General features: G+C 40.0%; 1 protein-coding gene and 1 pseudogene across 1 annotated transcript in view; one reads left to right on the forward strand and one right to left on the reverse strand.

The window, feature by feature from the left end:
- Positions 1-19703, reverse strand: part of LOC136885606 (homeotic protein antennapedia) — a 488085-nt gene extending 468382 nt beyond the window's left edge. The window contains exon 1 of the mRNA XM_067158282.2: positions 19680-19703. The gene's annotated coding sequence lies outside the window, so the exon portion shown is untranslated. The remainder of the gene's footprint in view (positions 1-19679) is intronic.
- Positions 19704-272603: 252900 nt separating this feature from the next.
- On the forward strand, positions 272604-272722 carry LOC136858886 (5S ribosomal RNA; annotated as a pseudogene).
- Positions 272723-576716: the final 303994 nt, after the last annotated feature.

The following is a 576716-nucleotide window of genomic DNA, read 5'->3' on the forward strand; positions in this document are numbered from 1 at the left end:
CCATAAATTTACGATCAATTCCAGTTGTGGCAATGAACACCGCCTTCTGCATGGTCTTGTAGATGTTGGTGTTGACACCCAAATTCTTCAGTCCTTCCACGAGAGTTTTAGGTATAGCAGCTGTACTCGAAAGGGTGATTGGTACAATTATCATCTCTTCAGAGTGCCACAGTCTTTGAATATGCTCCACCAGTTGTGTACATTTGTTGATTTTCTCGGTAGACTTTTCATGGAGGTTCCCGATTTTCGGGACAGCTATGCTGCTCAGAGCGACACGTTTTGTTTCCTTCTCTAACACATATTGCGAAAGACCTGTAATATGCCTCTCGGAGGTCATATCTTATTATTATTATTATTATTATTATTATTATTATTATTATTATTATTATTATTATTATTAGTATTATTATTCATTTGAACTATACGTTGTGTGGTGCTTTCAATTATATAAACAATATTTTTCATTCCTAAAACTCTAGTACCTCGCCAGTAAAGTTTTATTAAACACCACAGTAGCCTCCATGAACACATGCTCAAAATTGTGTTCTGGATTAGACATCTGCGTGTTGGTTAATCCATCAGACTTCTTAAAGGCATAACAGTATATAATTAGTGATTGTAGTCTGCTTTGCTATCATTCCGTTGTTCCATGAACAAATCATATCAGGAACAATCAGGACTGAAAATTAAATACTTCTCTGAAAACGCTGGTGCAACTGTGGTGATGTCAGTAAGACTTCGCTGTTATTGGAAACACCATGAGAATAGACAAGTTGATTAGACTTTCGTGCTTTAGCACTCAGTATCACTGGTATAATTATTGAAAAAGAGCCTGAAATGTCAGTGGTCAATATCGACCGCACTAGCAGTACTAGCCGCTAACAGCTCCATCTGTAACAACGACCTTTCTAGAGTAATGTGTGAATCTTATGGGCCGTGACGAATGGCCACTCAGACACGGAAAACACCACCCTGAAATGTCGACAGATTGACCAAGCACGTTCGTGATGTGCCTGGGGGGAAATGAGACATTAACCACTTTCCATACTCCATCAGTAGCTTGTCATCAAATTATTTCTGCATATCGTTGACTTTCTTTTGAAACCTCATATGTCTCAATGCTAATCCTGCAAATTAAATTATTTTCCTTAAGACTGGTCACGCCACTCAGCCACATATGTATATGCTGTCCATTAGAATAATTTTCGTTGTGTAAAGGAAAAATGGACCTTACACCGTATTGTAGGGATGTTGTTTGCATGGCGAATTTACGCACTCCTACAGTATAATTTAAGGTTAAGTATCCTTTACAATTTAGCAGAGGAAAATGAACACAATGAAAATTATTCTGATGGACTGCATATAAATATGTGCCTGGGAGGCGTGACCAATCTTAAGGAATATTATGGATCGTAATGGCATTGGGACATACTGTACGAGATTTCTAAAGAAAGCCATCGATATCTCCATTTTCAACAATACGTATTTACTTAATTTGGGTGGAATCAATGAAATCATCAAATCAGTCACCACTGATCTGCATTTAGGGGAGTCAAATTTCATATCTGTTGATTTTCTAGTCTTTTCTTAAAATTTATTGAACATCTCCCTTGGTAAATTCGTCGCTGTTCGGGCAAAAGGTCATATCCCACAATACTCTTCGTATCCATTATTTTCCTTAAGACTGGTCACGCCTCCGAGCCGCATATGGATATAATATGCAGTCCATCAGAACAGTTTTTGTTGTGTTCATTTTCGTACGCTTTCGTGTAAAGAAAAATGAAACTTACCGTACCGCACTCTGCGAATGTACATATGTTTGCAAGACTTATTTACGCACTCCAACAGGATAATGTACTGAAGGTTTATTTTCCTTTACACATCAGCATACGAAGATGAACTCAATGAAACTTGTTCTGATGGACGGCATATCCATATGTGTCTGAAAGGCGTGACCAGTCTTAAGGGGAAAAAAGAGCATTGTGAGATATGTCCTTTTGCCCCGACAGCGACAAATTATTCCAGTCCCTAACTCCCCTTCTTATAAACGAATATTTTCCCCAATTTGTCCTTTTGAATTCCAACTTTATCTCCATATTGTGAACTTTCCTACTTTAAAAAATACCACTGAAGCTGTATTTATTTGTCCAATTGATGTTCAAAACAACAATCTATTTAACCTGATTCGAATAGGTGTCACGACAATTTTATTGGACTAGAATATGTAATACTTCACTAATTTACTATTTCCTGATTACATTTATATTTTATTAAGAAACTCGTTCCAGAAACAAGCTCTTACTGGTATTTTAATATTGCACCAACTCAGATAGCCCTTATTGCAAGATGGGATAGTTCAGGGCTAGGAGTGCTATGGATGCACCGTGGCTTTAATTACGGCATGTCCCCTGGATTTTCCTGGTGTAGAGGTGACAAAACTCAGAAAACCACTTTCAAGGCTGCCAACAGCAGGGTCTGAACCCACCATTTCCCAAATGCAAACTCACTGCCACATGATCCGAACTTCCTCCGTGATGATTAAAGACCGCATGCTACTAAGTGTGTAGGTACTATTTTTTCAGAACGAGACTGCTTCAGATCTTTCGATTTGATGATCATGGACGACCTCTGTGTGTGTAAGGATGGCACCAAGCCTAGGATGAAGTATAGAGTTGAAAATGGCACAAAGCCCTGGTCCTTGAGCCATAGTAACTAAGCAATGAATCTCTGACCTGCTTGGGGTTTGAACTCGAGATCCCTTGGACCAAAGGCCAACATGTCAACAAGAGTAGTGTGGAGCCGGATACCATTGCAGATGAAGGAATATTAAGCAATTATAATATGTGCAGGGTTCTGGGATGCAGTCCCAGCATCATTCGTTGGCATTTAAAAGTATTTAACGGAAGTTGGAACATTAAAAAGTAGAAAACTTCTTCATTTTTGGATTTTCATTCTGAGACGAAATGTACCTACTATTTCCTGATTAGGGTATACATTTATATTGTATTAAGAAACTCGTTCCAGAAACAAGCTTTTGATGTTTAACAATTTGTAGACGACATTAATCCATCATTCACACGCTTCTCTTGAAACTTCCACATTTCCGAAACCAATTAAATTGTTAAACATCTACATTATTACGTTGGTGGCATTGGCTTAAAAATGGCTGCCTAGACTGAGGTGCTTGGTCTGTATGTGTAGCCTATATTGTATATAAAGCATTTCTTTGGTGGTAAATTTTGTCATTTGATGTTTCTAATAGGCTATGTAGGTACTTTATGTCTCTCAACCTACAGATTGGAAAATATAGGCCAATCAAGGCTTTAAAACAATTAAGATGGCCTAATTTAAACAATATTTTGCAATGTTTTGTTCCTCTCAAACATAAATTACATTAAAACGAAATCATATTTCATTCTAACCCGAAAAGTCCCTTCATTTCGGTTCAATGAACTTATAAAAATATGTCAAAGACAGAACGATTTTTTCACTTTTTTCACCGTGAGAATATTTAATTTATAGGAATATAAATTTGGCAATTTTAACGTAGTTCTATCGCCCCTTAACACATACATGTGGAGAGTTCCAGATATTTACCCTTGGATTTAAAATAAGATAGACAATAATACTGAACCCATAATTCTACGGTGAGAAAAATTTTTATTTTTCCCAAATATTTATTTGGTATTCAGAAACTACTGTATGTTTGAGGGCAGCCATTTTGCGCTCCCAAGAGCCCGATGTTGCGTGGGAAGGTTCCCGCAAGGCGAGCTCGTGGATTGCCGGGACACCTCGGTGGAACTCGAGTGCCCGACAATTTTCTAAATTAATGAATTCTGCACAACGAGGGATTTTGACAAGATAGTAAAGGAAGAAATAAATAAGCAAAATTATTCATACACCCTCTGTGAAGGTAGTGACACCAGGGACAATTTTAGATGCAGTTAAGCCTAAGTGTGTGTTAGCGTGAGAACAGCGAGCTAGTTACACGTGCCAAGGTCGTGGGCAGAAGAAAACGCGCGAAACGCACGGGCAGAAACAATTTATTTCTCCTGTTGTGGGTGTAGGAAAATTATAAAATTAACACCTAACGTAAGTGCAAGTCTGTCCGGAGTTCTGGGACAAGTCTTATCAAAATTGGTCTATTAGAAGCAAATTTGGCAGATTTCACAACCAAGCCTTATAGAGGGGATAGCGTCCTTCTGGAAATTATAAAAGAAACCCCCCACCGTAGATTTTGCAGTGTCGATCTGGAACTTGAAGCCGCGGGAGCTCGTGCCCGCCGTCATTAGAAATTCGCGCCAGATTGACCGACAATAATTCAATACATGTTCGTGGCTAAAGTCCATATATTAGTTAAGAAGAAAAGTGATTGGAGAAACTGTGAACGTTTGCAGACGAACTGGGAAGGTGTAGGCTGGTGGAAAATTACACAGCAGATTTTATTTTTATCATTTCCTGTACTCTTGTAAGTGAAGAAGGTCTGGGGGAAGCGATTCAAAATAGTTCTACTCCCTTATCGGCCGAACACCTGTTCTTATTGAAACAACGGGGAGAGAAACCACTCTGGGAAGCGCATCAGGCAGTTAGAGTCGACTGCAGAACGAGGGAAGTTCGTGGTGCAAGTTACAAAGAAGTGCATTATTTATGGTAATTTTAATCTCGTGTGTGTGAATGGTAGTGTTTGGATGAGTGAAATTTTGAAAATGAAAATGTTATCTGTGAAAATGAGTGGCTAAGTGCGAGGTTGCTGGAGATGATGTAATCAGAATGCTGAGAATGTCACCAATGTGCAGGTCTGTCTATTTTATATTATGTAGTTAGTTAGTTAGTTCCTGTCTGTCCTAACAAAATTTCCAGGTGATTGTCGGGTGATATGCGTAATTATCAGGCGAGAGGCGTTGTAAATTTTGGTCAGCGTGTGAAAATTTCAGTGTGTAAATTTCATGTCAAGAACGGTAAAAATGCGACGCTTAAAATTTTGTGTCGAGATGAGATATCATTCAAAGTGCGGATTTGTGAACGTTATAAGTGTAAATTTGTCGTGGCGAATATTGTAATTTCAGGTGTCAGTTGCATTTAGAAACGCTGGTTAATAATAATAATAATAATAATAATAATAATAATAATAATAATAATAATAATAATAATAATAATAATAATAATGTTTACCGCGGGATAAGGAAATTCTTCTCTGTTAAATTACATTTAACCAGTTATTTCTACAAGGATCGTAGGCATATTTAGATAATGTCAATAAAATTTGTTAGAGTCACAGTCGCTAATGGGAAGGAAATTGTGAGACATCGTGTATACTTGAATTGCGAAAGGTCGATGTGTGCTCTTGGATTCTTGAGGTCCGAAAGTCTTAATAATAGTAAGGTAAGAGATGTGTTTACTGATGGTTGTCGTTTTCATCAGGGGATCGAAGTATGAAAAAGGGTCGTGAAGGAAAAGGGATTGAAAGCGATGGATTTATACGTACGTGGAGATGAGATGGAAGTAATGCCGCTGGGATAAAGCGAGGAGAAAGTGTGTTGAGACAAGTTGTATTTTTGTAGAGGAAGTATTTAGAAACAGGCTGTGTGAAACAGGCTGTATTGTTTTCCGCAATCAATCCGAATTTGAGACGACTATGGTGTGAATTTATAGAAAGATTCCAAGTAAAAAACGACTCTGGTAAATGTTACAGTCTGGGTAGTACACATCCAGTGATCTATGTTACGTAAAGCCCGCATGGATGATAAGAGAACGAACGATCTTCAGGATCAGAGAGCACTTTGGACACACGGTTGGGTTATATTTAATTTGTTCATTGGAGAGGTCATGGATAAGATGGTTGGAATTGATGATAGGCGATCTGAGAATTTCGAATGCGATGGTGATGATTATTATTTTGAAGGCGTCCACTAAAAGGGTACCCGTGTGTTGGGAATTTTCATTTGCTTCCCTAACACGTCAGTGCACAGGCTGAGATTGCGTTCGAGGTGGAGAACCGATCGTCACGTCTATTTATTTCTGAGTTCACATATTATAATGAGGTAGACACTTACTGTACTTTTCGAGAGGTAGACACTTGCTGTATTTCGACCTACATTCAGTTGATAACAGAGACGTTGGTTCCGTCGTGCGTATTTTGTCTGACCAGATTCAGTGATATTGTTGGAGTTGTTTGAGAATTGCATTTCGCCTGATATGTTAAGGGAGACGTAGTACGACCCACTTTGACGCCCGACGATAGATTTAGGACGTCACGTGTTTATTCTTGGAGTCATTGATGATGAGACGTCCTAGGTCACGCCCGACGATAGGACTTGGAAGGCATCATGTATATACTGATTAGGTTTAGGGTGTACAGATTTCAAGTGAGCCCGACGATAGGTCTGGGATGGTAGCTGTACACACTCAAGTCTCAGTTTAGATTTTTTTTTCTCTTTTGTTTCTTTTGTGAAGTGGCCTGGTTGAAGGTAGCCATTACAGTGCGATATGATTTATTGTAGAGGGTCTATGCGAAGCTCTCATTGAGATAACGGGACTGCTGTTGACAAACGAGGGCTGTCCAAGTGTGGGACATCGACCCGATCTAGATTATATTTTTACTGTGTTTCTTCGTGCGTGTTAAGCTGTATGACTTCGAGATGTTAATTTATTTTTTTACGGACTTTATTGTTTCCTCGTCTTGACGTCCGTTTTCATTGATAGTGTGCATTATTGACACTCAGTGTTTTGGAATGAGACTTGAGTTGCGAATGCGGTTTCGATTCGTCAGCCAGTAATTTTATTTTATATTTTAATCTTGTCGTATTTTCATTCGTATTCATAGTTAGAATAAGTAAGTAATCACTTTACCAGTAGTGTGTTGGGACAGACAGTAAATAGAGAGATCTGTACTGGTAGCATTGTTGTCAAGGGAAAGAATTCCTTAAAATTGTAGTAAATTTTAGCGTGGACTGGTAAATTTATTAAGCATAATAAACCCATTTCTAACCTGAAAATCGGTTCAATAATAATATTTTCAAGTGACTTTTCACTTTTTGATTAACTTCAGTGTTAGGCATTTCTTCTAAATGCATGATTAGTAAATGTTTCCTGCATGTCGCAGTTTTGTTCCTTTAGAACGACTTAACGTAAGATCCTCTCGGATCATGTTGTTGTTGGTTCCTTCCGAACAGCTGATTGGGTGATGCACGTTTAGCATCGGGAGTACCTTATCACTTAAGGGTGTCATGAATGACAAATACATGGTGGAATTTTATTTCAATTGTGAATGATGCCATTAACTTGTAGTGAACACCATGCTTTCCTATAATATTTCGCAACCTATCCAAAGCAACTGATAGTCAGTTTGGTTCGATTAAGGGTCCATTCGGCGGATGTTCCGTATCCATGAAGGGTATTTGACTGGTGGATAACCTTAATTAAGAGAAAATCAGGCGTTCTAATTGTTGAAAGTCAGATTTTCCACGGATCGTGTGGATTAACTCTCAGTTCTCGTTTGGAAAATAGGCGCCCGGTTTTCAGGTCTTCCCTTTTTTTCAGTTTTTCAGTTTCGCTGTCCACTAACATATTAGCTTCTCCGAAGCAACTCTTCGACATTGGAAGAAATGAAGTGACGTTATGTAATGTGACTGTGTTTGGAACTTTTCAAAAATCAATAATTCAATTTTTTATATTTTTGTGGCAAGAATGCATATTAAATTAACGATGTTATCGTGCTCTTTCAGTTTAAATAAAAGTTAGTAAGCACATTTTTGCTCCTCATTTCAAGTAGTTAGGCTTTCTTCTGAACCCCATCGTTTGGTTAAGATCGTGACCGAATTTATTCCCGCAACGACCCAAGATTTAAGAGTTCTAAATTGTTCTACTATAGCAGCCGTGGCCGACCAACGATGGAATGGTAAGTTCAAGGGTTCAATACAAATATTTTTCTTCAAATGAGATGTATAAAACTCTAGAAATGATAACCTGCGTAAGAAGATCGTTGTCAATGCTGGGTATGGAACCTAGACATCAGAATACCTAGTTCCACAGTCAAGAATTCACAGTGAATGTTACCAAATATAATGGCATCGTAATAAATAATAATGCTATTGCTTTTACGTCCCTCTAACTACTTTTAAGGTTTACAGAGACGTGATGCCGAAAATTTGTCCCGAAGGGTTTATTTCACATGCCATTAAATCTACCGACACGACGCCGGTGTATTTAAGCACCTTTAAATACCACCGGACTGAAGCAAGATAGACCCTGCCAACCTGAGCTTGTTAGCTCGGTGCTCTTATGATACCGTTTAAATAAATACCACCAATTTAGATGAAAACGGTCCTTCACTGCACTTGCACATGCACACAACCTCAAGTGGGATGTTGTTAATGTAAATGTTGGAGGCAAGTGCCGTTATTTACGGTCCAAACTGAACGATAAATCTTCTCTCATCCACAAGATTAGCGCAATATTTGTAGAACACTAATTACAAGTTCGCTTTTCACTTTACATTTAATATTCAAAGGATCAGGTAATGAGTATAATCTTGGGCGAAGATCACATAGTTGATCACGCGTGAGATGAGATAACTTGTCTCGCCATCTCTCTCCCATTCCTTGCGCATTACAATAATTTATCACACTCGCCTGCTAGTTTATTAGCCGTAACATATGCTGATGCGGCAGGAGGGAGACACCTGCAATAGCACGTGTTAACACGGCATTACAGGTAGAGTACTTATCTATAATGACTATGTCAGGTCGCATCCGACCCCCTGATGACCCATTACGGGTTTACAAGGCACCTCGTCAGGTTACAACCCTATCTAACCCGCAACTTTGCCAAAACTTATAGAACATACTAGCTTTATATGATATCTTCACTTCAACTCCATGCGAATGCCTGGATGTAACCTATTAGATCTATAAGTAACGGCCGATTACCCTAAAATTCTACTCCAGTTAATTTTAAAAATCAGTAAAACTTACCAACGTCGGAATGGAGAGGAACAGGTTTCCGTTTTATAGAGACCAACAGCGGTCTTATTAACATATCTCAATTCACGGAATTCAAAATTTTAAAAATGTATTTGAAAGATGTTCATCCATACAGGCCTATTAAAAAGCGAAGTAGCCTACCACTCACTCACTATGTTATATCAGAAACCACCGACCTCTTATATTTCAGTAACAAATGAATTTTTTAAAAATTCAACCTCATTAATAATAATAATAATAATAATAATAATAATAATAATAATAACAATAATAATAATAATAATGATAATGGCCTGTAGACGACCTGCATGGCTGTGAAGATGGGGCCTACCTAAGATAATTTATATTGATGAAGACAGCACACACACACACCCAGCCCTTGAGCCAGAAGATTTGATTAAGGTTCAAATCCCCGACCCGCCCGGGAATCCAACACGGGACTCCCTGGACTAAGGACGAAAACGCTAACCATTTATCCATGTAGCTGAGTTCAAAGGAAATAAAAATAAGGGATAATTACACGAAAAATGATCAATGTTTCAGAACGTGCCATGGTGGTTACCCGATTGATAGTATTGATAGGTTCTGGGCTAGTCTCCTAATTACGCTTCATTTCGTTTGCTAGAGAGTGCAGCAAGAGACTACTTGAACAGAGAATTAAATATTGGGCACCTCCCCGCGGTATTTTTATGGACATTCTAGAAACAAAGGAAGATTTTTATTTTATTTTTCTTATTATATGCATAAAAAACCATATAAAGAACAGGTAATTCCGATATTGTTTTGTAAGGGAAACCATCTTCCCGCAGATCACGAAGGCGCCCGAAGGAGTGAAAATTAATGGTTTCCACATTATCTATTCTCATCAGTAAGTGACATGGCCATTTCCTTCAGGAACGAACCTGATAATACATTATATACAGTATAGTACATGCACAGTGAAGATCTTCTAAAGATGAAAGTTTCATTTCAGAATTTTTCTACATTCTGACGGGAAAGAATATACACTGACTGACAGAGCAAATGCAACACCAAGAAGGAGTGGTCAGAACTTTATGCCAATTGCAGGGTAGACTGACGTCACTGAGGTATGCTCATGATGTGAAATGCGCCGCTGTGCTGCGCACGTAGCGAACGATAAATGGGACACGGCGTTGGTGAATGGCCCACTTCCTACCGTGATTTCTCAGCCGACAGTCATTGTAGAACGTGTAGTCGTGTGCCACAGGACACGTGTATAGCTAAGAATGCCAGGCCGCCGTCAACGGAGGCATTTCCAGCAGACAGACGACTTTACGAAGGGTATGGTGATCGGGCTGAGAAGGGCAGGTTGGTCGCTTCGTCAAATCGCAGCCGATACCCATAGGGATGTGTCCACGGTGCAGCGCCTGTGGCGAAGATGGTTGGCGCAGGGACATGTGGCACGTGCGAGGGGTCCAGGCGCAGCCCGAGTGACGTCAGCACGCGAGGATCGGCGCATCCGCCGCCAAGCGGTGGCAGCCCCGCACGCCACGTCAACCGCCATTCTTCAGCATGTGCAAGACACCCTGGCTGTTCCAATATCGACCAGAACAATTTCCCGTCGATTGGTTGAAGGAGGCCTGCACTCCCGGCGTCCGCTCAGAAGACTACCATTGACTCCACAGCATAGACGTGCACGCCTGGCATGGTGCCGGGCTAGAGCGACTTGGATGAGGGAATGGCGGAACGTCGTGTTCTCCGATGAGTCACGCTTCTGTTCTGTCAGTGATAGTCACCGCAGACGAGTGTGGCGTCGGCGTGGAGAAAGGTCAAATCCGGCAGTAACTGTGGAGCGCCGTACCGCTAGACAACGCGGCATCATGGTTTGGGGCGCTATTGCGTATGATTCCACGTCACCTCTAGTGCGTATTCAAGGCACGTTAAATGCCCACCGCTACGTGCAGCATGTGCTGCGGCCGGTGGCACTCCCGTACCTTCAGGGGCTGCCCAATGCTCTGTTTCAGCAGGATAATGCCCGCCCACACACTGCTCGCATCTCCCAACAGGCTCTACGAGGTGTACAGATGCTTCCGTGGCCAGCGTACTCTCCGGATCTCTCACCAATCGAACACGTGTGGGATCTCATTGGACGCCGTTTGCAAACTCTGCCCCAGCCTCGTACGGACGACCAACTGTGGCAAATGGTTGACAGAGAATGGAGAACCATCCCTCAGGACACCATCCGCACTCTTATTGACTCTGTACCTCGACGTGTTTCTGCGTGCATCGCCGCTCGCGGTGGTCCTACATCCTACTGAGTCGATGACGTGCGCATTGTGTAACCTGCATATCGGTTTGAAATAAACATCAATTATTCATCCGTGCCGTCTCTGTTTTTTCCCCAACTTTCATCCCCTTCGAACCACTCCTCCTTGGTGTTGCATTGTCACTGTCAGTCAGTGTATGTTTATTAAATTAACTGCAACACTCCATGAAATGAAAAATTAAAAGTTCTGCAGCCTAGACTCAACTAATTTTAACAACGCACTTCATTACACACTTGACATTATCTGGTAAAAGGAGCAACGAACAAGGATATTCTAGGCCCTATTACATGAAAAAAACCCCTCCTGTCAGTTAAGTCTTTAACTGGAGGCAAGTTAGTCTTTAAAAAATCACCACAGAAGGTGAAGTTATAGGGATACAGTAAAAACCAACAGCGGAGCCATACTGAGACGTACAAAGGTATCATGTGTTTGCCGTTGCTTTTATCACCATTTGTACCTAATATGGTAAAAAATATTACTATTTGTTTAACGTCGCAACGACACGGAGAGGTCTTATGGCGACGATAGGATAGGAAGGGGCTAGGAGTGGGAAGGAAGCGGCCGTGGCCTTAATTAAGGCATAGCCCCAGCATTTGTCTGGTGTTAAAATGGGAAATCACGTAAAACTATCTTCAGGGCTGCCGACAGTGGGACTCGAACCCACTATCTCCCGGTTGCAAGTTCAATGTTGCTCGCTCCTAACAGCACGGCCAACTCACCCGGTCTGGACAATTTTTAGCGAAGATCTGTTTCAGGTAACCAGATTGAGAACTTTTTAAATCAGGAAAGAGTCTAAAGCAGAAGTAGACAATCTAATAAAATTGTGTGCATTGGGGGAGATTACTTTTTTAGGGGATGTACAACTAGATGATCCAATGGTGAAGCCATGTTAAACAACCCTGTGAGATCTCCGAAATTAATCAACATTGGGTGTGATCCACACATGAATGGGTGGATCACGTGCTGTTGGCTAGAGGAAAACGGGAAAGAAACTGGCCACTCTACTGCAAGAAAACTGGCTCAGGGGTTCTCCTCAATTACCTCTGACCTATTTGGGGATAAAGCACGTGGTTATCATATTATTTTCAGCTATATAAACATATATTCCATCAAGGTATGACACTAGGAAGAAAAAGTTTATCTACAAAAGTAAGAGAATGATTAAGAAGAGCGTGCAAATAAAACACTCTGACTGAGGAATGGGCCCAGTGGTCGTCACTTAAAATAAGATATCAAAAGCAAAGCAAAGTCATCTCCGTACAGGCCATGAAAGCCCATGGAGGGGTGGAAGGTAAAGGCTTCCACTCTCCGCACCTCGGCACTTGATGGGGTAGAGTGGTTAGCTTTACGCCCGGCCGCCTTTGCCCCCAGGAATTAACCTGGTAGGCCTACTCATTTTTGGAGTAGGCTGAGTGAACCTCAGGGCCATATGCACTTCCGGAAGTGAAAATTTCATTTCTTAAATTTTTACAACTTCCTGACGGGGATTCGAACCCACGTCCTTCCGGGCGAACCGAGCACGCCTTTACCGCCTCGACCAGGCAGCCCCTTAAAATAAGATATGGTAAGATAAATTGTAAGCACTGGGAATAAACATACCAATTAATAAATGTCAGGTAGACATATTACCTCCCTGGCAGGAAGATAACAAATATTAGCCAAGGAAGAACGGATAAGAAATGGGAAAACGAGAGGTCTGATTTAAATCAGTGCAAACAATGCCAAATCATTTAGGAGCTCCGTGGTCGCCAACCCGAGCTCCGATGTTCAGTGTTTCCACAAGGTCTAATAACTGCTGAATACTGTAAAAGAAACTAATATAGGCTAAATATAATTGTACTTTAGAGTAAGGCTACCATAGCGATGAAGTTTTTATCCACTGTGTTACGTGGTAAATAAACAGAGTTTTGTTATGGATCATATGTACTTGTGCTCGATTTTCGGCTGGCACTCAACGCAAGGGGAAATGCAGTGAAGGGGGAATCGCTTCTTGCTTTATCCGATCTCAAGTTCCCCCTAGTGTACACTGGTTCTCAGAGCCCTGGGCCGTAATAAGGAAATATAGACAGTAGCGCGCAGGGCTGGCCACACGTGTCCTCACGTCTTCTTAGTGCAGAGAATGTTCCAGTCGCGGTTCGCGTGAAGGCTGGGAGATTTGGTCATCAGTTTTATGTGTTTGGATCTGCCTGATAACCCATACTGTATTGACGTGTAGAGAAAATAATTTAATTGTTTTGTACCTAATACAGCAACATTTAACGAAAATGCGTATAAGAGTTTAAGACGGAAATACACAACCTGTAGTTGCGTAATTGCGAGAGCTTAATAAAACGTTTGCAAAGTTAAGAGAGAAAACCCACTATGGATAGCTGTCCTAATAGGCCTAATACCGAAACCACGAATGTTCAGCCTGCTGATTAATCCAAGAGAACAGTAAGAAGTGGTGTAGGCGTGGTGGTTAGCGTGATTAGCTGCCACCCCCAGAGGCCCGGGTTCGATTCCCGGATCTCCAACAAAATTTGAAAATATCTACGAGGGCTGGAACGGGGTCCACTCAGTCTCGGGAGGTCAACTGAGTAGAGGAGGTTTTTATTTCCCCCTCAACCATACTCGAAATAGTTTTCCGTGGTTTCTCACTTCTCCTCCAGGCAAATGGGGGATGGTACCTAACTTAGGCCATGGCTGCTTCCTTCCCTCTTCTTTGTCTATCCCTTCCAATCTTCCTATACCACCATAAGGCCCCTATTCAGTAGCCTATAGCAGGTGAGACCGCCTGGGCGATGTACTGGTCCTCCTCCCCAATTGTATCTCCTGACCCAAAGTCTCACCCTTCAGGACACTTCCCTTGAGGAGGTAGAGATGGGATCCCTCGCTGAGACCGTGGGAAAATACAATCCCGGAGGGTAAACAGATTAAGAAAGAAAGAAAGAAAGAAAGAAATTAAAATATATTAAATTAATTTTGATTGGAATTTTATAAATGTAATATTAATTATATTGGGCAGCTACGTCCCCCCACCCGCCCCCGTAGATTCTATTTATTCCAATTGCCTTCAGTTATACAGATGATTTTGTACAATTTGGAGTAAATCTCTATGACTGGTCAGTGCTGAAATGTGAACATGTGTTCTAAGTCTTAGAGTTCGCCAGTCAAACACTCGACTAGCGCAGACTTTTCATTTTCATGCCAACTACCTGCAGCAGCTTTCATGCCCTGCTATAAAACCATAAAGACCTGTTGCGTTACAACTCTGTGAAAACCATTCCGCAACCTTGAAACGTCTTCCACAAACTTTCCCTAGCATTGTGCAAGAATTACTTGCCCTCTTACGGGACACAAGATATCCTTAAAGTTTTGACATAGATTGAAGTTGCAAGAAAGAGAAAATCTGAAAATTTATGAGAACGAATACAGTAGACATCATTAACTACTGTAGGCTAATTGGCTTAGATGGCAAAATGCTGGCATTCTGAGCCCGAACTTGCAGGTTCGATTCATGATGATTTCGATGGTATTTGTAACTGCTAAAATACGCCAGCCTTGTGTTGATAGACTTATACCAACAGGTAGAAGAACACCTATGTGACAATATTTATGGACTTTCCGGAAACCATAAAGGTGGTTAAAGGGACGTAAAATGTATAGCATTATTATGATTATTATTATTATTATTATTATTATTATTATTGTTATTATTATTATTATTTGTATAGAAATTAAATTTATATAGTTAAAAAATATTTTTACAGTCGATTTTAAGTCGCACCGACGATGGAATAGCAAAGAGCTTGAAGTGGGGAGAAAGCTTTGAAAGATTTGACATACAAGCTGATAGTTATGTGAACGAAACTGAACAGCCACTTGCTCGTTGGGAAGTATTTATAAAACCTTGTACTTCTGTACAGGGCTAGGCCTACCTACAAACCACTTTTAAATGTGCCTTGCATGCGCGATAATATGCGAAATGTATTCATAAAGGGAAATTTATAATAAAATGCGATGTAAATGCGAAACCGACAATGTTTTTATGTAAAACTATTTATGTTCCTTTTTTTTTTCCTTGAGAAAACTAAAAATGAGGAGTTTTGGGCACACTTGCTTGGGAAGTCATGTAAAATTTGTCCAAGCAAGTACGTAGTGTAGTCCTATTTATTTGGCATCCTGCCAACAGTGCAGGTGCTGGAAGATATTTCAGTAAATATAATTCAGTGTAAGTGATAGGGGAACATGAATGTCAGAAAAAAAATCAGTTATGTTCTATGATTTCTTTCAACAGTGTCAGTGATTCTTGATCGTTACAAGTTAATTTTGCATATTTTCCTTTTATTATTCAGATTACGCACGAATATAAATCTGTTCTGTTATACTTTAGTCTATATATAATTTTAAATTAGGTATACAATTTTATTATGCTTCATTCAGTTTTGCTTTACTATTAGCTCTATGCAAAAGATTTTAATTTCACACATCAACTATTAATTATAATTAGCACAAATTGTTTGTTTTTCTTCAAAACGCTATAAAATGCTAAATGTAAAAATACAAATGCGAAATATCTGTGTTCAATACAGTAAAATTAACACTACTACCTATGTAGTATTTCAGTTATGTTGGGCATTAATTAAAGGAAATAAACGTAAAATATTATCCCTAAATACTGTAAAATTAAAAGGAGCTCTACACTTTTTCTCCACATACAGTCTGTTGTAACCTATCTTTATAGGGTAACCATTATCAAGGTCCGCCTCTATGGTGTAGTGATTAGTGCGATTAGCTGCCACCTCCCGGAGACCTGAGGATTTTAACTGCGCATGTTTATTTCCTCTGGCTCGGGGACTGGTTGCTTGTATTTGCCTTATTGCACCTTATCAACATACAACATAACACTACCTACCACCACAAAAACACGCAATAATGAATGCATCCCTTCACACAGCGTTCATATCAGGATGAACATCCGGCTTAATTTAATTTAATTTCGTGTGGCTATTTCTAGCCGAGTGCATCCCTTGGAAGGCAGACCCTGCGATGAGGGTGGGCGGCATCTGCCATGTGTAGGTAACTGCGTGTTATTGTGGTAGAGGGTTGTGTTATGTGTGGTGTGTGAGTTGCAGGGATGTTGGGGACAACACAAACACCCAATCCCCGGGCCAATGGAATTAACCAATGAAGGTTGAAATCCCCGACCCGGCCGGGAATCGAACCCGGGACCCTCTGAACTGAAGGCCAGTACGCTGACCATTCATCCAACGAGTCGGACAACATCCGGCTGTAAAACTGGGTCAAATCATCTTCAAGAACCGACTCCAATAAATTGAGAAAAATGTCCCGAAAGGGAAGAAACGGAATACTTTTTCTCAAGTGAGGCACAAAAGGACGTCTCATAATGTCGTTCAAGGCACCGTACCAAGTTTTGTCTGGTGAGCGTTAGTAATTTCGCTGCACTTTACGGTACTACAAGCGTAGTTTTCTAGTCCCCTGGTAGTGAGTGAATAAACAAATACGACTATAGAGATTGGTTAACTTTGTAGAACGATTCGCATTGTTCTATGTGTGAAGAAATGCTGCCTAATGAACTCGCGCTCTGGAAAGAAGCAGACTTGTTGGAGAGCCTGTGTCAGTGGCAGCCCAGGCGGCTTCAGCAGTAAAAGAGAAAGCAAGTCGAGACCAAATGGCCGGTACCTTACGTCATATCGCTCATTGGCCCTCTGCATGCCAGGGCCAAGGTTGCGGCAGCAACGCTCATAAAACATGGAGCAGTGAGCCGTTACTCCCGAAGAGAATTTCCGAGTACCGTCATTTCTCGCACGTTCTTAACCTTTAATCAGCTCGTATACTATACCCAAAAACAATTTCTTCATCACTCTATAAATTTTTATTTTTTCTTCTGAATTTATACCTGAGCTCCACATAAATCAGCCTCCATTCTCCTTCCACTAACAAGGTATAAAAATGAGTTCATCAAACAATTTTCTTCTCTTTCTGAATCGATAAAAATCCATGAAGCAATATTAACTAAATAAACAAAATAACACCAGAGGTTGGTTGGAAAAAAGATCAGAATCTGGATACCCATGAAGGTTTCTCTTGCGCAGCCTACATTACTAAAACAACGTTGCAAATCAAGTACAAAATTCACTTACTTTACCAAGTGAGTAAACTATGCGATTCAGGGCGTGTAGCCCCTAGCTTGTATTTGGGAGATACAGGGTTGGAATTCCACCGTCGGCAGGACTGAAGATGGTTTTCTATTTACACACTGTACCTTAATTAATGCCACAGTCTCTTCCTTCATATTATTAGTCCTGTCCTGTAACGTCTCTCCATACGACTTAAAATGAACAAGAAAGAGGGAAGACAATTTTTTACTGCGCAAGATGTAGACCTATAAATTTTGATGAATAAATGTTTATTGAAAATTCAGAGAAATATTAACCTGGACAAGGGACACCATATTAATAATTTGGAAGTAACTGACAAGACAGTATCGGGAAATATTGCTGCTACAAACAAGCGGAAATTATGAGAATACAGTATTCACAATGAAGCGTATAGACTGTGTTACGAATCAGATCTATGGATGAAACTTGGGTGATAAGTTCATGTAAGCCAAATAGAGGAGGACAGCTTACATAGGAGAATGAAGGACCCACCCATGGAGGGTGACAGAAGCAGAGGAGTACCGAGGTAACGAGGGACTGATCCAATTTTTTAATGATTTCAGGATAAGAGTTGAGGATCTAAACGAGGCCACAAGGTTACCGTACTTGAGTAAAGTGTCATTTATGAGTTTTCCTCCTTACTAGCAAATTTGAAGTTATTTAAACAATGGTGTTGAATAAACATACATGATCGAAAATGAAATAAGTTTGCTAGTTGTTTTACGTCGCACCGACACAGATAGGTCTTACGGCGACGATGGGACAGGAAAGGGCTAGGAGTGGGAAGGAAGCGGCCGTGGCCTTAATTAAGGTACAGCCCCAGCATTTGCCTGGTGTGAAAATGGGAAACCACGGAAAACCATTTTCAGGGCTGCCGACAGTGGGGTTCGAACCTACTATCTCCCGAATACTGGATACTGGCCGCACTTAAGCGACTGCAGCTATCGAGCTCGGTATTATTATTATTACATCTTCATAACTGACTGTCATGCCTTCCAGCTTTCAGTCTGCAAGCCTTTGTGCATTTAATAAACACCGCCACAATTCTCTGGGTATTTGTAACAAGCTCTCTGGCCTCGCTTAGAACCATACGTCTTATCTTTGAACCATTAGAAATTGACTCTAGTCATCGTCGTCCTTGTCTCTCTCTACTTCTCTTACCCTCCATGACCGAGTCCAAGAACTTATCTTCCTCCATTCACCTCACATGATCCCACTACCGAAGCCGGTTTATGCGTATAGCTTCATCAGTCAAGTTAATTCCTAACTTAGCCTTCACCTCATTCCGAGTACCCTTCTGCCATTGTTGCCACCTATTTGTATCTTTTCTTTTTTTTTTTGCTATTTGATTTACGTCGCACCGACACAGATACGTCTTACGGCGACTATAGGATAGGAAAGGCCTAGGAAGTGGAAGGAAGCGGCCGTGGCCTTAATTAAGGTACAGCCCCGGCATTTGCCTGGTGTGAAAATGGAAAACCACGGAAAACCATCTTCAGGGCTGCCTACAGTGGGGCTCGAACGCACTATCTCCCGATTACTGGATACTGGCTGCACTTAAGCGACTGCAGCCTATTTGTATCACCGATCATTCTCCCTACATTCATATCTGTTACTTCCAACTTACGATTAAGACATCCTGTATCCATCCAGTTTTCACTCTCTTAAAGCAAAGTTGGTCTGAAAACAGACCGGTGTAAAGATAGTTTCGTCCGGGAAATGACTTCTTTCATACAGAATACTGCTGATCGCAACTGTGAGCTTACTGCATTAGCTTTACTGCACCTCGATACAATCTCACTATACTGCCATCCCGTGAGAATACACATCCTAAATACTCCACTTGAAACTGTCGACCTATTCAAGCTCTGTATTCCCAATCTGACATTCAATTCTTTAGTCTTGGAGACCAAGTTATCGGCATTGGCCAAACTGCTTACTAAATTTCCACTTAACTGAATCCCTACTTGCAACTTTGTACCTTTCAGTAGATGATCCATGTATACTATGAACAACAAAGGTGAAAGATTACAGCCTTAGATAATAATAATAATAATAATAATAATAATAATAATAATAATAATAATAATAATAATAATAATAATAATAATATAATTGATTGATTGCCGTATTCTGACGAATCCGTAAAGATCAGGGTTCTATAAAGTTGTTCTACGTTAATTATTGTAATCTAAACCAAATATCTAAGGAAAAGCTAGTAAAATTCTTCATTATGATAAAATTCCTACCATAATTGCCATCGTGATGAAAGGTGTCGGATGAAGGCATGAGCGTCACCTACCTGTAACAAAGTAACGAAACACATGATTTTAAGAATGGGCAGAGATATTTTTGCATGAGTTATGTTCTTTTAAAATTATGCTGCGGTAGAGAATATCAAAAGATATTAATATGAATTTCAATGGGGTTACTCTAAGTTTCATCGAACTTCAACATGAAAATAAACTCTAAATTAAGAAAATATTTAATTGTTTACTTACAAGTTTAAAGTATTTATGACTTATTTCAGTCTAATGAAAATGAAATGAAATGGCGTTTGGCTTTTAGTGCCGGGAGTGTGCGAGGACAAGTTCGGCTCGCCAGGTGCAGGTCTTTCGATTTGACGCCCGCAGGCGATCTGCGCGTCATGATGAGGATGAAATGACGATGGAGACGACAAATACACCCAGCCCCCGTGCCAGCGAAGTTAACCAATTAAGGTTAAAATTCCAGACCCTGCCGCGAATCGAACCCGGGACCCCTGTGACCAAAGGCCAGCACGCTAACCATTTAGCCATGGAGCCGGACAATCCAGTGAAAATTCCACATGAAAAGTAACTATATGTGAAGAACATATCGTTGGCTTTCTTTTAAAACTTCGTACGTCTCAATGCTCTTCCTATTACATTCGTTAGGACTGATCACGCCTCCCAGCCACATATTTATATGGAGTCCAGCAGAATCATTTTCTTTGTGTTTATTTTCCTATGCAGAAGTCTAAAGGTAAATGGACCTTACCGTACCGTATTGAAGGACTGGTGTTTGTATGGCGAATTTACGCACTCCTACAGTATAATATATTTAAGGTTCATTTTCCTTTACACATTATCATAGGAAAATTAACACAATGAACGTCGTTGTGATTGACTGGATATTAGTATGTGGCTGGGAGGCGTGACCAGTCTTAACGAATAAGTTTATAATGGGTAGGAAGAGTATTGGGACATAAGGGGTTTTAAAGGAAAGCCAGGCGATATTTAATTGTTTACTTATTCCCCCTTTGTAACGTAACGGTTAACACTATTAGCTGCCGTCCTAGGTGGTACGGGTTGGTTCGATCCCTGGTACGTACAGATCACCTCCATTGCGGTTGTGCCTAAAAGGGACTGCACTACATTGGGGAGAGAATACGAGTTTACTCACTGCACACTTACAAGAATAAAGTCTTTTCGAGATTGAACGTTTAAATGAAACTTCCACGTTAAGAGCAGCTAGAAATTAAGAAGGTATTAATTGCTTAATTATGAATATGTCGTACAGTGAATTATAACAGACATTAATAAAATTTTCTCTAAGGCATAGTGAAAGAAATTAAATTCTAATGAAATAATTAGCATAAATCTATTCTACAGAGTAAATGTGTGTTACTTGGTAACTCTTTAATCCATTGATTAAAAAGAAAGCATAACCTTAAATTCGGTATGCCATTATCAAGTAATAATTTTTGCAGCATATTGCTCTGAATCATACTCAGGAAAGAAAAAATGTGTATATTAGACATTTATGTTCCTTCAGTCCTAAGAAATGAACAATAGTCAAAGTACATTAAACAACACACGAAGATCAGTGATCTGAAACTTGAAAAATCCTGACTCTTTTTTTACATTTATACCACATCCATAACGAAAATCGGTGTCCTGTTAAATAGGTGATGAAAGAAAAATATTTTAAAGCAATTAACACGCACCATGCTGAGTTGCCTGGACGGTAGAGCGCTGGCCTTCTGAGTCCAAGTTGTCAGGTTCGATCCTGGCTCAGTCCCGATCTATTTTTTTCTCCGTTTGTATTTCTTGGGTATACGTTTTTTCTTAGTTGTTCTCGACAGAGATTTCAGGTGGGAAAATCGCTAATCGGTTGCTAATTCACGGACACTCTTAAGCTTCATCATTTAGAATTTTAACAGAAGAAGCGTTATATTTTCTTGTCTCTGAAACATATCTAAGAGCGCCAAGTTCAACGATATAATCACTAAATTGGCAGCAATAGGTTATGTTGAAAATGTCTGTGGGAGTCTTGCATATTCTGTCTCCTTACCAAACAACAATCATGTAATATTATGAAACATTACCTCAACAACACATCAGAGTAATAACCCGACGGGGATGATGATACTTTATTTATAAGAGAAATAAATATCATTATATTCTAACTCAACGAGAGAGATTAGTAATTGGTAGATATTTCTTAATTTAATTAAACGAAGCGAAATCTTCCGTCAGTTGTAAACGTCGGCATGGAATTATTCACAGCAGTGAACAGTCTCAGTGAACTCTACGCTTCGTGACAAGCTGAACATACTTGCTAACAAGAATGAATAATATACACGGACCTTGTACGACTCATTATTATTCCTAAATCCGATGCTCGTTTTCTCTGCCAGAAAACCTGCTCTCCACCAAAACATTTGAAAATATGAACGCAGAAATACCCCTATGCTTCCCAAACCCCTGCCGCAACCCACTCCAGCGATTGTAATCTCGCGGTTTTCAAGCTTGCAGTCTCTATGCAAATAGCGAAACCTCATCCATTTTAATTGCCTTCGCCCCGTACGCTCTCGCACCAGTAACCTTATACAAGGAATTTGGCATATTGACTCCTGTGCTACACACTTATAAATATTCATACATTAAAATTCAACCCCCGTCTCTTTTAAACATGATTCGTTCTCTAGATTTTCTCTCTGTAGAATATTTTATGCCCTTTTATATTTTAAGTTACTAGAGGAAGGAATACCTCCTTCCTTCTAACTATTTACATATAAGATCTTTTATCTTATAAATTTCACATTTGATACCTTTTTCGGATTAAATATATCTTGATCGATTGTTCTGTTGTGGTGCTTGATAGTTCCGTAACTATGAGAGGTATAAATACGAGTCATTTGATTCACACAGCTGAAAAACTCGATGCCATATTGTGAAAGTAAAATAATAGCCTACATGATTCATTAGTCAGAAAGCATTTCCTGCCTCACTATCTCAAAACTGAAGTTTCCTCCCAGCTCTCGCGGTAGAAGAATTGCTTCTCTCACTCAAAACACTTCGGTGAAATCAAGCTTCTTATCAACGAACTAACCTTACACTTACTTGATAATCAGTAAACCCAAATTCTCATAATTGAGATCCCTTGCCATAAACCACGTATTAAATAGACATCCGTTCCAATAACTCGGAAATGTAGCATTTTAATATTATTGTGTTATAAGTTTGCTTGTCTTAATAATACATGGTAGCTTTTACGTCTTCATTTCAATCTTCCCACAAGCCTGGAGCGGAAGTTCGCAGAATATGCCCTCTGCCCTCTAGCGAGTAACGCACCGAACCAACACACAGAGCACATCGCGCGTTCTGGCCCCTAGCTCGCATGCCGTGCCATCTCTCGGCGACGCCTTGTACTATCTGCGGCAGCGTTGTATTTTATTGCCTACTAATGTCATTGAGGGAGGGGTAATGTAAATTACTATCATTACAGCCACCAAATGGATCCAGATAACCGCAGCTAGGCAATGAAAACACTAACCTACCTCAACGGCCTTCACCAGCGTTTAACTTCTCGTCTCCGTTAAGTACACACCATGTGGATACTGCATGAATGTTCTTGATCCAGAAAATACGGCGATTATTTATGGAGGCGGTTTTTGCACGGTGAAAAGTTTTAGTACATTTGAATTCCTTCGTCAAATACTACTGCCGGAACGAAATGTACTGTAACTTTTTCTTTGCTGAATTGTCCGTGTGTATTAAATATTTAAAGGTAGTATTTTCTTTGTCTACTGAATTGCGAATTTATGTTGTTGGGTTAATCAATTATAATCGTAATAATTCAACAAGAAATACAGGGTGAAAGCATCATGAGAATTTTGGGTAAAATATCGTACAGGTTACGCATCCTCAAATGAACGTCAATATCACACGCCTACTACATTCAGTAATCAAAATGATGATTAACCTTAGACACTCTAAATTGGTAAACATTTTTCTGTGTCTTTATAATTCAGTTGTTTTATTCAGTAACTTCTGATGCAAAACAATATCCCTTCCAGTGTTAATGGATGCTGCGCATTGAATCATTTATTTGACATTTAGAACTTCGAATGAACTGTCTTCCTTATTCTGTTGTCCCTGCTACAAGCCAGGCTCATTTTCGATTTTAATCAGGAGAAAAGCAGTTCAGTTAAACAGCTAGAATGCTATGTTGGTGGCTGTTAGTTGATATTATGAGAAGCTACCGTAAAATCATGAAACCGGATGGGGTTTAAAATTATTCCTATAAAAAAGGAATAGTAGGTTATACTCGATCTAATGTAACGAAATATGCTTTGGGCTAATTAACTTAATAACCCGGATGATTAAGCCCTCCAAACCTATTCGTTGTTTATGGCTTCATATAAAAAGCTTAAAATATTGTGGTCCTGTACTCTGTACATATGTGTAGTTTGCTGGTGAATTGTGTAACTGCATTATGCGTCTATTTAGTGTCTATTTATTTATCTATTCAATGGGGCTAGGATAACGCGATGTTGTCCTTTAGATCATGTAGACTTAATATCCTTGAATACTCCTGGTGATGAAGTGGGGGAACTATGAAAAATGCCTAGGACAGTTAAGGATAGCGTTTTAACCTATACATCCTTCCTCGGTTCTGTTCCTGACCATGATATATTCGTACCAGATTTAAGAGCAGAAACTGGTAGGCCTACATTTGAAATGGAATCTAGTAGGGCCTATACTCATATTTAGACCATAGAGGCAACTTTTAACGTTATCATGTTCCAGGAAATTTGCCCACATAGAATAATTGTTCTAGATTTTACGATTTATATTCCTTCCACAGTCCCACTGCCTATTATTTTAATACGAACAATAGAGCAGATAACTCAGGGACTGTTCCGATCTACTTGAGAATGTATTTATATTAGGCCTAACTGTAACAATACTTAAGTAAAAGAATCACCGACAATCCATAATAAATAAACCTGCTTACGTTTAGTGTTGAACTGAGGTGGACAGACTTAAACAGTAACGGTAAATATTACGTGGATAAAGTAGATAAAGTAAGTTTTCCAGACTTGAAATGAAATGAAAATGGCGCAGTGCCGGGAGTGTCCGAGGACATGTTCGGCTCGCCAGGTACAGGTCTTTCAATTTTACTCCCGTAGGTGACCTGCGCGTCGTGATGAGGATGAAATGCCAGCGAAAATAACCAATGATGGTTAAAATTCCCGACCCTGCCGGGAATCGAACGCGGGACCCCTGTGAACAGAGGCCAGAACGCTAACCATTTAGCCATGGGGCCGGACTCCAAGCTTGAAAACCGCGGTCCATACAGGTCTCAAGCTTCTGACATTTCGCAGACTACGAATCCTTGGAAATGCTGATCACAACTACTATTGGTGAAGCTCAGAATTATTCAAACCTCACTGGTTCACAACCTATAAATCCAGAAATTTTATCTTATTACCCATCTGCCTTTTCGCGATTAAGATGTCGTTAGGCTTAGAAAACTGCCATGTGAAATACTTAAAAAAAAAACCAGTGGCACATACATGTATTCCTATGTCCAGCTCTTGTTCCGTTTCCCTACACGAGTTTTTGCATCCGTATGACTTCCTGACGTCAACCTCATCATAGGAGTTCTTCTTCATCTTTTTACCCTCCAGGGTCGGTTTTTCCCTCAGACTGAGCGAGGGATCCCGCCTCTACCGCCTCAAGGGCAGTGTCCTGGAGCTTCAGACTCTGGGTCGGGGGATACAACTGGGGAGGATGACCAGTGCCTCGCCCAGGCTACCTCACCTGCTATGCTGAACAAGCGCCTTGCGGGGGTATGGGAAGATTGGAAGGGATAGACGAGGAAGAGGGGAGGAAGCGGCCGTGGCCTTAGGTTAGGTACCATCCCGGCATTTGCCTGGAGGAGAAGTGGGAAACCACGGGAATTCACTTGCAGGATGGCTGAGGTGGGAATCGAACCCACTTCTACTCAGTTGACCTCCCGAGGCTGAGTGGAACCCGTCCCAGCCCTCGTACGACTTTTTCAAAATTTCGTGGCAGAACCAGGAATCGAAACCGGGCCTCCGGGGGTTGCAGCTAATCACACTAACCACTACAACACAGAGGCGGACCATAATAGGAGTTAATGTGATAAAATGAATGACGTGATGTATCGTAGTAGGAATGGAGAAGGTGAAACCAAGTGCTGGCACATAGCCTACTCCTGTCGAATATCACCAAGGCAACTGTTCAAGGCTTAACGTCGCCAACCGATGGACGAATCATCATCAACAGTGGCATATGAACACTTCGGAGATGTTTGGAATTGAATCCAGGCTTTTGGCACGCAATCGAGTGATTAGAAATTGTATACCACCACCTCTCCTACACTGCCGGTCATCATCCTGATAGAGGCAGTACGTTAAAAATTTCGGCCTGACAAGCTGATGACCTACAGACAATGAAGTGTCACGTAGTCAGCGTTGGTCCTACGAGACTGGATGAACCCTTTGGTAACTGAGGTTCCTGGTAAGAGGAAGACAGGCTATCTCTAGTGTACACCACGGGGCTGACCACTCCATCACCAGAAACAACATACACCACAATTCCTTTTAGAATTGAAAGAAAACAGAGTGAGTTGACTGTGCAGTTAGGGTCGCGCAGCTGTGAGCTTGTAACCAGGAGATACTGGTTTGAATCCCACCGCCGGCAGCTCTGATAGTGTTTTTTTGTTTTTTCCCATTTTCACACCAGGCAAATGCACGAGTTGTGCCTTAATTAAGGCCACGGCCGCTACCTTCCCTATCCTAGACCTTTCCAATCTTCGATGTGTTAGTAAGACGTTAAAGAAGTAGAACAAATGAAAAACTGGATGTCGAGTCTATTGTCCTTGGTTCACTTATCGAACATTTGTGAATACATAGCTATAAAGAACCGGTACTAAGATTATCAGATCACACAGCATTTTAAAAGTCAAAACATGTTTGCACCCTGTTGTGGTGGTTTGAAATACGAGACAACTAGAAATCAATCTATTTTTTAAATATTTTGGAACGTTCAAGCCCAGATTTCATTAATAGTATTAAATGCGTTAAAGTTGAAATTGAGCACCACGAAAAGAATTAAATAGATTTCTTTCAATACATTATGGTAGAGCGGCAGGGCCTATAGTGCAAACTAACATACCTTTTTCATTCTCCGTGAGTGGAACTGAAGTGTATGAAAACATTCATCTTCAAATCATCAGGAGCGAAAGACCTCCGATTATCACTTAACACATTCTTGTACGAACAGAAGCTTCTTTCTATGTCACAAGATTATTGGTGCATATTTAAATCATGTAAAAGGAACAGTGAAGTCTATGGCCTTCATTTTATACAAACGGTATTCCACTTGTATTAACTGCAGATGTCATACGGAGAAGCAGTTTTGTGAAATATGACGTTTCTACGAAAATAGGTCAAAATATGACCTTATGACAAAAAAAAAAAGCCAAAATATGCATTTCTATGACAAATAAAAATCACTTAATTGTGACGATTTTCACGTGAATTGCACCAAAATCCAATCAGGCAAGAAAATAGAGACAAAGAAGAAATATGACTTTTCCTAAACACCCGAGCCGTAGTGATCACCATAAGCACCCGAGCAGAGTCCGAATTACTTCTACTTTCTAACGGCATGCTCCTCAGTTTTATCTTTCCTATATGATTTTCTATGGATTCCTCTTATTCTCGTTCAACCTCAGTGCAATTCGGTTTGTTAGGCCGAAGTAATCTGCGGTTCTGATTCCTTTCTTGGTCCTCACCTTTCTTTCCTACCATCATTCTTCGACAAGATCATGATCATTAAGGCGTCAAGTTTGCTGGTTAGAATCCTCCGTGGCTCAGGCAGCAGCGTGTCGGCCTCTCACCGCTGGGTTCTGTGGTTCAAATCCCGGTCACTCCATGTGATATTTGTGCTGGACAAGGCCGTGGCGGACAGGTTTTTCTCCGGGTACTCCGGTTTTCCCTGTCATATTACATTCCAGCAACACTCCCCAATATTATTTCATTTCATTTGTCAGTCATTAATCATTGCTCTAGATGAGTGCGACAGGTTTCGGCAGCCGGCACAACTCCTATCCCCGCTGCTAAATGGAGGCTTCATTCATTTCATTCCTGACCCGATCGAATGACTGGAAACAGGTTGTGGATTTTCATTTTCTTTGACCGTCGTTTGCTGGTTTGTGCCTCCTTGGTGGAAAATTATCCGCCATCAGAATGCAGGCCGGCAGGGTAGTAGAGGTGGCATAGAATTTCTAATCACTAGATTGCCTGCAAAAAGCATGGATTCTGTTCCAATCCATGCAGAGCTGCATCAAACAAATCTATGGACTGATGACCCAAATAATAACAACAACAACAACAACGTTTAGACTTAATACTATATTAGTATAACATAGTTTATTATTATACCAATATTTTCTCAACAGTCCTATTAAATTGTACACTGGCATATTCCATGATGGTCATATGGAGTGATGATCCGTCCGTCGAATGGAGAACATGAGCCTTGAGTAGACTCCTTTGTGTTATTCAACAGGAGTAGGCTAACACCTGTTCCACTTTTCCGTACATCAACATCATCACACCCTCATGCACAGTTTACCCATAGGCGTCAACTATAAATATCTCCACTAGGCCTCTGCAGAGGCGACGAGTAAGCTCCTCTTTGATTAGAGTTACAATGAGGTTAATATCCCGTTGTACTTTCCATTAAAAAATATAATCATCATGAATATGCCCAATCATCATGGAATATGTAAATGTACAATTTAATAAGACTGTTGAGATATTAGTGGTATAATAATGAAGTATACTAATATAGTATAGAGACTAAATTTTGTTGCTGTTGTTTGGATCATCAATCCATATATTGGTTTGATGCAGCGCTCCATGCTACCCCATCCTGTGCTACACTTTTCATGTCTATGTATTTCTAAGTACTAAACTTACATCCCACATTTGCTCTAATATACTTGTCAAATTCATACCTCGGTCAACCCCTACCATTCTTACCGACTCCACTTCCCTCAAAAACCATTTGAACCGAGCTCGATAGCTGCAGTCGCTTAAGTGCCGACAGTATCCAGTATTCGGGAGATAGTAGGTTCGAACCCCACTGTCGGCAGCCCTGAAAATGGTTTTCCGTGGTTTCCCATTCTCACACCAGGCAAATGCTGGGGCTGTACCTTAATTAAGGCCACAGCCGCTTCCTTCCCACTCCTAGGCCTTTCCCGTCCCATCGTCGCCATAAAACCTATCTGTGTCGGTGCGACGTAAAGCAAAAAAAAAAAAAAAACATTTGCACAAGTCCTGGGTGTCCTAAGATGTGTCCTATCATTCTGTCTCTTCTTCTGGTCATGTTTTGCCAAATAGTTCTCTCGCCAATTCGATTCAGTATCTCTTCATTTGTGATTCGATATATCCATCTCAACCAGCATTCTTCTGGAACACTACATTTCAAAAGCTTCTATTATCTTTCTTTCTGAGCTCGTTATTATACATGTTTCGCTTCTATGAAATGTTATGCCCGGACGAGTCTTCTAAAAAGTTTTCTAATTCATATATCAGTGTTCGAAGAGAGCAAATGTCTTTTCTTAAAAAGGGCCTTCCTTGATTTTGATAGTCTGTAATTTTATGTCCTTACTTCTGCATGTTATTCTACTACCCCAGTGTAAATAAGAAGTCTAATATTGAAATTTATCCAGTCCACCTCCCATTGTAAGATAAAGACAGACATAGGTATCAGTATACTGTATTGCTTACTCTAGAAGAAACAATATTCATTCAGACCAGCATTAAAGGCCTAATGAAACAACACCATTCCTGTGAGAAAAAAAGCTACCTTCCAACAGGTGTCTTACGAAGTCAGAATCCACAGCTGTCACGATATTCCGTATCAACCTAAGAAGAAGCTCAATATTTTACATGTTTTAATTCATTTAAAAAATGCAGCGAGGTGAGTGAAATTAGTATGCTTCATGCTCCAAGGATTAATATCTCAATCACCTTATCAAACTACAAATTTACATATTCAATGATGTTTGGAAAAATAATTCGTGTATTAAATCTTGAATAATTCAGGCGATAATGTTTTTTCTTTTTTTTTTTTCTTTACGAATGCCTACTTGCCTTTTTTTTCCTTCCAGAAATTTACCTCACACTTTTTACTCATATGAAAAGAAACGAAAGTCATCTATCACTGTCACTTGGATGAAGAGTAACAACCGGGCGAGTTGGCCGTGCGGTTAGGAGCACACAGTTGTGAGCTCGCATCCGGGAGATAGTGGGTTCGAACGCCACTGTCGGCAGCCCTGAAAATTGTTTTCCGTGGTTTCCCATTTTCACGCCAGGCAAATTCTGGGGCTGTACCTTAATTGAGGCCACGGCCGCTTCCTTCCCATTCCTAGGCCTTTCCTGTCCCACAGTCGCCATTGTATCTGTGTCGGTGCGACGTAAAAAAAATAGCAAAAGTAAGTAACAGTTTTCCTTATACAAATTTCTCTCTAGTAGCGGAATACAGTGATATATTGACTATATTAAAATTCCATTATTTAAAAAACTCTAGACAACAATAAAATTTACTTATAAATTACTACTCATTTCCTTGTACAACACGTTTTAAGCAATAATTTATCACTGAACTACTTGTATTACAATGAAGCAAGTTGAAGTATATTCACTGAAGTATCAAATAATTTTGAATTAATTACAGGTCCTGTTTTGAACGGTACATTTGAACCAGTAATAATGAATGTCTGCATACAACACTGGAAAGGTTAGTCCACGTTCCCAATGCATATTTGTTTCCTTCACGAGGAAACAAAGAAGAAAAAAAAAGTATCTGACAAGATGACGGGGCTTGAGAGAATGCCAAACGTAACCAAGTGGAAAATTACGGGAGGTATGAAGTAATAAGGAGCGCTCATACAAATTGCGTGTCTGAGAGAACGAGACGAGGGAGAATACAACAGAGAGAGAAAGAAGAAGATGATGATCATGATAAAAACATGGGCATAGAAACCAGTAATTGGTTCTCAGCACAATTGGACTAAATTAGTCAACATATTGAGATGACAAGTAATTAATGTGGGCGATGAAATGATTACATAGGGTACTGCTAGGAGGGTTTTTAGAATTTCTTATATACAACTATAAAAAAATCCTCTTTTAGAACTTACATCCGGGTAGCTAATAAGATCCGTGGAGGAAATGTAAGAGCGTTAGGTTGCCTAGTTCGACTAGAAATTCAATCAAACATGCTGTTATATACTCCTTGTAAGAGATACACTCTCTCTTTATAAATCGATTGTTGAGGAATGATAATAATAATAATAATAATAATAATAATAATAATAATAATAATAATAATAAATCTTTTTTATCATTAACGGAATCCGAGAAACCAAATTACGCTGGTTATTAGACATTGAAAGCGACCTTGCAGAAATTAATATTGACCCACTGGCAACTACACGGACCACATTCGGACAGAAAAGGAGTTCGCATAAGTTCACATCCAAGAACCCAACAGCCAGGAACTTAAATTCAAAACTGCTTGGACACAAGAGAGAAGACAAGCCCATAGTGAAAGTTTCGGGAAGATAAGAAAAACAAGGAGTGTAGAGCTAGCCTATATAATGGTTCTACGTGCTACTTAGAGGGCAAAACTCATGATATATATGTAAGTGTATAAAACAGCAATATTCAGACGGAGTTATCCGATTGTAGATCTGAGAAAATGGTGTAATTTTGGTGAGTCTGTTCTAATTTTGACGTTTTGATAGCGTTGCCGTCTGGAAACGAAGCTGAACACTACTTAGCTGGCAAGCTGAGTTGCTTAGAAGGCGGAACGTTAGCTGTCTTGACCATTGTTTGCGGGTTCGATCCCCGTTCAATCCGATGATAGCTGCAACCTTGCCTCGTAAGCTACTGACACGGAGAGACAAGATTTTAGGCACCCCATTGCCTCCAAAAGCCTCAAAACTAGTCAGCGGGACGTAAAACCAACAGGATATTCTTATTTCTTTCTATTGAACGTTTCATAAGCCGAAGTTAATGTTAGCGGGTATTCGCGGACCTCTGACATAACAACGGGTTGGATTGGGTAAAACGATTCATTCCGTTTGTGTTGGTGATGTGATTTACGGATTGGGTGAGTTGGGTGTGGCCGTGGCCTATAGAGGAACAGTCCCGGCATTCGCCTTAATGCAGGAGAATGGAAAACCACGGAAAACCATTCCAGGACACCTGAGGGGTGGGACCAGCCCCTCCGCCTAACGAATGTAGATCCTCAAGGCTAGGAAAACTAGCCCTTCATCGTTCAAAGAACACAGATAAATTATACAAAAAATGCGCAGTTCTTGGAGATTTTCCTTTCACAAACAGTATTGTGAAACATATAGCCTGCATTTCATATGGGAAAGGTAATTTCCGCATATTCTCCTTGTAACCATTGGAATCTTATCCAGACATTAACTATAAAATCAGAAAAGCCATACGAAGACTATTGCGATACGTTGGGAATAAATATGCTTTATCAATTTATTCGGACATTATTTCACAGACAACGAACTCTCGTTAGGTTAACGATCATGGATATGAAAACTATCAAGTCTTTCACTGAACACTGAGGATGGGGCCCTATCTATTATGAATTCTAATGATGAAGACGGCACATACACCCAGCCCCTGAGGCAACGGAATTAACCAATGAAGGTTAATATCCTCGACCCGGCTGGGAACCGAACCCGGGTCCCCCTGGACCGAAGGCCAGCACACTAACCATTTATCCATCGAGCCGGACAACACTGAGGTAATACTACTGTAATATATCTTATGTGTCTTACTGCCATAAATTAAAAATATCCATATAATATAATAGTCTTAGATAAAATTCCTATTTTAGGTCACTCGTTCATGTAATTTGATATTTTTTTGAATTTTTGATCCTTTGAATAAACCGCGAACACTGGATATGCTTACACTACATAGAACTGGTTGGAAATGTTCATATGATAGTTTTCTTCCCATTTCCTAAAATTATAATGACTTTATTGAAGAAAGGATCTAAGTCTCAACATTTCAAACAACCATAAAATGTATAGCTTATTCCGGAACATGATTCTCTTACCTCACTTTAATATCTATCACTGATCTCAGTACACTCTGGTCCAAAAAAATATCCCCACTACGTATACTGGCCCAGTATTTCAATTTCAACCCCATTTTCTAACAGACTTGCATTGGTACCAGCATTTTCGTGCTATCAGTTTATTTCCTATGAAGTTAAGACACTCTTCAAGTGGTATTTGTTATTAAAAGCTCAGTTTTGATAGGTTAATTGGAGTAATGTGAATGACAGAACAACGTGATAAGATTTATCTTGATATTGGCCGTATTCACGGTACCAGCTTCCGAGGCACATTCAAGTACGGCGCCTAGGAGACATTACAATATTTGGTCACAAGATGGCACGGACATGCCTGAAGTTCACAAAATTCCCGCCATATACCTCTAGTTGTACTTCCGTCTGACTTCTTATCAGTTGTTCTTCAGTAAGCTGAATTGTAAAAAGAGGAACCAATTTGGTAAGTTTTTAGAGAGCTATTGCTCTGTTTCTCAATAGATAGAATTGTGTTCCCATAGCTTACTGGATTTTGAAAGAATTTAAGATTGATATTTGTTTTGTTTTCTTTTTTTAGGTTATGGGGAGGAAGAAAGACCTATCTCCACGGAAGCATGGCATGATTCTTACATTCAGTTCCCAAGGAATTTCCAACAGGGAAATTGCTAGGAGGTTATTCATTGACCATAAAACAGTGGGTAATGTTTTAAAGAAAAAAAAGGAGACAAGGATGACAAGTTTGAGGCATAAATGTGGTCGCAAGAAGAATGCCAGCCCAAGATTGTGCAGGGCGCTGAAAGAAATGGCGAAACAAGGACGAATTTTGAGTTCCAGGCAGCTTTCGTGCAAGTTGCAACATGATCTAGGTCATTCCGTTTCACACCAAACAGTGTTAAGACCTCTCTCAGATATGAACATTAAAAAAAAAAAGCCTGCAAAGAAGCCACTCCTGACAAAAAAGCATATCCAAGACAAATTTTTTTTGTTGAGATGTATGAAAATTGGACAACTGAGGAATGGTGTAGAGTGATTTTTTCCGGCGAAAAAAAAATTAATGTATTCGGTAATGATGGTGTAAAACTGTGGATGGAGCCCGGAGAGAAGTTAAAGAAGGAATGTGTTGTGGAAACTAAGAAATTTAGTGAAAGTGTTATGCTGTGGGGAGCAATAACTTCCAAAGGGGTGGGAAGAATTAAAGTTTGCACGGGTTCAAACAATGGAACGGCATACTGTGACATCATTAAGAAGGAAGTTTTGAATACTGCTAGGGACCAAAGTGCTGCAAACCTAGGACCGTTCATTTTCCAAGACGACAATGCCAGTTGTCACCGATCCAGGGTTGTTCAGCAATGTGTCTCAGATCTCGGCATTCAGCGATTATGGTGGGCCCCAAATTCACCCGATATGAACCCTATTGAGAATGTATGGGCTATTATGTCTGAAAAACTCGGGAAACATCGTTACACTACCAGAAAAGAATTAATTGAAAAAACTGTTGGTATCATGAAATTGAGCCTGCTACTTGCGAAAAATTGTTCAGTCATTGCCACAAGGAGTACAAGCCCTCAAAAAGGCTAAAGGTGGTCACACACAGTACTAAAGCATGTCACATATATTGCAGAAATCCTGTATATTGTTATTCTGAAATAAAACATTCCAATTCTTTCTCAATACTCTCTTAAAATATGTTTTTCCTTAAAACATGCAGGTGGGGATATTTTTTTGGACCAGAGTGTATATTATCAGACATTGAACATTACTCATCGAGGCATATCGAAATGACGTATATTTGCTCTCTTGAAAAGTAACAAATTCTGAGTTAGATCCCTTCGGGATAGCATTATTCGATTATCAGCCATATTACTTCTCAGTTCCAGTACACGTTAGAGGCCTGCACTGTCCCTCGTATTCAACAAGAGTAGCTAGTTGTGGCTCTGAGAGCAATAAGAAAACACGTTACTGACGTACAGGGGCTGGAACAATCCATTCATCAAGTATGAGGTTGCAGTTATTCCTATTGCGATATATTTTCTGACGACATGTTATATGGAACATGTCAAATGTTACAGAAATTAAAGCCTGTAATAATTCTGCTCGTTCATTAACATTTTATTCTTTGTCCAGCAATCTCACTAAATTAATCACACGATGGGGGGAAACACGAACCAGAAATATGACTGCATACGGTACAGTAGGATTGATTACCCCGAAGGAAGTAAAAAAACTGAATACAACAAATAAAGTAAGAGACATCTGTCTCTTAGGTCATCAACCCAGAGGCTGGTTGGATCCTCAAATAGCACCACCAAAAGTTATGCGGTTATAAGGAAACTGCAAAAACCAATGGCAGCACCAAAATGAGGTGTAGTAGGCACGACGAGGAGTGAGGTAGTTTGCCATTGCTTTCCTCACTGGGTCAGAAAGTGCTATTGCAGCACGACTGACCCTATGAGCAACACCTTTCATAACACTCAGATGCACTAGTCGTGCTCTGAATGTCATTACTCAGCACCTTCCATACCCAAGCAGCTTCCATATTGTCACAGCCATGGATGAGACTGGGACTTCGGTGAAAGCTACACTTTACTCTGGCCTATGTCAAGAGATGGATACAAAAGTACTGTATCCATCAAGAAATGGCAGCAGGCAAGTAAGAGACATAACATCAGAATATTAAAAACATGTCTCTCTGTTATAATATTCGCAAAATAAATAAATAAATAAATAAATAAATAAATAAATAAATAAATAAATAAATAAATAATAATGATAATAATAAAACTTAATTTGTGCTAATAAAACCTATGCTGTAAAATAGTACTTCATTTTCTGTTATTTGCACTCGGAAGCAGAGATGGATAGATCGGATTACATATGAAGAGAACTGAATCTATTTTGTGTGAGGAAAACTTGTGAAATGTACATTTCAATTTAATGACTAAGGCATTATTTCTTTGCAATAAAATAAATATTTCACGTTGGTATATTAGTACCTGTTCTTATTAGTTAAAACATCCCTGGTCTCTCCTCTCATTCATGAAATGACTATGGTGTATGGCAAAGACGTTAAAGTGTTTCTTATTTGCAATATGGAAATCTGGCTACCATGAACACATTACACTTTTTAAACAAAAGTGATAAACTCTTGCAAGTTTGAAATCCTTTTTGAGACACAAAGGCTGTACCAAATTAAAATTTTATCACGTTCGGATGACGCGTTTTGAAGTTACGTTGTTTCAAAGTTGAAATTTGTCCGTAAAATGCACAAACAAATGACGTTTCTTTTATCGTTTCAACTACAACAGCTGCATGAATAAATACAGCAAGTTGCGTACCACCGTTAAACGCAGAAAGAGTGGAGATATAAATTAGTGCAATTTTGGTTGAAATTGGTGCACATTTCATTTTTTGTAGAAATTTAAACTCGAGTATCCGGACTTTTGATCCGATAGTAGAATGTACTACATAGCAATATGTCATTGTGTAGACACTTTCCACAGCAATGTATCATGGGTTTAGTTCGCACTCTACATAGCAATATGTTTTTGTTTAATATCTATATGCAGCAATGCGTTATTGTTTTAATTTCTGATTATTATACTCCCAGACTACTTTTCTGCCACGGACAACAGACTATCAATAATGGTTGATCTCGGGTAAGGCGGCAATGTTTATTTGGCTTACTGCCTTTTTATAATTATTATAATTTTTTTTTTTTTTTTAACCAGGTGACAGTATTTTTCTTTTCCTTCTGAGGTGGTTTAGGTAAGATTTGTTATTTTTTCTCCACATAAATGGATCATATACATATTATGTAGATCTGGAGAATAAATAAAGAAATACTAGTAACAATACTAGTAGAATGTATTGACCAACATAATGGTTGTGGATTGACAAGGCTCTTAGAAGAACAGCCCGCAGGCTGCAACAGCGGACATGCAGCAGAAAAGTACTGTAGTTTCTTGTGGGTTTTTTTTTTTTGGTGCGTTTTTCTAGTGATTTAACGTCACCCTCAAACATGTAAAGTTTTCGGCGACGCATGGAAATGGAAGTCACAGAAAACTAAAAACCAACTTCAGGACTGCCGGCGCTAAACCCACCATCACTCCAACGCAAGCTCAAAGCTATGCGACTCTAACCGCACGGGCAACTCGCTCGGTCAGAAAGGTTCATAACTATGGTCAAAACATGAGCTAACCGACGAAATCTTGAAATGTGTTAAAAGTAACCAATTTTGAAAAAATCTTAACACGTGAAAAAGATATGTCTCGATTCGATAGTGATAGGCAAGTGAAGAAGAAATCAAATGCAGAAGTTAATTCCGAAAAGACGTGTGATTTTCATCATTGGTAGAATGTGAAATTTACTCGCACTTTAATAAGAATGAACAATGAAATCATCCTTTCCCGAATTTCTTATCACCTATAAAGTAAACTGTATTTTAGAATTGTAGAATAATGAGCACGTATGCAAATCTATGCCGACATGTTACTACAGAAAACTTGACAAAAGCAATTATTTTACTCGCTAATCAGTGTTGCCGTCACATGTTGAATGGAGTACATGAATTGTGTGCATACGTAAATAAGGCAGTTCGTCGGACAGAGGTTAACGTGACACTTATCTGTCGCATGTCACTCACTGCCCGCATAGAATGATAAATAATCAGTTTTCTTCCAGAGGAAGTAAGGCATTGTATTTATCTTAACCCTGGTTTACACTTGGCAGTAGTAGTTGTTGTTGTTGTTGTTGTTACATATTGTAGCCTATGGGGTTTGGGACACGACAGTCAACAGCCTTGGTAGCCTATGTCAACAACTGCCTGGTGGCAGTGATTAAAGTGGGAAAAGAACGAATCATACTTCTCATAGGAGGAAACAGAAGAGAAGGTATCATCTGAAGAAAAGAATGACCGATAGGCATTATAAACCCAGTAGGATTAGAGTTATAAAGAAGAACAAATGTGTACTTCGAAGTGTGAAAATATTAAGAAAAATATAGCTTTTGTTTCTATTGCAATAAATTCGCCAATGATTTGTGAGCAAAATTATGTCTATTTTCATTATACTGTATTACGTGATTATTTAGCTCGGTGCCTTGGGGTCTACCTGAGACTTGTTCTCACACAAAACTGTCGCTCCGGTGACATCAATCATTAAAAATATTTTAAAGGACTGTTTTTAATAACTATTAGACATACAAAGCTAAAATTTAAACCAGATTGTTTAGAGTTAATTATAAGTGCTGATAAGTAAAATTATAAAATTTGGTTCAAGAGATTCCAAGACATTTTTATTTTGCAACTAAGGGACGAAATGTTGATGCCTGTGATAATTATTTCCTTTTCTTACATTTATTTTAGTTAGGAAGTTGAATTTGCTTACTATTCCGAAATAGTAATAACTTAGTAGATGAAACTGTAAAAAAACCTTGCGTGGGGTTTATAGGTTTTAAAACAATTTCTCAGATTTTATACTTAAATGTTTGACTTATTCTGGAATTTTTTAAGATTTGTTTACTTTTTACTTAAAATTATTTTGAATAAGAGTCATGAAATTGTGAAAGAATGAAGATGGGGCTTTGATAAGTTACTGGAAAGAACAGAACAAAATCCATCAAAAACGACATTCGTACCAACATGTAAATTTCTTTGTTTGGGATATTTCCTGACACTTAATATCAACGATAGAATACCCTTAGCATGTTGAATTAACTCTTAACCATGAACGTGCGGTATGCGTGACCGTGACAGAAAAATGAACTTGTCCTTTACCTCATGAATCCTCCTTCCCGACTTAAACAGGTATACCACCCGTGTTCATTTTGCTGCCATTTGTATTACTATAGCCGTGATAATAAGCAGTTTCGTTTCATAGCTGTCCATTGTTTATAGCTTGAAACTGAGCATAGTGGAGAGAGACTGATCCTATTGTAGCTCCCTCAAGCAATTTTCATACGTTGATTGAGAAATCGCAATAATATATCGTCGCTGGAAAGGTAAAAGGTTGTATTCCACAAAGCTCTTCCTATCAATTATTCTCCTTAAGACTGGTCACGCCTCCCAGCCACATATTGATACGCAGTCCATCAGAACAATGTCCGTTGTGTTCGTTTTCCTATGTCGACGATTAAACGAAAATGAACCCTACATGCATTGTACACTAGGAGTGCGTAAATACGTAATGCAAACGTACATTCCTACAGTACGGTACTGTAAGGTTCATTTTCCTTTACACATGGGCATAGGAAAATGAACACAACAAAGTTTGTTCTCATGGACTGCATATCCATACGTGGCTGGGAGGCGTGACCAGTCTTAAGGAGAATAATTGATAGGAAGAGCTTTGTGGAATACAACCTTTTACCTTTCCAGCGACGATATTTTATAGCCACAAACATAACAAAAGGTGAACGACTTTATTATCCAAGTTAGAATGATAGAAGACAGCTATTTCTTTCAAACCTTGCAATCTGAACACTATTTTTGCAGTGATTAGAATTTACAAGCACACAATATCTATTAACTGTCATATGAAAATGATGTGATTTATGATAGTTAAAGGAGATAATTTTAAAATAAAAATTGGATTTGACTTCTTTTGTTAATATTTTGTCATTTGGGATAACGTTGGCATCAGTGGTCACTGAAACTCCAAGTCCATATCTATATGTCAAGTGTTAAGTGTTAAAAGAACAATACTCCGAATGCTTTTGCTTGTAAGTTGAAAAAAGAACGAATCATACTAATCGTTTCTTTATTTTTTTTTAACGTGCAGAAGAACTTAAAACACACGGTGCACACTTGCTAAGAACATTTAACACTAAAATAGGAAAGAAAATTATTCAGAATAAAATAAAATGAAGAAGTAAATTACTCCTTGGTGGCTGCCGTGCAAAGAAGATTATGACTCAAAAAGGAAACATTCCACTACTTTTCTATTGCAGTACCACTGTCACTGTCGCCAGCTCCCAAAGAGATTAGGTATTAATATTTCTACAGTGTTCTCCACTTCAACTTCAGTTAAATGTACATCGCGTGTCTCTCAAACACTGTACAACAACCAGCTTCTTTGCTGTCATTATTGGAGCGTATTGTGAACGGCGGAATGATTATTAAGACACAGTTCTCAGTTGGGTAATGAATGAATTAATGAATTCATTAATGAGAAAATTAACCTACTTGTTTTCACCTTCTCGTGGTAAACCCCAGTTCCATTGGACTTCAACTCATACGGACACTTCGGTACGTATCCATCTGCTCTACCGACATGGTGAAAAACAATTCCTACTCCTGGTATCAAAGCACTGCCCTTTCTCAGCATATGGATCGTATTGAACCATATTTCTTCCAGCCATACACGCTCAGCGAAATAACTTAAGTACATGATGAACGTAAACAAGAACGTTTCAAGATCGTGCCCTGTCGATATGGGCGGTGGCTTAAGATTGGTTTTATGTCTGTGTCTCCATCCAGAATCACTGGACAACGACAAAATTGCAATTAATGCTGTATTTTTAAGACTATTTTACTGTACATGTCTCACTAAAGATTACAATAAATGAATACTCTCTTGGAACTTGCTGATCATCCATAAATAGGACAAAAAGACATGCTATTCATTCATTTACGATTATTATTCTTAAATCGAATCGCCTGGTGCTACCAGCCTTGAAGGGCCTTACACCTACCAAGAGGCCACTCTTCAGCTCGAAGGCCTGCAGATTATGAGGTGGTGCGTGACCACCGCGATGAATATTCTCGGCCGTTATCATTGACTTTCTAGACCGGGCTCTCCATCTCGCCATTAATACCTTCTCAATGGTAGGCTTAATCAGATAGGCTGAGCGGACCTCGAACCAGCCACAGGTCGAGGTAAAAATCTGTTCTCACCGGGAATCGAACCCGGGGCCTTCGGGTAAGAGGCAGGCACGCTATCTTACACCATGGGGTTATTATTATTATTATTATTATTATTATTATTATTATTATTATTATTATTAACATGTTGCTTAATGTCGCACGGACACAGACGATAGAATAGCAAAGTGCTAGGAGTGGGAAGGAAGCGTCCGTGTCATTAATTAAGTGATAGTCCCAGCATTTGTCTGCTGTGAAAATAGGAACCGCGGAAAACCAGTTTCAGTGCTGCAGAGAGTGGTGTCCGAACCCACTATCTCCCGAATGCAAGCTGATAGCTACGTGTCCCAAACCTCGCAGCCATTTGCGCGGTATTATTATTATTATTATTATTATTATTATTATTATTATTATTATTGTTATTATTAAAATAATTAGCCAGCAACGATTGCAGGAATAATTCAGGAATTAGAACTTTACAATTAGTAAGTAAAGCTATGAAATAGTGTATACTTATGATTTTTAAAATTTTAAGTTTATAGAAACCAGAGTACGATATTTTTCTGGCAGATTTCTTCAGGAACATTCACGTTGGAGGATGATAAAATAATGGAGACATTTGAAGACAGATGAATAGGAAAAAAATAAGAAAAATTGGTCTATATGAAAGAAATGAAAAAAGAAAACTCACTTTTAAAGACGTATAAAAACTACAAGGTCTCTTCGGGCCTCGCGGTGGTTTGAAGGAGGTGGTGAGGGTGGCCGCTGGGTTTGCAATGGAATGAATTATGACGTCATATATCATTTGAAAAGTAAAGGGAATGGGGGTTGGGAGTGAGAATGAGGACAAGATGCGGAGAAGGAAGACGAGAGAGGAGAAAGAGCGAGTAGAAATAGATGACGAAGGTTGGTGATGACATGATGAAAGGAGTATGAGAGAATTGTGCGAAGAAGGGAATACAATAGATTTGGAATATTAACGTTAAAACATGAATTGCGCAACTTTACTATGTTGCCATGGACTTAATGTGGGTCTAGCCTGTCCGGTATGGGGTCGTGGTGGTGGTGGTGGCCGTTGCAGCGGCGACAGTGGTGATTATTCTTTCAAGAGGATGTGCAACTGGTCAAGCAACCTCTATTAACATTAATCAGAAATTAAAGAGATCTGACACTTTGAAGAACGCTAGGTATCGGCAGAGGAATAGAAGAGACCCAAAGGGCGTGGAAATGAGACTACCTAGCCCACAGTTCCCTTAGCTGTGTCTCACATTTCCTTTAGGTATTTGTGTCAAGCTCCTCAGCTTCATCCCGATAGATCTGAAGAGAACATGAGCTGACCAACGGAGGTCGTATAGGAACGATGAAGGTGAGGATCTTGACAAAAGTAAATAAAAGTAATGTGGCGCACACCAAGGGGAACTGCGGTCGCAACTTCACTTTCGCAAGTCGCCTCCAACGACAGCAAGGACATACCGTGGATGTATTCTACAGTCCTCACCCACACTTTTAGGATACCCGAGACAGGGGTTTCAACCCGATTCTCTCATAAATTGCTTGACCTAAAAAAGACAGCAATCCCTTCCAGACATGGAAATGTCGAGAATCGAACTTAGTTCAGCCAGACAGGAAGCCAAACCCCCTGCACAATGGCAGTTGAGACAATGTTGATAACTTTTCTGCCATATATCGTAGGTGAGAGTTAAATTAATTCTAAAATTGCAATCCTTAAACAAAAGTTTTAGACTAATAGGCCTATGTACCATTACCGTCTTTGAACGGAATGGACTGCTCGTTATTTTAAATTAGTTATGAACAGGTTAGAAACCTCCATGGCTCAGGCGGCAACGCGCCGGCCTCTCACCGCTGATTACCGCGGTTCAAATCCCGGCCACATCATGTGAGATTTGTGCTGGACAAATCGGAGGCAAGACAGGTTTTTCTCCGGGTACTCCGGTTTTCCCTGTCATGTTTCATTCCAGCAACACTCTCCATTAACATTTCTATTCACCTGTCAGTCATTTATCATTGCCCCAGAGGAGAGCGACAGGCTTCGACAGCTGGCACATTTCCTATCCTCGCCGCTAGATGGCGGCTTCATTCATTCCATCCCTGGCCCGGTCGAATGACTGGAAACAGGCTGTGAATTTTCATTTTCATATACAGGTTACCGCCGTCTAGAGCACATTTCAGTATTATTTATCAAGTCGATAGGTGTACCCCGAATATATCCGAGGTAATTAGCTAAAATGTTAACTGCCCTTTGTGACTGATTACCCCAGACCAATTTGGGATACATCAATCACTTTGTTAAAGCATATTCTAAACGTATGCAACCTGTACATTAGGTATGAGAAATAACGACACAGTCCAACCTGGTGGATGAACGTAATAGTAGCTTAACAGACAACTGTAACTAGTATGTTTTTGACAATTCATCCGTCAGCCTAAAAGTAGAGTATGAGGTGGTGGTGATAACATTATGCGTACACACGTAGGACTATGGCGCCATATGTAGCTATACATATTTTTAGTTATTTGATTCTGCATCATGTACTGTACCAAATCATTGGTGAAAAACATAGACGATCTAAAACTTCATCGGTGGTCTTTTAACCTTCTGTTCTGTCTTTTGGAGAGGTGTGAAAATATCTTGCACAAAGAGTGGTATTCATTATTACTTAGACTCATTCAAAGGTAACAGGAACTGCATGGATCGGAAATTCATGATCAACAGGTGTCGATAGTTAACAGTTTCAAGGTTTGTCCGACTCGTTGGCTGAATCGTCAGCGTACTGGCCTTCGGTTTAGAGGGTCCCGGTTCGATTCCCTGCCGGGTCGGGGATTTTAACCTTCATTGGTTAATTCCAATGGCCCGGGGGCTGGGTGTTTGTGCTGTCCCCAACATCCCTGCAACTCACACACCACACTTAACACTATCCTTCACCACAATAACACGCAATTACCTACACATGGCAGATGCCGCCCACCCTCATCGGAGGGTCTGCCTTACAAGGGCTGCACTCGGCTAGAAGTAGCCACACGAAATTATTATTTTTATTATTATTAGACCCTATTATTATTATTATTATTATTATTATTATTATTATTATTATTATTATTATTATTATTATTATTATTATTATTATAGTTTCAAGGTTTTAGTGATCGTTAAACCAATACTTGAAATAGGCTAGAATATTTGAGATTTTCAAGAAAGACCGTTTCACCGGAAAATTCAAGCTAACCATGTTTTCGGGAGATAGTTATGATGGGGTCCTCTCAAACTCGGAGCCTCCCGCAGCTAAGGATATTGAGGGGCCCTAAAATCGACCCTAATTAAAATAGAATTAAAACTGTACTATGCCTAACACCATGGCTTATGGCGGTGATTTCTAGCATTTGAAGGAAAATATACAATTTAATTTTGATAAGTAGGTAATGTCCTCCGATAATATTCAAGTGAAATTAAAATTTCATTGGCATAGAGCCAGGAGTGAAATAAACATTTGTAAAGTACAATCACATTTTAGATTTATTTAAATTGTTATAGACTAAAGAATAACGTACAGAGTGGTCGGAAACAATGTGAACCGCATAACTTATACGAGCGTTAGAGATTTGCTCATACTGATAACCTCCGAGCTGAGAGGATCGCACCACAGCAACTAAGGTACGGTTACACCGACGGAAACTCGCGGTATGTTTGTGTTTAATGCAAATATCTCGGCATGACTCTCAAGGCAGTCGTAAGCCACGTGTGGGTTTAGCAACACCGCCTGGGAAAGCCGATTTGAATTCGCCCGCGAAGCGATCTGACTGGCTAACTTCAGCCGCTGATAAAACGTAAACGTCATACGATAAATACGCTTTAAAAAAATAATAATTTATCAGTATGAGTAACTCTCTACCGCTCATGAACCCGGCTCACGCTATTTCTGACCACCCCGTATAGAAAAGAACACATTTATATCCATACAAAATCATTGTTATAATAAAAATAAAAATTAACTAGTTACGGTCATGAATCAATGACATTGTTGAAGGAAATCATATAACATTCCTTAATATTATTTTGTTCTCTTATTCGAGTTGATTAAATTCTATTTATTGAAATATATTTCTGTATCTCAACTACTGGTGGCATGTTTCAACCACGTACACACGTACGGCCCCATTATGTATATAATTTTTTAATTATTTGATTCTGCATCATGTACTGTGCCAAATTATTGGAGACAAACATAGATGATCTAAATCTTCATAAATATCCATTATGCTTTTTGTTCTATCTTTTGGACAGATGTGAACAAATCTTGAAAAAAGGGTGATAATCCTTATTCCTTAGACTCAATCGAAGTTGTCAGGAACAGAAACTGTATGGATCGGAAATTGCAGAGCTACATAGGCAAATTCTAAATGAAATTAAAAGTATGCACAAATTCCCCGATTTAAGTTTCCAGAAGATATACAGAAATTATAAATAAAGTTTTATTTTTAGAAAATCGTACATTTTTACTTTTAATGCAAATGTCGCATTTTGTGTAAATTTTATATTTTATCCTGTTTTCGAAAGCCTTTATGGCTCAGGCGGAAGCGCGCCGGCCTCTCACCGCTGTGTTCCCCGGTTCAAATCGCGGTCACTCCGTGTGAGATTTGTGTTGGACAAAGCGTAGGCGCGGCGGGTTTTTTTGCGGGTACTCCGATTTTCCCTGTCATCTTTCATTCCATTTGTCAGTCATTAGGCTAATCATTGTCCCAGAAGAGAAGAGTGCGACAGGCTTCGGCAGCCGGCACAGTTCCTCTCCTAGCCGCTAGATGGAGGATTCATTCATTTCGTTCCTGATGCGGTCAAATGACTGGACACAGAGTGTCGATATTCATTTTCATCGCGTTTTCAAAATACATTAAAATGTGGCTTACAGATAATGAAAAATCCAAAAGTAAAAACTTTTATAAACAATTCACGTAATATAGCTAGACCTATTTGCGAATATTCACCACCCGTCTAATGGTTGTCATGTCCCTTTCAAGAATGATTATTTTAATTACAATTTTCTACTTTAACATAACAAACTCGAGTCTCTAGGACGAGAAGAGTTTCCAAGAACTCCTAAGGAGTTCTCTAAAATGTGGACCATTTTACCCACGATACGCGTAGGCCTACTACATACTACTGTATAGCCTACCTCAAAATAGCTACAGTATGTTCCTTTCATTGTGAGGTACAACACTTCGAGTTTTTTAGAGCTGGAGTACATCCAGTATCCCCCTCCCCTTTTCTCTTCCCCACCCAATATTACATAGGCCTATATGACGCCCTTTCCATTAAACAATAAACGAGGACTCAGTAATTAATGAACCTGCCAATGCAGACCACTAATTACACTTGTTTTTAATGTATTTCCAGCGCATTTTTCAAAGTCAAGAGATGCGCTTTATTAAATTGCCTGTAATCAATTCTTCAGGGAAAAAATATTTCCCACTGGAAATCACGCATATATTCCATTCGTAGACAAAAATCGTACTTATAGCAATCCCAGAAGGGAAACATATATCTTCGTGAAAGATGTGTTGCTTGGGAGAACATTAGTCACACAACTCCCTTAGAAGGATGAAGAAGTGGATATACTTTCCTGTAATTAATATATAAGCAGAGTAAGAATACGACTTAACGAATAAGCACCACTTGCAATTTATTTCTCAATAGATAAAATATAAACATCAAGAACCTGTCCGTTTTCCACAGGCTCAATGAGGAGACGGGCAGGGGAGGATAGAGATGGCATCAGGCCGTAGGCACTGAGCAGTTATGTAAAACAGATCATTTAGACAATATCACTAAATAGATTGTTTAGCGTCCGATCATAATTTATATGCAATGTCGAGTGTTTTAAACATACTAAAGCATTCTTAAAATAAGGCATGACAGCACCATCATTTTAATTTAATCCCAGGAAACTTCCAGTGGAGAAATGAAACTATAGGCCCTATTACTTCAATAATAATAATAATAATAATAATAATAATAATAATAATAATAATAATAATAATAATAATAATAACAATACATACATTAACATTATAGACCGTTATGCCTTTCAGCGTTCAGTCTGCAAACCTCTGTGAATTTACTAAACGTCGCCACAATCCTCTGTTTGCAACTAGTGCTGTAGCCTCATTGTGTTCTCTACTTCTTATCCTCAAATCTTTAGAAACTGAGTCTAACCATCGTCGCCTTGGTCTTCCTCTACTCCTCTTACCCTCCATAACAGAGTCCAATATTCTCCCAGGTAACCTATTATCCTCCACTCGTATCACATGACCCCACCACCGAAGCCGGTTTATGCGTACAGCTTCATCCATCGAGTTAATTCTTAGCCTTTATCTCCTCATTCTGAGTACCCTCCTGTGATTGTTCCCATCTGCTTGTACCACCCATCATTCTCGCTACTTTCATATAATTATAACTTATGAATGATATATCCTGAGTCCAATAGCTTTCGCTCACGTAAAGCAGAGTTGGTCTCAAAACAGACCGATGTTAAGATAGTTTCGTCTGGAAGCTGACTTCCTTCTTACCGAACACTGTTGATCGCAACTGCGAGCTCGCTGCATTAGCTTTAATACACCTTGATACAATCTCACTATATTACCATCCTGAGAACACACAACCTGAATACTTAAAATTATCTACGTGTTCCAGCTTTGTATCACCAATTCTGATGAATTTCTTACCTACTGACATCAATTTAGTCTTCGAGGGGCTTATCATACCATACTCACTGCACCTATTTTCAAATTCCAAGATATCAGACTGCAGGTTTTCGGCACAATCTGCCATTAAGACGAAGTCGTCAGCATAGGCCAGACTGCTTACTACATTTCCACCAAACTGAATAGAGGATCCATGTAAGCTACCAACATCAAAGGTGAAAGATTACAGCATTGTCTAACTCCTGTAAGTACCCTGAACCAAGAACTCATTCTACCATCAATTCTCACTGGAGCCCAATATTCAACATAAATGCCTTCGATTGATTTTCCTCGGTACCGGTACCCTGTCATATGCTTTATCTAGATCTACGAAACTAAACTCAACTGTCTATTCCTCTCGTAACATTTTTCAGTTACCAGGCACGCGCTGAAAATCTGATCCTGACAGCCCCTCTGTGGTCTGAAACCACATTGGATTTTATCCAACTACCTCTCAACCACTGATCGCACCCTCCCTTCCAAAATGCCAGTGAATACTCTGCCTGGTATACTAATCAATGAGATACCTCGATAGTTGTTGCAATCCTTCCTGTTCCCTTGTTTATAGATAGGTGCAATTACTTCTTTTGTCCAATCTGAAGGTTCTCTACCAACACTATAAAGCCATTTCATCCCTACCTTCCCACTATATTTCACCATTTCAGGTCTAATTTCATCTATTCCTGGAGCTTTATGACAACGGAGTTTATTTACCATCCTTTCCAATTCCTCAAGCGTTATTTTACCAACATCATTTTCTCTCCCCCCACCACATGAGCTTGGTTGTTCGTGACACCATCAGGAAGATTTCCTTTTACGTTGAGAAGTTTTTAAAAATATTCCCTCCACTTGTCCATTGATTTCCTGGAATCTATTATGAGTTCACCTGAGTTACTCAGAACATTGTTCATTTCCTTTGTCCCTCCATTCCTTTCTTTATTACTGTCCAGTCAGGTGTCCCTGCTGCTTGACCTAGCCTTTCCAGGTTATTACCAAAATCTTCCCACGACTTGTTTTTGGATTCAACAACTATTTGTTTCGCTCTGTTTCTTTCATCTACGTAAAACTCCCTGTCTACATCGGCCCTTATTTGGAGCCATTTCTGATAAGCATTCTTTTTATGTTTTCATGCTGGTCTCACTTCATCATTCCACCAAAATTTTCGTTTTTACCCGCCTTTACACACAGTCATTCCTAGGCATTCCCTTGCTGTTTCTACTACAGCATCCCTATATGCCACCCATTCTCTTTCTATATCCTGAACCTGCTTACTGTCCACTGTTCGAAACTTCCCACTAATCATATCGTCGCTCCACCGGTAGAACGTTGTATTCCACAAAGCTCTTCCTATCGATTAATCTCGTTAAGACTGGTCACGCCTCCCAGCCACATATGGAAATGCAGTCCATCAGAACAATGTCCGTTGTGTTCATTTTCGTATTCCCGTGTGCAAAGGAAAATTGACCTTACAGTACCGTACTGTAGGAATGTACGTTTGCATTACGTATTTACGCACTCCTAGTGTACAATGCATGTAAGGTTCATTTTCGTTTAATCGTCGACATAGGAAAACGAACACAACGGACATTGTTCTGATGGACTGCGTATCCATATGTAGCTGGGAGGCGTGACCCGTCTTAAGGAGAATAATGGATGGGAAGGGCTTTGTGGAATACAACGTTTACCGGTGGAGCGACGATATCCATGTAGTTCTGTCTAATTTAATCGTCCTGGAGATTTTCTACCCTTATTCGTTTGCAGACAGATTTCACTTTCTCTGCCCTAGGCCTAGAGATAGTTCACTACAGATCAGATAGTGGTCTGTATCATCGAAATATCCCCGAAGAAACCGTACATTCCTAGCAGACTTCTTGAATTCGAAGTCCGTTAAGATATAGTCTATTATGGATGTGGTAACCCTAGCCTCCCCTGTGTAGCGGTGAATAGCTTTATGCATGAAGAATGTATTCGTAACTGCTAAATCCATACTAGCACAGAAGTCCAGCAAATGCTTCTCATTCCCATTAGCTTCCATATCTTCTCCACATTTACCAATCATCCTTTCGTATCCTTCAGTTCTATTTCCAACTCTCGCATTGAAATCTCCCATTAGCACTATCCTATCATTGCTGTTGACTCTGACTACGATGTCACTCAATGCTTCATAGGCCTAAAACTTGTCAACTTCATCCTCATCTGCACCCTCACATGGTGAATACGAAGAGACAATTCTCGTCATGATTCCTTCAACTGCCAAACTTACCCACATCATTCGCTCATTTACGTGCCAAACAGAAACTATGTTTCGTGCAAAAGTATTCCTGATAAACAGCTCTACCCCAGACTCTGCCCTTTCCTTCTTAACACCCGAGAATCGCACTTTATATTCTCCTATATCTTCCTCGTTATCTCCCCTTACCCGAATATCACTTACTCATAGTGCATCCAGTTTCATCCTCTTTGCTGACTCAGCCAGTTCTACTTTATTTCTTCCATAAACCCCATTAATATTGATAGCTCCCTATCGAATTCCGTTTCGTTCGCCAAGTTGTTTCAAAGGAGTCCCTCACCTGTCATATGAAGTGGGACTCCGTTACCCCCATAGGTCCGAGGATTGCTTAAAATGTTCTGAGCTCGGTACATTCATGAAACAGAATGCTACCCTACTTACACATAGTCCATGTGAGGATCTCTCCTCTAAGGGGTGAGGGACCACCGGTGGATTGTATAGTCCTGGCCACCTGAGCACAAGGAGGGGCTGGACTCAGAATATGTCCGACATGCCCACTCCCATTCCATAGCAACTGGTAGCCCGACTCTCAGGTCCACTTACTAGGCCACTCAGCCGTTACCCATGGTTCACGAACTAGGACGTGACTGCAGTAACCCACACCATGAACCATTAATAATAATAATAATTTGTATAATTTTAATGACCCATCATTAGCATAGCAATGGACTTTAGGAAACGCCACTATGTCAGAATTTTCTTCCCTAGAATTTCGCTAACATGCTGGATACACACGGAGTTGCAACATTTAAATATCATCGAATGTCACTGAATTAAGATAGAACCAAATCCACTAAGTTGCTGCACCTCGGAGATCAGAAGTTTGTTATCGAATGTAGGCCTAAAGCTTATTCTCTGGTCACATTCTAATTAATTGTGAAAGCCATTTCCGATCTCCAAAATCATTTTAAGTGAAGGTGGAATACATGGAAAATGTTTAACTTCTATGAAGATTTTCTTACCACAAAGAAATTTATAATGTCCTAATTAAACCGATGTACCATTTGTGAAGAACTCGTTCTTGAAACAAGCTTCTGATGTTACTTACTGATTGTACTGTACCCTTCGCATGCCTCTCTCAAAAGTTCCACATTTTCACAACCAAATGCGGTAAGATTGTAATTCAGACCTTCATTATACGAGTGAGCACTTTTAATGGTCGCAGGCCTAAAGGCCCTATGTCATTTGATATTTTTAATTAAATACGTACAGTATATATAGCTCTCAAACTAAAACCATAGCAAAAATGTTCTCACACCTGCGTCAGTTCAGGTTACGTTGCTCTGAGATTGTGTTCGAATGACTGTGGGTTCGAACTCCACAGTCAACAACCCTGAATATGCGTTTTTATAGTTCCCCATTTTCACATCACGCTGTACCTTAATTTCGGACAGGTTCACTTCCCCTATTCCTAAATCTTTCCCATCCCATTGTTGCCATTGTGACGTAAAACTACTTTTGATTTTTTAAGCCTGAATTAGATTCCTATACAATGTTTCTCCTCCATAAAATGAAATAAAATCCCAATCGTACATCATATTCAAATTAGAAATTTCAGTTCATTCTGGTTAAGATAACATTCAGTGAATGTGAAGAGCAGAATCTGCATGCATATTTCAAAATTATATGTGTGGAGACTTCAGGGAAGAAATTCGTCATAACATTTTCAAAAGGAAGGAACTGTCTAAATGAAGAGGTAACCAATTTCAGAATATTAATTCTTATGCCTGAAATAATTTTGATTAATGGATGAATTTACGATCAAAAGTGCCGAAAACGATTGCGAACTTGTTGCACGGTGTATGACATTGTATAAATATAAATGTAATACAAATTAGTGCTGAGGAACACCCTTGTTACCTTGACAGCCTATCATTATCTATATTAACGGTGCACACTGGAATTTTTTTAAAAATACAAGTTATTCTTCTCAGATTTCTTATGAATTGTGTGAACTATTTCCTGAAAAAAAAAGTAGTTCTTCCCTTTGAATGCAATGAAATTTCTCAGAAGACAACTAACAGCGCCGATAGTAGGATCGGCATTTCTATTCTTGTGTTGTCAGCTTCGACTCGGGCCGTAACCCCCAGCAACATTCATCAAAGGGAAATGGCAGCGAATGGCGAGCAAGCTCTCACTTACAAGGAGGAAATTGAGAAACAGAGAGAGAGGGTAAATGTAGTGAGAGAAGGGGACGAATTGCAGATTTGAAGCGGGAAAGGAAGGAGCTGCTGATGGATTTCCAGTAAGTGAGGCAATCCTTCAACCTCAGCCTTCTCTCGCGGGACAAGTGTTGTAGGGTAGCTAAAGACTTGTTACAGAGCGCAAGGAAACTCAAAGCTTTCTTGATACTGTAGTCGAAAGTGCTCTTCGGTAGGTCTGGTTTCAATTATGCTACAAGGATATGTCTTATTTATATGGTCCCTAATAAGAGAAATAGACATAGCATATCATGTTTCATTTGAAATAAAATAGTAATACTGTTGTATTATTGGTTTTACGTCCCACTAACTACTGTTACGGTTTTCGCACTCGCGGAGGTGCTCGCATTTTTTCCCACAGGAGTTATTTACGTGCCAGTGAATCTACCAATAAGAGACTGACGTATTTGAGCTTCAGAGACCACCGGACTGGGCTAGCATCGAACCTGCAAGATGGGCTCAGAACGCCGGCGCTCGACCGTTTGAGGTACTCAGCCCGGCAACAAAACGTCATTTATATACTGTGCAAATGACGTTATAATAATGGCGAGGGGATTCCAGAGATTCCTAGTAGAGCCTTTCAAGTTGACACACATGAGGGACATGCGCATCTGCGAAGATGGAGCCCTAACTAAGGTAAAATCCAATGTTGAACACAGCACAAACACCCAGTCCCCGAGCCAGACGAAATAACCTATGAAGGTTAAAAATCCCTTACCAGGCCAAAAATTGAACGTCGACAGACAACACCCCAATATAATCGTGTGGTCTCAGCTACTGTGTGCAGACGTGGATCTGCTTATATACCAGTTTCATCACACTATTTTTCTTCACCAGATGATTAAAAAATTGGAACTCTATTGGGCGTTTTTCTGCTGAGAATAATTACGGTGAGAAAACTCCGAATGTTTCACTAAGCAATTTTTGCATACGGACATCTTAAGACATTGAGTGCCGAGTGGATTTTTATGCACTCTTCAAAAATCGCAATTTGGGACTTCATGGTTCAAAGGTTGGTGTCCTTTCATGTTATGGAATTTTAACAGCATATGGTTAATAAGTGCGTCTCAGGAACAACTGGATTAGAATTAGGATTATGTTATTTTGACAATACTGGAATACATCTTTATTATTATTATTATTATTATTATTATTATTATTATTATTATTATTATTATTATTATTATTATTATTATTATTATTATTATTATTATTATTCAGCGTTTCCCACATTTGTGGATGCAAACTGTGTAGTACATGTGAATCTGTCCCTGTTTTATATCTGGATGTCCTACCTAAATCCAACCCAGTATGGAGGAATGTAATCACTATTGCGTGTGGTGTTTGGTAGTGTAGTATGTTGTATGAATATGAGGAGAAAAGTGTTGGAACAAATACAAAAACCCAATCCCCGAGCCAGAAGAATTATTCAGACGTGATTAAAATCCACGACCAGACCGGGAATCGAATCCGGGATTCTCTGAACCGAAGTCCTCAACGCTTTCCATTCAGCCAATGAGTTGGGCATTATTATTATTGTTATACGCTTTCTACATCAACTTGTAAACAAAATTACAATTATGTAGTTTCTTAAGTCGTTTGTGCGAATTTTACTACTGGAAATAGGTTATCAACCATCTGGAGATTAAGAAAATCTTGGAACATTCTGTCAATTTTTGGGACTTGGCTTCCCAAGACGACTGATGCTCAGCCAGATGGCTTGCAGGTATTGTACTGTCACGTGTTCAGTGTAACGAGATCATTCGTACTTCTTGGCTTTCGTGACCGGGTTCGCTGAATCAGGGGACTTAGTGGCGCAGGGTGAACTCTGTTCCAGTCCTCACTCCAGAATTAAAATCTTTGGACTGCTCAAGAACAGTATACAAGGTTTCTAGATAAGATGAAATGCATGCTACCCTATACCATATCCGGGGTTAAGCGCCACGAAAATGAACCTTAAATGCATTATTTTGTAGGAGTGTGTAAATACGTCATGCAAATATACATTCCTACTGTACAGCACAGTTAAGGTTCATTTTCCTTTACATTTTGGCCGATGCAGCAACGACATTTTCGATAACAGTATCTCTAAACCAATCTCTTCTCGTGACAGGCAGATTGCAAATGAAATATGTTAAACAAGGAAACTACGCATAGCCACTGAAGTAAACAATAATTTGCCTTCAAGTCAAAAATCCTCCATGGGCATTATGGCTGGAATAAGATATATGATGTATTGTCTAATAATAGTGGTCCACCGTCCGGCTCCATGGCTAAATAGCGTGCTAGCCTTTGGTCACAGGGGTCCCGCGTTCGATTCCCGGCAGGGTCGGGAATTTATCCAGCATTGATTAATTTCGCTGACATGGAGCATGGCCGACTTTACACAAGGGCGCGGCGTTCGACCTTGCAACCCCGCACTTCTCTATCCTGGGATGGCCACTGCCAGCTCATGGCACGCGTTTGCTTCGCTACGAATGGAATTGAAATAAGGAAATGAAGTATTTGTTATTATCAGCATTAAAGTGAAACGATACTCAGGAGTGAGCATATGGAGTAATAAAACCAATTTCTTCTCAATTTTTATTGGACAATTTTACAGAAACATAATACCACAGGTAGGCCTACTCTAATAAAGCGAGTTTTAGATTAGTATGATAAGTTACCCGTTCAGTCCTCAACTTCCTGTAATTGTTTAACAATTGTTAAGACAATATTTGTAACTATTGTCATAACATTACATCCACAGGCATAAGTTTTCTCGGCAATTTCTGACAATTCAATATCTGATAAAATGCCAAATTAGTGCCTGCGTAATTCCAACAACATGTTTACATACTGATATAATAAAATCTGCAGGAACTGAAAGTCCACTCCTATTTATTTGAATGAAGTAGCTGTCATTTATTTGCTCTTTCTTTCTCAGCAAAGCCAAGCATTCTTCACATTTTATTTTTAAGCATTGCATGAACGAAATGTAACCACAGGCATAAATAAAAACTGACTCATCAAAATGTATGTTTTCGGTATACTTGTCTTCTAAAATACTGTAAAAGGTATCGTCAACAGTAATTGACGAAACTAAAAAAAATTGACGAAAGGCTGCTTGTACTTTTTCTTGAATTTGTATCGGAAGAGGACATTATAATTTCTTTCGAAAAAGTAACTGCCCCGTACCTAGCTGAATGAAGGCCAAGTACGCTTTTTAACCTTATTTTCAATTCGGCCTCCATTACCTGAGTAACTGATATATTATATTTCCCCCTGTTAATTGGCGGTATTGGCAAAACCTGGATTCTGATTGGTCACTCTGTAATTTGCCAGTTAGCACATATGTGGGGTTCATAGTATGTAGAGCATAAATAATAATCTCACGTAATACGTAGGTTGTTACGTATAATGCATTGCAAGTTTCACTGGTTAAACAATTCTTTTTTGAGGAGTCATTTTCGTCATTCTTTTTCCATGTGGACAACCACTGGAGGAATACCTTTAGAAAAGCCAACCTTTGATCTTCGGGATTTTTGAAAGGCATTTGAAGACTTTACGTTTAACGACATGGGCGAGAGCCCGCTTAATATTAACAGTGGACCATCACATTAGGATTATTCTAACAAAAAAATGCAGTACCTTTATAATAATACTTGTTTATGGCAGAAACTGTAGAATCGTTAAACACGTTTATAACCAAAGAAACCCTTTGGTGTTCAAGTTAATTTGGATAAACACTTTTAAATGTTAATTTTGGTACGGACTTAATCAGTAAATCGGACTCCTATTTATAAATCTCTCATGTCACAGAATGATGCTTGAGTTACCTCTTTAAAATCAGGGTTACAGTCAACAGACCATTCAATTTTATGCTCCGCCAATTTGTTTGTATATGAGAAACAAAGGGCTCAAAAGTCTTAATTTTGTTCGCTTCCTCAGCTAGGGTCTTCTTACATTCCTCTGCAGATTTTGTCCGTTTTTCTTCTTCTTCTTCTTCCCTACTTTCACATGGGGATTTCTTGGAGGAGCACTTACTGAAGTACGATGGTTAGTTTGGAAATACCTTTGGAACCGCACGAGGTAACAATACAGGCTTCTTCCGTATGAATTTCCGATTGTTCCTATCACCATCCTTGTATTTTTCAACGTAGCTTACGTCTTTAGGAAGAAAGTGTTTAATACATACGAACGAATATTTTGTAGGTACCCAACTGGCCCGAAGAATGGCAAGTTCCCATACGGCTTTCAATTGTGGATTTTTAGGAAATCCAAACACTGTCACAAATCCTTCGGTTTTTATCGATGAACGATAATTAGACAGTTCGGCACAACACAAGTCTTTGGCATTGTAACCAACCACTATACACAGATAAGTAACGGTATCATTTAATTTAGTTACAGTATTTTTGAAGAGAACACGAGCGCGTGACACATCTCCCATGTAACTCAGTGGGCTACACAGAGCAGACTAGCCATTCACTGCGGGGTTGCCAATTTTCGCTCGCCGCGGCCTTCTGTAAAGTCGGCCATGCATGGAGGCTGGATGTGTGTGTTTTCTTCATCATCATTTCGTCCTCATCACGACGCACAGGATGCCTACGGGCGTCAAATGAAAAGACTTGCACCTGGCGAGCCGAACGTGTCCTCGGACACTCCCGGGACTAAGAGCCATATTCCATTTCATTTTTTCAGTGGTCCATCGGAGATGATAGCATACTGTGTAAGCTACTAAAGTGAGCCAGAGTATTTTTTTGGATTCGCTTCACCATGATAGTAAATAATTCTGTACACAGCAATTTCATGTCTCTCAAGAGATTAACGCATGAGTGGTTCTTCTTTTTTTTTTTTTGCTAGGGGCTTTACGTCGCACCGACACAGATAGGTCTTATGGCGACGATGGGATAGGAAAGGCCTAGGAGTTGGAAGGAAGCGGCCGTGGCCTTAATTAAGGTACAGCCCCAGCATTTGCCTGGTGTGTAAATGGGGAAACCACGGAAAACCATTTTCAGGGCTGTCGATAGTGGATCTTCCGGATGCAAGCTCACAGCCGCGCGCCTCTTCGCGCCCGGCCAACTCGCCCGGTATGAGTGGTTCTAGTAGCACTATTGCTTACGTAGAGAGACAGACTCAGTGATAAATGCTTTGGTTGTAAGTTCGACTGGAATGTAATTTTAAATGGGATGGGCAGACTGATATTTAATAGTCCTGTGAAAGGCCATGGGATATACCTTACTCCTCATTTTTCATATTCCTTTCCCCTGGTGGGATCTTTGCGGATCAAACCAATTTTCGGGCTGATGATCCACCCAACCAACTAACCAAAATATGTACATGCGTAGGCCTACATACAGGGGAATGGAATTTTATTCAACTTCCTCTCACCAGAGATTGCCATTTGACAAAGTATGATCATAAGTTACATCAATTGAAAGTAGGATAAACGTCAGCGTAAATTATCGTGATAATTCCTCACTAATGCCAGTATAAGTGGTTTCACATTAATGATAGACTATTGAACCTTCAATGTAGGTTTATATTCACTTATACTATATTAAATTTAAATTAATGTCGTACAGTTTAAAAGAATCCAGTAAAATTTCGGAATACTTCCTCTGGCACCTACCATTAATCCTACAACTTCGCCAGTCCAACTAACAATGTAATTTTCCGTCAGGTAGGGAACTGTGGGCTCATATATACTTTTCTTCTCGGCATTAACTCTTCGCGGCTGTTCAGTGTTGTCTTCGAAATTAACTTAAACATAAAATCTAGGTAAATCGAGACGCAGCTGTCAGTTTACTTGTAAAGAGATTGAATCTATATTGAAATAGGGGGCATAAATTCATATTTCTTCATTCGAAAACTGACCAAATTATGCGAAGTGCGAATGCTCATATTTTACAGTGCGCATGCTTTAGATCGGGAACGTCGCCACCCCACGCTTGTTAGGAAACTTAGTTGTTAGGTTGTCCACACGATATCTGTAGTGCAAGTTGCTGGGTGATACATGGCCGCACACTTGGAGCCAGTAAACACATAATTGGGTATCGAACCAGCTAGGAGAGAATCTTCAGATAACATCATAGAAGCCTATACGAAGCAACTGCTATAAATTTTATCAGCACTTTCCCACTGTAATTCCACACGCTTTAATATATCTCTATAACGAAAAGTGTGTACAACACAACAGACATGAACTTCAATAATAATCGTGTATTATAGCTTATTAAGTAAATGGAGAATGATTGGTTTTTACCTGCCACTCGTGGTAGCTCATCTGTTAAATTGATTATATCGCTTCCCTTTTCAATATATGTTCTTTATTGCCATGAATCATGGGCTAGGTACTTCAATTGAAAGTTAGCAATCGATGACATAGGTTTCACACTATACGTTCATACGTCAGAATTCATTTGCAGGATAAATTGTGTTTTTAACTTGGAAAAATAATTCACAATGTAGGTGACTGTTATGGATTTTGGTGGAAGTACAAACAACTGGACAAACATCTCTCTTAACACTAATCAGAAGGGGAATAATAATAATAATAATACTAATAATAATAATAATAATAATAATAATAGATTATCATTATAGACTGTTATGCCTTTCAGCGTTCAGTCTGCAAGCCTCTGTGAATTTACTAAACGTCGCCACAATCCTCGATTTACAACTAGTGTTGTGACCTCATTTAGTTCTATACCTCTTACCTTTAAATCGTTAGAAACCGAGTCTAACCATCGTCGCCTTGGTCTACCTCTACTTCTCTTACCCTCCATAGCAGAGTCCATTATTCTCCTAGGTAACCTATCCTCCTCCATTCGCCTCACATGACCCCACCACCGAAGCCGGTTTATGCGTACAGCTTCATCCATTGAGTTCATTCCTAAATTAGCCTTTATCTCCTCATTCCGAATACCCTCCTGCCATTGTTCCCTCCTGTTTGTACCAGCAATCATTCTTGCTACTTTCATGTCTGTTACTTCTAACTTATGGATCAGATATCCTGAGTCCAACCAGCTTTCGCTCCCGTAAAGCAAAGTTGGTCTGAAAACAGACCTATGTAAAGATAGTTTCGTCTGGTTCATGTTTGTGGGTTACTCTAGTCACGTCCTAGTTCGTTAACCATGGGCAACGGCTGAGTGGCCTAGTAAGTGGTCCTGAGAGTCGGGATACCTGTTGCTATGGAATGGGAGTGGGCATCTCGGACATATTCTGAGTCCTGGCTCTTCTTGTGCTCAGGCGGCTAGGACTATACAATCCACCGGTGGTCCATAACCCGTTAGAGGAGAGATCCTCACTTGGACTATGTGCAAGTAGGGTAGCATCCTGCTTCATGAATTTACAGAGCTCAGAACATTTTTAAATAATAATAATAATAATAATAATAATAATAATAATAATAATAATCGGAAGAAGAAGACGAATGTCTTTACGTCCCACTAACTAATTTTACAGTATCCAGAGACGTCGAGGTGCCGGAATTTAGTCCCGCAGGAGTTCTTTCACGTACCAGTAAATCTACCGACACGAGGCTGACGTATTTGAGCATCTTAAAATACCACCGGACTGAGCCAGGTTGGAACCTGCCAAGTTGGCCAGAGAGGGAAAATGGAAGATGACTGGCCTTTTGAAGAATGAATTTATAGGCAAAAGAAAGAGAAAGGCATGTAAATGAAAGACACTCTTGGCCTCAGTACCGTCGGGGTCGTAAAATAAGAGGAGAGATAGGATAGCAAAGATGAAAGTAAGGAAACTGGCACAAGAAGGTAGAAGCAATGCCAGGATCAGTTAGAGGTCTTCCGGGCTGAGTGGCTCATACGGTTGAGGCGTTGGCCTTGTCACCCCAACTTGGCAGGTTTGATCCTGGCTCAGTCAGAGGGTATTTGAAAGTGCTCAAATACAGTAAGTCAGCCTCGTGATGTAGGTCAATTTACTGGCACGTAAAAGAACTGGGGGACTGAATTCCGGCACCTCGGCGTTTCCGAAAACCTTAAAAGTAGTTAGTGCGACGTAAATTCATTATTATTATTATTATTATTATTATTATTATTATTATTATTATTATTATTATTATTATTATTTAGAGGTCTGAAGATTCTACTCTTTTACTCGTTTCTTGCGATAGAATGAAGATTTCGTGAATATGTCCCTCAGCACTGTCACGTCAAAGCAGCAAATGGTTTGAAAATAGTTCTCCTGTGAAAGTGAAGAAGTAATATTTGTGTAATTTATTTGCTGACATAGCTATAATAGTATAGTACTTTGTATATTCTCATTTGTGTTTTCTCTCCCTTGCAGTAATGTCGTTTTGAGGTTCATGCGAGCAGTACAGCTCTCGCTGTTGACTAGAGTTATCTCGGAGTCATCCCCCAGAGGGATTTAAAGGGCATACCATGCCCTTATCATCCTTTCATATTTCTGTTACCCGTGTTTCTCCTTCACAGTGCCAAGAAGAGTCAACATATCGGAACAATGCCGAACAGAACCTATGGTTCAGAAAACTCGATACTATTTAGATCATAATATCGTAGAAAATATCTGAGTATAACTTACTGGGTAGAAAAATAAGATATCAAGCTGCAAAAGACGGTTTTGTTCACGTTCATTAACAGAATCTAAAGCAGCATTTTTCTCGGGTTCGATTACTCACACACAATGTTTAGCATCAAGGTGGGTAATGAAACCCCCCTCTATTAAGTGATGATGATGATGCTTGTTGTTTAAAGGGGCCTAACATCGAGGTCATCGGCCCCTTCTATTAAGTAGCGAAGAGTGTAGGTACCATATTAATTATACTCTACAGTAGTCCATAATTCTCAAAATGATACAGAGAAATTAAGAATTCGCTGGTGAAAATACATTAATAAACCGTTCCCGTTTACGTTGGCCTCCTCAATGCACAGTCATTTCCAAGAATGAGGATATCGGAAAGGAAAGGGCCGCGAAATATGTGAATATGAATTATTCTCTAGACCTCATAAACCTAATACTACGAGGATAGGAAGAGAACAAGAGTTGACCAAGGGAGTTCGGAGAGGAAAAGAGAAGCTTGACACACGTAAGTGAAAAAAAGTGCAAGATTCTACTTGGGAACCCGTGGTACCCAAACCATGCTTTAAAGTTGAGAGCCCCTCCAGGTCACGATTTTGGCACAGTAGCGACGATATGCCTCTGTAATTATTTACGTTTGTTTTATTGCCTTTTTATGGGAGAGGATGTATACGAGCCGATTGCCACTCCTTAGGAATAGTTTTCGATACCCGTATATTGTAAAATAGTTATTATATTATTATTTCATTTCTATTAAATCAGACACTGCTTATCTCTATCATTTGTAAGCCTGCTGACCAGTAGTTACCAAGGACTGACCCAAGTAGGAAGGATCAGTCGTTATTTCGAACGATTGAACAGCACTGATTTTGGAATGATCTATTCCAATATCTGAATCATAAAAAGTAACAATTCTAGTTGTCCACACATGAAAGTTTTCAGGACATTATCTATAACAACGTCTCCCTAAACTCACTGTAGCGACATCCATTAGTCCGGTAATCAATTGATGTGTTTTAGTGTGTGTTACGAGAAATGCAACATTTTTAATTAATGGATTCACTTCGCTTTTGTAGCAATACCAACGAATCAAAATAACCTCTATGTGTCATTTGATCTATTTTATATAAATTAAAACAGAAAAATGTAGTGGAAAAAGGGGGGAGGCTGGTAGGGTAGGTGGGGTGCGGAAGAGACAGAGGGGTGATTTTACATCGCAACATAGCTATAGTGAACCCGCTGAATGAGGAATCGAATGGTAATCAATTACAAATGCAAATCCATGCACATTTCTCCATCAGCATTAGTAATCAGGTAATCAGTGATTCGAATCAAACAAAACATATCAATTTCATGTCTGTCAAGGTTCGATATGGATGGCGAAATCATCGACAATTCCTGCCTAGAATAATTAATTAAGTTGGCAAAAAGCGCCACCATTTTATGGAGCTCTACACGTTACCATGTCCCATGCACTGTGTTGTCATTATATTACAGTTTACTCTCGAGGTATGGCCAGATAAATTCTGATTTGAAAAATTGCCCTATAGTTTTCATTACGCCGTGTTACAATGTGTAGTTTTACACGATCCCTTTTCGATTGGTGTTTCCAAATATTAATGCTGTGTTGTTTTAAAAATAATATATTATTTTATTTTTGTTCTAGATGTATAAAATGCACGCTACGTATTTAATGCAAATCACCATTTTTTAAATCGGTAACAACCACAAACATACAAGCAAGAGCAAAAAACTCTATACAGAAGCAGTGGAATCCATTACAAAACTGAATACAATTTCATTTAAATTCTTCTTCACAAGCATGGTATTTTTCTACACCTGAAACTCAGCAGTAAAATACAGGCTACCTTTCAGGCCATTCAAAGAGATAATGCAGACTTGTATTGATTTCTTTGTCTGACTGAGACTTGAAACTAATTTTACATGTATTGACGTGTTAAAATCAAACAAAAAATGTGAAACATATACACTAGATAATAATAATAATAATAATAATAATAATAATAATAATAATAATAATAATAATAATAATAATAATAATAATAATAATATTGCTCAGACAGTTGAGGCGCTTGCCTTCTGACCCCCAAACTTGGCAGGTTCGATCTTGATTCAGTCCGCTGGTATTTGAAGGTGCTAAAACACGTCAGCCTCGTGTTGATAGATTTACTAGCTCGTTAAGGAACTCCTGAGGGACAAAATTCAGGCACCCCGGCGTCTCCGAAAACCGTCATAGTTACTTGGACGTAAAAAACATTATTATTATTATTATTATTATTATTATTATTATTATTTAGCGAAATTGGAAGCGTTTAGGCCTACTTGCGGATAAAAGAGTAATTCTAATGAACTTCATACATTTAGCGGTAGCTTATGAGGCACTGCATCTTACACAAGAAGTCATGATGAAGGTTAGATCTGTGTCTACATCGATTAACATTAATTAGGTCACATTAATCGAAACATTTTCCTTCCCAATTTGAGTCCTTGGTGCAGGGAAATATCTCTCTTGTTTTCCGAATCGCCCCACTGTCATATAATCCATTAGCCCTCAGCGACTTCAGACAGTTGAGGCGCTTGCCTTCTGACCCCCAAACTTGGCAGGTTCGATCTTGATTCAGTCCGCTGAATGGTCAAAAAAACCTTGTATTCAGATCAAAAGACTCCTGTACAAGAATGGGATGATTACTTGTTTTAATGTCCAGAACAATAGTATACTGAGAGAAATCGATGAACTGGAAAAGTCTGTAACATACTCTTTTGCAGATGCAAAAGGAAGACAACTTGAACTCAGTGATAACATTATGTGCACATTTCTTTATTATCGGGATCACCACCTAGAACCTATGTAGATGCTTTCATTCTCTAGATAGAGTAAACATCAAATGACTGTTAGTCCAATCTGATGGGAACAATGAATACAGGATACACATAGTCTATAGTAGTCAGTTGACGGTAAGGAACGTAGATATGGAAGATAGGCCTAATAGTTTGTATGAAAAGACATATATGTTCTCAATAACTCACTCAGCCTGGGTAGACCAACAATGGCCTCCTTAGTTGTTACACATACTGTATAATCGAGTGTTTCAACAAAGAATGCGTCACGAACGATTCGTGCTTCCTCGGCAGACGTCAGGAAGCAGAACTACTCGCTTCCTCGACCCTCTAGTCACGCACGCAGCAGCCGGCTTATCATAATATTTATATTAATGATTATGTAAATTGTATATCCAATGAACTCGGAATGGGAAGATAACTTGAATTGGCCTGTATTTCTCCTTCGACCTACTTTTATAACGGTATTTCATAATGGTCTATTTTTATTGATTACTGCCTCCACTATTGGAAACAATACGTATACAATACATATAAACAGTAGCTATTTTCTCACAGGCTGTTTCAGAAAAAAAAAATCCTAACGCAGATAAGCGCGAGCACGTTCCTACATATCAATCAATAGTGATCTGCATTTAGGGCAGTCGCCCAGGTGGCAAATTCCCTATCTGTTGCTTTCCTAGCCTTTTCTTAAATGATTTCAAAGAAATTGGAAATTTATTGAACATCTCACTTGGTAAGTTATTCCAATCCCTAACTCCCCTTCCTATAAATGAATATTTGCCCCAGTTTGTCCTCTTGAATTCCAACTTTATCTTCATATTGTTATCTTTCCTACTTTTATAAACGCCATTCAAACTTATTCGTCTACTAATGTCATTCCACGCCATCTCTCCGCTGACAGCTCGGAACATACCACTTAGTCGAGCAGCTCTTCTTCTTTCTCTCAATTCTTCCCAACCCAAACATTGCAACATTTTTGTAACGCTACTCTTTTGTAGGAAATCACCCAGAACAAATCGAGCTGCTTTTCTTTGGATTTTTTCCAGTTCTTGAATCAGGTAATCCTGGTGAGGGTCCCATACACTGGAACCATACTCTAGTTGGGGTCTTACCAGAGACTTACATACACTCTCCTTTACATCCATACTACACCCCCTAAACACCCTCATAACCATGTGCAGAGATCTGTACCCTTTATTTACAATCTCATTTATGTGATTACCCCAATGAAGATCTTTCCTTATATTAACACCTAGATACTTACAATGATCCCCAAAAGGAACTTTCACCCCATCAACGAAGTAATTAAAAGTGAGAGGACTTTTCCTATTTGCGAAACTCACAACCTGACTTTTAACCCCCTTTATCAACATACCATTGCCTGCTGTCCATCTCACAACATTTTCGAGGTCACGTTGCAGTTGCTCACAAGCTTGTAACATTTATCACTCTATAGAGAATAACATCATCCGCAAAAAGCCTTACCTCCGATTTCACCCCTTTACTCATATCATTTATATATATAAGAAAACATAAAGGTCCAATAATACTGCCTTGATTAATTTCCCTCTTAATTATTACAGGGTCTCCTACATATCTCAACTGGAATAAATCTGTTCGATCAATACCTTCCTTATTTCTACTTCACTACTTAAAGCCTCTATCGGCTGTGGAGTTTGGCTCTTGGAAGAAAACAAACGCTTTTGAAATGTGGTGTAGTATAGGAGAAGAATGCTCCGCATTTCTGGACAGGAAGTAAAACCAGCAATTCAATTTTGAAACAAAAAGAAACTGAAAAGAAGAAGGTCACTTTTTGTGTCCAACGAATACTGCAGTTCCTAGGCCACACTGAAAGAGAATCTCCAGAGAAGGTGATGGTGTCCAGCCAGATAGGCTACCTGGTAGGTAACCACGTGGAAGAACTCCACACTACGATGGTCTCGTAACATTAAAGGTAGCGTTGGTCCTACAGTTGTTAGCGGGTACAGGAGAGAGCAACATGGAGAACCCTCGAAAGAAATATCAAGGACGATCGCGATCCCACCAATGAGGGAACGACCAAGGGAGAGATGAGTGGTGATGCTGGTTACTGTTTTAAGAGAAAGACCACAACTAGGCAACCTTCCTCTCTTAACACTAATCAGAAGAAAAAAGATCCATCCCTTCGAACAATGGGGGTAACGGCAAAAGATCGCGACAGGTAGTGGAAAGATCGTAAGCGAGAGACATCCAAGATCGCGCAATGACCAATATGGACGATTTCGGAGGAATACAAGAGTCATCCACGGGAGATCAGACAGGAAATTGAAAGAGAGAAGACCTGAGCAAGTAAGTGGAAGTAACGTCAAGTGAACTAGGGGCTTTCTGATTAACAACACATGTTCATTACGGGGTACCTCTTTTAGTTGCTTCTTACGACAGGCAGAGGATACCGTCGTCCAGACTTGAGCAGGGAGTCCCATGATTGGCAACCCACGCTCCCAAGCTGAGACACCCTGGGGGTACCCCCTTTCAGTGACCTGTTACAATCGGCAGGCAGAACAGTGGATGTAACCGTTTCCCGGGATTACGGTATTAAGTAAAGTATACTCATTATACCATGCTGTAATTCTTACTGTCTATACACCAAAAACATGTAAATATTCCAAACACAAAACACACTCATTCCTTTACGTCATGGGAAAACTTTCTGTTCCTTTAACTATTGTAGTTGCTTCAATAAAAAGCAATCGTTTGTAATAGCCATGCTTAGTGGTTATCTCATCAAAGCGTAGTGTATTATTAGCGCAATTGAAAGCGAGTTCCGTTGGAGTGGCAACGTAAATCATTTTAAACAAAGGTAAAGGAGGACCAGTGTAGTACACTACCAGAGTAGCATGGCTTTAAATACTGCATGGAGACTCTTTTGTTTCAGTGTCGTCATCAGAAACAAGCGTATGAGTAATGTAATTGTGCCAGTAAGTTGCCATGGCAAGTTTCGAGCCCGCGCACCTCTCTCTACGTGAGGGAGTTACTAACTGGCCCAGGAAGTAGTAACACACAAGAATTCCAATAATCTTTCTTATTCGTAGTTTAGTTTAGTTTCGTTTAGTTTAGTTTAGTTTAGCTTAGTTTAGTTTAGTAGTTTAGTTTAGTTTAGTTTATTGACTTTCTTATATGGCGGGGCTCAGGCTATGAAGCCTGCTATTATCCAAAAACATATTATACAAGAGCTTTTTACAATTTACAGAATAATGTACATAAAATCATTTTTCCGTAGTACAAAGACACAGTAGATCGATCTTGTTTTCACCCTTGGACACCAATTTGCAGTTACGAAATAACTTCAAATGTCGGAAAAATCATTTTCAGTTGGTCATACTTGTATGTATGCAAGTGCAGGGACTACGGCAGTTTTAGGGGAGATAACTGCAGAATATTCTGAAATAACTATTTAAAATGTCGTCGTTGTGCCTGCGAAAACCGCTCTGTGATAATATTTTTCGAGAAATATTGACCCGAAGAGCGAGAATTCCTTGTCAGGTTTCGTATAATAGCCTATTGAACCTTAAATGACAGAATCTCACTGACCAAAGTGTAAGCCAAAATATTTCACATAAGGTTCTTTTCAGGCGCAACGACGATATATTTATATACGAAAAGTCTATGCTTTGAGACCCTGTTCTCAAACTTTCACGCCAGAAATTAAATTATAAATAATGGGTTAATTTACCTAAATCTCAAAATACAGAGGAGCCACGCACCCTGTTCTGTGAACTTTTGCAATGCTCAATTTTCAGAATAATTTACGACAGGTCATAGCTGATCAGGTTTGTTGCAGAATTAAGATTTATATTTCCTTGTTCTTCTTTCTTGCCTGTCTCGCCTTCCTCCCTATTTCCTTTTTTTTTCTTTTCTTTTTGCTAGTTGCTTTACGTCGCACTGACACAGCTAGGTCTTATGGCGACGATGGGACAGTAAAGGGCTAGGAGTGGGAAGGAAGCGGCCGTGGCCTTAATTAAGGTACAGCCCCAGCATTTGCCTGGTGTGAAAATGGGAAACCACGGAAAACCATCTTCAGGGCCGCCGACAGTGGGGTTCGAACTTACTATCTCCCGATTACTTGATACTGGTCGCACTTAAGCGACTGCAGCTATCGAGCTCGGTTCCCTATTTCCTTGCATCGGCATTGGATAGGCTATATATTTAACCCAGTTTTACGGCCAAACGCAAATACCCAGTCCCCGAACCATCGGAATTAACGAAACGCAGTTAAAATCCTCGACCCTGCCAAGAATCGAATCCAGGACCATCTGGATTGGAGGTCAGTACGCTGAACATTTATCCAAGGAGCCGGACAGATTCAGGATGCAGTAATATTTACTTCATATCAATAAGATTATACTGTAATTTGGGAAGTTCAGGGTGGCAAGGTTTGGTAGAGTTCAAGAAAGTAAAACAAAACTACAGGGTTATGAATAATAGATTCCTCGTTGCTGAGAGATGCAATCAGGTCAGCTCGCCGTTGCAAGGTTTGGGCAGAGGGAAGTTTTAATATACCCCATACATGTAGTCTTCGTCTTCCTCACGATCCCCTGCACTCCTTCCCTCGCTCCACTTTTCCATTGTTTTCCTAAGATTCACAATTTTCATGGGATAGTTAGTCTACAGTTCTTTCGAGAAATATTCACAGGATTTTAATGTAACCGCCTACCCATTTCTGTATTAAATATCGTGAATTTCACTGGAAGCTTTCTTTGAAATATCTATACTTTTATGTTCATAACTGCGAATTATACGGTAGATTGAGTAAACTGGAGTCTCACGAAGAAGGAAAATATTTAAAAAGTACATTTCAAAATCTGTTAAACATCATTTAATTTAATAATAATAATAATAATAATAATAATAATAATAATAATAATAATAATTTCGTGTGGCTATTTCTAGCTGAGTGCAGCCCTTGTAAGGCAGACCCTCCGATGAGGGTGCGCGGCATCTGCCGTGCGTAGATAGCTGCGTGTTATTGTGGTGGAGGATAGTGTTATGTGTGGTATGTGAGTTGCAAGGGTGTTGGGGACAGCACAAACACCCAGCCCCCAGGCCACTGGAATTAACCAATGAAGGTTAAAATCGCCGACCCGGCCGGGAATCGAACCCGGGACCCTCTGAACCGAGGGCCAGTACGCTGACCATTCAGCCAACGAGTCGGACATTTAATTAAATTATAAATAATTTTCTAGGTAATGAAGTTTCTGACATCGTAAACCATGTAGGCTACACATTAAAAAAGGTGATATACCTGAATGGTGTGTTAGGTAGGCCTATACATAATGGAAATTGCCTGGAAAGTTTCAATTTTAAAAATGTCGTAAAATATTACCTACAGTGCTTAACTTGCTGTGTGTGTGTGTGTGTGAAAAATGTCGTTCGCCTACCTCAAATATTACAAAAGCTATGGAAATTTCAAAATTTCTCAGACAGCTATCGCATCTTTTTAACGGAAGTTCGTTTGGCACTAATTTCCATGCTGAAGATATAAAGTTGCATCAAATTAACTTACAGTCGATTGGCATTTAGGATTGCATAAAGACAATAGATTATTATCATTAGATCTACTGCGATTACGGTCATTTCGCACAGGGTGCACTGGTAGGCCTACTTGGGAAAATTTCACCCAAGGAAAATTGTCCGGAAATATTTATTTAAAGAAAAATCTGAAGCAATAGCATCATTCTCGTCCAAGAGACGTCCAACAAACACTTGCGTAATCATGCAATAGAACTGTTCACAAAGCTCCACTAATCACCTGTCACTAACTCAATAAAATCTCGCACAAAACGTCCTTGGGTAAATTTCCATTTTGTGAATTCCCCTTGATGTATTTTCGCGAGTCAGAACAGATTACGGTTAAAATTAACTACGGGTAAGTATTCCCGGAGTGAAAGACCCCAGAACCAATTCAACTGACCCATTAGATAACCCATTCTTATTACAGAATTTCGGCAAACTTGTTAAGTTTGCAATGATCAATATTAACTGAAGAACCAATAAACACAGTCTATACACTGACGTTGTTATCATTGCTGTTCGGTTTTTTTTCAACAGCCGAGACGAAGGCACGAGTCCGATGAATGAAAATGGAGAGCAGAACGATGGAATGAAGAGAAGAATGGCCAACCAGGTCAGCAATAACCAGTAACTTAGTAGCAGGAGTAGTTCACACACCCTTATATGAGCAGCTCCTATCGTTGAATAGGCAAACGCCGGGCTGAGTGGCTCGGTTCGGTAGATGCAGAGTGGGTCTTGGCCCATAAGTGGCCACGGCTGGTCCGTGATTGAACAGCTCTGCATTCTGACCGGCCAACCGAGCAGAGGAGGGGTGTGACCACAGCTCTATCGTGGCTCTACGCCTCTGCATTCGGGAGACGGGACAGGGCTCGACATCGCGGCTGGCCCCAACCGTAGGCTGTCCTAAGAATGGTCTTCCATGATTTTCCATTCTCCTGCACTAAGGCGAATATCGGAACAGTTCATATATAGGATAGGCCACGGCCATCAACCCCCCCCCCCCCCCATCATTTTCTCCGAGCGTCCCTTCACTGTAACCAATCTCCCGGCCTGAGAGACGCCACCACCGTCTCAGAGGCCCCTGACCCCAACTTGGCAGGTTTGATTCTGGCTCAGTCCGGTAGTATTTGAAGGTGCTCAAATAGTCCTACGTCAGCCTCGTATCGGTAGATTTACTGGCACGTAAAAGAACTGCGAGACTAAATTCCGGTATTTCGGCGTCTCCGAAAACCGTAAAAGTAGTTAGTGGGATGTAAAGCAAATAACATTATAAATAATGACGTGTGACATTCGGAGAGGCCTGGTGCAGGTCTTTCGAGTTGAAGCCCTATAGGCGACCTATGCGTCTTTGGGGTCCTTTTTAATGCTATTTGTTCGGGGCGTCGACCTATAGCTAGAAATCTTTTGCCCCTACTTGCACCCTGTGATATGAAGCCGCGTGTAATTAGAATGGAGGAAGTGTAGAGTATTGAATGTGAGGAAAGGAACTTTGAGGACGGCATAAACACCCAGTCCCCAAGCCAGGGATATTAATCATTTACAATTAAAGCCCCTGACCCAGCCGGGATCGAACCCGGGGCCGTTGGATGACAGGCGGACGCATTGCCCCCTACTCCGCGGGGCCGGACCTGTGGGATCCTACGTAAGATTTTTGTGTTCAGCACAAAAACCAGTCCCCGAGCCACGGGAATTAACCAATGAATTTTGCTCTACCTGTAATTGATATCAGTAAAATAAGTTCTTCATCCACCAACTGATGGTAGCAGACTAATATTCTAAACTACGGGTATGTTTATTTTTTAATTAGTTCTGGTGGTGGAGATTATTGCTTTAAGAGGAAAAATACAACTTGGTAACCATCCTCCTTGTAATTATTTGTTTAGACAATTACCATTATAAACGATCGATATGTATGGGGACTGTTCGATTACACAGTATTCGCCCCAGCTGTAATAAAGAAACCGTGGACATCTGTGAAGATAGAGCAAGAATATGATGCCTCCCAAAGTCGCCGTAATGCCTAATGCCGACGACCAAGCTTCTGTGGCTGAGACAGGTAATGGTTTCGGTAGAAAGTAAAAGTCAATATTGCGGGGAGGTAAAATTATCTGATGATTACCGAGACCTGCTTTCTCAAGGTCGTCGTATCATTACGTGTAATCATCCCAGAACTGTTACTCTGAATGTAACGGGAGCGGCGAACTTTTTGATTTGTTAGTAACCACTGTGGCTGACATGTGGGAGAGACTACCCTCGTCAGGGAGGGCGGAAAGAAAAGAAAAAGGAACGCCAAACGACCAATGAAGTGGCAGAACAAGGAAGCGCTAGGCAGCCGCCATCTGCGCGGGAAAAGCTTGAATTATGGCGGCCATTACGAGTAACAGTGGTTGTTTTTTAATGTTATTTTTACTTTTTGGTAAGCAAACATAGGCTAGTTTTTTCTCCTTTTTTGTTTATGAATTATATTTACTAACTGTTCCAATAATATTCACTTACGACCATTTTCATTAACTAGTAGCAGAAAAAGGAATGAGAAGCTGCAATGGCTGTAGAGCAAGAAAGAGATAGGAAGATGAATTTACTATTTAAGCGAGAAGTTTTATGAGTCACGATTTTTTTCTTGTTGTGGCAACTCAATTTACGATGAATCATTACGACAAGTAAAAGTAAACAACTGATCGTGTTTAATCCGTTCAATAAAACACGCCCTAACTCACTCTATTAACATAATCTTGTTAAGTTTGCAATGAAATTGAACTAAACTATAGTGTGGGTAGGAAGGCAGCTATTGTTTTCAACAGGCCTATAAATAATCATCATCCATAGACTATAAACTACTATTACCGTATGTCATAATTTTCTAACACAGGTGGCAGTTTACGGATACATGCGCTACTTAACGAAATAACTATATGGCAGATAACTACTGTGATGAAGTAGTAGTAAGAAATTATTTGCTATTATTTGCACGAACTTTTAAGATTAAAAATGAAAGGAAGTTTTAGGGACATTTTATACAATCCTGAATATTAAATAGGCCCTAATTGCTCTGATATATAATGTAATACAAATTAGTTGCCAGAATGGTCGTCACCATCATGACCTTCAGTTCAGAGGGTCCGGGGTTTGATTCGCCGCCGGGTCTGACATTTACGCCGCGTTAGTTTATTCCCTTATTATGGGAACCGGTTGTTTCTGTTTGTCTCATAACATAACTGTTCACATACCCACAACACACCACACTATCAATTCCCACTGAAACACTTGCTGTAATTGTGAATATACCTCCCCGCAAAGTATTCCCGTCAGGAAGAGTATCTGGTCGTAAAACAGGACCAGGAATAAACAAACATTTTAAATTTAAAAAATTAATATAAGGTTTCAAAGTGCAGTCCTTCTTTTTGTGTCAGTTTGGAATTCTAGTTATTATTGCTATGTATGTACGCTGTACTTTTTGATAAACAAACACGAATTGTTTTTTTCCCTCTTTCATTATCTATTATCATAATCTTGTTAAGTTTGCAATTCACCAATCAAGAGTCCGTCTACATCGATAAGGGATCAGAGTGTCCGACTCGTTGGCTGAATGGTCAGCGTACTGGCCTTCGGTTCAGAGGGTCCCGGGTTCGATTCCCGGCCGGGGCGCGGATTTTAACCTTCATTGGTTAATTCTACTAGCCTGGAGGCTGGGTATTTGTGCTGTCCCCAACATCCCTGTAACTCACACACCGCACATAACACTATCCTCCACCACAATAACACACAGTTACCTACACATGGCAGATGCCGCCCACCCTCATCAGAGGGTCTGCCTTACAAGGACTGCACTCGGTTTGAAATAGCCACCGTCTGCAGTCCTCGCAGGCCCGGGTTCGAATCCCGATACTGCCAGATCATTAATAATGTCAGGAGAGTTGGTAGGCCTCTGTGGCTAAAATGGTACTTACTGCTCACCTCCATTCGGGGTGTACCTCTATAAAGAGCTGCACCACCTTGGGACGAGGACAAAAGTTTATCTACCTTGCCTAGTTCACTTCATTATAGCGCCGCCATCGGTTTTTGCAACTGGTTTCTATGACAGTAGAAACTTCGATGGTGCTATTTGAGGATCCAAACGGTCTCCGGGTTGAAGAGTTAACAGTCTGATGCAATACTCTTGTGGGACATAATAATAATAATAATAATAATAATAATAATAATAATAATAATAATAATAATAATAATAATAATAATAATAATAATTTTATTTGCTTTACGTCCCACTAACTACTTTTACGGTCTTCGGAGACGCCGAGGTGCCGGAATTTAGTCCCGCAGGAGTTCTTTTACGTGCCAGTAAATCTACCGACACGAGGCTGTCGTATTTGAGCACCTTCAAATACCACAGGACAGAGCCAGGATCGAACCTGCCAAGTTGGGGTTAGAAGGCAAGCGCCTTAACCGTCTGAGCCACTCAGCCCGGCTGGGACAGAATTAGCATAATGGCTTAGCTACTGGCTTTCCATCTCGAGGGCAGAGATCTCGGTCGATTAAGGCTGGCCTGTAAAATTACTATTAGCAGGAAGGGCATGGCAGTGGCTCTAGCGACCCCAGAAACTTTGGGATGAGCTGAAGAACGTTAGACTGTTCAAGAAATATCCACAGTTGACCATTTAAATTAACTAGTCTACGGCAATCTCTCGTTAACAAGGAGTAAAAACAATGTTTAAAAAAGACTCTTTCAAGTAGCTTAATGACCGCCTTAATTTACCTTCTGCATAGGCTCAACTGAACGATATTTTCTCTCATTTGGAGGAATTCGATATGATTTATAATGCTAAACCAACTCGTTGTATTTAAGAATGCAAGATGAACAGAGGGACGCTATGAAGGCAAGGCATTGGTGTCGTCGAAACCTCAGGCCTTCACCGGCATATTAACGACAATTGGTGCTTCAAATGTCAGCTATTGTGACGTCACGCCTTTAATCTGACGCCGCACAAGATAAATGCCAAATAGGTTGCATGAGTACACTTGCATAGACGAACTGGTATTGTCATTTAATTAGACGCTCTCCCCTGCCAGGTTAAATCTAAGTCCCTTTTGGTAGACTATCAACGATGCCCGTGTGGATATACCGTATACACAAACAAATATGATTATGTACTATATTTCACAAAACATGATCGGTCAACCTCAAAGGATTTAAGTGAAGTAAGAGTAATGGCATAGAATAGGAAGAAAAATAAAACAATTGCTAATCAGCAACTTTTTTATGTGAAGAGTGACTAGGCATATCTAATGATTGTCTCCACTTTCTAAACAAACAGGCTAATAAGCATTTTTCCATGTTTCTGACAGGATAAACAACTATTACTACATTATATTTAAAGTCAGTTTCTCCCCAGCTCAGTGTGAGTAATAATAATAATAATAATAATAATAATAATAATAATAATAATAATAATAATAATAATAATATGGCTTCAGTTGCCGTGTGGAGATCTGATATGATACCATTCAGCACACCTGCATGTCAACTTCAACACTCCGTTTTACTCTATCAAATGGCAGAGAAATCGGCACTCTTTCGGACGATATATTATCATCATCATCATCATCATCATCTGTTTACCCTACAGGGTCGGCTTTTCCCTCGGACACAGCGAGGGATCCCACCTCTACCGCCTCAAGGGCAGTGTCCTGGAGCTTCAGACTCTTGGTCAGGGATACAACTGGGGAGAATGACCAGTACCTCGCCCAGGCGGCCTCACCTGCTATGCTGAACAGGGGCCTTGTGGAGGGATGGGAAGATTGGAAGGGATAGGCAAGGAAGAGGGAAGGAAGGGGCCGTGGCCTTATGTTAGGTACCATCCCGGCATTCGCATGGAGGAGAAGTGGGAAACCACGGAAAACCACTTCCAGGATGGCTGAGGTGGGAATCGAACCTACCTCTACTCAGTTGACATCCCGAGGCTGAGTGGACCCCGTTCCAGCCCTCATACCACTTTTCAAATTTCGTGGCAGAGCCGGGAATCGAACCCAGGCCTCCGGGGGTGGCAGCTAATCACGCTAACCACTACACCACAGAGGCGACGACGATATATTAATGAGTTATAATTAATTTTGTCGGCTAAAGGTCGAATGTGTCATATTTACTTACAGACGTCTAACGACATGGAGTGCCGAAAGGACTTTTCCTCTCCCTTCAAGACTTCTGAACCCACGATGTTGAAATCCAAAGACCGACACACTTTCAAGTATCAGCTATCAAATACGAATGCCTATCTATACATCTTAGCTCAGAAAATTAATTTAATAAGTGATATTGGCGATTCTAAGTTCCCAACCTTTCTGGGTTTATTTCTAACTTGTTACAGTACTTACAATAATTAGACAAGGAGGTTTTCGTAAATTTTATTCTAGGTCGAAAGCTTGCCTAAAGCACTTTTAGCTATCTTCATTGAGTATGACACGGAGTTAGCACTTTACTCTAGCTGTATATTTCGTCTTTATACAGCAATTTGGTGAGTTTATATTGCACTGTTATTCTAGTATTAAAATAAGATGTATTTGTGAATATATTTCAAAGGGATAGGTTACAGTCAGTGGTGGCGATACGGTCCCGCGAACCAGTGGGGCGAGGGTCATGGCTTGTGAGGGGCCTATGACTGTCTCTTCAGTAGCTGAAGCGTGATTTTACATATTGATGAAGCTACAGCACCCAACACAGTATTATTTGTATCACAGAGAATTATTCCAAACTTAGCCGTCGACGTGCAGAGCTTCTTTCATCAATAAGAGTACGGTAGTTATTTCTGTCAGGATGTGGGTTTCTCAACCTGTTCCCATAATAACCACCTCTTGCTGCCACTCACAACAATCAACAAGGCATTTGAAGTAATTAGCCAGTTCTGAGAACCCAGTAGTCAGCGAAGTTGCGATAAGACACACATCCTCCTTATTTAAACTCAAGTACTGAAGTTTCGAGTCTGTTTATAATTCTCGGCAGTCAGTGTAGCTAAGTAGGCCTACGATGGACGGTTGAGTTGTAAATAGTGATAAATTATTTGGTCCAAGGAATGAAGTTATTTCTTAATATTGTGACGGTCAGCGTATTTTGGTTACTATAATTGGAATTTGCATTTCTAGTGTGTGTGTATGTGTGTATGTGTTCGTACCATTTTAATTCCTCGGATTTGATAACTAAATTATGTAGTTTTATTATTATTAATTATCATCATCATCATCTGTTTACCCTCCAGGTTCGGCTTTTCCCTCGGACACAGCGAGGGATCCCACCTCTACCGCCTCAAGGGCAGTGTCCCGGAGCTTCAGACTCTTGGTCGGGGGATACAACTGGGGAGAATGACCAGTACCTCGCCCAGGCGGCCTCACCTGCTATGCTGAGCAGGGGCCTTGTGGAGGGATGGAAAGATTGGAACGGATAGGCAAGGAAGAGGGAAGGAAACGGCCGTGGCCTTAAGGTAGGTACCATCCCGGCATTCGCCTGGAGAAGTGGGAAACCACGGAAAACCACTTCCAGGATGGCTGAGGTGGGAATCGAACCCACCTCTACTCAGTTGACCTCCCGAGGCTGAGTGGACCCCGTTCCAGCCCTCGCCCCACTTTTCAAATTTCGTGGCAGAGCCGGGAATCGAACCCGGACCTCGGGGGGTGGCAGCTAATCACGCTAACCACTACACCACAGAGGCGGACATTATTAATTATAATAATGTTATTTGCTTTACGTCCCACTAACTACACTCTCACGGTTTTCGGAGACGCTGAGGTGCCGGAATTTTGTCCCGCAGGAGTTCTTTTACGTGCCAGTAAATCTACCGACACGAGGCTGACGTATTTGAGCACCTTCAAATACCACCGGACTGAGCCAGAATCGAACCTGCCAAGTTGGGGTCAGAAGGCCAGCGCCTCAGCCTTCTGAGCCACTCAGTCCGGCATTATTATTATTATTATTATTATTATTATTATTATTATTATTATTATTATTATTATTATCATCATCATCATCATCGTTGCGTCGTTGATGTGCATTGTAATAATAAACAACCCTGTAATAAGCAATAAACTTGTAACTTTACTTATCAGAAAAGGAGGCGCCCATTTTCAATTATTTGGGGAGCGGGCCCAGCTTCTTAGCACCGCTACCGGTTTCAGTCCCCTATAATCATTCTCTTTCAGTAAGCATATTGATGCTAGTGAGGCTCATTAATTCCACGGAGCTGAAATTTGGGGGTCTTCGAGTAGCAACAAAAGTACTCCTCTTTAACCTTGGATTTTAGAATTCGATCAGGTAAGTTTAGGTTACATGAGATGTGCAATTTAGCAGCAGGACCACCCATATAGAGAACATAAGGGAAAATAATACCGAAAACGTGAAGGGGATTTAAATCATGAGACCGAACTGGCCACCTTATTGAACCATTGTACCCTATCCAACGGCGTAGAAATGTACGGTCAAGGTATTTACGTACACCGCACCTCACGGTTTCGAAAAATTAGGTCCTGTTGAGGGGTTGTAAGGGGGAATAGTTGTATGAATTCGCCCCCGTGCGGAACATGTTTATCTGTTCGAGTATACAAGAATTCTATCCCGCCCGAAAATTGGTGATCTGCTTGAGTCTCGCCACAGTACAGCACAGAGTTGTTGTTCCGAGCGAGTCAGCGTGTTATCAACCCAGGAATGAACCCTGTACTTTCTATTCCTCCCACCAACACTTATTTCAACTCAAGTTTTAAAGAACATCCAATGCGATACATTCATTCTTATCAAGACCAAAAGTAGGAAGTTCAGTTAGAGAACTCACGAAAAGGAGACATCCATTGTAAGCCCTACATAAAATCGTGGAATATAGGCTGAATGGAATTGCGACAACACGATATAATTTCCTTAAAAGCGTAGTTGTTAACGTCTCCCGAAATAAAGATGAACTGCTGCTACATTTTCAGATATATTTTGGGTACCTATATGTTCCTTAAAACATTGCTATTTTAGGTAGGCCCTACATTTGTAGAATGTTACGCATTCCACCGAGCGAGTGGCTACCTGGTTTTGGGTGACGTATCTCTCGGCTTGCATTTGGAAGACGGTGGGTTCGAACCCCACTGTCGTCAGGTCTGAAGATGGTTTTCCAACGCTTCCCATTTTCACACCAGCCAAATTCTGCGGCGTTTATGGTCGTTTCCTACTTCTAGCACTTTCATCTCTCATAGTTTCCGTAAGACCTATCTTTTGATGGTGCGCTGTGTTTGCCACAACAGGTCGCTTGACCTTGCCAACGGTGTGACTCACGCCACAAAGAAGCAAGCCGTTGTACGGCAGCCCATGTTATTTCTTATTGTGTTACCTCATATATAAATATTGGGTTTTAGAACGTCATGCCTGCACCACCACACTACCTACAGTATGTCCGAAATATAAAATTGGGCTTAACGTATGCCTTACTAATACTAAGTTATAATCTGCTGCCCCGTATGTTCACAATACAACATTCCCTTTCTCCCTATAGGCCCTATAGCCCTACATCGAACTTCTTCATTTACGGTAGACTTTACGTCTGAATTCCTTATAGTTATGCCCCTTCAGTGCAACAAGCACGCCCTATATTTTTCCATTGGAAACACTAAAAACTGAGTCTAACCATCGTCCCCTTATTCTCCCTCCAGTCTCTTACTCTCATTGCCTGAGTCCACTATTCTTAAAGGTAGGTAACCTGTCCCCCTAATGTTTTCTTGTTCGAAAGAATGCACAGACGTTTTTTAAACATTTAGGAAGGTCCTGCATATGATCTTTAACAAACTGAAATAAGAATCGAAAGGTGAAGATTCATTATAATGCCGGAGATTACCCTGAGTAAGGAGCCCACTGCTTAGTAAATAACTTTCCTTAAAAATATTTCAAAGTATTCGGGAGATAGTAGGTTCGAACCCCACTATCGGCAGCCGTGAAGATGATTTTCCGTGGTTTCCCATGTTCATACCAGGCCGCTTCCTTCCCACTCCTAGCCCTTTCCTGTCCCATCGTCGCCATAAGACCTATCTGTGTCGGTGCAACGTAAAACAACTAGCAAAAAAATCAATATTTTAATATCTCTTAAGTTTACCATTCTGTTGCTCAAAATGAGGGCGTGAGAAAGAGAGCACGTTCGGCGGCAGGACAAGCCAACAAAAGAGCATTAGTTGTCTAAAGTTAGCTCGGTGAGTCTATTCTATTACACCAGTTCTTCTTTTTTACCTGGCCAATTACATGAGTCTCCCTCCCATCCCAAATTTACCCCATACTGTGCTCAGAACGGATAAGAAATGAAAGAAAAGAGTGCCGATGTAGAAATGTTCTAACCTTAGTTAGTCACCTCCCCTTCCACCTCACTGGAAGAAAAGGAAGAAAGGAAGGGAAAAAAAGCAACTATCACGTTATGCTGTGTACATCGTAAAATAAAAGGCAGAGACGGACAGACAGAGATAGCTAAGCCATAATTCTTGTTCGAGAAGGCATGTTATTACTGCCTGTGGCAGACCAATTTGCCCGCTGTTTTCTGTATTAATTCAGGTGCCCGATGGAACTCTGAAGGTAGACCATGGTTGAGCTGAAGAAGGAAGTATAGTGTATAGTATATTCAGTGCCAAATTACTTTACTCATAGTAATGGTGGCGTTTACAAATAGTTTCTCATTTACATGTTTTGTATTCATTAAATGGATAAACCTCGTATCCCTACCGGCCTACTGTATAGCCTACATTCAGTAGATACAGGCATTTATTCTGTTACCGTAATATTATTTAACTACAGAGTAACATTTCAGAGGAGAAGTAAGATAAAGAGGGATTGTGACTTTCAATCCCCATCACAATAATTTACACCTATCAGTCACGTAAAATCGTTAGGTGGAAACCTTGCGGCTTTCAGATGTAGTCAATATTAGTCGGATTTCTGAAGGGCGGTAGAATGTTCACCTAGAGTCCATTTCGTACGATGTCGGCCACTATAATTTCTCTTGTGACACATTCGGAGATTACCTTCAGACACAATATAAGCTCAGCAAAAGAGAGTTCTAGTTTGTCCGCCATCTGGTAGAGAAAAACGCAACATTGGAATTAACATAGCCTACTGTACAGTAGGCTACATGTATCCTAAATGGCGACAGATCAAAAGTCCTGCTGAAGTCATATTCTTCTTCTTCTTCTTCTTCTTCTTCTTCTTCTTATTATTATTATTATTATTATTATTATTATTATTATTATTATTATTATTCAGTTTCATGGCCGGTTCTATGACCAGCGCGCTGGTCTTTGGTCCAGGAGATCCCGGGTTCGATACCTGGCCAGGTCGGGGATTTAAAACAATTGGATAAATTCGATGGCTCGAAGATTTTAACTTCGATGGATAATTACGATGGATCGGGGACTACTAGTAGGTGTGTGTAACGTCATTATAAGAATTTGTCATAAGAGAAACCTGATCCTCACATGCGCGCAGGTCTCATGTAAGGCGTCAACAGGACAGACCTTCACCAGGCCTCTCTAAAGGCCAAAAGCCATTATTATTATTATTATTATTATTATTATTATTATTATTATCATTATTATTATTATTATTATTATTATTATTATTATTATTATTATTAATTAATTTATTTATTTATTTTTCACACTTTCGTTGTAATGATATTCAGGAATTTGCAATGATTTTAGGAAATCAAAACACAATAAAACTTAATTTACACTACATTTTTACACAGAATTTGACCCCATAAATTTCCGAACAGTTCCAGTGGTGGTAATGACCACCGTCTTTTATATGCTCTTGTAGATAATGGTGTTGACATCCAACTTCTTGAGTCCTTCCACCAGAGTTTTAGGCATAGCAGCTGCAATCGAAAGTATGATTGGTTCAATTATCATCTCTTCATAGTGCCATAGTGTTTGAATATGTTCTGTCAGTGGTGTATACCATTGATTTTCTCGGTATAAATTTCATGGAGGTCCCGGTGTTCGGGACAGCTACATCGATCATTACGGCACGTTTTATTTACTTCTCTTACACCTTTGGTAAAACAAGTCTGCTGTGGATAGTTGCCTTATCCGTGACAATTATTCGGCCCCAGTATATTTAAATCTCGTCATTTTTGAGTATAGTTTGAGGGCTGTAGGCCTACTTAAAACAGGGAAGTCTTTCATCAACCAGTCTGTATTTAATAGCAAGTTCTTGGTGCAAAATCTTGGAAACCGAGTCGTGGCTTCCCTTATACTCCCTTCCTGAAAAGCGTGAGCATGCGGAAGTAACATGAGTGGCGTGCGGTGAACATATTCATCACCTCAGCTGCAAAAAGTTTTTTAAAATATAAACAATCGTAGCCCCACTACACTCTCTAAAGTCAACATTACCATTTTATAAGGCAGAATTTTTCGTGGAAAGGTCCACCTGAGAAAGATCTTTCAAGAATATTTTCAACTACACTCTCGCACATAGGCCTAGCCTACTTCTAAACTGATATTCACGGCAGTGACGTCATCGTCATAACTTAATCTATAGCAGATTTTAAACAATGTACTTACAGTTTTACCCGGTAAAAGGCATATGGCTTTTAGTGCCGGGAGTGTCCGAGGACAAGTTCGGCTCGCCATATGCAGGTCTTTTAATCTGACTCTCGTAGGCGACCTGCACGTCGTGATGAGGATGTGATGATGAAGACGACACTTACACCCAGCCCCCGTGACAGCGAAATTAACCAATTAACGTTAAAATTCCTGACCCTGTCGGGAATCGAACTCGGGACCACTGTGACCAAAGGCCAGGACGCTAACCATGTGGCTATGGAGCCAGACAGTTTCATCTGGTGACGCTTCGTGATAATGGAGTCATGGTTTTCACAAAAATACACTGGGACAAGCTGTTTGTTTTTTACTTAAAAATTCTAATCTAAACTAATCAGCAAAATGTAACTGGCATTTTACCTTCGTTGAGGTTTTATAGTTTCACTCGCACACTGAGTCAACGAGCATCAACGACAAACGAGGGAAAATATTTGTCACGACATTTATAACACACGTTATATTCGTGAAGAATGTCACAGAAATCGCGAAACTTTCACCTTAGTCCAAGAAGAACACTTCAAAAATTCACTATATACCAACATCACAGACAACCAATCGCGCTTAACTCTGTGTTCGTGCTGAGCAACCTAAATATTTTTCTGCGGCTATCGGAACACATACTCTTCACGTGTCATCAATGAATTGCTCGAAGAAACTGTATACACGCCAAAACACAAGACTAAAATATATTCTTCTATATTACAATTGATTTCATATACTGGCTCTATTTTTATTAGCAAGACGATGTGCAAGTGGCTATACTGTTAAGATGTTGATATTTTTCTTGCACTCTCTAGTGTGTGGCGCTGAAGAATTCCAGTGTCAAGTATTAAAACTAACACCCCTTACCTAAGCTAGCTGGCCTGTCGCCGTAAATTGTTGTAGGGGGAGAGACCACAGCTTCACCTCAAGGAAGCTTCAAGTGCAAGTGTCACCAAAGCGACAGCTGTAGGGCCTACTTGGCTTGGGTTAGATGTTCGCAATGTTTTAAACATTATAAAAAGCGTTCTAAGGAATAATTAGAAAATGTTAATACGAAGTTCTTTCCCCAGCGCTGCTAGGGTAGATGGCGTTCAGTGCACGCCACTGAGTAACTTGATGGAATTTTTTTGCGTTTGGCAGCCATATTATTATTATTATTATTATTATTATTATTATTATTATTATTATTATTATTATTATTATTATTATTATTATTAGATCTTGGTCGGGTGAAGGCAAGAGTAGGATAGTGCTAATGGGCGATTTCAATGCGAGTGTTGGAAATAGAATTGAAGGGTATGCAGAGGTGATGGGTAAATGTGGGTAAGATATGGTAGCTAATATAAATAAGAAGCGTTTATTGAACTTCTGTGCTGGTATGGGATTAACAGTTACGAATATATTCTTCAAGCACAAGGATATTCACAGCTACACATAGGAAGGCAGGGACATCAGATCTGTAACAGAATCTATCATAACAGACTAAGAATATCAAGGTCTAGAACATAGAAAGTGAAATCTGCCTGTAGACGAATAACGGTATAGGATCTCTAGAACAAGGAAACTATACAGAAGTACGTGGATATTATTAGCGAAAAGTTACAAACACTACACAGTAAGCAGGTTCAGGATACAGAAAGAAAATTTTAGCATACAGGTACGCTATAGCAGAAACAGACAGGGATGCCTAGGAACGACTATGTGTAATGATGGGAAAAATCGAACATCGTGGTGGTATGATAAAATGAGAACAGTTTGTAAGAAGAAGGTGTATCAGAAGTACCTCCAAAGAAGATCTGATGAAGACAGGGAATTAATTGTAGGCTACGTTGATGAAAGAGCCGAGTTGACTTCAAGAATAATACATGGGAGGATTTTTGTAATACTTGGTCAATCAACAGAGAAACTTTTCTGGACAGAAATAAATAATCCTAGAAAGGGAGGGAGAAAGGAAATAAATAACATAATGTTTTGGGTAAATCACTTGACAGATGGAAAAAAAAATTATATAGAAAAACTTCTCACCGTCGCAAAACACCAAGCGCATGGGGAGGGAACAATGATGTCAGTGAATTTAAACTTTAGGAAGTGGAAAGGATGATAAATAAACTCAATTATCATTAAGCAGCAGGAATAGATGAAATTAGACCTTAAAATGGTGAGATCTACTCCGGAGGCAGGGATAAAATTGCTTCAATGTGTAATAAGTTTAATGGAATGTTAGTGAGCTACCTTCTTATTGGACGAGGGCAGTATTTTCAACCATCTTTACGGTTGTGAAAGCTGGGTGGACTTATCTTATTCATCATCAGCATTATTAGGCTGTTATTATTATATTAACGTTCTTATTTTCATTTCTTTACTTTTCTTAATTCGTTCACCCTCCAGGATTGTCTCTTTTCTATCGAACTTAGCGAGGGATCCCACCTTTGCCGTCTCAAGTTAAGTGTCCTGGAGCGTCAGACTTTGGGTCGGGGATACAACTGGGAAGAAGACCAGTACCTCGCCCAGGTGGCCTCACTTGCTATGCTGAACAGGGTGTGGGAAGATTGGAGGGGATAAATAAGGAAGAAGGAAGCAATCGTGGAGGAGATGTGGGAAACCACGGAAAACCACTTCGAGAATGGCTGAGGAGGGAATAGAACCCCTCTCTACTCAGGTGACCTCCCAAGGCTGAGTGTACCCAGTTCCAGCCCTCGTATCACTTTTTAAATTTCGTGGGAGAGCCGGGAATCGCACCCAGGTCTCCGGGGATGCAGCTTATCACGCAAACCACTACACCACACAGGCAAGCTGATTAATTTTCTATTTTCTTATTTTACAATAACGAACAATTACAGACATCACAATAAAAAGCTACACATTCGAGAATCAAGTTTCCAATTTGAAGATGCATTTGTAATAGTCTAATAATAATAATAATAATAATAATAATAATAATAATGAGTGCGTTGGCTACGCAGAAAGGATTCAGTAACTGTAAGCTTATCGTTGGGAAAAATTGAGAGAAAGAAGAAGAGCTGCTCGACTAAGTGGTATGTTCCGAGCTGTCAGCGGAGAGATGGCGTGGAATGACATTAGTAGACGAATAGGTTTGAATGGCGTTTATAAAAGTAGGAAAGATCACAATATGAAGATAAAGTTAGAATTCAAGAGGACAAACTGGGGCAAATATTCATTTATAGGAAGGGGAGTTAGGGATTGGAATAATTTACCGAGGGAGGTGTTCAATAAATTTACAATTTCTTTGAAATCATTTAAGAAAAGGCTAGGAAAGCAACAGATAGGGAATCTGCCACCTGGGCGACTGCCCTTAATGCAGATCAGTATTGATTGATTGATTGATTGTTGGGAGCTAGTAGATTCGAACTTTCCCGACTGTACCTCTGAGGAAGGATTCCCGTTTTCACACCGGACAAATTACCGTATTTAGTTGCACTTTAATATTGGTCACCTGCCACATCCTTGCCAGTCATAGCACTTTCTTTAGGGCACACATTATCCCCGAAAACCTGTATATGTTAGTGAAACGTTCATTACATAGCAAAATAATAATAATAATAATAATAATAATAATAATAATAATAATAATAATAATAATGGCTTACGTCATAATCCCATTAAGTAATTTTACAGATTTAAGAGACCGAGGTACCGAAATTTCGAAATTTTGTTCCACATACTAATAAATCTGTTGAACTGCTGCTGACGTATTTCAGCACCCGTTAGCATAAACTGAGAAGGTCATTGCTCTACTATATCAGCTGCTCAGCATGGTTTTTATATTGTATAGGCCTATTCTATGGAATACTTACATAGGAAATGAAATTTTAGCGATATCAGTCTCTCTTCTTGACTTTCACTCATCCAGCACATCGATGAAACACCCATCTTAAATTACCATGAAAAACATTCTGCGTATTTCAAAGCCTACCAGATTGGAACGAAAAGAATGACACACACTCAACACAACCTGCACTTCTTGACCTGTCTATTACCGTTACGGGCATAGCACTCGAAACTCAAGAACACAAACTCTCAATTCTACGTTGATGTTTCTAAACAATGATTCACTGACGAATACCAACGACTACCAGCTCTGCGCGTTCACGCACACACACCAGCAACAGTTGCCGACAGTCAAGTTGCTTACTACTCGGACTGAGGTATCTCTGTCCTAAATCAACAAATGCCTTGCTGACAGCTGGACTGCGCAAGAGGGGGTTACGTATCCATTCCAGTCTGCCACTGACAATATTATATCACCAGCAGTGATAAGAAAATGTCACGAAGGAAACAAAGAAATAACAAAACAAATAAACACATAAACCTTTCTGTTCGAGCGGAACGAAACTTCTCAGGAAGGAGGAGGGGAGGGTTATTTGAACCGGCTTAATTGAACCGGAATATCTGATATCAGTTCTATAAATATCAGAAGCGACATATATAGAACTTCTTATTGATCTATGATTTTCTTCGTTATATGTGTTCTCTTGCTAGCGGCTTTACGTCGCACCGACGTCTCTCAAACTGTAATAGATTTCAAGAGAGGCTTGATTAGCAGAATTATGCTCTGAAGCAAGGCTACTTAACGTGTTAATATATGTACGGCGTTTGAGGACTCCATAATAAATAATAATAAAAAGGTGGCCTCTCCCCTTCCTTTTCTCTAAGCAAAAATACCCATATTCCACAATGTAAAGCCCACATTCTACGCTATTGTGTTGACACTTTTAAAGCATTCGGTGTTCTTAACAAGAACATTCTGGTATTAGAGACGAATTAATCGCCCGGTCTGAGGTTTTTCCACATGTTCGCCATTATTCTACAGCTGAAAAATACGTTGTTATGTTTATCTAATAATATAACAACTGCTGCTCGACAAGTGTGAAACAGACTGAAAAGCAGGGGACAGTGTGAATAGAATGACACTTGACAATGCCGGGTTCCACTGCATTGCCGTTTGCCCTGTCATAAAGGGGTGGAAATTTGTAGTTCCAGGGAAAGATGCCGTCATGGCCAGACATTATGCCACACATCCACCGTGAGTCAACCTAATGGTGCAAGAATCACCGGCAGATGATAATAATAATAATAATAATAATAATAATAATAATAATAATAATAATAATAATAATAATAATAATAATAATGTCCGTCCCATTGACTGAATGGTCAGCGTTGAGGCCTTCGATTTAGAGGGTACCGGGTTCGATTCCCGGACGGGTCGGGGATTATAATCGCCTCGGATTAATTCTTATGGCCCGGGGACTGCATGTTTGTGTTTGTCCCAACACGTTCCTCTTCATATTCACTCAACACACTACACTACCAACCACCACAGAAATACGCAATAGTGATTACATCCCGCCATATAGGGTTGGTGTTAGGAAGGGCATCCGGTCGTAAAACAGGGCCAAATCCACACGTGCTACACAGTTCGCACCCGCGAACCCACAGGTGTGGGAAAAGAGGTAGAATAATAATAATAGTCTAATAATAATAATAATAATAATAATAATAATTATAATAATAATAATAATAATAATAATAATAATAATCATCATCATCATCATCTTTATCTTTGAGACCCTCTGTACAGCTTGCTGGTAACGTAGAATGGAAGTCCCGATTCCGAATTCTGGCTATTTATTTTAGGATTAACCATTTGATTTTGAAGTAGGGCCTATATTGGGCCCACAAATGCTCGTCCGAAGCCCAAACTGAGTGAAGTCATGAAAGTGGAGAAAATTAGAGTAGAATAAAATTCAAGTAATTGACAACTGCCTTGTCCGGTGTTTCTTTAACATGTTTAATTGCTGTCCAGATAGTTGCGTACTCGATTCTCTGATAGGTCTGTGTGAAGGGATTATTTCTGTAGAATGTCTGCTAGGAACAGTGTCTCAACCTCAGGACAACTTTTGAGAAACTCTTCCATGTAGTCTTGGAAACTGATTTGGGCGCTGATGTGATTAACTCAGAAACTCGGGTCATTTTTGTAAGGTAGGCTGGAGAGATAAAAATGCCTGTGGACTATTTCCACTTTTCATCTTCGTCTTATTATTATTATTATTATTATTATTATTATTATTATTATTATTAGTAGTAGTAGTAGTAGTAGTAGTAGTAGTAGTAGTAGTAGTAGTAGAAGTAGTAATTTACCTCACGGATTTATTATTTGATACATTCTTAGAAGCACGATCACACGAATTTAATTATTACTTTTTTGCCAGTGGTTTATGCACCAACGCAGACAGGCTCTTCGGCGACGATGGGTTAGGAAATGGCTAGGATCGGGAAAGAAGTGACCATAGCCTTAATAAGTACAGCCTCGGGCATTTATCTGGTATGAAAATGTGAAACTGCGGGAAAACACTCTTAGAGTTGCTGATGATGGAGTTCGAATACACAATTTCCCGAATGCAAATTAACAGCTCAACAGCCATAATTGCGTAACCAACTTACTCGGTATGTTAAACATGAATCTTAATAGGTCTTTGAACGTTCATTAGGGAACTACAGAATGATTCTGTTACGAATCCCTCTTGCTGCTCCTATCATCTTGATACTCTCACCACTGATCGTTAACATACTGCACTAGCCCTTAACATTTCTTCTTCTTCTGCTTAACATGTTTATGCATTACAATTAAATGTATTACTGTTATGATGAGTAATTCGCTGCATTATGAACACTGGAATATTAGCCTTGTAAACTCCCATGCTCCTCCTCTGTGCTCTTTATTTCAGACTTTAGCTCAGTTTCCGTCAACAAAGCTAAGTCTTACGACCTTGGAGTTTAACCTATAGAATCATTAATCATCAATTACGTCCATTCCATTGTAGGAACATCCTTGAAAACCAGTAATTTAATCCAGTCGTCCACTCCATAGCTGAGCTTTAACCTTTCAAGTTGTACCTTATTACGATCAATTGATAACATTTTTGAACAAAATTTTCTGGAATACAGTTCACTTACTGCCTTGGGAGACATAAGTCTAATTACACCCGATGGACTTCCATACTTGCAGCTGTGTTGATGTTTATTAAAATAACCGGTTCTGCGTGGGAAATGACGTGTCGATAATGATACATAGTTCAGCTATGGTAAGTATGGTTGTCTTGGCTTGGTGAAGTTTATGACGAAATCGTCCATGATTGCATTTGAGACGAGGTATAGAAACTATAAACTTTCTGGAACACGCATGTTTCTTGTACCAGTGAGCAGGAGCCATAGAGGAAGAAAGTAACCTTGTTAGAAGGTATTCCGAAGGAATGTTTAACACTTGAATTGGAGATCGATATTAAGAAGTGGAAGCTTTTCGGAGATCCTCAGTGCTTAGTTCATAATGACCTTTTTCACCACGCTAATTAATCGAGGTTACTGTTCATTTCCCTCTAACCTTATAATGGGACCAATAACTATTCCCTTATCTTCTGACCGGTCAAAACGTCCGCCTTTGTGGTGTAGTGGTTAGTGTAATTAACTACCACCCCTGGAGGCCCGGGTTCGATTCCCGGCTCTGCCACGAAATTTGAAAAGTTCTACGAGGGCTGGAACGGGGTCCACTCAGCCTCAGGAAGTCAACAGAGTAGAGGGCGTTCGATTCCCACCTCAGCCATACTCGAAGTAGTTTTCTGTGGTGTCCCACTTCTACTCCAAGCAAATGCCGGGATGGTACCTAACTTTTCTTGCTAGTGGCTTTACGTCGCACCGGCACAGAGAGGTCTTATCGCGACGATGGGATAGGAAAGGCCTAGCAGTTGGAAGGAAGCGGCCGTGGCATTAATTAAGGTACAGCCCCCAGCATTTGCCTGGTGCGAAAATAGAAGACAACGGAGAACCATCTTCAAGGCTGCCGACAGTGGGATTCGAACCCACTATCTCCCGCATGTAAGCTCACAGCCGCGCGCCCCTGACCGCACGGCCAACTCGCCCAGTGGTACCTAACTTAAGGTCACGGCCGCTTCCTTCCTCTTCTCTGTCTATCCCTTCCAAACTTCCCTTCACCGCACAAGCCTACTGTTCAGCACAGCAGGTGAGGCCGCTTGGGCAAGGTACTGGTTCTACTTCCCGGTTGTCTCCGACCCGAAGTTCCACGATCGCTGAGTCCGAGGGGGGGGAACACCCTGGAGGGTAAACAGAAGGAAGGAAGGAAGGAAGGAAGGAAGGAAGGAAGGAAGGAAGGAAGGAAAGAAAGAAAGAAAGAAAAAGGAAAAAGAAAATAATAAAATATCATGTTTGGATAGGACTAAATCAACATTAATGGGCAAATTCTTTATTGCGGTGAAGTAGGTTCTACTAGAAATAGAACAGGAGACAAATATATATATATATTTTTAAGTAACAGTAACGAGATGGTGGTGCGTGTGATAGTGGCTAATAAGGGTTTAGCGGTAGTGATCTCCATGTGGACAGGGACCAGGCCACATTTGCGAATGATGATAGCTGCAGTGTGGTTAAAAGTCCAGCAACCGCGCAGGTTGTTGATGTCACAACCGCACTATAACCGCAATCTATCAGGCGCGACAATTTACACGGCAGAAAAATAAAATCAGTTACCTCAAAGCTGGGAAAGCCATCACATGATAAATTAAATCTTTATGGCACTTTGATATTCCTGATCCATCATTACTATTTCAAAAATCATCAAGTTACCTTTCCAGCTGAATTTGAATGTTTAACGACAGCTAAGCATGATATCGGAGTGAATAAAACGTAGGCCCTACAGTATTTGACTGAGATGATGAGTATTAGAAACCCCAATTGTGCAAACCTAGCCATGAGATAGAAAAGCGAAAATATTTTTACGCATGATAGGCCTAGTTTATTGCAGAGGTACTTTGTGAGGCAAACATTATTGCAGAACAGAAGCACCATCACTTCCCTGGGACTGCTCTAAAACTTTGAATGTAGTCTAAGTATAAACTGAAATTTAAAATGACTCCTGGTTAAATTTACTTGTAAATTAAAAGAACATGAACACTAAGATGACTTTACCATAAAATAATCAAATCGATATTTTTCAATCTACAGGAAAGGAAAATAGAGGCATCAGAAGCCTTTTTCAAAGCCCTTGGGGAACAAACACTCCCTTAAGAAAATGTATAGGCCTACCGGTCGAGTAGGCGGTGGTGTTATGGGCGCGCTGCTGTAAGCTTGTATCCGGGAAATAGTGGGTTCGTACACCACTGTCGTAGCCCTGAAGATGTTCTTTTTGTGGTTTCCTATTCTCACACTAGGCAAATGCTGGGGCTTGGTCGACTTTTTCCCACTCCTAGACCTTTCCAATCCTATCGTCGCCCTAAGACATATCTGTGTTGGTGCGGCGTAAAGCAAGTTGTAAAAAGAAAACAAAACAAAAGAAAAGAATAAGTATTCATTCAGAAATATATAGTCTAGGCTTACAATAATACTTTTCTCCTTCCTGTTTTCCGAATTTATTGGGGTCAACATTTAATATGGATTTGGTTCAGTTTTACGGCCGGATGACCTTTCTGATGCCAATCACATTTGTGGCGGGATATATGATTTACTAATGCATGTTTCTGTGGTGATTAGTACTGTGGTAAGTATTGCACCCGACAAGGGGCCCCTGTGGGGTGCAGTATAAGAAGATAAGCATTGCATCTAGACAGGCCTAGGTATATGCCGATAAGTGTATTAAGATGAACACAAATACCCAATCCCCCCAGAAAATGAATTGAACATGTACAGTATGTCCAACCCTTCTCCCATTTCTCTGCGGAGAACCACACGCAGTTAAAATCCTCGGCCCGGCCGGAAATGAAACCCGGATCCCTTTGAATTGAAGACCAGTACGCTTACCATTCAGCCAAGGACTCAGACTTCCAGCTCCTTGGTTGAATTGTCAAGCGTTCAGGCCTTCGGTTGAAAGGGTCCCAGGTTCGATTCCCGGCCGGGTTTGGTAATTTAATCGCATCTATATAATTATTCTGGCTCGGAGACTGGCTGTTTGTGCTTTTCCCAATACATTCCATTTCATATTCGGACAACACACAACACTACCAACCACCACAGAAACATTCAATACTGACTACATCCCTCAACATAGGATTGGCGTCAGGAAAGGAATCCGGCTGTAATACAGGGCCATATTCAAATGTGCTACCCCTCAGATTTTGGAGACGGAAACTGAGTAGGCTAAAACAATACTTAATTAGGTCTAATTTAGATTGTAGGTCTACGTAGGCCTAATTGCTTTTACGCTTGACATAATAATAATAATAATAATAATAATAATAATAATAATAATAATAATAATAATAATAATAATAATAATAATAATAATAATAATAATCGTATAGCCTCAGCTACCGTGTGCAGACATTTCGATTTGACGCCATTTGGCTGCCTGCTCGTCAATTTCGACGTTCCGTTTTACTCTAGGCCCGCAAGATGGCAGACAGAGTAAACCGGATCTCTCTTGGTCGTCTATGGCTGAGATTTAATGAATTTTGTCGGGTAAACACCAAATGTGTCACCAGAGATCTTTTACATGCCGACATAGTACGACATGGAGTATCGAATGGACTTTTTTCCGCCCTTCAAAAATCCGACTACCTCTGCCGGGTTTGAACCCGCTATCTTGGGGATCCGGAGGCCGACACTCTACCACGGACGCTTGACATGAAAGTGCAAAATTGAAGAATTTTCAACAAGGTAACAGAGAATTCATAGAATTGTTTTCGCTCGCACAATTACATTTTCAACCAATTTGAAGTTTATAATGACGTCATAGGCTATACGAGGTAGTAACATGTTTTGTCGTATTAGGCAAGGCTGAAATACACTTACCTTACGGGGAATATGTCAGTACCACAGTAGGCCTATAGCCTACCTGACGCTATCGTCAATTACCGCTGATACCGACATCCCAATATAGCTATATCCACGTTTTACTGCATTATTATTATTATTATTATTATTATTATTATTATTATTATTATTATTATTATTATTATTTGTAACGGTTCAAATCCCGTTACAAGATGATATCTGTATTTTTATTATTGTATGATTTTATCTGTATATTATTATTATTATTATTATTATTATTATTATTATTATTATTATTATTATTATTATTATGTCAGTATTATTATTATCTTATCTGTGATATTGTACTATTATTGTAATTATCCGTTTTATTCAATATTGCAATTGCCTGTTGCTTGCAAGATTGCACTTAGATGTAGACATATATACGTATGTGTAGTATAACACTCAATACCTGTACAGTGAGAATTGTTGTATATATCAGAGATTGGAAGTGACGTTGTTATATTGCGACACCAGTGGAGATTCTGCCAAGTCATCGCCGCGCCTTGGCTATGTCATTGTATTTATTTAGAATATGCTCTCAGAGAGTCAATCGCCGCGGGGCTATTTCACCACTGGATGTAATATTTGTCGCGTAGGTGGGAGTATGTCATTGTTATTTTTGGAGATTACGTAGCTGTGTCAACCAAAGTCTATATAAGGTGGGTGCACATTGTAGCGTCAGTCATTACTTATACGGATGCAGTACAGTGAAGTAGTCTACTAGATCAAGAGGCCTTAAGTGGTCAGCCAACCAGTGTGAACGAGAGATGGTGAAGACTCAGTGAGCCATTATTGGTCATTGAGAGAGTGAGACCAAATGGTTGGTCCGTCACTTAGTGGAAGACGCGGACGCAAGGCTTACCAAGGAGTCAGAGAGGGCAACCCTGGACCTACCAAGAGGTCATACCATATTGACTTACAAAGAAGTCAGATGATATGGAGAAGAAGCAGTCTCAAGGATGTATCACCACGTTAGGCGTGACACATCTACAGTAAACACCAGAGCAATGGATTACGTCGTAATTACACTAAAAGTGTTGAAGGTACAGTCAAGTGAATCAGTGAGGGAAATATTTTGTATAAATTGTTAAATGTCCGGTCAAGTAGAATTCAAATTCATGCCTAGTTTCTTTCAGTTGCAATGTCATAATTTCATATTCTCATCTGTTTTATCGCAACAAGACTCACTATTTTTTGATATATTATTTAAAGAATATATATTGTTCTATCAAACGAATTCATAGTTTTATTTCATTGAAAGTAAAATATCTTAACCTCAAAATTAATGGGGAAACCGAACGCCAATCTCCTTTTCCCAGAACTTAAATGGTATGTTGTCAAAAGTAAGCTTATTACCCCACACCTTAGAGATAGTCAAGAGTCTCATTCTATTATTGCTGTACTGAGTGACAGCTGGCGCCCTTAAAATAACGTATGTGTAAGTAAGCAGGTAACAAGTAAGTGTGAGTACAAGGTCCAACAAGTGTGTATTTTATTTAATAAATGCAGATTTTCAGATTTTTCAATATAAATTCAGATTTCCATATTAAATGTAGTTTTACATATGTGTGTAAATTCAGTCAGACAGTTAGGAAGTTATCAAAGTGTCGACGCAACGTGGGACTGGAATAAATTCAGAATTTGTTCTGAATGACAGCATATCATAGGTTCATTTTGGGAGGAGTGTGCGCATTTAAGCCAACGGAAATTATTACCGGTAAATGTCAAGAGTATAATTTTGTGATATATATTTGTATTTTTGGGATATGTCAAGGGATTTGAAGAGGGAAATTAATTTGAGATCGCGTACTATCACTAGTGAACCAAAGATGGACAAGGAAGACAGTAACAAGTCATGTGACGACGAGGTCATTGCTTCTGCGGACATCCAAGGTGAAATTCAGAGTAGGGAGCAGGGGTATACGATGGAAAATTCTGAGGAAATTCAGGAAAGTGCAGAAATTGAGAAGCACATTGAAACTCAAAAGGAAATCGTGGGGGGGATGAACCAAGATATTCTAAATTTGCTGTTGGCCCAAATGACCGAGCTCAGGAAACAAATGGTTAATAAGGAACAGATGGAAGAATTAATTGATAATAGTAATGAAAATAGTAATAAACGAATGGAAAAGATGAGTGAAAATAATAAGAAAGAGATGAAAGAATTAATTGATAGTAGTAATGAAAATTGTAATAAACAGATTAATTCTCTAAGTAGTAAAATGGAACAAATAATTAGTAGTAACGAAAATAATAAGAGAGAGATGCAAGAATTAATTAGTAATAGTAATGAAAATAGTAATAAACGAATGGAAAAGATGAGTGAAAATAATAAGAAAGAGATGAAAGAATTGATTGGTATTAGTAATGAAAATAATAAGAAACAAATGGAAGAATTAATTGGCAGTAATAAAGAAAATTTTAATGTGACCAATGAGAAAATAGATGCTTTAAGTGAATCACTAAATTATAAAATAGATACTAAGATAGTAGAGGTAACTAGTCAAATATCTACGTTAGAAAATAAGTTAAATAAAGAGTGTGTTGACCTTAGAGGAGAAATGGAGTCGAATCGGAGCGATCTTCATACTCAAATTGAGCATGTCAAAGGAACTTGTACAGAGAATATCAAAGAGTTAAGTAATAAGATTTCTAGTAATCGGGAAGAAATTAACGAGATTGTAGACAAAAGACTAGACAAGATCCATAAAGCAGTGGGGCAAGATATGAGGGAATGTGTCAGTAAGGTAGAAACGTTTGAAAAAGAGCTTGGGCAGGTCAGAGAACTAAAGAATAAACAAGAAACTTTGTCGCAAAAGGTTACAGAGAAAGAGGAAAAATTACAGGAAGAATTGAGAATAATGAAAGAGAATGCGGAGAAAGTGGCGGAAGAAAAAGTTTTGAATTGCCAGAGGGTACTACGGCAAGAAATGAGAGAAGGTCAGATTACAAGAGAAATAGTAGTAACGAGTGGTTTATACAATAGGGACCAAGATTTGCCTAAGTTTACTGGAAAACAATTTAATCCTATGGAATTTCTAACATTAGTTGAGAAAAGATTTGCAAATAAGTTGAGGGATAATATTATCGAATGGGAATACGTATTAGAGATCTTGTCGAATTCCTTCATTGGTGAAAGTAAAACCTGGTTTCAAGTGTACCGTAATAATATGTCTAATTTGGAAGAATTTAAAGAGAAGTTTATTAATAAGTTTTGGGATGAGAATGTCCAGGGTCGTGAAAGAGAACGGATTATGTTTGGTAAATATAGACAACAGGAGGGGGTGTCTATGACAGAATACTTTCTGGCACACGTGCTTATCTGGAAAAATCTTAATAGTATTGGTTCAGAAGTCGATATCGTAAGGATTATGTTAAAACATTATTCTGATAGGATTAGGGAAGCTGCGTGTATGCAGAAAGTCAGTACTATCAAAGAAATGGAGGTATTGCTAGATAGTTTTGAGGCTCTGAATAGTAGCATAGGCGGCAATCGACCACAAAGTAGAAATGTAGAGGGAGCGGGAAACAGGTCAGATAATTATCAGAGAAGAGTAAACAATTATGATCAGACGAGGGCTAATGGGAATTTTAATAGTGATAGAGGTCAGCAGAGTTACCCGAGACAATCCGACAATGGGAGGCGTGGGGATTTGAGTCATAGAGATGAAAATAGGCCTAACACGAGTGTTATTCAGGATCCATCATTGAGCCAGCGCACTTTAAACTCTCAGCGGACTGCATAAACAGGTCACGTGAACAGTCCGAAGGTAAAAGTTGTCAAAAACTGGTAGGTAGTGTAGATAATTGTGTAGTAAAAGTAGATTTAAGAGAACAACGTGATTGTGACCTAAGTAGTGATAAGTCAAATGTTTTAAGTGATGACGTAGTCATAGGTAATAAAGTAAGAAATAGTAGTATTAATTTAGATATAAGGAGTGATTTGTTAAGCGATGTAAGTAGTTATAATACTGAGGATATAAGTAGTGAGGTAGTGACTCCGACGATAGAAATTATTATATGGAGAAGAAAAGTGAAGGTATTATTAGACTCTGGTAGTGAAAGGTCATGTATTAGCTCCAAGCTTTACGAGGAAATTCTGAAAGAAAGTCAGAATATAACAGAGATTCCTGTGAGGCAAACCTTCATTATAACAGCGGTGGGTAGCAAGTCACAGAGAGTAAATAAAATGATAGCGGTACCTATTACGATTGAAAATGAATGTAACTTTCAACCATGCCTTGTTGTGCCAAATCTGGTGTATTCAGTTATTTTAGGAGCTGACTGGCTTACAAATCATGGAGCTAGATTAGACTTTGATTCAGGTAGTGTGTGTTTGTCCTGGGGGAAAACTAGCAAACAAGTATGTGTGAATTATGAAGGGTCTGAGGTAAGTGTTGATAACGTGTGTTCTGGTAAAGGTATTAGGGAGGCGAGTGAAGGTGTTCCTAGTGAGAGGAGATGTTTTGACGTGTGTCACTTGTGCATAAGACAGGATCCAAGGGATAGTCTGTATGAGACAGTGGCGAGAAGTAATTTGAGTGAATTACAGGAGGAGCAGTTGTGTTCGATGTTAGGTGAGCATCGAGATGTATTTAGTGATAAGCCAGGAAGAACACATGTATATGAACACAAATTTGTTGTACATGACCATTCATCATTTGTGGGACCTAAGTACCCCATTCCACTCAAATATGCTAGTGCTGTCGAAGAACAGATAAACATTATGCTGGATTACGGAATAATTGAACCATCTTGTAGCCATAGTATTAATCCTTTAATTATCGTTGCCAAGAAGGACGGGTCAGTCAGGCTGTGTATTGACGCCAGGCTTATGAATCAGAGGATTGAGGCAGACCAACAGAGGCCTGAAACAGTGGAAGAACTCATTCAGCGTTTTGAAGGAAAAACATGGTTTTCCATTATGGATTTGTCTTCTTCATTTTGGCAAATTCCCCTCAGAAGAGAGGACAGACCTCTCACAGCTTTCGCATATAAGAATTGTTTGTATCAATTTGCAAGAGTCCCGTTTGGTACAAAAACGTCTTCGGCAGCGTTGATTCGTGCTATGTCTAGAGTTTTAGGTCGGGATACAGGGGATTTTGTTACCATGTACATTGATGACGTAGTAATAGCATCTCACACTTTTGAAGAACACATGGAACATTTGAACATAGTCTTACAGAAAGTTAGAGAGGGAGGCTTCACATTAAAACTGGATAAGTCAACATTTTGCACACAACAGATTACATTTTTGGGGCACACTGTATCTGCACAGGGGGTAAAACCAGAACAAACGAGATTAGAGAAGATTAACAACACGAGCACTCCTCGTAATAGTAAACAGTTAAAATCATTTTTAGGGGTTTGTAATTATTTTAGACGTTTTGTCATCCAATATGCAGCGTTGTTAGAGCCATTCAGAGGCTTATTGAAAGGTGGAGCTAAATGGAAGTGGACAGTTGAACATGATGAGGCATTTCTTAGGCTGAAGAAAGGTTTTAATGATGCCGTTATGTTAAAATACCCTATGCCTGATCGCGAGTTCGTACTCATGACCGATGCGTCAGAAAAGGGCATTTCCGGATGTTTGTGTCAGAGGGATGACGAAGGAAATTTGGGTATTGTTTCTTTGGCGAGTCGGGGACTCAGCTTGACTGAAAAAAGGTATACCATCACGGAAATTGAGTTCTTGGCTATTATTTATTCATTAAGCAAATTTAGGATGTATGTATTAGGAAATAAGTTTGAGATATGGACAGATCATCAGGCATTAGTATTTATTAAGACATGTAAGTTAACAAGTAATAGAATGACAAGGTGGATTTTAGCTATCAGTGAATATGACTTCACTATTAGACATATTAAAGGTAAAGATAACGTCTTAGCCGATTTCCTCAGTAGGAATTTATCAGGCAATACTGAGTCAAGGTATGTAGATATACGAGAAGGCATACTGGTATGTGTGGGTAATGTGACGGACAACACGACAGAACGAGATCGATTACGTCATCTCATGGTGGAACAGGAGAGGGACGATGAGATGAATGTTATCCTGACCTGGTTAAGAGATAAGGAGGCAAATGTTCTTGTGAAGAAAGGTAAACATGAATATAAACTAAGTAGTGGTTTCCTGTCAAGGAAGTGTCATTCTGGGGAATTTAAAGTTTGTGTACCAAAGGCATTACAGGAAGACATGATTTGGTATTATCACAAAGAACTCGGTCATTTTGGGGCAAACAAGGTTCTTTATGCTATTCAAGGGAATTTTGTGTGGAAGAATATGGGAAGGAGTATTAGGAAATTACTTGCGACCTGTGATCTATGTCAACGTAGTAAGCATCCTAACAGGACGTTAGAGGGTCCACGGCAAGCAGTCATTGTAGACAAGCCAGGCCAACTTATATGCGTAGATCTGTTCGGGCAACTAGTAAAATCTCGGTATGGATACCGGTATGTGTTCGTTTTGATTGATGCCTTCAGCAAATATGTCAAAATGTATCCCCTGAGAAAAGCTACGGGAAGGGGTTGCCTAAAGCAGGTTATTGACAGATATATTCCTGAGTTTGGATGTCCACTCAGAATATTATCAGATCACGGCAGTCAGTTCAGTTCAAAGATATGGACTACCAAGTTGAATGAACTGGGTGTTAAGGCCATATATTCGTCTATTCGATACCCACTAGGTAATATGGTCGAGCGGGTCATGAGAGAGATCGGGAGAATATTCAGAGCATACGTACATGATAAGCACAGTTCGTGGTTTTCACGACTGGGTGATGTAGAACGATGGTGTAACACTACGTTACACGAGTCTACGGGATGTACGCCGTATGCAATTCATTTTGGTAGGAAGCCAACCGATCAAATTGCAAGTATGCTAGGCTTAGACTTGGGAGAGGGAAAATCTAAGGATTATTATATCCAGCTGGCTAGGGAAAATTTAATCAAAGCAGGCAATAAACGTATTCGCCAGCAGAAAAGGGCAAAATTGGACGAATTCAGTTTGGGTGACAAGGTGCTACTTAGAGTTCCATTCCCATCATCTGCAGAGGCGGGAAATATGTCTAAATTCTTTCTTTTGTATCAGGGGTATTTCACTATTGTGAGCCGTATCGGGAAGTGTGCATATTCCTTAAAAGATCAGGAAGGGAAGATTGTCGGTACTTACAACATTAAGAACTTAAAGAAGTATTTCACGTGAGATTTGTTGAAATAAGAGTAAGATGATTATATTTTGTGACAAACTGGCAAAATAAAACTAACATCTACGATTTGCGTGTGAACCAAGTGTCGTATTGGTGTATTGGAAGAATAAGTGCTACATTGTCATGTACTGTGTGAAAAAAAACGGAGAACAGGACATTGGACAGTTATCTGCGATAACAATATGCAAGAAAAGTTCTCATATAAGTGAATTTTCACAAAATATTTTGATATGTTAAAAAAAAGGAGAAGAATGTTGTATATTGATTGAAATTATTTGTGTGTGTTAAATTAAGGGCTATGCTCTTGTGAATTGTATGAGAATGGGACACTGGACAGTTATCTGCGATGACAATGTGCGAGAAGAATTCTCATATATGTGATGTATTATAAAATGTATGGATGCTGAAAAAGAAAATTATTGTTGTATACTCATTTAAAGTGTTTATCTGTGTCAGTGTTATATATATAATTTTGTTCATAAATCAATCGATTCTTTGTTCTTCGATTTATTTATGAGGGAGGCGAATTGTAACGGTTCAAATCCCGTTACAAGATGATATCTGTATTTTTATTATTGTATGATTTTATCTGTATATTATTATTATTATTATTATTATTATTATTATTATTATTATTATTATTATTATTATTATTATTATTATTATTATTATTATGTCAGTATTATTATTATCTTATCTGTGATATTGTACTATTATTGTAATTATCCGTTTTATTCAATTTTGCAATTGCCTGTTGCTTGCAAGATTGCACTTAGATGTAGACATATATACGTATGTGTAGTATAACACTCAATACCTGTACAGTGAGAATTGTTGTATATATCAGAGATTGGAAGTGACGTTGTTATATTGCGACACCAGTGGAGATTCTGCCAAGTCATCGCCGCGCCTTGGCTATGTCATTGTATTTATTTAGAATATGCTCTCAGAGAGTCAATCGCCGCGGGGCTATTTCACCACTGGATGTAATATTTGTCGCGTAGGTGGGAGTATGTCATTGTTATTTTTGGAGATTACGTAGCTGTGTCAACCAAAGTCTATATAAGGTGGGTGCACATTGTAGCGTCAGTCATTACTTATACGGATGCAGTACAGTGAAGTAGTCTACTAGATCAAGAGGCCTTAAGTGGTCAGCCAACCAGTGTGAACGAGAGATGGTGAAGACTCAGTGAGCCATTATTGGTCATTGAGAGAGTGAGACCAAATGGTTGGTCCGTCACTTAGTGGAAGACGCGGACGCAAGGCTTACCAAGGAGTCAGAGAGGGCAACCCTGGACCTACCAAGAGGTCATACCATATTGACTTACAAAGAAGTCAGATGATATGGAGAAGAAGCAGTCTCAAGGATGTATCACCACGTTAGGCGTGACACATCTACAGTAAACACCAGAGCAATGGATTACGTCGTAATTACACTAAAAGTGTTGAAGGTACAGTCAAGTGAATCAGTGAGGGAAATATTTTGTATAAATTGTTAAATGTCCGGTCAAGTAGAATTCAAATTCATGCCTAGTTTCTTTCAGTTGCAATGTCATAATTTCATATTCTCATCTGTTTTATCGCAACAAGACTCACTATTTTTTGATATATTATTTAAAGAATATATATTGTTCTATCAAACGAATTCATAGTTTTATTTCATTGAAAGTAAAATATCTTAACCTCAAAATTAATGGGGAAACCGAACGCCAATCTCCTTTTCCCAGAACTTAAATGGTATGTTGTCAAAAGTAAGCTTATTACCCCACACCTTAGAGATAGTCAAGAGTCTCATTCTATTATTGCTGTACTGAGTGACAGCTGGCGCCCTTAAAATAACGTATGTGTAAGTAAGCAGGTAACAAGTAAGTGTGAGTACAAGGTCCAACAAGTGTGTATTTTATTTAATAAATTCAGATTTCCATATTAAATGTAGTTTTACATATGTGTGTAAATTCAGTCAGACAGTTAGGAAGTTCTCATATTATATAAATAGAACTTTTCCATTGCATCCGGGAGATGTGGTTTCGAATCCCACTGTCGGCAGTACTGAAGATGGTTTTCCGTGGTTTCCCCATTTTCACACCAGGCAAATGCTGGGGTTGTACCTTAAATAAGACCACGGCCGCTTACTCCCAATCCCTCGCCCTTTCCTATCCCATCGTCGCCATACGATCTATCTGTGTCGGTGCGACGTAAAGCCACTAGCAAAAAAACAAAAAGAACTTTTCCTCTGTCCTAGGGCCTACACGGTCTAGTAATTTCAGTTACGAAAGCTTCCAAAAAAGGCTGACTCCTTGTCTTAATAATAGCTTTATTAAAAGGATAATAATAATAATAATAATAATAATAATAATAATAATAATAATAATAATAATAATAATAATAATAATAATAATCGCGTGTCTTCATCCCGAGGTGGTGCAGCTCTTCTCAGGCACACCCCCATTGGAGGTGAGCTGCATGTACCATTTCAACGACATACCAGCCCTCTTGCCATTTGTAAATTTCTGGCAGTACCGGGAATCAAACCCAGGCCCCCGAGGACGGCAGCTAATCACACTAACCGTTACGCTACGGAGCCGGAAATAATAATAATAATAATAATAATAATAATAATAATAATAATAATAATAATAATAATAATAATAATAATAATTATTCCGCCTGTTGCCATTTCTTGATGGATGCAGTATTTTTATATCCGTCTCTTGGCACAGGCCAGAGCAAAGTGTAGCATCCACCGAAGTTCTAGTCTCATCCATGGCTATGGCAATATGGAAGCTGCTGGGGTATGGGTGGTACTGAGTAATGACCTTTGCAGCACAACTAGTGTCTGAATGTTATGAAAGGTCTTGCTGATAGGATCAGTCGTACTGCAGTAGCACCTTCTGGTCCAATGAGGAAACTAATGGCAAATTACATCACTCCATATTTGGGCTCTGCCATTGGTTTTTGCAGTTTCCCTGTAACTGTATAGCCTTTGGTGGTGCTATTTGAGGATCCAACCAGCCTCTGGGCTGATGACCTAACAGATAATAATAATAATAATAATAATAATAATAATAATAATAATAATAATAATAATAATATAATCTCATATGCTAGTATAGGTGAAATATTTTCTGTACTTACACGTCCCACGAAAACAGCAAAATATCCTAAAGTTTGTGCTTCACCATTTTGAAATTCCCTACTCCCGGTCAGTCAAAGGTGATCCTTTCCCTCGCTGTAGCTTCAGGCTATTTCTTTCTCACTCCAACACATCCTCGCCAGATAGAACAGCGCTCAGAGGAAATGAAAGAGGTTTTGCCGGCTGGGAGGGAGGGCATATACACTCTGCTGGGCTGACAGGTGAAAGACACCTGCCACGCCTCCCCCAGGTCCTGCCTTCCCCCTCTGCCCCTTTCATTTCCCCAGCTGCCACATACAGCATGTAGATACAACAACACTAACAAAATGAACTAATCAATGATCTAACCCCCACGCTGTAGTTTTCCGTGCTCGACACAAGGTAATATAGGTTGGTACATCGATCACGACATAGCCGCAGAGGTACCAGAACAGCCGAGGGAACAACTCTTGAATCGTCTGCCAACGGGTGGTTGTGATCATCATTCCATTCTTTATACCTCAATCTATTATATGATACTTCTTGAGAACGTTCATAACTGGACAGAAAGTGTTAAGGTTGTACCACCGAAGTTTAAAAAAGGGGGAATTCACAGAGTAATCAGAATCCGATTTGCATCCTCCCAAAGGAGCTGGTAGCGTGAGAGTTGTGTGACATTGACAAGACAGCCGCGTTTCGAATAATTTTTATTTATCTATTGAGTTATGTATTTATTTACTGACGTGTTAATATAGCCTGCTTTAGAACATGCACCACAGATCGCTCCCATCAACTCCAGCAGGTTTCGAAAACTGAGATAATTTCAAACGCTTATAGTTTCCTTTAATTAGCATACAACCAACCCCAATGGAACAAACAGCATTCTACACACAACAATAATGTCACGATTTAATAAAACACATTTTTTTTTCAAATTAATATTTGCCATCACAAAGTCAAACTTACTACGAAATTTGTTAGATCAGAACTTTGAAGCCCTCTAAATTTACACTCAAACACGTGAGGGATTAAATGCATATCATCAGGGCACTATTCTATATATTTGATAAAAGAATATTTTCGAAGATAATTTAAAAACCATTAATATTGTGTGTTGCATCGAGTGGCGGATCGCGAAATTTCATGTAGGCTACTGTAGGGGGGTCGCGTTCTTATTTATTTATTTTTCATTTTAAAAAATCTTCTTTACATCGCACCGACACGGTTAGGTCGTATGGCGACGATGGGATAGGAAAGGGCTAGGAAGGGGGGAGAAATCGGCCTTGACCTTGATTAAGATGCATACCCAGCGTTTGCCTGGTGTGAAAATGGGAAACCAGGGAAAACCATCTTCAGAGCTGCCGAATGTGGAGTTCGAATCCACTACTGTATCTCCCAAATGCAAGCTGATACCCTCGTGACACAAACCGCACAGCCATTTACTCAGTGCGTCACGACCTAATTACAGTCACGGATAATAGGCCTATAATTCTAAACTGTCTGAATAGTCAGCGCAGTGACATTCAGAGGGCTCCGGGTTCGAATTCCGGCCGGGTCGGGGATATCAATCTGAAATGGTGAATTCCCTTCCTTCGAGGACTGGGTGTTCGTTGAAGGCTTACTTCTAAAACATCGTAGGCCTACGTCCCAATGATCTTCCTATCCTTTATATTCCTTAAGACTGGTCACGCCTCCTAACCACATATGGATATTTAGCCCATCAGAACAATTTTCGTTTGTGTTCATTTTCCTATAGATAGGTGTAAAGGAAAATGAACCTTAAACACTGTACATTATACTGTAGGAGTGCGTAAATTCACTTGCAAACATCCCTACAATACGGTACGGTAGGTCTATTTTCCTTTACACATTAGCCCAGGAAAATAAACACAACGAAAATTATTCTGATGGACTGCATATAAATATGTGGCTGAAAGGCGAGACCAATCTTAAGGAATATAATGGGTAGGACGAGCATTGGGACTTGCGAGGTTTTAGAAGTAAGCCATCGTTGCGCTGTTCTCGACATCCCTGCAAATCATACACAACACACAATACGATTCTCCACCACAACAATACGCTGTTTTCCATACACGGCAGATGTCACCCACCCTAGCTGGAAGGTCTGCGTTACTAGGGCTGCACCAGGTTAGCAATAGCCTCGCTAAATGTATTATTATTATTATTATTATTATTATTATTATTATTATTATTATTATTATTATTATTAATAGAGGGCCCGTCCTACTCCGCAGCACAAGTCAGGTAACTCGTCTTGATACGCTTGCCGTAGTCATATTGTTTTGCCTGTCCTTTTCAATTGTTTTATGAAAATTTTGTAAGAAGCGAGTCCATTCTGACATCATGAATGCCGTCTGTTTCGTAAAAATCTAACCACATATTCGCTTTCTGTCCCACAGTTTTTGATGGAAAGCTTTGTATTGTGTCGTATTGCAGTATTACAGTTCTATATACTGTAGAACGGTTATCTTGTGAGCTCATAGGTTAGTCTCGAAGGAGCATTTTTTAAAGGGCAGAGAACTTTTTTTTAAGATGCATGGCCTCCACTCTTTCCAATGCAGCTAGGTTATCTTTCGATATGTGTTCCCAGACGATGAAATGAAATGGCGTATGGCTTTTAGTGCCGGGAGTGTCCGGGGACATGTTCGGCTCGCCAGGTGCAGGTCTTTTGATTTGACGTCCGTAGGCGACCTGCGTGTCGTGATGAAGGTGAGATGATGATGAAGACGCACATATACCCAGCCCCCGCACCAGCGAAATTAACCAATGATGGTTAAAATTCCCGACCCTGCTAGGAATCGAACCTTGGACCCCTGTGACCAAAGACCAGCACGCTAACCATTTGGCCATGGAGCCGGACTCCCACATAATGTCTAAGGTATATGTCATGATAGCGTCTATTTGTAGGTAAACTTTTTTTTTTCTCTTAGCAGCATGTAAGTTATCAGGAACGCTCTGCCATCTGTTGAATATATTTGGAAGCTGGGAAAAGTTAGATAGGCCTACTCAAAGAGTATCTAGCAGGGAATAGTATTCTTCCGTGATCAGAGGAAGTGTATACTCTCTGGCTTGACAGGTAGTAATCAAACATGGTTGTATGCAACGACGTTACTAAGGATGAAAATCACATATATCAGAATATTAATGAATGTGTCAGTATCTTAAAACCTGCTAAGTACAGAATGTATTGCAGGTCAATGTAAGCCTTCGCCTGCAATTATTGTAATGCTCATTTTTTAATGATTTGATTTTACGATTACTCAAGCTTGACTGAATATAGAGACCTACCAATGTCTCATGATTCACCGGCAGGTAATTTCGGAGAGAATATAACAACAATGAAGCAAATCGGTCCAGTAGAATGGACGGACGGATTTGCCAAATATGTTTTTAATAAACTCATTTAATATATAGATTATTATTATTAGACTATTATTATTATTATTATTATTATTATTATTATTATTATTATTATTATTATTATACTCTAAACTACACACGTATGTACACATACAAGTATAAAGATTGGAGGACAATATGTCAGGACAAACTTAGGCTTACTTTATCTTGAAAACTTATGTCAGATTCGCCTATCTTGCTTTCTTTAGCTGTAGCAAATCTCTCGATTACTTGTTTATTAAAATATGGAATTTCGTGGAACAACCACTTTTGTATGGAGATCAAAGTCAGGGAATTTTACCTCTCAGGTACCGTTGCATTCCTCAGGAATGTCTTAATTCTATTTTTTGTAGAGCAGGACCTCCCAGGGTGTAGGCACCAGTGCATTGCGCGGTGCACGGTGCAAAAGACGACTTCACCTGGGAGACCAGATTGCAGACCCCCCACTCCTCGATTTGGAGCAATAGCGCTGTCTCTCTCTTTCCCCATGCCTATCTCGCTCGCTCCACCGGTCTCTCTCTTCCTCACTTGCTCCGTAGCGCTCCAGTCCGAGCCGAGTTGAGCCGAGCTTAGCCGAGTCGCCCCGAGAAGACGCGCTGGTCCGAGCCTAGTCGAGTGGGACTAATGAACTGTGCACAGGACCTCTGCGCCTCAGTTTGCACGCGTGAGATTTTGGGCATTTGAGGGGCCCTGGTGGAAACACCATCCTCTTTCGACAGTAGTCACTGGTATTGTTATAATTATTTTGAAGAATGGCACGTTTGGAAATACAAGTCAATGAACTGTGTAGCTTTATTTTCTCTATCCCACTCGGCCACAAGAGCGGATGGCTACCTCGTTGTACTCCTCTTAAAACAAAAATCACCACCACCACCTACTAGGCTACAGTTTGCGTGTGACCGAGGCTCTCTCGTTACATTACACCTCTTCTCCAAGAAACATTGCCAACGGCAACATTTAGAGACCATGTACTTTAAACGGCTGTTCTACGGTCTCAGCCGTCGTGCTCAAATTCACGGTGAAACAATAAGGTAGGCCAAACTTTCAGGATACATTCGTCACACACAGAAAAAGGAAATATGTTATATGTACATAGGTCCGGAAAAGCTTGATTTATATCGTCGGTGGAACGATAAAAGTTTGTATTCCACAAAGCTCTTCCTATCAATTATTCTCCTTAAGACTGGTCACGCCTCCCAGCCACGTATGGATACGCAGTCCATCAGAACAAATTTTGTTGTGTTCATTTTCCTATGCCCATGTGTAAAGGAAAATCAACCTTACAGTACCGTACTGTATGAATGCACGTTTGCATTACGTATTTACGCACTCCTAGTGTACAATGCATGAAAGGTTCATTTTCGTTTAATCATCGACATAGGAAAACGAACACAACGGACATTGTTCTGATGGACTGTGTATCCATATGTGGCTGGGAGGCGTGACCAGTCTTAAGGAGAATAATGGATAGGAAGAGTATTGTGGAATACAACCTTTTCCCGTTCCAGCAACGATATGTTAGAATTCATTTCCTGCAACTCTACTCCCGAGAGACCTCAGCGCATCCGAAGTACATAGCGATGGCAGGCTGACGCGTGCAACAATGCGGAAGGGGAGCATGTTCAACATTATAATAGTAAGAAAAAAGTTTCATGTGATATGCTGGTAGCCTACCTTCTATTCCTGAGTGTTTCCCATTATTAATGTACTATGCAGAATGATCGGAAATGAATTCTTCTTCTACGTGTGAGGAATGCTCGCTGGAAGTTTGGCCATACCTTTGTGTTACACCCTGTATGCCATTTTACGCTCTACCCTGAAGCACTATTTCGCAGATAAAATGTACTAGTCACCTTCCTTACGAACGTACAATTTGTGTATAATATATTAAGAAGTAAAAGTTAAAATATGTATGTTTTCTGAGATGGCACGTGACCCTGTGACCTAATGGGTCGGCCGCCACTGGTGGCATCGTAAACATGGCTCTCAAAAAGAAGACATAGGCCTGCACAAGTCAATAGCACCAAAAGCAGCAACAAATACAGCACGAACTGATCATTAAAACCCAGACAATACCGACGCAGAGTGTATGCATGAACTGCGGCAACATCGAAAGAAGAGACGGATCGAGTTTTTCATGCGGTTAGGTTCACGCAGCTGTGAGCTTGCTTTCGGGAGAGTGGGTTCGAATCCCATCGTCGGCAACCCTGAAGATGGTTTCCTGTGTTCAAACCAGGCAAATGCTGGGGCTATACCTTTATTAAGGCCACGGCCGCTACCTTCCCAATCCTAGCCTTTTCACATTCCTCCGTCGCCGAAAACTTCCGAATTACTGTGCAATTTGCATGCCATCCGAACCATTAAGGACTAAGGAATTGATCTAAAGTTTCTCAAGTTCCGACAGGACGTTAACATGTGATTTTCAGTCCGCATTGAAATCTTGTGATTTTATTTATTTATTTATTTATTTATTTATTTATTTATTTATTTATACGTAATAGATACTAGCTCAATCCGACTCCTTGGGTGAATGGTCAGCATTGTGACATTCGGTTCAGAAGGTCCTGGGTTCGATTCCCGGCCTGGCCGGGTCGAGGATTTTAATCGCGTCTGATTAATTCTTCTGGCTCGGGGACTGGGTATTTGTGTTTGTCCCAGCACTCTCCACTTCATATTCAGAAAACATACCACAGTACCAACCACCACAGAAACACGCTATAGGCCTAATAATTACACACATGGTTGTTTCATACTGTGCTAGTACGTTTGAGCACAAAACTTAAAACAAATAAACACTGCACTACTTCTAGAGGTACGGGGCGATTTGGCCGTGCAGTTAGGAGCGCGCAGCTGTGGGCTCGCATCCGGGAGATAGTGGGTTCGAACCCCACTGTCGACAGCCCTGAAGATGGTTTTCCGTGGTTTCCCATTTTCACACTAGGCAAATGCTGGGGCTGTACCTTAATTAAGGCCACGGCCGCTTCCTTCCCATTCCTAGCCCCTTGCTCTCCCATCGTCGCCATAATACCTATCTGTGTCGGTGCGACGTAAAGCAACTAGAAAAAAAATCTTCTAGAGGTAACGGTTGTTAACATTTAGAGAAGTCCAGTAATACAACTGTACACCCACGTAAAACCAATAGACGTTTCTACAGCAATCGGAAATATAAACATGGACATGGAGGCCGTAAGCAAATCATTTTCACAGCATGGACTCCTTTCAAACCCAAAGACATCCCTAATTGCCCACTCAAGAATCATTTCCAGTAACTACCCCAAGTCCGTCCCTGTCGTACGACTCCGAAACCAAGTTTTGCCACTCTCCCAGAGCGTAAAAAACCTACGAATAACCACTGATCAGCACCTCTCGTGATCGGATCGAACAATAACTTTGAGCAGACGAGTTCTTGCCATGTTGCACACACTTTAAACAATTTCAAATCCTTATTCCGTTCAGTTTAAAGAAGAAACTAGTATAAACCCTCGCTCTTCCGATAAATTATTCGAATATTGCGACGTAGTTTACAACGACGCGAAATCTGGAAGATTTATACGTAATTTGGAAAATTACGTAACCAGTCTTACGTTGACCTCGGATGGCTACGCCTTGAAGACGCATGCATGTTGCATACCTTGACTTCACTGCACCGAATCCTCACCTTACAATCCTCAGCCTACCTGCATGAACGATTTTACAGCCTTTCTGAACACCATAAGAAAAGTACCAGAACGATGAACACGACGCTGCTCGCTATTCCTAAGCATAAATTCTCAAACTACAACAATTCGTCCATTATTGTGGCCAGCCGTGAATAGAACGTCATTCCGCAGGAGGTTAGAGGAATATCAAACCATAAAAGCTTTAAACGAGTTGGCGAAAAATACCTCCAAGGGATGAGCTCGTAGAACGACGACAATTATTCTTCTTCGTCTTCTGTTCATTCGTATTATAATAATTAGCTATTATAGAATCATCGTTAGAGTTAATAAAATTAAACAATAGAGCAGTAGTAGTACTTAGCTGTGGATCCCAGTGTAAGTAATCCTTATCCCCATCGCAATTATGTAACATTTTTCGTCCACAGTTGTAACATATCCATTAAAACGTTTCTCAATGTGAGAATATTAAATTTTGAATAATAGTACGGTTTTTAGATTATTATTATTATTATTATTATTATTATTATTATTATTATTATTATTATTATTATTATTATTATTGTACCGGGCGGTACACCTCTACGACGCAAGTTAAAATCTTGCGCCAATTTAATCTACTCTACAGGAGAAACCCTGAACTTTAAAAACCGAACTAACTCTACGGTTTATCAGAAGATGTCACTGAGTGTTTTTGATTTACTTTTGTTTTTCAGTGAGCAACAAGTGTGGACATTCTCTAACTGATGTCTCTACTAAAAACTAGGATTACGCACTCTGGTGCGAAGGAATGAACTTTCTTGAAGAAATTTTGTATTCAAAAGTTGTTGTCTTTACTAAATTTTGTTCTTTTTTTTTTTGCGTTGGCAATATTAATCTTTCTGTCCGCCAGTTTTGAACTCAGCCAATCCCTAATTTCTTTAATTAATTTTTGACCAATAGTGTCTTTCTTCTTCGATGTTGATGTAGGCTATAACTTTTAGCGACACAATAAACTTGAGGGGGTGTGTCTACTCATTCTTGAAAGGTCTCGAATTTTCCACGAGGGTATAAAAACTGCTGATTTTCTTGTCTCGGGGCCACTAGTATAACATCTAACTCTGTGTGTGAAAATGTAGCAGGGAGCGGGATGCGCCTCGTTCTTCAGACAGCAGATCTTCAACAAGGTAATGGCCTTTTGGCATCTTTATTTCTTGCTAGCTCAGCAGTTTAACTCTCGGGGAGGGTTCGAAACCTTTAATATGTGACCTACCACTTTAAAATGTAAATTCCTCTTCTGTCTACGTGAAAACTACAATTCTCTTTCACTGTAAAGCGGGGATAGAGAGTGCTTTATCCTCTCAAACTCCCCTTCATTTTGAAATTGAGGTGACCACGTTTTTATAACCGTTTCTTCTCTTCCTTAATGTATTAAAGTTTTCTTATACGGGTCACCTCCCTAGCTTGGGACTAGCCTCTGTGTATCGGCCTAGAGCCACTTAGGTTTTAAAGGTGTATTTTGGAGTGCAAGTTTACGCCTCCAGTTCTTTCTGTACATTGGGCCAGTAACTCATCCTGATGTTTTGTTTCCTTCATGCAAAGGCCCTGTAGGTTGGGTATTAGATACCCCGGTTTCACTGTATGTGTGCCTTGAGGGCAGTTAGGAGTAAGGGTTGTTGTGGCCTTAGATAAGGCATGTAAAAAATCGAGAGCAGGTCAGCTCTTTCGGGTATTTTGGAAGGTGCCTCTAGGAGGCCTGACATTATTAAGCGGGAGCAAGAGCTCCATGTAATGAAGGGGTTTTCTGCCCTTTATTAAATTGTGGGTGTGAGCTGGGAGCTCAGACTTTGGGGCTTATAGCCCAGAATTTGTAACGTTTCTGTGTACCTGATTTAACTGTTGTTATTTGTTGCACGCTCAAAATTCCATGTTACCATTGTTAAGTTTTGAAAATATAACCTTGTTGAAATTCTAATTCGAACTTTTTTAGTTGAGACCTATTCCAGCCCGCACCTTCTTTCACCTCTAACTACCACGGATTTCTCCGTAACTATTATTATTATTATTATTATTATTATTATTATTATTATTATTATTATTATTATTATTATTTAAGTTATTTGAATTTCTTATTTTGTTTTTAGAATTTGATTTAGTCTACGTGGAAGCGACACAGAGAGATCTTATGGCAACGATGAGACAGGAATGGGAAGGAAGGGGTAGTGGCCTTAATTGAGGTACAGCCGGGTGTGAAAATGCGAAACCAGGGAAATCCATCTTCAGGGCTGTTGAATGTGGGGTTCGAACCCACTATCTCCACGAATTTCTTCGTTGGGAGTAAGTTATTGTACTTAGGCAGCAAAATGTCCCTTTATGTTTTGTTGTGTTGTATAATGGATATCTTATGCACGATAAGATAGCACAGTAGCATACCAATTTGTTTCAGTTTTTTTATTTAATTTTCTGCTACTGATGTTACTAACTTTTCCAGTTTAAATAAATCTATCTATCTATCTATCTATCTATCTATCTATCTATCTATCTATCTATCTATCCTAACACGAAGTTTCTCATAGATTTTAAGTAAAGTAACAGAAAGCAAAAGAAACATATGGACATAGAAAAATGGAAATGAAAGTATCAATAATTATAGAATAAACCGATATACTGTAGGCCTGTAGGTGTAAAGTAAACGGTAAAATCAATTAAATGAAGTCCGACTCGTTGGCTGAATGGTCAGCGTACTGGCCTTCGGTTCAGAGGGACCCGGGTTCGATTCCCGGTCGGGTCGGGGATTTTAACCTTCATTGGTAAATTCCAGTGGGTGTTTGTGCTGTCCCCAACATCCCCGCAACTCACACACCACACATAACACTATCCTCGACCACAATAACACGCAGTTACCTATGGCGTATGCCGCCCACCCTCATCGGAGGGTCTGCCTTACAAGGGCTGCACTCGGCTAGAAATAGCCACACGAAATTAATGAAATTAATTGTTAAATGATCACATTCAAAACCTGAACATGCAATAGCAACATTAATCAATAGCAACCCTTTGTTACAAATAATACATACTATTTTTACAATTATAGAACATCATTTACACTATCATTTTAACTAATGCCATTATTATAAATGAGCCACCCTTATTCTATGAAACATCACGTCCCGCTGTGTTTCTGTTTATTTACTGATTAAACTGGAGTTCTTCTGGACATGGCCACGATATCAGGAATCAGGTAAAACTGTAGGCTTTCCGGGCTGTGTGGCTCAGGCGGTTGAGGTGCTGGCCTTCTGACCCCAGCTTGGCAGGTTCGATCTTGGCTCAGACCGGTGGTATTTGAAGGTGCTCAAATACGTCAGCCTCGTGTCGGTACATTTACTGGCACGTAAAAGATCTCCGACGGGACTGAATTCCGGCATATCGGCGTCTCCGAAAACCGTAAAAGTAGCTAGTGGGACGCAAAGCTAATAACATTATTATTACTAAATTACAGACTTACAATTTGAGATCAGAGAATATAGACAAGAGCATCACAGCTTAGTCTAGCGTTGCTTCCACTTACTTGTGTAATAGTTCCCTCCTTTATTTATCCTATTTTCACACGAACTTCTCAGTCAACTCTTGTTCTCTTCCGACCTAATTAATCTCTCTATTATCCGCCTTTCTTTCTTCATTCTGGCAAAGGTTAGGCCTTCACTTATTTTCTCCTGTAATTGGCGACAGAAGGGGGTGATAGTCCCACTATTTCGTTATATAGTAGAACTAAGTAGACTTCAGTGTCTGGCACCTTAAAATAATTATCATCAACAAGATCAAAATAACTATCACAGTCACTAAATAATCTCCCAAATTATCTAATTCGGAAGAAAACACAGACATTTATGTGTTCAATGCAGTTGACCAATTATTCTGTATTTTATGATTCATTCATTTACGTGACAGGGCATGCTGATATTTTAAGGAAATTATCAGCTCTCTTTAAAATAAAGTAATCTCAGGAGAACAAGGAACAACTATACCTAACGGAAGGATATGGCTATAAAAGCTCCCACACAAGTTAAAATGAATCTCAAAAGCCGTTTCTAACCATAACAATACGTTATTCGTTTTTTCCGATACATAGAAGTGTAGGCCTACTACTTGCTGTATACTCGTTTCACTATACCTAACATGTATTATTTTCCATAGTAGCTGTTCACTAAAAAGAAGTGCATTGCAGCTGCTCCAACAGTTATATTCACGCCACGTGTCTGACAACATTTTAGTACATGACAACTGCTCCTAATAAACAATCAGGCTATACATCCTATTAAAAGAGGAAGTCAGGTGTTTACAAACTCTTCTTTTGGTTAACGACAATAATAATAATAATAATAATAATAATAATAATAATAATAATAATAATAATAATATAATAATAATAATAATAACAAAAAAGTATAATTTACTAACCGGAGACTTTCTTTCCAAGGCAAAGTTCTTCCAAAATCCTCTCGCTTAAAAATAGAAATAACTTTGGTACATATCGTAGTTCTTTCCTCCTGAATAACCGTTTCATTGTAAATAAGTTTCTAGACACGAGTGGTTCTATTCATATGTTGTCTTCTCATCAAGAAGATCTAGTGATCAGCGAGAGACATTAGGCTATTATTTCTTTTTTGTTTTTGTTTTTTGTTTTTTCAAGTTGCTTTACGTCCCACCGACACAGATAGGTCTTATGGCGTCAATGGGACAGGAAGGAGCTAGGAGTGGAAAGAAAGCGGCCGTGGCCTTAATTAGGTACAGCCCCAGCATTTGCCTTGTGTGAAAATGGGAAACCACGGAAAACCATTTTCAGGTCTGCCGACAGTGGGGTTCGAACCCACTATCTCCCGAATACTAGATACTGGAAACACTTAAGCGACTGCAGCTATCGAGCTCGGTTTAGGCTATTGTAAAAGTGGTTCAAGTCCGAGCCCAAGCCCATACATGCATGAATGTACTATAGTCGCGTAATTTTCTGTAAAATTAGTTATTAATCTGTGATGGTTGACTCCATGCTGCGGCCAGGAGTTAATTCAGAAATTGTGCTGGTTTTATTCGAGAAAAGAAAATGATGGGCTATTATTATTATTATTATTATTATTATTATTATTATTATTATTATTTATTCATTTATACGCTTTATTCCTTTTAAATAAAGTAGACGAAACTGAGCTACATATCCAGGCCACTCTAACAATCGTACATAGTGCCTTATGTCTACTAATAAAGCCGTTTGAAAATAGGAATTCACAATATGCGTGTCTTGAAACATGAATCTAAACGGGAATGCTCCGAGTGATATGCCAGTAATTGCTGTAATAAAACTGATAGCGATTTTCAGCTTGTGAAGGCCTTATGTATAGCGAGGAAACAGGCGTACTCTTTGTAAGCTCCATCTCCTAATTCTCAATGGTCACTGATAAAACTAACTGGAATTTGAACCTGGGTTCAAATAAGCTTATGTCTGCAACGTCGATGTTAACCTCCACATGAGTCATCTGTTCCCTGTGAGAATCAGATCAAGGCGAAGCCGAGTATTTCAGCATATTAAATAGGTGTTCAGAGTTAGCCAATTACGGTTGATGATTAGTATATTTTTCTTACAGCATGTCTGTCCTATTCCCATTCGAAGTCAAAATTGATAACATTAACCAACCATTATTATAAATAATAATAGTCAGCCCATTTGGTGTAGTGGTTAGCATGATTAGCTGTAACCCCCGCAGGCCTGGGTTCGATTCTCGGCTTTGTCACAAAATTTGAAAAGTAGTACTAGGGCTGAACGGAGTCCACTCAGCCTCGGGAGGTCAATTGAGTAGAGAGGGGTCCGATTCCCACCTCAGCCATCCTGGAAGTGGTTTTCCGTGTTTTCCCACTTCTCCTCCAAGAAAATGCCGGGATGGTACCTAACTTAAGGCACGGTCGCTTCCTTCCCTCTCCCTTGTCTATTCCTTCCGATCTTCCCATCCACTACTAAGGCTCGTGTTCAGTATAGCAGGTGAGGAAGCCTGGGTGAGGTACTGCTCCACCTCCCCAGTTGTATGATCCGACTAAACGTTTCACGCTCCGGGACACTGCTCTTGAGCCGGTAGAGGTGCGATCCCTCGCTGAGTCCGAGGGAAAAACCAACCCTGGAGGGTAAACGGATTAAGGAAGAAAGAGTGATGGAAAGAAAGAAAGAAATAATAATAATAATAATAATAATAATAATAATAATAATAATAATAATAATAGTAATAATAATAATAACAGGAATAATAATAATTACTTTAAAAGAATTCACAGCTTAAACTGACGGACAAAATATTTCGAACCATTTATATAACATTGAATTAATAAAAAAAATCCATATAAGACAAAATAATTAGGTTCAAGATCTAATGTAACGTAATATTTCACTTTAGAAAATGTGTATTATTTTGGCTGCAACATCAAGTTGACTGCTGAAACGGGGGCGTGGCCCCATTTGTAGGATCTTGGATGAGGTTAATTAACGTAGAAACGGACAGAATGGAGAAATGATTCAAAAGAAATTAACAGTGAAGGTAACATTTGTTGCTATACGTTTTCGATGTTGTGGGAGAAGGCAGGGATACTCATTAGTCCTTCATTAGTAACGAGACTCCCATGATTTCTCATGCATCTTGAATTCATTAATCAAACAATGAGCAAGAGAACACGAGATCATCGCGAATCAAATTGATTGTGAAGAAGCAAACACTTGTCATAACAGATGGGATAGTTGAGATTCGAACTGCAGATTACCAATAAAGTGAAGTTCTCAGTCTGCTGGTGCGGTTACGTTAAAAACAGCTAAGTCATTTTATGCCTAATGCACATTAGAATTCATCCCTTTGTCTACCGAGAACACAATTGTGTGTACAGAAGCAATTATTTTCCAAGAGAGATACATTGCTCCAGATTCATGAATATTCATTGATATAATAGAATGTCAAGAACGAATGATATGTAGGGTGTGAAGAATGGGGATAAAAGAAGAGGGTTGAATGGTAAGTGAAACAATCAAACCTAGTCTGGTCCAATTTCTTTTGGCTACCTGCAGTGTTTAAACAAATAACAAGCCTAGGAGTGATCATTAGAACTTCATAATAGAATATAATATGACGATTGATCTAATATGAATTTTACAGATACACTTAGGGCAATGGGAGAATTCATGTACCCATGAACTAACGGATTAAAAAAATGTAGGCGACTGTTTTCGTGGTGTGGGTTACTTTAGTCACGTTCTAGTTCATGAACCACGGGCAGAGCTGAGTGGCCTAGTAATTAATCCTGAGAGTCGGATACTGTTGCTATGGGATTATTTTTATGGCGTGGGGCCTCCGGTTCCGCCTCTGTGGTGTAGTGGTTAGTGTGATTAGCTGCCACCCCCGGCTTCCCGCGTTCGATTCCCGGCTCTGTCACGAAATTTGTAAAGTGGTACCAGGGCTGGAACGGGGTCCACTCAGTCTCGGGAGGTCAACTGAGTAGAGATTGGTTCGATTCCCACCTCAGCCATCCTGGAAGTGGCTTTCCGTGGTTTCCCACTTCTCCTCCAGGCAAATGCCGGGATGGTACCTAACTTAAAGCCACGGCCGCTTCCTTCACTCTTCCTTGTCTGTCCCTTCCAACTTTCCCATCCCTCCGCAAAGCCGCTGTTCAGTATAGCAGGTGAGGCCGTCTGGGCGAGGTACTGGTCATCCTCCCAAGTTGTATCCCCCGACCCAGAGTCTGAAGCACCAGAACACTGACCTTGAAGCGGTAGATGTGGGATTCCTCGCTGAGTCCGAACGAAAAACCAACCCTGGAGGGTAAACAGATAAACAACAAGAAGAAGTGGCCTCCGGAGAGACCTGGTGCAGTTCTTTCGAGTTGACGCCTGATAGGCGTCTGTAAGAATCGGGTCCTACCTATGATGAATTCTGATGCTGGAAACAGCACACAAACCAGCCTCCAAACCATTGGAATTAACCAAATAAAAATCCCCGATCCGGCCGGAAATCGAACCCAGGACCACTTGGACCAAAGTTTCGCAAGCTGACCCTTTACCCATGGATCCGGACTACTATTGAACAAGAGTGGGCCTCTCGGAGACATTCTGAATCATGCTCCTCCTTGTGCTCAGGCAGCTACGATTATAAAATCCACCGATGGTGCCTAACACTTAGACGAGGCGTTCTCACTGAGAGACTATGTGTTAGTAAGGGAACATCATGCTTCACAGAAATTGCCGTGCTCAGAATATTTTAGGAAAAATCCGAATCTATGGAAGTAAGGAAAACCCACTTCCATTTAACAGCTGCGGGACTTCTTGGAAACAACTTGAAGAACGAAATGGAATTCGATGGGTAGCTCTCAGTATTAACGTGTTCATGGAAGAAATACATATGAACGGGCTAAGTCAGGAATGAGAATAGGTTTTCATGATATTCAGGTAAGGGGAGATAACGAGAAAGACGTTATAGATTATAAAATGCTCTTAACAGGTGTTAAGAAGCGAAGGGATGAGCGTTGGGTAGGACTGGTCATCAGGAATACAATTTCTTGTGATGTACTTTCTGTTAGATAAGTAAATAAGCAAATGATGTAGATAAATTTAGCAGTTGGAAGAATATGATTACAATATTGTTTCAGTCTATTCACCCACCATGTGAAAATTCAGAAGAGGATGAAGTTGGCAAGACTTATGAAACACTGAGTGACATTGTAGCCAGAGTTAACTTAATCGCTAACGGGCGATTTCAATGCGAGAGTTGGAAGAAAAAGAACAGACGGATATGAGAAGGTGGTAAGTAAATATGAAGCAGATATGGAAGCTAATGGGAACGGGAAGCGTTTACTGGACTCCTGTGCTGGCATAAGCATAAGGCTATACACCACTGCACATGTGAGAGTAGCGGCACCCGATCCATAATCGACTCTGATTTTAGGAAATTTGTGAGAAATGAGCGGGAATTCCGGGGATTTTTCGATGATACAGACCACTAATTTATTTGTAGTGAACTAATTACTGTATCTCTAGACCTATAATAGATAAACCGAAATCTGTCTGCAGAAGACTAAAGGCAGAAAATCTCCAGGACGAGGAAATTAGACAGAAGTGCTTGGATATGCTTAGGGAAATGTTGAAAAGAATAGCCAGTAAGCAGGTTCATGATATAGAATAAAACCGGTCGCATATAGGGATGATCTAAGTATAAACAAGGGATTGCCTAGGAAACACCGTGTATAAAGATGGAATAAACCCATTGATGAGGACAGGAATTAATTGTACGTAGGTGAAAGAAACAGAGCGAAATAAATAATTGTTGAATTCGTTAATTCATGAAAATATACCGGTACCTGGAAAGGGAATTAATTCCAGCCAGTAATAAATAATCTTAGGGAAGGAAAAAGGAAGTGCATAGCGTTTTCTGTGAATAAGGTGAACTGGCAGTAGGTCCCAGGTAACCACTGGACAGGTGGAAGGAATATATTGAATATCTTCGCAGCGTGAAAGAAAATATTTCTGTTACTGCAGAGAACAGCTAAGCTCACAGGGAGGATGACAATGATATTAGTGAATTTAAGCTAAAGGAAGGATTATCATTAAGCAGCAGGGACATACGAAATTAGCCCTGAAATTGTGAAATATAATGTTAAGTCGGGGATGGAATGATTTAATAAAGTAATAAGATTACATTGAATGTTAGCGGGGCCATCGTCGGCAGACTTGAAGTTGGTTTTCAGTGTTTTTCCATTTTAACACAAGGCAAATGCTGGAGCTGTACCTTAATTAAGGCCACGGCCGCTATCTTCTCAGTCCTAGCCCTTTCCCATACTTCCGTCGTCAGATATTTTCGATGTGATAGTACGACGTCAAACAAGTAGAAACAAAATTAAAGTTTCATTGTTTTTCTACCATGAATATTTGCCTATCCGAGGCTGTGAAGGCCTGTTCGATTCTCCTGGAAAGGACGTGGATTTGAATCCCCGTCATGAATTCGACGAATTTTTAAACTGAGGTTTACACTTCTGGAGAGGCACATGTCTCTGAGGTTCACTATGTTTACACCCAAAATGAACACTTGGTTAATTCCTGAAGGCAACGGCACCCATATACACAGCTAGTCACTTTTTCCCGCTAATTGCCGTGGTTATAGATAGCTGAAGTGTTTGGGTTCCACTCCTTCGAGGGCTTCCATGGCCTGTACTAAGATGGCTTGACTATGGCCATATGCACCTACATAGTACAAATATTATGTGGTAACTAATTTTTAACTTTATGCTAATTCTACATGAGTAGACTATCATAAATAAATAAAAAAATAAAAATAAATAAATAAATAAATAAATAAATAAATAAATAAATAAATAAATAATAATAATAATAATAATAATAATAATAATAATAATAATCATCTCATTCTACTTCTTCTTCCTGGCCTTGTCCGGCTGCATGGCTAAATGGTCAGCGTACTGACATTCGGTCACAGGGGTCCCGGGTTCGATTCCCGGCTGGGTCGGGAATTTTAACCATAATTGGTTAATTCCGCTGGCCCGGGGGATAGGTGTATGTGTCGTCTTCATCATCATTTTATCTTCATCATGACGCGCAGGTCACCTACGAGAGTCAAATCAAAAGACCTGCACCTGGCGAGCCGAAGTCCTCGGACACATCCCGGCACTAAAAGCCGTACGCTATTTCGTTTTTTCCTGGCCTTTTCTCAATTACCAAGGGTCAGCAATTTGTAAGGATTCAGACCACTTTTAACAGCCGGATATCTTTCCTCACACAAACCCTATGTGGAGGATTGTATTCACGATTGCGTGTTTGTGTGATGGTTTCTAGTATGTTGTGTTGTATGCAAATGCAGATGTGTAGCTAGAGGAAATAATGTGACAAAGTTAAACTTCCCGATCGGGCCGGGAATCGAACCCGGGGCCCTCTGAATTGGAGGCCGCTGCGCTGTATATTCATCCAATGAGCAGGACTGTAATAATAATAATCATAATAATAATAATAATAATAATAATAATAATAATAATAATAAATGTCAAACAGGCAGGTTGGGTGCATATATTAATTTCTTGACATGAATACGAGGAACAGATGACGCTAATCTACCGTAGTCTTCGTCCATTATTGAAATGATATTACCATTTCAAATCCATTTTATGGGTTATTTAAAAAATATTACCTAACAACTGTAAACCACCCGCTGCTATATCTTGATGGATACAATATTTTTGCACTTGTGTCTTGGCACAGGGCAGAAAAAAACGTGGCTTCCCCCGAAGTCTCAATTCTCGTTTATGGCTGTCGCATTATCGAAACTACAGCAGAGGTATGTGTGGGGCTGAGCACAGCTAGTGCGTCTGGATCTTATGATAGATGCTGCTCATTGGGCCAAGCACACTGCAATAGCACTTTCTTGTCCACTGAGTAAAACAACGGTAACCAACTTTGTTCGTCGTCATGACTGGTACAGTATGCCTATTTACGCCACTCTCATAGTTTTTTCCGGTTTCCCCATAATCATATAAACTTCTATGGTATTTTTTGAGGATCCAACCAGACTACATGAAAACCTAACAGGCAGTAACTGAAATCAGTAACTGAAAACAGTATTAGTATTAACCATTATAGCCTTAATTATGCGCAGCAAAACGATACAAATAAATAAATAAATAAATAAATAAATAAATAAATAAATAAATAAATAAATAAATAAATAAGGTGCTAGGATAGCATCTTATTTATGAACTGTGAATGTGTTTATGCAGGTTTCATACAGACAATAATTCGGGGTACGTAGGACTGATGACTCCGGTGTTCAAGGAAAATTAATTATCTATACAACTATTTTGTAAAAGAAAAGTTTATTAAATTAGAATAATGTAAGTTCTATTCACTTCAACGTTACAAAGATAAAGTTACACAGAGACGTTGGGAATGTGAAAATGCCCGCACAGCTGACTTTATTACCAAGGATAATGAGTTATAAAACAAATGAAGAGCATAATATAGTTACAGTAAATACACAGTCGCACGAATAACTTCATTGCGATTCTCTTTCATAAATTTATTTATTTAAAAAATAATTTCTCTCTCCTGTAATCTATGCAAAAGCACAATGCACACACACATATACAGCAAACAGTTTGATGAAAAACAAAAACGAAACAAAAATGGAGCGAGGGAAGTAGTGAACGAGGAACCTCCATTTTTCCCCACCACAGCTGGATGAAACACGGCAGGCCGGGCGGGGGGGAGGGGTTGTGGGCGCCGAACAGGGTGGCGGAGGTTATGAGGGATTGCCACTAATCACGCGAACTCAGCCCGCTACAATGCTCTCTACTCAAAGATACGAATTATTAAATGAAAATATTCCACACTCTGCCACTCCATAGCCTAGCCTTGTACTGTAAACCACGTTAATAAATTTTCTATCAATAAGCTGTCCTAATCTGTTATCAGAAAAAAAAAGACGGGCCTTTTTGCGACTGGATTATTTTGCTTGTGATTCTGTTTTACGACGCAGACTGCAGTCCTTATATCAGGTACTAGTCCAAAACAATATGTATCATCTGAGTTGGAAACGTTAAAAATGTCGCTGAGGAATAATGTCCAAGGTAACTTTTAATTAAAACGTCAAAGTTCTCTTGCGATTAATTACATGTCTAGGTGTTCTTTTCAAATTAGTAAAGTTCAGTCCACAAATAATCGTGCAGTTTGGGCTGACTGAGCTCATCGTAGTGTAAGCCTCAAAGTTACTCTGTATGAAATATACATCAACTTCATGGACACACTAAGTATTTGCATGAAACGTTCTCACCCCCCCCCCCCAGAAGTTTTTAGTGGCTCTAATTCTTTCAACCTGTGAAGCAACGCTTCCAGAATAGCTTTGAAATATCACTAATCTAATAACAGACCTATCATACCACCAAATGGTCAATGGATTACTCACTGGATAATTTAAAGCCCTTTTGCTAACAACAGTCGAAAACATTTCAACGAGATACTCAAATTTAAACACGGTAGAAAGTCGGTAAATGAAACAATGATGTTATTTCTTCAAAATTTGAATATATATTTTCTGAATTAAATAATTTTTATTTCTCTCTATAATGTGGATAATTAGTAGAAAGAACCATTTGGGAAGGGCGTAATATAAACTATTATTATTATTATTATTATTATTATTATTATTATTATTATTATTATTATTATTATTATTATTATTATTTAGGTGGGTTGAGTGGCTCAGACGGTCGAGGTGCTGGCTTTCTGATCCTAACTTGGCAGGTTCGATCGGTGTTATTTGAAGGCATTCAAATACGTAAACCTCGTATCGGAAGATTTAATGGCGCTTAAAAGAACTTCTGCGGGACTAAACTCCGGCACCTCGGCTTCTACGAAAACCGTAAAAGTACTGTAGGTAGTGGGACTTAGGAACCAATAACATTAATTATTATTGTGGCTGTGAGCTTGCATCCGGGAGATAGTAGGTTCGAATCCCACTATCGGCAGCCCTGAAAGTGGTTTTCCGTGGTTTCCCATTTTCACACCAGGCAAATGCTGGGGCTGTACCTTAATTAAGGCCACGGCCGCTTCCTTCCAACTCCTAGGCCTTTCCTATCCCATCGTCGCCATAAGACCTATCTGTGTCGGTGCGACGTAAAGCCTATAGCAAAAAATTATTATTGTTTAGTCCCTACATTACAGATAGTATATTGCCCGACTCCTTGGCTGAATGTTCAGCGTTAAGATCTTCAGTTCAAAGAGCCCTGCATTCGATTCCCGGCCGGGTCGGCGATTTTAATCACGTGTGTTTAATTGTTCTGGCATGGGGACTGGGTGTTTGTGTTTGTCTTCTTCAGACAACACACTACACTGCCAACCACCACAGAATCACGCAATAGTGACCACATCCCTCCATATAGGGTTGGCGTCAGAAAGGGCATCCACATGCGCGACACAGTTCGTATCCGCGACCCCACAGGTGTAGGAAAAGCGGTAGAAGAAGAATGCAAAGATTGTAGTATTATCCATTCTTTGTTAAACATATCGATTTCTCAGATCAATGTATTACTGTTATGCGAATAATATTGGCCCTTGGGTAAGAGCAAATCGAATCAGGGTCAGTGTAGGGGTGCAGATAACATCTCCCTGGTGTCCTATTCCGTCAACCAGGCGGTGAGCATTGATTCATCATTTGTATTATCTTAAAGTTGCGATCATAGGTGATTCAATTAGTTGACATATACTGTATCTCAGTGATGACGACTTGAATCATAACTTCACGAAACGAACAAAAATGGCTGCAAGTAATTTTCGGGATTTTAATTTCGTGTGGCTATTTCTAGCCGAGTGCAGCCCTTGTAAGGCAGACCCTCCGATGAGGGTGGGCGGCTTCTGCCATGTGTAGGTAACTGCGTGTTATTGTGGTGGAGGATAGTGTTATGTGTGGTGTGTGAGTTGCAGGGATGTTGGAGACGGCACAAACACCCACCCCCGGGCCATTGGAATTAACCAAGGTTAAAATCCCGGACCCGGCCGGGAATCGAACCCGAGACCCTCTGAACCGAAGGCCAGTACGCTGACCATTCAGCCAACGAGTCAGACATTTTCGGGATAATTAATTTGAATTATATTAGTGTTAGAGCACGGAATGGTCATAAATGTTATACATAATTGCTCATTCTCATTTCGAGTTGTTGATGATGCAAACTAACGCTCCATAACAAACAGGTGTACCTATTTTCCTCTTAGCCTATGTTCGCAATCTCAATAGGACGCACGCCACTGCACACGGCATTGTCTTGACACGAAGTGCATGCCCTAGCCTTCTCTGGTCTGTAAACAAGGGGAAAAGTTGTTTGTGAAATGATCACGTCTTGTACAGAGCACACACTCTTCACTTGAAAACTACTACTTCTATAGGGATCAAGATAAAATACCCGATGTACAGTAGTGTGCGCAGTCATTGGACTATTATAATGAAGGGCATTAAAAACACATGTTGCTGCGCTCTCTAATGGTAGCGTACTTTCCTTTTACCCGGAAATCTCAGGATCTCTTCCGGCGAGGTCAGGAATTTTATTCTTCGATCTCAGCCTAAGTGAGAACAACTGGCAAGCTATATGACGGTGAGGTAGCGGACCCGGTAAAGAAAGTGAACAATAACGTCGGAGAGAATTCGTCGCGCTGACCTGCTGTCACTCTGTAGTTTATAGCACTTCTGGCTGAGCAGCTGTCACTCAGTAGTTCTCGATCCATCAGGGCAGTACCGTGATGGGGTTTGGTTTGGATTACAAACACATATTAAACAGTCCTGAAAGAAACTGAGATCTACTTGATTTCTGCTGTGTTAACTGACAGATCGATAACAAAACTTCTGAGAACCACTGATATTAACCGAAGGCATGCAAGTGTGGTACATTACATGAATTTACATTTTGTGGAATTATATCAAATTACCTAATCCGAATTAAAAGAATGTGACTTTCGAGTTTGCTTAACCTAAGTAAACCGTGCGTGTTGGCTACACAGTAAATACACGCCGGAGATGGTGGATTCAAAACTCACCGTCGGTAGCTACAGATTTAAGGCCAGGGCAGCTTATTTCCCATCCTCCGAAATATAACTATGTTACCGTGACGATAAGCCACAAGGAAGAAATGGATATATGCTGGGGTAAATCATCTGTGGAGTAACATGAATGTAGAACCAACGAAATTAGTCGGTAGGCTACCATAATTGATTTTGATTTAAATTTATTCGACGAGAGCCATTGGTAGTTGCATTAGGCAGATGAATGTAAGTTATAATCAGAAATTACTGGTAGATAAAACCGAGGCAATTGAGAAGGCAGTCTTTACTTTACCACTAACGGCAATATACTTAAAGTGATATGAAGGTTATCAAGTTTAAATTAAACAAATCATATGTTAGGGTAGTAGGCCTACCCTACATTGCATTTCGACTGGCCCGGAGTTCAATACTAGTCCCTGCCATCATTTCCAGATTAGTGTTTGAAACGGAAAGCATTCAAGATGAGGAACACAAATGATGTGGGGGATGGGGGAGCGGGATGCATTAAAATCCCAGTCTTAGACATTATAGAAATATAACGATAGGTGATTTATTGTTGCTTGGAAAGAATTATTCGCGCTGACCTAGTGTCACTCTGTAGTTTACAGGCTGAGCAGACGTCGCTCGGTAGGTTGATGTATTCAGAAAGACGCACACAAAATGCTGTCAGTTGTGTACATTACATTTATTTACAACTTAACTTCACATTAAACACACACATCAACAAACCACCATTTTTAACAACTGCCTATCACGAAGCACAACGAGACTGCAACCACTGCATGTCAACTACCAACTCTACAAAACCAATTCACATTAATATAAACACGACTACTACACACGTCTCATCAAAACAACTCCTGTTAAACAATAACTCAACTAGGCCTACACCATCGAAACTGTCTCTTTATATAGGTTGCCTGGCCAGGCTTCTAGAAAGATGTTACACAACATATCTTCTCGTAAATTCTAGAATGCGTAATAGTATAGTTATAATGTAAAGAACATTCTACAACCATCTAGTGTCAATGATACGTTATTCTGGATGTTACGGTATGTTGCACAATGTTACTGTGGATTTTACACCATATATACAAGTAATAATAAATTATATACTATTAATTACAGGTTCTTACATTATCTAAACTCATATACAGGATGAACCGAAATTCGCGCACTCGGGCGTCGCAGCGCCACTCCTCACATGCCAGCAATAAAAAATGTATCTCACAAAAGTTCGTCCTGCGAGTATATCCGGCAGAAAAAGGACTTTGAAGAGTGGCAATGTGGCAACACTGTAACCACATGTAGGGTAACTGCCTCTGTCAGCACATACTAGTCGTGCTGCACAGTTGGTGCTGCGGAAAGAGTTTTGGATTAGCAGGCAGGAGGTCGAGGGGTATGTTTTTTATTTCGTAAATGTAGTCCGGGTGGTATGGTATCTGGCACCTTAATCGGCAACAGCGATTGCAGCGGGTCCTCTAGATACCATTTGCACTTACATAGTACGACCCTAGAAATGGACGAACAATCATGTTCATTGGTCAGCTTTGAAAGACGCCCTTTCCACGTCGTGGGCGTGAATTTATTCTCGAATTCTGACTTCAGGAGATTCTCGTAGGAAAGTGACAGAACACAGGCCATTGGTAAACCTTGTTTTATTATGGTATAGACAGCAATTACACAAGACTACGTACAAAGGACAGGTCTCCACTGGTTACAGACCTTCGAAATAATCACCCAAGGTGCGTTGCCAGCGTTGGGGCAGGCGCCGAATACCATTCGCTGCATGTGTATCGCTAATGTGTGACATCTCTCTCCGAAATGCTGTTACGATGTCCTTTTTGTTAGCGAACCGTTGTCCACGTAATGGCTTCTTGACTTTGGGGATTAGATCGTAGTCACACACCTAATGCTTCCGTAGCTCTGCATAGCATTGGCGTGCATTTCAGCCGCGGAGAACTGCTATTTTAATATAGGCCTACGATCGTTGCTCCTGCTTGTGGACTTCCATTTTGTGACGCTCTCACCCACACACTAAACTTGGGAGCGTGCTTCACTGTTTTTTTTACATACACTATCTAGTGGCATCATACGCAAGTCCATACTGTACGTTATTATTATTATTATTATTATTATTATTATTATTATTATTATTATTATTATTATTATTATTATTATAGCTCGATACTTGTATTATTTTTGTATGATTTTTCCCATTTCTAATCCAAGTTGACACCTGTTTGGTACTTACTGTAATGTAAACTCCACGACCGATTGATTAATTATAATTTATTACAAATAGGCACACCAATAAGTAGTATCTTACAGTAGTAACATCACAGCCCGACAGTCCGGCTCTATGCCTAAATGGTTAGCGTGTTGGCCTTTGTTCACAGGGGTCCCGGGTTCGATTCCCGGCAGGGTCGGGAATTTTAACCTTAATTGGTTAAGTTCGCTGGCATGGGGGCTGGGTGTAGGTCTATGTGTCGTCTTCATCATCATTTCATCCTCATCACGACGCGTAGGTCGCCTACGGGAGTCAAATCAAAAGAACTGCATTTGGCGAGCCGAACTTGTCCTCGGACACTCCCGGCACTAAAAGCCATACGCCATTTCATTTTACAGTCCCACAGACCTCTCACGTACTAAGTAGCCTACCTACACGCGATTGTTGAATATAATGTCTTAAAACATTACACGGAACATGATCCACATAAAACTGAAGCAGAAATTAAATTACATATCTCAATTCTCAACACACTCAGTATTCTTCTTCTTCCTCTTATTATTACTATTATTATTATTATTATTATTATTATTATTATTATTACTATTATTCATAATATCGGGGCCGATGACCTAGCTGTTAGGCCCCTTTAAACAACAATCATCATCATCATTTATATTATTGTCACCTTAATCTCAGTGTACAACAAAACATTTACTTTTGGTCCATGCCAAAGTACAGAATTGGATGGTGCAGTCATGGACGTAGAAAGCTGGCTCGGCGAGACATTTGGAAGCTTTCATAATCCACAGACCTGAGTGGCTTAGTCGGCAGAAGCGTCGACCTGCTGAGGTTAAGTTGGTGAGTTTGATTCTGGGTCATTCCAACTGTGCTCAAATGCGCCAACCTCGTGTCAGTTGATTTAACGGCATGTAAAAGAGCACCTGATGGACAATATTCCGACAACTCGGTGCTTCCAAAAATAGTTATTAAAATAGTTAGTGGGACGTTAACCGAGTATTATGTAGTAATATTATCTCCGAAATTTGAACCCACAGAAGAATGTTCCATGCTCCCATCTTGTACAAGAATGCGGAAAACGACAATTTTTTTGCCATCCTATAGGATGTACAGTAGTCAATAGCATCTTTGGAAATGATTATTGTAAGGAAAAATGAGATAACATTCACAATGTTGTGCGTAGGTAACGAACGTGGCTGTTTTACGTTAAAGCATGGAAACATTTTCCTAATGCCCGGCGGCTATTTCATCTACCGAAAAATGGAGAACCTTTTTCTAGAGTGACCACCAACGTTTGGGGAAAGAATGGGTCTACTAGATGTAAAGACGAAAAATAAGAAGGAACGTATTTGTATTTTACGTAATTACACAACATGAAGATGCCCACTTTATTGGACGAAATATGATTGATTTTCCATATGCTTAGAGTTAACAAGTCGATACTGAAACGTATGGCTCATAGCCAATCAGTCCTGAAGGATTCATTAGCCTGGTTAAAATGTTCGTGGAGGTAAGATACAAGAATTCAATATCGAAAACTTTGACCCGCGGCACCAATACAGGCCGTGCAAGCTCACCTCATACCTAATTCGTCATGGCGGTGGAAATCGGGAGATCGTTTACGTGACTGGACACTTTCAAAGAGGAATGAGTGACGGATAACAAACGGTTAAATATAAGGAATGAAAACTGCTGCTGCTCTAACCCCTTACTGCATATTTATTCAACACTAAAATATTCTTTTTAGCACATATCCAGGATATAGAGTACATAGATGATTCAGGATCAGGGGTAAAAAACAAAAATATTCGTGAAAGGTCGTGAACCGAATGTACTAGTTTCTCTCACAGATCAGTCGCACTTAGGGTTCCTTCATCATTAACAAAGGCTTTCAAAAGCTGGAGAACATAATGGTGTCTTTTGAGTCAATCTCGCTCAAGTGGTTAGGTAACCATCCAAACTAAAGTAAAAGCATCACAGAATTAATGGGGTGACCTTATGGAATGTCACGCAATTAAGGACTGTTTGAAAGAATTGTTTACATTAAACTTTTCCCTGACCTCATATCGTCACTTCTACGCCAAAGCCGCGAATGTGGCAATGCTCTTCCTATCCATTATTTCCCTTAAGACTGGTCACGCCACCCAGCCACATATTGATATACAGTCCATCAGAACAATTTTCGTTGTGTTCATTTTCCTACGCGCATGTGTCAAGGAAAATGAACCTTAACTATACCATGTTCTAGGAGCGGGTAAATATTTCATGCAAGCATAGGTACATTCCTGCAGTCCCGCACAGTAAGGTTCGTTTTTGTTTACGCGCACACATAGGTCTTAAGGGAAATAATGCATAGGAAAAACGTCATACATTCGCGGTTTTGGCATAGGAGTGACTATATCGTCGCTGGAACGGTAAAAGGTTGTATTCCACAAAGCTCTTCCTATCAATTATTCTCCTTAAGACTGGCTACGCCTCCCAGCCACGTATGTATATGCAGTCCGTCAGAACAAATTTTGTTGTGTTCATTTTCCTATGCCCATGTGTAAAGGAAAATGAACCTTACAGTACCGTACTGTAGGAATGCACGTTTGCGTTACGTATTTACGCACTCCTAGTGTACAATGCATGTAAGGTTCATTTTCGTTTAATCGTCGACATAGGTAAACGAACACAACGGACATTGTTCTGATGGACTGCGTATCCATATGTGGCTGGGAGGCGTGACCAGTCTTAAGGAGAATAATGGATAGGAAGAGTATTGTGGGATACAACCTTTTACCGTTCCAGCGACGATATTTTATCACCGATGTAACCCCTTAATGCCTATCCTAAGATATACCATGAGTCTGTACAACACTTTCTGAACCTATCTTAAGAGATTAATTCGAATTAGGTTGTACTTAACTCTGATATACTGTACCTCTCGTCTTTCTCCCACTGTTACAGCATCTACAGAACTGACAGCTAGAGGCAAACTGCAGCCCACAAACTGTGATGCACAAAGAGATACGCACTATAGGCCCTACACAATGTTCACGAAGAGTAACAGACATGTGTATTCCCCAGAGACGCAGGGAACCAGCTACACATTTATTTAAAGTATTTTATCTTAGTGTATTCATTATTATTTTAAATTGTGAGTTCAGTGTCACCGGTGAATTGTGGCCTGTGTATCGATGTTGTACAAGGAAGTCCAATAAATAAAGTGGGCAGGTCAAGGTGTGTTGGAGACCTGTTGACAGGTGCAACCCAATTGCTTTCTATCGCGAGATTCCACAACAGATAAGGTCCGAGTAGTGTTCCTTGTGGCACTCCAGTCCGGATATTGCCCGGCTCTTAAACAGGGAGATATACACGTGGGAGAAATGTGGTACCCGGCTCTCGTAACAATGGAGCACAACTGTCTCGCAAATGTGTTTAATACTTAAACGAAAGGAAGAGATTTAGGGATTAAAATATACTAAAATGTCTTTATCAGGAGGATAATTTACTTAAGTAGGCATGGCTATGCATCAGACGGGTGGTGTAGTGGTGATTACTGTATTACTTTTTGTATGATGCCTTAAAAGGACTTTGGAATATAATATAAGTTTTGGGGTAGGCCTACATGTAATTTTAAGGGTATTTGAAAAATATGTAAGTAGCAATAATGTAATATAACTTAATGTAAGTTATGTTACTCGCGACTTGACTAATTATTATGTATTACAATACAATACATTCACCAGAAACTATTTCATTATAAACATATGATTTGATTTCGTAAGTTTATAGTACTAGTTCTTACAATGTGTACAATTTTGTATAAAACAACAAAAAAAGTACTTAAGGGAAAACGGAAAACGTACACACCTAAATTGTATTAATACAAAAGGAGGAGAATAGAAAATAACAAATCTTCAATATATCCGAAAATAATGGAAACGTTAAAACTCAACTGAAGAACTCAGCGAAGTTGTAATATTAGAGAATTCTATGAATCACTCTTCATGAAAAATGGCAAAGTAGGCTACAGGAACGCTCCTTGCTGAATTTAGATACCGAGCACAACTACTTTCAAAGAATATATTTTACATTATTTTAATTATAAATACCTATTTAATACTGAAGTACGGGAATAAAGCGTTTGTTTCCTCATAAATTATAATTTAAGACGAACAACTAGGCTACTCCTGTTTAAATTCTGTATACAATCCGGAAAGAGCGAAGTATCAGCCTTCTGATAGCAACTTTCTTCCTCTTTGAGGCTTTTGTCGTTGTATTATTTTCAACTGGCAGAAATTTTTGCACTAGATTTCTCAGATGTTATATCCTCTCCATCCTGATTTACAGAGTAGAGAACTGGTCTTTCATGTACACACATTTAAAACGTCTTGAAACATTTGGGTTTATAGACGCAATCAAACGTATAGGCTGGATTGTCAAGGAGAAGAATTTGAGGGTGCCAAGGCGTACAAGGAGACAGTTAACACATGATGAGAAACATCCAAATTTGGAAGCTAGGATATTTGCCTATATCATTCATCAACTAGAGAAATACAGTCCATACACATTATCATGCAAGGTAAGATTAAAAGCTAGCGAGTTCACAGTAGAAAAACACTGTGGCTAAAATATCTGAATGAAAATAACCCTTGAAGTGTTTCGAGTAACATGATTTCCAATATTCACTAAACGGATGCAACAGAGAAAGAAGATACAAAAAATAACGAATGGAAGAGAACGGTTAATTAGAGGTTAGTCGAAGTTTATTGAAAGGTTGTTGATTACAATAAAAGGAATAATTATTTACAGTACAACTTTTAACAGTAGAAATTAATTTTTGGAAAATATTTATTTCCATTTTAATTCTCTTCGAAATTTATCACGATAGAATCGGTACGACAAGAAAAATAATTTACTTGAATACAGTTAAATCATTTACTTTGCGGATCTCTCCAATACATCCCTCCTCATTTCTCAATCTGCAAAAAAAAAAAAAAAAAAAAAAAAAAAAGAAGAAGAGGAAAAACACATTTCGAAGAAACGTAATTTCAAGAAAAAGTCTAACAAACAATGCACGTGAATTTAATATGTTAGCCCCAAAACAGTGTATCGAATTTCAAGGAACATTAAGCTTGTTTTAATATTCCTCAAAATAAAATATAGGTTGTAACAACAGGCGATGTCCAGTGAGTCAGCCATTAGAGACCAAACCTTCTGTGTGATTCAGTTTGTGTCTTGAGGCCATGATGTCTGTTTATCCCTTCCTTTTACATTTCTCCCCTGTTGTCTATAAGGTTGAAGTAATCCCCAGATTCAAATTCAATTCTCGCCCTTATTGACACTAACAAGTGCGGTACAGGAGGGGAGACCAACCCCTACAGGACCCTGAACAAAAGACCATGTATTGAATTTTTGTTTTCTGCTTGCTTGAGCGTTTCTCTGTATTCCTCTCTCTTTCTCCCTTTGGCGCTTACCCTCCGTCCCTAATTCGCTTTTCTTTTATCGTACCACCCTCCTGAGAACAAGTTCGGTTTGGTCTCCCTTCACCAAGCGTCCCCGAGGTTTGCAGCGGCACCCTTCTTGCAAAGGGCGAGTCATGGGCAGGATGCTTGCAAGTCTAATCCCTGCACTTAACCTCCACCGACAAGACGACTGCGAGGGAAATTTGAAGTATCCTGAAACAGGTAACGAAGGAATCTAAGCTCTCTCGTGCCTGATGAGGGTGTGCCCAATGGAACGCTTTTAATAATTAGTTTCATGTTGATGAATTGACGCTCAATTAGAAAGCTCTGCGGGCAATTGACAGCTTGAGGAAAGGTGGTGCTTTCATACTAACAGAGATTTTTCATAACCAAGAGATAAGAAAGAAAGGAAGGAAGGAAGGAAGGAAGGAAGGAAGGAAGGAAGGAAGGAAGGAAGGAAGGAAGGAAGGAAGGAAGGAAGGAAGGAAGAATAATAACAATGCAATAATCCATGCCAAATGTTATAATTTGAATTGAAGGTTTACATAGCACGACGAAATTTTGAAAGATTTGACAAGACTAATTTTCATCTATATCCATGGCTTTCTTTTAAAACCTCGTATGTCCAGATGTTCTTCCTACCTATTATATCCCTTAAGACTGGCCACGCCTCCTGGTCATATATTTGTATGCAGTCCATCAGAATAATTTTCGCTGTGTTCATTTTCCTTTGCCAATGTCTAAAGGAAAATGGACCTTAACGTACCGTATTGTAGGGATGTTGATTGCATGGCAAATTTACACACTCCTACAGTATAATATATTTAAGGATCATTTTCCTTTACAAATTGGCAGAGGAAAATGACCATAACGAAAATTATTCTTTTGGACTACATATAAATATGGGACTGGGAGGCGTGGCCAGTCTTGAGGAATATAATGGATAGGAAGAGTATTCGGACTTGCGAGGTTTTTAAAGAAAGCCATCGATATGTAGTTGCATAGTTCATAAGAGTACAAAAGATATCAAGATTATTAGTCGAACAGGCATATCTTTAAGTCACAGATACAAACAACCAGGAAATCCCACAATATACCAAGATACTCACTGGGTTTCATATGAAATAACTACAGTAAACACACAAATAAAATAATGGTGTAGTGGTAGGTCTACTAATTTTCCGATATATTCACTGAGTACCCGCTCGTGTTAACGCGCTACGGCTATGGAGCGAAGCTGTGCATTCGGGAGACGCGTGGTTTCCAAACTCACCGTGGGCTGTCCTGAGAATGTCTTTTTTTTTTTTTGTGGTTTCAATTTCACTTCCAGGAAAATTCGAATTACAATTCATAGGCTAATTCCGTCCACCTCCTTACCCAAATTCAATCACCATCATTTATTTCACATTTACAACTAGGTTGGCGTCAGGGAGGGTATCCGGCCGTAAAAAACATGTATAGACAAACAAACAAACAAACAATCACAAGATTGTGATGTTCCAGGTTTTTTTAATAAAGTGAGTACAACAGTGCAAACGTTGATCCTCGAGAATGCCCCGTAACATTTTTCTGTAGTTTGGATGCGGCTCCTATGGACGAATGCTTCGAGTTGCCCTGACTTTGAGGTTACCATTACGATACAGCACCTTATTAACTAGTTTCTATTAGTTCCAGCCTGGGTAAGAACATGGCCGTACAACTTGGCAAGAAATTGACTTAGTGAGTCTCAAAATGATAGGATCTTACTGGCACTGCAGTATTTACTTCCGCGGTCATTTGTTCAATTCCCTACCGTAAGCAACGGAACTTCGGCTGACTTTAGAATTCAATCTCCAATTTTACCTGTATATCTACATATATTCCGCCTGTTGCCATTTTGATACAATATTTTTGCATCTGTCTCTTGTCTCAGGCGAGAGTCAACTGCAGCTCAACCGAAGTCCCAGTCTCATCCATGGCTGTGACAGAACGGAAGGTGCTGAGGTAAGGGATGTGCTAAGTAATGTCATTAGGAGAAGGCCTATTGCGCCTGAGTGTTAAGAAAGGTATTTCTCTAAAGGTCAGTCGTAGGCCTACTTCAATATCCCTTTCTGGGCCAGTGAGGAAAGCAATAGCAAACTACCTCACACCTCAACTTGCCTTGTAGGCCCCTATGCCTAATTTTGGCTCCGCCATCGGTTTTTGCGGTTTCTTTATAACTGCATGACCTCTCTTGGTGCTTTTTGAGGATTCAACCATCCTCTGTGTTGATAACCTAACACATAGCTAGATGATACATGATGGAGTAATTTCCTCTCCTTACAGTAAATGACATGCGAGGTAGTTACGCCGAGACATACAGTAGTCTAGGTCTACTGAAATCGCTGATCAGCACTTTTAATTCATGAAGGTAATGCAAAATTCGAAAAGACGTGTAACGAGTTGTTTAAATTTCACTATACGTGTTTGGAAAGGGAATTTTATAAACCACAATAAGATTATCTGCTAAAATTAAATTTCGATTTTTGAGAATATAATAATGCCATAAGGAAAACCAACGGCATATGAATTCGAATATAGTCTATGAATTAGACTAATAATAATAATAATAATAATAATAATAATAATAATAATAATAATAATAATATAGGCTACCGAGCAAATTATTGGGTGAGCATTTCGGAGGCTGCGTATTTCAGTTATCCCCGAAAAGTTACGACTTTAAAACAGATACAGTTTGCTTTATGTCACATCGACGCAGATATAGACTATATTATGGCGACGATGGGACAGGAAAGGGCTAGGAGTGGGAAGGAAGAGGTCTTATTTAAGTTTCAGCCCCTGCATTTGCAAGATGTGGAAGTGGGAAACCACGGAAAACCATCTACAGGGCTGTCGATATTGGGGTTCGATCCCACTATCTCCCAAACCCGAGCTCACAGCTGCGCGACACTAAACGCACGGCCAACTCTTTCGGTTAAAAAACAGAAAGCAAAAGCCTTCCATATCACTTTCCTCTTAGTTTCTAGACGGTTCATATAGAATAACTCCTAGCCTTCTTTGATTGATAAGAAAATCGCGCCGTTTTCCTATTTAAAACAATAATCACACTGCCACAAAGCCTCGTGGTCTTAAGCATTTCCAAATCAAGCAACGTCAAACTAGATGGTAAACTAACCTCAAGAATGGCAACATGCAGCAGGTTACCAACACATTTTCGTGGAGGTAAAACATGTAGAAAGCAGGGAAAGCATTTAAAAACACGAAACCTGCAGTTTCACGTTTGTCATTTATTTACTACTACTACTACTACTACTATTAATAATAATAATAACTTTTACTTACCAGTAACTACTTTTACCATTTTCTGTTAAAATTAAATTTCGGTTGTTGAGAAACAGCATATTAGTTCGAATAAGCCTATGAATTTGCGTAATAATAATAATAATAATAATAATAATAATAATAATAATAATAATAATAATAATAATAATAATATACCTAACAAATTAGTGGGTGTGCATTTCCGAGGCTACGGTTCAAATTGTTCTTATTTCAGTATCCCCGAAAACTTACGACTTAAAAACAGATACAATTTGCATTACGTCGCATTGACGCAGATACGTCTTATGGCGACGATAGGATAGGAAAGGGTACGAGGGAGGCGTGTTTGAACACCTCCAAATACCTCCGGACTGAGCAATGTTCGACTTTATTAATTTATCATACAACAAGGAAACAACGGGAATACAAATTTAATGAATTTTGAGTTACATTACTAAAGTTAAGGCAAATTCAAGTATTTACGAGAAAAACCAGCAACTTAAACAAAATCCTCAATATAGCCGCCAAGTATAATGATTTCAATTCTAGATATTAAAGCTAACCTGTTTGCAAGTTTTGTAGCATTAATGATCTCTCCAAAATGTCCTTTGTACTTTCTTACAGGTCATTCTCGGAAAACGTGATCTACAGTCTGCTTACAAGTCCCGCAGTGACATGCTTGAGAGTGCCAGAGTCCCCAGTAGAATAGACCTAGTACAAAATGACGTTAGCCTACATATGGATGTCCCGTACTTATTTCCTGAGCCTTCCAGTCCTTTCTCGTTAATACAGATCCATGTGGAACTGATGTTTTTTTTTCCTTTTTGCTAGTGGCTTTACGTCGCACCGACACAGATAGGCTTTATGGCGACGATAGGATAGGAAATACCTAGGAGTTGGAAGGAAGCGATGTGGTCTTAATTAAGATGCAGCCCCAGCATTTGCCTGGTGTGAAAATGGGAAACCACAGAAAGCCATCTTCAGGGCTGCCGACAATTGGATTCGAACCCACTATCTCCCGCACGGCCAACTCGCCCGGTAGAACTGATGTTAGATCGTGGATGCCCGGAATGAAGCCTTTCACATCTGGCTCCATTCTTTCATCGGATTACAATTGTCGATTGACCTATCTTGGGTTCCGGGACCTGAATCACTTCCTGGGAGTAAACTGACAGCTTCCGGATATGGATATTCGGTGGGGAGTTAGATTGGTGTAAATTACTCAATTCCCGTAAATTTCACCTATGTAACAGTTTCAAGTTTGATATCACGAAAAAGTGATTGTTTACTTCCAATATCACAACGTGCATTGGCCACGATTTAAAAAGACTGCCTTCATGAGAAGTAACGGTGTCACTTATTTGAATGATAACCTGCGAAATGTGGGCCTGTACCGGTGCTACGGCAACTATGAAATATATAAAATAGTCTTAGACTTACGTTGCGTTGTCAACCCCGCATTCGGAAGACTTGAAGTGGATAATTACTTCAAAAATCAAGAGTAGGACTCAACCCCATGTATCTTTCCTCAGTTATTCTCAGGAGAATGAGTCCCAGATCCAAGGGAGTATACGACTAAAATCGCTGACCACCTGGGAATCAAACCAGGGGCTCTCTGAATCGAAAGCCACTACACAGACAATTCAGCCACCTCAGTAGAACGTGGGAACCTATTTATAGAGACTCAAAACAGTTGTAATTGTATGACAGAACCGGGGCTCCGGAAGGAACTATGAAACTACTAGAGGTTGTAATTCTGTAAATATAAGTCATAATTCAAGCTCCCACTCGCGCTGAATGGCTCAGAGGGTAGAGTGTTAGCCTTCTGAGCCTAAGGTGGTGGGTTCGATCTAAGCTTGGTCCGGTTGTATTTGAAGATACTCAAATACAACATCCGCCTGCCTGTAGATTCACGTGCGACAAAATCTGAAGACCTCGGCGCCTCCAAAAACCGTAGAACTAGTAAGTGGGACATTTTATAGGTTGCAGGGATCTACAGGAATATGTAGGAATACCTCAATTATGGCAACTACGAAAACGTTAAAGATTCATAGTTTATTTGTTATTAAGCAGTTCGGGAGAGAATTAATTGGCAGGCCTGCTATTTCTGCAAATATGAAAAATCTGATAATTTGGACATTGTTTGAAACCATGATACATTTCAAGATTATTCAGGATTTATTGATCCGCAGGTTCCTAGATTCTGTGCTGTGTTGGACGAAATCATAACATCAATGCAGACTGTTTTCGGTTACTTCCAAAACTTGTAAATTTCTTCAGACAGTTTTCTGTGTCACTGCAAAAAAGTTCAGCATGCATAGATGGTAAGGTAAGGGTTGTATTCTGCCCGGAGGCAGGTCCGAACCCCCGCAGAGATGTGCCTGAGCTGGAGTTTACGTACGGTAGAGTGGCCAGTTCCTTTCCACCCCTCCATTCCCTTACCCTCATCAACAGCACGTGGCAACCCAACCACAATTTGACCAAGCCGGATGTTGCTTAACTTCGGAGATCCGGTGTTTCAACACGGCTACGGCCGTTGACAAACTCACGCCCAGCGTGGGGCATAGATGGTGGATTATTATTATTATTATTATTATTATTATTATTGTTATTATTATTATTATTATTATTATTATTATTATTATTATTATTATTATTATTATTATTATTCATCGTTACGTCCATATATCTTTACATTCTCGCTGAAGGTCCTTAGCTCTATGACTTCATCTTTCTCGCTCTTTCGCCGAAACTTTCCATGGCTTGCCAAGTGATTTCTTGGGTGCATCCCTCATTTGCGCAATGTTTTACCGAAAGACTGATCTTTCTTGTGGTCTCTCCCTCCTTGATCTAAGTTCTTTTGAACGTTCCTCAACGACAAAGGCTTTTTTCTTCTTGCGGGTTCAGTACCTTACGTGCCGGCCTCTCCTAGTTATTATTATTATTATTATTATTATTATTATTATTATTATTATTATTATTATTATTATTATTATTAATTGTTCCTATAACATTGTCAGTAATAATTTCCCTCTTCAATATATATGCGTATACCCTGTAGTTTATTTTTTTAATTACCCGTACACCGTATTTCAAAACTAAAACTGTGCATGTAAACATTTTCTAAATCTAACGTAATTAATTAAAATATATAGACTTCAGCATTTGTACCAAACCATTGCATCGCACATCCCCTCTACCCACATCAAGCCTCCCCTACGTCCCTGCCCCCTTCCCCATCCACAAACCAAGCCGGGCTCTCTAATGTACGTATTACGGGCACATATAAATTGCATTTTAATGTATAATTTTTGTGCACATTAATAACTTAATTTTTTAGGTAGGGCCGAAATATTTTCACTGAGGTTGAAGTTGACGTATAAATCACAATTCACCCAGCGTGCTATGTGTATATGTACGTTCAGACACCAATGTGTATATACATGTGAAGGTATATAAGCTAGAACTAGTGGTTTACACCCTGTGCATGTTGACCCGCAACACCGGTCCTGTGCGGAATTTACTGCATTGAATTTACAGGTTGTAACTTTTTATTTTATTACATCATCTTCCGTTGCTCGTTACTGCATTTATATTATATTTATTAAGAGATTACCAGAATTCCAGACCAAAAGAAATGCTGAAAATGATTTATTCATTATAATTCTCGCTGCTATGCCAACCAGTCCACAGACTCTTTCTCAAGTCATAATTTATAGCAGTGAGGGTAAACGGTGCTTACAGTACTCTCCCTTCTAAGTCTACTAGGGTTACGAGGATGCGTACCTAAGGAACTGGCCAGAAATAGAGATCAAACTCACGACCTCTAGAATCCAAGATACATAACTCAAATTCTTTCATCGAAGGGTTAACACGAGTAGAAATGACTATTACGTGTCATTCCTCACTTAATTAAGCCATCAGCCGGAGGCAGGTTGGATCCTCGAAAAGCATCACTGAAAATAAAGCAGATGAATGTAAACCGCAACAACGATAGTGACGCCACACTGAGGAATACTACGCAGGATGGGGAGTGAGTTAGCTTGCCATTAGTTTCCCCACTGAGCCGGAAAGTGATACTGCAGTAGGATTGATTCTCTGAGAAATACTTGTGCTCTGAATGCCATTACTAAGAACCCTCCCCTTCCCTTCCCCTCCAGTCCCCCAAACATCACCAACTAAGCTACCGTACTGCCACAGCCAAAACCGGGACATCAATGAATACATTCTCCGGGAAACAGGAGGAAAAATACTGCATCGAACAGGAAATACCTCCTTTAATAATAATAATAATAATAATAATAATAATAATAATAATAATAATAATAATAAACAAAAACAAACCCCATGGCCTACCGAAGATTATGAGGTGAGTAGTATGAACGACAAGTCCTCTAATAGGCCGGTATTCCTGGCTTCCTAAACCAGGGCTGCAATCTCACAGTCAGACAGGTCCTCAATTGTAATCACGTAGGCTGAGTGGACCTCGAACCAGCCCTCAGATTTAGGTAAAAATCTCTGACCTGGCCCAGAAACAACCCGGGTCCTCCGGGTAAGAGACAGGCACGGTACCCCTAAAATAATAATAATAATAATAATAATAATAATAATAATAATAATAATAATAATAATAATAATAATAATAATAATAATAATAATAATAATAATAATAATAATAATAATAATAATAATAATAGATGTTATAAATTTATCCCTAAAGAGTTCTTTGATGTAAAGAAAACTAACGACATAGTTATAGCATTTAAACACCCTTAACTGCTAGGATCGAATGTAGGCCCATTATCTTGGGGATAGAAGGAAACAATTAACCGACTGAGCCATTGAAATTGACAGCGTATAGTCATCTCTGCAGAAGATCATGGCCACCTTTCGAAGAGAGAGCGGCAAAGGATTTAGCAATGAAATTTTGAGGACATTGCCCCCAGAGATTACTCCTGTGCATGGTGAGTGAATCCAAGGGCGATAATGGAGTTCCATTTTTTAAATTTCCCTATTAACTGTTGTAAATCGATCCCCCTGCCTGTCTTATGCAACAAACGTAGTTTAGTGGCTCACCTCATATCTTCATAATTAGTAGCACTTTTATTTTGATTCTGAGAAGGGAATTTTTAGAGTATTTAAGATTTGATTTCAATACTGCGACATATAGGTCTACTCATTACGTACAATCAATAGAACATCCTGTACTACTACTGAATTTGTATATGGAGTAGGTAAAAATATTGTGCAGGCTGTGAAAATAATACATCTACTAAAGCAGTAAATGATAGATCGTAGCTAGATAGCCTACATGTGGGGATTAAGGATAATGAGTAGGTTAAAAATTTTCCAAAAAGCGAAACATGAAAATGAACATCAAATAAATAATGGCAGTTAAATATTAAGAATATAAATTTCCGGATAAAGGAAACAACCGTATTAAAATAAAGTTTATTTTTTTCCAAACAATATTAACTCACATGCAGCAGTTGGAACACTTTCACCGATCCCCAGTCAGGTCAAACTGGTACTCACCTAGAAAAACGAGAACAACGGTATAAATATTCACATGCCGTTTCTTACTATGCTTAACGTTAACGAATAACATTATAAATATCCCACACATAAATATTCCCTACAAGAAACTAATTATTCTTAAAATAGTCGATGGGTGAATATTCTCAATGCATGTGTTGTTGTTGTGTTGTATGATGGATGGCTGAATGTCCGAAGGCTGGTTTGACACTCCAGAGATCCGCCAACAGCTGTCGTAGATAGCCTAAATGTAACTGAAGAGGCACAGCCTACTACGAAAATGCGGAGTGAGGTAGTTTCCCGTTGCTTTCCTCACCAAACCGGCAGTTGCTATTACATATGTCTACCAAGCCCACTGAAATGCATGCACCAACCGACCCTATGAGCGATATTTTCATACCTTTAATAACACAGACTGGCTGCATAAGGAATGGTATTAATAGTATCGCTCATATCTAGGTCACTTTCATATCGTCAAAGCCAAGGATGAGCTTGAGGCAGGTCAATGAAAGTAACAAATTTATTCTAGCCTCTATCAAAGGACATAGTGCACTGTAAATACTACATCTCGACAGCAAAGGCATATTATCAATATAAATAATTAATTAATGAGCGTGCTTGTGGTTAACGAATACATTATTAAAATAGATCAAGCATGGAGAGTCTATTGTTTACAGAAATAATCTTACTGTGCTTATCGTCAACGAACAATTCCTTAATATAGTCCACGCATGTGTTTTCAGCAAATGACTTACTGAAATTGTCCACTCATGAATATTCCTTAAATAATTATACTGTATTTCCTATGCTTACAGCTAACGAATAACCTCGTAAAACAGTCATCACATACATATTAAAAGTCAACTTCCAGCGTTCGATCTTCAAGCCTCTGCGAATAAACCAAGGACCTACACAAACGTTTATACTCACTATTTCCCTTCCAAAGCCTATTCCCAGGAACGAATTATATAATTATAAGATCTAACCATACTATTAAATATGTCCCTTAATTTCCTCGGTTGATCTCATTAGTTGCCCGGGTAACATACTTTTCTTCAATTCGACCAGCTGAGTAGCGTACTTCGTTGGAGGCTCATCGCCTATGCTCGTAAGTTGCAAGATAGAATCTTGGCACATTCGATCATGTTAGTAGATTTACTGGCACGTTAAAAACTCCGCTTGCCCCGTGATGTTGGGGCGGAGTGTTTGTCTCTTGTCGGAGGCCCCCGGTTCAATTCCCGGCTCTTCTATGGTTTTTAACCCTGGTCTGAGCACTGGGTTAAGAGACAGGCAAGCTTCCCTCCCACTAGGAATGATGATGACGATGCAAATGATTATAATAATTTTATACAGATACGCCATGGTGCCGGAAATATTGTCCCAGTGGAATTCTGTCGATACAAGGATATATTTACTATTTGAACACCTACAAATAGCAGCGGACTGAGTCAGTATCGAATCAGGCAACTAGCCCTCAGAAAGCCAGTGCTCTGTCATCTGATCCCAACAGCTCGGATATCTTTTCCTAACGGCTTTCCACGTTTGTGATATTAATGACAAAGGTGATTATATTATTATTATTATTATTATTATTATTATTATTATTATTATTATTATTATTATTATTATTATTATTATTATTATTATTATTATTATTATTTAGAAAGTGTGCAAGCTTACAGTTTTCTCTGACTAGGTCCATTCGTAATAACCTGACCACAGCCACAAGACCGTCAGTTTTAAGGGTAATCTCGCACCTAAAAGCACTTACTTTTTCTATTTTTAAAACACGCATTGTTCTGGACCCCAACCACGTTCACTTGACGGATTCAGAAGTTCCTGAATCATGTCCCCATCAACTTACAAGTTAATGTTCGAAAGCAAAACAAGAAATTCATTATCCAATTACAAAATTCCTGAAACAGTAAACGCAATTTCAATTCCGTAAATATTTACCTGCTTTAAAATCATTTTTGTCATAACTTTTTTACAACCATTCACGTTTTTTTTCTCTTATATTTTTGGATTCATACATGTAAGTGTAATGTAGAGGGAATTCCCAGAATGAGTCGACTTGTTTGAGCCTGGGAACCGCTGGGTGGGACTATCAGCACGATCTGTGTTTCATGCATTGTTGCCGACGCTCTATTCAGTTGGTACCAGTGGTCGCTGGCAGATCGGCGAGGCGATAAGAAGAGCGTGCAACTAGACCTCTCCCCGTGCCGTGCAATGTTCTGATCGTGGCGAACACGAGAAATTCAATAAGCCAATAACATGCACTAGGGCCCACGCACATTCCGACAACTACGGTCATTCCACTCCTCATGTTATTGGGATCACAAGCTAACGGTCCTTGCTACTGTTAAAATAAAAATTGACATTTTTATCTAGCCAGCTGCATCAGTAAGGATTCCTTATTCTCGGCACGAAGTGGTAACGAACAGTTGACCAGCAAGATAGACGACGCTGTGAAAACAATATAACGATACAGACATCGATAATGATGACCTAACTCACAGATATAATAGTATTATTACTACTGTTAATAATGATAATAATAATAATAATAATAATAATAATAATAATAATAATAATAATAATAATAATTTAGTTCTTTAATATGCCTAGACTATTCCAAATTCGCTTAAGTCGACACTGTGTATGGATTTAACCTAGTTTACGGCCTTTCCTGACGCCAGTCCTACGTGGAAGAATGGTGTACCCTGTTACGTGTTTCTGAGGTGGTTTATAGTGTGATGTGCGTAAATAAAGATGTGTATTAAGAAGAAAACGAACACCCTGTCACTGAGCCAGAGAAATTAACCTCCGGAAGAGAATTGAACCCAGGGCCCTTCGTGGTCGGCGTCCTTTAGCTCAAGATGGAGGACCGATTTTATCACAGAATTAACATTGATATTGCTATCGTTACTACTACTACTACTATAATAATAATAATAATAATAATAATAATAATAATAATAATAATAATAATAATAATAATAATAATAATAAATAAAACCAAACTAAACCAAGCCCCATGGCTCAACAGCCCCGAAAGGCCATGGCTTACCAAGCGGCCGCTGCTCAGCCCGAAGGCCCGCAAATTGTTAGATGTCGTGTAGTCAGCACAAGGTATCCTCTCGGCCGTTACATTTGTCTTCCTAGACCGGGGTCGACATCTCACTGTCAGATAGCTCCTCAATTGCAATCGCGTAGACTGAATGTACCTCGAACCAGCCCCCGGATCTAGGTAAAACTCCCTGACCTGACAGGGAATCGAACCCGGGGCCTCCAGGTTAGAGGAAGGCATGCTACCTCTACAACACGGGGCCGGCTTAATAATAATAATAATAATAATAATAATAATAATAATAATAATAATAATAATAATAATAATAATAATAATAATAATAAAATGCCTTAACGTCCCAGTGAATCTACCGACATGAAGCTAACGTATTTGATCACCTTCAAATACCACCGGACTGAGCCAGAATCGAACCTGCCAAGTCGGGGTCAGAAGGTCAGCGCCTCAACCGTCTGAGCCACTCAGCCTGGCCTTCGAGAGTGAAACCGTAGACTAGCCTTTCTCTGGTGCAATTTAGGGAACGTGGCTTATCCGCGACTAAACAGTCTTTATGCGCGCGGCTATGAGCTTGCATCCGGGAGATAGTGGGTTCGAATCCCTCTGTCGGCAGCCCTGAAGGTGGTTTTCCGTGGTTTCCCATTTTCACACCAGGTAAATGCTGGGGCTGTACCTTAATTAAGGCCACGGTCGCTTCCTTCCAACACCTAGACGTTTCCTATCCCATCGTCGCCATAAGACCTATCTGTGTCGGTACGACGTAAAGCCACTAGCAAGAAAATAAAATACAGTAGATATATCAGGCTGCTGGACCAAAACCTCTGCTGATGATATACCAGAAATTAGAGGGTAAGCCTACGTTTTAATTCATACCATGAATTATGATAAAATTGTGCATTTATATTAAATATTCTAGACTATACATAGGCCTATATGCTAAAGCATAATATATTTTTGTATTGATATAAAATTAGAATATTAAACACAAAATATACAAAAGTAATGAAAGTTATGCTAATGAATCACACTACTAAAGAAAATCACGGATGATAGGCCTACCTGAATAACTTATTCCGTCATTTGTATTCTCCATTTTACCATTCAGGGTTGGTTTTCCCTCGAACTCAGCGAGGGATCCCAATTCTACCACCCAAGGGCAGTGTTCTGGAGCGTGAGAGTTTCGGTCGGGGGATACAACAAGGGAGGAGAACCAGTACCTGGCCCAGGTGGCCTCACCTGCAATGCTGAACGGGACCTTGTGGGGGGTTGGGAAGATTGGAAGGGACAGACAAGGAAGGGGGAAGGAAGCGGCCGTGGCCCTAAGTTAGGTACCATCCCGGCATTTGCCTGGAGGAGAAGTGGGAAACTGCGGAAAATCACTTCTAGGATGGCTGAGTTGGGAATCAAACCCACCCCCTGCTCAGTTCACCTTCCGAGGTTGAGTGGAACCCGTTCCAGCCCTCGTACCACTTTCCAAATTTGTGGCAGAGCCGGGATCGAACTCGGGCATCCGTCGGTGGCAGCTGATCACACTAAGATGAATTTGTATATACTGAGATATATTTCATCGTCTACAATCTTGGTAGTAGCCCGTCAACATCGTAAGCCTGCTTGGGCAAACTCTTGGTATTTGACCTTAACAGCCAAGGCAATTTTAAACAATTCCCAGCGAGCACAGATTCCCTAAATAGGCCGAAGCCTCACATTTAATTTTTAAACATCATCGATTGCGGATTTATAGGCCTATTGTATTTTATTATAAATGTATAAATTTCGCATTTAGAGTAAATTTCACATTTTATCGCGTTTTCAAAACACTCTAAAATGTGGTTCACAGGTGGTAAAAGGTTAGTACAAACCTCTATAAGCATTTCGCGTTATGTCGGTTTGGCGGTAGATCACCACGCCTACCTACTTGTTTTTCAGCAGGATAGCTTCTCTCCCTCTCTATCTCTCCCCGTGTGTGTTTTTAAGTAAGTAAGTAAGTAAGTAAGTAAGTAAGCACTTCTACGTTGCTATGGATGTCATAATCATAGTCGTGAGACGTCCAGTTTAAGTAGATTTGAAACACAGGGATATGATTTTTCATTTTAAAAATATCATACGCATTGGCCGGGATTCAAACCTCAGCCATATTGTCCAGAAGCGAGTTGCTATTTCACTCGGGTCTCTTGGCGACGGTGTATTTAATACTGGCACCATTACTTCCTCAATACGTTCCAAAATCATTTGAAATTGAACCTAAATATATTGCACATATCATTTTACGAAATATTTATGAGTTATTCCTAATGTCTTGAGTCACAATATGTTTTCGCTGTTTAGCGGAGTGTAGGCCAATATGCTCCACCGCTGGCTTTGTTGCGTCTCCGACATTGTTATCTTACAACTTGCAAAGGGCTTTCATACTTGATAAAAATCACTGTAACCTGACTCCTATTCCGAAAATCTCACTTTCTTTTGCCAGGAAGAATAATAAATTGAGGGGACTACTTCTATTCGTAATCAGATTGCCTGGGATCTCACGCGTTGGGATACCCTCACCCGAATGTCGACTTAAGACGCCTCTGTCGTATAGTAATAGGGCGGTATAAATATTGAAGAGCCGTTGCCATTGCCTGTGCGTATGGGGGAATTGTACTGCTAATTGGGGGATACAAAAGAGGCAGCAGAAAGTTTTATGGCTGTGCTCACGAGGGGGAAAGCCACATGTTCTAATGACAAGACCCCCAACAGGGTGTAGGCCTATATGCTCCACCGCTGACCTTGGTGCGTCTCCGACATTGTTACCTTACAACATGCAGGGGTCTTTCAAGTTATTTTGTTTTCTTTCTCAAGGTCATTTACAGTTTTAAGGAAGTAACTATTACAATAGATCTTAGTATAGCTTTTTAGAAGTACGTTTCAAAGGAAAACAAAGACTACGTTCCTTGTCGAAAAAAGGAGAATGATATATTTCCTTTCGTACAGTCGTAGACCTAAGGTCAATGATGTTTTGTAATACATTTTAAAACGGAGCTGATATAATATACCGGGTGGTACAGCTGCCCCGAATATATGCAACCAGCTAGGACGTAAATGCCTCTTAGTCCCATCTTGCGCAACACCTTACAGCAATGTTATGTGCAGTTAACCCGATGTAGACTTCTCCGCACAATGGAAAAATGGTACAAGAGGCAGTAAGTGAGGTCCATCTCAAAAACACTGTACCATTTTATGTAGAGCGGTGTCCAATACTCTACTAATTTTTACGAAATGTTACAATACTGTACAAACCATAAACACGCCTATAGCTGTCGGTAGAGAATTGCGCACCTGATTGGTCCAAGAGGCCATTTTCTTTTGATAGAAAGGGCGGTCGTGGTATCATAGAAAACGTGATAGGGTAAGACCAATTACAGACATGTCAATGCACCACAATTTTGTACAGTCTCATCACATCGAAATTGATAGAAACTTGTTTTGCACTGTAGTTTATAATTTCTTAATGGACATTCTCTTTAGTGATGAATCCAGATTTCACAACAACGGAACTGTTAATCGTCACAACTTCCATTACTGGAGCGTTGAAAATCCTCACTGGATCAGGGGAGCTCGATTTCAGGTACAATGGGGCGTCAACGTGTTGTGCGGGATACTAGGTGACAAGATAATTGGACCATATTTCTTCGAAGGAAACCTCACGGGACGACGCTATCTAGAGTTTCTTCGTGAGTGCCTCCCACAATTATTGGAGGATGTGCCCCTTATGACACGGTTACGGATGTGGTTCCAGCAGGATGGAGCTCCCCCACACTGGTCGTTGGCAGTACGGAACCACTTGCATAGGACATATCCTGGACGATGGATTGGACGAGGGGGTCCGGTCACATGGCCGGCTAGATCACCTGACCTTACTCCACTCGACTTTTTCCTCTGGGGTTATTTAAAGGAAAGAGTCTATGAGCAGGAGCCTGAGAGCCCGAATCATTTACGGCGGCTCATCACGGAAGCCTGCAGGCAGATTCCACCACATATGTTGCAGCAAGCAAGAATGTCTCTCCTCCACCGTGCTCAGATGTGCATTAACGAAGCAGGTGGTCATTTTGAACATTTGCTTCATTAATCGAATGGCCATGCATAAGCCCATCGCACCGCTGTCGGTACAATCTCACTTTATTGCAAATAGCTCTTTTAAGAGCTCCTTAAAAAACAAACATAGCTGAGTACCTGCACTATGAGAACTGATCATGATTTAGATTTGTCGTCAACAACACGACTCTCACGAACATCAACAACGCAATAGAAATATTCGTCGTACACAGGATTCGAACCGCCTACTAACGAACACCGGTACTCTCCTCTAACTTCTAGCAAGCTCGGCTATCACGGGTTGCTGTTTAGCGCTGTTGTGTTGCTGCTACTTCTAGTCATTCACCAATAATATTCTCTGTACAGGACGTTTCTGCGACACATAATTTTCACGATTCTTTACCATCAATCGGTATTTTATCATTAATGCTGATTTGCTTGACACGAATAAACGAATTATGGAAAGCGTTGTAAGAGCAGACATTGTAGTGATTCGTCAAGGTCAATATTTTTAGGTTCGACTATAAGCTGCGGGTTGCATAAAACTGCGTGAATAGGGGCAGCTGTACCACCCGGTATAACTAACAGCCGATCACCTTATTTTGTGTTATTCTGCCTTTATCTATTTCAGTTTCTTTTCCCGCCCGGTAGAACTTGGTTATGATTCGTGATTCTGACACGATTTGCAGCTGTGAAACTGAAGGCACTAAATTTGAGGGAACAACTCTATAAAGAATTCCCGGTTGCACATACAGTACACTACACTCAGGGCGTTAACTTGCCAAGGCGACAACTGCCCAGCCAGATAGGTAGCCGATTGAAGAGTCACGTGATCACCCTGCCGACAATCCCAGACGTACTGCTATACTTTCTCTGATAACAGACTGTTCCTCAGCTGGTATGCCGGCCTACGGGCTGAGCAGCGGTCGCTTGGTAGGCCATGGCCCTTCGGAGCTGTTGCGCAATGGGGTTTAGTTTTTTATGTATTATAATTATTATTTGTGAATTATGCCCACTGCATTTCTTTAACGAAGTGCAAAAACGGGAAACAAACGACACGGAAACGTTACACTTACATAACCTTAAGTGCCGCGAAACTCAGCCGGGATCGAAGTTATTAACTTGGGAACAGAAGTAGGCTACACCCGTTAACCGACTGCGCCACTGAAGTTGACAGAGACACAGGTCCTGTTTAGATGCTAGATTTATGTACTCTGCACTCGAGGAAATTGTCGAGTAGCCTACTTCGTGTCGAAGTTTCAGAAAAGAGATAATGTAAACTCGACTGTATCCCATGCATGGTTTACTTCTCACTATAAAGGGTTTGTCCCTCTTCTATTTCAAAAAGGAAGGAGATGATTTCAAAGCCAAGAAGTGTTGTCTCTTTGGATCATCTCCCTTAGCTGCCCTGCACTTTTTGTCTACTTCATTTTATAATAGCCTGTATTATTTCTGCCCTCCTCATTTTTTGCATTCTTGTACCTTCGCCGTTTGTCAGTCAGGACTAGAATCTCCTGAGTTACCCACTGCTTCTTACTTTATCTTCCCTTTCTTCCTAACATTCCTTCAGATGTCCTAATGATCACATTTTCCATGACTGCCCACTTGTCATGCTTCTTGGATTGATGCTGTTTTCTATGTCACCCTATCCTGTGCTCATCTATTAATATCTAGATTACTACTGCAGTCTACATCTACTCTAACCTGTATTTTATATTCAAACTTGGTCCACCCCTACCTCTCGTACCTCCCTTATATAGCCTACCTCAAAAACTAACATCAGAAGTCCTGGGTGTGTCCTATCATTCTATCTATTCTCCTGGTCAATTTAGTCAAATCGCTCTCCTCTCAGTACTTCTCCATTCGTGATTCGATGTAACCGACCTAACTCACCTTCAGCATCCTTCTGTTGCACATTTCAAAAGCTTGTATTCTCTTTCTTTTTCCGAGCTAGTTATCGTCCATGTTTCACTTCCACACAATGCCACGTTCCAGACGAAAGTCTTGAAAATTATCTTCCTAATTCCTATATCAATGTTTGAAGGGAGCAAATTTACTTTTTTAAGAAAGGCCTTCTTTGATCGTGTTAGTGTGCATCTTATGTCCTCATTAGATAGTCTACTACCCAAGTAACAATATCCATCTACTTCTTTTAATATCTCATTTCCTAATAGAATATTTCCTGCCACCGTTCTGCTCCATTTATTTACCTTTGTTTCTGATTTATTTATCTTCTACTCCTTCACCAAGACTGTGTCGATATCATTCGGAAACTTTCCACATTCCCTGGCGACTCAAATACATAAAAAATATCAACGGCAAATCTCAAATTTCCGATTCCCTTCCTTGGATTGTGATTCCCTTTCCGAATTCCTGTTTGATCTCTTTTACCTCCTGTTCTATATAAATATAGAAAACTGCAGTCTTGCCCTATTCCTTTATGGATTCTTGCTTTTTTCATAGCCCTCGATTCTTATCTCTGCAAACTGATTTTTGTTCAGATTGTAGATAATCCTTCTTTTTTGGTATCTGATCCCGATCACCTACAGAATCTCAAATAGCGTGGTCCAGACAAAATGATCGAATTCCTTTTCTTGATCTACGATTGCTATGTACGTTGGCTTGTGTTTCTCAATTCGATCCTCTAAGGTCAGACATAAAGCCAGGATTGCTTCACGTGTTCCTATGTCTTCTGAAGCTAAACTGATTTCCTCCCAACTCAGCTTCTAACTTGTCTTTCATTCTTCTATAAATAATTCGTGTTTAAATTATGCAAGCTGTGGAATACTAAACTAATGGCAGGATACTTTTCATACTTGTCAGCAACCGTTTTCTTGGGAATAGGTGTAACAACATGGTCTAAAATCGGATGGCATTCTCCTGTAAGATACATATTACACACAAAATGAAATAATGTTGCCATGGTGGTTTCTCCTAAGGCTTCCAGTAATCCATCAATTCCAGGTGCTTTACTCCTAGTTAGGTAGCTTAAAACTTTGTCGAATTCTGACCTGTTCTTTAAAATCGCTCATTCTCTTTGGTTCAACTTGTCTAGGTCCTATCTCTTTGCATTCCTTCCTTTCTTTGATTTATTCAATTTCAGACGGCATTTCATGACCATTAAGTCCATTTGTGCTCGTGGGAAGGTTTAACAGTCTAACGCCTTGTTTTTGAATCTCTGCCTAGAGAGAAATATATGATTTGTTAAAATCACCAACTGCCCGTATGTAAGGGATGCCAACAAAGTATAAAGCGTACAATAGGCGAACACAGTTATAAAACCGGAAGCTACATATGCAGCAGAAACACTCTTTTACCTGAATAAACAATCAAAGACTGACAGACTTCAGAAAATTGAAAGGAGGATTGGAAGAACCTGTATCAACAAAAAATATCAGAAAGATGGACAGTGGCGGTTAATACCTAACAAAGTCGTGTACAAAGAGCTAGAACCCATTACAGATACTATGCGTAAGAGGAGACTGGGATTCTTTGGACATATCATGAGGATGCAGGACTCGAGACTTCTGAAACAACTAGTACAACACAATCTCGTCTCAAAAAATACCACAACAGGATGTAAATGGATCAGAGAAGTAAGAGAGGATCTGAAGGAAATAGGCCTTACAACAGAAGACACCAAAAATAAGATAAAATTGAATACAAAACTCAAGAATACAAACCTCCGCTTTACCCTTACACAAAACAAACCAACAACACGCACATTTTCAACTGAGGAAAGGGCACGAAGATCGGAGCGTCTGAAGAAGTACTGGGAGGACCGCAAAGCCCGAACAATCCCTTCAAAGAGACCTGAACGACGAACTGACTAAAGTGATCCTATGTGGTCATAAAAGAAGAAGAAGAAGAAGGCGAATGAAAAAATTTAAATTATAATGCTGAACACTATCATGCATTAAGAATAGGCTGACTAAAAATGTGGATTATAAATTATGTTTACAGGTTAAATGTGGATTATAAATGGCGTTTACAGGTTGTTGATGTGAAATTGATTTGATAACTTCCAGTGTCTCCAGGTCGTGTCCACGTATACAGATGTCGTTTGTGGTGTTTGAACCAAGTACACTGACTGACAGAGCAAATGCAACACCAAGAAGGAGTGGTTCGAAAGGGATGAAAGTTGGGGAAAAAACAGAGACGGCACGGACGAATAATTGATGTTTATTTCAAACCGATATGCAGGTTACACAATGCGCACGGCATCGACTCAGTAGGATGTAGGACCACCGCGAGCGGCGATGCACGCAGAAACACGTCGAGGTACAGAGTCAATAAGAGTGCGGATGGTATCCTGAGGGATGGTTCTCCATTCTCTGTCAACCATTTGCCACAGTTGGTCGTCCGTACGAGGCTGGGGCAGAGTTTGCAAAAGGCGTCCAATGATTTTCCATACGTGTTCGATTGGTGAGAGATCCGGAGAGTACGCTGGCCACGGAAGCGTCTGTACACCTCGTAGAGCCTGTTAGGAGATGCGAGCAGTGTGTGGGCGGGCATTATCCTGCTGAAACAGAGCATTGGGCAGCCCCTGAAGGTACGGGAGTGCCACCGGCCGCAGCACATGCTGCACGTAGCGGTGGGCATTTAACGTGCCTTGAATACGCACTAGAGGTGACGTGGAATCATACGCAATAGCGCCCCAAACCATGATGCCGCGTTGTCTAGCGGTAGGGCGCTCCACAGTTACTGCCGGATTTGACCTTTCTCCACGCCGACGCCACACTCGTCTGTGGTGACTATCACTGACAGAACAGAAGCGTGACTCATCGGAGAACACGACGTTCCGCCATTCCCTCATCCAAGTCGCTCTAGCCCGGCACCATGCCAGGCGTGCACGTCTATGCTGTGGAGTCAATGGTAGTCTTCTGAGTGGACGCCGGGAGTGCAGGCCTCCTTCAACCAATCGACGGGAAATTGTTCTGGTCGATATTGGAACAGCCAGGGTGTCTTGCACATGCTGAAGAATGGCGGTTGACGTAGCGTGCGGGGCTGCCACCGCTTGGCGGCGGATGCGCCGATCCTCGCGTGCTGACGTCACTCGGGCTGCGCCTGGACCCCTCGCACGTTTCACATGTCCCTGCGCCAATCATCTGCGCCACAGGCGCTGCACCGTGGACACATCCCTATGGGTATCGGCTGCGATTTGACGAAGCGACCAACCTGCCCTTCTCAGCCCGATCACCATACCCCTCGTAAAGTCGTCTGTCTGCTGGAAATGCCTCCGTTGACGGCGGCCTGGCATTCTTAGCTATACACGTGTCCTGTGGCACACGACAACACGTTCTACAATGACTGTCGGCTGAGAAATCGCGGTACGAAGTGGGCCATTCGCCAACGCCGTGTCCCATTTATCGTTCGCTACGTGCGCAGCACAGCGGCACATTTCACATCATGAGCATACCTCAGTGACGTCAGTCTACCCTGAAATTGGCATAAAGTTCTGACCACTCCTTCTTGGTGTTGCATTTGCTCTGTCAGTCAGTGTATTAGCAGAATATCGGTGCAGAATTTTACCAGCTGACTTCCATTTACATTCCTTTGCCCAGCCCGAATTTTCCTACTACTTTAAATTTCTAGCTTGGCCTACCATTGCACTTCAACTTCCCGTCATAATTAGATTCTCAGCTGATTTTACATATTGTACTGATTTTTCTCTCTCTTCATATATGTTTTTGTTTTTTCATCATCTGCTGAACTAGTAGGCATATTGACCTGTACTACTGTGGTGGATGTCCGTCTTGACAACAGTAATCCTTTCACTAAGCTGGTCATAGTAGCATACCCTCTGCCCTATTGTCTAATTAATCATTAAATCTAGTCCTGCATTTCCCTTTTTTCATTTTGTGTTGATAATTCTGTAGTCACCTAACGAAAACTTCTCCTCTTCCTGCCAACGTGCTTAATTTACACCAATTACATTTAATTTCTGTCTCTCGACAGATGCCCATCCGATATGGTTGCACCTGCAGTACGTCATCCTGCTTCATTGAGACTCTCAAGCCTCCCCCACCCCCGTCGCAGCAAGGTCACTTGATTCACAGGCTGAGAACAATCCAAGATATACAGTTCAATTCACTATTACTTTTGCACTACAACTGTATGTTGCTAGGAAGGCAACTGCTCATCTAAATCTGCATCGGATGACACTAAAGCAATCGTCAGTACTTAGAAAAAATTCACAACATAAACAATTTAATCATAAGTGTGAATAGTGGGTGCGTATGATATCTTTTCGAACTACTACTTGAGGGCAGACTGTTGTTGATGAGTGCGCTTCGTTTATGGCGTTATTCACATAGTCGGCGTGTCTGGACCGAACGGAACCGAGCGGACTGGGCAGGCAAAACAAACGTATGTGATGGAACGAGAGTGTTCTCACCACCGGCTGTGCCGAGCTGAGCCGAACCGAACCGAATCGAGCTGAGCGAATTAGCTATAGTAGGAGGTACGCACCACACGCTGAGCCGGCAAGTGAACTCGCGGATGCAGCTAACTCCTATGCCAGCGTTGCATTTGTGTCGAAGTAATAATGAGTGGCGTGGAGATAGATATTAAAACACTGTACATGGTATCACAGGGATACAAAGAACCAGAATTGGGACCCTGAAATTAGAGGATTGAAGTTCTTTAAATTTGCAATCGACGAAATTGAATTATGGTTTCCTTCTGGGAATTTAATTTTTAAAATACATTGATGTCATTTGGACTACCTTAGTTTCAGCACGAGTCTCTGCTCGGGAGGTATACCTTTGTGGAAATGAGTGTTCTTCTTCCCTTCCCCATGGTGCAACAACCCCGAAGGGGTATGGAATACCAAGCGAACGCTGCTCATCCCGAAGGCCTGCAGATTACGAGGTGTCGTGTTGTCAGCACGACGAATCCTCTCGGCCGTTATTCTTCGCTTTCCAGACCGGGGCCGCCATCTCACCTTCAGATAGCCCCTCAGTTGTAATCACGTGGCTGAGTGGACCTCAGACCAGCCCTCAGATGCAGGTAAAAATCCCTGACCTGGCTGGGAATCGAACCCGGGGCCTGCGTGTAAGAGGCAGGCACGCTACCCCTACATCACGGGGCTGGCTGAAATGTGTGTTCTGTTTAACAATATCGAAGGTTGAATCGATTGTAAAATATAGTCGAATGTACTTGAAGTCATTCTGAAGTATCTCCAGAAATGTTCTTCATCACTTCGTAGGTCATCATACAGAACATGGAACTCCCCTAGGCTACCATGTTTAGTGTTTCTGTCATGTACACAGTAGGTAAGGGTTATTCTGCCCTAAGGCAGGTCCGAACCTCCGCAGAGGTGTTCCTGAGCCGGAGTTTACGTGCGGTAGGGTGGCCAGTTCCTTTCCGCTCCTCCATTCCCTTACCCCCACCAACAGCGCGTGGCAACCCATCCAACTCCTGACCACGCCCCAATGTTGCTTAACTTCGGAGATCTCACGGGATCCGGTGTTTCTCACGGCTACGGCCGTTGGCATGTACACAGTAGTACCTTCTTATTCTCCTACTTAACACTCTGCGTCTTCCCCATGTAGCCAGTAGCTGCATTATAACTAATGCTTGCGACACACTTAAAACTTTAACCAAACTTCACAACATTGGAATGCAGTTCATGAGCTTCAAGCCGCGGCCAGTCAGTTACTAACGTGAAACCACTCGGCTCGGTTCCGTTCGGTCCGGACACGTCCACAGTGTGAATGGTCACCCGCTCCGCTCGGTTCAGCTCGGTTCCGTTCGGTCCGTACACGCCGGCACAGTGAATAGCGCCTAACAGGACTGCACATAATAGGAACAACGTCACAGCAGCTGCTCGAAACGGCGTCCGCCGGGATGCTTCAGGCACAGCAACACTATGCGCGTTTCCTTCAATTATGACAAACTGTAAACAACAAACAGTAGCAATGCACAGGTCCATACTTCTTGGCTTACCGTCCTTCTTTTCATCACCCTAGTCACCACTCTGCGTTCTGCCATAGGTGAAGAACTCACCCTGTATAAACTAGAAATCATGTTGACATATTATTGTCAGGCTAAGCATCTCAGGTGGTAGAACGGTGGCGTTCTGAGACCAACTTAGCAGGTTCAATCCCGGCTCAGACCGATAATATTTGAAAGTGCTCAAATACGTCAGCCTCGTGTCGGTAGATTTACGTGTATAAAATGGTAGGTAGAATGTGAAGTCACAAAGTGCAACTCAGTATTTTTCGTATTCATGCCAACACGCCACTATAATTACATCTGACTTAATCGATTCCAATGAAGGCGTCTTATTGTGCCCTAGCCATGACCTCGACGTACCTAGAGAGAACGTGCAGGCACACATCGTTAAGCGAAGTACGTGACTGGCTCTCAACTAACAGTCATACCGGGAATTAAGTAGGATTAGTTAAAGAGAAAAATGAAAGTGCTCTTGTGAACATATCGTCGTTCCCGGGACAAAACCTCCTATGTGATAATATTTTTGGAGATATACTGACCCGCACACATACATTATGAAGAGTGAGAATGCCTTGACCATATTCACACAATATTGCACTTTAGGTGATAGAACCTTACCGGCCAAAGTTCTAAGTCAAAATATTTCACATAGGAGGTTTTTTCTTGGCAGCGACGACTTTTAATAGATTTTCGGTGACCTCAGTTTACGATCACCTTACCTGCCACTCATAAAAATAAAATTTCTTTTTCTCACTGCTCGAAAAATAATTCCTGTTTAGGGAAATCACATCTATTAGGCAAGTGATATTTGACGGTCCAATCAGTGTATTAAGGTCCAGCCATTTAAACAGGAAAGTTCTTTCATAACACCGAGATTAATATTTAGAAATTTCATGATCCGTATTGAAGTGGGATTACAATATTTAAAAATTAAGAGGGTTCCTCCTATTCAATACAAAGATGTTTATTAATGTGAAAGAATCACATATCGTTCACATGAGGTACTAGTTTCGGCACCAGATATGTGCCATCATCAGCCACAAAGTCAAATCTGGCAAACACAATAAAACCTTAAAACAACTTTAAACACACTATAACATCTGCATGGATGAATATGAAATATGACTTTAAAACAACTTTAAAAAAATGTTATAGCGTTATACAGTAGTTATAATGTTATAGTTATACACTATAAAAATTTTAAAGTTGTTTTAAAGTCATATTTCATATTCATCCATGCAGATGTTATAGTGTGTTTAAAGTTGTTTTAAGGTTTTATTGTGTTTGCCCGATTTGACTTTGTGGCTGATGATGGCACACATCTGGTGCCGAAACTAGTACCTCATGTCAACGATATGTGATTCTTTCACATTAATAAACATCTTTGTATTGAATAGGAGGAACCCTCTTAATTTTTAAATATTGTAACATCGAGATACCAGTAACAATTTGCTCCGTAGCACTTTTCCATTGCCAACGTTTCAAGTTAGTTGAGGGTTACATCGAAAACCTTCCTGCCTACTAAAAGTATTCACTCCGTACCCTGATGAGGTGCGGTGGGTCTTCTAGAAACGATGTCCCATTTTAGGCCAGCATTTGTGTTGGTTATGTTAGGTGCGGAGAATGGTGAGTGGGTAGCGGCCGGTGCTTATGAAAGGAAATGTTCCGGATAATGGAAAACCAGCGCAAGATCAGCCCACCGCCTTCCAAATGCAGAGCTGTAGAGCTTCGTCAAGCCCAAGTCACTCTACTCGGTGCACCTCCTGAAGAATATGGAAACACTCCCAAAGAGAACTGGATTCTTACAAAGTAGCCTTGACAAGAAAAAGGGGCAGATAGCGTGTGTACTAGCAAATGACCGACTTTCCTGGTGGTCGTTGTATTCCACCGGTGGTGAAGTCCCCTCCATAGTGTGACGGTTAGCACTATTAGCTGCCGCCCTCAGAGGCCCAGGTTCGATTCTCGGTACAGCCAGAAATTTAACATTGGCAGGAGCGTTGGTACGTGGTCAAAGAGGTACACGCAGCTCACTTCCAATGAGGATGTGTCTGAGGAAAAATACAACAATTCGGGAAGAGGATCGAAAGACGGGACTTCACGAATATGGAGGCTGAAAAGCACCGAAAATACACTGTCAGCCCCTGTTAAAAGACTGATTTCCAGTTAGGTAGTCTACAGTGTTTACACTATAGCCTACTATGTTTGAAGTTAGTTACCCTGACTTTTCTTAATAATTATCAGTCTCACCCTTGGCTTTAACAATATCAGAGTGACTGACGTATGAATTATGCTACTATTATACTGTAACACCATTCCTGATGCAGCCACTCCCTGCGATAAACGGCCTGAAAATGTTGGCGATAGGATTAATGGGTGTGAACATTTCAATAGTCCTTGCAGACTGAGGCGAGTGTGTAACAATTTCTGGTTCGATGATGAAAGCTGCGGGAAACTACAGTACCTCAATCCTCATTTCCTTAGTACGACTCTTCAGTGACACGTAGAGTTTATATCGTCACTCCAATGCCAAAACCATGAATGTGACAATAGGCTACTCCTCCCATCCATTATTTCCCTTGACCCATGGGTAAATGACTGGCGTGCTGGCCTTTTTTCACAGGGTCCCGGGTTCGATTGCCGACAGAGTCGGAAAATTTGACTATCACTGGTTAATTTCGCTGACACGCCGGCTGGGTGTATGTGTCGTCTTCATCATCATTTCATCCTCATCACGATGTCCGCCTCCGTAGCGTAACGGTTAGTGTTTTTAGCTGCAGTCCTCGGGGGCCCGGGTTCGATTCCCCGGTTCTGCCAGGAATTTAAAACTGGCAGGAGGGCTGGTATGTGGTTGAAGTGGCACATGCAGCTCACCTCCAATGGGGGTGTGCCTGAAAAGAGCTGCACCACCTCCGGATGAGGACACGAGTTTACTTTACTCATCACGACTCGCAGGTCGCCTACTGGCGTCAAATCTAAAGACCTGCACCTGGAGAATCGAAGTCCTAGGACACCTTCCGGCACTAAAAGCCATACTCCATTTCATATTTCCCTTAAAACTGGTCGGAGTGTTCATTTCCCTTTTCTTAACTGTGAAGGAAAATTAACCTTAAATACATCATCCTCTAGGAGTGTGTAAATATGTCATGCAAACATACAGTTCTACAATACGGTACGGTAAGGTTCATTTTCCTTTAGACACCCGAATAGGAAAATGAACTCAACGAAATTTATTCTGATGGATTGCGTATCAATACGTGACTGGGAAGTGTGGCCCATCTATCTGGAAATAATAGATAGGAAGATCATAGTCACATTCGCTGTTTTGGCATAGCAGCGACGATATGGCAGCTAATGGTAGTTGTGTTGAGGATTTAATCAGCCTTTGGGCTGACTTCTCAACGATATAGACGGGCTGAGTAGCTCGGACGGTAGAGGGTTGCTCAAATGCGTCAGTCTCCTGTCGGCAGATCAATCAATCAATCAGTCACTACTGAACTGCATTTAGGGCAGTCCCCCAGGTGTAAGATTCCCTATCTGTTGTTTTCCTAGCCTTTTTTCAAATGATCACAAAGAAATTGAAAATTTAGTGAACATCTCCCTTGGTAAGTTACTCCAATCCCTAACCCCCGTACCTATAAACGAATATTTGTCCGAATTTGTCCTCTTGAATTCCAGCTCCATCTTCATATTGTGATCCTTCCTACTTTTAAAGACATCACTCAAACATATTCATCTACTGATGTCATTCCACGCCATCTCTCCACTGACAGCTCGGAACATACCACTTATACTGGCACGTAAAATAACTCCTGGGAGACTAAATTCCTTCACCTCGGCTTCTCCGAAAACCGTAATGATAGTTAGTGGGACCTAAAATCAATAACATTATTATTCTCAACAATGTATCTACCACAACAATATGGAAGACCGAAACATTCCACTTACAGCAGAAGGGAGGGGAAGTGATAATGATCTCTGCGGCAAACGTGCTGAAATGAAATGTCGTATGGCTTTTAGTGCCGGGATATCCCAGGACGGGTTTGGCTCGTCAGGTGCAGGTCTTTCTATTTGACACCCGTAAGTGACCTGCGCGTCGCGATGAGGATGAAATGATGATGAAGACAACACATACATCCAGCCCCCGTGCCATTGGAATTAAACAATTAAGGTTAAAATTCCCGACCCGGCCGGGGATCGAACCCGGGGCCCTCTGAACCGAAAGCCAGTACGCTGAACGTTCAGCTAACGAGTCGGACGGCAAACGTGCTGAAGTCATATAAAACAGCAAGCTTGCTTGCTTATTTGATTCCTTTTTTCGTTGCAATGTATGAAGTCACAAAGAGTGTTCTGGTATACAGTGCACGTGATGTGGTTGTGGCTACCATGGTACGGGTTAGTTAGAGAAGGGTAGCACAGGGCTGGAGGGTTGGGGTGGCGCGTATTACTTTCTCCCTCCATATCCCCTCTTCCTCCCAGAGTTCTCTTCCTCCTCCACCAAACATCCGGCTCTATCGCCATCTCTCTCTCATACACTGAATGTATGTGTGTATATATATAGAGACAACCTATTTATTGCTGTCAGTTTCAAAACGCACAAACTTTGATTAATCACGAGCGAAATGCTGAAACGTTGCTACCTCTTTTCGTTTTAGCGAAATTTCACGTCCACAACACTCTGCTACATGAAATATTGGTTTCCAGGGGTGGGGAGAAGGGGTGGATGGTGGGTGGTGGAGGGAGGGTTCTATCTAGACTCCGTGTATGTAGCTAGTATCTATATATCTCCCCTCTCTACCCTCTCTCTTACTTCTAGCCGTCACCACAGTGTTCCTCATTTTCCCCACTAAGCTGCATGTGCTAACACGTCGTAATTCCTTTTAGTAAACCAGAGCGTTACAGCAACGATTAAAGAACAAGACAAGGGTTAACCTGGTAGGGGAGCGCCACGGTCAGCAGAAGTGGATGCTCCATACAGCGAGGAAATGGTGCTAGATTATTAGTTAATTCATCATCATCATCATCATCATCATCATCATCATCTGTTTACCCTCCAGGTTCGGTTTTTCCCTCGGACTTAGCGAGGGATCCCACCTCTACCGCCTCAAGGGCAGTGTCCTGGAGCTTCAGACTCTTGGTCGGGGGATACAACTGGGGAGTATGACCAGTACTTCGCGCAGGCGGCCTCACCTGCTATGCTGAACAGGGGCCTAGTGGAGGGATGGGAAGATTGGAAGGGATAGGCAAGGAAGAGGGAAGGAAGCGGCCGTGGCCTTAAGTTAGGTACCATCCCGGCATTCGCCTGGAGGAGAAGTGGGAAACCACGGAAAACCACTTCCAGGATGGCTGAGGTGGGAATCGAACCCACCTCTAGCCTACTCAGTTGACCTCCCGAGGCTGAGTGGACCCCGTTCCAGCCCTCGTACCACTTTTCAAATTTCGTGGCAGAGCCGGGAATCGAACCCGGACCTCCGGGGGTGGCAGCTAATCACTCTAACCACTACACCACAGAGGCGGACATTATTTAATTCAATTAAGTATTTTATTTCTCTCATTTTTCCATCTCCTGTAGATCAACTGACTAATTTGCATGAAGCGTTTCTGAGCAACACGGTTACATAGTGTTCGGCTGGTTACTGGAGGAAGCACGACAGAATCCCAATAGCCTACAGTCGGTCGGCATTTGAGAGCGCTTAAAAGTCGAAGGTCGTGTCCAGGAATTAACGGACACATTAAGGAAGAGCCTTATCTAGGCGAAATTCCGCCAACGTAGCATTCAAAAGGCAGTTGGAGAGACGTAAAACATCGCATTATAATAACTAAATGAACAAAATCAAATCCGTACTGCAACAGCCCAACAGGTTCATGGTAAACGAAGAAGACTGCCGTTCAGCTGAAAGGCCTGTAGATACTGGAATGTGGTTTATTCAGCATGACGACATTCTGAGTCGTATTGCTTGGCTTTCTTGACCAGGTTCACAGCATCTAGTTGTTTCTGAGTGAATCTTGTTTCAGCTCTTAGTCCAGAATGCAAATTCGTGGACTGACCGGGATTCGAACCCGGAGCCTCCAGGTAAATGGGAGGCACACTAATTCTGCACATTTATCATATGGATAACATAATTATTATTATTACTATTATTATTATTATTATGGGCGTAATTACTGTAGTTACAGGCTGAGCTACGGTCTCCTTTCCATCTAGGTATGTAAGGTAAGTTTTATTCTGCCCGAAGGCAGGTCCGAACCTCCGCAGAGGTGTTCCTGAGCCGGAGTTTACGTGCGGTAGGGTGGCCAGTTCCTTTCGGCTCCTCCATTCCCTTACCCCGCCACAAACAGCGCGTGGCAACCCATCCAACTCCTGACCACGCCCAATGTTGCTTAACTTCGGGGATCTCACGGGATCCGGTGTTTCAACACGGCTACGGCCGTTGGTCTTTCCATCTAAACGGCAGATTTTCAAATTTCAATCGTTCTGGAGCGCAACTATCGCCCGATGAGACCTTGTGGTTACAGGAAGGACATCCGTTCTTAAAAAACCAGTCAAAACCTAAAATTTTAGTTACAATTACGCCTACATAGAATTGCTTCTGTTTTCGTGACTATGGGACTCAATATTAAAACATTCATGTTCTCATTAAACTAAATCCATGATCTTCAGTAGTCGAAATAATGAAGATGCATCCTTGGAACGTTAATCAACAAGTTCAAACACCCGGAGATATAATAGCGAAGATTGGGATCATCACACAAAGGTAACGGTTCGATTTGAGAGAGAGTGTGGCCAGAATGAGATCTGTTCTATATGCGATAATTTAAACTTTTAAACTGCACCAATGAATGGGAAAATGTTATCTCTGATCGGTGCTCTTACATCAAACGAGACATGGACTCTTGAAGGATCATAGCACAAAACGTCTCTTGGCATTCACAATGTGTCTGCACAGTATAATACTTTGTATTTCATAAGTGGATATGCTAGACTATAATAGAAATCTTACGAAGAGTTGAATAAATAATGATCTTTTAATAACAGGAACAAGTTGGAGCATTACATTTCTTAACGCAGAGAAAACTATCATCTATCGAACACCATTATTCAGTGCAAGAAAGACGACCGGCATGATGCAGGCCGACAAGAAATAACCTGGCTCGAAAACATTCTCCAATAGATACGTGTTAGAAAAAAAGCAAGGGACAGAAATAAATTTGTAAAATGGGTTGGCAACGTCAGGGGAATTTTATACAACATAAACAGATAAAAAATAAAAAGAAGGAAAGAAAGAGATCGATCAAGATGCCCACTCGAGACAGGTCGCTTAGCTGAGAGCTTGCATTCGGAAGATAGTGAGTTCCAGTCCCACCATCGGCTGCTCTGAGGATGGTTTTCGTCGTTTCCCACAAATTCTGGGGCTGAACCTTAACAAAGGCCACTAGCGCTACCTTCCCTATGATATCCCTTTCCCATCTTTCCTTCACCAAAAATCTTCGGTGTGTTAGTGTGACGCTGAAACAAGAAGAAGATAATTATATTCTATAGGTTTTCGAGAAGCTGATATGTGCGAATTAATTGTGTGACCTTAACTACCGTGCTTTCGCATTTTGGTTTGACGTCATTTAGGCTACCCGAGTGTCAATTTGACATTTCATATTATTGTGCCAGATGTCCAAAACTGTGGCGAAGATAGGGCTCACAGCCCTCTCTTAACACTAAACCACTTTAAATAATAAAATTTTAGAATGTAAGAAAAAGGGGCAAGATACAGTAATTCTACAAAAACATCTACGGACAGATAAACTAAGTTACAAATCAGTACGACATTTAGTGTGACAATAGTTATATTAAGAGGGAAAAATAATAATAATAATAGTCTAATAATAATAATAATAATAATAATAATAATAATAATAATAATAATAATAATAAAAGTGCAAAATACATAGAAAAACCCATTCACACGACACGCACAATGACTCACACAACTCATATGTTCCCAGGAAAAACTTTGGGCGGGCGGATTTGAATTTTTGAGAGGAAGTAACGTGCCGAATGTCCATTGGGAGTGTACTCCAGAGTCTCGATGCAGTAACTAAAAAGGAGTGATTGTAGGAATTTGTTCAATTTAGTGGAATTTCAAGGAGGGAACCAGAACGGGTACTAGTTTCACGGAATGTGGAAAGGAAACGAAAATTAGAAGATAGGTAAATAGGAGTGTTCGTCGAGAGTACATGGTAAAGAAGTGTCATTAGGTGAAAATTCCTTCGTTCATTTATGCGTAACCGTTCTACTGTTTTGAAATATGGTGTAACATGAACGCCATGTCACAGTCGGAAGGCATATCGTAGACTATACATAAGTTTTGTGCTCCTTGAAGTCTCAAAGCTTGTTCAGCATTTATATTGACTAGTGCCGTATCACAATTGTCTAAAATCGGGAATAGTAGTGCTTGGATTCATTTTAACGTTTTGATGAAAAGCATTCTTGTGACGTTTCAGGGGATATAGAGCTGCATGAATCTTTCTACATACATTAGTCACATGTTGATTCTAGGTCACATTCTCATTGATGGAGATTCCAAGATTAGTTATATTTTTAAGTTACGGTACAGCAATGTCATTGATGATGATTGGAGGAGGATTGCTATTTCTTATTACATGTAATAATTTAGATTTAGGATTTAGGATTAAGTGGCTGTTCTTAGAATAGGCGGGAAGCTTTTCGGTATCTGAATTAATGTGCTGAAATGTTTCATGTAAATTATTTACAGTGGCGTGTTTGTATATCTGCAGATCATCAGCATATAAGTGATGGTTACAATACTGAAGTGAGGAGGATATTCTATGTCATTAATATGCAAGACGAACTATGGAAGTCCTAGAACAGACCCTTGAGGGACACCGGATGATTCTACAGCCCGTTGGGATCTTTGATTGATAACCACTACGCACTGGCGACGGATTGTTAGGTACGACTTAAAAATAGGGCTGTCGGGCAGATATGCAGACAACGGAGCTATATTTACTGTGTCAAACACACTACTAAAGACAAGGAGTGTCAGTACTGTCACCTGCCGTTTGTCCATTGCTAGTCTTATGCCATCTGTCATATTATGTCCCTTTCTGAAGCCAGATTGCAATGGATCAAGGAGAGAATGACTAGTTAAGAATTCTACTAGCTGCTCGTGTACAACTCGTTCAAGAACTTTCGAGAGAGGGGGAAGAAACGAAATAGGCCGATAATCAGATGGCGCATTTGATGTGGTTTGCTTTAATATTAGGGTTAGTAGAGCACCCTTCCATGCAGTTGGAAACGTCCCTGTGGTTAGACCCTAACCTATTTTTAATAAATTTCTTTGAGTAAATACCGAATGTGCTACCAAGGATTTTTTTTCTTGCCGGCAGCGTACAGTACGACATTGAATGATGAAAAGTGTCTTTCCTCCCTTTTAAAATCCGATTAACTCTGTGGATATGTTGGTAACAGGAGGCCGACACTGTTATCACTGACCCCAAAACAGAGAGAGCTATCTGTGTTGATGAAGCAAACCTATACTGCTAATAATAAGAGTTGGTATCTGACATTTCTTAGAGGGAGGTCCGTTTACTGCCTGCCGAGGCGGGATAAAGGGAGTGGGTGTGTGGTTGCCATGGAAACGAGGGTGGGGCGACTGCGGTTGCCATGGAGATAAAACTTCAGGCAGCTCGTCTTGCTGGGAGTTGCCAAACCTGTCAGTGTCTCTGATAAGAACCTGATTGTTTGTATAAGAGTGATCGCAAATGGGACGACACCGCCTGGCCAGGTAGTCTACAACAGATCACAGCGGTCAGAATGAAGGAGTGAAAAAGTGAGCCGGAATCGAGGGGTAAGAGCATGTAGAAAGGAATGCTGGAATGTGGCAACATCGTGAAATGGCACGTGCAGTGCTCCTCCCTCCAACTTTATCTGTCAGAGGCCAACTTTAGTTAAGTCTAGTATAGATTATATGTAAGCAACATTACCTGAAGCGAAACTATGATATCCTTTTCTAATTGGCCATAGGTAAGTTACTCTTAACCATCTAATCTCTCCTTCGGTAGTCTAATTATGATCATTGATGCCGAAATGACTCACACACTTCCCATTGTTCCTGTAATTGGTGCATTGTAGTTCTTCATCTTAACGTGAACATGGTGCCTCTAATTAATAACTTTAATTACATGTTACTCTGTGTCTAATTGCAGTGTCTATTCCTCGTATGTGCGAAATAAGATGGAACATGGGTATGTAAATATTCATGAGTTCTGTGGGATGGGCCCTGCTATTCAAACATTGAGTAGCAGCAACCTTCCACAGCGTTCCACGCCACTGCGCTAAGGTATCTGTGGCGTTCATCTGTTTTAAGTGTATCCAAGCTTTCAGAGGAAACTTCTTCGATAAAATTTGTTTTAGGCTAATCACAGATACAGAAGCATCTCATGTAGTTATGTTCGCAGGTTCCATCCCCGTTGAAATCTCAGCAGTCTATTAAAAATGGCACTTCAAGACTCATAGGCCTATTAGGACTGTCCAACTTGAAATTAGGCAATGGCTTTACGTATATTCCAACTAAGTGTGCGGGATGAACATATAGAAATTAAGTCTAAATCATTGACAGTGATTAGGCCTACTTTAGAAATAAAATCAATTGATTTTGTACTATCAAGAGTCTACATCAGACAACAATTTCGTGGAGCTTTCGCAAGTTTCATCAACATGAGTACAAAAACAATACCTATCTGGAAATTCTCTCGAAAGGTATTTTATTTTCCGATGTTAGTCTTTCCATTTACAAAGCAGCATTCAGAGAAGAGTTCTCTTACAATTGTGATAAAGGCATTGATTCTGTTATTTACGATCATAGATGTAAGACACCGTCCAGCAGGTCCGGCTCCATGGCTAAATGGTTAGCGTGCTGTCTTTTGGTCACAGTGGTCACGGGTTCGATTCCCGGCAGAATTTTAACCATCATTGGTTAATTTCACTGGCACGGGGGCTGGATGTATGCGCCGTCTTCATCATCATTTCATCCTCATCACGACGCGCAGGTCGCCTATTGATGCCAAATCAAAAGACCTGTACCTGGCGAGCCGAACTTGTCCTCGGTCACTCCCGGCACTAAAAGCTATACGCCATTTCAATTTTTCACCGTCCAGCATTTCTTTCCTTTGTGACCTAGAATAAGTCTATAGCATAAGAACCAGACACGGCGCGGTGAGCGTTTCTAAATCAAAATAATATTTAGAAAACGTCTGCGAAGAAAGTAACCAATATCTCATTTAAAAGAAGAAGTACAATTTAATCTGGCAACAATAATGTGACCTCGGTATGACGTTATCAAGGGACACAATAAAGCTGCCACATAGAGGTACTGTAAAATCGCCGTGGCTCCTAGCTAACAATTAGTGTAGCTCTGGACTCCATTATGGTAGCATGTCCTGTGAAGAGGCGTTTCATTCGTCCTAGTAGGTTCTACAAATACACGACAGAGATCAAACAGTACTACTGCTGCTGCTACTACTACTACTACAAAATGTTGTCATTCCTCTCCTAAAGGGGGAGGCGAGGCTCCTAGACGAATACACCGTCTCCCAGACCTGGATATTTATATAGTAAAAGGAGATGTGCGGAGAGGGTGAGAGGGTTGGCGGCCGTGGCCTTTACTAGGAACTGGTCCGGCATTCGCCTTAGTGCAGGAGAATGGAAAACCACCGAAAACCATTATCAGGACACCCAACGGCGGGAACACCCCTCTCCGTCTCCCGAATACAAAGGCGTGGAGCCATGGTACAGTCGTCGCCAACCTTCTTCTGCTCAGTTGGCCGGTCGGAGTCAGAGCTGTCGGATACGGGACCAACCATGGCCACTCATGAGCCGAGACCCACTTAGCATCCGCCAACTACATTTCAGAAAATAGTGGTGCAAAAACCTTATATCTTTTATAAAATGTCGTGACATTAGGACAATAAATTGCTTCAGAAGTATGGAAAATACATTGAAGAGCAAAGAGTGACTTTTCAGAAAGCTAACATTACCGAAGTCGAGCGTCAAAAGGATCATCATGAACGTCTCAAAATTACGACGGCCGAGCGTCGGAAGGCGTGATCCGCGCTGCTACTGTCCCAGTGGTGGAAAATGATTCGGAACTCATCATCTCGAAGTTGTATAAATTTGTCTAGATTTAAGAAATAAAATGTGAGCAACAAAATGTTGCGAGGTATGGATAATAAACATCGCTTCAACATTATCGAAAGAAAAACTTTTAATACACTTATTTGTCTCATATCTTCAGTACCTGATTTGATCGCCGTGTACTTGTAGAACTCACAGGAATGAATTCAATGACACTTGACCTGGCGAGATAGCAAATGAATTGTTAGTCGCACTTCACGGTGATTTTAGTACCTCAAGATGGCGGAGCTATTCCATCAACCGTTGACGCCATGCCAAGGTGAGACTTTTTACTTGCGAGATACGTAGGTCCTTTCTCTTTACAATGAGATACTAAACACTGTCGTCGCCAGTGTTGTCTAAAAAAATCGATTAAAACCTTTCATGTTTTCATAACGCTCAAAGGCCTAAGTACTGTGCCGAATTTTACGTCAAACGGTACATTATAAAAGCCGTGAAAAGTATAATTTCTATGCAGCTGACACCGCGGTCTAGGGGTAGCCTGCATGCGTCTTACCTGGACACCCCGCGTTCGATTTCTGGTCAGGACAGGGATTTTTACCGAGATCTGAGGACTGGCTGGTTACTTCCTAATCTGCAGGCCTTCGGACTGAGCAGTGGCTGCTTCGTAGTCAAGGCTTATCAGCGCTATAGGATCTTAGTGTGGATGTTTTATGCACTTCTTTCTTGCCAATAATAATAACGGAGATATTCGCGACTGTTACATTTTTCACAAACTTCAAACACGCCAGAAATATTTGACACAACGCAAGTGATAGAAACTACAATTTCCTGTAATTTATCTCTCATATATTTTTTAAAGACTCCGTTCATCTCCTATGCCCTAATACAGGCGAAATGGAAGAAAACTAAATGCAGTGGCCTACATTGGCCTAACCCCATAAAACTTGTCAACAGCAACATTACACTGATTGTTGTTAATTGAGAAGTGCTCTTTCTCTTTCTATGTTGCCACTCATCTCCCCTAGATAGCATTACTACTGCAATTGTATGGAAACTAACTCGTCAACGACGGCTTCAACAGATAATACATTACACAAACCATTTATCTGATCTTATATAAGGAGTCAGTGTGTAAAGGAAAATGAACATTAAATACATTATACTGTAGGAGTGCGTAAATCCGCCATGCAGACATCATCGCTACAACACGGTATGGTAAGGTCCATTTTCCTGATGGACTGCATATAAATATGTGGCTGGGAGATGTGACCAGTCATAATGAATATAGACCTAATGGGTACTAAGAGCATTGAGACATACGATGTTTTAATAGAAAGCTATCGATATTTATGTACATATTTCTTATTTTACATCACATATAATCCGGGCTCTACTTATTAGACAGGATGGCTTTTCAAATAAAAAATGTTAAAAGTTATATCTTTCTATGATTCATAATGCCATGCGCTGAGCCGATTAATTGATATGGCATTCTTTCGAGGTCATCTTAGTGAAACTCGAACTATTGTTTTCATTGCATTTGCATTCCTTTGTATTTTTTATTCAAATGATAGTCGGGAGAGATGGGCAGCAAATGGCCGTGGCCCATTTCCAAGTTATCATTTCTGCATCTCAAACGCAGAGAAAGAACACAAGAAACCTTACTCAATATGGCCGGCTTCACACCAAATTGAACCCGGGGGCCTCCTGAATACCAAACAGGACCGTTGGAGTACCACGTATTTGCTGCCCTAATCTACGTCTTGGTAAACTTATCGAATCGGCCATCTTCTCAGGAACTGCACACAGACTTGCATGGTCATTGGTCACTAGGTGTGTTCTGCAATTTAGGAGTAACGGATTCTAGCTACTGATCGACTACTGTTCTTTCCCGTGCTAGTGGCGAATCCGGTAAAATCGTATCCTCTTGTATGACCGATGATATAATCCTTACCAATTCGTAAATTAGAGCAAGTGAAAACCCGATCATCCAATAGTCGTGTTTGGTGATTCACGTGCAGCACAGACAACCCAAAAGAAGATGTGCTGGATCGAACATTTTGACCACATCGTCGCTGCACCAGTAGAACCACTTCATATCCATTGTTCTCCTTAAGACTGGTCACGCCTCCCAGCCACGTATGGATACACAGTCCATTAGAACAATCTGCGTTGTATTCGTTTTCCTATGCTGACGGGTAAACAAAAAAGAACCTTAAATGAACCTTACTCAATATGGCCGGCCTCACACCAAATTTAACCCGGGGGCCTCCTGAATACCAAACAGGACCGTAGGATTACGACTGCATAAACACGTCGCGCAAAAATACCTTCTTACAGTACGGTACGGTAAGGTTTATTTTCCTTTACAGAATGGCACACGTAAATGAACGCAACAAAAATATTGTTCTGATGGACTTCATGTCCACACGTGTCTGGGAGGCGTGGCAGTCTTAAGGAGAATAATGAATATGGAGAAAATTGTGGAATACGAGGTTTTGTCGTTGCAGCGACGACATGTCAACCCTGCCAATGTTAAATTTCTGGCAGTAGCGAGAATCGAACCTGCCTCCACCCTCTTCCCTCTCCGAGGATGCCTAACCATGACATTAACGAGGTGCGCATGGCAGATACTTGAACTTTCTCTCCGTAAGTTTCGGGATTCGTGACACTTGTTGAAGGAATCAGGGTAAATAAGCATTAAAGAGTAGAAGTGGATTTTTTTAAAATTTTTGTTTAAACAGGACGGTTTGGTTTTTTTGCATTTGCAGGAAATGCTTCTTCTAATCCAAACAACAGCAGAGTGGTACAAAGTCAAACCCAATGCAATTCTTTTTCAATTCTGAATAATAATAATAATAATAATAATAATAATAATAATAATAATAATAATAATAATAATAATAATGTTTTGGCTTTACGTCTCACTAACTACTTTTACGGTTTTGGGAGATGCCGAGGTGCCAGAGTTTAGTCCCGCAGGAGTTCCTTTACGTGCCAGTAATGACCGACACGAGGCTGACGTACTGTATTTGAACACTTTCAAATACCACCGGACTGAGCCAGCATGGAATCTGCCAAGTTGAGGTCAGAAGGCCAGCGCCTCAACAGTCTGAGCCACTCAGCCCGGTGATGTATAATAATAATAATAATAATAATAATAATAATAATAATAATAATAATAATAATAATAATAATAATAATAATAATAATAATGTACAAAAATTTAATCTTCATTGAATAGGGCTATGGACAGAATGTGGCAGTTAAAAGGAAGTTTACCGTAAGTGTAGGCCTACTGTATAAGCCAACTTGGCACACTGACAGTAGTGTCATCGAGCAGAGATGAGGAGCGGCAGAAGGGACAAAGTACGCCTCAGTTAACAATAGTCAGAAGAGTGTTAATGTTAATTAGTAGTTGGGATGCTTATTGTCAGTACAACGACTTCCTCAGTCACGTACTAGGCAATCGGTGCAACAGCCCAGAAGGGCTCCACATATTGTTGGCGTCAGAAAGGGCATCCGGCCGTAAAACAAGGCGAAATCCGCACATGTGACACCGTTCTCACCCGCGGTCTCATGGATATGGGAAAAGTGGTGGAAGAGTATTATTATTATTATTATTATTATTATTATTATTATTATTATTATTATTATTATTATTATTATTATTATTATTATTATTATTATTATTCAAATGTATTGTTTCGGCCTTTTAGCACCACAGTTAACACTTATCAGCCTTTATGGATTACCACTAGCTTTCCCCTTCATCTTGATCTCGTGTACCGAGGTTCTGAACTTACTCCTTTCTTGAACCATCGTCTCAGAGATACCGGTTAGATCCTCCTTCAGTGCAATGTCCCGAGGGGTGATACTTTTTCAAGCCATGAGAAAATCAAGAATTCTTGAAGATATCCTGGTGTTTGGCATTTGAGACAAATGACCGTAAAATATACGACAGCACTTCCTCGTAACAACTGAGAGCTCTCCATATTTAGTGTACAGCTCTGCCTTTGACCTAAGTCCATATTCTCTCTCAGGATCTGTTTAGGAATGTCCTCTCTAGCATTTCGTTCCGCGGTGAGTACATCATAATTATAAGGCTTCAGGACATCTGCTCTGGTGTCCTGTAGTGGTGAGAGGTAAATTACACAAGTTTTTAATCAGTACGCGCTTGTAACGATTACAGGATATATTATCCAGTTACTGAAACATCAGCTGCTCGACAATACTCGTGTGTAATCGTGGCCGTATTCGCTACCAGTAACCAGTGCTTTACTAATCTGTACTGAGTTGGTAAAGCGTATTTTTAGCATTACAGGAGATATTAAGAAGGCAAAGCCACGGGGCCATACTCGCCACGAGTAACCACCTCAGTAACCAGTATTTTACTAGCCAATGTTGAGTCGTTAATACATATTTTTAGCTTTACAGGAGATATTACGAGAGTCGAGTTCTGTGTCGTTATATTTTTCCGTAACAGATAGCGAGTTCGCTCAAGCAAGTTATTTACTGTAAGTTCGTAGTTTATAGTCTATTATTCTTAAATTATGTAGGGTTATAATTTTAGTTGTATTACTCGTTCCTGTTCATGTTCCTGCTAAATAGTTGGCGTAGCTGTTATATAAAGAGCACGCATTTTTCATTCAATTACATTATTTTTGAGTTATACATTTTGATATTCCCTCTCTAGAGTTTCTGTTTTAACTGATCGATTTAATATGTATTTTTCTGTAGGTAACATAGAAAAAATCATAACTTAGGCTACTTATTTTTAACTTGAAATTGCTACATACTGTATTCTCCTAGTCACTTTGTACTATCTGCAGCGAATATTTAGCCTACAAAAGCACTCGCCTCTCATCCCGAAAACCTCTCATGGTCTGCGCGACGAATTATCTCGGCCGGTATTCTTGGCTTTCTTGACCGTGGTCGTCATCTCACCCTTAGATAGCGGCCCAAGTGTAATCACGTGGACCTCAAACCTGCTTGCAGGTCGAGGGAACCAAACCCAGGTCCTCCGGGTGAGAAAGAGGCACGCTACCCCTATATTACAGGGCTAAGACCATATTTCCCTAATCCCCCCCCCCACATGGCACTACAGCCCTTGAAAGGCCTTGGCCTACTAAGCGATCGCTGCTCAGCCCAAAAGCCTGCAGAATAGGAGGTGTCGTATTGGTCAGCACGACGAATCCTCTCAGCCATTATTATTGGCTTTCTAGACCGGGGCCGCTATCTCACCGTCAGATAGCTCCTCAATTCTAATCACGTAGGAGGAGTGGACCTCGAACCATCCCTCATGCCCAGGTAAAAATTTCTGACCTGCCCGGGAATCGAACCAAGGGCCTCCGGGTAAGAGGCAGGCACGCTAACCCTACACCACGGGGCTGGCATATTTCCCTACTATAGAGAATATTAGATACCTTTATTACCAGTTTGCCCTTGCTACTTGCTTGTATTCGTTACAGATAGGATACTATTGTAGTACAGCGTATCTTGGATAGGTCTACCTTTAAGAACGGACACCTCTTGTACTAGTTGTTACTTTAACTGTTATCGTTAACGAGTATTTTGGGTAACAGTTTCAGTTGTAACCCTTAAGTAAAAATAACTGCTAAGACCATCCCTGTGTAGTGGCGGTATTTAGTCTGCCATAAAATAGATCTGGACTAAAGTGGGTTTCCATACGTTTAGTCCAATATTACAAGGCTTTCTATGATGCATGGAAGGAAGAGTGTTCTCCTAGGTATTTAGAATGAAGCAATGTTTGATATTTACATCGAGAAATGTATTTGAATTATGGCGGTCAGTCATCATTACTTTAGTTTTTTCAAAAGCTATCTACAGACGAACAGCTTCAGCTACTTCTTGTAATGTTTCCACATTGAGACGGACGACGATGGAAAATTGCTTGAGACCATCCCCAACGAGAAAGCGAATTTCAGACTTCACCTCAGATGTTTCGGTCAAGCTCGAGATCATCTGTCATTAGGACTATATTATCTGTAAAAACAAAGCTGTCGATGTTCACTGCCTTGGATCCAGTGCCCAGCCTAATACCATTCTTGGATAGTCTGCTTCTCCACTCACCAATGAACATTCCAAGAACACATTTGAAATGAATGGGTAAGACAGCATCGAATTGACGAACACCAGTCTTAATCTGAAAGGCTCCAGAGAATTGCCCTGGGAGTTGACTAAGTGTTTGTCAGAGTTTTGTCTAATGATGGGACGAGTCTTGTTTTTCACTCCCATCTCTTTGATGATCTCAAGAAGATTGAATCGGTAAATTGAGTCATAGAAAATGAAAATAAAAATCCACAGCTTGCTTCCAGTCATTCGAACGGGTCAGGAATGTAATGAACGAAGCACCCATCTAGCGGTGAGGAGCGAAATTGTGCCGGCTACCGAAACCTGTCACTCTGGGGCAATGATTAATGATTGAAAGATCAAACGAAATTATAGGCCCATTGGATAGTGTTGCTGGAATGAAGAATGACAGGGAATACCGGAGTACCCTGTCCCGCCTCCGCTTTGTCCAGCACAAATCTCACATGGAGAGACTAGAATTTGAACTACGGAATCCAGCGGTGAGGGACCTACGCGACTGAGCAACAGAGGCACCAAATTGAGCCATAGGTCTTCCTGAAATTGAGTTTTGTCATTTCTCGTTTCATCTCATATCGTGATGTGATGATGTTTGTTGTTTAAAGAGGCCTAAAATCTAAGGTCAGTTAGCTCCTCAGTTTTTCTCACGAGCAAAGTAAAGTCACCTCCGTACAGGCCATGAAGGCCCTTGGAGGATTGGAAGGTAAAGGCTTCCACCATTGTTAACCTCGGCACGTGATGGGGTATAGCGGTTAGCTCTACGCTCGGCCGCCTTTGCCCCCAGGAATTAACCTGGTGTAGGCTGAGTGAACCTCAGGGCCATATGCACCTCCGGAAGTGGAAATCTCATTTCTTAAATTTTACGACTTCCTGACGAGGATTCGAATCCACGTCCTTCCGGGCGGACCGAGCACGCCTTTACCGCCTCGGCCAGGCAGCCCCTTTTTCTCACGAGACTGAATAAAACCCATTCCAGCCTTCAGTCCGGTAATTTAAACTCTGAACTTGCTGGGAATCGAACCCTGTCCTACCGCTGGTACTTTTAAAACCACTAAATTACATGCTGATCATCATAATTTCGGCTAAGGGCACAGCAAAGAGAGCAATCAGAGGTCTCTCTTTCCTCCAGTCCATGAAGAAAAGTGAGTAACGGGAAATGCCAGTGGTGGTTTAAACTTCGGATATTGGGGCTTATCATATGCTGATGCTTGTAGATAATGTAGCGTCTCTACAACGAGCAGAACCTCTTTTGCTTTGTTCTAAAATGTATGTTAGAGAAATATTTCTAAATAATGGCATTTATTTTCGTTGTTTCCTTCTGTAAGTTGCAGAGAGGTTCGCATCGTCTTGAGATATGATATAATGTTTTAAACATTATGTAGACCCACTAGGTGGCATTCGGATGGGTTTGATGCTTCGTGAACGAGTGACTGGAATTACAAGATACCAGGGCTTTGAATTGTTGCGTCCGGTGTTTGGCCAGGTTGAGATGTAGAAGAAAGAAAACATTTAAATTCCCTAACATTGAAATTAAGAAGCAAGTTCCATGTCATAAGCATTTCCGTCAAAAAGTTCATTCACTTCTCAATATTGAACCAGACTGGGTAGTGTCGTACTTTAAAGTTAATAATATTATTATTATTATTATTAATAATAATAATAATAATAATAATAATAATAATAATAATAATAATAATAATAATAATAATAATAATAGCTCAGACGGATGAGGAGATGGCTTTCGGACCCCAACGTGGCAGGTTTGATCCTGGCTTGGACCGGTGGTATTTAAAGGTACTCAAATACGTCAGCCGCATGTCAGTAGATTTACTGGCACGTCAAAGAACTTCTGCGCGACTAAATTCCGGCACCTCGGCGTTTCCGAAAACCGTAAAAGTAGTTAGTGGGACGTAAAGCAAATGTCATTAATGTTAATAATACCTACCACGTGCAAGCTTTTTGATTTGTCGTACCGGTTCGTCAATTTCAAAATGTGTGCATCTTGTACTTTATCGTGATTGTTGTCCGAGTCGTTGGCTGAATGGTCAGCGCACTGGCCTTCGGTTCAGAAGGTCCCGGGTTCGATTCAGTGGCCCGGGGTCTGGGTGTTTGTGCCTTCCGCAACATCCCTGCAACTCATGCACCACACATAACACTATCCTCCATCACAATAACACGCAGTTACCTACACATGACTAATGCCGCTAACCTCATCGGAGGGTCTGCCTTACAAGGGCTGCATTCGGCTAGAAATAGCCATACGACATTATTGTTATCGTGATTGTTGATTTCTCGATCATAGCCAGGATACTCCAGTTTTACGCGGGTTCTAAACCACGGGGATGAGAATTTTAAATTGAAAAACCCACATTCATTAATCGGGAATCGAATCACGACTATTTTAATGAGAAACAAACGACTAGACCACGTGTCTTATCACCTGCCCGTTCGCCAATTTCGACGTTTTGCGTTTACTCTAACAGATCACAGAGAAACAGGAAACACCGCTACATAAGAAATTGAACACATGGAAAATTGTTCTAATGGACTGCATATCCATAGGCCTATGTTACGGGGAAGCGTGACCAATCTTAAGGAAAATAATGGATAAGAAGAGCATTGCCAGATGCGCGGTGTTGTTTCCGCAGCAACGGAATAGATATTAGTGAACACAGAATGATAGGATATAATTAACTGGAGATCTTCAATAATATTCTATTTCTGTTTCATCCTGTAAGTCCACGCTTGTATTTTTTTTACACTATACTATAAATGATTTATTTGTCCTTCACATTCTATCTATTAACAAGGCTTCGATTCAATCAAATGCCATACCAATCCTCAAAACACTAATTTCTTCATACATTGCAGAGTGATTATTTTATATTGCCTGTTTCAAAGGATGTGCTCTAAATAATAAGAAGAGCCAATTTCATACAGAGAACGAAGGCCCTTGGGGGAATGAAAGAAAAAGGCTTCCGCTTACCGTAACCTCGCACCGTTCGGGAAAGAATGGTTACTTTTGTGCCCGGCCGTTCGATAGTATGGAACAAAGCCAGTGGAAGAAGCCTAAGGCGCTTTGGTAATATGATCTTTATTTTTTAGCAACGGTGCTATGTTGGGTCACGGCCGTAGTTTTTGATGTATCACACACAGCCTACTGATTTATAAGTAGATTATTCTTGAAATAAAATATCTAGTTAGTATGGGTTTGAAATGTTTCCACCACTGGGGCTCAAGATGTGTGGAGCTTGGTAGGCGTTTCGCACTTTTTATCCCACATTTTTCTCAAATGCTCTATATCTGATATTTTTACAGCATATACGTACTCGCATAACTCACCGACACCAGACATCCTTAACTTTGCGACGGTTCTGGAAAGGCTTTTTAAAATCTGCAATGGTGAGTTTAGACATTTTGGAATTCTGGTAAGCCGCTGTATTTCCTCGATTGCGTTTTGATAATTTGGAAGCCATTCATAGTCCATATGTTGCGACATTTTGCGAAAGAAAGAAAGAAAGAAAGAAAGAAAGAAAGGAAAATGAAGGACTGAAATATAATTTTCGCCATTTTTAGCCCCACCCTTTTCTCAAATGTTCCGTATTTGATTGGTTTTACGGTATAATTGTAGAACTCACCGTGGCCAATCAAATGACACCTTACACGACGTGGTACTACGGAGGAGTTCGGAGCTACCCTAATCGCCATCCGGCAACATGGCGATTTTGGTACCTCAAGATGGTGCAGCCTTTGCATCACCCGATGGTGCCATACCTAGTTGAGACTAATGTTTCTAGGTACATTGGTCATTTCCCTTCACAAAGAGGTATCGAACACTATCATCGTACGTGCTGTCTATAAATTATTTCGATTTTTGAGTCCGGCTTCATGGCTAAATGGTTAACGTGCTGGCCTTTGGTCACAGGGGTCCCGGTTTCGATTCCCGGCAAGGTCGGGAATTTTAACCATAATTGTTTAATTCAGCTGGCACAGGTGATGGGTGTATGTGTCTTCATAATCATTGCAACCTCATTACGATGCGCAGGTCACCTTCGGTCGTCAAATCAAAAGATCTGCCTCTGGCGAGCACAACTTGTCCTTGGAAACTCCCGGCACTAAAAGTCACACGCCATTTTATTTTTTAATATATTTTTTCCGATTTTTGAACAGTCTTGTTTTCGTAACCCTCACCAACTGTATCGTTATTGTATACGAATGTAATGTTAGAAATTCAATTTTCCTTGTTCTCCTGTCAGTGCGATTAGGAGCTGATGCAGCGAACCGGACCGCCGCGGGGTGTCTTGCTGTGCTGACACCCACTGATCGCCGAGCAATCCATCACTGTCAGCAGCGCGGACCCCGCACCTATTAACATGTAACAAGGCCGACCAAGGAAGAGGCTGCCCTCCAAGCTGGGGGCTGTGCCAAATTTCACGTCCCTGTTTGGTTCTCATCTTCTTAGAGCTTGTCCAGGTATCTCATTTGTGACTAGTATCTAATGTTAAAGAAACAATTCTTTCAGTGAAAAATAGTCCGACACCACGCTTGAATGATTAGCATTCTGGCCTTTGGCTCAAGAGGTTCATTCTAGAATTCATACTAGGTCGAGTCCCATTCTCACAGACGCGGAGATCGCCTATGAGGCGTCAACTCGAAAAACATGCACCAGGCCTCTCCAGGGGTCACACGCCATTAAGTAAAGTATAGAAACCGACCTGACTTGATGGTTAACGATGGTTGGTTAGTAGGTGTAGAGACATTTTGTTTAAAGAATTGACCTGTTTGTACTGACCCTGCTGTCCTTTAGGTTTACCTTATTCGATAGTTCAAGTCGTACCATACGCAGGACCTATAAATGGAATATCCTACTGAGTGACTCAGACGATAGAGAGATACCTCTCTGAGCTCAACCTGCCAGATCGGTCACAAGTCTGTCCTATGAGATGCTGGAATACGACAGCTTCGGCACGTAAAAGAAGTTCTGCCAGAGAAACTTCTGGCATCTTGGCTTCTAAAATCGTGAAATTAGTTAATGAGGCGTAAAACCATTATTGTTATTAGCCTATTATTATTAAAATACTAAGACATTAAACAAATTTGGAAAATGGGGAACATTTTAATTGTTGGTGTGTTTCAGAAGGTTGTAAATTTCACGTTAACATAATGTAGGCCTACATTTTGCAAGATAGGCTATGTGGTCAAATAATTAAAAGAGTGCAAAGAATAATAGTAAACAGATCTCTAAATATGTCATATTATTTATCTTTGTAGAGCCTCCGTGGCTCAGACGGCAGCGCGTCGGCCTCTCACCGCTGTACCGTGGTTCAAATACCGGTGACTCCATGTGAGATTTGTGGTGGACAAAGCGGAGGCGGGACAGGTTTTTCTCCGGGTACTCCGGTTTTCCCTGTCATCTTTCATTCCAGCAACACTCTCCATTATCATTTCATAGCATTTATCACTCATTAATAAATCACCTTGGGAGTGGCGACTCCATTATAATAACAGCCTATATATGTTTCATTCATTACATCCCTCACCCGGTCAATGACTGGAAAACAGGTTGTAGGTTTTCATTTTCATTTATCTTCGTATTTTAATTCATTTCCTTCTGCCGCTTCTCACAAGATCTAGTGGGGCGCGGGTGCGAACAATGTCGCAGATGTGGTGCTGAACTTGTTTTATGGCCGGATAGGCTACTCTTCAACACTTTTCATAATTGTATTTTGATGCATTTTTAAGAAGTATCGTCATATGATGGAATCAATACAGAAATGCTCGGTAAACGGAACTCTAAATAATAGAGTATGCACACAGATGAAGCAAAACTACTTTGTAACTTGAATTCGTATATATGAATTAAAGTACGATTAAAACTATGTAAATTTTGTAAGAAGAATCTCGCTGCGCTTGCGAAAACCGCTATGTGATAACGTCTTGGGTGAAATACTAACCCGCAGCACATTTATCATCAAGAACGAACGTTCTTTGAAACCACTGTACTCGCTCAACACTGAACCTAGATGACAGAATCTTGTCACCAAGAGATTTGGCCGTGTGGTTACGGACGCCCAACTGTGAGCTACCATTCGGGAGAAAGTGAGTTTGAACCCCATTGCCCGCAGCTCTGAAAATGATTTTCCGAAATTTCCCTTATTCACACCAAGCAAGTGCGGGGGGCTGTAGCTTAATATTAAGGCAAGACCGTTTCCTTCCCACTCCTAGGCTTTTCATATCCCATCGTCGCCAAAAGACCTATCTGTGTCCGTGCGACGTACAGCAACTTGTAAAAATAAATAAATAAAAAGAGAACCTTATCTAAGCTGAAATATTTCACACAAACGGGTTTCGCAGGTGCAATGACGATATTTGGAAATGAATGCAGAAAAAATAGTAAAAGTAAATAAATAACGTTGTAATTGTGACAACGCGATATTATTCACACAAATGTTAGATGTAAATGTTATGTACGGGTGTTTGGCAGAAACCGTGAGGAAAATCAGACTGAATACTAGGCCTATAGGCTAGTGGTAAACTTACACGGTCAGTATGTGGGGTACAGCATGGCACACAACAAAACTGCAGAATAAACAACAATTATATCTTCGCTTTACAGGTAAAACGTTGTATCCCACAATACTCTTCCTATCCATTATTCTCCTTAAGACTGGTCACGCCTCCCAGCCACATATGGATACGCAGTCCATCAGAACAATGTCCGTTGTGTTCGTTTTCCTATGTCGACGATTAAACGAAAATGAACCTTACATGCATTGTACACTAGGAGTGCGTAAATACGTAATTCAAACGTACAATCCTACAGTACGGTACTGTAAGGTTCATTTTCCTTTACACATGGGCATAGGAAAATGAACACAACAAAATTTGTTCTGATGGACTGCATATCCATACGTGGCTGGGAGGCGTGACCAGTCTTAAGGAGAATAATTGATAGGAAGAGCTTTGTGGAATACAACCTCTTACCGGTCGAGCGACGATATCTGTTTAATGGCCTTTCAACTATAGACGCGAGAGTGCCGAAATTTCGCCCTGTAAGAGGTTCCCTAATGTGCCAGCAGGCCTATGCCTTTCTCATTCAAACTTAGGTTGACTCCGCAAAGAATCGAACTAGAAAAATAATAGAAGGGCTGAACTGTAGAGTGAGATAGAGTAGGTTTTTCCTACTAGTAGCGTATACCTGTTTTTATTTGTGGGCTGAATGACAAATGACTTCGTCGACATCCACCCAGTTATATTAAACAAGATTCATTCCTATTAACTACTGTTGTCGTCCTCCCAGGGTCACAGAATGGAGCAATGTCAAGCAACAGTACTAATTACTACGGAGCTTTTCATTTCCTGGACTGGCGTTCAAGAAATACAAGAAGTCGACCGGGCGTTTATTAATTGACTTAACGGTGTAACGCCCCTAACGCGAAGTAACTGTTTGTTGTATTTTCTTTTCCTTCTCAATACGGGTCACTGTGGACATGTCTGACGCTGATCTTCGGTTTGTGGAGGTTTCCAACTTTATGAGATTAAAAATTGCCATGGTTATTGAAGTCAAGCGACGCAGCCAAGGCAGCTTAGTACCCGCCACAGGGTGAGTCCTCCGAAAAAAAAAAAAAGGAAAACAACAATAAGGTGAACTGGAAGCTCGTAAGGAAGATAACAAAGTCAAGATGAAGATTCCTGGTCAGAACAGTTTTTGTTCTAAAACGACATGCTACTAATAAGGCAATTTCGCATCGAGCCCTGGATCTGATGACGCTGATGTCCTGAACATACCACAACATACGTAATTTAAGTGTATGAATATTGGGCGTGTACGAGACTTATTTCTACTGCAATCTGCTGTTGATGGTGTGCCTCGTGTAACAGAGTCTAAGCTGGTCCGAGCGAGAAACAACGTCACAACAATTGCTTGATCGAGCTCGATAGCTGCAGTCGCTTAAGTGCGGCCAGTATCCAGTATTAGGGAGATAGTAGGTTCGAACCCCACTGTCGGCAGCCCTGAAAATGGGTTTCCGTGGTTTCCCATTTTCACACCAGGCAAATGCTGGGGCTGTACCTTAATTAAGGCCACGGCCGCTTTCTTCCCATTCCTAGCCCTTCCCTGTCTCATCGTCGCCATAAGACCTATCTGTGTCGTTGCGACGTAAAGCAACTTGGAAAAAACACAATTGCTCGAAGTGACTTCCGTCGGAACACGCGCATGTTTGCTTCACAACGTAACACGGTGGGAATTTTCATCCAGTCGTCATAAACTGTAATTAACAAAGAATTGTAGTGTACCCGACAATACTTTCTAGCTTTTTAACCTCTTATCATCATCGTCCTAATCACCTCCCTGAGTTTTACCATAGACGAGAGACTCAACAAATATAGCGCTGCTATTCGGGCAGAAGGTCATATCTCACAATGCTCTTCCTATCCATTATTTTCCTTAAGACTGGCCACGCCTCCCAGCTACATATGTATATTAAGTCCATCAGAAAAGTATTCGTTGTGTTCATTTTCTTATGCTTACATGTAAAGGAAAATTAATCTTAGCGTACCGCACTTTATGCCTTTGCTGGCAGGACCTAGTGTTTACAGTGCACTATGTCTTCTGGTATAGGCTAGAGCAATTTTGTTACTTTCATTGATCTGTCTCTGTCTTATCTTTGACTGACAATATGAAAGTGACTGAGGTATGAGCGATGCTAATAATGCCAATCCTTATACAGCCAGTCCCCGCTATGAATGGTGTGAAAATGTTGCTCATAGGGTCGGTTGGTGCGTGCATTTCAGTGGGTTTGTCAGACTGATATGTAGTAGCAACTTCTGGCTCGGTGATGAAAGCAACGGGAAACTACCTCACTCCTCATTTCCCTAGTACGCCTCTTCAGTGATGCCTAGGCCATATATGACGGCCCATTGCAGAGCTCTTTAGGATCCAACCAGCCTTGGGCTGAAGACTGAACATACATACCACACTTTAGGAATGTTTCCTTGCATAACTTATTTACGCACTCCCTCAGTAGCCTATGATGTAATTAAGGTTAACTATCCTTTACACTTCAGCATAAACTTCAGGCGTTCGGGCTGAGCAGCGTTTTCTTGGTAGGCCAAAGGCCCTTCAAGCCCGGCATCAGGAGGCAATTTTAAAAAGAATGTATGTTGTGTTTGCACCAATTTTACCCTTTAATGTCAGGCTTAAAAGAGAATGTATCCAATCTAATATAACTCTAATTCATCTCCGTTACTCGACTGTTAACATAAATCTCGTTTATAACGACACAATTTCTCAGATCCCTTGGATGTCGAAATTACCAAGTTCTACTGTAACTATGTCATTCTTCTTTCCAAAGATTTAAATTACTTTCCAGTTTGTGTGGGTGCGCGAATTCTTGTGAATTTCCACACAGGTGGTTCTAAGGACATGCCTGTCTATTAAGTCATCTGCCCAGAGGCTGGTTCGATCCTCAAATAGCACCACCAAAGGCTATGCAGTTATAAAAACACCACAAAAACCAAAGTGAGCACCAAAATGAGAAGTGCTGGGCAAGATGAAGAGTGAGGTATTTTGCCATTGCTTTCTTCACTGGGTCAGAGAGTGCTCTTATGGCACGACTAATCATTGGAGCAAAACCTTTCATAACAGTCAGACACACTGGTTGTGCTCCGAATGTCATTACACAGCGCTACCCATGGCCATACATAGGCCTACACTACGTAAATATCTATAATCTTAAGTATTATTGGTGGTATTTAAATCCTGATCGAAGTAATATATTTACCTTTACTGTTGCATTGATATTTCATCATTTATCATGTCATAAATTTGTTACAGGGAGCAGTTATGCCCTCGAAGTGCTGCTAACGAAGCATGATGTGAACAGCCACTCTGCACACTCATCATCCTTCAATTAGAGGACAGCCTTTAGACTGTCACATGGCTGCTACAACCTCTTCTCCCCTCCACATCTAGAGGAGGGCGGTTACTTGGAACAAGGCTCGGCGGTGACAAGAACAAAAAAAAGGGACCACGCTGGGGGATACGAGACCGACAAAATCCCCAGCTTCTGTCGACTACAGTCACTGTCTTGCCCTAAAAATTACTCCGCCTGCGGCTGGCACATTCTAGCTACTGCAGCATGCTGGTTTCGCAAGACATAGTCTATGTTTCTTTGGGTATTTAAAGTGAAATATGTTTGAAATATATATTTTTTTGCTATTCGCTTTAGGTCGCACCGACACAGATAGGCCTTATGGCGACGATGGAACAGGAAAGGTCCAGGACAGGGAAGGAAGCGGCCGTGGCCTTAATTAAGGTACAACCCCAGCATTTGCCTGGTGTGAAAATGGGAAACCACGGAAAACCATTTTCAGAGCTGTCGACAGTGGGGTTCGAACCAACTATCTCCCGAATACTGGATAATGACCGCACTTAAGCGACTGCAGCTATCGAGCTCGGCGAAAATATATTTTGGCCGAAGGTTATTGCTTATGATTTTGTCATTATAATTCCATCAGTTTGAAGGTTTCAATATCGATTTAAAATAGACAAATAGTTTTGTAATATTTCAGTTAAACCGTTTCCTTGACGCAAAATGTTTTCCGAGATGAAATTTCGAACAAAATTCGGTTGAATAGTGAGAATATTTCAAATCGTTCTAGATTTGAAATTGATTGTAATGTAGCCTGGATCTTGATGTGTATCTTTAGGCTTACACCGATTCTTTTTACATTTTTGAAATACATAAATACTACCGGGCGAGTTGGCAGTGCGGTTAGGGGAGCGCAACTGTGAGCTTGCATCCGGGAGATAGTGGGTTCGAACCCCACTGTTGGCAGCCCTGAACATGGTTTTCCGTAGTTTCCCATTTTCACACCAGGCAAATGCTGGGGCTGTTTCATAACTAAGGCCACAGCCGCTTCCTTCCCACTCCTAGGCCTTTCCTATCTCATCGTCGCCATAAGACCTATCTGTGTCGGTGCGATGTAAAGCAAATTGAAAAAAAAAAAAAAAGTAAATACTTTAATGCTTTGACAAGTCATTGCCTACATCTGATCCAATAAATCAGATCCTGTTTTGTTTCTCTTCTGTAAACTAGGATGTACTTCAACTCAGTTTCACTCTATAAGTCAAACTTTTAAGGCAAGTAACATCTTAAACAACCATAAATATATATCAATACAGCCTTACCTTTACACAATCCACTCCACGCAGCCACCTCAGACTGCAGACACCTAGCATGTATCATATATTAGTTACTCAAGAGCAGAGGCTCTCAACATGACGTTTACCAGTGATGATGATGATGATGATTATTATTATTATTATTATTATTATTATTATTATTATTATTATTATTATTATTATTATTTGTACGGATCATTTAACATTAATGAGCATATGTAAGTTCAACTACGGTATAAAGGAACTATAATTCCTGTTATAACTGCATAGCCTTCAGCGAATTAGATGCCATAATTTCACAACTTGTTGAGAACCTTTTGATATCCAGTAGTACTGTAGATATTCTCCTTTATTTTATGAAAAAAATCAGTTCAATGTTATAAAAATAAAATTTCGAGATGATATAAATAACAATAATTTATTTTTCTGTTTGTCTTTTTAGGCTATATAGGTCGAGTGTAAAATTTTACATTTTAATATAATTGTCAAAAATATTTCCATACATATTAACTTAAGCATTTTAATTGTAATACTATTTAATTAATTATTTTAATAATGCCCATCAGGTAGAAGTCAACTCGTCAGTTTGAAGACTTGTCCCTAAAGTAACTGCAAGAGCTCTAGAGCTCTCTCTCATGAATATCTCCTTAATAAATGCCATCCTCCTCGTTGTTGACAGTTTTAATCGAATGATTCACGAATCACAGTTTAAAACTACGGGTACGAATGGTGATGCTAATATAGCCACTTCCACGGCAGAAAGCTTTCCGATCAGATAATCTGTATTACCTAAACGTTAATACGTGGTACAACTAAACTTTTCATAATTTAAGAAGTATATTCTATTATAAGCGTCTTTAAATAGAAATATTGCATTATTCTTTATATTTCCGGTTCGTTTTGGATAGAAGACGTGGAAGGAAATGAAACGCATTGCAAAAGGTTTCATTATAAGAAAACCTCTCTGTGCAGTCAGTAATTTTGGGAGTGATGCAATGCCGCACTGGAATAACCCAGACTACGTGGAAACCAATAATACACGAATGCAATGCAAATGTTTCAGGAAGGAATATCTCAAACAACTAGACTAATACTTCGTATTTTCTACTCAAGGATCCTCGCCTCCTTGTGCTTCATGACAACTCAGTTTGAATTGAAGAAGCAGAATCACCTACTAGTCACAACTTCTTGTCTTGTTGGAAAGGCCATTCATTACCACATGATAAGAGCCCTGAGCGGATAGACAAAAGATTATAAGCATTCGCAAACTGGGTATCCGCAGATATTGTAAATATTTACTACAGTATATTCTATTACACTCAAGGTATTGAAACATATACATCTGTTAACACAATACAATGGGCCTGACCCCTGGCACCACAACCCCTACAGTCACAGGTTTATGAGGGATTTTCTCTTGCGACAACTACCGGCGTATTGACCTTTATTCCTTCCATTAATTGAGGGCAGGAGTAAGTTATGCTTAGGTTAGATTTACGGCTTTGTGGATTCAAGGCTCTTTACATATCACTATTCTCCCATACTACTGTCAAGGGTCGCCTAACCACAAGCAAAAATTAGAGTATACCTGAGTGAAATAAATTATCCGCACTGACATACAGTTTGTATCCGCCAAGACACTAACTTCGCGGATATCAGCATCCGTGCAGGGCTCTACACATGACTGCCAATAACTACAGTTCAACGATGTCAATGGCTCCAGCTTCAATTATCGTGAAGTATCGATGACGTAATAAATCACCACTTTACTCACCTTAATGTTGTTGAAATCAGGATGATACACTAGTATTGTGATCTAGGCGTTTGTGGTTGCTTCATTGAAGAGGCCAGCGATGTCTTGGTCGTTAGTGGTGGTGATGATGGTGGTAATTATTGTTTTAAGAGGAAGAGAAACTAGATAACCAGTCTCTAAACAGAATAAAAATGGAAGAATAAGGGAGGTTTCGAAAAGAGCCATTTAGGACGTGAAAATAGTAGACTCCCCTGGCCTCGTAAACCTAATACTGTGGGGGTCGGAGCAAAACTGATCAAAGTAGGCATAATGACACAGGTAATTGGTAGAAATTGAGCCGTGGTCGCCACACCGCAGTTCCAAGATGCGAGCTTTGGGAATTCACTTCTTTATCCAGATATAGGGGATATTACAGCTATTTTATGCTCCCATTTAGAGGAGGATTTAGTCGTACGCCCCGTGTGCTTAGAGTATAGGTTTTTGTGAGATTTTGTGCTTTGCAAATGAGGTATTGCAGAGCTTAGTTGTTTATTCGCAATTCTTATTCTTTCGTGGTATTTTTGCCAATTATCTGGGATGAGGATTAACTCTAGTTTTACAGCCCGATTCCCTTCCTGACGCCAACACTTTGTAAAGGGATGTGTTCACTATTTTGTTGGTCGTGTGATTCATTGTGTGTATACGAAGATGTAGCCTATAATTTCAAACGAACGCAAACCTACAGTCCCCAAACTAGAGGATTTAACCAAACGCGGTGACAATCTCCGACCCGGCTGGAAATCAAACCTGGAGCCCTGTTAACCGAAGACCACTACGCGGATCATTCAGACAAGGAGCCGGGCATTCTTATATTCTTATAATGCTACCTTTATTTCAAGGAATCTACAGACAAGAAAGACAACAAAGGAGAGTTTCAGCTTTGGCCTAGTATCATTGTTCAGGTGGGATTAAAACAACCTTCGGGTCCCAAATATACCCTTACGCACCCAGACAATTTATTTTATATATCACAGTGATTGTCATTATGAAAACAGGTGCCCCTTCCCCATAACAGATGTTCATGTGCATCAAAATGAACACTCACCCTCCAAGTACCTGGCCTCGTCCTTTTATTCCATAAAACCAAACCAAACCCCATGGCACTACAGCCCTTGAAGGGCCTGGGCCTACCAAGCGACCGCTGCTCAGCCCGAAGGCCTGCAGATTACGAGGTGTCGTGTGGTCAGCACGACGAATCCTCTCGGCCGTTATTCTTGGCTTTCTAGACCGGGGCCGCTATCTCACCGTCAGATAGCTCCTCAATTCTAATCACGCAGGCTGAGTGGACCTCGAACCAGCCCTCAGGTCCAGGTAAAAATCCCTGACCTGGCCGGGAATCGAACCCGGGGCCTCCGGGTAAGAGGCAGGCACGCTACCCCTACACCACGGGGTCGGCCCTTTTATTCCATGGTCAAGTTAAAAGAAAAGTTTTGTGCCCAACTGCCATGAGAGAGCAATTCCTAATACAACAACCTGGTGGATGTTACTTTTAGAAAGTAGAGGGGTGGGGTGATATTGATTCTTGACGTCATCAAGCTCAGCTCTTCCATCTCCGTGCCGCTTAATACAGTACAACCAGTCGGATTTATTTTTAGCTTAAGCCTCGAAAGATGCCACCAAGCACGCACTGGAATACATGAATAAAGCATATTTTTTTATAATAAACTGTCAAAACTCAGTTTCTGGTAGTCGGTCACCCTGTTTTAAATAAGCAACACTGATATATTAGACGATCATAAATCATGTTGTGTAATGGAATGTACTTCTGTGTAGAAGTTTATTTCGTATCGTACTAGCTGCTGTACTTGGCGTTGACAGCTTAGCTTTTTCCTACATTTTGTAGGAGCCGCGTCTTCACAATCCCGTGAGCACAATGAGATCCAAGATCCTCCTTCACTTTTAAATGATTGTACTCAGATCTAACAGGCGTTCATATTCAGAACCAGGTCATTTTCGTGTAACAGCCCTCAAGTTCTATTGAGGGAATGGCGGTAACAAAGGGTATAATGAAATAAAATGGCGTATGGCTTTTAGTGCCGGGAGTGTCAGAGGACAAGTTCGGCTCGCCAGATGCAGGTCTTTTGATCTGACACCCGTAGGCGACCTGCGCGTTGTGATGAGGATGAAATGATGATGAAGATGACACATACACCCAGCCCCGTGTCAATGAAATTAACCAATTATGATTAAAATTCCCGACCCTGCCGGGAATCGAACCCGGGACCCCTGTGACCAAAGGCCAGCACGCCAACCATTTAGCCATGGATAAGTTTACACTGGACGAGCCCGATTCTTTGGGACGTGTGGACCTTCAAGAGACCAACCCTGTGTGGAGGGATATCAACTGAATACTCCTGCAGCGGTTTCTAGTGTCGTGTGGTGTGCGAATATGAAGAGGAGTGTGTTGGGACAAACACAAACACCTACTGTTAGTGTAGGCCTAATTATCTGACGTGCTGACAAAAAAAAGGAAACAGTTTACATCATCATCATCATCATCATCATCATCATCATCATCTGTTTACCCTCCAGGTTCGGTTTTTCCCTCGGACTTAGCGAGGGATCCCACCTCTACCGCCTCAAGGGCAGTGTCCTGGAGCTTCAGACTCTTGGTCGGGGGATACAACTGGGGAGTATGACCAGTACCTCGCCCAGGCGGTCTCACCTGCTATGCTGAATAGGGGCCTTGTGGAGGGATGGGAAGATTGGAAGGGAAAGGCAAGGAAGAGGGAAGGAAGCGGCCGTGGCCTTAAGTTAGGTACCATCCCGGCTTTCGCCTGGAGGAGAAGTGGGAAACCACGAGAAACCACTTCCAGGATGGCTGAGGTGGGAATCGAACCCACCTCTACTCAGTTGACCTCCCGAGGCTGAGTGGACCCCGTTCCAGCCCTCGTACCACTTTTCAAATTTCGTGGCAGAGCAGGGAATCGAACCCGGACCTCCGGGGGTGGCAGCTAATCACGCTAACCACTACACCACAGAGGCGGCAAACAGTTTACAACGGAATAAAATTACTTAAGATTAAAGATTAAAACAAAATAAATTAATGAGAACAGAAATTTAATTGTAAGTGATAGGTGACATTAAAAAACATTCAACAGCCAGAAAAATCCCAGTACCTTGAAGACCACAGCTGAAAGTCCGAATTTCAGAACAATGTGTACTCGATGTTCTACATTCTCCTTCAACAGTGTAATTGATTCAAAGATAGATGTTAATTTGGAATATTTTCACTTTTTTATTCTGATTTTGCATCAATATAGGATGTATTTTTTTGCTGCCCAGCGGTCTCTAAAAGTAAGGCCCGCAAAGTAATATGATTAGGTTCTCGAATAGTGAAAATAATGGGAATAATAACCAAGGAAGGCATGGCATAAGCTTTCTTTCAAATGTGGCACGCAATTCTTATGGCTTGACTAAGTTTTCGAGGGTTAGCTGGAAGAGTTGCTGTCCCTAAAACCATCCAGAGAGCCATCTGCACTCTTGCATTCTTGTTCGTAAGTAAAAGGCCGGGCTGAGTGGCTCAGACGGTTAAGGCGCTGGCCTTCTGACCGCAACTTGGCAGGTTCGATCCTGGCTCAGTCCGGTGGTATTTGAAGGTGCTCAAATACGTCAGCCTCGTATCGGTAGATTTACTGGCACGTAAAAGAACTCCTGCGGGACTAAATTCAGGCACCTCGGCGTCTCCGAAAACCGTAAAAGAGTAGTTAGTGGGACGTAAAACAAATAACATTATTATTATTAGGTCTATATTCGTAAGTAAAAGAGAAGTCGCCAGGAGCGCTGTGGCTGCAGTGCTCACTCAGCTTTCACCAAGTTACCCAGGAGGCCGTGTCCACTGTCTCCTTGTTTGTGGTTAACCCTCTACTGCATGAATTATTTTTCGTTTCCGTTTGGTGAAGAAAATTTCAGGCTTTAATGTTCAACATAAGCTCAGTGGTTTAGATATACCAGCAATTCTTAACTGGGCCTAATAGCTTAACACTCGTATGTGGTGTGGATTGCCATATTGGAATATATATACGATTGTCCACGATTTTACGCCAAGTTTTTAACAAAGACCGAACATTACTGCCTACTGGCCATGGGTACGTATTGCAGGACCGTAGGTCGGTAATGTCTTTGAGGTTGAGCCAGAGGTACTCCTGAAGCCTGTGGTAATATGATGGGGAGGGCCCACGTAAAATAAACGGTGGTTGGTTCGCGTGGATGTTGACGGGGTGTTTTGTCTTATGTTATGTAAAAAAAAAAAAAAAAAAAAAAAAAAGCATCACTGGGATATGTGTTTAATTGACTGTACAGTTGAAGGTGTGCCGTAAAACTATCTCTGTCTATAATATTTATCCATTTATTTACACAGGTGAAAAGTTATTTGTTGCAGTAGAGGGTTAAGGCTGGTTGCTTTTGCTGGAATAAGCCTACGTGTGCACTCCGTCAGGTCAAAGAAAATGAAAATAAAAAAGAAGACGGGGAATGTCGTACCTTTAATGCTAAGGTTTCAGTGGAATATTTCCTTACAGAGAAAGGGAGTACATCATCGTAATCTATAATCTATAAGTTCTATAAGTTCTCAGCCACACCAACAACAATAAATAAGCCTATAACATCACTGCACAGCTACAAATGGGAAAGGAGCCACTACTTTGAACCCAATGTCACGCAAATTTTATGGACGTCACAGGACAACATGATTTGATTTTAACATAAGGCAACACACACAGCAGAGATGAACATATTTTAGCCTAATTTTAACCATACGTCTGCCACCTTTTTAAAATTGGAAAGTGTTTTACTCTATGTACATACGTGATGACAAAATCTTTTACTTATACAATTTTACAAGCAAACCATATCATTTTAACTCCAGGAACGGCAGCTGAGTGTACAACTGTGTAAATAAGACTTGAACACGGGAGTCAGCCAACAAGCAAGACACGAACGTTCATGTGCATGAAGTGCTCCCATATATTGTATTTATCTTGTACATATATAGTCTATATATATATATAAGTTGGTTTTAAGTGAGATATGTTTTATCAACTAATTTTAAGATTTTAAACATACTATTTTAGACATACAATGCATTGTTGTACATAGTGACATATATGCCAGTTCACGTTACGACATGCCCCATTTGGATGTGACCTAATGTTTATTATCGTATGTCATTCCTTTGACAATACTATCGTAATCATAGCTTCATCACATAGATATGTATGCATGGTTCAGCTGAGGATGACCTTATGTAAAGGGTCGAAATCGGTCGTGTAGCATAATAAGTGCAATAAACAACTAGCCTATTGATAGGTGGAAATCCTTTCCTATTTCTAATTGTGGAGTACATCATTCTGGGTGATCTGTAGTGCTAAAGGAATGTAATATTGGCCGTTGTCAGAAAAAAACATGGTGAAAACATAGATCAACAAAATTCTGGATTTTAAAAGCAAGTTTTGTATCTCTCACTTGAGTTTTAAACTGTACATTCAAAGCATTGTATAATAGTCCACTATTTTTGATAAAAACGTCTTGTCCCGGCCTCCGCTCAGAATCAGGCTGGCTATCAGTGTACAAAAATTTGGAAACCCCTTATTTTGCCTATAGGCCGCCCTATCAATGTAAAATAGGCTACATGTCTACACTTTTATTATACATTTTCGACTTTTATTTTACTAATAGCTCTAAGTGTGTATGCTTTTAATATCACATTAATATTATCAAAAGACAAACCCTGTTTATCATAATTGCAAAATTAACTCAATTTCTATATTCTACAAAACGCTATAAAACTCCAAATTACAAATATATAAACGTTATAAGATATATAAAATCAGAATGGTAAAATTTTGAGTTAAAAACGCCGAAATTCACCGAACTTATTTATTAGTTTCAGTCTAGAAAGACAAAGATAACGGCCGAGAGGATTCGTCGTGCCAAACACACGACACCTCGTAATCTGTAGGCCTGCGGACTGAGCAGCGTTCGCTTGGTAGGCCAAGGCCCTTCAGGGCTGTTGCGCCAAGAATTTTAGCTTGGTTTAGTTTTTAGTTTTAAGGGCTTAAGGCATTGTAGACGAGTTCGATATCGGTTGTGGTCGGTGAAATCTGATAGTGATTCAGTACCGTCTGACACGTTAAGAACTCTTGCTGGACAAATTCTTGGCACTAGCGTTTAATTAATTTTATAGCATACGATTAGACGTGAACTAAACTCATTAAATAGTGCCTATCGACAGTCATCTTGGAGTGTGAATATGACTGTACCAAGGGGTGCATGGGCTCTGGGGTGACTCCCTCCCTTCCATCCGCCAACCAGCTGCCAGCCGTCAGACAAGGGATAGCTGAGGCCAGTCATACTTGCCACACTGAACGGACAGAAACCATCTTGGATTTGAGAGTCAGTCCGCACAGTTTTAAAAGCTCTGGCGTACCAATCGTCCCTTCTTAACCAATAATTAACACTGTTCTTAAAAGGAACATGTCTATAATTGTATCTCGTAAGATCTGGCGAAAATAGAAGTGTTATAAAAGTGGTTGGATAAATAGGGCCTCAAAAGCATGAACGATAAGTTCCGCCGTACAGCTGTCGTAAACGGACAATGTTCAAAAAATTGTACTGCAGAAAACATTAACTCTGACATCCAGAACATTAAAAACATATAATCTACAATATTTTTTTATCGTAGAGCAGTAGAAGTTTAGAACTACACTTGATTCTTATGAACAGACGCACTTCCATTTGAAACAGGGCTATTTTCTTCACGTTTGCGGAGAGTTAACCAGTTCACAAGCAACTTTCGGTGGTATAAATCGCAATAATAATAATAATAATAATAATAATAATAATAATAATAATAATAATAATAATAATAATAATAATAATAATAATAATAATAATATATTCCACTGAAATAATAATAGGAAATAAATGATTAAATTCTTGAATTATGTTAAATAACGATAACGAGAACAAATTATTATTATTATTATTATTATTATTATTATTATTATTATTATTATTATTATTATTATTATTATTATTATTATTATTATGGATATCCTGCTCACGTAAGCCTATGTTACTGCTGAGTGAATCCCAAAGCTTTGTGCCAATCCAGAATTAGTAGTCATGCTTCATGACTCTCAGAGAATTGTATCCAAGTGTAAGCAAGTCTTTACCATTACACGGCCTAAAATAATTACGGCACTGTAGGTTGAAAAATTATTCAGAATAAAAGTAATAATAGATCAAGAGGGAAAACCGTTTTCCATTTACCACTTTCAGATACCAGTGCAGGCTTCACTATGAGTATCGGGGTTCGAATTTCGCTCGTGCAAATCTACTTGAAACAGAACTTTAATCCAGAGTAGGATCTATCTAACTTTACGCTAAGACGTACATTCCTCTCAATAACACAAATTTTGAGCAATCTCTAAACTCACGTCTACACGTGAGTCATGATCAAAACTCCTTATGAAAGACAACAACAACAACTGAACATAATTAATGTCAAACCAGCCAAATCTGATCTTTTCTACCGTTCAAAGGCAATGACTTGCACCAATAAGCCAGCTAAGCTGTTCTCTTCAAATGTGCCATTCATTAGCATGGGCGTTACTTGATAGCACGAACAACCGGTTCCTAACAAAAGGAAATGTCTGGGTTTTTTTAATACATTAGAATACTGTCATTCCTTTTTGTATGTTTAGCTCATGGTAAAAACTTCCGGTTCTGAAAATAAAAACAAGTTCGGAACGTCATAACCATAAATTCTCAACAAATTTAATGTTATGCTTCATTGTTCAGCAGTAAAAAAATATATAATTTGTGGCCTGTTAAATTCACGGTGTCTTTTATGAGTTGTGTAATGAATGCTATTACAAACATGATTAATATTTTAATCGAACCTGAATCATTTTAGAAGCGCTGAGTTAGCAAATAGTTTAATACTAATAATACTGGTGTTGTGATAAATAACAAAATCGATGTTTATCGATATAAAGTCAGCGATGTTCCTACTCTCCAGTAGTAGAGTTCAACGACATAATTCTAATGACTGTAGGAGTTATTCTTTTCCTTCCTTCCTTCCTTCCTTCCTTCCTTCCTTCCTTCCTTCTTTATTTATTTATTTATTTATTTATTTATTTATTTATTTATTTATTTATTTATTTATTTATTTACATATTTCCTTCTTTTCTTATTTGTGCTTTCGTTTATATATTCGCCCAAGTCCCTTGGTTCAATTCCCGGATAGTCCACGGGTTTTAATAGTTTAAGGCCTGGTAGTGTGGATGATGGCTTTTTAGAGAAAGAAAACTGTGCAACCATCCTCTGTTTAAGCCAATCGGAGGGCAGAGCGAGTTGCCTCCGTGGTATGAATCGCGTAGCTGTCGACTCAAGTTAAGGAAATGTTGGGCTAGTTGACATTACTAAAGACGGTTTTCTATGATTTCTCATTTTCACACTAGACAAATTCTGACGATCATAGCGTCTTCCTTTCCAGTCCTCACCGTTCCCTAAACATTCTTTGCCGAAAACCTAAATCATTTTGTAGCCTTTCCCCACACTCTGGTAGGGTCGCAGGTGCGAATCGTGCCGCAACTGCGTACTTGGCGTAGTTCTACGTGCGGATGACCTTCCTGATAACAATACTTGGTGTAGGGATGTATTGATTAGTTATGTTTCTGTGGCGCTTTGTTGTGTTATGTGTATTTAGAAAAGGAGTGTATTCGGACAAAGACGAACACCCAGTCGCAGGAATCAACCTGACGGGGCTAAAATCTCCAATCTGGCCGAGAACGGTCCCCGGTCACTCTGAACCGAAGGCCTCAAATCGGACTATTCAACCAAGGAGTTGCGATGTGATTAAAAAGGTAGCAGGAACTAATCAGGGGTAAATAGAGAATTTCTGACACTTTGAAGAAAGAAGATACCGTATCGGAACGTAACATAACTGCGGACAAAATTCCGGTGCCTAAACGTCTATCACAACCTTAAAAGTAGTTATGGTCCTAATACTAAAAGAAGTGTACTGACAGCTAGCAAAGGAAGGAGAGGCTACTGTAGTACTGTTGCTGAGAAGTGAAGGGTCTGGTGACTCCAAACAACTCCAAGTGGACAGCAAGTTCGTCTCCTTAGTGACCATAGTGGATCCACCTACGTTTCCATAGCAACCATACCCCTTCTTCCTTCTGTCCAGCCAAGGAGGCAATAAACGGTCCCTCCCTACGCTAGCTATAGGAACGCTTCTTAAATATTAGGACTGTCCAGCTGGACGCAAATCCTATTATTATTATTATTATTATTATTATTATTATTATTATTATTATTATTATTATTATTATTATTATTATTATTCAAAGTCAACTTCACATTGCGCACCGAAATGTTAGCAACTTCACATTGCGCACCGAAATGTTAGTTCCTCAGAGCTAGGCTATAGGCCTATGGTAGGAAACGTAGATCTTCGTCAAGTAATGAAAATGAAAATCCACAGCTTGTTTGCAGTTATTCGACCGGGTCAGGAATGGAGGGAAGCCCCCATCTAGCGGCGGGGAAAGGAATTGTGCCGGCTGCCGAAGTCTGTCGCACTCCTCTGGGGCAATGATTAATGCATGCCGGATGAAATGAAAAGCCGCTCCTGTGGTTTAGGGATAGTGTGCTTGCCTCTTACCCGGAGGCCCCAGGTTCAATTCCCGGCCAGGTCAGCGAGTTTTACCTGGTTCTGAGGGCTGATTCGAGGTCCACTCAGCCTACACGATTACAATTGAGGAGCTATCTGACGGTGAGATAGCGGCCCCGGTCTAGAAAGCCAAGAATAACGGCCGAGAGGATTCGTCATGTTAACCACACGACACCTCGTAATCTGCAGGCCTTCGGGCTGAGCAGTGGCCGCTGGTTAGGCCAAGGCCCTGAAAGGGTTGTAGTGCCATGGGGTTTGGTTTGGTTAGATGAAATGAAATGATATTGAAGAGTGTTGATGGAATAAAATATGACGGGGAAAACCGGAATACCCGGAGAGAAACTTGTCCCGCCTCCGCTTTATCCAGCACAAATCTCACATGGAGATACCTGGTTTGAACCACGGAACCCAGCGGTGAGAGGCCGGGGCTTTGTCGCCTGAGCCACGGAGGCTCATCTTCGTCAAGTAACCAGGTATAATTAAAAGATTGGAATTTTATCTTCCGCGTCTGAAACTTGACAATTTATACTGTATGGACTACAGGATTTTAAACGGAATAATATAAAGGTCGTTTATGATGAAGGTATCAACGTATCAACGTTTATACGGTAAGTGATGCGAAATCTTGCTGTCAATTCAGGATCTCATTTCTGAAGACATTTTAAGCAATCCAAATGCTATACGGAATAAAACAGGCCCTAACTTCAATACCTCTGGATATTGGTTTGCAAAAGGGTTTCCCTTTAATTTTTGATGAAATGGAAGTAATAAGTAAACAATGAACTTCTCCGAAACAAATGTTGGCTGGCTACTATCCTGGAGTGTAAAGTTAGTAATGAATTCGTTCATTGTCTCTTATGGTCATTTCATTCGGTTCACATAAATATACGGCCAAGGGTAATCGAAATGAGTGGCACCGCATTTGAAAATATCTAGTAAACTGCGTAATGATAAGACTGAATTTTAGTCACCCCAGACGTAAGAATGGGTATGACTTACTGCAAAACAATGGCGTATAGCTTTTTGTGCCGGGAGTTTCCGAGGACAAGTTCGTCCTGCCGGATGTAGGTATTTCGATTTGACGGATTTGACTCCCATAGGCAACCTGCGCGTCGTGATGAGGATGAAATGTTGATGAAGATGACGCATACACAAAGCCCCCGTGCCAGCGGAATTCACCAATTTTGGTTATAATTCCTGACCCTGCCGGGAATCGAACCCCGGACTCCTGCGACCAGAGACCAGCTGGCTAACTATTTAGCCATGGAGCCGGACAACTTACTGCAATATTGATTTGTCAGTTGATAATTTTGTACTTGAGCGTTGATTTAGAAATGCCATTTTTAAATTGAAATTACGAGCCAGTTATATGAAAGATTATTTCTGGATCTTAGACTACAGTCTATATTACTAGGCTTCTGTTCTTTTTAAATGAAATAAAAATACGTTTACGAAAAATTCAAATTTATTGAAATTTTGCAACTTTTGAGAAATGGACCATGATTTATATCATAGTCTAATGTCTTCGGAAAATAGCCCAATAAGTGGGAGCCGATTAATAATAATAATAATAATAATAATAATAATAATAATAATAATAATAATAATAATAATAATAGTCTAATAATACTATTTGTTTTACGTCCCACTAACTACTCTTTTGCGGTTTTCGGAGACGCCGAGGTGCCGGAATTTAGTCCCGCAGGAGTTCTTTTACGTGCCAGTAAATCTACCGACACGAGGGTGACGTATTTGAGCACCTTCAAATACCACCGGACTGAGCCAGGATCGAACCTGCCAATTTGGGGATAGAAGGCCAGCGCCTTAACCGTCTGAGCCACTCAGCCCTGCGGAAGCCGATTAATTAGCCGTTTATTAACACTTAAAGTTAACCCTACTGTTGGATTTGAGGCTTCCGAAATTCAACCAGCGGATGTTCATAAAGAAAGGTGTGATCTCGACGAACCTACAACTCCACACAATAAAGAAAACTAATAGCGTTCATCATTGAAACTAATGGGTCTTAGGATTGGAGCGTGAGGCACGATAACAGCCAGATTTGCACAGTTCCGTAAACTGTTCAGATTGGATAACAAATTTATGAATATGATGGTCTTGGTGGCTGTAAAGGGTTTAATTTTTCTCTAAGGAGCCATAGTTTTATGTGTGGCATGCGGAACAGCTGATCTTTCTATTCTAGAATACATTCCCTTCAATTATAAAATACACATGTTTGGTATGCTTTGTCCACTAGGCAGCTTGTGGTTAGAAGAAGCTGAATGGTTTCAAAGGCAAAAAATATGAATCGTTTGTTGTGAGGGTACAGCCTCCCTTAATAGCATCTTTAATACATTTTTATCATATCCTACTTGAATCTTCTCCACCCCCTCACACCATCTATGTTTCCTCTTCATTCTAAGTTGAACATAGAACACATCGATAGTAAATCTCATAATCATTCACGAAGTTAGCTGAGGCATGTCTCTTCGTGACAACGGGCATACAGTGATGAGTTCCCCTGGGAGATCTCTGTTAATTATCAGTCTCGCGTGCATGTATCGACTCTATCAGGTGTCGGCGTTAAATACAGAATCGTGTAGGAGCTAGTTAGTGCCATGTCCAGGTCATTAGCACCCCTGGCGCCAGATATGGCCCCGTGGACTCCTGCCAACCTCCCTGCGGCGCGGCGGCTCCCTACTCTACGTAGATGACCTCACACGAAGCAGAGCGCTCCGCCATATCTTGGACTTCTGCTCTGCTTTATTGAGGAAATTTATGGTTAAAATGTAGAAAATTCCACTCCTGGTAACTAGTATAGATAACGACTTAGGGGCCATTCGCCTCGCATCTGTAAATAATATTAATATTATTAATAATAATACAAAGAAAAAGAAGAATAGACACAGTGGTAAAATCAGTTAATTGTAGGCAGATTCTGTGTTCAGTCCCTCTGAGGTCGACGGTCTTTGGGAGTTTTGAAGTTCGACAGCTCCATATCTTTGGTGCCTAACCTGTTGGAAAAGTTCTGTGGGACATGGTACCAGCAGCCTTGAGTCTAGTAAAAGTTAGACCTATAGGAATTGAAAAGATGAGAAATATAATTGACACTTTGGAGGAATACCCACATTGAAAGTGATATTGTGTCTGGAAGGACAACTGGCTTTCTACCCCGGAACAAAATCTAAGGTAGTCCCTAGCGAACCCAGAAATGATTGGGAAATATTTTTACCGAATGAGTTGGCAACACACCTTGGGTCACGTAATTGTGAGCTAGCGTCTGTGAGTTCGTGGGTGGTTTTCCGTAGTTCCCTATTTTCACACCATTCAAATGTTGGCTGGGGCTGTGCCTAAATTAAATCCACTGTCACTTCCATCACAGTCCTAGTCCTGGCCTGACCTAACGTCACCATAAGGCCTGTCTGTGTCAGTGCGACGTAAAATAAATAGCAAAGAGATATATAATTACTTTCTTACTAGGTATGGTTTTAACATTATTTCATCACACGAATTACTTCACACTGTACCTAAAATCACTACAAATGCCGAGCTGGATAGTTCGGACGGCAGAGCCTATCATTCTGAGCTTAAGTTGACAGTTTGATCCTGGCTCAGTCCCGTGGTATGTATTTGAAAATGCTCGAATACATCAGCCTCCTGTCGGTAGATTTACTAGCATGTAAAAGAAGTCTTGTTGGACAGAATTCCGACACCTCAGTGACTCTCAAAGCCGTAAAGGTAACTAATGAGACGTAAAACCGACAGCGTTATTATTAATGATTATTTTAAATGTAAGAAATAACAGACTTTCATAATAACACTAACTTACTAACAATAGGGGTAAATAACTTCTTCCCCGTGTTGGCAATTGACCTTGGTCGTTGTTTATATTGTTCCAATTTGATGTAATAGCTCCCATATTCGGTTTAATGTTGCACTGTCAAAGTAGACGCATTCTGAGACACAACAAACTTGATAAGAAACAACAGCCCAAGAATACAATGGCAGACGTACTTGTTATGACGCAGTGAACAATGGGTGAATCTAACCGTTCCATAAATGCGATTTAGCACGCCCAGTGGTTTCCAGACTAAACAACCACACGTCTTAATAATAATTATCGTAAAAATTAATGACAAGACATTGGGTCTAGTGCGTAGTTTAATGATACACTGAGATGGCATATATTCGATATTCCTCAGGTCTGTTAAGGTATATATAGCTCTACTTCTCTTCAAAAACGTAATTATCTTCTATGTCTATTGTTTCTAAGACACGATCCATCCTATTTTCTGCTATCGGAGATGTTCATTCTCGAAGTGAATATGTGAACTGTCTGGAGTGTAACATATATGAGCAAGCTTCCTCTGTTATGAAGCATTTATCGTCCCGAATTCTTACATGTGAGACACAGGCAATCTATGCCGCACAACGTGAGACTGAGAATGCGCCGTGTTAAAGAGTCCGACTCTGACCTTCTTTGGTTAAGCCTCGCTATATTTCGAATCGACATCTGCTGGATTTCACACCAATGTTGTCATTCACTTTTCAACCTTACTTTACTCTAAGCTGGTACTAATATTCCTTGAAAACTCCCTATTCTTTTTACTCCTCAGACAGCACTTCGCAATACGGATTTCTAATAACTATTAAATATCATATTATTTTCTGGATAATACTAGGGAATTTCTATTCATAAAATATTACTAACACTGAGTTAAGTTTGCTTCTGTATATTGACATTATCAGTGCATTGGAAAAACAAGAAATTGCTTCCTAGAATTAATTACAATCACTTTAGTTTTTACCAAACCATTCAAGCATATTTTTAAAGTCTTGTTGCATATAAGTAAATCTTAGATCAAATCATTAAAAAAAAAAAAACCTCTTTCTGCCTGTTCTGCATATTGTGATCAAATTGCTCCTATTTTTTCGTTGATAAAACTATCTGCGTGAAACAGCCAATCAGACTTTGGAAAGAGGGTGGAGCTTTATTGTAAACAAACATGACTGGTGAAGGTTGGTCTCTGGAATCGATCGATCCAATAATAAAGTTATTCTTCTTCTTTTTCCCTATTTCCCACACCTTGGTAAGGTCACAGGTACGAGCCACTCCGCTCTGTGGACTGGTCATGTTTTAAGGCCCAGATGCTCTTACTTAGGCCAACCGTTTGTGGAAAGATCTAGGCCTTTTCATTATTGCGTTTTTCTCTGGTGGTTAATAGTGTAGTGTATTGCGTGTATATGAGAGGTTGTTTATTGATTTAATTACAAACAAGCAGTCGCCGAACCAGAGGTACTAACCATACGCGGCTAAAATCATCGTCCAAACCGTGGCTTTCTCAACAGAAGGCTAAGACGCTGACCATTCAACCAAGGAGCCGGACCCATCCATTAACATCCTGATGAATACTCAAAGATACTTGTAGAAATACAACTACGAAACTTCTTTAGTACGATAGTAATATATGAACAAAGAAATAAATTGAAATAATATTGTCCGTGTTTGAACAACTACGAGTCACGGCGCAAATATTTCTTGGCAAAATTGGTCAAGGGAAGGCAGCACAATCTCAACATAACCTGCGAGAAACTATTTTGCCTTGTGCAACTCTATGTAACTTATTTCAAATAATATTCGATCAGATTTCTAATGAAAGATTTGATCATGATCAAGGAAGAATAACAAGACAATTTTAAGGCATTAGCTTGATGATTGATCGTTTCAAATCATGACATTGCCTGGCCTCAAATTTAGTTCCACTTGCAGAGATGTGACAATAATTGATGTTACCAGACAACATTCACACAAATGAGTTAACTATACTGATGCCTTCGAAGATTTCAATCCGTAATACAACTTTCTCTTCTATCTGCTACCAACATTGACTTCGATATACGGTAAATAATGGGGTACATGATAACCTAGAGGAACCATCACGGGCTTCTCACCAAGACGGTCATTGTTCAAATCTCTGCTAATGCATATGGGATTTCTGAAATTAAGAGTAACGTCCGTGTGGTTCGGATTCTATAGAAAACTTGAGGTCCTTTGGATAGAATCACGGTACCAACCGTCACGTGAAACTACACGCTTGCTTGCATTTATACAATACCTAGTCTTCCTCACAAGGAAATCTTATATAGACTAAATCAATAATTTCAGACATACTGAGCTAGCAATTAGAAAAATCCTGGTCCAGATGTCAGAGAAAACGTAGCTACCACTGAAATCTCAGTTCCATTTTTGGCTATGATAATATGGAGTTGCTGAGGTATGAGTGAAACTGAGTTATGGCATCGGAGCATGATTAGTGTGCCAGAGTGCTATGAAAGGTGGTACTCCATTTGTTCTGCAATAGCACTTTCTCGCCCAGTGAGGAAAGCAATGACAATTAACCTCACTCCTCATCATGTGTTGTACGCCTCATTATGGCACAGCCATCAGCCATCGATGTTTGTGATTTCCTTGTAACTACTCAAACTTTGATGGCACTACTTGAGGATACAACCAGCCTCCGGATTGATAACTTTACAGCCGGGCTGAGTGGCTCAGACGGTTGAGGCGCTGGCCTTCTGACTCGGCAGGTTCGATCGTGGCTCAGTCCGGTGGTCTTTGAAGGAGCCTCGTATCGGTAGATTTACTGGTACGTAAGAGAACTCCTACGGGACAAAATTCCAGCACCTCGGCGTCTCCGAAAACCGTAAAAGAGTAGTTAGTGGGACCTAAAGTCCAGAACATTATTATTATAACTTTACAGACACATGCGGTTAGGAGGAAACTACCGAGCTTTGTATCCTATGTTCGAATTTGGAAGACGGCAGGGGAGATTGATTCTGTAGAAAACTGAGGTGAGGCTGGTACCTAAGGGGTCGCTCACTGCCATTTTTAGTGAGCCTTCATTTATTAATAATAAAGAGTAGCGCAGCTCGTAAGATGAATGTTTCTATTACGATCTATCACTACTAGCTCATGTGATTAACAATCAAACATATCCACAGTCAAAACAAAGTAGGCCTATGTGGGGCTAAAATTTGTTCCAGTCTCTTTGACAACATTATATTTCTCCTAGACTAATTTTACGATGATAGTGATGCGAGGAATACTGACTAGATGAGTCTGGCATTGTTTAGCTTGATTTTCAACTGTCCCTACTTGGCACTCTCATTGGTGTGACGTTCTGCCTTCTTTATGCGGGGCTACAAAAACACAACATACAGAGATGTACGCTCATAGAATTGTGAAATAAATTTTGAAACTCAGGCCGGAATCGCGGGTTTCCTTAAATGCTTGCCAAGCCCCTGTCTGGTGTGTTGCTTCCGTCGTCATGTTTTATTCAGGCGTGTCATATCGGTGGCGCTGAGAACGGACGTGTCGCCGGAGCGTGTGTATGTGTGTGTGTGTAGGGCCTGTGTGTTACGAAGCATGGCGTAACTTGATATAAGAGTACTGTTCACAAATTTAGAAGAGATAGGCTCAGATGACCTCAGATTAGCTATGATAGTGTGCTCTTCTTTTCTGAGTGCAATACGTTTAACTTGGGTTCGATTCCCGACACTGCCACCAATTGAAGACTGACTGCCCGGAAAGAAACTGGATTTAGGAAAAAGTGAGAAACGATGTAGTTATAAATTGTACCCTTGGTCCTTCTACAAACACAACAGCCGCACAGGTTGCCCGCAGGAGCCCTCAACTTGTGAAATGTGAAGTGTAGGCTGTGATGCCCCAGGTAAATCTGGCACTACTTCCCTTTACTTGTTTCCATTTCCTCGTTTCATACCTACGATCCACTAACGACGTTCGCATATCAAGACAATAGCTGTCCAGCCATACGTCCTGCTGATGATGGAATATTACGTCGTGTTACAGATCGTAAATGAAGAAATTAAGAGTCAGTAAATTCAAACATATGTGATCAATAATTGAAGATGATGGCTCAAGGTCGTCTGAAATTGAAAGAAAATTAACTCAGGGGAGGAAAATTATTGAGACACTAAGTTCGGTATTATGGAGTAGAATCATTCTCTGAAGGTACTGGGGATTGTAGAAAATGCCGATAAGGTCCTACTTTCAATGAAAAAACAAATCCTGACATTCACCTCCATGTGGTAGAAAAGGGGCAACGTTTGCACAGCAAGCGGTTAACGGATGAAGGAACTTAGTGTCTCCCGGGGTAGGTGTGAACGGCCTCCTAGGAGAGCGGAGGAGTGGGCTATGCAAACGCAATCACTTGTCCTTTGAGTGGGGAACTGCTCCTAAAGGTGGTCAACGGCAGAGAATGGAGACGGCCAGGGGTAAATCACTCCCTTGATTATCTCCTGGATATCATTTCTTTCACAGCATTGATAGTGGTCTTTGGAACTAAATGTAACTCCGGAGGTAAAATTGTCACCAATTCGGATCTCCGGCTGGGATAAGAGACAAAGCGTGAAAGAAGTAAAAGTCATGGTATGTTAGGAGATTATAATGTAAGATCTCTCTACATTTTGGACAGCTAAAGAAGGTGAGAAAGGAGACGGCTGAACATGACGACATACTAGAAGAAATTGAAATAAATTGGCTTGAGAAAAGAGACTTTTGAAGCGATAATTTTAGAATTATACACTCTGTAAGAAAAAATAATGTATGCAGTTGTAGCGATAGTACTAATTAAAAAACCTAGGCGTACGGGTTAATACAGATAATACACATAACGAGAATAGAGGATGAATCGGATGAGACGACACAGTAATAATACAGGTGTACATGCCAAGAACTGCTCATGCAGGTAAAGAAGTGGACGATATATAAGATCAATTAGAGGAAATGATTGAAATTACTAAGGACAACGAGAATCTCATTATTCTTTGAGACTGAAACGCTTCTGTAGATGAAGGGAAAGATGGGAATAATGTAGATAAGTATGGTATTGGTGTGGGAAATGACAGAAAACAACAATTAATAGGCGTTTATAAAGTGAGATGACTATTAATGAAAGCACGTCGTTCTTACAGACCGAAATAAGAAAATACACTTCGAATGCGTCTGGAGATAAACCACGTTACCAAATAGATTATACTGTAAGGGGAAGATAACGCAACCAAGTCAAGCAATGCTGAAGTTACAGGTGCTGATATAGCGAGTGACCACAAACTAGTCTTGTCAAAATCTTACTTAAGAAAGAAGAGGACAACCTCGAAAAACATTTCAGATATAGCCTCATGTCAGAAAACTAAACACAGAGACAAGAAAAACTATAAGAAAACCTGGCACTACACAATCTTAGAGAGAAATATCCAATGAAAAATGGATGGGCTTTAAGCATTCTATCTTAGAAGATGCTTATCAGGAAATGGGAAAAACGACGAAAAAAGTGTGAGAACTACATGCTTCATCTTCTGGAAGAAAGGAGAAAATTCAGAAACTCAAAGAACGAAGAAGGAATTAGAAATTATAAAAGACTCCGAAATATAGGCAACAGAGAAGCAAGAAATTCTAAGGAGGAATGCATAATCAGACAATGTAAGAAAACTGAGGAAAGGATGAAGAAAGGAAGCATGTAAATAGCTTTTGAACTGATTAAGATACAATTCAGAACAGTCAATGGCCGTAGTAACAGCATATCCTTTAGAGCATAGAAGTGGGAGAAAAGATGGAAGCGGTATATAGAAAAAAATACAACGCAATCCAAATAGCATATAAAATGTGAATAACATCGCACAATGAGTATACTGTCGCGCATGTCAAAAATATTGACGAGAACTGTAACCGAATAAGCAAGAAAAACCAAATTTAGCTGAAGATCAGTTTGGAATTAGACGGAACAGGGATAAAATGAAATCTATCTTAATATTACGACATATTATAGACATAATTTTGGATTTAGGAAAAGCCCATTGTTTACTGCATTTGTGGATTTAGAAAACTCTTCGATAATGGGAACGGGAGTATATTAATAAAGTGACTAGTGCTGATCTACATTTCAGAGAGAGGCAAATAGCTTAGGGATGGACTGCCGACAGTGGGATCCGAACCCACTATCTCACGAATACTGGATACTGGCCGCACTTAAGCGACTGCAGCTATCGAGCTCGGTGAAATGGCGTGAATGAAGAAGAAGCTTGAGTGGAGGTTTTAAAGGTAGGAAGTGTTATTATATGAAGAGAAAGTTGGTATTCATGAGGGCAAATTCGGGCAAATATTCGGTTATAAGAAGGGGAGTTATGGATTGGTATATTTTACCAACGAAGATACTTGATAAATTTCTAGCATCTTTGAAATCATTCAAGTAAACTTTAGGTAAACGTTTTCTTTCTTTGCTAGTGGTTTATCGCCGCATTAACACATTGGAAGTTTTCGGCGACGCAAGGATGGGAATGGGCTAGGATTGTGAAGGAAGCGGCCGAGGTTTTAATTGAGGTACAGCCCCGGCCTTTACCTGGTGTGAACATGAAAAACTACGGAAAACCATCTTCAGGGCTGCTGACGATGGGATTCGAACCCACTATCTCCCGAATGCAAGCTCACAGGTGCGCGACCCTAACCGTATGTCCAACCCACTCGGTGGGTAGATAATTCGTAGGGCATCTTCCACGTGGGTGACAGACCCAAATTCAGGTCAATGATTATTGATTTATTGATTGATTGATTGATTAATTAATTAATTCATTGATTGGTTGATTGGTATGCTTAATTCCTGACGTTGGGGCAGAACGTTTGTCCTGTACCTGTAACTCATACAATACAAACTACGCATACCACTGCACTATCACTCAGTTTCCTTTCCATGGAGACACCACTTACCCTTATCGGAGGGTCTGCCTTACAAGTGCAGCAGCCTGTAGTAATAACCAATGGTGTTATTATCATTCTATTACTGAGCTCAGGCCAAGATAGATAAAATTCTTCACTTTTCCTTGTATGTCCATCACTATTGATTCTCAAGCTATTCATTTAAATAAACCGTAACTGAGTTAGAGCCTGCTCCATGGTTCACGGGTAGCTTGCCTGTCTCTTCCACAGGAAGCTCAAGTTCAATTCTTCTCCACTCATAGGATTTACATCCTGGACTGAAAGGTGGAACGCGCTTCACTCTGCCTCGTAAGACCGAGGTGAAAAGCCGTTTGGTAAGAGAGGCAGCGGATCCGATCACGAAAGCGAAACAACGTGACCTAGGATGGTGTTACGCTGACCACGTAGAACCCCAATAACTACAAGCCATCTAGATGGGCAGATATTCCTCTTGTTAAACCAACGCTCGTAATGGTCTGTAAGTTATGTGCCAAGGATTGAAACATTGGAATTTTGCATTATTTGTTGTTGTTGTTACGGTAGACAACATCACTCTCGAGAAGAAATATTCACGTTTACTCCTGAATTTAACACACATTAAAATCCAGCCCTGAATTGAAATTGCCTTTTTTGCAATCCGTTCTTACGCACATGAGAGTTTCTAGCGGGATCACTTGAGAGATTTGGCAACTCGCTGAACTACTTTCAAGGTAACGAACGTATACTTGGAAGAGGAGGCTGTATGGGTCAATGTTTTGGCATTTCCTCACGTTCACGACAAAAGTTAAAAGAGTCTGCTGCAGAATACAGAATTGCATTGCGAGAAGTGTGTTAGAGAGCAAGTGACCAGAAACGATAGCAAATGGTTCTCCACATTTAAGGAACAGTTATTAGGTGTAAGTGTGTATTGTAATTCATTATATAATTGTTGGTTAACAGCCACGTGCATGATAGATGAAACTCCCGGGAGGGCATTATTTTCTAGTTACACTTCCGCTAAAAATAATAATCACTCCCACAGTAAAAACTTCTATGACGTACCTCGTTTACTTTTACAGGTTCAGAAAAGTTTATTGATTTTATAAGTTGAGCACATGGTTAATAATTGTTAGCCTCATGTGCTTACAGCTGTATCATTAAACCAAGGAGCAGTCGGCTGGAATTTACACATTCCTTGATGTGAGAAGCAAATCTCAGTAGAATATGTCTCCTTAAAAAAACCGTCTTCAAGGCATAATTCCAACTCCCTCCTGTTTCTTAAGTACCTACAGTATTGCTGTGTGATTTTCTTTTTGTTTTTGTTTTTTTGCATGGAGCTTAACGTCGCCCTAAACCATCGAAGGTTTCTGACGACGCAACGATGGGAAAGTGATAGGACTGGGAAGGTAGCGGCCGTGGCCTTAATTAAAGTAGAATACAGCCCCAGCATTTTCCTGGTGTGAAAATGGGAAACAACGGAAAACGGAAGACCATCTTCAGGGCTGCCACCATCTCCCGCATACAAGCTCACAGCTACGGGACCCAAAACGCACGGCCAGCTCGGTGGGCACTGATTGCTGTCGACAAGTAATTAATCGCAAAACGTTTCCAGGCTACTGCGTTTTGAATATTGGCCAACGCACGTGGGATTTTTGAAGTTCTCGTCCTTGTGATTCGAATGCACCTAAGCTTGCTCTTGTTTTTAAAAATGAACACCATTAATGTAATAATAATAATAATAATAATAATAATAATAATAATAATAATAATAATAATAATAATCATACTAATAATAATAATCGTATGTCTGAGCTACCGTGGGTGTCAATTTCAACGTTACCGGGTGAGTTGGCCGTGCGGTTAGAAGCGCGCGGCTGTGAGCTTGCATCCGGGAGATAGTGGGTTCGTATCTCACTGTCGACAGCCCTGAAGATGGTTTTCCATCTTTTCCCATTTTCACACCAGGCAAAAGCTGGGTCTGTACCTTAATTTAGGCCACGACCGCTTCCTTCCAACTCCTAGGCTTTCCCTATCCAATTGTCGCCATAAGACCTATCTGTGTCGGAGCAACGTAAAGCCACTAGCACAAAAATATAAGAAATTCGACCTTCCATCTTATCCTACCACCTGGAAGAGTAAACCGATCTCCTTTGGGTGATCCATTCCTAAGCCTTCACAGATTTCATTGCCTAAACACCAGATGTGTCACCACAGATTTTTCACACGTCCACATCATACGACATGGAATGCCGAAAGTACGTTTTTCCGCCATTCACAGTAGGTCTACCTCTGCCGGGATTGAACCCGCGACTTTGGGATCAGGCGATGGACACTGTACCACTGATTCATAGAGGGAGCTATTATTATTATTATTATTATTATTATTATTATTATTATTATTATTATTATTATTATTATTATTATTATTATTACTATTACTATTAGACTATTATTGTTGTTATGTGTTGCATTTTTAAAAGATAAAAACACTAACAATGTTAAAAGTAAGGGGTAGGGAATATTTCTTCCTACTAGCTCAGTCATAGTTATGCGTATTAGAAATGTGTTTTTGAAAACTTGTGTGGGGTGTGGCTTTGTATGGAAAAGAAACATAGACATTAACAAGCACAGAAAGGAATAGAAAATTTTGAAATGTAGTATTACAGAAGAATGCTGAAAGAAAGATGGGTAGATCTGATCACAGATAAGAAGCTGCTGAATCGAATTAGTGAGAAAAATTCTAACAAAAGAAAATACAGGAACACTACTTTGATAGGACGCTTTTTAACACACACCGGACTTAATCAGTTTGTTTTTGAGGGAAGTGTATAGTGTAATAATCTTAGGGACATACTAAGGTTTAATAAATAATAATGGTGCTTGGCCTCCAAGGAGGCCTGGCCTTTCGAGTTGACGCCGTATAGACAACCTGCGGGTCTGTGAAAATGGGGCCCTACTTATGAATATTTCTAATGTTTAAGACAGCACACACACACACACACACCCAGCCCCCAAACTATTAACCAACGAAGGTTAAAATCTCCGTCTTGGCCGGTAATCGAACCCGGAACCATTGGACCAAAGGCAAGCACGTTAATCATTTAGCCATAGAGCCGGACACCAAGGTTATGACAAACAGGTTAGAGTAGATGTTAGTTGTAGTACTTAAGTAGAAATTACGTTGTTAGCACAAGTTAGGGTAACATGGTTAACTGCATCAAAGCAGTCCATAGACTTATGACCCAAATAAATCAACCACATTAGCCTAACGATATCATAAATGAATATTCATACCCTAACTCTAAAGACTTATCGCAGAGGATTACATACGTTTGTCAGAAAGGAAAGCCTTTGGAAGTTTGATGGATGAGAAAAGGGATCAGAAATTGTCCAATTTCTTATAGTGTTCCCATAATTCACATGAGGTAGGCCTAATTGCTTATAAGAAAGTTTAACAGTAGTTAAGTTCTAGAGAAACTCCTAGGCTAAAATTAGGAAAACAAAGGTATAATCGAAGGAAGACAAGAAAGCCTAGCAAAGCCATTTCCTTACTGGTCATGAAAGCTAATCGAGGAGTAGAAGGTAAAGGGTACAACTATCCATAAATTCGGTACTAAGAGGGACAGAGTAGTCAGCTCAATACCCGGCCAGGAATTAACTTGAAACCTACTTTTTTTGGAGTTGACTGAGGGAACACGATGGCCATGTGCTTCTCAGAGAAGCGGAAATCTTGTTTCTTAATTTTTCAGCTTTCTGGCGAGGAACGGAACCCACGTCCTTCCGGGAGAACCAAGCATGCCTTTGACGCCTCGGCTTGGCAGACTCTATAGACTAAGAGTTAATGGATGGAATTAAAGGTAAATGATTTAAATTAAACTTCTGTGGGTGACTGTCAATGCTGTCTCGTTACAGGGTGAACAGACATCCAGTAGAATCGACGGCTCTTCTCTCCCCGCAGAATCTTGTGAGCCGAGTACGGGACAATGTATTGACTCGAAGCCGGGATGTACATCACAATGGCACTGGCCGTAACAAGTTGTACAATGTGCTTGACACACAATGCTGCATTCATTCTGTCACTCCTTCAAACTTCCTACCTCCAAGAGACAATTATCTCAATTTAATCAAGCATTACAACCAGCCCAGTCCTGTTTTCCACTTTAGGACTGAATTTCTTTTTTTGCTAGTTGTTTTACGTCGCACCGACACAGATAGGTCGTATGGCGACGATGGGATAGGGAAGGGCTAGGAGTGGGAAGGAAGCGGCCGTGACCTTAATTAAGGTACAGCCCCAGCATTTGCCTGGTGTGAAAATGGGAAACCACGGAAAACCATTTTCAGGGCTACCGACAGTGGGGTTCGAACCTACTATCCCCCGAATACTGGATACTGGCCGCACTTAAGCGACTGCAGCTATCGAGCTCGGTGGGACTGAATGATGCCTATCACTTCACATTTGTTTTCGCTAAATCATTATCGACAATTACCAACAGCTATTATAGGTCGTTTAAGACCACAATTTACTGTCTTTCAATCCAACTTTCCCTCTAAACACCTGCACCGTATTCTAGGCCTACCGAAGACGCTTGTGCATAAAAGTGTCCTCAGTTCAGGCCGAAGAGTGGCAGATTAGGAATGTATAGCTTCAACGGCCCGATACTGAAATTGCTGGTCTTACAGCGCCCATTCCTTGTAGGAGCGGCTCCGGAAGTGATTAGTCAGTGTCTTGGTCTTCGAGTTTCCTGGTCTTAGGTTCTAGTTCTGACTCAGTCATGGAATTTTAATCATAATCGATATGTCCCCTTAGTTCGAGGACTGGGAGTTCTTACCGTACCGAGTAACTTATTTCTGCAACTAACACACAACAGTACCCTCCACCACACTGAAACTCAGTTTCGCTAACAGAGTAGGCACCACCCACTCTCAGCGGAAGGTCTGCCTAACAAGCTAGCAATAACCACACAAAATTAAAAATAGAATAGAATAATAGAAGACTTTCACCGCAGGTGTCCGGTATAGTAGAACGACTACTTGGCTGAATGGTCGAGGTTAAGTCCTTCGGTTCAGAGCGTCCCGAGTTCGATTCCCGGCCGGGTCGGGATTAATACTTATGGATAGGGGAGTGAATGTTTGTGTTAGTTCCAACACTTTCCTTTTCATATTCAGATAACAACCTACACTTCCCACCACCGCAGAAAAGCGCAATTGTGATTACATCCCTCCACATAGGGTTACTGTTAGGAAGGGCATCCTGCCGTAAAACAGGATCAAATACACATGTGAAACATAGTTCCCACCCGCGACCATAAATACATGTGAAAAAAATGGTCGAAGAAGACGAAGATCTCCAGTGTCTACAGAGACAGTACCGTTCTTCTTAATGAACACGGAAGAAGTGTTCGGCTCCATGGCTATATGGTTAGCGTGCTGGCCTTTGGTCATAAAAGTTCCGGGTTCGATTCCCGGCAGGGTCGGGAAGTTTAACCATAATTGGTTAATTCCGCTGGCACGGGGGCTGGGTGTGCAGTATAAGTCGTCTTCATCATCATTTCTTCCTCATCACGACGCGCAGGTTGCCTACGGGAGTCAAATCAAAAGATCTGCATCTGGCGAGCCGAACTTGTTCTTGGACACTCCCGGCACTAAAAGCCATACGCCATTTCATTTCATTACATTTCATGGAAAAAGCCCGGTTCCATGGCTAAATGGGTAGCATGCTGGCCTTTGGTCAGAGGGGTCCCGGGTTCGATTCCCGGCAGGGTCGGGAATATTAATCATCATTTTTTAATTTCGCTGGCACGGGGGCTGGATGTAGGTGTCGTCTTCATCATAATTTCATCCTCATCACGACGCGCAGGTCTCCTACGGGTGTCAAATCAAAATACCTGCACCTGGCGAGCCGAACTTGTCCTCGGACACCCCCGGCACTAAATTCCATAGCCATTTCACTTCATTTCAACGCGGAAGAAAATGTCATGATGACAGGATTTTGGGCTGCCTATGAGCAGTAACCCCATATCAATTGGAAGTAGAGGTCCGTCATTAGCATGCGTCCGAAGCTAGCTTAAAAGCAGAATGTTTCCGTGAATGTCCATGGAACAGATGCATAAATCCAGAAAGAAGTTAGCTATTTAGGAACTATCGATTGTTTGAATATTCCTAGATACCTGAATACACAGAGAACACGAATCGGAATATGCCTGCTGGCATCCCATTTTTCACTATTCATGCTTTTAGGAATTATTTTTATGATTCTTAGGCTATTAATATTATTATTTTACAAACTAAATATGGTCTGCGCCTTCATTTGTTGACCAGTACCAGCTCATCTCTGAATGTTGGCCTACTGTATGTCAGTATTCGCTTCTTAGTCCAGGCCGCAACTTGATGGTAGAGCGCTGGCTTCTTGAGCCCGAGTTTGCTGGTACGATACCGGCTCAGTTCGGTGGTTTTTGAAGGAGCTTAAATACGTTAAATCGTAACAGTAAATTTGTCGACACGTAAAAGATCACCCCTGGAACAAAATTCCAGCAACATGACGTCTCTCGAAATTATAAAGATAGAAGTAGCCTATGTATTTTGAGTCCTCCCTCTGGTGGCTGGTTGGATCACCAATACCTCCAACTTCGGGTGTCAGGATAGCCTAGGAGTAAAGAGGCATACTAGAGAAATGAGAGTGAGGTAGTTAGTGGGACGAAAAGCCAGCAACATTATTGCAATACTAGTCCAAAGACCTGAATTGCATTAAGATTTTCTTCGAACATTCAAAGTTATTTTATACCGTAATAATGGTACTGTCCGCCTCTGTGGTGTAGCGGTTAGCGTGATTAGCTGCCACCCCCGGAGGTCCGGGTTCGATTCCCGGCTCTGCCACGAAATTTGAAAAGTGGTACGAGGGCTGGAACGGGGTTCACTCAGCCTCGGGAAGTCAACTGAGTAGCGGTGGGTTCGATTCTCATCTCAGCCATCCTGGAAGTGGTTTTCCGTGGTTTCCCACTTCTCCTCCAGGCAAATGCCGGGATGGTACCTAACTTAAGGCCACGGCCGCTTCCTTCCCTCTTCCTTGTCTATTCCTTCCAATCTACCCCATCCCCCGCAAGGCCCCTGTTCAGCATAGCAGGTGAGGCCGCCTGGGCGAGGTACTGGTCATTCTCCCCAGTTGTATCCCCGACCCAGAGTCTGAAGCTCCAGGACACTGCCCTTGAGGCGGTAGAGGTGGGATCCCTCGCTGAGTCCGAGGGAAAAGTCGAACCTGGAGGGTAAACAGATGATGATGATGATGATGAATAATGGTACTGGTGGTGGTGTTATTGTTTAAAGGTAAAATATTGACGTGAAGAATCCCTTCGTATAATGAAACGAAAACAAACCATTGGCATATACGAGCCAATAGGGGCCTTGGTGTGCTGACAACTGGTGCCCAAGCACACCTTCGAGTAATGAAGTATCAACAAAATAAACAAAAAAAGGGCTATAAATGATGTGAAAATGAAAGACTATCTAGGCCGGGCTGAGAGGCTCAGACGGTTGGGGCGAAGGCCTTCTGACCCCAACGTCGCAGGTTCGATCCTCGCTCAGTCCGGTGGTATTTGAAGTAGCTCAAATAAATCAGCATCGTGTCGATAGATTTACTGATTCGTAAAAGAACTGCGGGACTAAGTTCCGGCACCTAGGCGTTTCCGAAAACCGTTAAAAAGTAGTTAGTGGGACATTTTTTTGCTAGTTGCTTTACGTTGCACCGACACAGATAGGTATTATGGCGACGATGGGATAGGAAAGGCCTAGGAGTTGAAAGGAAGCGGCCGTAGCCCTAATTAAGGTACAGCCCCAGCATGTGCCCTGTGTGAAAATGGGAAACCACGGAAAACCATCTTCAGGGCTGCCGACAGTGGAGTTAGAACCCACTATCTCCCGGATACTAGCTCACAGCCGCGTGCCCCTGACCGCACGGACAATTCGCCCGGTAGTAAGTGGGTCGTAAAAACAACATTATTATTATTAATATTAATATCATTAGGGCTATTATTATTATCTAGGCTTCACTCACCTAATATGGACTTGCTCAAAGAAGGTTTTCGCTATTACCACACAACATAGTTTGTATCAGGGACACTTTACACAAACTGCGACTACACGTGATGGAAGCACGAGGAACAAAACTGAAGAAAGTAAGTCAGTTTACAAAAAATATCTATTTAGGCATAGCAACTTATATTTTGTGTAGAATTTGAACTATTTCGACATGGCTCTTAATTCTGTAATTTGTGAGAAGTTTCCGACGATGTTAGTGAACTCAACAAGGGCGATAACTACGACGATGGCAAAAAGGTAGGCCACATTTATATTAGAGTACTTTTCAGTTAACAGTAAACTGGCATCATAGACTATTAAATCTGTCCTATGTATAGAGGCTAAATGATAACCCGTTAGTTCATCCTGTCTCTTACTGCAGTTTTAAAATCGTGCGGTGTAACTGTGTTCCAATATCAACTCTGTGTCATTTTTACCTTATATTACTAACTATACCATGGCCATGACAGAGAGCAGCAGTAAAAAAAAAAGGTCGGATGGAAATCATACTTCAATCTAGTTCGTCAATACAGCTGCTGTCAGATACGCGATACGACATCACAACCGTAACCTAATTTCAATTTTTGTTACGGTCATCGTTGTAATAGCCAGCCACTTATCAGATCGCTAATGACATCATCCTGTCCCCACTGTACCTTGCTGATAAACAAGTGACTATCGCCGCTGCCCATCACATTCTATACGTGGAGATGTCCATACAAATTCCGCTAAAGTGCAGGTTTATAATGAAACCGGAGGCCTACATGGAGTCACGCTTTAATCAGAGCACACAATCGCACGCTGGTTATCTCTTTGTATATCCTAGGTTATGGTGTTATTTTATAACCTGCCCACGTGGAAACAGGAGGGTACAAAGCACGGTAAATTAAACTCTACGGCAATATTCATCCCGAACAATTCTCCGTGTCATCAGCCCTGGTGGGATCTAGGATCGAATCGCTGAAAAGTGGTTTTGAATCCACTGAGAAAATTCATCTATATATATAAAAGCAAGTCGGGCTGGAGCGATGTATATATAAATATTTAAAAATGAAAAAAGACGTGAATTAATGAGGCACTTCCAGAAATCTCAGAAATTTGAAACTTGGTACGAGGGAAACTGATGACCCCAGGATCCCTAGAAAAATCGGAAATTCTCAAAATTCCCTGAAGGGGGCACGCTGGGGGGGGCTCAAATTTTGGGCTCAGCATAAGAACACAGTCGTATAGTATATCCAAAACGATAACCTATAGGTTCCGTGTGCTTAAAAATTTTCGGAAATTTCCTCATTTTTATCCCCCATCCCCAAAATCAAGATGGCGGCACAACCTGCGAGACGAGGTAGACAATTGAAATTTGGTGAAATTATAGCTTTTGGTCCCTAACCGACGGGAAAATTTCAATGTGTTCAAATTTTTCACTTTTTAACCCCAAAGATATCGAAATATGGAGGCAATTTTAATGACTGCGCAGACATTCCTTTTGAGCTATTTTTTGGCTAAACGGTAAGTCGTATCACAAAACGGATGGCACAATGTCCCTTCAATTCGGAGTGATCTACAACTTTGGTCCTGTGACATTTTGTCGTATCTCTCTCCCTTATACGTTAAATTTGGCCGTATTTCTGGATTGTTCGTAAATTTGGTGATTTTTACAAGTATATTTTATTGTTTGACACACTTATAAGAATGATAGGATCATCACGTTGTGTGCGCACATTGGCACGATTAAGGGACATATGTGTACCAAATTTCATGATTCTAGCTTATACATAAGTAGGCAAAATGTAATGTAAAATGTTAAAAATGCACCCAAATTTCACCCGATTCAAAACTTGAACTGATTTACCCCCTTAATATGGGAGATACGAGGAAATGGTTTAGAAACAAACATGTAGAGCGATAAATGAGGCGTCTGATGGCGCAAACCGTTTCTTAATATCATAAACCGTTTAGGAGATATGAATCTCGAAGTGGAAGTCTGCACTATACAACGTGCTCATGCTTATCCGTCATCTATATATATAAAAGCAAGTCGGGCTGGAGCGATGTATATATAAATATTTAAAAATGAAAAAAGACGTGAATTAATGAGGCACTTCCAGAAATCTCAGAAATTTGAAACTTGGTACGAGGGAAACTGATGACCCCAGGATCCCTAGAAAAATCGGAAATTCTCAAAATTCCCTGAAGGGGGCACGCTGGGGGGGCTCAAATTTTGGGCTCAGCATAAGAACACAGTCGTATAGTATATCCAAAACGATAACCTATAGGTTCCGTGGGCTTAAAAATTTTCGGAAGTTTCCTCATTTTTATCCCCCATCCCCCCAAATCAAGATGGCGGCACAACCTGCGAGACGAGGTAGACAATTGAAATTTGGTGAAATTATAGCTTTTGGTCCCTAACCGACGGGAAAATTCCAATGTGTTCAAATTTTTCACTTTTTAACCCCAAAGATATCGAAATATGGAGGCAATTTTAATGACTGCGCAGACAATCCTTTTGAGCTATTTTTTGGCTAAACGGTAAGTCGTATCACAAAACGGATGGCACAATGTCCCTTCAATTCGGAGTGATCTACAACTTTGGTCCTGTGACATTTTGTCGTATCTCTCTCCCTTATACGTTAAATTTGGCCGTATTTCTGGATTGTTCGTAAATTTGGTGATTTTTACAAGTATATTTTATTGTTTGACACACTTATAAGAATGATAGGATCATCACGTTGTGTGCGCACATTGGCACGATTAAGGGACATATGTGTACCAAATTTCATGATTCTAGCTTATACATAAGTAGGCAAAATGTAATGTAAAATGTTAAAAATGCACCCAAATTTCACCCGATTCAAAACTTGAACTGAATTTACCCCCTTAATATGGGAGATACGAGGAAATGGTTTAGAAACAAACATGTAGAGCGATAAATGAGGCGTCTGATGGCGCAAACCGTTTCTTAATATCATAAACCGTTTAGGAGATATGAATCTCGAAGTGGAAGTCTGCACTTTTCAACGTGGTCATGCATATCCGTCATCTATCTATCTATCTATATATATAAAAGCAAGTCGGGCTGGAGCGATGTATATATAAATACTAGCAAGATACCCGTGCTTCGCTACGGTATTATACTGAAATTTATAATTGAATGCTTATTGTTTTAGATATATAATCCGCCGAAATTCGCGATCTGACTCGTTTTCTGCGAGAATCCACCAAAATTCCCGATCTGGCTCGTTTTCTATTAGATTACGGCACGTTTCCTCCCATTTTTCAATCTTCCTGTCCAGGAATCGATTTTGTACTTCCCGGGCTAGGCTCAGGTATTCCTCCCGGTCAGTTGGGTCCGTAAATCTTTGCCATCTTTTCCTATAATCATTTTAATATGTATAAAATCCTTCAGAAGATCCGGCGTGGTGTCATATTGGGTGCTTTGGCGGCACTGAACCCGCGCCCGGACTGCATTCTTAGTCATTACCCGTCCAGGAGCCGTTTCCAGCGCGGTCCGCACATTTGACGACGGCCCGGAACATTATTATTATTATTATTATTATTATTATTATTATTATTATTATTATTATTATTATTATTATTATTATTATTATTATTATTATGTGTTGCTGGAATGGCTGATGACAGGGAAAACCGGAGTATCCGGAGAAAAACCTGTCCCGCCTCCGTTTTTTCCAGCACGAAAGTCACATGGAGTGACCGGGATTTTAACCACGGAACCCAGCTGTGATAGGCCGGCGCGCTGCCGCCTGAGCAACGGAGGATACTTATAAGTACATTAAGAACAGTAAAATCAATACGTCTCACCTCCTTCTACACCCCACCGCCGTTAAGTTTATTTACCGCCACCTCCCCCCCCCAAAAAAAAAAAATTAAAAGAAGGCTTGTTTCTTTATATTTAAAGGTGATTCCAAACACCAATGTTCACGTCTATTGCCTTCAGTTTTGAGATATAAGTATCCCCATAAAAATAATTTACTTTTTTCACTTCATTTCACACTACTCCCCCCCCCCCCAAGTGAATTTTCCCGCAAAAAATACTTGTTTCTTTAATAGTAAAAGATCTTCTAAATACCAATTATCACGACTCTAACTTCTTCATTTTTTTATGTATGTGTCCTCATGAAAGGAATTCAATTCCTTTACACTCCCACCCTCCAAGATGGTTTCCCCACCAAAACGCGTTTTTCTTTGTTTTTAAAGGAGATCGAAATACGAATTTTCACGTCTGTAACAACTTTAGTTTTTATTAGATGTATGCATTCTCATACAATTAAGTCAATTAAATTTTCAATTCTTTCACCCCCCCCCCTCTCATTGGATTTTCCGAGAATACGTCTTTCTTTACTTTTAAAGCAGATTGCAAATATCAAATTTCACGTCTGTAATATCTTCATTTTTGAGATATCAGTAGCCTAATTAAAAGAATTCAACACCATTTTCAGTCACTTTTACCCACCCTCCACCACCCAAGTGGTATTTCCGAAAACTAAAAATACACGATTCGTTATTTTTAATAGAGATAAAAAATACCATTTTTCACTTCTGTAACATGTTAAGTTTTTTTTAGATATACTGTAAAAATTCTCATTTTAAAATTTCACCCCTTTTGAGTTCCCCTTAAGTGGGGTTTCCAAAAACAAATCACCTATGTTTCCTTACATTTACAGGAGATTCCAAACACCCACTTTTTACGTCTGTAACATTTTACGTTTCCAGGATATTCTGTAGATGTAGTCTTTCAAAAAATTAACCCCAATTTGTCACTCCTGTTTAACAGCCATTAATTGGATTTTCCAAAATCTAAAAAATACGTGTTTCTTTATTTTTAAAGGAGGTCCCATATACAAATTTTCAGTTCTGTAATATCTTCAGGTTCTGAAATATAAGTATTCTCATTAAAGGCATTCAACCCATTTTTCACCCTTTTACACCCCTCCTATTAGGATTTACAGGAAACAAAAAATACGTGTTCCTTTATTTTTAGAGGAGATTCTAACTACCAAGTTTTACATCTGTAAATTTTAAAGTTTTAAGATGTAGACACACTCATTTTAAAAAAAACACACCCCTTTTCACCCCCCCAATATTTGGATTTTAAAAAAACGAAAAAATACGTATTTCTTTACTTTTAAAGTAGATACAAAATACCAATTTTCAGGTCTGTAATATCTTCAGGTTCTGAAATATAAGTAGCCTCATTAAAGCCATTCAACCCATTATTCACCCTTTTACACCCTTCCTATTGGGATTTTCCGAAAACGAAAGAATACGTGTTTCTTTATTTTTAAAGGAGATTCTAAATACCAATTTTTACATCCATATACTTTAAATGTTTTGAGATATAGATACACTCATTTTAAAAAATCACCCCCTTTTCACCCCCCATTAATTGGATTTTCCAAAAACAAAAAAACACGTGTTTCTTTATTTTTAAAAGAGATCCCAAACACCAATTTTCAGGTCTATAATATCTTCAGGTTCTGAGATATAAGTAGCTTCATTAAAGGCATTCAACCCCTTTTTCACCCCTTTTCACGATTCCTACTGCGATTTTCCTAAAACAAAAAAATGCTTGTTTCTTTATTGTTAATGAAGATTCTAAATACCAATTTTTACATCTGCAAACTTTAAAAGTTTGGAGATATAAATTCACTCATTTTAAAAATTAACCCCTTTTCACCCTCCCATTAATTGGATTTTCCAAAAACAAAAAAAATACGTGTTTCTTTATTTTTAAAAGAGATCAAAAGTACCAATTTTCAGGTCTGTAATATCTTCAGTTTCTGAGATAAAAGTACCGGTATCCTGATTAAAGGCATTCAACCCTTTTTTCCCCATTTTCACCCTTTTTCACCCCTCCTATTGGGATTTTCGGAAAACAAAAAAATACGTGTTTCCTTATTTTTAAAGAAGATTCTAAATACCAATTTTTACATCTGTAAACGTTTAAAGTTTTGAGATATAGATACACTCATTTTAAAATTTCACCCCCCTTTTCACCCCCTTAGCGAAGGAATATCCAAAAATCCTCTCTTAGCGAGCACCTACATCTTAATATGAATATATCCCCAAAATTTCATTTCTTTATGTCCAGTAGTTTTGGCTCGGCGATGATGAATCAGTCAGTCAGTCAGTCAGTCAGTCAGGACAAGCTACTTTATATATATAGATTTAAAAATGGAAAAAAGACGTGAATTAATGAGGCACTTCCAGAAATCTCAGAAATTTGAAACTTGGTACGAGGGAAACTGATGACCCCAGGATCCCTAGAAAAATCGGAAATTCTCAAAATTCCCTGAAGGGGGCACGCTGGGGGGGCTCAAATTTTGGGCTCAGCATAAGAACACAGTCGTATAGTATATCCAAAACGATAACCTATAGGTTCCGTGGGCTTAAAAATTTTCGGAAATTTCCTCATTTTTATCCCCCATCCCCCCAAATCAAGATGGCGGCACAACCTGCGAGACGAGGTAGACAATTGAAATTTGGTGAAATTATAGCTTTTGGTCCCTAACCGACGGGAAAATTCCAATGTGTTCAAATTTTTCACTTTTTAACCCCAAAGATATCGAAATATGGGGGCAATTTTAATGACTGCGCAGACAATCCTTTTGAGCTATTTTTTGGCTAAACGGTAAGTCGTATCACAAAACGGATGGCACAATGTCCCTTCAATTCGGAGTGATCTACAACTTTGGTCCTGTGACATTTTGTCGTATCTCTCTCCCTTATACGTTAAATTTGGCCGTATTTCTGGATTGTTCGTAAATTTGGTGATTTTTACAAGTATATTTTATTGTTTGACACACTTATAAGAATGATAGGATCATCACGTTGTGTGCGCACATTGGCACGATTAAGGAACATATGTGTACCAAATTTTATGATTCTAGCTTATACATAAGTAGGCAAAATGTAATGTAAAATGTTAAAAATGCACCCAAATTTCACCCGATTCAAAATTTGAACTGAATTTACCCCCTTAATATGGGAGATACGAGGAAATGGTTTAGAAACAAACATGTAGAGCGATAAATGAGGCGTCTGATGGCGCAAACCGTTTCTTAATATCATAAACCGTTTAGGAGATATGAATCTCGAAGTGGAAGTCTGCACTTTTCAACGTGCTCATGCTTATCCGTCATCTATATATATAAAAGCAAGTCGGGCTGGAGCGATGTATATATAAATATTTAAAAATGAAAAAAGACGTGAATTAATGAGGCACTTCCAGAAATCTCAGAAATTTGAAACTTGGTACGAGGGAAACTGATGACCCCAGGATCCCTAGAAAAATCGGAAATTCTCAAAATTCCCTGAAGGGGGCACGCTGGGGGGGGCTCAAATTTTGGGCTCAGCATAAGAACACAGTCGTATAGTATATCCAAAACGATAACCTATAGGTTCCGTGTGCTTAAAAATTTTCGGAAATTTCCTCATTTTTATCCCCCATCCCCAAAATCAAGATGGCGGCACAACCTGCGAGACGAGGTAGACAATTGAAATTTGGTGAAATTATAGCTTTTGGTCCCTAACCGACGGGAAAATTTCAATGTGTTCAAATTTTTCACTTTTTAACCCCAAAGATATCGAAATATGGAGGCAATTTTAATGACTGCGCAGACATTCCTTTTGAGCTATTTTTTGGCTAAACGGTAAGTCGTATCACAAAACGGATGGCACAATGTCCCTTCAATTCGGAGTGATCTACAACTTTGGTCCTGTGACATTTTGTCGTATCTCTCTCCCTTATACGTTAAATTTGGCCGTATTTCTGGATTGTTCGTAAATTTGGTGATTTTTACAAGTATATTTTATTGTTTGACACACTTATAAGAATGATAGGATCATCACGTTGTGTGCGCACATTGGCACGATTAAGGGACATATGTGTACCAAATTTCATGATTCTAGCTTATACATAAGTAGGCAAAATGTAATGTAAAATGTTAAAAATGCACCCAAATTTCACCCGATTCAAAACTTGAACTGAATTTACCCCCTTAATATGGGAGATACGAGGAAATGGTTTAGAAACAAACATGTAGAGCGATAAATGAGGCGTCTGATGGCGCAAACCGTTTCTTAATATCATAAACCGTTTAGGAGATATGAATCTCGAAGTGGAAGTCTGCACTTTTCAACGTGGTCATGCATATCCGTCATCTATCTATCTATATCTATATATATAAAATAACTTGTCCTGACTGACTGACTGACTGACTGACTGATTCATCATCGCCGAGCCAAAACTACTGGACATAAAGAAATGAAATTTTGGGGATATATTCATATTAAAATGTAGGTGCTCGCTAAGAGAGGATTTTTGGATATTCCGTCGCTAAGGGGGTGAAAAGGGGGGTGAAATTTTAAAATGAGTGTATCTATATCTCAAAACTTTAAAAGTTTACAGGTGTAAAAATTGGTATTTAGAATCTTCTTTAAAAATAAGGAAACACGTATTTTTTTGTTTTCAGAAAATCCCAATAGGAGGGATGAAAAAGGGTGAAAATGGGGGAAAATGGGTTGAATGCTTTTAATCAGGATACCGGTACTTATATCTCAGAAACTGAAGATATTACAGACCTGAAAATTGGTACTTTGGATCTCTTTTAAAAATAAAGAAGCACGTATTTTTTTGTTTTTGTAAAATCCAATTAATGGGAGGGTGAAAAGGGGGTGAATTTTTAAAATGAGTGAATCTATATCTCCAAACTTTTAAAGTTTGCAGATGTAAAAATTGGTATTTAGAATCTTCATTAAAAATAAAGAAACACGTATTTTTTTGTTTTCGGAAAATCGCAATAGGAGGAGTGAAAAGGGGTGAAAAAGGGGTTGAATGCCTTTAATGAGGCTACTTATATCTCAAAAACTGAAGATATTATAGACCTGAAAATTGGTGTTTGGGATCTCCTTTAAAAATAAAGAAACACGTATTTTTTTGTTTCTGGAAAACCCAATTAAGGGGGGTGAAAAGGGGGTAATATTTTAAAATGATTGTATCTATATCTCAAAACTTTTAAAAGTTATAGATGTAAAAATTGGTATTTAGAATCTCCATTAAAAATAAAGAAACACGTATATTTCGCTTTCGGAAAATCATAATAGGAAGGGTGGTAAAGGTTGAAAAAGGGGTCGAATGCATTTCATGAGTCTACTTATATTTCACAACCTGAAGATATTACAGACCTGAAAATTGGTGTTTGGGATCTCCTTTTAAAATAAAGAAACACGTATTTTTGTCTGTGGAAAATATAATTAATTGGGGGGGTTGTTGAAAAGGGGGTGATTTTTTAAAATGAGTGTATCTATATCTCAAAACTTTTTAAGTTTATACATGTAAAAATTGGTGTTTAGAATCTCCTTTAAAAATTAAAAAAACACGTATTCTTTTGTTTTCGGAAAATCCCAATAGGAAGGGTTTAAAAGGGTGAATAATGGGTTGAATGCCTTTCATGAGGCTACTTATATTTCAGAACCTGAAGATATTACAGACCTGAAAATTGGTATTTTGGATCTACTTTAAAAGTAAAGAAACACGCATTTTTTTGTTTTTGGAAAATCCAAATATTGGGGGTGAAAAGAGGGGGTGAATTTTTTAAAATGAGTGTGTCTACATCTTAAAACTTTAAAATTTACAGATGTAAAAATTGGTAGTTAGAATCTCCTCTAAAAATAAAGGAACACGTATTTTTTTTGTTTCCCGTAAATCCTAATAGGAGGGGTGTAAAAGGGTGAAAAATGGGTTGAATACCTTTAATGAGGATACACATATCTCATAAACGAAAGATATTACAGAACTGATAATTTGCATATGGGATCTCCTTTAAAAATAAAGAAACACGTATGTTTTAGTTTTTGGAAAAGCCAATTAATGGCGGTTAAACAGGAGTGACAAATTGGGGTGAATTTTTTGAAAGACTATCTACAGAATATCTTGGAAACGTAAAATGTTACAGACGTAAAGAGTAGGTGTAAATATCCTGTAAATGTAAAAAAATATAGGTGATTTGTTTTTGGAAACTCCACTTAAAGGGAACTCAAAAGGGGTGAAATTTTAAAATGAGAATTTTTACAGTATATCTAAAAAAACTTAGCATGTTACAGAAGAGAAAAATGGTATTTTTTTATCTCTATTAAACATAAAGAAACGTGTACTTTTAGTTTTCGGAAATACCACTTGGTTGGAGGAAGGGGGGGGGGTAAAAGTGACTGAAAATGGTGATGAATTCTTTTAATTAGGCTACTAATATCTCAAAAATGGAGATGTTACAGACGTGAAATTTGATATTTGCAATCTGCTTTAAAAGTAAAGAAACACGTACCGGTATTCTCGGAAAATCCAAAGAAAGGGGGGGGGGTGAAAGAATTGAAAAATTAATTGACTTAATTGTATGAGAATACATACATCTAATAAAAACTAAAGTTGTTACAGACGTGAAAATTCGTATTTGGACCTCCTTTAAAAACAAAGAAGAACGCGTTTTGGTGGGGAAACCATCTTGGAGGGCGGGAGTGTAAAGGAGTTGAATTCCTTTCATGAGGACACATAAATCAAAAACTGAAGAAGTCAGAGTCGTGATAATTGGTATTTAGAAGATCCTTTACTATTAAAGAAACAAGTACTTTTTGCGGGAAAATTCACTTGGGGGGGGGGGAAGGAGTGTGAAAGGAAGTGAAAGAAATTGAATTATTTTTATGGGGATATTTACATCTCAAAACCGAAGGTAATAGACGTGATTATTGGTGTCTGGAATCTCCCTTAAACATAAAGAAACAAGCATTCTTTTAAATTTGTTGGTGGGGGGGGGGGGGTTGGCGGTAATTAAACTTAACGGTGGTGGGGGGTGGGGTGTAGAAGGAGGTGAGGCCAATTGATTTTACTGTTATTAATGTACTTATCAGGATCCTCCGTTTCTCAGGCGGCAGCGCGCCGGCCTCTCACAGCTGGGTTCCGTGGTTCAAATCCCGGTCACTCCATGTGGCATTCGTGCTGGACAAAACGGAGGCGGGACAGGTTTTTCTCCGGATACTCCGGTTTTCCCTGTCATCAGCCATTCCAGCAACACATAATAATAATAATAATAATAATAATAATAATAATAATAATAATAATAATAATAATAATAATAATAATCCGGACCGTCGTCAAATGCGCGGACCGCGCTGGAAACGGCTCCTGGACGGGTAATGACTAAGAATGCAGTCCGGCCGCGGGTTCAGTGCCACCAAGGCACCCAATAGGACACCACGCCGGATCTCCTGAAGGATTTTATCCATATTAAAAATATTATAGGAAAAGATGGCAAAGATTTACGAACCCAACTGACCGGGAGGAATACCTGAGCCTAGCCCAGGAAGTACGAAATCGATTGCTGGAAAGGAAGATTTAAAAATGGGAGGAAACGTGCCGTAAAATCATAGAAAACCAGTCAGATCGGGAATTTTGGTGGATTCTCGCAGAAAACGAGTCAGATCGCGAATTTCGGCGGATTATATATCTAAAACAATAAGCATTCAATTATAAATTTCAGTATAATACCGTAGCGAAGCACGGGTATCTTGCTAGTTACATCTAAAAAGCATAAGTTATTTAAATGCTCATAAGAAGATACTTTCGTTTCCCTTGTCAATGCAAGTGAAAGTTTTTTTTTTTACAATTCGCTTTACGTTGAACCGACACAGAGAATGTTATGGCGACGATGGAAATGAAAGGCCCGACAGTGAGAAGGAAGCGGCCGTGGCCTTAATGAATGTGTAAAAATAGGAAACACGGAAAACCATCTTTAGGGTTGCCGATAGTGGAGTTCGAACCCTATATCTCCTGGATGCAAGTTCACAGCTGCGCGCTTCTAACTGCACAGCCAACTCGCCCGGTATGTGAGAGTGTCGACATGAAAAGTCATTTCCATTTGCTTCAAAATCAACGTGACACTGGATCACATAAAACTACTAGCTGACTTGCTTTCTCTATCATTGTCCCCTCCTATCAAATAGAGTACATTCTCACTGAAATTTTGAGACCAAAAGGTATAGGCTTACTCTACCATGTGAGTCATTGAGTGCGGCTTGGACTAAGAAGGTATATTTTGGAGTGCTCCAACCAGTCCTTATACTGAGAGCTCAACATAGGCCTTCGTATAATGTTAACTTGAAACTTAAGAAAAAAAGAAAAGAAAAACGTCGTAAAAATGTTTGCGTTGAAAAGGAAATATTCCAGTACATTTTAAGGGGTCCGCCTTTGTGGTGTAGTGGTTAGCGTGATTAGCTGCCACCCCCGGATGTCCGGGTTCGATTCCCGCCTCTGCCACGAAATTTGAAAAGTGATACGAGGGCTGGAACGGGGCCCACTCAGCCTCGGGAGGTCAACTGAGTGGGTTCGATTCCCACCTCAGCCATCCTCGAAGTGGTTTTCCGTGGTTTTCCACTTCTCCTCCAGGCAAATGCCGGGATATTCCTAACTTAAGGCCACGGCCGTTTCCTTTCCTCTTCCTTGCCTGTCCCATCCAATCTTCCCATCCCTCCACAAGGCCGCTGTTCAGCATAGCAGGTGAGGCCACCTGGGCGAGGTACTGGTCATTCTCCCCAGTTGTATCCCCCGACCCAAAGTGTGAAGCTCCAGGACACTGCCCTTGAGGCGGTAGAGGTGGGATCCCTCGCTGAGTCCGGAGGAAAAACCGACCCTGGAGGGTAAACATTAAGAAGAAGAAGAAGAAGAGGAAGAGGAAGAAGAAGAATAGGAAGAAGAAGAAGAAGAGTTTAAGGCATAACAGAGCAGGATAGCCTACCAAACACGTCACGTGAAATGTTACGTTGACAAAACTGTAGTAGGAGTGAGAACAATAGGATTCTTTTACACATCGATATACGTGGACTTTGCATTCTTATGAAGAATCCTCCAAAGTCGGACTTGTATGTTCAGTATAATAAACTTGTTTTTTCTGGCCATTTTGTTGATTTCTTGGAATCGGCACGTGATGTGGACTTGGCCCAGTTTTACGGCCGATACCCTTCGGGACACCAACATCGTGTGTAGGTTTGTATTAATTATTTTTGTAGTGGTTGGTAGTGTGATATTGAAATGAAATGAAATGAAATGGCGTATGGCTTTTAGTGCCGGGAGTATCCGAGGACAAGTTCGGCTCCCCAGATGCAGGCCTTTTGATTTGACACCCGTAGGCAACCTGCGCGTCGTGATGAGGATGAAATGGTGATGAAGACGACACATACACCCAGCCCCCGTGTACGCGAAATTAACCAATTAAGGTTAAAATTCCCGACCCTGTCGGGAATCGAACCCGGAACCCCTGTGACCAAAGGCCAGCACGCTAACCATTTAGCCATGGAGCCGAACGGTAGTGTGATACGTTGTATACTTATAAAGAGAGGCGAATTAAGACGAACGTAAGTACCCTGTCCCCAAGTTGGAAGAATTAACCTCACGCTGCTAAATTCCTCGGCCTGGTCGGGAATCGAACGTAGGGCTATCTTAACCGAATGCAGTACGCTGACCATTTTGCCAAGGAGCTGGATGTAATGATGATTTTGATGATGATGATGATAGTAGTCCGCCTCTGTGGTGTAGTGGTTAGCGTGATTAGCTGCCACCCCCGGAGGTCCAGGTTCGATTCCCGGCTCTGCCACGAAATTTGAAAAGTGGTACGAGGGATGGAACGGGGTCCACTCAGCCTCGGGAGGTCAAATGAGTAGAGGTGGGTTCGATTCCCACCTCAGCCATCCTGGAAGTGGTTTTCCGTGGTTTCCCACTTCTCCTCCAGGCAAATGCCGGGATGGTACCTAACCTAAGGCCACGGCCGCTTCCTTCCCCCTTCCTTGTCTATCCCTTCCAGACTTCCCATCCCTCCGCCAGGCCCCTGTTCAGCATAGCAGGTGAGGCCGCCTGGGCGAGGTACTGGTCATTCTCCCCAGTTGTATCCCCGACCATGAGTCTGAAGCTCCAGGACACTGCACTTGAGGTGGTAGAGGTGGTATCCCTCGCTGAGTCCGAGGGAAAAACCGAACCTGGAAGGTAAACAGATGATGATGATGATGATGATGATGATGATGATGATGATAGTAACTAATAATAATAATAATAATAATAATAATAATAATAATAATAAATGAGCGGAACGTTACATTAGACCGTCTTGCATTTGCAGATAACTGACCTTGCGATTTTGTTTTCGTTTTCCAGTGGCACAGCTGCAAAATAATTACCCATCTAAAAACACAAGTGATAATGGTCGGTCTCCAGATCTCCATTGAGGAGGAAACAGGACTTCATAACGAACATCAAGCCGGTGCATAGAGAGCAAGCGGTGGAGTACGAGAGAATAAAGCAGGCAAATAATTTAAAATACCTAAGCGAGTGGCTAGGGCCTAACATATCGAGCGTCCGGCTCTAAGTCTAAATTGATAGCATGCTGGCCTTTGGTCACAGGGGTCCCGGGTTCGATTCCCGGCAGGGTCGGGAATTCTAACCATAATTGGTTAATTTCGCTGGCACGGCTGCTGGGCGTATGTGACGTCTTCATCATCATTTCATCCTCATCACGACGATCAGGTCGCCTCGTCAAATCAAAAGACCTGCATGTGGCGAGCCGAAATTGTCCTCGGACACTCCCAGCAGTAAAAGGCATGCGCCATTTCATTTCAACATATTGAGCAAAGAAAGGAAGGAAACAGTTGAAATGACGTGGTCCATAGCTGGCCGATTCGAAATACATAAATATATACTAAGTTAATAATAATAATAATGGGACGATATCTAAATTTCGTGTAGTTTATTATCCAGCTGATTAGCCAATGGTTTAACACTTGAAATTAAAAGGTGTATTTAATGTTACATAATTACTTTGTTTACATAATATGAAAATAGCTTTCAGACAGTGGTTTCCTCTTTTACGTGTGTACTCACATGGATGGGACGAAGGGCAGAGTACCATCGAGAGCAGTGCGTAAACATGAGGGCATAACAAAATATCAATTTTTGGGATCGTTACGGTGTGACAGGAGTGCTGTGTGGAGTAAGAGGGGAAGGGAGTTTCAACAGGCTCACACACATACACACGCTGACGCTATCGTCCACATCTCTCTGCTGCCAGCTAAAACAGTCCACAAGTGAGTCAGTCCATTTGAAACTTTCGTAATTACTAGGAGCCATTGTGGAGCTAACTATCTCCTTATTCCGTGGTTGATCATCCACTTGAATATCGAACACCGTTAACAGCTGTTATGGCAGTTAACTTTGTTAAGTAAGGGGCATGATATCTAAGGGACTTTGTCACTACCTGCGTACCAGGCACTTACGGTTCGAATCACCCTCAAATACCACCGGACTGAGCCAGGATCAAACGTGCCAAGTTGTTGTTCCCATGTGTCCCGCGTGACGTTGCCATATGTACCAGTTGGTGCGGTTACGAGGTACGTATAGGGGAAGCCTTTATCGTCCTTTCCTTCAAGGACGTTCATGGTTTTGCCCATGCCTTGAATTTTGCAGAAGCGCTACATCTTTCACCGATACCTACCCTTTTTCCAAATACTAATTGATATGTTTCCCTACACCACATTCAAGCAAAGCATTAGAATATTCATGTATCCTTGAGTCTGAATTTTATTTCCATTCCTCTCCTTGCTATAGGTTTCTCCATGGTACTTCCTCCTTCCCACTTCTCCTGTTCCGGGCGAGTTGGCCATGCGGATAGGGGCGCCCAGCCGTCAACTTGCCTTCGGGAGATAGTGGGTTCGAACCCCACTGTCGGCAGGCCCAGCGATGGTTTTCCGTTGTTTCCCATTTTCACACCAGACAAATCCTGGGGTTGTACCTTAATTAAGGCCACGGCCGCTTCCTCACCCCCCCCCCCCAACCTACGCCCCTCCTATCCCATCGTCGCCATAAGACCTCTCTGTGTCAGTGCGAAGTAAAGGAAATAATAAGAAATAACTTCCCCCGAGGTATGAGTCTGCCTGTTGATGTCATCACTGTTGTCCTTATAGTCGTTTCTTGTTATTCTCTCTGTCAATTGTTGTTTTAGCATTTTGTTCTTATCATTTATTTCTTTACATCGCTATGTTGTTAGCAGTTATATTAGTGTAAACTGGCCTGCTCAGACTATATCCAGTAAATGATAAATAAATAATTAATAAATAGGAAATGCAATGGGAAGTTGAAAATATTTGGTTCAGCCCGAAATTCTACACTGAAATGAGTGAAACTGATATCTCTCGTACCAGTCAACTGCCTACAGTTGTGCTACGTACTGTTGCCAAGCTCTTCAGACCGTATGAATCTCTAACAGCTGCTCATTAAGAGTAAATAAACATCCTGTTTCGGATTTGTAATTACTACAATCTTGTAATGAAAATGTTCTCACAGTGGGCTAAATACCAGCGCAAACTACCCAAGTCTGTAGCACACCTAAGGAAGAATTCGGAACTGTATGATCTCGGTAATGAAGCAGTGCAAGAGTTCACTTCCTACACAGAATAATCTGTGTTTCGTGCCTGGAGATTATTAGAGTGTTTTGTATATTTTACCTTTCATCAATCTTTACTTTCAATCAGCGCACGAAATGCCGTCACTCTGAGACCGGATATTCCTCACCCAGTTCCTTCAGTCAATATAGGAATAACATAGGCTTATTATTATTATCATTATTATTATTATTATTATTATTATTATTATTATTATTATTATTATTATTATTATTATTTATTATTAAATTACTGTTAGGAAATATTCCGGTGTCAATGCCTGTTTCCAAAAATTCTCTGTAGCAACGAAATTAAATGAAACTCTAATTAAAACAAAGAATTCCATAAGTAATAAGAAGTTAGAAGATTAGGAAAAATGAAGAAGGAAGAAATAACTACGCGAAAAGAAGGGACAAGAAATGCGTTATTTTCGAGTCGGGTAGACGTGCAAATTTGGGTTCTCCAAGGGCAATAGCTATGGGCAATAATGAGCCATACTTCGCATGAGAGTCACATCGTGCGAATTAGCTCATGCCTAGCGTTGGAAGGGAACGCATGACATACGACCTTCCCGCCGTACAGCGCCAACCGCAAGGAGACCGTGCTGTCAAACAATTGTCTCCTTACGCATGATATAAAAATGTTTCTAGGACGTATGTTTGCAACACGAGCTGCGATATAATATCGTCGCTTCACCGGTAAAAGGTTGTAATCCACAAAACTCTTCCTATAGATTATTCTCCTTAAGACTGGTCACGCCTCCCAGCCACATATGGATGTGCAGCCCATCAGAACAATGTCCGTTGTGTTCGTTTTTCTATGCCGAAGAGTAACCGAAAATGAACCTAACATGCATTATACAATAGGAGTGCGTAAATACGTAATGCAAGCACACATTCGTATAGTACGGTACAGTAAGGTTAATTTTCCTTTACACATCGGCATAGGAAAATGAACACAACAAAATTTGTTCTCATGGACTGCATAACCATATGTGGGTGGGAGGCGAGACCAGTCTTAAGGAGAATAAGCGATAGGAAGAGCTTTGTGGATTACAACCTTTTACCGGTGAAGGGACGATATAAGAACAAAAGAACTAGAGGAATGGCAGTATGATTTTTAATTAGATTACTTAATTGTAAGATCATGCAAATTAATAATAATAATAATAATAATAATCTCAGTGAAAAATGTATGTGAAAAACAAACGTTCAGCAGAAAAGTGAACATATATTTAAACATGTTTGACGGACCTGTTACTGTCTAAGAAAATACACGAAACGCAAAAAGGCATACAATTGAAATGGACTACTGACGAATTTGTCACATTTAATCGGGACAGCCGCCTCTGTGGTGTAGTGGTTAGCGTGATTAGCTGCCACCCCCGGAGGCCCGGGTTCGATTCCCGGCTCTGCCACGAAATTTGAAAAGTGGTACGAGGGCTGGAACGGGGTCCACTCAGCCTCGGGAGGTCAACTGAGTAGAGGTGGGTTCGATTCCCACCTCAGCCATAATGGAAGTGGTTTTCCGTGGTTTCCCACTTCTCCTCCAGGCGAATGCCGGGATGGTACCTAACTTAAGGCCACGGCCGCTTCCTTCCCTCTTCCTTGCCTATCCCTTCCAATCTTCCCATCCCTCCACAAGGCCCCTGTTCAGCATAGCAGGTGAAGCCGCCTGGGCGAGGTACTGGTCATACTCCCCAGTTGTATCCCCGTCCAAGAGTCTGAAGCTCCAGGACACTGCCCTTGAGGCGGTAGAGGTGGGATCCCTCGCTAAGTCCGAGGGAAAAACCGAACCTGGTGGGTAAACAGATGATGATGATGATAATCGGGGCAGCTTCGAAATGCCTGGCAATTCCCTTGCAAGATGAGATTTTCAATGTTTCGTTCTGCGCAGTAGAAGAAATAGCCTACAGACGTGACTTAATAATAATAATAATAATAATAATAATAATAATAATAATAATAATAATAATAATAATAATAATAATAATAATATCCGCCTCAGTAGCGTAACGGTTAGTGTTATTAGCTGCCGTCCTCGGGGGCCCGGGTTCGATTCCCGATACTGCCAGGAATTTAAGAATGGCAGGAGGGTTGGTATGTGGTTAAAATGGTACATGCAGCTCACCTCCAACGGGGGTGTGCCTGAAAAGAGCTGCACAACCTCAGGATGAGGACACGAGTTTACTTTTTTTTAAATAATAATAATAATAATAATAATAATAATAATAATAACAATAATAATAATAATTTATTCAAATGCAAAACCCCATGCTTTTAGGTGAGCGTCTGATATGGAAGGAAAATTGCTGTTTACATAGGTGCGTAGGTCCTAAAATAGAACATTCTGAAGATTTTCGCAGACAGTGAGTGTAAACGCGGAGACGTTTTCTAGAAAAGTTTTGGTACACGTCGAGAAGATTTTGGCCAGATAGACAACGTTTTTCTCGGATTTTCCGGTCACTTCGTACAGGTATGGACCTTGCATTCGGTGAGTGGAGAGGGAGGGACTGCTGCTGCTGTGAGGAAGAGAATGGTATAACCGTAGAGAGATAAGTTGAGTACTGAGAAAATGAAATGGCCCTGAACTTGTCCCAGAAAACCTGAGGGGCACGTTGCCCGATATCAGCGACTTGTGCAGGGAGTACGGGATATAGGCCTATCGTTCGTTCGTAATCTATTTACCCTCCAGGGTCGGTTCTTTCCTCGGACTCAGCGAGGGATCCCACCTCTACCACCTCAAGGGCAGTGTCCTGGAGCTTCAGACTCTGAGTCAGGTGATACAACTGGGGAGGATGACCAGTACCTCGCCCCAGGCGGCCTCACCTGCTATGCTGAAGAGGGGCCTTGTGGGGGGATGGAAAGTTTGGAAGGGATAGACAAGGAAGAGGGAAGGAAGCGGCCGTGGCCTTAAGTTAGGTACCATCCCGGCATTTGCCTGGAGGAGAAGTGGGAAAACACGGAAAACCACTTCCATGATGGCTGAGGAGGGAATCGAACCTCCCGAGGCTGAGTGGACCCCATTCCAGTCCTCGTACCACTTTTCAAATTTCGTGGCAGAGCCGGAAATCGAACGCGGGCCTCTGGGGGTGGCAGCTAATCACACTGACCCCTGAACCACAGAGGCGGACGTAGGGGATATATACCTAATAATAACAATAAACTGCGTAGGAATTCTTAAAACATGTAGAAATATAATTTGAAATATTTCACTACAAATAGCTGAACATAATGCTGCAATTGGAACGTAGTCATGCAGGTCTTCGCAGAAGATTTATAGAATAATATTTAAAATATCTCACTGCATGTACTGTAACATAATAATAACTATGCAGTCGCATATGAATCGTTGTAATCTATAAATTTAGTCTTCAGTTAGCACAATTTTAATTATCTTACTGCGTTGCTGAGTAATGACCAATGATGATATCAATGATATAAAGAATAACTTGCAAGTTAACATTAATTTTGATAAAGCTGAATCAATTACGAGTTCTGAAACCTTGTGAAAGTTAGTTTTAGGTGTTCAAATATACCTTGGAAACTTCTGTTCCAAATGACTGCATAAAAGCTGAAAGCAAATTATTATCTAGCAGATAACATCCCGTAGCTGTGACACGGTAAAGGACTAAGTCGGAACAGAACATCGACATGCATTCACAACTCGAGCCGTAATGCCAATTACATAAATTTAAAATATACATGCCACATTTCTTAGCTCATACTGTCTCGCTGTGCTGATGGTTATCCAAGATCAGAAAACTACGAGACGCAGCAAGGGAGGTGGAGATATGTAGGCGCGTGTGTGCGTGTGCGCGCGCGTTTCCTGGTACTGAGGGTCATCATATAAAGTTCATCTCATTTTGCAACATGCCACGGTCGATACATCATCCAAATATAACGTCTGTAGATTTGGTTCACGGATATTATAAATAAAGGGGAGTACACACACAAGAATTACGGAGCATTTACTTCCTTGCAGACTCGTTGGCTGAATGGTCAGCATACTGGCCTTCGGTTCAGAGGGTCCTGGGTTCGATCTCCGGCAGGGTCGGGGATTTTAACCTTCATTGGTTAATTCCAATGGCCCGGGGGCTGGGTGTTTGTGCTGTCCCCAACATCCCTGCAACTCACACACCACACATAACACTATCCTCCATCACAATAACACGCAGTTACCTACACATGGCAGATGCCGCCCACCCTCATCGGAGGGTCTGCCTTACAAGGGCTGCACTCGGCTAGAAATAGCCACACGAAATTATTATTACTTCCTTGCATAGATGAAAAATCGTCATAATACGTGCTATCGCAAGAAACTGCGCAAAAAAGTTACTTCACCATTAATCGGTATTGTCAACGTTTAAATAAATTATATGGTGTTTTTTGGGTAATTCTACCTTTACAATACTTATAAATCTTTATTCCGTTTTTGTTTTGTCTCGATATAGGAGACCTCCAAATACCACCGGACTGAGCCAGAATCGAACCTGCCAAATTATGGTCGGAAAGCCAGCGCCTCAACCGTCTGAGCCACTCAATCTGGATGCATTTATTTTTTAAATTTCCCTGCTAAAAATATCTGTAATGCGCCAGGTCTTGTGGAAAAATTGTTACATTTGCAGCACTGATATGGTCCACTCTAAAATAATGAACGAAAATATCGCATTTCGGTTATATTTCTCCTCTTATGATTTGTGCTTCAACTTTCATATTATAGTTTCTATCATGAGCTTTTTTTCATTGGAGAAAGCTGGTTGAAATTTTCTAGGTGAAAAAAGTGGAAATTTCTCTGTGACTTAGCAGACTACTCTAAAGAAAGTTAACAAAACTGTTCCTGTTACCGCCGAGTATGCAGAATCCCAACTATGCTCAAGATCTTAAGAGTCCGGTCTCAATATCTTTGTGATCTTAGTGGGTTTCACCATAAGCCCCTTGTTCCTCTCCCAGCTGTAAGCGAGAGTATAATTCTGGTGAATGACAGGGGAAGTCTATAACTAGAATAATTTCTTGAAAATACGAGAAAAGATATTGCCCCCGTCCTCACATATAGGCCTATATTTAAAAACATATTTTAAAGTAAAAACGACGTCATAAATTCGTGGTGTTTAAATGTTTCATGGACGGACCGTGCCACTTAAGGTAGAACCACATCTGCGACACAGGAAAATGCCAGCACACGATGGATGAAGCCATAAAGTATTATTTCTTGTTCGCTACACCTTCCTCAGGAAGTGCACGAGGCTCTACGAAAAAAAAAAAAAGAATGCTACGCTATCGTCTGTTGTACAGCCCGACAGCAGCTACCCTCTATCGTCATCACCATTATCATCAAACTTCTAACATAGTCTAACATTCAACAGTATCAGAGTCTTCCATCTCAATGGGATTTAAAATAACCTGATCCTCGAATTTGATTGTTTGTGAATCTGTATTTCGTTTATTCCTCGTTAGGGCTACCTGTGGGCCACGTTTTTACAATCTGCCGCACTCTGCTTTGCACTCCCGCCAAAATTTCATAAGTCATTGACTCCCTCGCTCTTCCGCCGAGATGTTCCGTGGCTTAGCCATTTTTTTAGACTGCATTTCCCATTCCGGAAACTTCTTCCTATAGGCCTACATTGTTATTTCCTTAATCTATTCTTGGTAAATTCTTCTGAGTCTTGGTGCACCTGTGTAAACCACCCAGGCTGGATATTCCATTTTTCTTGTAGAAGTAGTATCCTGTTGGCCATGCTCTTTTGGTTCATCCTTTTCGTTAAGTCCATAACAATTCAGTTTCATTTTCCTCATTGTTGTTGTTGTTTTATTGACAGTTTCGTAAAGGTTTTTTAAAATTAAAACTCAGCCTGAAATTGAGATGATCAATTAACTTTCTTGGAATCAATTATTTTTGGAAGTCTCCTTTTTTAATTTTTTTAGTGACAGTCCGCCTCGCATGAAAGGGTTTCCACGGCATAAAGGCACTCTCTTCTGACCACTGAACTTGAATGTGTCGTGACATATTCTGAGAACTGTCTCTCACCCTTTATGTCGGTACCACCTATTCTTGCCCAATGAGAGTGAGAATTCATCCCAAGTATTTACAAATCTGAACACGATAGGTATCCCCAGATTGTGTCACAATTCTGTGCACGTAATTAGTCCACTAATATGCATTGTGTTTGTATTTATTTTTGTGTTAATTCGCGTGTCTTTTTGTTTCGTCTTCCCAACAACGGGAAGTAAATATAACAAAAATAAAATTTAAAAATAAGCCAAGCAAGTGGTTGTTCTGGTTGTTTCACGTTGTTATCAGCTTGCATGCGGGAGATAGTGGGTTCGAAACCCTCTGTAGACCACCCTGAATATGGATTTCCGTGGTTTCCCATTTTCACACCAGGCAAATTAATTAAGACAACGGTCACTTTCTTGCTATACCTATCCCTTTCCAGTCACATCGTCGCCATAAGACCTATCTGTGCCGATGCGACGTAAAGCAGATTATAATATATATGTATATAAACAACAATAATTGAAGATCCCCCGAGAATAAGGATGTACACTTTTGAAAATTGTGATTTCAGTGGAAATACGGTGTATCATCACGCCTCTATGCTGTGGTGTCATCTTATGTCTTACCTTGGAACTTCAAACTGGTTTACAGCCAGCAGAACTTTGTCCTCCGTGGAAAATGAAATGGCATATTATTTTTAGTGCCGGGAGTGTCCGATGACAAGTACGGCTTTCCAGGTGCAGGTCTTTTGATTTGACGCCTGTAGACGACCTTCGCGTCGTAATGACGATGAAAATATCATGAAGACACATACACCTAGATGAATTAACTAATTATGGTTACGTAAATGCAAAACGTTGCTTTACTTAAAGCGGTAAGGGGAGAATACTAACCTCGATTTGCTAACTGGACCTTTATCTCTTCCAGGAGAAGCGAAATCATGTTGTTGTAACGGATCTCCCTAATTAATTATCCTAACCAGTTGCGTTCGGCTGTGTGCTACGACCCGGACAGTCTTCTGGAGAAGGCCAGGTAACACCTGCCTTCAGCATACACAGACGCACATGTTGTTTAGGTTGCTCGCGCCGCACCTCCTTGTGCCAGTTGAGTCATACTGAGAAAGTCAAGTCAGCTTGGCCTTTGTGTCCAATGGTGGCCACTTCTAAGGCGTGAAGGATTTCACACGTAAGGTGGAGTAGTATCCGAAATGTAGCATGTTTCAGGAACAAGAAACATGGCTGTTTACAGATCATTCAAGTTGGAGCTTAAAAAGTTTGCGGTTGAACTGAAAAATGGGTAACTTTTGGTTTCTAGTCTGAAACCTCCTGACTTCTAGATGGTTTCGCTCCCATCAGACTGCGTCATAGATCCAGTGGTGCGAGCTGCAGGCTTTTCATTTGAATGTCTTTGTTTGTCCACTAACTGGCTACCAAGTCATTTTTCTGAGGATCTGAAAACAAATACACTGAGCCTGTTGAGAACAACTAAGGAGCTGAATAATTCGAAACTTGATATTAGTATAGCTTATCGTCGTTGCCGGGACAAAACCTCCTATGTGATAACATTTATGGAGATATACTGACCCGCAGCACATACATTATGAAGAGCGAGAATTTCCTGACAATATTCACACAATATTGCTCCTTAGATGACAGAACCTTACCGGCCAACGTTCTAAGCTAAAATATTTCTCATAGGAGGCTTTGTCGGCAGCGACGTTTTATGTCAGTAGGCACGTAGTATTAATGCATTCGCAAAGCCACACACTGGCCACTAAATGGCACGGAACTTCTCATTATTTTTGGCCTTTTCTCAGTTAATTTAGGTTGGTACTATACGTATATTTAACCCCAGTATTAAACCTAATGCCTTTCCCAAAGTCAATCCTACGTGAAGGGATATATTCAGTATTGCGTCTTTCTTTGATTATTGGTAGTGTGCTTTGTAGTGTCGTACATGAAGGACTGTGTATTAAGACAGATACCAACACCCAGCCCTGAGCTAGAGAAATTAACCAGAGTTGCGCTCCCTTACATTTAGAAACAGTTGAAATCACAATGACGTCAAATCTGGTTGGTGTGCAAATGAAATTCGCGCAACATGTAAGCAGTTGTACTGTACTTGCTGTAATAGAAACTAACTCATTTGTCAAGATGACCACTTGTCTATTTTATTGTTCCGTCCTCTCAGGTAATAGTTTCTCCAAAGCACTGAAATTAAAAGTTCATTATGGCCTTCAAGTCACGAACTTCTTTCAACTTGATGTCACTGGAAGATAATTCCAGACCTTGTTGACCCTGTCATTTCCAGTGATTTTACTTGAGTTTTGTGGTTGTAATTAATCATTTTTTCCTATTTCTCTTTTCAGGTTAGTTGCATCAATATCTTCAGTGAATGGAGAAGCCTGTCGCATACGAAGAGGTGATACTTGGTGAAAAATTGTCTGTGGTACAGGCAGTGTTTGGCTTCAGAGAACTACAAACTGTCTCCGTGATTTAAAAAATGGGAAAATATTTATGAACGGTATGACTAGATATGTCCAACAGAAACGGGACTAAGGCGTAGACATACATGACAAGATATGTCCACTGCGTTGGGCCTACTACGAAAATGGTTATTGTTCGTTTCAAAGTTCAGGAAACTGACTATAACTATCTTCTGAGTGTAAAAGTATCGAGTAGGTAAGAGAAGGGTGGAAAAATGACACATTAACAAACTTTATACCACCGGTCCTCACGGGAATTAAACCCGCCTAAGGAAGGAGACCAGAATAGTGAGGCACAGAGACGTCGAAGAAATGCTTGTCTCCTCCTGAGGCACAAATATCTTACAAACTGTGAGCACGCTGACTGGATCCATACCTGAAGACAGTAAGCTAACACTTCTTAAAACACAATCCTAATCATACATACATCATAATTATAAACCGTTCCGCCTTTCATTGTTCAGTTTCCAAGCCTCTATGAATTAACTAAACGTCGCCAAAATCCTTCATTTGCATGTAGTGCTGTGGCGTCATTAGTTCTGTACCCCTTATCTTTAAATCGTTAGAAACTGAATAATTCCATTTCGTTCTCGAAATTGTTTCCAAGGAGTCTCTAGCCTGTCAAATGGGAGTGGGACTCCGTTACTCCCATAGGTGCCAGTCTTGCTTAAAATGTTCTGAGCTCCGTAAATTCCTGAAGCAGGATGCTACCCTACTTACATATAGTCCAAGTGAGGATCTCTTCTCCAACGGGTTAGGGACCACCGGTGGATTGCATAGTCCTAGCGGCCTGAGCACAAGGAGGGCCATGACTCAGAATATGTCCAAGATGCCCACTCCCATTCCGTAGCAACTAGTATCTTGACTCTCAGGACCACTTACTAGGCCACTCAGCCGTTGCCATGGTTCATGAACTTGGACGTGACTACAGTAACCCACACCATGAACCGTCAATGGAGCTCTCTGCTTGCCGAGATAAATACAGAATAGAGTGTACAATACATGCCGAGTGGAAGAGACTAACTTAGGAAAACGCGATCAGATTAAACACTTTAAAAGTTCACTTGACAATAGGATAACATATGCTGAGAGATTTTGATACTCTCTTCTAAACTAAACATTCTCGGTTTGAATAAACCGCTTTGATATTTTGGTGAACTACCCCATGTATTTATTAACTGCGGTTGGTGTATATCAAAAATTATATAACTGAATGTTATACTTCAATAATTTCTTTCTTTATTTCTTTCTTTCTTTCTTTCTTTCTTTCTTTCTATCTTTCTTTCTTTCTTCCTCTATTACGAATGGCTTCAGAGACGAAAATGTGACCACCTATGGAGTATGAACTCATAATGACAGTGGAAGATTTCGTATATTTTCATCCCTCATACCATCCCTTGGACCACTATTTCTCCATGTAGATTGAACTGATAACGAAATAGTGAATGACCCACGTCTTAGTTATGAATACCACTATAAAGTTGTGAACTGTGCTTGATACTGCCACGGGGTAAAATAAATTTTTCTCTGCGCAAGACATTAACTGCCGTACATGATTCAACATTAAAATAACTCCAACAGGTGGGTTACTTGGGCCAGATATGCAGTGTAGTTTTAAATTCCCATTATGAAGTTCTGAGAATTTGCATGGACCAGCACAATCTTCACAGCATTATTTTCAAATTTTTGTCGCTAGTTGCGTTACGTCGCACCGACACAGATAGGTCTTATGGCGACGATGGGACAGGAAAGGCCTAGGAATGGGATGAAAGCGGCCGTGGCCTTAATTAAGGTACAGCCCCAGCATTTGCCTGGTGTGAAAATGGGAAACCACGGAAAAGCATCTTCAGGGCTGCCGACAGTGGGGTTCGAACCCACTATCTCCCGGATACCAGCTCACAGCTGCGCGCCCCTAACCGCACGGCCAACTCGCCAAAGCCTTCTCGCATGAGTGTCTTGAAATGTACGTAACGTTCCATCAATCTTCACAGCTTTATTTTCAAAATTAATGATTGCTGGTACAGACAGGTGGGAACAATGGCAGGAGAGTACTCGGAATGAGGAGATAAATGCTAATTTAGGAATGAACGCGATGGATGAAACTGTACGCAGAAACCGGCTTCGGTGGTGGGGTCATGTGAGGCGAATGGAGGAGGATAGGTTACCTAGGAAAATAATGGACTCTGCTATGGAGGGTAAGAGAAGTAGAGGGAGACCAAGACGACGATGGATAGACTCGGTTTCTAACGATTTAAAGATAAGAGGTATAGAACTAAATGAGGCCACAACACTAGTTGCAAATCGAGGATTCTGGCGACGTTTAGTAAATTCTCAGAGGCTTGCAGACTGAACGCTGAAAGGCATAACAGTCTATAACGATAATGTATGTATGTATGTATGTACCTAAAGCATTTTTGCATGAGTGTCTTGAAAAGCACGTAACATTCCATAGGATATTGTGCCCTTTGAAAGTCGCTTATGGGTGCAATATAAACAACATTTTTCTTGTCCTTCAAATACAAAACAAAATTTTGTCGAAAAAAATCAAGAATTCGTTATACGAACATTGAGTTTAAATCTGTGAGTTGAGTGGTTGTTGATAAAGGCAGATGCCATTGAGACCCCGGGTTCGGTTCCCGGCAATGTCAGCGATTTTTACCTGGATCTGAAGGCTGGTTCGAAGTCCACTCAGCTAACGTGATTACGAGATTACGATTGAGGAACTATCTGACGGTGAGACTGAGGCACCGGGTAAGGGGTAGGCACGCTACCCCTACACCACGGGGTCTGCTGCACAATATTAAGGTTCATAAAGCCAAGAATAACGGCCGAATGGTCGAACCGACCACACGTCACCTCGAAATCAGTAGGCTTTCAGGCTGAGCAGCGGTCGCTTGGTAGGCCAAGGTTCTTCGGAACTGTTACGACATGCAGTTTGGGGGTATGGTTTTTAATATATCGAAGTGGCTTCTCCTGTGGAGGCCTAAAGACTAAGAGTTTTATTTAATTTAGAAAAGGTTTAGCAATATATTAGAGTAAATTAATGGAAGGCTGACTACAAAGATATTCATTCCTCATTAAGGGAAGCGAGATGTGCTGCACGGAAAGGTAAATAGTAGGCTCGTACGTGCAAGATGATCACAGGTCAACCTCAAGACAATGCCTTATTGCCAATCCCTCGATGAATCTCACGAATTCTGTGAACAGAGAATTGTTTCACTGTTGAGATAAATTCGTAGACTTGGTTTTGATCCCGACTGGAAACGCCAACGACCTAAGGGACACCAGAGTTATAAACACAACTTTTATTGCTCCTGGTTTCAAAAGCCAGAACGGAAATCTTACCGTTACAGTCGACCGCCTGTCCGTCACAGGCCCTTAACTCCTACACCTTTCAACATAGCGACTAGAATGATTGACGATTACATAAAATTATGAAGTATAGACGAAAAGGACGGGGAAACGAAAGAGGAATAAATTTAGACGTTCAAAAAATCTTACCTGGACAACCCCCACCGGTGGGGGCGGTAAAATACTTCTACGGTAAAACCTGTTTTTCGTAAGAGGTGACTAAAAGGGAAATCATAGGGCCTCAAAATTTGCAAACGTGGATTTCTGACCACGGGACCTCTACCTGAGTCTAGGAGTCTCATATTGCTTCCATTTCCTTTTATCAGGTTTCTTGTCCGACTCATTGGCTGAATGGTCAGCGTACTGGCCTTCGGTTCAGAGGGTCCCGGGTTCGATTCCTGGCCAGGTTGGGGATTTAAACCTTCATTGGTTAATTACCGTGGCTCGGGACTGGGTGTCCGTGCTGTCCCAAACATCCCCGCAACTCGCACACCACGCCTAACACTATCCTCCACCACAATAACACGCAGTTACCTCCACATGGCGGATGCTGCCCACACTCATTGGAGGGTCTGCCTTACAAGGGCTACACCCAGCTAGAAATAGCCACACGAAATTAATTAATTATCGGGCTTCTATCTTTCATATTTCCTCTCCGAACTTCCTTGGTCAACCCCTGCTCTCTTCCGACCCCAATGGATGAGGTTTTCGAGGCCTAGGGAGTCATCTTCACGCCCGTCCCTTTATTTTCCGCCACCTTATTTTGAAAGAATCGGAGCTCTTCTGATTTCCTTTCTGATTAGTTTTTATTAGATTAATGTCCAGTTGTATTTTCTCTTAAAACAATAATCACCACCCCAAAACCTTCGGCACAGAAGGAAATTACTAGCTCCCACGATCTTTGTACTCGGGAAAGGAATTAGTTCGAATTTCATCCGGAAAATAGATTTCCACGGTATATGATTTCAATTCTAGGCCAAGGTAGTAGTGGTGATTCTTTGTTGGAAAGTACCACAGGGCAGCCAAACCCTCAGGGGCATGTTAAGTTTTACTCATGGATATGGCCGATTCCTTCCTGTTCGACTCATAGCCTGAATGGTCAGCATGAGGCCTTCGGTTCAGAGGGTCCCGGATTCAATTCCCGGCCGGGTCGGGGATTTTAACCCCATCTGATTAATTCTTCTGGCCGGAGATTGGGTGTTGGTGTTTGACCGAACACTTTCCTCTTCATACACAGACAACACACTACACTACCAACCACCACAGAAACACGCAATAGTAATTACATTCCTTTCTGACGGCAACTTCATACGGAGGAATCCATTCAACTGTTGCATGTTCCTCTGGTGGTTGGTAGTGTAGTGCGTTATGCTGTGTGTAAATGAAAAATTGTGAAATAAGACAAATACCCGGTACCGAGCGAGTTAGCTACTCGATTCGGTTGAGTAGCTGTGAACTTATATTTGGGAAATTGTTGCCGCCCTGAATAAGTTCAGTTGTCCGTTATTTCCCATGTTCACACCAGGCAAATGCTGGGGCTGTGTCCTAATTAAGACCATGGTTAATACTTGTGCATTGCTAGCCTGTCCCATCCTTGTGCGGCTGAAAACTTTCGGTGTGTTAGTGCGACGGTAAAACACCAATAGCCGGGCTGAGTAGCTCAGACGGTTGAGGCGATGGCCTTCTGACCCTAACTTCGTAGGTTCGATTCTGGTTCAGTCCAGTGGCATTAAAAAGTGCTAAAATACATCAGCCTCGTGTCAGTAGATTTAGTGGCAGGTAAGAGAACTCCTGCGGGACTAAATTCCGATATCTCGGTGTCTCCGAAAACTTTTTTTTTGCTAGTGGCTCTACGTCGCACCGACACAGATAGGTCTTATGGCAACGATGGGAACGGGAAGGCCTAGGAGTTGGAAGGAAGCGGGCGTGGCCTTTATTAAGGTGACAGCCCCAGCATTTGCCTGGTATGAAAATGGGAAACCACAAAAAACCATCTTCAGGGCTGCCGACAGTGGGATTCGAACCCACTATCTCCCGGATGCAAGTTCACAGCCGCGCGCCCCTAACTGCACGGCCAATTCGCATCTTCGAAAACTGTCAAAGTAGTTTTTGGGATTTGAAGTAAATAATATTGTTATTATTAAACCATGAATAAAAAATAAGCACCCGGTCTCTGAGTCAATGAATTATCCCGACAAGGCTAAAATCCTCGTCTTGGTCAGGAATAGGATGCAAGGAAGCCGTAACGTCAACCATTAAGCCAAGGAGCTAGAAACGACAGTGAAACAAATTATCATAATATCATTTGCTGACGAATTACGTGTCTATGGTTGATCAGCATTTCATGTGTCCTGCAATTTATGGACACAATATTAAGAGTTATGTAAAATTCTGAACTTTCTACCATTTGTTTAAAGTCACTACTGCTGGAGAGAATAAGAGATATCGAACGCTGGTGTCTTCAAAACGAGTTCTGGCCTCTAACTTTTGAGTAAGCCAGTGAGCGCGTAGGGATTCGACCCAGTACTGTTTAGCATCGAAGGCGAGCTAGACTATGGGCCACATAGTCGTTGAAGTTAGGAGAATTCACAGAGGAAGGGCTTTAACAGATTTCAGGGCAATTTATCTTCATAGCTTGATATTAGACATGTTTTATGAAAGGTGAAACAACTTTCTGTACACATTCCATTATAATAAGCGAATGCAGCAATTAAGAATTCACGAATGGAGCGATCCGGAAACTGGGCTAGCGGCTTACCTTGACGATTTTGTGTGATAAATGACAGAGCTGCCACGACTACTAATAGCACGTAATAAACCAGCCTCAAGACCTGTTCTTTTAAAATCACCGTCGCTTGACGTATTTTATTATCAAATTCAGCTCATTAATTTCTCGCTGCTGCAGAAATAAAAGGAGTGTATATTAATAAAATCGATTCTCTCTCTCTCTTCCTTTCTCTCTCTCTCTCTCATTATCAAATAAGTTAGCTACTACACAACTTTTCTTCATCGGGTGACCATAACTATCCCACTTCATTAGATCTTTACAACTTGCCTATATAGTATTTTTGTGATCTTAGTTGCCTTATTCATCCAAAAAGATTGGTTTCAAAGGGCGCAGGCCCTTGTAACACTAAATAACCTATCCGAGTGTTTAGATTATTGCTTATAACAGTAGCTTCCTCCATGGATCAGAGGCAAAGTGTCAGCCTCGGGATCCCAATATCATGGGTTAAAACGCGGCCGAAGTAGTCGGATTTTTGAACGGCGAGAAAAAGTCCCTTCGCCACTCCAGATCGAACCATATCGGCATATAAAAGGTCTCTGGTCAGTACGCCTTACCTACTAGGTGGACCGCACCTCCCCTTCTGGGAAGGGAAATATTTTGACGATGATCTCTGGTGACGTACAGTATTTGGTGTTTACCTATTCAGCCATAGATTGGGCAACAGTGTTCAGGTTTCCCTGATATCTGGGAGAGTAACCCCCAGAAAATGACACATAAACAGCATCAATTGTGCCAGATTAAAAAGTGTCTGCAGCACGGTTATTATTATTTATTACTTTATATCAGCAGTCTGATCTTAGAGGATCGAATCAAGAAGGACAAGCCCACGTACATGGCATTCGTAGATCTAGAAAAGGCATTCGATAATGTTGATTGGACCAAGCTATTTATGATTCTGAAGATGATAGGGATCAGATGCCGAGAACGAAGAATTATCTACAATCTGTATAAAAATCAGTCTGCAGTGATAAGAATCGAGGGTTTTGAAAAAGAAGCAGCAATCCAGAAAGGAGTGAGGCAAGGCTGCAGTTTGTCCCCTCTCCTTTTCAATGTTTACATAGAACAGGCAGTAAAGGAAATCAAAGAGAAATTTGGAAAGGGAATCACAGTCCAAGGAGAGGAAATCAAAACCTTGAGATTTGCCGATGATATTGTTATTTTATCTGAGACTGCAGAAGATCTCGAGAAGTTGCTGAATGGTATGGATGAAGTCTTGGGTAAGGATTACAAGATGAAAATAAATAAGTCCAAAACAAAAGTAATGGAGTGCAGTCGAACCAAGGCAGGTGATGCAGGAAATATTAGATTAGGAAATGAAGTCTTAAAGGAAGTAGATGAATATTGTTACTTGGGTAGTAAAATAACTAACGATGACAGAAGTAAGGAGGACATAAAATGCAGACTAGCACTAGCAAGGAAGAGCTTTCTTAAGAAAAGAAATTTGCTCACTTCAAACATTGATATCGGAATTAGAAAGATGTTTTGAAGACTTTCGTGTGGAGCGTGGCATTGTATGGAAGTGAAACATGGACGGTAACTAGCTCAGAAAGAAAGAGAATAGAAGCTTTTGAAATGTGGTGTTACAGAAGAATGCTGAAGGTGAGATGGATAGATCGAATCACGAATGAAGGGATACAGAATCGAATTGGTGAGAGGAGATCGATTTGGCTAAATTTGACGAGAAGAAGAGATAGAATGATAGGACACATCTTAAGACACCCAGGACTTGTTCAGTTGGTTTTTGAAGGAAGTGTAGGTGGTAAGAACGGTAGGGGTAGACCAAGGTATGAATATGACAAGCAGATTAGAGCAGACGTAGGATGCAATAGTTACGTAGAAATGAAAAGGTTAGCACAGGATAGGGTGGCATGGAGAACTGCATCAAACCAGTCTATGGACTGATGACTCGAACAACAACATCAGCAGTTTTTCAAGAAAAAATGTAATTAACGAAGTTTGTAAACAAGCCCAGCCCCATGATGAGGATTTAGCATACCTCTCTCTTACCCAGAGACCCGGTTTCGATTCCCGATCAGCCCAAGCATTTTAATTCTGTACTGAGGAATGATTTCAGAGCGGGCGGATCCAATCGCAGAAGCCATGTAATACGGCTGAGGATGTCATGACGCTGACTACGTGCTTTCCAATGCCTGGCTGAACAGCAGTCGTCATGGCAAGCCATGGGCCTCCAACGTACAGCTAACTTATGCACCACGGGGTTTTTGTTTAATTGATTAAGAAAGGATCACTGGTTTAACTGAATTATTTCTGACCTCAGTAATGTACTCGTCCTTCTGTTTTTACGTAAGTGATTTCGACTTCGACTGACGTCGATGGCATTTGACCGTGTTTAATTACGACTACTCCGCGTCGTTAGCTTCGAGCATGTTAAAAAAAATTTGCGAGATAAAATTCCACCCATCTGGAATCTCTCAAATTGAAGGGAAATTATTATTATTATCATTATTATTATTATTATTATTATTATTATTATTATTATTATTATTATCGGTATTACTGTATTATTATGCCCAATGGTGTTGAGAGTATAACCAGTAGCAAATAAATAAATGATTATCTGATCTACTCATTTTTGCTTATCCTACTTACCACTGGAAGTTATCCTCACACATTGTGCCTTTTAGCTGACATCGAGTAATTTGTTCAGTGTAAATTCCACTGTACAGACAGCAGGATTCAAAATCTTAGGTGTGCTACGGTAAAAATCATGATATACATTCTATGCACCAATGCAATACATGCCTACGATTCAGTCAATCTTGCAGGAAGTAGGCCTACTGTTAAAATTTTAAACAGTTTGAGTGATCTGATATGCTGATACAGCTTTAACCACGATCCACAGCACGGGAGTTAAAGTATACGAACTTAAAATAACATCCAATATGGAAGAAAAATGTGGGAAGTCGATAAAGTAAACACACATGAAGAGACGAATGGGCTGCTAGCTCTCCCAAGTTAAAACACAAGAGAGCACAGGCTAAAACACGCGATAGCTGTGGAACAATTCATGGAATTCCATGAACTCGAGCACTTTTACCGCGAAAACATGCTCATTGCGTGTGAATGATGTTGTACGCAAGGTCGAATAAGCAAGCAACATTCACGTGCCGATCTTGCAGATTGCAAACTTGAACTAATGGCATTCGATAGAGGAAATATGTCTAGACAAAACGTGGCACATTTTGGTATCATGTTTGCATTTGTGTGCGCGCGCGCGCGCGCGCGCGTGTGTGTGTGTGTGTGTGTGTGTGTGGGTGTGTGTGTGTGTGTGTGGGTGTGGGTGTGTGTGTGTGTGTGTGTGTGTGTGTGTGTGTGTGTGTGTGTGTGTGAAGAATAAAACAAATAAAGAAATAATTGTTCTAAGGTTACCATACAAATGTTACGAAATTGCTGATGAATGTGACGAGGTTTGGATATATTTCAATTAGCCTAGCACCAAAGAACTTGCATTCTTATGCTGTATTTTAATAACGAATCTGAATTCTAATTACTAATCTGTTTCTGACAAGTATGGAAAGGTGTACTGATGGTAGTAATTGTGGTCCGTTGATTTACGGGACGAAATAACGGAACTGTCTGCTCAATAACGGAACTGTCAGCACGCTAACACGTTATGAAGTACACAGACAACCATCAAAATAATATTTACTTATTCAGTTAAGAAAAAAGAAAGACCGAAATAAAATAATTCACACCAAGAATTTATTTACGTTCTCTAGATCAAATAATCAAGCCGGCCCTGCGATGTAGGGATAGCGTGCCTGTCTCTTAGCCGGAGGCTCTGGGTTCGATCTCGGGCCAGGTCAGGGAATTTACCTGGACCGGCCACTCAGCTTACGTGATTACAGTTGAGAAGCTATCTGACAGTGAGATAGTGTCCCGGTCTAGAAAGCCAAGAATAATGGCCGAGAGGAATCGTCGTGCTGACCACACAACACCTCGTAATCTGTAGGCATCCAGGCTGAGCAGTGGTCGCTTGGTAGGCCAAGGTAATTCGGCGCTGCTGCACCATGAAGTTTGGTTTGGTTTTTAGATCAATAACATCATATGTAATCGCAATCGTATTTCATTTTGTATGCATTTAATATATACTATCTTCGATATTTAGTGATTCAATTTCAATGTCATGCGTGTTTACATTTCGCTTTTAAAATGCTTAGAGGGAGCAATAGGCATAATTCCATATCTATTGATTACAGGGAAAATGCTGGAAAAGAACAGAATTTAAACGTAGGATAATAAACAGCACTATATATATATATATATATACACTACTGGGTTTATTTATTCAAGAATAAAGAGAAGTACTACTACTACTACTACTACTACTACTACTACTACTACTAATAATAATAATAATAATCATCATCATCATCATTATCATCGCCATCTTATGCCTCATGTACTACGTGTAGGCATTTCGATTTTACACCATTCCGGCTACCTGCATGTTAATTTCGACGTTCCACTTGACTCTATCAGATGAAAGAGGAATCTCTACTGGACGACCTACTGTTAATTTTGTCGGGTAGACACTAAATGTGTCACCAGAGAACTTTTATATGCCAATATCTTACGGCATGGGCTGCCCTTTTCGCCCTTCAAAATACCCCTGCAGCGTTTTAACACAGGTATTGGTATTCGGTGGCCGACACTCCACCACTGATCCGCTGATTGTAGTACGTACACACTGGAAATTAGGCTCAGGTTTGTAAAATCATATTTACTGACAAAGTTATGTTCAGAAGTTTGTTTTTAGTAACCTTTATATTTCAATTAGATCAAATTTTTGTCTAGTGAGCCAGCTGTTGATTTTATCGGGCAAAAGTTTCAGACCGCGTAGAGTCGAGAAGGCAACCAGTTGAACAGTGGGAAGTTTGGTCTATGAAGACCCAATGAATTGACTGATAGTGACTATATAAATCAGGTGAACTGACAGAGAACTAATGAATATAGGAAGAAAATTGTTTTTGTTGCTGCTTCCCAGCTAGGAGTCCAATTGGACCTGTGGCTTATACTCGTAGGCATCTTAACTAGTGACCCAACTGGACCACGGCCCTATATGCATTTTACCTAGTAGCCCAACGGGACCATGGGCTTGTGGGCTTTCTAGTTAGAAACCCAATCAGACAACGGATATGAAGGCTTTCTTGCTATCAACCCAATAAATTATATCACGGTTTATAGCTATTTAGCTAGGAACCCCATTGCACTACGGGGTTGTAAGCTTTCTATCTAGAAAACTTACTGGACCACATGCTTGTAGGATTCCTAGTTAGAGACCTCACTAGATCAAAGTTTTCAATTTAGGAATTCAATTGACCAGGGTCTACGAGCCTGGAAATTATCTTTAGTCGTATATTTATCGCGACGCCAGAAATGAAAGACTAACCGTAAGTTGCATCATTAACAAAGAACGTTCTCTACGTACAATACTTGTAAGTTGTAAGGCAAGAATGTATACACTTACACTGTCATTTCCCTACATCGAGGCCTTCATGATAATCATGATCGTTAAGGCGTCTAAATCGTATTACACCGTGATTAGCTGGTTCCAATCCCGTTGTTGGAAAAATGTTTTCAATCAGGATGTTAGCCGGCAGAGTAGGAGAGGTGGTGGTATACTATTTCCAATCACCCAACCACTAGATTGCGTGCCAAAAGGCTGAATTCTCACTAGCCAGCGTACCAAAACCCTGGATTCAATTCCATAACTCTCTGCAGTGTTCGTAAGAAGTGAGGGCATGGAGGGCATCTAAGGCTGTTGATGGTGATTCGTCCGTCAGATGGAGGCGTTAAGTTTGAGCAGACCCTTGCTGTTATTCGACAGGAGTAGGATACGTGCCAACAGCGGGCTTCACCCACTCCATACATAATATTTTCATCACCATCATCTCAAACAAAGACACGCAGGTGAAGCGCGGATGAGACAACTGAACAGATCTGTAACAAGCGAGCCGAACATGTCCTCAGACACTCCCAGCATTAAATGTCATATGCTAAATAAATAAATATGTAACTAAAAAAGTAAATAAATAAATAACTTAAATGAATAAATCCCTACACTGACACTCATTTTCAGACATCTCAGGAACAAGCGATTTCTAAATATCATATGTATAAATTAATATTTTTTGATAAATTTAAATAAAACAGAGGCGCGGAAAGTAACAAAAGTGCAGCTGCGTCTGTCAACCGGAAGTAGGACAGTCAGTTGATCAGCGGGTCGTGAAAACGTCACAGACGCCCTTCCGGTTCCACGCTATGTTCCTCAGATGACGTCAGCGATCACAAATCCCCCTTCCATTTACCCATTGTTAAATGCTTGCCTCTTTATAAATTACGATTCTCAAACATATGCGATATAATGAAGGTGAGCTTGACGGTAATATTTCTTTTATTTCCGCTCTCGGTATATGCCTATAGACCACCTTCACGTTAATTGCTTGTAAAGTTCATTTATTCGTTGATGGAAGGACCAGATATGTTTAATCCTCGCAGCCAATAAAGACTTGTTCATCCGTTCTCATTCTCTCACATGTTTACAAATGTCGACGCGCTCCAGGCTACGACGAGTTTGCGCATGACCGTGACGTTTCTCGCTTCTACAACAGTTCAATGGATCCCTGATCTACGGCCCATCAATGCATTCCAGAAGAAAGCAAGCTTGAAGTTTTACGTGTCTTTCACTTTTACGTGGAATCCTAATCAAAGGGAAATTACTCTTTGTTTTGAAAATTTCACTTGCATCGCCCAGTGTTCAAACCACGGTTGCTTGGTGGGAGTCGCTAGTTATAACACTCCCCAGTTCCAGAAGATATACTGTATAAATTATATGCATCTCAGTAAGTTTAAAAACAAAACTGGCATAATGGTCAGCATACCGGCCCGAAGTTCAGTGCGTCTCGGGTTCGATTTCCGGTTAATTCCTTTTGCTTGAGAACTGGATTTTTCTGTTTGTCTTAATATGCATCTCTTCATTTATACACGACACACCTCACTGCAAGCAACCAAAGAAACACGCGGTACTGGAACACATCCTTTCACATAAGGTTGGCGTCGGAAGGGGCATTCGACTGTAAAACTGGGCCGAGACCACATATGCACAAGAGATAACTCACACAACCCTACCACGGCAGATTGAAACAGGCAGAGGAAGAAGATACAATACCTAATCTGTGAAAATGTAAAGCCAACTTCTTACAGACCAGGCGGGCTGAATAGCTCAGCCGGTAGAGTGTTGGAATTCTGAGCCCAATTTGACAGGTTCAATCCTGGCTCTGCCAGTAGTATTCGAAGGTGCTCAAATACGTCAGCCTGGAGTATGTATATTTAACAACACGTAAAATAACTTCCGCGAGACAAAATTCCGGCACCTCGACGTCTCCGCGAACCGTAAGAAAAGTAGTTAGTGGGACATAAAACCAGTAACATTATTATTATTATTATTATTATTATTATTATTGCCGACTAATTAGCTGCATGGTCAGCGTTGACGCCTTCGGTTCAGAGGGTCCCGGGTTCGATTCCCGGCCGGGTCGGGGAATCGTGTCTGAGTAATACTTCTGGCTCGGGGACTGGGTGTTTGTGTTTGTTCCAACACATTCTTCTTCATATTCAGACAACACACTACACTACCAATCACCACAGAAACACGCAATAGTGATTACATCCTTCCATATAAGGTTGGCGTCAGAAAGGGCATCCGGCCGTAAAACAGGGCCAAATCACCATGTGCGACACAGTTTACACCTGCGACCTCACAGGTGTGGGAAGATCGGTAGAAGAGGAAGATTATTTTTATTAGCCTATTATTATTATTATCATCATTATTATTGTTGTTGTTGTTATTAATATTATCTGGTAGACCGTGGTGCTAAATATTGGTTTTAGATATTTAGCTTCCTAGAAATATAAATAATCAGATTTTTGGCTCTACATCCCACTAACTGCTTTTTAGGGTCAAGGTACCGAAACCTGGCCCCGTTTTTTTTTTTTTTTTTTTTTTTTTTCACGCTGCTTTACGTCGCACCGACACAGATAGGTCTCATGGCGACGGTAGGACAGGAAAGGGCTAGGTGTGCGAATGAAGTAGCCGTGCTGTTAAGGTACAGCCCCAGCATTTGCCTGGTGTGAAAATGAGAAACCATCATCATTGTTGCCGACAGTGGGTTTCGAGCCCACTATATCTCCCGAATACTGGATACCGGCCACAGTTAAGCGTAAGAGTTCTTGCACGTGGCGGTAAATCAATCGACACGTGGCTGATGCATTTGAACTCTTCCAAATACCAGAAGATTGAGCCGGAATCAAACTCATCAACTTGAGCTCAGGAATCCGTTGTTCTTCCGACTGAGCATCTTTTTTTTTTTTTCCCCCGTGTGTGTAAGATTAGTGGTGGTGTTTGTTGTTTGAAGGACGGTAGAGGATTTCGCACAATTCAGAGAATGTTTCAGATAAAGGGAAGGAATGGTCATAAGAGATGTGTGCAAATTAATTATTCCTTGGACCTCATATCAACGCTAACACGGCAATCTTTATAGTTTCTGCTCAATGCTGTATTTCGACAGTAATTTCGGATAATGTGAAAATTTGTCAATCCGACCAGGTTCCAAATTAATTAGTTCGACGTAGTGTGACTCCATTATAGTTTAATAGATGGATAAGTATCGGCTGTAGTAATGTATTTGTGATACTGCAAAGAAGCTGTGTTCAGGAGAACGAGGGGTGTCTGTTTTTAGCTACCTGCCAGAGTACAGGAGTTAAATAGCCTTCCTCCCTACTCTTGTGTTAATGGTATTCTCTATCACTGTCAACATTCCATTCCTTCAGCGATGTTTTTTCTGAAATGAAAATACCATCGTCCATCACACAGCCGCCCTGGTTCCTATCTTGTTTCTTCCGTTATTTATGGTGGAATATGCGGCTCCCATATACTTTTCTCATATGGTACTGTAGTCTGCACTGGGTTTCTTTCTGCCTTGCTCTGCTGCCTCGCATGACATCTTGACAGCATGACTAACTATGGCTGGACGTCTGTCGGACTGTTTTAAGACACACATACAACTTTCTACTCCCTTACAGCCGACTATCGCATCAAATAGCTGTTATTTGACCTATTCATCAATTAATATTAAGAAGGAAATGAAATGAAATGTCGTATGGCTTTTAGTGCCGGGATATCCCAGGACAGGTTCGGCTCGCCAGGTGCAGGTCTTTCTAGTTGACTCCCGTAGGCAACCTGCGCGTCGTGATGAGGATGAGATGATGATGAATACAACACATACACCCAGCCCCCGTGCCATTGGAATTAACCAATTAAGATTAAAATCCCCGACCCGGCCTGGAATCGAACCCGGGACCCTCTGAACCGAAGGGCAGTACGCTCACCGTTCAGCCAACGAGTCGGACATTAAGAAGGAGAAGAACAAAAACTACATTTCGTGACTTCTGCTGTCCTGTTTCACATCTTCTGAAAGTGTGCCATTTTTATGTATTGATGAAATGTCGTGTTTTACGTGGTGGGACTCAGGATACGAACATGCTCTTCTGTTCGATCATATCGTCATTGCGCCGGAAAACTTCGTATCGCACAATGTTCTTCCTATTCTTTATTCTCTTTAAGACGGATCACGCTTCGCAGCCACATATGCACATGCAGTCAATCAGAACAATTTTCTTTGTGTTCGTTTTCCTATGCTGACGCTTAAACGAATATTTACATTAAATGCATTATAGGCCCTACTGTACGACTGCGTAAATACGTCATGTAAACACACATTCCTACAGCGCGGTACAATAAGGTTCAATTTCCTTTACACCTGAATTTAAAACAAGAAAAGCTGTTTGGCACACAATAAGGTACATACAGCCTAACTAAATTCTTAACAGTGTATAAAATGTAACTTTTAAGTAACTATTTTACTTTAATTAACTGGTTAAATGGTATTGCATTTCTGTTTTACTGCTAGCCATTGTGCTCTTGAACATTCAGTTTCAGTATTAATTCTTCGTGTTATATTTGATGTGCTAATTTTATCAGGTAGGGAATTCCAGGTGCAGCTTGCAGAGACAGCATGTAACTAGCTGTAACCAGATGATTGGTGATTTGGGCGGCCTGTGTGCCTATTTAGAATTTCCGATTCCACTGATATCTATCAGCGAAGTGGAACTCTACTAAACCTTTGCTGGAACTGAGCTAATTTTGTCGGGTTGGCGTTGGGTGCACCACAAGAGGTCTTTAACATGCCCATTGCTCCGAAATATCGATTATTTCGGTCGGAGACCAAACCTACTGTCTATTACACCAGGCAGCTTGCAATGATAGTCTAATAATACTACAAGTTAGGATATTTTTGTTACTTAAATACATCATTCTCTAGGAGCGGGTAAATATGTAATGCAAACATACATGCCTACAATACAGAACAGAACGGTTCATTTTCCTTTACACATTAACGTAGAAAAATGAATTCAACAAAATTTGCTCCGATGCATTGCATATTATAAATTTGTAGCTGGGAGGCGTGACCAGTCTAAAGGGAAATGATGGATAGGAAGATCACTGTCGCATTCACGGTTTTGGCATAGGAACGACGATATGTGCTACTTCTGTAGTAATATTGTTCCATTTTATCTCTCTTTTCCTGCGTTATTCCCGCACTATTTCAGTGTTCGCATATTTGAAATATTGCTGGCATTTGTTGCCGTCAAATGCGTCTTCAGGTGTGACATTGGCTTTTATAATATCCTCAATAAACCTGTCTAACCAGCGCTTCCTGGGTCTTGGCCGTCTTCCGACAGGATCCAATCTCAAAGCCATGTTAGCAATTGAATTGACGTCACTTTTACAACGTGCCCATACCAGCTGCGCTTCCCGCATCTGGAGCCACACCCAAATTCAGAAGGACAGTCTCATCTGACACGCGATCCTATCGTGTCAACCCAAGGCTCGAACGTAGGATCCGCATCTCCATCATAAGGATTGCCTGTCCGTGCCCTGATCATGCCGGCCAGCATTCGGTTCCATAGAGGGCGACAGGTTGAACGACAGTCTTGTATACCTTTGCCTTGAGCCTTCCGGACATCCGCCAATCACAAAGGATTCCAGTAACTTGCCGCCATTTTATACAGGTAGCTCTATCTCTACTGCGGACATCGGGAAGGATGTCACCAACGCAGCTAATGACTGAAAGAAGAAACTTGAACTTTTATATTTTCGACAGTTGTTCATCGCTGATGCTGAGGGTGGCATTATTCATTAGGCTGTGGTCTACCTCCATGTATTCATTCTTCCGAGTATTAAGCCTCATTCCACTGGTCTGAAGACGGGTCTTCCACTGTTGTACCTGCTGCTGCAATGCCATGCAGTTTTCGAATTCTAGGAGAACGTTACCAACGTTGTGAACAGACCATGGGTGGGGTGTTTGAAGTTTGACAGTTATTGCATCCATGCAGAGATTAAATAATAATGGCGAGAGGGCTGAGCCTTGGTGGACTCCTATGCTCATGGCGAAGGGTGTCGAAACTCCAAACAGACAACGAACAGCTCTGTTGGCATTACGATAAAAAAGTTTCATCCATTCGATGTCGGCTTCAGGGATTCTGTGCAAACTTACTACATGCCATATGAGGTCATGGGGTACCCGGTCGAATGTCTTTTCGAAGTCTATAAAGGCTACGTGAACCGTCATATTCTTCTCAGGATACCGTTCCTGGAGTAAGCGAGGTGCGAGCTATTTCTTTTTATGTCTATTTGAAATTACAATATATCGTTGTTGGGCCCCGAAATACCGTTATTTGACAATATTGCTAAGGGGAGAAACACTGACCCGCAGCACATGCATCACTTAGAACTTACAACAATGTTCGTTGTGTTAATTCGTTGCTGTTCGGGCAAAAGATTATATCTGACAATGCTCTTCCTATCCACTATTATCCTTAAGACTGGTCACGCCTCCCAGCCACATATGGATATCCAGTCCATTAGAACAATATTTGCTGTGCTCATGTTCATATGCTAACCTCAGCAAATATAATTTTTGAAATATGAAGGAATCATGGAGCCAGGAAAAAGCCCTCTAACACCCAAAACTGTAGGCTACTATATGTATATATATCTTAACCTTAAGTATTTTTTAGAATAGTTTAATTTTAATTTTAATTTTAGTAGTATTTATTCTGTACAGTCGCTATTAAGCAGGTTCTTCAACAGCTAAAGATGACCTATTTACAGGCCGAAAACGGTACTGTCCTGTTATGTAATTAATATTGATACTATGTAAAATATTGTAAATACCATTTAATACTATGTAAAGTATTGATTAGGTGGAGAACTCATCCTTCATACTTGTGTTCTGTCGTTATGGCGAAATTAGTTTGGGTGACATCTGGTACATAGATAGATAAATTGGTTAGGTAAGTAGATAAATTAACATCTTTTATTACTACCTGAACCGCTAAGAAACAGCGGTTTATTTATTTTAAAGATTCACTTATTCATTGAGTTTATACTTAATCACTGCAGAACTAAATAATTACAAATTTTCTCGTCGTGACGGAAATGTACAAAAGGAAAATAAAACATGCCACAAGTTAAGATATAATGTACGTACAATACAATAAGCGGAAGTGTGAGATGGAGTCACGTTCCTCGTTTTCGAGGAAGTAAAAGGTTAAGACACTAATCATGAGGTCAGGTTTCTATACACGATCTGGCATCGCGATATTACACAAAGAAACGTTTACAAAACCATCTACTGTACGTGTTCTGCACAAGCAAACATAATACTGTAAAGAATACAATTAACATTATTAAGAACTGCGGAGAGAAAATATCTTTAATATAATTATGTCACAAAAAGAGAAGTTTGACCTCTTTTTTTCAATCAGAATCGGAATCTGACATTTTAAGTTATTACAAAATTTCTGGATTGAAACTGAGGATACTAAATGAAGCACGTGTTCACTTTATTGAACAAGTTATTCAGAATAGCTGACGGCTACAGAGTTGCGTGGTCTAAATACAGACTAAGCACTGGCTAGAAAATAAGGTGAAGAAGATGGCAAAATAATATCTACGCCTATGCATAGGAAAATAAAACCACATAGCGCAACAGCCCCGAAGGGCCGTGGCCTAGCAAGCGACCGCTATTCAGCCCGAAATCCTGGAGATTATGAGGTGTCATGTGGTGAGCACGATGAATCCTCTCAGCCGTTATTCTTTGCTTTCTAGACCGGAGCCGCTATTTCACCGTCAGATAGCTCCTCAATTGTAATCACGTGGGCTGGGTGGATCACGAACCAGCCCTTAGATCCAGGTAAAAATCCCTGACCTGGGCGGGAAACGAACCCGGAACCTCCGGGTAAGAGGCAGGCACACTGCCCCTACACTACAGGAAAATAAATCCAACGAATATTGTTCTGATGGACTGAATGTCAATATGTCTTAAGGAAAACAATGCACAGGAAGAGTAGACCTGCTATGAGATACGATACTTAGCTCTAACAGCGAAGTTATATAGAGTTTAGAAACAAAATTTTTTGAAATAATAGAATTCTTCGTTGGCTTTCAACCTGTAACCCCCTCAGTTTTAAAATAAAATGTGTTCATTATGATTCAACCTTTAGAATAGCTATATTTGAATATTTTAATTGAAACAAAGAATTAAGTTATTAAATATGAGGATAAAGTACTAAGAAAGTAAATAATGCAACTCATACCATAAAAATCATGCGAGGTACGGAGCTGCGGTGTTTCATAGACCATGTCACTATTCTGAATGCAGCATCGCAAGGGTACACTACAGTGCAATGATAGATCGATAAAAACGTTACTGGTACAGGCACATAGGAAGATGCGAAAAGACAGTGGTTTTGTGTGTGTGTAAAAAGGTCCTTGGGTCATCAACAATATTATTATTCTCCCTTTCCAAATGTATTGGAGTCAGCATTTGGTGTGCACTTGTCCGAGTTTTATTCTTTCTTTCTTAATCTGCTTACCCTCCAGAGTTGGTTTTTCCCTCAGACTCAGCGAGGGTTCCCACCTCTACCACCTCAAGGGCAGCGTCCTGGAGCGTGAGACATTGGGTCGGGGATGGAACTGGGGAGGATGACCAGTTCCTCGTCCAGGCGTCCTCGCCTGCTATGCTGAACAGAGGCCTTGGTGGGAGATGTGAAGAATGGAAAGGATATACAAGGAAGAGGGAAGGAAGCGGCCGTGGCCTTAAGTTAGATACCATCACGGCATTTGCCTGGGACAGAAGTGGGAAACCAGTGAAAACCACATCCAGGATGGCTGAGGTGGGAATCGAACCCACCTCTACTCATTTGACCTCTCGAGGCTGAATGGACCCCGTTCCAGCCCTCGTACCACTTTTCAAATTTCGTGGCAGAGCCGGGAATCGAACCCGAGCCTCCGGGGGTGGCAGCTAATCACACTAACCACTACACCACACAGGCGGACATCCCCGTTTTATTACCCTTCCTAAAATCAACACTACCTAGAGAGATGTATTCGCTTCTGCGTATTTCTGTGGTGGTTGGTAGTGTGGTGTGTTATGTGTGCATGGAGAAATGTGTATCAAAGCAATCACAAGCACCCACTCCACGAGCCAGCGGCTAAAATCCCTGACCGACCAAGAACTGAACCTGGGTCCCTCTGAAACTAGGATTGCGATACTGACTATTCGGCCAAAAAGCCGTTCAAACGACTCCACAATCAACATGAGCAACATTATGCAGGGAATATTATTCAAACAAAAGGAAATAAGATAATTAGGTGAACATGAGAGAAAATAAGTGATTATGGCATTTCGTTCAAACTAGCTTTGTGATAATTATATGGTAAAGACTAAGAGAGAATAACGCATGACCCTCTCTGCTTATTTGGTAAAAACGTAACGTCATATCCTCCACGAGTGGCATTCTTACGAAACTGGAAATGCAGCAGGCGCGCTGAAGCCGGGGATGGCCTCCAAGGCTGCTCCGCCCCCTCCCAGTCTCCTTGTCTATTACGACAATTAGTACTTGTTGAGGTAGTCTTTTATTTGTCGGCGCGTTGCTCCTTTGTCTAAATAACGCAACACACACACAGTCTCACTATAACAAGCCAGCCCAGCCACGATGGGCAGACCAACCGACGGACGGGACGCGGACGACTGTATAGGCGGAAACAACAGGCAACGGTTTTGTTTTGCGGTATGCAGTACATTCACGGACACGAAAAAAAAAGAAACCATGTACTGTCAGGAACTCATAAACAAGGTGTATCTACTGACATATAGGCCGTACCTGAGATATAGTTTATACTGCCTATTATCAAATTTGTTTCGATACTAGGTAGTGACTGAGAATGCACGAATGTCTGTTTAAAAATTAGACAATGATTTCACATTAGCATAGTCAAGACTCCAGCACAATATGAATGTATAACACACCTTTAAGCATAATCTTGGTGAAGAATATTGTAATAAGGAAGAAAATTAAATCAAAGAATTGTTAAAGTGTATGTACATTATAAGGCAGGGTTTGGCAGAAGAGCAGGCTTCATAGCCTGAGTCGCATAATGTAACTAAAGGCATAAAAGATAATAAATTAAGTTACAATTTTTGGGAACCAAAAACAAGCATGAATTTCTAAGTGAGTGTTAATATCGTGATTACAGACACGTGACCTCCAGTTTTACGTAGAATTCGAACCGCGACCGCCTTGGTGAAAAGTAGTGACTGTATAACTTGTCTAGCATGTTCTCGTTTATTGAAAAAGAATCTAGCATTTTACGTAATAAAAGAACGAGGCAAGAAGGCTTCTCTGAAAATCCAACTCAAGGTGCTGAACAGCCTGAAGTGTTATAGAAAGTTCTACGAAGTAGAAGAAGAATAAATTAGGACCTAAACATTGAAAGTTCAATTCATTTAAGGTTATAGACATAGTAGGGGAAAAGTAAGTGACCACACTTCGGATAATTATTGGAAACGGCCTCCACATTTTGGGTGATACCAACACGAGGCCAGAAATCTTATTTGAAGTCGAACGCAACGTGCAGCTGTGCAGGCTGCAGTGCCACCGGTAGCTGTACGACGACAATAAAGTAGAAGAAAGAGAAGAAGAAGGAGGAAGGGGCAACGTTGGATCATATTATTTTAGCGGAGTGGGTTAAGGAGCTATAGGCTAGAGTCAAATTTGATAGATAAAGAGTGTCTTCTACTTCAGGTACCGAGTACGGACAGTTCGAGTAATTTTACTTAACAGGTAAGTTATGTATAAATGCGCAGTGGAAATATTAATTAGACTCTAACAGTTTATTATCTTGGTTTGTTTTTATCCACTGAAATAATAATTACCGCCACATTAATTTCTATAAGAACTTTGAGGAGACGTAACTAATTTAGCGGCGTATCTGCTAGCTTTTAGCTAGGTGATTGAAGATTGAACCATAATAGCTTTCTGAGCGGAAATGTCACCTAAAGAGATCCCGTAGAGACAAGGAAAGCACCCAACCTCAAAATCCGGCAAAAGTCCAATACAGTACGCTGATAACTCAATTTGGTAGGAATACGTAACCGAGGCCTTAATTAAATTCGCAGCATTTGCGTAGTGTGAAAATGGGAAACCATGGAAAACAATATTCAGTTCTGCCAACAGCGGGCTTCAAAACCACCATCTCCTCAATGCAAGCTTCCATTTGCACTGTCCTTACCGCCGAGTCAACTTGCTATGTGGTCAAAGCCCAAAATTAGCCAGGTTGGTTCTATCGACCTTAAAATATAACAGAGATAACTCGAAGATCCTTATTCTAATTCCGAATTTTCTATAATTCTATATTTTAAGGGGAGTATTTTCCCAGTTCTGTGAAATAACTAGTGGGATAGTCGAAAAGATGTTCTCCATAGTGTACTGCGAGCGAGAGAGAACAGATTCACGTTAAAGATGGTTGCAAGTTGTCTTTTTCGGTGACGGAAGGAGGGGGAAAGGCTACGATTGGGAAGATAGCGGTGTGACCTTATGTATGGTACAACTCAGAATTTGCCTGGCGTGAAAATAGAAAACCACAGAAAACCACCTTTATGTCTGCCCACGGTGGGATTCGAACCCATTAACTACACGGCCAACTCGTTGGTTGATTACAAGTTATTAGGAACCATATTTCTCCTTCTCCTATCATCACCGAGCGAGTTGGGTACGCATTTTGCGTCACGTAGTTTCGGCAGCCCTTAGTATGGATTTCTGTGGTTTCCCATTTTGACACCAGAAACATCCTGGGGAACTATCTTAATTAAGGACACCGTTGCTGCCTTCCCAGTTCTCTCCCTGTCAAATTCCAACGTAGCCATAAAATCTGACTGTGTAAGTGCGACGTAAAACAAATGGAATAAATAAATAAATAAATAAATAAATAAATAAATAAATAAAATAAATAAATATTCATCTCTTTCCTTAATTGTTAATGTGAACTTCGGACAAACTGGATGCAAGATCATCGTTTAAAAGTGGTATTCGAATGGTATTCACTCTACAGATGGTTTAGACGACTTAAAGAAACAAATTGATTTGTCTACATCCTTTTAAGGACTAAGATATGTCCGACTCGTTGGCTGAATGGTCAGCGTACTGGCCTTCGGTTCAGAGGGCCCCGGGTTCGATTCCCGGCCGGGTCGGGGATTTTAACCTTCATTGGTTAATTCCAATGGCCAAGGGGCTGGGTGTTTGTGCTGTCCCCAACCATTCCTGCAACTCACACACCACACATAACACTATCCTCCACCACAATAACACGCAGTTACCTACACATGGCAGATGCCGCCCACCATCATCGGAGGGTCTGCCTTACAAGGGCTGCACTCGGCTAGAAATAGCCACACGAAAATTAATTAAGGACTGAGATATAACTTTGTTATCCACCGATTTATGGTTAATATCATAGCTCATCACAAACCATACATTTCCTTAATTTCTTCAATTTTGAATATTTACTCTTATACATTAAGGGACAGTAGCATGTAACGTCATGAATGCTAGAGACAGCGCAGAAAGATCTTGCCAATTTCGCTAAAGCGCAGAGACTAATGATAGTTATTGTAATCTAATGCTCGTTACTGGGTATCTCAACACGCCCTGATCATCATTACGGGGATCAGTTGAAAACACAGTGTTGACCAGAACGCATCGTCATTTGTATTGTGAAGAAAGGACAAAATACTACATAGTGAGCGCTATGTATTAATAATTGATATATGCCACACATTTAAATCAAAGCTAGGTGAATAATCAAGGCCTTCAAAATAATTCATAGGAATGCTGTATGCCTAACCTCATTCGAAGCGGTGGTACAGTTCAGACTACAGCCTGTTGGCTGCGTGCTGTCCCAACGGGGCGGAGCAAACGTGTGTATCTGAACACTGCCGAAAGTCTGCGCAGATTTCCTTTGCAAGCTTTCTGGCGCAACTTCTGTTCTGTGTAAAAACATGTACACAATCGCGGTTTTCGGACTCTTGTGTAGAAAAAAAAAACAGCAATATCCCTTCATTGCACTAAATATTCTAAAATACGGGAAAATAATCGCCGTGTGCGATCTATTACGAGACAGTATTTCTGGACTCTTGAAACGTCAAATTCCGGAAGTCCTGCCCTGGATACTATCACATGCCCTTAGGGGAACAAATACACAACATTCAATTTAATATTATTGGAACTTATAGGAAGATCAGTAACTTGCTGTCTAATGACTGTTGCAGAGCAACCTCTGACAAACACAGTTTCATTGATGATGCTTGCACAACAGGCAATTTGGAAAGTACTCCCTCTCTAACCTCAAACAGCCTACTTAAGAAGCTGCAAGTGCATTTTCAAGTGTTGTGTTTGGATGCAGTTTGAGAAGGATAAAAGGGAAACAAATGCATTGCAAATTGTACAATAAAGTGATTCACAACTATAATGCATCCATATAAGTAAGGCTACATTGGAAGTGGAACGTTAAGAAGATTAGCACAGTATTTTAAGACTCACGAACAACAGATTTGCTTCTTATATCACCATTCGATGGAACCAGCACTCACCTGGAAGAAGAAAGAAACCCATAAATAACATTCTAACACAATGATATATTTATGTGAAATATTAAAGTTCATGTTTACAATAACGTAGAGGTATTTTACGGATGGTTCATTTAAGCGCCTTCTTTTTCCAATAATATGAAGCAGAATCACCGCTGGGTACCTTCCCTATGTTTCCTCTAATTTCCTACTTGAAACCAATAAAAGTCAAGGTCTGTTACCTTTAATTTTTTATGGCTAATTCCGATGAAAAAATAAACATACCAGATCAGAGAACGAAGTAATTCAGCGGATCTCAAGATCTGTTCCTCTTCCTCGTGGTTAAAAGTCGCACTTCTATTTCGAAGGTTTTGGTAAAAGGAATGATATGAAAATTCTGGGACTGGTAAGAAAGCGGTTTTGGAATTGATGAAGGTAGCCTACAGCTTAAGCATTTACCTGGCACGAAAATAGAAACCTTTCTCACATATGACGATGGTAAGGTTTGAACCCATCAACTTCCGAATACAAGCTCACAGCCATGTAACCAAAACCGAACAGTTAACTCAATCAATCAATCAATCAATCAATCAATCAATCAATCAATCAATCAATCAATCAATCAATCAATCAATCAATCAATCAATCAACCCCTAAAAACCCTCATAAACATGTGCATAGATCTGTATCCTTTATTTACAATCCTATTTATGTGATTATCCCAATGGAGATCTTTCCTTACCCAGATACTTACAATGATCCCCAAAAGGAACTTTCACCCATCAATGAAGTAATTAAAACTGAGAGGACTTCTCCTATTTGAGAAACTCACAACCTGACTTTTAACCCCGTTTATCATCATACCATTGCCTAGTGTCCATCTCACAACATTATCGAGGTCATTTTGCAGTTGATCACAATCTTGTAACTTATTTATTACTCTATACAGAATAACATCATCCACAAAAAGCCTTACCTCTGATTCCACTTCTTTACTCATATCATTTATATATATCAGAAAACATAAAGATCCAATAATACTGCCTTGAGGAATTCCCCTCTTAATTATTACAGCATCAGATAAAGCTTTGCCTATTCTGATTCTCTGAGATCTATTTTCTAGAAATATAGCAACCCATTAAGTCACCCTTTCAATCAGTCAATACTGATATGCATTTAGGGCAGTCGCCCAGGTGGCAGATTCCCTATCTGTTGTTTCCTAGCCTTTTACGAAATGATTTCAAAGAAATTGGAAATTTATTGAACATCTCCCTTGGTAAGTTATTCCAATCCCTAACTCCCCTTCCTATAAATGAATATTTGCCCCAGTTTGTCCTCTTGAATTCCAACTTTATCTTCATATTGTGATCTTTCCTACTTTCATAAACGCCATTCAAACCTATTCGTCTACTAATGTCATTCCACGCCATCTCTCCGCTGACAGCTCGGAACATACCTCTTAGTTGAGCAGCTCTTCCTCTTTCTCTCAATTCTTCCCAACCCAAACATTGCAACATTTTTGTAACGCTACTCTTTTGTCGGAAATCACTCAGAACAAATCGAGCTGCTTTTCTTTGGATTTTTTCCAGTTCTTGAATCAGGTAATCCTGGTGAGGGTCCCATACACTGGAACCATACTCTAGTTGGGGTCTTACCAGAGACTTATATGCACTCTCCTTTACATCCTTACAACAACCCCTAAACACCCTCATAACCATGTGCAGAGATCGGTACCCTTTATTTACAATCCAATTTATGTGATTACCCCAGTGAAGATCTTTCCTTATATTAACACCTAGATACTTACAATGATCCCCAAAAGGAACTTTCACCCCATCAACGCAGTAATTAGAACTGAGAGGACTTTTCCTATTTGTGAAACTCACAACCAGACTTTTAGCCCCGTTTATCAACATACCATTGCCTGCTGTCCATCTCACAACATTTTCGAGGTCACGTTGCAGTTGCTCACAATCTTGTAACTTATTTATTACTCTATACAGAATAACATCATCCGCAAAAAGCCTTACCTCCGATTCCACTCCTTTACTCATATCATTTATATATATAAGAAAACATAAAGGTCCGATAACACTGCCCTGAGGAACTCCCCTCTCAACTATTACAGGGTCAGACAAAGCTTCACCTACCCTAACTCTCTGAGATCTATTTTCTAGAAATATAGCAACCCATTCAGTCACTCTTTTGTCTAGTCCAATTGCACTCATTTTTGCCAGTAGTCTCCCATGATCCACCCTATCAAATGCTTTAGACATGTCAATCGCGATACAGTCCATTTGACCTCCAGAATCAAGATATCTGCTATATCTTGCTGGAATCCTACAAGTTGAGCTTCAGTGGAATATCCTTTCCTAAAACCGAATTGCCTTCTATCGAACCAGTTATTAATTTCACAAACATGTCTAATATAATCAGAAAGAATGCCTTTCGTCTAGTCCAATTGCACTCATTTTTGCCAGTAGTCTCCCATGATCCACCCTGTCAAATGCTTTAGACAGGTCAATCGCGATACAGTCCACTTGACCTCCTGAATCCAGAATGTCTGCTATATCTTGCTGGAATCCTACAAGTTGAGCTTCAGTGAAATAACCTTTCCTAAAACTGAATTGCCTTCTATCGAAGCAGTTATTAATTTTGCAAACATATCTAATATAATCAGAAAGAATGCCTTCCCAAAGCTTACATGCAGCGCATGTCCAACTTACTGGCCTGTAATTTTCAGCTTTATGTCTATCACCCTTTCCTTTATACACAGGGGCTACTATAACAACTCTCCATTCATTTAGTATAGCTCCTTACACCAAACAGTAATCAAATTACTTCAGATATGGTACTATATCCCAACCCTTTGTCTTTAGTATATCCCCATAAATCTTACCAATTCTAGCCGCTTTTCTCTCTCGGTAAGTTTTAATTTGAAGGAAATGCGTATTTACGGGACAATTCAGGAGAAAATCATTTTGTACGTACCGTATAATAAATGTGTGAAGAAAAAAGATAACGTCGTTGCGCCTAGAAAAACCGCTTTGTGATCATATTTGAGCCTGAAACTCTGACCAGAAAGGTTCTGTCATCTAAGGTTCAGTGTTGCATGAACTACAACAATGAATTTTCTTTATAAATAATACATGTGCTGCGGGTAAGTATTTATCCCCTCAACATTGTCACATAACGGTATTTCGAGGCGCAACGACGATAAACTGTCTCTAAGCAAGTGAACTCAATAATAATAATAATAATAATAATAATAATATTAATAATGTCATTATTACCACCGGAATGAGCCATGATAGAACCTACCAAGTTAGGGTCAGAAGGCCATCACCTCAATCGTCTGAGCCACTCAGTCCGGCGCAAATGAAATCATCACGGATCGTAATTTCATAGACTGGTACATTCTGGGTTAAAATCTATACAGGCAAAATGTTAATATAATACACACTGCAATTTCGAATCCCACTATCGGCAGCCCTGAAGATGGTTTTCCGTGGTTTCCTATTTTCACACCAGGCAAATGCTGGGGCTGTTCCTTAATTAAGGCCACGTTCGCTTCCTTCCAACACCTAGGCCTTTCCTATCCCATCGTCGCCATAAGACCTATCTGTGTTGGTGCGACGTAAAGCCCCTAGCAAAAAGAAGCTTCATGGGACATGTTTGGACATACTGCCCTATGTCGTCTGCTTTGCATTACAAACTGAATGGAAAATGCTTCAAATACATTGAATTTACTGTTGGAAATAATAATAATAATAATAATAATAATAATAATAATAATAATAATAATTCAACTAGGCTACAATGTTAGCGGTTCATATAGTTGAGAAACTTCGTAGGTGCTTCTCATAGAAGCTGTCACAGTGTGTAGCCTATTCCAGTCAGGGCAAGTATGAAGATTTTCGAAAAAATAACTCAGGTTCTGTGTGAAATAACAGGTCCCGTAGCTTATGACTCAAGATTAATAATGTCATAAAATTTAAAGTTGCAAGCTTAGGCTACTTTTTACTTACCGGCAGGCTTATTACCGGTCTTAACAGAGTTTAGAATGCCGGATGATTGCCCTGTCAACGAGGTTTGTTGTCGTTCCAGGAAATCAAGACAAGAATTTCTTACAGTTCAGCACTCCTAAAATAATGTAAACTGATTGTGCCTGAATTCTATCCCGAAACTATGCGTATAAGAACAGAAAGCGAGTGACCAGTAGAGTGCGTTACTCATCTTATTCAAAGTTTCCATGCAATGTTTGACTGACTACTTAATCAACTAAATAATAGATTTATCGACTGATATTAGTTGAAAACATATTCTAATCAAATGTATCACCTCCATAAGACTAGAAAGGTAATCATCATTAACAAGAGACAAATATTTATTATGTGTTATGTACGTACTGAGTTAAAGGCTTGGTTATTGCACTGTAGACTTCAATTTTCCGCCCTTTTTCACACACAGTGCTAGAGTAACGAGTCTGAATTGTGTCGCACACGTGGACCTAGCCCTGTTTTACGCCAGGATGCCCTACTAGACGCCATCATTATGCGGAGGGGTGTATTCAATATAGTTTATTTTTGTAGTAGTTCGTAATGTTGTTTGTTGTGTATACGGAAAGTGGAGTATTGGGACAAACACAAATCCCTGTCCCCAAGCCAAAGGAGAGGGGCTGCCTGGCCGAGGCTGTAATGGCGTGCTCGGTTCGCCCGGAAGGACGTGGGTTCGAATCCCCGTCTGGAAGTCGTAAATTTTAAGAAACGAGATTTCGACTTGTAAAGCTGCATATGGACCTGATCTACACCAAAAATGAGTACCAGGTTAATTCCTGGGGACAAAGGCGGCCGGGCGTATAATTAACCACTCTACCCCATCACCTGCCGAGGTTAACAATGGTGGAAGCCTTTACCTTCCACTCCTCCAAGGGCTGTACGGAGGTGAATTTGCTTTGCAAGCCAAAGGAGTGAGGCCTAACCGGACTAAAATATCCGGTTCAGTCGGGAATCAAACCGAGGACCCTAATCAGCAAAGAAGCTGATAATATTGCAATGTAGACCATCCTTAAATTATAACGTACTGATGTTATGTCAGATTAATAAGTCTGTATTTCTGACGACTACGAGTGGGAGTCAAATATGAACTCTCATATTCCAGGAACAGTTCTGATAATAAATGACAAATCACACTTTTTCCGATGAGAAATGTATTATGAAAAATCTGTACTTGGCCATCCATCTCATTATTGAGTTGCGTTAAATTTCAATTAAATTTGTCAGAACTAATCATAATTATGATATTAGCAATGAGTAGGTTTAATGAAGCACAGTAAACACAATTAAGCACGACAGAGGAAAGATCGTTCTTTTCGTGACACAATGTATTATACCGTATATGGTACTGATATACTGTATACTGGAGAAGGAGTAGTGTAATGATGACCTAATACCTTAGTAATAATTAATATGCTGCGATTTTGAGACGGAGAATATTAGATTATACATTCTTAATAAATGAATAAACAGTTTCGATACAGGTTAACAATGTGTGGAAATAAGCCTACATCCAGGAAAAAATCTCGTCTTTCTCTTCCATGATGAATGAGAAATTGAGAAACTTCAGCGGTGACTGTCACGGCGAAATTAAACTGCACATTGATTATTTGTGTTTGAAACCCGAAGACATGGACCTCTATAGCTTTTGATATAAACGTACAGCAGCCAACGTCCATACCATGTTGAGTACACTGGTTCTCGTCCGATCACTGCAGTTAAGCGACATTGGGCGTGGTCAGTACGTGGATGGGTGACCACTCTGGAACACCACAAGCCGTTGGCTCAGTTCCCTTTGTCCGGCACCACGGTGTAGTGGGAATCACGTCCGCCTGTCACTCGGCGGCCCCGGGTTCGATTTTCGGCCGTGTCAGATTTTTTAAATTGTAAATGATTAAAATCCCTGGCCTGTCGTCCTTAACGTTCCTTTCCTCACATTCAACACTTTACACTTATTAGATCGCGTTCAGTTCATAGTACATGTCGAAGAGATGTTAACAACAGGAAAAATGACCAAAATGACTCCTACGGGATCCGAACCGTCCCCAGTGACCGGTTGGTTTGTAGTACACAAGCCAAGAGCTGCAGAGTCTTGCACTTCGTGGGCGGGCATTTGTAGCGACAAACATTTATTTGTCTCAGCAGTCGACTTGCAGTGCAATTAATTTCACCTGAGAGGCCCTTAAATATTGTCCATGGGTTGGTCACAGGTTTCTCACCGAGGTGGCTGAGGTTCGAATCTCAGCCAACGCAAATAGGATTTTTAAAATTAAAAGTTTAATCCCTGATGTCAACAGTCACATAAAATAAAAATCTTGCTTCTAAAAATATGGCCCATACAAATATTTATCCACTGACAACGTAAAATTTGCTTTGAGACTAAAATATGAAGGGAATATAACTCCAGATTATCCTAAATTACAAAATGATAGGCAGAGGTAAATTTCAAAAATGAAGTACTTTACAGAAACAATGTATGAAGTTAATCTTCTAAAAATTTGCAAAGATGTGTGGCTTATGAATATTTTGTAACTTGTAAAATTATAGGTACCGAGCTCGATAGCTGCAGTCGCTTAAGTGCAGCCAGTATCCAGTATTCGGGAGATAGTAGGTTCGAACCCCACTGTCGGCAGCCCTGAAGATGGTTTTCCGTGGCTTCTCATTTTCATACCAGGAAAATGCTGGGACTGTACCTTAATTAAGGCCACGGCCGCTTCCTTCCAACTCCTAGCCCTTTCCTGTCCCATCGTCGCCATAAGACCTATCTGTGTCGGTGCGACTTAAAGCAACTAGCAAAAAAAAAAAAAATATAGGCCTTCTAGTTCTATTGTTAAACAGCTGAAGAAAGCCAATAATAATAATTATTTTTTTAAACCAAAATGCATGTTATATTGACAGCTTGAAAAATGTTGCTCTGCTGTCGTCTGATAATGCTGACACTGTGAATTCCTTTGATGCTAGCTGGGCTGAGTGGCTCAGATGATTAAGGCTCTGACTTTCTGAGCTCAAGTTGGCAGGTTCGATCCTGGCTCGCTTCGGGGGTATTTGAAGGTGCTTAAAAACGTCAACCCCGTGTTGACAGATCAACAGGCACGTAAAAGAACTCCTGTGAAATAAAATTCTGGAAGCTCGGCGTTCCAAAAGTAATATAAAAGGTTAGTGGGACGTTAACACCAATAAATAACATTATAATATTTTCATGTATTAATAAGCACCACATTACTTTCCTTCATGAGTAACATAATTAATGTTCCTGACGCTGCAGGAAGAAGAAGAAGCGTACTTTTATTGGTTTAGTTACTGGGTGAATGGTCAACTTAGCTGCCTTCAATTCTGAAGGTTCCGGGTTCGATTCGTGCTTGAACCTGTGATTTTAGCCATGGCTGATTAATTCCTATGGGACTGAATATTTAATACGCACCACTTAATTTACGTACAACACATCACAAAGCCAACCAACACAGAAACAATAGGTGAATAATTTACATCCCTCCGACGATGTGTGCATCAGGAAGGGCATTCGGCTGTAAAACTGAACTAAAACCCATATGTGATGCTCAAACAAACCAAACCAAACCGAACCCCATGGCACTACAGCCCTTGAAGGGCCTTGGCCTACGAAGCGACCGCTGCTCAGCCCGAAGGCCTGCAGATTACGAGGTGTCGTGTGGTCAGCACGATGAATCCTCTCGGCCGTTATTCTTGGCTTTCTAGACCGGGTCCGCCATCTCACCGTCAGATAGCTCCTCAATTCTAATCACGTAGGCTGAGTGGACCTCGAACCAGCCCTCAGGTCAAGGTAAAAATCCCTGACCTGGCCGGGTAAGAGGCAGGCACGCTACCCCTACACCACGGGGCCGGCCTTCATATGTGATGCCCACCAGAAGTAATGAGGAGCGTATGATTCAATATAGGCACATATAAGTCAAGAAAAAAGTGCCTTTTCTGGCGTTGCTGAGGTTGAATTGAAAAATCTAGCCTTTTGGTCTAGGCCTATATGTCTCTTGTATTTAATCTGTCTGAACGAGATATTTATATCAATAAGCGTTCTGCTTATTAATGAATAAAATTGTAATGCGTAATAATATATCGATATGCCGCCTCTGTGGTGTAGTGGTTAGCGTTATTAGCTGCCACCCCCGGAGGTCCGGGTTCGATTCCCGGCTCTGCCACGAAATTTGAAAAGTGGTACGAGGGCTGGAACGGGGTCCACTCAGCCTCGGGAGGTCAACTGAGTAGAGGTGGGTTCGATTCCCATCTCAGCCATCCTGGAAGTGGTTTTCCGTGGTTTCCCACTTCTCCTCCAGGCGAATGCCGGGATGGTACCTAACATAAGGCCACGGCCGCTTCCTTCCCTCTTCCTTGCCTATCCCTTCCAATCTTCCCATTCCTCCACAAGGCCCCTGTTCAGCATAGCAGGTGAGGCCGCCTGGGCGAGGTACTGGTCATACTCCCCAGTTGTATCCCCCGACCAAGAGTCTGAAGCTCCAGGACACTGCCCTTGAGCGGTAGAGGTGGGATCCCTCGCTAAGTCCGAGGGAAAAACCGAACCTGGAGGGTAAACAGATGATGATGATGATGATGAATAATATATCGATGGCTTACTTCTAAAACGTCGTATTTCTCAATACACTTCCTATCCATTATTTTCCTAAGAATGGTCACGCCTTCCAGCCACATAACGGATATGCTGTCCATCAGAACAATTTTCTTTGGGTTCATTTTCCTATGCTCACGTGTAAAAGAAAATGAACCATACATTACACTGTAGGTGTGCCATGCAAACAACATCCCTACAATACGGTATGGCACGGTCCATTTTCCTTTACATATTTGCATAGGAAAACGAACTAAGTGAAAATTATACTGATGGACTTCATATAAATATGTAGCTGAAAGGCTTGACCAGTCTTAAGTAAATGAGTAGGAAGAGCATTGGGACATACGATGTTTTAAATGTAAGACATCGATATCTACTAAAACTTATTTTAGAGAAATATCTCTCTGTAATCCATAATAAATGACAGGTAAGGAATGTGGAATTATTTCCTTGTTTCAATCATAATATTACGTATCCCATATTAGGTGAAGAACTTGGCTGATCTGGGTTGACTATTATAGTATCTGAACAGTTGCGACCTCCTGCTCGTTTGTTCGTTCATTGACAAGCTGAGAGATACCATGCTCGTCACTGCGAATGCTGGCAAGGAATAGTCAGAATTCTAGTTTACGCTCCAAGCTTGATGCGTTTGTTCCCCGAGAAATAATGTACGTAAACATTCCGTACATGCGTGCAGGACGAATGTTACGTGAATAACTAGCTGTAATATTGTATGACAAAAAACAGTCTCAGTTGACGTTGGCAACATGCCACAATCTCGTTCTGCGTGAAGTTAACTATCTACACTATCTGGCCGGATGGCGCGAGTCAACAGGAGCCGTGCACAGTGGATCCGGCTACAGAATCCATGACAACTTCATTTCCCGTCATCATCACGCGGCACATCAGATCACTCTGCAGATCAGTGGTAGTGTCGGCATCTGAATTCCAAGACTGCGTGTTCAAACCCAGACGTAACTTATTATTGAAGGGCGGAAAGAAGTCCATCCGCCACAACATATCTCACGATGTCGGCATGTAAAAGATCTGTGATAATATAGGCCCTATATAGTGTTTGCCCGACTATAGTAATAGATGACCCAACAGAAATACAATCCTCTGCCATCTGGTAGAGTAAAATGGAACATCAAAAGTGACACTCAGGCAGCCTAAATGACGTCAAATCAAAACAGTAGCTGATATCATTTGATTTATAATAATACTAATAATAATAGTAATAATAATAATAATAATGAGCCCGCCTGGTGGCTATGATCGTTAAGGCGTTGAAGTCTGAGCGGTCTGACACCGTGGTTAGCCGGTTCGAGTCCCGTGGGTCGAAAAAATGTTCACCACCAGAATGTTGTCCGGCAGGGTAGGGGAGGTAGTGGTATACAATTTCTAATCACTAGATTGCTTGCCAAAAGCCTGGATTAAATTCCAAACCTCTCCGCAATGCTCATATGGACAGACGGCATATGACGCTATTGATGGTGATTCGTCCGTCGGATGGCGACGTTAAGCTTTGAGCAGACCCCTTGGTGCTATTCGACAGGAGTAGACTACGTGTCGGCATCAGGTTTTATCACCTCCCTTCCTACTATCTATCACACCATTCATTTTGTCTCATTAAAACCTCTGATGAGGTTGACGTCAGGAAGGGCATCCGATCATAAAAATTTGCCATGACAGATTCATCTCACCTACTTGACCCCGTGGGGGAAATGGTATAAAGGTTGGACAAATAATAATAATAAAAATAATAATAATTTATCAATACAACTAATTTTAACGGAGATATTCCATACCTGCTTTGAGCCTCCACTCCAATGTTGCTACGTCTAAGCTTATATACTATACCGGTAGCCTAGTTTACAACCCAGTCGTCCATATTGAGTTTCGAGACATAATTTCAAGCCATTTTTATACGATATCTTAACAAACAAAGGAAACAAAAATGATCTGGGCGTATTTTCGACTTTTCTACAGCTAATTTGAGATAAAAACGAAGTATGAGGCTGGTGGACAGATAAAATTATTATTTTATTTAGATAATGGCATTTGTTTCGAATATCGATCTTTAAGCCGCTGTTGATCTAATGCAGCAGGTTTTTAATCCTTTTCTTCGAAGACAAACAGGAATCAAATCATATTCATTGTACAATGGTATTAGTAAAGTTTCACATGAGAGGACATTTTCCTCATTGTTTGAGATTGTCATGAAATGGTTGGGTGCATCATTGCATATTTCGAACCCTCCGTGATAAATTGCATCTAACGGTGGTAATTTTAGGACTGCTTGTATCAATACAAACATGTACGATATCTTAACTTGGAAAGTTATTCCTGGATGCTACGGATAAGACACGCAATGGAACCAGTTGGGCCGCCCCGTGTGCCGTTACTGAAAGTTAATTTGTGGTCAGGCAAGATCAGTAATTAAACCATCATCTGAAAGTAACATGTAACATATACTGTTAAATGAGTTTCCAGGGAGCTAGTCACCTTGGACCGTTATTTCTGCCGTTACATTTCGTGAATAAGCTCAGGTAGCCATTCGGCAATTGTGTTAGCACTCTCTATGATTAATAGTTATACACTTATTTCCATACCGTGATCATACTTGAAGGTCACTAACTGAGTCTAGGAATGTTTTCACTCACTATGTCAGGCTCCTCACAGGAAACTTTCTTGGTTAACTCTTGTTCTTTTCCGACGCCGACGGTATTAGATTTGAGAGGCCTATCAAAATTAAATAAAACAATGCTGGTAGGGATATCATGGTTCAAAGTTGAGGGCGCGAGTGAGGGGTCATCCATTTAGTCACCTCTTATATCAAGCAAATGATCACACCGATGTATTTTATACTCGCCTCACATGCAGATATCGTTGCTGTGCCTGCAAAAATTGCTATGTGAAATAATTTAGCTTAGCTTAGTTAATAATAATAATAATAATAATAATAATAATAATAATAATAATAATAATAATAATAATAATAATAATAATAATAATGTCATTTGCTTTGCGTCCCACTAACTACTTTTAGCCGGGTGAGTTGGCCGTGTGGCTAGGGGCGCACAGCTGTGAGCTCGCATCCAGGAGATAGTGGGTTCGAACCCCACTGTCGGCAGCCCTGAAGATGGTTTTCCGTGGTTTCCCATTTTAACACTAGGCAAATGCTGGGGCTGTACCTTAATTAAGGCCAAGGCCGCTTCCTTCCCATTCCTAGGCCTTTCCTGTCCCATCGTCGCCATAAGACCTATCTGTGTCGGTGCGACGTAAAGCAAATTGTGAAAAGAACTACTTTTCAGTTTTCGGACACGCCGAAGTGTCGGAACTTAGTTCCACAGGAGTTCTTTTACTTGCCAGTAAATCAACCTACATTAGGGTGACGTATTTGAGCACCTTTAAAATACCACCGGGCTGATTTTATCTTAGAAGTTTGGCCGGTAAGGTTCTGTTATCTAAAGTTCAATATTGTGCTTCGCTTGTCAAGGAATTCACGCTCATCATAATATAGTCTATGTACTTCGGGTCAGTATTTCACCAAAAATGTTATCACATAGTGGTTTTCTCTGGCGCAAGGACGATATATTTTAAGAGTATTTGAGTATGCCTTTTTAAGAAGATAAGTGATGAAAATGTAAGTTAGGTTATAACTTCTTCACAAGCCAAGTTTCAATGAACAAACGTGGGCATGTTTGGCATAAATACTTTCCTTTATCATGCGAATTGCACTTTGATTTATATAAGTTGCCGTAATTAGTTGCAGAAGGTAATCTATGGTTTGCATCTGCTTTATGGACTAATTACAACTATCGAAAAAATCGAATACTGTGCTCGAAAACCAATCCAGCAGGTTTCTCACCTGCACTGATTTGATAACATCAAAACCTTCTCGTTGTGACATAGGGTGACGGGGTCCCCGGTACAAACATATGGTAATAGTAGCGGCAGAATAAATCAAGCCTGTTAAATGAGCAACTCTGTACGTGTTCTGCTTGCGCTGTGCCATTTCATACCTCGCTCCAACCAGAGATGGGCCTTGCAGATTATACGGTGCACCACAAACTTAGCAAAACTTGAGCGTTACATGCACGAGAGTAGGGGAAAAACCATACTTAACATGTGTGTAGTAGAAACTTCGCTTATGTTTAAGGGATTTTTTCCTATCTGTTGTTTCACTTCAAAGGGTCCGTCCCAACACGTTCCAGAGAGAGAGAGAGAGAGAGAGAGAGAGAGAGATATGATGGTACACTGTGTCACCAACTCTCTGCTTGTGCAAGGAAGTTGGTAACACATTCATACATCTCTAAAGTGTTGGTATTAGTACTAAATTAGAATTAACATGGAACTAAAAACAGTTGGACATACTTGGCTAGTTGTGCAGAAATGGGCTACATGTTGTGAAGACATAGAGAAACATACTTAACCCTACACTGCATGAATTTATTTACACCTACAACTCTGACGTGAAAATATTATTAGAGGGAGATTAGATATGTAACATCACATTGACAACATATTTTTGATGTATTTGATCATACTGGTGGGCAAAAAGGGAAAAATTCAGGAATGTGCAAAAACGCTACATCATGCATTGAAGGCTACTAATGTACAAATGTAACCCAGTATAGTATATGAGCAGAATTATTGTTTATTACTTGCAATAACATATAAAACTAATAAAATTATTTTTAAACAATTGAAAGAGGTTTATTACATTGAAGGAATTGGAAAATAATAGCTTGCTCAAATGGATAGGTCATATCCGCAGTTCAACTGATGCGATAGCCTTTGAAACAATCTGCATTCTTTTTCAAACGCAGTGCTGCTCGGTCATGGCCATCCATCAACGGCTGCTAATTTCAGATGACCGCCAGCCATAAAACATAGATTGCATGGTTGCTGGGTAACATTGATTGACCATCCATCCATACTTCATATCACAGCCTGCACGGTTGCTAGGTAACATTGTCTGGCCATCCATCCATAATTTACATCACAGCCTGCACGGTTGCTAGGTAACAATGTCTGGCCATGCATCCACACCTTACATCACAGACTGCACGATTACTAGGTGACATTGTCTGGCCATCCATCCATACCTTACATCACAGCCTGCAGAGTTGCTATGGTTACACTTTTGTCAGGCTACCTTCCGTAACGCATATTTTCAGATGATCCCCAGATATAAGACATTTATGTCAAAAGGAATTACGAATATATTTGATAAAGGTAAACAAATCCATGTTGAGAAAATGCAATATAAATATAAATTACAATATAAATTACAATAAATATGATTATTATTATTATTATTATTATTATTATTATTATTATTATTATTATTATTATTATTATTATGACTTAAATCTTGCAGCATTAATGAAATAATCATCAATAGAACACTATCAATAAGTACTTCAAGTCATTGCTGCTCGTAACCTTCAAACATGCATCTGAAAATAAATGCCTTAGCTGCATGATGTAACAAAAACGCTACACTCATATTTCATGACTTTTTAGTAACAAATATTGTAAATTAAACATTATTAGACATTTATGCTAAAAGATAAGGATATTTTGGATAGTGCAGTATTTTTGTTAAACTTCAATCGTCAGCGAATCACCTAGAATTAAATTTCAATGCTACTCATGCATGTACAGCCGCCATGACACTTGTCCAACTGCCACAGGCAGGTAATATAGCACATAGATGGAGAAAATCATTGCCCTTAGCCCTCTGTAGCATAATTTCTGGAAGTACAGATTTCAAAGATATTATGTACATAGCTAGGTTTGCCATCTTTTAGCATATTACTGGACTAAAAGAAGAAGAATATTATGTAGCGAAAACGCTACACTATGCAGTGTAGGGTTAATCATTTTTCTTGGACCTACACGAGGCCACAGAGCTAGCTACGGATAGAGGATTGTGAAGACGAGTAGTAAATTTACATAGGCTGGCAGATTGAACGTTGAACAATAGGCTATATAATACGGAAGTATGCATGTATGTTTGAAATAGATTACATAGTAATTAATATCCTACTCTTTACCTGAATGGCTTTGCTGTTTTTTCTTCGATTCAGAGGGTTCTGTGTTGGATTTCTGGTTGGATCGTAGATTTTAACTGCATCAGGTTAATTCCTTTAGACTGGGTGTTTGTGTTCGTCTTAATACACTCTTCTTCATTCACAAACAATCCGCCGCACTACCAATCACCAGAGAAACATGCAGTAGTGAATAGGTCAGCATCCCTGTACATGGGATTGGCGCCAGGAAGGACATACGTCCGTAAAACTCTTTCAAGTACACATATGTGTGACACACATCGCATCCTAAATTCACAAGTTGTTTTCGAAGCCGAACTTTCCGAGATCGAAATGGTTCCCGTTAATTATGTGTTTTGAATTAAACATTATTCGGTATGCTCAAGCCGTACGGGGACGAAACAATGGTACTCATAAGATTGAACTACCTGAATTGATTTGATGATGATGATGATGATTGTTGTTTAAAGGGCCGTAACATCTCGGCCGATGAATTGAATTAATTACTCGGTTTGATTCCTGAAAATTTTGAGTCTTGACTTACGGTATATTTATATGGAAAGCTCGTAATAATCATCATATTAGAAGTAGTAGTAGTAGTGAAATGTCTGTATATTTTTAGAAGATTCCGGAACAAAACGAGTTCAACTTTATATTAAAATCGTTCTGTTGTGAGATCTGCGGAACTTTCAATTTCATCAGAACTTACGACTAACTTCTGTGAATCTATTCACAGCGAATTTAATAGACTGTTTTACGTTTCACGCCCCAATTGGAAGATGTCTCTGTCTCTTACCCTGAATCCCTGGGTTCGATTCAGGCTCGTCCTACGATCTTAATACTGGACTGAGTGTTGGAATGAGGTTAATCAGCCTTGTTCTGCTGATAACATCTGGTATGAGAGAAAGTGGGTATGGGTAAATATACCAAGCAATACGTCTGAGGAAGTCGTCCCACTGAGCACGTGAGACTGCAATGTTTACAGGTCATGTGGTTGGGCAGCTGTCATCTTAGGAGGCCAAGACCTTTGTCATGCCACTTTTCCGTCTATTGTAATTGGAACGAGTCTCTGTTATATTAGTATAAATGAAAAATAAATAAATTCATTAATAAATGTCCGAATAATTATAATTCCAGAGGAAACAGAAGATTGTGATACTTATGATTATGGAAAGTACTCCCATGGAAAACATAGAGCATGCTTGGTTTTATATTTTAAATAAGGTACAATAATGTTCGTAACAACACTACTGACAACATAGCCTACTCACCATGATAGCATTGCGTTAAGCTGCAGTAGAAATTTCTTCGATTCTGGCCGTGCAAATCAGTTGGTTAGACGTTAGACTGCAGTGCTCAAGGTTCTGGGATTGAATCCCAGCGGAAACTGAGGCATTTTAGTGACTCAGTTTATAGATCCACATTAAAGTTTAAATTTGTCTTTACAATGAAAAATTGCTACACTTATCTTGGAGGTAAAGTGGCACATCAGCTACACTCCAGTTATAGAAAGTGGTATGAAAACCGAGCGGTACCATCCTTGGCTTCTCACCAAGGCAATAACGGTTTTAATCCCGGCGAATACATATCTGACTTGTAGCACTGGAATCTTTAAAAGGCCCCTTATATATTTAAAATCTACAGTATTGTCCACGTCCCTGTTGTTCAGAGTCCACGTAAAACTATGGACTCTGTGGCTGTAAGTTAATCACTACATCTACATCACGTGAAACTACAAACTTGCATGCTTTTTACGGTTCTAGTCTTCATTTTTTCTGAGCATGCGATATCGGACTTGTGAACTAGAAGTAGTTGAATACGAGACGTTATCGCCTAAATGGATTTCTTCGACTGAGTGTTGCGCAACTACAGTGAACCATTAGGTTGTCAAAATAACATAAAGAAAGCTCGCTTGCCACTCCGCCCTGCTGCACCCTAATATTGAAGTCCCTGGGTTTTAAACAAACCCTCCATAACCTTGGGATAGTCTACATTTTATTGACGGTCGACCATAAACATCCGGTCTAAAAAGTTGGCCACCAGAAAGGACAATGCTGTCAAAAGTCACAAAGCCACGGCAAATGCTTTTTCTGTTAAACAAGCGGTAAACGGTATATATACTTCACTTGTGTATTGGATCCTTTTGCGACATTTATACAACAGGTTGTGTTCTTTATCTCCGTCCTGTAAATATTTCCAAAATCACAACCGCAGCAACAGGTAGAGCAAGAAATACCGGCCAGAATACCGGCCAGTTCAGTTCAAGTTAAGTTGTGTTCGCGAGTAGGTCGATTTTTATGGTTCTGTTTGCTAGTCTTGTAACCAAACATGAATAATTTTGATCATCTCATTCATTATTCATGCAGTTGTCTTGTGTGTGTGTGTCTCCTCCGTGATGGTAAGTAAATCTTGTTTGAGTAGAAATCAGGATTATTATTATTATTATTATTATTATTATTATTATTATTATTATTTGTTGCTGTTGTTGCTCTGGACTACAGGTTGTAAAATATGACCACAGTCTTCGAGGTTCTGGGTTCAATAACCGCCATACGCTGGATATTGCCATAGCACTGGAGCCTGGAAAGTGCCTCTCGTATTAAAACCAGATTGTGACATTTGTTGCTGCTATAGGCTAATAATTATTGCTCTGGTCAAGTAGCTAGGAAGTAGGGCCAGAGTCTTGGAAATCTTGGGTTCAACGACCGCCTTAAGTTGTAACACTGGAATCTTTAAAAGGCCCCTTATATATTTAAAATCTACAGTATTGTGCCATTTTTATATTTATGGATAATAATAATAATAATAATAATAATAATAATAATAATAATAATAATAATCAGTTTACTGTCATGTTTTGGTTTGTCCCTCGGACTCAGCGAGGGATCCCACCTCTATTGCTTCAAGGGAAGTGTCCTGGAGCGTGAGACATTTGGTCGGTGATACAACTGCGACGGAGGACCAGTACCTCGCCCAGGCGGCCTCACGTTCTATGCTGAACAGGGACCTTGTGTGGGACTGGAAGATTGGAAGGGATAGACAAGGAAGAGGGAAGGAAGGGGCCGTGGCCTAAGTTAGGTACCATCCCGGCATTTACATGGAGAAGTGAGAAAACCGCGGAAAACCACTTCGAGGATGGCTGAGGCGGGATTCTAACCCCTCAACTCAGTAGACCTCCCCAGGCTTAGTGGACCCCATCCCAGTCCTAATACTGCTTTTTCAAGTTTCATAACGGAGCCAGACATCGAACTCGGGCCTCCGCGGGTGGCAGCTAATCTCACTAACAACTACATCACAGAGGCGTACAATTATTAGTAATAGTAATATCAGAGCATTTTAACTATTACTGGCACACCTTGCAGTTTTCATTCTTCAATCTTGAAAAAACATGACTACTGAGGTCTTGTCTTTTCAGCCCAGAACACTGTTGTGCACTGATTTATGTAACATGACCTAAATAATCACACAGATGAAATGAAATGTCGTATGGCTTTTAGTGCCGGGATATCCCAGGACAGGTTCGGCTCGCCAGGTGCAGGTCTTTCTATTTGACACCCGTAGGTGACCTGCGCGTCGTGATGAGGATGAAATGATGATGAAGACGACACATACACCCAGTCCCCGTGCCGTTGGAATTAACCAATTAAGGTTAAAATCCCCGACCCGACCGGGAATCGAACCCGGGACCCTCTGAACCGAAGGCCAGTACGCTGACCGTTCAGCCAACGAGTCGGACATCACACAGATAATGCAGTCCGTTTGTTTATGTCCATACCTGAACATTCCGCAATCTTCAGTGAGTGATCTAACCACCTCCATTATACTTTATTTCCAATACCACATAATTATTTCTGTCCACAACGCTTACTTCAATTAAAAATAAAACACAAAAAATATTATTTTTAAATATCATCTACATTGTCCTAGTTTTCCTCCGTTACTCTCTGTAGTACACTCAATGTTTTAGGCAGGCTATCCTTCCGTGGTGGCCTCATTCGATCAATTCAGTATCATCCACAAATTCATTCAGGACAATCCCTACCATTCCCCCATTTGTCTGTCGATATGATTTAATTCTAATTTCATACCTGTTACCTCCAGCTTATGGATAACTTCATACATCTTTATTACCACATATGTAGACCGTAATAACTTACAACATTCTATCTGCAAGCCTCTGTGAATAAAATCTTCTACAATTCTTTATTTGCAAATAGTTTTGCGGCTTCGTTTAGTTCTACTTCTCTTACTTTTAATTGAATTAAATGTGTCTAACCATGGTCACGCTGGCCACCCTCTGCTTCTTTTACCCTCCATGGATAAGTACATTATTCTCCTAGGCGATTCTCCTCCGTTCGCCCCATGTGACCCCACCAGGTTTATACACTCCGCTTTATCCATCGAGTTGATTTTTAACTTATTCTTCATCTTATCATTGCGAGTGTCTTTCAGTAATAATAATAATAATAATAATAATAATAATAATAATAATAATAATAATAATAATTCAGTCAGGCGTGACATGATGAAAATATTGCTTCAAGTTATGCAGAAGTACTGGCTGCCGACGCCAGTTTCGTACTTCCAGGTAACGGAATATGATTGATTACGACGTGTTAGTTATTGGATTGAAAGAGACTAGATAAATCGACGGCCTTGGCGCAAACCTGCTCTGCGTCTGCCCTCTATAGCACAATTTTCCTATAAGGTTACCAAGATATCGTCGCCCATATGCCAAAACCACGAATGTGACAACGCTCTTCCTATCCATTATTTCCCTAAGACTGGTCACCCTCCCAGCCACATATTGATATGCAGTCCATCAGAAAATATTTCGTTGAGTTCATTTAGCTATACTAGTGTGTAAAGAAAATGAACTGTAGGAATGTATGTTTGCATGGCATATTTACCCGTTCCTAGAGTATGATGTACTTAAGGTTTATTTTCCTTTACACATTGCCATAGGAAAATGAACACAACGAAAATTGTTCTGATGGACTGTATATCAATGTGGGTGGGAGGCATGACAAGTCTTAAGGGGAATGATGGATAGAAAGTGTATTGTTACATTCGCAGTTTTGGCATAGGAGTGACGATATGAAAACGTGATACAGGAGAGAGGCGAAATCTGATAGTATGAGGCGAGTCTGATAATAATAATGTCGTTCTTGTAATGAAAGTTACTACAGACTTAAAAGTTCTTCACAAGGTTAGATGATTCATGAATCATACATTGATGTTACAAAGGTGGAATACAAGATAGCTCTCAGGTCATGTGTGGCCAATTGGAGAGGGGCGGAACGAAACATTAACACCTATCGCGTAGAACTTACCGTTAAAATCCGTGACGATTTCCATATTCGATCCCACGACCCCTCTCACTTCACAGGTGGGCACTGTACGCATGCAACTAACAGGGACACAAGCAAGAATCCTTTCCTTCCTCATTACAGACTACAGAAGGCAATGTTACAACACTTATGGGCAAATTAACGAATTATCACTGTTCCTTTAAATCGTTCTCACGGCAACCAAGGATTTGGACATTTAAATGTATAGAGTATATAACTGAAATTTCTTTACCGTACATAAGTTAACGTTTCATGCAATTTGTGCTCACAATTCTGGTCCTTACCTATTGAGCTCTACTTTTTTTTTAAACATATTTTTTCCCAGAGTCTGTCTAAGTGATATGAGGAGTCCGTTGATGCGATCCGTACACACACAATATTTCAGCGAACCCGATTTTCATCGATGTTAAGTAACACTTTCTCTAGTGACATCGTATTCTTAAAGCAAGTTCTGTGCCAACACAACCATCGTTAACATCTTCCTATTCATCATCATCGCGGACAGGAAGGCGACCAAATTTTTCTAAAGTGGTTGGAGAAATAAAATATCGTCTTTGAAGACACCAAACTTCGTATGTCCCAAAGCTCTTCCTATCCATTATTTTACTTAAGACTGGTCGCGCCTTCCAGACACGTATGGATATGCAGTCCATCAGAACAATTTCCGTTGTGTTCATTTTTCTATGCTGTCCAGCTCCATGGCTAAATGGTTAGCGTGCTGGCCTTTGGTCACAGGGCCCCGGGTTCGATTTCCGGCAGGGTAGGGAACTTTAACCATAATTGGTTAATTTATATGGCACGGGGACTGGGTGTATGTGTCGTCTTCATCATCATTTCATCCTCATCACCACGCGCAGGTCACCTACGGAAGTCAAATCGAAGGACCTGTATCTTGCGAGCCGAACCTGTCCTCGGACACTCCCGGCACTAAATACCATACGCTATTTCATTTTTTTCATTTTTCCTGTGTTTACGTATAAAGGTAAATAAACCTTACCATACCGTAAAGTAGGAATGTGTTTTTGCAACGAATTTACTTATACTGTAGCCTACTTAAGGTTAATTTTCCTTTAAATTTTCGCATACGAAAATTCGTTGCTGTTCGGGCAAAAGGTCATATCTCCTAATACTCTTCCCATCCATTACTTTCCTTAAAACTGGTCACGCCTGTAGGAATGCGTAAATAAGTCATGAAAACATACATTCCTGGAGTGCGGAACGGTAAGGTTCATTTTCCTTTATACGTAGGCATAGGAAGATGAACACAACGAATATTGTTCTGGTGGACTAAATATCCAGTTTGGTTGGGAGGCGTGGGAAAATAATGGGTAGAAAGAACATTGGGGATATAACGTTTTACCCGAACATCGACGATATAATGTAAACATTCTCACTCCTCATCTTACCTAGTAGGCCTCATTTTGGTGCCACCATCGGTTGTAGCGGTTTTTCCGTAGCTTCATAACCTTTTGGAGTGTTATTTGAGGGTGCAACCCGCCTCTGGGCTGATAACCTAACAGATACACTGTACACATAAGATTTAAACCTAGAAATTGTCTTTTAAAAGAGGTCACACCAAGAAAATGCCTCGTTGTTAGTCGGAAAGAGAGATGGTCAGTAAGTAGGAGTATAATGCATTGTCTTTCTAGGGTTTTAATTGGAGAAATCGGTAGCTAATTGAAAAGTCGTTTAATATTTGTGGTCTTTAGGACCACTGAACCAAAGTAAAGAGAGCTTTAATGTCTTCCGACTATGATATAGGCTGCATGCTTACTGTAAGTCTATAGAGAAATATCTAAGGAACTATCGTAAATAATTGTTTCTAGAACACACTGTTTGTAAACAAGCCCGTGACTCTATAACATCCCATGTTCGCGTTGATGTTGGAGCCGGTAGTGTTCAAGATGACGTCGATATACTTCATAAATTGCAACAAAATAGGTGAGTCTGTCGTTATGTATGACTGTTGTGAGTGGTTGAATGAAAGGGAGAGGGAGTCCAACTAATTTGTTTAATGTGTGGCGTGACTGGGCGCAGTATGTGATATCTTATTATATAGACACATTTATAAAAGCCCAAGATGCAAGGTTCTTAAGTAATTAACTTCTGCCACAAGTCATAAATCTTAATACGGACATGTCTGACTTGGACGGATCACAGCATGAACGACAAATGTGGCGACAAATATTGTAATACTGAGCTTAAGTGTTTCTCATGCACTGGTTTGATAGTGCTCTTAGTCGGACAACTATCACATAAACATAAATTTAGTCCATTTAACAATAAAACCGGGCTGAGTGGCTCAGACGGTTGAGGCGCTGGCCTTCTGACCCCAGCTTGGCAGGTTCGATCCTGGCTCAGTCCGGTGATATTTGAAGGTGCTTGAGCACGCCAGCCTCGTGCCGGTAGATGTACTGGCACGTAAAAGAACTCCTGCGGGACTAAGTTTCTTGCACCTCGGCATCTCCGAAAACCGTAAAAGTAGTTAGTGGGACGTAAAGACAATAACATTATTATAATAATTATTATTTTTTTTATTATTGTCCGTTTCACCCTCTTTGGGGTACGAGAGATCTATCAATGGTTAGTGAGTCGTGTTTATCTGTCATCCCAGTACTTTTTCATTCTTTCAGATCTTGCTTTCCTCTCTTCTTCAGAAATTCTGTAGCCTATAGTCGTTTGGGCTTCACCCTGTCCTGAAACCTCTTTATTTTGTCTTTGGTTATTTTCTTTGCAGATCCATCTACAAGCATCTCTTCTGTAATTTGGAATTCTCGTAGGTCCTTCTCAGTTTCCTTAAACCAGTTCGGCTTGGTTTTCTTATTACGGAAATAGTCGAAGATTCTTTTAGTTACCCTTTTCGGATCCGTTCTTAGGATGTGACCATAGAAGTCAATTCTCCTTTTCCTTATTGTGTCGAAAATCCTTTTTGATTTCCTATACAGGGTTTCATTGCTGATGTGTGAAAGTTCGTTATTATGGAATTTGGGGCCTAGAATTTTCCGTAGTATTTTCCTTTCCTTTATCTCCAAATTTTCCATTGGACTATGTGTAGTTATAGATAGAGTTTCTGCAGCATAAAGGCTTGACTACTATATTATTATTATTATTATTATTATTATTATTAGTATTATTATTATTACTTTAAAAATAAATGTTGTCATAAATCATGTTACGTACAGTACTTCACTTAAGATTTCACGTAGATTTAGATGTAAATTTCAACTCACTGTAATTCCATTATTCCAGTGCTCTAACGAATAATAATAATTCTGCTTTTCCCCATTTATTTAAGTAAGGCACTCGAAGACGATTTGGCCCAGTCTGAAGGCCGGATGCCTTTCGTGGCGCCAGTGGTATGTTGAGGGATTTATTCACACTACTGTGTATTTCTGCGGTGGTTGTAGTATGTTGTGTGTATATGAAGAGGCCTGAATTAAGACGAACAGAAATTTCCAGTCCCCGAGTCAGAGGAATAAAGCAGGTCCGACTAAAATACCTGGAGTGACCGGAAAAATTAAAACCTGAGACCCTCTGAACAGAAGGGCGTGGCGCTGAACATTCAGCCAAGGATCCAGATGGTGAAGATGATGATGATGATAGTAATAATAATAATAATAATAATAATAATAATAATAAGACACGAATTGAAACTAATATTGTGCCATTTGGTTTCTGAAGCAACTGATTTATGAAAAGCCGATGTAAGCATTCTAATAATGATATTATTATTATTATTATTATTATTATTATTATTATTATTATTATTATTATTATTATTATTATTATTATTATTATTATTATTATTATTATTATAACGTCCCACTAACTACTTTTGACGGATTTCTGAGACGCCGAGGTGCCGGAATGTTCTCCCACAGGAGTTCTTTTACGTGCCAGTAAAGCTACCGACACGAGGCTGTCGTATTTGTGCACTTTCAAATACCAGCGGGCTGAGCCAGGGTCGAACCTGCCGAGTTGGGTTCAGAAGGCCAGCACCTCAAAAGTCTGAGCCACTCAGCGCAGCAAGTATGGCTTCTTGTGGTAGGCCAATGTGCTGTAAGGGGCTATCGGGTTATATTATGGATTCGCACGTCTAGTCAATCCCTTTAACACATAATTAAAATGTTGCATAGTCACTGTTCGAAGGAATATGTTCCTATTTACATTCTAACCCTGAATTAACGTTTAATACATGTATAACACTAAGCAATTAACAACATTAGCCCTGAAGAATGTATCGACGAACATTTAGGCCTACAAACTGTGTAAGTCACTAAACAAAATGAATGCGTAGTGGTGATATTTTAATCAGAAAATGGAAGTCTTGGCACTCCATGACATTTTTGTTGACGTGTTAAAGATATCCGGTGGCGCACTTGGCGTAACCCGAAAATATTAAATTAACACTGCCATGGAAATGGTACTGTACATTAGAATTCTGCTTTTTTCTGCTAGGCAGTAGGACAATCGGAATGTAAAAATTGGTAGGCAGGACGCTTACATGTCACTCTTAACGAGGTCTAAGAAAACTCGGTAGTTGAGATCATATATTAATGTGATTTTTATTATTATTACATACACTTTGTCTATGAAATAATTCCAATTACATTCTTGGTGATCTAACAGTGATTCCATTATTTTACTGGATATTTCTGACACACCGAAGCACATGGTCACATAACCTCACTTGTCTAATGTCCCAACAATGTACTAAGAAAAACCGAAATACTGAACTGAGGAATTTTAAATTTCACATTTTTTAAGTTATTTTCTTCCAAAAATATCTAGATGTTGTTGCTCTAAGCTAGAAGTCGAACGGTAAATCAGATTCGATTTCTAAACCCTGGCAGGTGTTATCTGCACGTGTATCTGCTGCTCTTCTGTAGCCAGTGGGACTGCGGCGCATGTCCCCGCGTTTCCTATACAAGTGTCTCGCCACTGTGCTGACAGCTACCAGGAAAGCCTTCTTTCTACCTTCTTTTTGCCTTCTCCCCAATGAGGTGTCGTCCTCCGCCTGAACTAAGTCTGATGTGCCAGTCTGAGAACTCATCAAACTTTATAAAAGGAACAAGACAGACCGTATTGCTGTCCTTTTGCGTCTTCTAACTTGCCATCACTTTATGCCTAACACCCAACGCAACAGATAATAAACAATGCAGAAATATAGGCCTAAATATCATAACGTCGCTTCACCGGTAAAACGTTGTATCCCACAATATTCTTCCTATCCATTATTCTCCTTAAGACTGGTCACGCCTCCCAGCCACATATGGATACGCAGTCCATCAGAACAATGTCCGTTGTGTTCGTTTTCCTAGGTCGACGATTAAACGAAAATGAACCTTACATGCATTGTACACTAGGAGTGCGTAAATACGTAATGCAAACGTACATTCCTACAGTACGGTACTGTAAGGTTCATTTTCCTTTACACATGGGCATAGGAAAATGAACGCAACAAAATTTGTTCTGAAGGACTGCATATCCATACGTGGCTGGGAGGCGTGACCAGTCTTAAGGAGAATAATTGATAGGAAGAGCTTTGTGGAATACAACCTTTTACCGGTCGAGCGACGATAACATATTTTTATTCAAGAACTATCAAATGCAAAATGAAGAAATTTTACTCGTAAATGCTGATATTAGATGTAACTAGATGGTGACTAGATGTTAATTAATTTTTATGTTTTTTTTATTATTTTAAATTAAATTGAGTTTTGAAGAAGAGGTATACCTGAACCACTCACAAAATTAACAAGTAATTGTTGCGTTGATTATATGATTGCATCTCGAGTGGGAAAATGGGGGGAGTACTAGCACAGTGGCTTAATTGATGGTTTTCCACCCAGACGGTGGCGATTAGAACCCCAGTATAACTAAAGATGGAACATTAGGAAAAATAACGCTGCATCGCGAAGAGAAATAAAAACACGTGAAATAATAATAATAATAATAATAATAATAATAATAATAATAATAATAATAATAATAATAATAATAATAATGTCAGCTGCAGTTTTTCAGTTTTGCTTGACGCTCTTTAGGGTGCATGCTTGTTAACTCCGACATTCCGTTTTACTCTTCCACAAATGAGACTGACTGGAAATTTGATGGGTTACCTAAAGGCTGAGTTTTTAATTGAATTTCTTGGCTAACCATTAAATCACACGTATTTTCCACGATAAAACCGTACACTCCAACTGCCAAATAGAGTTTTCTCCGTCCTTCAAAAGTCCGTTGACCTTTTTTTTTGTTTTCAATCCGCAATCTTGCGATTCGGAGGCCCTCACACTGTCACTGATCCACAGGGGGATCAGCTGAAGAAAATCACCTCTCGCCATACTTCTTCCAGATTGTTAAAAGCAAATTACTGATAGCTAACAACTGTGCAACTCATTCTTATTGGAAAGGTTCTGGGGGAGGTTCATTCGCCAGTAGGCCAACATATAGTCTACTTCTACTTTCACTTTAGAAGAAAGATAGTCCCTTCTTTGTTATTCGTGACGTCGAGTTCTTGTATATTAAGTCAGTTTTAGGGGCAAAGACACGGAGATAAGAATGAGAATAGAGGAAAAGAAGATTACGAAAGTGACGAATTTGCTGTGTCATATAGAGACATAATGTTTCATATGAAAAAGGGATAGTGTTTGCCATGACATTGTACGGAGTTCTGTTCTAGACACTGACCAAAACGTCTGAGAAGAATATGGAAGCCTTTGGAATATGGATTTATCGACGGTTGATTAAAATTTCATGGGATGGCTATGACTAACAAAGAAATATTGAGTCGAACGAAAAAGAGCGGTTGAAACCATTAAAGAAAGGGCGCTGGAATACTTCGGGCATTTCATGGGCAATGACGGAAATTATCCAATCCAATAATCCAGTTCGTCATAGCAGGAAAGATAGAGGACGCCAACGGATATCCTGGATGAAAAACCTGAGAGACTAGTGCCAAATAACTTCAAGAGAACTGTTCCGAAACACCACCAATAGGTCTGAAATCATCACGAAGATAACGAACATCCGGAACGTGTAAGGAATAAGAAGAAAAAGAAGGAGGAGATAAGAAGAAAATACCCTTCTTATTCCTCGAAAACTCCACAGGAGCCTAAATAGGTATATCAGCAACGTTGTACACCGTTCTGCACCACGATAACATATACAGGCCAATGACCTTCCATGTTAGGCCCTTTTAAACAACAAGCATTATCATCATCATAATTTATGATAGTTCTCTTACACACGCATAACTAACCATACTTCCCGGCATTTAATCACTTTCCAATTTGGAATAACTGCAATAAACGTAAGTTCATTTGCCTCGTAACAAAGATGATTTCATTTCCATTCCCAAGTTCGGCCCCCAACTTTTAACTTAGTGAATTTATAAATCCTCAGTTTACAAAGATTCTTCTTTGCCACCTTGGCTACCTTAGGAAGATACCATTCATTACCGACATTCATGCGACGGGACACGTATTGTTCATAATCTAATCATCTCATCACAATGAAGAAAGGTAGTCCAGTCTGACTGAAAGTAGAGAGAGCTGAGCAGGTGGTAGACAGGGAAGATGTATGTCATACTCAGTTCATCTAAAACGAGAAATGAAGACCCTTCTGGACCTCGTGCTGGGCGCCATACAAGAGTCAGCTCATTAACAACTTGTTGTAATTTCAAAGGGTTGAGGAAAATGGAAGGAACATTTGAAGGCATTATTATTATTATTATTATTATTATTATTATTATTATTATTATTGCAATATTCTTTCAACTAATTTTAAGAACCCTCAGACTGCTCAAAGTTTTCCTACAAAATACATACATACATACAAAGAGGGTCATACAGTGGTTACTGATAGAGACCTGAAAAAATATCATCCGCATCTGCTCCGCACCCGCACTTCTTTCATCCGCATCCTCGGATGGTTATCCTATATTACTATTACTATATTTAACTACATTGCACCCAAGATATTAAAATGAATAGATCTGTTAACGTAATACAACAGGCCAGACCCCCTACAGTCACAGGTTAATGAGGGATTTCTTCGTGCGTCAACTACAGACGTACAGTATTGAGCGATTCTCTTTCGGAACTTTTGTTCTTTCCTTCCACTAACTGCGGGTAGGAGCCAGTTAGGCTTAGGTCAGATTTATGGCTTTATGGTCTCAAGGCTATTTACTGTATATGTCATCATTCTCCCATACCAAAGACAAAACGTCAAGCACAAATAAAAGCATGAGTTACCTGAGTGAAAACCAATAAGCTTCTTTATTTAGAAATTATCAACAAAATTATCCGCACTGCCATAGTAGTTTGCATCCGTCAAGACACTAACTTAGCGGATAGCATCCATGAAGGGCTCTGGTTACTGAGTCATATCCTAGTTCATGAAAATGGATGACACATGGCCTATTAATGTCCTAGTAAGGGATCGTTTTCTGAGTCGTGACACTGTTGTCCTCAGAGAAATATCTCATGAGTTGGGCTGAGGAACATACAATGTTCGATGCCAAAGATAGGGACACATGTTGATCAGGTGCATCGGAACTGGAATACAATCCGGATCTGCGCTCTGCATCTAGTGACAACTATCGGTCTTTGTGTGTTACGTGGATTTTCCAGACTTTCCGCACAGTCAGCACCGCCTTGTTTGGATTGATGTTGGAATCCAGATTCCTTTTTTGAGTCCGTATCCTTCCCAAAAGAACTTGATGAATGCGTCCTATGGATACTTCCAATAATTGACAATAATGGGATAGGCTATTTGTAGGAGCTGTAATTGCCACGGCCAAAGAATACATTCCAAGAGGTTTCCTGAAGGAATATGTTCCCGATGGACTGACACAAGCGAAAAGCTATACCAAGAGTCCCTGACCAGGGGTGAACAAGATATTGCAGAAGAATTTCTTAGTAGGCTTCACAGTGCTTCGAAGAAAAAAAAAAAGGTTCAGACTACGGAATTTGTGAACTTCAGGAAATCCAGCAGAAAGGCTCCTGAGAAAATTTGGGTGATGTGCCCCAGTCGCCCGTGAAAGTCCTAGTGTAACTTCAAAAAAGGCTGTTTCCCATATAGTTTCTATGTCTTGAGCAACTACAGGAATAAAACACGCAAGATATACCAGGAATGGGCCGGCCAACCTCAAAGCCACAAATAGTTCTGGTTCAGAAAATATTAGACCCTTCACCACCAACGACATTCATATGGCTCCTTCGGATGTCAAAAGTGGTAAAATGCCAGTCTTAGAATACATCCTGAATCCGTAATACTTCGTGGCAAATATTACACTACTAGCCACTAATACCATTCTGACTCCTAAGCTACCTCGCTTAAACTGGCGAAGATTTTTGTCACCTTGAAGCCCCGGAAGCCCAGTGATAGACCAGAAAAGTTATAGACCTATCTCAATTAATTTGTAGCTTTTGTAGCAATGGTGACGTTAACTATCTACATGTGCACCAATTACTCTCACGGCGTGGAATCTTCTGTCTATCAAATTCAACTTGGCTGAGAGATGCTCTCATGAATTGAAATTGCTTACCCCTCCCGAGAGTTCAGAAATGCCACGCATAAGCAGGAAGGTGTCTGGTTTTCAGTCTAAATATATCAAGTTGGAACCGAGCTCGATAGCCGCTCTTAAGTGCGGCCAGTATCCAGTATTCGAGAGATAGTGGGTTCGAACCCCACCGCCAGCAGTCCTGAAGATGGTTTTCCATGGTTTCCCCATGTTCACACCAGGCAAATGCTGGGACTGTACCTTAGTTAAGGCCACGGCCTCTTCCTCCTCACTCCTAGCCCTTTCCTATTCCATCGTCGCAATAAGACCTGTCTGTGTTGGTGCGACGTAAAGCAATTGTAACAAAAAAAAAAAAAATCTCGTTCATTGTGAATTGAATTCGGACCAACCGCGGTGTATTTGGGGATCTTCAGTCGAGAGAAAGGCCTTCACCATATTACGACTGTGACGGTGAAAGGTAGACTGTTAGGCGCACGGTTCAAGAAGCCCTACTAATAGCTTTCAATGGCGAACTACGAGATCATATTCCCGGGATACCACAAGAGCTCCAATACACCTCCAATCTCGATGTAAATTTAGATTTATAAGTAATTTTCTAATGTGACACATGATAAATGAATAAATAAATAAATAGATAAATAAATGTAGCAAAGTCATCTTCTTGCAGGCCATGAACGCGTTTGGAGGGGTGGAAGAAAAAGACTTCCACTGCCCTCAACGTCGGTAGTTGGCGGGCTAGAATGATTAACGCTAATCCCGGCCGTCTTTACCCACAGTAATTAACCTGTTACGCATTTCTGGTGCAGGATGAGTAAACCTCCGGGCCATGTGCACCTCCATTAGTGGTAATCTTGTTTCTTAAATTTTTCAACTTCCTAACAGGGGACCGACCGAATCCACGTCCTTCCGGGTGAACCGAGCACGCCTTTACCGCCTCATCCAGGCAGCCCCTAAATAAATAAATAAATAAATAAATAAATAAATAAATAAATAAAATGAATTAATTAATAAATGTGTTCAGACGGTTTGCACTACTCACTCTGCTGTAGGTCCCTAAGCAATTGTTAAAGTGAATAATTCTCACTGGGACTATGTATGAGGAAGGCCAGCAACCAGCTCTAGCAAGTGATGTCTGTTAACTTATTGACACCAGTCTACTGTGTTTAAACACTCATAGAAGCAATATAGATGCCCCGAGATCAGATTCGCCGATATCAAGAATCTAACCAACTGCACTACTCTGGCCTGTTGTTTTGTGTGGAACCGTATGTATTAGCTGGCATTCAAACCGCAGCCGCCTTCAGGAGGAGCAAACCAGAATGTTCCTGAGCTATCCATTCTTGAAATACTTAATTGATTATATAATTAGAATGCAAGTCGTCCATTGTGATGTAACGTGTGGAGCAGCTGAGCATGCAGCCAGACTCAGTGGACTGTGAGCACGGAGAATTTTCTCAGGTTTTTCTTGCTGAGAGGACGTGACCTTAGAAGATTCTCCCTATTGTGCTGTCAGAGAGCCTATAGCTAGCACGTGTGAAGGAAGGAACATTTGCATGGAGCGCCTGTGTCACCTCGCTAACACAAACACAATGGACCCACTGTCCAATCAGCCTCTCTCGAACACCTTCACCACAAAGTAGTTATTGACGGCAGATTCCAAACACTATAATTCTTAAGCTCAAGTTAGAAGTTGCTTGGGATTTATAAACCGTCGAAATACGCAAGCAATTATGCTGCAAAGAAATGCTGAAATATTTAAGTTAAAAAATTTCAGTTGGATACTACATGACCTCTTGATAGAAGTTACCAGAGTAATTTTCCACAAATTTAGGCATTCCTTCAAGAAATCTCAGCAGTCATCTACTGAAGGGGATACCGAGGGACCGATATGCAATGAAATGTTTATCAGTCCCTTGCAAGTAAGCAGTGCTGACATTAATAGGGCACTGTTAAGATTAGTAAAGTACTTTCCACTAGTAGTACCTGAACCTCGTATTAGAAGTTCCTCCAATGAACCAAATTCATTTCGTTTACCAAACATGACCATAGTCCATGAAAATGAAATGGCGTATGGCTTTTAGTGCCGGGAGTGTCCGAGGACAAGTTCGGCTCGCCAGATGCAGGTCTTTTGATTCGACTCCCGTAGGCGACCTGCGGGTCGTGATGAGGATGAAATGATGATGAAGACGACACATACACCCAGCCCCCGTGCCAGCGAAATTAACCAGTTAAGGTTGAAATTCCCGACCCTGCCGGGAATCGAACCCGGGACCCCTGTGGCCAAAGGCCAGAACGCTAACCATTTAGCCATGGAGCCGGACACCATAGTCCTTAAAACCATAAAAAATATAGACTTAGGATAATTCTTAAATAAAAGCAGCTGCAGGATTCCCGAATGTTTTGAAGATTCCCAGTTCGATTCCTGACTCCATCAGGAATATAGGACTCACTTAAGGTGATGTTTGTTTCCTTAAAGTGGGAAAAGCACCCGAATTATTACCATCTCTTAACATTCATCGAAAGGAGAAACATGATAAAAGAGTGGTTTTTACACTGACTTCTCACTAACATGGCATCAGTTCAAATTCTGGCCCTTGAATTAATGACTCATCAAATTAAAATTTACGACCCTGTGGTTCACGATATCAGCAGTCAAATAAAATTACAATCGTATTTGCTGCCTTCGTCTGATTCTGAGGCACATAGGTTAGAAGCTCTGAATATCGAAGGAGAATTCGTACAAATTTACTTCTTAAATTAATTCAATTTATTGTATGCAATAGGATTCTTATCCCAATTATAGCAGTATTGCCTTTCGTACATCATGAAGTTACAAATAATCGTTACTTAATGTTATCTAGTCTTAGGGGATGTAATTCTATCTAATATAATCTAATTAATTTAATATGTTATTATGGGTTTGGACTTCTAATAAATACATACGTCTACATTATAGACTGTTATGCCTTTCAGCATTCAGTCTGCAAACCTCTGTGACTGTACTAAACTTCGCCAAAATACTATGTTTGTAACTAGCTCTCAGGCCTCGTTTAGTTCTATACCTTTTACTTTTAAATTATTAGAGCTGAGTCAAACCTTCGTCGTTTTCGTCGCCCTCTTCTTCTCTTACCCTCCATGACCGATTCCGTTATTCTCATGGGTAAACTAACTTCCTCCATGCGCCTCACAAAACTGTTCCAAATATTATTTTTAATAGCCCTATACACACAACGTTGAATCATAATACTATATTATTTCTCAATGGAAAATGTGGATTCTGTAAAACAAGTTGTTATATTCGTGCTAATATCATGATGGTGGTGGTGGGGATTATTTTTTTAAGAGGTCAACTAGGCAACCATCTCTATTAACACTAATCAGAGGGATAAAATAGAAGAGGTCCAACCAGTGGCGGCTGGTGTTATCTGAAGCTGGGTATTGCACCAAAATGTTCAGTGTCACATTTTTATAGCTTACAGAAATAATAAGACACTCCATTATCGTTAAGTATTGAACTACATTCCTACAAAAACTGAAATATATCTGGTCAACCCAGGAAATAAGAGGCTAATAAATTATACACTATAACTACGCTTACATTCAATTGGTTTTACCTCCCTCTAACGACTTTTTACGGTTTCCGGAGGCACTGAGGTGCCGGAATTTAGTGCCGCAGGAGTTCTTTTACATGCCAGTAAATATACTGACACAAGGCTGACCGTACCACCTTCAAATACAACCGGACTGAGCCAGCATCGAACCTGCCACGTTGGGGTCAGAAGGCCAGCGCCTCAGCCGCCTGAGCCACTTAGCCTGGCACAGTTACTTTTGCCTAACTTGAATTGAAAGTTTGCCCTCCTGTTTTTCATTGAAGCAAGATGTTGGTAATATTGTGGGTGGTCTGGTATGGCGTGGAAAAGCAAGTTGGGCGCGCGGTTAGCGTCGCGTAGCTATGAGTTTGCCTTCGGGGGATAGTGGGTTCAAACCCCCTCTGTCGGAAGCCCTGAAGATGGTTTTCCGCGGTTTCCCATTTTCACACCAGTGAAATGCTGTGGCTGTGCCTTAATTAAAGCCACGGTCGCTTTCTTCCAACTCATAGCCCTTTCCTATTCCTTCGCCGCCGTAAGACCTATCTGCGTCGGTGCAACGTAAATAAATTTTGCGATAGGAGAAAAAGTAGGAATGGAGTAATCTCCGCAGAGTGGCGCAATCTAACGGGGACATTTGGAACTGTTTCTAGATAGGGGACTAGCTAGTCTCGTGCAACTCCCTGAGACCGATACTGGCGAGCATGCTTCCTGATGCTATGCAGGCTTAGGCCCGCGTCTCCTGAGGTACATTGCGCCGCGCTGTCCGCTAGGGAGTTGCCGTAGGAAAGCAAACCTCCTGAGTTCGATTCGAAGCCAGCAGCGTTTGTTGGTCCGTTACGAAGCATTAGTAGAGCGAACGACCGAATATGGTTGATTTTAACATGTTTTCGAATACATGTTAGGTTTATTAAACTGAAACATTAGAAGAAAAGACGATAAATGAAGTATAACATTATTGGAAGTTGAGCAACACTGCAACAATAGCACGCACCGCCCCTTGGTCCAACACTTAGAAAAATGAAGGTATCGGTCAAAGAAGGGCAAGGGCCACGAACGGCGTGAAAATGGAAAGCTCTCTATGCCCCCAATGTTCTAAGACCGTCAAGGTCGGAAAAGAACAAGAGTTGACCAAAGGAGGTCGGACAAGATAGAGGAAAGTGAGGAGCTTAGCACAAGTAAGTGGAAGCAATGCAAGGACTCGGCTAAGGGTCCCGTGGTCGCCAACTCACCCTCCCAAGTTAAGAGACCCGGGGGGCTGTTTCAGTCGCCTCTTACGACAGGCGAAGATGCCGTTGGTGTTATTCTACCATCCCCACCCACAGGGGGATAAAATGAAGAGGATTACTTTTCCGTGATGCACTGTTATAGATACTGCATAGTCCACGAAGTACTGAATTTTGATGAGCTGGTGTTCAAGATTTGTCAATTAAAAATGTTAAATTAATTTCTGAATTTAGGCGTGGCACTTGGAAATTCTGGAATGAAAGGAACCCAACATTGTCAATTAGTGAATTCATTATTTTAAAAATAAAATTTATCTCTTCGGTCTTCCAAACTCTTGATTTATATATTTAACTGAAGTTCGTTGTACGAAATCATATGTGGATAGTGAATCTAGAAATTGTCTTCTGAGAATTGCAATTGTATGCGGTAGCTGCCTTAAGCTAAGAGAAACCTATGATTGATGAGAGTTCGAAAGTAGGTCCTACGGTTCATGCATGTAATGAACAATGTTTGAGAAAGGCTAAGTTTGGTCAAGACACCTGAGTCAATTGGAAGTGTGAAGATGTGCAATGAATATATGATTAGTGCCTCATACGTTCCCTTCCTCAAAAGAAGAGCGGTATGGAGCAGGACCGTATATTCGTATGACCTTTGTAATTTATTTTCTAACTTCAAATATGTCGCCGATTACTGGCGTCATATAACTGTAAGCTTGTATTCGGGTGATGGTGGGTTCGAACTCTAGCATCGGCAACCCTGTAGATGGTTTCCATGGTTTCCCACTTTCACATCAGGTAAATACTGGGAATGTAACTCAATTAACATAAGGCCACGGACTCTTGCCTTCTCAATCCAAGTTCTTTTCCATATAATGTCGCTGGGAACCTCTGTGTGTTAATTGGAAGCAAAGCCTCCACGAAAGAATTTGCACTAGAATTTCTATTCGCCAATAGGCCTATTAGTTAAAGCTACTGAAACGAGGAAACCTCCTACTAGCTGTATACTGTATATTTATTAAGAACTTTCGTAGCTTAGACTACTAGCTTTCGTATCAAAACGCCGGAAGCATTAGCTGATACGGATGAAGAATGGACAGCCGAAGTAGGAGACTACCTGTAGGGGTCAAGTACAGGACTTGGAGGGCCCTGAGACCGTTACAGTAGCTGTGAAGGTCCTTCAGAAACTCTGAAAAGCGGTGGCAAAAGGGGCTCTGGTTAAGACGCAGCTGGTCGCTATGCATGTCAGGTACCAAAGTGGTTAAAAAAAGAAGCAATATAAATTTAAATCTTTTAGCAGTTTTATAGTATTATCTGAAGTGATTCCACATACTGTACACGAGTCTATTATGTATGTAAGTACAGAAGATATTATTAGTAGAATTTTGTAAATAATATCGTCGCTCGACCGGTAAAAGGTTTTTTTCCACAAAGCTCTTCCTATCAATTATTCTCCTTAAGACTGGCCACGCCTCCCAGTCACGTATGGATATGCAGTGCATCAGAGCAAATTTTGTTGTGTTCATTTTCCTATGCCCAACTGTAAAGGAAAATGAACCTTACAGTACCGTACTGTAGGATTGTACGTTTGCATTACGTATTTACGCACTCCCAGTGTACAATGCATGCAAGGTTCATTTTCGTTTAATCGTCGACATAGGAAAACGAACACAACGGACATTGTTCTGGTGGACATGTGGCTGGGAGGCGTGGCCAGTCTTAAGGAGAATAATGGATAGGAAGAGTCTTGTGGGATACAACGTTTTACCGGTGAAACGACGATATAAATATATTGAGGATGAGCTGAGTGTTCAATAGAACAATTGTTATTGTAAATTGCATAATAATGTATTTTAGGAAAATGTCTCCTTTTCTTTTAATTCAAAATTTAGTGCGAGATAATAATGTATTTTTGTGTATAATTTGTCACCGAAGTTGATACTTCATTTGCAAATAAAGTGATTTTGATTCGACGTTTTAATTTGATTTTGATATCAACATTGCTGCTGGTTCCCAAATGATAAACAACAAAATACGTATTAAGAACTTTATAAAGTATGATACTGTCTGTTCGTCCGATCGAACTACATTTCTCTGATCCGGTCAGCTCGTTATTTAGTTCTAAATAAGTTTAGTATGCAATTCTCAGAATACCGTATTTTATCTACTGATTGTAAGGTAACTGCAAAAGTAGGTTATTATTATGAACAATATGGAGAGTCGAGATCAATATTAAACTGTACTAGCCATTAACAAATCCAATCAAATTATGCTTCTAAACCAGCAGGTAGTTAGAAGAGCTCTCTTAATCAGTAAATATTGAAGTAATGTAATCCCCTTTTAACCAATTCTCGTTGGTGTTCTTCAAGCGATCAGCCTTGTTTCAAAAGAGAAATGTGAAGTTTCCTCCATACTAATTGGAGGAAGCTACTCTGCATTAAACATCGAAAACTAGCTTGTGTGATATAGGTCAAGGAAATCTAGAATTAAAAATTATTATTATTATTATTATTATTACTATTAATGATATTATATAATTAAGAATCAAGCCGTAATCATAATATGAAGGTACTAGGCTCCTATTATTTCATAAACTAGAAAGCCTTAGAAATGAATACATTTAGGTTCCATTGAATAAATCAAGAACGGCCTGACAGTTCTGCATTTATTATTATTTTAAGGCCTGTTATTTAATGCAAAACCTTATCGACATGGAAACAAAAAGAACTGCATATTCTCTATGCGTCTGTATATATTAAACGTGATTAAGGAGATGGACATTAATTTCTCCCCTTGAAAGTTTTTTGTTGTAGAAATTTTGCAGTAGAGAGGCGGGAACATAGAAAGACTTTATAATGACAAGTGAATATTTCTCAATCTTAGTAAATATGTATGATTCAGACAAGGTTTACGATCATGCAGCTTTAATTTTAAATGTTTAGGTAATACTATGTTGAAGTTATAGTATACAGAACTATTGCACTGACAGAATGAAATGAATCCCTCTTTGCTATGCACTTTATCCGTTCTTAAATCTTTTCAGTTAAAATCATTTTAGGCTAATTTCAGTTGATAATTTTTTCCCCCGTATTTTGGATTATTCGTAAATTTTACATGGTCTTCCGCAATCAATTACGAATTTCTAGAATTATAAAACTTAGGAAAGGTTCTATGGACAGAGCTATTTATGGATTACGTTCTGGCAATAATTTCTTCGATTTCTTGACGAGCAGCTTAAGAAAACAAACGTATTCAGCATGTTTCTTTATTTATAATTCAAAAACAGGTAGTCCAAGCAGTAGTAAAAGGAGATATTCGTCTAGGGTGGGGAGGGGGAAAATCGTTTTTTTAAGCCTGGTTATTCACCTGTAGCTTAATTATCATTCATTCACGTCGTTTCGGCCAACTAAGGACCACGTCATTTCAACTGCCTCCTTCCCCGGGACTTTAACATTTGTCCAGTAGTCTCGTATTCGTTGCCGGTGTTGTCCTTTTCTTTCTTTCATTAATAATGTCATTGGCTTTACATCCCACTAACTACTTTTACGGTTTTCAGAGACGCCGAGGTGCCGAAATTTAGTCCAGCAGGAGTTATTTTACGTGCCAGTAAATCTACTGACACGAGGCTGACTTATTTGAGCACCTACAAATAAAACCGGACTGCCAAGTTGGGGTCAGAAGGCCAGCGCCTCAACCGTCTGAGCCACTCAGCCCGCCTTTCTTTATTTCTTTATTTCTTCCTTCCGCACGACACCTCATAATCTGAAGGCCTTCGGGCTGAGCAGCGGTCACTTGTCAGGCCATGGCCCTTCGGGACTGTTGCGACATGGAGTTATAAAGGTTTTTCTTTCTTTCTTTCTTTCTTTCTTTCTTTCTTTCTTTCTTTCTTTCTTTCTTTCTTTCTTTCTTTCTTCGATCGCCTTCACTGTTTCCAGCTTCGGCTTTTCTTGGAAATTCCTATGGTCCTGAAGTTTATTCCTAAGTGGGTTATGCTCCAGTATATATCGTCGCTCGACCGATAAAAAGTTGTATTCCACAAAGCTCTTCCTATCAATTATTCTCCTTAAGACTGGTCACGCCTCCCAGCCACGTATGGATATGCAGTGCATCAGAGCAAATTTTGTTGTGTTCATTTTCCTATGCCCATCTGTAAAGGAAAATGGACCTTACAGTACCGTACTGTTGGAATGTACGTTTGCATTACGTATTTACGCACTTCTAGTGTACAATGCATGCAAGGTTCATTTTCGTTTAATCGTCGACATAGGAAAACGAACACAACGGACATTGTCCTGATGGACTGCGTATCCATATGTGGCTGGGAGGCGTGACCAGTCTTAAGGAGAATAATGGATAGGAAGAGTATTGTGGGATAAAACATTTTACCGGTGAAGCGACGATATTATTAATATTATTATTCCTCATGTCTTAGATTCAAAACAAATCGTGCTGGACAAAATTCCGGCACTTTGGTGTCTCCATGAACTGTAGAAATAGGTTGGAGTTAAAAATATTATTTATTTTTTATTATTATTTTCTAAATGTAGATCTCCATGTAGCCTGTAAAGTACAATAATTATATTCTGTATTCGTTTTGGAATAATTATTACCTATTACATAAATTCTATCTTTTAATTATTATGAGAGGAGTAGAAGTATTAAAATTAAAAGTACTTAGAATTTTGTATTTTCATCAGAAAAACCTTATTATGAAATCATGACTTTCGTTTTATATTCACAGTGCTAAAATTACCCCGATCTCTTGACAGGTTCAAATGAATACTTCTGTATTTTTAAAACCACTTGACATAAAAGGATGCGGTAACATTAAGTTGAGAAATAATCTACATTCATTACGTATCATTGTCATGGATGCCTTGAGTTTGGTATTTTGTTTGTTATTCAGAGGTTGATTAAATTGTGCTGAGTGGCTCAGGCTGATAAGCATTGTCTTCCTGACCCTAACTTGACGGGTTCTATCATGGCTCAGTCTGGTGATATTTCAAAATGTTCAGCAGATATCTTTATTTCTATATCAAAAACAGGTAGCCTAGTGCAGGCAGTGGTAAAGCAGATATTCTTCAAGGGCGGGGAGAGGGGATGTTCGTTTTTAAGGCTGGTTATTCACATGCAGTTCAGTTATCATTCATTCATTCATTGGATAACATTCCACAACCTCAGCACCTCCGAAAACGATAAAATTAGTAATGGCACTTCAAAACCTAGAACATTAACGTTTAGATTTTGTGGTATGAATTTCCATATTTAATTGGTCTATGTTGATAGTTTCTAGAGCTTGACATTTTCAATACAGTATTTCCATTTGTGAGCCTCCGTGGCTCAGGCAGCAGAGCGTAGGCCTCTCACCTCACGGTTACGCGGTTCAAATCCTTGTCACTCCATGTGAGATTTGTGCTGGACAAATGGGAGGCGGGATAGGTATTTCTCCGGGTACTCCGGTTTTCCCTATCAAACAATCACTACTGATCTTCATTTAGGGCAGTCTCCCAGGTGGCAGATTCCCTATCTGTTGTTTTCCTAGCCTTTTCTTAAATGATTGCAAAGAAACTGTAAATTTATTGAACTTCTCCCTTGGTAACTTATCCCAACCCCTAACTCCCCTCCCTATAAACGAATTCCAACTCTATCTCCTTATTGTGATCTTTTCTACTTTTAAAGACCTCACTCAAACTTATTCGTCTGCTGAAATGGCGTATGGCTTTTAGTGCCGGGAGTGTCCGAGGACATGTTCGGCTCGCCAGGTGCAGGTCTTTTGATTTGACACCCGTAGGCGACCTGCTTGTCGAGATGAGGATGAAATGATAATGTCATTCCACACCATCTCTCCACTGACAGTGCGACACATACCACTTAGTCGAGCAGCTCGTCTCCTTTATCCCAAGTCTTCCAAGCCGAAACTTTCCAACATTTTGTAATGCTACTCTTTTGTCGGAAATCAGCCAGAACTAATCGAACTGCTTTTCTTTGGATATTTTACCATTCTTGAATCGGGTAATCCTAATGAGGGTCCTATAAACTAGAACTGTGTGCTTTCATTCCAGCAACTCTCTCCATCTGTCAGTCATTAATCATTGCCCCAGAGCAGTGCGGCAGACTTCGGCAGCCGGCACAATTCCTAATCTCGCCAGTAGACTGGGGCTTCATTCTTTCCATTGCTGACCTGTTCGAATGACTGGAAATCTGTTGAGGATTTTATATTCGTTTGCCTCCCAATCTAATAACGCAATAAGTTATAGGTTAAATTTTCAGATTTAAAACAATTATTAGAAGCCGTGAACCAAAATTATAGGAAAACTCATTTACTTCTCGAATTAAATAGAAGTATTCCACTATAATAATTTTCTTCTTAAATGCTCTTTAAATAAAACACTAACCTTACGTAAACGATAAATGCCACTTAACGTTAGTTCAGTAAACGTACAACGGATATCTTACTAAAGAAGTTTCTAAAATATCAACGTCCCAGCGGGAATTTCCTTATTTTTATTTTTATATTTTCTAAATTTTCCGCCTCTGTGGTGTAGTGGTTAGCGTGATTACCTGCCACCCCCGGAGGTCCGGGTTCGATTCCCGGCTCTGCCACGAAATTTGAAAAGTGGTACGAGGGCTGGAACGGGGTCCACTCAGCCTCGGGAGGTCAACTGAGTAGAGGTGGGTTCGATTCCCAACTCAGCCATCCTGGAAGTGGTTTTCCGTGGTTTCCCACTTCTCCCCCAGGCAAATGCCGGGATGGTACCTCACTTAAGGCCACGGCCGCTTCCTTCCCTCTTCCTTGCCTGTCCCATCCAATCTTCCTATCCCTCCACAAGACCCCTGCTCAGAATAGCAGGTGAGGCCGCCTGGGCGAGGTACTGGCCATTCTGCCCAGTTGTATCCCCGACCCAAAGTCTGAAGCTCCAGGACATTGCCTTTGAGGCGGTAGATGTGGGATCCCTCGCTGAGTCCGAGGGAAAAGCCAACCCTGGAGGGTAAACAGATTAAGATAGATAGATATTTTCTAAACTTCATGCACACAAATTTAGGCATTTTTACAGTGACATCACAGGGCTATCCAACTCACCATAAATGCATTTTCAGTTCATTGACTATATATGATCTTCTCCATAAAACGTAATCTTTGTTCCTGGTACTGTACAACTTGTATAATGCATGCAAGATATTTTGCATTGTTTGCAGATTTAGTATGGGTGCGCGTGAATCTATGCAGAAAGATCAATGAAGTGTCCCAGTCTATTCATGGACACTATGCAGTGGCGATTTCTTCAGTATTCCCGAACAGAATATTTCACAATGGAGGTTAAGTAGCTGAACTGACTTTTATTACATAAGAAGCAGCTCGTCCCAGTCACAACAGAACACATACGACACTTCTTGCATATGGCAGGCAGTACCATTGTGTGCATATGTGTTGTGGAGAACAGATAACAACAGCTAGCACTTATTAATTACATCTGTCGGCAAGAAACATTTTACGTACTAATTATACAATTATCTATCTTTTAATTAATAATGTGCGGCCGACATCTCATTATGGAGAGAGAGCCTATTGGTGATAATAAAACACGTGACCCATCCCTAAACCCAACGGGGAATGTGTTCGGTGTTACATAATGAGAGGCATCCTTAACTTCGAAGTGAATCAGTCGTGGCTTCGTCAAACAAGTCGTGTTGCAAGTTACGAGGAATTCAGATACTAAAGAAGGTCAGACGAAGTAATACAATAAAGTGCGTGTTCCTATCGTATGTAATCGCAATAAATGTAGTAATATTAAGGCTAACGTCGTGCTCAGTCGGTTACAATGGCATGGGTTTGATTCCCAACTGTACCAGGAAGGATTTAAATTCTGCTGTAAAATGTCGAACGGAGTCTCAGACAAAACAACTAGGAATAGTGATATACAGTCCTCTGCCATTATATGATTTGTTATATTGTTGCTTCATACAAAGGGCTTCGAACGGGGAACATATTAGTTAATAATAGTCCTATCTGGTTGGGATGGGTGAAACTACGCTGTCCTTACCAGCTTTTGTATTTGTTTAGATCTTGTTTCGAGGAATCGAGAAATTTGTTCCGACAAAAATTAATAAAAGAACGACTATGCCCAGGGCAGCCACCACAAAACTGAGCAGGATTTAAAATGAGCGAACAGTTACAAACAACACAAAATGCAGCTGGTTCACTGATATTCCTCATTGCCACCAATGAAGCTGAGACCATGACAGTCAAACAGGCAAATCGGAGGAAAATGAGAGCTTTCATATTGGGGTTTGCCGACGATTTCTCCGCATATCGATGGCTTACTTCTAAAACCTGGTATGCACCAATGTTCTCCCTACCCGTCATGTTCCTTAAGACTCGTCACGCCTCCCAGCCACATATGTATATGCAGTCCATCACAGTAATTTTCGTTGTGTTCATTTTCCTATGGGACACTGTAAAGGAAAATACACCTTACTATACCATTTTGTAGGGATGTTGTTTGGATAGCGAATCTACGCACACCTACAATATCGTCGCTCGACCGGTAACAGGTTGTATTCCACAAAGCACTTCCTATCAATTATTCTCCGTAAGACTGGTCACGCCTCCCAGCCACATATGGATATGCAGTCCATCAGAACAAATTTTGTTGTGTTCATTTCCCTATGCCCACCTGTAAAGGAAAATGAACCTTACAGTACCGTACTGTAGGAATGTACGTTTGCATTACGTATTTTACGCACTCCTAGTGTACAATGCATGTAAGGTTCATTTTCGTTTAATCGTCGACATAGGAAAACGAACACGACGGACAATGTTCTGATGGACTGCGTATCCATATGTGGCTGGGAGGCGTGACCAGTCTTAAGGAGAGTAATGGATAGGAAGAGCATTGAAACATACGAGGTTTTAGAAGTAAGCCATCGATATTCTTGAACTGAATGTCGTTTCAATAGGTCCGAGCTGGAAGAACTAGGAATCCAGAACTAGGAATCCAGACTAGACTTCTCGAGGGGATCAGCCAAGCTTACCTCTGATACTTTGGACTCATCGCCAGAAGAACAGGCACCTTGGAGAAGCTTGTTATGGAAGTAAATTTAATGGCAAGAGTCCGGCTCCATGGCTAAATGGTTAGCGTGCTGGTTTTCGGTCACAGGGGTCCCGGGTTCGATTCCCGGCAGGGTCGGGAATTTTAACCTTGGTTAATTTCGCTGGCACGGGGGCTGGGTGTATGTGTCGTCCTCATCATCATTTCACCCTCATCACGACTCGCAGGCCACCTACGGGTGTCAAATCGAAAGACCTGCATCTGGCGAGCCGAACTTGTCCTCGGACACTCCCGGCACTAAAAGCCATACGCCATTTCATTTTTAATGGCAAGAGCCGTCGAAGAAGACGCTCAGTCAGAGGGGTGGATCAACTGTTGCCCCTCATGAGAAATCTTTCCACCATTACAGCGACACACCACCAGACTTCGAGCAAGCAAATGAGCAGAGCGAAATCATGCAACGCTGCAATCCCCCGTCAACGGCAAAGGACTGAGGAAGAGCAGAACTGGAACGGAAATGTCCATCCCAATACAATAAATCGATGGCTTTCTTTTAAAACCTCGTATGTCCAAATGTTCTTCCTACCTATTATATCCCTTAAGACTGGCCACGCCTCCCGGTCATATATTTGTATGCAGTCCATCAGAATAATTTTTGCTGTGTTCATTTTCCTTTGCTTAAAACTAAAGGAAAATGGACCTTAACGTACCGAATTGTAGGGATGTTGATTGCATGGCAAATTTACACATTCCTACAGTATAATGTATTTAGGCTAAGGTTAATTTTCCTTTAAAAAACGGCAGAGGAAAATGACCATAACGAAAATTCTTCTTTTGGACTGGATATGAATATGGGACTGGGAGGCGTGACCAGTCTTAAGGATTATAATGGATAGGAAGAGTATTCGGACTTACGAGGTTTTTAAAGAAAGCCAGCGAAATGAGATGTTAATTCACTTATAGGATGAGCAAGTGTCATACCAGCTAATCATGATAATTGTGTGCAAATACAAGTTTTCTACGAAGTAAGTTGGCTATGCGGTTCGAGATGTGTAGCCCTTTACTTGAGGACGGTGGGTTCGGTCACCAATATATCGTCGTTGCCGGGACAAAACCTCCTATGTGATAATATTTTTGGAGATATACTGACCCACAGCACATACATTATGAAGAGCGAGAATACCTTGACAATATTCACACAATATTGCACCTTAGATGACAGAACCTTAACGGCCAAAATTCTAAGTTAAAATATTTCACATAGGAGGTTTTGTCCCGGCAGCAACGATATGCAGCCCTGAAAATGCTTTTCCGTGGTTTCCCTATTTTCACACCAGGCAAATTCTGGCTCTGTACCTTAATCCAAGCCACGGTTGCTTCCTTCTTTCCAATGCCATTGCCTCTAAAAGCCTGCCTAAATTGGTATGACATTCACCACTAACTTAAGGAAACAAACGAATGTTTCTTAACTTCGTATGTCGCTGATTATATGTCCGACTCGTTGGCTGAATGGTCAGCGTACCGGCCTTCGGTTCAGAGGGTCCCGGGTTCGATTCCTGGCCGGGTCGGGGATTTTAACCTTAATTGGTTAATTCCAATGGCTCGGGGGCTGGGTGTCTGTGCTATCCACAACATCCCTGCAACTCACACACCTCACATAACACTATCCTCCACCATAATAACACGCAGTTAATTACAGATGCCGCCCACCCTCATCGGAGGGTCTGTCTTACAAGGGCTGCAATCGGCTAGAAATAGCCACACGAAATTATTATTAGTCTATTATATTACTGATTATATTAATAGCCTATTACCTTACACCAGTGCTTTGCAAAAACTTTCTGGAGGCACCTTACCGACCTCTGTGCGACACCCTACACCTCAAATGAAGGAATTCCATTTTTTTTTTTTTTTTTTTTTGCTAGGGGCTTTACGTCGCACCGACACAGATAGGTCTTATGGCGACGATGGGATGGGAAAGGCCCAGGAGTTGGAAGGAAGCGGCCGTGGCCTTAATTAAGGTACAGCCCCAGCATTTGCCTGGTGTGAAAATGGGAAACCACGGAAAACCATCTTCAGGGCTGCCGATAGTGGGATTCGAACCTACTATCTCCCGGATGCACGCTCACAGCCGCGCGCCTCTACGCGCACGGCCAACTCGCCCGGTATTCCATACATTAAAAAGCTACTTGTGCATCCTTCATGAGATGAATAAACACACGTATTTACGTACATGCCTAAGAGAAGTGAAAGAAATACGCGTATTTCATTATAACTTAAGTATTAATCGTTTCAGCCTCGCATGTAGCCTACTTGGCGACTCTTACAAATTTATTTTATGTCTGAACGATTAGGCCTATGGGATAAATTATCTCACATTCACAAGATCGAAAACAGCAACGAAACCACAGGAGCCCGTTGGGCAGACTCCTGGAATCTTCTACAAATGGAATCCAAAATTGGTCCATATCATCTCCTTGATGTTTTATCGTCAAGTTACAATTATTTTTAAAGTCTACCATTTCTTCTTCTAACAATGAACCTTACCGTACGGGTCCTGTAGGGATGTATGTTTCCGTGACGTATTATGCAATCGTACAGTATATTGTACTATGGTTAATTTTCCTTTATACTTCTGCAGACGAAAATGAACACAACGAAAATTGGTCTGATGGACTGCATATCCATATGTGGCTGGGAGGTGTGACCAGCCTTAAGGAAAATAATGGATAGGAAGAGCATACGCGATATTGCTTCTGCACCGAAGATATGCTATAATAATTATAATTTATAATGAAGTCCTACATTGCTAAAACTAATTGAAGGTATGGGTACATTATTGTCAAATAGGTAGGCTACCTTAATGTTGTCTATGATTTCCAATTTTATTCTTGATTACAATTCAGTGACACATGCATATTTGCGTTACACCCGGAAGGACATCTTTTCTCCGACAAAGTGTCGAAGCATTTAAAAAGGAGATTTCCATGTCTTGTGAGGCATCTGTACCTGACGTTCACTCAGCCTACACCAAAAACGAGTACCAGTTCATTGGTGAGAGCAGCGACGGTTGGGCATAGCGCTCATTACTCTTACCTCATTTAGCACGGAGGTTATGTGTAGCGCTAGTCTTTACCTTTCGTTCCTCCAAGGGCCTTCATACCTTGTGCTCAGATGACTTTGGATTGTAGAGATGGTTGTTTTTAATTAATGCTTTTAAGACAGCCTACTAACATTTCTTCTTCCCGAAACTAGAAGAGTTCGATTCAAATTCGTGGCCAGGTATCCTCCATCTAGACACACTGTCAGTTAAGCCTAATACTTGACGATGCTAAACATTGAAGTATGCAGCCAGTGGATGTTAACAAAACATTCAACGGGTATTATATCGTCGTTGTTCGGGCAAAAGCTCATATACCACAATGCTCTTCCTATCCATTATTTTCCTTAAGACTGGTCACGCCTCCCAGCCACATATGGATATGCAGTCCATCAGACCAATTTTCGTTGTGTTCATTCTCGTATGCTACCGTGTAAAGGAAAATGAACCTTAAGTGGATTATATTTTAGGAGTGCGTAAATGAGGCATGCAAACATACATTCCTAGAGTACGGTACGGTAAGAGCTACCTTTGTATAATATAGGCCTACTGGTTGGCTGTATTCAGTTGTAGCCTACTGACAGCTGTAATTCACAGCAAGATAATGTAGATGACATGCGCCAAGTGGTATGTTTTACACAGAAGAGATTTGGTACCATCAGGTAAACAATAGGCCTACTTATAATAAATTAATTCCTTGCCCATTTTGAACCCGAACAATTTGAATTTCCAAGATTATCTCCAGGTATGAAAATATTATGACACTACGCAATACCTAGTTTTGACTGACTGGCAAAGGTTTTCATTCCCCACTCTGAACGGGTGGGACGGGCCACCTAGGAGATTACGCCCTCCATTTGGCCACCTAGATTTTTAACCGGAAATACACAGTTAAAAATTAGGGGACATGTTTTTGAACGTATGCCACGCTCCAAAAACAATACCTCACACCCAGGTAGGCCTATATTACCAACTAAACCTTTATTCTTTACCGTTGAAGTATACAAAAGAACATCGATGGATTCGCGTTCATTTTCAGAACACAAATGGAAATGTCCAAATAAGGGCAAAAACAAAGTGATAACAGTCCTCCAGGGTGGATTTTTATCACAGTTGGAGAGCTTCAGTATGGTGTATGTCCTCCATGAGCATTTGTCATAGCTTGGCACCTACGCGGCATGCTCCGTATAAGTCGACGGAGGTAATGTTGCGGTATCAGGTCCCATTCTTCAATGAGAGCCTGTTCGATGTCTTGGAGAGTCTGTGGTGGAAAAGGACACCCACTAACATTTCTGTCAAGTCTATCCCACATATGCTCGATGGGATTAAGTTCGGGACTCACTGCTGGCTATTCCATCTCTTGAATGTCCAGTTCTCGCAAGGCAGCTCTGGTGATGAGTGCTACGTGAGCCCTGGCACTTCCATGCATGAGTACGAATTCAGGACCAACACCGTAATGCAGCAACCAACACATACTGTAGCAGTATCTGATCGATGTACCCCGCAGCGGTGAGATTACCACGTACGACGACTAGATGCGCACGGCCATCAATACTGATGCCACCCCACAAAATCACAGAACCTTCTCCGAATCGGTCGCCTTCCTGGACAACATTTGGCATGTACTGCTCACCATAGCGTCTCCATACACGTTGACGTATCACGCTGTGTCAGGGGAAATCTGGACTCGTCTGTGAACAATACAGGTCTCCATTGGCGAAGTTGCCCGTTGAAGTGGGTACGGGCAAACAGAAGGCCAACTGCGCGATGTTGCTGCGTTAAATGGGGAACTGGAACAGGACGTCTGGGTCGTAAGGACACTTCTCTTAACCTCTTCCCTACTGTCTGGTCAGACACCGTGACTCCAGTGACCCTCCTGAAGTTTTGTTGCAGTTCTCTGGCAGTTGCTGAACGACGCCATCAATGCACAGATGGTCAGATATCTGTCACCCTACGGGGTTGTTATGCGTCCACGACCTTGTCCAACCCTCCTTGTGATCTGGCCTGTCTCAATGTAGCGATACCGCAAGCTTTGAATAACTGACGGAGAGGCATTGAGATCCACAGCAGTACGACGAAAAGTCCATCCTTCCTGGATTAAAGTGACGGCGATTCCGACTTCAACCCACATTAAGATGTCTCATAAGATGTGCTGGTTTACATACAACGTTCTCAAATGACCGCAGTAGTCTGCGTAACTCACAACGACGCACGGACGCACCGCCATTCACTTTGTTTTGAGGGGTCACCTGACAGTTTAATACATGGCTACGCCTACAGATGGAGTATCACTTCGATTTGATATACCCTGAGTAGCTAAGGTCTCAAGGTATGCTGCACGACCACTGGAACCCCATATACCAAATTAACGTTCACATACCAGACGTTACAAAACATATTCCCTAATTTGTTTGAACTGTGTACTTACCGTAAAAAAATAATGATTCAATCGTTCATGAGTGCTTAATATCTTTCTATTATTCACTCGGCTTGTAGTTACTGATTGAAATCCGTTTTGTCACATTTTGTAGTTCCTAGTACGTTGCAACCGGACTGCCTGACATGATCAGGAGTTCACTTTCTGGGCTCAAAGTTGCTGAATCGAATCCCGGAAAGGCTACGATTCTCTTGAACGACAATGAGTAGGCCTATCTGTAGATGAAATGACAATCCTCAACAGGCATATATTTGTAGTGCATTATCTTCAAAAGATTCGTCGTGTTAACGCGCTACGGTCTATTGAATCAAGCTCTGCATTCGGGAGGCGAGTGGGTTCAAGCCCTACCGTTGGCTGTCCCGAGAATGGTTTCCTGTGGTTTCCCATTTTCATTTCCAGGCAAATGCCTTCTACCTCCTTACCAAATTTTATTTATTTCATCTTTAGCCTATTGGCTCCGGAAATGAGGTTAACATCAGGTAGGTAATCATGTCGTAAAATATGCCCATATAATTTCATCTCACCTCATCCCCTGTCAGGAAACGGGACGAAGTAGACATAGTCTACTCTCTTTATTATTAGACCCATAAAGGAAAAATATATCATGTCATTCATACAAACTCACCTTAAATATAAATGCAGTGATATATTAGACTCCATTTATTCTTCACCAAGAATGTCACAAGTTAAATAAAATAAGTGATTGTATTTATAGACTTCTACGTAGGAGATTAGTAGACCCTAAGCTTTCAAATATTTCTAAAACGTGTATTATTTTATGGCATCACATGGAACTATACTCAATACAGGATTCATATTTAATCCTGATATCTAGACATCTTGATTATTGTCTACAGAAAGTGATGACTAAAATTAAAACACACTGTATAAAACAATTCATGTTGTGTAATGAGGACAAGTCTCTCAGCGTAGAGCTTATTAGATAAGTCTCACGTAAGTATTAAATGGACACTAGTTTCCACAGAAAAGTAATCACGATGAGCTACACTGTTGAAAGTAGTGAAGTTTCAGCTACACTACTACAGCATATCGTTTCATCAGCAGCGCGCACGGAGCTTCTACTGCTGGGTGAGCGCATGCGCCAGGGGCGGAGTTTTGAATACGTCACTAGCTCCGCCCAAAGTGAAGCCCCGTTGTTGAAACTTGCTGTTTACATTCTGTGGTTCTCTTCAATTGTCTTTATTTCTGATTCTTTTATAAATTATACATTTGCAAATCATTTCTCTTGGACGTGCACTATTTATTTCCCTGGGTGAGCTACAGAATGAAATAGAATTCTACTATTCACAGCAATAATATTGCCATAAATCGCCCGACTATTTATTCAATGTTAAAATTTAAATTACTGGAAGTCATAAAATTTGTTAAAAATTTGTTTTAATAAGATCGTGGAAATACATGTTAAACCACAGATAATATAAGGACAGTAATCATGGGTGACAACGCAAAACAAACAAAAAGAAAGAAGAAGGACATGCTGATAAAAGTCTAGCTCCTTGACTGAATGATTACCGTCGAAGCCTTCTGTTCAGAGGGCCCTGGGTTTGATTACATTGTGGGTTGGGAATTAACTGCGTCCGATTAATTCCTCTGTTTCGGGAGCTGGATATTAGTGTTCGTACCTTTTCATACAGTCATACACACCAAACGTCACACAAAAATGCAATAATGAAGGAGCCTACATCCTTTCATGTAGGATTGGCGTCAGGTACGGCATCCGGTCGTAAAACACGGCCAAATCCATATTTGCGACACACATCGCATCCGGGACTGAAATCAGGATGTGGAAAAGCAGCAGCAGAAGAAGAATACACTTTGAAAAAAAAATCAAAGGTACACTCGCGTACAGGTTATCCTTCAGCTCTAGTTTACTTGTGGATGATTTTGTTTACACTTTCTGATCAGCACTTACCTTACGGACTTTGAAATAAGAGAGAATGAGAAAGAGAAAGAAAGAGAGAGAGAGCTTTATTCGGTTTTTACTTGACTTACTCCACACTGGTAACAGGAATAATGTTAGGCCTACTGTGAGTCAATCATCAGTATGCATTTAGGCCTGCTGTTGTGAAATATCATATTATGGTTACGAAAGGAGAAATAAATGTCAACAGCTCATCACGGGCTAGGGTCATCACATATCAGAGAACATTTTAGTGCATAATAAACGTATTTTATAATCTAGGCCTATTTCTGTCGTTTACATCATTCTCGTGATGAATAACTTTGATCCAAACCCATTTACTAAAATCTTGCATTGATTTTCGCTAATGTAGGGTACGGTACTTGGTTGATTTTCATAACACCGGGCGAGTTGGCCGTGCGGTTAGGTGCGTGCAGCTGTAAGCTCGCGTCCGGGAGATAGTGGGTTCGAACCCCACTGTTGGCAGCCCTAAAGATGGTTTTCCATGGTTTCCCCATTTTCACACCAGGCAAATGCTGGGGCTTAACCTTAATTAAAGCCACGGTCCCTTCCTTCTCATTCCTAGGCCTTTCCTGTCCCATCGTCGCCATAAGACCTATATGTGTCAGTTCGACGTCAAGCAAATAACAACCAAAACAATTCGTGACAGTTTATAATTATTAAAATGGACCTATTCATTATTTTGATATAAGGACCAATAATAGCCTTGCCATCTGGGAGCCAAAACCGAAAGTCTAACATAATTTTCAAAGAAATAATAATAATAATAATAATAATAATAATAATAATAATAATAATAATAATAATAATAATAACAGAAAATTATTTCTCCACAGGCCACGAAAGCCCACTGAGGAGTGATCGGTAATGGCTCTATACACGGCCTCCTCTGTCTCCAGGCATTAACTTAGCACTAATTTCTGGTGTAGCTAGAGTCAGTCGTTGGGCCATGTGATGTGCAATGTGAATTTCACCAGTCGAACTTCAGACATCTAGCAGCCAAGTGAATACTACTGGATGGTTTCTGAGTTAATAATCTTGAGTGGAAATAGAGGGCGCCATCGGAGAGCTTTAACATAATAAATAATAAGCTACAGGCTATCAACAATATTATATGGACAGCCAAGATTTCATAGATTTGCTACGTCGGGATCGAACCCATGAATTCAGGAGATACTCTAACGCAGCTTCTGGTTATTTATTTATTTATTTATTTATTTATTTATTTATTTCTCGTATGGCTTTTAGCCCCGGGAGTGTCCATGTTCGGCGCGCCTGGTATTGCCCTTGTAAGGCAGACCCTCCAACGAAGGTGGGCGGCATCTGCCGTTTAAGTCAACGGGAACTGCATGTTTTTGTAGTGGAGGATACTGTTGTGTGCGGTGTGTGAGTTGCAGGAATGTTGGGAACAGTTCAAACCCTCAGTCCCCGAGCCAGGGGAAATAATCTTTTAAGGTTAAAATCTCCGACAAGGTCTGGAATCGCCTCTGAATCGAAGGCGGCTATGCTGGCCATTCAACCAAGAAACCGAACGCAGGTTTTGGTGTTATTAAAGTTAGACGGTTGGATTGCTTCTAAAGCAGGGCCTCTCAAACGCCCAAAATCTCACGCGTGCAAACTGAGGTGCAGAGGTCCTGTGCACAGTGCATCGGTCCCACTCGGCTCGGCTCGCAGCAGCGCATCGTCTCGGGGCGACTCGGCTAAGTTCGGCGCAACTCGGCTCAGATTTTGAGCGATACGGAGCAAGTGAGCAAAATGGAGACAGGCGGAGCGAGCGAGACAGGCATGGGGAAAAAGAGAGAGAGCGCTATTGTTCCAAACCGAGGAGTGGGGGTCTGCACTCGGGTCAACCAAGCGAAGTCGTCTTTTACACCGTTCACCGCGCAATGCACTGGTGCATGCACCCTGAGAGGCCCGGTTCTAAAGGATAATTCATTTTTTGTATGACAGGCCGAAATCCTCAACACCTCTCTGACACCCCTTCATAGTTTGTGTTGCTTTATGAGCTGTGTTGTCCGTCCAGCTTCTTGGCTAAATGGTAAGCATTGTGAACATCGGTTCGATTCCCGACCGGGTCAGGCATTTTAGCCGCATAAGTTATCTACCACGACAGAAACACGCGAAATTGGTGCTGGCGTCAGGAAGGGCATCCGAACGTAAAACTGAGTTAGATTCACACCCGCAAATCCAGAAGTGTGAGAAAATGTGGTAGAAGTAGAAGGCAAGGTAAACTCTCCAGTTCACTGACTAAATCGTCAAGTTACTACCTTCAGTTCAGAGGTTCTTATGTTGGATTTCCGGCCGGGCATATAATTCATCTTCCTCTGAAATAAGATGTGTGTGTTAATGCACATTTATATTTAGACATGCACAAAATACACGTTTCTGCCGAGCACTAGAGAAACATGTAAGTTAATAGTTGAATATATCCCACCACTCAGAGTTGACGTCTAGTAGGACATCCAGACCTAAAATTGAGCCAAGTTTATAAGTGTGACAGAGATCGTACCGATGACGGACCAGAACGTAGAAAAAGTAATTTAAAGAGAAAATGAATATAATGCGTTTGAGAAGCATAAAAGCAACCGCAGAGAACTATCTTAGAGCTGATAGGTTTAGTCTACTCAACACTTTTCTGAAATAAAAGAATTAAATGCCCATAAACTTTATCCGGATTTTAAAATTAATTTTATGAAGTTAGGCCTATTTCATTTGCTTTGTAAATTCTTTGGGTGATTATGTTCGCAGTCTAACAGTTCAGTGAAAACACTACAAGATTGATTTAATGTATGTAGATGTCTTCGTACCATATATTTTCGCTCTAGCTCATAGCGCTATACAGCTACCCCTCTTTAGAGTAATTTATGGTGTATTAAAACAATTCTGTACTGCAAATAACTATCATGAACTTGCCTGTGAAGTTGATAATTATAATGATAAAAACAATAGGTTGTTGTAGAGGAGGGGGCCAAGCAATAGCTAGCCAAGCATGTGATTTCTTTAGGCCCAGATGAGATCAGCATTATCTTAACACATGACAGGAGGGGGGAGCACACACACACAGACTTGAAGTGAAGAAGAATTATGGAGCTATCCCGACATTGATAAATGTACCACGCTCCTTCTCGCACAGAACAACACTTAGGAACTTAGCCATCTTGCTATCTTCCTGTTCATAGAAAGATGGTATCAAAAATTATTTCCTCTCTATTTTTGTTTTGACCTTATCTTACGTATGCTATGATCAGTTTCCTCTTCTCACTGTATAGGCCTACATGTGTTGTATTATCTCCACTAATTTTTTATAGTTAACCGTTAGAAGTAGACCCACTCATTTCAGAATTAGATTGCTCTTATTAAGATGACTTGACTGATTTTCTCTCCGATTTCATCATAACGAATTGTTGGGTGTCAGTATTGCCTAGAACTGTGAATGCATATTTTAAGTGTGGGTTATGTACATGCTTTATAACTGCACAGGAATTCTGGAAATAATAACTGTTCATCAGTGTATATCAGTGCTTTCATTCCCCACACTGAGTGGGAGGTGTGGTCCACCAAAAAAGGGGAAAACCCTTTCTTTTGCCTCGGACTCAAAGAAATTTGCAGTGGAATACTTAATGCAGAACTACCTTTAACTCGCTCAAAAAATCTCTATTTTTATTTGGTATTGTTTACATATTCTCCGGTCTAGAAAGTCAAGAATAACGACTAAGAGTTTTCGTCGTGCTTACCACACATCACCTCGTAATCTGCAGGATCTCGGGCTGAGCAGCGGTCGCTTGGTAGGCCAAGGACCTTTAGGGCTGTAGTGCCATGAGGTTAGTTTTCTTATTGTTTGCATATTGTTAGGAATGTTTCGTATTATTTCATCGAACTTAGTGGATAAGGTGTTTATCAAAAGCTTTCTCTCAACGTTCAAATTCATCTTCGAAGAGAATTCAATTTTACTGCCAGAAGCGCTGAAAATAGTATGCCTGGTTGCCAAATTAAAGTGTAACATGAAAATGAAAAAATATGCATATGACAATCGAGACTCCGTGATTTATGATAATAATAATAATAATAATAATAATAATAATAATAATAATAATAATAATAGGTAATAATATTAACAGACAGTTATTTCACCACAGGGCATAAAATCTCATTGTTGAATAATAGAGTAGCAGGCCTATTTTAATGATAGTTTTATCGTTAAGATATGTCCTATATTAGCCTACTTCAGAACTGATTTGTTGTTGTTATTGTTAATAAAGAATGAAGTCTATATTCTGGGAGAGGGGATTTTTCTATCTAACTTGTTAATAAGATTGAACAAATACCAGAATACTGGCATAAATCTTGCACTGAGATGGGCACCTCCTGGTGGGGAGAGCTAACAAGGCTGCCACAGAGAACCTGGCGTCAAACATTCAAAGAAAATCTGAAAACGATTAATGATTCCTGAGAAGATGCTGAAACTCTTGTCGACGATCGTCTGTGCGAAAAGTATTTGCTGTTAAGTGTACTTAGTACAGAACCATATGATGATAAGTAAAGTTTATTATACGGCCGTAGCCGTGTTGAAACACAGGATCCCGCGAGATCTCCTAAGTTAAGCAACGTTGGGCATGGTCAAGATTTGGATGGGTTGCCACGCGCTGTTGGTGGGGGAAAGAAACTTGCCATCCTACCGTACGTAAACTCCGGCTCAGGTACACCTCTGCGGAGGTTCGGACCTGCCTTCGGGTATAATACACCCTTACCTTACCTTAACAATGCGGTACGCGAAACTTCCAGGACTCGTTCCTCACACGTAGAAGAAGAAAATACGTTAAGCCTATCAGGGTATGGGGGTGGAAATGCTTTATTTCCATGTTCGAACTCATTTTCTACAAGTCTATATAATAGACTACGTTAATCATGGGTAATACACACAAACAGAACGTATCAGCATATTACATGAAACATCTTTCTTGCACTGACACATGTATAAACAATACTTATGTAGCTATATATATTTAATGATATTTGTTCGTGGCGTCGACCTATGAAGATCTTTTGCCACTACTTTCACCATTTGGGAGGTGCCTGCGTGTAAATGGAATTGCGGAAGTGTAGAGTGTTGAATGTGAGGCAAGGAACGTTAAGGACGACACAAACACCTAGTTCCCAGGCCAGGGATATTAATCAATTACAATTAAAAACCCCTGACCCGGCCGGGAATCGAACCCGTTGCCCCCTACACCGCGGGGCTCGACATACTTCAGATATATATCAGCGCATCCGGGATCCCGTTTTTATTTTTTTATTTCCCTTATAATTTGTTTTTTTCGCACCGAAACAGAGAGATGATAGGACAGGGAAAGACTAAGAATGAGAAGGAATCTACCGTGGCCTTGATTACGGTACAGCCCCAGTATTTGCCTGTTGTGAAAATAGGAAACCACGGATAATCATCTTCAGGGCTGCCGGCGGTGGGGTTCGAACCCACTATCTCCCAAACCAATCAATATCAATACAAACGGACGGCATTTTGAACATTTCTTTTAAGACAGAGTCTTATGTGGTATGCTGGGACGTTGTGTTCTTGCGTGTTTCCCACGTAGTATGTAGGGTTGTAAGAAATATGTTCTAACATGTAAAACAAGAGTTTCCAGACCCTTGTCCATATTTTCTTCTTCTACGTGTGAGGAATGTGTCCTGTACCTTCTTGTTACACCATGTATTTTAGATTTAATTATGGATAGAACTTCTTCCCTAAATTTTGCACTTGGGTTAAATGTCAACAATTCACTGAGTGGAATAAAATGTACTGACGTTCATTTTGCAATAGCCTACGAATTCTAGATGCTTACAGATCGATGTAATGATAACTTCGTCCAAGAACTGACTTCTTTCTGATACAATACCATTGATTGCAGCTGCGAGTTCACTACATTTGCTCTGTAACACCTTAATACGATTTCACAAACTATGGTCTACAACCATTGTGGGACAATATAATTCCCCTGCTGTTTTGAGACGGTCCACTGGTTCCAGACTTGTATTCCCAATCTCAAATTCAATTCTCTTTGGTTTCTTCCCTAGTGCCATCGTTTTATTCCTGGAAATACTAATTTTCACGCCACACTCGCTGATTCCTTTAACAAGCTTCATGATAGTATACATTGCAGGCTTTCTACGCAGTTTGCCATTTAGACGAAGTCATCGGCAAATGAATTTTAATGTTAATGACGTATTTTCATTTAGTGTTTATAATCTTATTTGTGTCCGGCTCCATGGCTCAATGTTTAGCGTGCTGGCCTTTGGTCCAGGGGGTCACGGGTTCGATTCCCGGTCGGTTCGGGGATTTTAAGTTTCATTGGTTAATTCTAAAGGCTCGGGGCGTGGGTGTGTGTCCCGTCTTCATCATCAGGGTTCATCATAGTTAGGGCCCCATCCTCATAGATGCGCAAGTCGCCTATGCGGTATCAAATCAATAGACCTGCATCAGGCCTCTTCCGAGGCCACACGCCATTATTATTATTATTATTAATATTATTATTATTATTATTATTATTATTATTATTATTATTATTATTATTATTATTATTATTATTATTATTATTATTATTATTATTATTATTATTATTATTATTATTATATGCAGACTGTAAAGTAATGAATTAAAGATTAGGAATATTTTGAAGGAGAATGAGTTTTAGGGTACACCCAACATCTTAAAACTTTCAAGCATTCACGGAAATTAATTATTAAATATGTCATATGGGTAATTGTAACGTTCTTCCGGACGCAGACTACCATGTTCACCCCTTCAGAGGGTGATTAAAAGCTATCTTCAGTTTCCTCTTCTTAAGCGATGCATGTTTTCCAATAAGGTACAGTGTACCTGCTGTGTACTCAGGGTGTAGAGCTGCGAGCGAGGTCTTCAGTGTGTGTCAGTCCGTCAGTCCCCTCTCTCTCCTCCTTATATAGGTCTGCGGTCCTTACTGGGTCTACAACATAAATCACTGCCCGTATGACTGATTTATAATCTCAAAAAAACCTGTCTCAAAACAAAAAGAGAATAGAAAAGAAATTCCCAGTCCTTCATTCTTCGAGTCAGCGCTCTCTCTCTGTGTGTCCTTCTTTCTCAAATACTTCGCTATGGTACAAGACCGACAAAATTATCTTTTCTTTTTTTTTAATTTGCGTGATTCGGATTTGAAAACCAACTCCCCCTGCCTAATAGCGCGATCCTCAGTTGGCGGTCTTTGTACATAGGCCACGTTTCCGAAGAAGAGTACAGTATGTAGAAGAAGAACTGTTTTAATATAAACATGGTATTAAATTATTCAATGTACAAGAATTTTACTTATTAATGTACTGCTAACCTTCACAATATTCGAAGATGACCATTCTCAGTTGGATTAGTTTGAGTAGCACCCGCTCTTGGCACATTCCTTCTCAAAATAGGCCTACTTGTTTTTACTTGCCAAAGGCGTAGTCAGCGATGGTAGTAGCCTACGTTGTGAAGGATACTGTAAACTTTATTACAGTCGTTTCTGAAAATGCTGCTAGAATGCGCTACGAAGATGACAAGTTGTCACACGTAGTTTGCTATTTCGCCACCAGGCAGCGTTACATTCATTCAAGTGAATGTAATAACACGGCCTTGTGAGAATGGATGGTGACTGCGCTCTGACGGCAAACGTGGATTTCCTGATCGGGAGAGCAGTGATTGTTTGCTCCATTGTTGCTTGCGGTTTGCATTAACATTAGCTTCTATCTTCCTGAAATTACTATCTTCTCTTATATGACGTCCAAAATTGATTGTGGTTCCACTATTTCTAACGCTAACAATTATTGTTCCGGGATTTAGGTGTAGTTTTACGACCAGCAACTCTCCACCTGGAACTAAGTCATTTTCAAGTTTCGGAACTACAAAGAAAATGTGATCAGAAGGAACGCGTGGGCTAAATCTTTGAAACGAATCACGAAGGATGAAAAACCGAGGACAACTAAGAACAATTCCAGTATTTACATCCGTAATTTTGTAAAACGAATGCTTTGAAGAAATCCTGACAGCTCTATGTTTGTAGGCCTACTTAGATTACTTCGGACATAAAATTCAACCAGTAAATGAGAATTACTCGCAAAAACATTGCTGAGTGTTACAAAAGATGAAAATTCAGGCATGACACTGACAACAAAGCCGAAAATTTCAGAGGCATTAATGTCTGTTTGATTATTGACGCAAGTCCACGGGCTAATAAGATACGCAATATTTTAATACCATGTTTTGCTCATTAAAAATAATGGGCCGGGCTGAGTAGCTCAACGGTTAAGGCGCTGGCCTTCTAACCCCAACTTGGCAGGTTCGATCCTGACTCAGTCCGGTGGTATTTGAAGGTGCTCAAATACGACAGCCTCGTGTCGGTAGATTTACTGGCACGTAAAAGAACTCCTGCGGGACTAAATTCCGGCACCTCGGCGTCTCAGAAGACCGTAAAGTAGTTAGTGGGACGTAAAGCAAATAACATTTTTATTATTATTAGAAAATAATGATGCAGGCATCCCGACTAACCTTCCAATGCAGTACCAGTTAACAATCAGACAATTACGGACAATTGATTGGCGAAAATATCCTAACAGGTTTCTATAACTTCTGTATCTCTTTACCTTTCACATGTCTTTTTCTCCAGCACACATTGGTTTTTACCATTGTTGCAAGCACGTAGTTTTGGAAGCGTCTCTCTCACTATTTACAAATAAAAAAAACTGTCTTAGCACGACTTCTTTTCTGTTTACCCTCCTTGGTGCACTTAACCATTCTTAGGTTCGTGACCCGTCGGAGTATTAGGCATGTTTGTCATCATTCGTGAGTTTTTCTCTCTTTCAACTGCTTCGATTAGGAAAAAGATCATTAATAATCAGGCTAATGTTATTGTTTTTTATGTCCCACTAACTACTTCTGAAGGTTTTCGGAGACGAGGTGTCGCAATTTAGTCCTGCAGGAGTTCGTTTACGAGCCAGTACATCTACCGACACGAGGCTGACGTACTTGAGCACCTTGAAGTACCAATGGACTGAGCCAGGATCGAACTTGCGAAGTTGGGGTCAGGAGGCCAGCTCCTCAATCTACTGAGCCACTCAGCTCGGCAGGAAAAGAAGATAACACGTAGGCTACATAAAGATACCCAATGATGCTAAGTGAACTCACTCGTCTCCGAGTTCGTGGGTTTCCTTCAACACAGAGTTATGTTAGACAAGTAAGCTTCATGTTACTTTTTTGGATCACGTTGCTTTATAAAACAGAATAACAACTCTACATTGTTTCCAGGAAAAGAATCACTTTGTCTGTACGAATTAATTATGGCATAATTCATGTCAGTTTAATTATGGAAAATTAACTAAACTTGATATAAGTTAATTTTCGGTGAATTGAGAACAATATTTTAAAAATATTTTTCAGTTCAAATCTCCTTTTGAAAGTTTTAACAAACAATGAAGACATTGTTGAATATGGAAGCAATGCCTGTGTCAACGTATCCCCTAAACCTTTGAGGGAGATTTATACTTGTTACATGAAACACCAACAGTTATTCTTCAATGTTTGAGTGTCATGGCACCAGCTAATCTAATTGTCGATTTCTTTATTTCCTTGATAGCAGTTTAGCTTTATTCGAATTCCACATCACACACATTGCCAACGGAGATAACTTTTCGTAAACTTTAAACTCGTACGTAGCAGTTGGTATTCAAACAGCTGATGATTCTTGCTGTTGTTAACCTTTAATCATTCATGGTCAGCAGCTACGTACTTCTCTGAAGGCCCGATGCCAACATAACAGTAGATTTTTTCCACAAGACTTGATTTCAAACAACATGTGATCATTCTGTATGCGTCCTTCAAGGCCGAACACTTTTTATGTTATTATACTACTGTGCACACATACTCCCCCAATGCAGCAGCAGCAAAGTGCTAAAACATGTGTTACATTGAAGAAAGTGGTTTCGATTTCTGAAGGGGCACTTAGCCCTACATTTCACTCAATCTACACCAGAAATGAGCAATAGGATAATTCCTAGGAACAAAGACGGTCGAGTATAGACCTAACCAGTCTATTCCACTCAGTGCCGAGTTTAAGCTATAGACAGTGGGCGCTTTTACTTTCTCTTCTTCCAGAAACTTTAACGGAGATGAGTTGACCCTTCTCAATTCACTACCATTATCTCCATATTTCATTGCTTATCAGTTTATCACTCTTCGCTCTCCCCTCTTGCTACCAGATTTGTCTTGTAGTTCTTCCCATTGATTTTCATTCTCCTTACCTTACTGTAGGAAAGTATGTTTGCGTGAAGTATTTACGCACTCCTACAGTATAATGTATTTAAGTTTAATTTTTCATTACATACCCGCAAAGGAAAATGAGCCCATAGGAAATTGTTCTGATGGACTTCATATTGATGCCTTAATTCTAAAAGCTCGTATGTCCCAATGCTCTTCTTACCCATGACATTAATTAAGATTGGTCACGCCTCCCAGCCACATATTTATATGCAGACCATCAGAATAATTTTCGTTGTGTTCATTTTCCTGTGCTAGTGTGTAAACGAAAATATACCTTTTCATACCGTATTGTAGGGATGTTGTTTGCAAACGAACTTTCGCACTCCTACACGATGCGACGATCTACGCCTTAGTGGGAATTCAACAATATTCTTTAATCAAACCCTCCACCGTTAATCTCATCAGAAGACAATGGCAGTAATTTAAGGCACCATCGTGCAATCAATTAGAAAATATATTTATCGATGGCCTAGTTCTAATTCCACGTATCTCACAATGCTCTTCCTCTCCATTACTCTTTAAGACTGGTCACGCCTCCCAGCTACGTATGGATATCGATGGCTTACTTCTAAAATATCCTATGTCCCAAAGCACTTCCTATCCATTATAGCTTATCCCTTAAGACTGGTCACGCCTCCCAGCTACATGTGGACATGCAGTCCTTCAGAACAGTTATTTTCGTTGTGTTCGTTTTCCTATGATTATGTATAAAGGAAAATGAACCTTACCGTACCATACTGCAGGAACGTGTGTTTGCGTGGGGTATTTACGCACTACTATAGTATAATGTGTTTAAAGTTCATTTTCCTTTACAAGCCCACAAAGGAAAATGAGCTCATAGGAAACTGTTCTGATGGACTTCATATCGATGCCTGACTTCTAAAAGCTTATGTCCCTATGTTCTTCGTACCCATTACATTCCTTAAGACTGGTCATGGAATTAAACATTCTTTCAACTATGAACCTACAGATAAACAATTCCCTCTGACTTCTTTCAGAGCCGATATTTTTAGCATCACACTTCTGATACCGTGTTACTGTCTCCCCATATTTTACCAGTTTGATGCCTGTGGTACGCTACTGGGTGGAATAGGCCTATTGCTTTTATGGTGCGAATATTTTATAATATTACAATATTTTACAGAAGCAAGCACTAATACAGACCTTTTCATTTATTGTTCGGCTCGATGGATAAATGGTTAGAGTGCTGGCCTTTAGTCCAGGGGTCCGGGGTTCAAATCCCGCACGGAACGGGGATTTTAGTTTTCCAATCGATCGGGACCCATCCTCACAGATATGCAGGTCGCCTACACGGCGCAAACTCGTAAAAGCTGCACCAGGCCGCTTTCGGAGCTACACGCCATTGTTATTATTAATATTATTAATAATAATAATAATAATAATAATAATAATAATAATAATAATTCTCATTTACTTATACTTTCCAAATTCTTAGGTATAAATTCCAGCGGCTGCCAGTTGAAGGTATGCTGAGTATGTTCATCATTGTTCATTGTCACTTGAATTATTTCATTGACATTGTGGATGTCCGGCTGACTAGTTAGGCTAAAGAAGCAATGACTGGGGAACTATAAGCTATACTCAGAATTTGCTTGATATATACCTGTACATAATTAATTATTTCTTCAACATTTTCAGCTACCGTATTTGCAGACAGCAAGGAAATAAAGGCTTCTCAAATTATCAGTCATGAGTAAAGCGACGTTGTCACTGGCAAATACACCAGTCTATTAGTCAAAGATACAATCAATAGGAAACTCATGTATTCTAGATTAAGCCTTAGACTAGTAAAACTTCCTTGACACATAGACCAATTCAACATCTCAGAAAGCCGTAAAAAACTAATACTTTGTTGTTATTATTATTATTATTTTTATGATTATTATTATTATTATTATTATTAAATATTGTTTCTGTTGAAATTATTATTTAAAACAGGTGCCAAGTACCTTTTACTATCGGATTACAATGACTTATCAACGACGGCCAGTATTAATGGTTCTTCGAGGTTAGTCAACCTTAACCTCAATTGTATGTAATCAGATAATAGCTTGCCAATATTGTGACCTAAATGAGCCTGGGAAGCTAACAGACTTTCAAGCACGCACTGAGAGACTGTTTTGCTTATTCCGCACGCAAAATTGAGAAGTCCCTACGCGTGTATGTGTCTGCAGACCTATAATTCGTGCCTATAGGTAGCTATAAGCAACGACACCGTGTCAGTGGGGCTCTAACGGAAACAATTTAATGACCAGCTATATGTGGAAATAAATAATAAGACACGTGCCTGAGCGCATACTCAGCACGTTACTCATTTAACAGAAAGATCTGTAAGCTTACTTATAAATGAGCTAGATTACTATCTTCTCAGAATTCTCGGTATTCGTCCCAAAACCGAAAATTCAGCCAGACAATAGGTTTGTGTACCTATAGAAAAGTGAAGGAATACTCTCTTTGTAGTAATAAGTGTTGTATCCCATCCAAAATCAAATTAGAATGTGCCTCAGTGGTAAGGAACGTATCTATAAACATTATATCGTCGCTGTTCGGGCAAAAGGTCATATCTCACGATACTCTTCGTATCCATCCTCAAGACAGGTCACGCCTCCGAGCCACATATGGATATGCAGTCCATCAGAACAATTTTCGTTGTGTCCATTTTCCTATGCTTGCGTGTAAAGAAAAATGAACCTTACCGTACCGCACTCTAGAAATGTATGTTTGCACAACTTCTACAGTATAATTTACTTAAGGTTCATTTTTTTTTTTGCACATTAGCATGTGAAAATTAACACCACGAAAATTGTTATGATGGACGGCATATCCATATGTGGCTGGGAGGCGTGACCAGTCTTAACGGAACTAATGGATAGGAAGAGCATTGTGAGATATGACCGTCTGCCTCTACAACACCTACAACAAATGTATCACGTACGTTTGCTGTAAAAAGTTAAATGCGCAATTGGCATCACATTAATCGATGGAATATCTCAGGAACATTTTCAAATACATCCCTTGCCTTCTATTCCCCAATTTATTGGGATCAACAATTGTTGTGGATTTGGCCCAGTTTTACGGCCACATGACCTCCCTGACGCCAACTATGTATTCACTATTAGGTGTTCCTGTTGAGGCTGGTAGTCTGGTGAGTTGTATCTAAATTACGATAACTATATTAAGACGAACTCAAACACCCATAAGAGTATACCACAATTCATAAATTCCACAGTATCTTTGTCATGGTACTTTGAGCCAAAATTTACCTATAAGCAATTCACGAAGAATTTGATGACGAAATAATCAACGCGTGGCTTTCTCGAGTCCTTGTTAACATCGTTAGTTCCTTTAATATTTGAGAGAACACGTCAAATCCAAATCAATGAAAACTTTACGAATGAATGGTAATTTTAGAACGTGTTCCTATTTAGTTGGTCTGTGGTTGTTTAAATGTAACTCCCCTTAAAGCTGAGTTACTGAGATAATGGAGTGCTAGCTTTCTAGTACATGGTGGAGGGTTCGATTCCTATTCAGCCCGATGTTATCTGAAGGTTCTTAAATACGCCAGCCTCGTGTCCATAAATTTACCAGCGCGTAAAAGAACTCGTATAGAACGAACTTCCTGACAAATGAACATCTCCATAATTGGTAAAAGTAGTCAGAAATCCGTGCAAATAATAGTAATAATAATAATAATAATAATAATAGTCTAATAATAATAATAATAATAATAATAATCGTAATCGTCATTGTCATAATTATAGGAATTTTGAGCATCGAAACTAAGCGGCTTCAGCACTACTGTTGCAAACTGCAGTGAATAAATACATTTCTTCTAAGTCTGTAAATAAGTAATTCGTAAAAAGCAACAGCTCAATAATTTTCTTTCAATATTGTGAAAATGATTCTGAACTTCTAAATGTAAATTAAGTACATTATTTTTCCATGTATGCTTGCGATCACAATATTTGATCCCATACTAAAATAAATTGTAGGAGGGGGAGCATAATTGGCGCTGTGACACTGCTGGCTTTCAGTTTGGTCAGCCAACGCTTGATTTCTGGAGGATTACAAATCCTTTTCTCAAAATAACGTGGGAAGAATATCCAGCCAGCTGAATCTAGAAATACATAGGGTATGGTGAAGTAGGAAACAAACGCAAATCCATCACTGTACAGGTTCTGAGAAGAGTGGAAAGTAAAGGATTCCACTATTAACTTTGGCATTAAGAGGGATAGAGATGTAAGTCCTATGTTCGGCCCAGAGAATTTCAAGTGAAATCTGATTTAACAAGTGCCATGTGCTTCCCCAGAAGTGGAAATCGTCTTTCCTGTCAGGGAGTCGAGCCCAGCCCTTCCGGAATAACCAAGCCAGCGGTTAACCTTCAAAGAGTACTAAAGTAAATTCCAAAAATTTCATCTTATTAAATAATTTGTTTCTAAATAATGTACCAGCGATGTGTTTCACAGCAGTTTTGAAGTTCATAATATTATGGCAATTCAAAATCATACATCGTCTACATTCATAATACGCACACATGTCTTCCAGCGATCAGTCTGAAAGCCTCTGTGAATAGACTGTGAACTTCCATAATTCTGTATTTGCAGCTAGCTCAAAGAAAAATATATTTGAAATATTCATTTTTATACTTAAGTTTTACTCCAAAGGGAAATAATAATTTTACGAACCATTTACGGCTGGGTATAACTCTAAATACTGTCATATTTTGAGAAAAGAGCTCTGTAAGTCTCAGGGAGTCCTCTTGTCCCCTAAACTAACATCATATCATTAGTTCATTGACATTATACATTTGCACTTATATTTGTCTTTCTCGTTGATCTCGTACAGGAAAAGTGTTAAGGGAGGAATAGGAGGAGGAGAATCAGAACAAACTGTACGGTAGAGGTATTTTGCATGTGCTCTTGACCAGAAGGCAGTAAACTAACGGGTACTAAGGTGTAATGAAATGACGTGCAACACAGCATACATATACATGCATTGTTCGGGAGTCGAACAAGAAGACGGAGTGGAATTACCAAGCAGTCTCAGCGCCTGTTGCCAAGTTGCAACTGCGATAACGGAGACGCGCGTAGTGTTTTCGTGGTAGTCGCACCATGACGAATGTATAAACAATGCGTAGGGACAATACTTAGAAATTATTAGCATTGCAACCAAAAGGTTGTTGTAACCGCTGTGAATAATACCATCTTACCCTCCTTGCAATTCACTCAAGCGTTGAGCAGTAATCTTCAGTTGCAGTTTCATTCAAAAAATTCATCGCCGAATCTTATACAAGACCACGTCCAACGATGCCAACTAGGAAAAAATCTCCTAAAATATAGACGGATATAAATAAATATTTGTTTAAGTTCCAGAATCATAAATTTAGAACGGTATACGATTCTTTAGGGAATGTAGTTCTCTTTTAAGCAATTAATGTTGTAGAAATATTCATGGGTTCAGGGCCTACTTATCGTTACTTCAAAAGGAGTTGAAGACTAATTTATGCATGGTGTAATACTAAATTCTGTAAAAACATCGCAGTAAATCTACTGAATTTATATCAGTATTTTTATAGTATTGTATGCAGGCCTATACTTGCTCCTAAACAATGTCCTCATTGTTATTTAAATATTTCTCATTTCCTAACATGAACGATCTTAATTATTTAATTTGGGCCTATTTTATTTGACACTTGCCTTAAGTTTACACTTAAATTGTGCCAATTTATTTATTTATTTATTTATTTATTTATTTATTTATTTATTTATTTATTTATTTATTTATTTATTTGAGAATGTAGACATATTATGGTCAAGTGTAAGAGGCCCAGAGTCCTAACTTCGCCACTAAATAAATAAATAAATAAATAAATAAATAAATAAATAAATAAATAAATAAATAAATAAATAAATAAATGTTTCACACCATCTAGTGCAGAAGTTAGTATTTCTAATTACGTCATGTTGAAGAGTTTTAAATGGATGTAAAGTTATTCTCACCTACTTCTTTACGAAGAAAATGCTGTGGAAGTATCATGTTTTAGACCAATAGCACTCAACCAGATCCTAGCTATTAATCAATACAGATATACTCTGGCTCCATGTTCATACGATTAACGTGCTGGATTTTCGTCCATTGGGGGTCCCGGGTTCAATTCCCAGCTAGTCGGGGACTTAACTTACATTTTCATTGGTTAATTCCTATGGCTCGGAGGCTGAACGTGTGTGTCGTCGTCAGCACTATAATTGTTCATAAGTAGGACCCCATCCTCACATATACGCAGGTCCCCTGTAAGACCTGGACCTAGCTTCTCCGCAGACCAAACACTATTAAGTTATTAATACAGATACATATATTTTAATCAATCTTTTCCCTCCCTTTATCAGTAAAGTCCAGCACCTACTCGTGCCTTACTTCATCTTTACTGTTCGACCCGACCCTTACTGTCCCAATTTCATTAAAGTCCAAAACAATAACAACACTTGCCATTGGTCTAAGAATGTGAGTTGATCTAAATTCATCTATGTGAGTGAAAAACGTTAGCAGAAGTCCGAGCCATCAGGTATTCTCATTTGTAAATTTCTTCGGACTTATCTATTCCTGAGATTATAAGTTCTTGCACAACATTATTTTTCTAGGTTTGGAATCTAGGTCCTATGTTGCCGTAATGAGATAAAACTTAGCAAATGTTAATGTAATCGTGAACACGGATGTCCTGACAAGAACTTCGCTTGGCGCGAGAGTGACTGGACGAATGTGGAATGTAACTCTTTCAAATAATCTCCTCTCTCTCATCACACTAGATCGAATTTCGTAAGTAGATTGCTATTACACTGTATGTAAGTTACTATTCTGTTTATTCCTGTCCTTTCCAATGGTCCATTCACTCGTATGCTTCAAATACAAGAACATTTTATATTCTTTAGCATAATTGTAAATAGATTACACGTTTCTTGAACTGCAGGGTTGTGACAAATATAAGGGCATTCGAATGTTCCGAAGGAATTCCTGTTTCAAGGCTATATTTTGGTAACATTCATTTCGGACGCTCGATAGTTTTGAATCCACCTGTACCAGCTGCACGCGTGCCAATGTGCTATTCCTCCGGAATGAACAATAGGAAGTGCTTTTCGTATTGCCTTACCACACAACATTTGATGGGATTGGAATAACCCAATACAATTCCCCTCTTTTACGGAAGATGCCTTCTTTTGAAGATTTGTTTAACAACCTGCAATATCGTCTACCTTCATAGCACGAAGACATATCAAATAGTTCAATCTGAAGAAACACGTGGAGTTGCTTAGTACTCTACGAAGAAGCAAAACGAATGTCAAAAAATGAAGAAATAATTCAAATGTATGATAATAATAATAACTTAATAATAATAATAATAATAATAATAATAATAATAATAATAATAATAATGTTTTGCTTTACGTCCCACTAACTACAGTACTCTTTTTACGGTTTTCGGTGACGCCGAGGTGCCAGAATTTAGTCCCGCAAGAGTTCTTTTACATGCCAGTAAATCTACCGACACGAGGCTGACGTATTTTGAGCACCTTGAAATACCACCGGACTGAGCCAGGATCGAACCTGCCAAGTATTTGTTAGAAGGCCAGGGCCTCAACCGTCTGAACCACTCAGCCCGACTCAAATGTATGAATCTTTCACAGAATGTATTTGTAATCGAAAGTTGAAATCAATTATTCGTTTCGTATAATTAGTTTTGAAGAGGTTAATGAAATGAAATGTCGTATGGCTTTTAGTGCCGGGATATCCCAGGACGGGTTCGGCTCGCCAAGTGCAGGTCTTTCTATTTGACACCCGTAGGTGACCTGCGCGTCATGATGAGGATTAAATGATGATGAAGACAACACATACACCCAGCCCCCGTGCCATTGGAATTAATCAATTAAGGTTAAAATCCCCGACCCGGCCGGGAATCGAACCCGGGATCCTCTGAACCGAAGGCCGGTACGCTGACCGTTCAGCCAACGAGTCGGACGAAGAGGTTAATGATAGGATTACGCGCATCTAAATTTAGAGGATATATTGAATTTATCAGAAAATCTATTCAAATGAGATATTTTAAAAATGTGAACAATACTTTATTGGAACTTATTGGGGATGGGTGAAGATAATTCCGATAGACCTATTTTTTCAAATATGAATAATTTTGGTTAACATATGACTTCATCTACATTTTTGGTTACATTATGATAGTATTTTGATAATTTAATTTCTTTGCTTCAAAATAGTCTGTATCAATAAAGCTTTTCTTCAGGAACGTCCAGGTATTACTAAGAAGGCACGAGATATTTCATATCCAATAATTCCTCTGTAACCTGTAACCCCCTCTTAACAATGGGTAGGCGGTCAAGAAGGATAAACATCATTGATAGAGCGTTTTTAAATCTGATTCTTGAACGAAATAATATCATAGTATTTGGGAGTCACTCTAATCAAGAAAGCCGACGATGTCTTCAAGTTGACCACATGGCACTCCCATGTCGACAGGTCACCTGACTGGACATCAGGCCACGGTCTAAACGAAGTACATATTTTTAGAATTTGAAATGAATAGAGTAAATAAAAACTCTTTTGATATTGTGTAGTAACTTGCAGCATATCTACGTGAAAAATGAACAGAAAAAATCCTGTTAATCGTCGTTGCCGGGATAAAACCTCCTATGTGATAATATGTTTTGGAGATATACTGACCCGCAGCACATGCATTGTGAAGAGCGAGAATGCCTTGACTATATATGCACACGATATTGCACCTTAGATGACAGAACCTTACCAGCCAAAGTTCTAAGCTAAAATTATTTCACATAGGAGGTTTTGTCCCGGCAGCGACGTAATGTTATTATAATAATGTTATTGGTTTCGCGTCCCTTTCAATACATTTACGGTTTTCGTAGCCGGCGGTGTGCCGGAATTTTGTCCCGTAAGAGATATTTTACATGCCAGCGAACGCCAGTGCTTTCTACCGTCTTAACCACTCAGAACAACCCTATTATTTATAGTCCTCTGTGCAGAAGGGGAAGGGGAAGAAATCATCTTGGTGGCTCATTTCTAGAATATCGATTGGAATCGTTTGAATTTTGTTCTTATTAATCTAACTACTGTATGTGTATCTGTAGCTACGGTCAGAAGATTCTTGACCGTGCATAGCTGTAATCTTTCATTCAGGAGATGGAGGGTTCGAATCCCACCATCGGCAGCCATAAGGATGGTTTTCCGTGGTTTCCCATTTTGATACCAGATAAATTATGGAGCTTTAGGCTACCTCGAATAGGGGCATCGACAATTTCTATCTTGTCGCAGCCATTATCTATCCTGCCGTAATCAAAAACCTGTGTGAGTTTCTGCTCAGAGTAATTCAAATTCGGGCCTTTCTCACAATCTGTGCCAGTTCTGAGGGTCTTTTCCATGTAATTTTTCCACAATCTTGGCTGACAAAACTTAAGAATACAATATTATTAGTTTAATTTCCAGAACAATAGTCTATTGTTATCTCGAACTCTCAATTATTATAGCGTAGTAACATACTATACGGCCTATGCTGGATTAGGCATCACAACAAAACAGGATCAACATAAATGTTGCATTTATGAAAGAGATAAGTAGCTAAAAACAAACTAATTATGGCCGTTTGAAAATAATATAAAACAGATGAGTAAAACGCACAAAGTATTTAAGTGATTTTTTAAAATAAGTTTCAGATTAACGTCTAGATATTTTGCTGACATAATTAAAATCAGTTAGTTTCTCTTCTGCTCGTATTAGACTCAGCAGACTTGAGGTGAGCAGCACCAGTTTGTCGAATATTTCCCTATTGCCAGGAAGCAATGGGTGAGTTGGAGTTCTTGACTTATGATACTGGCTGTCCTCCGTTAGGTTCCTGACCGGAATTAAGTAGTAGCTTTAAAATGTTTTGAGAATACTGTGAGAGCAATTTTATTCTTTACTTCTTGTGAATGTCCGCAGATACCGCTTTCGAGGAAAGGAAAGAAGTTCGTAAGCATCGAAAAGTAAAGTGTAAGTACCAAGAACAAACACACCGAAGAACAAAATGCAAAGAAGTTCATATCATTTAACATGGTATTCTTTCGCCTTATTCCAGCATAATTTCCGAAGAAAGTAAACAGTGCAGTTTTATGTTCCTTGACCTTGCAAGATGTTTACATTAGCGCTGTAAACACCATTTCGATATTTAGCCATTATTTATATGCTATGACGAAATTTTCCTTCAATTCTAAACGTCTGGTCAATGAGTTGGCCACGTTCATTTCTGTGAGGAACAAAAACAAAACAGATACATTTTCATGGTTATGTTGTTGTAGTAGTGGTTGTGTTGTTGTTGTTGTTGTTGTTGTTATTGTTGTTGGAGGCTTGGAACGTTGGAACTTACGACATGTGTGTAGGAAAATGAACCTTATCGTATCGGACCGTACTGTATGTTTGCATGACGTATATGCGCACTCCTACAGTATAATATATTTAAGGTTCATTTTCCTTTACGCATGCATATAGGAAAATTAACATAACGCAAATTGTCCTGATGGACTTCACGGCACTGTCGGGAGGCGTGACCAGACTTAAGTAAAATAGTTGATAGGAAAAGCTTTTTCAGATACGTGGTATTGTTTCTTAACCCGCGATATGTTTGACCATAGAGCGCATAGTGAATAGGATGCATATGTGTTATCCTTATAAGTATACTGCGACACAAGCATACAATAATAAAACAGAAGGCGGGTCAAGGCTGTGTTTACATGCTGAAAGTTTCGTTTTTTCTCTTTTTTTGTTGCTAGTGGCTTTACGTCGCATCGACACAGATAGGTCTTATGGCAACGATGGGATAGGAAAGGCGTAGGAGTTGGAAGGAAGCGGCAGTGGCCTTAATTAAGGTACAGCCCCAGCATTTGCCTGGTGTGAAAATGGGAAACCACGGAAAACCATCTTCAGGGCTGCCGACAGTGGGACTCGAACCCACTATCTCCCGGATGCAAGCTCACAGCCACGTGTCTCTAACCGCACTGCTAACTCGCCCGGTAGTTTCGTTCTCTATAAAGGTTATGAATGCGTATATATTTTTATATTTATGCACTTTTAGTCTATTATTTTTACGAAGCCTCCATGGCTCAGGCGGCAGTGTGCGACCTCTCACCACTGGGTTCCGTTGTTCAAATCCCGGCCACTCCATGTGATATTTGTGCTGGACAAAGCGGAGGCGGGACAGGTTTCCCTTGTGGTACTCCGGTTTTCCCTGTCATCTTTCATTCCAGAAACACTCTCCAATATCATTTCATTTCATCTGCAGCCATTAATCATTGCAGCAGAGGAGTACGACAGGCTTCGGCAGCCGGCACAATTTCTATCCTCGCCGCAAGATGGGGCGTCATTCATTCCATCCCTGATCCGATCACTGACTGGAAAACAGGTCGTAAGTTTTCATATTACTTTTATGAATTTAATTTTTATAGTTATTATCTGTTTTATGTCCCACTGACTACCTTTACGATTTTCGGAGTTATTTACTAAATAATCAAAATAAATGCAAATCGAGCTGCAAATTCATACAGATACATTCTGGAGTTCTCGTTGTATTACTACATATTATACTATATAACATATATTATTGCTATTATTATTAGCATTGAAATGAAATGAGATGAAATGGCGTATGGCTTTTAGTGCCGGAAGTGCCCGAGGACAAGTTCGGCTCGCCAGATGCAGGTCTTTTGAGTTTACACCCGTAGGCGACCTGCGCGTCGTGATGAGGATGAAATTATGATGAAGACGACACATACACCCAGCCCCCCCCCCTGCGAGCGAATTTAACCAAATATGGTTAAAATTCCCGACCCTGCCGGGAATCGAACCTAGGTCCCCATATGGCCAAAGGCCAGCACTCTAACCATTTAGCCATGGAGCCGGACATTATTTGCATTAATGAAGTATGAGACTGAGAAATCACCGTAGCCTTGAGAAAGGCACCACCCAATTGTTTCCCTAGAATCGGAGGTGCATCGGAAAATTATTCAAGGATGATCGATGGTGGACTGCAACCCAACTATCTTCTTTCTTCAAGGGTATGCATGCACAATGGCCGAATCTCTAACGCTCTGAACTGACTTACTACAGGGCGTGAACATTTCTGGAAGAACTTTATATTGTATAATCATTTTTCATGATTTTGTGTGATATTGGTGTCATTTTCCTCATAAAGAAATATCCGTGAACACGGGAATTAATTTGTTCCTGCATAAGAAGCATCTTTTGTAGGTTATTTAATGTCATCATTCGTCCAAAGAAATTTGGGTGGGATTGATGTGTTCCTTATTTTTATATTTTGAAAACTCTTTGCTGGGGAAATCTGCAGCTAAATTATTGTCTACTCCATTAAATGTTTTATTCAAAATCGGGCAGTTTAAATCTTTCCGTTAATTTTCTCTCCACGAAAATAAAAAAAATAGTCATAAAAAGTACAAATTGATTCACGGGATACAATAGTTAAGTATAATACATTTGAAAAATAACGATCAGATCATTTAGCTAGCTTCTATTATTATTCTTGCGTTCCTTCTCCCTTTGAAAGTCCTGACTGCCCGCTGAGAAGGCGGGCTCGTGCACACTCCCCTACTCCTCCCCATCAGAATGAAAAATGGTGCTTTAATAGTTGTTTTGCAAATTTATTAAATCTGACCTAATATAATAATGTGCATGTCCAGTATATGCATAGAATAACCATTCGTTTTCAACGGTAAGTTAAAAAGAAAGGGAAGTTAGGCGATGTCTATTGTCAACGGTCAAGTGATCGTTACAAATTTGGCATTGTCCCAATTCTGTACTTAACATGATAATTGTTTAATATGTGAATGTCAACGGATACTTGTTCATACAAAGCTCTCTGAGAAAAAGGGTGTTACTAACGTTATTTTACCTATAAGTTCTTTTATTTCGAAACTACTGCTATTGTATCATGAGCTTGTAGAACAGCAGATGGTCTCCCCATCACCTTTTCTTATTATTCGCCAATGCTTTATTATTATTATTATTATTATTATTATTATTATTATTATTATTATTATTATTATTATTATTATTATTATTATTATTATTATTTCGTACGCTTCTACCAGTCACCAATGGTCGGTAATTCGTATGGATTTAGCTCAGTTTTACGGCCGGATGCCTTTCCTGACGCCAACCCTTTGTGATGAATATATTCTCTAAGCTTATTGCGTGATGCTGCGGTGGCTTTGGTGGGTGATGTATGTAAATGAATATGAGTATTAAGACAAGCTCAAAGCTCAGTCTCCGAGCTGCAGGAATTAACCACACCTGAAAGGCTGATGGTCAGCTTAGTGCCCTTCGGTTCAGAGAGCCCTGATTTCGTTTAGCGGCTGGGCAAGGAATATTGACGCGAATGTTTTATTCTCTAGACCTACTTATCAGTTAAGAAAACATTGCTTGTGATACAATGGGTAGACAATAGGGAAATATTCGTATTCATAATAATAGCCTAGTTAATAAATGTTACAAACATCAGAAAAATGTGATTTTGTCCATTGATTATTTTCTCTTCTGCATGGAACTGGGCATGGAAATGCTCTTCTTATCAATTAAATTCTGTAAGACTGGACACGCCTCCAAGCCACACATTTATATGTTGTCCATCAGAATAATATTCTTTGTGGTCATTTTCCCATGAGAATATGTAAAGGAAAATGAACCTTAAATACATTATACTGTAGGAATGCGTAAATTCGTCATGCAAACAACATCCCTACAATACGGTATGGTAATGTCCATTTTCATTTTCACGTTAGCATAGGAAAATGAACACAACGAAAATTATTCTTATGGACTGCATATAAACATGTGACTGGGAGGCGTGACCAACCTTAAGGAATATAATGGGTAGGAAGAGCATTAGGACATACGAGGTTTTAAAAGAAAGCCGACAATATGGTCAGAGCTACATAGCTCAGAGCCTGTTTGAACTGATTGCGCTACCTTCCGAATTAGACAGCTTCTCATTTACCCATAGGATGCTGAGTTAGCATATTTCTAAATTCCATGCCATTCCATTCCATTTATCAAGTACGAACAGCGAAGGCCTACGTGGTACCTAGATACAATATATTTCTAGCAAGAACTCTGTAAATCATTGTTTTAAAAGAAAATGTCCTAGATTGTTATAATACTCGTATATAATACATTCAAATGAAGCACATTTCTATGCAACTATATATAATCATGATATCCAGGTATATGCTAGCGTATTTTGTAAATTACTCCAGCCTAGGCCACTAAAAGCTTAGTTTTTCGGACTGTTATCATTCCGGAAAGTACCTGTTTCAGAAAACATGTATTCTAAACTAAAATATGCGAAAAGCATATATTTCAATCCAAATGAACCTATACTCTAGGTTATCCTTTCTTTCTCATGGAGTAATTATTTATTTATTTATTTATTTCTTCCTGACTTACATTACTGAATGGTATGGACACAGTCTTCGAGAAGGAATAAAAAACCAAAACCAAACCTCATGGAACTACAGCCCTTGAAGGGCCTTGGCCTGCCAAGTGACTACTGCTCAGCCCGAAGGCCTGCAGATTGCGAGGTGTCGTGTGGTCAGAACGACGAATCCTCTCGGCCGTTATTCTTGGCTGTTGAGACCGGGGCCGCTATCTGACCGTGAGATAGCTCCTCAATTCTAATCACGTAGGCTGAGTGGACTTCGAACCAGCCCTCAGGTCCAGGTAAAAATCCGTGACCTGGCCGCGAATCGAACCCGGGGCCTCCGCGTAAGAGGAAGGCACGCTACCCCTACACCACGGGGCCGGCCTTCGAGAAGGAATACCAGATGAAAGTAAATTAAATAGAATTGAAAATAAATCCAAAACGAAGGTTATTGAATGCAATTGATAGAAGTCAGTCGATGCACGAAATATTAGATGAGAAAATGAAGTCTTAAAGGAAGCAGATGAGTAGTTTTACTTGGGTAGTAGAAACGATGGAAGGAAGTAAAGAAGTCATAAATAAAATACATACTAGCAAATCAAGGAAGGGTTTTCTTATGAAACGAAATTTGTTCACTCTAAACATTGATATCGTCGTTAAAGAAAGAAAACCTTGCACATCAGAATGCTCTTCCTATCCATTATTTTCCTTAAGACTGATCACGCCTTCCAACCACACATGGATATGCAGGTCATCAGGACATTTTTCATTATATTCATTATCCTATGCGGAGTAGTAAAGGAAATTTAACCTTATCGTATATGACTGTAGGAATGTATGTTTGCATGTCTTGTTTACGCATTCCTACAGTAAAATGTATTTAATGTTCATTTTCCTTTACACGTTGGCATCTATGGCTTTCTTTTAAAACCTCGTTTGTCCCAATGTTCTTCTTATCCATTCTATTCTTTGAAAGACTGGTCACACCTCCCAGCCACATATTTGTATGCAGTCCATCAGAACAATTTCCGTTGTGTTCATTATCCTATGCGTATGTGTAAAGGGAAAAGAATCTTAAATATATAGCATGTAGGAGTGCGTCAATTCACCATAAAACTAGATCCCTACAGTACAGTATACTAAGGCCTATTTTTATTTTTACTCTTTATATTCTAACTGGTCAAATCCTCACTGTCCTATACTTTCTTTATTATGTTTTAAATCCTCTAACCTTCATTCAACCTGAATGATACTTCCTCTTTGCATACGCAATTTCACGACCCATTCCTAATAAATTAGGAGGGTTAATTGCATTAGTAATATCTATTGCAATTCTTCTCATCCTTCCTTTTACTGCAAATAAATTCCGTGGAATCCAATTTGATCCAATCAACCAAATCCTATTTTGATCTATAGTTTCCATTGTTGTCCTTTTAACATGAATTGGTGCTCGACCAGTAGAACATCCTTATGTTATTATTATAAAATTATTCTGTTGGACCGCATTTAAATATGTGGCAAGAAGACGTGTCCAGTCTTAATGAATATAATGGGTAAGATGTGCATTGGAACATAGGCCTACGAGGTTTTAAAAGAAAGCCATCGATATCCATGTGTGGCTGGGAGGCTTGACATGTCTTAAGGAAAGTAACGGATAGGAAGTGCATTGTGACATACGAGGTATTGTTTCTTCACGGAAAATTTACTTATTATAAATATGTTTTTGAGAAGAAATTGCCAAGAGCGTGGCAAAGTATGGATTGTGAGACGTAGACAAAAACTAGCTCAGAACAAAAGAGAATTTGGGCCTAACCTTTTGAAATGTCGTGTTAATGGTGAGATGGGTAGATCAGATCACAAATCAAGACATAGTCTGCTAAAGAGTGTTTTTGAAGGTAGGACGAATTAGCGAAATTTGACCAGAAGAAGAGATGGAATGATGGGATACATCTGTATACCGAGAGAACTAAACTTGTTCAGTTAGGCTACTTTTTGAGGGAAGTGTTGGTGATAAAAGCAGAAAGGGTAGACCACGGTATGAATACGACAAAAGGATTGGAGTAGATGTGGGATGTAGAATTTAGTAATTATATAGATATTAAGTGGTGCATCAAACCGGACTGTGGACTGGTGACCCAACAAACAAAACGTAGCCTATTGCATCTAATCTTACCCTTGTGTCGTTTATGTTCACAATTCCATTTATAGATGTGTTGTTAATAATTTTACTGCAATTTCCTTAACGAAGTAAAGAAGCAATTCAATAAAGAAAGCATTGCATCTTCACTTACCCCAGGTCTACCATATTTACGTGGCGTCACTCACGGCTGTTACCACCAACGAACATGAGAAAACACTTGCCACTCACCTGAAAAACAAAGAAAAGGGAAGAAATTAGTTTACACTATACGTCGTACCGACAGGAAGATTTAAGAATATAATGGTACACAAATATAATGGTAAGTATGGACTGTAACACATGTTTCAATTCACTTATTATTCAAATAATGACACCCATCTTTCAAAACTGTTTCCTACAAGCCAGTCAGACTTGAGAAAAAACTGTTTACCTCTGAGTATTTGTCTATGGCTCATAATAATAATAATAATAATAATAATAATAATAATAATAATAATAATAATAATAATAATAATAATAATAATAATAATAATAATACCGAGCTCGATAGCTGCAGTCGCTTAAGTGCGGCCAGTATCCAGTATTCGGGAGATAGTAGGTTCGAACCCCACTGTCGGCAGCCCTGAAAATGGTTTTCCGTGGTTTCCCATTTTCACACCAGGCAAATGCTGGGGCTGTACCTTAATTAAGGCCACGGCCGCTTCCTTCCCACTCCTAGCCCTTCCCTATCCCATCGTCGCTATAAGACCTACCTGTGTCGGTGCGACGTAAAGCAACTAGCAAAAAAAAAAATAATATATTCATACCGTTAATTATAGATTTTTAAGTGGGAAGGAGGTCAATTATGACCAATTTCACGTAGTCTAATAATAGTCTATAGTGAACTAAGGAACTGGATTATCAGTATACCTAATCTGCCCCTCTGAGATTCATGTCTCTTGAGTCGAAGAGCTCAATGAAATTGAAATTGGTATACAAAGCCATTTCCTTGGTGGGATTTGAAAATCGTATGCGAATTTTATACGTCCTCCATTATTTTAAAACGAAGGTACAGTAGGCCTACAGTATATCGTCGTTGCCGGGACGAAACCTCCTATGTGTTAATATTTTTGGAGATATACTGACCCGCAGCACATATATTATGAAGAGCGAGAATGCCTTGACAACTGTCACACAATATTGCACCTTAGATGACAGAACCTTACCGGCCAAAGTTCTAAGCTAAAATATTTCACATAGGAGGTTTTGTCGCGGCAACGACGATATGCGATTACTTTCAACACTGCCCGTTTATTAGGTTGTAAGATCATGTAGTAAAATTGAATTAATAACGATACATGAATAAATTATTATTATTATTATTATTATTATTATTATTATTATTATTATTATTATTACTCCTCTCGAAATGCTATATATTTTAAGACTCAGGAGAGTCAGAATTTTGTTCCAATGGAGATAATTAATGTGTTAGAAGGTAATTATCCAGAAAAGATGCATTTGAACACACTCAAATATCATGGACCCCATTGGCGATTGAATACATAACCTTGGTAACAGATGAACCGACTCTACAAATGAGGTCAGACCCACAGTGAGTCGACGCACTAGTTTGTAGTGTCTGGATGCTGCTTATTGGTTACTATTTACCACAGTTGTACGGGAAGGTTAAGATTTTATGACCTGTAAACAAACAGTGCATTGACTTTACGTGATAGTTACTTAAAAAGAAATAAGATGAATGCCAGATCCAATGACTTGGCTTTGAAGGTCAGTCTTGGAACATAGCGATGATAAGACACGACCTTGAAATTTAATTATATTCCAGGCACTTTCTACGCTTATCACGGTTCAAATATAGCCTATAAGTTACTTAAATGTGTAATCAGTCTAGAGGAAACGTAAGATATTTAAGACCAGGAACGCAATATGTGAGGATGTTAAAGAGTGTACTCTCAATTATTTTCTTTCCCGTGACAAGTTTATTTTTCGTTAAATGACAATCTGACACTAAATTACTGTTGAGAAAGAACTCCGAAATAGGCTACTCATTCCGGACGATGTAATAAGCAGAAATCTCTCCTGAAAAAAAGAAAATCCACAGTCTGTTTCCAGTCATTCGATCGGGTCAGGAATGGAATGAATGAAGCCCCCATGTAGCGGCGAGGATAGGAATTGTACCGGCTGCCGAAGCCTGCCGCAGTCCTCTGGGGCGATGAATAATGTTTGACAGATGAGATGAAATGATACTGGAGACTGTTGCTGGAATGAAATATGACGGGGAAAACCGGAGTACCCGGATAAAAACCTGCCCCGCCTCCGCTTTGACCAACACAAATCTCACTTGGACCGACCGGGATTTGAACTACGGAACGCAGCGGTGAGAGGCCGGCGCGCTGCCGCCTGAGCCACGGAGGCTCTAGAAATCCCTCCTAATGCTAGTTCATTTTCATTTCAGATGGGAGAATTAAATGTATACGTTTCATCAGAATTGATCTCTTAAATAAGATAGCTGAATAATTTGGTAAAATTACCCTTGCACGTTTCTTCATTTTTAGCACACATTAATGAAATTTGTGTTGTCGGCATTACACCTTCTATATCATAATATTGTGAGAGTATTATGCTGTGATTTATTAGATACTCTGATTAGATTATAACATGATGTTTGTATATTATGGTGCAAAGAGAAACCCTGTATTGAGGTTATAAATTTGTTGATAGTTCTGATTCACTTAACTTGGTTGTGTCAAACTCTGTTCGTGGAATGGTTAGACTACTGTAATCATCAAGAGCTATTATTGAAAAACGAACCCTATCATTTTAAATAAAATAGTATTTGTTCTGCGATGTACGTGGAGAAATAGCAGAAAAAACCACCACAGCCTCAGGTAAGTAGCCGATCGAACCACACAGTTTTGGTGCTTTAATGTTATAACGCAGTGTGCCTTAGCCTTGAAGACGGATAAGATGGAAAGGATAATTATTTTTCAAATGTACTGTGTTACGTTCTCGTTTAATAGGTATAAATTAGTATTTTTAATCAGTGAACAAATTCCAGCATGATTCTCCTGCTTGATGTTTTGCCCATTGGGATAGCTTAGTACAATTTTAATATTTAAATTATTATTATTATTATTACTATTATTATTATTATTATTATTATTACTGTTGCTAGGCCCCCATGTTTAACATCACACTGACACATCGAAGGTTTTCGGGGACAGAATAATGGAAAAGTAGCAGCCGTGGCCTTAATTAAGCTACAGTACCAGCATTTACCTGGTTTAAAAATGGGAGACCACGGAAAACCACCTTCAACGATGGAATTCGAACCCACTATCTCCTGAATGCAAGCTCACAGCTGCGCGACCTTAACCGCATGGCCATCTCGTTCAGACTTCGTGTATAAAACGGATGTTCACTACCTAAGAATGTGGGAGATAGAAGGGCTCAAACTCCACTGCTATCCACCATTCAAATGTTCAGTGTAATTGTTGGAAGAGATTGCTTCACTCCAGTGCTGAAACTATAGGTTCTTAAAAAGATTCCCTAACCCACGATGAAGATGTCTCATATTTCTAAACTGGAAACAGAATGAAATCGAGGTGTCCTAAACCCGTGGCACTTGTTTGCGTTTTCAGAAGGGTGTGAATCGGAGACTTCAAGTTTATTCTGATGGCATAAAAGATATACATGATACAGCTTGGTCCGTTATGATAACGTCGCTGGAAAGGTAAAAGGTTGTATTCTACAAAGCTCTTCGTATCAGTTATTCTCCTTAAGACTGGTCACGCCTCCGAGCCACATATTGATACGCAGTCCATCAGAACAATGTCCGTTGTGTTCGTTTCCCTATGTCGACGATTAAACGAAAATGAACCTTACATGCATTGTACACTAGGAGTGCGTAAATACGTAATACAAACGTACATTCCTACAGCACGGTACTGTAAGGTTCATTTTCCTTTACACTTGGGCATAGGAAAATGAACACAACAAAATTTGTTCTGATCGACTGCATATCCATACCTGGCTGGGAGGCGTGACCAGTCTTAAGGAGAATAACTGATAGGAAGAGCTTTGTGGAATACAAGCTTTTACCGCTCGAGCGACGATAATATTTCGTCGTTGCCGATGCGAAATCCGCTACGTTAAATATTTCAGCTTAGAACTTCGGCCGGTAAGGTTCAATATTGTGCGATTGTTGTCAAAGAATTCTCGCTCTTGATAATTATATGAGCTGCGGGTCATTATTTCTCCAAAAATATTAACACATAGCGGTTTTCGCAGGCGCAACGACGATTAACATTTAGGTTAAATAAAGAGAGGAGTGCAAAATTCTTTTAAACATTCCTGTACCGAAACCGAAACGACACGCACAACGGCGCCGAAGGGTCATGGCCTACAAAGCAAACACTGCTCATCCCGAAGGCCTGCAGATTGCGAGGTATCGTGTGCTCAGCATGACGAATCGTCTCGGCCGTTAATATTGATTGGCTTTCTGGACCGGGAAACATTCCTGTAACGAGCGACATTTTATTTTTCATTTTACTCGTGTTTCTTATTTTTCTTTTTGCTAGGGGCTATACGTCGCACCGACACAGATAGGTCTTATGGCGACGATGGGATAGGAAAGGCCTAGGAGTTGGAAGGAAGCGGCCGTGGCCTTAATTAATGTACAGCCCCAGCATTTGCCTGGTGTGAAAATGGGAAACCATGGAAAACCATCTTCAGGGCTGCCGATAGTGGGATTCGAACCCCCTATCTCCCGGATGCGAAATCGTGTTTCTAGTAAAATCATGAAGACTGGGAAGCTTCACTGTTCGGGCACCCGGAATCCGAATCTCAGCACTGCCTGAAGGTATCTTGAGAGTGGTTCTTCACATTTACACCGTTGTAAATTCATATCATTGCCCTGAGGTGGTGCAGCTCTTCACAGGCGCATCCCCGATGGAGGTGATGGATGTGAGCTGCATATACCGTTCGTTACCACACACCAATCCTCCTGCCAATCTTAAGATTTTGGCAGTAACGGGAATAAAACACAGACCTTCGAGAAGACCAGCTAATAGTTTTAATCATTATACTATGAACTTGAACACTTACACCATTCATGATGATGATGATGCTTGTTGTTTAAAGGGGCCTTACATCTAAGTCATCGGCCCCCATTAAATCATTACAATGCTAGGATAGTGCCCTACTTCCAGTATAGTAGACACACGTAATTAGCATTGCGCATCGTATCAGAGATTCTACAAATTCATATTCATATTAGCTCTTAACTTAGATGCAAAATCGGAGCAAAGCAAAGTCTTCCACGCAGAGGGCATGAAGGTCCATGGAGGGGTGGAAGGTAAAGCCTTCCACTACCCGTGACCTCGGTACTTCGTAGGGTAGAGTGGTTCGCTCTGCGTTCGGTCAACTTTGCCCACAGGAATTAACCTGGTACTTATTTTTGGTGTAGGCTGTGTGTACCTCAGTATCATGTGCACCTCCGGAAGTAGAAATCTCGTTTCGTTAATATTTCCTTACCACGTCCTTCCGAATGAACCAAGCACGCATTTACCGCCTCGGCCAGACAGTCCGAAATTTAAATGCAACTCACTGAAATGGAAGTTGTAGAGCTAAGGAAAGAACGGAAAGAACATGCCAAGATATCCCGATGTTATATAATTATTTTTATAGGGCCTACCAATTATTCCTTTTTTCTGGATCATATTATCCATCCCACCAAGTTTCTAAGGAGATAACATCTGAACTAACTAGGCCTACATGCCGTGCTGTTTGATTAATTTTAATTTTATATATTTTGTTATATGAAAGTAAATCCCGAACAAAGAGGCTGCGCGTGTTAACGCACTACGGCTATGTAGCCAAGCTCAGCATTTTGGAGACGAGAGGGTTCGAACCTTACCGTTGTCTGTCCAGAGAATGATTTGTGGTTTCCCATTTTCACTCCCAGGTAAATACCAGGACAATTTCTATTCATAGTCCACAGCCGATTCCTTCCACCTCCTTATCCAGTTTCATTTAGCCTACTATCATTGATTTCATCTTTATATTAGCTTCTCAACTGAGGTTACCGTCAGGAAGGACATACGGCGGTAAAATCATGCCACATAATTTAATCTCACGTCATCCCTACCCCGTATCAGGAAATAGAATTCACGGCTAGACACACCTACAATATATTCTATACTGTATATGAAAGAAATATGCAGTATCTTTTTTTAAATAAATCATTGAAAGTTCCTTCGTGATACCCATTCTGAACTTGAATGCCGATAGGAAAAGACACCACGGCGCTGGTTTTTATAGCTTTCGCTGTAGTAAAATATAAATTAAACGTTCTGTATGAGTTACGCGGTCGAATGTTTCGTTATGATTGCTCTGAAGCTCCTGTTTTCTGTAAATGTTAATGATCAGTTCATATTTAGTTAATTTTGTAACGCGAGACAGGAAATGACAGACCATTTTTATCAATACCAGTAGCACGTTTAAAATGGGGCCTCCTTGGAGGAAATGTTTTAAATAGGAGGCACTTTTCAGAATAAAAATCTTACAGGTAAATTCCTCACCAAGAATGATGGCATGAATATTGGGGATATTTAACTCGGAAGAGCTGCTGTTAGGGAGTCCAAAAGTTTAAGAAACGATACTTCCACTTCTAGAGAGGCACATGACTCTGAGGATCGGTACACCTAAACTAAGTACCAGGTTAATTCCTGGTAGTAAAGGCGACCAGCATAGAGCTGTCCACTCTTGCCTACTTAGTACTGAGGTTACGAAATGTATATTTTTTTAAAATTTCTGAGGAATTTAGAGATTCTAGTATGATATCATCAAAGAGCTTTGGGAATGAGAGAATACATATCGTTGGCTTTCTTTCGAAACCTCGTATGTCTCAATGTTCTTCCTACCTATTACATTCGTTAGGACTGATCACGCCTCCCAGTGACCTATTTATATGGAGTCCACCAGAATCATTTTCATTGTGTTTATTTTCCTATGCTGATGTCTAAAAGAAAATGGACCTTACCCTACCGTATTGTAGGGATGGTGTTTGCATGGCGAATTTACGCACTCCTACAGTATCAGTCCATAGAGCCTTTTCGCCTTAACGCTCGTGGCCACCAGGTAGATGATATTCAATTAGTAATACATGTTTTCTTCAATAGTCTCTACCTATTGGCTCACCTAAAATAAATTAGGTTTCCTTTTTTATCTCATGTTTTTAATCTTCGAATGGAATTATTGTTTGTGAACTACCCATAATGACGTTTGCTATTCGTTTCTTTATTTTTATTTCTTTATTTTATTCTTCCACATCCAACAGAGGACCTACTCACTCACTGTTCGTATGTAATTCCAAAGACGAATATCAACTTCAGTTTTCGTTGGGCCGATTTCTAGAAAACTGTTTTATTCCCAGCTATTGGGAAAAAGAAGTAAACACACTATTACATATTTTTACAGTCTCCATGAAATAGGAAAGTGGAACTTGTGTGGACCATAGTCTGAAGACATTTGCACTTAACGTCGGTGTTAAACTACACCTTCTTTATCCATTTCTGCATATTTTTAATATTAAATTAACTTATAACCGTAGCCTTTCTGTTCATGATACATTTTCATTCCGAATTACAGCGTCATTCTTCGTATTTAGTTGTAGTTTTGTATTTGATTAAATATTTTATTTTTAAAATGATACAGTCGTAGGACTTAAAGCATCATGTTTAAACATTCCTAATTGTTTGATTACCGGTATTTTAATTTCAAATATAGTTTTAATTAATCTACTTCTAAATGTTCTTGATAATTAAGGGCATAACGCCCAATGTATTTCATTATTACTGCAGTTTAGATTACTATCTATTAACTAATACTCTGTAAATGTATGTATTTATATTACTTTTTATTCTCCGAGGAAGATAGCCCTGATTTACCTAAAAGTATGTCAGGGCTATTATTTATATTATAGGAAGATTGCTTTGATAGTTTTGCGAATCACGATATTGAATATCCAATCGTAATACATTATCACAAAAGATAGCGAATTTGTGGGATTTGAGGTGAGGTATTTGAAGCAGAGAACATGGTGCTGTTTTGCTTCCTAACGTGCTACCCACACTAAATGGTCATTTACATATAAACATTTTCAAGAAATTCGAGAAAGTGTTTCTAGCAAAAACCGTTAATTTATCTTATAATTTCATCGCATATGAACTCTATGTTATCATTCATAAATAAATAGACTTATCGAATTACAACTTGTTCCTGATCTGGTCGACCCTCAATGAATTACAAAGCCATTAACACTTGTTAGCTAATAGTGTGAGTGTGATGTATCCAGTATAATAAACTTGCTCGGCTGCCGATCGTAAAAGCCGCTTACATGCTAATTGGAAATCATTTAAATGGCAGGTTACTACACGGGACACCAATTCTTGTATAAAGAAAATAATGATCACATTCGATTTTAATAGGACACTTAAGTCTGTCCTGCAATTAACCAACCATCACACTGTATTTAAAACTGTATTCTAACCAACCTACGCCCTTTTTGCGTATTTACAGTGTTCAGAATCCATTCATAAAACGCGGATGATTTTATGAGTGCCATGTTTAAATTACATTAACAATTCACGCGTCGAAATTTAAGAACAGGTTACCTCTTCCTCTCGGTATGATGTGGGTGAAAACAGTAATTGGCTGGCACTGGCAACACCTACCATAGATCGCGTATCCGACACGGGCATAAACACTACGTTAAAATAACAAGATCTTCAATGAGCCATTAAATGTGCTTTTCAGTGGATGTGTTAGGAGTCATTATTTTAAATCACAGACATCTATGATTTGTATTTAGAGACCTCCAAATAAAATATATTATTACAGTGTTGATCAGGCCTCATTACACCACTTACGAACAAATTTTAATCCTACGCCCTACGAACATATCCTGAACAAACTTTTCTTCTACTTCTTAAAAAGAAATTTTCCATTCGTCATATGCCGTAAATTATAGGTACATTTCTGTTCACATAAAGGCGGAAGCAGTTGCAGATGACATCATTCAACTTCAACTTTGAAATTACGCATAACAGAAGATGTTTGATTACACCGAGTTTTAATCAAGTTTTCGGTCATTCAGAGAAATGAAAATTTGTCAGCTTAACAATTCCAAACCGAACTAGGTGATCATTTTGAAGTTTAAAAGTATGTTAACCCGAAGTATCAGGAGCGTTAATGAATAACATCAATTAATTCATTTATTAAATTGTATTATATAAAATGTCTATAGACTGTCCTCCAGGGATGAATTTCTAATAACACGAAACATAGAAAATTATATGAAATGTAAAAGTTTAACTGGAAAATAAATTTGTGGTTAAGTTTCATGAAGAGCAGCCGTTTGCATCATGATAATGAAAATAGGGATACGTTTCCTTTTTCTATTAAAATACTGGAAAATCATACAAGTCAGTAGGCCCAGAGACATATTCGAATATATTAAATGAGTTCAATGTTTTATATAGGCCTAATAATGACAATAATTATAATAATAATAATAATAATAATAATAATAATAATAATAATAATAATAATAATAATACATAGATAAGTGTGGCGTTGTTGATGATAACATATCTGACAATGAGCAAAATGATCCGGATAAAAAGGGCAACATTTGCAAGGTGAATTAAAAATATATACCTACGTCCATAGGAATAAGTTTTAAATTATAAATGCTTGCACAAACACATTATTATTATTATTATTATTATTATTATTATTATTATTATTATTATTATTATTATTATTATTATTATTATTATTATTATTATTATTAGTAATATTCCTATTATTTCTCTTTGATATCAAATATCGCTAAGTGCTATGAAAATAAACTTCTTCAAAAACGTTGATAAATTCGGTAAGTGTATCTCCTTAATAATCATTTACACATGCCAAGATGTTATATTTAGTAGGCTATATTTCAAATTAAAATGTATGCAGCTGATGATGTTAAGAACATTTAAATTATTTACTTTGAATGATCCCTTTCAGTAGTCAAGTTGAATTCAATATAAAGCACTTCTGCTAATATGTAATTGATAAGCATTGAATGTACTTTTTTAAAGGTATTCAAAATTTAGTGACGAACTCAACAACGAACGTAATGACTTAATAAATCCTTCCCTACATCTGAACTTCTTCAGCGGCTTTTACTATAGCCCAATCCTTTCTCTGTTTAGTGTAGAACGTTATAGGTTCTGAAATATTTATTTCAGTTGAATATTTAAACAGACAAGGAACGCTAAATATAGTACTATAATTTCAGTTTTAATACGATGTGTAAGTTAAATATTTGGAGCACAGGAAATTGCCATGAAAATTTGAGAATTGCGTTGTTGTCGTTATTATTATTATTATTATTATTATTATTATTATTATTATTATTATTATTATTATTATTATTATTATTATTATTATTATTATTATTATTATTATTATTATTACACTATTGTGCTTTTAGGACATAACATTCCATTTCTTGTTTTTTATACCAGCATTTATGCGTATGTCTGGTTTTGGTTGGTTAATATTGAAATAATTAATTCTACAGCTACATCCCATGTTCAACGCATTATTCATATCTAAGTGTATGTAATGATGTATATAAGTGATTTGGATATTTTCAATAACCTAAGACTCTGGAGGAACTGAATCAGAGTGCTACACTATCCTCCTACGAGGACGACCGGATATCTGCTGTAACTGTGTATAGGATTTATATTAATATGAAATGTTATTAGGTTCGCACTTAGGCCACTAAAGTATCAATCAGGATGCATACGCAAAATCAAACCAATGATTGATATACTCTTTTTGTTTTTATTGTAAAGTAAAGGGGACATCTTCGAAAGGTGCGCTGCCTCCAGACCAAGCGCAATGCTCGCTTATCCCAGAAGTAACTTTGTAAATCTCCGCCGATCGTAAAAGGAAAGAAGATCAAGTAAAAGGCGCTGTGAGTGTGCAGAAGGGAGCAGGTTCAACAGAATAAAAAGTAGCTGACGGTAAACGTGTTATAAAAGACGTTGTAAACGTCACCTTAGAAGCGGGAGGGAAAGGAGGGGGTAAAGAGGAGCGTGAAGCTAAAAGATTTGTATAAAGGTGGTGAAGGGAACCAGAAGACCGTCTCTTCTCACTCAGGAAGCTTGTGTATCCCGAAGTATTTACTACGCAACATAACTCCCTGTTTCATTGTTTGTCATCACCTATAACAATTTCCTTTGATATAATCTAATAGATTTATGAGCACTAGTTATTTGTAACTACATTATACCCTAGAAAGGCTTATCAGATTTCTCCAACACTTTTGATGGCAGGATGTAAGATTTATTACACCCTTAGACCATTATATTCATGATAATCACGCTAATTTCATTGTTCTTCATAAAACTTTAAAACAGAAGAAATGTTTGGCGAATTTAGCAAATAAAGAAGAAGAGAAAACGCGGTTGCACAAAGAGATCGGACTATAAGAAGACAGTACTTAAATATTATTGATTATTCATTTATAAATAGTTAACAAAACAAGACAAGTTACTTTCTGGCAGGTACCTGGAAAATTCAGAGAATTAAAGGGTTAGGCTTATCTACTGTACTACCACGAAATTTGAGAATAAATCTATGAAAATACGAGATTCAGGCAACAAGAATTGTCATCCCTTCCAGAGAACAAACAAAATAAAATATTCCAAATACATTACGAGGAAATAGACGTTATTAATTGCAGATTTTCAGTAATACGCTTCAAGAATATCCTGGCAATGATGAAGACAACCAGTATGGAGAACGAATATTACAGTCTTAAGCGGTAAGTAGCCATAAAAATATAGCTAATTAGATGCACAAGAGTGTGCAAGTGCTGTGTTTATATGTTATGAATCTACATAACTGCATTGGTAACTTATATTATTTATTGTTAACAGCTATGGAAATCAGAAATAAATTTACTCATCGATATGCTATACATTATTATAATTCTTCGGAACGTTGTTGATTAAAAAACATGAATATAACTTCGTGTTTTCATTCCATAGCCGGTAACTTGTATAATCCCGATATTGGCGGAATATCCAGAATGGAAAGAATTTTCAATGTAAACAAAGAGTCACTGCATATTATTTCATGGCAGTATTGTAAAAATATGAATATTTTAGTACTTGAACTATTCATCATTGTTCAGTTTAAGTAGGTATTAATATATTGTGCTGTTGAATAAATAGACGGCCATAAATTTTCAAAACAATAATTTAAAAGTCCTTTAGAAGCGAATAATTTTTTTATATATAGTTCTTGATCAAAATATATTATTCCTGTGTTCGTAAAAGAGATAACATTCATTTTTACAAGCAGAATGGTGACGGAAGAAATATTTCAAAAGTAGGATGCTACAGGAACATTTAATGATAATACGCCATGACATTATTATAATGATGCTAAGAGTGACTTGGCTGTACGAAAATCAGAATATGGATGTATTTATTTGAGATGTATGAAAAGAAAAACCCGTGAAGTGATATCAGATTTCAGAAAGAAATGTGATCTCTTACAATAATGCCAGATGAAATGACAGTTGGAAAGTTTCCTATAACGAGTGTAATTATTACAAACGTAAAAATGAAGGCAGCGAGTAGGAAGGAACACCATTTACTGAAGTTCTTAATAATATTACAGTATTGTTAGTGTCGTTCAATTTTTTTCCACTTAATCTAAACCCACGTGAGACTGTAAATTGTTATGTTAAAATACGAACCTAAAGTACAGTAAAGTGTTGGTTTGTTCCTCAGATTGTGAATCACAATCAAGAGATTCAGATATCTCAAAATGATTCGTCAAGATGCAAATCACCACTTCAGGAAGTCTTAATTAATGCACTTATGTACGAGAAACATAGCTGTTTCGAAAGAAATGTCCTAAAGTTAAAATCTCACACCATAGGTAAAATAAGTCATTTTAGAACCGCTTAATTGCATAGAAGCACTTTTAAAATTGCACTGCTCAATTGCATCATAAATTGGTAGAAACCGAAGAGAGAGCGTAAATGTAAGATTGAAGTATACGCATGAATTCAGCGGACGGAATACACCGCAAGTGACAACCACGTGGGAAGCAACATTGTTGACGATAGAGACGCTACTCATATGTTGAAGATGAAAATGACAACCATCAATATTATAGCAGAATATGCATTGTTTACAAAGAGAAGACGCTGGGAATAAGCTTAATCTATTACACTGACCGACTGTCAAAGGACGAATGCAAACGCTTGAGAGCGTTTATAGCAGTGGTAGGCACAGATCCAATCCAGTGACGTCACAAATAATCGAAGGTCAATGACGAAATTTCCTTCTTCCTAGTTTCCTTTATCTTACCCACTTCCACGAAATGTCATCCGTTGAAAACCAGGTAATAGGCTTAGAAATCCATGACAACTACTTGAAATTTGTTAATTTACTCCTTTCAGCAAGGAAATTGCGGCGAAGATGCACTTAAGATCACTTGGGATAGCGGTAATAATTTAATCACATCGGAATTAAATATTGTTACCACGTGTTCAAAAATTATAAATGTTTAAATGATGAAATACAAGTATGAAATCAAGACAGAAAAATCGTTTCAATAACACTTTTGTAAACACAAACTCGGAACACACCAAAAAAATATCTCACACACGCGGAAACGAAAACAACACACGTGACCCAAAAGAACACTTTCTATTGGCTGGATGTTCTATTTACGATATACGTGATATCATAATATATATCATTAACATGAATAAAACATTTTTTATAAAAATCGTAGCTTTTGATGGCAAGAAAAATTTTCTGACGGTGTAAGTTACGAACCTGGCATGGACGGCTAGTACCATAAATATCTCACTTCGCAGTGTGAAATCTACGGGCACAATGATCGATTGAGTTGAGAGCGAGTGGGTTCGTGTGGCAGTGCGGGTCCCTCCTGCCCCCTACCCGCGAGTTGTGTTCAGCTGTTAGAACCAGAACGTAGTTCGCTACTGTGGCTAACAGATGGCAGCACTCGCCGCTGCCGGCGCTTGAGACGGCAAAGCGACGAACAACGACAAGCTGGTGGCAAAATCTGGAGGGGAACTGGGAAAGTAGGTAGGTGAAGAGAGGTGCTAAGTCGAACACGCAATTTCGATACTGTGTTGAAGGAGAAATTGTATAAATGATAGCAAAATATGTACATATTCTAGTACACATAAACATGCTGGTGAGCCCACTTTCCACCGGTGTTTCGAAGCAGTTCTTTCAACCATTTAAGTTTGCTAAGCCTTCGAAATAGCCCATTTAGGCCTATTAGTAACTTTTTAAACATTTTTTTTTAAAAACTTGGACTTAACATTTGAAGTCATGATAATGATTTCTGTCCTTAGAAACCTAATAATAAGCCTCATTCGGACAAATTTAGGGGGCCAAATATAGTAGGTAAGGACAATAACATAATCACTGTGATTCCTCGTGGAACATACATTAAGTTTATGGTGAAAATTCTGGACACTGAGGACTTTTAATAGTGCAACGTGATTGTTGCATGAAATAGTAGACGCTTGTAACTGGAGCATAATGTTATAACTATAAGTTACTTGGACGCCGATGGTCTGACATTAGGTATGCAAGTCCTACAAAACTGGTAGGCCTATGCTAGTACCTTCAGTGATGTCAACATTGATCTTTACGATCGTAATTGCAATAAACCTTAACTGTTATGATATAACAGAAGGAATATACAGGATGCGAAAAAAATTAAGAAAAAAGGGATGTCAAAAAGCAATTCGTTTTAGACGTTAGTAACAAACATAAAAATAGACACTCCATTATTAGAGCAGTGTCCTGGAGCTTGAGACATTGGATCGGGGTACAACTGGAGAGGATGACCAGTACCTCGCCCAGGCGTCCTCACCTGCAATACAGAACAGGGGTCTTGTGGGGGAATGGGAAGATTGCAACGGATAGACAAGGAAGAGGGAAGGAAGCGGCCGTGGACTTGTGTTAGGTACCATCCCGGTATTTTGCTTGGAGGGGAAGTGGGAAACGACGGAAAAACACTTCGAGGATGGCTGAGGTGGGAATCGAATCCCCCGTTACTCAGTTGAGCTCCCGAGGCTGAGGGGACCCCTGCCAGCCCTCGTATCACTTTTCAAATTACGTGGCAAAGGCGGAAAAAGTTAATAAAAAGGGGATGTCAAACCACGCATTTAGTTTTCGATGTTCGCAAAACACAGGGATATAGACACTCTATTATTGCGCTCCATGCTTCAACATCATCAATTAAAGAAGTAACTGACTACGCATCAAAACTTCTTGCCATATGACGGAAACGAATGTGTATATTGGTTAACCTGAGAAGTAGTCTACTGTATTCATAACTTTTCAGTAATTTTCCATCAAACTGTACTGTGAAGCTGAGTTTATGACGTAATACCGGTACGTCATTAATTTTTATTTATTTTCGGCTGTAGCCGTAGCCATGTTGAAGCACCGGATTCCGTGAGATCTCCGAAGCTAAGCAACATTGGGCGTAGTCAAGATTTGGCTGGGTAGCCACGCGCTGTTGGTGGGGGTTAAGGAAACTGAGAAGCGGAAAGGAACTGGCCACCCTACCGTACGTAAACTCCGGCTCAGGCACACCTCTGCGGAGGTTCCGACCTGCCTTCCGGCAAAATACACCCTTACCTTACCTTTTCGGATATATTAAGTATTAAATAATTACTTTTCCTAAAATACTGGAGTTTTTTGTCTCCTTGGTCATGGATACATTTTACTCCATTGCAGGTTCTGATTCTCCTTAACGTCATTCGCACTTACAACTGTCTCACGAAATCAGAGCTTCAAAAGCATCTTCGTTCCTCCTTTTTTCCTTCTTTCTTTCTTTTTTTCTTTTGGAGTTTCCTTCACTTTGCAATGTATTCCCTCGAGGAATCTACGACATTAGTACGAAACCTAATTAACATGTTCCGTACAGCTTGTATTGTTAGGTTTATGACCATAGATTTGTTTTGTATAAATCAATTTTGTAAGGGATGTCCAAATGAGAATGAGAACAAGGTGCATGCATCGTGGGATAGCTACATATGTCAGAAAGAAATCTGGTAGCGTAGAAAATTGCTAGTGTGCTGTTTGCTCGTGCGGAAGCAAAGGGAGTAGGTATAGTTTTGTCATGAATTAATGGAGAATTGTCCAACGTCGGTTATTTAGTTTATCGTGGCAGATGGAGTTAACGGAGCCGACATTTACCGTTATATGAAGTATGTGTATGGCAATGAGTGTGTACCACTCTGTACAGTGTACCGGGAATTTCAACATGGACGAGTAATCACGAGCCAAAACCAGGTCAGACACAATAAGAAAATGAAAGGGAAAAAAAATCAAGGGTTGCCGGTTCGCAAGTAATGGTGAGTTCATTGAAGAATGGTTCCGCCGCCAACCATTGCGATTATACTTAGGGAGATATGTCACACATACATCACTCTTTACTTCCTGTATGATATGTTCATGTCTTCCAAGCAACAAACCATTACATAAACCAACAGAAGTCTTACTTTCATTTGGGAAACCCTAATAAAATGACACGTCAGCAGTAATATAACAACTTATACGTATGTTGGCAACAGTTCAACACGTCAAAAGAAACAATAGAAGTGCGGTAATCGTTGCTACCTTTAGAGTCAGGAAATAACGAACAGGAGCAATATCTCCAAACATGGTGACTTTGAAATTCCGAAATTCGTAAATCACAAGTGTGGACTATTAATGGGGAAACGTTGTAAGATTTCAAGTTCACAAATCACGGTAAGAACTTGAAGTTTCTGGAAAAATAGGGTAGTATTTAGTCTATGGTGTAGTGCTATATAATAATACTGACCCTCGGGACATACGTCATATGGGCGAGAATTATTTGAAATTACTCATACAGTATTGAACCTTAGATGGCGGAATTTTATCGGGCAAAGTTCTAAGCTGAAATATTTCACATGGTGGTTTTCGCAAGCGCAACGACGATATGCTATTTTCCTTTTACAGTATCTGATATTTACAAAGTGACGTTCTACTTGATCTTCAATAAATGACTTCTTGCAATATTTACTACGGTTCAAATGGGGGAAAGTACTCTAGTAAGTGGAAATTAAACAGAATAGTTTGTATCCATCTCTTGGCACAGGCCAGAGTAAAGTAGCTTTCACCGAAGTTCCAGTCTCATCCATGGCTGTGACAATATGGAAGCTGGGGTATGGGTGGTGCTGAGTAATGGTATTCAGAGCACGACTAGTGCATCTGAGTGTTATGAAAGGTGTTGCTCATAGGGTCAGTCGTACTGCAATAGCACTTTCTGACCCAGTGAGGAAAGCAATGGCAAACTACCTCACTCCTCGTCTTGCTCAGTACGCCTAATTTGGTGCTGCCGTTGGTTTTTTGCGGTTTCCTTATAACCAGATAACCTTTGGTCGTGCTATTTGAGGATCCAACCAGCCTCTGGGCTGATGACCTAATAGACAGATAGTTTCGAGAAAACACAGTTCTCTATCGGTGAGTAGTCAGTAAAACTGTTGCTGTTGCCATTGCTACTGTCTTGAGAGGAAAATGCCATTTCATTCGTTAACCCTGGCAATTCCAAGCTATTTGTTCTTTCTTTCTTTCTTTCTTTCTTTCTTTCTTTCTTTCTTTCTTTCTTTATTTTTTTCCTTCTTAGAGTTTCCTTTACTTTATAACGTAGTCCTTGAAGGAATCTACGACAGTCCAAAATCCAATTAATATCATCCGTACCGCATGGAATAACATGCAGGTCTACACTAAGTAACAGGAGAATATTTTGTAACCACAACAAACATGTTTAATTATAGGTGATTTGTATTATTATTTACAGGAACAATGTGTACAATAATTATAAAAAACAAATCAAATCAATGCAAAGCAAAATAAATGTAATCTCGGTACAGGCCATCAAGGCCCTTGGGGCAGGGTGATTAGCTCTAAGCCCGACCACCTTTGTGCCCAGGAATTAACCTGGTAATCAGTTTCGGTGTAGGCTGAGTGAACATTAGGACCATGTACACCTCCGTAAGTGGATATCTTGTTTCTTAAAATTTTCGACATTCTGACGGGGAATTAAACCCACGTGCTTGCGGGTACAATAATTATAGTAAACTGAAATGCATTATTCTATTTTTCAACAATCACTTTAGTTTAAGAAACCCATAGTGTTTCGTAAATAAGCAGTGAATATGTTGTTGTGTGTTGACATTCACACTGAGTCAAGGACAGAAGGAATTGTAGATCCTACAGAAGAATAGAATCATATAAAGACCAACCTTCTGATGTTCACACCTAAATATGTTCCATTTAGAATCCTTTGAAACAGATCTAAGTGGTAACAACAGTACATACTCCGAGGTCGTTGGCCTCATTTTTACAAGAGGCACAATTCCACGTTTCATTGCTAAGTTCTGTAAGGATTTTCGGATAAACAATTCAATGAATTTACTGCATTGCAATGCTCAATTAAGACGTAAAATGTTCGTAAGTCATTGAATTTGGAAGTACTACGATTCTTTCTAACACTGCTTCTGTTGACGGCGGTGATTGTTGTCTTAAGGGGAAATACAAAACGATAACCATTCCTCCTTAACTCCAATTTGGCCTATATGCAAACAAAGAAGACGTATGAACTTCGAAGAGGGAAGGGGAACAGAAGGACCGCGAAAGGCGTAAAATGACTCCGCAGGTCTTACATACCTAATACTGCCAGGGCCGAGAGAGAATAACACCTGTTCTATTAGAAGGATAGGAAGATGTAAGTGAAGTGTTTAGCACAAGAAAGTAGACAACCAGACTCAGTTAGGGTTTCCATGGTCGCCTAAGGTGGGAGCCTGTTGATAAATTATTATAAACTTATTCAATATTATTACATAATGTCCTCTCCTAGTTAAGTGTATATTGTTGTGCGGCGTATGATTTGTTTCTTTCAAGCAGTTAAATCTGAGCTAATGCAGGTAGTAAATTTTATAATAGGCCTATGTTAATATTATATAAGTGACGCTAATGGCAAGTTATTATTACATTGTAAGTGACAAAAATAAATATGTTTTGAATAGCAACCTTGCCGTTTTACGTGGAATCTGAACCACTGGGGCGTGACTTTTTCATTTTAAAAATCGCACAAGCATTGGCTGGGATTTGAACCGCGGCCAGTTTGGTAAGAAGCCGGTGAATATGCTACTGAACTTTCACGTCCTCTCTTACCAACGTTACATGGCTTCATTTTCTTCAGTTTGTTCCCTGAGAAATAACAAATACACTTCCATTCCTCTAAATAGGAAAGAAATTCTTCGTTCTGGTACCGAAGTTCGGTTTATATGTGAAAAGTTGTGTGACAAACATTCGAATGCAGGGAACAAAATGCCGGCATAGTGAGTACTTTTACAAAAGCGAAGGTTGGTATGAACACGTTGCATTCCATTCCTTCAGCAGTTTCGTGATGAATTTATGGTCTATTTTTACGTTTTGGTGTCTGGTGGGTCCGCACACTCTTGTGGTTAACCTTCACGCTATAGGAACGTGGGAGAGGGGGACGAAAATGTTTGAGTAACCTTTTTATGTAGTATAGCGGCGCCTTACTTGGGTCAGCACAAGTCACGTCCCGTCGACGGCGTCGGGGGGCGGTGACTTCGAAAAGAGGCGGGATAACGGTCTGAGACACAGAGAACCTCCGTCGAACATGTGTTGGCCACGGGAACTTGACGGTAACGGGCGCATGCGCGCAGAAGAGAACTTCTCACAGTGACTTTGAAAAAGGATTGTAATGCTGAATTATAGCCCACTGTCTCTTTCAGTGTAGCTGAAACTTAATTCCGTCTGATTTATACCACTAACACATACCCATTTTGAAACTTTTATATATATACTGAACCCATGACCTTTGTGGCTGAAAGGCTCAGACGGTAGAAGCGTTGGCTTTCTGATCCCCAGGTGGTAGGTTCGATCCTGGCTCAGTCCGGTAATATTTGAAGACGCTCAAATACATCAGCCTCTTGTCGGTAGATTTACTGAAACGTTAATGAATTCCAGAGGGACAAAATTCCTTCATCTAAGTGTCTTTGAAAACCGTGGAAAAGTAGTTAATGAGACGCAAAAACCAAAGAACATTATTATTACTTAATACACAAGTTTAGGTATCGGCCAAAGTTTACACTTGGTTAGTTTGCAAACTATCTGAAGGTACTCAAATTGGTCTTCGTCATCTTCGAGTCGGTAGATTTTACCGGCAAGTAAAAGTGCTCCTGCGGAGGAAAATCTGGCATCTCAACGTCTCCGAAAACAGTCGAAGTAGTTAGTGGGATGTAGTCTATGTAAAACCAATTATTTATATACCCACATACATACATACATACATACATACATACATACACCGAGTGATTTAGCTGTTCGGTTGCACACATTGCTGCCGGCTTACATTCGGAAGATGATGGATTCAAACCCCTTTGTTGGCAGCTCTGACGGTTTTCCGTTGTTTTCCATTTCCACACCAGTGAAATACTGAGCATTTACCTTCGTTGAGGCCACGACTATTTTCTTTCCAATCCTAGACTTCTCCTATCCTTGCGTAGCCGAAAGCCTGCTGTGTATTAGTGCGACGTTAAGAACGACATAGCAAAAAAGAACAGATAGGCCGGTCTGGGTAGCTTACATGGTGAACCACTAACATTCTGAGCTCAAGTTGGTGCGTTCGACGCCTCATTCCGACGTTAAAATAACGTTGCCCCGCCGGGCTGAGTGGCTCGGACGGTTAAGGCGCTGGCCTTCTAACCCCAACTTGGCAGGTTCGATCCTGGCTCAGTCCGGTGGTATTTGAAGGTGCTCAAATACGACAGCCCCGTGTCTGTAGATTTACTGGCACGTAAAAGAACTCCTGCGGGACAAAATTCCGGCACCTCGGCGTCTCCGAAGACCGTAAAAGTAGTTAGTGGGACGTAAAGCAAATAACATTATTATTATTATTATTATTATTATTATTATTATTATTATTATTATTATTATTATTATTATTATTATTATTATTATTAAGTTGCTCAAATACATCGGCTTCCTGTCGGTAGTTTTATCGGCACGTAACATAAATCCTGTCAAAGATAATTCCTGCATTACTGAATCTCAGAAAACCGTAAAAGTAGTTAGTAGGATGTAAGACGTATAACATGACTGTTATTGCATACCGGTAGGCATACCTACATTTTCATGATAGTGTTATAGTTAAAATGTGTTAAATCCGTATCTTTATAAAGCCTGCTTCTCCATATAGGCTAGCTCTACAATTATTGACAAGAATTATTAGTGTAGGGAATTGTTGAATACATTGTGTCCACTGAATTTTCGTGGACGTCTTTTACTAAACAGTACGACCTAGTGTAAAGAATATCCAGATATTCTTAGAATTACGAGGGACAAGATTTCCCGTCAGTCACCGAACATTTAGCTGCCTCTGTGGATCAGCGGTAGAGTGTCGGCCTCCGGATCCCAAGAGAGCGGGTTCAAACCCGGCAGAGGTAGTCGGATTTTTGAAGGGCGGTAAAAAGTCCATTCGACACTCCATGTCGTACGATGTCGGCATGTAAAAGATCTCTGGTGACACATTTGGTGTTTACCCGACAAAATTCATTAAATCTCAGCCATAGACGCCCAAGAGAGTTTCGGTTTACTCGGTCTGCCACCTAGTGGGGGCCTAGAGTAAAAAGGAACGTCGAAATTGACGAGCAGACAGCTAGATGGCGTCAAATTGAAATGTCTGCACACGGTAGCCGAGGCCATACGATTATTATTATTATTATTATGATTATTATTATTATTATTACCGAACATTTTATATGTGTGTGTGCTAACACTTCCGCCTCTGTCGTGTAGTGGTTAGTGTGATTAGCTGCCACCCCCGGAGGCCCGGGTTCGATTCCCGGCTCTGCCACGAAATTTGAAAAGTGGTACGAGGGCTGGAACGGGGTCCAGCAGTCAGCCTCGGGAGGTCAACTGAGTAGAGGTGGGTTCGGTTCCCACCTCAACCACCCTGGAAGTGGTTTTGCGTGGTTTCCCACTTCTCCTCCAGGCAAATGACGGGATGGTACCTAACTTAAGGACACGGCCGCTTCCTTCCCTCTTCCTAGTCTATCCCTTCCAATCTTCCCCATCCCCCCGCAAGGCACCTGTTCAGCATAGCAGGTGAGGGCCTGGGCGAGGTACTGGTCATCCTCCCCAGTTGTATCCCCGAACAAGTGTCTGAAGCTCCAGGACCCTGCCCTTGAGGCGGTAGAGGTGGGATCCCTCGCTGAGTCCGAGGGAGAATCCGACCCTGGAGGGTAAACAGATAAAGAAGAAGAAGTGTGCTAACACACTGGACTTGGCTGAGTAGCTCAGGCGGTAGAGCACTGGCTATCTGAGCTCAAGATGGAGGGTTCGAGCACGGCTAAGTCCAGAAATATTTGAAGGTGTTCAATACGTCAGCCTTGTGTCGTTAGATTTAATGGCACATTAAAAATTTCCGGCGGAACAAAATCTGACACCTCAGCGTCTTTGAAAACAGTGAAAAAGTAGTTAATGGTACATTAAAGCCAAATATTTTTACTACTTAGGCTAATACTCAGGTTTACGTATCAGCCAACGTTTATACTTGGTAAATTTGCAAACTAAAAGGGTGTTTTATAGTGTTTGGTGACTGCAAAATCGATGAATTCGAACATGGGAAGTCACTAAATTCTACCTATCAAGGGCGTGATCTGGCCATGCAAGTTTGGTTTCAGTCCGAAACCAGCAGCAAATCAAACATTTCAAAACCAATGGACAATGTACACATAGAATATGTGTGTTTGTGTGTTAAATATTATCGTCGCTCGACCGGTAAAAGGTTGTATTCCACAAAGCTCTTCCTATTAATTATTCTCCTTAAGACTGTCACGCCTCCCAGCCACGTATGGATATGCAGTCCATCAGAACAAATTTTGTTGTGTTCATTTCCCTATGCCCATGTGTAAAGGAAAATGAACCTTACAGTGCCGTACTGTAGGAATGTACGTTTGCATTACGTATTTATGCACTCCTAGTGTACAATGCATGTAAGGTTCAGTTTCGTTTAATCACCGACATCGGAAAACGAACACAACGGACATTGTTCTAATAGACTGCGTATCCATATGTGGCTGGGAGGCGTGACCAGTCTTAAGGAGAATAATGGATAGGAAGAGTATTGTGGGATACAACGTTTTACCGGTGAAGCGACGTTATATTACCTTCCATCGATTTTAAGGGATACTGAATATTGTAAATCCGATCTAGAAAGCCAAGAATAATGACCAAGAGGATTCGTCGTACTGACTACACGACACTTCGTAATTTACAGGCCTTCGGGCTGAGGTGCGGTCGCTTGGTGGGCCATGGCCCCGCAGGGCTATTGCGCCATGGTGTTTGGTTCGGTATATTGTAAATACGTGCAGTCGCGTCTAGAGTAATAAAAGTCAACCCCTTTATGCGATACTAATGGATTTGGCCGTTCTTCACACAATATTTACGCTTGAAAAATCTTTTTCTTTCCTACTGTATTTAAAATAAAAAAGTATTAAGAGCTATCAACACTACCAGGTAATGGAATGGCGTATGGCTTTCAGTGCCGGGAGTGTCCGAGGACATGTTCGGCTCGCCAGGTGCAGGTCTTCTGATTTCACTCCCGTAGGTGACCTGCGCGTCGAGTTGAGGATGAAATGATGATGTAGACTACGCATACACCCAGCTCCGTGCCAGCGAAATTAAGCAATGCTGGTTAAAATTCCCGACCCTGGCGGTGATCGAACCCGGGACCCCTGTGACCAAAGGCCAGCACGCTAACCATTTAGCCATGGAGCCGGACAACCCTGCCACGTGACGCGAAGTTAGCTCTTATCGCAGTCTGCGATTGATCAACTTACTAAGTAGCATAAAAGTGAACTATGATAGCAACTTGCGACCGATCAACGCTACCAAGCTATATAAAAGTTGTCATAGTATCTCATGACCATCAGTCGGAAACATCTCCCATTTTTCGTATTTCTGCTCCCTTGTGTTTACCCCTTATTAATTTAGTTTTACAAGCTCCTAAGCTTGTACTTATGGCCTAAGATGAACCTCTGTGACAAGTTTCACTCATGCTTCAAGCCAGCATTCACAGTCAGACTCCACTAGTTTATTTAGATAGTGGTAACTAGGAGGCAAGTTACTAATTGCATAGCTAACTTAAGATTGGAAATTGACTAAGTTCATATAAATATGTTACGGGTGATGATTTGAACCGATGGTGTGGTGTAGAGCTAGCGTCAGAGATTTTTACCTGGACCTGAGGGCTGGTACGAGGTCCACTCAGCCTACGTGATTAGAATTGAGGAGCTATCTGACAACGAGATAGCGGCCCCGGTCTAGAAAGCCAAGAATAACGGCCGAGAGGATTCGTCGTGCTGACCACACGACACCTTGTAGTCTGCAGGCCTTCGGGCTGAGCAGTGGTCGCTTGGTATGCCAAGGCCCTTCAAGGGCTGTAGTGCCATGTGGTTTGATTTGATGGTTTGGTCCGCCCTGTCAATACATTACAAAGTTCCTAATTTTGTGCAGTTATTTCACTCATACGTGTTTCAGGAGCCCCCACTCCCTTCATCAGCGATTTCTACCTCATAAAGCAAGATTCCCCATATATTTTTTACGTATGTTAGAGCCGTATATTTTTAAAGCCTAGATCTTAATATATGGGGAATCTTGCTTTATGATGTAGAATTCGCTGATGAAGGGAGCGGGGACTCTCGAAACATGTACGAGTGAAATAATTGTACAAAATTAGGAACTTGATAATATATTACAGGGAGGACCAAACCATCGCCCGTACTGTATTTATATGGATGATTTCAGTGAAGGGGTTAAATGAACGTTTTCTGTTTTGATTGATTAGACGCTCAACGTCTTCAAATGGTCAAACTGGGTTGATATCGGTCTAACTATTAATATTTCAGAAATTAATAATAATAATAATAATGTTATTTGCTTTACGTCCCACTGACTACTTTTACGGTCTTCGGAGACGCCGAGGTGCCGGAATTTAGTCCCGCGGGAGTTCTTTTACGTGCCAGTAAATCTACCGACACGAGGCTGACGTATTTGAGCACCTTCAAATACCACCGGACTGAGCCAGGATCGAACCTGCCAAGTTGGGGTCAGAAGGCCAGCGCCTTAACCGTCTGAGCCACTCAGCCCGGCTATTTCAGAAATTAATTATCATAGTATAGGCTACTCTATTGTATGAAATCGCATGTCATTCCCTATTCCGATATTAATTTATATTTTTTTTAAATAAAATGATTTGCAAATTTTCTTTCATATATACTCTATCGAACGTTCTCAGTGTTAAGATAATAAATGTGTCTTATTCACTCAATTTAAGGGAATCCATCCTGTTACAAACGCTAAACCGGTTGAATCCATTATAGGACTTAGCTGCAGTAAAATATACAGAATAAAAGAATAGGAGAACAGTCTGTTGACTGTCAAGGAAGATGAGCTCTACCAAGGCAGGATCTATTTGTATGAAGTCTTGTGTAAGAATCAGCAAGTCTGTTGCGCACTGGAATCATAACGTGAAGTGGCGATTGAAATAGAATGAATAATTCAAGGGTTACAGCAGACAAGTGCTAAAGAAGACACCAAGAGAATGGTGATGAGGACCTCCAAGCTCGCTAAAACACTAAGACGGCGCAGCTTGAAACTTGTTCTAGAATGAAGATGTAGACTACAAACATTCAGAGAATGCAATATTTATAAGTGAAGGGATTAGATCGAGTTACACTGTAATTCCTCGCTAATTCTCTAATATCTTTCTCAGAAGCTTTGAAGTTTCCGCCCGTCATCAGAGAAATAACTACCAACAATGTTTTAATTCCTAGTGTTACGGAGAATATTTTTCCATTTATCAGTTGGATAAAAATATTACACATGTTTTTATCTGCGGAGGTCATACGGCATTCGTTTCAGCGAAAGGCTCTCACCTTGTAATTTCTTGTATTAAAATACAGGGTATAAAGTGGAAAGTTATTCAAGGTCCGACAAGGTATTACAGTTAGTGAAAGTGTTCATCAGAATTATAACTTACTGCAGTTGTTTCAGAACAGTTTCTTTGGAGAATGCAATGAATATATAAGTTGAAAAAAAATGAAATGGCGTATGGCTTTTAGTGCCGGAGTGTCCGAGGACATGTTCGGCTCGCCAGGTGCAGGTCTTTTGATTTGAGACCCGTAGGCGACCTGCGCGTCATGATGAGGATGAAATGATGATGAAGACGACACACACACCCAGCCCCCGTGCCAGCGAAATTAACCAACGATGGTTAAAATTTCTGACCCTGCCGGGAATCGAACCCGGGACCCCTGTGACCAAAGGCCAGCACGCTAACCATTTAGACATGGAGCCGGACAATATATAAGTTGAAAGTTCAACACAAAACTTTTGGACTCCCAGACTTCCATACTAATATATTGAGAACATATGAATGAAATCATTAATGGACACTTTCTTTTTGATACGACGTCTCAGCCTATCTAACACTGGAGAAAATTATAAATCGCCGTTCATAGTTCCTTAGGGAACACAGTAACTCTGCTTACTCTGCACACGGTAGCTGATATGTAAAATGCCATAATACCTATACTGACTTCCCGAAACGTAGCCTATGCACTTTGTACGTTCCTTGATTCAATCTAAGGTAGCGGTGACGATTATACAAAGGAGAAATAACGAGACAATCAGCCCGTCGGTGGAAGAAGAAGAAGATCAACATGATACAGTAAAATTACGGTTCATTTCCGAAAAGTCAAAAAAAGTTGATAATATAGTTCAGTGAGAAATTTATGGTCAACATATAGTAGTAGGCCTAGTGCATTTACAAACGTAGCAAGAACGAGTTTATTTTGAAAAGGGTACTTTTAAAATCTTTTACATTTCAAAGGCCCACCACTACTACGATTGTTTCGCACAAATCCTCCACCAGACATTTGTACTCTTACAGTATTCCATAATCTGCCAATAGCTCAGCAGCCAACTTTCCCTTTTACAATTCTTCTGCAACACCCAATTTCTGTTCTATTATCGAAATAAGACAAAACTTGTAGGTCATATTCTGAGACATAATGACTCTAGTAAACGTCTTTGAAGGAAAAATCCTACGAAAGAGAGGAAGAGAAAGACCAAGGAGGAGATACTTCGAGGATACGAGAAACTTGATAAGATGCAAAAACTACAAGGACGTGAAGAGAACAGCAGGATTGAGGGGAGAATGGTTGCAGTGACAAGGCTTGGTCTAGTGTATGATGATGATGACATTAGAATGGGTTCTTACGCTTTTTCACGGCTAGATAAAATTGAGTACCATACAAACAGACAAAGAATAGAAAAACTGAGTTTAAATTCGATTTTTATAGAGACTCAAGAAATGAAAACAATGGATAGGCCTATGGTGCCCTGTTGTCACGCGGCACGCGGTTTAGTATTGACATAAAAAGTACATTTCTGAACAACTCAACGCACTGCGAGTCTAGTTAAAAAATGGGAAAAATATAATGCACACTATAGTGCATTTTTTAAATTGTTCTTTTTTAGGTTGCACGAATTATCCACGAACCTGATTACCCACACATAAATAATAGAAAGTGTACTGTACTTAGGTGTAAGTATATCGACCTGTGAAAATGAAATGGCGTATGGCTTTTAGTGCCGGGAGTGTCTGAGAACATGGTCGGCTCTCAAGGAGCAAGTCGTTTGATTTGTCACCCGTAGGCGACCTGCGCGTCGTGATGAGGATGAAATGATGATGAAAACGACACAGACACCCAGCCCCCGTGCCAGCGAAATCAACCAATGCTGGTTAAAATTCCCGACCCTTCCGGAAATCGAACCCAGGACCCCTGTGACCAAAGGCCAGCACGCTAACCATTTAGCCATGGAGCCGGACTATCGACCACTGTAGAAAACATATAGGCCTAAGATGACTAGCTGTAGTACTCGTCGTTCACGTGCGCAGTTATTTAACTCCCCAACTACTTTCCGTCAATATTCAGGCATGGTGTTTTACTCGGGACGCATCTATTGGAGATGAGAGGCAGCAGAAGAGACTAATCACACCACAACAATGGTTAATTTAATGTTATTGTTGATCAGTTTTATGGGCTTTCGATGTTCTAGGTCTCACAGTTTTCTTCCGACTCAGTGATATTAGGGCATCTGACGTAAATTGAGTCCTTCCTTCTTTCATGATTCCCTCTCGTCCTGTTCTTCAAGCGATCGTTTCTTTCTTCTGACTTTTTATAATCATCTTCACTTTTTCCTTGTCAGTACGGACCGATGAGAGAAGAGGGGGATTCGCTTTAATTGTTTTAGCTGAATATACTGTTATTTTGTTTATAAGAATATTACTGTGTATCATGATTTTAGGAGGTGATGTATTATCAATTTTTTTTTTTTAAGTTGACTTTTCTGGCTTTTATATTTATCTGAGTTCGAGGTACATAACAAAAACCATCGCCAGTGAACACAATTAATTAATATTTCCATCTAAGCAGTGCTCGGTGTTGATGTGGTTTAAGCAACAAGGAAAGGAAAATGAACCTTAAATTCATCATACTCTAGGAGTGGGTAAATGTGTCATGCAAACATACATTCCTACAGTACGGTACAGTAAGATTCATATTCCTTTACACACGCGCATACTAAAATGAACTCAGGGAAAATTGTTCTGATGACCTACAAATCAAAATGTGGCTGGGAGGCGTGACCAGTCAGGAAATAATGGATGGGAAGTGCATTGTTACATTCGCGGTTTTAGGAGAGCAACTACGACATGCATAGATTAATGTCATCAGCTTTACATCCCAGTACTCACTTTTATGGTTATTTTAAACGCAGAAGTGCCGATATGTTGTCCCGCTGGAGTTCCTTTATGTGCTAGTAAATCTATGGAAAAGACGCTGGAGTAACGTGTAAGATGGAACTACCACCCTTAAAACTGAGATAGTAACTCATTTGGTCAGACTCTTGTTTCAAGAACCTTCAAGGATTCTGGCATCGACTAGTTAACATTTAAGACACGTAAATGTGAGAGACCTAGTCCCTTGAATCCCAGGGCTCGTACAAATCCTTAAGAATTTCGGCCTGCCAATATGACCCTGTTCAGTGAAAAGCCAACGGATACTGGAACACTGCATGGTCAATGTTACAATATCCTCAGCCGTATTGCCCGCTAATAATAATAATAATAATAATAATAATAATAATAATAATAATAATAATAATAATAATAACAATAACAACGTGCTAATTGGTCGTACTGTCAGAGACGCCAAGGTACCGGAATTTTGTCCCACAGGAGTTCATTTATGTGCCGGTCAGTCTATTGACACTAGGCTGGAATATTTGAGTATACCTGTAAATACAACCGAACTGAGCCTGGGTCGAACCCACTAACTTGACCTAAGATGACCACCTGGGGATCAGCCCGGAGCTTTGCTTGACTTTATCGACCGAGAACACTGTCCCTCACATAAGGTAGCGCCTTAGTTGGTGTCACGAGACTGAACGAGCCCCGTTCTAGCCCTCATCCCATAATAATAATAACCGGGCGAGTTGGCCGTGCGCGTAGAGGCGCGCGGCTGTGAGCTTGCATCCGGGAGATAGTAGGTTCGAATCCCACTATCGGCAGCCCTGAAAATGGTTTTCCGTGGTTTCCCATTTTCACACCAGGCAAATGCTGGGGCTGTACCTTAATTAAGGCCACGGCCGCTTCCTTCCAACTCCTAGGCCTTTCCTATCCCATCGTCGCCATAAGACCTATCTGTGTCGGTGCGACGTAAAGCCTCTAGCAAAAGCAAAGCATAATAATAATAATAATAATAATAATAATAATAATAATAATAATAATAATAATAATAATGGACATATCGTACATTAAATCCAGAATACCAACACTGAACTACGTATGATAGAAGTTAACATCTCGTTATATGTCGTTAAAGAGTGCCTTTGGTACGTTAGATAAACAATTGCCAGGGCTGGCGCCAGTAAAGTATTGCATAATATGTCACGCACGTACGTGTAAGCTTCACAATACTTCCTGCAAGCAGCAGCATCTATACGCAACACACCGTTCTCCGGTGGCCCACGTCACAACAGACTTACGACTTGACACTTCTCTGCTTGGTTCCTCGCATATGTAATTACACATCAAGTTTGTCCATCCTGAGGCGCAGTCAATGACCTGGACCAGAATCTCAGAAATAGTCTCTTCTCTGTTCCAACCACCACGTGGTCGGGAGATAACAAGTGTCTCCACTCGGCTTTTGATGTCGACGTCTCTTTGAGAACAATCTTAATACAGATCTCTGAGAGAGAAATCTTAAGCTTACTGCTTGGTATGTGGATCTCATAAGGGAAGTGGCATGGAGTTTTTCCTGTACTATTATCCGAAAAGCATGATATCCTTTCTGGACTTGTTCGTCCGTTATATAATCTCTTAAAGGAACATCTAGTTTATTGACTTTTGAATCAACTAATGTTGTTCATTTCAAGCACAAATTCACTACAGGAATAAAGAAGAATCGGAAAAAGATATGGAAAGAAAATCGGAGAAGAAGAAAACAAGTCTAATATTAACAAGAAACATATCAGGCCTGAGGTATTTTGTCGAGGAGTTACAGAGGAGTATGTCTCAACACAAATATTTTAGTTCATAGTCAACAAGAGCTCTGACCAGCACATTGACTGAATGGTCAGAATACTGGCCTTGGGCTCAGATGACTCCGAGCTCGCTCGAGAAATTTAACAATGTCCGGTTAATTCCTGTGGTTCAGATGTTTATGTTGGTCTTAATACATTTTTCATCGTCTAGGAACAACACACCGCGGAACACGCAATAGTGAATACATCCCTGCGCATAGGGTTGGTGCCAGGAAGGGCAACCAACCGTAAAACTGGGCCGAACCCACTCATAAAATTCCGACCCCAAGAAATTGGGGGAAATGACTGGAAGAGGAAGAACAATAGTTCTATAGATATGATGAGTGAAACTGGTTACACCGAGAGTTTGCAAAAAGCGAGCAAACTCCCAGTCTTGCGTAACTGATGTTACCGTGATCATAACCATGCACCTCCGGTTTTACGGAGAATTCGAACTACAGGGAAGTGGCTGAAAATGAAAACCTACAACCTGTTTTCCAGTCATTGACCGGGTCAGGGATGGAATGAATGCTGTTACCATCTTGTGGCGAGGATAGGAATTGTGCCGGTTGCCGAGGCCTGTCGCACCCCTCTGGGGCAATGATTAATGACTGACAGATGAAATGAAATGATAATGGAGAGTGTTGCTGGAATGAAGGATGACAGGGAAAACCGGAGTATCCGGAGGAAAATCTGTCCCGCCTCTGCTTTGTCCAGCACAAATCTCACATGGAGTGACCGGGATTTGAACCACGGAACCCAGCGGTGAGAGGCCGACGGCGCTGCCGCCTCAGCCACGGAGGCTTTTAGGAGACGTGACTATAAAGTCAAAATGCAGCATGCAATGGCCAAGAATCGAACCACGACCACTTTAATGACAAGCCAGCGACGAAGTCACTCGAATATCACGCAGCTGCCAATTGCACTTTGATCGAGTATGTCATTTGGAGGTGTACTTCTTAACACCCTGGGCAAGTCTAACGAACTGCAGTGCATGTGGAATTTTCCAAATGGGAAAGTCATGCCCCGTGATTTGGATTCTGTGATTATCACGATTTTAACAGCCATGCTTTGTTAACAAACTAGGATACATCTTGAGAGGTTAAGGCCTCATTGTTACAAGTATAGACTAAACCAGTCCTTTAGTAGTGAGTTATTAGTATTGTCTTCCCTTCATTTTATAATCATTCGTTAAAAAATACAGGTCTCCATTTTCTAGAAATATTTTCTGACCTTAGGGTACAATTAATCAGTTAACTATATTTCTTGTCATTAAAATCACCATGAATTCCTATCATAGCTGTAATTTTTTTTTCTTGTTTCGCTTTGAGCTATTCAATAATAATCCGATACGTGTTTAAAAGTAACTAATTCACCATTTATTCATTACTGAGCTTTAATCATAGATAGGCCTACTGTTATTTTTTTTCGGGTTCGGAACTCCAGTGATAATATCCCTCGCGCTATAGACCTATAGAAATTACTGTATTTTTGAACGATTATTCGAGCTGGTACAGAGTTAGTGAATATGCAAGAGCTTTCACTACACTATAATAATAATAATAATAATAATAATAATAATAATAATAATAATAATAATAATAATAATAATAATAATAATAATAATAATAATAATAGTAATAACTAGCTGATGTACCCGTGCTTCGCTACGGAATTCTACATTGTATACAGAATTGTAGGTTAGGAGGAGTACACGTTGTGAGCAAGAGTGAATTAAATTGCATAGCTCTTAACGTTACCCTGGAAACGTGACGGAGAAATCACCAAACGTCTTTTCTCATATGAAGACTGCATTAGGGAATTCTCATTGTAATGGTAGGCCCACTTGCCTAAAATCAGTCACAATAAGTTGGGGGATTGCATTATAATGGCAGACAGTCACTCTCCACCCGCCTTTTGACATCCTCAGTAAGACTGTCTAAGTGGTTTCCTCAACTGAAATGAACATAGGTCATTACAATGACGTCTGTTGGAATGGCGCGAGTAAAAGCAATGATTTCGCTTGAGATACTCGATCAAATGAAAAGCCACACATTTTCTCACTTTTAGCGAACAGTACTACGCTGCCGATCTAACAGACCAAAGTTCCAGAGCTGAAATGACCAGGCCGCAGACAACCGTGAACATTCTTAGTCTTTTTTCGGAGGGTGGGGTGTCAAATAGTGGAGAGTCCCAGGGAAAAAGCTATGCCCCTTTACTAATCTGTTTCCCGGGAGTACCCAATGAGTCGGAATATCTCAGTTCACTACACTGGCGGCGAAAAAATCTTTCTGACTTGGAGGCAATTTTTTTCCTCCAAGCCAGAGGAGAAACCCCTCTTCACTGCTAATTTGGAATAAAATGAATGTAGAACTTAATAAAAGTGAAGAGGAAGAAGCTCTTTTCAAGAAACGGCTCTCTCCAGGGTTGAATTTTCAGTTATTTAGAGAATTGTGGTGCTATAATTTGGAATATGTCTAAATTGTAATTCTAGACCAGGTCATACTACTACTACTACTACTAAGTGAGCCTCTGACTCAAAGTGCACACTGCTCATTCAAAACAGCGCGTCAGAGTAGGGATCGAATAGCTGGAATACTTTGATGAACCAGTGAGTTAAGTACCAGCAGTACGGTATCATAAAATGTATGAACCAGAGGAATGACATGCTAAAGAAGAATGTTTTCTAACTCCCCCAATATTCAGTCAGGCTGGTACACTCGGTACGCAGCAGTAATCGCATCTATCGGAGCTGAGCAGCAGCATAAAAGATAAAGAACATTACCACAAACAATAGCCAATGTAATGTTATTGTTGATCAATGTTATGCACTTTCAATATTGTAAGCCTTCACATTTAGTTTTCTTCCGACTCTGAAATACCACTCATATCATAGTCGGTACGGTAAAATTGAATAAAATATAAATGGTCGGAAATTGTATTCTCCATAACTTGTGTTGTGTAATACTTTTCGATAGGACAAATAACATAGGTATTTAAAAATTAAATTTTAGGCGCCTTCCCCTAAACTACAATTTCACATAGGGCGAATACAATTATTTATAACTTATTCTGTAGTTTATTATTCCCTGACTCTATGTACCGATTTTCATTACATTCTGTTAACCCATTTTTTCGTGGCTCGGCGTTGATATGGACTTGGCAACAAAAATACCAATTCATGAATATCTGTGTTATCAAAGCCGGTACGGTAACAATGTATGACATAAATGATCGGAAATGTAATTCTATATAACTTTAGATACGGTATGTAGAATTTATCGATAAGACCACTAACAATATAAATATTTGAGAATTCAATTTCAGGCCTTCCCCTAAACTACCATTTCACTCAGAATGAGTAAGATGATTTATAGCCTAGATTGTAGTGGATCATCCCTCGATTTCACATACCGATTTTCATTAAATTCTCTTCAGCCGTCTTATCGTGATGCGTGTACAGACAGACAGACAGACAGACAGACAGACAGACAGACAGACAGACAGACAGACAGACAGACAGACAGACAGACAGACAGACAGACAGACAGACAGACAGACAGACAGACAGACAGACAGACAGACAGACAGACATTACGGAAAAGTAAAAAGTGCATTTCTTTGTCACTATGGACATGACCGATACAGAAATGCCATTCTTTTCAAATTCTGAGCAATGTACAGACGAAACTCTTATTATATACTAGCGAATGTACCCGTGCTTCGCTACGGTATTCTACATTGTATTCGAATATCGAAGTAAATAGTGTACATGCAGTAAATAAGATAGTTTTAAAATTGCATGTCTCTTAGCGTTATCCGAGAAAGAGCATGGGGAGGTCCCCGTACGTTTCCAATGTAAAGTGTTTGTTACGGATTTGTGATATAACGGCAGGCTCACTTGCCTACTGGCATTCACAATCAGGTTGGGAAGTTTACATTATAATTGCAGGCCCCATTGCCTACTATGCGGACAGAATAGATTTGGGGAGTTTTCGTTAAAATGGCAGCCCCCCTTTCCTACCTCCAGACAGATTACAGTTTTTATTATAATGGCAGGCAATTACCCTACTATCACTCGAAATTGAGTTGTGCAGTTATCATTATAATGACAGGCCCCTTTTCCTACTGCCAGCCAGCGTACTGCCAGTCACACCAAGTTGGTGAGTTTCCATCAAAATAGCAGGCCACTATGCCTAATGCCAGTCACATTTTAGATGAGTACATTTCTTTATAATGGCGGGCACCCTTGCCTACTGCCAAACACAATCGGGTAGGGGAGTTTTAAACAAAACTGCATGCTCACTTACCTTCTGCAAGTCAAATCGAGAAGGGAACTATTCATTACAATTGTAGGCCTTCCTTACTAATGACAGTTACACAGGAGTTGGAGAAGGAACCCTTTCCTACTGCCAGTCAAAGTCGGTGTGGGGAGTACTGATTACAATAGCAGACCGACCCTTTCTCGATCGCTAAATCGACATCAGTGAATATATATAGATCGACATACGAAAGTATATGCGTGTTTACAATATTGAAGACCTTCATTTACAGATTAACTGCTACTAAACGTACGTCATATCGACAAAGGATTATACCATAAGACACGCCGGATTTAGTGGCCTAAATGGCTGGTCCAATGATATGTCATCTATTCTTGGGTCAGATTTAGAAACGTGGAACAGGGTAAAGGTTTTGTAAGATCATCTCACATTACATTACTTTTCGGATAATAATGTGACAGCTACATACGTAGCATTTGGCTCACATATGGCTACAGAGTGGGCCAATTTTCGTGAAGAGTTTGATGATTCTGTATTTCATATAAGTAATTGAAAGTATGAATAATGCATGTGAAAATTCCAAATTGACTTAACATCGATTAATAGAGAAAAATCAAACGTAAAAGGGATACAGATACGGCATAAAGTCATAAGACCAAGGTTGTAGATCATTCCAAATTGAACGGAGATTGTGCAATCCGTTACGTGATAGGAATTTCCGAAGGTCTGCACCATCATTAAAATTGCCTGCATATTTCGATATTCTTCGGGGATAAAAAATGAAAAATTTAATGATACAGGATTTTTCATTCGTTACAGGCTAAAACGTATAATTTTGTCAAATTTCAATTATCTTCTTATTCTTCTGGCAGATTATGCCACAATGTGGATTTTGGGCGAGGCGGGTAAAAATTAGGACTTTCAGGAAATCAAAAATTATGGAGATTGTTATTATTACCCCTTAAACGGAAAGCTGTACGAAAATTTCGCCAAAATAGTCAGTGTAGAGGTACACAGTCGTTACGATTTGATTTATATAGATAAGGAATCTGCTCCATGTAAAACACCTTTTGGGCTATGTCCGCTGGACTTAACCTGCAAAAGTGACCATTCATGATATCTCCCTTATTAATCCTCCTGACGAAAAAATGCACATGAAAAAAAAGGTTTAGAGGTGGAATTTCATCAGATTTGGTCGATTTCCAGTCAGGTTGGTCTTGTTCTGTATATATTGTGGAAGAGTAAAATCACCATTTCGGTTCCTTATAAACCGCCAGTCCATTCCGGAACATGAAATGTTATTTACGTTTAAAACCTACCTTTGGACAGGTGGATGCTAAATATAAATTTTGTTTCGAATGTCTTCAGTAGTTTTCAAGTTGTAAGGAATACGCTTTACACGCACCCGCTCGTGAGTTAAGTCCGATGGGACTTGTACAGAAAAACGGTCCTTTAATGATATCTCCCTTATTGATCCTCGTATCGAAATGATGCACATGAGAAAAAAAGGTTTAGACATTAATTTCTACCAAGGTAGGTAGACTTCCATAAACTTTTGTTGTGTATATTTTTTGGAAGTGCAAAATCACTGTTTCGGTTTCGTATAAACCCCCAGTTAGTTCAGGGATTTAGAAACAATATTTGCCCTGAAACCTATCAAGGACAGGTGTATTCTAAATACGAATCTTGGTGGAAATGCATCCAGTAGTTTCTAGCATTCACGTACATACGGCGTAATTAAGGAAGAAAATAATACAGTTAAGAATGTTGAAACTAATAGAAAATGGATTATAACTGAGGACAGCCGGATAACGACAAATAAATAAATGCCGTGAGTTATGGATATAATAAAGCGCTAACAGAGGAGAAATTTCGGTTCAGTGATTCTTAGGTAAACAAATATGAAGATGACTAATGGTGTTATTACTTAATCTATTCGAGGGCGGTTATAACCTCCAACGATATTCCGCCAATATCCCGCAGATGAGCCGATTGATGCCTCTCTTGCCATCTACCCAAGGAACAACCACGAATTTAAAAGCATGATGAGGAAAATGGCAATACGTTACTTCCCTACTGGCATGCAGTCAGAGACGTTGCCATGGTAACCTGTAGGTTCGTTGTCGGTCTGTCGGTCACTAAATGCAGAGCATGATACCAGCAGAAAATTGTAAATTTCTCCGTCATGTGAAGAGTAAGGTAAATTATGAACATAACGAAAGTTGTTTATAATGAAGAGGCGTTTCACGTACGGTAAACGAAGTTTACAGAAAATCAATAGTATAAGAGAAAATAGAGGAAAACCACTGTGGTTTTCCTATAAACACCCCGTCTATTCAAAGATTTTAAAATTATATGCATATCGGAACCTTTCCTGGGATGAGTAAACTCTAAATATGAAGTTTTGCTGAGATCTATCCAGCCGTTTCGACGTGATGGTGGGAAAACCACTCTGGTTTTCCTATAACCCCCCGTCTATTCAAGGATTTTAAAATGATATGCATATCTAAACCTTCCCCGGGATTAGTATACTCTAAATACAATGTTTGGTTGAGATCCATCCAGCCGTTTCGACGTGATGGTGGAAAAACCATTCTGATTTTCCTATAAACCCCCCATATATTCAAATATTTTAAAATGATATGCATATGGAAAACTTCCCCGCGATGAGTATCCTCTAAATATGAAGTTTGGTTGAGATCTATCCAGCCGTTTCGACGTGATGGTGGAAAAACCATTCTGGTTTTCCTATAAACCCCCTGTCTATTCAAGGATTTTAAAATGATATGCATATCAAAACCTTCTCCGGGATGAGTATACCCTAAATATGAAGTTTGGTTGAGATCTATCCAGCCGTTTCGACGTGATGGTGGAACAGACAAACAGACAGACAAACAGAAACAATTTTATTTATATAGATTTTTACACTCGTTCTTCACCCCCTTTCCATCCCCGCCCAAAGGAGTCCTATGAGTGCCTTACACAACAGTATATTTTTTTCCCAGATATTAAGTCTTATTTGTACCTATTTTGGTTGACAGCTATGCCCAAACGTACATGCATAATTTCACTGCTCTAGAATCCTGGAGCTGACGTTGCCATGGTTACGGCAGTTCATTTCTTTATCCGATTCCTAGAGCAGGGGTAGTGTGGTGCCAATATCTCCGTAACGGTTGGTTTTAGGGCCTTAAAACATGGTTTTCGGGCCCGTAGGGCTTACCGAGTTTTGTTCTTTGCGTCAAGAGGATTAAATTGAGGTTTGTCTCGTCCTTATACGACAAATTCGATATTTTGCCTATAATAGTATAAGAGAAAATGGAGGAAAACCGTTTTTCCTATAAAACCCCCGTCTTTTCAAAGATTTTAAAATGATATGCATATCGAAACCTTCCCCGGGGTCAGTATACTCTAAATATGAAGTTTGGTTGAGATCTATCCAGCCGTTTCGACGTGATGGTGGAACAGACAAACAGACAGACAAACAGACAAACAGAAACAATTTTATTTATATAGATAATAATGAAGAAGAAGAATATGTTTGTGGCTTGCACATAGCCTCGAAGATTTTCGGACATGTAAGAAGGGGAAAACTGTCAGCATTGGGAAGATGGTTGACTTGGCCTTAATTAATGTACAGCCCCAGTACATTATCTACATGGTGTGAAATTTGGAACCACGGAATTACATCTTAATTGCCGCCGACGGTCGGTTTAGAACTTACCACCTCTCGAATGCAAGCTAACAGCTACCCGACCCGAATCACATAACCAACTCGCTCGATGACGATAATAATAATAATAATAATAATAATAATAATAATAATAATAATAATAATAATAATAATAATAATAATAAATTACTGTAGGATTTCGGTTAATTTTTGATAAAAACTAATAACGTTTTAACTAACTTAAAACAACAACAATAGGGCCAAAGAAAATAACACTAGACATATCGTCGCTCCTGTGCCAAAACCGCGACATGATACTTGGAATCCTACCACCTGCACAATAAGTTCATTCCATTTCAAACAAGATGATTTTGAAAGGAAGCCGTCATCTGCGACAGCCAATTTTCGTACGCTTGGCTGTATATGAAAAAACTGACCCGTTCCAACACGGAGCTAACGTAATAGTATTGTAATCAGGTTTTACTTCCATCATAAATTGTATTTCATCTAGATCAGCGTTTCCCGACCGGTGGTGCGCGTACTTCACGAGGTACGAACTGGGCCATTCAGGGAAAAGCGGAAAATAATTAGTAACAGTGGAAAAAGTCCGCCTCTATAGTGTAATGGATGGTGTGATTAGCTGCCACCCCCGGAGGCGCGGGTTCGATTCCCGGCTGTGCCACGAGATTTGAAAAATGGTACGAGGGCTGGAACGGGGTCCACTCAGCATCGGGAGATCATCTGAGTAGAGAGAGGTTAGATTTCCACCTCATCCATCCTCGATGTTGTTTTCATGGTTTCCCACTTCTCCAGACAAATGCCGGGATGGTACCCAACTTGAGGCCACGGCCGCTTCCTTCCCTCTCCCTTGTCTATCCCTTCCGATCTTCCCATTCCCCACAAGGTCCCTGTTCAGCATAGCAAGTGAGGCTACCTGGCCGAGGTACTGGCCATCCTTCCCAGTTTATACCACCAGGACACTGCCCTTGGGGCGATAGAGGTGGGATCCCTCGCTGAGTCCGAGGGTAAACGAACCCTGAGTGTAAAATGATTAAGAAAGAAAGGATAGTGGAAAAATACGAAGTCTACAAACCAAATCCGCGAGAATTATAAGAACTGCAGAACAACATAAGACAAGTAATATCCAACATTTCGGAAGCACACCTAGGTGTTACTGCTATGCTTACGCCGAAGCGAACGATGAACATCTTTAGGATCTTCTGTGAAAAGGTAAGTAATGTGCAAGCCTTCAGTAGAGCAACGATTAGTACTCCTGCCTGCCGACCTCGGAGGCCCAGGTTCTATTTCAGGTACTGTCAAATATTTAAGATGATATAAGGGCTGTATGTGGTTGAAATGGTATATGCAGTTCACCGCCACTGGGGGTGGGGGGTGGGGGTGCTTTAAGAGAGTTTCACCACCTTGGGACTAGGACATGAATTTACTATTTTCTTCTCGCCAACCGGCAGCGCGCTGACCTGCTTGTGGCCCGATGCACACTCGGTTATTACAGACTTTTCGGATAATGCAAATAAATGTTATTATTCAATTAAGACTCTTTTACGTACTTGATCATCAATGTTTAACATGAAGCTATATTTATTCCTGTGTGGCGAATAATGCCCGTCTCTGGGGTGTAGTGGTTAGTATGATTAGCTGCCACCCCCGGAGGCCCGGGTTCGATTCTCGGCTCTGCCACGAAATTTGAAAAGTGATACGAGGGCTGAAATGGGGTCCACTCAGCCTCTGGAGGTCAACCGAGTAGAGGTGGGTTCGATTCCCACCTCAGCCATCCTAGAAGTGGTTTTACGTGGTTTCCATTTCTCCTCCAGGCGAATGCCGCGGTCGCTTCCTTCCCTATTCCTTGTCTATCCCTACCAATCTTCCCAACCCCACCGCAAGGCCCCTGTTCAGCATAGCAGGTGAGTCCGCCTGGGAGAGGTACTGGTCATCCTCCCCAGTTGTATCCCGACCCAGTAACTGAAGCTCCAGGACACTGCCCTGGAGGCGGTAGAGGTGGGATCCCTCGCTGAGTCCGAAGGAAAAACCGACCCTGGAGGGTAAACAGATTAAGAAGAAGTGATGAATATTGTAAAGTTAATTCTGTAGTTTGTACAGGCTGACCCAAAACTCCATTAACATTTAACGAGGCAATGCTGCAGGGGGATTTGGAGGTAGAGAGGTAATAATTGACACACATGATTGGCATGACGTGGGGTTTTATTGATGCCAAAATAAAGTACACAAATTGACCAACAGAGGCGCTTCATACGATACACAAGCAATTCAAGGTTTAGCAAAGACGATGTTCTTTATAACACTTGCTCAACCTGTCAGTCGTCATTCATCAACAATATCTGTCGTAGAGGGACAATATTGTGAACAGCACTGTACAGCATATTCGTGGGTATGGTGAGAAATTGCCGTCGACTGTTGTATTTTAGCATCCCTAATGAGGTCGGACGATCGCGGTAGACTTGCGACTTCTTGTGTACTTTATTTTGGTGTCAATAGAATCCCATCCCATGACAATCATGTGTGCCAATTATTGTGACTTCCCCTCTCGGAGAACAATCATCGAACGAGAAATGCAACCATTCAAGCTAAGGGCGCCAATCTTTAAGTTGAGGACTTAAAGATAAAAATTTATAATCAAGCTTGGACGGACTCTTATCACAGGGGTGGGGTGATAGTGCACTAATCAATAAGCAGGAGAATTAGAAATCAAAAGGCTAATTAAGGCAGATTGATTAAAGTGAACTAGAAAAATACTATTTATTATATTGAATATAAATGACGACGGTTTAACGAGAACTGAATTTAAAATAGAAAATGAATTTAACAAAAAATTGAATGACTCTACTTCGCGAAAACTTGCAATATCTTTAACTCGCTTGCTCACCATGTAGTCTTGTTCTGCTGGTCCTTGGAAAGCTTCCATCCTTGTAGCTGGAACATCACCGGTCGTCTTTGAGATCTCTTCATCTGCAGCTAAGTACCATTCCTACCTTGCAAATTGCACCTCCCACTAATTGGAAGATGACTTCAAAACTAACACTCCCTATTATGCTCTATCCCATATATTGGAGATAAGCCCTAAGTCATAGTTAGAAGAACCACCTTGGGTTTTATGGAGAGGATACTCAATTAAGAATCCTTCCAACTTTATTGAAAATGTGCTCTGAAGTTTCATTTCTATCTAGATTAATACTACCTATTGACTTAGACTGGTTCAAACCGGTCTTGTAGCCGAGCTGTACGTACTTCCTGATGAGAGTGGCTATACACCCCTCATTCAGAATTTCTAAGTACCACGTCGTGGTAGATGAAGTAATTAATGTAGAATACGAATGCAGAATCAAACGAAGAATCCGAAGAATCAAGTAGAAGAATCAAGTAGAAGATCAAGTAGAAGATTGTAGAAACTCAATAAGAATCACGTAGAAGATCAAGTAGAAGATTGTAGAAACTCAATAAGAATCACGTAGAAGATGAAGCCAAGAGCTCCAACACGCCCTTTTATAACCTTCTCTGGCGCTAATTACAGGTCGCTACACGTGGTCCAATCAGATGACACGTCTCTCCCCACTCCAGATATTAGAGTTGACGGGTCTTAACCCTGATATCAACTGTTCTTCTATTAGTCCTTTCACTCAGTATCCATGGCAACATGACGCTCCTTTGAAAATATAGGCGGTGATCAGTTTGAATAATTCTGGTCGAAATACGGTAGCTTACGTTAGAACGCTTGAACACGTGCTCGCTTTTCCCAGAACTTGGTGTCTAAATTTGTCCTTCCTTCTTCCTCGGTGATGTGGCAAGATAGAGGAAATCTACTGCAAGTTAATTTTAAACGAATGTCGCAAGAATCTAAGTGAATATTAGGATATTCAGCCCTCGTTTACAAGTCGTAGTTACAAAGTAATGAAATGGTAGTGAGCAAATGATTAAACATGAATTATAATACAATTACATACCAAAATAAATATCATGATGTTAAATTCCTGAATTAATTACACATAATAAAATTAACATAATTACACTGTAACGTCTGGAACGTTACATTATTACTTCTCTGCCTCCAATATTCAGTGATATTCAAACGTTAACGCACCTTTGGTTCACCTGTATATTCAGTGTAGTAATATTCTTTTCCCAACATTTTACTTTATTTCTACTATTTTACATTAAGTTAGGCTCTGAACACAAGTATTAATGTGTTAAGAAAATGGCTACTATTTTAAGAACAAGGGGTATTTTAAAGAGGTACACAGTCGTGAAAAGGCCTGGAAACACTGATGAGAATTAATTAAAATATTATTTAGCGTTTCAAGTACTAAAGTGACCTTAACAGGGAAGAAACCTATGGAGACTGAATGTCAGGTCGCGAATGCTAAACTAGAACTGGTAAACCATTTCGAGAATAAATACTCTCGAGTGTAATATTCTCCCAGGATCGTAGTACAGCAAGTGAAATTGAATCAATGTGAAGCAAAGCTAATACAGTGAGCTTGTAGTTGCGGTCAGTGACATTTAAGAAAGAAGTCAGCACCGGGACGAAACTGTCTTTACACCGGTCTGTTTCCATACCTTCTTGAGTGAAAGCTGGTTGAACTCGATATGTCTTATTCATAACTTAGAAGTGCCATGAAAGTAGAGAGAATGATTGCTGGTACACAAAGGTGGGAATAATGGCAAGAGGGTATTCGTAATAAGGAGATAAAGGCTAAGTTAGGAACAAACTCGATGAATGAAGCTGTACTCGGCAAACTGTCTTCAGTGGTGGAGTCATGTGAAGCGAATGGAGGAGGATAGCATTTCTAGGAGAACAATGGGCTCGGTCATGTTGGGTAAGAGAAGTAGAGGGAGATCATGGCGACGATCATTAGACTCAGTTTTTAACTACTTAAAGATACAAGAGGTATGAAACCAAAGGAGGCCACAGAGCTAGTTACAAATTGAGGACTGTGTTTAGTTAAATCACAGAGACTTGTAGACTGAACTCTGAAAGCCACAACAGTCAATAATGAATATTTTATTTATCAAATCTAGTTTTTCTGTAATTTCCATTCTATTCTGATTTGTATTTCCTAATTTCATCAGCCATGTATCAGCCTTTGTATCCGAATTCCGAATACCCTCCTGCCATTTTTCCCACCTCTTTAACCAGCAATCATTCTCTCTACTTTCATGACACTTATAAGCTGTGCATGAGACATATCGAGTTCATCCAGTTTTCACTCAGGAAGGTTTGGAAACAGACCGGTGTAGACTAAAGATAGTTTCGTCCGGCTGCTGACTTTCATATTTTGTAACTAATAAATCAATTATCTCCTGCTTTACCCTGAAGTTTCTGATAATCTGTCAGAGTGACCACAGACAGTGAAACAGTTGTATGACAGGAATAGTCGTATCTGACTACAATATTACAATTCTAGAAGATGTAAAGAACAATAAGAAACTCAATACATACCAGGTCCTACAGCCTTGTCAAACGTTGAGACATGTGTCCAGACATCGTTATACCACTGTATTAAAAGGAAAATCGTATATGGAAAATATATGGCATTGCTTCAAGTACATGCATATGATTGGGAGTCCTCAACAATGCTTTATTTACATATTCACAACCCAGAACACAATCGGGACGAATCTCTACGTCAAGCCTTCATCAGCTAATTAATAGTTAACTCGCTAATCATCGCAGGCAGACTTTTGAAGGAAAAAACAATCGAACTGCTATGAAGGCAGACAAAAGGAGTTAATCTGATGGCGAAGTTAAGAGGACCCTTGGTTCCATTCTGGGCCTGGTCGGGGATTTTAACTGCACCTGGTTAATTCCCCTAGCTTGGGGAATGGGATTTTGTGTTCGTCTTAATACACATCTTCACACTACAAACCACCACAGGAACCAGCAATAATGAGTGCATTCCTTCATGAAGATTTGGCGTTAGGAAGGGCATCCGGCAGTCAGAGTGGGTCAAATGCACTTAGAGGTGCCAACCCCAACGCACTGCTAAAAGAAAGGAGAATAAAAAAGAACTTCTAGTGTCTGACATATTACATTATAGCCTAATCTCCTTTGGATAGTCAAAACTATACTGTACAATGCCTCCACCAAAGATGAAGGAAGGGTATACAACTGCTTATTGTTGTTTACCAGTGTGTTTTTCTTTAAATGATAGGTGAAAATGTGTTCAGAATTAGGCCTAATCATGATCATCACGTTAGTGACTGGCTTTCTCAAAGCCACTTCTAACGCACAAATATAAAAATGTTGAAATGCTTGGTTATTTGATTATTTTCCAACTGAAGCGTCCCGAATGGGATTTTGTTTAATATTAATTTCCTGTTCTGATGACAACTGTCGTTTCAATCGGATAACTGTACATTTCGGATACTGTGCGGCTCTTACTTCAAAAGACACATCTTACCAGTGCCAAACTCTCACAAAGGGACTATCCGTACGAGTTCAATTTAGTGAGTTCGATCCCGGTGGAGTCCAGTAGTATTTGAAGCTACTCAAATGTACCAAGCTTGTGTCAGAAGGCCTACTAGCATGTAGAAGTGCTCGCACGGCAGAAACTTACCAATCCTTCGATTATCCGAAAACCTAAAAGTAGTTAGTGGGACGAAAAACCAAGGTTAGCAGAATGTTGGTCCAGTCTAATCGTACTTCCATTCAGTAGTGTCTCCTTAATCAATATTTATCCACCTGCTTTTTGTTCAATACTTCTTGGTCCAATTTTTCTTTCGACTGTAGCCTGCTTTACTTTTGTCCATTTTGCAATTTTCGTCGATACGTTTTGTCCACTTGTTTGAAATCACGTTAAATGTTGCCCTAACCGTCCCTAAGTGATTTGCATATCATTTGTTTAATGGCGAATGTGAACGAACTAAAATAAAATAATTACTTTATTTAAAGCAAAATAATAAATTGAATATAAAACCTAAAATTCATTATGGGTATTTCGTTTTCAGTTATTTACTTTCTCACAAAGGAAGGACGCGTAAAGGAGAATCGCCGATCTTACGTAAATTTTGTACACACGTTAAATGAGCCAAGAATAACACAATGGCCGAAACACTTCTTTCGGGAATTAACTCGTGCGACCTACAGAAAGCGTTAAATTTCGTATGTTTAAATTAGCGCCCTTCCCTTGTCAGTAGATTTATTATTTCGTCCTCATCGTCCTAAGTGTTACAATGCAACTTCAAATGGTATGAAACTACACGTATTACTTGGCCATTTTATTCATAGTAACACTTGACAATGTATTCGACGCTTTTTTGATTAGCGCATCAGGTCTATAACGTGCATGTCTTCCTTTACATGCGCGCATAGGAAAATGAACTCAACGAGAATTGTTCTGATGGACTGCATATCAAAATGTGGCTGGGAGGCGTGACCAGACTTAAGGAACATAATGGATAGGAAGAGCATTGCCAGATACGCGGTGTTGTTTCTTAAGGGACGATATATTTTTGTTTTTACAATTCGCTTTACTTCGCACCGACATGGGGTCTTATGGCGACGATGGGGCAGGAAAAGACTAGGAGTGGGAAGGAAGCAAAAATGGGAAACCATGGAAAACCATCTTCAGGGTTGCCGACAGTTTGTTCGAACCCACTATCTTCCGAATGCAAGCTCACAGCTGCGCGACCCTAACAGCACGTCCAACGCACTCGATAGTAATAGATCAAAGAGACCCTAAGCGGAAGGATACTCTTACTCTGCCATAATATAACTGATGTATGTTTCAAGTGTCATCTTACAGCTTCATGATCAATACGGGATGTGTTCATTCTAAGATCGTGGTATATTAAGCTAAGCTTACTTACTACAACTGCTGTATGATGACGTCACGTTCCACGTGCCGACGCACACTGTACATTACGGGCTGAGCACGCCTCGGGTACTGTGCGTACATGCATGGTGTAGTGTTCGTAACAGGAAATCAAGCTTTGTGCCAATGATCGACTAGACCACCCACACTTAGCTACAAGATCTAGGTTCCGGAAATAACTTAGAAAGTTCATATTTTTTTCATTATTAATTTAAACCATTAACTCAGTTTAAAATATCGTCGCTGCCGGGACAAAACCTCTATGTGAAATATTTTAGCTTAGAACTTTGGCCGGTAAGGTTCTGTCATCTAAGGTGCAATATTGTGTGAATATTGTCAAGGCATTCTCGCTCTACATAATGTATGTACTGCGGGTCCGTATATCTCCAAAAATATTATCACATAGGAGGTTTTGTCCGGGCAACGACGATTTGTAAGTACATCAATTCTAAATCGTGGGACAGCACTTAGGCCTAAGAGTTGAATAAACCTTGATTAAAGCAAGATTTTCTCTCTACTCACTCTCGATTACAAACGAAAAGACAGATTTTTTTTTTTTTACGTAAATCATTAAAGGAATCAGAAGCGTTTGAAAATGAACCTAGCCAAATCAGTGATACAAAAGGAGAACCAAGCAAACAGGCTTGAAGTTTTATGTGTCTGTTGATTTCGTAATCATAACCACGGAACATTTAGTTTTATCGTGTCTGAATCACAGGGACGTAACTTCTCGTTTCAAAAATCCTAATTGCTTTGGTCAGTATTCGAACCACAGGCACCTTTCTGAGAAGCCAGTGACTATGCCACTGGGCTTTCAAAATCAAATAAAACTGAACAGATATTTTTCGCATACTTAAATAATGTGATTTGATAGGTTGAAACTCGACTGAGTTCGTTAATATTTGAAGGTGCTCAAAGTGACCGTACGAAACACGAAGTCTTCATGTGTATCCAAGTAGTTTTTTTTTTGTTGCTAGTTGCTTTACGTCGCTCCGACACAGATAGGTCTTATGGCAACGATGGGACAGGAAAGGGCTAGGAGTGGGAAGGAAGCGGCCGTGGCCTTAATTAAGGTACAGCCCCAGCATTTGTCTGGTGTGAAAATGAGAAACCACGGAAAACCATTTTCAGGGCTGCTGACAGTGGGGTTCGAACCTACTACCTCGCGAATACTGGATACTGGCCGCACTTAAGCGACTGCAGCTATCGAGCTCAGTGTATCCATGTTTATACTAAAAGAAGTTGTGTAAGCTTACTAGCACACAATTACAAATACAGTTTCCTTAGGTTTCCTTCTTCCTTGTTTTTACCTTAATTACTTTCATAAAGCTATTTTTTTACAATTCTGCTTTACGTCGCACCGACTCAGATAGGTTTTACGGCGACGGTTTGATAGGAAAGGGCTAGGAGTGGGAAGGAAGCGCCCTTGGCCTTAATTAAGCTACAGTCCCAGTATTTGCCTGGTGTAAAAATGGGAAATCACGGAAAACCACCTTCAGGGCTGCAGACAGTGGGGTTCAAACCCGCTATCTCCCGAACGCAAGCTCATAGATTCGCGACCCTAACCGCACGGTAAGCTCGCTCGGTACCTTAAATACTCGGGGATGGCACTTCATGTAGACTTGCTCTAGATTCCTGACCGAGTGCCTTTGCTTTCACCAATTCTTTGCAAATGGATATTCACCATTGCATGTCTCTGTAGTGGTGTATATATATATATGTGTGTGTGTGTGTGTGTGTGTGTGTGTGTAGAGAGCAGTGTTTTAATATAAGCCCAAACATCCAATCCTCGGAGCAAAAGAATTAACCAGATGTGGCTAAAATCCCCGGTACGACCTGGAATAGAACGCGGGAACCTATGATCCAAAGTCCACTATGACCATAAGGTCTAGGGTTCAAATCTCCTCTCAGTGTTCTATGATAATGATTAGGCTACATTAAATCAGGATCCATATATCATAGAGGGCAGAAAGCCGTTCCGACCCATAACTGTCCACCATTCATTTATTTAATAATATTAATGTCTGCTTGAGAGATAAAGAAATGAGCGTGTTATTTATGAGCCTATGAACCTAGAAACCTAGTTGACCATCTACACAGTGCGATTAATGTCGGGATGTGCACTATTGAACAAGGTCACAGACCTATGCATTGCTTTAATAACTTCCGAATGATATAAACTGAATATTTATCGCAGTTCTCTGTGTGAGTCTGGTTGGGTTATGAGCTTCAGTGCAACACTCTACTAAGGAAGTCTACTAACCATGATAGTGAGCATTAGCGGTGGAGATACCACTTTCCGTGGGTAAGTTTCCATTTCAAATCTAGTTATATGTTACAGAAGAGCGTTTTCCGTAGAACTAACGTGTGTTTTACTACTACTTCCACTACTGTAAATTAGCTTCTAATGTGGATATTTACTATTATTATTCATGATCTTAGCCCAGTTTATTATGGCAGGCACTTCATGCGGATTTGGTCTAGTTTTACAGTCGGATGTCCTTGCTCACTCCAACCTAACATAGAGGGGTATAATTAGGTACTATTACGTGTTTCTGGGCCGGGCTGAGTAGCTTAGGCGCTAAAGCGTTGGTCTTCTGAGCTCAAATTGGCGGGTTCGAACCCAGCTCTGTCCTCTGGTGTTTGAAGGTGTTCAAATACTCTAGTCTCGTGTCGGTCGATATACTGGCACGTAAAAACTCATGCGGGACAAAATTTCGGCACCTCGCTGTCGCCCAAAACCGTAAAAGTAGTTAGTGGGCCGTAACATCAATAGCATTATTATTATTATTATTATTATTATTATTATTATTATTATTATTATTATTATTATTATTATTATTATTATTATGTGTTCCTGAGATGGGAATAATGGGTGTTATTGAAGAAAATTGTATTAAAAATGAAATGGTGTATGGTTTTTAGTGAAGGGAGTGTCCGAGGACATGTTCGGCTCGCCAGGTGCAGGTCGTTTGATTTAACGCCCGTAGGTGACCGGTGCGTCGTCTTGAGAATGAAATGATGATGAAGATGACACATCCACCCAGCCCTCGTGCCAGGGAAATTAACCAATGATGGTTAACATTCCCGGCCCTGCCGGAAATCGAACCTGGGACCCCAGTGAGCAAAGGCCAGCGCGCTAATCATTTAGCTATGAAGCTAGACAATTGTATTAAGACGAGAACAAACACACAGCCAGGAGTTGGGGAATGATTATCATCCTTATTCTTGTTCTTATTCTTACCATAAAAAATCTTCAGCTTATTCCAATTTTTCTGGAGTCGCTAGAGCCACCCAGACTCATTTTACATTTGTCCGGGGATTTAGGGCCTGATGCCCTCCTTGATGTCACAAAATTCTTGATAATAAGATCACTACTCAGGATCGACCGCGCAGCAGTTGAGCCTCTATTATTATTATTATTATTATTATTATTATTATTATTATTATTATTATTATTATTATTATTATTTAAATACGGTAAATTGCTTTTAAATAACCAGTCTTTAAAATTAAACCATTGAGGAATACAAATCGCGTACACAACTGTAATGTAGACCTGTGTATTTATGTACAGTTATATTTGTGTGTGTATGAGAGAGAGAGAATGCGTGCACTACAGTATGTGTAGGGCTACCAGGTGAATTTGTCACTAATTTCTTACCAATCCTGGAATCCCGGCAACGGATATGGAATTTTTGAAATGAAAACTCATGTTCGTATTCCTTGAAAAAATGGAAGCTTATTTGCTTTGCTGTTTCTTGCCCTTGTAATTATTGGTAATCTTAAAGAGGATTGCAGGGCTGGAATGTTGGTCTAATGGTGGAGGTATTATTGCCTTAAACAGGAAGTACAGTAAGGAAACCATCTCTTAACTCAAATCAGACGGGAATATGGAATCGTTCCAACCCTTCGAATAATGAAGGTATCGGCAAAATAATGGGGTGGGCCTCGAAGGACGTGAAGATGAAATACAGCCAACGCCTTGGCAACCTAAGACCTTTGGCGTCAGAAGAGAACAAGAGTTGACGAAGGGAGGTCGGATAGGATAGCTGAAAGCGAGACGTTAACACAAGTAACCGGGAGCAATGCCAGACTCAGTTAGGAGACCCGTGGAGCCAACGCACGCCCCAGGTTGACAGCCCCTGAAGGTTACCCTTTCAGTCACCTGTTACAACAAGCAGGGGGTACCGTGGATGTGAGTTTTGTTCCAAGGAGTTGGGAGAGTCGTTTTGCGTAACTTAACTTACCTTGACTTAATTCGTTTTGCTTCTCTTTGAGTATAGGGCTTCCGTGAAACACTCCCACGTTATTCCATCGGCCGGCTTCTTTACTTTATTCGAAGTCTTTCCCACTCTTCTTCAATTGTCTTCCAAGTTTTCTTCGGACGGCCGCAGTTTTGAACCTCTTTGAGGGTTCCAGTCTAATGCTGCCTTTTTAATGGCACCAGTGGGATTTCTTAGAATTAGACCCCACTTTTCTACTTTATCCAGATTTGAACTGCTACTGATTTATTTCCTCCCTTAGATCTTCATCTGATATTACACCCGGCCATCATCTGTTGATGACATATCTTAAGCAGCGATTCATGAAGACCTGCAGTTGCCTAGTCTTTTTCTACGTGACTTTCCAGACTATTGCCTGCGATGTATAGGCCTAGATATCTTAAAGCATTTTTATCCTGGCTCTGATAGATGTTGAACGAGCGTGTTTTTATGCGTTGACTTCAACAACCAGTGCATGCCTTAATGCCTTAGACTTGTAGTGACAATGTGTCTTTTTGTATCCCCTCCTCTCACACTTGCTGGTTTGTTTATATTCTCCTCGGACCAAACTCCATTACACCGCTCCTAATTACCCCACTAGAGCTTTACACTTAGTTCAAATCTCGGCTGCTCTTCCCCCACCTCCCGTACTGCATTCACCCTCCTTCTTGCTCTCCCTATTCTTCATTCCATCCTCTTTTTACGAATACAAGAGTCTACACTTAAACTTTGCTTTTCCTGTTACTGAGAGTATATTATACAAACATACACCACATTCATTATACCATAACTTAAAAATAAGTTTAATAACTTTAATTAACTGATCTCTTACCCCAGCGAGACAGACTATAAAACAAAACAAAATATAGCTGCACAAACGAACGGGTGTAATTCAGTTATATTGTACATGAGAAATACAGAAAATAAGTAAAATGCACTACATATGCCTTGGTATTGCCTTGAGTAAACTTTTCAGAAGTTTGTTCCTTTCAATTAGTCCAGCTCCGTCGGATGGTAGCTTACCAATCGTCTTGGGTTGTCTTAACTAATCTGCAACGATGACGACTGTTTTGAGATACTGGAATGAACTCAACTTCAATTAACTCTCTGAGCCGGCTTGATACGTTATATGTGCCTGTTACTGGATTATAGAAATAGCGATTAGCTACCATATGCAAGTCATCGTGACGCGAAGTCAATATCATTATATCTCGTAAATTCATATAACTTGAGCGGTTTAACTGAGGTCTACGGATCAATCCATATCTCGTGATCTACAGATAATATCTGGAAAATTTTGAAGTGGATTCCTGTCTTCCACTGAAATATGGCGTAGTGTAACTATATGACTTCAGAGCGCATTATCATTCTACAATCCAACATCAGATTCACACCATGGAAATATTCTCCCGCGTTCGAAGTAAAAAAACTTCGCAGAAAGAATGTTAAAAGTGCTGAAATGCCTAGTAACATGATGTTCAAGCGCATACGGAATATCAGCGAGTATCCCATATTGGGGGCGATGTCACTTTGTGTTTTGAAACCAGAAGTTTGGCATTTTGATTTGTACCTTTTTTGTGTTTATACATTTGTAATTGAGTGTTGTGTAGTGTGTTGAAGAGGACACAGAATACTAGTTATTTTAATAATTAGGCAATGTCCTTGACAATATTAATGTGAAATTAAGATCACATTTACATAAAGATAAAAGTAAAGTACATGAAATATAATAAAATTATATATTTACAGGTCCGCCTCTGTGGTGTAGTGGTTAGCGTGATTAGCTGCCACCCCCGAAGGCCCGGGTTCGATTTCCGGCTCTGCCACGAAATTTGAAAAGTGGTACGAGGGCTGGAACGGGGTCCACTCAGCCTCGGGAGGTCAACTGAGTAGAGGTGGGTTCGATTCCCACCTCAGCCATCCTGGAAGTGGTTTTCTGTGGTTTCCCACTTCTCCTCCAGGCGAATGCCGGGATGGTACCTAACTTAAGGCCACGGCCGCTCCCTTCCCTCTTCCTTGCCTATCCCTTCCAATCTTCCCATCCCTCCACACGGCCCCTGTTCAGCATAGCAGGTGAGGCCGCCTGGGCGAGGTACTGGTCATTCTCCCCAGTTGTATCCCCCGACCAAGAGTCTGAAGCTCCAGGACACTGCCCTTGAGGCGGTAGAGGTGGGATCCCTCGCTAAGTCCGAGGGAAAAACCGAACCTGGAGGGTAAACAGATGATGATGATGATGATGATGATGATGATGATGATGATGATATATTTACAGTATGTTCAAATGGTACAGGCCTACGCAGCTAAAGCAAAACTTACAAAAAAGAATTCATTTACAGTATATTCATTCAACACCAGAATAATAAAAAATACAAAAAAGCAAAGCATAGTCATCTCCGTACAGGCCATGAAGGCCCTTGGAAGGGTGGAAGGTAAAGACTACCACTATCCGTAACCTCGGAGCTTGATGGTGTAGAGTGGTTAGCTTTACGCCCGGCCGCCTTTGCCCCCAGGAATTTACCTGGTACTCATTCGTGTAGGCTGAGTGAACCTCGGGGCCATGTGCACCTCGAGAACTGGAAATCTCGTTTTTTAAATTTTACGACTTCCTGGCGGGGATTCGAACCCAGGTTCTTCCGGGCGAACCGAGCACGCCTATACCGCCTCGGCCAGGCAGCCCCTAATAAAAATACAAGAAAAATTAAATCAGTGGCATTGGTAAAGAAAATAATAGAATATACCTGATCATTGTGTTCCGCCATTCGTGCTCCCCTTTAAACTTCAATTAAATTGTACGAACTGAAATCTTTCCCTTGGTGTAGGCTTAGCGTGCCTCCCTCTTACCCGGAGGTCCCGGGTTCGATTCCAGGCCAGGTCAGGGATTTTTACCTGGACCTGAGGGCATGTTCGAGGTCCACTCACCCTACGTGATTAGAATTGAGGAGCTATCTGACGGTGAGATATCGGCCCCGGTCTCGAAAGCCTAGAATAACGGCCGAAAGGATTCGTCAAGCTGACCACACGACACCTCGCAATCTACAGGCCTTCGTGCTGAGCAGCGGTCGCTTGGTAGGCCAAGACCCTTCAAGCGCTGTAGTGCCTTGGGGTTTTGAAAAATCATTCAACATCCTGCAATATTGGTAGGACCCCGAACACATTGCAGTGCTGCTTGGACTAACTCTCCGTATATGAACTTTACAACCAAAAGCATTTCCAAGCTGTCCAAGAGTGCACAAACACTTTGGTTTAAGTTTCCATAAATAAATAAATAAATAAATAAATAAATAAATAAATAAATAAATAAATAAATAAATAAATAAATAAATAAATAAATAAATAAATAAAAGAAATCGTCGATTTCGCGTTTATATTGCATTTCAGTACAAAATTTTCATTTTATCTCGTTTTCAAACCGTAATAAGAAGTGGTTTACAGGTCATGAAAAGTGAAAGTATAAAAGTAGGCCTGCATAGTTTTATCAGCATTTCGCGCAACATCCCTATTGCGAAACATCACCACTCCCACACATGTTCCTCACTGTAGATCATTTTAATTATCACCAAGGCTTACCATTTTCATGTCCGGCTCCATGGCTACATGGTTAGCGTGCTGGCCTTTGGTAGCGGGGGTCCCAGGTTCGATTCCCTACAGGGTTGGGAATTTTTACCATCAGTGGTTAATTTCGCTGGCATGGAGTCTGGGTGTATGTGTTGTCTTCATCATCATTTCATCCTCATATCGAAAGACCTGCACCTGGTGAGCCGAACAGGTCCTCGGACATTCGTGGCACTAAAAGCCGTACGCCATTTCATACCATTTTCTTGTAAATTTTATGTATCTTCTTTCTTTTCATTTTCCAACGCTTGTGAACCTGGTTATGTTACACGGCCGGAAGCCCTTCGTGTCACCAACCTGTGTGGAAGGATGTATTCACTGTTGCTTGTTACTGCATTTTCTATTATAGTTTGTTGTGTGTGAAAGAAGAGATGTTTGTTAAGAGCACAAACATCCAGTCTCTCAGCTAGAAGAATTAAGCAGACCGGAAACGAACATGTGACTCTTTGAAGCGAAGGCCTCAGTGCTCAATTCAGCCAAGGGTTAGTACGGAAATCGAACATAGGACCGTCGAAACGGAAGTCTCAATACTGACCATTCTACCAAGGAGCCGAACTCATCGTTAATCCATATGTGAAATGTTATTCATCATCAAACGAACTAATTGATTTTGATTCAAATTAGACTATATTGGAATTCATTAATCAGCATTTGACCCTTGGCTAGCTGATAGTAAGGAGTGTCAAATGTCAGTCTGAAAATTAGGCTGCTCAGCGATTTCCAAGTTTATCTATCACAAAATGTATTCTGTTATTATTAGTGATTTAAAGCCTACTCGGGGGCGCTAATGACTAGTTCCTTTTGGATGCTTGCTTTCGTTGGAAATACCCGCTATTAATTTTTCCTTCCTTTCCCTTGAAAGAGGTTTGCGAAATTTAATAACCTTTGGAAGCGGACAACACAAGTTTACCATTTTACAAAATCAGTATCAGATATCCCAGCGGAAGGTCTTCCTTTTACTTCATTGAGGCGCATGCTTCCAGGCTTGTAACTTTTGATGAGTGAGGAGATCTTCGTAAGCCAGCCGTCGTCCATTCTCAAAAGTTACCCATAAAACTTCAGCCGCTTACGTCTCGTTTTAGTGTTAACCGTTTGCAACTGTTGGTACAGTTCAGAGTTCTTTTTCAGTCGGTAGGTTCCATCCGTGAGCACACTTAGCGCATGAATTTTCAGGAGGATACGTCTTTCGACTTTATCCATGGTGCCTCTCCTGTTCATGAATAAGATCTCCGCAGCACATCGTCGCTCGACCGGTAAAAGGTTGTATTCCACAAAGCTCTTCCTATCAATTATTCTCCTTAAGACTGGTCACGCCTCCCAGCCACATACGGATATGCAGTACGTCAGAACAAATTTTGTTGTGTTCATTTTCCTATGCCCATGTGTAAAGGAAAATGAACCTTACAGTACCGTACTGTAGGAATGTATGCTTGCATTACGTATTTACGCACTCCTAGTGTACAATGCATGTAAGGTTCATTTTCGTTTAATCGTCGACATAGGAAAACGAACACAACGGACATTGTTCTGAGGGACTGCGAATCCATGTGTGGCTGGGAGGCGTGACCAGTCTTAAGGAGAATAACTGATAGGAAGAGCTTTGTGGAATACAACCTTTTACCTTTCCAGCGACGATATTATAATTGGGGTCTGACAGCAGTCTTATAATGGCATATTTTGGCGTTCTTCGAAATGCACTTCTTCTTGTGATGATTTTGCGACAGTTGGTATGTAGTCTATTTATTTATGCGAAAATTGTGTACATTAATGTAGATAAGCATATGGAGAATGTGCACATTCCTCTATGATATTTCGTACACTGTGCTTATAACTCTTCCTGTAACTCCTTGTTACATTCTTTCCAGTGCAGCCTTAACAACGAGTAAATTTACCCTAAGGTGGTACGGGAGATTGATGAGAAATGTCTGAGCATTAAACTTCAAAGATCGACGCGGAATTAATTTTCGATCCAGGTCTATGACGTCACTCCCGAGGCATCCATTCCAGGTGACAGATGTATTGATTGCAGTCTCCTGGGGGCCGTGGGTTCCAGTATGGCGCTACCAGTTCCAGTTATAAAACGCCTGATTTAACATTCACACCCCGTAGTTAGAAAATTACTTGCTTTGGCAAAGTAACCTGAAGGCAGTGATTTACTCTTTTAACTTTATAAACCTGGCTCGTCTTCGAAGGTCTTGAGATTGATTCGTGCGAGGAAGTCCGCTTGAAGGGGACGTGACGCTGTCGGACTTTTATTGCTAAAACGATATATTTCAGAAAATTTATGTTCAATCGACGGATCTAGCGTAATCTCAGCACGTGCAATTTAAAGTAGTTCATGGTTTCTGCTACACTTGAGTATGAGTTGTTGAAACCTACTCTACGTAAATCTCTATATAAGCCTATTAAAGTGGTGGGATTCACGTTAGTTGCAAAAGGAAAATCAATTAATGAAAAAACGTTTCCTAGATAAGAGATGAATCTGGTATCTACAGTATAAGCTGTTCATGAGATGAACGTTCCTCTCTGGACTTCCGCAGTTCGTCTTTACCTTTTAATTATTTCCTAACGCGGACCGCATTAATTTATAAGTACCATCAACGTGTTGACGCAATTCACAAATAGCCTACGATAATGTAACTGGAAACTGATTGTCATCCCTATAATTAGATGTCCTGAATCTATAATATGATTTAGACTTCATTTCCTCCATAACTGAGCTATGTTTAGGCACTCCCGTGTATATGAGGCTTGTCCTTTCTCCATTTACAAGCTTTAATTGTACATGTACAATTTAAGGAAAAATAAATAAATAAATAAATAAATAAATAAATAAATAAATAAATAAATAAATAAATAAATAAATAAATATATAAATAAATAAATAAATAAATAAATAAATATATAAATAAATAAATAAATAAATAAATTAATTAATTAATTAAATAATAATAATAATAATGACGAGTTTCTTTTAAAACCCCTATCTTCCAATGTTCTTCCTAACCATTACATTCCTTAATATTTATATGCAGTCCATCACAACAATTTCCGTTGTGTTCATTTTCCTATGCTTCTACGTAAAGGAAAATGAACCTTAAATGCATTACACTGTAGGAGTGCGTAATTTCATCATACAAACAAGATCCCTACAACACGTATTGTAAGGTCTGGATTTCTTTACACATCAGCATAGGATAATGAACACAACGAACATTATTCTGATGGACTACTTTTAAATATGTGACCAGGAGGCGTGACCAGTCTTAAGGAATATAATGGGTAAAAAAGTATTGGAACATGCGAAGTTTTAAAAGAAAACCATCGATATAAGCTGCAAAACAGATCCCTCCACATAGAGTTGACGTCAGGAAGAGAATCCGTTCGTAAAACTAGGATAAATTATTATATACAGGTGAAGAATATACAAGTTACAAAACGTTATGAATGTATAGAAATATATGGTGAAGAACGAGGTGGTACGGATTGTCGTCTTGACATCTGGTTTCCCTCGATACTTTCTGTTCATTAGTTCTCTGTAATTATTGACTGTGTCAGATGAGAAGCTGCTTCCGTTAAGGTAACTTTACCGAGTATAAATATGTTTGCTTGGCGCAATTGACATTTAACGCAATGAAATATCCCGCGGAGCGCTACAAATCGACTGGGTGAGATAACGCGACAACATATCAGCCACTTGGTTAGACAATTATATCTCTCGAGGTCAAAATGCTTCCCACTTGATACAGAATAATTTTCCTCATTGTCTCGAAGGTAAACGGTTATCGTCCTCGCACCTGCGAAAACCGCTATGTAAAATATTTCAGCTTAGAGCTTCGTCTGGTGAGGTTCTGTCATCTAAGTTTCAATATTGTTCAAGTAATTTAGAAGAATTATCTCTCTTGAGAATGTATTAGGTGTTGCTTATTTCTCTCATAGCATTATCACATAGCGGTATTTGCAGGCTTAACGCCGGTATGTTCTAGCAGACGGTACGTTTCTACTGATCCCGGCCTTGGGTAGGCCTAATACTTTTTTCCCTTAATGGACAGTTGATTGGAATCAGGTTAGGTTGATAAAATGCTATTTATAAATTATTATAATTGTGATTATTATTAGTATTAGCTATTTCTTCCATCTGAACTGGTTTTAGAATTTAAGATTTAGACATTTTAACCTAGAGCCTTTGACAGTCATTGGATGATTTGAAGAGTCAAGTTTTGAACACACATGAAAAATGCGTTGCATAACTTCGGTTCCAAGATCGCCGGAACACTGACGCTGAATGTTTATATTGCATCAAGAACACAGTCCCTTTGATTGTTCCTAGATGTCACTAAACCTGCCCAAAGGTGTAAACAACCATGACTGATTAGGGCCTATTAGACGCAGTGCGTACGACAGCCGATCATTTCCAATCATTGCACCAGGAAGGAGGCACACTGCTCGTGTTGTCTGTAATTATGCCATGCGTAGATGGTCAATACCGCAGTTTGATCGTATCCGCATTGTTACGTTGTGTCAGGAGGGGCTCTCATCAATGGAAGTTTCCGGACGTCTCCGAGAGCACCAAAGCGATGTTGTTCGGACATGGAGGAGGTACAGAGATACAGGAAATGTCGATGAAATGTCTCGCTCAGGACGCCCAAGGGCCACGACTGCAGTGGACGGCCGCTGCTTACAGATCTCTGCTCGGAGGAACCTTGAACGCAATTCCACCATGCTGAATATTGCGTTTCGTGCAGCCACAGGACGTCGGGTTTCGACTCAAGCTGTTCGCAATAGGCTGCATGATGTGCACCTTCACTTCCGACGTCCATGGCGAGGTCCACCTTTGCAACCTAGACACCATGCAGCACGGTACAGATGAGCCCAACAACATGCTGAATGGACCCGTCAGAATTGGCATCAAGTTCTCTTTACGGATGAGTGTCGCATATGCCTTCAACCAGACAATCGTCCGAGACGTGTTTGGAGGCAGTCTGCTCAGGTTGAACTTCTTAGACACACTGTCCAGCGAGTGCAGCAAGGTGGTGGTTCCCTGATGTTTCGGGGTGGCATCATGTGGGGTCGACGTACGCCACTGGTGGTCATGGAAGGAGCCGAAACAGCTGTACGATACAGAAATGATACCCTCCGACCTGTAGTGCAACCTTACTGGCAGCATTTTGGAGAGGAATTCGTGTTCATGGACGACAATTCTCGCCCTCATCCTGCACATCTTGTGAATGAGTTCCTTCATGATGTCGACATCGCTCGACTAGAGTGGTCAACATGTTCTCTAGACGTGAACCTGGGATACATTAAGAAAGATTATTCTTGAATGAGATGACCCACCAACCAATCTGAGAGATCTACGCCGCATTGCCGTTTATGCCACGCCGAATACAGGCATGCATCAGTGCAAGGGGACGTGCTACTGGGTACTAAAAGCACTGGTGTATGCTGCCATCTGGGCCACAACTTCAGAAAAACTAGCTGTATAATTGTACAACTTGCAATGTGTGGTTTTCATGAGCAATAAAGAGGGCTGAAATGTTGTTTGTGTATAACTCTATTCCATTTGTTTGTTAAGGTTCATGACATCTTAGCACCAAGGTGATGCAATTTTTTTATGTGTGTATATTAATTATCATTCATTAAGATGACAGAAGATTTCGGTAATATTATTTGCTCGTGGCTGAGATTATGAATCAGATGGTGCGAATAATGGTGGTGCAAGAAAGTTAAGGGGAGACAGCTGTTAATAACGAGACAGAGAAACAGTCGCTCAGGAAATAAACATAGGTATATCCAATGTACCACAGGGTAGTAATCTCTAAGAATTATGCCATTTATCTAATACGGTAAAGAAATGCAGAAAATGACAGCAAATATTTCATTGGATATTTATGTTTAAAAAATCTGCATTAGCATTCATAATGGACGGGGAAGTACAAAGCGAACTGATTCCTTCAACAATAGAATCGAACATGTGTCTTCCAATCAGGAAAAACAAGACACTACTCCTATATTATTACGCTGAATGGGACTATTAAAAAGTCGGCACAGACCAATTTCAACTGTTTAGAATTTAATGGTTATTGTCAAAAATGTTCCTTGGTACCTGCGTCCGTGCTAGTAATAGGAAGGGGCAGTTCTACGAAAAATTTTCAAAGTGTCGCAAGATGTTTGTCGCTTACGAAAGGCCAGAGAGAAAGCTGGATTTTCTAGGACCGTCTCTTGAATTTAAAGTCGCTGAGTATGTATAATAGAGAGATTTGCATGCTCACACCAGCGTCGTGCGATGGAATGTCTATCACTCAGTCCTGACCAGCGTCAAAATAGATTAGATTAAATAACCCGTTATGCGGAATACCTAAACGTAGTAAGAGTGAACGCCCATTTCTTTGTTCAGTGTAGGAGCTCAACCAAATTCGGACTTGTTACTGTTGAACGTAATTTTCTTCAATGAAGGTTGCTTAGCCGAGGCGTGCTCGATTCACCCGAAAGGACGTGGACTCAATTCCCGATTAGGAAGTCGAAACATTCAGAATCGGGCCCTGTGGTTCACTCAGCCTACACCATACATGTTAAAGGTAGAGGTGGCCTGGAATAGAGGCAATATCATTTAGTGCCGAGGTTAAGAATAGCGGTGGTGGTGGTTATTGTTAAAGAGGAAGTAAAAATGGGCAACCGTCCTCTTTCAATACTGATTATAGGAAGAAAAGGAAGATATTCGTTCCTTCGAAGAATGAGGGTATCAGCAAAAGAAACAGAAGTGCTACGAAGGGCGTGAAAATAAAGGACTCGCCAGGTCCCGCAAATCTTTTACCGTCGGGGTCAGAAAGGAACAAGAGTTGACCAAGGGAGGTCCAACAGGAAAGATGAAAGTGAAGAGTCTAGTACAAGTGGAAATAACCCCAGACTCAGCTAGGGAAACCGTGGTCGCTAAGTTCGCTCACTGGGCATCGTAACTTGGATACTGGAAGCCTTTACCTTCTATTCCTCTACGGGCCATAATGGCCTCCACAGTGATGATTTGCTTTGCTTTGATTTAATTTCCTTCATTTTACCTTGGGATCAGAAATAGTACAGTAACCAGCATCATGTGCATTGTTCATGAGCCTTATTTATAACTTAGTTATAATTAAGAATATATCAAAGCATGACTCTTATATCTGTATCCAGGAGTAGTGATCTGGTTTATAACATGTGAGGAAAATATTATACTGGACCATAACATCCTGTGAATGAATTTGTAGAGAACGTTACATAGTAAAGAGTGTAATCGTTTCAAAATGCCGGATATCATGAGATCCCCGAAGTTGAAAACATTAAATCCGTTCAATTCTTGTGTGAGTAATATGTATCTTTGATGGTGGATTGGAAAGGAATAGTTTATCCGATCGTAAGTAAACTCTGGCCCAGGGTATCCATCAGCAATCCCTTGGTTTGCCTTCTTCGAAGGAATTGACCATGTCTTCAACATCGAATGAAAGTGTACGGCACTAATCTTCAATCCTCAGCGAGATGAAAACTTTCATTCCGGAGATGGTGGATTCAAACCCCACCGACAGCAGTCGAGGATATTATTTTCCGTGTCTTTCCAGTTTTACAGTAAACAAATTACGGTGTAGTACTTTAATTAAGGGCATGTCTGCAACCTTCACTTACCCATCCTGTTATCTTCGAAATCTTATCTAGGTTAGTTCAACGTTAAACCACTGTTCAAATTTGAATTAAATATTCCAACTAAATTCAGTTAAAATGGAACAATTTTCAGTTTTTAGGAATAATGTCTCCACTAAGTGTCATCTTTTCTAAGGGCATCACTGCTTACAGTCCCACTGTCCGATGTATTTGATCGGGCCAGTAGCTGGCTTGAGGCTCGGGGTTGGCTGCTCTCGAGTAACATAAAACAACACAGGAGTTTGGAAAGCCGAATCCCTGTGGTTTAATTAAGTGAAGTGGAGGAACTGGAAGCATCCAAAGGGGATTTCTCTATGGTTTAGTTATGTAGTCGAGGCCGCGGGGAGCAGACCGCGAGGTAGCCAGGCTAGCCAACTTAACCAAGGTAAACAAAAAGAAGAAAATAGTCTCAACATATTTAATCCTTACTCAAATAAGACTCATAAATTAGCCCGTAGGGGAAACGAAAGCAGACATTACACTCTGAATTGTATCAGGGAAGAAATATCATGTTAATGAATCAGTCTATTTGTTACATATTCCAACCTCTAAAAATGGAAGAAATCAAATATTCCGTGGGTTTCGTAAACTTGGAATGGCAGATATCTCATCAGAACAAAAATGATAAATGCCGGTAATGAAGATTATTACATAAACAAATAAATACATTCAGACAAGTAGGCCTACATTACCAGACCACTTTATTATAATCCCTGTCTACTTCCTAAATCAACTCTTTCATAGGTATTTTATCATCCATAACACAATCCACCTATCTCTGAGCTACCAATCTTTTTACATTGAGCTGTATGCGTGCCTGACAATTTTTTTCCGAAGGGAAGAACATTTTTCCAAAGCTCTTCAAAATAAGAATCATAAGCAATTATTTTGTAAATATTATGTACTGAGTTACGAGTTCCAGTAGTTATTTCTAAAAATCACCGCGAAATAGCAGAGGTACGATATATGACGGAATGAAAACATGTTTAAAGAAACTTCGCACGATGTATGGGGGAGAGGATTAACGTGCAGAAAGCCAACAAAACGGAATAATTTAGTTCAGATACCACATGTTTTAGTCGGGATTGAACCCGCTGTCGTGGAAAAATTCTACATTCCAGTTGGGTCCTATCTACAGTAGGCCTACATAGATTCTACTGATGCTCATCATATAACATATCCGGGAGAAACAAGTCTTTGAACTTTATAATCACTAAATAATATTCGTCCAATATAATTTGAAATATTCTATCTCAAACGTTTCTGAAATGCAGCTCATATTTATCATCTGGAAAGGTGGGTATTTGTTTCTAAAATTGACGGCGTTTACCTCATTAATACCCTCACTTCTTACCGGATATCTCTGGTATGTAGATTATTTTTAAAAGGTTGAATAGTTGTAATGTAGATAAACGTGGCAAATAAGGCAGATTACATTTAAGAGAATGTTTGGTAAGAAAGGAACGATATGCAAGGAAAAGGAAAGGAATGTCTGTTTCTTAGATACCACGCTGTGTTTTACGGGATTCCCATCATGCCGACTGATAATTATAGCAAAACAGCCAAGCAGACAGAGCACCATAATGTTTGATTGTGGAGAGATAATGATCAAACAAGTGAAAACATCAGTTAAACATATGCTAAGTGGCTTTGGTTTGACAATAGCTCACATATCCTAGTTGCTAACCGTGAAAGTTCCACAGCTTAGACTTTGAGATGCGACTGCTATGTACAATAGTAGATGAAGCGAAAAAGTGATCTAATTGTATGGTTACAATATTAGCCCTCAACAAGTGCGAAGTTGCAGCCTAGTGATGAATAGGTTAATTTACTGTTCGATTGTCATGTTCAGCTCTAGGATGCACACGAAGCAGTGTGTTGGCACTCACAGTTATATGAACGTTGCATCCTAATTTTCAACGCCCGTTTTTTACTACGAACAATTTTACTTAATCCTGCCGGGATCAGTCGCTCAGTCCATAAAGAGTAAGTATTTTGAGTTCAAAGCTGCGGTGATTTTTGAAGGTGTTTCTTTAAATGTTGGTCTAGTGTTGGTTAATTTACCAGCAAATCTAAGAGCACGTCTGCAGGGCAAACGTTCCAGCAACCTCGTTGTTTCGAGAAAGGCAAAGGCGGTCGGGCGTAGAGCTAACTATTCTACCCTACCAAGTTATGGTTACGGATAATGGAAGCCTTTACCTTCCACCCCTCAAAGGGTACGGAGGTGACTTTACTTTTGCTAGGTAGCCTATTAAATTCTTGGTGTGTTGTGCGTAAACGAAAAGTGAGTGATGTGTTAGACAAATAGAATCACCTAATCCCCAGGCCAGATAAATTAATAAAAGGCGGCTCGATGGCCTAGATTGAATACCTCGTATCTCACAAAGTTCTTCCTATCCATTATTTCCCTTAAGACTGGTTACGCCTTCCAGCCACACATTGATACGCAGTCCATCAGAACAATGTTCGTTGTATTCTTTTTTCCTATGCCAATGTGTGAAGGAAAATGAACCTTACCGTACCGTAGGCCCCCTACTATAGGAAAGTGTGTTTGTGTGACTTATTTACTAACTCCTAGAGTATGATATTTATAAGGTCCATTTTCCTTTACTCGCACGCATAGGAAAATAAAGCCAACGTACACTTTTCTGATGAACTGCATACTCAAATGTGGCTGGAAGGCGTGACCAGTCTTAAGGGAAATAATGGATAGGAAGAACTTTGTGAGATACGAGGTATCCAATCTAGGCCAGCGGGCTATAATCCTAATATAATTATAAATTCCTCGGGTCGATCAGTAATCAAATCCAGGACCTCAGATCCGAACGCTAAACGTCTTACCATTCACCCAAGGAGCTGAATGAACGATGACTATAATAATAATAATATTTATAATAATAATAATAATAATAATAATAATAATAATAATAATACTTTTGTTCTATCCCACTAACTACTTTTACGGATTTCTCATACACAGGAGTGCCAGAATTTTTTTCCACGCAAATTCATTTACATGCCGGTAAACTTGCCTATGTACAGGAGGAAGGCATATTTCAGTAATTTACCTTCCAATACCATCGAACTGTGCCAGATCGAACCGACCAGCTTCGGTTCAGAAGGACAGCACTCAACTATGTGAGCCGCTCAGCCCACTGGCACTGTTGATACTTAATAGGTGGTTCTGGTATTTCCGAACATTTTCTGCGTATACTCACGGTTATTTTATTCGCTAGTTTATATTTTATCATTCTCGAAGCATTGTGAATTATACAATTACTTGTTTGACTGTTTGGCTGAAGAGATGGCTTGTGTAATGTCATATAAATGTCCTCATGAACTTATACTGCGGAGATCATAACTAGAATGATGGGACATGGATTGATAGACGATTATTCTCGGATATTGGAAGTCGACGGGGTGAGGAGAGGTTCAAACCAGATGCAGCCAGATGTGAAGACATCTGTGTAGCTCAGCCAACCACGTAGCCTATACAGAAAGTTATGTATTCCAATCCCAGAACAGTCAGTTAGCATTTGTATGTTTGTTAAATCTTCAAACTAAAAGCTCTTGGGATCATCAATAGCTCCACCATCGGCTGTTACAGACAGCCTAGACATCACTGAAGAAGCGTACTAACGAAATGAGGTGTGAGGTAGTTTCTCCTTTTCTTTCCTCACTGAGTCTGCCAAGCACGCCCAAATGAAGGCACAAAACAACCTTATGAACGACATTTCCACAACGTTCATATCAGAAATAGGTTGCGTAAGGAACGGCATTACTAGCAATGTTCACAAGATACCTTTGTAATTTTGAATTATCAAGGCCAAGTATGAGACTGAGATCATTATTAAGCAGCAACCTTTATTTTAACCCATTCCAGAACTACAGAAATATTTTCATTCCTCCCCTGAAGGGGGAGGCGGGCCTCCTAAACGGTGACGCCGTCTCTCAGGTCAGGAGATTTGTTACGGTGAAGGAGATGTGCGAAGAAGGTGAGAGAGTTGACGGCCGTGACCTATACTAGGAACTGTCACGGCGTTCGCCTTAGTGCAGGAGAATGGAAAACGACGGAAAACCATTATCAGGACAGCCGACTGTGGGGACCAGCCACTCTCCGTCTCCCACAGCCACGGCAGAGCCGCGGCCACCCCTCCTCTGCTCGGTTGGTCGGTAGGAGTACAGAGCCGTCGGACCAGCCGAAGCCCACTCTGCAACCGTAGACCCCATTCCAGGTATTAAAAAAAAAAAAAAAAAAAAAAAAAAAAAAAAAAAAAAAAAAAACACAGTCCATTGTAAATTCCAGAGTTCACCAGAAATGAACGCGTTTAAGAGAACTTAAATTTGAGATATTTGTACCAGCAAATTCTTCTTCTTATTATTATTATTTTTCTTATTTCTGTCTGTCTTACAAGGGCTGCACTCGGCTAGAAATAGCCTCACGAAATTATTATTATTATTATTATTATTATTATTATTATTATTATTATTATTATTATTATTATTATTATTATTAGTCTATTATTATTATTATTATTATTATTATTATTATTATTATTATTATTATTATTATTATTATTATTATTATTTTCTTTCTTTCTTAATCTGCTTACCCTCCAGAGTCGGTTTCTCCCTCGGACTCAGCGAGGGATCCCACCTCTACCGCCTCAAGGGCAGTGTCCTGGAGCTTCACACTCTGGGTCGGGGATACAGCTGGAGAGGATGACCAGTACCTCACCCAGGCGGCCTCACCTGCTATGGTGAACAGGGGTCTTGCGGGGGGATGGGAAGATTGGAAAGGATAGACAAGGAAGAGGGAAGGAAGCGGCCATGGCCTTAAGTTACTGTAGGTACCATCTTGGCATTTGCCTGGAGGAGAGGTGGGAAACCACGGAAAACTACTACCAGGATGGCTGAGGTGGGAATCGAACCCACCTCTACTCAGTTGACCTCCCGAGGCTAAGTGGACCCCGTTCCAGCCTTCGTACCACTTTTCAAATTTCGTGGCAGAGCCGGGAATCGAAACCGGGCCTCCGGGGGGTGGCAGCTAGTTACACTAAGCTCTACACCACAGAGGTGGACTATTATTATTTTTATTATTATTATTATTATTATTATTATTATTATTAGTTATATGTATTTATAATGTATCCTTGTTTTGCCATACGAAATAATAATAATAATAATAATAATAATAATAATAATAATAATAATAATAATAATTACAATTAATTTTAATATAGCGAACTTTGGATAGGTGTAAATGATAACAAATAAGTTTACTTGCTCTTAGTAGGATTCTCTTAACATGCTTTGAGGTGAAATTAATTAACGTAGTGGAGTACCACCTCAGTCAACAGGCCGGCAGCCTGCCTGTGTTGTCACTGTGCCACCTCTGCCGTAGCAAATTACGAAAATTAATGCGAGGTTAGTGCTCCTATGACTGTTTTCTCAAGAAATGTTATTTTTGATACACTGAGGCAGTCACATGGAGAAGTGGCGTGCTCTTCCATGGTCATACCTAACCTCCGTGTTCATTCGTCAACAGCACCTAGTAATTACGGTATTCAGCCCACTTGCAAAACCCTCTCCACTGCGACGAGTTAAACCTGGCCATAATGTTAACCAGCTACCACAACTAACGAAAATAAAAGTTTAACATTACATCTTAAGCTTCTACGGCTGGCGTCATAGTGATTAAAAAATAACTTTTCCTAACTCGTAAGCCTTGGTCTAAATGCATTCCTAGTATCAAAGGGCTCTCGATTCGACGAAAGGTGTTAAGTTGCTTTTATATGTTACACTTGTTCGTTCTTGTGCCTTCCTTTCCTTTACATAGAGAACCTTTTGAGGGATGAAATAGAGTATTGCATCTTAAGGGAGAAAGAACAAGTGGTGGTAGTGGCGGTGGTGGAGATATTAATGGTATTGGTGGTGGTTATTGTTTCAAAGTAAAGAGTAAATACGGCTACGAATTAAAAAAATGGAAGATCCCCGCTTAGTCTCTTATTTCACACTTTGAAAAACATTTGTACCCAAAGAGTTTGCAGGTGAAGTAAGAAAAAAAATAAATATTAAACAGGAGAGGCTATTTATTTGCTACTTGAAATATTGTAGCTTTGTCTCTTCATATAGAATAGGAGAATAAAACCGATGATCTTCTAGGTTGAGTGGCTATAACTGTAGAGTGCTGGTCTACTAAGCCCACGCTGGCAAGTTCGAACCCGGCTCAGTCCAGTGGTATTTGAAGGTGGTCATATAGCCTACGCCAGCCGCTTGTCGCTCGACAGGTAGAAGTACTTCTGTGGGAAAAAACTTAGACACCTCGATGTCTCCGAAAACTTTCAAAGTAAGGGCAGTATCATAAATATACCCTAAATAATCCTTCTGAAGTAGGACAGTTATAGGTTCCAGGTGGACGTATAGTCGCTCCTATGCGAAAACCACGAATGTGACAATGCTCTTCCTATCCATTATTTCTCTGCCTCCCAGGCACATATTAATATACACTCCATCAGGACAAATTTCGTCGAGTTCATTTTCCTATGTCAAGACGTAAAGAAAAATGACCCTTAATTAACCGTAGGCCTACTGTAGGAATGTATATTGCATGGCATATTTACCCGCTTCTGGATATTTGAATTTCAAAATTCGTTCGTTTTGTAGTCTCATTATTACAGGTTCTTCAAAATCGTATCCCTTCCCAGGCCCTAGCATTTTGTAGTTTTGCAACCGTACCGGAAGTCTATTGTAAGTTATAATTATTATAATTATAAAATGTCACAAGATTACTATTCCAGTCCACTTTTATCTTTAAAGAGCTTTGGGTTGATTAATTTGCAGTCTCTTTGGAAAGGAGTGCATATGGCCCTGAGGTTCACTCATCCTACACCAAAAATGAGTACCAGGTTAATTCCTGGGGGCAAAGGCGGCCGGGCGTAGAGCTAACCACTCTACCCCATCACGTGCCGAGGTTAACAATGGTGGAAGCCTTTACCTTCTACTCCTCCAAGGACCTTCATGGCATGTACGGAGGTTACTTTGCTTTGTTTTGGAAAGGAGTAGACTATATCGCAGCGGATCGTCAACTAGGTGCGATATATGAAACAGAAGAGGCCTCATTTTCTCTGGTGTTAAAAATAATAAGGCATTAATGGCTCAAGAGCGATGCATCACGAGAATATGGCGCATTATACGAATAATAATGTCAATAAAAGTTGGATCAATATTTCCGTCTGGACGGTTCTTATGGATGGCCAACGCTAACATTGCCGACGATGATACGGAAATGAAATTGAGAGATTAAAACAGATGAGCCAAAGTAGAAAAATATGAGAGAAGTGGATAAGAGTGTGAAATCAATTAACCGTATCACTCTCTTTCTCTCTCACTTCTTCTTCCTCTCTTTCTGCTGAAGCCAAGGTCAGCGCTCCAAATGAAACACGGTCGGTTCGGCTGCATCACACATAGGGGGTCTCTGTTTTCAAATTGGTCCGCAGTACAGACGGATGGGATTACATCTTCATGCCCCCCCCTCTCACTCCACCTCCCAGTGACCAGACAATCGATAACCACATCATTCCTCAACGTCAAGCATTGCAGAGGCCTTAACCGCACGCTTGATGCTTATCCTGCAGCACGTTGTGTCAACATATCCAGTATGACTTGACTCGTATATTTATAGCGCGTTCACCTAACTAACTGCTGCTGGTGGAAGGTCACTAAATCATTCAATGAACACAAACATGAACTCTCTCTCACAAATTACACTCTCGCACTGGAATATGCATATGCATATCGCATCAAACAATTCAAAAGATGAGTGAGTAAATGACTGAATGACTCTCCGCTATTTACTCTATAGGCCTACCTCGCCTTTTCATACAAAACGTTCAATTGATTTGTAATTTGAAGTTGAACAAGAATCATGGACGGGATTACGAGAAAGGAAACAATCATAGTGTATACCGACGGCCTAGTTCTAATACTAAGTATCTATCCATTACTTTCCTTAGACACACGTCACGCCTCCGAGTCATTATTTTTCTTCAGACTGTTCAACCTCCCAGCCATATATGGATAGATATGCAGTCCATCAGAATAATTTTCGTTGGGTTCTTTTCCGTATGCTAATGTGTAAAGGAAAATGAACCTTACCGTACCGTACTGTAGAAATGTTGTATGTATGACGTATGTACGCAATCATGTATTCAAGGTCAATTTTCCTTTAAACTCCAGCATAGGAAAATGAACACAGCGAAAATTGTTCTGATGGTCTGTATAGCCTATCTATCCATATGTGGCTGGGAGGCGTGACCAGTCTTAAGGAAAATAATGAATAGCAAGAGCTCTGAGAGATATGACCTTTTTCCCGAACAGCAACGATTTTACAAGATGTTCAAACCTCTTTTCACTCTGGGATAAAGCTGCAATTACTCCGGATATATCAGAGCCTCCCTATTAATATTTTGTGCCTGTGTGACGAATAGGCTATCATACTAAGTCACGATCTCGTGCTGAGTTACTACAACGGAACAGACGTTGACGACAATATTTAATTTCTTAGCAACTCTTAGGCAACAACACATCTATAATTTAGCATTTATCGTCCACCTCGGCTGCGTAACGGTTTACCTGCCGTTCTTGGGCGGCCAGTTGCGATTACCGGTAGGTCTACTGTCAGAAATTAAAGATTGGTAAGAGGGCTGGAATATGACGTTTAAAGAGACGTGCATGCAAAAGGTTTCCATAAAGACGTGAAACAAATGAACGAAAAGCCGCATACTTCGAAGATTACAGGAGACTGCGATCTGTGATGAATGTAGTAATAAACAGAGTAACGAAATACGAAGATAAATTCACGTCTACTCCAAACCTCTCAATAAAACTAGGCCCTCATCGAGACGATTGCCCTTAGACGTGATATACAGATACTAGGCTACAAGTAAATAAAAAGACATTTCCAAAAATGTTTGCAATTCCAGAATTTATGCAATTACGTAAAGTATATTTTTGTGACTGATACAGAAAAACTGCCTTAGAAATTGATAGCAGTACATTCGTACGTTTACAGAAAAATAAATAGGCCTATGATTGAACTTAATGGAAGAAGTCAAACGTATTCGACCGCTGAGGTTTAAATCCATTAAATCCATTAAATGGAAATAAATTAGTTATCTGTTGAAATAGAATAAACCAGATGTTTACTCAAGTACTTTTCCACCAGTACGTATGGTATCAGGAGCTAGAGGGACTCTGTACAAAATAATAATAATAATAATAATAATAATAATAATAATAATAATAATAATAATAATAATAATAATAATAATAATAATAATAATAATAATAATAATAATAATACTGTGCCTACTCCTAGTTTTCAAATCCTCCATCTTCCTCGGTTATTACGCGAGAAACTTGAAAAAGTGTATTATGCTGCACCCTATCGGTGGGGTAAAGAATGAGTAGCTATGTTTCCCGCCATTTATCCATTGTATGGCATGATGTTGAAGATTTACACTGTATCGTGCTGCAACCTATTGGTTGTTCCAGGAATGGGTAGTTCTGTTTGCCACTGTTCACGTTAATTATGTGAAAAATTGTACTGTTCCACGACAGCATACTGGTGAACTAAGGAACGTGAAATTCTGACGACCCTTGGAGCATTAGTGTAGGCTAATCATTGTTCCCTAGATTGCAGGCTCGATCCCGGCTGAGGTCCGTGGCATTTCAGAGTGTTTCAATGCGTAACTCAGAATGATTGATCTCCAACAAGAAGGCCTACAAGCAAAGAAATGTAATGATATTATTATTATTATTATTATTATTATTATTATTATTATTATTATTATTATTATTATTATTATTATTATTATTATTGTTTTCAATGCGCTTTAATTTTGGACATAATATAAAGCTTTTGGGCATTTTCCGTATCAGAAATCAAGGTAAGATTCTTTATATTTCTCGGAACATAAAACACGGCAAGAGCCCTAAAAATTATTATTATAATAGATACACCTATTGCCATATCTGTGGTTCGCGTGAGCGAACTGTATCACACATGTGAATTTGGTACTGTTTTATGCCCGGATGCCCTTCCTGACGCCAAACCATTGCTATTGCGTGTTTCTTTGGTGGTTTGTAGTATAGTGTGTTGTCTGAATATGAAGAGGAAAATATTGGGACAAACACAAACACCCAGTCCCCGAGCTAAAATAATTAATTAGATGCGATTAAATCCCCGAACCGGCCGGGAATAGAACCCTCTGAACCGAAGGTTTCACCACTGACCATTCAGCTAAGGAGTCGGCTAGTTATTATTATTATTATTATTATTATTATTATTATTATTATTATTATTATTATTATTAGTCTATTATGTAAATACTGTTTCTAATTCTGGATATTGTACGACAAAATAGGATATCATACTTGTTTTCTGCCCTTCAATTGCTATGCCTGCCCCGTGGTCTATGGGTGGCGTGCCTTTCTCTTACCCCGAGGCCTCGGATTCGTTTCCCAGACAGGTCAAGGACTTTTCCCTGGATCTGAGGGTTTGTTCGAGGGCCACTTAGCATATGTGAGAATAACTGAGGGACTACCTGCCGATGAGAGAGTAGTCCCGTGCTAGGAAGCCATGAATAACGGCTGAGCGGATTCGTTGACCACGCGTCAGCTAATAATCTTCAGGCCTTCGTACTGAGCAGCATTCGCTTGGTAGGCCAAGGCCCATCAGGGTTGTAGCTCCACGGAGTAGGGTTTGGATTTAGAACAGTTGATACAGAAGTATCTAATTTGTAAATTACGAACTATTGTTCTCTTAACAGTTTCACTCCTAATGGTCTCAACTCTGAACTCATAAGTTGCGGCTACAAAGATGTGGAGGAATGTCTTCAATCATTGGAGCATTCATGGTACATACAACTGCTGTTCGACCAGCCATGCTCTACGGAAGTGAATGCTGGGCGGTTAAGAAAACACATGCCGAGTTAGTCCACACTGCTGATATGCACATGCTGCATAGGTCAGGAGGAATATTACAGAAAGGTCGTAAGGAACTAGCATGTGCTTTAAGGCAGCACCCATGAGAGAAAAGCTACCACCGAGCGTTTTTGGTCATGAAGCTGTCATCTTGCATTCGGGAGATAGTGGATTCAAACTCCACTGTTGGCAGTCCGGAAGATGGTTTTCCATGGTTTCCCCATTTTCGCACAATGTACATGCTCGGACTGTAGCTTAATCGAGGCCACGGACGCTTCCTTCCTACTCCTGGTCCTTTCCTATCCTATCGTCACAATAAGACCTATCTGCATCGGTCCAACGTAAAAAAAGAAAAACCACTACCTCAACATCGATTAAGGTAGTATGATCATGTAATATGCTGTCTATAAGATTATAGGCCTATAATCAAGAAATGACTACCATAGCCGCCAGCAAAGGAGATAATCTAGCTATTATCGCCATGACTGTGTACAGTACAGAGAGACAAACGTTCCTTACACTGGAAGAATAGAAAGCAAGGGACAAGAAACAGAGGTGCTTCTTGACAAGGAAAGTTGACTCCGTTTACCCGTGACAAAGCTAGGAAGAAGAAGAAGAGGAAGGAGAAGAAGAAGAACCGTGGTGGTGTTGGGATTCTTCTTCACAAGGCATGATGTTCAGGGCTACTTTAGTCCCCTCCAAACAGTGTAACATACACTTCTTACCCGTCTGCAACATTTCACTTATATGAAGTCCGACTCGTTGCTGAATGGTCAGCTTACTGGCCTTCGGTTCAGAGGGTCTCAGGGTCGATTCCCGGCCGGCTCGGGGATTTTAACCTTCTTTAGTTAATTCCAAAGGCCCGGGGTCTGGATGTTTGTGCTGTCCTCAACATCCCTGCAACTCACACACCATACATAACACTATCCTCCATCACAAAAACACGCAGTTACCTACACATGGCGTATGCCGTGCATCATCATCGGAGGGTCTGCCTTACAAGGACTGCACTCGGCTAGAAATAGCCAAACAAAATTTTTACTTATAATAATAAATTTATTTTTCAAATAAAATCATCCTCATCGTATATCTCTGTATTCAGTTATGGTACTCTGAATGGTAGTGGGAATTAGGTGGTTTCAAAATGCCTATATTATTCACAATCTGGAAATGACGGGCGTGCAAGTAGACCTACATAAAATGATTGATTGTAGATAAAGTAAATTCGTGCTTGACTTCATCCTGAGGTGATGCAGTTCTTTTCAGGCACCCCGAATGGAGGTGAGCTGCATGAACTGTTTTAACCATATACTATACCAGCCCTCCTGCCGTTCTTAAATTTCTGACAGTACTGGGAATAGAACCCGGGCCACCGAGGAGGCAGCTAATAGTGCTGAACGTTACGCTACGGATGCGGACAGTGATTGTAGATAGAAGTACGTGAGAATAATGGCAGGGTATGTTAAGCCTATGGTTATAGAACAACACATTGGATGAATCTGTGAACATCAATCGACGAGAAGATGTAGCGTACTATAAGATACAAGCATTGACTATATGACGCTAGGTTACCTAGGTGACTGATTGTCTCGTTTGTGGAGTTAGTAGAAACAAAAGTAGACCCAGGGGGACTGTATGACTGGAGAACGTATTACAGTAACCACGAAGGCCTACATAGGTATAGGCCTATATATATTTTTCTTCATTACTTTATTAAATTGCAAACTATAACGGGATGGTGCAGGCCTATTAATAACTTACCAGTAGCTTAAGTTGCTCTAACGCAAATAGATTTTCGTTGACTGAAATAGAAAAGTGCTATCGGGAAGGAGCTATTCGTACCCCTAATTAAGGTACAGTGCCGACATTTGTTTGGTGTAAAAATGTGAAATCACAGAAAAACCATCTTCGAGTCTTTCAACAGAGGAATTCGAAACCTTCATCTCTCGAATACAAGCTTACAGCTACACGACTCGTACTTCGCAAACTACTGGCTCAGTGTTACCCATAAATAGTAAATATTTCGTCCGACTCGTTGGCTGAACGGTCATCGTACTGGCCTTCGGTGCAGAGGGTCCCGGGTTCGATTCCCGGCCGGGTCGGCGATTTTAACCTTAATTGGTTAATTCCAATGGCACGGGGGCTGGGTGTATGTGTTGTCATCATCATCATTTCATCCTCATCACGATGCGCAGGTCGCCTACGGGAGTCAACTCGAAAGACCTGCACCTGGCGAGCCGAACATGTCTTCGGACACTCCCGGCATTAAAAGCCATACGCCATTATTAGTAAATATTTAATTACGCAATTAAAAGGAAATATATGTGAAACTTTTCTTTATTAACTTGCAAATATAGGTTAACATATTTCGTGTTGGTCTAAACCAGCTTTCTGTAAATCCCTACATTTTGAACCTAGAACGACTAATTGGTTTCCTACTATACATACGACCATTAAATATAGCCTATGTTACTTTAAACTAAACAGCGAAGGAAAGGTGATTTTTGCTAACAAGTCAGTGATCTGTTGAGTGTGTTTGATGGCATTCAGATTGCTTTGTTTGCAGGTCTGTAGATAATCTGGAGTCTGTATCGATGCTGGCAAGGACTTGGCCCGTCAATAGAAGAAGTCTTTGGGTAGATGCCAGCCAGACCCTCCGTCCGTTATAAATTTAGAGCAATATAAATTAGTTTGTGTGTGTGTATGTTATATATATATGTTCAGCGCTTATGCTTCTGTGTGCGGATGGTCTGCCAATGAGAGATAAGGCGCGACCAACTGTGTACTATTCTCTTTGCAAACATCCGCTGACCACTACCGAATATTATGATTAACGGCCCAATTTCTCAATAGGCCTATTTCCTTTTCCTCCTGAATTCCTAATCCTTGTTTCTGTTACAATAGCTTCCTCTGTGTATCCGTGGGAGAGTGCCGACTTCTGAATACAAGATCACGGATTCAAACCTGACAGAGGTGGTAGTATATTTGAAGAATGAGAAAGGATCATTCAACACGCTTTCTAGGGTGTCAGTATGTAAAAGATCACTTGTAATACATTTAGTTCTTATCCAAAGAAATTAAAACTCAGCACTAGCTCGTCCAGAGAGTTTCGTTTTCTCTGCCATCTGTAGAGCAAAATGGAAGCATCAAAACTCACAAGCAGGCAACTTATATGGCGCCAAATCAAAATATCTACTGGGTACACACGAAACCTGAGATTAGATGCCTCAGTGAAATAAATTTGCTCACTTCGAACACTGATATAGGAATTAAAAAGACTTTTTTCTGGAGTGTGGCAGTGTATGAAAGTGAATATTGGACGATAACTACCTCAGAAAGAAAGAGAATAGAAGCTTTGGAAATGTGGTGTTACATACGAATGCTGAAGGTGGGATGGGTAGATCGAATCACGAATAAAGGAGGTACTGAATCGAATTGGTGAGAGGAGATCAATTTATTTAAATTTGGCGAGAAGAAGGGACAGAATGATAGCACACATCTTAAGACACCCAGGTCTTGTTCAGTTGGTTTTTGAAGGAAGTGTAGGTGGTAAGAACGGTAGGGGTAGGCCAAGGTATGAATATGACAAGTAGGGCCTAGTGTAGATTTGAGCAGATGTAGGATGTAGTAGTATCGTAGAAATGAAAAGGTTAACACAGGATAGGGTGGTATGAAAGCTGCATCAAACCAGTCTATGGACTGGTGACTAATATAACATTATTATTATTATTATTATTATTATTATTATTATTATTATTATTATTTATGTTGCAATTGTCATTGTTCTAGAATTGGTCTACTTTGCATTTTATTTTTGTTGTTGCATCAAATCAGGGACCAGGGACATCTCTGACTACTGCCTATTGTATCATTGTGAGGGTTATGCTGATAGGTCTATGTGAGAAAGTAAGATTAGGAAGGATACGGCCGAGGCCGATAATCTTCATGCACTTCTGTCTTCTGAGCCTCTCAGCTCGACGGTTAGATTCGAATGGGGTTTTCTGGTAATATGAACTCTTACTGATGGCCGAGGAAACTGTTGATAAACTGCTCGTAACTCAAGTTTGGTTTATTATTCTTAAAATAGAGCAAGTCTAAGCGTGATTGGTTGTCAAGATGAATTAGGCACTTTATAAATGCATAGCTCTTAAAGTGATGTAAGCGAAAGCACCTTCCCTGGGTATTAAATGTCCCATGAGACCTTGTTCTCGTGACTGACATTTGCCTTGCCTGGGGTAGGACTGTATGCTTTATGATGAGCGCGATAGATCTCACCGCCGTTAATACCACTTTGGTCTATTTTGAACCAGATAACTCTCCTTATCCTTACGAGAAAGCAATAACTGAATTCCACATTGTTTGAACTAATAAACAAACATCGCGTCTCATCGATACCAGCCTGCTTCATTATTAGCCAAACCCGAAAGTCAGTCTAGGTTTGCTATCCCTGTACACATATTGCTCCATGCTCGAGTGATCAGCAACTTGGTCTTCGATTCTCGGGACACAGTGTTCGATTCATGGTTGGGTCGAGGGATTTTAATCGAAAATGGATAATTCCCTTGGCTCGGCGAATGAGTTTTTATACTGTCCCTAATAATCCGGAGGCTCATTTACCACGCATATTAACTTGGATTTTGCCATGCATCACAAACGCTGCCCACCGTCCCTGGAGGATCTGCCAAACTGGGACTGTGTCTGGCTGGAATGTCTTTCTTTCTTTTTTTCTTTCTTTCTTTCTTTCTTTCGCCGGGCTGAGTGGCTCAGACGGTTAAGGCGCTGGCCTTCTAACCCCAACTTGGCAGGTTCGATCCTGGCTCAGTCCGGTGGTATTTGAAGGTGCTCAAATACGACAGCCTCATGTCGGTAGATTTACTGGCACGTTAAAGAACTCCTGCGGGACTAAATTCCGGCACCTCGGCGTCTCAGAAGACCGTAAAAGTAGTTAGTGGGACGTAAAGCAAATAGCATTATTATTATCTTTCTTTCTTTCTTTCTTTCTTTCTTTCTTTCTTTTTTTCCTTCTTTCTTAATCCGTTTAACCCTCCAGGGTTAGGTTTCCACTCGGACTCTGCGAAATAATATTTCGTCATTGCGCCAGGGTGTAAGTATTTATGCATGTAGGTCTAAGTAGCCGGGCTCACTAGGTCAGATGGTAGAGCGCTAGGGCATTCTGAACCCAATGTGACAGGTTTGATCCTGGCTCAGTGCAGTGGTATTTGAAGCTACTTGGACATAAAATTATTATTATCATTATTATTATTATTATTATTATTATTATTATTATCTATATAGCTCCATTACGTTAAAACCAGAGACTGGTGTTGGATGTGAGGCTGTCAATTTAAGAAGAAACACTGCTTAATTATCAGTCCTATCTCAATGATGTAAGAGAAGAAAATGGAAAATGTAATAGAGTTTATATTTTTTTAATATCGTCGCTTCAGCGGTAAAAGGTTGTAATCCACAAAGCTCTTCCTATCGATTATTCTCCTTAAGACTGGTCACGCCTCCCAGCCACATATGGTTATGCAGTCCATCAGAACAAATTTTGTTGTGTTCATTCTCCTATGCCCATGTGTAAAGGAAAATTAACCTTACTGTACCGTACTATACGAATGTATGCTTGCATTACGTATTTACGCTCTCCTATTGTATAATGCATGTTAGGTTCATTTTCGGTTACGTGGCGGCATAGGAAAACGAACACAACGGACATTGTTCTGATGGGCTGCATATCCTAACGTGGCTCGGAGGCGTGACCAGTCTTAAGGAGAATAATCTTTAGGTAGAGCTTTGTGGATTACAACCTTTTACCGGTGAAGCGACGATATTTAATGGAATAATTAAAAACCATTCTAGAAGCGTAACATTCAAAGTGAAAGACATTCTGAATAAAGGTGGTGAATCACCGTTCAATGAATACCGTGTAAAAATGGGTTCATTTTTTCCGGCCCCTTGTGTGTTATTGTTACTCCTGTTTTATTTTAGCGAAGAATCCGTTAATGCTGAGAAAGGTGTTGCAAGACCAAAATATAAACCGTGGAAAAATGTTGTCCAAGTTGTAGGGTGTGGATGGAGTCGGGGGTTGTAAAACTTTCCGTTGCTGAGGCCTGGTTTCGATCAGCTTTTACTTTGACTTCGGTGTGTGAATCACATGTACTGGTATGGGGGGCATTTTTTCTTTTTGGGTAGTACAAGGAAATTCCAACGAACAAATAATTCCGCAAATCATTCCTTCTCTTTTGATATAAGGAAGAATGATAATGTATTTACAAACACGTTCTGTCACATCTACTTTAATGCATTTAATTAATCTCAATCCCCACTCTATAAAATTTCGGCAGTTTTTTTTTCGTTACATCATCAGTCACTTAATTTCTCTTGAAATTCTCTATTCTACTTCCCCACCATTCTCTCTTGCAACTTTGTTACTCATCTTTCGTTCAATAACTGCATCCAAGATGGCTGCCTAGCCACCCAGTTTCTCATTGGCTGAGGGAAGTGGGTGAGGTAATCAATCACTGTCTACAGGGAGGAAAACGAGAATAGGGAGTCTTCCAAAATGGTTTTCTACAAGTCGCATTCCTAATGCATTATTTTGGGATCTCTACGAGTGCATTTACACGAGACAATTTAAAGGTAAACTTAACGGGACAGTAGTTTTCTATCTGCATAATCCCCTTTAATCTGCAATTATTTATATTAATAATGGCTCGCGCAAGAGCCAGCAATATGTTGTGTAACATTCCTGAGACTATTGTTCAGTGTCTCCAATAAAGAATTTATCTTTGAACTAATAAAGTCATTATGTTCAGGGCGTACAACAGACAATCAGCGTGTTTACACCAACCCTCGTCTTAAAACCGAGTGGAAATGAGGGGAAGAGGAAGCTCGTAAAGCACTGCCACCTGGCGTGCAAACGGATGAACTACAAGCTCCCAAACAAAAGGGAGACCCATCCTCCTCGTGGGCTTTTGGCACACTAGAGTGGCGAAGAGGAGGGACGGCCGAAAATGGTTCGTGCGCATGCGTTAAAAGAAACCGCCATTGATCGGAGCTCATAAAGATAAAGTCTGTATAATAATTTTCGCATTGTAACCCAGACGCGGAGTTAATGAATGTCAAAAGAGGCATTTCCACGCGCCCATACATATTCGGACGCTTTAGTTATATCTATTTAAATTAAGCTGTACGACGTCGCATTTTATGTAAACACACGCATCCACCTCGCGACTTTCTGATAAAAACGGGAGACAAATAATTTTGCCATAAACATAACTATCATACGCTCATAAACCGGACATATTATGTCGATGTCGAGTCGAACAATATAATTTCTTATCTAATTAATTCAAGCCGTGCAAACAACCCCAAAAAACATGAGTAAGCCTAGGCCTATATATCTGAGTTTAAAAACGTTTGCGTAGGCTATTTAACATTCTCAGTAAGTCAAAAGAACTAATAAATTACAAGTTTCAAACAATGTAATTCGATTTTACTTGCTTTATGATTTTCTAGTGATTAGTTAGGATGTAAAGGGCTCGATGATGAGTTTTTTTAAGTGGATATCCACAGCGAAGGGATTGATTTAATATTGATAATGGAATTTGAAATAGGCCCCTAATGAAAATAACTGCCAGTGTCTGTAGTACACGTTGTTTTACATTAAATACAAGGAAAACAAGATCATTTGAAATTTGCGAAGTTAAGCAAAATTTATCGTAGTCAATACAGTACTTGAAAGAATGATCCCTTGCTGTTGTCTAGCGGAAAAGTAGTTGGCAGTCATCTTCCCACTAGTAAACTCCAGCTCTGATCTCTTCTGTGACGCTGAGGCATGGCTAGACTGTTCGACTCGTTGGCTGAACGGTCAGCGTACTGGCCTTCTGTTCAGAGGGTCCCGGGTTCGGGTTCGATTCCCAGCCAGGTCGGGAATTTTAACCTTAATTGGTTAATTCCAATGGCACGGGGGCTGGGTGTATGCGTTGCCTTCATCATCATTTCGTCGGCTTACTTCTAAAACCCCGTATGTTACAATGTTCTTCCTACCCATTATATTCCTTAAGAATGGTTACTCGTCCCAGCCACATATTTATATGCAATCCATCAGAACCTTTTTCGTAGTGTTTTTTTCCCTGTGAATGTCTGTAAAGTAAAATGGACCTTACCATACAGGATTGTAGGGATGTTGTTTTTATTGCGAAATTAAGCACTGCTACAGTTTAACGTATTTTAGGTTCATTTACCTCTACACTCAACCATAGGAAAATGAACACAACGAAAATTGTTCTGATGGACTGTGCATCCATATGTGCCTGGGAGGCGTGACCAGCCTTAAGGAAGAAAATGGATAGGAAGTGCATTGGGAGATACGAGGTTTTAGAAGTAAGCCATCGATTTCATCCTCATCACGACGCGCAGGTCGCCTGCGGGAGTCAAATAGAACGACCTGCACCTGGCGAGAAGAACCAGTCCTGGGATCTCCCGGCACTAAAAGCCATACGACATTTCATTACATGGCTAGACTGCTTCTGAGGACTACATTATGACTCAAAACTTTTCGCTTTGCACACTTCATGTTCATTTTACAGGTCGTGGAATGATGAAAGTTATGATAATTAGCAACATTGAAGAATTCACTGCTGATTTTATTACACAAGCCAATATTTCACAATTACTTTAAACGGAGTTGTTCACTAATCCTCTGCCTAGGCAACTTTATTTTATTCGGAATAAATACTTTGAACTGTTGAATATGTTTAAAATGATTTATCCGTTCTGGAAGTTGGCTACTATTATGTCGATATCAAACTTAGTAGGAGGGCTTCGAAACAGTTCCTCTGTATCATTCTCACAGGCTTCTAAATCAGACGATGATAGTTCTCGACCTATCCTCCCGAGGATCTTCCCTTAAATGGTGGACTGGAGTAGCCTATTCCATAGGCTTACTTTTATCCATTTCTCGTAATTAGTCTTATGCTTAATGGTGTTAAGTAGCTCTTTTTCTCTGTTCATTATTTCACCATATGGTCAACCCAGTAAGTAGACATCGATAGTCCGGCTCCTTGGCTGAATGTTCAGCGTAGTGGCTTTAGGTGGAGAGGGACCAAGGTTCGTTTCTCGGCTGGGAGAGTTTAACGGCTAAATATTTCAACTTTGGTTCGGAGACAGGGTGTTTGTGCTATTCGTAATATCCCTGCGTGTTCCACACCACACACAACACTCAGTTTTCCACACACAGCAGAAAACGCCCACTCTCGTATGAGTGTCTGCACCAGACTAGCAAAACCTCGCAAAAGGGTTTATTAAGGTCTATTGGCCTTCGATAAATCTACATTTTAAAAACTTCAGTCTTCTTCGCAGATACTTTCTTTCATGTTTAATGCTAGGTCTATTATAAACCACATGATCTGCTAAAATGTGTAGATGTAGGCCTACCTCATTCTTGAGGATAGTTTGTTGCTGTTCGGGCAAAAAGGTCACATCTCACAATGTTTTCCCATCCATTATTGGCGTTAAGACAGGCCAACGCATCCCAGCCACATATGGATTCGCCATCCAGCAGAACAATTTTCAGTGAGTTCATTTTCGTATGCAAACGTGTAAAGGAAAATGAACCCTAAGTACATTATACTGTAGGAGAGCGTAAATAGTCTAAGTCGTGGAAACATACATTTCTAGAGTGCGGTATGGTAAGGTTCATTTTCCTTTACACGTAGGCGCAGGAAAATGAACGCAATGAATATTGTTTTGAGGAAAATAATGGACAAGAAGAGAGTTGTGAGATATAGTTGGCTTTCTTTTAAAACCTCGTATGTCTCAATGCTCTTCCTGCCCATTATATTCCTTAAGACTGGTCACGCCACTCAGCCACATGGACATGCAGTCCATCAGAATAATTTTTGTTGTGTTCATTTTCCTGTGCTAATGTGTAAAGGAAAATGAACCTTATCATCCCGTATTGCAGGGATGTTGTTTGTATGGCGAATTTATGCACTTCTACCCTAAATGCAGATCAGTAGTGATTGATTGATTGATTGATTGATTGATTGATTGATTGATATAATGTATTTAAGGTTCCTTTTCCTTTACGGGATAGCATAGGAAAAAGAACACAATCAAAATTATTCTGATGGACTGCATATAAATAATATGTGCCTGAGAGGCGTGACTAATCTGAAGGAATATTATGGGTCGCAAGAGCATTGGGACATACGAGGTTTTAAAAGAAAGACATCGATATGACCTTTTGCCCGAACAGCGACGAATTACTGTACGCCTATGATGCTAAAAATTTGATAAGAAATCTATAATAATAATGCTATTTGCTTTACGTCCCATTAACTAGCTGCTTTTACAGTTTTCGGAGACACCGATGTGCCGGAATTTAGTCCCGCAGGATTCCTTTTACGTGCCAGTAAATTTATCGACACGAGACTGACGTATATGAGCCCCTTCAAATACCACCGGACTGAGCCAGGATCGACCCTGCCAAGTTGGCTTCAGAAGGCCAGCGCCTCAACCGTCTGAGCCTCAGCCCGGCGATAAGGAGGCTAACTAGAGTTCAAGAAATTTTGGGGAGAATTGTAGGGGAAGTGATTGCTGAGTGGGATTGTAATTTGCTTCTCACCAGAGTGCCTGCGGTTCGAGTCACGGCTAATGTGGGATTTTCGTATTGCGGTTCGTATTCCACTGGAAGTCCCATTGCAATGATCAAGATACCAACAGTCACGTAAAATTACGAGCTTGCTCTCCTTTCAAGTAAAGTTATACCCTCGAAGCCAGAGGTGAACGAGGTCTTGGAAGGACGTGGAAGGGAGCATCCTCAAGAAACAAAGTTAGAAACAGAGTAGGGCTTTACACAAAACAAAATAAATCAGCTATCGGTGCCCAACTTTTAACACACACTAAAATATCTTTCAGGTCAGCCATTTGGGAAGAAGAGAACAGAGAAAGACTAAACGAACAAAAGAAAGGCAGGAAGGAGTAGAAGTTAACAAAAAGTGTTGTCGGCTTCCTTTCTTCTCGAGCGTGGAACCATGGTCTACTCGACAAGACTGAGCAGGCTTTGAAAGGTCACTTTCCCTCTCTGAAAACATGTACGGATTTGTAGTACCTAGAAATCCACACCATTAAACATAACATTTAATCTGAATGAGATCATAAAGTTATATTACTGCTATTCACGGTATAGGCCTACGTGAAGAAAATTTTCGCTCAAGGCCGTTTAGCCGTGGAACCTGCAACCAGACGAATATAGGGTACTTGCATACGTATACTATGTCACATACACACATCCTCAGAGACGCATTTGTTGTCCTTCTATTTCTACGATAGTGGATGAGATCCGAACTCAGTCGGTGGCCTTTCAGGGTGATTAAATGTGACAACTCCATGCAGCTTGCTTACAAGACAAGTAGCTCAGAGGACACGAGCGATGCTTTTCTCAGCCAAGTTGACGGGTTCCGTCCAGGCACAGTTCGGTATTATAATATAATAATAAAATAATATAATAGTCTAATATAATATTATAGGCCTATAAACCTCCTGTTGGTAAATTCACCTTCCAGTAAAAGAACGCCTATGAATCAAAATTGCGCCACCTCGGCACCTCCAAAAACCGTAAATGGAGTCTATGAGGCTCAAAAAGATTATTATTATTATTATTATTATTATTATTATTATTATTATTATTATTATTAGATTATTATTATTATTATTATTATTATTATTATTATTATTATTATTATTATTATTATTATTATTATTATTATTTACGCAGTGTCAACCCTCACTCAATGGTGTCTTACTACTGACGTGACCAGAGGACTGATCTTCAAGCTCTGGGCACGAAGAGTTATGCGCAGAAACTTATGGGAAGTCGAGAGCAAAAGCTACCGGTGGTTATTCTTCACAATGCTGATATAATCAACCGATGATGTAGGCCAATACAATCATAAGATTTCTAACCTGATGAACTTAATCTGTGCTGCAATCTCGAAAGAGTGAATCTTTAAAGCTACATTTAGCCTATTGTTATTAGGCCCTACTATTAACAGATTTCCACTTCCTTCATTTTTGAAAGAATCAAAATTCTTTATTAATGGTTTCATAAAAGTTTCCCGGGACTGATAACCTTATTGCTTATCCGCGTTCAACAATAATCACCGCACCATGGATAAAAGCAATTTTGTAAAATATAAGAATTGTGTTTTACCTACAAAATTCAAAAGGTTTGTCGGATTTAGAGCTACAACTGAGATGTAATGCTCTTCAATGATGAATGGAGACACGTTGGTAATTAATTTACCTTAGCCGCAAGATAATCAACGGTCGAAATTAAATTTCTATAAAAAGACTCCCATATCTTTTAACTACAAGTGTTTCCTGAAGCTGTAAATCTTTAGGCAGGGTTCCTGTTACTAATTTCCCGTTCCTGTATAAAGCGTGGCCAAGCTGATGAAAAGAGGAACGAATGTATGAGCTCTAATTAGGTAGTGTACGTCCTAACTTAGCTGCATGACTCAGTGAGTTTCCGTGGCGGATGTAAAGGCAAAAGAAATACAACTTGCTTTGAACTGTTGTTGTTTTCTTTACTTTGAAGTAGTTCGTATGATTCCTTTCTCTGCTTTCTAAGCCTTTCGGCAGAAACGGTAATTAGAATTTAGGTGAAAGAAACATTATTATTATTATTATTATTATTATTATTATTATTATTATTATTATTATTATTATTATTATTATTATTATTAAAATAAACCCATAACACGTTCAATTTAATTGCTGCTGAGCTAAATGGTTTGCACATATCGGATTGCCACGTGTTCAGCATGAGGATATCCTCATGGCTTTCATGAACAGGTCCTATCATACAGTTTATCAGTTGGTTTTTTCGAGAGAGAACGAATCCCGCTCCATTCTCAGTCCAGAATTAATAACCTTGAACCCAGGGCCGAAAGGTAGGAGGTAGGCACGCTACTCTTACACCACTGGGCTGGTTATCGATGATATTATTGCCGAGGCGAGTGGCTCAGACGGTTGAGGTGCTGGCCTTCTGATCCCAACATGGCAGGTTCGATCCTAGCTCAGACCGGTGGTATTTGAAGATAATGAAATGAAATGGCGTATGGCTTTTAGTATCGGGAGTGGCCGAGGACAAGTTCGGCTCGCCAGCTGCAGGTCTTTTGATTTGACTCCTGTAGGCGACCTGCGCGTCGTGATGCAGGTGAAGTGATGATCAAGACGACACGTAACACTCTGACCCCATGCCAGCGAAATTAACCAATTATGGTTAAATTTCCCAACTCTGCCGGGAATCGAACCTGGGACTCATGTGACCAAAGGCCAGCAGGCTAACCATTTGGCCATGGAGCCGGACTATTTGAAGAAGCTCAGATACGTCAGCCTCGTATCGGTAGATTTAATGGCATGTGAAATAACTCCTGCGGGACTAAATTCTGGCACGTCGGCGATTCCGAAAACTGTAAAATTAATTGGTGAGACCTAAAGCCAATGCTATTATAACATTATTATTATTATTATTATTATTATTATTATTATTATTATTATTATTATTATTATTATTATTATTTATGTTTTACTTCCTTACTTACTAGGCACTGAAAAAGTAACACAAGCAGGCCTACAGTCCATGTGTTTATGAGATATGTAGTGTCTTAATGTATAATGTGCTGCCTTCAGGCGAGAAGTCTCGAGATTCAATACCAGAGAATCGTCAAGAGCATTTCTAATGTAGGCCTACTGTATCTTCCAAAAGGCACCTGGAATATATCAATGAATATTTGTGAATATTTACTTTGTAAGTTACCCTACAGGCATTCGAGGTCTAATGAAAAACACGTCGACATCTCCAGTGCGGAAGGACAAAAATGAGCTGCCATTCCATAGTGATACACATCCATACTAAAGGGGATATTTTTAAAATTGTCAAGATCCTAAACTATACTCCTTCACAGCATGCCTACAAATATTTTGCGTACGTTTTAGGACTCATTAGTAAGCACGTCAGTTTGTCTTTGGATGAAATTATGGGTAGCCTACAGCGTTATAGCCTGGCCAAGACATGCCAACGATTCAGTGATATCAATAAAATTCATAAATTATCCCAAAGACGTTGATTTTAATATTAAGCAAGCAAACGTTTCGCGCAACAGCCTAATAAGGCCTTCGCCTGCCAGGACTTCTGCTGTCGAGCCAGATAGCCTGTAGATTATGGAGTGTCACGTGGCTAACCTAATGGTATCCTCAGCCGCGTTGCTTAGCTTTCTTGAATATGTACACTGCCTCCCGTATGAGAGAACTCTTCACGATCTGAGTTAATTCATTTCCTTGTACAGTCCTTGGACTGTCCAGGAATCGAACCCATGTCCTCCGGGTAAGAGGTAGAAATGCTATCCCTAAACCATCGGACTAGTCTAATTTTATAACACTTAATATTTAAAATAATATGCCATACTATTTAGAGAATTAATTATTTGCTGTGTTTTAGGGAGGGGTAACTTCTAGGTAGCGTAGAACCTACCTGTGAAAAAAATAAGAAAACTAAACGAAATGAAAATGTAGGTAATATCTGTAGGCCTACATGTCAAGTACATCCCTTCAAAGGATTTAGGTATGTCGCTGGGCTGTACAGTAGGTCAGTGTTTTAGACACACCAGGGAGTCATGCATACACGTCTCGCTATAATATTTCAGACATAGGAAATAATAGCACGAGTGCTGCTCTGATACAATTCGTACAGAAATGACTAGCACATTGTTGTTAGCAGGAGCCATCATGAAAAGGAACCTCAACAACGAAGCTGGCTCACACCCTACATCACAAGGGACCATACTCTTGGGTTGAGCGGGTGGCAGAGGGAGGGGAGGAGGAATGCCATGCTCCCAACAGCTGTCGTGTATTTAGAAATGGCTGCCGCAGGAGGGGAGACAGGATAAGGGATAAACCAACCCCTCGACAGCACATCCCTTTAATATAGGGTGACGCAAAAGTTATAAAACACTGATTTGTGAGATAAAAGGAACATAAAGGCAATAATAGTCCTTTTAAAAACTTTCAGTAATGGCAATTCTGTCTCAGGGAGAATTCCGAGCGACTTTATGGTAGCTTATATTCCGCTACCTGAAGAATAAACACACAGGCAAGATTACAGGCTTCCCATGGACTCGTGGGTTCGAATCCACAGTTTGAAATAATTCGTCGCTCGACCGGTAAAAGGTTGTATTCCACAAATCTCTTCCTATCAATTATTCTCCTTAAGAATGGTCACGCCTCCCAGCCACGTATGGATATGCAGTCCATCAGAACAAAGTTTGTTGTGTTCATTTTCCTATGCCGAGGTGTAAAGGAAAATGAACCTTTCAGCACCGTACTGTAGGAATGTACGTTTGCATTACGTATTTACGCACTCCTAGTGTACAATGCATGTAAGGTTCATTTTCGTTTAATCGTCGACATAGGAAAACGAACACAACGGACATTGTTCTGATGGACTGCGTATCCATATGTGGCTGGGAGGCGTGACCTTTCTTAAGGAGAATAATGGATAGGAAGAGTATTGTGGGATACAACCTTTTACCGGTCGAGCGACGAATTATTTCCCCATGTTAATTCCGCGAAACTTCTAAAATGGCACGAACTTCACAAAATTATCACCGCATCATCTTAGACATAACTCAAATTAATTACAAAATCTCGTGTCAATGAAGGACGATAAACGGCTATAAGCCAGCACAGAGATCAATGACGTCCATTAATTACCTAGGTGCAGGTGATGAGTAGAATATATGAAGGCTGTAAAGTGAAAGGAAAGAAATAGCTATGTCCTTAGTTAAGGTACAGCGCCAGCGTCGTTAGTCTGGCATGAACCATCGAAACAGACGAAGGGATTCGAACTCGCCCTCTCAATGAATGCAGGATTAAAGTTAAAGGACTCATATGACGCGGCCCTATCGATCTGTAAATTAGACTACAATGAATAATAGTCCAAAGTTATTGGTTTTAGCCTACGTCCCTCTAACTAGCCTACTATTTTTATTTTCAGAAACGCCAAGGAGGTGGAATTTTGTCCCACAGTTTTTTTTTAACATCTCAAATCTACCGACACGAAGCAGACGTAGCTTATTTTTTTTTTAAAGCTTGGAATACCAGTGGACTGAGCCAGGATCGTAAGTAAGTAAGTAGCCTAGATAAGTAAATAGGGCCTAAGTATGTAAGTAAGTAAGCAGGAGTAATACGTCCTACGGAGCAAGTTGGCCGTGCGGTTAGTGGCCACGCAGCTGTGAGCTTGCATTCGGGAGATAGTGGGTTGAAATCCCACTGTCGACAGCCCTGAAGATGGTTTTCCGTGATTTCCCATTCTCACACCAGGCAAATGCTGGGGCTGTAGGCTACCCTAATTAAGGCAACAGCCACTTCCTTCCTACTTCTAGCCGTTTCCTATCCCATCGTCACCATAAGACCTATTTGTGTTGGTACGACGTAAAGCAGATTGTAAAAAATAGAATAAGAAAGCTAGGACTCAAGGCCCTGTCTTAAACTCGACAACCACAAAGTACCAACTTTTGTTCAGAAAGCCACCGCCCTATCGTCTGAGTCACTCAGTTCTAAATATAGCAGTGAATAGTCCGTGATTCTAAAATTTAAAACTGATGTTAAGAACTCTATCTCGTGTTCTGCAGGAGGTAAACCAATCGGAGCTGTATAATGTATTCGTGGTATTTCGTCGTTGCACCTGCAAAAATATTTTTGCTTAGATATTTGGCCCATAACTGTCGTTAGAGTTCAGTAGTGTCAAGATATTATCACATAGAGATTTTCGCATGTGCAACAACGATTTGTCCCTCACAGGTTAGAAATATCTTAAAATCTTACTAGACCTCTGTCATGAATGTCTTGTTCCTTATTGCTCTATTGTACAGCAATTTATCCATTTGCTGATGCACTACACTCGACCGTCATGGAAGTGAGCCGTACAGTGTGTTATAATAGAGTTGTTCATCCATAACAATGTAATATTAATTAGACAACCATTACGTCGTATTTTAATTCTGACAGGTCTTCTTGGAATCATTGCACATAACGAACAGAACACCTAGAACAGCGATAACAAATTTTTTCAATCATTTTAAAATTTACCCGGTAGGCTGTTCAAATTACAACTCGCCTTCGTAAAGTTGTCGATTTTCTTTGCCATATTGTCTTACCTTGATATTTATTTGATGGATTGATGGCGTTGTTCATAACTAAACGTGAGAAAAACAAATGGTATAATGAATTATTTACTTGTCTTCCCCGTTACTGACTGCAGAACAGATTAATGGGTAAAGAAAAAACAGTATCAAGAAATTATGAGACAGTCCATGTATGTGACTTTAGTCGATAGGTTACGAAATATACAACTGCAATAATAGTTCAAAAGGGTACCGGTAATGAAGTAGTAGGGTGCTGAATGTGGAAGTCATGTTTCTTCTCTCGCGCACCGTCTAATCTCCGCAAGAGCCATGTTACACAGCAGCAAACAACGTAATCAGATTCACAAAACCACTGAACCACCCCTACTGCCCTTTCGCACCCACAAACGCCCCAAACCACATATTCAAACTCCAATCCTATTGTTAAATAATGTTCTCCTTACTTGTAACCGGCTCCATGCTTGCAGATTGTTGTTACTAGTGGTAGACTAATATTAATTCGAGCATAAAGAGAAAAGTACTATGGAGTAGACTAATACTAATTCAAGCATAAAGGGGAGCATTAAAAAAACAATAACTTTTGTTCATTATGTTTGATTCTCACTGTCAGTACACTCGTTTTTTTCGTCCGCACATGAAATTTAACATTTCTAGTTCCATTTATTCAATTGTAAATCATACATTTAGGTGAAAAATCAATCGGATTTTTAAAAATTAATTGTTCTCCTGTGGTTCATATTTCACTCAAAACTGAAAATCCCGTGGCTATGACCACGATATAAGCAGTCGTGTACGGATTGCCTTTGTCTGAAAATCAGTCATAGCCTACATGCGAAGAAAGAAAATATATTCCCGTACAGGCCATAGAGGCACTTGGAAGGAAGGGAGGTAAAGTCTTCTACTGTCCGTAACCTCGGCACTAAGCAGGATAGACTGATTAGTTCTATGTCTGGCCATATTTGCCCTGGGGAATTAACCTGGTACTCATGTTTTGTTGTAGGCCCGATAAATTAAGTGGCATAACTTACGTTTCTCCAATAGCAGGCGGGGAACGAAACCAAAAACTTTACTGCCACAGACAGGCAGCCCTCTACCTACATTCATATACACTACTTTACATTCTGCTATGCCTTTCTACGTTCAGTCTACAATCAATCAATCAATCAATCAATCAATCAATCAATCAATCAATCAATCAATCAATCAATCAATCAATCAATCAATCAATCAATCAATCAATCAATCAATCAATCAATCAATCAATCAATCAATCACTACTGATCTGCATGCATTTAGAGCAGTCGCCCAGGTGGCAGATTCCCTATCTGTTTTTTCCCCTAGAATTTTTAAAAATGATTTCAAGGAAATTGGAAATTGTTTGAACATCACCCTTGGTAAGTTATTCCAATCCCTAACTCCCCTTCCTATAAACGAATATTTGCCCCAATTCGTCCTCTTTTTCCTACTTTTCCTACTGTTAACGACACCACTCAAACGTATCGTCTATTGATGACATTCCACACCATATCTCCACTAACAGCTCGGAACTTACCACTTAAATTTAAGAATTTCAGTTTTAAGTCCGTATTGAGCCGAGAATAATAGATAAGTAAAATTAAAAATCCACTTTTACAATACTAATATTAAACTAAACAAGTTATAACATTTACTTGGAACTACAGTAGTTTCGACGCTGGTGAGCGCCATTCCCAGCTAAACACAAGAACAGGCAACCGCAAATAAACACATCATCGTTACATCAATGCACACACAAACACTCCCAATATGGGTTCCACGATGCCCCAGAAAGCATCCGGAGAAAACTTCAAATGACCACAACCTCAAAATCTTGAAGCCACGATTAGAACGACACTTAAACCAAATAAAACAATAAGTGAGTCACTCCACCCCCTCAATACAAATCAAATAGTTGCCCATCAAATAAACATTCAATGGAACCAGCCTCTATCCATTCAAAGGCACATCGCGTGCAGAACAAAGTACTTGAAACACAGTTGCTTCAAAGACGGTCCCAAAACATACAAGCCTGACACCATGAAAAATTGTTTACAGAACCCCCCCGAAAAACGCACCTGTTGCAAAAAACCAGCTCACACAGCTGCAGGAATACACGAGAAGAAGTCCTATAATACTCCTCACAGCACTCAAGAAAGCAGACACAATTCAAAATTCACAGTCCCGATGAGATGCGGAAACGGGCACACATGCACAGTGCTGCCCTTTAATTCGCAGCTAGCGAATTGAATACATTAAATACCTCGAATAGCCTACACATCTGTCCATCATGCTCTAAATGTGCTTTTACTTATCTTACAAAATCAATTATACCTGTACCCCTTTTCTACCCCTTGGCTTTCATGAGAAGATGACTGCTTGCGAGATGTAATGTACGGTTATTTTCCCCATCTTCTCCAATGAGTCTGCCCTAGGCTCCAATTAATTGTGCCAGACACCAGGCTGAAGTCCCATGCAACCTCCCTTGGTTTACACCAGTTATCTTCTGACCCCAAATGTATTATAACGCCGAATGTATAGAATTGTTAAATGTATGGTTCAAGAATATCTCGTATTATTTACTATGAATTCTCTTAATACAATCAACCGGCGTATTTCTGGCCCAATGATTTACACTCTAAAGGTCTCCAGATAAATGTTAGACAAAGCCAATAAACAAATACTGTTCGTTAATCCTATGTGTCCTTGTAGCCCATCGTGCAGTATATTTCTTCATCTTCTTTAGAAGAACTAGGTGCCGAAATTCCACAGAATGGAAAGCGTTAAATACAGCCGATCAAGTCTTGGTCGGGAGAGTTGGCAACACATTTTCTTGACGGAGCCAACTGCAGCCTCAAAGAGTTCTTCATCAACATACCGACTAGCTAACTTCAACACAAGCTTTTCAAAGCTTATTCACACTTTTGATCTCCCACTTCGAGCTCATGGATTATGCTGAGCGTGCAGAAAAGGGAACTTACTAAGTCAGCACATAACACGGTCAAATTCATTGTTCTGCATTCTTATTATGGTATGTCTTCGAGTGATATGCAGTTATGTAGGCTACAATTAAAAAGCTGTGATGTAAATAAATAAAATATTTGCCTGTTTTAATTAGAATAACCTGTACATTGTAATCGATTGCCTGACTCATTAGCGTAATGCTCGATGTAGTGCTCTTCAATTTATGCGATGCAGGGTTCAATTCCCGGCCAGGTCAGGAATTTTAACATTGGCTAATTCTTATAGCACGATGGAAGAGGGCAGGATGTTCGTGATCGTCTTCATATGCCTCTACAATTAGGCCTATCACTTTACCAACCACCTCAGAAACATGCGATAGCCTAATTATTATTCTATGCTGTAGGCGTATATCCCTCCATATATGGTTGGCGTCAGCAAGAGCATCCGACCATAAAACGAGACTTAATCCACATTAGTGCTGACCTCAGACAACTGGTAAAAGGCCAGTAAAGGAAAAATATAATCGATTCGATAAACATTACGTTGAAGAACTAGGTACCACGCCATTTGGTCTTATTTCTTCCTTTTTTTCCATTCGAATAGGCATGGAACTAACCTACCAGGTGACAAAAATAATAGAATAGATCCTGAAGTGGACATGCTGACTATGATTGTATCATTGACTGTACCTTAAAATCGAATACAAAACATTTTTCTCCCAATGTTAATCCAGATAAATAAGTTATGTTGATTTCTTTTACACAATAATTCATAGTTAGGCTATATTTCTCAGGCAGCAGACATGACTGACTACTGATTATTACTTGCTGAAACACACAAGATGCTGTCAACAATTAGCAAATACAGGTCTATGTCCCAGGACAATTATTTCCCTTTTTCAAGGTTACTCTTCTTTTTAAAAGAACGTTAGGAACATCTGTGTTGTTTTAGAATGTATTTTCTTTTTTCGGAACTTCCCATTTATTTCACTTTATAAGTTATAAAAATCTATTTGTCAGTTAAACTATTTCAGAGGCCTATTGGCCAGGCCCTACACTCGAGGCAACCCATTTACGGTGAACCAGGTAGCACACAATTGGAGGTAGTTGGAACGCGCATTTTATATCAAAGTCATAAGTGACTCATGGCTACAATTGGGTGAAGGTCTGGAGAGTGTGGCGGCTTGAGAAGTTGTCCATCACCTTGCGAATAATGTTGAGTGATACGGATAGAAAGTAGATTATAGAGATTTCTTCACAGCACCTAGAGACTCGAGTACTGTAAAGTATTCCTCTCTTCCACCCCACCTCCTTCGTCATGATACCAGAAAGTATTGTAGATTACTATATTTTGGAAATTGTAATCGCAGAGATAGCCTACACTGCACTCTAAAAAGACCTACACTTATGTACAGTTATGATTTATTCTCATCACTAAAGGCTCTCCAAAGTCCACAAACCGACTTGTACTAAAAGGCTACACATAGATAACTTACACCTACATCTACATCACGATACTTATTCGTGCTTCGCTTCTACAGTAAATTTTATCGTAACTAGTCAGATACAATGTGAAGCTCTTACTAATGACACAGATATTAACTCAGCAACGTAACGGGATGACTCAAGACCACTGAAGTGAGAATCAGGTTATATTACTCCTCCTCCTCATCTCTGTCAAATAAAATACACTCGTCGTATACGGATCTAAGTTGACATTGTGTAACGGTTCAAATCCCGTTACAAGATGATATCTGTATTTTTATTATTGTATGATTTTATCTGGATTTTATTATTATTATTATTATTATTATTATTATTATTATGATTATTATTATGTCAGTATTATTATTATGTTATCTGTGATATTGTACTATTATTGTAATTATCCGTTTTATTCAATTTTGCAATTGCCTGTTGCTTGCAAGATTGCACTTAGATGTATACATATATACGTATGTGTAGTATAACACTCAATACCTGTACAGTGAGAATTGTTGTATATATCAGAGATTGGAAGTGACGTTGTTATATTGCTATACCAGTGGAGATTCTGCCAAGTCATCGCCGCGCCTTGGCTATGTCATCGTATTCATTTAGATATGCGCGCATCGACTCAATCGCCGCGGGGCTATTTCACCACTGTATGTAATATTTGTCGCGTAGGTGGGAGTATGTCATTGTTATTTCTGGAGATTACGTAGTTGTGTCAACCTACGTCTATATAAGGTGGGTGCACATTGTAGCGTCAGTCATTACTTATACGGATGCAGTACAGTGAAGTAGTCTACTAGATCAAGAGGCCTTAGGTGGTCAGCCAACCAGTGTGAACGAGAGATGGTGAAGACTCAGTGAGCCATTATTGGTCATTGAGAGAGTGAGACCAAATGGTTGGTCCGTCACTTAGTGGAAGACGCGGACGCAAGGCTTACCAAGGAGTCAGAGAGGGCAACCCTGGACCTGCCAAGAGGTCATACCATATTGACTTACAAAGAAGTCCGATGATATGGAGAAGAAGCAGTTACAAGGATGTATCACCAAGTTAGGCGTGACACATCTACAGTAAACACCAGAGCAATGGATTACGTCGTAATTACACTAAAAGTGTTGAAGGTACAGTCAAGTGAATCAGTGAGGGAAATATTTCGTATAAATTGTTAAATGTCCGGTCAAGTAGAATTCAAATTCATGCCTAGTTTCTGTCAGTTGCAATGTCATAATTTCATATTCTCATCTGTTTTATCGCAACAAGACTCACTATTTTTTGATATATTATTTAAAGAATATATATTGTTCTATCAAACGAATTCATGGTTTCATTTCATTGAAAGTAAAATATCTTAACCTCAAAATTAATGGGGAAACCGAACGCCAATCTCCTTTTCCCAGAACTTGTATGGTATGTTGTCAAAAGTAAGCTTATTACCCCACACCCTAGAGATGGTCAAGAGTCTCATTCTATTATTGCTGTACTGAGTGACAGCTGGCGCCCTTCAAATAACGTATGTGTAAGTAAGCAGGTAACAAGTAAGTGTGAGTACAGGGTTCGACGAGTGTGTATTTTATTTAATGAATGTTAATTTTCAGATTTTCAAGTTAAATGCAGTTTTATATAATAACATGTTTATAAAATTAGTCAGACAGAGTAGGAAGTTCTCAATGTGTCGACGCAACGTGGTGCACGAAGAAATTCATAATTTGGTCTGAATGACAGCATATCATAGGTTCATTTGGGAGGAGTGTGCGCATTTAAGCCAACGGAAATTATTACCGGTAAATTTCAGGAGTGTAATTTTGTGATATATATTTGTATTTTGGGGATATGTCAAGGGATTTGAAGAGGGAAATTAATTTGAGATCGCGTACTATCACTAGTGAACCAAAGATGGACAAGGAAGACAATAACAAGTCATGTGAGGACGAGGTCATTGCTTCTGCGGACATCCAAGGTGAAATTCAGAGTAGGGAGCAGGTGAATACGATGGAACCTTCTGAGAAAATTCAGGAAAGTGCAGAAATTGAGAAGCACACTGAAACCCAAAAGGAAATCGCGGGGGGAATGAACCTAGATTTTATAAATTTGATGATGGCCAAATTTATCGAGATCAGTAATGAAAACTGTAAGAAACTGAGTGAAGATAGGATTAAACACATGAAAGAATTAATTGAAAATCATAATAAAGAAATGGAAGAAATGATTAGTAGTAGTATCGAAAATAGGAATAAACAGATGAAAGAAGTGATTGGTCACTGTAGTAATAAAACGGAACAAATGATTGGTATTAGTAATGAAAATAATAAGAAACAAATGGAAGAATTAATTGGCAGTAATAAAGAAAATTACAATGCGATCATTAGTAATATAGATACTAAGATATTAGATATAAATAATCAAACATCTAAATTAGAATCTAAGTTAGAAAATAAGTTAGATGAAGAGTGTGTTGAAATTGGAGGTGAAATGAAGTCGAGTCGGAGCGAGCTTCATACTCAAATTGAGTATGTCAAAGGAACTTGTACAGAGAATATCAAAGAATTAAGCAACAAAATTTCGAGTAATCGGGAAGAAATTCATGAGGTAGTCGAGAAAAGATTGGACAAGATTTACAATGCAGTTAGGGAAGATACGAGGGAACAGATTAGTAGAATTGAACAAATTGAAAGCAAACTTGTGGAAGTCAGTGAACTACGGAACGAACAGGAAACGCTATCACAGCAGGTGAGAGAGAGAGAGGAAGAATTGCAGGAAGACGTGAGAATAGTGGAAGAGAATGCTGAAAGAGCAGCGGAAGAAGAAGAAGAAGAAGAAGAAGAAGAAGAAGAAGAAGTGAACTGCCAGGGAGTGGTACAGCAGAAAGGTAGAGGTAAGTCGGCGGGTGAGGTGATAGTAGTGAGTGGTTTGTTCAGTAGGGATCGTGATTTAACTGGGTTTTCTGGAAAACAGTTCGATACTACAGAATTTGTAAAAGGAGTTGAGAAAAGATTTACAAGTAAGTCGAGGAATAATATTAATGAATGGGAATATGTGTTGGAGATTTTGTCGAATGTTTTTATCGGTGAAAGTAGAATATGGTTTCGAGTATACTGGAATAATATGTCTAATTTAGGAGAGTTTAAAGTGTTCATTGATAGGCTTTGGGAGGAATGTGTGCTAGGGCGCGCGCGCGCGCGAGAGAGAGCGCATGATAGCTGGGGGAAGTAGTATAGTAGAGAGAAGGGGGAAAATGTTAGCCGTGTATCAGAGGAGAGGGGGTGATCATAATCCGCAGAGGATTAATAGTTGTGTTGATGGTGATAGTGGTCAGATGAGTAACCAGAGAGAATCGGAAGATGGAAGGCGTATGTATTTAAGTTATGAGAGAGAGGATCAGAAGAGTAATCAGAGAGAATCGGAAGATGGGAGGCGTATGTACTTGAGTTATGAGAGAGAAGGTCAGAGGAGTAACGAGAGAGAATCGGAAGATGGGAGGCGTACGGGTTTGAGTTATCAGAGAGACTATGATAGTTTTAATATGAATGGTATCCAGGTGTCTTTATCGAGCCAGAGTATCTCAGATTCACAGGGAATCGGGTAAGTTAAGTAGACAGGCTGAAGGTAGTAGATGAACTGGTATTTAGTATAAGTAGTTATGTAGTGAAAGTAGATTTAAGTATAGGGTGATTGTGACCTAAGTAATGTTAAGTGAGATATTTAAGTAATGACGTAGTCGTAGGTGATGAAGTAATTAATAGTAGAAGTAAGTTAGACGTAAGAAGTGTTCTGGTAAGTGATGTAAGTATTTGTAATGCTGAGAGTATACTGTAAGTAGTGAGGTAGTCGATGATGGAAATTGTGATATGAAGAAGGTAAGTGAAGGTACTATCAGATCTTATAACAGCCGTTGGGTGAGTCAAAGTGAGTAAATAAGATGATAGCGGTAGTAATCACGATAGAAGATGATTGTAAGTTTCATCTATGCGTTGTACCAAATCTTGTGTATGCAGTTGTTTTAGGAGCTGACTTGGTTGCAAATCATGGAAGTAGAGTAGACTTTAATTTAGGTAGTGTGTGTTTGTTCTGGGAGGAAAACTAGCAAAGAAGTACGTGTTAATTATGATGGTCTGAGGTAAGTGTGTTGGTGACGTGTGTTCTTTGAAATATATGAGAGGTAAGTGAAGTTGTTCCTAGTGAGAGGAAATGTGTTGTTGGGTGTGTTACGTGTCTATACGACCAGGATCTGAGGGATCGTCGGTATGAGGCAGTGACGTGAGGTAATTTGAGTGAATTACAGGAGGAGTAATTGTGTTCGATGTTAGGTAAGCATCGAGATGTATTAAGTGGTAAGTGAGGAAGAACACGTATATGAACATAAATTTGTAGTAAATGACCATTCATCATTTGTGGGAGGTAAGTACCCCATTCAACTTAAAAATGCTAGTGACGTCTAAGAACAAATAAACATTATGCTGGATTACGGAATAATTGAACCATCTTGTAGCCAGAGTATTGTTTCTTTAATTGTTGTTGCCAAGTAGGATGTGATTTTTTGAGATATGTAAGTTTACAAGGGCAAAATTGGACGGATTCAGTTTGCGTGACAGAGTGCTACTCAGAGTTCCATTTCATCATCTGCAGAGGCGGGAAATATGTTGAAGTTATTATTTTATATCAGGGGTATTTCACTATTGTGAACCGTATCGGGAAGTGTGCATACTCTTTAAAAGATCAGGAAGGGGATATTGTCGGTATTTGTAGTATTATATATGTAAAGGAGTATTTCACGTGAGATTTGTTGAAATAAGAGTAAGATGATTAAATTTTTGTAAGAAACTGGCAAAATAAAATTAACATACATGAATTAGCGTGTGAACCAAGTGTCGTATTGGTGCATTGGAAGAATAAGTGCTACATTGTCATGTTCTGTGTGACAAAACTGAGAACAGGACATTGGACAGTTATCTGCGATAACCATATGCGAGAACAGTTCTCATATAAGTGAATTTTCACAAAATATTTTGATATGTTAAAAAAAAAAAGGAGAAGAATGTTGTATATTGATTGAAAATTATTTGTGTGTGTTAAATCAAGTGCTATACTCTTGTGATTTGTATGAGAGAAAGAGAGAGAATGGGACACTGGACAGTTATCTACGATGGCAATGTGCGAGAAGAATTCTCATATTTGTGTTATTTTATAAAATGTATGGATGTTGAAAAAGAAAATTATTGTTGTATACTCATTTAAAGTGTTTATCTGTGTCAGTCTTATATATATAATTTTGTTCATAAATCAATCGATTCTTTGTTCTTCGATTTATTTATGAGGGAGGCGAATTGTAACGGTTCAAATCCCGTTACAAGATGATATCTGTATTTTTATTATTGTATGATTTTATCTGGATTTTATTATTATTATTATTATTATTATTATTATTATTATTATTATTATTATTATTATTATGTCAGTATTATTATTATGTTATCTGTGATATTGTACTATTATTGTAATTATCCGTTTTATTCAATTTTGCAATTGCCTGTTGCTTGCAAGATTGCACTTAGATGTATACATATATACGTATGTGTAGTATAACACTCAATACCTGTACAGTGAGAATTGTTGTATATATCAGAGATTGGAAGTGACGTTGTTATATTGCTATACCAGTGGAGATTCGGCCAAGTCATCGCCGCGCCTTGGCTATGTCATCGTATTCATTTAGATATGCGCGCATCGACTCAATCGCCGCGGGGCTATTTCACCACTGTATGTAATATTTGTCGCGTAGGTGGGAGTATGTCATTGTTATTTCTGGAGATTACGTAGTTGTGTCAACCTACGTCTATATAAGGTGGGTGCACATTGTAGCGTCAGTCATTACTTATACGGATGCAGTACAGTGAAGTAGTCTACTAGATCAAGAGGCCTTAGGTGGTCAGCCAACCAGTGTGAACGAGAGATGGTGAAGACTCAGTGAGCCATTATTGGTCATTGAGAGAGTGAGACCAAATGGTTGGTCCGTCACTTAGTGGAAGACGCGGACGCAAGGCTTACCAAGGAGTCAGAGAGGGCAACCCTGGACCTGCCAAGAGGTCATACCATATTGACTTACAAAGAAGTCCGATGATATGGAGAAGAAGCAGTTACAAGGATGTATCACCAAGTTAGGCGTGACACATCTACAGTAAACACGTCGTAATTACACTAAAAGTGTTGAAGGTACAGTCAAGTGAATCAGTGAGGGAAATATTTCGTATAAATTGTTAAATGTCCGGTCAAGTAGAATTCAAATTCATGCCTAGTTTCTGTCAGTTGCAATGTCATAATTTCATATTCTCATCTGTTTTATCGCAACAAGACTCACTATTTTTTGATATATTATTTAAAGAATATATATTGTTCTATCAAACGAATTCATGGTTTCATTTCATTGAAAGTAAAATATCTTAACCTCAAAATTAATGGGGAAACCGAACGCCAATCTCCTTTTCCCAGAACTTGTATGGTATGTTGTCAAAAGTAAGCTTATTACCCCACACCCTAGAGATGGTCAAGAGTCTCATTCTATTATTGCTGTACTGAGTGACAGCTGGCGCCCTTCAAATAACGTAAGTGTAAGTAAGCAGGTAACAAGTAAGTGTGAGTACAGGGTTCGACGAGTGTGTATTTTATTTAATGAATGTTAATTTTCAGATTTTCAAGTTAAATGCAGTTTTATATAATAACATGTTTATAAAATTAGTCAGACAGAGTAGGAAGTTCTCAATTGGACACTCTCTTTCGAAACTGAACGGTAAAAGGTAGAGGAACCGAAACAGAACATGGTTAATTTGAAATGAACTTACATAATAATAATAATAATAATAATAATAATAATAATAATAATAATAATAATAATAATAATAATAATCGTACGGCCTCCTCTATCGTTGCAATCATTTTACTTTGATGCTACTTACGCTATTTCAAAGTTCTACCATACGGCAGAGTAAACCGGATTTCTGACGTGCATCTAAACCAAACTAAAAAAAAACCATTGCGCAACAGTCCCGAAGAGCCTTGGTCTACCAAGCGACGGCTGCTCAGCCCGAGGTCTGCATATTACATGTGTCGTGTGGTCGGCGCGAAGAATCTTCTCGGCTGTTATTCTTAGCTTTCTGGACCGGGGCCGCTAACTCACCGTCAATAATTCTTCAGTTGTAATCACAGATCCAGATAAAAATCCCTACTCCTGGTCTCCAGGTAAGAGGCAAGCACGCTTTCCCTACACCACGCGGCCAGCATTGGGTATCTGAGACTGAGTTTTTAATAGATTTTATTGGGAAACACCAAATGTGTCACGGGAGATCTGTTATATGCCGACATCGTTCGACATGGAGTGCCGAATGGTCTCTTCCGTGATCTTCAAAAATCCAACTTCATCTGCCAGGTTTGAATCTTTTTAACAGATTTCACTGTCGTAAAGCATTAAAAATAATCACATGTTTTTGTCTGTCTTCCGATGAAGGTGATTGGAATGATAATTCCTCGAAATATCTCCCACTAGGCTGCATATGTTGTTTCTTACAGATATGTATAGAAGAGCCACAATGAAGGAGCAGCACACACTGAATATAGGACAGAACGTCCCATAAACCATGTCTCGGGCCGATGTAGTCAACCTCCTGGACAAAATATACATTGAAAAAATAGCAATGAAGTGTTCTTTAATTATTTTTATATCAGGCATCAGATGTTGGTGACCACCACTTGTCATCGAAAGCCTATGTGAATGACTGAATCTTGTTGGATAAGTGAGATCGAATTGTTAACATATCTCGTAAAACTGTACGTCCTGTGGTTAATTACTACAAAATTAACAGCCATATGAAACTTCAAGCTGGCTAGCCATAAAGTTTTTGAGGTACCCAAACCACGCCTTCTAAAAAAATACTAAATACTAAAAAAATACTAATACTTGAAGCAGACGATATTTAGAATTTTATATCAGAAAATTGAGGTGTCTATGACGTAACGGTCAGCGTAGTGCCCTTCTGTTCAGAGGTAGCGGGTATAATTACGTATGGTAAATTCCTTTGTCTCTGAGACCGGCTAGTTGCATTCATCATAAGTCAACAGGCTATATAACACACCATATACCAAGCACCACAGGAACATGCCAGTTGTGAACACTTGAACTTACCGTTCCATCTTCCATCGTTGGTTGTCTGCCTCGGCTGCTCCAGTAGAGCAATCTTACTCTTGGATCTTGGGGTCGTTGCGAGTTGCGAGTTTTTTCCTGACACTTCATCGACCAAACGATACGGTTCAGAGGAGATCATAACTACTTCAAATGAGGAGCAAAAATGTGCTTACTAAAATATTTATTCAATGTAAATCACGACAATGTATTTATTAAACTGTTTAAAAAGGCACTTAAAATGTTCACATGTTTTAATGCAGTCACAATGCAGGTAAAGATATACTGAAATTTTTTTATTGTCTTCCCAAGAATGAAAGCGTAGTGTAAAAATCGTTGACAGCAAAAACCAGAAAACGAGAATAAACCTGAAAATCGAGCACCATTGATCCAAACGATCCCACGACCCTTGGAAAATCTGACCGTCAACACGTTGAATTCCAGATTTACAATTCATTAAGGTTATTCACCAGTCGACTATCCCATCGGATATTGGAACACTCCACAGAATTGATCCCTAGTTGAACCAAATCGACTATCAGTTGCTTTGGATAGGTTACGAAATATTACTCGAAAGCATGGTGTTCATTACAAGTTAACAGCAATTGTCACAATCAAAAATAAATTTCCACCATGTATTGTAATCTCATGATACCCTTAAGTTACAGAAGAATCACGATGCTGAAACACGCATCACTACAACCAGATGTTCAGAAGGAACCAACAACACATGATCCGATGCGATCTTACGTTACATTGTTCTGTAGGAACAAAGCTGCGAAATGCAGGAAAACATTAATTCATTATGCATTTAGAAGAAATGGCAAACACTAAAGTTAAAGAAAAGTAAGCAGTAAGGATCAGTCACTTGAAAATGTACTAACTAAAGCAAATTTCAGGTTATGAAACAATTACGCCGTTAAATTTGTTAAAATACATGTCCACAATATAAAACAAACAAGTGGAAAACTTTCCAGTTTTCTATAACTACGACTACAATTGCAAATATGTATACCTACGCTTGTCCTTTTAAATTAAACTAAAAGTGATCGTTAGATCAACGTCTCACACAAACAATGTGAGTAGCGAAAAATGAAAATAAAATGTATTAACAGCTGACGATTCGAAACCGCATTCGTAGTCAAAATCCTACATAAATCAACTAAGTGTCAACACACCTGCACTATCATAATATACCAGGCACTCGAACAATAAGTCTTAAAGTAAAGAAAACGTAAATACATATGAACAACAGTTCATTGAACTTGAATACGCGCAGCTAAGCAGTAAGGATCAGTCCCCATTAGTCAGGTTTCCTCACAGGATAACCCTTACATTCATGCCACAACTGATGCAACGCTGTTATGGGATCACCTTCTAGCTAGTAAGAATTATGCCGAAATATCGTCTGAATATTACCTGCTAATATCTTTCACATTCGTATCCACTACTGCAAACACTAAGATCGCTCAAGTCGACTCGCAAAAATGCCTAACCTATGATTTGACTATGTGCAGACGACGCCCTAATCCTGTCGCTGAGCCAACGTTACAGTATCTACTCATCCTTAAGTTATATAATACACGCGGCATCCTAAACCTATCGTTGAATCAACGTTATGGTATCCACACATCATTCATACTGTCAGGCGAAATCGAAACTATTAACACAATGTCCTAGTATTTAAATGTGATCCTCGTAGAAAGTCTAACACGTGAAGTGAAATTCGCTACAAAAGTGAACTCGAACCTGGAAATATTACTGTATATTTTTTACAATAAAGCATGAAATTGAAATTAAACAACATGTCCGAATAGTTTAATCTATTCTTCAATACAATCTCAACACATGCAGTGAAGTTCGCTAAATAAAATAAGCTCAACTCTCGCTTGATATTACGTAATATCACTGAAAACAATAATCACTACCATCACGATGTTCACGGCACAACACGAGTGTGAGGCTCCAAACTGACCTTCCATGTAAACACTCCAAACAGGTATCACCGTGAACTGTCCAGTGAGGTAACTTTTCATCAGTCTACTCAAGCTAAATTATCATTCTAATAAAATTCATTTTTCACACCCGCAGTGTTTCCAGTCAGCGATATTTTCGTCTCGTAGAGATACAGAATAGAATTCAATTTACAATAATTAAGTATTATCTTGACCGTGTGTCAGAATGTATTTTGTTCGTGAGGTCGACTATCACAAAAATGCACTTTGTTGGTAGCAAAAGGAACTGTTACTTGGACTTAACTGTCGTTACCTACGGTCTTACATAAAATAGTAATCACGGGTGAACATAAACTTGTACTTGAATAGGCGTTACAACTCGCTCACTTGGATTTGACAATCTTTATATTCATCAATCGTTCTGGATTGCTACAGGACATCGTTCTTCTTATTATACAGCCAGTCATCCTATACACTTTGTCGCAAAAAATCCTCTCCGTCGAAATACATGACCTCTTTTCCTCGGCACCCTGCTTATGCTACATTACTCATAAAATAAAGGCTTACTCTGCCTTTAACATCCTTCTAACTATTCTCATAATATTTCATTTCCATTAAAATCCATTTCCTTCTTGCTTGAAACTTGAAAAATTACAAGCGATCCCATGGTCAAAAAACTTTATAATAATCTCACAATTAACTTCTCGAAATTTTTCCTGACCTCATGAGAGAAATAGCGTACCTAGATTTTCTGTGCAGTACCACAAATACACGGTGTCACAAAATTTAAGTTTCCCAAAAATGCTGACTTTATCATACTTCACTGGATTTCGATATAAACCGCAAATCTCGCTTGACATTACTGCTGAACACATAATTTATCATTTCAATTTTGTCCTGAAGTGAATATTATTTATAATAATAATAATAATAATAATAATAATAATGATAATAATAATAATAATAATTATTATTATTATTGGATAATTTTATATTTGACTTCATCACACTCACAACGGTTATTCTATCGTTATCATTATTGTAAATTTTACCGGCCCGAATATTATTTCATTGATTTTCATTGCAATATTTAACTTCAATTTAAAGTTTTCTTTAAAAGAAATTTAGACACATTTTAAAGTCTCGCTTGCTGACATAAATAATAGACCATTTCGCTCCACACTAGAATGACAAGACATATGCTCGTAGTTGCAACACTTAAATTTACACACGCTACATATACAACGTGATGTTACGATTTACTAATAAATTAATTTAAAGGGACAAGCATTTATATTTATAGCTACAAAACATTATATATTTCAATTAGACAGACCTGTAATTTCGTCGTCGGCATGCCGTTATCTTGGCTTCATTTTATGCCGACCACCTCGGACTTAGCCTCTTATAATTGCAGGAGACAATCTTCGCTTAACAAACGATCTTACAAATATACAGATTTTGCACTGGGGTTGCAAGCAACACAGACTACCTTTTTTATATGTAAAACACTTTCCCATAAATTTTGTTCTGTCTAAATATAACAGTTAAACCGCCTCTCTTCGTGTCGAGAACTCAACTAATACAGATTACGGAATCTTCCGACTCCTTCGTATCCAGGTGTTTCACAGGTGTGAGTGACCGTGAGACAGAAGCTTATATCCGCCAGATTACAGTCCTCTCTTGCCGATTACAAAAAAATAGCATCGTCAGCAGTAATTCACAAGAGCTATCTATGAATTTTCTGTATCCCTATGAGAAGTTAAAGAATCCTACAATTATTTAACTTATTTAAAGCCACAGAACGCGAGATGAGCTTGCAATAAAAATATGGATGCACTTCCTCTTGTGGTTGAAATTTCATCAAGGTACAATTATGGGTTCAGTAGTGAATACTTTTCTCCACTTAGGGTTGGCGTAAAAAAGGGAGTCCGGCTGTAAAAATGGGTCCAACCCCACACAAAGTGCTGACCCCTAGAAATTAAGAAAATGTTCTGGAAGAATGTCTTTCCATGGTATGAAGAATGTCTCTCTCGTTGTCCCAAACGCCTGCAACCGCTTGTACAAGGCATCATTTTATATCAGGCTACACAGCCTCAACTAAGCAACTAGCATCGGAACAGTTGAGTGTGAACAATAATTGTCAAATTTAAAGTTTACATCAGTAAGTGTGAATCATGGAATAGGAATTATTTACTACTCCACCCACAATCATAAAAATTACTTAAAATTGTTCTTGCGGTTCTTGCGGTTTTCCTGTTTTACATTAATAGCAACGTGTCACTCATGTTAAAGGAAACCACTGGTAATATTTATACTAACTAACTATGGCAGGCATGCAACAATTACGTGAAAGTACTTGTCAATGAAGAAAAATGTTGTACCGTATGTCGGATAATTGAAAGTTTAATTCACACGCACCACATAGTGTAATTGCCTAGTGAATGGTATAGTAACGTTATTCAACAGCTCCTTCATTATTATTATTATTATTATTATTATTATTATTATTATTATTATTATTATTATTATTATTGTTATTATCTTGCTTCGGAGTATTAAAATTAATTAATTAGAATGGAATAGAATATTCTATGAAATATTTAACTGAGAAAGAGCAAAATCCTAAACACACGTCATACCTCAACACGTGCTCTTAAAATGCAAAACCGGGCTATTCAAAATAAATGTTTGTATTATCAGTACCTAGAGTGCTACCTCTCTCTGTGGATCAGTGATAGAGTGTCCGCCCTTGCGATCCCAATCAAGATCACGAGCTTAACCCGACATAAGCAGCCCATGGATCTTACCATACCATCTTATCATACCATACCATGGCAAATTTACGCATTCCTACAGTATACCATGTATTTAAGGTTTTTTTCCTTTACACATTCACGTAATAAAATGAACCCAACGAAAATTAATTTGATGGACTGCATATAAATATGTGGCTGGGAGGAGTGACCAGTCTTAAATTATATAATGGGTAGGAAGAGCATTGGGACATAGGAAGTTTTAAAAGAAAGCCATCGATATACACGAAATTAAAAAAGTGATAGTAAATTGTTATGTGCTTGAGGAGAATATTACTTTGTTAATTAACTCGTTTGTGCTAAGAGGCAGAGAATGGCCGATGGATCGCCTGATGAAGAAATGCACGCACGCTTAGTCGTGTGAGTGAATAATGTATGCATGCCTATCTACCCATCTATCTATCCATCTCTCGGTGCGTTGAAGCGCGCGTTCATTTAAACAAGAGCAGAAGAGGACATACTGAAGAAGTTCGGGTTTATTTATAGCAAGGGGCACCGTTACAGAATAATTGCTCCTAGCAAAGCTGCTGATTGGAATGTCCCTGCGTGAACAGAGTTGGCCGGACCGTGTAGGAATGACAGACGGTTCGTGCTCGGAATGTTTTCCTAGGACCACATCCCTACTCAACAATAATTTCATTTAACACTAAAAGAACCTCAGCAATTTTAACTTTAGAAAGGACGGTGTAAGCATAAAATGTAGAGTTAGCCTCGAATTACTTGGACAGGTTGCCATAGAGTCTAGGTCTCCTCTGTCTTTAAACTCACTCGGTTCTCATTCTTATTAACAGTGTAGCATACACAGAATAATAATTTTGTTTGTGTCAGGATATTTTCTATTTAAGTCATCGGTAGTGGAGGCTGTGTGGATCCTCAGAAAGCACCATCAGAGATATTGCGGTTAGAGAGAAACCGATAAGGCGTACAAGGCGCGATGAGGTGTGAGGTACAGTAGTTTGCCGTTGCTTTTCTCGCCGGGTGAGAAACCGTTATTCCAAGATGACTGGTTCTATGAGTAGTGCCTTTTATGATGCTTGTTGTTTTAAAGGGCCTGACATCGAAGGTCATCGGCCCAGTATTGCCTTTTGTCGTGCTCCTAATTACATTACTCAGCACCATCCATGCCTCAGCAACTTCATACAATCAGATACATACAGGAGAACGAGACTTCCATGGCCTCTGCTTGTGACAAAAGACAGATGTTTCGTCTCATAAAATCTCATTGTGTAACCCCAATTAAAATCGATTGTTCGTCTGTTGCCCTCATACAATTTATACACCTACGCAAGTACATTGCATAGTAGTCTACTGTATATTTTATACATTTATTTATATTCCAGTATGCTGCTTGTGACTTTAATAACATAATAAAACTCAAGTTTACTTTCACTAGGTGTATTATATAAATATAAGCTATATTAGAGCAGAGGAGAAATATTTGATTGGGAAAATATACTTAAATTATTGCGTTAATAAAACAAGAAAAGTAGACTATAAGCCTACTGTTATACACCTACGTTTGACATTCTTTGAAAATGCCAAGAAACAGTGACCTGCAGTCAAGCTGCCATAATGGTTCACAGAAAGCTTATCCCAATGTTCAGAAGGTGATGCCGCTGGACAGGACAAATATTGCACCCAGCATAACAAAACACGTCGAATTTGCCCGCCTTCAAAATGCGATCAGAATAACCCTTTCTTAATCCTACAGGCAAAGTTATAAAGTTATAAAACCGAATAGCGGCAGTTCATCCATAATATTGATACAAAGCAGTGAGTCTTCTGTGCACCCCATTACTTGAATCCAGTTATAGGTTTTGTATTGAGATTATCGAGATTTACTTTAGTTCTAGTTCATAGATGAGTAATTGTAATCAGAAGTATCAAGTCATATTAGTCTTCAAGACTCTGGAATTAAATCCTTCACCTTCATAACAATTTTCATTATGAATAATTCATTGAAGGACGGTTGACTCGGGATGGTATGGCGGTGTTATTTTATTGTCTTGTCACGATCACTTTTCATCGATTCCTAATAGGAATTCTTAGTGATACGCGATAAAACTCTTAATTAAATCATTAACAAATCCACTACTTCATATTCATTCGTGATCCATGTTTTATAACGAAGTTCATCTGGTAGGCCTACCTAAATCTATATCCTTCCAGTGTCAATTTGTCAGCAAATAGAATGTTTGGGAATTGTCTTCTAGAGAAGATTACGGACTAATAAGTCACATTCCCCACTTCCTACCTTGTTACATAACAATTATGGAAATGAGCAATCAGACTTAACTGCTTCATCATCTTTATTGTGTGCAGTTGGCCGCCCTTGCCTTGTTACTCTCTGATCAGCTGATAGGGGCAATGAACAGACTGAGCCAATTACTAGCACGGAAACTATATGGTTCATACTTTACTCCTTCATTTAGAGTGACATGAAGGGAAGAAAGTTTCAATTAAACAGAAGACAAAGGAGGCGGGTGAACTTCTGCGTGTACTCGTTACAAATATCTAATCAAAGTATTTTCCCTCTCCCTATTATTCCACAGATGATCGGAACTTAATGATACCGATACTTCGTTTAAAGAACATACTGAATCCCGTAAGGTAATAACTAGAGCCCAGATTATATGTAATATAAAAATGTTATATTTGTACCTACATAAATATGTAGCTAAAATTGACAAAATATGTAGCTAAATATTCATCCATCCATTATCCATTATCTAAAGACTAAGCCTTGTCGCTGCAGCCACATCCCACGGTCTTCAGCAGTCCTTTTCATCGTGACATAGGAAGCAAAACCCAGCTGAGTGATTATGTTCTTAAGGTATGAGAGACGTGGTCTTCCTCTAGACTTATTCCCTAGGACCTTTCCTTCGAAGACATTCTGGAGAAAGGTGTCGTGTCGTAGGACATGTCCAAGAAATTTAGCTTTCCTTTGCTCTGTTGAATAAATTAAGGCCCGTTTCTCATTAACTTCATTCAAGATTTGGATATTAGTCTTTTTTTCTATCCAACTAGTCCCTGTCAGTCTTCTCTAGAACCACATTTCAGCAGCTTCTAGCGTTGATTGCGCTTGTTTTCCCAAAGTCCAGGTCTCACAACCGTAAGTTAGCACACTCCAAACAAAGGTTTTAACAAATTTCTTCCTGGTTTCAATTCCTATGTGCTTATTTAACAATAGATTTTTCCTGTCTTGAAACACTTGCTTTGCCATAGCAATTCTTCTTTTGACTTCTGTCAGGCACTGATTATCATTGGTATAACAATACCCAGATAACAAAATTCTTTAATCTGATCTATTTTTTCACAGCCTAATTTAATGTTTGTTTTCGATTCAGTCTTCTTCTTTTGAACGACCATCATTTTCGTTTTTGTGTTTTTGTAGGCTAAAAATAAATAAAGTTAAATATGCATTAAATAAAAAATATTTAACTTAATGTCCAAGATTTATTTGATGTATTCTTGTACACAGAAAATGAAACACAACCGAAAAAAGGTTAAAGGTGCAGATGTTATTCAACCTCAACTTTTCATTTGGAGGCGCAGTTATTAACTAAATATTTTTGCAAAATTTTCTGCGGTCATCGAATGCCTTCTATCTGTTAGGATGTTCTTATATAAAGAAAAAGACCTTTCAACTTCACATGAAGTCACTAGCGCGTATTTCAAATTGCCCGGCAAAGAAATATTTTTTTGTAGACTTGCTGAAACAAGGAAGGCCCTTAATTAAGGGAGAAGAAATTTGATCTCAGGAAACACAGATATGCTTATTAGAAAAATGTTTCCGAAGACTTTTGCATGAAGTGTAACACTTTATGGAAGTGAATCGTGGACAATAACCGAAGAAAGAAAGAAAGAAAGAAAGAAAGAAAGAAAGAAAGAAAGAAAGAAAGAAAGAGAAAAGGCGCTTTTAACATGTGGCATTAAACCGAGTACAGATGAAGGGATGACAAAAGAAGAGTCACTAAATCTGAGAGAAGAACAATGTGACAAAGTTTGTGCTAGGGAAGACACAGCTCGAGACACCCAAGACTTGCGCCGTCGACTTAGCTAAGGGGTGCGAATCTTTGACAGAATACCAGACTTTAAATTATTAAATTATTTTTAGATGTTAGAGACGTGCAGGCTATTTAAACTATTTTCAAGTGTTTAATTGAAAATCTTAAGTCGATGTAAAATTAGTGAAAAAGAAAAATAATTGTGCTTTCCTTCAAATGCGCTATATCCTTCAAAATATTTAAAATATGCAATATTTATCGAAATAGTTATTATGCATCGAAATATGTAAAAATATGTAACTTTAAACTCCTGGAATAATGGTCCTTTTAGTGTGATTCGCTGACATTTTAGCTTTAGGTTTTCTTCTAGCTACATTATTCAAGAACAGAATATGTAATTACATACAGTATAATCTCGGCTCTAGTATTAACCATTATTTATCATTAAACGTTTCTCTCACCATCCATTATTCTATGCAATTATTATGCTTTTTCTGAGATGCGATTGTCACGTAGGGGCCGATGACCTTCGATGTTAGGCCCCTTTAAACAACAAGCATCATCATCATCATTGTCACGTAAACGACAACTATCGTTATAAAATTCCGCAAGCACGGTGAAATTGAGACATCCACAGTTTTGTTTTAAGATACCCGAAATCTTTCGCTCGAAGATACCCACCTGGTGGCCATGATGCTTAAGGAGTCAAGTCTATCATGGTCTGACACTGTGATTACAGAAAATTAAAAATGTCATTTCTTTATTACTTGGACACGACCGATACAGAAATACAATTATGTTTTAATTCTGAGCAATGTACAGGCACAATTCTTATTTTCCGTTTTGGTTTTGGTATTAGGCCTACTATCTGAGATATTACTGTAATAGGTCTTGCTCCAAATCACGTATAAAAACATGAAAATCTGGAATTGGCAGACTTTCAAGACTTTCCATCGGTAACGTTAACGTTTATGACCATGTACATTATTGTGAATAGTCCCACCAGATAACAATATTGCAAGCTCCTGAGGGCATGATATAGGCCTACTTATTGTTAATTTTTATTGCAATTGGGCCTGTATGTTATGTTATGTTATGTTATGTTATGTTATGTTATGTTATGTTATGTTATGTTATGTTATGTTATGTTATGTTATGTTATGTTATGTTATGTTATGTTATGTTATGTTGTGTTATGTTATGTTATGTTATGTTATGTTATGTTATGTTATGTTATGTTATGTTATGTTATGTTATGTTATGTTATGTTATGTTATGTTATGTTATGTTATGTTATGTTATGTTATGTTATGTTGACTTTTACTGTCATTCTTGGCGTTGATAATATGACAGTGAGTGACATGTGAGAAAAAAATGATGCAAGTATGGCAGGTGCGGCAGTCCCAGAGATGAAAGATATTAAAGTGTCGTTCATAGGGAGATTAGGTGTGTACATTTCACGGGGTTTGGCAGACTGATATATAATATTAACTTCTGGAATAGGGAAGAAGGCATCAAGAAACTGCGTTACTCTTCATTTCGCTAGTACGCTTACGCCTCTCCATTGATGCCTTGGCTATGAATGCTAAGAGAGAAGCTGTAGTGGATCCAATAGCCTTTGGATTGAAAACTCAAATTACAATACAAACATAGCATAAATTAAAGTGATCTATGCTCGCATCCGGGAGATAGCCGAGATAGATATCTAGCCGAGTGCAGCAAGGCAGACCCTCCGATGAGGGTGGGCGGCATCTGCCATGTGTAGGTAACTGCGTGTTATTGTGGTGGAGGATAGTGTTACGTGTGGTGTGTGAGTTGCAGGGATGTTGGGGACAGCACAAACACCCAGCCCCCGAGTCATTGGAATTAATCAATGAAGGTTAAAATCCCCGACCCGGCCGGGAATCGAACCCGGGACCCTCTGAACCGAAGGCCAGTACGCTGACCATTCAGCCAACGAGTCGGACGCTAAATAGATAAAACTTTCTAAACTGTGAAATTGGAATAAGGTATTCAGATACGAAGATAGGTACACCCAGCCGAAAAGTTGTTACTTCCACCGTAGAAGTAAAAAATGTTGGACCTTCTGGCACTAAAAGAAAGTCTTTTATATTTTTAGTACAAAAGATGTTAAACAGCGGGGCATTAGAAGTACCGTTCGAATTGTCTTGCTTCTCCCGGCTCTGATGGACAGTATTGCATAGCAGGTCAAGGCGCGGTGCATTATGGGTAAACAGCCTACACTGACCTTCTTTCTGTTTCAAAAAATAGGATCACGTTGGCATGCGCCGGACAATGGATCCCAAAGACAAACGATGGCAGCTGAACAACATGGGACCGTCTCTAACTTTTTTTTAAAGGACAGAATACCGTAAGCTATTGACCAATAAGTTATTTGTGCTTTAGAAGGGACAGGCATATCTGGGGTTAGCATTACTGCTAACGCATTGAGGCAGATTTTTGAGACTAGCAGGTAGAGGAGACCAAAAATACGTGCAACATTTCTTTGATATCCATAATGTCTAGAACGGCGGTATTTAAATAGTGGTCCCTTCCATTTTTCCTCTCTGATTAGTATTATATAGAGGATGGCTGCCTAGTTGTACTTCCTCTTAAAACATTAATCACCACCACCACCTCCCCACCTCAGTCCCCCTGTGGGTGGGGGCGGTAGAATAACACCCAATGTATCCCCTGCCTGACGTAAGATGCGACTAAAAGGGGCCCCAGACGCTCTGAACTTTGGAGCGTGGGTTGGAAACCACGGGGCCCTTAGCTGAGTTCTTTCATCTATCCAATACGACCTTCCTTGGTCAATTCTTATTCTTTTCCTACCCCGACGGTATTATGTATGGGGGCCTAGGGAGTCTTTCATTTTTACGCCCTTCGTGGCCCTTGTCTTCCTTTAGCCGATGTGTCGGATCCCTTCCACTTTTTCTCTCTGATTAGAGTAGAGGATGGTTGCTTAGTTGTGTTTCCTCTCAAAATAATAATCACCACCACCGCCTCCCAGCCTCAGTGCGTGCAGGGACCCCGAGGAAGCGGGATAAGGTGCGAAAGATGATGGCGATGATGATTATAGTTAATATTAGCTGGCATCCAGCAACAATCATTTGGTCGCTCGACCGGTAAAAGGTTGTATTCCACAAAGCTCTTCCTATCAATTATTCTACTGAAGACTGGTCACGCCTCCCAGCCACGTATGGATATGCAGTCCATCAGAACAAATTTTGTTGTGTTCATTTTCCTATGCCCATGTGTAAAGGAAAATGAACCTTCCAGTACCGTACTGTAGGAATGTACGTTTGCATTACGTATTTACGCACTCCTAGTGTACAATGCATGTAAGGTTAATTTTCGTTTAATCGTCGACATAGGAAAACAAACACAACGGACATTGTTCTGATGGACTGCGTATCCATATGTGGCTGGGAGGCGTGACCAGTCTTAAGGATAATAATGGATAGGAAGAGTATTGTGGGATACAACCTTTTACCGGTCGAGCGACGAATTATTATTTCTGTTATAATCTCAATATACTTGCACTTCGGTGGTTACGAAGAAAAAACAATTGGATGTTGGTGGTACACCAACCAAAAAGTTTGAATAACACTGAACAAATTAGATTTTTGCTTATAAGTACAATCAAAGTCGACTATGTAGGTTACCGCTGGCATAGGCTACTACACATGTACTGTTAGATCATACCATACGATGTGAAGGTAACAATTTCAAAATGCTGAAATTTTTGGAATTCAATAGGCCTGCGTCATACAACATACATTGGGCAGTATTTTTATACCTGGTCAAGTTACTAAGAGAAATAAATAAAGGAAAGAAAATATTTTCCATGGTGTTGTGGTAGTTTCCACCTTCATAACGTGAAGCTTCACTTGAAGTCCACAATAATTTACCATAATTTATGTCTACCCTTCATACGGAGTTGGGGATGGCGTGAGATGAATTTATTTGGCATGATTTTTTTACGGCCGGATGTCCTTCCTGATGCCAACCTCAAATGTGGAGCTAATGAAGAAGGATGATGGTAAATGAAAATGCGCCAGGAGGGGACGACTGTTATCTATGAATAGGAACTGCCTCGGAATTGACCTGGAAGTGAAAATGGGAAGCCACAGAAAACCATTCTCAGGACAGGCGGCGGTGGGATTCGAACCTACGCGTATCCCGAATGCAGAGCTTTGCTCTATAGCCGTAGAGTGTTAACATACACGGTCACTCAGCTCGGTACTGTATGTCATAGTACACAATAATAATAATAATAATAATAATAGAAGATGGATATAGACTGAGGTTACGCAGAGAGACAGAAGAGCATTCCAACATTGCAGCAGACATCCGTAAAAGACGTCTGAAATTCTATGGGCACGTCCACAGATTGCCGGCAAGTAGACTGACACACAAGATTCTCACCTACATAGAACATCTAAAAAATATTCCATGGGTATTAGAAGTGGAGAAGGATCTGGAAAAAGCCCAGATAAACCCAAATGACACCGCGGACAGAAACCTTTATAGGAAAAAAATTAATGGATGGAAAGTGCAACCAGAGAACGAAGTGAAAAAGAAGACTGGAGCAAAGTGGATAGAAGAACGAAAAAGGATCCACGGAGAAAGGATGAGAGCTGTTTGGCAACTCAGAAAACAGAATCGTTAGAGCTTTGCGTGATCCATTGGGTCCATACGCACATAATAATAATAATAATAATAATAATAATAATAATAATAATAATAATAATAATAATAATAATAATAATAATAATAATAATAATAATAATAATAATAATAATAATAATAATAATAATATATTTTGCACTATTGCTGTACATCGCACCGACACACATAGGTTTTATGGCGACCATGGGATAGGAAATGGCTAGGAGTTGAAAGGAAGCGACCGTGGCCTTAATTAAGGTACGACCCCAGCATTCGCCTCGTATGAAAATGGGAATCCACGAGAAATCATCTACACGTCTCCTGACAGTGGGGTTCGAACCCGCTATTTCCCGAATGAAAGCTGATTGCTACGTGCCCCAAACTGCACAGCCATTTTCTCAATAATAATAATAACAATAGGTCCTAATAATAATAATAATAATAATAATAATAATAATAATAATAATAATAATAATAATAATAATAACATTGTATTTTGCGTATTGCTTTAAGTAGCCGGCCCCGCGATCTAGCGGTAGCATGCATACCTATAATCACAAACACCACCACCACCACTTTCCTCTCACCCGGAGGCCCCGGGTACGATTCCCGGCCAAGTCAGGAATGTTTACCTGAGCCTCAGAGTTGGTTCGTGGTCCACTTAGCCTACGTGATTACCATTGAGAAGCCATCTGACGGTGAGATGGCGACCCTGGTCTAGAAAAGCTAGCATAATGGCCGAGAGGATACGTTGCACTGACTATGCACCACATCATAATCATCACGCCTTCAGGGTGAGCAGCGGTCACTTGATAGGCCAATGCACATCAGATTTGTAGCGCCATGGCGTTACATTCTTTGTTTTATGGCTTTAAGCCGGGAGTGTTCCAGTACATGTTCGGCTCGTCTGTTGCAGGTCATTCTAAACGACGCCCTTAGTTGACCTGCGTGTCTGGGTGTGATATGACGATGTCATTGTGGTAGGGAGAGGGTGATTCCTCGTGTTGGCACGTGGACGACTCGTGTCGAATAACACCAAAGATGCTCAAGGCTTAACGTCGCCATCCGACGAACGAAACATCATCAACAGCGTCAAATGCTCACACTCCATATGAACACTACGGAGATGTTTCGAATTAAATACAGGCTTTTAACACGCAATCTGGCGATTATAAATTATATACTACTACCTATCCTACCCTGCCCGCCAACATTCTGATAGTGAAATATTTTGCAGTAACGGAACTCGAACTGGCTAACCACTGTGTCAGAACAAAGAGATTTGACGCCTTAACCATCACGGACACCAATCGGCTTCAATACTACTACTACTACTACTACTACTACTACTACTACTACTACTAATATATTTGTTTTAACATCCTTTCAATTGCATTCTTTTTTTTTTTTTTACTATTTGCTTTACGTCGCTTCGACACAGATAGGTCTTATGGCGACGATGGGAGAAGAAGGGCCTAGGAAAGGGAAGGAAGCGGCCGTGGCCTTGATTAAGGTACAGCCCCAGCATTTGCCTGGTGTGAAAATGGAAAACCACGGAAAGCCATCTTCAGGGCTGCCGACAGTGAGGCTCGAACACACTATCTCCCGAATACTGGATACTGGCCGCACTTAAGCGACGGCAGCTGTCGAGCTCGGTAATTGCTATCATTATTATGGTATGCAACTTGAGGGAAATTTTGTCTCGCAAAATACTGTGCGAGAAGTTCATGACAGGTAGGCCTAATTCACCAGAGTGCCTCAGACGTTGAAGCACTGGTCTTCTGAGCCGTGATTGGCGGGTTCGAGTTCAGCTCTTTCCGGTGAATTTGAAGGTGCTCACGCCTGCCTCATAATGGTAGATTTCGGCACGCAAAGAAAGAACTCCTACGAGACAAAGTTCTGGCATATCTGCGTCCCTGGAAACCATAAAATTAGTTAATGGGATGGAAGTTGAATAATATTATTTTTTTTTTCACATCGTTATGCCCTACTCAGGAGCGCGGTTGAACTTGCTTAGGTGATGTGTTGGCCTTCTTTTCTTCCCAAAATCTCTTCATCCTCTCGCTGAGCTTCTTCCTTCGTTCTTCTGTACAAGTTATAGTAGCTCTGGTGTTGGGTTAGTCTTCAAAGTGGTAATTGTCGATTTGGTTCTGAATTTACATCTCTCCTGTACAATGTCTTCTGAGATGTTGATATTATTATTATTATTATTATTATTATTATTATTATTATTATTATTATTATTATTATTATTATTAACGTAATTCTCGTATTTAAGCACGCTTAAATGCAATGAAAACCACAATCTACCATTCTGCTTTCAAAATGACTACTACTGTAACTGTGCAGTTGAGATCTTGGCATAGCCTATATATTCGTACAGCCCATCGGCCGTAAGTACTCTCATCTTCGAAACAATTCTCAGAAAATATATTAATGAGGCTGAAGGATAGAGAAGGTGCGATAGGCTTTTTAACTCTCTTTCCCGAACGCGAGTCCACGGAGTAATGACGAGATACAAATTTATGAGATCCTTCCCGGTGAGAACTTTCCAATGGGAACCATGGGAATTGTGATCGAAATAAAGGCTTATGACAATTCCTTTCACTTGTTTTCCAAGTATATCTACAGCTACTGAATTTTGTGATGCAGATTGTCTCATATGTTGTTGAACGTCAGAACGACCGAAAATCTCGGGTCTGAATGCAGCTGGCTAAGTCGTTAATTAATCCACAGAGCAGCCGAGGAAGTCTCCCCATGTGTGTTGGGTATATTTGAGAAGTGTTTGGCTGCACATCAAACGCACGTTAGATCAGGATCAATATCGGAGCTAGCCGGTATTACGGACCGCTATTTGTCCACCTGCTCGCCGCCTATTAAACAGCGGTAACTGTCAGACAGGCTGCGTTATGGGCACTGCTCAAACATCCATAACCGGCCCCTAATACCATTGACACGATATGTCATCCCACCATGAGCTATGTGTGTGCCCGTCTGCCTTCCTCTTGTCCAGCTTCCCTAGTCCTCAGGGAGCAACTTTTCTTCAGGCATTAACTCAAATTAATTCAGAAATTATACCGAGATTAGCACGATTTAAAATAATGTCAAATGTACAAAATGTTTCTTTCTGGGAGGAAGAAATATTCATTTGAGTGATAATGGAATTGAAGGTGCATGATTTATTAGGTTCTTAATTCTTATATAGGCCTACAGTATAGGTTACATAGCAAATTTTGTAAAATTCTGATAAAGAAGTATAAATTGTGATGTGGTGCAGCTCTTTTGAGGCTCACCCCGAATGGACGTGCGCCACATGTACCTATATAACAGTGTACCAGCCCTCCTGCCAAACTTATATTCTTGACAGTACTCGGGCCCCTGAGGACGGCAGCTAATAGCGTTAACTGTTGCTCTACAGAGGTGGACAAAAGTTCTGATGATTCAGACATAAAAACATTGTAACTTTTTAAATAATACTTGCCGGAATATTCAGCGTCAAGGCCTACGGTTCAGAGGGTCCCGGGTTTGATTCCTGGTCGGCGATTTTAACTCCGTCTGGCTAATTCCTCTGACTCGGGGACTGGATGTTTGTATGCGTCTTAATGCATTTATCTTCATATATGTACAAAACACCACGTTACCAACCACACAATAATAATAATAATAATAATAATAATATTTGGCTTAATCGATCTTAGTGTGAACCGCCGATAATTAGGAAAAGGATAGGAAAGAAGGAAGGCTAGCTTTAGAGTAACAGAACGATACATGTTAAGGTTTCTCTCTTAGGGAACAACGTTAGGTGACACTAACAATAGGCATGGGTTTATTGTTTGTCTCCATATTGCCCATCGCAGATTCAGTTCGTTGCCAACGAAACAGAAGTTGAAGAGCGATTTGGTAATTAAATATACGGAGAAAATGATGAGATTACTACAATTTTTAAGAATAAAAATACAGAATTCTATGAGAGAAGAAACATTCTAGTTGTCTTAGATGGAGATCAAAATCCTTATGGCCTGTAAAGTGTCGTAATGGCTCTACGAGCGGCAGTGCATTGCCCTTTAATTCTTTATGCCTTCAGATTGATGGGCGAATCCCGTCAGTTACTAGACTTCAAGGCAGTGGATTTGAAACATAGAAACGCCTATTTCATCATCCAGTCTCTCATTATTAGGGACGATAACCGTGCGAGGCTTATGGACACCTCCATAACACGTTGATATTGGAGCAAGTAGATCTATAGGCTGAGACGAAGACATGAGTGAACACCGCTTGAAGTTCCACGGCGTCAGTAAAACACTACAGACAAAGTAACTCGACGCTCTGGCAATTATCGCAATTACGATATGGAATTCCTTCAGATATCTTTTAATTATGGACCCTGTTAACCGTCATCATTATACTACACTACATCCTAGAAGTTAATTTCGTTGAATGAAGTGGTTTAGAAATGTTTCAAATTTAGGTAAAAACAGAATATTGTTTCACGAGTGAAATTTTTAATAAATCAATGAATAACGCCTCTATTTATTAAATTAAAATGTTACTTATTTAACGTAAAATAATTTCAAATGAATGTATTGAGAATGACGGCTGGTATAGATAAATAGGTGGGAACAATTGACAGGCGGGTACTCGGAATGAGAAGATAAATGCTAAGTTATGAATTAACTCTATGGATGTAGCTGCATGCATAAGGCAGCTTTGATGGTGGGGTCATGAGAGGAGAATGGAGGAGGATAGGCTACGTAGGAGAATAATGGACTCGGGCGGCGTGGAGTGTAAAAGAAGTAGAGGGATGCTAAGACGATGATAGTTAGACTCAGATTTTAATATTGTACTGACAGAAGGTGTGTAGCTAGAAGTGGCCATAGAGCTAGTTACAAACAGAGGATTGTGGAGGCATTTATTTAATTCCCAGGGACTTGCAGACTGAACGTTGAAAGGGATAAATTCCAGAATTAAGATGCATGATGTATTTAATGTCAATTCTAATTACGAAGGAGGTGTCCGAGTTTAAAACGCGTACCAGTTTCGTCCAGAAGGAAGTGAGTTCGTTTCTCCTTCAGTAAGTCGATTAATTTAGAAACTATATTTTCACTTCTGGGGAGGCACTGAGGTTCACTCAGCCTACGTCATGAGTACCAGGTTAGTTTGTTCCGACAAATACGGCCGGAAATCGAGGTAACCACTCTGCCCAACTTAGTACCGTGGTTACGAACAATGTATTTATTTACCTTCCACTACTGGAACTCATGACCTTTTCCGTGATTTATTATTATTATTATTATTATTATTATTATTATTATTATTATTATTAATCTCGCTTTGTTCATCATAATCAAAGATGACATGATACTAACTGATCACGTGTGGTTTATTTACCACAATGCTCACTATTGTTTTGATTCCTGTACTGTATGTTTAATAATAATAATAATAATAATAATAATAATTGTACCGGGCGGTACACCTCCACGCCGCTAATTCAAACTTTGCGCCAGTTGAAACTCCTCTGCTGGAGGAAGTCTGAACTTTATCTACTGTATTAATTTTCAAGTTTCTCAGAAGATGTCACTACTTGGAAATTTTGAAGTTTCTGAACTGGGTCGTTTTCGATGTATTTTTGTTTTGCCCGTAGTAAGAAGTGTGAACATTCTCTTCCAGAGGACACTACTGAAGAACTACAATGGTGCACCCTAGTGCGAAGTGAAAGAACTGTTTTTTGGAGAAATTTTTATTTCAAAAGTTTGTTCCTTGTTAAATTTCTTTCTGTTATTGTTTAAGTTGGCTGTATAACCCTTTCTTTCCCCTTGTTTTGAATTTAGCCAATCCCGAATTTCTTTAATTAATTTATGACCAATCCGGTGTATCTTCTCCAAAGGGGATATGTTGCTTAACCCTAGCCAATAAAGGTTTTGTGGGAGGGTGTTCTCATTCCTGAAACGCCTCGAACCTTCCGCGAGAGTATATAAACTGCTGATTTTCGGGTCTCCGCACCACTTCAATAACATCTTTCAGTGTGTAAAGTACGTAGCAGGGGGCGGGAAGCGCCTCTTTCTTCGGGCAGCAGTTCATCCACAAGGTAATGGCCTTTTAATAACTTCTTTTCTTGCTAGCTCAGCAGTTTAACTCTCGGGGCAGGTCCGAAGCCTTTTCCATGTAACTTTCCTTTAATAATGGAAAGACACTCGGTGTCAATTCTTTCTGTTTTAATAACATATTGGGATAGAGAGTGCTTAACCCTCTCGAGCTCCCACTCATATTGCATTGAGGTGAACTTATTTTTCTCAACCGGTTCTTCCTTAACGTAATGTAAATTGTTTCCTTCTAAAAGTCACCTCTTTAGTATGGGATTAGCACTTGCATTAACGGCCTAGTGCCAAGTAGGTTTTAAACAAATGTATTAGGAGTGCAGATCGCCTCCTCTCAAATTGGTATTTTAGAGGCCATGTAATTAACCCTTTCTCTCTTAATAGGCCTCAGTAGGTTGGGTATTTTACCCCTGTGTTTATGTCCTCAGAGGACAGCTTGAAGGTGGAATTTGGTGTGGCCTTTGATAGGCTTGAACGTTGAGAGCGGTTTGCTCTTTCTGAAATTTGGTTCTGCGCGCCTCGAGGAGGCTTTACTGTGTAATTGGGAGCAAGTGCTCCTGGGCATGATTGGGGTCTTCTGCCCCTTTGTTGAATTCTGTATATCGTAAAGTTGGGCTAATTGCTCAAGAATTGTGTGTCTGGCTCTCGGAGCCCAAATCCTGTAACTCTGTAATTGTACATTCTCGAATAGTGGCTTTGCTACTCTGTACCTGCCATTCTTGTTATTTCTTGATTTTGCAAAGAAAATATAACCTTGTTAAATTTTAAATTAACTTTAATTTCGTAGCCTGAGACCTGTTCACCCCAGCACCTTCTTTCACCTCTGCTGTTCCACAGATACCTCGGAATAATAATAATAATAATAATAATAATAATAATAATAATAATAATAATAATAATAATAATGATGTTACAGGTTTTACGTCCCACTAACTAGTGTATTTTATGGTTTTCAGAGACGTTGAGGTGTAAGAAATTTTGTTCCACGGGAGATCTTTTACATGCTGATAATTCCACCGACACGAGGTTGGGTTATTGAGCACTTTCAAATTCCATCGGTCTGAGTTGGGCTCTACCGTCTGAGCCACTGAACCCGGCATTATTTTTCCAAATAATACAATACAGTAATCTTACTGAATATTTTAATTAATAATACATTTTCACACTTACTTGGAATTGGAAATTATATTCTGACGCTTTTGCACTTCTCACAGCAATCAGCTTCTTAGTGTGATTACCAACATTTCCTGGTTTTAAAAAAACTAAGCAAAGAAATGGTAATGAGTTTCTTTTAGCCTTTAGGAGCAAAGGAGATTCTCCACTGGGGAGGGAGGGATTTTGGGCTAATATTTAGACCGTTTAGTTGATTTGACCATTATGAGAAAATTCTGGTAGGTAATCCTGTTATGTCGGTGATACAGCCTTATACATTCCTTCCTATTAGGAATCCAATGTCTCATACGTTGATCACTACATCGATTAATTAACATCTTAATACACAAGCGGTAGGCTTTAGTTGTCAATTTTATACTGAGTACAACATTAGTGAATGTTACTGAACTCTTTATGTTCATTCCACCTTCACTAACGAAATTCACATCAGAGGATCACGAAAAGACAGTGGATCTGACCGACTGTCAAGTTAGCCTCAAAGAAACCATTTTTCATTTAACATGTTTGAACCTGACAATTAACTTTAACTTATTTGTTCTTCCTGGAGAATCGTGATTTGAAACAATAAATGCGATTTCTCTACGACTAATTAAATGAGGATGAAATTTAGGACAGGTTTAAACACGGAAGAAGCTGGCCTTCAAGGCTGAAAACTTCAGGTGAGTAGCCTGTAGAAATATTCAAAGCACCAACAGTGACACTAAAAACCGCAGCAATGAGTTATAATTAGAAAGTATGTGTGGCATTCTTTACTTAGAACTTGTAAAATTCCTGGAAGTGTTCATTGATGACAAATTTAGTAGCTGTGAACATGTATTATAAGAGCCCATGCTGATGACATCGTGATACTAGCTGACAATTTAGAAGACTTAATTTCCTTTTGAAGTGAATAAGAAACTATGCAGGAAATTTGGAACACATCTTGTCAGACCGTGAGAAATTCACAGCTTACAGGTCCGACATACTGAGTTACTGCTTACCAGGGAAATGCCAACGATGGAACCAAGTGAACCCGGTTTTGAATACTACTGCCAAACCAATCACCGTGTATGCTGTAATACAATCGTACCAAAGTAGACTAGACGTTCTATAAATTTCCAACTTATTTTAAATCACTTAAGAAAAGACTAGGTCATCTACCACCTCGGCGACAGCCCTAAATGCAGATCAGCGGTGATTTATTGACTGGTCCGTAAAACAAAATTCATGGCAGTCAGCAAACAGAAAATAAACAATGCTGTTACAACCCTGGACGGAATTATCATTGAAAGGGTACCACATTTCAAGTAGGCCTAGGATGTTGGGATCCTTATGTAGAAATCAAAATAAGAATTAGCATTGCAAGAAATGTGTCATTGAGGTTAAAACGTCTTCCGCGTACAACAGTGATTTTTGGTTAGAAAGTCAGCTTGCTGTAAAGTGTTGTGTGCTACCGGTGCTGCTTCAAGGTGTTGTAAGGACGGATATTTAAGGCTTCGGCAATAAACCTACTGTAGGCTTTTTAAATATGCATGTAACATACAGCAGGGCATTGAAGATTCTGTGAGTGGACCGCATCACCATCATGCGAAATTCTGACGGTCACAAAACGTATTGACGCAGCCTATTTCGGACACATCCTCCTAAATTACAAGTAGGCTACAGTCTGATATCCTTCCCTTTTCCCTTATTCATTTTGCCTTATGACTGAGACGTCGTGACTATCATAATTCAGCCATCTACCTGATGGACCATACTCCACCATTCTTCTCAATCAAAAGCCATAAGTGTGTTTAATTGGAGAGAATTTTGTAAGGAGCCATTCACCCTGCTATTGTCACTCATTCTCGTGGTCTGATACCTTGAACTTTTCCCTCAATAATTAACTTTTGAAACGCGTTATATGACCAAAGTAGTGTATCATTCAATGAGGGACCTTGCACGACATATGAACTTTTACCTGAAATTGGTTCAGAATTGATATGTCCGTGCGATGAGCTGTCCAAGGAATCCTCAGCATTTTCCTCCGGTATCACATTCCAAATTTTTTATCATGCACGATAGCATTGTAGGATGGCCGACGTCACTGCACCAATACAAGAAGACTGCTAAGACTAGAGATTCAACGAGATTAATTTCTGTAATGATGTTGATGTTATAATCTTCCACAGAAGGATTATTGCTACCTTTGCTATTTCGATCCTTTGTTTTTATTTCACCTTTGTAACCACCAGAATTAGTCAATAGGTACTGATATGCAACCACATCCTCCTGGCCATTACTGCTGTTCTTCTTACGATCAACAATCATGATCTTCGTTTTCTGTTGATTTAGACGTAACTGAATTTCCGAGCTTATTTCTTCCACTCTCTTGATAAGTGTAGCTGGCCATAAAAGGCAAAGTAGAAAGAAAGTGTGGACGTGAACCCTGGACGTGGAATCAATGAAAGTTGTTAATATCCACGATAGGGCACCTCCAACATGGAAAGCGCAGAATATCAATAATTACACCAGGGTAATTTTCAAACTTTTGACTCCTTGGGTGAATGGTCAGCGTTGAGGCCTTCGGTTCATAGGGTCCCCATTTTCGACCGAATCGGGAAATTTAACCGAGTCTGATTAGTTTTTCTGACTCGGGGACTGGGCTTTGTGCTTGTCGCAAGAAATTTCCCCTTCACATACAGACAACACACCACAATTATCAACCACTACAGCATGCAATAGTAACTACATCACTCCACATGGGGTCGGAAGGGTATCCGACCGTAAAATAGGACTAAATTCCATATGCGACACAGTTAGCACCCGCGAACTCAGAAGTGTGGGGAAAACCCGTAGTGGTACCAGCAGCCTAGAAGAAGAAGAAGAAGGAGAAGTAGTAGTTGTCAAACTTTTGTGAGGAGGCAGTTCGAGAATAACAAGAAGAAACTGAATATCTGGGTACAGTCTTTCAGAGTTGACTCTCTGTAGAGGACGTCCGTCGTGCGAGGTAGGCTAGACTCTGTGTTAATGTAATCTATGAACGTGTTATTTGTAAGTTGGACACAAGTGTAGAGATGGCACAAACATCCACCCCCCCAACCATAGAAATTATCCATCCACGGTTAAACTTACATATCCTGCTCGTGGATAGAATCCGAAATCTATCGGACCAAAGGTCAACTGGCTACATATTACCCACGGAGCCGAAGAGTCCATACATACCATTTCTTGATTATAATAGTAGTATCGTTGTTGACATGTTTATCTCAGAGGCTTGGTACAGCGTATTCAGCAGCATCATAATCTTACTGTACGAAAAATCTTTTATAACCAGTTCAGTTAAATGTCTATACTGTTGAGTGTATTTGAAAATAATTGGGTTTAAGATAGGGAAGCAAGCGGGTGACGTATATTTGTCACGTAGGCCTACCATTCCATCTTTCGACTGGAGTGAAAGTGAGATATCACAGAAATAATTTTGGACTGACAGAGAATGAAATTTTAATCTACTGTTTTCCTCTACTTTGTTACTTGATACTGAAGCAAGCCATAATTTATAGGAGAAAATACGCAAGTCTCAGGTGTCCTATATATCATGCCTTATTCAGCGTTTGATATCACTGCATAAACGAAGTTGCAAGTGATTCTTTTCAAGGTAGTGGAATCTCAAACTAAAGTTTACAGATCGAACATCTGACTTGTGTTTACTGCATTCTCGAGCAGTCCCCATGATTCACATCCGCGTTTGGGTACCTATTTACTCAGTCGGACAGAAGGCTGCTGCTCGTTTATGGCCCAGACGCTCAGCAATGCTCGTTTAAAAACACTCGTCTGTACGCAGTAAACGTTTGGAGGTCAGTTGTAACTGCTGGGTGCGGTGTGGACCTTGCCAGACCTCCCGCGAACAGCGTCGCATCTGGACACCCATCAAGTAGTGGTAGTACAGTAGTAGGCAATATCCGTATCCTTCCATCAAAGTTGTGAACCAAGGCCTGAAGAATACCGTATGACGCCCTGAATTTATTACCCAGCTTCGTACTCTACAGCGTGGTAAACTGGGAAGCAGCACCGAGACTCTGGCAGTGCTGTAAGGAGTCCATTCCACGTGCGGATCGTACTCTGACTTTTCCAAACACATAGGCCTATAACAAGAATGAGTGGATTGTACCTTACTTCGCACATTTGGGCGCCACTTCCATTCTATATCCACATAAACACAATGCAGTTCTCACCCCTACACAGCTTCTCAGATACATCTATATCAGTGCACGCGGCTAATAACCAAGGCAGCAAGCAAGCTTGTAGTTTTAAGTGTAACGGTACACCACTTGCTTCCTCAATTAGTAAAATTCGAATTTGCATAATTCGGCAAATACATTATGATGTTCTCCTTATTGTTCTTCTTCTCCATATTCTCCTTCTCTTTCTTATTATTACGCCTTTCCTGACGGAGTTGCAGGTGCAAACCGTGTTGCCTACTTGCAATTGGCCCTGTTTTTGTGGGGGATGCCGTTCCTGACGGAAATCCAAGGGTGGAAGGATGTAGGCCTCTCCTTTATTGCGTGTTTTAGCGATGGGTGGTTAGTGCGGTGTGTTATATGAATATCAAGAGAGGTGTGTTCGGACAAACAAACACCCAGTCGCTGAGTCAATGGAATTAATCAGATGAGATTGAAGTCCCGACCCGGCCGCGAACCGAACCTGGAATTCACTAAGACGAAGGTCTCAGCGCTGGGCACAGGGGCCGGACAAGCAAATAAAAATAATGATAAAACAGAAATGTTCCGGTTTGATATTCATTCATTATGATTTGTCATTTTTAAAATCAAATTTACAGAGACTTGTAACGATTAAGATGATAAATATACAAGTATCATAAGAACGTTTACGTTACTAATTGTTATTTTCAAGTAATGACTTTACAAAGAAAGTTTTCTAGAGGTGTTTTATATAAAAATACACTAGCGTGTTAAATATCTTCAATATGGCTAAATCTAGGAGCAAAAGTTATATTTGCGGAAAACAAGCAGGAAGTGACTTACACGTACATTCGTGAATATTTGAAGTAGGGAAGATGATTGCATTTATTCGTCAGTTTACCGATGAATATAATTATTTTAGGACGTCCGGCTCCATGGCTAAATGGTTAGCGTGCTGGCCTTTGGTCACAGGGGACCCGGGTTCGATGCCCGGCAGGGTCGGGAATTTTAACTATCATTGGTGAATTTCGAAGGCTGGAGGGCTGGGTGTATGTGTCGTCTTTATCATCATTTCATCCTCATCACGACGCTCAGGTCGCCTGCGGGTGTCAAATCAAAAGACCTGCACCTGGCGAGCCGAACATGTCCTCGGACACTCCCGGCACTAAAAGCCATACGCCATTTCATTTCATTTCATTTCATTTCATTTCATTTCATTTCATTTCATTTCATTTGCTGACAATCTCACCTTATTAGCCAACAATATAGTAGAGGCTACACACCAACTGCGATCGTGACTCTCATAAAGAGAATGCTCTCTATAATCCCACTAGAAGATACAGTAACACCATGTATTAAGCCTATTTATTTTATGAAATACTTCCTCTCATGCAGAAGCGTTGCCTTGCGACAAAGTATACTTTTATATTCATCTTTAGAAGAGAAATATATATACTTGACGAATTTAGATGGTAACCTAATTGTAACAATGATTTCTTAGAATTATTAATGGACCCGTGAGAGTCTCCGTGGGTCAGGCGGCAGCGCACCGGCCGCTCACCGCTGGGTTCCGTGGTTCAAATCCCGGTTATTCCATGTGAGATTTGTGCTGGACAAAGCGGTGGCGGGGCAAGTTTTTCTCCGGTTACTCCAGTTTCCCCTGTCATCATTCCGGCAACATTCTCCAATATCGCTTCACTTCAACTACGATAGGCTTCGGCAGCCGGCACAATTCCTATCCTCGCTGCTAGATGGGAGCTTCATTCATGCCATTCCTGATCAGGTCGATTGACTGGAAACATGCTGTGGATATTCATTAATTAACCCATTAAGTCTATGATGGCAATTTTCCCTAACGTTGTAACTGGTAGAGACATCTTTCCAAAAATTGGCGACAAAAACGGGAATTGTTCCCCTCGCTCCAATCACGAAACCCACTATGTCGATTTCCTTCAGTTGGTATTTCTCCCTTTAGTAAGGCATTGTTGGTAGGTAAATATTCCCCTTATCGAGGTTGACATCTGAGGGCTGCGACTTATGGATTTGAAAGCGGACAGTGGGGTCGATGTTGTAACCTTTCTTCTTAGTTTTGGATGCAATGATGTCGATCCTTGTGTGGCTTCCGTTGTCCGCTAAGCTATGAACCTCTTCAAATACCTGGAAACCATAGTCTTTCACCGTTGTCCCAATTAACGAGCGGACGTTATGATGACGCGTATTCCTTAAAGGTTCGCCATGAGGACAAGATCCCAGGTCTTATGGCGACGATGGGATACGAAAGGGCTAGGAAGGGGAAGGAAGCCGCTGTGGCGTTAACTTAATGTACAGCCCCAGCACTTTCCTGGTGTGAAAATGGGAAACCACGCAAGAGTTTCAAACTCCTTAGGCTCTAAGGAAGTTCCTACAAAGGGAATTGTTCTGAGATATTTCTGGTACCGATCTAACTGCTGAATTGTTTGCTGTCATCTTAATTGCCTCACACCATTCACTACATGGCATGCCTCTTATTATTATTATTATTATTATTATTATTATTATTATTATTATTATTATTATTATTATTATTATTATTATTATTAATATTATTATTATTATTATTATTATTATTATTATTATTGCTATTAGACCTAGTTTGCTACCGAGACTTAAACAACGGAATTATAGAAAATTTAGACCGGGCAAGTTGGCCGTGCGGTTAGCGGCGCGCAGCTGTGATCTTGCATCCGGGAGATAGTGGGTTCGAGCCCCACTGTCGGCAGCCCTGAAGATGGTTTTCCGTGGTTTCCCATTTTCACACCAGGAAAGTGCTGGGGCTGTACATTAAGTTAACGCCACAGAGGCTTCCTTCCCCTTCCTAGCCCTTTCGTATCCCATCGTCGCCATACGACCTATCTGTGTCGGTGCGACGTATGGCCTAAACCCAATTGTAAAAAAATAATAATTTAGAACTACACTTCCCTGTAATCTTAGTTATGTAGTTAAGTAGAGGAAATGTAATTTACTAGGAGATACAAAGATACAAGGAGCGTCTTAAAAGTAAATTTAAATACACTTGTCATAACCAAAAGTGGAGCGTACCGGTGCTTTGCATTTGTTTCGGTTATTGGAGACAGAAGCCAGTTAAAGATGGAGGGTCGATTTCAGCAGCAGTCAAAGAAAGCTCATGCTACTATTCGATTTCTTAACGGGAGGAATGTGCCAGCTGCGGAAATTTATCGTCGGTTGGTGGAAATCTGGTACGATAGAGTGGTAAGTCGTCAGAAAGGTTGACTGTATGCAGAATGGTAGACCCACAACAGTTGAGACGGCAGAGATTTTTCATCTCATTCCTGCTTTGACAGAACATATTGGTGGGCACGGATTTCAAAGTGATGATGTCAGATCAGCTGTCAGGACATCGTGTGTGGCACTGAAAGACTTGTGCTACCGATAAACAAGTGCTTCATTCGCCATGGATAATATGTTGAAGAATAATGTGCTAAGGACAGAACACAGTGCATAGTGCGTTATGTAGACTTGTGAGCAAAACCTGGCCCATATAGGAACGGCAAATTAGGCTGGCAACGAAATGTCTAGCAACCTCCTTTCCCCTTTCACATACTTTTAGTAACATGAAAAGTTACTTACCTCCTCCCAGATGATGGGCACTTCACACTCCACCCTCTAAACGGTCCAGTCTCTAATCATATTACATTGGAAGAGCCCACTCGCCTGATGTTATTTTCGTCAATCAAAGCAAATTTTAAAAACGGAGGGTCTTTCTGACCCATTCTTCATTTTATACCGAATGTAACATCGATCATTAGTTCATATTTATTTCAACAGATTTATTTCAAGCCGGTCATAGAGAGACACAGTAACTGCTGGATAGAGTCAGGTGTTAGGTAAACGCAGAAACTTTACGGAACGAAAAGCACCATTCTGATCTACAGGTAGGAGCCAGATTCTTTGCACGCAAGCGTAGGCTACACACTATTGAGAAATATACGTAAATTTCCTTTCGGGGCGGGTAGCATTCTTTAATGAAAAAAAGGAACTGCAATTCATACTGCACATTCAGTAGTTGACGTCTTACTGAACTCTGTTTCCTGTGCAGCTCCGATAATATCAACAAAAGCGAATGCAGTATTAAGGAGTCGCAGTTATTTCCTGCAGACTAACAACAAAGTGATCTAGTTCCATTCTATTTTTTAAACATTCATATACTACTAAGGAAATATATCTTGAAGCTGCCTCGTAATTCTTCTTCTCTTTTCTATTCGTAAACTCCCTTCTCCCGTATTTCACTATCTAGGCACTCCTAAACCACCACTACACCTTCTGCCTCCTTTAAAAAATCTCATTATTCTTGACTGAAACTCAATTGCTTTTTCCTACTTCTCTTTTATTCTTCTTCTTATTCCGCTGCGTTCAATGGGTCCAGATCACAAAACACACACAGTTACGGACACACTCACATATACACATAGTTTCCATCTTCCTGTAGACCAAGAAAAATACTTTATCCCCTATCCTCAGACACCACCATTTCTTTATTCTCCAACACCTCGTCCCTCTTCTTTACTCACTCCGTTCTCCTTCTTTCTTCCAACCACGAACTACTTATCTGAACAGTACACCGGCTTCTGGATCGATAAGAATTTAATTTCACAAAACGCCATCGTTCTATTCAAGATACCGCCTTTCCGACCCTTTCTCTCTCTCTCTCTCTCTCTCTTTGCCATCACGCCCCTTACACATATACGCACACACGGAGCTCTCTCCTGTATTTCCTCCCCACCACCCAACCTTCCCCTCTTACACGCACTTATATATAGGTAACAATAATGGGATTCCCTTCTCTATTTTACTCCCCGCTCTTCTGAAGAAAATGAAAAAACACCCACTCCCTCCACATTTTTCTATTCAATATCCGACCACTTTCTACCTTCATCACACAACACACTCATGGAGAGATATATGAAGAAAAATGATGGAGAACTCTGGCAGAGGGAACATATTTTCGTGGGAAATTAAGTGATACCTATACTGTGTTGCTATTTCTGATCAGTAGTAATAGCATTAGGTGGGGTACCTAATGGATTCATTATTTCTCCATTCTTGAACAAAGTTCTCCAACCAGTAGAACAAGTATCCCTAGAGGCACAGTGAGGTTTCAGCCCACAAAGGTGCTACCAGGACCAAATTTTTCAGTATGTATAGAAAGTAATTGAAAATGGAAAAAAAAAGCTTTCAAACTATTAGGTCGTTTTCAGTACATATCGTCGTTGCGTCCAGAAAAATCGCTATGTGATAGCCTAATATTTCTTGATCTGACCAGAAAGGTTTTGTCAGCTGAGGTTTAGTAGTGCATGAATTATATCAACGAATTCCCGCCTGTGGGTTGGGGGCGTTAGAATAACACCCTTGGTATCCCCTGCCTGTCGTAAGAGGCGACTAAACGGGGCCCCAGGAGCTCTGAACTTTGGAGCGTGGCTTGGTGATTACGGAGCGCTTAGCTGAGTCCTGGGATTGTTTCCACTTACTTGTGCCTGGCTCCTCACTTTAATCTATCTTATCCGACCTTCCTTGGTAAACTCTTGTTTTTACGACCCCGACGCTATTAGGTTTCCGAGGGATAGGGAGTCTTTCATTTTCACGTCCTTCGTGGCCTTGTCTTTCTTTGGCAGATACCATCACTTTTCGAAGTGTCGGATCCCTTTATCTTTTTTTCCGATTGGTGTTACACAGAGAATGGTTGCCTAGTTGTACTTCCTCTTAATGAAATAATCACCACCACCACCACCACCATCACCTATCAACGAAATGTTTTTCTAAGTACTGCGGGTCAGTATTTCATCCCCCAACATTGTCACATAGCATTATTTCGAGGCGCAACGACTATGTAGGAAGTGTTGAAGAGATGTTAAGTACAGAATAAAAACGGCCAAAGTGCTATAAAGTAAATTAGATCCTTACCAACAGAACAAATATGACCTATGTCATCATAGCTCAATCGTATAGCAACCTACACGAAATCGCGAGTTTCGGATCCCACTGGTGTCCGGTTGGCCAATTTAGTTCTGTACTTAACATCTCTTCAACACGTGTTATATGTACTGAAAGTTTACTGCGATTTCAATGTGATTGTGAAAATTTAGTATTCATTAATTGAAAATTGATTGATACTAGCGCAGTGGCTTAGCTGCTGTCTTTCCACTCGGACGACTAAGTTTGAATTTCGTTTGGTTCCAATCTGGAATGTTCACCTGAAAATTCACGAGGCATCACGAAGGGCATCCGGTGTTGAACCACCGGTCAGAACAAAAATGAACTTGGGTGACTCTCGCGCTCCCAGAAAAAAACCTGGGACAAGCTGAAGAAAATCTAGTAGACCCAACTGAAAACTCCCACGAGGAGAATGGACAGCTATGCTTCTAAAAATGACAGTAATAAAGGTGTTTCAGGCCAATTGGGATCGACGCTCCTAAAAAATAGCATGAAAAAAATACTATGAACAAAAGAGGTGAATGACTTGTATAACGCAGGTAACCGCTTTGAACCAAAAAGACACTCTGCTATCAATTCTCGCTGTGACTCAATGGTAGGCATCATTGCCTCTGAATACCTGCCATGATCTATATCTTGTCCCATACTTTCTGGATGTGTTCAACATCTTTTCCCTTGGTATTCAGTTATATATCTTTTATAGATATACGAAATACAAGCATAACTCCAATTAAGGCTCTCACGGCCACAGATAACAAATAAAAAAGAGCAGTACGAGTCTTTTGGGTTGCCAGGCCGCGAGCGTGTATGTGTCTCTGGGCAGCGTTTCACCGACAACGTGTCATTTGGCACCGCGTGGCCGGACTTATTCATAGTAGGCTATAGCCTACATGGATCATTCCATGAAAGGTGTAAAATGGCAGTTGGATGGAAATATAGGCCTAATAGTCAGTCTGAGATATGTCGACAACTTGGTATTATTGGAAGTCTATACAGAAAGCCTTCCATCTAATATCTTGGAACATAATGGAATACAAAACCGAAAGGGCTAGGCCATTTCAGATGTATTCTACGAGGATGGGAAATACCTAAGTGAAATCGAACCAAGGTGTAGTAAAGCTAATTATGTTAGTTCGCACTTGCAATCAAATGTATTTTGTAAGAAAGACGTGAGTCCGACCGTTTTCTGTTTCCTGTACGGGAGTGAATGCTGAGTGGATTCAGGATATCTTTTTTTAAAAGTTTGAGGTAACGGACATAAACATGTCGATAATAATTACTGGTACAAAACGGTGGATACTCGTGAGATGGTAGGTTCGAACCCTACCGTCGACAGCCCCGAAGACGAACTGTGCATACTAACCTGCTTCAGAAATGAGACTATGCTAGGCATGAAGGTTATTGGACTCGTTTACAGAGGAAAATGAAAGCGGGGGAAAACCAAGGCAAAGATGAAAACGTGGTCACAGAAATGGTTGCAAATAGAGGGTTTCGGAAGTGTGTACGTTAGTTGACGGTGACTTACGTGCTGTACGCTGAAAGGCACAACAGTTAATAATGTGTGTATGAACATTATTTATTTATTTATTTATTTATTTATTTATTTATTTATTTATTTATTTATTTATTTTATGTACACCTTATGTTGAATATAACTCTGTAAATGATTCCCTGTCGACTACCAATTGAATTAGAGTCTCGGCACTATGGATGCCTGTCTACTTGTAATGTCTAAATTGACCCCTCGTCGTGTCTAAAGCTTTCATTGTAATATGAATCCTACCTGATGGTACATGAGACCTCGCAGGATACGCTTGTTTTATTTAATTTTCAATTGTTTATTCTTAAAATGTGAAATTCCGGAACCGAGACTTCTAAACTGGGCACTAAAATATGAGATGAAACAAGTGTTGACACGCGTGTCTATCCACAATATACGAAATATAATTAATAACTGCGTACAGTGCAATACGTGCGTGTAAGAGGAAAAGATGAATGTAATTTGCGGTGTATAGAATAACCTGTATAAAACATACTAAGATTATTTTTCGTTTCAAGAGAGCCTCAATTGGGGTAAAGTGTGTGGCATAGCGCGTTCCATGGGTGAAACAAGCAAATAAAATCGCCCGGCTGGGTGTCGGGAATGTGAACTACAGCATAAAGTATTCGCAAGTAAGACGGCAGCCAACAACGTGAATTTATCTGCTGCCACGAGGAATTACTGAAGTAGACGCTTACTTAAATTATATGCACCTTTAAATTAAATACCAGCAAATATTTAAAGACTGCTTCATTTGTGATTTATATGCCCAAGATTATCACTACAAGTTAATATCTCTCCGTATTCGGGTTATTAATGGGGAAGTCTGAGAAAGGAATTATGTGAATTTCTGATGAATAAATAACGGTGGAATGGATGTTTAAAGTACGACGTGTAGATGAGAGGCTAAGAAGTGTAGATTAACAAGTCCATCCGCTCATAAAGGATGGTCACATATGGGAGCAGTGTACAGTGTGGTGCTGTATTTCAATAGTCATGTAACAGTAAACTCAAAGGAACACACACAGTGCAACCTCTGTAATCCGACCTAACCGTCACCACGCTGCATGGATATAATTTTGAAAATAAAAATCCTCACCGTTTCCAGTCATTCGACCGGGTCAGGAATGAAATGAATGAGGCCCCCATCTAGTAGCGAGGAAGGAATTGTGCCGGTTGCCGGAGCCTGTCGCACTCCTCTGGGGCAATGATTAATGACTGACAAATTATACTGAAGAGTGTTGCTGGAAAACAGAAGTACCAGGAGAAAAACCTATCCCGCCTCCGCTTTACCCAGCACAAATCTCACATGGAGTGACCGGGATTTGAATCACAGAACCCAGCCGTAAGAGGCCGGCGCGCTGTCGCCTGAGCCACGGAGGCTCAAATGGAGATATCCTGAACGCGGAACCTCCGATAGTGGTTCAATAGCCAAAAACGGCTACTGTGATGCCGGAAATAAGACAGAAGTTGTACTCCATGATGGTCCCCAACATCCTGTGGGGAGACGGCATCAATCAATCAATCAATCAATCAATCAATCAATCAATCAATCAATCAATCAATCAATCAATCAATCAATCAATCAATCAATCAATCAATCAATCAATCAATCAATCAATCAATCAATCAATCAATCAATCAATCAATCAATCAATCAATCAATCAGTCAATCAATCAATCAATCAATCATCGACCTGCATTTAGAATTGTCGCCCAAGTGACAGATTCCTTATCAATTGTTTATGTATGTCGATTTCAAAATAACTTGGAAATGTATCGATTATTTCCCTTGATAAATTACTTCATTACCTAATTCGTCTTCCTCTAAATGAATCTTTGCCCACCGAGAGAGTTGGCCTGCGGTTAGGGTTGCATAGCCGTGAGCTTGCATTCGGGAGATGGTGGGTTAAAATTCTACCTTCGGCAGCCCTGAAGGTGGGTTTCCGTGATTTCCTATTTTCACACCTGGAAAATGCTAGGGATGTACCTAAATTAAGGCCATTGCCACTTTCTTTCCAATCCTAGCTGTTTCTCATCATTGCATCGCTGAAAGCCTGCAGTGTGTTAGTGAGATGTTAAATCACTAGGACGGCCAGTATCCAGTATTCGGGAGATAGTAGGTTCGACCCCCACTGTCGGCAGCCCTGGTTTTCCGTGGTTTCCCATTTTCACACCAGGCAAATGCTGGGGCTGTACCTTCATTAAGGCCACGGCCGCATCCTTCCCACTCCTAGCCCTTCCCTGTCCCATCGTCGCCATAAGACCTATCTGTGTCGGTGCGACGTAAAGCTACTAGCAAAAAAAAAATTAAAAAAATAAAATAAAGAAAAGAAAAATCACTAGGAAATATGTCTTCTTGAATTCCAACTTTGTCTGTCCTCATTTTATGATTTTTGCTATCTTTAAAGCCTCCACTCAAGCTTATTTGTCTACTTCTGTCATTCCACGCCATCTGTCCACTTACAGTTCGGAACATAGGCTACTGCTTAGTTGTAACACTACTCTTTTGTAGAAAATCACCCAGAACAAATCATGCTGCATTCCTTGAATCTCTCCCAGTTCTCGCATCGAGTGATCCCAGTGCTGTGGTATTTCCAGTTCCCATACACTGGAACGATACTCAGCAGCAGAACTAGTTTTATCAGTCCTATTTAGATAATCACGATATACTCAACTGATACAGAACTGTGGAGAAAATTCAGTAGCAAAATTATTGTAAATGTTAATAATTTATTGAGTCGGTCCCGCGATGTTGAGGTAGCGTGCCTCCTCTTACCCGTTGGCCCCGGGTTTGATTCTCGGCCATACCAGGGATTTTCACCTGGATCTGGGGCTGTTCCGAGGTTCACTCAGCCTTTACTAATGATGCATGGTGTTTTGTTAGAAGAAGAATTTAGAGTATACAAACCCACAAAATAACGATATATATTGCGCCCTTTTCAAGGCTCGCCTTATGGGTGCAATATATATACTTATATCTGCAGTGGTTCTAAATAATCTGGTCAAGTGGAAAATCACCCAATCACAGATCTTGTTCTTTTATTCACTCTTCTCAATCATTCCATTTAATCTCTTACAGGTGCGAGGTCTAATGTTTCAGCCATGGAGTTACGACATGCTACCGTAGGCCATGAAAGGTAAAAGAGGTATGTCTATTCTGCTGTTTCCTTGAAAACGAACTGGCAGAGGGATTCTGTTTGTAACGTCCTCTTTGCTTTGTCATTCAACAGGCCTTCGCTGTTGGCGGTAGACAGGCATGCATGCTTCAGAGTTATATGAATAGAACACACGCGCACACGATTTAAAACAGGGCGTAGGTTTTGTTAATCTTTGCTAAACTTTTCATCGAACTGTTATGCCTGAATCTAGGTTAATCCAATCGTCCTCTTCTTTTTGTTAAATCCCGCATAATGTTCTAGGGAAGATGTAGAAATATTGTCATGTTCTGTAAATCTCAGGAGCAAAACCACTCATCTTCAGTAATCAGTAAGACATACTAAATCCTATCTTGAGTTTTACTTTGAAATTGATGAGGAATTAAATATAAACGTAATTTGCCCTGAATTCACATATATCTAACTTATAGGCCTACGTAGGCCTATTTTAGTTCGAATGTAAGTAGGCTATAGTTTCTGATTTTAGGTCAGGTAATATTTCCCCGTCTATAATGCTGGAATAACGAGTCTATATCTTAGCTGATGTTCAGTTCCTACTCGACCTGGTCTGCTAGTGGCTTTACGTCTCACCGACACAGATCGGTCTTATGGCGACGACGGGAAAGGAAAGGCCTAGGAGTTGGAAGGAAGTGGCCGTGGCCTTAGGTACTGCCCCAGCGTTTGCCTGGTGTGAAAATGAGAAACCAAGGAAAACCTTCTTCAGGGCTGTCGACATTGCGATTCGAACCCACTATCGCGCGGTTGCACGTTCACAGCCGCGCGCCTCTAATCGCACGGCCAACTCGTCCAGTCGATCTGGTCGGAAGCATGTGACAAGATTCCTTTAGAAGATCTGAAGACCAGTAGCTGAGGCCATGCGATGATGATGATGATGATGATGATGATGATGATGCTTGTTGTTTAAAGGGGCCTAACATCGAAGGTCATCGGCCCGATGATGATGATGATGATGATGATGATGATTATTATTATTATTATTATTATTATTATTATTATTATTATTATTATTAGACCATTATTATTGTATTACGTGCACCTTAATTATAGACATTTACCCCTTTCAGCGTTCAGTCTACAGACACTGCGAATTATCCAAAAGTCTCTACAATCCTCTATCTGCAACCACATCTTCTTCTTCTCCTTCCTGGCTTTTTCCAATGGCCTGGGTTCGACACTTTGCGTGGATTTAGCCCAGTTTTACGGTCGAATGTCTTTACGGACGCCAACCTTACGTGGAGGGATGTATTCACTGTTGCGTGTTTCTGTGGTGCTCAGCAGTGTGGTATGTTCTACGTATTTACATGAAAATATGTATTAAGATGAACACGAACACCCTGTCCCCGCGCTAGAAGAATTAACCAGAGGGCCACTACGCTGGCCATTCACGCATTGAGTCGGACAATTTGCAACCTTCTATGTGGCCCGATTATTATTATTATTATTATTATTATTATTATTATTATTATTATTATTATTATTATTATTATTATTATTATTATTATTATTATTATTATGTGAGTGCATGTGAGTCATATTTTTAATTACGATTAACAAACATGTTTACGAATATTATTCTTTCTTTCCCATATTGTTATTTTGAAGAATATAAGTCCTACTCATAACATACAATGATTCATACAAAATGTACAAGTTTCTGCCAGGAAAGCCGCAACCTATTAAGGTGGAAGAATATTTAATGCATTGCGTAGAAATTGTACTGTCAACTTAGAAAATATATGTGTTGTAAAATCGCAATTCTCTTCATTTACCCTCTGCCTCTCACTCACTCGGTTGGTGGCGTAATTTCAATGGGGGTTAAAGGCGAGGAATAAGATAGGGTGACATATGTTGAATTTTAAAGAAGGGATTTAAAGGGATGGAAATTCTAAGATGTAGAAGAGCAATCACATGGGGAGGATGAGGAGTAGAGATGAGGTGGTAAGGTGTAGGTTTGTACGAGGAGGTTATACGGGAGGGGAGATGGGGTGAGTTGTTATTGGAGTAATCGGGCACGAAGTTCCTCTTCTCTTTTGTGGCGTGCACGACAGGGAGAGAGAATGATGGTCCATGTTGGTGGGAGAAAGACAGGAAGAGATCGAATGAAGATTTGTGTGATAGGAACCATTCTTTTTGTCTGAGCTCAATTGTTAGATTGCATGTCGTTCGTCACTCTTGCAGCCTCTCAGGCGACTCCAGTCGACGTTCCTTTCTTTCCCTGCCTTACATCGTTAAGCCAGTCTTTCTCCTCATCATACCTCGCCATTAATGGCTGCGCGTTGCATAAGGTGAGGAGGAAATATGGGATAACAACACGTAATTAGATACACGTTGTCCGCCTCCGTAGCGTAATGGTTAGTACTGTCGTCCTGAAGGAAGACTGGTATGTGGTTAAAATGGTGTGCCTGAAGAGAGCTGCACCACCTCGGGGTGAGGATACGAGTTTGCATTTAGATACACGATAGCAGCGGTGGCTCAGAGGGTAAAGAGCCAGCATTATGACTGATAAGACTGCGATATGGTACCTGATAGTGTACGGTATATAAAATCGTATTTCTGACTGAACATTTTGAATATTAACTTCCTATTTGGAATTTATACCGGAGATGACAAATAACCACCTAAGGCGGGTTCAGTTGTTTCTTGTCTGTTTGTTTGTTACATCTCGTGAAAATCTTCGACTCGTTGGCCGAATGGTCAGCATACTGGCCTTCGGTTCAGAGAGTCTCGGGTTCGATTTCCGGTCGGGTAAGGGATTTTAACCTTCATTGGTTAATTAAAATGGCTCGGGGCCTGGATGTTTGTGCTGTCCCCGACATCCCTGCAAATCACACACCACACATAACACTATCCTCCACCACAATAACACGCAGTTACCTACACATGGCAGATGTTGCCCACCCCACCGGAGGGTCTGCCTTACAAGGTCTGCACTCGGCTAGAAATAGCCACACGAAATTATTATTATTATTATTATTATTATTATTATTATTATTATTATTATTATTATTATTATTATTATTATATCGTGAAAATAGGTGAATTTTCATGAAACTTGTATTTAAGGCTAGGATAAGCGCTAGTAGGATCTTATCTCTAAAATTAATGTTAAAACATCAATATGAGGGTGGCCTCCCGAGAGACCTGCGCCGTACAGGCAATAAAATATTCCTACCGAAGTCGTACGAAATCTCAGTCATATCGGAGACTTAAAGATGGAAAGGTTTCCTTGTTAGTCAAATATCGTCCAACAACGGCCTGGTTTCCCTGCCACCTAGCAGAGTAAAATAGAACGTAACGATTGGCACGCACGCAGCCTAATTGGCGCCAAATAAAGATACCTATGTAAATTGGCGGAGACCATTTTGATTATTATCATTATTATTATTATTAGACTATTATTATTAACTTATTACATTACATTCTTCTTCCTCTTCATTATCTGTTTACCCTCCAGGGTCGGTTTTTCCCCTGGACTCAGCGAGGGATCTCACCTCTACCACCTCAAGGGCAATGTCCTGGAGCTTCAAACTCTGGGTCTGGGGATACAACTGGGGAGGATGACCAGTACCTCGCCCAGGCGGCCTCACCTGCTATGCTGAACAGAGGTCTTGCGGGGGATGAGAAGATTGGAAGGGATAGATAAGGAAGAGGGAAGGAACCGTCCGTGGCCTTAAGTTAGGTATCATCCTGGCATTTGCCTGGAGGAGAAGTGGGAAACCACGGAAAACAACTTCCAGGATGGCTGAGGTGGGATCGAACCCACCTCTACTCAGTTGAGCTCCCGAGGCTGAGTGGAGCTGGTTACAGCCCTAGTACCGCTTTTCAAATTTCGTGGCAGAGCCGGGAATCCAAGCAGGGCCTCCGGGTGTGGCAGCTAATCACACTAACCACGACACTACAGAGGCGGACACATTAAACTATATTCAATACGCATAAAAGTTCCCTTTGTTGCTCTTCAATCAAATATATTCATACTATTTCAAACAAGAGGGTTTTGAATGAAAGACAACTGCTGCTAAGGCCAATTTTTGTGTGGGTGAGTGTACATGCGAAGTGATTATCCCGTCAGCGGCAGGTGCAATAGCTAGCAACATTTACGTTGGCAAAACAACTCTCCCTAACTTTTCAGGTGACTCAGTCGTTCAAATAAGCACCCGAGAAATTCTCTCTGGAGGCCAAGGTCGGTCGAACTGAATGCTGATCAAACTGTTATCACCTGGCTGAGATGTGTGAATCCTTAACGTCTCAGATTCCAGAGCCTATTGTGCCATTACGCACATTTCTCTTCATCTCTTCGATCCCTGACCCGTTAAATCTTTTCAATCCTAGGCTCAGAGCCGGCTTTCTTTACTGCGTCTGCTGCCTCTCATATTAGAGAGCTGCTCAGTTGACCTTACACGGCTAAATGAACCCTATTTAAGCAATCAGTCCAGAACTGAAGACTTAAAATACTAAAATTTTTAGAACATCCAGGAATCGAAACCCATGCTTTCGGGAGAATAGAATTTGCTTTACGCTGCACCGACACAGACAGGTGTTATGGTGGTCATGGGATATGAAGAAGCAAAGGGTGAGAAGGAAGCGACCGTGGTCTTAATAAAGGTGCAGAAAGTCCAGCATTTTCTGGTGTGAAAATGGGATACCACAGAAAACCATATTCAAGGGTGCGGACGGTGGGATTCGAACCCACTATCACCCGAATGCAAGCTGACAGCTACGTGCCCCAAAACACGCAGCCACACACTCGGTGCTTTCGGGCGAGGAGGAGGTAAGGTACTCTTATCCTACACTATATGTTAGGTCGTCATACTATGCAGGCCTACACAACGCGCTTATGAATCCTATTGGTTTAGTGCCCGGAAATTCTTAAGTGTGAAAATATTTCCATTTTCGTCATATTACTTGGATACTTTAGAATAATACTTCATGTGTAGTTTTCCGAACAACCCAGGACAGTTTTAGTCACAGGCTGTACGGCATTGTTACAGATTTACGGTATTAGCTTTCCATGTCAGTATGTGAATTCTCTGGTGATACACTGGTGTTTACCAAACAAAAATAAAACTCAGTCAAATAACGCCCAACTATGGTGGATGCCATAGATTATTATTAATAATGGTAATAATCGTTGGCTTTCTTTTAAAACCTCAAAAGTCTCAGTGCTCTTCCTACTAATTACATTCATTAGGACTGATAACGCCTCCCAGCCAGATATTTATATGCAGTCCATCAGAAAAATTTTCGTACAGTACTGTATATTGTATTTAAGGTTCATTTTCCTTTACACGATAGCATAAGAAAATTAACACAATGAACGTCGTTCTGATGGACTGCATATTAATATGTGTCTGCGAGGCGTGACCAGTCTTAAGGAATATAATGTGTAGGAAGAGCATTGGGACATACGAGGTTTTAAAAGAAAGCCAGCGTAATGTTTTGGAGTCGCCGAGGTGCCGGAAATTCAGTGCCGCAGGAGTTCTATTACTTGCCAGTAAATCTACAGACACCAGGCTGACGTATCTGACCACCTTCAATACCACCGAACAGAGCCAGGAGTTATTATTATTATTATTATTATTATTATTATTATTATTATTATTATTATTATTATTATTATTATTATTATTATTATTATTATTATACAAGCACCTCGTTTATCCGCGTAAAGTGGGACCGGAACTGATCCGGATTATCGAAAATCCGGAAAAAATAAAAGGCAAATAACTTACAGTACTGTACATTTTATATAACCTATTAACATAAGTTGTACAGTAATAGGCTACCCTTTTTTTAATTGTGCAAGGAAATATAAGAACACTTTTCTTATATTTACGACTCCGTTTTATGCACTAAAATAATGTGTGAGTTATTTTCTGTTTTACATTTGTATAGTGTTTGCGCGCAGCACGATCACGAAGACTAACACTAATAACAGTTCTGCCGGTGTGGTTGCAGCCTAGGATTCTAAATAGGCCATCAGTTTTTCCGGCTGCATTGCTGCCTCTCCATGAGTCATTGTTTCTTCTGATGGTGCGTCGGTTTCATTTTCGAATTCACCATCAGAGAATCAGTCATGCGTTGCATTCAGAAGAGCGTGGGTTCGAACCCCACCTCGACCGTCCTGGGAATGTTTTTTTTTTACGGTTTCCCGTTCTCAATTCCGGGCGAATTCCCGTACGGTACCTTTGATAGACCGTGGCCGAATTACTTCCAATTCCTGTCCTTAATTATCCTTGGCGGATAAGACATTCAAGAAGAGTCGTCTCCATAAAATATATAGCCTACTGTAGCCTACAAGTAAACGTACATTTTTATTATTTTAGATCCGTATAAACCGAAGATTAATGAGGGCCGAATAAATGAGGTTCTTATATACTGGTTTTATTATTATTATTATTATTATTATTATTATTATTAGCATTTTTCGATTTGGAAAATGTGTAAATGGTTTTCAGCAGATAGAGTTACACAGTATCAATCATTCGCATACTACCAGAAAATTAATTCAACAAAAAGTGTTCAAAACCCATTTTCCCACGTTTTTTCGGAAATTAATCGTCGAAAAATGTAGGCTACAACTACCCTATAGGCTATCTCTAGTCTTGTAGCTTTCTACCAAAATACCCATTTTCATGCTACTCCCGTCAATAGATAATGCTGTGATATTGCCAGAAAAGTGTAAAATCTCTAGGCTGAAGATGAAAACTGAATTCATCTCATTAAAGAGGATAAACGAAGTATTAAGATTCGTAAAATACTTATACAATAAATTTTATACATGTTGAATATAATTTTTAGGGCTTTTTATTAGTCTATATTCCTCATTCTACAAGAGTGTATCCATGCATATATCCATGCGCACTCATATTACTTGCATTTACACTGCATAGGCCTATCACAAAATGAACTTGAGGGCATACAGTATAATAGCTTCTGATCATTAACAGTGAATTTCAACTCGGCCCTTATCTCTCAACCCTCTGCGTCGGAATTGATCGATAAGTACGGCCCGTCAAAGCGATATCAAACATGTGACATGCTCTTCAATCAAACAGCCTTTTTTTCCCCGTCTGATCTTTATCGATGAGGGCGAGGTGCTATGGGGGTGATATCGCCATTGACGAACTCTGAATGAAACGAGCTAGCTCACACGGCCGGCCGGCTAGCTAATGACCATGCACCAGACCAGACCAGACAATTGATATTTTTTTATTTATTTAGCGATGGAATTCAGAATACTCTTATTTGGTTTTACGTTATATGTACGTATATGAAACAACTAAAATTGATGTCATGACATTGTCCAGCACTTTAGTTCGGTTGCATTTCAATAACCAATCAGTTATTTATTACAGGATAAATAAAATAATATACCGATATTTTCTTTATAACACTTAAGTTGGGTCGAATAATCAAATTCGAATATAAATTGAGTAAGTGCCCACAAATTCGGGCTAGGAATAATTTTATGAAATGTTGAGAAAATAATATTGTGGACTTGGAAGAAATATAGGCATATTAAGTGTATATGGTAAAAATGACCGGGAGTGTTCGAGGACAAGTTCGGCTCGTCAGATGTAGGTCTTTTTCTTTGACACCCGTAGGCGACCTGCGCGACGTGATGAAGCTGAAATGATGATGAAGACGACACATACACCCAGCCCCAGTGTTAGCGGAATTAACCAAGTATGGTTGTCCGACTCGTTGGCTGATCTGTCAGCGTACTGGCCTTCGATTCAGAGGGTCCCGGGTTCGATTCCCGGCCGGGTCGAGGATTTTAACCTTAATTGGTGAATTACAATGGCAGGGGGGCTGGGTGTATGTGTTGCCTTCATCATAATTTCATCCTCATCACGACGCGCAGGTCGCCTACGGGAGTCAAATAGAAAAACCTGCACCTGGCGAGCCGAACCCTTCCTGGGATATCCCGGCACTGAAAGCCATACGACATTTCATTTACCAAGTATGGTTAAAACTTCCGACCCTGCCGAGAATCGAACCTAGGACCCCTGTGACCAAAGACCAGCACGCTAACCATTTAGTCATGGAGCCGGACATTGAATGTGTTTATTTTCATTTATTCCCAATCGGCCTACTGAACGCCTATTCTCATAAAAATCTATTTTGTTGAATTAAAAATATGGATCGATAGATAAACTAATCACTTTAATTAATGTCATTCCAAAAATATTCGACGGGTGTTAAGCACATCTCAATAATAAACTATTTGTGATATTTTGAAAAGATTTACTCCAAGAATTCAAAGAGTATCATCAGCTTTTTGCCACTTTACTATATCTGGCAATAACTTACAATACAGGAAAGTGATCGCGTACGTTTATTTATTTTTCTTGCACAATACTCTATCAAGTTCTTCAAAACATCCATGATGCATACTGTGGCTATACCTGTAAAGTTATTTCCTTATTACGCTATAACATGATCTTGGGAACCTTGCTATCGATAGGTTATGTTTTGTTTATTCTTTTTCTAATGTTATTCAATAATACATCTGTATTTACAAACCAGTCAATAATAATAATAATAATAATAATAATAATAATAATGGAGGCATGAGCTCATTCTGATCAACAAAATTAATGCTGATATATCTAATGAAAATCTTAAAATCTTTAATGGCATGTAAAAGAAAACGTGTCCAATACAGTGTGTTCCTAAACATTTAATTCACTATATCCGGTGTTTTTCTACGGTTGTTAGAAACACCCTGACTCATTCTGGGTTTTGGTCAGATATTAATGTTGGGTGATATTCTTGACCTCATGTGATTTCTCACGACCGAGATTCAAACTTTGGACGTCCAGGTGGATTACCCAATACAATGACCGCACCATCGTAGTTTTTATAATACCCCTAGTGGCTAGTTTGTTTTCCTCAAGGAATCTTAAATGTACTGAAAGGTGCTATGTGTGGCCCCGCGGTCTAAGGGTAGCGGACCTGCCGCTTACTCGGAGGCTGCGGGTTTAGATACTTTTAGCTGGATGTGAGGGTTGGTTCGAAATCCACTCAGCCTGCACACAACAATAATTGAAGAGCTTCCGGTGAAATAGAGAGCTGAGAATAACAGCCGAGAGGTTTCGTCGCACATATCACGCGTCGCCTCGAAATCTACAGGCTTTCGGGCTGAGTAATGGTCTCTTTATAGGCCAAGGTCCATCCGGATTGTAATGCCAGGACGATTGTTTGTTTGAAAAATTACAGTGGAATAGAATTAAAATATAACTAAGACTAAATGATTTAATTTTTGAGTTAATCCAAGTACAGGGAAATTTTACCTTTAATGAATTATCTTCTTTTCGAACGTGCATCTTATGATTGCGGGTGATTTAAGGATGACGGATCACCTGCTGCTTCTCCTTGTCAAAGATCAGATATCCTTTGGTGTTGAGTTTATTGCAGTACACTAGAGTAATTATCACAGTAAAAGAACACTAACCTACGCGAGGACAATGTGCTATCTAGGTTTCCTTCGAAGTTACCCGAAAACATTTCATTTAGACTAGTCTGACACTCACACGCGGGGACACTTTAAAGACGAGGAGACTGCTTCATCAGTCCATGGCCTCTGCATGACTAACCATTGAATGTTGACAACAACTTCAGCCCAGATTTCTAATGCCTGCAGCATCAAAAGAGAAAATTCCCCCTCGGTGTTTAGACTCCAGTTTGGAGCAAGGCCATTTTGGTGGTATGGACCCCACTCTTCCCATCATCACACAAAGGGGAAGAGGAAGAGGCGGACCCAGAACAACACGATCTGTCCAACCAGGACCAGGGGGCTGTTAAGCTATTAAGGGGTTTGTACCCGGAGAGGGGAGGATAAGGTCTAGCCTACTTGTTAATGCGGCTTCAAACCTTGATGGAGGGGGATAAAGGGAGATAGGAAAGAACGGAAATATTTTTTGTGCGGAGTGCGTGAAGAATAGATGAGATTACGTTGGTCGATGACAAAGATTCGAGCAATATGGCGGAACGAATGGGGCAGTCAAATGGAAATGCCATCTTCGCAGATTCGAAAACAATCCCATATATTTTTGTGACGGCTTCTCTTTAGGTTGGCAAGGGGTCGTGTATCTACAAGGGTACATATATCATAAAATGGCTCGAATATAATTTATGTGTTCATCTTAAAGAAATGGATATAACCTTTTACCTATGTTATAGAAGACCCTTTAACATTTTCAAGGAATGAAAGAGCTCTCCATTGATTGCTTGTGATCAATTGTTGATATTTTCCTTCAGATAATAGCAAACACTCATGTGTGGAGTGCGGTGAATGATTGTTACACCAGTTCTTTAACGATTATGAATAATACTTCGGATATCCTTTTCTAATTCACCTCATGCTGAGAAAATGAGGAATAGGCTTTATACTTTGCAGTTTTGGAAAGTAAAAATGCACTCTAAGCTTAATCAAAATCAATATCCATTTAGCTCTTGATGGTCTACCGCTGGATTTTTTTGTTTATGCAGGACACGGACACCCAATCACTGATCATAATGATCCTGACATTAGTAATTTAGATCTTGGTGGAAGAGTAGTTATGAGACTGGCTAAACATATGCCTCCAGGTTGTACTTTATATATGGATCGGTATTTTACGTCAGTTCAGTTACTAGATGTTCTCCATTGCAAGGCTCAATGTCAAGCAACAGGGACACTGAAGAAGTCCCAGATCCCTTCAAACATCAGTTTTAAGCCTGATGCAGAGCTGAAAAGACTTGTTCGAGGTTCTGTAGATGATAAAGTGAGAAATGATGGCGAAATTTGTATTTTAAAATGGTTTGATAACAAGCCAGTTATATTAGCATCCTCTGTTGAAGGAAAGGATCCGCAAGATGTTTGCCATCGGTGGTCGAAGAAGGATAAAGAATATATTCTAGTAAATCGTCCTCTTGCTGTAAAAAATTATAATGCTTTCATGGGAGGAGTCGACCTCTTGGACAGGATAATTAGTTATTACAGAATGTTTGTAAGAACTAGAAAATGGACCATCAGAATGATGATGCATTTTATTGATTTTGTGATAGCAGCAAGTTGGATAGAATATAGAAGACACCAACTTGCCTTGAAAACTCCAAAGAAGGATGTACTCGACTACTTGGGTTTACGAATGGAATTGGCAGATTATTTAATTTGTAAATCAGTTAATGAACAGGATACCTCAGAATACGAGCCCAGTGAACCTTCTCCCAAGAAAATGAGGTACAACGCAAGGACACCACTACCTTCTCGTCACCTGAGGACGAAGAACGTCTTGCATCTTCCAGAGATCCCTACACCATCATCCAAAAATAGATGCAGAATGCCAGGCTGTAAAGCCAATTCTGCAAGAATAAAATGTTTAACATGTGCAGTCTATCTCTGTGTGCAAGAAGAAAGACAGTGCTTCAAGTTGTTTCACGAATTGTAAATGTAAGAAGCATTAATTTAGTCACCAAGAGTGTGTGTAATGACAGGTGTCAAGTGCTAAGAAAATGGACTTCAATACATCAAGTACAGACATAAAAGTACAGACAGTACTTCATATTTTAAGAAAAATGTTTATTAGATTATCTTATCCCTGAATTTTCTTGTAAACAAGGCTCACTGAATGTCAATGATAATAAAAATATAATTATGTACGAACACCAGATTTTAAGTGACTAAGACCTAATGTCTCCTGTAGGATACACTAAAGTTTCGAATGAAGATTTGGTCAAAGATTTTTTAAATCATTTTCCTAGCGTTATGAACATTATTTAGCACCAGAATAAGTATAAAAAACAAAAAAATAAAATTCAAACCTACCCTCAGGACTGAGGAGGTTAATATAAGTTGTTAATATATTGTAGGGCCTACTTCTGAAAAAAGAAACTCAAGATATAACGGAAAATACTTTCCATTATCTCTGATCATATAGTATTCGATGCGTAACCAATGTCCAATATAGTGTTGTGCTCGAAAGATCTAAAATAGGAGACTTACACTGGACATATTTTCAAGGTATTATAAGCATGACTTCTGTTCTTTCTCCAAAGGAGAGCGTCCCAGATCGATCACTCAAATCTGATCAGGCAGTGTTTACAACAAAAGTCGGCGAGTTTTGTAATATTACCAATAAAAATGACAGTCATTTTCATACATAACTAGGTGTATGATCGTAAGTGTCGTTTGAATATTGAGCTATTCCAATTCAGAGCGAAAACTTGAACTAAATAGCTAAATGTGTTCGGATACTCTTTACGTCTTTCAACAAAGTTATTACTTTATTAAGAAAATTAAACATCTTTTCATTGTGCTGATATTATACAGTAAAATGGCGTATGGCTTTTAGTGCCGGGAGTGTCCGAGGACATGGGACCTTCTGAACCGAAGGCCAGTACGCTGACATTGCTCCAGTCATTGCATCATTCACTTATTCGTTCTTACTAACATCGTGGAAGCTCTAAAATATTGTAACCCCCATCTTATTAAATTCAGTTAGTTTTCATGGCAAGATTAAGGTATAATTCTTGACTTTTCTTGACAACATGCATTTCTATTGCATGTATGAAAGCATTAGTGGGAAGGACTGAATAGCTCAGATGGCAGAGCTCCGGTCTCTTGAACTCAAGTTAGCTGGTTGCATCCTCGCTCAATCTGGTGGTTTTTGTAAGTGCTCAAATACGTCATCCTCGTTACGAGAACGTAGATGAACACTTGTGGGACAAATTTATAGCATCTCGACGTCTTCGTAAATATTAAAATTAGTTAGTTGGAAGTAAAAGAAATGACAATATTACGGCATTTATTACTATAGCTTTAGTGACACGACCCAACGTGGTATATTTCGACTTAAAGACCAGCTTTGATTTCTTTCCTTCTCCAAAAATATATGCCTGAATTATATTCCATCTGCAGAGTCCTTCTGGTAGATGTACCATTTCAGCGTGTTTGTTATTCAAATTTTTGTAAATCCATTATTATTTTTTTATTTGAAGTTCCTTTTTCACCACTCTTTGAACTATTTTAGCTAAATTTCTTTGTTCTTTCATTCTGATCTGATTATTTTCTTTCAGTGGCCACCATATTACATAATCTACTTCCTGTTATTTACATATATGCTGTCTTACCAATTCTGTAGACAACTTGTCCTTTTATAACTTCTAGACTCCCAAACCCTCGAAAAGACCTTGGGGAATGGAACAATATGGGTGACTTCTTTGACCTTGTGCTCCCCTTACTCTCTGCCAAACGTGCCAGAATATCCAATTCCTGAATGCTGCAGTAAACTCCACCCTGTAACCGCCCCCTAAAGAGCATTTATTGGCCGACTTTTGTCACTTCCAAAGGGTCCATAACGGTTTCCTCAATTCCCCAATAAGCTCTATACACGGCCGCAGTTTGTTCTTGACCTCCTTAGAAACGAGTGGTGTCGAAATTAGTGTACAAGCTTTGTATTAGTTTTGGAAGAAAGTGTGTTCTTGAGCGTAAATTCGAAATCTGAAGTTCAAATGAAGTGATGATCCGAGCAGAGATCTCGTATCAGGACTACTGAGGGGGATCATCAGTGAGTATAATAACGTCTTTATCGTCACCATTATAAATCAGGTCAGTTATCAAATTACTTAAATAGCTTACTTTCTGAAGCATATGCTGGCAATACCTAGTTGGCCATACTTACTCAGTATTGTTAAAACTTCACTGTCTTACAAAATGTTTCTAGAACAACTAAAAGTCTTTGTAGAATTTAACTAGTAATTCGTAACAGACTATCCATAGTTTTGGTAGAAAATATGTACAGTATAATGATAATTCAGCTGTTAAGTGATGTAAACACTTTTGCCTGCAGATAGATCGGAAGCAGAGAGGAAATTGAAATTCCTAACCCCCTGCAGTCCCATTGAATGCTCAGTCCGCCTGGATGACCGTTTTGTACATCTTCTCCAATGACATAATAATCAATTCTGAGTAGTTCACTATATGGTACTATTACAATGAGGCCTATCTGAATTGGACGCCTAAGGGAATAGTCGTCGATGATTTGATTTAATAAAATATATACCAGATTTTTTCTGAAGTAAGGTTTATTCAGGGAAGAAGCGTACTGAGAATGTCCAGCAACGTAGGGTTCCCATTTCCGTTACGACACTTTTTGAAACGGGGAGTTTACTATTTTATTGCATTCTCTTTATAGTTTAGCGCTGTCAATGTTTTGTTATATTAGACTATTATTATTATTAGCTGTGTCTTCGCCTTCTTATCGGATATTTTGGCCTAATTTATGATAATTAAAAGCAAATGTACCCGTGCTTCGCTATGGTATTCTACCTTGTATACGAATTTCTGTGCAAGTTACTGTAGGCTACATGCAGTAAGATTATATTAAATTGCATATCTCCTAGCGCTATCCGATAAACAAATCGGGGAGGACCCCGTACGTTGTTTCCGATGTAGGGTGCACGTTGGGGAGGTTTTGATGGTAATGGCAGGTCACATTTCCTTCAGCCATTCACAATCGAGTTCGGGAGTTTCTACCATAAAGGTAGGCTAACTTGTCAAGTGCTATTCACAATAGAGATGGATAGTTTTTATAATCACGACAGCTGCCATTTCCTAATGCCAGTCACTATCGAGTTGGAGAGATTTGATTAGAATAGAGAAATGCCGCACCATCTAAAAGTACATAAAGAATCGAGATACGACTAAAAGGCACAGGACCAAAGTTCGAGATCTCTCCAAACTGAGCATCGATTGTGTATTCGGCTTTATGGAATGACTTATCGTTCAGAAATTAGTTACCACGAAAGGAAGGACGGCAAATAATTGAAATTGCCTCCACATATCAACATTTTCCGGGGCCTAAGAGCAATAGTGTACATTTAAATAGCATGGAACTTTCCCTCAAACGAAAGAGTGTCAAGTGACCAAGCGAAATTATGTACATAACAAAAGTTGTTTAAAGTGAAGGGACGTTTCACATGTAGTCCACGGATTTTACAAAAAATCAATAGTGTAAGAGAAACTGGAAGAAAACTGTTGTGCTTTCCCTATAAACCCCCATTCTATTCAGTGATTTTTAAATCATATGCATACCTAAACCTTCCCCTGGATGAGCATACCCTATATAAGACGTTTGGTCGAGATCTACCCAGCCGTTTTGCCGCGATGATGGAACAGACGGACAAGTAGACAGACATACACAAAAGCTAAAATCCACTGATTTTCCGTAGTTTCCCCTTTTCACAGCGGGCAAATGGCGGGACTGTACCTTAATTAAGGCCACAGCCACTTCCTTCCAATTCCCAGGCCTTTCCTCTCCCATTGTCGCCATAAGACCTATCTGTGTCAGTGCAACTTAAAGCAAAAAAAAAATAATTCACTGATACGGTCTTAAGTTGACCTAAATCGGATAACTATCCGAAAAATTTCAAAACAAACGAAGTTAAAGACAACAGGTCCCCTACAACTTTATTTATATAGATGGTAATAATAATAATAATAATAATAATAACAATAATAATAATAATAATAATAATAATAATAATAATAATAATAATAATAATAATAATAATAATAATAATGAACACCGTTATGGTGATTTCAGTTTCGGAATTTACCATCCTTTCGATCAGAAAACTCCTGGGTAACGATTCATATTTACTAATTAGTATGAAAATCGATGGATACTGTAAGTAAGTCCATTGAACACCTCTTTGACTACATTCGCTGGCAAAAAATCATTTGAACAGGTTGTATTCAATTCGTTCTCGTTTTTAGTTTTAACATTAATAATTATTTCCACAATTATACTTCCCAAAACAGTAACTTTTATACTTTGTTGGGGGTCGGTATTAGAAAGAATATTTCCTTAGAGGAGGCTACAAGTCGTTTCAAAAAGATCTTGAAATTTAACTATGTAGGTAAATGATGAAGGAAATCGTAGATCCTGAAAACTGGAAATATCATGATTTAATGAATATAGGCTAATAAGGTACAAGTTTTTTAAGTATTATGATAGTTATATCATTGAAGGCTTATTATTAAAGATGGCAATGCAATTTTTATCTATTTTCTTCTCATTCATGATATATATATTATTTTCGAAACGTTCTTCTAGCTTTCGTTTGAAATTCAATGCAATAGGTTGGCTGGTTTGGGAAAATCCTTCCGCACCAGCTTTTTTAACCAAGATACTCTATTCAGATGCTGGAATTATTATGCCATAAGAGAGTGAAAACTGAGAGATCATCCGTGTAGTTTTCTCTGCAAATTTTGGAAAGGCTTTCAAGGCAAAGTTGCGGCGATCCGGCATGATTATACTCTATGAAACTCTTACATTTCAATACGAAATTTTCCATGTCTACGGTAAAAAAAGGTGGGAAAGTATGTTATTATGAAAATATGTTCGCTCGTCTTGAGAAAATACATTACCTTACACCTGAAGTTATAACTTATTACGCAGCGCAATATTTCTAAACTAATGTCCGACCCCTTGGTTGAATGGTCAGCTTACTGGCCTTCGGTTCATAGGGCCCCGAGTTCGATTCCAGAGTGGGACGGGGAATTTAACTGCGTAGGATTAATTCCTCTGGCTCGGAGACTGGGTGTTCGTGTTTGCCTCAATATCGAACTCTTCATTTACGTGCAACATACCACACTACGAACCTCCATAGAAACACGCTTTAGTGAACACATTCCTCTGAATAGGTTTGGCATAAGAAAGGGCTTTCGTCCGTAAAACTAGGCCAAATACACATCCCATGCCGACCCCGAAAATTGGGAAGAGAAGAGTAATAATAATAATAATAATATAATTTATTGATAAACCAAATACCATTTAATTTTAAAAAGGCCGTCCAGAATAGAAACTGCTGTCATTTGTCCCAAGGTAGATAAAGGCAACATGAGGTTTATTATTTCTAGATTTCTATTCTATGCCAGTAATTACACTTGGAGCTCTTCTATGAGCGAAAAGATGTTTAGGATGTGCATATTTCACAGAGGAAGAAGTTCTATAGAAAATAGTTTGGCATTATCCTGTATTTTTCAATTTCTAATTGAAATTATATACAAAGTCATAAAGTTCATGCCTCTTTTCCTGTGATGTTGGAAATGTATTTACAATCTCGAGTTACGTAGTGTAAATCATCTTCCTATCTGTAGTATGTAAACTTGCTACTAGGCTACTTATATTTGAATCCTGGTCGCGTGGGTTGTCTTTCGAGGCGAAGAATCAAGCAACTCAATAGAACTGTAAAATCTTACTTCAGTAAGTTTGTAACAGATTTTCAAGAATCTCATGAGGGCTCAAGAACACTCAAGTGCAGGGGAAATAAAAACTTAATTCTTTCGAACGACTAATTGTAGAAGTCTATTTTGGACGTTGATGACCATTTAGAGGGTCTCAGGAGTACTCATAGTTATGAGCGTACAGGATCTAACTGAATCTTAGCCACGTTCTTGTGTGTTGCTGTTGACGCATCAAGATTTAATTTTCTGCCGACTATATTTCTTTTTTTTTCTTTTTCGAGCGGTTGATGAACGGCACATCATTACATGCCTGACATGATACGAGCCAAGTTTCTTCAGTTATCACTCACACAGATTCAAAGAAAGAGCTGTGTACACAGACACCCACATGACTCATGCGGAGACGCCGCTCTCTTCGGGGAACTGAACTGGTTCTCACCCCAGGGCAAGCCGATAGCCCTTGCTCCGTGTTGGGGTAGCGTGTTACGCTCTGAAGATACAGTAGCGCATTTAGTTAACATCATTATGTCTAGCGTTTACTGTTGTCTATAGTAAATAAAGCGTAAAACCGCTGTTCTAAACATTTAGTGTTCTTACAATTATTACGTGCTTCTTACCTTGCTTCAAGCCCACTTTCATTGGAGGGAGAATTTGCAGACAGTTTTGAAGAGAAATATAAATTCAAAGATACATCACCAGAAATCATAGCCTTGAAACAACTGACACTCAGAAATAAATAATTTTTAAATTAATAATACATAGGGTCTATAGAAAATATTTCAGCATTATCCTGTGTGTTTCAATTTCTAATTGAAGTTAGTGTATACTATAAACAAAATAAGATTTTATTTTGAAAAGGCGGTCCAGAATAAAACCTCAGATAATTATAAAGCATTTGATCTGTCCCATTGGATTGCCTTTCGGAGTTCACTCTGCAAGTTTCTGTTAATTATCCAAGCGCCTCCATAATCCTTCATTTGTAGTTAGCTCTACGGCTTCGTTTAGTTCTAAACCTCTAATCGTTAAATAATTAAGAACTCCTTTATTCCATGGATAAAACTATTACTTTCCTAGGTAACCTAACCTACTCCCTTCGCCTCAAATGACCCCACCTCCAAAGTTTATACCTAACGTAACCGTTATAAATAATAATAACTAAGTAACCTAAGTTGTCACAGTAATTCATGATTACGGTTTTTTGTTGAACATTAATTTCAGATGATGGTGATGATGATGATTATTATTATGTTATGTTTACACAGTTCTCTCCTTATCAGGCAGGTCTCAGGACAACACCCTCTGTAACACCCTCTGTCGGTGTTGCCACAGAGAGCACAAAATAGCTGCCCATGTCCTGGGTGCTTGTCCGTTCGGAGATGTAGGCGTAAGGTATAGGCGACACCACAAGTTTCGACACATGGTGACCAGCTCCCTCAAAGAACGAGGGTATGTGGTCTACGAGGAAGTGCCGAAATTGGCGGTAAATAGAAGCTCCAGGGAACAATTCCTAAATTCTCATCGCAGTTTTGGACTTTATTGAGCAAAAAACATCTGTTAACAAGCATAGCGGTATAAAATACACGCATGGGATTCGGAATTCAGGAATGATTTCACAAAGGCCAAATTATATGTAACAAATCGACGACCTAGTACTAAATACCGCGTATCTGGCAATGTTATTCTTATCTAATATTCTCCTTAAGACTGGTCACGCCTCCCAGCCACATACAGATATGCAGTCTATCAGAACAATTTTCGTTGTGCTTATTTTCTAATGTAGATGTGTAAAGGGAAATACATTTGCTGTAGGAGTGCCTAAGTTCACCACCCAAACACATATTCCTACAGTACGGTACGATGATGTTCATTTTCCTTTACGCCTTCGCATAGGAATATGACCACAACGGAAATTATTCTGACGGACTTCATATCCATATGCGGCTGGGAGGCGTGACCAGTCTTAAGGAAAATAATGGATGAGAAGAGCATTGTCAGATAGCCTACGTGGTATTAGAACTAGGCCTTAGAAATACTTCAATATTATGAGGCAAAACTGGCGTAGTTGTAGAAAAGACAGTTATGCGTGAGTGGTACGTAACTCTAACAGAATTTCTAAACTATTGTTTGCATTATAGTTTCCATTAAGTTAGAGTTAAAACAGTTTTCAGGAAGATAGATCTTTTATTGTTGCTTATGGAGGTGTTGGTAACTCCCATCCGATCACATTTTATGTCAAGAGGTGTGAAAAGTTGTACGAACACTTTTCATTACTCATTTGAAACGCTTATAGTATAATTCTATGATGGTTTTTGAATCACGCACAATGTCTTGGTACATAAAATGTCTTATTTTATAAAGATAATATGAAGTTTAGAAAGAGTCTCGCATAGAATAAGGTTTTTTCTATTCGATTTTTGTAATTCTGTCTATAGTTAAAATATTAAGAGATGCTAAGTAGTTTGAGTACCGTCAGGGTATTATGCAGTAAAGAGTTACTTGTCTAGTTAAACATTTTCAAGTATGTCATTGGAAAACTAATTTAGTGTATTAGAATGATAGTGTAGATGCAACAGAAAACTAAAATGTCACTCACCCTATACAGTGTCATTCGACAGTTATACACCTGCTGCCAGTTAATTGTGGCTACAGCGCTGCTTTCAGCATGGGCGAGATAATGGAAGGTTCCGTAGCCTGTTATTAGGGATATCATTCGGAAGAAACATCTGTAAGTATGTCTTGGAGCTGCTTGACCTCTGATGGTACTAGAGAATACATAAAATATCATTTAATTGTGTACAGTAGAAAAAAACGTGTACTTGTCTTTTATTCAAGAAGGAAGTTAGACTATAGAACAAATTGATTCTATATAGGCCTAGTTCAGTATTCCGACCGACAATCCTGTACGTGGTGTGGGAATGAGTACGTAATGTTAATAGAATATCGTCGTTGCCGGGACAAAACCTCCTATGTGATAATATTTTTGGAGATATACTAACCCGCAGCACATACATTATGACGAGCGAGAATGCCTTGACCATATTCACACAATATTGCACCTTAGATGACAGAACCTTACCGGCCAATGTTCTAAGCTAAAATATTTCACATAGGAGGTTTTGTCCCTGCAGCGACGATATATCAGATTGAACACGGATAATTCAATTGTCAACTGATGGAAGTTCTTCATTACTAAGTGATATAGTTTCAATCGGTCAACTTTTTTCGTATAATTTACTTCCACAAAACCACTTTAGTCCTCGACTTAAGAATGTCCTGTTTGTGTGGATTTAAGAGAGATAAGTTTAAAAACTCATATAATCACTGTAGACGAATGTACTTTACACAATGTAACATTTTACGGCGCACACCGAAAATTAATTAGAACTTCCTCTAAACTTCCGTTTACTCTGGTTTGCATTTATATATTTATCAGGTTGTGATATAGTTATGATTTCTTCCGATGTACAGTATATTACTAAATATAGGCCTAACAATTAAGTAACGAGTTTTTCGTACCTATATTAAGAGTACCTTCATTACGATCAATGTTACAAAAATAGGCTTATGGAAGAAATTAACCAGTCCTTATTTGTTCACTTTGTTTCGTGCCATTTAAAGTATATTTTATTTACATGCTTCAAAATACCTTTCTTTGTTATTTTGCAATTCTGATCTAATATATTTTATCGTTGTGCATTTCATATTAAACAAAGCGTTATTTTACATTTATAAACATTTATAAGACTTATGGTATTTATTATATGTTTTATCAGCATGACAAGCTTTTTCGTCACGACCCCTGACACTACTCCAAATAGGGGTGAGCGTGCTACTTTGAAATGGTGCATCTTGGATGACACTGCAGTCACTGGCACCCGCATCCAAAATATTGAATTCCTGGAGCTCAGGGTGCACTTATGCTAGGAATGAGAGTAGAATTCTAGGACATCGTCGTTGTACCTTGAAAAACCGCTATGTGATAATATTTCAGCCTAGAACACTGACCAGAAAAGTTCCGTCACCTTAAGCCGGTTCCACACTTGTATCAGATCATCTTATCTGTATCATGATAGACCTTGTGAAAATAGAGTTCTATATAAAGATCGTGTATCAAATATGATACTGTACAATGATCGGGTTGGGCGGGGATGTTCCCACCGAGAGTCGGTCTTTTGCCGTCCCATCAAAGGGATGATACCTGATACAGATATGAACAGTGTGGACGGAGCGTTTCGCCGATCATCGCCTCGTGTGTTGCAGATCGGGCAACATTGTCAAAAGACGGCTGTATCATGATCGTATATCAATTTTTGATACAGCCCTGGTCACTCTTCCCTTCGCCTTTGTTCTATTCTTCGTCCTTCCGACTTCGTTTAGTTTTGCATCAACCTTTGTTTGGGGATCTTCCGATTTGAAGAGAAAGGGATTCGGAGGGGTCCATGGAAAATGTTCAACATTTGTTAAGTTTTTATATACAAAACACCGTTTTGTGGGACCTAAAGGATCCGCACAATTGTAATCGGTTGAAAAAGAACGACACAGGGAAGGAAATCGCAAATGACGTTGAGAGACCTATCGAATCGTTCCAAAAATGAAACTGGAGTATCTACTCGGGGCTCTTATCGTTAGAAGAGCTGGCAGCAGCTAACTGTGACCGGAGAGCAATTGTCACTATATAGGAGCCAATACTCAACTGGTGATACAAGACAGATGGGTGGAAAATTAACAGATACGCATATAGGATAAAGATACGAGATGCAGATCGGGCAACATTGTCAAAAGACGGCTGTATCATGATCGTATATCAATTTTTGATACAGATACGCTGATCTGATACAAGTGTGGACGCAACTTTAAAAGACGTCTGTATCATGATCGCGTATCAATTCTTGATGCAGGTACGCTGGTCTGATACAATTAGGACCCAGCTTAAGGTTCAGAATTGCATGAACTAGAACAAGGAATTTTCATTCTATGTGATACATGTACTGCGGGTCTGTATTTCTCCCCTCATCATTGTCACATAACAGTATTTCTAGGAGAGATATTCTACACACTTTTCTGCACTTGAGAATTTGCATATCTAAATTTATTGAAAAAGATAGTACCAAATAGGCTACTATGATCTACGAAGTAGAATATTACCAGTGTACTCTGATGAATTTAGGAAGTGTTTAGCAACTACACTTTCCTTTCTTAGCAGGACAATACACTTCCTAGTGTAGTGTAGAAGCTACTGGTTAATCCGCCGCTCACAGGTGTAAAGAAAGTCCGCAGCCGTATATCATTGCAAGCCATTGTTTTGCGATGCTGGCGGGGAATGAGCACACTCCTCCCCCAATAAGCCGAGCAATGTTTTGTTTCCCTGCATGCCAGCCTGCGCATTGCTGTCTCTCTACACGCACTGAAAACAACGCACAACGTGCTATTTTACTCCTCCTGCTGTGGGAAGGGGGGGGGGATGATTAACTCTAACATTGAACACCAATATTACTCCCGCCTTTAAAAAATGAGCAAGCATTAACAACATGACTGTTCATTTATATCCGTGCTTGGTCACGGACTAGCTCCTTAACTGAGGACTGGGCGTTTGTCTTTTTGGTTCGAAGTAGCAGGATCGAATTAGGCAGAATTTGTGTTAGGATATTTACTGGGATTGAAAAAAATCCTTATTTTAAGGATAGTATTCCGACACACTTGTTTCTCTTTAAGATCGATAATCCACTAGGTCAGAAGAAGTCGAGATGGTTAAATCAGATCACTAATTAAGAAATGTCTACCGAGCGAATTGGCAGTATGGTTAGGGGTGCGCAGCTGTGGGCTTGCATTCGGGAGATAATGGGTTCTAACCCCACTGTCAGCAGCCCTGAAGATGGTTTTCCATAGTTTCCCATTTTCACACCAGGCAGATGCTGGGGCTGTACCTTCAATAAGGCCACAGACGCCTACTTACCACTCCTAGCACTTCGTATCCCATTGTGGCCATAAAACCTTTCAGTGTCGGTGCGACGTAAAGCAACTTGTAAAAAAAAAAAAAAAAAAAAAAAATGCCGAGTGAAGTCGACAAGTGGAGAACAACTTTTGTTAAATGATCCGGAGGAGAGATAAACTGACACCTCTTTAAACGCACAGAACTTGTTCACATCATTTTAGAGGGAAACATAGTAAGTGTTTAGTCTTACTAACCTGATGCCATGTCTTCGTAGAAAGTTGAAGACCGTCTGGAGTAATTTTTCCTATTTTGCGTTTTCCGAATCAGCGTTTCCGTATCGTGAATATCGAATCGCTGTTAGAGGTTTCGTGGCAAGGATAGGCCTCATCTTTTCCACCCATATTCGTATTTTCATCCTATCTTTCCTTCTGTGAACAGCTGTACGGGACTGTATGTAGGCCTATTCGTCGTTTCGAACAGAAACAGGCTACTTTCCTTCGTTTGCGCTTGATTTGTTGACACGATGGAGTACATTCCGGTTAGTGATGAGGTCTGCCCAACATTCTGTTATTAGGTTCATCTACATTTCAACGACGTTAAGTGGCACCGATGACACGATACGCCTACGAGTTAAGAATCGGATATCGCAGCTGCATAAAATGTGTTAAAATACAGGGGCACGCTTCTTGCAATGCTGATTTTGGTTTTAATATCTATATCCGAATCATACTATTTCGTTAGAGCCGGGTTGAGTAGCTCAGACGGTTGAGGCGTTGTCCTTCTGACCCCAAATTGGCAAGTTCGATCCTAGGTCAGTCCGGTGGTATTAGAAGGTGCTCAAATACGTGTATCCTGTCAGTAGATTTATTGGCACGTAAACGAACTCCTGGAGGTCTAAATTCTAGCACCTCGTCATCTCTGAAAACAGTAAAAGTAGTTAGTGTGCCTTAAAGCCAATAACATTATTATTATTATTTCTTTAGCCAGTAACCTTGGTACTAATAATGTCGTATGGCCTCCGGAGAGGCCTGTTGTTGGCCTTTTACTAGTAGACTTCCTGTAGGCGACCTGCATGTCTGTGAAGATGCGGCCCTACCTATGATTTCTAATACTGAAGATGGCACACACTCCCTGTCTCCGAGCCAGACGAATTAACCAGTTAAGGTTAAAAACCCCGACCCAGCCAGGAATTGAACACGGGACTCCTGGGGACAAAAGACAGCACTGTAACCATTTAGCCATGGAGCCAGACGCAGTGGTACTTGAAATGTGGCATGTTTTCAGTGATTTCTGTCGAGAGTGATAACAGCGGTGGTAATTTTCTGCTTGTTGATTACCATTATTTGTTTCTGACTTTTTGGCAAAACTCCTTGGTTTGTTATTATTATTATTATTATTATTATTATTATTATTATTATTATTATTTCGTAGCGAGAGTTTAGCGAATTATTTATTGTGCCCAACATCTCAAAATTTCTTTCCAGTGGGGGGCAGGAAAATGAATTTATCTATCGTTCTTCTTATTTTTAATCTCTTATCCAATTTACTTATTGAGGTTGGCACTTCAAGTGGATTTGACCTCGTTTTACAGCCAGTAATCCTTCCTTACGCCAACCCTACATTGCGGAATGTATTCATTCATACTGTGTGTTTCTGTGGTGTGTTATGTGTAGAAGAAAAGATTTGTTCGAAGATGAATAAAAACCCATAGTTCCCGGACGAGAAGAGGTAACCAAAGATTACGCAGTTAAAATCTGCGAACCTAGGGTCTTGTGAACCGAAGATCAGTACGCTGACCATTCATCCAAGGATCCAGGGCCAACGTTGTACAATATATAGGTTACTGGGTGAATTGACATGCCATTTTAAATCGTGATTTAAACATTAGGTGCCTGTCCGAAAATAAAATATATTATGATCGTATATCCGTCTATGTATTCAGTGCTAGGGACGTAGGCCGTAGTACGATCCGAGAATATTAATCTAAACAGTTTACTATAAAATCAACTTTGTCATTTTCTCGATGCATGTTTTGGGAAATTATACTGACCTTCAAATCATACGATGATGATTATCTATCTATCTATCTATCTATCTATCTATCTATCTATCTATCTATCTATCCATCTATCTATCTATCTATCTATCTATCTATCTATCTAAAAGAGTAGTTAAGGTCACGCACTCATCACGATATCTCAGGAACCAATAAATTAACGAAAGTGAAATTTGGCATGGAGGTACCTCTTAGGTCATAAGGAACAGTCAAGAAACCTTTTTGGAAAACTAAACAAGGAGTGAAATAAGGGGTAGAACACGGAAAATGGGGCAATGTTTTGCAGCACTAAATCGCGAGCTGCTATGATAGTTACTTTTTATGCAATTAGGTAGCTTGTTAAGTAAAGGGAAAATCCAGAAGAGAAAAGAAGAGAAGAAAATCATGGGCATCACTTCATGGCGTATCTCTATACATCCTAAGGACCAAGAGAGATACAGTATTGCTTCTTTAAAATTTACCTTTTACTTCCCTCTTTACTGTTTCTTATAGTAAAAAGAAAAAAATAAACTCGCGTGAAGGACGGGTAATATCGTCAATGGAATATAGACTAGGTTACATTATACAGTACTAATAACAAGACGATCTGAGAAAGTAAGCACAATTAAAATCTCTTAAAAACATGTACCAATGTGACCAGTTATAGGGCCTATATATGAATATAACTTTAGTAGTACATGACCCAAACAAAATATATATAATTTTAAAAAGCTAGTGACGAGGCTACTCTCAAAAGCCAGGGAAAAAACACCAAATTATTTCTGCGTCATGAAATCGTGTGATAAAATCCACACCATGTGATATAATTTCGCCGTAATTAAAACGACTCTCTGTTACTCCCTGAACGTCATAAGCCTTATTTATTACTAGTTTATTTCATTCCCTGCCATTACCCTTGCACGTTCTGTATAAATACACTCGGTATGAAATGTAACCTCGGCAAACTTAGTGAAGGACAGGCTGCTGCATGGAATTTTGTATACAACATCTACAGTTATATGATATAAACTTTATAATGATCCGTATTGACAAGTATTCTACGTTAAATGGGGTGAGAGCGGGTCCACCTATCCAATACCTTAATATCACTCACAATATAACTATTTTTTCGTAAATTAATTGGCTATATTCTCATTAGAACATTAATGGAACTAGTTTCGACTTTTCTTAAGGTCAGCCTCAGCCATTAATTAGTCAAAATTGGATAATTAACACTGAAAAATACAAAACACCGAAAAATGAACACTTTAAAAATCATGAGTCCTTGGTGAAAAATATTTTGAAGAGTGACATCAATGTCTATCAGTTGTATTATAATGTAATATTATTCAGAAGAAAAAGTTTGCTAGGTTAATGGCGTTGTTTTGTTCAAATTGTAGCCGTAGGAAGCAGTCATAATCTTGTTTAACGCTGTGATTTATAATGAAGAAAATGTGTTCGACGAACTTGAAAATTGGCTGATGGGGACATCTACGAAATAGAACTGTGGAACACAGTGGCCCCGTAGATGTTTGTAGGATGTCAATATGGATCAAATGTGTGTATCCAGAATAGATGGCCCTCCTTCACACAGATTCATGGTTGTCTTTCAACAACGAATTGCGGCGCATTGATCTTCATAAATATTGATGTGAAATTAGAATAGTATTTGCATAGATCTAATAGAAAAAATGCTTGTACGAGAAAATATAGTATTTTAAATTGATATAAGCTAAAGCGAGAAGATAAAAGCAAATGTAATGCACCCATAAGCCGAGATCATCAAAGGGTGCAGTAAATTGTTGCAAATTTAGATCAATAAAAGTATGAAAAATTAACTTACCAAGCGGAATGGCCAGGCGTGTCAACTACGGCTATGGAGCCAAGCTCTGCATTAGGGAGGCTAGCGGGTTCGACACCACTCTTGTCTGTCTTGAGAACAGTTTTCACTGGTTTCACATTTTAATTTACAGGCAAATGCCGGGACAATTCCTGTTCGTAAGCTGTAGCCAATTACTTCCACCTCCTTATCCAATTTCATTCACCACCATTAATTTCATCTTCAGTAGCTCCTCAAGTAAGATTGTCGTCACAAAGTGCATCCGGCCATAAAAATATGCTATATAATTTCATCTCATCTCACTTCCAATCCCGAATCAGGAAACAGGGTTAATTAACTTAAATAATGTTCATGGATCAGTTGGACGTCGGAAGGAAATTATATCTGAACCTTTTGTTCAGTCACTCATGTTCTCCTATCACTTATAATTAAATTGTAGCCTATATACCGAAATACTGAAACATATTTCAAAATTTACAATCGTGTTACAGCACCTAATACATTGCGGTTTCTTTGAAAAACTAGGGGTATTTCATCTTAACAACAACATTTATTCAAAGAGGACCAAACATCTTTGCTTAATTTTCCGGAAGAAGAATAAAGAAAATATAAAATTTTAATTTAAAAATAACTTGTTACTCATTTATATAGCAATTCAGTAAGATTTTCGCTTTTTATTACGTTTTCAGAACTCAGAAAAACGTGGTTTAGGCCTAGATGTCGAGATTACTGAAAATACGGAAATATAAGTGTAATGTCGCTATTGCAAAATATCACCATCCATAGTTGTTATAGGCCTGCAGTATTTATTTCAAAATCTGTTCTAAAGCAGGCTTACCATGACACAAGATCACTTACCGAGCGACAACCCGCTCGACGTTTAAGCTTCGCGGTTCGTGTCATGAAGCTGTGAACTTTCATCCGGTAGATAGTGGGTTCGAATCCCATCGTTGGCGGCCCTGAAAATGATTTTCCACGGTTTACTATTTCTACATCAGGCAAATGCTGAGGCTGTGCCTTAATGAAGGCCCTTTCAATCCTAGCCATTTTCCATTCTTGCATCGCCAAAAGCCTTCTACATTAGGCCTACAGATAAGTGTTCGGGCGACGTTAAACCATTAGCAAAAATTAAGAAATAAGAAAAAAAATGAACATAACTTAGCATAGTTTATTACATATCTTAACTGTTTTAACAATATTGTAAATACTTCGAATGCTGTGCGAGCGATTTTATCAAATAATAAAGAAGTGCTTCACTATTTATTTTTCCATTATGCAGCTCGATTCATAGCCTACAATAGTCTACATAACTGAAATGTTTACAGAAAGCAAGATGAATCTCTTCCTACAAGCTGCACCGAGGAGAGACACGTTTTCGGAATGGCCAATAGCGCGCTAAGTGTGGTACTGTATTAGTGGGTAATGCGCCGGATTTATGCACGCTTGTGGCGGTTGTAAATTTGCCTCCTCGCTTCCCGAATGCATCAGGAGACCTAGCCAGCGGCAGGCCGACTGAGCTAAGGCAAGCTCAGGCTGGGGTTACTAGCTGATGTATGAGAAACAGAAAACAGTAGCGCTTATAAACACGTCAGGCGAGGAAACACTTCCTTCGCGTCACCTCGTAAAACTTAGCAGGTCACTGTCTACAACTTAATAATGGAGTAGAGTAAGGCCATGTAACACGCCATTAAATATTCACCAGTATAACAAGAATGTAGAAATTCTGATAAACTCCAAAAGGAATAAAATTAAAAAAAAAACATTCATCCGACCGCTGGGTTCCGTGGTTCAAATCCCGGTCATTCCATTTGTGATTTGTGCTGGACAAAGCAGAGGCGGGATAGGTTTTTCTCCGGGTACTCCGGTTTTCCCTGTCATATTTCCTTCCAGCAACACTCTCCAATATCATTTCATTTCATATGTCATTCATTAATCATTGCCCCAGAGGAGTGCGACAGGCTTTGGTAGCCGGCACAATTCCTACCCTCGCCGCAAGATAGGTCATTCATTCCATTCCTGACCCGCTCGAACGACTGGAAACAGGCTGTGGATTTTTTCATGATGATGAGGATGATTATTATTATTATTATTATTATTATTATTATTACTATTATTATTATTATTATTATTATTATTATTATTTCACCTGGAGACCATGATCATTAAGCCGTCGACTCTATAAATGGTCCGAGATCGTGGTTAGCCGGTTCGAGTCCCGTTGGTCGTAAACAAGTTTCACCATCAGAAAATTGGCCGACAGGGTAGGGGAGGTGATGGTATACAGTTTCTAATAACTAGACTGCGTGCCAAAAGCCTGGATTCTTTTCCAAACCTCTCCGAACTGCTCATACGTACTGAGGGCTTATGAAATTGTTGATGGTGATTCTTACGTCGGATGGAGACGTAAAGCCTTGAGCAGACCCCTTGTGACTTCCCCTCTTTGAGAACAATCATCGAACGAGAAATGCAACCATTCAAGCTAAGGGCGCCAATCTTTAAGTTGAGGACTTAAAGATAAAAATTTATAATCAAGCTTGGACGGACTCTTATCACTAATCAATAAGCAGGAGAATTAGAAATCAAAAGGCTAATTAAGGCAGATTGATTAAAGTGAACTAGAAAAATACTATTTATTATATTGAATATAAATGACGACGGTTTAACGAGAACTGAATTTAAAATAGAAAATGAATTTAACAAAAAATTGAATGACTCTACTTCGCGAAAACTTGCAATATCTTTAACTCGCTTGCTCACCATGTAGTCTTGTTCAGCTGGTCCTTGGAAAGCTTCCATCCTTGTAGCTGGAACATCACCGGTCGTCTTTGAGATCTCTTCATCTGCAGCTAAGTACCATTCCTACCTTGCAAATTGCACCTCCCACTAATTGGAAGATGACTTCAAAACTAACACTCCCTATTATGCTCTATCCCATATATTGGAGATAAGCCCTAAGTCATAGTTAGAAGAACCACCTTGGGTTTTATGGAGAGGATACTCAAATAAGAATCCTTCCAACTTTACTGAAAATGTGCTCTGAAGTTTCATTTCTATCTAGATTAATACTACCTATTGACTTAGACTGGTTCAAACCGGTCTTGTAGCCGAGCTGTACGTACTTCCTGATGAGAGTGGCTATACACCCCTCATTCAGAATTTCTAAGTACCACGTCGTGGTAAATGAAGTAATTAATGTAGAATACGAATGCAGAATCAAACGAAGAATCCGAAGAATCAAGTAGAAGAATCAAGTAGAAGATCAAGTAGAAGATTGTAGAAACTCAATAAGAATCACGTAGAAGGTGAAGCCAAGAGCTCCAACACGCCCTTTTATAACCTTCTCTGGCGCTAATTACAGGTCGCTACACGTGGTCCAATCAGATGACACGTCTCTCCCCACTCCAGATATTAGAGTTGACGGGTCTTAACCCTGATATCAACTGTTCTTCTATTAGTCCTTTCACTCAGTATCCATGGCAACATGACGCTCCTTTGAAAATATAGGCGGTGATCAGTTTGAATAATTCTGGTCGAAATACGGTAGCTTACGTTAGAACGCTTGAACACGTGCTCGCTTTTCCCAGAACTTGGTGTCTAAATTTGTCCTTCCTTCTTCCTCGGTGATGTGGAAAGATAGAGGAAATCTACTGCAAGTTAATTTTAAACGAATGTCGCAAGAATCTAAGTGAATATTAGGATATTCAGCCCTCGTTTACAAGTCGTAGTTACAAAGTAATGAAATGATAGTGAGCAAATGATTAAACATGAATTATAATACAATTACATACCAAAATAAATATCATGACGTTAAATTCCTGAATTAATTACACATAATAAAATTAACATAATTACACTGTAACGTCTGGAACGTTACACCCTTGGTGCTACTGGGTAGTAGTAGGCTATGTTCCGACTCCGGGTTTCACCCTCTTCCTTCGTACCATCATACTGCATATAACGTCATTCATTTCTTCACATTAACTTCTATGATGCGGTTGACCTCAGAAACTTAAAGTTACTACGAGATTCAGCTCATTTCATACCCGAAGCCTTGAGTAGAGAAAGAAGACAAGTATTGGACATCCTTTACATGGTTATTATTATTATTATTATTATTATTATTATTATTATTATTATTATTATTATTTGAATTGTCGTAACACACACGTTTTATGAGTAATTATCTCTAAACGTTTTTGCTTTATAGGAACGTTGAAAGGGTATTCAGGTTAGCGGAACGTATCGTTCTTTTATGAATTTTTTAAAAGGTTTGATTATAAGGTTTATGTCGTTATCGTGCATGCACCCCAAGGAGTATATGAATACGACATATGAATATCTCTAACCCAAAAAATTAGGAGTTAATTGAATGTGATTTAGTAAATCTCAGACAGTGTAAACAACCACACAAAATAGATTTATTTCGCGTATCCATCTCAGTATTATTCCGAAACTTCATTTTACTGAAGTGTATAATTAAAAAGTCCCTATTTTGGGGGGAAAACGTTGATCTAAGAACTGTGAAACATGTACAATAGAATTAAAAAGAATGTAGTTCCAAACCTACATATCTGATCTTTGATCTAAAACAAGGTACTTCATTCAGTAGTTTTTTATGATTTTCCGAAGTGTAATATATCACAATATGAATATGACACTAAATGTTTTGAAAATAATAATAATAATAATAATAATAATAATAATAATAATAATAATAATAATAATAATAATAATAATATAGGTTCGAATCCCACTATCTGAAAATGGTTTTCCGTGGTTTCCCATTTTCACACCAGGCAAATGCTGGGGCTGTACCTTAATTAAGGCCACGGCCGCTTCCTTCCAACTCCTAGGCCTTTCCTATCCCATCGTCGCCATAAGACCTATCTGTGTCGGTGCGACGTAAAGCCCCTAGCAAAAAAAAATAATAATAATCTCATTGACATTGCTATCCCGAATGACCACAATTTGAAACAGAAATACAGGGAGAAGATCGGCAAATATAACATACTCCTCTGGCTACGGAAGTAGCGAGGATCCGGAAAGAAGACAGAGTGACAATTCTTCCTTTTCTCCTTTCTCCCACTGGCCTGACACCAAAATCATTTCCAGAAAGCTTGAAGATACTACAGCTCTCCATGTACTGTACACTCAAAATGTGGCACAAAAAGCTGTAATTTCTAAGACCTGCAGCATTTTCAGAACATTCCTGAATGCTCAGTACGGACCATAAATATAAAAGTCTGTAACCTCTATAGTGAAGAGGGTTATGAAGACGTATATTGCAAAGGTAAATAAATTATGATTAAGTCCTCTTTCTTGCATGTAAAATATCGAAAATGTCATATTGCCAATATAAAGTTGCGAAATAAAAATTAATAATAATAAAGTAATAATTATAATTTCATTTCCCACTAGCTAATTTTACGGCTTTCGGAGACGCCGAATTTGTGGAATTTCGTCTCACAGGAATTCTTTTAAATGGCAGTAAATTTAACGAGACGAGGATGGCGAATTTGAGTCCCTTCAAATAGCACCTAACTGAGCCTGGATCGAACCCACCAATCTGAGCTCAGATGACCGTCACTCTAACGTCTGAGCTACTCAGTACTGGTATAATCTCAACTATATTAGCCACTTCTTAATCTCAACATGAAACAAACATTATGTACTTGCCATCGATTTTGAGCAAAACGAGTTGTACTAATGAATAAGGGAAAAATGGATTGTTGCTGAGTTCAATGGGGAGTTGGAAGATATATTGCTATTCTGTTTATCGACTAGTCAAACTCAGGACGATAAGATACGGAAGTTACTCTTTCTCTCTTGAAAGCATTTGGTCTTCTTCGTATTCGTTTCTCTTTTTTTATGTTTCAGATACAATAAGAAAAATCCAAATCTCAATAAAATAAGAAACGAAGGCCGCCGAAATGCAGCCTGAACAAAATCTGGACAAACACGTTGTGCTGGTATTCCACTGGTCCTTCTCAACCCAATGATGCATGGACTCAAGTTTGCCTACTTTGTAGAAGAACGCATAATTTATACCCCGACACATGGGCAAACATTCTTTCAGACAAACAAGAAACGAAGAGGAAAGAAACGACAGAAACTTAAAAAGGTTGTGTGTGGGAGGAGAAGACGAAGGTGGGGTGGTTGGAGGAGCGGGAGCAGGGAGGTAAGCAGAAAGCCACGAAAGATACATTGCTTAGTTTTATATCTGTGACGTCAAAGGAAAGCTTTCTATATGTCCTCTATTTCTCCCTCACTGTTTATATCATGATAGAAGAAAGCATGTAAGTCGTATTCTCCTTAATAATAACTCTAGAGATCCTTGGTCTGTCACTAAAGAGAACAAATTAGATTCGACTACTTTAGTTCAAATATGATGTAATATGTTTCAACCGCTATATCCTCCAATATTTGAAATCCCTGCACTGGGAAGAACATCTAATCATGCTATATGAAAGCTAATCTCTCTTCTGTGTCCTCTACTATTGGACTCGATTTTTAGGCTGCTATTGTGTTAACGAAGACTCGAAAGCTAGCTCATATATTTCGTACTACTATATTAACATTACGGTTGAACGGAGCACGCCTTTGATGCCTTGACTAGGCAGCCGTCCTTAGCACACTAACAATAGTCTATTAATTTCTCCCACCCTTCAAAAGCCCGCCTCTGCTGGAATCGAATGTGTGTCTACTAATTGATCCATCACAAACTTTGCTACATATTTAAACATTGCGAAGTGAAAGGAGATTGCTTTGTTGAATGGTTCTTATTTATAGATACTTATTTTACTCTGATCATCTCAACTTGCCAAATAAAGTGTCAGTTAAGTCTACGGCCTCTATTTGCTACCCTAGCCTTAACCCTCTTCTATCCTAGTGGCACTGAAAACCTACTCATGTTAGTGTGACCCAGACCTATACACTGGTTAAGTACGTTGAGTTATTAAAATTAAAAACGCTAAACAACTCAATACACAACTCAAATAGGTCGTATACAGTACTACATGAGCTTCTTCCTCGTTACGTAGTTTTAAAAAACATTTTGGACATTCAAAGAAATTCCCTGATTTCGTCATAGTCAATATCTTACTTTTCAGAATATGCATGCAACCATATTTGATTCAGTATTGGCTTAACATTATTATGTTATATATTTTAGAGTTTCATCTTGTGACTTATCACTGCCTTTCGCCAGGCTGAGTGGCTCACTTGGGGAGATCTGAGCGTCTGAGTACAACTTAGTAGGTTCCATCCCTGGTCAGACCTATGGTAATTGAAGGTGCACAAATAAGGCAGCCTCATGCAGGTTGGTTTACGACGTGACAAAATTCCGGCACTTCGGCGCCTCCAAAATTCGTAAAAGTAGTTCGTGGGCGTAAGATCAATAACATTAGCTTTTCGTGGCTCTTATATTCTTCTACAGGCTAACATTCTCCTGGTATTATTGCTAAATTTTGACGATACTTGAAGACTGAATGTGAATTTTTATTTACCATTGAAGGGCCAAGAATGACGAGTTCAGTTGAGTCCAGTTTACCTGCTCTCCCGCACAGCAGGTATCCAACTGATACATGAAAACGTGCAGACACAAGTCGCGCAAAAGTTTTTAACAGGGCCAAGGCCATACTCTACAAATAAAGGAAAGGTCTCCCCTATATATTTCAACGCCGGAACCAGAATAAGAAAATAAAAGAAGACGCTGAATATTTTTTTTTACGACACAAACGAGGAATGTGGAGAATTCTATTATTCTAATAAGTTTGATTGTATTCAAGAAGGTCCGAAAGCTTTTGTATTCTAAGCACGATGAGGCGGTAGGCCGTCCTCCGACTTGGGCTCCCATCATCCACTGCGGCGTGCCACGTCATCGCACGTCGTTATTCAAAATGCCTCCTTACGTTCCTCGCACAACAGGTATATTCCAAGACGCTTAATCATACTACTAATTTATTATTCTTCATAGAATTCGTAGTCACTTACCGAGACAAACATGAGAATTACAGGACTGAAATACTATCCATCCTCACAGTAAAGAATAATATTTCAACTGAATGAAAGATGGCATTGTTTAAAACGTCTCCCATGATGTTCATACCTATTGTATGACAAGGCATTTAGTGTTGTGTTTGTTCCAGATGTTCTAGAGAAAAGTTTCTCTCTTTCATATGACAAACACTCATCATGGCGATCAACTACAGTTCTTAACATTTCTATAAAATGTGGAGAAAACACCTGTTGTTACTAATAGGAGTTGTTAGAATTCAGCCTACCAATTCTGTTCATAGCTCACTAACTCGAATACGCGTGATAGCTGAGTTCACTTCGTCGTATTTTCGAGTCAGCGGCGGCTGTGTTTCGAATACCGAACAATACAGGAACAAGCTCGATATGGAAAATCACGGATGCAGCAGTGGTTTGTACTCCACACTGTAGGCCCCGTGGCTTATGTCTCACGGTTAATAGTAACTCCAAACCTTTACTTTCTTTTACTGATTTGGGCGGTTTCATATATAGATTTCTAATTAATTAAAAGTAGACTCTAGCTTTTAGTATGTAAAAATCAGAATTTGGTTGGTTGAATTATTTCATTGTTTGAAATTTCACCCTTAATGATAATGTTGAGGTCCACTGGAACATTTATCGAATTACTTTTGAATGAAGCATTACAAATGTTCGGGTACGCACATTCAGTAAACACCTTAGAACATTTTTGTCCAGTTGTACTTTCTCTTAAAGCAATAATTAGCATCATGACCTTCAAACTCATTGAAAATTAATGTGTGAAATAAATAGGTCCAGATACTTTTAAGTGCAGTCTTCAGTTAATTTGATACTCGTACTAATATAAACAAAAAATTAGCGAAATAAAGCCAAATATTCTTCATGGAACATAAGATAAATGCTTCAACATTTAGAGATTCAAGAGTATCGGCACTTTGTTTCTCAGAGTTGTCACATTTAAACACACTCGAACTCCACCGATCTCAGCCAGAGTCGAACCCGCCATCTTGGGAGGAGTCGCCTATTTCATTATTATTATTATTATTATTATTATTATTATTATTATTATTATTATTATTATTATTATTATTATTATTATTATTATTATTGAATCTTTTTTCAATTCAGTTTCTTAGCTATGAAGGCGGCCGAGTATTATGTGTGACTCATACGCCTTTGAGGTCTACTGACAAGTGTGCGTTAGGGGTCATTCACTAGTCGTAAAATGATAAATAAATAGATGTGCGTGTGGATGCGTACACATAGCAGGCAGGGGAAGAAAGTCGTGTCCACAATGGAGTCATAACACCATACACAACAATACAGGATGTCACTTCCAGCGGACGTCCCGCTGAAGAGGAACTCTCGTAAGTGGAAGCAGAGCCTAGGTGTTGAGTGTATAATGAATGATATTGATCATCTATATAAAATTATACTTTTGTTTGAACACTTCAAATTTTGCTTCAACTTTTTTTCTCGGATTAATTATATGAAAGTCGTGTGTTCAGTTCATATTTGTTTCTGTCTCCCTTGAGCGACAAGACGGAGAATAGGTAAATAACATTGCTCGAAACTCAGTATAGATAGCCGCATTGTACGATAGGCTATGTATTAATTGATATGTGTATTAAATTATCAAGGGACCCAAAACAGGAACTATTGTATTCTCCGTCGATGTTATTTATATGGAAAAACAGTCCATGATAAAGTCGTGCAGAAGATAACTTCCGATATTTTATGTTTTATTTGTCTCTCAGGACTACCTTATGAGGCTTAATAACGGAAAGTACTCACGATTGTGATATTTTTCACAAACTTCCAGAAATCTCCAGATATATCAGTCGTATCTAAGAAGAATACATACGACAAATTAAATAGAATATAATTTTCAATCTTTTATAATTTAGTCTATTTACTGTTACTGTATAATAAAGGAGAAACTCACAAATTTCAATTTTAATTTCTAGATTCTTCAACTGGGAGGATCACTGGTGTGGAAAAAAAGTTTTGTCGTCATGGTAACGAACTAGTTGCCGATGGTGATGGTTGTTCTCCATACTGTTTTTATAAGATAAAATACAGTGTGGCCATTAACTTATATGAATCTCGGAGATATTGACGTTGAAATGAAAAGAAAACCGTGAAAGAACGAGCACTCTAAGAATGATAGTAAAATGCAGTAATAAAAATAGGGGTTGAAAGCCTAGTCCTTGAATGTCCTAATAGTGCTGAGGCTAAAAAGGACAAAATAAAGGAGAAACTCACAAATTTCAATTTTAATTTCTAGATTCTTCAACTGGGAGGATCACTGGTGTGGAAAAAAAGTTTTGTCGTCATGGTAACGAACTAGTTGCCGATGGTGATGGTTGTTCTCCATACTGTTTTTATAAGATAAAATACAGTGTGGTCATTAACTTATATGAATCTCGGAGATATTGACGTTGAAATGAAAAGAAAACCGTGAAAGAACGAGCACTCTAAGAATGATAGTAAAATGCAGTAATAAAAATAGGGGTTGAAAGCCTAGTCCTTGAATGTCCTAATAGTGCTGAGGCTAAAAAGGACAAAATGCCGTGATCTACAGCATCCAAAACTTCCAAACTTTATCAACAATAACATTATCATCATCATCATCATCATCTGTTTACCCTCCAGGTTCGGTTTTTCCCTCGGACTTAGCGAGGGATCCCAGCTCTACCGCCTCAAGGGCAGTGTCCTGGAGCTTTAGACTCTTGGTCGGGGGATACAACTGGGGAGTATGACCAGTACCTCGCCCAGGCGGCCTCACCTGCTATGTTGAACAGGGGCCTTGTGGAGGGATGGGAAGATTGGAAGGGATAGGCAAGGAAGAGGGAAGGAAGCGGCCGTGGCCTTAAGTTAGGTACCATCCCGGCATTCGCCTGGAGGAGAAGTGGGAAACCACGGAAAACCACTTCCAGGATGGCTGAGGTGGGAATCGAACCCACCTCTACTCAGTTGACCTCTCGAGGCTGAGTGGACCCCGTTCTAGCCCTCGTACCACTTTTCAAATTTCGTGGCAGAGCTGGGAATCGAACCCGGGCCTCCGGGTGTGGCAGCTAATCACGCTAACCACTACACCACAGAGGCGGACAACAATAACATTATACTGACTATTATTGTTCGTTGAAGTGTTCTTTGTCACTTCTGCTGTCTGACATCTCCCCTAGATACCGTTACTGTGCAATTACAAAAACTAACACTTTTAACGTAGTGTTGATAAACGTAACCATGATAGGTTAATATGGTTGTTTGATCCGTACTGACTTATCTGAATCTATTACATAACTATTTAAAATAGTTTTACATGACTCCGCCTTGTCAATAACGTGGGGTACAGTCCGGCCCCGCGGTGTAGGGGCCATCGTGTCCGCCTGTCACCCAGCGGCCCCGGGTTCGATTCCCTCCCGGGTCAGGGTTTTTGATTGTAAATGATTGATATCCCTGGCCTGGGGACTGGGTATTTGTGTCGTCCTGAACGTTCCTTTCCTCACATTCAACACGCTATTCACAAAATAAACGCAGGCTGCTCACATATGGTGCAAGTAGGGGCAAAATATGTTTATAGGTCAACGCCTCGAACATATAGCATTTTAGAAAACGTAGGGTACACAGAAGCTAGTCGGTTTAATGCATCATCGCTACGTAAGAGGAGAATATTTATTTCGTTCGAGACGTTAAACAAATTTAAAACTACCTAATAAATGTGGTTCCCCGGGACTATCGAACTTTATCTCCTTTCGTGTTCCAAAAGTTAGAGCTCGCAAAAATAAATTATTCCACGTTCAAAGATCCTGAACATGTCATCACTTTATTTCACCATATCGTCGCTGAAGAATCATTACCGCGTATCTGACAATGAATGCTGTTCTTATTATTTTGCTTAAGAATGTTCACGACTCCCAGCCACATTTTTATATGCAGCCCATCAGAATAATTTTCGTTGTGTTCATTTTTTTATGCTAATTTGTAACGGAAAACTGTAGGCTGCGTAAATTCGCCATGCAAACAACATCTCTACTATACGGAATTGTAATGTCCATTTTTCTAATATTTAATATTATTTCAGCTTATAAGTCGGACTAAAAAAGCTTTGTCATCTAAGGTTCAGTACTGCATGAATTAGCCTAGGCTATTTCAACGAATTTTCGTTCTGTGATACATGTTCTGCGGGTGAGTATTTCTGCCCTCAACATTGTCACATAACGGTATTTCGAAGAGCAACGACGAAATGTTATTGTTTCATTCCAGTTTCGTAGCTGTTAGCGCTTTTCTGTATGTGATTTTGCTTCTTCTTCTTCTTCCCCTTCTCCTTTTTCTTCTTCTACCGCTTATCCCATACCTGTGGGGTCGCGGGTGCGAACTTCGTAATAAATGTGGATTTGGCCATGTTTTACGGCCGGATGCCCTACTTGGGAAACCCTATCTGAATGGATGTAAAAACTTATGCGTGTTTCTTTTTTTTTTGTAAGTTGCTTTACGTCGCACCGACACAGATAGGTTTTATGACGACGATGGGAGATGAAAGGGCTTGGAATGGGAAGGAACTGGCCGTGGCCTTAATTAAGGTACAACCCCAGCATTTGCCTGGTGTGAAAATGAGAAACCACGGAAAACCATCTTCAGGGCTGTCGACAGTGGGGTTCGAACCCACTATCTCCCGAATACTGGGCACTGGCCGCACTTAAGCGACTGCAGCTATCGAGCTCGGTATGCGTGTTTCTGTGATCGTTGTAATGACGTAATGTGTTATGCTGTCTGAATATGAAGAGGAGAGTGTTGGAACAGAGACGAACAGACAAAATCCCCGACCGAGCCCGAAATTGAAACCGGAACCCTCTGAACCGAAGTGCAGTATGCTGACCATGTAGCCAAGGAATTGGATTGTATGCGAGTTTTCTGACAACCGTCGATTTTACACTTTAGCAAAACTCAGGAAAGCAATTTATTCCGGTCACGGATTAGGAAATGACAAATGGAGCCTGATACAAATGAAAGGAGGCAAGATAGAAGGAAAACATAAACGTGGGTGGAAAATACTAGCCTGGGCACGAATTATCTGACGGTAGTCGACCTTAATGATGCGGCAACCCTGATGTAGGCAGCGAAAAGTAGGAATAATTACTTCAAGACAGTTGTCAGCCTTCTCTAATGGGAAATCACAATAATAAGTATAATGATAGTCTAATACTAATAATAATTCTGTTTTGTGTAATATTGTAGTCATCGTAACTGCTTTTTTCGGGGGGCTGGGACGTCTTGTTCTAGAGCTCCATGCACTTAAGACGACTGCCCGATATCCTGGTGCCCGTACTCGTGTACTAGTTGTACAGATAATTTTATTGGAGAACGTGCAAGTACGTTGGTTCAATGCCCGTCAGGAAGTTGGTAAGTCTAGAAATGAGATTTCCACGTCTAAAGAGGTACTTGATCCGGAGGTACACTTAGCCCATGACACATGTGAGTACCTGTTTCATTTCTGGGGACAAATAGGCCTAGATAATCACACTATCGCAATTATTAATAATGAGGCTACAAACACTTTACCTTCCATTTTTATGGGCCTTCGGGGCAATGTAAAAGTATGGCTTTGCTTTGCTTTCCTTTCACGTTTGGAAAGAAAGCGGCTTTAGCTTCTATTTCAGGCATAGTACCATAATTTATTAAAACAGAACAGAAAATGATTTAAATTAATTCAATGATATCCAACGGTGGAATTCGGAAGAACAACTGCTGAAGTTCCAGTGCATTGCAACGCGGCAAACATGGATCATCAGGCGATATAGACGCAGATAGCTTTAGGATCTGATGATATTGGAATATTGTCACGTTGGGATCCCTTTGTCTTACATAGTTAAAACACAAGCCAGCAGGCGCACGGTCGTAAAAATGACAATCGACAAGACGTGGTAGCAATTCCTGGAGCTGACTTACTCCACGTGTTTTCTGTCGTTTGTCATCGTACATCATTTGAGGCAGGAAATACGCCGTGAGTGCGTTATTGTATTTGGCCAGCAGACGAGGAACTGACATACTGACATACATTGAATTTACGTCCGATAAGAACTTATTACAATTATCCAAGGAGTGTGGTTCATTTTCCGTAAGCGTAGCGACAAAAAGGAAGAATACAATCATAGGCTATTATTATAACTATTAATAGTAGTTCTAATAATCTAAAAGTATTGAATATAGAAAACTGAAAAAATCATTGTCATGCCTCCAGGCCACATATGTATATGCAGTACATTAGAACAATTTCCGTTGTGTTAATTTTCCTATCTGTACGTAAAAGGGAAATGAACTTTACCGCACCGTACTGTAGGAATGTATGTTCGCACGATGAGTTTACTCACTCCTACAAATGAAATGGTGTATGGCTTTTAGTGACGGGATGTGTCCGAGGACATCGACCCGCCGGGTGCAGGTCTCTTGATTAGACGCCCGTAGGTGACCTGCACGTCATGATGAGGATGAAATGATGATGTAGGCGACACATACACCCAGCCCCGTTCCAGGGGAATTAACCAATGATGGTTAAAATTCCCGACCCTGCCGGGAATCGAACCCGAGACTCCTGTGACCAAAGGCGAGCACTCTAACCATTTATCCATGGAGCTGGACACTCACTCCTGCAGTATATTGTATTTAAGGTTAATTTTCCTTTACAAGTTCGTATAGGAAAATGAACACAACGAACATTGCTTTGATGAAATGTATATCCATATCGATGGCATACTTCTAAAACCTCGTATGTCCCGATGTTCTTGCTATCCATTATTCTCCTTAAGAGTGGTCACGCCTCCCAGCCACATGTGGATATGCAGCCCATCAGAACAATTTTTGTTGTGTTCGTTTTCCTTTGGTAATGTGTAAAGGAAAATGAACCATAAATACATTATACTGTAGGAGTGTGTAAATTCGCTTGCAAGCAACATCCCTGCAATACGGTATTGTAATGTCTATTTTCCTTTACACATTAGCACGGGAAAATGAACACAACGAAAATTATTCTGATGGACTGCATATAAATATGTGGCTGGGAGGCGTGACCAGTCTTAATAAAGATACGTAATGAAGAAGAGCATTGTGACATACGAGGTTTGGTTTCTTCACCGACGAATGTTTGAATGATTTGAGGACCTATGTGAAGGTAAACAGTGTATAATTGGGTGCGGAATGTTGAAAGCACTATTAAACATAGAAGGGAATTGTCACAAGCATTGACTGTTCTGTAAGCAATCAGAGATTCTGAAGCCCGGCACTATGGTGAGAAACTGTATTACTTTCATTGTACTGTAAGGGTCTGCAAAATAATCTGAAAACTTGGCATTTCCGATGGTTTGCTTGATATAAAATCGTTCAGACGTATCAGCAATGTGTCGGTTTTTAGACCCATCGCTGTATAGTAGAAAACTCTCAGAAAACGAAAAGCAGAAAAGAATTGTAACATCTTTTATGCACGCGCACCTTTTAGGCACATACCCCTTGGAGGTTTTTTTACGCGCAGCTCATGTCAAAATTGGTGATAATTGACCATTCATGCGTCTCGAGATATTTGGTTCAAATAAACACATTTCTCTTTATTTCGAAAGATTTAAAACCTGTTATTGTCATTCAGCCCACGTTGTAATGGTATCATGATGCATAACACCTCTTAAGTTACAAGCCTACTAGATTTGAGTCAATCAGAGTGCACCTCTCAAGTTGATTTATCTTCATATAATTGGCCCCGAGTGGCCAGGACTGCTCTAGAGCTTTTTCACAATCAATAGGTACTTTATCGATCGATTGCGGTACAGAGTAGCAGCAACAACAAATTTGTTGAAGAGCTACAGCAATTTATAATGTGAATGTTCAAGTGGGTCTAAACGATGCATTTTTAAATTTTTAAATATTTTCCTCTATGATATAATGGCGTGTGGTCTTCGAAAAGGCCTGGTGCGGGTCTTTCCAGTTGACACCCTATAGGCGACCTGTGCGTCTACGGGATTGGAGCCCTACCTAAGATTAATTCAAATTACAGTATGAATACAGCACAGACATCCAGTCCCTGAACCAGATGATTTAACGAATGAAAGTTAAAGTCCCCGACCCAACCGGGAATAAAACCCGGAGCTCCTTGGATCTAGCCCATTACGCTAAACATTTAGTGGTGGAGCCTGACATCCTTTCCTCTTAGATCTGCGATAAGTTATCACCACTACTTCAAAATATATGCTGGAAAATGTCCATGTGTTAGTTACTACATACCACTCTCTTAAGTTATGTGTCTGCTGTTCATTTACGGTAGCCTAACGTTCATTTTTATACATGAGTTTCACCGTAATCATAGTCCGACTCGTTTTCTGAATGGTCAACGTACTGGCCTTCGGTTCAGAGGATTCGATTCTCAGCCCGGTCTGGGATTTTAACCTTAATTGGTTAATTCCAATGGTACGGGGGCTGGGTGTATGTGTTGTCTTCATCGTCATTTCATCCTCATCACGACGCGCAGGTCACCTACGGGTGTCAAATAGAAAGACCTGCACCTGGTGAGCCGAACCCGTCCTGGGATATCCCAGCACTAAAAGTCATACGACATTTCATTTCATACCGTAATCATAAAGATTCAAGACATTTGCATGAAATTTCACATCATAGTGTGTGTTATTTATATGAACAACGTCCGGCTCCATGGCTATATTGTCAGAATTATCCCGGGTTCGATTCCCACCACGGTCGGGAATTTTAACCATAATTGGTTAATTTCGCTGGCACGGAGGCTGCGTGTATGTGTCGTCTTCATCATCATCATCACCATCATCATCATCAGCCTCCGCCACCACCACCACCGTCTGGCGAGCCGAACTTATCCTCGGACACTTCCGGCACTAAAAGCCATATGCCCTTTCATTCACATAAACAACGAGTTTTAGGTTCCTTTCTTCCACAGTTTTAAAGAACAATATTGTTTGCGAAAAAAATAACCTCTCGGTTCCTTGGCTGAATGATCAACGTCGAGGTTTTCAGTTCAGAGGGTCCGAGAATCTATTCCTGGCCGGATCGGGGATTTTAACCGCCCACGGGTAATTCAACCGAGTCCGGGAATTATTCCTATACACTCCTATTCATATGCAACCAACACACAGCTCATCGCACTATCAACCAGCACAGAAACACGTAATAATCGTTACATCACCCCACATAGTGTTGGTGCCTGACAGAGCAGCCGGCAGTAAACAGAGCTAAGTTCACATGTACGTAATAGTTCACACACGCGAGCCCACTAGGGATTGAGGGAAGTGGAAGAAGTATAATAATAATAATAATAATAATAATAATAATAATAATAATAATAATAATAATAATAATAAGAAGAAGAAGAAGAAGAAGAAGAAGAAGAAGTGTATGGATGAGAATAATTTATATAGATGATTCCGATTAGGAAAATTATATTTTTCGATGGAATACTTTGGAGTATGTATACTGTAGGACGTTCATTAATAAATTATGAGAATCACGTAAATAGAATATTCAATGAAATATATATAGCAAAAACTCAATTTAGACGGACGGAGCTAATACGTAATTTTGATAACGTTTTTACAGGTAGTAAATTACAAAGTATATTATGCATATCCTAAATGTATGTTGAGCACAGAATTTTTTTTAAGTGAGACTGTTCTAGAGCTATACAAAGTTGAATTTTACAAAGATGAAAGTGATTGAAAACAATTGAACCTATAAATATTCACAGGGTGTGTTTCTGCATGGGAGGTGAATTATATTTTATAATAATTATAATTAAGCCTGATTAAACATTAAATATGAAGTACATAAAATACCTTGCGGTTATTCGTTTTTAAAGCAACTATACCTATATTAAAACAAAGAGGAAATCATGTATTTATGACTAGATCGTTAGCTCTAAACTTTCCGGACAAACATAAGATTGATAACGAATTATTGATAAATAAATTCTAGAGAATTGTAAGCCTTTATTTTTCGAACTGAAGTGCATGCACGTCATTTAAATATTGCGATGTGCGGGCTCGTAGTGAGTTAGCCAGCTATTGTGTTGAAATCCAGGCAAGGCCGGAGTAGAGTAAACTAAAGCCCAGCAGTGGCGCTAGCAACACAAAACTAAAGCGAAACACAGCGTGGATCCCTTCTCTGTCCATGGCCACCCCCAGAGGAAGCAGAAGCGGGATGGATTAATTAGCAGAGCCAGTTAATTATACAGGTGCATTGGAGACAGCCCCGACCCGACCCGACCACTCTCGCAAATTGTAATATTTCGAAAACGAACCCCTCTGCCCACGCTGTGTCCATGTACTAAACAAGTTGCTTAACATTCTTTCACCTCTCCGACCCTCCTCACACTAGCCGCTTGTGATTTGCAAATATTGAAACAGGGATTCGAACACACAGGCTTCTGGGAGGTAAAGCACGAAACTTTCCACTGCAGTCTGTTTATGGATGAGGCACAGCTATACATATTTCCGCTCAAATCTTTCACTACGGCCTGTGAATAGATTGAACATGAAATACATGAAACTGCTTTCATGAAATTCATTATCAGCTGGCCAGAATATTAAACAAATACGTTAAAGTAATATTTAGTTGTTTTAGTGTAATAATAATAATAATAATAATAATAATAATGAAAATAACAATCACCTCAGCTTTTGAATTGATTTCATCTAGGCGGCCTTCGTCCTAATTTGTTCGCTCCTGTAGCGTAACGTTTAGCAATATTAGCTGCCGTTCTCAGAGGCTTGGGTTCGATTCGTGACACCGCCAAAGATTAACGAATGGCAGATAGGCTGGTATGTGGCTAGAATGCCATATGCAGCTCACCGCCATTGTGGTGTGCCTAAAATGAGCAACACCACCCCGGGATGAGGACACAAGTTTAGTTTGCCTACTTTGGACATACCATTTGTGGTGTTGTCTAGCAACGAAACTAAAATTCTATTGGACGCTCTCTATGACAGAATTGACTTAATTTTTTTCTGGTGACACTGAGTGCGTCATAAAAGATCTTTAACGTTCCAACAACAACGACATGAGGTATCGGAAATTTGGGCCGTCTTTCCAAAATTGCCGTCAACGGGCGAACTTTTGATTCACGAGTCTTACCGAAGAACTGGTTTTTAAAAGAAAACTCACCTCCTCGTGTATCGGATTCTACGTAAAACTGTAGGTCACGTGGTTACCTATCACGACATGAACACTCACGCAGAGTTACATCATTGCTTGCTTCTGTATAGTATTCATTATTGTCTCGATTCGCTGTTTTTACCTCATTTGCAGGGCTTGCGACGTCCTAGTCAGCAACCCGTATACCGTTACGGTGAATTTGTAGTTATTTTTGGCTAGGATTGGAGAGAAAACGGCGTGGCCTCTACCTTATATTAGGAACCAACTGGTTGTCTCTCGCCTCCTAATCTGAAAAGTACTGTAGTGAGATCGAGTCCCAGTATAGCGACTAAGTATTTAATGATGCTTCCAAATTACCAGAGATCTGTGCCAGAATATTTCCTGATACGTTAAGTATTTCATTTCTAAGTGCTTCCTCTTTTCCTTCGCATTATTAATAATTCAGGGGCCCGCCTCTGTGGTGTAGTGTTTAGTGTGATTAGTTGTCACCCCGGAGGCCCGGGTTGGATTCCCGGCTCTCCCACGAAATTTGAAAAGTAGTACGAGGGCTGAAACGGGGTCCACTTAGCCTCGGGAGGTCAACTGAGTAGAGGTGGGTTCGATTCCCACCTAAGCCATCCTAGAAGTGGTCTTCCGTGGTTTCCCACTTCTCCTCCAGGCAAATGCCAGGATGGTATCTAACTTAAGGCCACGGCCGCTTCCTTCCGACCCCCTTGTCTATCCCTTCCAATCTTCCCATCCCCCACCAAGGCCCCTGTTCGGCATAGCAGGTGAGGCCGCCTGGGCGAGGTACTCGTCATTCTCCCCAGTTGTATCCCCCGACCCAATGTCTCAAGCTCCAGGACACTGCCCTTGAGGCGGTAGAGGTGGGATCCGTCGCTGAGTCCGAGGGAAAAACCAAACCTGAAGGCTAAGCAGATTAAGAAGAAGAAGAAGAAGACTTCAGGGACAATATCACGTTAACAAGGTGTTAGAATGGGAATGATAAATATAAGAATATGAAGAATGGTTTTACGTGGCTATTGCTACTCTGGCCGGCCTCTCCCTGTAGGGGTAGTGTGCCTGCCTTATACGCTGAGGCCCCGAGATCGATTCCTTCCCAGGTCAGGAATTTTTTCCTTTATCTGAGAGCTGGTTCGAGGTCCACTCAGCCTACATGATTACATTTGAGGAGATATCTGACTGTTGGATGGAGGCCCCGGTCTAGAAAGCCACGAATAACGGCCGAGAGGATTCGTCGTGCAACCGCACGACACTTCATAATATGCAGGCCTTCGGGCTGAGCAGCGGTCGCTTGGTAGTCCAAGGCACTTCAGGGCTGTTGCTGCATTGGGGTTTCCTTTGGTTTGTTGCTAGTCTGGTCCAGCCCTTGTTAGGCAGATCCTCCAACGAGGTTAGACGACATCTACTGTGTATGGGCAAAGTGTGGTGGAGGGTAGTGTTGAGTTTGGTCGTGACAGTCAGAAATGTTGGAGACAACACTAACACTCAGTTCGTAAACCAAGGGAATTAACCATTTTAAATTTAAATTTTTCTGGCCAGGCTGGGAATCAAACCCGTGTTCCATAGGACCAAATGTTATATGTTGATCAATCAGCCATGGGGAAACAACGGAGGAAAACCAAAAATCGTTTCTAGAATGCCCGTGCCGACTTCTCTCTTCAATTGTTTTATCCAGAGTCTGGGTGCGCCCTATATCAGTTTGTAAATATACCCGCAAGACTGTGTCTGCCTCTTCCAATGAATTTCACTTGTACTGCACATCATCACATTGTCTACCGTCCTTCAGTCAGTGTAACATAAAGTGATGGGAGATTTCATAATGAATGCTGCCGGAATTGAAGACTGAAGAAGAGTTAAAAACCTAACGGACTTGTTAATTAGGAGGAGTACCGGTAGGTAGAGTGTATTTTGGTCACGTGGGCTACATGCTGTGATAACAACGATCAACACAGTACCCATATTTCATACAGCCTTTTGATACGCACCGCTCATAAATCGTGAAACGGAATGGACAAAAAGAGAAGCTTCTTGGTGATAGCAATCACTGTCACACACCGCGCCCGCCTGTGTCCTGCATGGCTAATGTTCGGACCTTCACCAACATACCGTGTGCGACCAGACCAATCTCATCGCGATGGAAACTTGTGCGATGGATGGGATTCAAAGTGGGGTGCAGTACACTGGATTGGTTCACCTTGTTTCAGAAAGACCTTGCAAACCATAGCGGAAGGACAGGAGTAAAAATGTTGCCAGAAAATTTATAATGACCGAGCGAATTGGTTACGCGGTTCGGATCAAGTAACCATCAGCTTGCATTCGGGAAATGGTAGAGTCTATACCTCGCTGTCATCAGCCTTGAAGATGTTTTTTCATGATTTTCCATTTTTATACCAGGCAGTAAATTGCTGGCTGGGTTTGTATCTTAAGGCCACGATAATGTCTTTGCAAATCCTAGTGTGTCCTACCCCTCTGTAACCATAATGTCTCTCTGAATCGATACGTAATACCAGCAGCAGGAAAAAGTATTGTAACAGGTAAAACTCACTCTGAAGGACAACTGTGCCCTTTTGACCGGCCTGATTTTACAGGAATGAAACATAATCACAATTTGAAGAGGAAGTGTTTTATTTATAAAAGAAACTTAATGTTTAAGTGACGAAAAGGATTGAAAGGTATATTTTTCCACTCTCTGCAACATCGACACTGAGATAGAAGAGTCCTGGAGCTTGATATTTAGCTCCCTTCATGAATACTAATTAATATGGGATCCATTACTGTAGTGGGCTGATCAAACCCTATAATGTCGGACCGAGTAGTTAGGCAAGTAGTTAGGTGGTAGAGCGTTGACCTTCTGAGCCCAAGTTGGCATATTTGACCCCAGCTCATTTCTGTGGTATCTGAAGGTGCTCAAATACACCAACCTCGTATTGGTAAGTTTACCGGCTCTTAAAAGGACTGAGGACAAACATTCTAACACTTAAAAGAATCTGGAGGTCGTATTGTTTAGATCATGATATCGATAGAGAACTACAAGCTTGATTTGAATTTGTCAGAAGTATTCAAAACTTGGCTTTTACTACGTATGTCTCCCGTTGCAGTTGTCATCTACAACTTTGGACATGGTTTTATCTGCTCCGTGCACGTATAGTTGGGGTGTGATTTTTACCTGAGAGCTCCGTGCTAGTCAATTTTGAGTGTGTTCGGAAAAATAGTTTTGTTGATGAACAACACCCCATTATTTATCAGGGGTTCAAATTGAAAGCACGGAATATTATCCTTGGTGATATTTGTGTCCGTCTTCCCTTAGCCTCGTGGGAGTCACTCGGACAACGCATAATCACTGAAACGTGCAAGTTGTTATGTAATCAACACACTGGATAGCTAGAAAATTTGATTCGATACATATTAATAAGTAGACTACCCGAAGTTTAACTATCAGATGAGCCAGTGAAGTATTTCCCAAACATTCCAGTTCGCGGACCTCTTGAAAGAAACTGACATTTCACAGACTCCCTTATATTTTGAAATAGAACAAACAACAAATATGTTATTCACTCTTATTATTTAATTCAAATGTGTTGAAATCAAAAGACAAAGTTATAATATGAATGACAAAAAATCAGTTTTAAGTGAACAATGGAGCTCTGTAAACTTTGCTTTAAAGTCTGATAATTTCAGTATTATGTCACCCTCATCTATAAGTTTTATTCTTAACTTTGATTCAGAATGCGTTAGATGATAGAATGCGTTTTAACAGAAATAAGTACTGGAGAACACAGTTAAGCACTTCAAAATTTTTAGTTCAGGACAGTGAGTCATGACATAAAACCATACGTCTGTTAGTTGGTACTGTGAAAACTTAATAGACTGTCGATTGAATGTTCTGCCAACGAATATTCTTGTAGCGTTAGAGAGAGGTTGGTTGACAGCCCATCAACAAATCTATTCATTTATCAACATGTCATTTTCATACATTACCTGTAAATACTTCCTTAACTGCAAGCACAGGTGCAGCCGCTCTAGATAATGCGACCTAATAACATTGACAATCTCCTTTCAAACATTTTCTCCTGACTCCTGGATGAAATATGCCACTGAAAGAATTTTTTGGAGGATTTCAATGTCTAATTTATGAATTTTCACCTTATTTTCGTATTATAATTCCCTCAGTTTTATCTCGAACATATAAGCCTTGGGAAAATGACGGTATATTCCATTTTTTCCATTAAAGATCCTACGCACTCCACTCCGTTAAATTCTGAGCGAGGAGCCAGAAATATTTGTTTAGTTTCCGACACTTGACTACATCTGAGTGTTGTGGTCGAGATAATATTTGCAGTCTTCCGTACCCTACGGATTACAACAAATCAATCATGGAATTAGAAGCACTCACAAACACGATTTACATAATGGGTGAGGCCAGCCCTGAAGGTTTGTGTATAAAGACGCACAAGTCCGTGATATAGAATTGTCAAACACCAAGCGGGTGATCCTTCACTCTTCGCCGTCAAATACTCTTGCTTATTGTTCTCCCGGATACTGATACCTAACCTTCAGAACGAACAGTTCCGGTTTGAATTCGAAGGCTTCATATCTAGGAACAAAGTTCTAAGAATTTAGGTATCACCGGAATCATAAAAGACTTTGACAGTTGCTATAATCTTTCACTGAAAGAGGTAATTGCCTGTCTTGAAATCATTAGTTTCGGAGGTGTAAGAGACTAAGATATGAATTAGCAACAGGTAGACTAATTATAAAAAATAAAGTCCACTGTATCTCTCACAAATATAGAAGAATCATTCCACTTTCAATTCTAGTATTATGGCAATGTGAACTTTAAGGACACTTCCAAATATTCCACACACAAACCTGTCAACCTTAATATTAATTGCAATATTTTTATTAAACGATATACTATCTTAATTAAAATTACCTAATACTTATACCGTGTGAACCCACCCGATTTGGTGCGAAGATAAATCACCAAATATTGATGATGATGATGACGATGAAATGTCGTATGGCTTTTAGCGCCGGGATATCCCAGGACGGGTTCGGCTCGCCAGGTGCAGGTCTTTCTGTTTGACTGCCGTAGGCGACCTGCGTGTCGTGATGAGGATGAAATGATGATGAAGACAACACATACACCCAGCCCCCGTGCCATTGGAATTAACCAATTAGGTTAAAATCCCCCACCCGGCCGGGAATCTAACCCGGGACCCTCTGAAACGAAGGCCAGTACGCTGACCGTTCAGCCAACGAGTCGGACATGATGACGATGATGGTGATGGTAATAATAATAAAAATAAAAATAATATTTATTTAACATCCCTTGGGTTATCATATACAGTACAGTAGGCTATACTGATTAACACGGCAGAAGTAAACGTTACGGTCATGTTACAATTAAATATTCTCAAATGCCATAGTAGTATAAAAATATCAAGCAGGCCTATTTGAGATAGATATCCATCCGTGAACGATGACAAATGAAAATTTGTAGGTCCAGTGATACTGTGAAACTCTATGTAGGATATGGAGAGCCTGAGAGAGCAAATATTTCGAATAGGCTAAAAAAAGAAAACAAAGGCACAGTGATAAGTGATAACAATTAAACTCTCAATATCTCCCTCTGGTCCAAGAGCAGATATACCATCCGATGTCCTTCGTTAGGTTGATAATTAAAAGCTGAAACCTGAACTGCATAAATTTAGTCCTAGAAACGGGCTGTTTGACGTGCGATTTCATCTACTGGCAGGAGTAATTCGCATTTCATAACTTTCAAAAAAGCAACCATTTGCGGCTGGATTAAAACCTGGAACCTTGAGTATAGAAGGTGAATGTCACAACCCCCTTGGAAAACATGAGTGAAGTTTCATTCTGGTGCATTCTGAAGGAAAGAAAATCTGCACATACATCAAACTGCGGATATTACAAAACAGGGATGTGTAAGAGAAGCAACAATCCAGAAAAGATGAAAGCACAGTTGAATTATGCAACCCCTACCCTTCAACCTCGAATGCCGTTTTGATGTTTATGTAGATAGGAGGTATAGGAATTATGCAACCCCTCCCCCTCCAACCTCAAATGCCGTTTTGATGTTTATATAGATAGGAGGTACAGGAAGTCAATGCAAAATTTGTAAAAGGAATCACAGTTGAAGGGAATGAATAAAAACTTTGGGATTGGCAGCTTATATTGTTACTTTTTCTGAGTCTACAGAGGATCCGGAAACATTTCTGGATGGTATACAAATAGTTATGAAGTAGTACGGCTACAAGATGAAAAAATGTCTAAAAGACAAGTAATGAATGCTGTGGAATAACATTCAGATGATGTATGAAGTATTGCATTAAGAAACGTAGTTCTATAGGAAGAAGGTGAACATAGAAGTAAGGAGGAAATAATGCAGACTTCTCCAAGCAAGGAATAAATGTATTCATTTCAAATGTAAATATGAATATTAGAAAGGAATCGTTGAATACATTTGAGTGTAGCATCGCAATATAGGAAAACAAAACAAGGACTATAAGTGATTGGGAAAGAAAGACGATCTTTGAAATATGGTGTTACAGAAAAATTGTATAGAAGTTATGGGAAGTCATATTGTCGCTGCTGTAGCGAAACCGCGAATGTGACAATGCTCTCTCTTCCTATGCCCTTTATACCTTCCACCATAGACATTTGCGTCTACCCCGTATGTAACGTCATTTTATACCTCAGTTTGGATTAGGATTTTCTAAGAACCGAGGAATTTTAAGATTTATATTGTCACTTGAACATTCATAAGTCGGGGTTCCGGGTTTAGCGTCCAGACAACTACCTCATTCTCCCTTCGAAAATTACTGCAGGAACATGCAGCATATTATTATTTGTGCTTTTACATCGTTATGCCCTACTTAGGAGCTCGACTGAACCAGCTTAGCTGATGTATTGGCCTTCTTCTCCTCTCAAAATCACTTCACCCTCTCGCTGTGCTTCTTCTTTCGTTCTTCTGTCCAAATTATAGTGGCTCTGGTGTTGGGCCTGTCTTCAAACTGGCGATTGTCAATATTAGTGCTGAGTTTACATCTGTCCTCTACAATGTCTGCCGAGATGTTGATTTCCTAGATAACTGTTTCAATTTCACGGAGCTAGCTGTTCTTGGTTTTAGAATAAAGGGCCAGGTTGAGAATTCTTTTAGTCTGTTACTGCACGTTCTGATAATGTGTCCATAAAATGTCAATGGTCTTTTCGGAAAAGCGTGAGATACTTTTTTCGAATGACAATATATCTCCTGTGATTTTTTGCTCTATATTCCCTCTATAAAAACTGGGCCAAGAATTTTTCTTCACATTTTCCTTTCCTGTTAGGGACCCGCCACCAATGATCGTGGTTTCTGAAGCATATAACGCTTCAGGTTTGATTACTGTGTTATAGTGTCTAAGTTTTGCTTTCCGAGATACGAATATTGTATTCTACCTAATGCAAGTGATCCTGTAAGCTTTATGTAATTTGGAAATGCTTTATTTGCTTCACGGTTTAGACCAGGAGCTGAATAATTTCTTCCAAATATTTGAATAGGTTTACCTGAAAGATGTTTACGAATTTAGTTATCATACGTTGACCATCTGAGTATAGTGAAGCTCCATCCTTGTATTTTCTCATACGATTTTTGAAGTCCTGTTTTCATGGCAATTTCATGCAATTTTTCAATGGAATTAATTGCGTCTCGCCTGTTATTGGAAAGGATTGTTATGTCACCCGCGCTGGATATTTTTCTTGCTCTTTCGCTTCCGGCAAGTTCTCTCACTTCCATATTAGCTAACCGTAACACAGCGTCTTACTTTCCGATCGGGTGATCGCTTTGCCATTGACAGTGAAAGCGTTCATAGCAGGGAAGGCCAGTAAGGATAAAAACGGGATACTACCTCATCGTTTAAATACTGAGAATTGAATTTTAGAGATTCTGAGAATGATGAAAGAAATACAGTAGTACAGTAGACAGTATGCCACACCTAATTACCTTCATATTTTACTTTCTGATATCGCATTCTTTACGATGTCATAGACAAGTCAGTTGTAGTAAAACCGCCGTTAACTGAACGTCTGTCAACAGAAAATTCGTTTAACCGAAACGTGTAACTTAATTTCTATAAAGAAATTTGAAACTTGTAGGCTACTAATCTACTGTCTTTATGAAATACAAAATTTATGAACAGGGTACGGTACATTCGTATTATAATATATTTTAAATTTCAGCACGTTATTGGCAAAATATAAGGCGAAAGGGGAAGAAGTTGTGAGGAAGGGTAGTTGTTCTCATTAAGCAGGTCAGAGAAATGCGCTTGAAGTCAAAAACACTTCGTATTACTTTCGCAATTGCGCTAAAACCACCCCTAAACTTTCACACGGCAGCAAGGTTTACCATACGGTTTAAGACATTAATCAGTATCACATAGTTTGGTCGGTTATATTGGGTGCGATTTTGTCATGCGTTCAGTGCAACGACAAGACGAGAACAGGTTGTGATAAGAATTGGAAAGAAAATCCAGGTAGTTAAGAAACTGAAATATTCAGACATATTGCGAACTATAGCAACATATTTAAATGTGTAGAACCGAATGAGATGGTCACGTGGTTAGGGTAGCGTTGCCGTGTGCTTGTATTCGGGAGATGGTGGGTTCAAAACCCACCGTCGACAGTGTGCCACACCTAATTACCTTCACAATTATGATATCGCATTCTTTACGATGTCATAGATGAGTCGGTTGTGACTGGTTAATGTTCTCTAACTGAACGTTTAGTTCATCCCGATTAGACAGATGGCACCTCATGTAATGAAGGTTTGCCGAAGCATTTATTTCTAACTTATCTTTGATTCGTTTGATCTCTGATTTGGGGATAATTATAGCTTGGGTAAAAAAAAAAAAAGATGGAGGAGCTGGGCTACGAGATGATTCTCACCTCTTTCAACTGGTATTTTGAAAAGATTCATAATTTATCCAGTATGACTCTCTGTCTTGACTCAATGTATATGATTACTTAGAATCTTCATGCTTCAGGTATTTATTTTATTTTTCTTTCCTTGGCTTGCCATAGTTATGCTGGCTTAGTGTGCTGAGAGATCCCAATTCTGTATATTATTATTTGCTGCAGACTTATTTCAGTGTTCTTCCTTTTCTTCGCGTCTGCTTGTTATGTACTCGTTCCTACGTAGGGGCGGAAGGTAACACTGATCCATTTGATCCGTGTGTGTGATGAGTTTATTTGTGGTTTTTGATTGAAGACCTTTTATATTCTCTTCGGTTTCGACGTCTGGCTTGAACTTATGTTCTGTAATAAGTTATGGTTTATAGCTGATAAAGTACGATTCATGTTCGCTTTTATGTGCGATATGGATATGTCATGTAGCGTGTGTGTTGTTATTTGGTTATGGTGTTGACTGGGTGAGCCTGACCTATATTGCGGCTATCAGATATCTGATGAGGCTCATAAGCCATCGACTGACTCTTGTCATGCTATTACGATTCTTATCGTAACGTGTGTTGATACTATATTATTTATTCTACTATGCTTAATTGGTCTATGCGCGTGTGTGTGTATTTGTAGGAGTTGTGTGATTATTGGATCTGTGTTATTTTTCAGTGCCTTATGGATGTTGATTTTATTATTATTATTATTATTATTATTATTATTATTATTATTATTATTATTATTATTATTATTATTATCATCAGTTTATCTTACTATTGTTCACGGTTTGCTCAGCCAATTTATTTGCCTATTTCGGGATCTTACTCTCAATTCTGCTTGTTTCATTTGACTCATGTTTATTTGCTTCCGTAACTATGGCGACTCCTTTTAACCTCCTTGTGTTCCCATATTTCTTATTTTTTTCTGCCAGCATTGCTTCACTGGCGTTTTGATTTTTGGGTGATACAATATCTTTGGAGATTGTTGAGAGCCATGTTCTTTTTTGAATACTTGATTTAAGTCTAGTCTTATCTCGAGAGCTGTAATATTCTATTGCTGTGTGAATGCTGCTACTTTCACCTCTATTTGACGTCATACCCGTGGGAAAGGAATGCTTTGCATCGAATTTTAATTACCACTGTCTGGAAAAAAATTAAATAAAAATTTGTTTTTCATTACACCTCTGTTGCGACAGTGTAAAATTTCATGAGATTGAGTTTAACGAGTCAAACGACTGGATTGTGCTTAAGATCCCCTCACGGACTATGTGTGTGTGAGTATCCGCCTCCCTGTATCTCCCCATTTTGCTTGTTTTGTGCCCACATTTTAATTCATTTACCAATCGTAGGTTAATAAACCTTATTCATCTTTAATTGATCTCTGCTTTGGGTGCATGCCTTTTATACTTTACTTCTCAAGTTTAAGACCCCCGGGTTTGGCTACTGGCAGTTTCTAGCCAGTTTTGATCGGTCCACAGTAATAGGTAGGTACGTATGTAGGTGGTGTAACAGTCATGCAGATGGTCTTCAACAGTTTACTATTTTCATACCAGGAAAATACTGGTGCTGTACCTTACAGCTGTGATTCAGAGTTTGTGCTCATTTAATATCAGTCGTTTACTTCCAATTTTACATTTTTATTTGTGGTTTTGAACATTTGTTATAAGTTTCAAGTTCTGTGATATTAGTTATGCCGTATAATAAACTTACCTTGAAACTTAGGAAAGTAAACATTCGTAACAATCTACCCCATGGGTCATTATAGAGAATGTATACAATCTACAGAGTCTACGCAGCCCCACTTACAGCTAACTTACATCATTGTAGCAGCAGAGTTCACTTACAACCTCACGGTTACATCATATCTTCACTCATGTTGAGTTACATTCTATGACTACTCGTAATCATTATTCCACTCCGGAATGGACAAGAAGACTTGCTAAGTCTTCTTCGATTATAGCATGATTTTTATATATGGAAAGTTGATATTAATAACTTGGAGGAAATCCGATCTTGGATCCTCTCCTCTATAATAAACCCAAGGTGGTTTAACTTTTGACAGGACTAATATTCGCATTATGAATATTTGTGTAAAAGGGAGTGATAAGGCTAGACAAGACGTCTTTCAGTTAGTGATTGACGCATTCAGCTAGCAGGAATGGTACCGCGATGACCAGACGAACAGCTACTCGGCAGAGAACCGTGGGGGATCGAGAACCACGGAAGTAGACCAGATGAGAAGAAAATCCAGAACCACGGGAGCAAGACAGACGACAGAGTCTACAATTGGTGAGGCTATGAGCAAATTGTTTAAAGTCACCGCGTGATTAATTTAATGCTTAACTTCAATTCTTTAATTCAATTAATATCTCAGTTCTTGGTGCGATACAGTTATTCCACCCGTAATATAAATAAATTTACACGACCCCATTTTAATCGAAACCGACTTTCAACCTTTGCATTTTTAACATTTCATATAGATTACATTAATTATTCTTGTTCCTCTCAATAGTACTTAATGGTTAGTACCCCATCTCCTTAGCCCTGTGAATATTTAGAGTACCTCATTTTAAATGTAAATTTCGTCTCACAGCCTTCAGCTCTGGACTGCGGCCCAGTCAATGTAGAAGGAATAAAAACCAAAACCAAACCCCACGGCACTTAACGCCCTTGAAAGGGACTTGGCCTACCCAGCGACCGCTGCTCAGCCCGAAGGCCTGCAGATTACGAGGGGTCGTGTGGTAAGCACGACGCATCCTTTCGGCCGTTACTCTGGGCTTTCGAGACCGGGCCGCCATCTCACCGTCAGATAGCTCCACAATTCTAATCACATAGGCTGGGTACCTCGAACCAGCCCTCAGGTCGAGAGAAAAATCCCTGACCTGGGCGGGAATCGAACCCGGAACCTCTGGACGAGAGGCAGGCACGCTACCCCTACACCACGGGGCCGGCGTAGAAGGAATAGTCAATGTTAAAACGCAAAAGGAAACCACGGAGATCGTTTTGTATGAAATTTTTAATCTTAAATTGTCAGAATTAGCTTCCAGCTGTGTGCAGATTTCTCGGCACGCATTAGTTACTAGCAGAGCGGGTGCTTCACTAATTTAGTATGCTTACATGAATTCCCTCTATTTGACCTCATTTTGCTCTCAAGAAAATTCACAATTTCTGACATGCCTTTTCCACCACCCACCGTAGATATGTTTGTCGTATTAAGCATTGTCTAAAAGAACTATCCTTACGAGTAATATGTTGGTACTACAGAAAGTCTGATGGTGAAGACAGATGTCACTATAACATAGTTCTATTGTGTATATGAACACAGTCCGACTCATTGGCTGAATGGTCAGCGGTGAGGGCTTCAGTTCAGAGGGTCCCGGGCTCGATCCCCGGCTGGGTGGGAGATTTCAATCCCGTCTGATTAATTCTTCTGACCCTGGGACTGGGTGTTTGTGTTTGTTCCATCACTTAACTCTTCATATTCAGACAACATACTACACTGCCAACCATCGCAGAAACATGCAATTGTGTTTACATCTCTCCATATAAGGTTGGCGTCAGGAAGGGAATCCGGCTGTAAACAGGGCCAAATCCACATGTGAGACACAGTTCACCCCCGCAATCTCACAGATGTGGGAAAATCGGTAGAAGAAGAAGAAGCCTGTATATATGAACACAACTGAATATATCGTGTTGAAAGTATGGGAGTTGTAGCAGTAGACCCTATAGTGTAAATAGGCCTATGTCTTGACAAGTTTTTTCAGAAACACTTAAAGAACGTTATGTTTTAAATAATCTGGTTGGAGGAATCGATATTTTGTTATTGAACGTTAAACGTAGGATTATTGTGCTGTCTTCAAAATACATTCCGAGTAAATAAATTAAATATTTGTTTCTATAGGCTACTTGAAAATAATTTAAAACTCAAGTATGAGTGGTCGATATTGTGTTATTGAATTTTGTTGACTCTTTTTATTTCACAAACTAGTTGATTGGTTAGTGAAATGCCATCATGATTTTCCGATGACAGAGGCAATAGACGTAAATTGGGTGTTAATGAACGAATTAAAAGGTGTTGTGTGCGGGCAGATACTTGTGTTAACGACTGGAACAACACGACATAAAATGTAAAGTGGAGGGCATAAAGCGTGTAGCCGGCGCTACAGTACTTAAAACTATGTCATGCGTGACGTAATGCGACGTGACATGCCCTCACGCAGACGCTTTTTTCCCCCGTGAAACTCACTAAATGGTGGATAAATTCTATGAAGAACTTGGACGAACAACGTTACTAATCTTCTTTATATTTATGTACGCGGATTACTCTTCCATACATTCTCCTTCTTATCCCGGGTACGAACTGTGTCACACATATGCGGATTTGGCCCTGTTTTACGGCTGGATACCCTTCTTGACGCCAACTCTATGTGGAGGAACGTAACCACTAATGCGCGTTTCTGAGGTGGTTGGAATGTGTTGTTTGAATATGAAGAGGAGAGTGTTGGGACAAATAAAAATAGCCAGTCCCAGCGCCAGAATAATTAATCAGACTCGATTAAAATACCCAACCAGGCCGGTAATTAAACCATGGACCCTCCAAATCGAGGCACTCAACGCTGACTATTCAGCCAAGTAGCCGGACTCGCTTTTCAATACACTGAATGGAAAACACCCTAAATTTTAACTAAACCCTACAACTCTAAAATTAGGTTTCTGAAGTACGCAGTTGCCTAGGGTGTTCGTAGATATGCCTAGCACATTCCTGAATAATGTGCTTAATATCTTACCTAGCAACTCCGCATTTACACTGGGAAGTAGGACTTTTATTCCATTGTTAGAGATGATCCCTATAAAATGCTTGGTATGACATGTGATTTACAGCTGACCAGAATTTTCGAGCGAGATCGATTCCAGGGACTCTCATATGTGAAAGATTACATGTCGTAACATGAAGCTGTAAATGTGATAATCTTACTGAATCATGAAACATTGGTTGCATAAGCTGAAATTATTGGCTGGAAGATACGCAGTCAATTGAAGCAACGATTGAATTTCATATTCATTTTTTGGAAGTTTTAAGGATTTTTTATACTTTCAATATTTGGCTATTTATTTATTTATTTATTTATTTATCATTTTAACGTCGCTATACCAGAGGTAGGTTATGGAGAAGGTGGTGATTATTTAAGGGGAAGTACAACTCCAATTTTGGTCAAAAAGGAAAATTCCAATCGTAAGGATAACGAAGGTGTGGACAGAAGATCGAGAAGTGCCACGAATGTGAAAATGAAGGACTCTTCTGGCCTCACAAATCTAAGTACCATCGATGTCAAAAGTAAACAAGATTTGGGCAAGAGGAGCCAGATAGGAAAGATGAAACTCAAGACCCACGAACGAGTAAATGGAAGAACTATCAGACTCGGCTACGGTCCCCATAGTCAGTACTCCACGCTTCAATGTTGGGAGCCTTTAGCAGAACAAAGGTAGATTTGCACCTTTTCTGGGATAAGTCAGATAAAGGCTAATATTCGGAAAGCAATAGCTTCAGTTAAGTTACAGATTAGGCATTTGTCTCTTGTGAAGACTGCAAATCACGAATGGTGATCCCTAAGTTCTTTAGAGACAGTGGTCAAACAGAGTAGGGGTATGTCAGTTGCCTGGACTAAGAGTTCTATAATATAATCAAACCGTAGGGAACCTGAGCGCTGCATACAGCAACATACAGTATACGGTCCAGTATGGACAAACAGAAAAATATTAGTAAAACCTCGTTTATCCGGACTAATTAGGAGATAGGTTAACCAGATTAATGAATGTCCAGGTTAACTGAAATAACCTACAATAATAGCGGAAATTGCTTTAACACTTTGTTTACAGATCAAACATCACATCATCACTTTTTTTTCTGGTACTTCCAAAGGGCATTGTTTAGAAATATGTTATATATTCTGTATCTTTCGGCGTGCCAGCCCCTCGGTCTAGTGGTAGCGAAACTGTCTCTTACCAGAAGGCTACGGTTTCGATTGCCGGGCAGGTCAAGGATTATTACCTGGATCTGAGGGCTGATTCGTGGTCCACTCAGCCTACATGGGATTAATTGAGGAGTTACATTGTAGTAAGATAGCAACCCAGGACCAGAAAGCCAAGGATAATTGCTAACTCCCGGGAGGATGCGTCGCGCTTTTCATGCGTCATAGACGTTCATTCTGAACAGCGGTCACTTGGTACGCTATAGCATCACGGAGTTTGGTTTATGTTAAGGCATATTCGAAATCTGAAAAGCCAGTCTAAACACGGTGAAAAGTTTGCATTGTAGTCTTTCCGTGGCAATTCCTTTGACCGTCAATCCACTCGAATCTCGTTGCGAAAATCACTTGTAGCCTACATAGCATCTTGTGAGATTTCTTCTGCAGGCATCATCTGGAGTTTGTTCTCTAGACTTTCGCTTCACTTCACTTTCTTTTTCCCTCATTGCATTTTAACACAAATGTTAACAATATAATATGTCCGGCTCCATGGCTAAATGGTTAGCGTGCTGGCCTTTGGTCACAGGGGCTCCGTGTTCGATTTCCGGCAGGGTCGGGAATTTTAACCTTAATTGGTTAATTTCGCTGGCATGGGGGCTGGGTGTATGTGCCGTCTTCATCATCATTTCATCCTCATCACGACACGCAGGTCGCCTACGGGCGTGAAATCAAAAGACCTGCAACTGGCGAGCCGAACTTGTCCTCGGACACTCCCGGCACTAAAAGCCATACGCCATTTCATTATTTACAGTATAATATTAAACAAATACACTTATTCACGATGGCTAATGTCCGGCCAGTCTTACTATTGTCAGATTTACCCAACTGGTGGCAATTTTTGCTTTTTCAATGGCACATTTTTGGGGATTTTTTTAGTTGTTTTAAATGCAAATATCAAGAATTTTAATGATAGGCTAATGAAATTTAGTTTTCGAAAACCGAGTATAATCAAATTTTAAATTGTGCTCATTAACACTGTATTTGTATTTGCCCGCATGTGGGTAGGGGCGGTGGAATAACCACCACGGTACCTCCTGTCTGTCGTAAGAGGTGACTAAAGGGGCCTCAGGAGCCCTCAACTTGGGAGCGTCCACGTGTCCCTTAGCTGGATCCTGACATTGCTTCCACTTGAGCCAGGCTCCTCGCTTTCATCTATTCTATCTAACCTCCCTTTGTCAACTCTTGTTCTTTTCGGACCCCGACACTATTAGAGGCTTCAATGGCTAGGGAGTCTTTCATTTTCAGTCCCTTCGTGACCCTTGTCTTATTTTGGCCGATATCTTCATTTTTCGAAGTGTCGGATACTTTCTATTTTTTCTCTCTGATTAGTGTTACATAGAGGATGGTTGGATAATTGTACTTCCTCTTAAACCAATAATCACTACCACCACCACCACCACACCACAACTACTTGTATTTGTTTGCTGTTGAATCATGAATGATCAGCTATGTTCTAAATATGGCTTCGTCACTTTATGATGACTATGTACAAATGCTAGAAGTTCACTCTTTTTTCATCCTAATCTCAGAGATAGCCTAGTTTGTTTCATGATTCTATGTTTTTCTGGCTTAGCTCATTTATCGTGTATATCCTAGGAAGACTACGCTACTTATGTTAAAGTTTCTGTCCAGCAAAAGGGCTACTGAATGCCTTAGGACTAATGATACAACGTTTAAATGCAGTACTGTACAATGCAATGAACGAGATGCGTTTCGAACAACAGCTAAGTAGAAATTAACTGCTGTCACATCAAAATGGTAAACAATTCACGGAGCTATGTGACGAGTGCGATTGTTGACTTCCAGACATTTTTAAAACCTTGCAATCTCTATTTTCATTTTTTGGTCTGCATTAAATGAAGTCAGGCTTCTTGAGGTCTGCGTTAGTGAAGTAGTACTAGTTGAACAGACCGTAGACGTTTCAACTCTTAAGAAATTATAGGCCTTGTTAATGTTACTTCCTACCGTCAACTATATCACTCCACATTTCTTCTCCCAGAAGCAAATGGCATTGCAATGAAACTGGTGAAATATTATAAAAATTTGAAATGAGAACACATCCTAGTTGGCAAGATAAAAATACGCATCTAATATTCACACTTATACATATAGAGCATATTATACTGTAAAATAGTGGCGCCTGTAGCAGGGACGTTGCGAGAAGAAATGAGAGATAGTCTGAAGCTACCCCACAGTCGTATATGGCTTCTTATCTAAGACATGATTTGTAGTATTGTCAAGGGAAGCAGAATGTGTATGTATATGCGAGAAAGACAGAGAGAGAGAAGACACACTCACCAAGTGTAAAAGAAAAGGAAAAAGTACTGGCGTGGTAATATGCAAGTTTTTGTACGATTTCTCCGTCTTTCTTTATATATACATATCGTTCCTTCTTTCTTTCTTTCTTTCTTTCTTTCTTTCTTTCTTGTGCCTTCCTTCTTTTCATGCAAAGCGCAAGGAAAAGAAATTGCAGCGCAGGCATCTTGGGAAATCGCCATCCGTTATACAAGTGTCACCCGATGCTGAATATTTAAAAGGATGGAGCACAATTTATGGTGTCCGTTGTGTCCGAAAGAAGCAGCAGCAGAAGCGCTAGAGGAGGAAATACTGCTTCACTCCAGAAATATCACATATTTTTCTTCGTTCCTCTATCAGGTTTCCAGTTTGGATTCCTCGTTATCTTATTACACAGGAAATATTTAAGAAAGATCATGATTAATATGAACACAAGGGAAACACTGGGATGTTTTCCTTCAAATGTTATGATACTGGCGAGATAATCATATTCCGAATCACAGTAATGTAGATTAGGCCTACGCAATGCTACTTATAAGGTTTAATTTAGAGTTACATTCCGTAAATCATTTAGGGCCTATGGCTTTGTTATTATAGTTAAGTTACGCTACATACAAAGGACACCAGGAAAGTTCTGCAATATGAGTGAACGCTTTAGATTTTTTCAAATTAATTTCCACCACACTAAATACACTTTTCCATACGTCGAAACCAGTCACTGAAACAAATCTGCCACTTTTCTTCGGTTACATTTTCACACTCATGATCCCATGCTGCTCCTCGTCGAATGCAGAACGCCACCCTTTCAGCTTCATCTTCACTTCTGGAAAGAGTGCGAAGTCACATGGGGCAAGATCAGGACTCTATGGAGGGTGATCAAGCACAGTCAACCCTGATCTGGTAAGAAAATCCATTGTTACATTAACACGATGTGCTGGAGCATTGTCGTGATGCAAGAGCCAAGTGTTGAGCCGTGACCTTGGACGGAGGTGCTTGAGAGCCTTGATGACCTGAGGCAAACAAGCCTCACTGTACCACTTCGCAGTAACTGTCCTTTCTGTTTCTAGCACAACCCGAGTCAGGGTGCCCCGTTTAGTGAAGACCAGTGCAATCATCCTTTTCTTCATTGACCTTGACTTTCGCACAGTCACGGGAGTACCCTCATCTTCAAACAGCCACACCTGGAATTTTGTTGGGACATCGTAATAATAAAGCCAAGATTCGTCACCTGTAACGATGCTATTGACGTTACGCTAAGTCCCATTTTCAAACTGTTTAAGCATTTTTCGGCACCATTTCACTCGATGTGCCCTTTGTTCCTCTGAAAGTGAATGGGGCACACAAAGGGAACAAACCTTTCTAACATGGAGAGGGTCGTGTAGAATTGAATGAACAGCTGGTGCAGGGACGTGGAGGGTCTCTTCTACCTGCCAATATGTCAACCGCCTCTCTTGCTGCAACATTTTCCTCACAGCTTCAATGTTTTCCTCAGTCACTGATTCAGACGGTCGCTCAGAACGAGGATCGTCTTCAACCCCAAAATTTCCCCTCTGGAACTCTTTGTACCAGCGGAAAATTGTTATCCGATGTGGACAGCCTTTCCCCAGCACAGGAGTCATTTCCTCCAGGCAGTGGTCAACAGTTAATCCACCAGTACAATTGTAGATGATAATTGCGCGATATTCACCTTTAGACCACACTGACATTTTAACTTGCTTTCAATCCCACTGCTTGGTAACAACTGATGTGAAGGTCGCGCCTTGCTGTCTTCTTGACCGGTTTTCATCCCTCGCCATAGCAGGGGTGTCCAGCCAACCGTTTTTGCGCATTGCAAAACTTTTCTAGTGCCCTTTGATTAATTACGTACTTTTAAGTTATAACTGGTAAATTTCACGCGAATCATAATTTTTATGTAACTATACCTGTAAAGTAATGTTTTAAGTCCTTTTTCCAAAATTTCGCGTGAAATCCTATGAGTTTTTCGTAATTAGTATTTTTTCACTTGTAGGTTGATAATACTCAATCTCTTGTATTTTTGTTTTCATGTCTTTGTTTTCTGGTTTATATGCACAGCAAGGCATACAGCTTCATCCATCGAATTCATTCCTGACTTTGCCTTTATCGCCTAAATGCGGGTAACCTTCTGCCATTGTTCCCACTTGTTGGTACCAGCAATAACTCCGACTGCCTTCACGTCTGTTACATAGAACTTTCGAATAAGTTACGAATAATAATAATAATAATAATAATAATAATAATAATAATAATAATAATAATAATAATAATAATAATAATAATAATAATAATAATCTATATAAATAAAATTGTTTCTGTTTGTCTGTTTGTCTGTCTGTTTGTCTGTTCCACCATCACGTCGAAACGGCTGGATAGATCTCAACCAAACTTCATATATAGAGTATACTGACCCCGGGGAAGGTTTCGATATGCATATCATTTTAAAATCTTTGAAAAGACGGGGGTTTTATAGGAAAAACGGTTTTCCTCCATTTTCTCTTATACTATTATAGGCAAAATATCGAATTTGTCGTATAAGGACGAGACAAAGCTCAATTTAATCCTCTTGACGCAAAGAACAAACCTCGGTAAGCCCTACGGGCCCGAAAACCATGTTTTAAGGCCCTAAAACCAACCGTTACGGAGATATTGGCACCACACTACCCCTGCTCTAGGAATCGGATAAAGAAATGAACTGCCGTAACCATGGCAACGTCAGCTCCAGGATTCTAGAGCAGTGAGATTATGGATGTACGTTTGGGCATAGCTGTCAACCAAAATAGGTACAAATAAGACTTAATATCTGGGGAAAAAATATACTGTTGTGTAAGGCACTCATAGGACTCCTTTGGGCGGGGATGGAAAGGGGGTGAAGAACGAGTGTAAAAATCTATATAAATAAAATTGTTTCTGTTTGTCTGTCTGTTTGTCTGTTCCACCATCACGTCGAAACGGCTGGATAGATCTCAACCAAACTTCATATTTAGGGTATACTCATCCCGGAGAAGGTTTTGATATGCATATCATTTTAAAATCCTTGAATAGACAGGGGGTTTATAGGAAAACCAGAATGGTTTTTCCACCATCACGTCGAAACGGCTGGATAGATCTCAACCAAACTTCATATTTAGAGGATACTCATCGCGGGGAAGTTTTCCATATGCATATCATTTTAAAATATTTGAATATATGGGGGGTTTATAGGAAAATCAGAATGGTTTTTCCACCATCACGTCGAAACGGCTGGATGGATCTCAACCAAACATTGTATTTAGAGTATACTAATCCCGGGGAAGGTTTAGATATGCATATCATTTTAAAATCCTTGAATAGACGGGGGTTTATAGGAAAACCAGAGTGGTTTTCCCACCATCACGTCGAAACGGCTGGATAGATCTCAACCAAACTTCATATTTAGAGGATACTCATCGCGGGGAAGTTTTCCATATGCATATCATTTTAAAATATTTGAATATATGGGGGGTTTATAGGAAAATCAGAATGGTTTTTCCACCATCACGTCGAAACGGCTGGATGGATCTCAACCAAACATTGTATTTAGAGTATACTAATCCCGGGGAAGGTTTAGATATGCATATCATTTTAAAATCCTTGAATAGACGGGGGGTTTATAGGAAAACCAGAGTGGTTTTCCCACCATCACGTCGAAACGGCTGGATAGATCTCAGCCAAACTTCATATTTAGAGTATACTCATCCCAGGAAAGGTTCCGATATGCATATAATTTTAAAATCTGAGCTGACGTTGCCATGGTTACGGCAGTTCATTTCTTTATCCGATTCCTAGAGCAGGGGTAGTGTGGTGCCAATATCTCCGTAACGGTTGGTTTTAGGGCCTTAAAACATGGTTTATAGGAAAACCACAGTGGTTTTCCTCTATTTTCTCTTATACTATTGATTTTCTGTAAACTTCGTTTACCGTACGTGAAACGTCTCTTCATTATAAACAACTTTCGTTATGTTCATAATTTACCTTACTCTTCACATGACGGAGAAATTTACAATTTTCTGCTGGTATCATGCTCTGCATTTAGTGACCGACAGACCGACAACGAACCTACAGGTTACCATGGCAACGTCTCTGACTGCATGCCAGTAGGGAAGTAACGTATTGCCATTTTCCTCATCATGCTTTTAAATTCGTGGTTGTTCCTTGGGTAGATGGCAAGAGAGGCATCAATCGGCTCATCTGCGGGATATTGGCGGAATATCGTTGGAGGTTATAACCGCCCTCGAATAGATTAAGTAATAACACCATTAGTCATCTTCATATTTGTTTACCTAAGAATCACTGAACCTAAATTTCTCCTCTGTTAGCGCTTTATTATATCCATAACTCACGGCATTTATTTATTTGTCGTTATCCGGCTGTCCTCAGTTATAATCCATTTTCTATTAGTTTCAACATTCTTAACTGTATTATTTTCTTCCTTAATTACGCCGTATGTACGTGAATGCTAGAAACTACTGGATGCATTTCCACCAAGATTCGTATTTAGAATACACCTGTCCTTGATAGGTTTCAGGGCAAATATTGTTTCTAAATCCCTGAACTAACTGGGGGTTTATACGAAACCGAAACAGTGATTTTGCACTTCCAAAAAATATACACAACAAAAGTTTATGGAAGTCTACCTACCTTGGTAGAAATTAATGTCTAAACCTTTTTTTCTCATGTGCATCATTTCGATACGAGGATCAATAAGGGAGATATCATTAAAGGACCGTTTTTCTGTACAAGTCCCATCGGACTTAACTCACGAGCGGGTGCGTGTAAAGCGTATTCCTTACAACTTGAAAACTACTGAAGACATTCGAAACAAAATTTATATTTAGCATCCACCTGTCCAAAGGTAGGTTTTAAACGTAAATAACATTTCATGTTCCGGAATGGACTGGCGGTTTATAAGGAACCGAAATGGTGATTTTACTCTTCCACAATATATACAGAACAAGACCAACCTGACTGGAAATCGACCAAACCTGATGGAATTCCACCTCTAAACCTTTTTTTTCATGTGCATTTTTTCGTCAGGAGGATTAATAAGGGAGATATCATGAATGGTCACTTTTGCAGGTTAAGTCCAGCGGACATAGCCCAAAAGGTGTTTTACATGGAGCAGATTCCTTATCTATATAAATCAAATCGTAACGACTGTGTACCTCTACACTGACTATTTTGGCGAAATTTTCGTACAGCTTTCCGTTTAAGGGGTAATAATAACAATCTCCATAATTTTTGATTTCCTGAAAGTCCTAATTTTTACCCGCCTCGCCCAAAATCCACATTGTGGCATAATCTGCCAGAAGAATAAGAAGATAATTGAAATTTGACAAAATTATACGTTTTAGCCTGTAACGAATGAAAAATCCTATATCATTAAATTTTTCATTTTTTATCCCCGAAGAATATCGAAATATGCAGGCAATTTTAATGATGGTGCAGACCTTCGGAAATTCCTATCACGTAACGGATTGCACAATCTCCGTTCAATTTGGAATGATCTACAACCTTGGTCTTATGACTTTATGCCGTATCTGTATCCCTTTTACGTTTGATTTTTCTCTGTTAATCGATGTTAAGTCAATTTGGAATTTTCACATGCATTATTCATACTTTCAATTACTTATATGAAATACAGAATCATCAAACTCTTCACGAAAATTGGCCCACTCAGTAGCCATATGTGAGCCAAATGCTACGTATGTAGCTGTCACATTATTATCCGAAAAGTAATGTAATGTGAGATGATCTTACAAAACCTTTACCCTGTTCCACGTTTCTAAATCTGACCCAAGAATAGATGACATATCATTGGACCAGCCATTTAGGCCACTAAATCCGGCGTGTCTTATGGTATAATCCTTTGTCGATATGACGTACGTTTAGTAGCAGTTAATCTGTAAATGAAGGTCTTCAATATTGTAAACACGCATATACTTTCGTATGTCGATCTATATATATTCACTGATGTCGATTTAGCGATCGAGAAAGGGTCGGTCTGCTATTGTAATCAGTACTCCCCACACCGACTTTGACTGGCAGTAGGAAAGGGTTCCTTCTCCAACTCCTGTGTAACTGTCATTAGTAAGGAAGGCCTACAATTGTAATGAATAGTTCCCTTCTCGATTTGACTTGCAGAAGGTAAGTGAGCATGCAGTTTTGTTTAAAACTCCCCTACCCGATTGTGTTTGGCAGTAGGCAAGGGTGCCCGCCATTATAAAGAAATGTACTCATCTAAAATGTGACTGGCATTAGGCATAGTGGCCTGCTATTTTGATGGAAACTCACCAACTTGGTGTGACTGGCAGTACGCTGGCTGGCAGTAGGAAAAGGGGCCTGTCATTATAATGATAACTGCACAACTCAATTTCGAGTGATAGTAGGGTAATTGCCTGCCATTATAATAAAAACTGTCTGGAGGTAGGAAAGGGGGGCTGCCATTTTAACGAAAACTCCCCAAATCGATTCTGTCCGCATAGTAGGCAATGGGGCCTGCAATTATAATGTAAACTTCCCAACCTGATTGTGAATGCCAGTAGGCAAGTGAGCCTGCCGTTATATCACAAATCCGTAACAAACACTTTACATTGGAAACGTACGGGGACCTCCCCATGCTCTTTCTCGGATAACGCTAAGAGACATGCAATTTTAAAACTATCTTATTTACTGCATGTACACTATTTACTTCGATATTCGAATACAATGTAGAATACCGTAGCGAAGCACGGGTACATTCGCTAGTAATAATAATAATAATAATAATAATAATAATAATAATTATAATAATAATAATAATAATAATAATAGTCATGACCAGGATCATCATAATTTCGTGGTACACAAGAACCTCGTTTATCCGGATTAAGTGGAACTGGAACTGATCCGGATTACTGAAAATCCGGATAATCCGAAAAACTAAAAGGCAAGTACAGGACATGTTATATCATAAATTATATTAACATAAGTTGTACAGTAGGCCTAATACCTCTTTTCAATTGTACAAAAAAATATAAGAACACTTTTCATACATTTACGACTCAGTTTTATTGCGTGATATTTTTCTGTTTTACATTTGTATAAAGTTTGCTCGCAGCACGATCACGAATAAGTTCTACTAATAACAGTTTTCCCGGTGTGGTTTCAGTTAAGGATTCTAAATAGGCCATCAGTTTGTCCAGCTGCATTATTGCCTCTCCATGAGTCAATGTGTCTTCTGATGGAGCGCCGGCTTCATTTTCGAATTCAGCATCAGTGAATTACTACTGTAGTGCGTTACATTCAGAAGAGCGTGGGTTCAAATCCCAACTCGGCCGTCCCACAGTTCCCATTCTCAATTCCAGGCGAAAGTCGTTACAGTATCTTTGATAGACCGAGGCCGAATTACTTCCAATTCCTGTCCTTAACCATCCTTGGCGGATAAGACATTCAAGAAGAGTCACGCCGTAAAATAAATACTATACAAGTAAAAATAAATGTTTATTATTTTCGATCCGGATAAACGAGGTTCTTGTAACATCCCTTGTAACGCAGACCTTCCGACGAGGGTGAGTGGCGTCTGCCTTGTATAGGGCATTGTGTGCTTGTCTTATGGAAGCTAAGCTTAGTGTTGTGTGTTGCTTTCACGGTACCTACCAAAATACGCTTGCACTCAGCCATGCCAGGAACTAACTTACTGAGTATTCTGGTACTCTGTCATCTGGCTCTGTCACCTACAGCCGCGCGTTAAATCGACGAACCCTCAGTAAGTCAGCCGACCAGTCCTTGGTGATACTCTAACGCCACTAGCCTCCGAACGGTCAACACACATTCCATTCTGAATTTGCCCTATTGTTTTTGCATTTAAAGTGCTCACAAATTATACTCTAAAGTTCACCTTGCCCCATCGGCAATTCTAAACACATGCCATAAGTCTACTCGGCCCTCTTACGTGCGCACTGCTCGCTCTGATGTCATCCAACAACTGCGATAAACAATCCCTAACGCCTCCTCGCCCAAGTGCAATATTATTTTGAAAACGTGTTACAGTATATCGTCGATAAAGAAACGATACCTCGCATGTAACAATGCTCTTCCTATACACTATTTTCCTTAAGACTTGACACGCTTCCCAGCCACATAGGCTATGGATATGCAGTCCATCAGAACAACGTTCGCTGTGTTCATTTTCCTACGCGAACGTGCAAAGAGGAATTGAACCTTACATACAGGAGCGTGTAAACACGTGACGCAAACATGCATTCCTACAGTATGGTCAGCTTAGGTTTATTTTCCTTTACGCATAAGCATACGAATATGAAGACAACAACAAAATGTTCTGAAGGACTTCATGTCGATGACTTTCTCTTTTTTTACAAGTTGCTTTACATCGCACTGACACAGATAGGTCATATGGCGCCGATGGGATAGGAAAGGCCAAGGAGTGGGAATAAAGCGGCCGTGGCCTTAATTAAGGTACAGCCCCAGCATTTTCCTGGTGTTAAAATGGGAAACTACGGAAATCCATCTTCAGGGCTGCCGACATGGGTATCCGAACCCACTATCTCCCGGATGCAAGCTCACAACTGCGCGCCCCTAACGGCCAACTCGCCCGGTGGCTTTCTTTTAAAACTTCGTATGTCACAATACTCTTCTTACCCATTATTTTCCTTAAAGGCTGGTCACGCCTTTCAGCCGCATATGGATATTCAGTCCATCAGAACAATTTCCGTTGTGTTCATTTTCCTATGCTTACGTATAAAGGAAAATGAACCTTACCGTAACACACTGTAGGAATGTACGTTTGCGCGACGAATTTTCTCACTCCTACAGTGTACTGTATTTGAGGTCCATTTTCCTTTACAGTTTCGCACAGTCAGATGAGCACAACGAACATTGTTATGATGGACTGCACATCCATATGTAGCTGGTAGGCGTGACAAATCTTAAGGAACATAATGGACAGCAAGAGTATTGTGACATACGACGTTTGATTTCATCATCGACGATGTGAATTGTAAGAATGTTCGAGACGCATCCCCAGGCCAAAGGAATGAACCGTTTACGATTAAAATCCCTCAGCCCGTCCCGGAACCGAACCCAGGGCCCCGAGGACCAAAGAAAAATCTCTCGTGCATTTTCTACATGGAAAAACATAGAATTATGGATATGTTTTCGGGATTGGAATACGAGAGCAAGTTACAGCATGTAACCAAGAGCTTACGTTCTTATGGCAACGTATAAATAACACTACATAGTACACATAGATTACGAACACTGGATGTCATGGTTACAGTGGTATCGGGAAATTCTAGATGCACCCTCAGCCCAAAAACATGCCCATATTAAAAAACGGTGACCACTCAACCATGGAATCGGACATTCATGATAATGATTACTGATTAAACGGGTCCATTGTCGGGGTCAACGTCTCCCCTAAGTTCAAGCGTAGTTTCTAATACATAATTAATTAACCTCGTACTCATTTCCCAGTACCGTTGTTAGAAAAAGTGTTACGTAGTATACCTGCATCACTATGTTTCGCCTACTGAACCTTCCTACTTTGACCAGTGAGGAAGAAAATTGGGACAGTGTTTACAACTACAAGCCCAGGCGTTAATTGAAACTTTAATGTACATATTGTTATGCAGGGTTGATTCGTACTCTGTTTACAAAAAGTAGAATTAAAATAAGCTCGACGTAGAAATATTGTTTAACAAAGCGGCATCCTGAATTCATTTACTGTTCCTATTTTGTGATGGGTAAAATTGAAACGTGTTACCTTCCGAATTTTTTTCTCTTATTTAATTCTATCGACTCCAGCTCGCTTGTAGTCTACATTTTTGTACTTTGAAACTGCCAAAGACGTGAAATAAAACATGTTTCTTGCCAGGGAGTATAACAGGGAGTATAAAAAGTAACAATTCAAAATTCAAAACTTTGCTTAAATATTCAACTACATTAAGATTAAGAACAATACATTATGTCCGTTGGTATGAGAATCTAGTTCTGATGTTAGATGTTACCATACTTCACGCGTGAATAAAGATAACGTACACATGAGAGATGCTGTTTTAATTTTGTTATTTAAATTGTACTGACATAAACCGTAAATTTAACTCACCGAACAACATTACTTTTTTAACCTTGCAACTAATAGTTTTATTATAAATATAGTGCTTTTACTTCAAATACATGTAGAAAAAATTCCCTATGCCAGAGTTCCCATAGGCCTATTTTCATTAATTGAGCCCGACAGAAAGTGGTTACTGAAGTAATAATAACATTTTAGTTAAATGGGGGAATATCTGACACATCTTTTTGTTTTATTATTTTCTTGGTGTGGAAAAATGTCTAGTTAAGTAGCTCGTTTTAACATATCTTTTACGTCTTGATTTTGAGTTCTATTATTATGACAGCACTCCTGCTTACGAGAATAACTCAACTTGAAAGTTAAAAACGCAAATGTTTTCGTGAATGGTACATGACATAATTATCTGTTTTCTTAATTCTATCCAGAGTGAATACACATTACAACTGCTTGAAACGTTCCACGTGTTCTACTACATTTTTCTTCATATTCAGACAACACACTGCAGTACCATCCACAACAGAAACACGCAATAATGATTACATCCCTCCATATAGGGTTGGCTTCAGGAAGGGAATCCGGCCGCAAAAACAGGGCCACTTTCACATGTGCGACACAGTTCGCACCAGCGATCCCACAGATGTGGAATAAGCAGTAGAAAAAGAAGAAAAAAGTTCCACCTGTACTACTGTAGTATTTCGTTCCATATATTGCATTAGTCTTGAAAATGCTGAACTTTTTTTGTACATAACAGATCGATACTGTCTGCCACAAAAACTAAATCATCATCATAAGTCAAACTCCTCACAGTATTTCCAAACAACTGAATATCATCCTGTTAATTTATTCTATGTGTTCAGTAAATGATTCACGTACACGCTCCCTTGGAGGAATGGTCAACCTAGTGACCTTCAGTCTATAAGACCCCTGATTCGATTCCCGGTCGTGTCGGGGATTTTAGCCGCCTTTTCTTAATTCCTTTACCCCAGGGGATGAGATTTTGTGATCTTAATACTATCTTCGTTTACACACAACACGTCACACTATCAAACACCACAGAAACACGCCATGGCATCAGGAAGGGCATCCAGTTGTAAATCCGAGCTATTCCACATTAGTGCCGATCCGTGATAATTGAGACAAAGGCCTTGAAGAAGAAGAATGTTAATAATAATAATAATAATAATAATAATAATAATAATAATAATAATAATAATAATAATAATAATAACGCATGATATAGAGTGTCAATATTAAGTGTTAACTGTTACAGACTTGCCTGACACCTGTGATCACTTTGACCACTTTGATGCAAGAACCTACGAGTATCTTGCTATCGATGTTTCCTCTTACTTTATGGTCAGTAAATAAACTGCTGTCGTCTGTGGTATAGTGGTTAGTGTGATTAACTGCCGTGGCCCGGGTTTGAATCCCGGCTCTACCACGAAATTTTAATAGTGGTACGAGGGCTGGAACTGGGCCCATCCAGCCTCGGGAGATCAGCTGAATAGAGGGGGGTTTGATTTCCACTTCAGCCACTCTAGAAGTGGTTTTCCGTGGTTTCCCACTTCTCCTCCCGGCAAATGCTGGGATGGTACCTAACTTAAGGCCACGGCCGCTTCCTTCCCTCTTCCTTGCCTATCCCTTCCATTATTCCTATCTCCCCCACAGCGCTCCTGTTCAGCACAGCAGGTAAGGCCGCCTGGCCGATGTAATGGTCCTCCTTCCCAGTTGTATACCCTGACCCAAAGTCTCACGCTCCAGTACATTGCCCTTGAGACGGTAGAGTCCGGTGTCCGAGGAGAAACCAACTCTGGAGGGTAAACGGATTAAAAAAGGAAGAAAGAAAGAATGAAAGAAAGAAAGAAAGAAAGAAAGAAAGAAAGAAAGAAAATAAATAAATAAATAAATAAATAAATAAATAAATAAATAAATAAATAAATAAATATAAATAAATAAATAAATAAATAAATAAATCCTCTTCTTCATCAGAAGAAAATGGTATTGTGGGGATCTAACGTACGGATGTCCGGCTCCATGGCTAAATGGTTAGCGTGCTGGCCTTTGGTCACAGGGGTCCCGGGTTCGATTTCCGGCAGGGTCGGGAATTTTAACCATCTTTGGCACGGGGGCTGGGTGTATGCGTTGTCTTCATCATCATTTCATCCTCATCACGTCGCGCAGGTCGCCTAGGGCGTCAAATCAAAAGACCTGCACCTGGCGAGCGGACCTCCCAGCACTAAAAGCCATACGCCATTTCATTTTTCAACTTACGGATAGTGGCCATCTTGGTACATGCAGTTTCAGAGATGTATTTCTCTGTAGATCAGTCTTCTAGCGTTGATTATCCACGAACCGGTCCTTTCAATAATTTGTCTTTTGTTGCCGTAAGTCTCTCCGTAGGAGATTCCTTCCCGGAACTAAACTAGCCTGAAACAAATTTCCAACTACAGGCTTTCTGTCTCGGGTACCCGGCACTGGTGCTTGAGCGATTTTATTTTGTTCTATTAATCTGTAGCATTGTCTGCTTGTGGTATTACGAATTCTGTTCAATAAAGCCTCTCAATTTGTCGCTATACGCATGGAGAATTACCTCACCCTCATATATGGCTATCCTCCCTTACAGTCATAACTCACCCCTCAATTTATATTTCCAAGCAGAGGGTGTGAGAGAGAGGGAAGATTAACGTAAGTAAATGCATGATCAAAAATCCAATATATGACGGAATGCACTGGGGAGGAGAATGCTGAGTATTAGTGATGAGCCAATAGGAGCAGAGAGGCTGTTGAAGGCAGGCAGTATTCTTGTACAACCCCTCATCCAAGTTGTGACTCACGGGAACTGAGGAGCGCTGATTACCTCTGGGTGGGCAGGGACCTACAAGGCTGCCTGCCGGAACACGCCTCATGCATGCAATATATAAGGTGAAAGGGAGAGGCCAAGAAGATGAGAGTGATGCAACCGACAATCTCGACAGAATCAATCAGCGGAGCATAGAGAAATAGATATATCAATGAAAAACGAAAACAATAAACCAATACAACCGACCGCAAGATTTTTGTAATGTAAATGTACCATAGAAAGCTGAAGATCGCAATACTCCATTGTCGGTAAATCTCATGAAGTCCTTATCCTAGGAAGTAGTCTCTTTCAGTCATATCTCCCAAAATTACAAACACAGCTTGATTGAATTGACCGTATAAGACAAGGTAGAAGACGTGAACTGAGAAGATTATAATGGATGCGGAACCTCCACAAGTGATTCGACACCCACGACATGGCGCATTAAAGGAATAATTACTCTATGATGGTTGCAAATATTCCGCAATGAGAAGGCCTCAGAAGAAGAAGAATTATTAGCATGCGTTTTTTCTCAGGGATATGCGCTTACCTCGTTTCTAAATCTTTCTACCTTCTGATGGGGAACCGAAAGCCTGTCCTTCCGGATGAATTGAGCACACCCTTACTGTACCCACTAATAGTTCCGTAATCATAGAAAATAATCAAAACAACAAAGATTCATCGAAATAAGATAAGTAGAGTTGAGAAAATATCAGAGTGTGAAATGAGTATCCTATGATCTTACCTGCCCCTGCAAGTAAGTTGATTATCTACCTAGGTAAGATCTAAACATCATTTTCTTATCATACTTGCTCAGTTTTCAATCATTTGGGAAATTCAGAACTCCAACTGTCAAAGTCAACCGATCTCTTGCTGACTTGCTCTACATTTTGCTTTACAACATGTGAGTTGAATTTACAGTGCATAGCCTAATATTTAAGTTAGGAATGCACCTAATCATTTACCACATTGCAGTGAAGTAAGTTCGGCCGCTCACACCTTACGATGGCACACAAACACCGACAAGATTTATCTTAGATTTTTGTTACATGTAGCCTATGTTATAGACTGACAAGTTTACACGGCACACTAATATTAATGTGGTATAAAATATCTTAATGGTAATTTATTTGAATAAGAATAAACACTTACATTTGGTCATTCTTATCCCGTACATCATGTAGGCATATGTAATAATTTATTGCAGCCAATGGCCATACACACAATTATTCATAATGATTAGATTATATAAGTAATTAAATTCCATAGAGTAAAAAGGTACAATGTCAGATAGTCATTGTCAGGTCTTTACTAGCAGTCATAGTGGGGATCGACTTCCGTTCCGCTTGTAAGCAGGTCCGTACAGTGGTGCTCGTGTGTCCATTTGTTCCATCTGTGAGAGGACATTTAGAGCTGAACTCTGCCTCACACATATTATAACGCACAGTGAAGGGAGGCCGTTTGCCTGTCTAATTTGCGACACTGTATTGAGATCGCATTTTGCAGGGCACAGTGATGAAAAGTCTTCAGTCTGCCTAATTTGCAACACTCTGCTGAACTACTATCAAAAGGCCTTCGACAGCATCGACAGGAAGATACTAATAGGAAAACTGGAAGCAACACTAACACCAACCAACTTGCAGCATGTAGGCATATGTAATTTCTGGTTTTGGCTCAGATGACTCTGGGTTTGAGTTACATTCGGATCGGATATTTTAATCTTAAGTGGTTAATTCCCTTGACTCAGGGAATGAAGGTTTGTGCTGTCTCCAATATATCCCTACAACTAAACACACACACACACACACACACACACACACACACACACACACACACACACACACACACACACACACACACACACATACACAATTTACCTCCACAGTAACACGCAGTTTCCCCATGCATCCACCCTCGTTGGAGGATCTTTCTTATAAAGGCTGAACCAGGTTAGAAATAACCACACGAAAAAAAAAAAAAAAATTCGCACATACCCCGAACCACTTGACACGCTATTCTCAAAGCCAGAAAACACCATGTAGTTCGGAACGTCCCGGTAGCGTAAATGGACAATGAGTGCTCTGGCAGTTACTCATTATTGGACATACACTGTTTGGGGTTGTATGTATTTCCGATTGTGATAAACAAATAATAAATTACAATATTTTACTCTCCTTTCTTTTACATTCGCAGTTGGGATGTTTTTCCAGCTCCAAATGCATTGATATCCGTTAATGGCTGTTTTTTGTTTGTAATAATACGAACGAGTGGCAGATGAATCTCGGAGTGCAATCTCTTGTAGTCTGCGCGAAGGTAAAAAACGACGTGTGTTTCGTAAATGTCCATATGTACAGGCTTGGGCACAATTTTTGCTCAGTTTTCCTAATCCTTTCCTATAGTACTGGGGCACAAATTCGGGTCTGTTCATATGCACCTGAAAAATCCTCTCTTCTGGTAAATACTGGCCCGCAACACATAATCCAATATGCGTGGTAGTCCACGGCATGCACGATATTACCTTAATTCGAGTGACAGAAACATGCCGGACAGACCTGTAAATTGTAATAAATATTTTACTGATGTTCAGAAGTATAACGATAATATGTTACCTGCGAATGATGCAATTTGAAACGTGAGAAGATTTCGTTCGTCTATTGTAAATGTTCATGCGTAAATTGTGGGTAAGTAGTAAAGCTGCAAGAGGTTGGAGATTGAACTGTGTGAGTGACAAGCCCATCTTGTTCCGGACAACAGTTACAAGCAGAGCTATACTGCTGTCTACATGCCAGGGGGACTGGTAATTGGACGGCTCAGGGCTACACTTGCGAGCGATTACTCTGAAAACCACCCCCTATACTGTAGTCTACTTCCTGATAGAGAAATCTGCATAAGTACGGGGAGTTCTCTGCCACACCTTCATGAATAGTTATCAGTTGAGTTATTAACAATGAAGTATTTTGGTTAAACTGTAACCCGTTCAAAACTTATAATTACAGGGAGAATAAGTAATAAAATGTCACAGTCTGGAACAACACAGGATGAGAATCATTCTTTAACATGACTATTTTGTGTTTCTTATGTGGTTTGTCCATTTGCAGAGCAAGATACAGTGGGAGGAGTTAATGTCCTTTTGCTTTTCTTTTTAATTTGCCGCTCTGGTCCTATGCTGTGTAAATAATGTTTATCCCCGGGATGAGATTCCGTTTACCAGTGAGATGACTCATCTAGAAATGTTCCTGAATTGCGAGAGAAGGTAAAGTCTTCTTTTTGTGTCCGTCGCCCTTTATTTTATAAGTCTATTATGCTGATTATCTTTTTATTATTTAAACAACATTAAGATGGACACATTTTGCTGAAACAGTAGGTAAAAGGTGTAAAAAAATATTTTATCATTCAAGAATCAGTCGATAGATATGTTGACTCGCCACATTACGCAGTGTAGCCATCTGGTAAGTATCTAAGTAACTCTTTTACATGCACTGAAAAATGTTTCTAATATTATGGATGTAAGTTGATAGCAGCGGAGTGCTGTAAGTATCGTTGTTCCACTTTGAAGGAATTTGAAATTCGATACACCATATGCGACAAAACAAACAGCACTGAAATGTTATTAAATTGCTTTGGTGCAGTTAGTGTCTCTCATCACGTGTTACAGTCTGGCTCCATGGCTAAATGGTTAGCTTGTTGGCCTTTGGTCACGGGGGTCCCGTGTTCGATACCTGTTAGGGTCGGGAATTTTAACCATAACTGGTTAATTCCGCTGGCATAGGGGCTGGGTGTGTGTGTGTGTGTGTGTCGTCTCCATCATCATTTCATCCTCATCACGACGCGCCGGTCGCCTACGGCAGTCAAATCAAAAGACCTGCATGTGGCGAGCCGAACTTGTTCTCGGACACTTCCGGCACGAAAAGCCATACGCCATTTCATTTCATCGCGTGTTACATCTTGCACAACACGTTACTGAATATCGTGCTCTAGTTCAGTTCATGAAACGACTGTATGAATGAGTGACTACGTTTATAGGAAATCGAACTCAGAAAATTAGAGCAGTTGAAGGATTATCTGATCCTGTAATTATTAAGAAGATGGGGCGGGGGGGGGGGTGTAGTCCCACGAGGAAGTGTTATTGAAACATTGTAAGGCTTTTGGCAGATGATGTTATATTACTGTATAGAGTAATAAATCGTTGCTGTTCGGGCAAACGGTCATATCTCACAATGGTATACCTGTCCATTAATATTCTTAGGACTGGTTATGCCTTCCAGCCACATATGGAAAAATTTTCGTTATGATCATTTTCGCAAGCAAACGTATAGGCCTAAAAGAATATTAACCTTAAGTACACTATACTCTAGGCGTGAGTAAATAAGTCGTGAAAACATACATTCCTAGAGTATGTATGTTCAGTCCGTCAGCGATGCCGCTGGTGGGGTCCTCAACAGCTCTGCCGTCAGCTGTCATAGATGGCCTAGGCATCACTGAAGAGGTGTAGTATAATAGGGAAATGAGGAGTGAGGTAGTTTCCCGTTGCTTTCCTCACCGAACCAGAGTCGCTATTACATATCAGTCTGCCAAGCCCACTGAAATGCATACACCAACCGACCCTATGAGCAACATGTTCACACCATTCATAGCAGGGACTGGCTGCATAAGGAATGGCGTTACTAGCATCGCTCATACCTCAGTCACTTTCATATTGTCAAAGCCAAGGATAAGACAGAGACAGATCTATGAAAGTAACAAAATTTCTCTAGCCTATACCAGAAGACATAGTGCACTGTAAACACTAGGTCCTGCCAGCAAAGGCATAAGTGCGGTACGGTAAAGTTCATTTTCCATAACACGCAAGCAAAGGAAAATGAACACAACGAATATTGTTCTGATGAACTAAATATGCATATGCGGCTGGGAGTCGTGACCGGTCTTAAGGAACATAATGGACAAGAAGAGCATTGGGAGATTTTTTACCCGAACAGCGACGAAAAGTTACAGGATTTTGAGCGACTACAAAAAAATACCTCGACAATATTGTGAGATGCACAGCAGGCAATGAACCGGGATTAAAAGTCAGGTTGTAAGTTACACCAAGGAACAGTCCCCTAAGTTTTTATTACCATGGGGAACATTGCAATTACCTAGGTGTTGATACAAGGAAAGAACTCCGTTGGGATAATCATATTAACAACGTAGTAAATAAAGGTTACAGACCCGTTCATATGGTTATGAGAGTTCTTTTAAGGGTTGTGGAACGAGTGTGTTGGAGAGGGCGTATGTCTCTGGCAAGAACCCCAGTTAGAGTATGGTTCCAGTGTATGGGACCCACACCAGGAATACATGATGCGAGATGTGGAAAAATATCCAAAGGAAGACAGCACGATTTGTTCTGGGCGGTTTCCGACTAAAAGTAGTGTTATGAAAATGTTGCAAAATTTAAGCTTGGAAGACTTGGGAGTAAGGAGACGAGCTGCTCGACTAAGCGGTATATTCCGACCTGTTAGGGGAGATTTGGCGTGGAATTACGTTAGTAGACGAGTAAACTTGGGTGGAATTTTGAAAGACAGGAGAAATCATAATATGAACAAAAACTAGAATTCAAGAGAACCAATTGGGACAAATATTCGTTTAAAGGAAGTAATAAGTCAATGCTCTTCTTATCCATTATGTTCCTTAAGACCGGTCACGACTCCCAGCCGCATATGCATATTTAGTTCATCAGAACAATATTCGTTGTGTTCATTTTCCTTTGCTTGCGTGTTATGGAAAATGAAAATTAAAAAAATCGATAAATTTCCCAGTTCTTTGAAATAATTTAGGAAAAGGCTAGGTAAACAAGTAATAGGTAATCTGCCACCTGGGTGGCAGCCCTAAATGCAGATCAGGGCTGACTGATTGCTGTCATTTTACGAGGTTCCCCATTTAAATGCTAGAAAGCCTATTTTGTCGAGATGGACATTTAAATTGTAGTGGTAATGCATGGTGAATGCACCGTAGTCTTTCTAGTCCAGTACCACAGATTTGTTAGAGTAACCCTTCAGTCACTGATCCTCCCGCTCTGAGGCTTTGGACAACACAGGCAGCGTATGTGTTCTACTTATGCATGCAATTAACCGGAGGGAGTAAGTGAGGGGTTGAGCACAGGCGTGAGAGTCGCAGGGAGGGATGTCCGTACACAATATGCATACATAGTGTATGGAGGAGAGCGAGCCTAATTGTGACGTATAGCCCAGTGGTTATTCTAATATTTAGCGGAACATGGGTCACACAAACCTACCGCGTGATTGGCTTCCTCTACCATAGTTATGGCCCGTCTTAAGCTGCTATTTCACAGTCAGACATTCTATGAAATTTGGAGAATATTTACTGATATTTGAGGGCGTGCACTTAAATACGATTGCTCGTGATTGGTACTAAGATTGTGTTACTATCTGTTAGTCAACATTGCAACAAATTATATGGTGGTGCCACGCATTCTGTTGCTATTTTTCCTCAATTCGCACAACTTCCGCGCTATTTCCTTTCCTGACTTTGTTATTACTGCTTCCTTATTGAAGTGAAAGTGGGACTTACCGTCTTGCACACACACACACACACACACACACACACACACACACACACACACACACACACACACACACACACACACACACACACACACACACACACACACACACACACACACACACACACACACACACACACACACACACACACACACACACACACACACACACACACACACACATATATATATATCTGCTTGGTATTTTGGTTATTTTCCTCTTCTGCCTTTTCTGGTCTTTTCCCAGTTATTTGGGTTCAGGACGCGATGTGGATTTTGCCCAGTTTTTCGGCTGGAAGCACTTCCTGACCATATGTGGTGGGATGTATTCACTCTTGTCTTTATGTGTGGTGGTTTGTAGTGTGATGTGTTGTATGTTTATGAAGTGGTATGTATGTAGAAAAATACAAACATCCAGATTAACTTATCAGATGCCGCTAAAATCACTGCCCGACCGGGAATCGAGGCCCGGGACCCTCTGTATCGAAGAACGCTGTGACAACCATTCAGTAAAGGAGCCGGACTTTAGTCGAAACAGATCACGAAACCTAAATGGTTTAGTAAAGGAAGTAAAATGCTTCTCCAAGGGCCTTCATGGATTTTGGGTAGGCCTAGGCCTATATTTATTATGAGACTACTATTACTAATATTTATATTCTTCTTCTTCTACCGCTTTTTACACACCTGTGGGGCGACGTGTGCGAATTGCCTGGTACATGTGGATTTGACCCTGTTTTAGGACCAGGTGCCCTTCCTGACGCCAACCCTATATGGAGGGATGTAGCCTAATGACTGTTGCGTGTTTCTGTGGTGGTTCATAGTATGGTGTGTTGTCTGGATATGAAGAGGAGAGTTTTGGGACAAAGCACCCAGTCTCCGACCTACAAGAATTAATCAGAAGTGATTAAAATACTCGACCCGGCGGGAATCGAACAGGAGGCCCCAAAGCTGACTATTCAGCCAAGGAGACATACTTAATACATAATTATTATTATGATGATGATGATGATGATGATGATTATTATTATTATTATTATTATTATTATTATTATTATTATTATTATTATTATTATTATTACTGCTCAAAAATGGAAAGCCGAGTCTATTGAATGTGAAATATAGAAATGTTTGGTTGTCTAGACGGAAAGAGTAGGCCATCAGAAAATGAATAAACCATAGGAAAGTTTTCAAATGACAGTACTTTGTTGGTTTAGTGGACTCTTGTATTTTTTTATTTTGTTTTAGGAGACCAGCAACCTCTCACGTCTCTTTGTCAGTTCCGATTGACCGTAACACGAAAAATAACAGCTATATTCTCCCAGTAACAGAAAATAAAGCACATCTATCAGCTCACGCAATAAATCAGTAGAATACAACGAATATCACTCAGTGCCGACGGCCATTTCAATTCTGTCATCTTTCTCTTTCTTGTCCTTTACAACAGCACTTACCCCTACCCTCCTTTTCCAGCCCCCAGAATAAGCCTTTAATAACAGAAGCGTCCAATAAGAGAGGGGCACAATAAATCCATTAGATGACAAGCAATTAATATCCATATGGTGGCATTTGGCAATAACGTAGCATCCCCGCATACTAAACAGTTTTCTCATTAAGTTTTACGTCTCCTGAGTGCAAGAATCGAGTTACAGTATCAGCTCTATCATAAAACCCTCGCGGGCACGCAAAACGAATCGCTGTGGGCTGACTCCGATGGAACAAAAAATTGTTGAGCTACGTATTCTTACAAATGTTATCACAGGATGAAGATAACACAGAACACTTCTGATCGAAGAACTGCACAGCTGGTCGACAGGCCTACTGAAATTGGCTTTTTAATGATTTGAAAGAGCGTAAGCTTGCATTCCAGAGATGGACTGTTCGAAACCCAACCATCGGCAGCCCGATAGATGATTTTACATGATTTCCCCCATTTTACACCAGGTAAATGCTGATACTGTTCCTTTAACTAAAACCACGGTATCTTTCCTGCGACCGAGCTCGATAGCTGCAGTCGCTTAAGTGCGGCCAGTATCCAGTATTCGGGAGATAGTAGGTTCGAACCCCACTGTCGGCAGCCCTGAAAATGATTTTCCGTGGTTTTCCATGTTCACACCAGGCAAATGCTGGGGCTGTACCTTAATTAAGGCCAAAGCCGCTTCCTTCCCACTCCTAGCCCTTCCTTGTCCCATCGTCGCCATAAGGCCTATCTGTGTCGGTGCGACGTAAAGCAACTAGCAAAAAAAATCTTTCCTGTGATGGCTTTTTCTTACCCCTCACCGCTGAAAAACAATTACTACGATAAAGTAAGTTCGATGGTGAAGGCGAACGTAAGTGGATTGATTGAAAAAACAACAAAAAACAAAAGACGAATTATATCACAACAACGAGCGGTTCAGCGTTATTTTGAGGCACGTGGCGATGGAACTTTTAATAGAATTATAATTATCTTTAGTGCCATTGTCAACGAGTACTTACGCAACCCAATATATATAGCGGTGTCCATGACAGCTCAAGATAAAAGTGTGGGGGAGTGGAAAGAGAGATGATAGTTTCTAATAAAAGGATGAGATGAAGGAAAAGTAACCACAAGGGAGTAATAGAACTTGGGGTAAATATATAGCAAGGGAAAGGAAAGATGATAAACGTGCCAGAATGTTCACACTGGGGTGGATTAATGAATACGCTGGGATGCGAAGCATAATTAAGCATATTATTATTGCCTCGTAATGTGTGTAGTAAACTTACTTGTCGTCAAGTTATTCGCTGCGCAAAGGATTATAGTGCGATTTCAGTGATACAACCCCAACGGGACACTGAAAATAAAATGCTGTCTTTGTTTCACAGTAGATTCAATCTAGGGAAGCGCAATATCTTTGGTCATCAGTGTTGTGTTCTTGTGAGTGTAGAACTTGTCTAATTACAAGTATCTTTGTGAGAGTTTAGAAGAGGGAAAGTATTTGGCACCATACACCTTACTTGCCGCTTTACTCACACTCTGTTATAGTTGTGGATGCAAACTCGATCCCACATGTAGACAGCTCTGTTTTATGGTCGGATGGCGTTCCTGACGTCAACTCTACGTGGACCGGTGTATTTGCTAGGCTATTGAGTTTGCGGAGTGTTGTGTGGATATAAGGAATTGATTATTAGAACAAACACAAACACCCATTATCCGAACAAGTGGAATTAACTATAGTAATTATAATCCACGACTTCTTCAGGCATAGAACACGGGACCCTCTGAATTAAAGGCCGCGTCACTGATCATTCAGCCAAGGTGCTGGACTAATGGGCACCAGAATGAATACTTAAAATGAAAAAAAATGGTTACCTGTCTTCCTTAGTTTGCTTCCTGACCACGCCCCCTCCACTCCCACACACGTCACAGAGTGAGAGTAATAATAATAATAATAATAATAATAATAATAATAATAATATGACCGAGTGTGTTGGTCGCGCAATTGGGGTAACTTATTTGCATTTCGGAAACGGTGGGTTCGAATCCCGCCGTCAACAGTTCTGATAATAAGTGGTTTTACATTTTCATACCAGGCAAATTTTGTGGCTGCGCCTCACTTACGGTCTCATATACCAAAGATATTGCATTTCCCGGGATTGAAACTACTGTGAAACAAATAAAACACTTTATATTCGGTGTCCCGTTGGGATTGTGTAACTGAAATCGCAATATCGTTGCTTCCCATCCTTACGTCGCCGAGAACTTTCAATGTGATAGTGTGAATTTAAAACCACTATCTATCGATAGTAAAAATCAAATCAAATCATACAATCTCTCAGCTAATGAGTTGGAGACCTTTTGAATTCGCCCTATTTCGGCAGTCTACTTAGTAATATCGACATTCCGATTGTGCTCCTGTCTAGCAGTGAAAATAGAATTATGCTGAGTTAATTTAAGAAATCCCTTCAGAAATCAACTACCAAACCAAGGATCGAACCTACGAACTTGGTATCATAGGTCAGACGCTCTTCCACTGAACCATGAGGTAGCTGTGGGTTGTCATCTACACAGTAATAGTGGGTACAAAAGTTTTTCATAATAATGTTATTTGCTTTACGTCCCACTAACTACTTTTTAAGGTCTTCGGAGACGCCGAGGTGCCGGAATTTTGTCCCGCAGGAGTTCTTTTACGTGCCAGTAAATCTACCGACACGGGGCTGTCGTATTTGAGCACCTTCAAATACCACCGGACTGAGCCAGAATCGAACCTGCCAAGTTGGGGTTAGAAGTCCAGCGCCTTAACCGTCTGAGCCACTCAGCCCGGCCGGGGTACATAAGGAAGTACTGAAGAAAGTAGAGAGAAGAAAGAGGAGCAAGTAGGCCTATGCTTACTTACTACTAAGTTACTGCTACTAAAATGTTTTCATTCCTCCCGTGAAGTAGGAGGCGGGCCTCTTAGACGGTAACGCCGTCTTTGAGGCCGGGAGATTTCTTACGGTGAAGGAGATGTTCGGAGAAGTTGAGGGGATTGGCAGCCGTGGCCGATACTAGGAACTGTCCCGGCATTCACCTTAGTGCAGGGAGTCCGGCTCCATGGCTAAATGGCTAGCGTGCTGGCCTTAGATCACATGGGTCCCGGGTTCGATTCCCGGCAGGGTCGGGAATTTTATCCATTATTGGTTAACTTCGCTGGCACGGGGGCTGGGTGTATATGTCGCCTTCATCATCATTTCATCCTCACCACGACACGCAGGTCGCCTACGGGAGTCAAATCAAAAGACCTGCACCTGGCGAGCCGAACATGTCCTCGGACACTCCCGGCACTAAAAGCCATACGCCATTTCATACCATTTTCTTCTAAATTTAATGTATCTTCTTTCTTTTCATTTTCCAACGTTTGTGGAGCTGGCTATGTTTCACGGCCGGAAGCCCTTCGTGTCACCAACCTGTGTGGAAGGATTATTCACTGTTGCGTGTTGCCATTTCATTTCAGTGCAAGAGAATGGAAAATCACGGAAAACCTTTCTCGGGACAGCCGGTGGTGGGGACCACCCGTGAGGTCCAGCCCTTCTCCGTCTCTTGAATACAGAGGCGTAGAGCCACAGTAGAGCCGTGGCCACCCCTCCTCTGCTCCGTTGGCCGGTCAGAGTGCAGAGATGTTGAACCACGGACCAGGCGTGGACACTTGTGAGCCGAGACCCACTCTGCATCTACCCACCTGAATTACTACCCGTTGCATGAGTCTTTGCGGCTGGATTCGAGCGAAACAACAGTTGCATGTGGCACAGTAGATTGAATCAGAGCGCGTGCTATAGTCTACACATGGGTATCGTTGCACACTGGCTCTATGCTCGGTTGTATGTTGGATACAGTATTACTATTCCTAATTAGAGACCTTGTAAAATACGGAATCTATCATGTCCTCGTATATTACTTCGAATGCAGATGCCCCCGAATGAATCGCGCTAAATGCTCCAATAGGAAGTGGTTCTACAGTTTTGTAAAACTGGAGAGAGGAGAGATCTCGTAATCCTTCTCTACAAATCTATAGAAATGACTGGTAAAACTATCCGTAGAATTGAGAGGACTGTGTGTAATATTGCTAGGCAGTGTAAAAAATGCCGCAGAGGGTCTAACTGTAGTTCGTACCTCAGGGAAAAACCGTCCTCGTAAGAATAAGGCAGTGCTTGACGAATTCGATAACATGCGCGGAACATTTCTGGAAATATATAAATTTCGCAAATAAATACCCACATTATTAACTTTAAATGCTATCAAAAGAAAAATACCTTTTACAGGAAGGAAATACATCTGAAGACTCATGATAAGTAGGCTATGGGGTTTAAATTTAAAAGGTGTTCGAACGTGAGACATTGGCTTATATTCGTTGAGCGTAGTGATATTGTTGCACGACGAGCAACATTTCATCGTGCATTGAGAGAGAATGAAAATAGACCTAAAAGTGTGATGTTTACACAAAATGAGGCATAAGTTCATACCCACTACACGGCAAACAATTGCTGGCAGCTCCAAGACGTTCCAGGCCTTATGGTGAACTAAAGTGCAGGTCAGATATCTATTGTGATTCATATCGGTGGTGAAATGTGGTTTATTCTGGATGCAGAGTTGATTTTTACAATTTGGAGTCACAATCACAGGATTCCCATGACGAATGAAGCAGTATACTAAGTGCCTGCAGGAGCGACTTCTCCTAAACCTTCCTCCCAGCTGCATCGTAGCCCCTGACTTTGCATCGTATCATACCGTTCAGCAAAACAAACCTCCCACACGTGCTGATCTCAAAGTGTTGTGGTTGAAGGAAAACAAAATAGCTGTGACTGACGAAGTGAACAAGAATGAGTTGGTGGAACTTGCGAAAATAAATAAATAAATAAATAAATAAATAAATAAATAAATAAATAAATAAATAAATAAATAAATCAAATAAATAAATAAATAAACCGGTACCTGTGTACACTGTAGACGGGATTTTGAAAGACAGTGGGTTTAAGCTGTTCTGAGATTAGCTCCTTATCTTACTGACCTGAATCCAATCGAACTCATTTACAAATGTAGGGGCCGATGACCTTCGATGTTAGACCCCTTAAAACAACAAGCATCATCAGCAGCAGCATTTACAAATGAGTCAACAAAAAATTAACCGCAAACAATGTCTTCGATCTGTCACTGTCTGTTTTAAATGAATTAACACACTGCTGCATGCGTTAATTGACCAACTTCGATTGGATGAAATACTGTGCAAAAATTAAAGATATCGAGGAAGAATACTACCACCGTGACGCACTAATGGTGCAGGAGATCGACAAAATAGTGGTAAACATGGGTTTCGAATGAAGTGATGAAAACAGTGGCAAGGAACGCCATACCACCACACCACAGCTTGGAAATAGCCAGTAGCTCGACCAATAAGATAACTTATACGGCTGATGAAATTACAAGTTCGACTTCCAGTACTAAATTATTGTAAAATATATGTACAAGCCATTAAATTGCATTTAAATACGGATCATTTATTAAAAAAAGATCATACTGATTTGAACATTGACCTTGGCTGAATGGTCACCGTAGGGGCCTTCGGTTCAGAGGATCCCAGGCTCGATTCTCGACCGGGTCGGGGATTCTATTGCGTATGATTAATTCTTATGGCTCGGGGACTGGGAATTTGTGTTTATCCCAACATTTTCCTCTTCATATTCAGACAACATACTACACTAACAACGACCACAGAAGCACGCAATATTGTTTACATTCCTCAATATAGGGTTGGCGTTAGGAAGAGCATCCGACCATAAAACAGGGCCAAAACCGAAATATACCGGGCGAGTTGGCCGTGCGCGTAGAGGCGCGCGGCTGTGAGCTTGCATCCGGGAGATAGTAGGTTCGAATCCCACTATCGGCAGCCCTGAAGATGGTTTTCCGTGGTTTCCCATTTTCACACCAGGCAAATGCTGGGGCTGTACCTTAATTAAGGCCACGGCCGCTTCCTTCCAACTCCTAGGCCTTTCCTATCCCATCGTCGCCATAAGACCTATCTGTGTCGGTGCGACGTAAAGCCCCTAGCAAAAAAACAAAAAAAAAAACAAAAAACGAAATGAGTCTGAGAGGTTGCACTGACACCGGAAATGACTGGAATAAGCTGAAGAAAGTTTGATTAGCACAGTGTCCCACCTTATAGGCCTACATCTTTTCAGAAATTACAAGAAGCTATTAAAAACAGAATTAATGGATTTTTTTCAGTTGTTACTAAACGTTACTGAACACATAATTATGTCTTTTTTTTACCGCCTAGTGGTCATTGTTAGATTTTACACACACAAATGAAAGTCAAATACGGTTGTAGCCCAAACGTAAACAACAATAACGGAACTGGATTGGACGAAACATGTCATTCTTTGCTTTCCTTTTTAGATGAATACCCTTTGTAAATATGCAACTCACATAAATCAATACTATTAGAAAAAAATGACAATACATCATTGTGTGTTTATTGAAACTGACGATGTTCTCTTCATTGGAAAAACATCATTGTTGTGTTTGCTGAAACTGTTGATGGCCCATTTATTGCAAGAAAAATGACATTTTGGGTTTATAGAAACTGAGGATGTCCTCTTCATTGGATTGAACATGTGACATTGTGCTTATTGACGTCTCTTATTTCAGCTCGTATATGCCCGGCACCTTGGCTGAATGGTGAGCGTAGTCGCCCTCGGTTCATAAGACACCGGATTCGATTCCTGGCCGGGTCAGAGATTTTAACCATAAATGGTTAATTCCCCTGGCATCTGGACTGGGTGTCTGTAATGTCCACTCACTCCCTGAAACTCATATATCATACACAACACTACCCCCCCCCCCTCCGACCACTATTACACTCAGGTTCCAACACAGAACAGATGCCGCCCACCTCGTCTGCTTTATGAGGGCTGCACAATGGTAAACAATAGCCACATGAAATTGAAAAATAAACTGATATATATCTTACTTGTGTGTGTGTGTGTGTGTGTGTGTGTGTGTGTGTGTGTGTGTGTGTGTGCTGAGTTGTGTCATACGCTTCAGATCAAGTAGGTAGGCCTATATGACCAAGGCTGGCTGAGACAATGACTTGATAACCATCTACGTTGGGTGTTTAGTAGTCTAATCCGTTATGGCCTAACTAATAAAATTTAAGGCTTTTTTACATCTTCGGAATTTTTTAAACGTGGTAGTCCGTAAACTATGATGTAAATGGACAACAGTTTTACTTCCATTTTTACTGCTTTTCTTCTCTGTAACATTCTGGTTCAGAACAAAGCAAAATAAAAGCGAGTTTCATTAACTTCCTGAAGTTAAAATTTTACGACAGTCATCTTCAAAGAAAATATGTTGTGAAAGAGTGTAGTTGACAGCTCGTAAATTGAGCGCACTGACACTCAGTCATCCTATGAATTTACTTAACTCCGCAGATTATTAATGTGTAACTTACAGAGAATTATACGCGCATACAAGCTGAAAGTGCACACCAAGGTTTCAAGCAGTAGAAAACAAAGGTGAGGTAACATTCTTAGTAAGATGAGGCGCTGTCCTTTTCTTTTTAAATGAATATCCTTTGTAAATATGCAACTCGCATAAATCAATGGTGTTAGAAAAAAATGAACAACACTTTTCTCTAAGCATGTGATGCAAAGTTGTTAGAGTGCACACCAAGTTTACTATGCATTTGCTAACAACAGCTTGAAGCCTAAAATTATGCTTAAAATTTCGAAAGTACAGGACTGTACTTTTTCTAGTGGTTGATAGGATTACATAGACTGTAGTATGGGAATGGGTAAGGAATGCGAAGGAAACAAATTTGGCCGTCCTATGCCCTATAATGTCGACATTTGCCTATTTAACGGCTAGTTATTCTAATCTTGATGAACTTAATTTCATTTTCGACCTTTCTCACTGTGGATGCCAAGCCACGGTTCTGGCTCGTGGATGAATCACATAAGCTATCGTTGTTCAAGAAACCAAACCTCGTATCTCACAATGTTCCTACCAATTCCTTTATTAAAACTGGTCACGCCTCCCAGCCACATAAGGATATCGACTTTCTTTTTAAACCTTGTATGTCCCAATTCTCTCTACCCATTATATTCCTTATTACGCCTCCTAGCCACATATTTATATGCGGTCCATCAGATTCATGTTCGTTGCTTTCATTTCCCTATGCTAATATGTATAGAAAATCGACCTTACCATACGGTGTTTTAGGAATGTTGTTTGCATGGCGTATTTACGTACTCCTTCATTTTAATATATTTAAGGTTCATTAACCTGCATATAAATATGTGTGTGGGAGGCGTGACCATTCTCAATGAAAACAGTGGGTAGGAAGAGCAATGGGACATAAACTTACGATGTTTTACAAGAAAGTCATCGATATGGAGTCCATCAGACTAATTTTCGTGTGTTCATTTCCGATGCTTATGTGTAAAGGTAAATAACCCTTGGAGACATTTTACTGCAATAGTGTGAAAATGTGTCATGCAACCAAATATTCCTACACCGCGGTATGGTAAAGTCCATTTTCCTTTACACTCAGGCGTAGGAAAATATACAGCGACTATAAGTTGTTGGAATATTCATCGAATTTATACCTGTTTAACCTATCGTATAACTTTGTATAACTTATAGGATAATAATGTTCATGGGGAGAAGTATGTGCCTTTCGATGAAATGAAATGTCGTATGGCTTTTAGTGCCGGGATATCCCAGGACGGGTTCGGTTCGCCAGGTGCAGGTCTTTCTATTTGACGTCCGTTGGCGACCTGCGCGCCGTAATGAGGATGAAATGGTGAAGAAAACACATACA

The sequence above is a fragment of the Anabrus simplex genome, chromosome 1 (assembly GCF_040414725.1).
Source record: "Anabrus simplex isolate iqAnaSimp1 chromosome 1, ASM4041472v1, whole genome shotgun sequence".
NCBI lineage: Eukaryota > Metazoa > Arthropoda > Insecta > Orthoptera > Tettigoniidae > Anabrus > Anabrus simplex.